Below are 435,215 nucleotides of genomic sequence, written 5' to 3' on the forward strand. Positions count from 1 at the left end.
ACCTTGCGCCACGTCCGAGTTCAGACGTCTTTCGTGATCCATCACGCACCGGCAGCTGAGTTTGTCTGCCCTGGCGTTCAAGGAACCTGCCAGGTGTTGAACCACCAGGGTGACGCCCTGGTGTTCCAGCCATGTCCAGAGGTGCAGAGCCTCCTGACAAAGGGTCCACCCAGCCCTGTTTGTTGCAGTACCACATGGCGGTGGTGTTGTCCGTGAACACCTGCAATACACTTTCCCAAACGGAGGGAAGGAATGCCTTCAGTGCAAGCCGGATCGCCCGCAGCTCCAGAAGGTTGATATGGAGCTGGGACTCCGCCGGAGACCAGAGGCCTCTGATCTCCGCCTCTCCCATGTGGCCCCCCATCCCAGGAGGGATGCATCCGTCACTACTACGTGTTCCGGTTAGGGTAGGGAGAGGGAACTGCTGCTGACCCAATCGCAGTCCGTGAGTCACCACTGCAACTGTCTTGCAGTGCCCTCCGAGATCAGGACGTTATCAGACGGGTTGCCTTGATGCTGCGCCCACTGAACTTCAGGTCCCACTGCAGAGCCCGCATCCGCCACCTGGCGTGATGCACCAGCAGGATGCAGGTGGCCATCAGCCCCAGGAGCCAACAAACGTCAACCTGACCAAGACTCTGGATAAAGGCTGAAAGATCGGAATCGGAGCCTGAATATCCCGAACCCGCTGCTCGGGAGGATAAACCCGAAACTGCGCCGAGTCCAGAACCGCTACGATGAAGAGGAGGTTCTGAGAGGGGCACAGGTGTGACTTCGGCACGTTGATTGAGAACCCCAGTGAGTGCAGGAGATCGGCCATAGTTTGGAGGTGGGAGATGACTGTCTGGGGCGAGCCCGCCTTCAACAACCAGTCATTGAGATAGTAGAAAGGCAAACCCCTGATCTGCGCAGATGAGCTGCGACCACCACCATCACTTTTGTGAACACCCGAGGGGCACTGGTGAGGCCGAAGGGGAGCACGGTAAACTGATAGTGCTCGTGGCCTACCATGAACCGCAGGTAGAGCCCGTGGGCCGGCAGGACGGGGTTGTGGAAATATGCGTCCAGTGCTACCATCCAGTCTCCAGGGTCTAGGGCAGCCAGGACCTGAGCTAAAGTCAGCATGAACTTCTCCTTCCAGAGGAAGCCGTTGACGCTCCGGAGGTCCAAGATAGGGCGTAGGCCTCCTTTGCCCTTCTTGAGTACCAGAAAGTAGTGGGAGTTGCAACCACGTCCTACTTCTGACCCAGGAACGCGCTCGATGGCCCCCTTGGCCAAGAGGGCCAAAACCTCCTCCTGCAGAAGTTGCAAGTGATCCCCCGACATGCGGTGGTACTACGGTGCCACGGCTGGAGGGGTCGCCTTGAAGGGGAGGGAGTAGTCCCTTCAGACGATTTGCAGCACCCACCTGTCCGAAGTGATGGTATGCCAGTGGAGGGGGTGATGGCAGACCCTGCCCCCCCACTGGTGTCGAATGGGCCTGAAAGCTCGGATTATGAAGGCTTTGAGGCAGATGCTGCAGGAGTGGCTGTGGACTGACCTTCGCGCTGTCCCCCTGCACCGCCACGGCAGTTACCACGTCCACAACCGCGTTGAGGTTGGTTCTGTGTGGGGGTGCCCCTTCCTTGGCCACGAAAGGGGCGAAAAGCAGAAGGCTGCTGGCGCTGAACCGGTAGGACCAAGGACTTGGCCGTAGCCCTGGAGTCCTTGAAGCACTCAGGCGCACTGTCTGCTTTGTCGCCAAAGAGGCGACGGCCATCGAAGGGCATGTCCATGTGTGTGGACTGGACATCCCCCCAAAAAATGGCGGGCCTCAGCCAGGCGTGGCAACGGATGGCCACCGTATTGGAAATCGCTCTGCCCAGCGAGCCCGTGGTATGAAGTCCACATCTGATGGAATAACGTGCTGCATCCCGCCCCTCAGCAAGTACTTGGGCGAGCCATGCCTGGGCCTCCTCTGGACACTGGGGCAGCACGTCAGCAACCGTGTCCCACAAAGAGTGGGTATAACAGCCCAAAAGGCAAGTGGTGTTGATCGACCGCAACCCTAAACTCAATGAGGAGAACAGTTTCTTTATGAACTGATCAAAACTTTTGGATTCTCGATCAGGAGCAGTCGGGAACGCGGTCTGGGATGTTACCAGGCTCTCAGGGGTGGGGTGAACGGACAGAAAGCAGGGGTTGCCCGAAGCCGTGCGGTGTAGTTGGACCACGTTCCAATCCACAGGGGGCACTGTGGAGGGCTTGGACCAAGTGCCCATCAGAACGTCCGTGAGGGCTTCATTAAATGGCAGCAGAGGCTACGAAGATCTTACTGGTGGTTGAAGCACCTCGGTGAGTAGATAAGTCCTCACGGCCGCAGCAGGGAACTCAAGAGCCAAGGCCTTGGCTGCCCTGCGCAACACCACACCATAGGTAGCACCCTCCTCCATAGCCACGGAGGGAGGAGAGATGAATCCAGTGTCAGGAGAGTTATCCAGACCACTGGCCTCCCCTAGCTCATCTGCCCAGTCCTGACTTAACTGGCACTGTTGTGCCAGATGGTCTTCAGACCCCTCCCAGTTCTCCCCTTCATCCGTGTCCTGATAAACAGGCAAAAATGACAGAGCCGGGTCATAGGTATATGGGTCACCAATTGACGCCGGACCCGGGCTGAAACCAGGGGCGGCGGCGTCCGAAGACGACGCCAGGAGTGACACCGATGGGGTCAGTGCAGGCGGAGGAGTCGTAAGGTCGAGCGGGATCCAGGCCGGATCCCCCGGGACCCTGCGGCGTCGGGACAGAAGTCGGCAACGGCGCCGAAGCCCCCGACGGTGCTGGGGCCAATGCCGCCGGCCCGCTAGGTTCCAAAGTCGGGTCTGCAGGGCACGAAGGCGCGCCGGCAGGCTTCAACAGAGGGAAGCGAGTCCTCATGGCCACGAGGAAGTCGCGTATCCCCTCCGGCGTCGCATGCAGTCCAGGGGCCGGATGGTATGGGGCCGGATGAGACGCCAGCGGCTCCTGCAGAGCTGCGTGGGTGGTGTCACCCGAACCCTCAGCCGCAACGCACGACCGGCGAAGTGAGTCAGAAGAGCGATGCCGCCTCTTCGACTGCTTCTTCCTCGACTTACCGGAGGACTTCGAGCCCGACGAATGGTGATAACTCGAAAAGTCGATGGAGCGGACTACCGGATCTCAAGGAGCTTGCGGGACTGCTCCCGCCTAGCCTTCGAAGTTAAGGCCTGGCAGTCGGAGCAAGTCTTGGCATCGTGGTCGGCCCCAAGGCAGTAGAGACACCAGCGGTGGGGTCGGTCACCGACATCAGGCAGTGACAGGCGTCGCATGGCTTGAATCCAGGCATCCCTACCGGCACCAGGAGTCGATATCGACTCAAAAAGAATAGCCAAAATAGGCCAAACAGTTAGTCAAAAAGTGACTAGGGTACTAGTTCTTCACGGATCTGCGCTTGCTGGCACGGAAAAAAGAAGAACCGACATCAGCGTGCGAGGGCGGCGTCTAAGTACTCTGACGACGTCATCCCAGCGATCACGACGCCGACGATGGACGCGGAGCCGCAGATGCAGGCTACCGACACGCAAGGGTACTGCTGACGAAAAACTTTCCGGATCCAGTCTGACGCCTTCGGATATTCTAAGGTAAGGAATCTAACACTAACCTGTTTCTTTCAGATGTATGTTTTTGAAGAAGTGAGAGAACTTCCTGTTTCAGGAGTGTTTGATGTTCCGTGGACATTGGATGTTGTTTGGGCGGCATGGTTGGGAGAGTTGAGTTAAGTTGCAGGCAGTAACCCTACTGGATAATTTGCATTACCCACCTGTCTGTAGTGATGGAGTTCCAGACAGGTAGGAACTGTGAAAGTCTTCCTCCGACCAGAGTGGAATGGTCTGGAGGGAGAGGAGGAAGTCATTGTTTGGTAGTAGGGGAGGTTTGGTTGGTGTTACCTCTGCCTCTACCCTTGTTATTATTTCCTCTGTACCCACCTCTGAAATATGCCTTGTTGGGGGATGTTTGTGTGGGACTCTTGTAGGAGGAGGAAGTAGTGTCTGTTTTTGGATCCGCCCCTATGAAAGGAGCGACTAAAGGAACCTTGTGGAGTTTGAGATTGTAATGCTCCCATACATTTTGCAGTGTCTGTATCTATTTTCATTTTCTCTAAAGTTGTATCCACAGCTGGGCCAAAGAGGGGTTCTTGATCGAACGGCTGATTTAAGATAGTTGTTTGCACTTCTTGTTTAAAACCAGAAATGCGCAACCATGCATGTCTGCTAAGTAAGACACTGCTGTTTTACAGATCTAGATACAGTGTCTGCTGCATCGAGGGCACATTTGATGGATGCATTTGTAATTAACTTGCCTTCTTGGACCAGATTATTGGCCTTGGCTTTGTATGGGTCAGGAAAATGTTGAATAAGATCTTCAAGCTCATCGTAGTGAGCCCTGTCATATCTGGCAAGCAGTGCTTGTGCATTAACTATTTTCCAGTAATTGGCTGCTTGGGAGGCAACTCGTTTGCCTGATGCATCTAGCAGTTTAGACTCTTTGTCTGGAGGTGGAGCATCACCAGAGGTTTGGGAACTAACACGTTTTCTTGCATTTGATACTACCAAAGAATCTAAAGGGAGTTGTACTTTAATGTAATGGGATCGTTTGGGGCAGGTTTATACTTTTTATCAATCTGAGGATTGAGAATCCTGGTCCTGGCAGGGTCTTTAAATAGTCTGGTGCATGTTAAATGACACCTTTAAGCAGGGGTAATGTATGTATTGATTATTTTTTGTGACTGAGCAAATGTATCTAGTAGAAAATCTTCGTCCATGGGGTCTGAATGTAGTTCAACCCCATGATATCGCGCAGCCCTATTAATGAGCTGACTAAAACCTATATTGACGTCTGGAGGGGATTGCCTAGATGGGTATACATCCAGATCAGGAAGGTCTGGAAGATGTGGGATTGTTGTAATCTTCCAAAGTATCCTGTGGTGTTATCATCAGTGTCATCTGAAGGATCCTTATCTTGTCCACCCTCGTCCCCTAGATCATCCTCATCCTGTGAGTATGGAAGTATTGGAGAGAGTCTAGGAGAGTGTATAGGAGAGTTTGTAGGAGACAAAGGTTTGGCAGGAAGAATAGGAGAAGAGGGTCTTACAGCTGAAGTTGCTGTCTCTTTTCTTCACAGGAACCTCAGGAGGGAGTGAGGTATCCAATTTTGTCTTTTTTGCTGGGATATTGACAATATGACCTGTTTTAGGGTCAACATGTAATGTCTATTGTTTCGGATTGATAGGATCTGGCCGGAACAGTTCTTCCTGCTTGTTGTCTCCTTTCGGCGCAGATTTTTTTCGGTTCAGAGCGTGGTTTTGATTTGGGCTCTGGAGCAGTAGGAGGTGTCTTGTGCTCCTTTGGCTTCGATGTCTGTGTCGAGTCCGAAATCTTCTTCAGATCCGAAGGTTTTTGGTGTTTGTTCGGTTCCAAGGCCTTATGGTCTTTCGGTGCCGAAGATTTCGATACCGAGGTTATTTTGGGTGTAATGGGAATAGGGTGTGTCCCTGATTTCGGTACCGAACGTGCTTTATGGGTACCATCATGCGGCTTGCTGGGTCCCGAGCCGCCGGCAGGCTTTTGCCTTGTATTCGGAGCCGGGCCCGGAGGCAGGGCTTCTGAAATTTTTCCTCGGTCTCGACCTAGGCCTTCAGGCGAAGTTTTGACCACAGCCTTCTGTTTATCAGATGAGGTAGGGGCATGGACGTTTGTACTCACTAGTTGACCTGGAGTAATGCGGTCATCGGAGTCGGAATCATCAGCTTAAGAGACGATGTTGAGCTCCTCTGAATCCTCTAGACCATTCGGGCCTTCGTCGAAAATGTTGTGTGGTACCGGTGCAGCCTGTTGAGCCATAAAGTGTCGTCAATAGCCTTTTTGGAGAGAAAAGAGGCACAGAACTGGCAATCCCTTTCCTCGTGTTCTGGTGAGAGGAAAAGGTTGCAGAACTTGTGGTGGTCACTGTGGAAATTTAGCTCCAAATGGAGTCCCTTCCATTAGCATTAGGGCCGAATGGCGCAGATAGGCCCAGCGGCCCCCGTCGACGACCGGAATCGAGGATTTTAAATTTAGCACTTCGAAGGGCACGCAAACTAAACAATACCGTCGAATGGTGATGGGTTGCGTGTCAAAAAGGGTTGGAAACACGGTACCAAACTAGAGCGCAGCAAGTCACATTCGAACCAGATGGCGGGAAAAAACTATCTAAGTATGGAGTCGATGCTCATGCGCACTATCGTCCAAAGGAGGAGTCACCTATCTTGTGACTACAAAGACTTCTTCCAAGACAACAAAGTGCAAACATCCGAGCCCAACACCAGATGGCGATCTATGCACAAGTATGTATTCTGCAGCTCATATGCTTCGAACATTAAGTTATGCTGCAAAAACAACAACATAGAAGACACTTGGAGGCTGGTTAACCTGTCCGGCAGTGAATACATGTTCTACTCATCCCCTCATCACACTCCTACTAGAACAGACTACATTTTAGGGGACAAATATCTTGTCCCTTCAGCATAAAATCCCAAGATTGAACCAATAGTATCTGATCACACATGTATTTCGGTTGACCTTGACCTCTCAGATATATCTCCCCCCCAAAAAAATATGGCACATTAACGATGATCTCTTGGGGGATGAGCTCTCCAAATCCAAAATCAATAATCCAGTTCCTTAAAGAATATGTACCCGACGATGCTTCTGCAATGATCAGACGGGATGCACTGAACGATTGACTTAGAGGTACTCTGATGAACCTAACTGCGACCAGGAAGAAACTCCTGAATGAATGTCTTCCCTTCATTAAAATTGAGATTAAAACTGAACAAATCAATCAGGCACGCTACTGGCTCCTTAAACATCCCCCAAACTATGTAACTTACAATATGAAAATAACAAGATTCTCAGGAAAGGGTGCAAAACTGGGTAGACATTGCAACAGCTTTGAAATTAATCTCTCGAAACATAAAAGGTTAAGCTACAGCAAACTACTTTAAATACTCAAAAAACAGATCCATTACCTCAGCTACTAACAACAATGTTGGCGTAACACCCCCCCATCAGAAAATTCTAGAGGTCTTCCATAAATATTATGTTAACCTATACACCCCGAGCAACTAATCAACCCGGAAGAATGTTCCTCCTAATTGAACTCTTGCACCCTTTCTCTAGCTTCCCCAGAGAACAGATCTCTCCTTAATACACCAATCTATTCTGAGTAGATTGTTTCACCATCAAGTCAATTGCTTATGCGAAAGCCCCTGGACCCAATGGGTGCTTTGAAATTCTATTAAACCTTCTATGACGTTTTGTCAGACCCTCTGCTAGCCCTCTTTCAGTCCTATGCCTTAACAGGTTGTGTTTCCGGTTCAGCCGCACAGGCTGCAACAGTAGTCAGGACCTTGTAGGTCGACCTCCCTACTCAACATCAAATAAAAAGTATACACCAAGATTCTCGCTCATGTACTGGAGAATAGTATATTAAAATTGATCACCCCATCTCAAACTGGCTCCTTGAAAGGCAGACTCGCTGTGGATAACATCTGTGTTTTTTGTCACACTTTAGATAAAGCTTGCTCAGCCTCCTCCCCAACCGTGGCGTAGGCCCTTGACACAGAGAAAGCCTTTGCCAAAGTCTCAGGAATATTCCATCGGGAAGTATTACACAGATTCCAACTCTGTGAGGACTTTGTTTGCATGGTTATGGCTTTTTATGCTAACCCAGTGGCGAAGGTTAGAGTCAATGGAGACCTGTCAAGCTCCTTATGTCTAGCTCAAGGTACTAGACGGGATGTCCGCTCTCTCCACTTTTATTCTTATTGGTCATCGAACCCCTACTCTCCTCCCTTAAACAAAATCATAACATCAGCAGTGTTAATCTTCAATCTGGCAGACAACTGGTGGCAATCTAGTCCAATGATGTCCTCATCTTTACAGAGGAGACAGATTGAGCCATCCCCTACATCAGGACAGAAATCGAGATATTTTCATGTGTATTCACTTAATCACTCAAAAACAGAGGTCTTACCCCATAAAATTCATTGTACACCTTCAATCCTGGGTAACTCTGGCACTCAAATACCTCTCTATTTGGTTAGGCAAGGACCAAAGCACCTTGATTGCGATTAATGAAAATAAAACTCTGGCCAATATTAAAGTGCTATTATTTGTCAGGTCCCCAAAACACATTACAAGGTGGGGTAGAGGTGATACGGCCAAAATGATGATCGCACTTTTGATTATGCTTTCCACAAATCTCCCTACTCCACCCAACCCCCAAAAATGTGGACAAGCAAATTTCGAATTTTTTTGAAAAGGGGAAGAGAAGTAAGATAGACAGTCCTATCCTCAAACTGACCAAATCAAGAGATGGTCTCAACCTGCCTGAGTTTCCAAGATATCAGCAAGCCTTTCTGGCTTCACATGTCAGTTGATGGTTTAGCGGGGTGGATGATCAATTTCCCCTCTGGCTCAAAATTGAATGCATGTTTGTCCCCCCTTATGCTCCATCCCCACGATCCGTGGCATATTGAATCTACCTCTTACCCACTCCCTTGCCACTGTCGCAGACACAAACTCTGCCCTTCTCCTAGTTGATAAACCCCTAAACAACAGTCTTGCTGACTCATGTAGCTTCTCTCTGGCAAAACCACAGAATCAAGTTGGAGGGGAAAACAGTGTTCTGGGAACAGTGGTCTAACAAAGGCATTAATTCATTGGTGATTCTGCACACCCTTGAACCCTATCTCCTTTGCACACCTGAGTTCACTACATGACTTCCTTCCCATTGAATTTTATAATTTCTTGAAACTGAAAGGGGCAGTAAGGAAATTATTGAAACAACCTACCCCAGATTTGCCCAAACTACTTGCCAACCTTAAAAGGATTGGTCACTCCGCTTCCCACATATAAACTACTGGAACCTCCTAGACTACCAAACCATAGAAACCTGAAAAAGAAATGGTCCCCATACATCCCAGAAGAGGTAACTCCACACTCTTGGACACCACCTGGTAGAGAATCTGGCACTCTCCCTTTATGGCTAAAATCACTCCGACAATCGCACAATAAAAATTCTGGACAATAAACAAAACTCACTGGACCCCTTCCAGACTACTTAACTTCAGGCTCTTACCATCGGATAACTGTTGCTGCTGTGGGGTATCTCCTGGCTCTCTCGAACATGTGTTTATCAAATGCAAAATGGTTCAACCACTACGGATCAAAATCCAACAGACAGTTAAGGATATTTTAAGGCCTTGCTCACGCTATCATTCCTCACCATAACGCTAGCTGTAGCCGCACACCCTCAGAATATTGTCCTTCCTCCTCTGGACCTACCTTTGTTGGACGCGATGCTAGCCCTGAGTGCAAAGGCAATCCTTTCTGATGAAAAATCCTCCATAGAGATACCCTTTAACAAATGGTGGAATATCTTGTGCTTCGCCTGAGCACAGACAACATCGTAATTAAAAAATTCCACAGCTCATCCTAAATTCGCTCCCTATGAAAAGCCCTTGATAAATACCTACAGAAGGTGGACCCAGAAAAAGTGCCCTATGCCCATGGCACCTCACATTTGCACATAATCACAGGGTTACCAACGTACCGCCAATATCGCTGAATAGACTTACCAATGTAGCAATCATTACTAATATCCCCCTCCTACTCCCCCTTTCCCTTTCTCGCGCTCTCCTTTCTCCCAGTGCTTTTACCCATAACACTCTTTTTTCATTTATTTAGTATTTACAGTTCAAATGCGTTGTACTCAGGACCACTTAGCTCACTGCTTTGTATGTACTGTGATTATCTTCTTTGTCGCAATACAAATTGGCTGCCTCACGAGGGGTGCAATTCTCATCAGTTTAAAAAAGATGAACTGTCATCAAATTTAAATTTTACAATTAAATTGATTTTTTCAACAGACTTCTATGTAAATGTGTTGGACCAAAGGACTGAGCTAACATTTCTTATTAACAGTTACTGTATGTAAAATTATCTCCTGAGGGTACCTGAAAGCTTAGTGTACTGTAGTTGCATATGACATTTTGAGGCAGGATCAATTACATGTACCCAACAGTGCTAAATGGGTTTATTGGAACCAGCTAATCAGTGAGCACTGGAATCAAATCTTGTTTTTGTATTTTACCCCATAATGTAAGAATAACAGACAAAAAAAGATACATGTGGGGCACAAGCTGGTTACAAAAAGTATCCATTTATTCAGTAAAGATATGACACATTCATTTACAGTATGGCCATAACAATTTGACTTTGTGCAACTGTCATCAGAAAAATCAAAAAATAAATGCAACATATCGTAAAAAAAAGATCAGAAAAACAAGTGGCATTCCAAATGGGGTTTAGTAACATAACAAATCTGAAAATCGCTAAGGCTTCAAGCTAAATAGTAGTTTGACCTTTCCCATTGACATGTATTGTCAGTACTAATTGCTGTGCTTCTCTAGGGGGCAATGGTTCCCTTGTGGGAGATTCTCAATATAGGGGAGTGCTTCCTGTACAAAAGATTACAATTATGTGATCACCACAGAGCAGCAGTGGTCATTTATGATCGTACTACACTTCCAATTAGCAGAAGAACGGTGCCCACAACATTCAGTTGTGCACGCTGTTGACCTGGCAGGGGGAAAATAAAAGCAATTCAGAACCATAGTTGCTTCTTAGTGTTATGCTATGTCTTGAATATGTAACAAAGAATGTACTTAAGGACTCAGCAAACACTACAGGTTTAGCTGTTTTTTAAAGATATCTGTATGTTAACTTTGTTATATATTGATGCTATACAGACATTTTAAAATCCACCAACCCGTATCTCCCTCTAATGCATAACTTTTGGAAATTATTAATAATCCGAGTTCATCAAAGGAAGAGTCATAAACAGCATCGAATGCATTAGGTCTTAAGTACTGCACTCCCTCTTGTCGATAATGGCATCAAACAGGCCTGGTTCATTAGTGCTACCCCTACCAGCTGTAGTATTAAAGTAACAATATTTACTAAAAGCAAGGTTCATCATACAGATACACGAATAACGTATATCTAACCTAAAAAAATAAGTTCATGGTTAGAAACTACCAAATTCCAAAATACATAGTATATGATCAATCACAGACAGCTTGTAAGACAAGAAATTAAGACGTGATAGCAAGAAAGATTTGCTCTGACGTTTTACCTGTATTTTCGAGACAAATTCAGCTATCTTAAGCTACCACAGTCCGGAAAACATTCATAAACAGACTTTAAGAGAGATTCACAGTTTACAAAGAAAGCAAGAATACGACAGAACTGATGCAAGAGTACCCCAGTACTATCATGTCTTTTACAATTCTTACTTACCTGGATGGAGGTTCAGTGGCAGAAAGTAGGTATCCCATGTCATTGTAACAACTGAGGCACTGGAATGTGCAAAACACTAGTTTTCACTAGACCTTCTCCTCTAATTCAGCTAGTGAATTAACTTAAATGCAAAGGAGAAAGTAACACGGCCAATTAAAATTTAGTTAGCACCTTTTAAGTGACACCGTCTTTTACTGTTCCTGAACAGGTGAATCTTTGTTTCAGGTTTACACCTTGCAAAAAAATCTTCTTTACAACAGCCAGCTTATTCTAATAATATCTTCCATAAAAAGATCCATTTCCAGTTCATATTTCATCATCATCAATTCTTTTTCTTTAACTATAACACACCACTTGCAGTCTGCCAAGTAAAATCACCTCCACAAGTTGTGCTCTTCACAAACATTAAGAGACATATATATCTCCATTTTTACTGATGCTGTGTTGATCTGCACACTGAATATGTTAGGTAGGCTTTGTAATTTATACGATTCAAAAACAGAATGAAACCACTTTAGTATGTCAAATTGTCTGGAAATCTACAGGACAATCCGATAAGTGATTCGGAGCCGGTCATGTGTATAAGAAAAACTGTCAATATATTTCTAAAACGGTACATGTTGTGTTCCAAGTAAGCCATTTACATATGCAACTTTAGCTGATTAAAGCCACAAACAGATCGAGATTGTCGTTAACACCTATGTGCAGGTGAATGTGGACTACAAAAGTGCTTTATTAACTTGATGATTTAATATGATATTTGCTATTCCTAAACGGTAGAAGTTATATGTACTGAAAGGCACTATGAAAACAAAAGGGGGATGGAATCAAACAATTGGAACTTATTACAATAGCCCCGATTTCTATCACCCCATCTGTCGACAAGCATCAACAGCAATTTTAATGATACTTAAACAAAGTATTTCTTACCGTGTACGATTTTAAAGCTTCCTAACACTGCACGATAATACAAATGGGATGCACAACACAGGTTAGTGCTCGTAGTTAACAACCAACGTTTCTTTTTGGAATAAGGTTTTTCCATTGACCTTTATTTAAATAATCCCAAAATATCTTGTGACTGAGCAACAAGTAAAACTAAACACAAAGTAACCTGAGCTTTAAATAAGATAAGAATTAGTAACATCATAAATTGCTTCCTGTTCAACCAGAAATTATAATGAAGTCCTCCCACCTTAAAAAAACATGAATTTACTGTACAGCAATATGACAAAATCCGAAACATGGGACACTTTTCTTTAACCCTGCAGGATTATACAAGCCACAAACGTGATGGGTTCAAGACCTATACCAGTAGAGGGCATCTTGACATCAAGACTGACTGAAGGCAACCGTGATTAAAATTTACATCTGGATTTGCAATGCTAAAACCCCCATTAATAGCAAAAACAAATTCCAGCCACTTATTTTCACAATGTGAATGCACACAGCAACACACGCTGCTGTGGCTTACTACTCAAACAATGTTTTGTACACATAAAATAGCCATGCGTCGCTGTAACAATAAACGCCTCATTAACATTAGTAATGTACTTGTTTTTTTTTGCCACTAATGGACTTTTTTTGCCTTTTCTAAAAAATAAAAACCTGCGTAATCCATTTTACCTTCAAAAAAGGAAATGGCACAGACATCATAGTTCTGTTTTTCACTGCTTTCAGCAACTTTTCAAAAGGTACTTAAAGTCTTGGTTTTGGAGTTTTCATGGTTTTAGTCTTCAGTTAATTTTCTGAATCTTCCAATGGCTCGATGCCTTAGTACAATTGCCGTGCTTTTGCCTAACGATGTATTTCATAGACAATGCACTTAAAAATCCAACTCTCTAAAAAAGACGTTACAAGCCATCTTCATTGTTTATGCACAATGCAAGCTTTGTGTCGCTTCTTCCTTGAAGTTATTTTTTATATAAATAATTAATTAATTGGAGAGCAGTCTTCTACTTAGGCAGCAGTTGCTATACCATGTTGTTGCTTTCTCCGACTTTATCTGCAAGCTGTGGGAGGGAGGGCAAAAGAAAACATCGTTATTCACATTATTCAGTTTACAACCATTTAAATAACTAGGCAGCTGTGACTTGCAATGATTAGTGACTCACCCGCGTCTCATGAAATAAAGAGATACAATAAATAACATCAATACAACACTCAAATTATCAAGGTAGTTAATGGTTGTTTTAATCTTATAAGTGTAACGTGAATATGCAAAATAATGCAAATGCTACTTACCAGTATGCATCTGTTCTTGGCATGTAGGGCTGCTGACATTCATATCTGTGCATAGTCCGCCACCTAGTGTTGGGTCCGGATGATTGCACATTGTTGTCCTGGAAGAGTCTTCGAAGTATCACGAGATAGGTGGCTCCTCCCCTGGACTACAGTGCGCATGGGCATCGCCTCCATCCCCAGATTGTTTTTAGCCATAGGCAGAGATGGAGTGAAGAAGTGAGTGATGACCATGCTATGAGCATATGTTTGTATATGAATACATACTGCAGCTGCTACAGGCGCCGGGGAGGAGGGTGGGCGATATGAATGTCAGCAGCCCTACATGCCAAGAACAGATGCATACTGGTAAGTAGCATTTGCAGTTCGAGGCATGTGGGCTGCTGAATTCATATCTGTGCATAGAATACATAGCAGTCCCTCCATTAGCGGCGGCCGCCCGTGCCAGCTGCAGCAGTCTGAAAAAGCGTTTTTAGAACAGCCTGACCAACAGCTGCCTGTTGTTTTGAATGCACGTCTACACAGTAGTGCTTAGTGAAAGTATGAGTGGTAGACCATGTGGCTGCTCTACAGATGTCTTCTAAGGGAATGTTACCTAAGAACGCCATAGAGGCCCCTAACTTCCTAGTGGAGTGGGCCCTCGGTGGAATAGTGAGAGTGCGCTTTGCTTTAGCGTAGCAGATCTGAATGCACTTTACTATCCATCTAGCTATTCCTGCTTTGGAGATTGCATTTCCCTTGTGTTGTGTGGCAAAAGCAACAAAAAGTTGTTTGGTTTTGCGGAAATCTTTTGTCCTGTCCACATAATACATCAAGGCTCTCTTCACATCAAGGGTGTGGAGCATCCGCTCCGCCAGCGTCTCCGGGTTTTGGAAGAACACCGGCAATTCAATAGTTTGGTTTATGTGAAACTGCGAGACCACTTTGGGTAAGAACTTAGGGTTAGTGCGGAGCACCACCCTGTTGGCATGTACCTGGAAGAAGGGTTCTTGGATGGTGAGCGCCTGCAGTTCGCTAACCCTCCGTAGCGATGTGATTGCTACTAAGAACGCCACCTTCCAGGTCAGAAACTGCAGCTCGCAAGAGTGTAGTGGCTCAAAAGGAGGACCCATCAGCCTTGTAAGAACCACATTAAGGTTCCATTCAGGAGCTGGTGGAGTCCTTGGTGGAATGACTCTTTTGAGTCCTTCCAAAAAAGCCTTGATAGCAGGGACCTTAAAGAGTGACAGGTGTTGCCTATTTTGGAGGTATGCTGCCATAGCCGACAGGTGAATGCGGATGGAAGAGTAAGCTAAATTACACCGATACAGGTGAAAGAGGTAACATATGATGTTTTGAATGGAAGCGTCTAGCGGGTCAATGCTGTGCTCCACGCAGTAGACGACAAACCTCTTCCATTTAGCCGCATAACAAGCTCTAGTAGTGGGCTTTCTCGCCTCCCGAATGATGTCCATGCAATCGGGAGGAAGATTGAGGTAGCCAAACTCTAGGACTTCAGGAGCCAGATCGCCAGGTTGAGCTGTTGCGGATCTGGGTGCTGAATGTCGCCATGGCTCTGCGTCAAAAGGCTGGGAGTGAGATGAAGCCTTTGATGCGGTACCACGGAGAGTTCCAGAAACGTGGTGTACCATGGTTGGCGAGCCCACGTTGGAGCAACCAGGATGAGCGTCATCGAGTGTTGCCTGAGCTTGCGTGCCACCAGCGGTATCAGAGGTGCTGGGGGAAAAGCGTACGCAAATCTGCCTGACCAGTTCATCCACATCGCATTGCCCTGTGATTGGGGGTGTGGGAACCTGGCGGCGAAGCTTTGGCATTTTGCGTTCTCCTTTGTGGCGAACAGGTCTATCTCTGGATGACCCCACCTTTGGAAGTACGGTTGGAGTACTGATGGATGTAACTCCCACTCGTGCATCTGATGGCTGTGTCTGCTGAGCAGATCCGCCATCTGGTTGTCCTTGCCTGGGAGATGTTCTGCCATGAGGAAGATGTTCCTCTGAATGGCCCACTTCCACATGCTCTGAGCCAGATGAGACAGCTGTGGAGAGTGTGTTCCCCCCTGCTTCTGGATGTAGTACATGGCCGTCATGTTGTCCGTCCGGATCAACACGACCTTGTTGCACAGATGTACTTTGAACGCCTTTAAGGCCATGAAGATTGCCATCAGTTCCAACACATTGATGTGCATCTTCCTTTGCTGAAGGGTCCATAGTCCCTGCACCGTGTAATGGAGTACATGCGCTCCCCATCCCTGGAGAGAGGCGTCCGTTGTCAGGATGATCTGTGGGACAGGCTCTTGGAATGGTCGGCCCTTGCAAAGGTTCAGTGGATTCCACCAATGCAGAGAGTTGTACGCCCGACCGCTCACCAACACTAGGTCTGTCAGTTGCCCATGAGCCTGAGTCCACTGACGTGCCAGGCACTCCTGAAGCGGACGCATATGTAGTCTCGCGTGCGGGACAATGGAGATGCAGGAGGCCATCATGCCTATCAACTGCATGAACACCTTCGCTGGAAGCGAGGTTTGGGGTCTGAATCGTTGGATCAGCGCCTGGATACTGGCGATTCTCACCGAACTCGGCTGCGCAGTGGCTGCCAGAGTGTCGATTGTCGCGCCCCGATACTGTCGCACGTGGGCGGGCTGGAGATGGGACTTTGGGTAGTTCAGAGAGAATCCCAGATCGTGCAGGAGGTGAATGGTGCGTGACACGTGGTCTACGCACTGCTGTTCCGTCTTTGCCTGAATAAGCCAGTCGTCTAGGTATGGAAAGACATGGACGTGCTGGCGACGGAGATGCGCTGCTACAGTCGCTAGGCATTTGGTGAAGACTCTCGGTGCCGTGGTGACCCCGAACGGCAGGACCCTGAACTGGTAATGCTGGTCTAAGATCTTGAATCTGAGATACTTTCTGTGTGAAGGATGCAGGGGAATATGGAAATAGGCATCCTTCAGATCCAGCGTTGCTAGGAAGTCCCCCCGTTGGAGCAGGGGAAGCACCTGCTGCAATGTGAGCATATGGAAGTGCTCTGAGTTGATGTACCAGTTCAGGGGCCTGAGGTCCAGGATCGGCCTGAGTGATCCGTCCTTTTTGGGGATGAGAAAATACAGGGAGTAAACCCCTGTTCCCCGTTCTTGCAATGGAACGAGCTCTATCGCCCCTTTTTGCAGCATGACCAGTACTTCTTGCTGCAACAAGGTCAAGTGCTCGTCGGACATAGCACGGCTTCTTGGCGGTATGTCCGGTGGAATGGACGTAAGTTCTAGACAGTACCCGTACTGGATAAGAGACCTCACCCACCTGTCCGTGGTGATGGACCTCCACGCCGGCAGGAACTGCTGGAGTCTCCCCCCGACAGGTGTCGTGTGATCGGGGGGAAGTGACAAGGCGTCACTGCTTGTTGGAGGTGGTGGACCTAGAGGCATTGTTTCCACGTCCCCTGCCTTTGATATTATTGCCTCTGTAGCCACCCCTGCCCTTGTTGTTGTTATACGAGGACTGGGTGTTACCCTTGTAGTATTGCGTGGACTGGGATGCCTGACCTCTTGAGGTGCCTCTTGAATTGGAGTGGCGAAAGGAACCACCCCGAAACTGCTGACTTTGTAAAGCCCCCATAGACTTGGCAGTTTCGGTATCTTTCTTCATTTTTTCTAGGGAGGCATCCACCTCAGGGCCGAACAGATGGTCAGGATTCACTGTTTGACCCAATATTGTGGTTTGTATGTCGGGTTTGAACCCAGAAATTCGAAGCCAGGCATGGCGTCTAAGTAACACGCTTGTATTGATAGCCCTGGAGGCAGTGTCTGCCACATCTAGGGCACATTTGATGGATGCATTAGTAATAAGTTTACCCTCCTGAACGAGCATCTCCCCCGCCTCCTTGTATTGGTCAGGCAAGTGTTGCAGGATGGCCTCTAATGTGTCATAATGGGCCCTATCATAACGTGCAAGCAGGGCTTGAGTGTTAGAGATCCTCCAGATGTTCGCTGCCTGTGCAGCAATGCGTTTGCCCGATGCCTCAAAGATCTTTGACTCTTTGTCTGGGGGAGGAGCATCACCAGTAGTCTGTGAGTTCGCCCTCTTCCGAGCGTTGGACACCACCAGAGAGTCCAATGGCAAATGTCCCATAATATACGTGGGATCCGTGGGCGCCGCCTTATACTTCCTGTCGATGCGAGGATTGACCACCCGCGCCCGGGTGGGCTCCTTGAATACCTCCTGAGCATGCTTCAGCACCCCTTTGAGCATCGGTAGCGTCTTGACTTGCTTTTCGGCTACCGAGAAGGTGTCGACTAAGAAGTCCGCATCCACAGGGTCTGAGTGCAGTTCGACGTCATGGTTCGCTGCTGCTCTCTCTATTAATGCATTAAACGCCGCCGAGTCCTCTGTCGGTGACGTCTTCGCGGCGAAAAGTTGAGTGTCCTGGCTTGACTGCGAGTCGTCCGCGTCGCCTCCTGCTGTCCAGGGCACCTGCTCCTCTTCCGGATCCGAGTACGCAGGATAGTTGTACTCATCGTCCTCTTCGTCGACACCAGGCACTGGGGAGTGGGCCGGCGAGTGTTCCATGGCTTGTGGAGACAGAGGTTCCATCAGAGCCGAAGAGTCCGCAGAGTACTTTTTGTTCTTAAGTGGGATCCTAAAAGGTTCCAATGGCGGCTCCGACGTAATCTTTCGTTTGAGGAGCGACAATTTTCCGGTGTTGGCGTCGATGGTCACCTCCCGACGCTCCTCCACCGCGAGCGGTTGGAGCCGAAGCTTCGACACCACCAAGGCAGCCTTCGGCGTCAATACTTCCTGAGAGTGTCCGCTCTGCTTAGGCGCGAAGGCCTTCGGCGCCGACTTGGGAGGAAGGGTAAAACGGATTGGCGTTTGTTCCTTGGCAGGCTTCGGCGTGGGCCTAGGCACTACAGTGTCCTGGCTGGGAACAACAGTGGACTGTTGGATCCGCTTTAAGGATTCTCCCACCTTCTTCGTAAGGGATGCCGAGGGCTGAACCGTCGCGAGCGACTCTTCGTCTCCGAGAGTCCGGTCGCCGGTAGGCCTCTTCTTCGGTGCCGACGCCCCATGGCCTGGCGCACCATCAGCGTGACGCTTCTTCGAAGCCGGTTTCGGGTCCGCGACCCCTTTCGGTGCCGACGCAGCCGCGTCGGATGCCTTCACCTTCGGCGCCGACCCAGAGGGCTTCGAGTCGGCCATTTTGGCGCGGCTCTTGTGGTCGGCCATTTTGGCGTGGCTCTTCGAGTCGGCCATTTTGGGTGTCTTGGAAGTTGACGCCTCCAGAACCTTCTTCACCAACGCCACTTTCGGTTTCGGTTTCGCATCCGAGGGTGCGGGACCAGTTGGCTTCACTTTCGGTTTCTTGTTAGAAATGTCCGTGACCGGGCCCGGAGGCGGGGACGTAGGACTCATAGTAAGATCTTGGGTAAGGCCCGAAGGCGATCCCTCGACCTGGGCCGTATAACGGGGGGTAACCCCGGAGTCCGGTTGGGGAAGCTCTTCTTCTGAGCCATCCTCCATCGTGGCACAAATCAGTTCGTCGTCCCCTACCTCACCGGAGACTTCGTCGCAGGTCTCCTCATCTGCGTCGTAGGTTTCTTCCTCGGACGCGTGTTCAGAGTCCGACTTTGGTACGCCGTCCTCTTCCTCGACCGATTCCTGAAAGATGTCATCAGGTGGGGGCGCCGAAGCCGACAACTGTGCCTGGAGTCGATTAGCCCGGCGAATCTTCAAAGTTTTCTTACTCCTAAACTTTGAACACGCCATGCAGGTGTCTTCACGGTGATCCGGTGACAAGCATGTGTTGCACACGGGGTGCACGTCGAGGTGCGAATATTTTGAGTGACACAGCGGACACTTCTTGAATGGAGTTCGCTCCATAGCAAAAGTGGTAGTGTAGGCCCGTCCGCGTCGAAGCACGTGGAAGGGCAGTAGGAGATTGGAGCTGAGAGTCAGTAAGAAAAACCCGAACGCAACTATACCGACGCCCAGCCTAAAGACCTTTTGGTCTCAAGTAAATCGAACAACTATCGGTTCCGAAGGAGGGAACCGAAAACACATCCGAACCCTATGGCGGAAAAAAACAATCTGGGGATGGAGGCGATGCCCATGCGCACTGTAGTCCAGGGGAGGAGCCACCTATCTCGTGATACTTCGAAGACTCTTCCAGGACAACAATGTGCAATCATCCGGACCCAACACTAGGTGGCGGACTATGCACAGATATGAATTCAGCAGCCCACATGCCTCGAACTTAAAACTTCTCTTTTCAAATACAGCATTGACTCAATCAGAATAAAGAAATTTAAAACAGGCAAAGAACTTCCAAAAAGAACTAAAGACAAAAACAAAAGCAATCATGCATGAATGACTCGGTAAGAGATATTTCAACTGACCATCTGGGTGTCTTCTTCTGAGCCTACGTAGGCTTTGGACAAAACATTAAAAAGGTTCTTTTTACATGTTGCCAGATGTTTATAAATATCAACTAGGACCAAATGATTTAGACACAGAACAATGTTTACAAACTGGATGGACATTAGGGGATCATGCGTCATGACACAGACCTTGGTGAGAAGGAAAATGAAGAGTCTAAAGTACAGAGAAAAGCCAGAAATATAAGAGATTGAAATAATCTGCATTAAATCATTTAAATTCTGCCGATAATATATATTCCAAGAGCTATTTTCGAACGCAATAAAAATATTAATGCACCAAGGCACTACAACTTGAAGTCAATCTTATTTTATTTTTGATAGCTTTCAGTGAAATAAAAAGTTTATTAAACATTGCTTTAGTTAAAAAAAAAAAAAAAAAAAAAAGCATGAGGCAATGATGGTGTTCATTTTATCACCCCTTAGAGAATGGATGACCCTGCTGGGATTCAAGCCCATAAGCTTCAGGTTCACAGACACATCCCAAGCACTTCCGTCACTAATCTACATTAGAAGGCTTCTGTGAATAAACTGTACTTCAAAATATAAAAAATAGCTTAAATATTTCTTACTTCTAGCCCTTTTCAGCAATCGTCGCTCATTAAGAAAAAAAGGATGTGGCTTTAGCAGCCTTTATTGTAAATCAGATAACATAACAGGGTAAATAATCATACAATAAAATCAGTTAAAATACTCACTTTCATGAATTTAACACAAGTATGATGCATTAAAACCCCCAATAAGAAATTATTTACATCCCATTTATCTATAGAGAACATTTTTACAAACATTCATCATCTCTTAAAGATCACGAAAACCGCCATTTATCAATTCCCAGATATTTTTTAAGCTCCTTTTGCAAAACGGACTTCATGCAGCATGAAATTAAAGAAAATCCTGCATTCAACATTTAAAACACATTAATGTGAAAATGAACTGCCTCGTTATTCTGCTGCGTTGCATTTTTTTTGTAGCCATCCAGAAAGATAACTGCAGCCTTAAGACCTCACATTAGATCAACAATCTAAGAATAGTTTAAGATGTGGTACGATGTCTTAATTTTGCAAATATGTATTGCTGTACATTGTTATAAAGTTCAAGAAGCTTCAAGATTCCAGTATATTTCAGGTGCGGTGAAGCTGCGAGACAACCAGAGTTCTTTGTCGAATGGCTACAGGTATTACTGATGTGGGGGTATGTCTTAGTTGTCAAATTATTTCTGGGTGGTTTATAAGGTCATGACCTCTACGTGTGACTGTGCACACAAGTATCATGTATTTCATCAGTTCTGGTTGCTCATCACACCTGCGTGCGCGCATTAGTGCTGATAAACGCGGTCATTAATGCATCGCAGCACCACGTGACAGGCAGAGCTGTAATTCAGGATGAGAGGCAACGACACTGTAATATAGTTGGAGGAAACTAGTAATGAGCATTTGTTCTGAAATTACACGTTTATACCCTAAAGTTTGAAAGACGAACTGTTTATCAATATTTTTCCCCCGTTGGTTCTTCAGGAAAATGAAGCATGCTTTAAGAACAAAACGGCAATAGAGCAATTGGAGAAGAACTACAATCGACAACAAAGTATAGTGGCTAAACATCACAGATTAATTTTAACTACGTTCACGTGTGACGAGTTTAGGAGTTCTGGCGTCAAAAATGTGAATTGCCCGTGGATTTACACGTGGCCAAACACCAGGACAGAAGGTATAAATTATAAAACGTAATGTTACAAGGTTAGCAATTAAGGGAAATTTACGGTACGGCTGCAAGAAACTAGGAATGAATTAGATTTGCACTAAGAAACACTTGCCGAGGTGTGAGCTGTAAGACTGTTCAGAGAATGGGCTGATTAAAAGTTGTCTCTGTCATACCGTTCAAAAGACAGGCCCTAATCACGAACAATAAAAGCAAAAAGTGGCAAAAGTGATCATTTAAGTTTAATAAGAATGGAAGGCAGACAGGAGACGAGGGTGCTGGAAAAGGGCGAGATACGCTGGCGGATTTGGTGAGGGAGGATAGAGTGACTTAACGCTAAATGATGCCCCCGCCACTTCTGCATCATTTTTAACATGGGAAAAGTGACGAAAAAGTGGTGCAAGGGGCTTGTAAATCAGTCCCCGAGTCTTCAATCTCTGATAGATATTCATTCATCGGCCTTGGGCTGATTGTGGCCCCCTGAAGCATTGGCCGCAGGAGCCTGCGTTACGCCCATGGGAGGAGAATCCTGGAGGATTGATTGTCAAGACACATATCAGGGTGAAACAGTTGTCTGAAACCCGGTCCACAATGACAATCATTTCCGAAGGGAAGTTGCGCAGACAGCGTGGATAGAAAGTACTGTGCTATACTGGAAAGAGTGTTAAGTATGGCGAGTCAATATGATCTCTCAGTAAACACATGCACTTATTACGTTGACACTTGTGTTGGTATCAACCCTAAATCGAGGTTGGTGGAAACCACTGTTACAGCATATCTGCCAACAAATATAAACTCATGCATTTCTGGGTTAATCGGCGGTGTGAGACCAGGCATCATTGGTGTGAGTCTCCCTTCCATTTTTGACGGGTTGCCTCCTCTGTTTTGATATGTTTTTTACTGGTTATATGCTTTGGGCACTGTGCCACTGCTAATCAGTGCCACAGTGAAAGTGCTCCCTATGTTAAGTTGATGTACTAATTGGTGATTCCATGGTTGGGTTATTTGATTTACCTGTCAGACCCTAGTCCAGCGCACCATGTGTGCCCAGGGCTTGTAAATCAAATGCTGCTTGTGGGCTTGCAGCACTGGTTGTGCCACCCACAGAAGCAGCTTGTAGAGTGGGTCTCAGGCCTGCCATTGCAAGGCCTGTGTACAGTCTAGCACTGTCATATCGACTTGGCAAGTGCACCCACTTGCCAGTCCCTAAACCTTGCCTTTGCTTCATGTTAAGAGACCCCTATGGTAGGCCCAAGGGTAAGGTTCATTGTAAGTGTAAGGTAGGACATGCCCTGGTGTGTGTAGCATGTCCTAATAGTGAATTACAGCCATTTTCGTTTTTCACTGTTGAAGGCTACCTGTTCTCCATAGGCTCGAATGGGCAGTTAGATTATTAAATTCTTATAATGATTTTTGTCGTTTGTGGTCTTGTGTTAAGTCTACATAAAGAATACTTATTTTTATAAAACCTGTGTTGTGTCCATCTGTAGTGTTTTCACTGTATTACTGTGTATATTCACAAATGCTCAACCCACTTCCTCTGAGATAAGCCTCTCTGCTCGTGCCAAGCTACTAAGGGGGTGAGCAGGGGTTATTAAGAAATGTAATCCCCTTATCCTGACTTAGAAGTAAGGGTCCCTATTTAGACAAAGGTGAATACCATTGCCAACTAGATACCCCCAGATCTAACAGACGGTATAATTAATTATTTTTTTTAAATGGAATTTACCCCATAAGGGTAAATTCTTGCAGACCGGCGACAGCGAGCCTGTTTGCACTCAATGCATAGGCATATTATTAAAACCACAGCATTACAGTTGTTTTCTGCTGGCAGAGCCTGGTGAGTGATGGTTTATGCGAGTGCATGCAGCCTTAGGTCCTCCTGTAGCACTCAGGGAACAAAGTGAATACATCAAGATGTGTGTCTCAAAAATCCAACCAAGGCTGCCAAGGTTTCAGATGGCTATGTGTGACATTTTCAGAAATTCAGTATAATTATGAGTGACATTTCAATGACTAGGAGTGACACCTTCTCGCGAGCAAAATCCAGCAATGAAGATGAGGGAAACATAATAAACTAAATTACAGCAACAAGAAAACCGTAAAACTGCTGCAAAGTACCAGAAATGCATTAAGCCTCAGGCTGAGGGACAGAGAAGTCTAAGGCATAGCCAGCAATTAGGGCACTGTAGTGTTTATAATTTTATAAACGAGTCTCTTTCAACACTTACACAGCTGTTTTGAAGTTCTTCAAGAAATGGCCGGTTCACCTTAGGCCGACCAACATGAATTAGTTAATCCAGAATAAACGTTCTACACCACGTTCCACCACATGCTCCAATAACTAATGTATTTTTGATGCGCTCCAACTTCAGTTTAGTTTGCCATTCATGTATGAAACGTATACGTCCAGCTACTAAACGGCTCACAAACACGGGTACCATTTTCAAGAGACACCCACCAACCTCTCCTGAGCGCCGGATTTAATTTCCTATCATGACTAAAGTAAAGCTGGCCCACAGCGAAGGGAAAACTAATTGAGGCAGACTGCAGCATGCACGCCGGGCATTAGGGGCATGGCAACCTCTAGCCAGTGGGCAACTATATGGCAGATCATGTGTAGTGACATTAGCGGATGGCAAGTGAGGGTTTACGCGGCACAGAGAAATCATGTTACATTAGCTGAGCCAGCCTGAGAAAGGCATCATGCAGTGCATATTGTGTGCGTGCGTCACTGACTGGCAGCTATGTGCAAGTCTGTGTGTGGCTGCGAGTACGGAGTGTGGTGTGTGTTTGCGTTGAACTTGGTGAGGTAGGAATGCAAAGCGGGGAGCACAGATAATTTGGATCTTTATTGCCAGCAAAGTACTCTTATTTTACGCCCCTCTCTAACTTCATTCAGGGCTACTAGGCACACACTTACTTGAAAGGAAATTGCAACTGCGGCCAGCTCGGGAGCAGTCGCATTTCACACAATGCTGGCCGCCTAGCTTGCCTCTCCCTGTTGTGACAGGCCCCCCGAATCACCTGAGGGCTCAGGTGCACAGTTCCTGGTGCTCTGGGGACGCGAATGAACCACTCCGGCCGCCGCAGTCTACCTGGGTGTTCTAAGTGACTATGCCGCCGCCTGGGCCATGGTGGGACAGGCTGGGTCGGGCGTGTGTGATGCACCGGGCCACGGGATTCCTTACCTCGCCAGCTGTGACCTCATCAAGACCAGCCTGGAGCCATTTTGGAGTTCAGTTGCTGCTCATGAACGCAGGAAAGTGAAAGTATGCCGCGCTACCGCTGAGCGATTCAATACAGTTATTACATTGTAGCAAGCTGGCAACTCAGAACCCAGCCCAAAAGAAGTCTCCCATGCAGCGCGGACTGCCTGTCTGTACCACTGACACTAGTGTTTTATAAGAATAAAGCTTGATAGGCACAGGCCCTTATATGCGTGACTTCGCATTTCACTGCGGTGATGCGGACCACCTCACTGACATGCGTTAGCATCACAACTGATGCATGATACTTGGCAGGGCTGGATATGTACCTATATATGTCTCCCTCCCACAAGCTTATCAAGATGGCCGACGGAGCAGGAGCTTGCTAAGAGCTCCCGGTGCTTGGGATCCCACTTGTTGGATTTATCCCCGTCAGCACCCACCGCTCCGTGGAAACCGACTACATAAGAGTAATAGGATTACAACCAACATATTTTTATCTTTATTTTTATTCTCTCCACCTTGTACGGCGGAGGGCTGAAACGCACTCGTCTCTCAATCCGGATCGCCTCCATCGCGCTGCTGGACTGTGCAGCTGAAACCCCGGGAGCCTGCCGAGCCTCCTTTTCCCTGCGGACTAGTGCTGCGACCGGCAGAGGAGCCCCTGCGGCGCCGGAGGTCAGAGAGGCCCCCTCCCGCCGCTTCATGGATGAGGACACAGGCTGTGGTGCCGGGAACCATCGCGCTGCTGGACTGTGCAGCTGAAGCCGACCACCCCGCTGCACCGGAGCACCTGAGAGCTGATTCTGGGCTAAGCGGCCGAGGCTTCTCAGGGGCCAGCCTGCAGGTCGATGGTTGGGCCGAGACGAAGCTACGCGACGGAGGGTTGAGAGAGGCCCGCCCGCCCGCCTCAAGGCGCTGGTCGAGGCCACGAAGCCGGACCCCTCCCGCCCGCCCCACAGCACCGGAGGATCAAGAGAGCCCCCCCCCCCCTCCCGCCCGCTTCGAGGCGCTGTCGATGAGTGCTCTGCCTGGCCGTGACGAGGCCACGAAGACGGACCCCTCCCGCCCGCTCCACAGCACCGGAGGATCGAGAGAACCCCCTCCCCCCCCTCCCGCCTGCTTCAAGGCGCTGGTCGTTGAATACTCTGCCTGGCCGGGACGAGGCCACGAAGACGGACCCCTCCCGTCCGCTCCACAGCACCGGAGGATCGAGAGAACCCCCCCTCCCCCCCTGCTTCAAGGCGCTGGTAGAGGCCACGAAGACGGACCCCTCCCGCCCGACCCACAGCACTGGAGGATCAAAGGAGGCCCCCCCCCTCCCGCCCGATTCAAGGCGCTGGTCGAGGCCACGAAAACGGAGACGGACCCCGCCCGCCCGCCCCACAACACCGGAGGGCTGAGTGAGGCCCCCCCCTCCCGCCCGCTTCAAGGCGCTAGGCGTTGGGTGCCTTGCCTGGCCGGAACCGCTGGGTGATCGATCGGAATGAGGCCATGACAGCGCCCCCGGAGGTGTGGCGCCACTGACCGGTGTAGCAGATGAAATGAGCCCTGGGAAACGAGATCTAGGGGGCCGACAGGAGCCTGCCCCCACCGGCACCGGGCATGGATTCTCGCTGAGGAGTCACCCCACCGCTCAGGAAACACAGGTTTGGAATTCTGGAGGTAGTCAGTTTGAGCTCACCCTGGAAGGTTTGGAGCCCTGCGGCAAAAAACGCACAGCTCACATATAACTGCCTTGAGACACTTGTCTAAAACACTGAATCTGCAAAACCCTGCTGGCAAGCCTAACACGCTTATGGAGGCATAAGGTATTTATTTCAGCCCACCCGACTGCTCACATTTTTAACTACCTCCTTGTTGCAATATGGCTGGAGCCATTAAACTGCACACATTTTAAGCTACCTCCTTTGTGCAAAATGGCTGGGGCCATAAAACTGTAGACATAAATCCCCTTCGGTATCCAGATGGCCGCGAGGCTCCCCAGTTTGCCTCCCCCTCGCATGACCAACAGAAATAGAGATAAGACTCCCTTCCAGCAAGCTATGAGCAATGCACAATGTACACCACTTGGCGCTTCCACGTCGGACTATGATAGTGTCTGCCTTTCATAGTGATACTATATTATATTACTATACCCCTTACTGTATCCAGCACTTTTCACTTTATCTGCACCTGTAATGCACCGATTACTACCTCATATATTTGTGCCGTTTATAGTGGTATTATATTTTTATATTCCTAACTGTATCCTGCACCGAGGGCTACCTCATATTTTTTGCAGTTTATTGTGGTTTTATATTCCTAACTGTATCTTGCACTGATTGCTACCTCATATCTCTGTGCCGTTTATAGTGGTACTATATTTTTATACTCCTAATTGTATCCTGCACCGAGGGCTACCTCATATATTTTTGCAGTCTATTTTTGCAGTCTATTGTGGTTTTATATTCCTAATTGTATCCTGCACCGAGGGCTACCTTATATTTTTGCCTTCTACAGTGGTATTGTATTTAGCGCCACCTGTCTCATGTGACTCTTGTTATCAATTGTATCTGGCTATTGATTCATGTACCTCACATATTTTTGACTATTTTTGACTTTTCACTATTGCTCACCTTCGATTCAGGTATTTTACAGTTTGCATAGGTACCTTATTCCAGTATATTTTTAGTATTGTACGTCTACTTTATTCTGCATTTGACTTTTGTTTGCAAGTGTATTTTGCTACTGACACATACTCACTTCTGTCACTTTCGATTCAGGTTTTTTACTGCCTGCATAGGTATTTTATTTTATTCCTGCATATGTTTAGCATCATACGTCCACTTTATTTTGTTGTAACCCACATCGAATTTACTGCTATTCCTGCAATATACCAATTAATTCCTCATATAGACCTGTCACATTTGATGTAACCTGCACTCATTACACCGTTCCCTCCCGGACACACTGATTACTACTGCACATATTTTGGGTGCCCTCCGGTACCGCCTCTGTGCCAGGGAAGTTATTGTCTGCATCTATATTCCGCTCCTGCTACAACTTTTATCCCTGTTTACGTTGACGACTACCTCATATACCCTCACTACCTCACTACCCTGTTTGCGTTGACGACTACCTCATATACCCTCACTACCTCACTACCCTGTTTACGTTGACGACTACCTCATATACCCTGGCTGTTACTTGTGTCACTATTACTCCCGGCAACCGGCGTCTACTGGGCACCCACACGCCCCTACCTATTCCGTCACCATATCATGGAGCTCATCGGCAAGCACACATATAGAATCAACTACCCACCCGCACTCACCAAAAACGCTGCAAAACGCTTTAAACACAATCTACTGAGGTCCCACCCTGAAACCCCCTTTGCAGACACCTACTTCTCACCGGTCAATGGTGCCGTAAACATTGATATCATCTTCCACACCACATGAAGAGCTCAATGGAGAAAAACGTTCCTCTCCCTACTCACCGTCCCCAATGCTAGGAAATCCGCTCATGGCCGAACACTCACCATCACACCTTCCCAACTCTTCCCGGGCAGAACCACCATCACTATTTATAACGACGGGATTGTCCTTATCCAATCCACAGACAGGAACCTGGAACTACTAGACAACCTGTTCCCCACTTTCATACAGCACCTCTCCAAACCACGGACCCCCACTCACAGCACACACAGCACTCACAGCACTCTCAGTCCTATCACCCTTGATTTCACAGCCCCTAATCACAACCATTCTCTCCTAGCTCAGCCCCTAAACGACACGCACCTCTCCTCTACCCCCGTCACCACAGTCATTCCTCCACTTACTGTAGCCACACCACATTCCTCATTCACAGACTCAGACCTTTCCCCCTCACACACCAGCCGCACCCCCCACCAACATCTTGACCCCCACTCATACCACAACCATTCCGCTCACCCCTGACACCACTTCCCATACCAACAACGCCGCTAATCTAGCGCAGCCCCAAAACGACACGCACCTCTCCTATACCACCGGCACCTTAGCCATGCTCCCATCCACTGCTGCTACCCCACACCCCTCAATCACTGACATTGATCTTGGCCCGACATACACCAGCCGTACCCCCTCCCCCCATACTCCATCCCACATTCCCATTCCTGTCACCCATGACATCACAGCCCCCACCCACATCCCGCCTAATCAAGCTAAGCATCTGATCGACAAGCTCACAGATAAACCCCACCCTTTGTCCCCCCCCATTCTCAGCCCTCACCTCCACTCATTAACCAACCACGCAGAACACGCTACCCCTATCTCTTCAACTACGACTCCTCAACAAAGAACCACATACAATCCCACCTCACCCCCCATTTTCACCCCTCACTACCGTACATGCGCCCCCTTCACCACTAATAAACGCCCATCCTCCACCCTGCACTCTCCGCCTACCACCAATACTCTCAACCACACCTCCAACATCTCCCCGATGTCACCCACACCCGACCCTCCCATCCCCACCCCCAACACAACGCCCGACCCTCCCATCCCCACCTCCAACACATCTCCCACACTGGACTGCACTACGACCTCCCTCCTCCAGCTCAAAGAAGACATGCACATCATCAAACAACAACTACTCTGCCTATCACATTCCAGTCACCCCTCACCCAACACCCTCCACCAGATCAAACAAGACATTCACATCATCAAACAATTACTCAGCACACATTCCAGACAGCCCGCACGCGCCTCCACCATCACCTCCCCTCCCAACTGGACCTCCACCCGGGTGGCGAACTCTCGCACTCGACTCCCACCGCACTGGACCACAATCCCTGTTCACAACCGCGAAAACCGCCCCCATCGCTCCTGTAATCCTCTCTCGGACCTCGACACAATCGCCCTCCTCCGCTCCTACGACCCAGCTCCCCATAGCAATACACCCAACACTCTCACTGCCATTCCTACGATTCACTCCAATCCCCTTAGACCCCCCACACTGAACAGAATAGCTATCCATAGTAACCTGAGTAAAGTCCCCCTCGCTCTAGAACCCCCTTCCACCCTCGACACACCCTGTCTCAAATGCACTCTCTTCAACTGCAGATCAGCCGCAAAACACTCCTTCGCTATCGCCGATCTCATCCTAAAACTGGATCTTGACTTAATCATCATGACTGAAACATGGCTAACAGAATCTTCTACACCTATAATGGACATTCTGGTTCCCCCCAACTACCACATCACCAGACTTGACAGGACTGGCAATAAAAAAGGTGGCGGAATCGCATGTATACACAGGCGCAACCTCTCTGTCCTGAAAGTAACTTCCCCCTCCCTACCCTCCCCAACCTCCTGTGAATACATCTGCCTCGATATTATCAGTGAGGGCAAACCGATTTGCACTCTTCACGGCGTTTATCACCCACCCGGCGACAACCTTACCTTCTCCCAGCAAATCATGGATATGATCTCAACCAACTCCGGGCGACAACTCACACAAATATACCTTGGTGACTTCAACCTCCACTGGAACGATCACAATGATGCAGTGGTAAAAGGTCTGAAGAATTTCCTTAACGCCCTTGACCTCACTCAAATCTGCAATAGTCCCACTCACAAGAAAGGCTCTATCCTCGACCTTATCATCTCTAAAGAAGCCTCTATCCAACTCGAATCTATCCAACCCTGTGACTGGTCAGACCATCATATTATCACATTCTTCATCAATGTAAAAGTTAAATTTAACCCTGTTCAATCCGCCAGGCCCAAAATCTGGAAAAGAGACATGAAAAAACTAAACTCAAACTCTCTGCCCCCCAACAGCTGCAATTTACTACTTCCTCCTACTGGCGTTAAGGACGTCCAATCCTTGACTGATCACTATCTTAATACTATGTCCTCAATAATTAATGAAGTCGCACCTAGCAGCTAAAAAAAGCCTCCGCAAAAATCTCCAATCCCTGGTACGACGGGAGTCTCAATGACGACAGACGCGCCATGTGAATGGCAGAGCGCACCTGGAGATCAGCTCCCTCTGCACTGAACCTAAAAACCCTGAAGAAAAAGAGAAATGCCTACTTCAGGAAAATAAAACGCTCAAAATCAGTCTTCTTCAGCCGTCAGCTTGACCTAGCCAAAAATCGTCCGAGAAAGCTGTTTGAGCTTATCCGAACGCAATCCAAAGAACATCCCCCAACCTCTCAACACTATGGGTGAAGCTCCCTCCTGCGAAGACTTCGCCTCTTTCTTTATCCAAAAAACTGACAACATAAAGAATGACCTACTCATGGATGCAAGCCGCTACCCCAAACCCCTCTGCATAGCACCAACTAAACCAAAAAACAATGCCATCTGGTCAACCTTTGTCACCTACACGGAAGAAGAAATTGGCAAACTGCTCAGCACTCTGAAACCTTCCAATCACCTCACGGACCCCCTTCCTGCTAACGCTGTCAAAGTCCTTACCCCGTCGCTCCTTCCACTCTGGACTAAAATCATTAACAGCTCACTTCAACAGGGGTCCATTCCCGACTCCCTCAAAGTTGGACAAGTCACACCCTTGCTAAAGAAACCTACAGCCGACCCCTCAGACCTCAACAACTACCGCCCCATCACCAACATTCCGACTCTTGCCAAACTGCTGGAAAAATGCGTACAAATACAATTGTCTAAACACATTACTCAGTTTGATCTTCTCAACTCTCATCAATCAGGCTTCAGAGCAAATCACAGTACTGAAACTGCTATGACTCACATAATCGATGACGCCCTCCAAATCCTAGATCATAACGATACCTGCCTCCTAATCCTCCTTGATCTCTCCTCCGCATTTGACACCGTCAAACATGAGAATTTACTCGACCTATTAAACACAAGAATGGGCCTATCTGGAACTGTACTCAAATGGTTCACGTCCTTTCTGCATAACAGGTCGCAGAAATTCAAGAGCAACAACTTGATGTCCGCGCCAAGACCTGTATCGCTAGGCGTACCACAAGGATCCCCAACTGTGTTCAACCTAGTTATGGAACCTCTCACCACCTTGCTACAAGAATCCAATGTGCACTTCCACATGTATGCTGATGACACCCAACTTTATCTCAAACTTTAATCACCCAATGACATCACGCTCTTGAACTCAACGATCAGCAGCACCCAATCCTGGCTGGCCGCTAATCATCTCAAACTTAATGCCCTCAAAACAGAGTTCCTTTTGATCTCACCTCCCGCGAAGATCACTACCGCACAAATGTGGCTTAAACACCTAACGGCACTCAATGTTCAACCCACCATCGTGGACTCCGCGAAATCCTTGGGCATAACACTCAACACCAATCTCAGCATGCATGAACACATCAACAAAGCAACTAAGGGAGCAAATTTCCAAATCAACACCCTTAGGAAACTTAAACCCTTCCTTCCAGCCAAAGATTTCCAAACTGCGGTACAATCACTTGTCATACCTCGAATAGAATACGGCAGCACCGCCCTCTGCGGTCTCCCCCTAGCTACTACGGCACCCATAAGAGCCTCTTTAAACGCCGCAGCGAGACTTATCACTGGATCAAAAAAACACTCACACATCTCCCCTGACTTCAAATCCCTGAACTGGCTGCCTTTTGAAGCCAGGATACACCTGAAAATCGCTTGTTTGACGCACAAGGCTGTCCACCTTAGCTCACCTAGATACCTCGCTCAGAAGCTGACGATTTCTGGAGGATCCAGAAACACTAGAGGCACAAACAATCTTTTGCTAAAGCCTAAAAGATTCCGCAAAGAAAAAACCTACAAACGCTCTTTCTCAGGAATGGCTCCCAGGATTTGGAACTCACTCCCCCCTGAAATCAGACTCATCCCATCTACCATACTTTTCAAGAAAGAAGTAAAAGCGATCCTCATGGCTAAATGCACTTGAACCACTACTGGGGATCAACTTCAAAGACTCAGTGCTCATCTGTACTACTTGTTCGAACCCTTTGCTTTTTTGTTTGACTTTGAAATTGACTACTTGATTGTTTATGATATCATTTCACTGTACTTTTAACACTATAGATGTATCTGTGTATATTCTGCTCTTCACCTATGTAAAGCGCTCTGATATCTGCGAAGATCTTGTTCGCGCTATATAAAACTTTCAAAATAAAATAAATAAATAAATATGTGTATTGCTTTGTATAAACATATATAATAATTATGTTTTTAAACATAGATATTCATTAGTTCTGCTAAAAAATTTACATATCACTGACAGTTACATTATTCTATGGTTTAACATGTATATAAGTGACTGATAAATAAGTTAATCTTTTTTTTTTTCACAACAAATTTTTATTGATTGATCAGGTAAAGGCATATACACAGCTCTCCACAGTCAGGAGATCACTGCCAAATATCAACACATGTCTCAGTATCTTGCAAACCCAATCAATAAAAGAGGAATGACCCCCCCCCCTATCTCCCCCCACCTCCCACAGCCACCCAGCAACCCCTCTACCCACCCCTTATCCCTCCCTAACCCAGTGCACGTGATCACAGTAAGCCTCCAGTAACTGTTCGTATCATGCCAAGCACCATACGCCTCCCTAGGCCTGAAGTCCATCGTCTAGATCCGGACCATCGTCAGGTTCTGCTGGAGGCTCCAGAGTTAAACCCCTATAGTCGGCCCACCTTTTCCAGATTTTGTAATGTTTTCGGGGGCATCCTCTGGCCTCAAACACTGGGCGCTCTAGCCCCATAAAATAGTCCAGTCCTGCCTTCCATGCGCTCAGTGGGGGGGCTCGCTCACTCTTCCATGCTCGTGCCAAGTCCTGCTTGGCCACCACTAGACCCAGTAACTAGAGGTGACGTTTGTAGAGATTCCCTACCACGCCCTCCAGCACATGGAGAAGGCCCAAACTATGGGTACGGGGAAGATCCCATCCCAGTACCTCCGACAGGCAGCTCCATACACCATTCCAGAACATAGTCAGGCCAGCACAAGACCATACAGTATGCAACAGAGTACCCATCTCAGCTCCACATCGCAGGCACTCCAGGGACACAATCAGGCCCGCCTTCCACAGCCGCTCCTGTGTATAGTAAGCCCTATGCAAATATTTAAATTGGACTAATCGGAGTCGTACCGTGATAGCGGTCCCACGCTGGGACTCCAAGGCCTCCCTCCAATCATCCTCATCCAGGGGTCCGACATCCCTTTCCCAGGTTTCCTTTAATGGAAGTAGGGAAGAGGAACAGTGAGTGACTAGTGTTTGGTAGATACGGGACACCTTCTTATCCCCGAGGTCTCCCATGAAAACTTTCGCTTCCACGGGGCTGAATTCCGGCAGCGACTCCAAACCAACTAGACTAGGCGCGAGCACGTGACAAAACTGCAGGTACCTGAAAAATTGGGTCTTGGCCATATGGAATTTGTTCCTAAGCTCCTGGAATGACTTGAGAGCTACACCGGTCACAATAAGTTAATCTTTTAACATAACTATTTATCTACAAAGTTTCACTATTCATTTTTTAAATTATTTAAAGTACCACAAAACTTGAAAGCCGGAGTTTATTAAATGCATGTTTAATCTACGTATACTACCTTCCTTATGCATATATATCCACCACTCTGCTTTCCAGGAAAGAAAGGACGGTCCAGGCCACTCGTTGTTTTAAAGAGCGTGTTTATTTAGAACAGCATCGCTCTTTGGAACAACGAATGGCCTGAACAGTCCTTTCTTTACTGGAAAGCAGAGTGGTGGATTTGTAGGGACTCGCAATCCCGTCCGGGCCCGCCGCTGCGAGTGGCAGGGGTCCTTAGCGGCTTTCGTGTTGGTTATGGATGGATGGATATAGATATATATATATATATACATACATACATACACACACCTTACATGTACTTATGTATCTATACATGCATTCGTTTTCTTCAAATACAGCATAACCAATGCACTACCCTGTTTCTCACCCTATACCGCTCTCAATACATCCCCCACCTCCACGCTCATTCATCCCAAACCCCATAACACTACTATGATCCACAAAATAACCCTTTCTAGACTTCCCTATTCTATCACTCCTTGCATCATCACATATCTCTTACTATTCAGATCACCCAAACAAGCCTTTCTGAACCCTTCCCTCTGACTTCCCCCCTCCACCTCCCTTTGACTCATCCAAGCCTCCTCCTACTGTTTGAGCTCCCCAGAAAAACAAGTTCTAAATCCTTCACTCTTCTATCCCTCCACTATCCTTTTCAATCCAAATAATTGACTAATATATCCGCCACTCATATTACTTTCTTAATTCACTATACTAATTTCCCACTAATCCTTTATGGGTTCCGTACTTAAAGTGCTATTTGCTGAAAAAGCACTTCACCACTCCATCAGGGGTAGCAAGCGCTATATAAATGCAAACCTTTTCCCTCTTCTATCCCTCCACTATCCTTTTCAATCAAAATAACGGACTAATATATCCACCACTCAAATGACCTTCATATTTCACTATACCTATTCACCATTTAGTCTTTATTGGTTCTGGAGTAGCGTGCTACTTGCCGAAAAAGCACTTTGATCCCTTGTCAGGGGTAGTAAGCGCTATATAAATGCAATTACAATAGAATAGTAAAAAAGCGTTGGCCTAGGTCTGAGCGTTAAACGTTAATTTTTAAAATGTTTTTTATAGTTTATATGTTATCAGAGCGCTTTACATGAGCACCAGTTCAGTTACAGACGGACACATTCATTTTGCTAGTCACAGGGAGATTAGGTGATTTTCCCAGAGTCACAATATGTTGAGCGTCTCTGCCGAGCTTCGAAGTCAACCGCTCTAATTGTTAGGCCACATCCTGTGGCATGTAGGGCTGAAGAACCACACACTATCGCATTAGATCACCATCTGGTGGAAGGCCCGGATGATTACACTTTGTTGTTGTCTTGGAAGAGTCTTTGTCTGTTGGATGACTCCTCTCTTAGATCTTAGTGCGCATGGGCATCAACTCCATCTTCAGATTGTTTTCGGCATTGGGCAAATGATGAAGTTGTATGAGTTCATATGGAGATGACTATGTATTGTGTATCTAAATAAGATAATACTGGAACAGACACCGGTAGCCGGGGAGGCGGGTGGGCGTGTGTGGTTCTGCAGCCCTACATACCAAGAACAGATGCATACTGGTAAGTAGCATTTTCCGTTCGAGGCATATGGGCTGCAGACCACACACTATTGCATAGATTGCACAGCAGTTTCTCCCTTAGGGGCGACCACCCGTGTCTGTTGCAGTAGTTTAAAATAATGTTTTGAGTACAGCCTTGCCCACAGTTGCTTGTTGTTTTGCCTGCATATCTACACAGTAGTGTTTTGTAAATGTGTATGGAATAGACCATGTAGCTGCTTTACAGATGTCCTCTAATGGTATGTACCCTAAGAATACGATTGAAGCCCCTAATTTACAGGTAGAATGAGCCCTAGGGGGAATGGATAGAGTGTGTTTTGCTTTTTGATAACAAATTTGAATGCACCTAACAATCCATCTTGCAATGCCTGATTTTGAAATTGGATTTCCCTTATGTGGAGGAGAAAAAGATACAAACAGTTGTTTAGTTTTACGAAAAGGTTTTGTCCTATCTATGTAGTAGAGAAGCGCTCTCTTTACATCTAATGTATGTAGAGCTCTTTCTGCCACTGTTTGTGGTTGGGGAAAATATACTGGCAACTCAATAGATTGATTGAGGTGGAAAGGTGAAATGACTTTTGGCAGAAACTTTGGATTTGTTTTAAGAACCACTTTATTATGATGAAGTTGTATAAATGGTTCTTGAATTGTTAATGCCTGTATCTCACTTACTCTTCTAAGTGAAGTTACAGCTACTGAAAAAGCAACTTTCCATGTAAGGAATTGTAATTCACATTTATGTAATGGGTCGAAGGGAGGACCCATAAGTCTTGTGAGAACAACATTTAAGCTCCACACTGGAGAGGGTGGTATTCTAGGAGGAATTATTCTTTTAAGTCCTTCCATAAACGCTTTGATTGCAGGTGCTCTAAACAATGACAAATGTTGTCTGTTTTGAAGATATGCTGCTATGGCTGCAAAGATGTAACCTGATTGAGTAATATGCTAAGTTAGATCTTTGCAGATGTAACAGATAGCATATAATGTTTTGTATAGAAACATCTAAGGGATTGATGTTATTTGTACAATATACAACAAACCTTTCCCATAACATGCTCTAGTGGTAGGGCGTTTTGCTTCTTTAATGATATTGATACAATCAGGTGTTAAATTTAGATATCCAAATTCTAAGACCTCAGGAGCCAAATCGCTCCGGTTACCAGCGTCGAATAGAGACTTGATTGAGGTCGGGCTGTCGGGCCCAACTGCTTCATTGGGCCTTTGGCTCATAGAATGAACACCCTTCAAGAAGTGCCCTCGGTGTGGACAAAAAATTCCCTCACACCGATCTTCATGAGGTTTGCAATCTCTGCTTATATCCAGAGCACGAGAGTCGAGACTGTGAGGCCTGCGCTTCGTTCCGGTCCAAGAAAACAATCAGGGACCGTCAAGCTCTAAGAGTAATGGCGCAGTCATCTTCGTCGACACCAGACATCATATACAAGGCTCCAATTGAAGTAGACGCCGAAGAACAACAGAACAATGATATCGCTTCCGAAGCAGAAGATTCAGCTTCTAGAGTCGAGGGTCAATCCGAAGATGAAGATCTTCCAGCTGGTCAACAGGTAATGAGTGCAGACGTCGTGTTCACCCCACCATACCGGGACAGGCTTCGGTTTCATTTCCACATTCGTGTCCAGGTGCACACACCGACCAAAAACTTCCAACGCCCCGCCTTCTGGCTCGGCAGTGAAGAATACAAAAAAGCCTTGAGTCGACTGGGGCTCAAGTCAGTCTGTCGGTCCCGAAAAGCAGAAGGTCCTTAAGCCAAAATTAACACCGGCACCAAAGCATCCTCCGGTAAGGAAAGTGGTCAAACAGAAAGCAAGTTCGACACCGAAAGAGGTTCCCAAAGCTACCAAACCGAAAACCACCCCGGTTCCGAAAAAAGTGGACCGAAGAAGGTTCCGGTACCCAAACATACATCGGCTCCGAAGGTAGCTGAGTTGAAACGTATTCTGGGAACAGAAACTCAGGATCCGAAGAGCACGGATCCTAGGAAAAAGTCTTCGGAACCGAAACCAAAATCTCCAAATACAATAGACACTGTTAAACCTAAGCATTTCAGGCCCATTCCATATAAATCAGCACCGAAAAAAGATTTGCCAGTAGAAGACCTTTTTAAACCCGATCCAAAGCAAAAAACTCTTCATATTAATCCAAAGACTAGACATATCACGTCTGTGCCTATAAAGAGGAAAATGGACTATCCTAAAATACCGCCAGTTCCTCTAAAAAAGCATGCTCAAACTTTACCAATGAGGATCCCTTCACCAGAAAGAAATTTCTCCTGTTCACCATCTAGTACACCTAGTCTTATATCACAAGATGAGGATGATGGGGATAGTTACTCGCGTAACATACAGAGCGAACATCACATGGATGACATTAATGACCCAGATGATCTTGCTGGGCCATCAGGTGACCATGGGAAGATTATAATGCGCCAGATCTGCCACAAGATGATGTATACCTGTCAAGACCATCTCCCCCAGATGACACTATTGGGTTTACGCAGCTCATTCATAGAGCAGCCACTTTCCATGGTGTAGACCTACACACGGATACAATGGAAGAAGATTTCCTAATGGACACTTTAATGTCATCACATAAGACCACAACCACACTTCCAATACTTAGTGGAGTGGTAAGACATGCACCTGAAATATTTAAGGACCTAGTCAGAGCGAGGGTAATTAATCCCAGACTATAAAAAAAGTACAAAGCGGCTCCAACTGATCCAGCATACATTAAAGGACAGTTGCCATTGGACTCCCTAGTAGTGTCAAATGCGAGAAAAAGAGCTAATTCGCAGACAACAGGAGATGCTCCACCTCCTGAAAAAGAGTCTAAGCTTTTAGATGCTTCAGGAAAACGCACCATTTCACAAGCTGCTAATGTCTGGAGGATTGCTAACACTCAAGCTTTGTTAGCAAGATTTGCTAGAGCTCATTATGATGAGTTAGAGTCACTCATGCAACACTTGCCAGAGCAATACAAAACCAGGGCTTCTGACCTAATACAGGAAGGCAAAGTTATTACAAATACCTCCATAAGACGTGCACTAGACACAGCAGACACAGCTTCTAGAGCAATAAACACAAGGGTATTGTTGCGTAGACATACATGGTTACGCATCTCTGGGTTTAAACCAGAAGTACAAGCCAGTATCTTAAACGAGCCATTTGACCAAGAACATCTTATCGGCCCATCAGTTGATAGTGCAGTAGAAAAGATGAAAAAAGATACAGACAAGGCAAAATCCATGGGAGCTTTACAAACACAAGCCCATAGACCTTCCTTTCGTCGCTCCTCATATAGGGGCGCCTCTAAGGGTTTCCAAACAGACAATATCTCCTCTTCTTTTATAGAGCCCAACCAAACCTCTGACCTTCAGTGAATTTCGTGTATGTGAAATATTTCATAAGTCTGCAGGGCAATTGTCTAAGTTAGTCACAAAATGCAGGTATTTACTTTCAGAGTGCAACAGGTCACAGAAGGGAGGAATTCTTTAGCATTTCACTAATACATTCCTCATAATTAACACTCCCTCGGTCTGCTAACCAATGGGTTTGCCTTTTTCCACCAGTCAGATCTATCATGTATTTAGCTCCGCCCATAGAGCTAGTTTAGAGGTCTTATTTTCAGTGGGGTGTGTGACCGTGACCTTACTCCATCTTGTCTCTCCATTCAGCTCTATTTGTCCCTCAAAGCTTCCCTACACTTTTCTTCTTTTTTCACCATTAAACCTAGTCTGGCCATTCCCCCCAAACAAGGACAGTCTATCGTAAACCATGAGGTATTCTCCATCACATTTGCAGGTGCTTGCCTTATACTAAGCCACTCACAAATGAAAAAGGTTGATCATCACACCTGTGCCTTAACCAAACATATGTTGTGCTTTTCTCTTGCAGTATCAACACAAAGTTCAGCAGGAGTTACCTTCCAGTTTTTAATGTTTTGTTTCTTGCTTCCTTTATTTTAGATTTAGAGTTAAGATTTTAAGCGCTTTGCCCCGATTCTTGTGGGGAAGATAATATTTTCCACCCACCACTTTGGGGTTAGACATCCAGGTCCCAGAGGTGTGACAGCATTACAGTTTTAGTGCCTAGAATAGCAAACTGCATGAATCTGTCATTCTCAACAGGCATCACTTATGCCTTCACCACAGTAGAAGGCATAATCACCCTTTTACTTAAAAAAATTAAAAAGAAATTACAATAGCCAGTATCCTTCCTTACCTGATGGTTCTGCCCACTAAATGGACGGAATTTGTCCTGACTGCATCTTTAGAGGAGCTTAGCATGACCAGGCTCAGCTTTTTCTACTTAATCTCTCTACCATCTTTGATGCTGCAGAACATAGCATTCAGGTTAGCTGATTCGCGGACTGTATTGCACTGGGTATGTTATGCAGATTAGTAGAGTGCTATCACCTGGGAGGGTATCCTGCAGATGAGCATGTGAGTCTCTAGCCAAACCTCAGGCCTTGTGGGGCTACTCAAAAAGCTAGGTCTTCAGTTCCTTGCAGAATTTTAGAGAGGAGACTCTTACTTATAGTGGCAGACGTTCCATGCTTTAGGAGTGGTGTAGGAGAAGGCTTGACTGTAATTCTAAGGTAAGTAATCTATAACTAACTGTTTCTTTGAGATCTGGTTTTCCGTGAGATGTGTGCAAACAGAAGTGTAGATGAGCAGAGGTGTCTGGAAAGTTTGTGAAAGCAGATGAGATCCTTAGGTCCGAAGCCCCCAGTTGGGGCAACACCTCGGCCAATACTGGCAAAGCTGTTGAACTACCAAGACAGAGATGCCATCCTACGGTTGGCTAGCACACCGGACCCCAACGAAGCGGCCCGCAACTTCACGCAGTGGCTGACCGCCTGCGCCGACGACCTCGCACCACTGAAGAACTCTCCCAGCAAACCCAGAAGCAAGAAGGCCCCCTGGTTCACCGACGAACTCAAGGACTCCAAGAAGACCTGCCGCACCCTCGAGAAAGCCTGGCTCCTCGACCGGACTACTGACAACATGACCGCCCTCAAACTCGCGACCCGCAAGCACCACCAGCTCATCCGCACCACCAAGAAGAAATCACTTAAGGACCGACTGGACAACAACGCCCACGACAGCGAGGAACTCTTCAGCATCGTCAATGAGTTCTCCAACCCCAGCACAGTCAACATCGACATCACCCCTTCACAAGATCTCTGCGACTCCCTCGCCTCATTCTTCCACCGCAAGATCGCCGACATCCACAACAGCTTCGGCGCACCATCCACGCACCCAACCGTCGAACCAACGCACCCCACCGCCACCCTCCGCACCTGGACCACGGTGACCACCGAAGACACAGCCCGCGCGATGAACATCATCCACTCCGGATCCCCGACTGACCCCTGCCCCCACCACGTCTTCAACAAGGCCGACTCCACCATCGCACCCCAACTCCGAGACGTCATCAACACCTCCTTCGACACCGCCACCTTCCCGGAGAGCTGGAAGCACGCCGAGCTCAGCGCCCTACTGAAGAAACCAACAGCGGACCCCACCGACCTCAAAAACATCCGCCCCATCTCGCTCCTCCCTTTCCCTGCCAAAGTCATAGAGAAGATCACCAACAGACAGCTTGCCGCCTTCCTCGAGACGAATGGATCCCTCGACCCCTCGCAGTCCGGTTTCAGAGCCAACCACAGCACCGAGACCGCGTTCATCGCAGCCACCGACGACATCCGAGTTCTGCTCGACAACGAGGAAACAGCAGCACTCATCCTCCTGGACCTCTCCGCAGCGTTCGACACGGTCTGCCACCGCACCCTAGTCCAACGCCTCAGCAACACCGGCATCCAAGGGAAGACACTGAAGTGGATCATCTCGTTCCTCGCCGGAAGAACACAGAGAGTCCGCCTCCCCCCGTTTCGATCCGAGGCCACTGAAGTCATCTGCGGCGTCCCGCAAGGATCATCACTCAGCCCCACCCTCTTCAACGTCTACATGAGACCTCTCGCCACCATCGCACGCCAACACAACCTCAATATCATCTCTTACGCCGACGACACCCAGCTGATCCTCTCCCTCACCAGAGACCCCGACACCGCCAGCACCAGCCTCCACGAAGGGATGAAAGACGTCGCCGAGTGGATGAAGAACAGCCGCCTGAAATTGAACTCAGACAAGACGGAAGTCCTCATCCTGGGACCATCACCCTCCGCCTGGGACGACTCCTGGTGGCCCCCAGCCCTGGGCACCGCCCCCAAGCCCACAGACCATGCACGCAACCTGGGCTTCATCCTGGACTCCTCCCTCCCGATGACCAGACAAGTCAACGCCGTCTCCTCTTTATGCTTTCACACCCTCCGCAAGATCTTTCGATGGATCCCGACCGAAACCAGGAAGACAGTCACCCAGGCCCTCGTCACCAGCCGACTGGACTACGGAAACACCCTCTACACCGGAACCACAGCCAAGCTACAGAAAAGACTCCAACGCATCCAGAACGCCTCCGCCCGACTCATCCTGGACATCCCCCGACGCAACCACATCTCCGGCCACCTGAGGGACCTGCACTGGCTCCCCGTCAGCAAGAGGATCACGTTCAGGCTCCTCACCCACGCACACAAGTCTCTCCACGACCTGGGCCCCAAGTACCTCAACGACCGCCTGACCTTCCACACACCCACCCGCCATCTACGGTCTGCCAGCCTCGCCCTCGCCATCGTACCACGCATCCGAAGAGCCACCGCCGGAGGCAGATCCTTCTCCTACCTGGCGGCCAAGACATGGAGCTCCCTCCCCATCCACCTTCGGCTGAGCCACGGCCAACCTCTCCTTCAGGAAGCAACTGAAGACCTGGCTGTTCGTGCAGTAGCGGACCCCTTCCCCAAGCACGTTGAGACCCTTCCGGGTGAGTAGCGCGCTATACAAGTGTCATGATTGATTGATTGATTGATTGATAGAGAAAAAGGTCAAGTAACGCACAAAGGAAATACTATGTCATTCTACCCGGACTTTACCCCTGCTGTACAGGTGGCAAGATGAGAATTTCAACCAGCCAAACGCTTCCTCCAGCAGGCACAGGTCCCTTACTCCTTGCTATATCCTGCCAAGCTGAAAGTTTCATATGATGGCACAGCTGACTTCTTTAGATGCGAAGTCCGCCTTGAAGTTTGCCAAACATGTTGGTGGGAAGCGGAAGAAAGACTCCTGAGGTGCCGAGACGTCTGCAGCTGGCCAACTCAGTGACATCGATTGACATGGGTATTATACAGATCACCAGCCTAAGCGACTGTATTGCTATGATATGGACCCGGGGAGAAGCTATTTGCTCTGTGACTGAGTTTCGCACCACACAATGACTCGATGTTCTGTCTGTTTGGGGGTTGTTAGTGTGGGCCTGTAACGCTCTCCGCAGTACTCCCGGCCACCCTGTGCGAGCAGGGAAGTCGGCCGGTGCCACTACGTCCCCATGGGAAGGTTCCCTGTACCACTGTGTGGATTTTTGAGTTTTAGTTTGTTCTGGGGGTATTCTACAACCTGATTGGGGGGTTGGAGTGGGAGGTGTGTGGTGGTAGGGAATGTTTTTTTGTTCATTGTCAGTATGATTGTGCTTTGTTGGTCAGTGTACACTGTCTATGTCTGGGAGATAACACACCTCCGATGCTCACTCCACGTTAGTTGGAGTACTGTAAACACAATCACGCTGCAACACTAAATTTACTTACGTTGGTACATCTACGATTGGCTACTGGTGTACCCATGTAAGTCACTAGTATATGGTACTAAGGTACCCTGGACATAGGTACACCAGGGTCTATTATGCCACCCTTGAGAGTTCACTCCAGCTGTGACTACAGGCCAGCCATTTCACCCTGTATAAGCTGGTGCTAGCACCACTTAAGACAGATATAACATTTCCAATTTATCTGAGGTCACTATACTTATGTTCTGTTATTTAAATTTATATCTAGGAGCAACAGCTACCCAAATGGGTTGCCCTGCGAAAGTGACAAAAGATAGGGGAGTAGCACTTACTGATTAAAAAGCCAGGTTTTTAAGAGACTTACCAAAAAGTGTAACATTCATCTGAGTGCGAAGTGACAGCGGAAGAGAATTCCACAGAACAGGGCCCAAATAGGAGAAAGAACAGCCACCCATGCGGGAAAGTCTAATCTTTGGCACTTGAAATTTAACCTGAGTAGCGGATCTGAGAGTACGAGAAGGCAGATAAAGATGGACTAAATTTTGCACATACATGGAAGCCATGCCGTGGTTATTTCTGAATATATAGTTCAGAGCTTTAAACTTAATCCGATTTTCAACTCCTAACCAATGAAGGTCTCTCAAGGACGTGGAAATGGAAGCTGTACTAGGAGTTCAGCAAAGCAGTCTGGCCGCCGAGTGGTGTACTCCCTGTAGCTTTCGTATGACATTTTTATTATCTCCAAGATCGAGGATGTTGCCGTAGTCCAGTCTAGATGTAACAAGAGCCTGGACTGGTTCTCTGAGTAGGGCTACGAAGCATCCACACAATTATACTCAGCCACTTTAGAATGGTGAAACATGTTGCAGCAACCTTCGTAGCTTGGTGACGCATAGATAGTGAGTCGTCAATAACAAAGCCAAGGTTGCGAACATGATGGGAAGGCTGTGGTACTGCACCCATTTCTGTGGGCCAATGTTAGCAGACCCCAGAGCTCTTTGTCTTTTCCCAGTATCAAGATCTCAGTTTTTTCACCATTCAGCTTGAGAAAATTGGCATGCATCCAAGATGCCACTTTACACAGCCCAGCAAGGAGAGCAGAAGGTTCTGAATTTTTCTCCACAGAAATTGAGAAAATAATCTGTGTCTTTAGCATATAAAAAATAACGACAACCCAGCTCCTTCCACGATCGTTGCCAGGGGTCTTACATAAATATTAAACAAAGGACTAAGAATGGACCCCTGGGGGACTCCATATGGGGGATGAGTGAGTCTTGCATTTGGCTGCAGAGGAAAAAACCTGAAACGTACGGTCAGAAGTGCAGACCCAGTAACCCCAATGGATTGTAAGGCATTTATCAACACGGCATAGGACACCGTGTCGAAGGCCGCACTTAAATCCAATAAGACTAGTGCAACCGTATTGCCTGATTCAAAATTTTTATGCAACATTTCGGTTACGCCAAAAAAAGCAGTCTTCGTAGAGTGACCAGGCCGAAAACCCGATTGAGAAGGATGTAGAATCCTGTTCATTTCAATGAACTGAGACAGTTGTCCATTTATATGCCTCTCCAATATTTTTGAAAATACAGGAAGCAACGAGATAGGCCGATAGTTCGACAACATCGTAGGGTCAGCATTGGCCTTTTTCAAAAATGGGAGACCAGAGCATGCTTCCATTCCAAGGGCAAAAAAGATTCCTTTAAAGAAGTATTAAGGAGTTCCATAATGATCGCAAGTGTAGACAAGTCCAGCTGCTGCAGCACCGGACTAGGGAGAGGATCACAAGGGGAACCAGACTTAATACAGCTCAGGTGCAGTTTAAGGGGCCTCATATCAAGTAATGACCAATTAACTATTTTATTAGTGGTATTAGTAGTATTTAGATCAAGCAAAGCTTTGTCATCAAATGGCTGAATTAATTGAATGGGGTTTAGAGGTGTTGACGTGGGGGATGATGACATATTCCCAGTCAAAGTGGAATATATTACTTCCACTTTGTTAGTAAAAAATTAAGGAAGGTCATCACATTGCGTTTCAATCAAAATGTGGGAGTAGGCGGAGTGGCAGCGCCTGATAATTCTTTTACTGTTTTAAATAATGTTTTAGAACAGTTCTTAGCATTGGATAAAGATAAGGAAACATAGTTAGCATGCGCGACCGTACAAAGAGTGATACTTCCTTTTGATATGCAAATAAGCAGATTTGGCGTCCGGTGCATAGGCTCTTCTCCACCGTCTTTCCATATTTTTACATTTGGTTTTCTCAGCTTTTAACTTGTCTGAGAACCAAGGGGCTGGAGGGCGGTGATTACTACTCCTCTTGCGAGAGGCAGGGAGGCAAGTGTCTGTAGCTTTACAGATCCAATTTTGGAATGTTACTAAGTCAGTATCAAGAGTAATTTTAAAATATGGGGGCATCATTACGGAGAAATTTGTTAAAATTGTCTATGTCCAGCTTTTTCCAATTCCTTATTAATTTTTGAGTACCGCAAGATGCCACAAGTCACCCTTAATGCAAGCCTTTCAATCCTGAAGGCTAGGTGCTGGGTTATAAGTACGAGGGTGCCCTGTATGAGCAGGATACACCCTACAAAGCCCGGAGTAGATTCTCCAGGCTTTGTAAGTGCGTTCAGCCATTTTGATACATATAGTCGCCATGCGTCATTACGCAAGGTCTAACTATATATTGGCTATGCTGAACCTGGGCATGTTTGGGATCAAACACGTTGGAATCATACCCAAACACCGTTAGAGGTGTTACAGGTATGATTCCATGCACTAAGGGGCTCCTCTGAGAAGTACCCAGTACTCGCGGGGACAGCCTTCCAGGGTCTGCCAGCAAACTAGTGCGGCTGCCGACCCCAGACACAATTCTGCACTCCTGCTGCTGAGCTTAGCTCGAGCAGGGAAAGGAAGAACAATAGGTTTCCTGTCACAGGGAGGTGTGACCCCACTTCCCAGACAGGACTTAGTGTATTGGGCTGGGTTGGGGCACTTGCCAGCACCACCAGACACCTTTGAAGGGCACATTTGGTGCCCTCCTTAAATACTCTAGTTAAAACCAGTTCTGGGAGCCCTTGGCTCCCGCTCTGGTACAAAACTGGACAAAGGACTTGGAAGTTTCCTTCCCTCTGTTCATGCCCTCCTCTGGGATAGACCCCAGAGTCGTCCTAACCACTTTCTTAGGGTATAAAAGGGCTTACCTGCGGTGGGCCTTCAGATCTCTTGTGGGACAAGACTCAAGCCTGAAACCACATCACTCTTGGACTTCACCTGGAACCGAGACTGCATCACAGAAGATTCCTGCTGCTCCCGGTCTCGCTGTTCTGCAAGTTTTCTTCGTCATCTGTGCTTCCTCCAGGATCTTCAAAGACCTGTGGGCATCAAGTACACACAAAGTAATCTCCCATGGAGAGAAGGAGTCACTCCCGTGCATCTGCAGACACCGTAACGAAGCTGACCGCTCTGCCGCTCCTGACGTCCTACTGACTTCGAAAAGCTCAGAACACAGTTTGTGGTTCTGCAACTACCTCGAGGCCTCACCTGTCCTCTCTGCAATTTTGAGGCCAGTATCCATCATCGGAACTACTGGGAACGAACCCCTGTGCATGTGTCAATTTGACATAGCCAAGGCTTGTTGGCTCTGCACTCCAGAGATCTTCGGGCTACAAGAAGGTCCAGCCTCCAGCATCTCTTCCAGCCAAGATCTTCGTTCTCACTGCATTCTCTGCAACATGGTCCTTCATCTTTGGTGATCTGCTTGACGTCCTCTTGCAACTTCTGTGCTTTCGGCCTTTGGGTCCTCTTAAGGGCCTTCTCTTGCTTCAGCGTGCTCCCCTGCTTGCTCAGGGGCTGCTCAGACTTTCCTGCCCTTAGTGAGTCTGTTGGACCTTGCTGGTCTCAATGTTGCTCCTTCATCGTTTTCCACATCTGTTTCTGCTGCCAAGGCTTCTTGGTGTGCCTGCCGGACACCGACCCCCTGGTTCTCAACTTCCAACACGGGACAGCTCGTGAACAGCTCCTAGTCTTCCTCAGCGTCGCCTGGTCCTCAGCCGCAGCGACAAGGTCCCCATCATCACTCCTGCATCTTCTGTCATCGGTGGTCATTGTTCTTCCGTGCCTCCTCGTCACCTCCGAGTGGCATGGACTCTGGCCCCTCTGCTTGCAGGTCCTTCTCTTCAAGAATCCACCCTTGGATTCCACCTGACTCTTGCAGTCTTCGCCAGTGGCATCTTTACTCAAGTCCTCCATTGTGGTCTACAGCAGTTTCTGATGTCACTTCTCACCTATGGACTCAGCTTCCCTGGTGTAGGTATAGGTATCCTGGTTCCACAGGTGGGTCGACTCTCCAACCTTCTGTCTTCCACATGGTTTCTTCAGGGTCTACTGGGGAGGGTCCTTCTTCAAAATTGCAACCGCAACATTCTAATTGACTTCCATTGAGCACGCTGCTGTGTTTGCACTCTGCACATCTTGTGTCCCCCACCCTTCTGGGTCTTCGGGTTCAAGTCTCGACTTTGGTCGCAGCTCGCATTCCACTTTCTTAGTATATGGTTTGGTCTGCTGCTGGAGACCACTGTGTATTGTGCTAACCTACCTGTTTACAATTGAAGTATTGTGTGTATTTGTGTTGATATATCCAGGCAGGAGATATACCAATGAGTTATTGAGTGTTGTATAATAAATATACACATATTTTTATAAATACACTGTTGGTTTTTCCTTTAACCTACACGGATTAGATCTGGTAAAACAAGCTGCCTAACACTCCTTCGGGACTAAGCCTGTAGGCTGTTCTCCACGGCTATCACTTTGAGATCTTTCTATGGTTGTCTAAAACCACAAAAATAACCATAAAGGTTGTCTGGATTAGTGCAAGGTGCTTCACTTACATAAGTGTGCACCATATACTAAGCCAGCCTCCAACAATCTGTTAATGATTTTTTCTAAGACCATGGCCAGGAAAGGTAGCAGGAAAATCTGTCTGTAGTTGGCAGGCGAGGAAGGGGGGGGGAAGAGTTTCTTCAGCATTGGGAGGACAGTTGCCTATTTCCAAGAATCTGGGACGGTTGCATAAGAGATGAGGCATTCAGAATGCGTGTGAGCATAGCACTGATGGGGTGCTGCAGTGCACTGGAATAGGCGTATTGGGGGCAGGAGTCCGAGAAGATGGACTGCATGGTGCGGGTGGTTTCTCCTGGGGTGATGGGCCATGTGGTTCGCATTAGTTCTTTGGATAAGATCAGGGGGCGCTTGGCTAGGTCTGTCGGGTCCGGTTGAAGTTGCTATAAATGGAAATTACTTTAATATCTTTATTTTCCAAGCTCGCTCAGGTGGTGCCCTTGCATCCATTTCAATCTTCTAAGCATACAATTCTGTGTGGTGTTTCCTTGATCTCCCGGTTCTCTTTAGTACGTATGTCCAACTTACTAGAACGGTCTAGAATCCTTGATTTAACCCGTTGAGTGCTTCGAACGTCCAACGGTCGTCACGTGCACTACCTCGCTAGTGCTGCGCACGACCGTTGGACGTCCGAATCCCGTTAGCGCAATCGAATGACCGCACTGGGGCGGAATGTTTGCGCGCGCTTAACGGGTTAATGCCTTTTGAATGCAGACAACACACTATTCATCATTAGATTCTATCAGCATTCAAAGTATATCAGCCAAATTGGGATATGGCTGGAAGCAATCCATTGGTGGAATGTTTCCAGTCTTTAGAAACAATGCCCTGAACTGCGCCCTAAGGGCAGCAGTGGGTATGGCGTACGCTAGGTCAAAATTACTATTGCAACCCAAGTCCTAGAATGTTATGAGGAAAGAGCAACTTTACCCCAAATATTCCTAGATATTTATTTAGTCCTGGAATATTTTGGGTAAAGTTATACATTCCTCAAGTATTTTTAGGAATAGTTGAAAAGAAGTAATTTTGAAAGGCAGAAAATGCTGCCTGAGGGAGCAATCCACGGCAAAAAACTTGGAATACCTCTAACTTTGGTCAGCCATGATGGGATCTTTTATTTGCTCAAGTGCCAAAGCCAAAGAACCTTAGTGACCACTTTAATCTATCTGTCCATGGATGTGCAGCAGCAAATGTTTCTGTATCTTGTTTTTTTAAACTTAGCTTACTACTGCACCTACTTTGACTATCTATGGCTCTTGCTGTCCATGCCTCGGTGACAAGGGCATCTGTTACATCACATGCTGATTAGGGCAATACTGCAGATCTACACAGTTTCTGAATAACCGCCAGAGAACTCAAAGTTAGAGATACCCAGCACTCACTACAAGGTACCCATGCTGCAACACTCAAACTTAGAACTTTTAAAGAACTGGCCCTGTCTTCTTGCAAAATATTTTAGAGTTTTATAAACCAAAACGAGTGTTCGATCTGGGACTAAGTTTCTCCTCGACATCAGTGTGCTTGCAGCTGCAGGCTTGCATTTAGGATAATCTGCGTTAATCACTGGAGTAACATTATTTTTAGCAAATTTTGATCCATCTCTATTTCTGGCAGTCTTTAATTGCTGCCGACGGCCAACGGTCGTCACGAGCGCTACCTCCCCAGTGCTGCGCACGACCGTTGGCCGTCGGGTCAGCATTCGTTCTCCGAACGTTCAGCACTGGGCGCTGAACGTTCGACGCTGGGAACGGGTTAAAATCTATCTTTTCTGTGAATGTCGTCAACTTATTCAGAGACTGTATTTACTGTGTTTAGTAGTTGGCCTCTTGTGCCCTAGTGCCATGATGCCTTTTAATCACTATGAGCGGTTGAATACTGTAAATAAGCAAGATACTAGGCATGGCATCAAATACTGGGAATAATATAGAATTCAATGGTCAGTCACATTTGGATATGCTTTATCACAACCACATTTTGACAGAGGAAAAAATGTTATAGTCAGTAATTGTCGGGAAGTTATTTTCTTGAAAAGCAAAAAGCATAATGGATTTGAAAATCATACAACATTATGAATCAAACTGTAAGCAATAACATATGGAAATAGTACTTACCGTGCAAATTCCAGGTAAATTCAAAATGGATCCTAAAATTGGCACTCTTCTAATAAAGCCGATGACTACAGGAAAGAACCCCCTTGAAAAGATAATAATATACAACAGATTATTTGCTTCGCTTCTTAACTTAAGTAGAATACAATACAAATAAATTACATTCTGGTTACATAAATATAAAAGAAAGATGCTGTTTGCACATTATGTCCTAAGTTAACCAAAGAAGTTCAATCATTTCTGCCTACTGTATGTATGAAAGGTTGAGGGTATATCTAGTATTTTTGCCTGACTTATTGTACTGCACATTACATTGGCAAGGATGGATTTGCACAATTAATACAACTTTAAGACCCAGTACCACGAGCCAGTCCAGAGAATACCATGCTCAAATGTGCAAAATGACTAGCTAGTCAAAAGCAAAGGTTTGGTTTATGCCTTTGCTAATTACCTCTCTTTAATTTAACACATTAAACAGATAATGTTCTACTCCAAATGGATTACAATAGAGCAAACATAAGGAGTCAAGGAGATGGACTATTTATCACCTTTTATGTACCTCAGACACAGGAGAGAGTTATTGCTGCAGGAGAACGTGAGGTAGTTGAAATATTAAACACTAGCTTACCCGTCGCGCGTTGCTGCGATCTCATAAGAAAGGAAATTTAAGGAAACTGGTTATGATAACATTCAATTGAAACTTATTCATTTTAATAAGGAAAATATTTAAAAGTGTTGTATATATATTTTTTTCCGTCTGGTGCGTAGACGAATAAATCAGGTTTTCCGACGCGTGAGCTGGCCACATACAGTTGTCCATGTGAGAAGCACGGATTCTCCAAATCTAGTCCACACACTTGCAGCGATTGTCCTTGTGCTATGTGGATGGTCATTGCAAAAGCGAGTCGCACCGGAAAGTGTAAACGTTCAGTATTGGAAAGATTATGAGGGCCCTGGGTGGCCGATATTTAACACATTTTTTTTTCTTTTTGCCAGAAACCTTCGCGGGAGTGTACTCAATAACTTCCCAAAGTTTCATTTCGATCGGATGAATGGTGTAGTAATGCATAAAGGACAAACGGACATACTTTGGTTTTTATATATATAGATTACAGAAGAGAAAGTACCATGTGAAAATGCTATTTACAGGACAATACCTATTTTTTCAAGATCAAACCCATTTTCTTGTACTGATTCTTCTGCTTTATTGGCTTTGTGCATTGGGGCTCTGCTAATCGGGCCCCAGTGCATGTGGTCTGACACCTAAAACATATCCAAATTGGCTACCCTCCTAATTGGCATATTTAACTAACTTGCAAGTTCCTAGTATATGGTACAAGTGTGCACAGTGCCTGTAAGTTAAATGCCACTAGTGGACTGCAGCGCATATTGTCCCACTACTAGAGTGGTAGAGCAAATCATGACTGCTAGCCTGCCACATGTAACCAGACTGTGAAGGATAGACTGTACATTCAACCTGTCAAAATCACCCCTTTTGATCGGCATAAATCCTTCTTTTAAATGTTAATAGGTCACCCATAGTAGACCTTAAATGCCCATAAGGCGGATTGCATGGTATTTAAAAGTAGTACAAGTAAAAGTTTATTAAAAAACATGTCTTAATGGTGACATGACCCTTTTTTGCTGTAGTGGTGTTATCTGTTCCGTAGGTAAACACTGGAATACCTTACTAAAGTTAATAAAGATACCTCAGCCTAGGAACCAGCTAAAAAGTCAATTCTGTGACTTTTTAAAATATGTATCAGAAACCCAATTCATCGGTAAAGTCAGATATGCACTATAGACACTTTAACCAGACTAAAGCCTTTACAGGTCATTTTGTATGTGCTTCCAACTGTCATCCAGGAGCTGAATAGCTCATTGATGAGGTATGAACTTGCTCCCAGAGTAGAGACAAAGGCCTTGAGCGTGGACAGGATGGCCATCTTGACAGTGCCCTAGAACGTAACTTTAGAGAGGCATACCCTGTCACAGGCAAATGAGGCTAATACCAGAGTCTGTCCCATTTTTTGTCCCTCCAACCAGTAAGGCACCAATCCCAGCAAGAGAGGTGCTGCCCCAGAACCGGTTTTGAGTTACCACACAGGAGGGAATGCTCATTTCTCTAGCCACACCTCTAGGCTAGGAAGTAGTTATTCACAACGGGCCAGCCCAACTGACCCAGAACCAGGGGAAATGAAATCATATAAACAAAGGTTCGAAAGAGATAACTGTTACACAATCAATAAATGTGAAAGATGCACCAAAAAAACAACAAACTGCTCACATAGTAATTAAAAAAATCCTACTAAACAATTATTGTAAACAGAATTAACCACAAAATAAACAAGACAAACAACGGATAAATATTTAATGTTCAACTTATTACACAACAAAAAACTTTAGACAATATATAATTTGTTAAAGGTAAACAAACAATTGCATTGGGACATTGAGCTTTTTGAATAGTCAATAAATGAAAATGGAAAATTGTAAGTTTTAATCCTTTTCCAAGTGCCAGAGAAATCAACAGCATTTTGACCTCCCAAAAGTCAAAGTCATCATGACAAAAACAGATATTTAAACAATAGAATCTAGAAAATAATATTATGCAGGGGGCAACTTAATTAGTATGAAGCGTAAACCCAAAATTGAAATTATGCCACTTATTTCCAAACAATCTAGGAGTAGGCTTATTTGACCAGGCCTAGAACAAATCATGCCAACAAAAGGACAGACGGGCGAACAAGCTCACATATAGGGAGCAAACAATTCCATAAATCCTAGAGAGCAGCAGGATGCTAAGATTAGTAACCACACCCGGTGAACAAAAAACAGCTGAATAGATCACCAATTAAAATAAATGCCATTTGTGCTGTAAGAAGTGATCAGACACCCAGTGCAAAAACACTTCACTGAATGATTCACCAATTTAAGACTAGGAACTACCACTTATTTGGATCACAAATTCGCCCTCAAAATGATAGATATAGTGGGTCCCGGTACATCATATAACTGCAAATTATCCAGTGAAAAAATTACAAAATTACAAAAGTAATTCTAATCATGAAAATAGAAAATGTACATTGGACACATCCTTTTAATCAGCCTTTGTTCATGTTAAAATCAAAATGGTCATGCAGCACGGCATAAAAAATATATATTGCTCTCTGTAAAGACTACATATACTGATCAAGCAGGATAAAGATGTGGAAAAATATATGCACCATAGCAGCATGACAAACTTGCGAGAGTGAGTGACCGGCAGGGACCAACGAGGGGCTCAGGGCCTCAGCGGGCCTGGTCGCCACCCCCCGTAGAACTTGAGGGCCGCTATGTCCACGACAAGAGTTCGGAAGGACAAGACTGTCAAGGACCTTTTTGCCAAGTCACAAGCAAATCAGCAATCCAAAGAAATGGCGGTGAGCGCTGCCCATTCTGCCGCGGAGCAGGCAGAGGGAGCAGAACCTATTACCAAGGCGTTTTTGGAATCGCTCTTTACCACCTTGCGAGACGACATTCACACCCTACATGCAAAGAGGTGCGTAGGGATGTGGAAGGTATAGGGGAGCATGTGGCGGACTTAGAGACCAAGAGTGATAGCCTAGACACCGAGATGGAGGCATTGCGTCAAGAGATAGTGCGGATTCATGACCAGCAAGCCGATCTACAGTCGCATGTGGAAGACCTAGAAAACCGCTCCCGCCGCCATAACGTCCACATCCGGGGGGTTACGCTCACTGATGACACCAAAGACCTGCTCAGCTTTACTAGCGAACTCTTCAACCACATACTGGGGCGCCCTGCGGGGTCGGAGATCAGGATTGACAGGGTACACAGAGTGGGCCCTCTGAGGTTGCCGTCAGCCCCCCGTTCGGATATTCTGGCCTGTGTGCAGGACTTTCGCACAAAAGAAGAAATTCTGCAGAAGGCGAGACAACAGCACCCTTCATCTTTTAAGGGCCAGTCCCCGGTGTTGTACCAGGACCTATCTGCACTCACACTACAGAAGCGCAGGACATTCCGGCCGGTCACTACCTATCTCCAGCAGCACAGCATTTCTAATAGTTGGGGCCACCCATTTCGCCTGATCTTCAAGAAAGACTATAAGCTACATCAGCTCCGGTCATTAAAAGAGGCGTGTCGCCTGTTAAGTTTGTACCCCCGGCGGAAGTCACTGAGGAGGACGTGCCCACCATCGAACCGGAGGATGGCAGACCGCGATGGCGTCAACAGACCAGGCGACGCCGTGTCCGGAAGCCCCCTGTAGAGGTGATTCGAGATGGCCAACGGGCAACCGTGGAGGCTGCCTCTTCGGGACCGGAAGGGCCTCATCCTAGATGAACTCCTTACGGACTTGGTATCTGGCTGTGTCCTAGAGCTTGTTGTGGATTATGCTGTCGGCGGTAGGGAGGGCCTCTATGCAGTGAGTAACCCCATTGCTCTATCTTACCAATCCCATTGCTCTATCTTACCAATCACCTACGGATAATGGACAATATTTACTTTTGAAATGTTGGGTGTTTTTTGCTTTTCTTTCAGGGGGGTTCTGTTGGGGTGGGGGTTTGGGGGAATGGTGGGGGTCCAGGTCCAGGGGGTTCTGTTGGGGTGGGGGTTTGGGGGAAGGGTGGGGGGGGGTTCCAGGTCCAGGGGTTCTATCAGGAGAGTTGTAGAGCTACATCCCTTTTTGATAACGGAGGGTCCGGTTTTTGGTGTTTCTTGCGGGGTGGTCAGTTCCTCCAGGTTGGGCCCGAGACAAGCGCTGCATACCCCTTGGCCGTAAAGACTGTTGACTTTGATCTGAATTATGCCTGCTGCTGAACTACGAATCCTCACGCTGAATGTGCAGTGACTTAATCCTGTAAAATGAAAGGCGGTTCTCTCTTTTTTGGAGCATTCTAGGGCTGATATTTGCCTTCTGCAAGAGACGCATCTATTGCAGAGGGATTGTCAGAGGTTGAGGTCACGTTGCTTCCCGCTCCAATTTTTTTCATCTGCTTCTACTAAAACTGCAGGGGTAGCGATACTGGTGGCCCAGTGTTTCAGAGGGAAGGTCCTGCAGAAGGGAGTGGAGGTGAAGGGGAGGTTGCTGTCTTATAGATTCTCCCTGGGGAGGCAGTCTTCACAATCTGTTCTATCTATGCCCCTAACGAAGGCCAAGAGAAGATCTTCCATTTGGCGCTTAGCAAAGTGGCCGCTTCCCCCGACCGACATATTCTGGTGGGAGGGGACCTGAATTTAGTGTTGGATAATCTCCAGGACAGATCAGGCCAGTGCTCGTCTCAGGCGGGGACTCTCTCCGATGAGGGTTTGGCCAGACTGGGTGAAATGGATATGGTGGATCTTTGGCGCAGCTTTCACCCAGGTACTCGGGAATACACATATTACTCTAATGCCCATAAAACCTATGCGCGCTTGGATTACTTTTTTAGCTTTCACGACCCTTCAAACACTTTTGACAGGGGTAGAAATAGGCGCTGCGGCACTTTCTGATCATGCGCCCCTGAATGCGGTGTTCTCCTTCCCGCCAGTGCAACGAGCCACACGCTACTGGAAACTGCGCAACACACTGTTACACCGTAAGGATGTGGTGGAGAAAATCAGGGTGACCATTAGAGACTACCTATCACACAATAGCACTCCTAATAAGTCACTAGCAAGACACTGGGCTGCACTTAAAGCGGTACTGCATGGCAAGTTTATTGCGGTCTCGGCAGCGGAAAATGCGGAAAGGGCGCTTAAGAGGGAAGAGCTCACTCAAAAGACAAGGGAATTAGAGCACATGCACCAACGGACCGGAGCGCCAAGGGTATGGAAGCAGCTGCGACTGGTAAGGCAACAATTGGCCGCGTTGGATCAGGATCGGGCAGAATATGCGGCCTTATGGGTGCGACATATGTACTATACTGGGGGAGATAGATGCGGACGTCTATTAGGCCGCGTGCTCCGGGAAGCTCGGCTAACAGCACACGGTACAGGAGATTGGTACGCGAGACGGCGGGGTGGCTACGGAGGACGCCGATATCGCGGCAGCATTTAGTGATTTCTACACCTTCCGTATGCTGGCTCTTCGCTTGACCTTGCTGCGGGAGAAACGTTCTTGGCGTCGGTTCCCCTCCTAGCCTGACACTGGAGCAGGCGGATCTGTTAGAACGACCTATTAGGCCAGAGGAGGTAATCACAGCTATTTTGCGCCTCAAATTAGCAAAAGCGCCAGGGCTGGACGGCTTTTCGGCCATTTTTTATAAGACTTTCTGCTTGCAGGTGACCCCGTTAATGACCGCCCTTTTTAATTCTTTCTCAGACCCGGGAGCTATTCTGAGGGATCCTCCCTTCATCTACACCAGCATTTTATCGGCTCGGCTTGCTCCATTGATGCCAGGTTTGATTGACCCAGATCAGGCAGGATTCATACCGGAGCGCCAAACAGTTGACAACACTAAAAGGGCATTACACCTGATAGAGAAGGCCACCCGGACGTCTGGCGAGTACATGATGCTTGCAATTGACGCTGAGCAAGCGTTCGACCGAGTCCACTGGCCATAATTGGAGCAGGTTTTAGTGAAGGCAGGCATGGGAGTGAAGTTCCGCAATTGGTCCTGAATTGTTATACCTGCCCTACGGCGACGGTCAGAGTCAACGGCTGCACCTCGCCCCGATTTTCCATTGAGCGGGGCACAAGACAGGTGTGCCCCCTGTCGCGCCTGCTTTTCGCCCTTTGTATGGAACCGTTGGCGCAGGCGATGCGGCTCGACCCAAGGGTGCGCGGTGTTAAGATTGGGTCCTACATACACACCATCAGCCTCAAAGCGGACGATGTCCTGCTATCCTTATCCTCTCCTAGCGACTCACTGCCGGCCTGTGTAGATATTTTGGATGCGTTCTCTCGGGTGGCGGGATTCAAGGTCAACATGACTAAATCGGTGGCTCTGGACCTTTCATTGGAGGGACACACTCGGTCTTACTTGCAGGAGCACTTTCCCTTTCGTTGGGCGTCGGATGCCATCCCGTATTTAGGGATTCAGTTGGTGCCCACGTTGCAGGACACGGTCCGTATCAATTATGCGCGACTTCGCCACACGGTCCGAGGTGCGCTAGGTAGATGGAGACACCTCCGGCTGCCATAAAAATGACAATTCTGCCACAGATTCTCTATTTATTCCGCGCCATTCCGTTGCGGCCGCCTGACGGCTGGATCCGTCAGACCCAATCTGAACTTGCCCAGTTCATTTGGAACGGCAGAGGGCCGCAAATGAAGCTCAGACTGGCGACATTGCCCCCCAAGAAGGGAGGACTGGGTCTACCAGACCTGCTGCTTTACTACCAGGCGGCCCAACTGCGGACCCTCGTGGAGTGGAGCAGGTGGGAATCTGAAAAGCATCGGCTCTTACAGGACCAGGCTGTGGCGGGCCGCCCGCTTCAGCATTAGCCCCTTAACCTCTACGCCTCACACATTACGAGGGTGCCGTTGGAAGTGTGGGACTACACCAATCTTAAACATGAGCTGACCACCTTCCAGTCCCCTCTTACTCCCTTGCTTGAGAACCCGAATTTTAGCCCCGGGCAAGATACTTCGGCTTTTGCGCGGTGGCGCCCAGCGGGATGTAGGTTCTTGTTCCATCCGTACACGAGGGATGGGGTTTTTCCATTCGAGACCTTCCGACGGAAATATGCCTGCCAGAATCGGAACGGCTTCGGTACCTCCAGGCCCGGCACTGGGCGCTCAGCAGCCAGGTTCGGGAGGAGGCGGATCGTCGCCTACTGCTGTATGAGTATTGGCTAATCACGCGAGCAGCGGATAAAAAACTTATATCGGCCTTGTACCGCATGCTCCTAGACCGGTATACACACGTCTACAACTCCGGGAGGGCGCGCTGGGAAAGAGACTTGGGGCGTACACTTAGCAATAAAGAGTGGGAGGGCATTTATTACCGAGCGCGGCACTCCGCTTACCACATGGGGCTGACTGATACTCTCACCAAAATTGTTTCCTGGTATTACACTCCAGAGAAGCTACATGAGATAGATCGCACGAAGTAGGTGACCTGTTGGCGTGGGTGCGGCGAGAGGGGTACACTAGTCCATCTACTATGAGATTGTGCCCAGCTCCAGGGGTACTGGAAACTAGTCCTCGATGAGGTAGATTCACATTTTGATACGGAAATCCCGCGGTTCCCCTCCTATGTTTTATTGGGTCTGCCTAATCTCATTACCTATCCGCTGAGATCACGCAGGAGTCGTCTGATTGCCATTGCTCTAGGGGTCAGGGATACAGAACACCTGATCTTACTGGCGTACCACACACGTTCCCACATTTCAAGGGTGGTTGCATCGTCTCTGGAATGTTCTTGGTATGGAAAAGCTGTCTTTGGTTAAAGCTGGAGAGGGTGCTAAGTATGCAGAACTGTGGCAGCCGTTTCTATCCTTACTAGCCACGGAATTTAGAGAGGTTACATGCCCAGATTTTTACGCTTGCTGCTTGTCCCAGGATGAGGGTTGAGGTGCATTATGGTGGCCCGTCATGTTGCTACAGGTGGTGTTGGACCGGGAACGTGGGTGGGAGATGGGTGGTCGGGGGGTAAGTTGGGTCTAGGGGGGTGGATGGGGGGTTATTGTTTTTGCCTTTTTGTATCTTTGTTCACTCAGGCAGTGGTCTCAGTATTGGCATCGGCCTTACTCTTGCTCATGGCCCAGCAGACGTTACTGTCAGTTTTCTTGTTGCATGACTTCTGATGCTTTACATAGCCGAGGCCTTGTGGAAATGTGCTATATCTGTTTGTGCATTCATTTGTTAATAATAATCAGATTTAATACTAAAGTGCGAGTTGAGGGGCTATTGCCTCCAAGGGACATCTTACGGCCCTGTGGCCTCCTGATTCTTTAATTAACACGAGTGTTAGCACTTAGCTCTTTTCAACGCCCCCACTCTTTCTTAAGACGCGGCCGGCCCTGCTGTAGGCGGCTTGCTGTGCTTAACATGTGAAGCTCTGTTATTGTCATTGACTTGCTTGCACAACTGCAACTTCTTTGGCCGGCCCACTGGGTTGTAGGCAACTTTACCTGTGTTCTTTGTTTTATATTCTGTCAATAAAACAGATTTAATACTAAAGACTATAAGCGAAAATAGGACTTGGTGTAGAGGACTGGGTGTAGATGCGGAAGTATGTATAGGTATATTCATCATAGCAGTGTCACAGAATTACATTCCTCCACTGCATTGAGTCCCTTTGTAATGCTGTCAATCCAGGATCCAGCAAGTGCCACGCATGAATGTGGCACCCCTGAGTACACTCTTCAAGACACTACTGGACTTGTGGATGACAGAAGAGGTTGGTACCGGCTGTTGAAACCTATGAGAAGAACCCTAACGGCTGGCACTGCTTTCACTTGTAGCCATGGTAAAGAAGTGGATTACGAGGGTCAGTTGGCTGACACCCTGTTAAGCTATAGGAACACAGAAGCTGCAAGAAGTCCACTTTCCTGGAAGAGCCCAGATGACCAGTTTCAACTAGACCTGCCCTGAGCCAAGCTGGTGGCTTATGTAGGAGTGAGTCCTGACCCAGAAGTGTTGTACCTGAGGTCCTGGAACATGTTGCTGGTGTCAGAGTATATTCCTCCTGCCTAGCACTAAAAACCTGGTACTTAAAAACTTTTTACTAACCTTTTGCCTGGGGGACCCTTGTGGGGCCTTCACTGCATCTCCTGGTACGTTCATCACCGCAACAGCAAATACAATCCAGTGGGATCAACGCCAATCAGAATCAAATAACATCAAACACTCTTTGGCTACAGCCTGCAGCCCTGCTCCGCTGAGGAAATCAGACTTCCAGAAAAGAGTCTAAGTCCAAAGGTAGAAAGCTTCACCAAGCCCAAAGACTAGCAGCATCCGATCGATGAGGACCACTTCCTTGATACAAAATCTGGTCTTTTACCACTCTGAGCCTTTCCAGCCTTCATCGATACCTTCACTGACACCTAGTCCTTCTTCCGGCCTGGCACCGACAAGCTCGCCTTCGGATCCAGTAACCACCTTGTTCCCACTTAGAACTCACCTTCTTGAACATTTTCTAAGTGTGAAGGAAACCTTCAGACCAGGACCAATCCAACCTGTGCTCCATCGCGTTAAGCCTTAAACCATACTGTTAGAAATGGGGGTCTCTAGTTGGCAATGGTTTGCACTGTTGTCCAAGTAGGGAACCTTCTTCCTAATCAGGGTAAGGGGGATACAATTCTAAAATAAACCCTGCTCACCCCTTTGGTAGCTTGGCATGAACAGACAGGCTTATCTCCGAGGCAGTGTGTAAAGCATTTGTGCACACATACAGGATACAGTGAAAACACTACAAATGGACACCACACCAGTTTAGAAAAATAAGTAATCTTTATCTAAACCAAACAAGACCAAAACGACAAAAACCCACAATACAGTTATCAAAATGTGGAGAAGTGTGGCTCACTGGTTAGAGCAGGCAGACCCTGAAGCAGAGGTCAGACCCGGGACCAGGGTTCAATTCCCGACGCGGCAGGGTCTTGAGCTCAAATGTCAACGGACTCGATAATTCTCGCTTCGGTGCCTGACCTAATCATGGGTTCACACTCTGCAACTCTGGGCATTAAGCTTGCTTAATCTCCACAACGGCCCCCCCACGGCGGGATGCCTGGCTTTCACCTTGGGGATGCCCGTTAGGGGCTATCTCACGGGGAAATGCCAGGACAGGTTCCCAAGGCAAGCGCCGAGATGCCCCCCGGTGATTCGAGCGCTATATAAGAATATACCAAAAAAAAAAAAATACGCTTCTCAGAAGGTACAAACAGTTCTGTCCATAGCAAACTATAGATGCAACACTTTCAACACAAAGTACCTTGGATGCACCAAAAGTATAAACAGGAACAGCCGCTGGAGGGTGATGTGTCTGTTCCTTATGCGCAGAGTAGGTGATGCATTGGTTCCTTAATCCAGGGGAGGGGATGCGTTGGTTCCTTACTACCGCGCAGGGGAGGTGATTCGTCGGTTCCTTATAAAAGGGGAGGTGATGCGTCGTTTTTTACTGCGCAGGGAGATGATGCGTTTGTTTCTTACTGCGGCCTGGTGTCCTTGTAGACTTGGCGCCCCAGTGAAATGTGTGTGGGTCAGGGATGCGCTGGTTCTCGATGCGGCTGCGGCATCTGTGCTGCATTGGTTTCTCCAGCCGTGGTCCCATGATGCGTTGGTTCTTGCAGCCGCACAGCAGAGCTTGCATTGGAATCGGTGCGGTGATCTAGGACTCTGTAGATTAGTACACTCGATGCAGTGTGCAGCGATTTCTCCAGTCTCGGGCAGGCTATGCGTCTGTTTCGTCAGCGCCAAGATGACGATGCATGGAAGTTCTTCCTGCACCGCGGCGATGAGTCGGAAACCAGTGCGGATGCGCCAAGGTTCTCTTAGTTGCGTTGCTTTTCCAGCTCCCAACAGCAGGAACAACCTCCAGAGGCCCAGTACAGCAGCAGGCACCTCTTGGCAGGTCAGAACTCACAGCAAGGAAGCTCAGGGGAGCTGAGGGTGAAGTCTTTGTATCCTTGAGACTTTTAAAACAGGAGGCAAGCTCTACTTAAAGTCCTTGGAGATCTTCCTCAAGCAGGGGACACAGCACACAGCAAAGTCCTTGTCCTTTCCTTGGCAGAAACAGCCACTGCAGGCCAACCCCAGACAGCACGCAGCAAAGGGGCAGTACTTCTCCTTAAGTAATATAAAGTTCAGGGGTCTGGGCCCCACTTTTTATAGTACAAAATCCTTTGTTCTCTAGTGGAAGAGAGGCTCTGTGCTCTGTCCAAACCAGTTCTGTCCTCTCTGGCCCAGTTTCCCAGCACTATGTAAGGCAGACCAGACCGAATTCAGGTGCAAGGAAATCTCCTCCCCCTACTCTAAATGTAGCCCAGGTCTATTCAGCCCAGCCCTAAATCATTCTGAAAAGGCAGGACACACATTAACCCCATCCGTGGGGCTGTCTGAGAGGATGCACATCCCCAGCCCCTGTCACTCAAAAGCGAGACAGTCAATACACAAACCAGCAGAGGCACACAGGATGGCTAAGCAAAAAAATACCCACTTTCTTAAAGTGGTATTTTCAAACACACAACATAAAAATCCTCTTCACTAAAAGATGCATTTTTATATAATGAGTTCAGGGATACTAAACTCCATCTTCCTATTGTGTACCAATGGGAAGCTATATTTATCAGATGTTATAAATAAACTCCCAGTCTATCCTACGGGACAGATGGCCTTTCAATAGTGAAAAACAAATTACACTGTATTACACTATCAGGACTTGTCACACACCTCAGTGCATTTCTTACCTTTCACATATACTGCACCCTACCCATGGGTGCAGTATATGGGACCTTGGGCCTAACTTAGGGGTGACTCACATGTAAGAAAAGGCAAAGTTAGGGCCTGGCAAGTGGATGCACTTGCCAGGTCCACATGGCAGTTCTAAACTGCACACAGACACTGCAATGGGAGATCTGAGAACCTTTTGCAAGACTGCTAGTGTGGGTGGCAGAATCAGTGCTGCAAGTTCACTAGCAGAAGTTGATTTACAGGCCCTGGGTATACACACAGTGCACTGCACTAAGGACTTACCAGTAAATCAAATGTACCAATCATGGAATCACTAATCCATACACATAATTTACAGGGAGAGCATATGCACTTTAGCACTGATCAGCAGTGGTAAAGCGCACAGAGTAATAAAACCAACAAATACAGGGTCCAAAACAGAAGGCCAAAAAGCAAAAAGTCTGGGGATAAACCCGCTGAAAAAAAAACAAGTTACTTTCCTGTGCACTATGGTTCTCCAGTATTATCTTTCATAGATTCACATGCTTGTATCTTCCCCGTCGTCATGGTGGGAGTCTCACGGTAACAGGATGACTATAGCAGTATCATAGAGTAAAACACTGCTTAGAAAGTCCCATAGGATATCATAATATTTGGTTGCCAAACCTCCTCATTAGTTGGACCAAAACTCAGCCAATCAGCTGCCAGCCCTGACATCACACTCCCCAGCAGAGCCATCATACCTCAGACTTCCAGCCCAGAGTGAGAGCCAAGGATATATCTAGAGATGAGAGGTTTACCTGAGTAACGGGGAGGTGGGAGGGCCGCATGTGAATCTAAGAAAGTTAATACTGGAGAACCAAAGTGTACAGGTAAGTAACTAGTTTTTTCTCCAGTATTGAATGCTACAAAAAGTTGGTTTGATTTTCTGAATGACTTTGTTCTGTCAATGTAGAACTTTAGACACCTTTTGACGTCCAAAGAAAGTAGAGATCGTTCCGCAGACGACAAAGGATCCTTAAAAAAGTAGGTAACACCACAAGTTCGTTGAGATGAAATATTGAGGGAACCTTCGGAATGAACTTCGGATTTGTCCTCAAGATAACCTTGTCAGGTCGAAATTGGAGAAAAGGTTCAGAAATCGAGAAAGCCTGAATTTCGCTTACTCACCTTGCTGAAGTAAGAGCTAAAAGTAAGGCCGTCTTCCATGAAAGAAATTGTAAATCCGTTTTATGTATCGGTTCGAAAGGAGACTTCATAAGCTGTGCCAAAACCGTTTTAAGCTGCCAAGAGACTGTTGGACGGTGAACTGGGGGAAACGTCCTGAAAAGTCCCTTGAGAAATTCTTTTATCACTCTTTGAGACCAGAGAGATGAACGGTTAGGATCTCTTCTATATCTGGAGATAGCTGCCATATGTACCTTTATAGAAGCATGTGAAAGATTTGCTTTAGCCAAATGCAAAGATAAGGCAGGATTTGATCTGAAGAGATATTAAAAGGATGAAGATTTTGAGAAGAACACCATTGACAACACCTCCTCCATTTTGCTGAATAGGTCTTGTTTGTAGAGATTGCCCGTGATTTGGAGAGAATTTCTCGGCATTCCTCAGAAAAATTCATAGATTGAAACTCTGGCTCGTGAGGTTCCATGCCGATAAATTGAGCGATTTCAAATTTGGGTGGAGAATTTGACCTTTGTTCATGGAAATCAGGTTCTGAGAGAATGGGAACTGAATCCTGGGTGCCACTGAGTGCTTGAGGAGATAAGAGAACCGAGCTTGTCTCTGCCATGCTGGAGCTATGAGGATTAAGTGGCACGGCTCCGATTTCATTTTACGAATCACTTTTGAAATTAGAGGGAATGGAAGGAATGCATATGCGAACATCCCTGTCCAGCACATTTGAAGTGCATTGCCCCACGATCCTTTCTGATGGAATCTGCTTGCGAAGTGCTTGCATTTTGAGTTGTGAACTGTGAAAAGATCCAGTGATGGGGTTCCCCATAGGCGAAAGACTTGGAGAAGTTGACCTTGATGTAATTCCCACTCGTGAAAAACATTTGGAGATCTGCTGAGGGCATCTGCTCTTAAGTTGTCTACCCCCGGAATGTGCTGAACTTGCAGCGAGATGCTGTGGAGTAGCAACCACCTCCAAATCTCTTGCGCTTGTTTTGAGAGAAGTTCCGACCTTGTACCCCCCTGTTTCAGTAGGTAAACATGGTAGTCGTACTGTCGGTCCTGACCAGAACCGTGGAACCTCTGACCCTGCGTAGAAACACCTGTAATCCCAAGAACACTGCCTCTAACTCTAGTAGGTTGATGTGAAGATGAATTTCTCTTTCTGACTAATGACTTTGTATTTCTCATTCTTGGAGATGTGCCCCCCAACCTTGCAGAGATGCGTCTGTCATCATTACATAACTGTAACGCTGAGGTTCGAATAGCAGGCCTTTTGTTAAGTGTTTTCTGATTGCCCACCATGACATGGCCTTTTTCACTTGAGGAGAGATAGACACCCGGTCTTCGAAGCATTCTTGAGATTGAATCCACTGTTTGTCCAGAAGCTCGTGAAGAGGCCTCATGTGCAACCAGCAATTGGGAAGCAAGGGGATACAAGAAGACATAATCCCCCAAAACGACTTGTAGATTCTCACCTAAGTGAACTTTCTTGTTTGAAGATGAGAAGCCAGATTTATTATCTTCTGTACGCGTTCCTCTGATGGATAAGCTTTCGCTTCTCTTGTGCGGAGCATGGCTCCCAGAAACTGAGGAGATTGCGATGGGATAAGACATGACTTTTCCAGATTGACTTTTAGACTCAAACGACTGAAGAGATCCATGCAACACTGGAGAGAGAGCTGCGTTTCCTGAAGCGAAGCACCTTTTATGAGCCAGTCGTCTAGATACGGGAAGACTTGGAGGCCTTAAAGCCTTAAGTGAGCTGCCACTGGCGCCATACACTTCGTAAAAACCCTTGGGGCCGATTTCAGACTGAATGGCAAAACTTTGAATTGGTAGTGGCGCCCCACCACCATGAAGCGTAGAAATTTTCTGTGTTTCATATGGATCAGTATGTGAAAATAAGCATCTTAGAGGACAAGGGATGCCAAGTAGTCTCCTTTGCAAAGAAGGAGGAGAATTTCCTAAAGGGATAGCATGCGAAAAGATATCTTTTTGATGAATTGTTCAAACTTCTCAGGTCCATTACCTGTCTTCATTTCCCCGTAAGTTTTTCTTTACTAGAAACAAATGCAAATAAAAACCTTTCCCTCGTTGAAGACGTGGCACTTCTTCTATTGCCTCCTTTTGCAAGAGAGATAAAATGTTCGCTTTGAGAGTGGACAGGTGCTGTTGCTTTCTGAGAATAGGAGGTTGATTTGGAGGCTTCTGTATAGATTCCAGGGTATGGCCCTGATGAATTATGTCCAATATCCATCCATTTGTCTGTTGTAACTGACTTCCATTCTTGATAAAATAGAGCCAGATAATGGTTGTTGAAAATTGAACAAGTGGCGGGCGCTGTGTTGAAGCCACTGTCTTCTATTAGGCTGTTGAGACTTGCCTCTTGCCGAAGATTTTCCTTTTGACTGTTGCTGATACGAGGTGCCTGAGGATCGAAACTGCTGTCCACTTAAAAACTGGCGATAACCCTGCTGATTGTAAGGTTGATATCTGTCAGATTGATATGTTGGTCTTTGAGTATACTGTCCTCTCGACCCTCTCCTTCGAAATGACTGAAACCTGCTCTGTTGCTGAGAGCCCAATGCACGTGCTGTGTCGGTGTCAGCCTTGATGCCTTTAAGGGCCTCATCGATGTGCTTTCCGAAACAGATTTTCTCCGTTGAACGGCATGACAATTATCTTCGCTTGGACGTCTGGTCTGAACGAAATGAAAGCGAAGACATTCCTTGCCAAAGACTGGAGATTCATGAAAAGGCACATCAATAAGGCTTGACTTGATGATGTACTTGGCTGCACTGTGGCCAATTTGAATTGTTGGCAACACGTTAGCATTAAATTCTTCCAGTACTGCTGTTTAGTTTAAGATTTCAGCAACTGTCAAAGCATGGGAGACCTGCTTAGCAAGCGCCTGGCATTGACAGAACGAAGACTGAGGATAGCGGTAGAAAACATCCTCTTCCCAATCCTTCAGTACAATGACTCTCAGTCGGGAACAGATAGCCAGAAAAGAATTAGGGTTAACCCTGCTGATGGAGGGCTGCACGAGCAGGTTCTCTGGAGTGGGGAGCAGTACAAGAAAAGCAGGTCACAGAAGGGGTCTGTGAGGACGTGCCACCTTTTACTTAACAGGTGGGCAGGAGCATGATCCAAAAGGCGGATCGTGCACTGGAGGGCAACTCCTTGTCAAGGGTACTGTTTTGTCATAGGTCAAAAGTTTTGGGGCTGGGGGTGTCTGATCTATGGCAGAATTCATTGTCAGACGAATTTGAGATGGATTCCGGTCCGAATGTGACAACAATAGAATTGATGTTCTCCTCCAGGCGGCTGTGCATTGACGCAGTAGGAACTGGCATGGATCAGGGTGCCAGGCGTTTAGTTAGGCACATAACTAAACCTGAAGTGGGTTCAGGAGGCACAGATGGAGCCAAGGGCAGACCCGCTGGCAGTAACCCGACTGGAGGCCTGCACTGATCCTTGGGGTCTTAAGGCATGCCAGAGGGACACCGTATGGTGCCAAATGCAGAGCATGGCCCCTTTGAACACCTCAATCTGTAGTGGTGTTGCATATGGACCCTTAAATTCAAGGGGCATCAGGAACAGCTGCCGGATAACTGGTCATGGGACCGACCCCAAGAGCAGGCAGGAGATGAGTCCTCGATTTTGAGCGAGAACGGGCCTTACGTAACTTCCTCCGATGTTTGGAGACATACAGCTTGACTCAAGTTGTGGATCTCCCTCAGCTCATCAGAGCACAAACCCTGCACAACTTAGTCAAGGCCCGAACCCAGACACCAGAGGTACACTTTGTCAAATTCTGCCACAGACATTTGATTGAAACAGTTCCTACAAGGCTTGAACTCTCAGCTTTAGGAGGGAACATGTTTTCTTGCACACTAGATTAGTCAATTTACAAAAAACTTAATGGACTGTCAAAAACACAGAAGGACCCTGCTCTAAATCCATGTACGAAGGCACAGAAAGAATCAAACTGATGTCCGTGCACTTGGGTGACGCCAATATGCGGTTTCAGCTGTCACTATCAGCGAGGAGCAGAGTCGACCCAAACCTACACAACGCCACCCGCAGGGTTTTCATAAGTGATTGACCATATTAAATAGTTATAACTAGTTGAGGGCAACATCTTTATGAATGTCGATTTACCCACAAATTCCAACTCTCCTAGACGATACTCTACTCTGTACAAAGGCTACGTGCCCTAATGTAAAGAGTAAGCCATTTTACTGTGGAATCGATGCATTTCCAAAATTGTATGCACATGTTTCTGTCATCGGAACAGCCTTTAATTTGACTGGTGCTCTGAAATACATTCTCATGCAAGGTAGGCATATCTTTAGTGGCTCTAGGCAAGTTTACCCCCAGTACCCTCATACCATAGCTTTACGTTTTTTTATGAAAAAAACATACAATTGTTATTATATTCATTATTCACAAGCATTGCATAACAGGTCTTACCTGAATAGGAGAAAAAATCCATAAATTTCAAGGACCATGCCTACCAAAGGCCAGCCAATTAGAACTACACATACGCCACCAAGAAAGAAGCCGGTTGCTTTCATTTTGTGCTTCTGGAAGAAAAATCTATATGTTCTTTCTAAACCGATCACAAATGCCAAGCCAGCCACAAACAAAACCTGGAAAGAGAGAAAGAAGATGCTCTCTCAACAATTAAAATATAAAGCATTTAAACAAAATCCTAATCACATAATATAGTGGTAAAAATATAAATGTAAATGTGTAGCAGTGAAAAAACATATTCGACTAAATAAAATGATTTCACAACAATAAATATACGATGAGTAGGAGCTTCATAAAAATTATTTAGAACTCATAGCTGTTTCGTTTGCCATCAAGATCTTATTGTTGTAGAAGGCAAAATGTTGCATTCTTTGGACAGCTAGTCATTATCTCTGCAGTATGCCAAGTCGAAAAGTTGGGCGGTACAAGATCCCGGATGTTAGTGGAAATAGCCAAGGACATTTTGCATTTTTGTCATCAACCACGGATTTTGGTGATAGCACAATGCATTCCAGGTCGATGGAATAACATTCCAGTTTGAAATTCCAAGCACTTGAGGGATAACAACGATTGGAAGCTACACCCTCACGTATTGGTTTTTTCAAAAGTGTTTGGGTATGTAAGAAATTGGGTTATAAATTGAGGGGGCATATACCCACCTCAAATACTAATCACAATCCGGGCCAGGTTGAATCACTTAAGCCGTTAAATAAACCTGACCTCAACCCCCCTGGTAGCTATGGCACCTGTCTACCAAAGTGCTCTTCTCTGGAATCTGTTGGTCAGACGCATTCTCTGAATGACTATACATAATTCGCTGAACATTCCTCCATGTGGCAGTAACTAAGTAGGCAAAGGTTGGTTCGCCACGAAATGGACAGATTTTGTAACATTAAATTGTGAAATGTTGTTTTACTCAATGAGTTTCCTCTGGAAATATTCCTGCAGAGTGTGCCAGTCCTTTCCATGGCCCATGTGCTGCAACCGACCTCAGCATATGAGCGATGTTTTGCTCACCCACACACAACGCGTTTATACGTCCCGGATAGGCTACACTGCAGTCAACACTCTACAAATCAAGGTCTTAACATGGTGTTGTGTCTTACCTGTCCACTGATGAGCTTTATCAAGTGTCTGAAGCGCTATATAATTATATAAATTTTAATTGACTAGGTGTGGGCTGTGACCTCACCACCTTCACTCTACCGGACCAGGTGTGACCTAATGAGCTTCTATTCCAAAATGTCAATCCAGGGATCACCATTTGTGACAACCCCAGAGCTCTATACCCACTTCCTAGCTGACACCCCCGCGGCTAGATATCCTAAATGAACATGCACCGGTGGGATCACAAGCTGCTCTGTTCTGTGAGGTTACGTGCTCTCGTGCTCTCCGGGAACCTCCCACTGCTCGTCTTCTCGGCATACGGACTTCCCGCTCCCACAGCTCTGCAATGCCGGTTTCCACAACGCTGCAAACGCCGCAGTAGGCAGTCGTTCACCCGGGAGAACGTGTAAACGCAGAAACGCGAAGTGTGGAAGTTACTGCACCGGTAATTAAATCTGCGCCAAGTACGGACCTGATCGCGGGGGCGGAACGGGCGGCGCGAGCCGCACAAAGTGAACCTGGTGGTCGGCACCCTTAAACCCACCGCGAGCAGCAATTATGAGGCTGGGGGCAGGCGCATTCAGCATTATTAAGCCGGCCTGCAGCCCGCAGCTGATGCGGTCCAGGGAAGGTGCTCCTAAAGGTCCAAACAATTGAAGACAATGAGGATACCCAACCCTGCGGCAGGTCTAAGGGGGTGAAGCCCTGTGTGGCCGGGTACTCAGGCCAGAGGCAGTACCTTGAGCATATTGCCGTGCAGTGGTGGAGGTGAGAGCGCGGGCACTCAGAATGGAGGTAAGTGAAATTTTCCCCTATTTAAGAAATATTAAGGGGAGTTACATTGAGGGTACTAGGAAAAGGGGGCAGCTGTGTACGTGAAGTATTGGGGAATACAAAAGAAAGTTCAGGAAGGACAACCACCTAAAAGCCGTCGCACGCCGGAAGGAAGGAGTAAAGGGGAATAAACGAGATGGCCTTAGGAAAAAACAAGCCACGTAAGGCCCTAAAAAAAACCAAGAAAACAGGGAACAAAAGCCCTGGGGTGGGGGACTTGACTGAAACATCGAGAGGTGTGGAAAAGTCTATCAGGGATGTGGCAACACCCGTCGTCAGTAAAACACCAGAGAGAGGGTCTACCCCTCTCACAGGCCTAAGCTCAAAGAAGGTGTTGGAGTCTCCAAAGAAAGCAGGCGTAAAAGGCGGATCGGCAGTCTCAAAATCTATCAAGGACTTCCTAGGCAGACACTTTAAAGTGAAGGAGACGCCAGAAAAGGAGCCAAATGTGGTTGAGCCGCCGCTTATCATCGAGGACCAGGCAGCTAAAAGTGTGGAATATCTAGATCAGACTGATTTTGACATTGCTGAAATTGCACTGGAACCTCGCTTGTCATCTTCCCCACGGTTATTTCAGTCATTAATTATCCAGGAAATAGAAGTAGAAGTGGAGGAAGAAGGAAGAGAAAGTCAGAGTACTATATCGGGTGGGGGTGGCTCTGCCCAGAGGGATTCCAGCCCACGTGTGAATACAAGAGTGGAAAACCTTTATGCTGCTCGTACTGATTCTTCAGGCATTGCCGCGCATAGTTCGGAGGTGACGGGTTCATCTAGTCTATCTATGCTAGAGGTGATGCTAATGGTCCAGAAAACCTTACAGGGCATTCTAGAGGTTTCAGTGTTAAACAATGAAATTCTAAAAACACATAGTAATCAATTTAAGAATATAGTAGGGGACCTAACTCAGATTAAAGCCTTAATGCCCATTCTAGTAAGAGCAGTGAAAAGTCAGGAGGATACTGAAGAGGACGGGGAGAATGGTGTGGTAGGAGAGGATGAAGTGATAAAGGAGGTTGAAGTGGGAAGGGAGGTTGAAGTGGTAAGGGTGAGCAGACCCAAAGAAGAGGAACCAACAGTATATATCTCCCGTTGTCCTATGATTATAAAGAGGTATGGGGAAAGGAGGTGTACAAAACAAAATACCCTGAGGTGACGAAAGGGCAAAAAGGCCCCATGTACTTATCACTTGGTAAAGCATCAGGAGGTTGGGAAGGGGCCATCCCCAGATCCAAGGAAACAAGATAAGGTAGTGCTGCTAGAAACAAAAAAGTTATCTTTTGCAGATACAAGAGAAAGAGCCCATAGTTCTGAGGGCTTTAAGAAGGATTCAGGGAAAAGTATGGTAAGGAATACCAAGGCCCCTTGGAGGAATCACCCCAGAGGAAAGGAGGATGTTGAATTAGAAAGTGGGATCGAGACGCCGATAGGTGTAGGGCATAGTAACCAATCACCTGATATTAGCTGTAGGGCTATAGGTAGAGAAGATGTAATTAAGAAAGGAAGGGCCGATGAAAGATCCCAATCTTCACAGCAATTTAGGATGGTGAACACCTGGCTATTTGTAGAATCCATAGGGCAGGAAAAGAGGGAAAAAAGGGCAAAGAAATTAAAGCCCCTAAAATCGGTCCCAGTTGCTCGCATAGTTTGCAAAATCCCCTAGTTTAAAATAGGTTAGCACAGATGACCTCAAAGAAGTAGGGTTCCTGAGTAACAGCAGCGGGGATTACGTAACAAAGGTTCTCCTTCACTCAGCATTAATAAAAGTTGCCATGGAAAAAGCAGAGGCTGAGATGCTAAGGGAAGGGATTAGAATATTGAAGAGAGAGGAGGTGATGATGGCGAATCAAGAGAAAACATTACTCAGGAACCATGCGGGGTTGGGAGAACAGCAAATAAAAATGATAAAATCAGGACGGGGTACTAAGGAAGCCCTCGAAATCACGATAATTCCCAAAAACTTAGATTGGGAGGATGATGATGTTCTGGTGGGAAATTGATACAGAGAATTGGCATCTATGGGCCACGAGGAAGAGGGGTACCTGAGCAGCAATGATTAGGAAACTGGGTCGTCGCACAGCCTATCTATCCAGTCCTGGAACGTAAACGGATATAAAAGAATAGCGTTAGAGGAAGGATTTAAAAATATCCTTGGGAAAACTGACATTGCAAGTCTCCAGGAGACTTGGCTGTGCGACGAAGCACAAGTTACTACTTGTGTAACGATATATCTGTAAGAGACATTAGTTAGTGATAGATTCCTTACCTTAGAATATCCCCAGGCGTCAGACTGGATCCGGAAATTTTTGCGTAGCAGTACCCTTGCGCATCGGTAGGCGTCGTCTGCGGCTCCACGTCAGTCGTTGACGCTGTGGGCGCCGTGATGACGTCGGAGTACTTAGACGCCGCCTCCGCGTGCTTACGTCAGTTCTTAGACACAGCTTTTCCACGCCAGAAACGCAGAGCCATGCTAAAAACCAACACTGGTGCCATTGAAACTAGGGCCCTGAAAGGGGATGAGCTTAACCCAAGATATCGGTTCACAGAACGGGGAGGATGGGTGGGTCGGTAAGGAATCTATCACTAACTAATGTCTCTTACAGATATATCATTACAGAAGTAGTAACTTGTGCATCTGAAAGAGACACATTAGTGATAGATTCCTTACCTTAGAATAGATACCCCAGCAATACCAAACCTTGGTGGTGGGTCTGCGAACCAATAATCACACCAGCAAGTCCTGGAGGACGGAACGGCCAAAGAAGCCATCCCTCCGGACTTGGCTGTCCAGGCAGTAGTGTCTTGCGAACGTGTGCAGCGAGGCCCACGTAGCTGCCTGTCAAATGTCCTGCAAGGGGACTCCTAGGCCCAGGACAGTAGTAGTCGCCGTGGCCCAGTGGAATGGGCCCTCAGCCCAACAGGAGGTTCATTTTTAGCCAAAGAGTAGCATGCTTGGATGCACAACACGATCCACCGAGAGATGGTCCGTTTGTGCACCGCACGTCCTTTCTTAGCGCCCACGTAACCAACAAAGAGTTGGTCATCCACCCGGAACTGGCGTGTGCGATCCAAATAGAATGAAAGCGCACGTTTTGGGTCCAGGCGGTGGAGCCGCTCTTCCTCCTTCGAGGTATGCGGAGGCGGAAAGAAGGTGGGCAAGATGATAGACTGCCCGATGTGGAACGCTGTGACTACCTTGGGCAGGAAAGAGGGTTTTGTCCACAACACAACCTTGTCCGGATGGACAGAAAGGAAAGGAGGTTTAGAGGATAGAGCCTGGAGCTCACTCACTCTCCTGGCAGAGGTGATGGCAACCAGGAAAGCAGTCTTGAGAGTAAGAAGGCGGATAGGACAGTTGTGAAGTGGCTCAAAGGGAGCGCACATCAGAAAAGTAAGAACCAGGTTCAAGTCCAACTGAGGCATCACGAAGGGAACAGGTGGAAACGTGTGTGTGATGCCTTTCAGGAATCGATTTACAACAGGGGACTTGAACAAAGATGGTTGATCAGGCAGCCTTAGGAAGGCTGAAAGGGCAGAAAAATAGCCCTTGATAGTGCCCAGAGCAGAGCCCTGCTGGGCAAGAGAAAGAAGGAAGAGAAGAACCTCAGAGAGAGGGGCAGACAGAGGATCCACAGCCTTTGCTGTGCACCATGCCACAAATCTGTTCCACCTGCAGGCGTATACCGACTTTGTGGAGGGACGCCTGGCTGCCAGAATGATGTTACAGACTTCAGGAGGCAAGTCAAATGGCCTCAACTGTCGCCGCTCAATCTCCAAGCATGGAGGTGGAGACTGGACAGGTTCAGGTGGAGGACCGTCCCCTGCTGCTGCGACAGAAGGTCCTCCTGAATAAGCAGACGAACCGGGGGATCGACTGACATACTGAGTAGCTCGGGATACCAGTACCTTCGTGCCCAGTCCGGAGCTACAAGGATGACGTGTGCCCGGTCGCGCTTCATCTTCTTCAGCACTCTGGGCAGAAGTGGTATAGGCGGAAAGGCGTACAACAGACCGCATCTCCACTCGCGACGAAAAGCGTCTCCGAGCGAGTGCCGCCTTGGAAATTCCAACGCGCAGAACTGATGCGTGTTCTCTTCGGTGGCGAATAGATCTAACCAAGGCTCTCCCCACTGCTGAAATAGGCCTTGCGCCACGACCGAGTTCAGACGCCATTCTTGATCCATCATGCACCGGTGGTTGAGTTCGTCCACCCTGGTGTTCAGAGAACCTGCCAGGTGTTGAACCACCAGGGTCACACCCTGATGTTCCAGCCACTGCCAAAGGCGCAGAGCCTCCTGGCAGAGGGTCCACGACCCCACTTCGCCCTGTTTGTTGCAGTACCACATCGCGGTGGAGTTGTCCGTGAACACCTGCACTACACTCCCCAGGACAGAGGGGAGGAATGCCTTCAGTGCTAGACGAATCGCCCGCAGCTCCAAAAGGTTGATATGGAGCCGGGACTCCGCCGGAGACCAGAGGCCTCTGATCTCTGCCTCTCCCATGTGGCCTCCCCAGCCCTGGAGGGACGCGTCCGTCACAACTACGTGCTCCGGTTGGGGATCCACCACTGCAGCTGTCTCGCAGTGCCCTCCGAGATCAGGACATGGTCGGACAGGTTGCCCTGATGCTTGGCCCACTGAAACGTCAGGTCCCACTGCAGAGCCCGCAAACGCCAACGGCGGGATGCACCAGAAGGATGCAGGAAGCCATCAGCCCCAGAAGCCGCAGAATCAACCTGACCGAGACTCGGGATAAAGGCTGAAAGATCGGAATCAGAGCCTGTATATCCCAAACCCGCTGTTCGGGTGGGTAAACCCGAAACTGCGCCGAGTCGAGAACCGCTCCGATGAAAAGAAGCTTCTGAGAGGGGCACAGGTGTGACTTCAGCACATTGATGAAGAACCCCAGCTGGTGCAAGAGGTCTGCCGTCGTCTAGAGGTGGCTGAGAACTGTCTGGGGCGAGCCCGCCTTCAACAACCAGTCGTCGAGGTAGGGGAAGACTGAAACCCCTAACCTGCGCAGATGAGCTGCGACCACCGCCATCACTTTCGTGAAAACACCCGTGGGGCGCTGGTGAGGCCGAAGGGGAGCACAGTAAACTGAAAGTGCTCGTGGCCTACAGTGAACCGCAGGTAGCGCCGGCAGGACGGGGATGTGGAAATAAGTGTCCTGCAAGTCCAATGCTACCATCCGTTCTCCTGGGTCCAGGGCAGCCCAAGACCTGAGCCAGAGTCAGCATTTTAAACTTCTCCTTCCGGAGGAAGCTGTTGACGTTCCGTAGGTCCAAGATAGGGCGTAGGCCCCCTTTGCCCTTCTTGGGTACCAGAAAGTAGTGGGAGTAGCAGCCACATCCTACTTCTGGACCAGGAACGCGCTCGATGGCCCCCTTGGCCAAGAGGGCCGAAACTTCCTCCTGCAGAAGCCGCAAATGATCCCCCGATACGCGGTGGTGTTGCAGTGGCATGGCTTGAGGGGTCGTCTCGAAGGAGAGGGAGTAGCCCCTTCGGACGATTTGCAGCACCCACCTGTCCGATGTGACAGTGCACCAGTGGGATGGCGAACCCTTCCCCCCACTGGCGTCACGTGGGCCGAAAAGCACGGACTAGGAGGGTTTTGAGGCGGATGCTGCGGGGGAGGGTGTGGACTGGCTTTGCTGTTGTCCCCGACCGCCTCCACGGCGATTTCCACGGCCGCCACCGCGTTGGATCTTAGTCTGCAGTGCGTGGCTGGAAGCACGTGTGGGGGCGCCCCTTCCTTGTCCACGAAAGGAGCGAAAGGCACCCGTTTGCTGGCGCGGGGCCGAGAGACCCAAGGACTTGGCCGTAGTCCTGGAGTCCTTAAAGCGCTCAAGCGCATGGTCTGCCTTGTCGCCAAAAAGGCGAGTGCCATCAAATGGCATGTCCATTAGTGTATTCTGGACATCGGCCGAAAAGTTGGCGGACCTCAACCAGGCGTGGCGACGAATCTCCACCGTCGTTGCCATCGCCCTGCCCAGTGGGTCAGTGGTATCCAGCCCACACCGGATAGACTATTTTGCTGCATCCCGGCCTTCCACAAGGGCTTGGCCGAGTTTGGCCCGTACCTCCAACGGACACTCTGGCAGCAATTCCGCGACCGTGTCCTACAGAGAGTGCGTGTAGCGGCCCAAGAGGCATGCAGTGTTGGAAGACCGCAGTCCCAGACTAAGGGATGAGAATACCTTTTTGCCGTACTGCTCATACCTCTTGGATTCCCTGTCTGGCGGAGCCGACGGGAATGCGGTCTGGAAATTTGAAGCCTGGATGACCAGACTCTCGGGGTGAGGTGGGTGGACAGGAAACATGGGTCGCCCGGGGCCGGGCAGTGGCGTCTGGCCACGTTACTATCTACGGTCGAACCCGTAGCGGGCCTGGACCAGGGTCCTAAAAGAACGTCGGTCAAGGCCTCATTAAACAGCAGCAGAGGCCCGGCCGAGCTGGACTGCGGTTTAAGTACCTCAGTGAGGAGGTTAGTCCTCACCGCCGCGACGGGAGCTCAAGGCCCAAGGCCTTGGTCGCCCTCATCAATACCACACTGTAGGTTGCCCCCTCCTCCGTAGCCACGGTAGGAGGCGAGACAAAGCCAGGGTCTGGTGAGGTGTCCAGACCACTGGCATCCCCAAGTGCACCTGTCCAGTCCTCTTGAGACTGACACTCTCGTGTCAGAGGGTCCTCAGACCCCTCCCAATACTCCTCATCACCCATCCCCTGATAATCAGGGTTGTCAAACGATGGGGCCGGTTCATAGAAGGTTAACTCCCCAAGCGGCGTCGAAAGCGGCACCCAGCGGCGCCGTCCCGACGCTGGAACCGGAGCAAGGGAGGTATCAGAGACGGCACCGCCCGAGGTGACACCTGAGGGACTGGCGCCGGTGAGGTCCTTAGGCCAACCGGCGACGACCCGGATCCCGAAGCGGATTCAGTGGGGCCCTGCGGCGCCGGGCCCGAAGGCGCCGGCGGCCCCGAAGCCCCCGACCCGCTAGGGCCCCAGACGGGTCCGCTGGGCCCGTAGGCGCCGAGGAGCCCGTCGGGGAAGAGAGGGACCTCATGGCCATGAGGAAACGCTGGATCACCCCCAGCGTCGCGTTCTGCCCAGGGACCGGAGGCTGTGGAGCAGGTCGCGACGCCAGCGACTCTGACGGAGCTGCGTGGGCGGTGTCACCCGAACCCCCGGCCGCGTCGAGCGAGCGTCGGGGGGGGGGGGGCTGTCAGAAGAGCGATGACGTCTCTTCGACTTCTTGTGCTTACCTGACGACGACTTCGACCCGGAGGAGTGATGTCGACTCTCGGAGCTGTGATGGCTCCTACCCCCCGACCTGTCCCTCGACTTCCGGTGGGACCAGGACCTCTCGCGGCGCGGGGCCGACTGCCAGAGTTCGAGTCGCTTGCGGGACCGCTCCCGCCTAGCTTTCGAAGTCGGGGCAGGTCTTGTCGTCGTTGTCGACGCCGAGACAGTGGAGACGCCGAGACAGTGGAGACACTGACAGTGAGGGTCGGTGACCGACATCAGTCGGTCGCAATCCTCACAAGGCTTGAAACCTGGCATCCCTATCAGCACCGTCCGGAGTCGCAAGACTCAAGAAAAATTATCAAAAGGGATCAAAAAGTCTAGTCAAAAAGTGACTAAAGTACTGCTTCTTCCAGATCTGCGCTTGCTGGCGCGGAAAAAAGAAGAACTGACGTCAGCACGCGGAGGCGCCATCTAAGTACTCCGACGACGTCATCACGGCGCCCACGACGCCGGACGCGGAGCCGCAGATGACGCCTACCGACGCTCAAGGGTACTGCTACGCAAAAATTTCCGGATCCAGTCTGACGCCTGGGGATATTCTAAGGTAAGGAATCTATCACTAACGTGTCTCTGTCAGATACCCCAGTCACTGAAGGCTTTGCCCATCATGTAAAGCCCGCAAAAAAGAATCAAGTAGGTAGGCCATCAGGCGGCCTGATGACCCTTGTGTCAACAAGGATAGCGAAAGATATACAATCGCTTCAACTTAATTGTAATTGGGTATTAGGCAGTAGAGTATTGATATCAAATAAGAATGTAGGTGGCGGAGGGTTATGCATCATAAATGTGTATATACAGAAAGGGAAAATAAAGGAGTATAATGTGGAGTTGGACTGCTTAAAGAAGGATTTGGAAGGATTCTATGACAAATATATCCTAAAGACGTGCTTTTAATATTGGGCAACTTCAACCATAGATTTAATCCCCCAAAAATTGACCCATGGCACAGTGATGTGCTAAGAGCCTATAATATAGAACTTGCGAATTTTCCCTATCTCCACCCAAGATGTAAAGCTCGGGCAGCTGTTGGGAGCCATGGGCCTGATCTGTGTTAACGGTAGGAAAGAAATGGATAGGGCAGCAATTGTGCCCCATAGATTATGTATTTATTCAGGCTTGGTGCTTCTATTTAATAAAATACTTTGAAGTACTTGGGGTAGAGGGAAGTGATCATTTCCCCACTGCTGATGGAATTACAGGTAAACAGGGATCCGCCGAGACAGAGAGTGTTACAAATTGATGTTGAATACCCAAAGTGGTTTACAACCCGGATAAGCAAAGAATATTTAAAGAAACTGAGAGCTCTCCAATTATTAGTTGGGCTTGAAAACCCCCTACCAGGGGAGTGTTTACCCTGGTATGAGGATACAATAAGACAACTGGTGGAATGCCTCAGGATAAAAATCAAACGGGGAAATTATGAGCAAAAAAGTAAAGCTAGGGCATTAATAAACCTTGGTTTGATGATGAATGTCGGTATTTAAAGGCCACTATTAGGAAACATGAGAGAGGCCTTAGGTGTAATTATAATGATATATCATCATCATTAGAACTAAAGAAACGAAGGATAAAATACAAGGCGACCATTAGAGATAAAAAAGGTCCTTTAAGGAAAAACGCTGGGTGATCTTACTCGAGACTATTGAAGAAAAAAATGTTAAAGGATTCTGGAAACTGATTAAGGAATGCACGGGGATGTCGTGGGATCCCTGCAGTGCTCCTTTCCAGAGGTTAAGTGGGTAGCCTACCTTGAGGAAATATATGGTAAATGGCCGACCAAAGGGGAAATAATTTCAACAAGCTGGCCTGGAGTCATGGAAGATATACTAGTGCATTTCACCTCCAGATATAATAGGAATGTAATAGCTGGCTTAAACCCAACACGAGCTGCCGGCCCGGACAACCTACCAGCAATTATCATAAAAACTAATCCAGACTGGTGGGCTGAGTTTTTTTCAAATATGTTCCAGGGGATATTAAAGACAGGTATCATGCCAGAAAGTTGGAACGGGGCTATCTTTAGACCGGTACACAAAAAAGGCGATGTAAATTCCCCAAAAAACTACCGCCTAATAAATCTCCTCGATATTGGGGAAAAGTTATTCTCCAAAGTAATCCTAGGCCTGCTAAAGGAATGGGCAGAGGATAACCAGATAGTACCCCCAGAACAGGACGGGTTCATAGAAGGGCATTCAACGGTGGACCAATGTTTTGCGCTCTCTGGGCCTTCGCGCGGAAGTCGATAGAACAGAGGGGTAATTTATTCTGCTGTTTCGTGGACTTCCGCGCGGCTTTCGATCTCGTGGGCAGGGAGCAGTTATGGTCAACATTGGAAGGATACAATCTACACGGAGACCTTTTGGCAATTATAAAAGCTGGGCCCAGATAATCTTGGATGAGGAGGGTAGATTGTCTGGGAGGATCCAGATTGGAAATGGCTTGAGGCAGGGGTGTTACTTGCCCCACTGCTTTTTTCCCTGTTTTTGGCCGACTTACCAGCAAAACTAAGAGGTTAAAGGGGCTAGCCCAAAATTGGGAGGTAATGATGTTTCCTGCCTATTATACGCAGATGATTTAGTGATTATGGAACTGACTCAGATAGGTCTCCAGAGAAAATTAAACATGTTCAACGAATATTGTCAGAATAAAAAGTTAACAGTGAACATGGATAAGACCAAACTTTTATGCTTCGTTAGGAGTAAAACTAGATTCCCTTGGTGTCTGGGTACAAACCTACTCGATAGGGTGAATGAATACAGATACCTAGGAAACTGGTTTATGAGTAACCTTAAATGGTAAACCCATCTGGAGGCTCTTAAAATAAGGGCATCTGCCTCTGTGAAGGGGCTAAAAAGATTCAATAGTGTCTATGGAGAAAACTCAGGTAGGCCGGTTATAAAAGCATACTTATCAATGCCCCCCCTCCCCCCCAATTCTTGTATGGGGCAGAAGTGCTTTATTTAAGTGGGAAAAAAGGGTGGGATAAAGAGGAGGGAAATATTTTTTTAAATTTGCTCTCATTGCCTAAATCCTCCATGGTTCAGGCTGCAAGACTTGAGCTGGGAACTACCTCCTGGGCAGTAACTGCTTGTATGGCACTAATTCGCTTTTGGCAGCGCCTAGGGTCTGGAGAGCAGTTAAAAATGTCCCAGTGGTGTAAAAGCGAAATTGTCGCTAGTGAACTGTCCTGGGCGAAAGAAACAAGAGCTGCACTAAGTGAAGCTTATGGAGTGTTGGGTTTAAAACTATGCCCGCAACTGGGTCATCCAGGTACAGCTAAGAATGATCTGAGGACACTGTGTGCTGTGATGTCCCGCACATATGAGAGAGTATCTCTCGCAGAAAGCCTTGGTGTCGCATATGACCCTGGCTTGGGAACTTAACCAACAGTATCCCTATTTAGACAGATTGCTGATCTACCATTTAAGACGTGAGGTAATAAAAGTGCGAATGGGGATAAACCCCTGCTATGGGAATAATGGAGTTAAAAATGTTATGTTGAATAATAATGGTACCTGTACCTGTGCATATTTTTTTAGACTGTATGATGTTTTTAGATATACGAAAAGAGATTTTATGCCCGATATTTAAAAAATACAGGATCAGAAACAGGATGCAAGCTGCTAGCCTTATAGCTGAAATGACGAATCTAGATATTGCTTGTGCTATGGGGAAATTTATGAGCAAAATCAAGGTGTTCCTTAAGTGTACAGAGTAAATATCGTATACTGCGCATTTGGGGTAGGATGAGTCTGTGCTTGTAAAGGTTAACAATATGGCATGGAACCTCTTGGAAAGGATTTGATGCTGATGGAAAATTACCTGACTTAATTACCCATAGGGGGACATTTGTATCTAGTATGAAGGAAAGTGCTATTGTATGTGATGTACATATGCCACGTTTTTAATATGATCTTGTTTATGTTTTTATAGTTCTTTTATGTATAGGGTATACTTTTAAGGTTGCAATTAACCAAATAAAGCTTTCTTACTGACACCGGTGGAATCGGAGCTAGAATTATTCCCACATGGACTGCTCTTCTACAAGGGAAGGAAAAGCTGGATGAAACCTGGAAGCCTGCAGCATTAAGGAGTGGCTTAGGGACCACAAGTGTGTCATTCTGGAACCATGTAACCTCTTACTTATTAATGTATTCTTCCATAAACATAGAATGGAGTAAACAATTTCATTCATCCGGCCATTGGAGTGCAACCCAGTGAAAGAAATTAGGCTAATTCGGATTGAATCCGAGAGCTACTATTGACAAGAATCTGGGATCCGTGCTGGTCGCAGTGAAATATGCTGAAATTGTTCCAGTTTAACTTTCCGACGCCTGGGCAGATTCATCAGCACCCACCCATTGCCTGTTTTCTGTTCGGAGCAGCAACCTGAAGGCGGCGAGAGGAATTCTTATTTTATCTTCCAGCTGGGTCTAAATAAAAGGCCTGATTTAAAAGGCCAACAGTGCTTCTTTTCTTCGAGTATGATCCTCGCTGGGTCCTACATTGAGCCTAACACTTGGATGCCACACAGTTTGTCGTCATTTCGCAAGTACTTAAGAGAAGCTAATATATGGAGGCAGGATTTGACTTTGCTGTACTCCTGTATATAGAGGTATGCATGCACTGTAAGAATGTCAGATGTATTGGTTTGTATAAGAAGTTGCACAAATACAGAAAAAAAAAATAAGTTCTAAACCAATGCCTTGCAGTTTGATGTAGTTTGAGGGTGGTTCATAGCTCACTGTGCTACATTACCAAATCAAGTCAAGTCAAAATATGCTTTATTCGAGATTTCACTCATAAAAGCAAGAACAGTCTAAATTTAAAAATACAATTACATTTTCAATCAATTATATCAAAAAAACTAAAGCATAATATTTACAGTTTATGACTCGATATACAGTTCCAATTTTGAACAATTTCATGCAACGGAAGTTAACCATTTTTAAAAAATAATAAAAAAGTTAAAAAACACTCAAGTATAACAAATTTGTAATAAAAACATAGATAAAACATACGGACAATTTACCCAGACAGAGAATAGTCAAATGACTAGCAGTCTCTGTCTGATCGACCATGCCCATCCAAGATATTTGATATCTATATCTCACTGCTAGTGCATATAATACCAAGGCAACTGTACTACTGGTAGTCCCTAAATTCTAGTACATCGGTTTTAACCATACACGTCTTGGGTCCGAATAGGCTGTGCAAGAAAATAAAAAATGGCCCGTAGTTTCTTTGGTGGAACCACAAACAGGGCAACTAACACTCAACCCACCTTCCCATTTAGCTGTCAAAAATCTAAGGGCGAGTGAACCTGCTCTCAATTGGAAAAGAAGTTTTCTATCACCAGGTCTAGTTTTACTATCCCAGTAGGGTTCCAGAGAAGGATAATACTTAGCCTCTAAGAATCCTTCAGTCATAAATCCTGAACTAGTACTACTCCAACCCCGGGAGGCTACCTTTTCCCAATAAATTTCTTTTAGAGCACTTTTAGTAGGGAATATTGCTCCAGCTGGGTCTGACCAAAGCGAACCCATTCCAAGCTTGTTCAAGATTGCTTTCAACGATTTAAGCCACCCGTTTTTATGGAATATATCCGCTTTGATGATATCTAAAAACCCCTCAGCATAATGGGAAAGCTCAGGCGTGGTCCTGAGCCTTCTCCAGTACAGAATCGGTCGAAGCCTGACCAAGTCTGTAACCGCTTTTCTGCCCAGATCGTACCTAAGGGGCAGCAAGGGAGTACTTTTCGGGACACCAGTTATTGCCCGGAAGAACTTATTTTCCGATATTTGTAGAGCAGCCCCCTTCTCGAAACCCCATAGCTCAGCACCATATAATGCGGAGCCAAGAGCCTTTGCTTCATATACCTGCAGAGCAGGCTTTACAGGTTTCGTCAAGGACTTTCTATGCTCGGAACTAATAGCACCTGATAGTTGCCTGTGCCTCAATGTAGCAATATCTATATGTTGGCACCATCCACTCTTATTTGAGATGTGGATACCCAGATACGTAAAAGTGTTCACCACTTCTAAAGGACGACCATTCATAATAATTTTAGATTTAAAACTGCGATGGGGATTAAAAATCATAAGTTTTGATTTGGTCACTTTGGCCTCCAGGCCATGCTCACCGCAAAATAGATCAAAGATAGACAGTGCATGCTGTAAGCCACTTGGGGTCTTTGATAGGATAAGCGTGTCGTCTGCGAACATTAAAATAGGTATTTTTGTACCAGCTAATGAAGGAGCGTCCAACTTCGCAGATAACATGCGGGATACGACACCGATAATGAACAGTGTAAAAAGAGTGGGGGCCATTGAGCAGCCTTGCCGGACGCCCCGCTCAACCGGGAAGTCCGCTGTCACCATGCCCTGCACCCACCACTGGATTCTAACAAAGGTTACTTCATGGAGCCGCATTATCAGTGTCAATAGATCATCTGGTACACCCAGGTTCTTAAGAACAGACCACAGCTTCGACCGCGGTACTAGATCGAAGGCAACCTGTAAGTCGACAAAAGCAGCGTATAGGCTACCTCCGCCCAGCACCACGGTCCTCCATTGCAGTAAGTTAAAGCGGAAAACCTGATCCACAGTACACATGGACCTACGGAATCCCGCTTGAAATGGTGACAGAGCATCATTATCCTCAGCCCAGTCAAGAAGCCTGTTCACAATCACACGCCCTATTATCTTTTGGATGATGTTTATAAGGCTTATCGGCCTGTAATTGCTGGGCTGGGATCGGTCACCTTTCATGAACACTGCTATAATTACTGCTCCCTGCCAGGATGTCGGTACCTCTGCACCCTACATTACCAGTAAGTAACAAAAGTACCTGTGTATCAAAACTGGAACCCTCTTACCTATCTAAATAAAATATAGATCTGTGACCTGCATGTTACACAGTGTGCAGTGCAGCATGTATTTTAACCCTCTGTGCTAGCTTATGAGTCAAAGCGGCGATTACATAAAGCACAGCTCCCTAGAGCAAGGGCAATAACCACCTGAGTCATCTTTAAAAATAATCATAACTATTATCGTTATTATCCACTGAAGTTTGCTGGGCGTACACAGATCTGTGCGGCAGGTGATTTAACCCCACAAGATATCTTAAAAGCAGCATCTTTGGAAAATATTGAGTAAAGCAGAAGAGATTTACTGTAAGGTTTGTTCTTATTGCCAATTTCTTTGTGGCAGAGTTTTTAAAAAAATGAAGGCCCGAGTTCATCGTCCGACTTTGTTTTTCAAGCTCCGCGCCTGGTGACTCCTCCCACTTTCCTCTGACATACCTTGATCCTCAGTTCATGGGTTCCCGAAGTACATTTTTCCAGTTCAAGCACTGGTGGAACCAGAATTTTAACACGTACTTATATGCCTACTTTGGTGCGCTGATTAGCGCCAACATGCTGTTTTACAGACACTTAAGTGTGTATTGACACTCTGTAGAGAGGCAGAGAAGGGACGCAGATGTGCTGAGTAGAATAAGCAGGGCTTTAATTGGGATGAAAACAACTGGAGGGTCTCTCAAAGGGGTGTAGCCGATGTGATTAAGGACGTGCCTTAAAAACACACAAAATAAAGTTCTGTGCTTAGCATAGTGTGCCGCCCAACTGGTATTTTGCTGCTTCTGTCACTGCATCCAGATATACAATACAAGTAACATTACACCTTCAGCAAGCCAGGACGTGGCTTTGCCAATGGTTGTTAGTTGTGTAAGATAAATAAGCAAGAACTATGGCTTCATTGTATATAACATTGAAAATGCTTCCGTTCTGAAAGGATGAGAAACTGAAAGAACGAATTTACATCAAAGCCAGTGAAGGGTGGCAATGCTGCAGAGTTAAAATGTATTATTCATACGGAGAACGAGGGCAACCAGTAGGCTGGAGGATCGTGCACACCGTTTCCGTCTTGTTGCATAAAGTGGGGTGTAGGTCCGTGATGAGCAGTCAGTTGCGTGAGGCATGCTGGGAGGAGTAAGTCCACACTTATGACAGAAGTGAAACCGCAAGTCCCAGCATGCTAAGAACTGCTGTATGAGATAAAGCACCTTCGCTCCCTGACACTACTTTGTGTCCTGCCTCGATGTCCAGGCTTCTTCTCGCTGGACCCTGCAACTGGATTACTGAGTGGCACCTTAGTGGACTTTGAGTGGCTGGCGGCTTGTCGTACACCTGCAGTGCTGATGCAGTTAAAAGCAGTGGGAGAGGTGCTTATGAGGTATCTGTCCGTCGTCAATACTGTTCATGTGCCCCATTGCGCGCATGCGTATCAGCATGCCACTTTCTTTAGATTTTCTCTAACTTCAGCAAGGCGTTCTACGGGGTGCAGCCGCCACTAATGTCCGCTATTAATGTAATAGAGCAAGCGATGAATGGATGCACTTTTAAAAACAAATAACTAATGTAAATATGGCGAGCCGCTAATAATGGTGCGCGGCTGCCATTAAAAGCGAGGCACGGGTGCTCTTTAAAACAAGAAAATGTCGCGTTTGTGGCAGAGTGCTGTAAACTTGTCAGGGGTGAGTTCAAGGGGCTGGTAATGAGGCTCCTTCAGTTAAAAATGAGAAACAAAACTATTCTTGACGTGCTAAACAAGTGGTGCGCGCACGAGCGCAACGGCAACCCCTATTCTTTCAATTATCGCGGGCGCGATAATTGAAACCACTTGACAGCCTATTGGTGTCTATTACGCGCACCATGCGCGTAATAGACACCAATAGGCCATGGGCGGAGCAATGCGCCCATCTTTGGCCAATTGCATGCAGTCTTTTATAAAAAAGACGCATGCAAAGGCCAATGGGGTAGCAGAAAAGGAAAAGCACACGCACAAGCGTGTGAGATTCCTAGGTGACTGCTGAATCCCCCTTTTTCGATTACTAAATGCCTCGCGCTGCACGAAGTACTGCTGCGCAGTGCAAAGCTAGGAGCGAGACCTAAAAATTACCTATAATTGTCATGCTAGTACGGGTACTCACAATTTCAGATATGTGCAAATATCTACTGTTTCTAAATTCTATATTTTGTTCCAATTTCAAAAATACATAGGTGTCTTTCATACTGATTTTTCCATGCATATATTTACCCAAATTAATTGTTGGATGTAACGGTATAATGCTTTCAAACAGCTACCACAATTAGAAGAAGTTACAGGTGGAAACGTTGGCACAAATGGTGTTTTTTTCCAACTAATTTTCAATTTTTCTATATTTAACTGTTTGTTTCTATAACGAAACCTTGAAGGATCTACACAAACTACCCCTAGCTGAATTCAGAATTGTGTCTACTTTCTAAGTTGTATAGCTTTCCAGGATCCATTATTGCTTTCATACTCATTTCTACCATTAGAATACCACAATCCCGGAACAAATTAGAGAAACTTCGTAAAAAACAAGTCCATTTGCAATTGATGATATTGATGCTGACGGACTATTTAAAGGCCGAGGTAATCCCTGTAGGATTACAAGTCCGCAACGTACCAGGGATTTTCACAGACAATCCGAAATACACAACTAGCTTCAGCTACATAGGAACCACGTGTTCACGCCATTGGCTTGCACTAGGGATTGATACCACCGTAGAGACATTGAAATCACTCGAAACTGAGATCGCGGATATTCTAAAACAGATCCAAGACTCAGGTACTACTGAAGATAGCAAGAAACTCCTAGAACAGGTCGATAAAACCATTGCAGAATATCAAAGAATAGAACAAAATAAAAAATCCAACAAAATCAAAAAAAATATAAAATCATATAATATAGAAGTGACATACCCGTACCTACAAAAGGACTTCTATACAAATCGGGCGTATGCTAACCCCCAACAATATAGGCCCTGGGGTAGGTATAACAGACGGCGAAATTTGGTAGGCTTCTTAGAAACCTCAGCCGAATCTTCCGATAATTCGGACGCAGGTGAAGGCAGTAGTACATCCCGACGAGGCGGTTCACATCAGACCGGTGGTACAAATCCTTTTTTACAGAGAGGCCAACAAGGCACACCCCAAAGAGGAAAAGTCAAGAAAACCCAGAGATGGGTCAACCCACCAGGGGAACGACGGACGAGGAACAATTTCTACCAGTGGTAGACTCCGCTTCCCCCAGCATAGAAACAATTCCCATCTTCAACATCTCCAATTACTCCTTAAGGGAGGATGAAATTTCCCTTCTCAAAAAAGGACTCACTTTTGTGCCTACAATCCCGCCCAATTATTTGGAACTACAAACCGAACTGATGATATTCTTCAGACGAGTTCGGCTAAAGGCATTCTTTCAACTACATCCCAGTCAGGAGAGTAATGCCCTAACACCTTTCCGGCCTCCCTCTAATTTTTCTCCAACTTCCGGGATGATTCCACCAGAGATAATCACCTTCGAGAAGTTGGTCTTAAAAGATCTCTCCACTTTACAAAACACCCGTAATTTCATCCCATACAATATCACGCTGAGAGAAAAACAGGCAATCACTACTCTCAAAATGAACAACTCTCTGATCATCAAGAGTGCAGACAAGGGTGGTGGAATCGTTCTCCAGGATTTCGAGTCCTACACCTCTGAAATACAAAGGCAGTTAGACAACAGGGAACATTACCAAAGGCTAGCATCCAATCCTACAAAGGAAATTCAGGAATTAATAAAGAATATCACCACGGACGCAATGAGAGAAGGTTTCTTATCTAAGAAAGAGTTTAACTATTTAAATATCAAAAGCCCCAGAACACCAGTGATATACACTCTTCCAAAAATCCATAAGAGCCTCACTGCACCACCTGGACGGCCCATTGTATCAGCTTGTGGCTCTATTGTAGAGCCATTAGGAGCCTTTATTGACTTCTTCATAAAGGAGTTTGTCCCCTCAACACCCTGTTATGTCAGAGACTCCATGTCCATGATCTCACTGGTTGAAAATGTACCCTTTAATCCAGTAACCGACACGCTTTGTACCATGGACGTGTAGTCGCTTTATACAAATATCCCTCAGATAGCGGCCCTGAAGGTGATTCAAAAAACTCTGGACACACGTCCCCGCCCTCACGCAATACCAACATCTTTTATTCTACAGTTGCTTGAAATCTGCCTAACAAAAAACTTCTTCACATTTAATGGCCTTTTTTACCAGCAGATCAAGGGCACCAGTATGGGGCTATTTTTGCCCCAAACTTGGCTATACTTTTCATGAATGAGATCGAAAAGGAGGTGATACTTTGTCCATCTAATCCATTCTATCCAGGAATTGTATTATGGCGTAGATACATTGACGACATCTTCATGATCTGGAGATGTGAAGTCAATGATCTGCGCCATTTCCAACACTGGATGGACAACAATTGCTGTGGTCTTCGCTTTACCCTAACTTCGAATAAAACCTCTATCGATTTCCTGGACCTTTCCATTTTCCATCAAGAGGGAGTTCTCCTGACACGTCTGTTCAGAAATACTACAGAGCGGAATACACTATTAGACTATTCCAGCAACCATTCCAGAGCACTACGGGATTCACTCCCATTCTCTCAGTTCCTGCGAATCAGGAGAAATTGCTCGTGCAGGCAGGACTACTTTAAAGAAGGTGCCATCCTAGCAGAAAAACTAAAAAACAGGGGCTACCCGAGGCGTATTGTTAAAAATGCCCTTAAAAGGGCATGGTAGAGACCTAGAGAAACCTTACTGACACCCACTACAAAGACCCCACAGGAGAGAATAGCTTGTGTAACCACTTTTCCCCCCGTGTCAAACAAAATGAGAAAGATGACACTCCGTCACTGGCCTGTCATTAATGCGGGCATACTAGAAATTGAGCGCCCTTTATTTGTTTTTAAAAAAAGCAAAAATCTGAAGTACCATCTAGTCCGAGCAGCATTGCCAAGCCCCGATCAATCCTCTACACTTGAAAGCATATGGGGTCTGTCCCCCGTTGTAGGACATGTGAAATGTGGCAATTGCAGTGTGTGTGACATAACCATTGAAGGGAAAACCAGAGTATTTAATAACATCACCTTTACCAGCTCTTCACTTTCTAATTGTAACACCTGTAATGTGATATACTTGGTTCAGTGCCCATGTATGAAAATGTATGTGGGTCAAACATCGCAGAAGGTGAAAACAAGGATCTGCCAGCACAAGAGCCGCATCCGTTGCCAAACCCAGAATGCACCACTCGCGGAACATTTCACCAGTGCCAAGCACACAGAAAATGACTTAAAATGGACTGTGCTAAAGGCACTAAGGCTACCACCTAGAGGAGGATGTATGGCTCAACTTCTAAATAAGGAGGAACTGAAATGTATTTTACTTCTGGACACAATTCGGAATGGTCTCAACCGTACTGAGGATTGGGCAGGATTGCTATGAATTGCCAGAATTTGACTTGAGACACTGTCAAAATTTCCTTATTTTAACACCAGTTTGCTCATTAGTCTAATGTATGATGTGTTCTAACATAATGCCAGACGTTGTCTGTTTTCTAAAATCTAAATCATGCTTTCTAAAATCCAATACTTGTTTGTACAGAGACTAAGGTTGTCCGATGAAAATGCCACACAAAGAATCCCTTATCATGTAAATCTGTTTGCCCTGATATTGATACTGCTCTGTAATCCTGATACATTGCATGACAAGGAGCACTTGCACCTAGCGTTAGTTAACTAACACCACTCTAAGATGGCCGCCACTGGGACACCTCTCCCGCCCCCTTCCGCTCTCACTCCCTCATCACTGTTTATTTAATCACGCGCGGCTTTGCACGGGCTGACTTCCGTATCACCGTGAAGCCGGCACGCTGCCACTGTGCACACCGCTTGCTGCCTACTCGGACCGCGAGTAAAGGATTATTAACTCCTCGCTAAGGTAAGGAATCTCGGCCTCCCTTGGGCCCAGGGACAGTTCCACCCTCAGTGCCTCGATGCCAATGGCCATTAGCACTTTCACGCCCTAACGCTCTAATTCCTGTTTAATTGCAGACCCTCGAGTCCCAGTGTATACGCCCATGACGGTGTAATATACACGACTCCGGTTCCATGATAATTGGATTTTTCACTCATCATAAGATAGGAACTTATGGCAGCACCCCCCCCCCAAAACCTACCAAACAGGACACCGAGGTAACGCCGTGTTCCCCCTTGCCCTAATTATTAGCGCATGTTACCATCACTTTTTGCTAATTGGTTTTGTTTACTTTAGGTACCAGCCATCCATTTCATTATTTCTTATAACTACCAGGAGGCTGATGTAGATCGCTCGAAAAGGTGCGCCCTTTATTTATGATTATGGCATCATTATGGCCATCTAAGAGACCGCCGGGGATGCCTGGTCTCACCCTGGAGATACCCATTAAGGGACCATCTCTCAGGGAAGCCAGGAAGCGTTTCGCAGCGGTCGAAGCGCCTTGGGACCCTATGGGTAAGTAGTGCGCTATATAAATGCCTATACATTTACATTTATACATTTAAGAGGCATGCAAAGAACCCAGGCACACGTGATGCATGGTTTTACCACCTCGACACCTTAGCCACCACCGCCACGGTCCTTGAAGTGTTTAAGTTCACCGGGCTGAATGCCCGCAATAGAATTAGCGCTAAACACCGCTTCACCACTGCACCATCCGTGAAAGCGACACATATAGTCACAATCACGTTCTCTCTAAGAGGCGCAACAATGTTAGCGTTTAAAGGCTCACTGTACTATTATCTGAGTCGGCATTGACTTAAACGGTTCTTGCACTTTTTAGATAAAGCATGTGATTGGAACACTAAAGGTTGACATCAACATGATCACAATGGCATGACATAAATGAATACTACGTGCATTTTACCTGTAATTAGTGCTGTATTTAAACAGAATTTTCTTTTTCTTCCCTTTTTTCTCATTTCTGTAAATTGTAATTCTTAACAGGTTTTAAAGATAGCACATACAGGCAATACATTCTTACTGTCCTGATGATGATCCCAGTTCACTAGGAGCCGGGGATCGAAACGCCGTCGACACTCACTCAGATTGTGTAACCTCTCCATTGTGTTTATACTGTTACATGAATTGGTTGTCTGAACTTGCCGTGCTAATATGTTATTGATGCAAGGGACAATTGGCTCCGCAGTTCTTTTTGCCTGATATTCTTTACCTTCTTTTTCCTTGCTCTCTTCCTACTCTTGAATTCTTCTTGAGTGTACTTTTTGGATAGGTACAGGCTTGTACCCTATCAACTGTCACATTAGACCTCCTTGTTGGTCTTTTAAATTCACTTATATTTGAAATAAAATTTCAGGCCCGGCTGGGTACTGAAAATCTTGTCAATATAGTACTGATTGGAGTCTATATTTGTATTTGTCTTTGTGAAAACTCAATCCTATGGACCACTGTTCTTCATAATAATGGAAGAAGGTTCAAAGCACAAAAAATAGCAAAAGAAGTCTAAATCCCAGTATAATGCCAAAACTGTGCAAAAACTGTTGGTTTTCTGACAAAAGTCTGTCAGTCCCTAAAAGCTGGGAAAAAACAGACTCTTTCATTTGCAGCACTTTTTTCCAATTTTTCCCCCAAAAAACAACATTTAGCTGTATTTTGGCTAATTCCTTTGGAATCCCCATGATGTTGGAAGAAAAGGACATAAATTTGGCGTGGATATCTTACATGGTCAAAAAGTTACAGGGGCCTGAGCTCAAACTACCCCAAATAGCCAAAAAAGGCTTAGCATGGGGGGAAGGCCTAGCAGCTAAGGGGTTAAACAAAAGTAGCTGTTATTACAGATAAGGTACAAGGGGCACAAATTGCATCTTTAACTATAAACTGATGGATCTGTGCATGAGGAGAGGCAGGTGTATTGTCAAATTCATAAAAATGTAATATATTTTGGAAAAGAAGTTGCAACTTTGGGTACTTACATTTCCAATTGCCAGAAGCGCTTTATCAAAAAAGAGTAGCATTCCAAAAAAGAGGAAAAAGACACCAAAACCTGTAAGTCCCATTCCGATTTCTGTAACAAAAAAACAAAAATAAATACAATAGCATAGAAATTCTGATTAGTAACAAAGGTCAAATGAAAATAACCAGTACAGCTTACAATCGATTAAAGATGTAAAATAAACAACAGTCAAATCTTATAAAAAATGTTAGAGTTATTTTGGGGCCTCCGACACAGTTAACACACCTAATAAACCACCTCGTTGAAGGGTTAAATTGTATATATAGAGGAAATTTGGCTATTTGAAGGCCTCAAAAATGTCGCAAAACACAAGATCGCTACGGTATGCACAATAATGATCTGCTACTGACACATGATAAGAAAATTTTCAGCCCAATAATGGCCAAGTGTATATATTTTACGAGGAAAGTTAACTATTTGAAGGCCTCAAAAATGTTACCCCATCGGCCATTTATGGGCTGAAAAGAATGTTCTTATCGAGTGTCAGCAGCAGATCATTGTTGTGCATACTATAGCCGTCATGTGTTTTGTCACAGCGACATATTCGGCTAGCTTGTTGGTCTCCCGTATTGAGACAAACTAATACATTAAAAATACATAATATTTTTGCCGGGCATGTTAACTCCTTCCATGCGGTTGACGGAAGCACGCCGTCACGAGCCACGGGTGGCGTGTGCTCATGACAGCGTGGTTCCGTCATGCCAAGGCCACTCAGCCCATGCGTAACGGATTCCCCGCCTGTGCGGGCGAAATAGTGAGTGGGCGGAGTCGTGACGGAACCACTCCGTCATAAGCACAGCTCGCCCGTGGCTCGTGACGGCGTGGTTCCGTCACAAGCATGGTGGCACCGCGCGACCCCCCCTTACCTCCCAGCGCCGCAGCGGTAATTCCGCCAAGGGGTTAATGAAAAACAATGCAAACACATATTAGAGCAATATTAATCTCATATATATATACAAACTCAAGCCTTTGTACTGCAAACAAAAAGTAAATTCTGTTAATTAATGAGCTAGCAAATATATTTCATCAAGCTAATACACTATGAATATAGAATTCGTTGTTATGACCACATAATTACCATATGCCTTCACAATCAAACTTCATAAAAATACTTTTGCCTGCTCTTCGCAAGACATAAAAACATTTGTAAACACTGAAATACCAGATCAATACAATGTATTACACACTTTAAGAAATTGATGATGCATAGTGAACTATTTTTTTTTAGAACAATCCTCTCCAACAACATTAGTGTGGAATCGCCCCAGATGAAGATAATAATCCCCAAGACAAATGTCAGCTGCTTATACAGAAGCTAACTCCCCCTTCCTTCCAAAAGTGAAACAATTCGAAAGGTAAAATCAGCAGAGACTGAATGTGACAAAGTTTTATTCGCACAGAAAAGCCTAGTGCCAAAAACCACAACTCCTACTTCCTAAAATGGCAGCAATTCAAAGCTTAACAAAGTAAACGTGTGTCTAATTCTTACAGAAAGTGCATTAAGCCTTTTGATTACCATTGGCTTTGTGGTTTGCAACTCACATTTTCTGGCTTTCTATTTGATGGCTTTATTTGCTTTAGGCTCTCCAGGTGTAGTTTGTCTCTCCAGGTGTAGTTTGTCACTCCAGTTGCCTAAAGCATGTTTACTGTATTCTGCTACAAATTCCCTTTCTGTAAACAGGCCTTTAAATCTTGTTCTCATCTTATCACATTTGCTGTGCATTAAAAGACCAAGGTCAAATGTCAGAGGCTGTAAAGCCAGCAAACTGTTGGCTTGGATAGGCAGCAAGGAAAAGAAAAGAATGCATGCACAAGAGCTTAGCCAGGAGATGAGAGAGACAGTGAGGGGCGGTAGACAAATTGCAGCAGCATTTGCAGCCTACATGGTTGCCTTTAATGAGCCCAGAGTAGAAGCCTCGTCGGAGGAGATTAGACTATTCGTGCACGACTGCCCACTGACAACCCCGAGTCAGGCCTAACAGTAAAAGCTGGAGGGAGACATTAGAGAGTCATAAATCACTGTGGCACTGGCTCAGATGCAGGCAGAGAAAGGCCCCTGGCCTGAGTGCGCTACCCATAGAATTCTTCCTCAAAATGGCCAGAAAAAGTGTTTAAACTGTTGCATTTGATATACTGCAAAGCACATCGCGTCAGGACATTGCCGTCAGACTTGCGCATGGCTACCATTGTCCTCATGCCCAAGGCGGGGAAATACGAAAAAAAATGTGGTTCGTATAGACCGATTTCCTTACTGAACACGGATGCAAAGATCCCTGCTGCCCAACAGACTATGCGGAGTGGTAACCGACTGGGTTCATGCAGACCAGACAGGCTTTATGCCATATCGCTCAACAAAGCAGTACCTACGGTGCCTTATTAACACCATAGAGCAGACAGACATGGAGGGGGGACCCTGGTCCATCGTGTCGTTGTGTCATTGGATAGCAATAAGGTATTTGATTCGACGGAGTGGCCCCTCCTGTTCTTGCTCTTGGAATGAATGGTGTTCAAACCTCGGTACATCACGTGGATCAAATTGCTATAAGGAGAGCTACAGGCCAGGATAAAGTCAATGGCTGTCTCTCAAAGGGGTTCCCTATTGGTAGTGGCCCAAGACAGGGGTGTCCACTGTAAACAATGATTTTTGCAGTGGAGCCCCTGGTGGAACTCATGAGGATAGACGTACAAATTTGGGGCGGGATGGGAGACTCAGTTTGGGAAGAATCAATATTGCTCTATTCAGACGATATACTGCTTTCTCTGACGAACACAGAGCGATGTCTGGCTCGCGTCAGCAAAATCATTCAAGTATTTGGGGAGTTCTCAGGATTCGCCATTAACTGGGAGAAATCTCTTCTCTTACCTATGGGTCGCTGGTGGCAACAATCCCCCATGTCTCTACCTTTTCCAGTGGAAACCCACTGGTTCAAATATTTGGACATATGGGTCACCAGAGATGCTGCGTCATACAACCAGGTTAACCTCCTCCAGCTGATGCAGAGACTAGAAGGAAATATTAAAAACTGGAGCACGCTGCAGCTGTCCCCATTAGGAAAAGTAGTCTTGTTTAAAGTGATTGCTTTTGCCCGGCTGTTATACGTGCTGCAGAAGAGTTCTTACACAATACCAAAAACCATTTTCGCCAGAGTGGTGTCCAGATGTGAACACAGCTATGGGCGGGAGGCCAACCCCGCATAGCAATGACGATACTACAATGATCCAAATTTGAGGGAGGCATTGCACTTCCAAATGTGCAAAAATATTATGAGCAGTGAAGGTTAGTATAGTGAACGATTCAGTATATGCAGCCAGGGGCGTCCCCGCGATCAGAGTGGACATATGGGGGATGAGCGACCAGAGTCATATGCACGTTTTAACTGGTAGCAAACACAATAAACAGGCAGGGCCATCAACGGTACCAGTACTAGCTGTGTGAAGAGGACAGCTTTGGAAGATGCAATGGGAAAGGAGTCTCACACCTCTCACACCTCTCTGGGAAGGTACACGACTACAACAAGTGGTTGCCCTGAAAGGCATTTAGGGGTGGGATATGATAGGTATCTCAACACTCGCAGATGTTTGGGACGCCAATGGGGTGGTTTCCTTTGAACTTCTGCAAAGATAATATGAAATGCTGACTACTTAGTGGTTGAAATACAGACAATTACAGCATGCACTCCTTGGGAGCACAGATAAAGAAGAGGAGACACAGGAGGACTTTTCATTGAAAAGGAGACTGTTGCATGGGTGAGTCCCACACAAACGGATATCTCTGACTTTTGGCACAACACAAACTGATTTCTCAGACTTATGGCACACTGCAGCAAAATGCACAGGGGGCATTAACACACCTCATGGATAGGTGGGAACAGGATGTAGGGGAAGTTGACGACAAGGAGTGGCAGGAGGCATTGAGCTTTCCAATGGAAGTTGTAATTAAGGCAAGTTACAGGCTAATTCAACTAAACTCCTCCACAGGACGTACTACACCAGTTCATTGTTTCACAAGCTTGGGAGGGAGGGCGACGCCCACTGCCTTAGGAAGTGTGGTATAGAGGGAACATTCATACATACCGCACTAACCTCAGGTCTGTCATTTATGGGGGCAGGTGATGAGATCCCTGGAGGGAGCGGTTGGAAACGCCATGGAGTTGAAACCCAAAACAGCTCTACTGGGAGTGTGGCGACCATCAGACTTCACAAGGTATCAGAAGATCATGGCGAATGAGGAATTTATGGTGGCAAAGAGGGACATTGCCCAGAGATGGGGATGCGGCCCCCCACATCACTCAGAGAATGGGAAGTGGAGATGGAACGATGTAGGATACTAGAGCAAGAGGTTTCGGTAAATGTCAACAAAAATTGAGAAGATCTGGGGCACATGGGATCCTGAGGGGATAAGCTACAAGATATAAAGAAAAGCATCACACCAAGCGAGCAGCAGTGGAGCCACAGGTGTGGTGGACTAAGAGAGGGTAGAGACTACATAGGTGATATGGATCTGGGATGTCACAGGCATTCATACTAAGCAGTTCATGGAGAATAGTGGATTACGGGGAGGGGTGAGGAGCGGGTAGAGACTTACACTGTAATGTACGGTCGGCGCTGTGTTGAAATATCAGAATAGTATCCCTGTGCAAATATTATTTCACTATAATTGAAAAGAATTAAAAAAATAAAATGTCAGCACTGTCGTCCGAGGCCGCTAATTTACTTTTCTTTCTCTGGCTTCAAAGTGAGAGGATTTAGGTAACAATCTTGCTGGATAGAGGGTAGGATACTGTTTTCTTTCTGGGCACACAACATTTAAATGAACTGTTTATGTATTTAAGAATATACCAGAATTAGGAACACAAATGAAGCACATTTATTGTTATTTCTGAAGTGAGTCGGAAACCAATACTTTAATATGATCACAACAAATCATTACACCACTCCACTCTACTCTACTCTGCACCACTCCACTCTACTCTGCACCACTCCACTCTACTCTACGCCTCACTACTCTACCCTGTACTACTCTACTCTATGCCAATGCACACTTCGCAACTCTATACCACTGCACCGTACACCACTCCAATCTAGAACACACCAATCTACTCTGCACAACTCCACGCTATGTCACTCTGTGCCACTGCACTCTATGCCATTATACTCTACGGCACTCTACCTTGTACCACTCCACTCTACTCTGAAGCACTCCACTCCACTCCACCCCACTCCACCCCGCACCACTCTGCACCACTCTGCACCACTCCACTCTATGCCACTGCATTCTACAATAATCCACTCTACACAACTGCAATCTATGCCACTGCGCTCTACTCTGCGTCTCTGTACTCTATGCTGCTCCACGCCACTGAACTCCGACACTCTACTCTACCATACTGCACTCTCTGACACTGAACTCTAAGCCACTCTACTCTGCCCTACTCCACTCTATGCCACTATAATTTACACCACTCTATGCCACTTCACTCTATGCCACCCGACTCTACGCCACTGCCCTATGCATCACTCAACTTCGTGCCACCCCACTCTTGCTCATCCCACTCTAATCTACAATACTCAGAAGTGTGGAATTTAATAAATATCTACTTGTCCGTGGGGAAGGTTGCGTCATAAATCTACCGGTCCTGTAACAAAATCCACGTGTCCCCTTTGTGCAATGAAATGCAGCGACAAACCATGGCAGCAATCTCATTATATAAGAGCTCTGAAATATCCTCTCTGATTATTCAAGGGCTCCTTCCATAATAGGCTTTCAATACTAGCAATTCCCTCATGTTGCCACATTTCCGCAGATCTATATACTGGGATTGAAGGTAGTGGTAAGCAACAGTTCTAGGGTTAGAATGCCTTATGAGTCTTTGCACACCTACTAACTTGCATATTTTAAGGGTTTTCACCAACCCTTCTCTAATCTTTTCCCATACTGACAGGGTCTGGAAATTTACTCCTGACAATGGCAGACATTAAACTTCTTCCAGGGTTGGGAAACAAGTGGTTGGAGGGAAAGTGAACTTCTAAACACTCAGATTTTTGAATGAGCAAATCTACACCTGCAAATTTGCTCATGCTAAAATGCAGCTAACAAATATTTTCTAGGAGCACTATTTCTTGAACTACTTCTGTAAAGTCTTGTGATTTCATGAAAGCTGTGTATCTGCACTTAATGCAAGGTTGTACTTTTGAGACTGTAATTAATAATTAGGCCCCTAATTAGGTCTGGCATTAACCTTAACCTTTTGAGTTTATTAAAATTCTGTCTCTCTCTATCGACTAGCTTCACTGCAAGTGACGGTATTCTGTTCTTTCACAAGGAGCATATTGACACAGTCGTTTTGTTCAGTGACAGGAACTACAGTGTGCTTTTTGCCAATGTTATAATGGTGAGGGCCCGGCAGCTCTCTCACCAGTAAGGCTTCACAAAAACCATGCTAAAACCGTCACTCATTTTCAAAACCAAAAGGCTGACCAACAATTTCAGACCTACTGGCTTGACCAAAGTTGTTTATTTTTAGGTTTCCCATAATCTTATTAAAACTGGTTACACTGATTTTCCATTATGAATAATTTTGGGAAATACTAGCATACATGGACGCATTTTACTAAAGAATGCTGCAAAGAAAGAGTACCTAAAATTTTACATGAGTTTAGCTAAATGTTTTTTCATTTTTTTGTGAACATTTTATTTTTAAAGCAAAGAATTATCAATCTTGCTTTCAAGCTTCTGCAAATATTTGCATCTAATCAGAGAGCATCCTAAAAGCATTATACATAGCCTCATATTGATAAACATTGAAAACGTGTGTAAACATTTTTGTACTGGAACTAACATTTGTAGTGCAGTCTGAGCTTACATTTACTAGGAGCGCTAACCCAAATAATAGAGGATTTGCATTAATGAATCATAAATTAAAGTTTGAACAGCCTTAACACATTCACACAAATATTACCATAACTGCCGGCAATGCCTTTCCCCTGCTCCATAATGTGGTACTGTGAAATGGGAGCCAAAGGGTTAGTGCTGTAGGAGGTTGGGCCTACTTGCTCCAAGGACAAAACACACATGAAAACTTTTTGCCCTTGACACCAAACAATATGGCCTCGGGATATATGAATTCCACATACCTGCCACTGCAATCTACAATGCTGCAATGTATGCCGCATAATTCAATGCCACTGCACTCTACTCTGTGCCACTCCAGTGTATACCATTCTACGTGACGCCACACTATGCCACTCCAATACATTACACACTCTGCCACTCCACTCCACTCCACTCCACTCCACTCCACTCCACTCCACTCCACTCCACTCCACTCCACTCCACTCCACTCCACTCCACTCCACTCCACTCCACTCCACTCCACTCCACTCCACTCCACTCCACTCTTCGCAGGTCTTACCAGGCAGTTCTACCACCACCTGACTGCTCCTGTCCTAGGGGGCTAGTACTGCCAACCAGCAGACTTCCAGAGGCCTTCTCTGCCTCAGGCTTCTAGTGCCCCAGGGCTCCACAGCTCACCACGTCTTTTTTGTTCCTGCTCTGCCAGCTTCCTGCCTCCCAAGCATCACTCCCTCAGACCTATTTAATGAAGGCTGCAGCGCAGCTGTGCAGCAGGTGTGCAAAACGAAGGCCCGTCTGTGCCTGGACCGCTGCACTCCCACGGATACTCTGCCACTGATCTCCGTGCCCTGGAACCCGATGAAACCACAACTGCTGCCTTGCACCCCCTCGCTCCACAACGGGACCCTTCACCTGAATCCACTGCTAGTTCACCTCCTCCCTAGGACCGACCGCCGTTGTAGCAACTAATGCCACATCATCCCCGTCAGCTGAAACATCCCAGGAACAACTAAGCTGTCTTTGATAAATGCCAGATAACTCTGCAAATGCACAACCAAAATATGGGACACCATCTCCACCCTCGCCTCCGATGTAACCTTCAGTATAGAGACTTGGCTCATCCGCACATCTGCCCCAGACATTGTCACTGCATTGCCACTGCAACACCCATCGGCTACAAGATGAAACACTGCGACCGCACCTACAGATATGGAGGAGGACCCACATCTCCCAGCACCTGAAAGAACTCCACTGGCTCCTCATCCAGAAGAGATATCAATTCAAGCTCCTGTCCCACGCCGACAAAGCCCTCCATGACAAAAGACCCGCCTACATGAACAACTGTCTGAACTTCCACCCACCTCCCAGGAACCTCTGCTCAGTTCGCCCTGGCACACATACGACACTTTTGACGCTGCTGCACCAGAGGACGCTCCTTCTCCTACTTCACTGCTAAGTGTTAAATCGCCATTCCCCTCCACCTCCGTACTTCACCCTCGCTGCGTAGCGCCTGGATACCATCTCGAGCGAGGAGAGCTTTAGACATACCGGTTGATTGATTGGCCATTCAACTCTATGACACTCCACGCAAGTCTCCTCTAACCACTAACTTTTAGCTATGCTGAACAGCAGCCACGTTGGTGTACAACATAGCTAAAACACATTGGCACAGCCAATAGCTCTCGTATGGGGGAGACCTACTGGCTTTGCCAATGCTTGCTTATAGGTAAAGATTCCTACCAAAACTTGTCATCACCACACTCTTTAAGGGATAACTGCACATAATTGACCCATGGGTCACTAATGCCTGCTATGGAATGTAGCATGGGATCCAAAACTATTTCTTTGATTGACGTTGGATTTGCGGATTTAACTTTGTAACACTTTTTTTAGGTCTCGCTTATGAGATAGCACAAGCCGCTTGGTTGTGAATGACCTTTGTGGGCTTCCCAAAAACTTACAGTGGACTTACAGTCCATCCATTGCTTACTATTGGTTGGTTTTATTGTCACTCCTGCTTTTTATTGGATAGCTTGACTTTCTCGTCTTGAGTTTGTCCCTCCCATGGAGCATAGCCTCTTTAGCATCCTTATGATAAGCCGACTTGTATCCTTGCACTGCTCATTTATTAGTACTGCTTTTATTGTTTCAGTTAAACACTTCATGAAAGTAAATTTGTTTTCCAACTCTCTCCATAGTGCGCTTTTACCCTCTGCCAAATACCCGCCCCTGCACTGCTCTCTGCCTTGTGTGCTTCTTGCTATCTCTTGTGTGTTTCTACCCCACCAAACTCCCACATTCTTATGTCGATCTCTTGGGTTTTCCTCCCAGTTTCCCCTCTGTTGCACAGTCCCTCATGTGCTGCTACCCTCCTGTCCCGACGAATTTCTGGGATGGAAAAGTCCCTTGCATTGTGACAGACGTGCACCCCTACCCGAGTGCCTCAATTGCGATGATATCTAGTGCCTTGATTTTTGGTCATGAACAAACACTGATCATGCTTTTGCGCAACGACCTAGGCCTGTTTCATGGACTGCGGCCTGCTTATACCAGGAGTGTGGTGTTACCCTCAGGAGGTGTAAGGCGTCTACCTTCACCTAAAGTTAAGTAGTATGAGAGTTGTGGTGGCAGCATCATGTATTTTTAGAGATCAGTAGAGTGAGCAGGTCCATTTTATCTCCTGGCCCACTCCAGGAAAAGTTCAGCCACTGTGGGAATACCTCAACCCTTGCCGGACTTGGTTCTTGTGCAGAGTGAGAATATACCTGTGCCTGAGAGATAGTACAGTGCAGGAGAAATAGCATGAGCAGCTTTGCAGGCATGCCAGCATGTACATGTGACTGCCATGAAGGTACAACAAATAGAAAAAAAAGCTGTGTGCGAGGTTGCTTAAGCACGCTAGGATGTATGTATGTCCGGGATGAGGAACAGTACATTGGAAACTGTGTGTATGAATGTGTGTGCACTTGCGAATACCACAATGCACAAAGTCCATTTCTTGATACACTGGGCTTACTGGAGGAGCAGGGCAAGGTAGAGATTTCCCCCAGACAGATTTGTGGACTGCTGTACTACTGAGAGCTGGGTGGGACACACATCGGTGGAAGAAAGAGGCAGGCCTGTCACTGCACTTCAATAGGAGCTCTTTGATTCTGAAAGTAGGTCACTGGTCAAAGGGGCCTGGGCTTAACAGAGGAAGGAGATGGTGCTGATAAGAGAATCATAAAATGAGAAGGGCTGGAGCCTTTTGGTAACTTTTTGAAACACACATCACTGAGGCTGACATGCATGTATAAATCTCTAGTCCATCCCTTGCCCAGTGTTTGGGACTATCAAGATTGGAGACTGCCCTGTTGTGATAGACTGCGCTCTAGAAGAAGAGCACAACAAAGGAGTTGGCAATTCAAAATGATCAACCACCAGAACATTAACTTCAAAAACAGAGACACTAAATCACATGTGTCTAGAAAGGGATTATAAAAAGGGGAGCCTGAGACTCCCAAATTGTTAAACAGAAGCTGTACATCAGCATGGTGAAGCTCAACACAAGTTCTGCCTGTTGCGACCAGGACTAGGGACTAAGGATCTGCCAATCTCTCACACTGGGTGAGGGGACCTCATGAAGCAGTAACAATAACACTTGCCAGGAGCACCGGCTTCTGCCTGACCCAAGACTAGTGGGCCCTGCAAGGTGAAAGAGATCGTATGGAGGGAGCAATATGCCAGTGGGGATTCCGTTCAGTGAATTCCAGGAGCATAGTATGAGTCTCTGGTTCACAGAGACCAACGCAACGATTGGGCTGCTGCCCCATATGCCTAAGTCTGCGACCCTCTTGCCAGGTGGGTGCAGCAGTGGAGAGAGGGTCGTCCGCCTGTACATGCTACTGCAACGCTACCAGTGTTCCAGAGGGAAGGAGCCATAAAGGAAGAAAAGAGTAATCGCTTTGAACCTATGTGAAGCTGAGAAAACATCGTAGGACATGAACCATGGAGAGTGAGAGCAACAACTTCAAATCCCTCAACTGGAAGCCTCAGAGGCGTGCCCCTGGATTCCAGGATAGACTTACTGTATCAGAGGAAGACCAAGGGCGGTGGCAGCCATGATTCCAGCTTTCTGTCGTCTGTACCCAACAGGGCTACAAAAGGCCACCAATGATCTGGTTACAAAGCCCCAAACAAACTTCTGAGACTTGAACGCCTCAGCGTGGCCTAGCTTGGTTGTCACCACACATGAATTCAGCCATAAACAGGAAGTTGGACTGGAAAGATGACCTAGGTAACGCTAGTGGGCTTGCCTGGGGAAGGCTGAATATATTGTTTGCAGTACTTTGTGTTAGTAGATAAATACTTCTTTTCATATAAAAGCAAGTATTTGACAGGACAATTTATCGAGGTTGCTGGATGTATTTTAAGTTGTGAGTCTGCTTGCCTTACACCTACCTACTCCCTGAGAAGCCTTGGCCTGCTTGACCCGTGCTACCACTGAGAGTTAAGTGCTGAAGTGCTCAGTGCTGAAGCAGTACTTGGCCCAGTTGCTCACAGTCCATTCATGGTTTTCCCAAAACCCAAGTGTGGAAAACAAAAAATAATGAAAATGATTACTAAAAATAGAAATAGGGGACAACATTTTTGGCTCTAATTTTTGCCCCAAAGGCTGATGTACAAACGTAAGATACAATTACGTGATAGTTATTTGTCCCAAAAAAGCGCTAACCAGAACCAACAAACGAGCTGCAGCTTATGATGATATTTAATTGTGCATATTGGACCTGGGCACGGCAGCAACACAGGAAAACCTATAAAGCTAGACATTTCTGAAAACTACACATCCTAGAGTCCAGGGTGGTGTCACTTGTATGGACCCCACTATGTGTGCTTACTCGGAGTGCCCTGCCAACCTGAAGCTTTGGCTAAACTCATACATTTTCTTCACATTCTGTGAGGGAATATCCTGGAATCTGCTGAGATTTACAAAATTCTACCCGGGTCTCTAGGTTTCAGAAATACCCAGGTTTTGCAGGGTCCTCAGTTTGTTGGCTGGCACTGGGCCCATGGCAAGTGGGAGGAAATTGGGATTTAACCCCTCTGCCAGTCAATATGTTAAAAAAAACTCTTGCCTTGCAACAATACTTTTTTTTCTCTTTTCTAAAAGAAAATCCTTCTGATGCTTCCAAGAGAAGAATTTTCTTCTGTACTTCAGAGGATGAACCCCTCTTGTTCACCTCTCAATCAAGGTACTGCGGTGGATGTGAACGGCTTGTCCACCGAAGATAAGTGGTTGAATGCTTATGATACCTATAAACAAGAATGGATCATGAAAAATAAAAGATTGGGGTTTTCTGCTGATGATTCACACCAAATTATAGTTGTCCATTCATGCATGACAACAATAATTGGTATAGGAATAGGAGATTAGGTCATTATGAGAAAGTGGTTCATTAGATGGGCTGTACTAAGGTCCTCCACAAAAAATAAATGTACTATCTCACTAGGCCCAGTTAAAGGTTTCAGTTTTTAAACCAGAGTTCAACCCAAGTTGGCTATGACCCACAAAAGACAGACTTAACTTAAAGAAAATATGCAAAACATTTATAAGTACCAAAACAATTAAAAAGGTAAAAAAAAGCAATGTACAAAATATAGGGTAAAATGTAATGAACAAAATGACACCACAACAACATTAATCCAATAAGGAGGACCGCAGATATGGATTTTTAGAGATCTAAGTAAAAATAGTGCCAAAAAGTGCCAATGATAGACATGGGTGGTGACATATTGGGTCCGAGGCACGATTTGGGGCCAACTGCAAACAGGTTTGTCCAGTTGAAGGATTTACTTGGGACTTAGTCTTACTTCTGAAACTCAAGGTCCTTCAGTGGGGCAAAGGAGCAGGCTGTTTCAGAAGAAATACCCATATGTTGGATAGGTGTTGGGCCAGGTACCACTAAAAACATCGACTTTGGTGGGAACAGATCCAAAATGGGGAAATTGAAAAATCACGCTTCAGCAAGTCCACCTGCCGGTCAGATACTTTTGGGAGCTTCTCCCGGGCAAGATTTCTATCTTCTGACTTAATCTCTTTTTCAGAGATCAAAATCCTTCAGTGGGGCAAGGTTGGAGGCTGTGTCTGAGGAGGACTCCATGAGTCCGGATACCTTCTCACAGAGGCCCTGCTGATAGAGATTTCCTGCAGCAGAGAAGCTCCGAGCAACCCAAGAGGGGGAAACCGGTTTCTTCAGCCCAGCGGGGTTGTGCCTTGGGCGGATAAGCTTGGCTGGTTTGTCTAAGTCCGCCTTAAGTCAGTCTTGAAGTACAAACATTTTCTAAGTCCCAGGTTTATAGAGAAATTAGGAGAAGTCCAGCACTTGAGGTAAAGACACATATCAGAAGGTACCAGCAGGGTCCCGGTCTGATCCAGTTGGTACTGGTTAGCTGGAAGCTACATCAAAAGGCCTATTGTAGCTTTTTGCATCAATGAGCCAAATAGAAGGCCAGCAAACTGACTCGTAAGAGTCCACTTCTTTGTCCAGGGTACCAGAGGGAGCAGGTCCAGTCTTTCAGGGTTCTAGTCATGTGACAGACCGCATTTTAAGTCTTCCTCTGCTCTGCTACAAGTCTAGAATGTGTTCTGAAGAAGTTCTATGGTGATGCCACATTTATGCCTTGCACTATCTAGTTGGTGAAGATGCCACCTAGCCCTTCACTAACCAATAAAGGTTGCCAGGCGTAACCCTACCACCGTTTGCTGCAGTCCCTGTTTGCCCTACTACAAACAATCCCACAGTGACCATCAATAACTAAAACCAATATGGAGAAACCCTCCTCCTCAGACTATGTGCCCACCCAGAGATGTGGCCAGGTTAATGAGCAGCCCCTCCTCTGTGTTCACTCCAAAGTGAGCAGCCCCTCCTCTGTGGTCACTCCAAAGCAGTTCTGGGGGCAGCTATTCTCCCACATTGGTGCCTGCCTGTATGGTAAGGCCAAAAGAAGGGCCTGTCCAGGTGTCATATGATATCTTGAAACAGGGAGGCCTCTTTGAAGTAAATTAAGTTCCTGATCATAGCTCAATTGGTCTTCCTCCCAGGGGAACAAGAACACCTCCTCCCACCCCAGCCACTGACTTTGCTCTGGGACAAGTTTTAAACCCTCTTCATGGCTAAGCACTCACTGAGCTACTGCTAGAGCGCTAAAAGAAAATGGCCTGCAGGGGCTTTCAGACACTGAAAAGGTAACGTTTTTAGGTCTCGCGATCTATCAATGCGCGCAAGCGCATTGAGCGGAGCGAGAATTCATGTCGGCAAAATCCTCCTCAAACCAAGGGCTTTCAGCCGCGGTTTTCATGAAGTTCACATGAATCACGTGATCAAACAATCTGAAGTTGCTGGGACCTTATATGGTGTGCTGATGGTTGGCACATGTGTACACTGATTGGTGGTTGTATCTGGTGTTTCTATTGGGTTAGGGTTAATGTCCTCATTGGTTGTGTATTTGAGGGTTCTGATTGGTTTCTCGGTCTGTGATTCAATGATTGCAGGGTTGGGACTAGGGCTAGGGTTCGGATTTCTATAGGAAGTAGGGACTAGGGCTTCCTATGTTATTGGTTGTTGGGAGTATGGTGGGACTAGGGCTAGGGTTAGACCTTTAATTGTAAGTAGCTATTTAGTGCTTCTGGTGTGATTGGTTGTTGGACCAGTTGTGGGACTTAGAGTAGGGTTAGGCTTTCTATTGGAAGTAGGGACTAGGGCCACCTGTACCATTGGCTGCTTGGACTTGGGTTGGGACTAGTGGTAGGACTAAGGCCTTTATTGGACGTGGAGAACAGGGTTTTTTAACTGTCTGGGTGCTTGGACTAGGGTTAAGATTGGCTGCAAGGTCCTGGTCTCCTATTGGTTCTAGATGTTAGGGCTAGTGTTGTGATTGGATAGTATTAGGGCTAGGATTCCCATTGGCTGAAGGGGTCACCTGATTACTAGGGGTACAAAAAGGGCCAGGCTTGGGATGTCTCAGCCCGGGCGTTGAGGCTAAGGGTGGAGAGGACAAGGGTAGGGGTTCTCTCCAGAACTTAAAACACTTAAACTCGACCTTAGGCGGTCGGAACGCCGCTGGAGACGGAACTATTGCTCTTCCTTGCGCGCCAAATACAAATCTCTCCTCACTGAATATAAAAAAGCGATCCTAGCGGCCAAAACCGCTTACTTTACTGAGAGAGTAGCTCTCGCGGCCAACAAACCCCGTGAAATTTTCTCTCTGGTCCATAATCTTGCCACCTCTGATCGCTCCACTCCTAGCCTGGTTCCCTCACAGTCCCTCTGTTCTTCTCTTAATGACTTTTTCATCGACAAGATCGTGAAGATCAAAGCCAACATTCCCACAGTACCTCAACCTCGTCCTACTTGTCCCTCCACCTGTCCCTCTTCCTCCTTCGCTCTTTTCCCTCCTATTTCTACCGATTCATTTTTAAAACTTATGGTCAAAATCAAGTCTGGCTCTCCCGTGGATTGCGCGCCAGCACGCATTCTCAAAACTCTTTTCACCAACTGCCCTGCCCCCCCTCTTGCTCTCCTCAATTCCTCTTTGGTTCTTGGATCTGTTCCTTCTTCTTTCAAATCTGCTGTTGTCCTCCCAATTCTAAAAAAAACCGGTCTAGACCCTTCCCTTCCTTCCAATTTCCGACCCATTTCTCTTCTTCCCTACCTCGGCAAGATCCTTGAAGCCCATGTCACTTGCTGCCTCTCAACTTATATAGAGGAGAGTGGCCTTCTTGCATCCCATCAAGCAGGATTCCGCCCGGGCCACTCTACGGAGATGGTAGTCCTCGCAGTCTTGGACGAGCTCAAGGGGAAAGCCGACTCTAATCTCCCCCAAGCCTTGGTCCTCCTCGACCTGTCCGCTGCGTTTGACACGGTTGATCACTCCATCCTTCTCGACCGTGTCAGCGCAGCGGGCATTCGGGGTGCGGCCTTTTCCTGGCTGGCGTCCTTCCTTCGGGACAGGTCCCAGGCAGTTCATCTCCCCGGCTTTTCTGCTCCACTCCGCTCAGTCACTTGTGGCGTTCCCCAAGGCTCTTCTCTTTCCCCTCTTCTTTTCAATCTCTATATTCATCCCCTCATCACCTCTCTTCTTGAGCTGGGGGTCTCTGTGTACAACTACGGAGATGACCTCCAGCTCGTCTTTGATCTTTCTTCTACTCCTGATTCCCTTTCCAAGTTCTGTTCCACTTTAATTTTCATTTCTGACTGCATGAGCGCCAACCATCTGAAGCTCAATCCAGATAAGACGGAACTTGTTCTCACTGGTGGTCCTTCCAACCCTTGGTCCCCTGCACACTGGCCCCTTTCTTTTGGTCCCCCCCCCGGTGCCTGCTTCCTCTGTCCGCACTCTTGGGATTACGGTCAGTCATAACCTATCTATGCACAGTCAGATCAGTTCCGTGGTGTCCTCTTGTTTCCTTTCTCTTCGTTTAATTCGGAAAATTTCACGTTTTTTTTCTACCGATGCACTTAAATCCATAGTCATGGCCCTTGTCATCTCCCGCCTTGACTATGGGAACAGCCTGTACGTGGGCATACCTGCTTACGAATCCCGCCGTCTACAGGCCATCCAAAATCAAGCTGCTCGTCTCATCCTTTCCTTCCCTAAATCTTCTCACATCACCCCGGTTCTCAAATCACTTCACTGGCTCCCTGTTCGCTTCAGATCCTTTTTCAAACTGGCCTGTCTAGCTTTCCGGGCTCATTCCCGCTCTGCGCCCCTGTTCATCACCTGTCTTGTTTCTTCTCATGTTTTTGTCCGCACTCTTCGCTCCTCTTCTCTTTCTCTTCTTCATATCCCTCGCTTCCGTAAATCCAGAACAGGGGGCACTCGATTCAAAGTCCTGGCCCCCCAGTTCTGGAATAGCCTTCCTCTTTCCATCCGCTCCATTCCCATCTACACTCACTTCCGCAAAGCCCTTAAAACCTTTCTTTTCTCTCAGGCATTCCCCTCTTAATTCTCCCTGGGTCCCCTCTGTTGAGTTCTGATCAGGTCCCCAGCGCCAGGAAGCCGCTCGGCCATCGTACGCTTTATTAAATATTTTATTCATTCATTCATTCGTAGTTGCCTGTTTGGGACTGTTCGAGATTGGTCGGGACTAGGGCCAGAAATGCTGCCCTTTTTCTCCTAAAAAAAAAAAATCTTTCACTCTTTTATCCCTCCACTATCCTTTTTCTATCAAAATTAACAGACTAACATGTTCACTTCTCGAATTCCATGTTCCACATTCAACTATACTAATATACTGCCCAAATAACTGAATAACATATCTACTACTCAAATTACTTCATATTTATACTATACTAATTTTCAACACTAATCCTTTATGGGTTCCGGAGTGGCGTGCTACTCGCCAAAAAAGCGCTTCAACACCCATCAGGGGTAACAAGTGCTATATGAATGCAAATCTTTCTCCCCCTTTTATCCATCAGCTATCCTTCTCACTCCAAGAAACAGACTAATATCCACCACTGAAATTACCTCATATTTCACCATATTAATTCACCACTAATCCTTTATAGGCTCCCTGAATAGCATGCGTCAACAAGCGAGCGATAAATAAATAAATACTAACCTGTGTCCTACTCTATCCTTCTGCTATCATTCCAAATCCAAATAACTGACTAACCTATCCACCACTTAAAATGTACTTGCATGTTTCACTATACTAATTCAAAACTAATCCTCTGTGGGTCCCGGAGTAGTGTGCTACCCGCCGAAAAAGCGTTTTGACGCCTTGTCAGAGGTAGTAAGCGCTATATAAATGCAATTACAATACAATACAATATAATATCGACCAATGGCCAAACTGGGTATATGGATTATAAAATCTTAGGTAAGATATTAGCGGATCATTATGCCCAGGTACTACCGAACCTCATGCATGCGGACCAAAACTGATTTGTCCCAGGCCGCTGCACTTTTCAGAACATAAGATGACTTTTCCATATACAAGACACAGTTAGAGGGCTTTATCCTAGAGATGCTTGTCTAATTCTAGATTTGGAAAAAGCCTTTGATTCGCTAACATGGAATTATCTATTCCAGACGGACTAGATTTGTGGTTGGCACCAAACTCCTTGCATATACGCGACTTCTATACACTAACCCATCGTCCAGAGTCAAGTAGGGATGCCTCATCACTGCATCATTTCCTGTGGGTAGGGAAACTCGACAGGGCTGTCCCCTCTCTCCACTGCTCTTCACCCTTGCTGTGGAACCACTGGCTATTCGCTTACGGAAAGAGGGTGCAAACTGGGGATACCCATGCACGACAGAACGCATGTGATATCTATGTACGCTGATGAGCTCCTACTTTATGTGCAAGACATTACATGTGACTTTAACCCCTTACGTACCTTACTCTATGAGTTTAAGGAGACTGCAGGGCTTTGTGTCAATTGGGACAAATCTGTGTTATATCCTCTTCACCCTGACCAGCCACTCAGTCCATTTCATCGGGCTCTGTACCGCTGTGTTGGCAGGATGCAGCCCGCTGTTTGGGGGATCTGGCTTTACCACACTCCTTTGGATATATTCGTCGGTAATCTCCAGGAGGCACTACAGGGAATTAAATCACAAATGCAATTCTGGCACTCACTGCCTCTTGCCCCGATAGGGAAAATAGCCCCAGCGAAAATGATTATATTACCTTGCTTAGTCTATTATTTTGTCAATCTTCCTGTGATCTCCCCTCACTCTTCCTTCCTAGAGCTCAATTCATTGCTGGGCACTCTTATCTGGGGAAGTGGGCAATCTCATGTGGCACTCCGCAAAATGCAGCTCCTGATAGAACGGGGTGGCTTATGGGCCCCATCATTTGAGGCATATTACCTCGCAGAACAACTACAAATGGATTGCACGCTGGACTAACGTTAGATGCCTAGGAGAGACCTGCAGTTCAGACGAAATGATGACTTCCCAGGCTATTCGATATCTTCTTCTACCGCAAATATCATTTTCCTCTTCTCCACCTATACAAGTGGCTATGGCTCGCATCTGCAGGTCACGCATTCACGCCCTTCCCCTGACGGGACTACAGGCGTGGCCTAGCTCCCTGCACCACTTGCTCGATTCACACAACAGGAGACCTCTTGCAAGATGGGCAATTTTTAGGTCTCGCTGAGCCAGCGCATGCGCGCTGCACTGCGAGAAATTTAGTGACCGGCTTTTTGAAAGTGCTACTTGAGGCTTTTGCAGGCTTCAAGCTTGCGTTCACGCGCGCAGCCGCCATCTGGGTTTCGGTCAAGGCTCATTAAGCCTTGCGTGCCTCTCTCCACTTTGCTTGCGCTTCAATTCCCTCCCCCTTCCCCACCACAGATCGCGTCACTCTGCTGGCCTCCACTCCCCCCGCCTCTCTATACTGCCCACACGTTTGCCTCCCTTTACTCCTGTTTCCTTATCTTCTTGTTTCTCCCGCCTACACCCTCATCTTTCTCTTTTCTTTCTACCCTCTCGCCCCCACTTCTCTTCGTGCTCCTCTTTTATCCATACATTTCTTTCACTTAATTCATCACTCATTTTCTCTTTGTTTCTGCTTACTGACTCAATACAATCGCTTTACCTTTTCTTCTCGATTACGCCCACACCTCTTTGCATACACATTTTTTCACTTTCCTCATTACTTCACTCCCGTTCTATGCGCACTTTCCCTCTATCCACTTCTCTACTATTTCTGATCTCAGGGGGCTCCCCTCAGAACATCGCTTCAGGTTTCTGCTTCACCATCTCACCTTCTCTTACCCTTGCATTTTGTTCTGCGGTTCGTTGTCCCTTCTCTCTCTTTTATTCCTGCACACTTTGTACATTCTCCCTTCTTGGTGCTCGCCTCCGTTTTTACCAGACACTCTCGCCTGCGCCCGACACCCTTCGCCCATGCCCCCCAGTTTTCCTATGGCCTTGATCATTACCTCTTCTCCCGATTTTCTTCTCGTAGACAACTGTCTGCCGTTCTCCTTTTCCATGTGCTCCTTTCTTCCCTCCCACGTCCCCCAGAGGAGCTCCCAAGGTGAAGCTCGCCACGCTCACCTCACTGCAGACCATCAAGTGCTGCATTTGTTCTGGTCACTGGACAGGGGCTGGGCTGTGCCGCTACCCCTGGTAGTTCCCGCTGGGGCCTCATTATCACGCACTGAAGCCCAGCCATTTGTCACTACTTCCTTAGCGGATGAAGAGAGGCTTCTGGGTTTAGGTGGGAATGGAGGGAGGACGCCGGTCAGCTATTATTAGGAAGATCACCTATAGGAACCAATTCAGCATGCTGCAGGCTCTTTTTTTTTTAAACACACTGTTAGTCTGGGCGCCTGCACATGACTACATAAATCCTTTAATATTTATAGATTTATTTTTTTAGCATGAGAGCGCTGCAGTCACCAAGCATGATGTCCAGAGCAGACAGCATGGGTTGAAGACCCTTCTGACCCTGGGGACACTGCCAGACTGAGAGAGGCTCTGTCTGGGTGTGGTGCTATTGTATAAACACATTGTGTATGGTGTTTACTTATGAATTGGGTGACAAGATTCTTCAAACAGCACGCATTGGCATAGCCAATAGGTCTCACCTTTGGGACCTTATAAGTGTTTAGCCATGCAACAGTTGATGTTGTTGCACAAAGGATATTGTGCTGCATAACTAAATACTTATAAGGTCCCAAAAGTGAGACCTAGTGGCTATGCTAATGCTTGTTTACCTTTGATTGGCTGACAACTGAGAATGGTTTACCTCCTAGACAGTTGCTCTTACACCGCCGCCTGACTCATATCCCATCCTGTAGAATGCAGAGGTAACTGTGCCTGCAGATGATCCTTACCATGGGTTCTGGGTGTCATTTAATCACCTGGCTGTATAAAGCAATACATGAACTAGCTGCTGTTAAGAAATGGGGATCTCTATCTGGCAGGTTGTTACCATGTCCAAGTAGGGACCCTTCTTATTAGTCAGGTTAAGGGGGATAAACTTCTAAAATAACCTGTGCTCACCCCCTTGGTAGCTTGGAACGAGCAGTCAGGCTCGTCTCAGATGCAGTATGTAAAGCATTTGCACATAACCAACAGTAATACAGTGAAAACACCACAAAAGGACACCACACCAGTTAGAGGAAAATAAACAAGTATTTACTGTGTAAAACAAGACCAAAAAGATAAAACTCCAACATACAGTTCTTAAAAACATCAATATTGCAAAAATAGACTTCAGAAATAGTTCCTTAAAGTGGAAAGCTCCATCCTAGGCTACCACTGCGGTGTGGACCAACAAATCCCATGGTTTCGGCTGACCGCTCGGTGCTGCCCAGCTGCTGTATCGGAAGACCCTTAAACAGTAGCTTTTGTTTTGGCCGACAGCAATGGTGCAGGCCGGCTGTGGCGGGTGTCGAGGCTGTGCTGTGCGCGACGGTGCAGGCCGGCTGTGGCGGGTGTCAAGGCTACGGTGTAGCGTGCAGTGCTCTGAGGTCACGGTGCAGGCAGCGACTCAGTGGCAGTCGCATAGCAGCATTGGTGGAACCAGAGCTGCGGTGTGAAGTGGGGCGGTCCAAGCAACTGCGTCCATCGAGGATCAGAGGTCGATGAGCCAAGACTATTGTGGGATGGGTGGTGCTCCGTGTAACTTACGAGCGGACCCCCAAACCGCGGTGCAGACAGTGGCGGCATTGTCAGCTGGCAGGGTTGTCGTTGGGGAGACCAGGGCGGCGTGTGAAGCGAGGCGGTGCAAAGTGCGGTGCCAACAGGTCACAGTGCAAGCAGCGGCTCGGTGCCACACGTCGTAGTTGGTGAGAGGAGGGTTGCGGTGCAAGATGTGACGGTGCCCTCTGCGGTGCCTTCAGGTCTTGGTGACGGCGATGGTTTGCGGTTTCCCTTTGTGGCAAACAGAACACGGGGTACTCAGAAGCAGGTGAAGTCTAGGTACAGAAAGTTATGTTCAGTCCTTTTCCAGCCCAAGACAGAAGCAGCCACCCTAGGCCAACACAGCAAAGTGGTAGTCTCTCCTCACAGCTTCCCCGGCTCTTCTTCTTGGAAGGTTCCCCGATCCTAAGAGTTCTAGAGTTCTGGGGTCTGAGTCCCCATATTTATACCACCTTTCCCTTTGTTCTTTTGTGGCAAAAAGTCTCACATTTAAGTCCAAACCAGTTCTGTCCTCTCTGGTCCAGCTTCCTGGCAGGAGGTGGAGACAGCATGTGCACAGGAGACAGGGCCTATTCAGGTGCGAGGAATACTCCTCCCATTACTCTAAATGCAGCCCAGGCCTTTTCAGCTCAGCTCTGAGTCATCCAGGAAAGGCAGGACAGACCACCATCTGCAGTGAATGTACATCCCCAGCTCCTTGCACTCTAAAACCAGACAGTCAATACAGAACCCAGCTGAGGCACATAGGATGGCTAAGCAAGAAAATTCCTACTTTCTCAACGTGGCATATCCAAACACACAATCTAAAAACCATCTTTACTAAAAGATGTGTTCCTAAATTCTGAGTTTAGAGAACCCAAACTCCATTCCTCTATCTTGTCCCCAATGGAAAGTTATATTTGTAAGATGTTAAAAAGCAACTTCCCTGTTAGCCTATAGGACAGCTAGCCCGGCAATAAGTGAAAAACAAAATACACAGTATTTCACTATCAGGAAATGTCTCACACACCAGGACATGTCCTACCTTTCACATACACTGCACCCTGCCCAGAGGAGAACCTTCTGTCTACCTGAGGGGGGCCTTACATGTAAGAAAAGGGAAGGTTTGGGCCTGGCAAGTAGGTGCACTTGCCAGGTCGACGTGGCAGTGTAAAACTGAGTGCAGACACTGCAGTAGCAGGTCTGAGATACCTTTACAGGGCTAGTCATGTGGGGGGCACAATCAGTGCTGCAAACCCACTAGTAGCATTTGATTTACAGGCCATTGCACACCTTGTGCACTTTACTAGGGGCTTATCAGTAAATCACATAAGCCAAACATGAAACCATCAATCCATAAACACAATTTACAGTAGGAGCACAGTAGGAGCACTTGCACTTTAACACTGAACAGCAGTGAGAAAGTGTGCTGAATCACTAAACCAGCAAAATGAAGTACAATGTACCATCAAAAACAGGAGGCCAGAAAGCAAAAAGATTGGAGAAACCTGCCAAAAGATGCCAGGTCTAACATGTGTTTAAATATTCAAAACAAAACGCCAATACTGAATTATTGTGGTATCCTATGTCAAATAACTTTGTATGCATTAACATCCTGAGTAGAAATGTATATTCAGTATTGGAAATAGGGGAAGAATTTTGAAACTATATCCACTGACTGAGGTGTTTTGACATAGGCCCAATTTGTTTTTTGTGCTTGAAGGTTGATGGTCAATATGAGTATGAGTTGAGTCAGGTTTCGAAAGAGGCTGTTTGAATGGGATGTATTATATGGCAATTTCTTTGTGTATGTCTGTCTTCTTAAAATTGTAGGTGTCAGTTAATAAAACAATTTGTATTTTGTGTTCTTTGGAAGTTTTTGAAAAAGAAATAAATGACGATGGATTGAATCCAATACATGGCTAATAATTTATTGGTTTTTAGCCATTTGCAATAGCTTTTGTCTATAGTAGAACTCAGTATTGGTGTTTTGTTTTGATTATTTAAGTATATAGACTCTGCCTTACTGAGGTGAGTCAAAGCCCTTGTTTGGTTTTTGAGGTCTAAACATGTGAGCCTTCCCTAGAAGCACTTCGACACAAATGGGAGGGAGAGTTCGGACGTGCACTCTATGATAAGAAATGGGAATTAGCCTTAAAGTTTCTACGACAAGTATCAAGCAATTCTTGCTTTAAGAACTTACAATTTTTTATGCTACACCGAGCATATCTCACACCGGCCGAAATCAATAGCATTTTCCCCCATGCAGATGCTTAATCTCCTAGATGTCACACCTTGGGCATGGATCTATAACACATGATTTGCTCCTGTCCATCCTCACACCATTATTGGGTCATGGTACAAGAAATTCTCCTTCAGATTACAGAACTTTCGGATATCCACACATAGGAGGCATCCTTGCTCGATATCTTAAAGCGACGTAGACCTCACAAAGTACGTTCGTGCTTTGCCTCCCTAACACTTCTCCGAGCCAAAAGCCCTCTCACTCTAAACTTGCTCCCCCCCCCCCCCTTCCCCCCACATTGGAGGCCTGGTATGGCAAGGTCTACAGCAGAAGGAGATGCCCTCCGCTACCTCCTCAATGGGCTGTCCTGCTCTCGGAGCATCTGAACCAATCAAACACTCACACCCAGTCAACAGATCTGGGTTTAATTCATCACCGTTCTTTAGCCCACTCTGCCACCCCAGTTCAGACATGGTGATATGCAAATCAGTCTGACCCTGTGCCTCATGGGAACAGTCCAGCCCGAACTGCCAAGCCATGCCTTCCCTGGACCGGAAACAAGCTTCCTAGGACCGGTTTCTGGCATTACAGCCGTCTTCAGACAGGCTTGCTTGAATCCAGTGGCAAAGTGAGCAAGGGAGTCACGTCTGAGCATACCCTGCCAACTTATGGCGAAGAAAGCGGTACAAAAGGGGGTGGTGATGGATGGAGCATCTGAACCAATCAAACACTCACACCCAGTCAACAGATCTGGGTTTAATCCATCACCGTTCTTTAGCCCACTCGGCCACCCCAGTTCAGACATGGCCATATGCAAATCAGTCTGGCCCTGTGCCTCATGGGAACAGTCCAGCCCGAACTGCCAAGCCATGCCTTCCATGGACCGGAAACAAGCTTCCTAGGACCAGTTTCTGGCATTACAGCCGTCTTCAGGCAGGCTTGCTTGAATCCAGTGGCAAAGTGAGCAAGGGACTCACGTCTGAGCATACCCTGCCAACTTATGGCGAATAATGCAAATAGGGTGCTTTGTTTCCAGGAGTGTCAATGTGAGCACCTTAGCACTGGAAGGCAAGCAGCTGCATTTCCATGTTACCTCTGCTCTCTCCCCTAATTTCCGCACAAACCATGCCCTGCTTTTTTTAACAGTTCTGTTTATCAGCATTTAAGTAAGTATGCTGACACAGAATGTTTTAGACACTTATGAAAGGTGTCGAAAACCTAAAAGTGAAATCAGGAGCAATCAATCTTTAACAGGGAATAGGGGTGTAGTCACATTGTCAGAATAAATATGTCTTAAAACAGTAATAATATAAACATTCTGCATTACTTGTAAACTATACATGCCTAAGCCTCATTGTGGAGTCTTTAATCAATGTCAGTTGCGGAAAAATAAGGAGGGACACCAGCGGAGAAATAGGCATCACCACGGGAGCAGTGGGGGACTCCAAGCCGCAGGAAGCCTTGCTCTCTGCCTGGAGGAGGGAATGCCCGACGTGCTGTGGGGGCCGCGCCCAGCCAACGGTGGGCCCGTCATTGCCAGGAAGAGGCAGGGCACCCCATTTGATTTGCGGGCCACCTCCTGCGAGTTCAAACTATTTTGACTAACTTTGACTTTATTTTGGCCCCTTTAGCTGCTATAACAGTTGAACGCCTTGTCTTGGCTCATTTGGGTTGTTTTTTGGGTTCCTTGGGCTGTTTGATGCTAGCTTGTTGTCTACTTTCCGTATAACTACCAACCCATGCCTTTATTTTATTACAGACATAACATAGAACTGACATTTTATTGAGAGGGTATAGAGACACACAAACGGTGGCCAGTTGCAGTAGCTCCTGCTGGTCTTTTCAGTTGTAATCTTTGTGCTCCCTAGGTTGCATGCTGGGTATATTAGCTTTAATTCCTAGCAAGTAAGGGCTCGGGGGAGTACATCTGGCAACACTCTAGATTTGTAACATATACAGCCCCACAAATCATCATGGGGAAAAGTAAGTCAAGAGACTTAGAAAATGGGGAAGGAGTAGTACAACTGAAACTAAAATCTAACAAAAACCAGTAAAGTACGCAAGTCTGAAGAAAGTTTAACTGCGTTCTTGATCACATAGACAATTTTCTTGTGAATGCGAAGATATTTTAACAGCCGCCTTACATTTGACCCCTTGCCCCCCCTGCTCACCAAATAACTCTAATAATGCAAAGTCATGCCAGCCTTAAAGCATTCCACCTAGGTTTAGAAAGCCTAAAACGTGCAGTGCAAAAAACTGTTTTCCCAACCATTCATTAGTGTCTCACATTCCAAACGATGTTGCAGAAGAGGTAGAGGAGGTGATAAGTTCCGAACTCCCTGCTAGGGTTCTGGACAACGCTTTAGTTGTTCCTAGTGTAGCTACTGATCTTACCCTTTCTAATAGATTTCTCCCACTCCAGCTCATGCAGGAGCCCCCGGTGGCAGTGGGGATGGGCCTAGGTAAGTCCCACAGCCTAGATGATGGGAGTCAGGAATTGAGAATCAACTTAGGGCCCCAAAACACTTCAGCACGGTCCATACGCGAGAATGCCAGCACGGATCAGGTCCTGAAGGGTCAAGATTCACTAAGATATACTCAAGATTATAGTTGTTCTGAGGTAGACTTTCTGAAAAAAGGCAGTCCAAGAGCTAACGGATCAAATGAAATTGTTAATAAACAAAGGTGTTACTGAAGCCCAACTATTTAAGCAGCCTCCTGTAAAATCTTTGACCCACACCGTTACTCCTGATAGCCCGATAGCTCCAACTTCAGGATTGGTTATAAACCCCACCCGCAAGATTCCCTCTGACCCTATGCCTAGGAATATTACGTTGTATGTTAACACCGTCTGGAGTCGTACACCAGGGCTGTTGTCAACTAGTGGTCTCCCAATCCCTCCCCTCATTGATGCTCGCTTCCGTCGAGTCATACCAGGCAGACGAGTCACACCACAAGGGCCACACAAGAGAATTTTTCTGACCAAGGTTCCCAGATTATCGCCACCCACAGTGTCATAAAAACAAAGACTCCCTTATCAATAAAAGTATACATTGGATATGCCATGAGGGGGTGTCATTCAATAATCAGAGCGGACATCTATCGGGTCAAAAGAATTAATGGAGTTAGTTCCTTGACAGACTGTATAGAGCTGCTTTTGGTGATGCGAACATTGCCCATGCTTTAACCGCACTAGAAGCTAGGTTCAATCCTTTTACTCACACGGATATACAGATTAAATATCGCCCATTAACGCGCCCACTGTTGCCAACTACTCACAGCCTGGTACACCAGCAGAGCCCTGGATCGATTCAAGATGTAAATTATTGACTTGCATACCAAACTTCTTCATCAGGCTCCATACCAGATCTTTCCACTTTTATCTCCTATACTCTTGAGACCACCTACCCAGATGCTTCAACCTTACCTTTAGCCACTGCCCTGTGCACTGTGACTGGCGAAGGGTGCCTGACCGCATTCAGTGGCCACAGTGAGGGGGCAGTCCCGCGGGACACCGGACTGGATCTCAGGGAGGAGATATGAAAGAGGGTGTAAACCCTGTAGTTCTAGGTACTAGAGATCACGCAACTAAACTCACCCTTCTGTCATGGAATATTGCCGGGGTGAGAAAAAAACTCGCACTTGCCTATTGGACCCAATATGTAGAAATGATTTACAAACAACAGGGGCAACCCTAGAACAAGAACCTGGGGTAATATATGCTCTCTTCCAAACAACGGATCATGAGCAAAAATACCAAATAAAGTAATATATACACAGAAGATAATCAAACAGAGGAAAGACCCAGTGCTGACTAAATTTCGCAATAAGAGAGTTTGTTATCCCTGTGCACTCGCTTTGATTATGAACTGGTTTTGCTGTGCTTATGGATTAATCAGGAAGGCGCTCTAGTCGTCGCACGTAGTCAGGCCGTGCCTTAAAACGAAAATGTCGAATATTGTGGGTAGGATAACCTGCCCTCTAGACTATGCGCTCGGTAAACAACGAAACACGTAGGTTTCTTATCCAAGTTCGGTTTATTATGATTCAACCTTGTGGATTCTTCAATTCATTTTAAAGAACGAATTACAAACAATAGTTCCTTGCGTGCATAATGTTGATCTTATGTCGCAATAATGGAGTTCATCATAATTTTACATCCACCCAATGCATTTCGGGTCTGTGAACCATGACCCTTCGTCAGGGGTCTGAAACAAGGGGTAAAACAGGACCATATTAGTTACTCCGTCGATATGTACACTGTATTAGCATAAGTGAATCGTGCTCGTGAAGAAACGTGCTACCGTTGACTCTCCGACTGGGTAAACTAAAAACATGACGTTAGTGTTGCTCGTGAACAAAATGAATGTCGATAAGTGCACCGGATAACATGAACTATTGATACGTGCGTGGAAGTCAAAGACACGAGGGATGAAAGATAGACAGACTGGTATGCTGAAGCATCTGCAACGCGGTGATAGTGAGTAGACTCTTGAGGCGGAAGCCGGGAGTTAGAGAACGCATTTCTGTGTACTTGTTGTATTTTATTTTACCTCCACCATTTAGTAGATCGTAAATCTAGTTGCGTGTCAAATTATCTTCTCACCTCATTTAATTTGCACCATTAGTCGATCGTAATTCTAAATTTCTGTGGTTTTAAACTTTCACTGTGTGGCATTTTTTAATAACATTCATTGAACGCTGGGCTGTTGCGATGGAATTTTAAAAATAACGCTCTGCCCCTACCTCCTCCTCTACACGCCCAGACAGTCCACGCTGTTCCCAGTAGCCGATTAAGGGCCTCTGGAACGCGGGACTAGGCTCGACCAATCTCTCTTCAGGCGCCATATTGGGCGTACCGCAGGCTCAGCGGGCTAGTGTTTAGAGCGATTAGCCCCAGCACTACAAAATGCCCCCCCACCTCGGCCGCGCTGCGGACGAGCGCAGCGGGCGCGACGATGGCGCGCCGGAGGTGCTCCAGAGGTAAGCTTGTCTGCGCTAGGCAGAGCTCATAGCTCGACACTATGGGAGGATTATATCAGGCCCCACTCAAATACTCTAGAGACGCCCTAATGCATATGAAGCAGAATGTAGCAACCCACTGCCTACACTCCATGTCAGGGGATAGTTTCTCCACCCACTGCCTCTACTGCCCTTACAGGTTTAAGTCAGATGGGCCTTGTCGAGATATCTCAGTCTCATTTCGCATGGCCCTAGTCAACTGCAGATCGCTCCCTAAACACGCCGAAGAAATTTACCATATCCTAGATGACCTCCAGTTGGAAATCCTCTCCCTAACAGAAACTTGGTTAGGACCGACTCAGATCCTGATATTTGTAAATCTCTCCCACCAGGCTACCTCATTCAGCATTTAGATCGACCAAAAGGAAAATGAGGGGGAATCGCCATTATTTATAGGAACCATCTGTCCTGCCGTCTTCAGGGCAGTCCACTCTCTGACTGCGAAAATGTTCTATTTATGATTCAAGTCTCCCCATGTAAATCTCTCTCGGGACTTCTTATCTCACGCCCACCGGGACCAATAGGACATTTCTGTAGTTCACTCCTGAAACAGTCATGCATATTGGCCGCCACCCACTCTAGCTTTATGATTTTAGAGGATCTTAATATCCACTTCGATAAGAGTGAAGACAAACTAGCTTCTGATCTGCTCCTAGACCTTGAAACTCACCAGCTTAAACTGGAAAATCGGAGTCCCACCCATATGCTAGGACACCTTTTTGACCCTATCTTTTCCTATATCACTAACCTTACAATCCTAGATCCTTCCCCGATACCATGGTCTGATCACTTCCTAATAATGCTGAACTGGCAACTTCCCATCCATGCCCACCCCAAAACCACCATCCAGCAAACCTACACGTTCCTGGGCTAAATTAGACCCAGAGAAATGGAAGTATAACTTGGAGCTTTCCCCTCCATCATTGGTCCCGGATCCTGCTTTAGCCGACGCAGTGTTCTCTAAATGGATTAGAGAGACACTAGATAAAACCCTCCCGAAAAAAATCACCTGCAAACCACAAGATAAAATCACCTCGCCCTGGTTCACCGAGGAAGTACGCCTCGTAAAAAAGCTCTGCAAAAAAACTGAAAGAGAATGGAGAAAAAACTTTGACCCCACCAAAAAGCTCATGATCCTTAAATACAAAAAAATCCTCAAAGCGGCACAATCCAACTACTTTGAAGAAAAAATTAGGCTATCTGCCAATTCTTCTAGGGAGACCTTCCAAATTGCAAAACAACTCTTAAAAACCCCGGATCTTCCTTCCCCTGTGGAACCCTCGATCAGCCGGTGCAATGAACTAGCCGAGTTTTTTGATTCTAAGATCAAAAAAATTCTTAATTCCCTCCCCTCACAATTACCGGACAATTCACCCCCTCATTATTTACCCAGATCTGCACTCCAAACTCTGGAGCCCCAGCTGAATCGGTTCCCCCCCACGACAGTAGAGACGCTATCCCCAATATTGCAATCAATAAAAAGTGGATCCCCATTGGACCCCGCACCCTTTAACATCTTAAAATCAGTCGTCCCAACCATCCTGCCTCTCATGGTGAATTTGATCAACATTTCGCTTTCCCATGGTATTGTTCCACCTAGCTGGAAAAAGGCAATTATTAAGGCACTGATCAAAAAAGCACAACTAGATCCCCTGGACCTATGCAATTTTTGACCGATCTACCTCCTACCAGGCATCAGCAAGATCGCTGAAAAATATATAAATCGTCAACTTTCCAACTACCTGGAAGCCAATGGCCTTCTTAAACCCTCACAGACTGGCTTTAGACCAGGCCAGAGTACGGAGACTGCAATGCTGGCGGTGGTTGAAGAGGCAAGAAAGATCATCGACTCAGGAGGATCAGTGGCAGTGATCCTCCTGGACCTCAGTACAGCCTTCGACACCGTCAACCACTCCACACTGGTCCACAGGCTTAAGAAGTTGAATATCTCAGGGCCTGCCCTATCCTGGCTGGAATCCTTTTTGAGGGATCGTTCCTTTCAGGTTACGGATGGTAATTTCACCTACAAATCAACACCTATCCACTGCGGAGTCCCCCTCAGGGCTCATCCCTGAGTCCGACGCTTTTTAATGTATACATGTCCCCCCTCGAGAAGATTGTCGCCCCATTTGGGATTAAGCTTTTAACCTATGCGGACGACACCCAAATGGTGGTATCCCTTAATCAGCCGGACCATTCTCCCACTGACCTCTACACCTGTCTTAGTGACATAACAAAATGGATGGATAAGTCACACCTTAGGCTCAATAGCGAAAAGACCGAGATCATGGTCCTGGGGAACCAGTCACACTTTCGCCCAGAGTCCCTGTGGCCTCCCTGTATGGGTACGCCCCCTATCCCTAAGCATGAAATCAAGAGCTTAGGGATCTGGCTGGACGAGGGTCTCAACTTTTCCGCTCAAGCGAGGAAAACGGCCGGAACCTGTTATGGTCTTTTACGGACCTCTAGAAAAATCCTCCCCCTGCTCCCTGCAAAATCCCAAAAATTATTGATTCAGGGCCTTGTGATGTCCCGATTGGACTATGGCAACGCCCTATATTTAGGGGCCCCTAACAAGGTGCTGGCAAAACTCCAGACTGTGCAAAACACCGCCACCCGTCTTCTCACAGGGACACACAGCGTTGCTCGGCCAAACCAGCCCTCAAATCACTGCATTGGCTGCCAATCCAAGAAAGGGTGCATTTTAAAGCCCTCTGCACCACCCATAAAATTCTGCACAGAAAGGCCCCACCCATCCTAAAGGACCTTATTGTCCCCCACAAAACCATCAGAACCCTTCGTTCCTCGCTTTCAAACTTGGCAGCAGTGCCCAGAGTTAGGAAAGCCCTCTCTGGAGGCCGACTGTTTTAATACAACGCGTCCAAATAGTGGAATGCACTCCCTCCAGACCTCCGAGCCTAGCCCAACCTTCTTCCTTTTCGTAAGGCACTTAAGACTTGGTTGTTTCCTTAAATCCATCTTCCCTCTCAAACTCTGCTGATCTATCACTAGCGCTGGGACGCTCACGGGCAGCTATGCGCTGTACAAATCTGTAAAATAAAAAAAAATAAAAAATAAATAAATAAATGTCACCATGCATTACGTATATCACGAAAGTCGTGATCTCAGTAAAAGGTACAAGTGAATGAAAATAAATAAAAATAAACACTTACTAAAGGATCGGACAACGCCGCATCTCAGTGAACTCTGGAGAGTTTGCGAAGTTCAACAAGAACGGCTGTGATAAGAGAACTGCGGGTCACGTGATAGGATAGATCTACCCAATAGAAAGACAGGAAAATAGTATTGCACCCACCACGTGATCTGAGAATCGGCGCTTCACAATAAGGAAGTTTCGATGTGCCAGGGTGATAAAGTTGCATGCAAAAGGCTACGATGCCCAAAATGATCATACAATGTGTGAAAACACAATCACAACGAGCATCGTAATTAGAAATACAAATTCAAATGGTAGCAGATCAAAAACAATTAACAAATGGAAATATAAGATACTGGAGGGGACCAGTGTTGTTCAAAAGTCAATGCTGCGATTAAATGATGGGTCATAGAAAGCAGGAGTGTTCTACGCGATCATTCATCCTGACTAGATGAGCAGAATTAAGTTTTTTAATCCAGTAAAATTCAGCTCTTAGTCTTTGTTTCAAGGGATCCATGTCTTGGCGTTGTGGGATAGTCTTGAGAACCGTAATTCTTAATTGAGCTATCTGATGCCCAGCTTCTTTCCAATGACATGCTATGGTGGATTTCATATTCACAAGTCGGATGCTGCTCTTATGTTCAGTAATAAGCACTTTTATTTTGCGTTCTGTTTGTCCAACGTATACTTTGCCACAGGGGCATTTGATTGCATGAACGCAATTTGTGGTGTCGCAAGTGCTGGTGTGATGAGGTTCTATGGGATAACCTTTGGTGGGATGGGTGAAGATTTTTCCTGTGATAACATTGTTGCAGTGAATGCAATTTTGGCATTTTAACATTCCTCTCCAATTAACATTCTCTTTCTTGGGTGTGTTCAATAGTTCCTTCAAATTCTTTGATCTTTGAAATGCGAATGTCACTTTGTCACTGTATAAATCTTTTAGATCCGGTTCAGATTGGATTAAATGCCAATGTATATTAATAATGCGTTTGATTTTGGTTGAATCTGTAGAGTATTTCATGACGCATACTGTCTTCTTTCCAAGGATTATTTCTTTCTCTTGCAATAGGATTTCTCTGTCGAGTTTTTCAATTTTGCTGAGCAAAGTTTCTAAAATGTCTTGCGGGTAACCTCTGTGTTGGTATTTTACTGTTTGTTCCTTGAGTGATATTTGTAGGTCTTCGTCGTTGGTGGTGATTCTTTTCAACCTGATAAATTGAAACGTGGGCAAATGACCCCTGACGAAGGGTCATGGTTCACAGCCCCGAAATGCATTGGGTGGATGTAAAATTATGATGAACTCCATTATTGCGACATAAGATCAACATTATGCACGCAAGGAACTCTTGTTTGTAATTCGTTCTTTAAAATGAATTGAAGAATCCACAAGGTTGAATCATAATAAACCGAACTTGGATAGGAAACCTACGTGTTTCGTTGTTTACCGAGCGCATAGTCTAGAGGGCAGGTTATCCTCCCCACAATATTCAACATTTTAAATTTCGCAATAGCCATGTACCAAAATGATATCAAAAGATAATATTTAATGTAAATTCAACAAAAAATAAACATTAATAATGGCGCTCATACAGTTACACAAACAATGATAAAAATGTGGACACTGACAGGTGTTAACTGAACAAACAATGGCAGAGAAAAAACACAACAAAACAAGGTACAAAAATACATAATACTATAATTGAGTACTCTCTTATTTAGGCCATGTTTTAAGCGTTGACGGCGTTTCGACCCACGAGTACTTTAGGGGTTATCTTCAGGACAAAGGCTTCAAGTATACGAGCGTCCGCTTTATTTTCTACAAAATGAAATATGCACATGAATTTGCAATAGATCATATAAAATGTATAATCCGCACCGAAAGCATGACAAGGAATCAGAAACGATGATTCAAGAAAAAAAATATATATATATATAGAGGAAAAAAGGGACCAAAACCCAAGTATTCCAATAGAAGTAGTGAAAAGAAAAAAGTAGATAATGTGAATAGACGACAATATTTAGAGAAAAAGGGGCTAGGTAATAACCTCAATGGATCTTCACAATGAGCATGAAGAAGGAACACCATACCTCGTGTATCCGGCACGGATACTGGAATTATTGTGGACCCAAACTGTCAAAAAATAATAAATTGCAATATAAATGCAAAGATAGCAAAAGATTATCTGCGAGTCTGTGAGGTGATTACCTAGTCCCTTTTTCACTAAATATTGTCTTCCTATTCACATCAACTCAGGCGCAATCAGTCTTCCACAGGGGACAGGGTTGTGGTCACATTGTCAGAAGAAATATAGGTCTTAAAACAGTAATAATATAAACATTCAACATTACTTGTAAACTATAACTGCGTCTATAAATGCTTTAGTCTCGTTGTGGGGTTTTTAATCCAGGTTAGTTGCAGAAAAATAAGGAAAGTGGGAGGGAAGCCAGGCAGAGGGAGGAGTGGGGGGGCTTAAAAAGTAGATATGGCGGGTGGGGCACATGGCAGCCCGCCTGGATCACTACTTGTCTCATAGTACACCCCGTCCATATCTCCAGTCTCTCTGCCCACTTGTCCCTGCCCAGGTCAGGCTCCCTGTCACAGGTGGGTCATGTCACATCAGTCAACTCTCTGGTCATCAGCAATCCCAGAGGATTCCCATTTATCAACAATCTCCGACCAGAGGGGCGCAATACGTTAGCGACGGACACACCGCACTACCTCCCTCTACAGTGCAATTTCCTCTGCCCAACGTGTGACATCGTTCAACTTAAACCATGTCCCGATGTCAAAAATATTAATGAGAGACAAGAGGATGAACTTTTTGTGCAAAAAATTAAGCTGAAGAGCAGGGCCAATTTTGGTATGGTCTCTGAAACCTTTTTCACTTTTTATACCAGAAAAAAAAAACTTAACAATTCTGTTTTTTTTGTTGGGGGCAATATTTACAAACTGCACTTTATTTACACCGCTTTCAAGTGGCTGCATCATGATGATAACAGACAGTCCTGACTTTTCCGCAGACAACATGTTGTATGTATTCTGGGATTTGTTTTTGCTTTTAACCTTGCCAGCAGGGTCTCAATAATCCAACATGCAGAGTGCTGTCATCTAAAAAGCCAGTACTGGCTGAATTAATTCCACGTGACATTGAGTTACATTGCAAATAGTCTTAAATGGTGCAGCCAAGCCACCTCCAAAATACCTCAGTGCAAATGAGGCACACACCTCACTTCTTGACAAATGTGTATGTATGTGTGTGCACACAATACATTCCCAGCCTTGGTGTGCACCAGTTGAAACAGCTGAAAGCCACCTAAAAAGCTGCACGCTTTACCTTCATTAAATGTATAGGTATGACGTAAGGTAACCCACGAAAGAGAACAAATTGCATCCCTTTAAAGTGTGAGATACTAAGACTTTGACGTCACCTCCACTGCCAAACCCAGGATATCACTTTGAGAGGTGCTCATTGTCAGTGCTAATTAGTCACCCCACTATTTTTCCATTTCCTGGGTATGGTGTTATGCTTGAGGATGAATATGGAGGGTTAGCGCGTAAGAGGAATGCGTGGATCGTGGGGCTAATAGCTATACGTGTTGGTGCAGTGTGTGGGAAGCAGCTGTGCATGTCTGTGGAGTGTTAAAGTGGAAAGTAAAGTGGGGTTATGTAGTAAGGTGGTCAAAGTTTTATGTTGTAATAGCCTACAGGCTATGTGGCTTTCCACTGGTACGTGGATTTGTCACCTATATTGTTTTACAAAGTTTATGTTGTAATAGCCTTTTGGCTATGTGACCTCCAACCGGTACGTGGATTTCTCACTTTGAGGTAAACATTTTGAAAGCCTACTGGCTATGTTATATTCATTTGTGCGTGGAAATATCACCTGCTGTGTTTGTACACTGTGTTTAGAATCTATTGTTTTGATTTTCTGATGGTGTGTGTTTTTCACTTTTTACATGGTACCTGTGCGTGATTTCACATTTATTTACTGTCATGTTGAATTTATTTTCAAAATCCAACAGGGAGTAGTTTTTACCTCTTTTTCTTCTCTCTAGTTTCCCTCCTCCAGGGATTACGTGTTGGATTGCAACCAACCTTTTCCTTGTGTGTGTGAGTATGAGAGTCCTTCTTAGTGTCTCCTATTTGGGAGAATTTTTTCTTGTCTTTCTCATTTTTGCGCTAATTGTTTTAGACTTGCTGCACGTATAGTGAGAAATATCCATTTTTCTCATATTCTTTTCTTTATTTTTGTGAATTTCTTGAACTATTCGGTTTCTTCTTCAGACCTTTGTTGCAAGATTTATCTTTTATTGTAATTATTGTTTAGCGTCTTGCATTTACTATTACTTTTCTTTAATTTCTCCGTAAAATGGGACAGGGGCGTGTACTGTCATTTTTGTTAATTAATGCAATATCTTTTCTCTTATGGATGTTTGTATGTCTTTTCTCTAAATGCTTTGCAGCATTTAAACATCTATGTTTATTTATGCATTTACTATGTTTACTTATTACATAATTCTGTTGTTGCTGTTCATTAAAGGGGGAAGGTGTGTAGTATGCAGGTCTTTAGTGTAATGCACCTTTCCTGCTTCTCTGCCTTGCTGCTCAGCCTGTGGGGATGTACTGTGGAATGTTGATGTGTGTGCTGAGGTAATAGAATGCTGGTAGGCCTGTGTGTGAGTGTCAGTTCGAGATGGGCTGAGCAGCAAAGAAGCTGCTCCTGCCGGGCCTCCCTCTGATCTGTACTGAAGACCTATATTGTACATTTGGTTCTGTACTACCCATGCTTGCATCAATAAAGCATACATCTTTATACTACACCTCGACTTCATGGACTTATTACAGGTTAGAATAATGCAGACAGTAACACCCGTTGGTTTGAAGACCACTTATTTCCTGTCAATAAATACTCGTCTTAACTCAACATCTATGCGATACACAGAAGACAGAAACAATATTGCGTGACAAATTAGAAACCAGCACTATGAAAGATTGTTATATGCACCACCTCTAAGGGGAAACACCTATATGAAGCGAATAGTACCCTGAAGGTCGCCCCACCTATGGGCAGGGCCACCGGGATTATGTGGCTAGAGAGACCCAAACTATGCAGCAGGGTTGGCAAATCATGTACCAAATACAGCAAATCCATAATTATGTGGAAGGCGGGAGCAAATTCGCACAATTCCAGTGGCCCTAGCGCCTGTGCGGGAACACGGCCAGCATGTGAGCTAGATAAATACCAGGAATTGAATACAAAAAGTCACAAACTTAATAAAACATATCTTAAATAAGATTTTGCTCAGTTCAGAAAAAGCATCAGAACATACCGCTACAAGACTCAATCTATTGGGAAACGCCTAGTTAAATGGTATGTCTATAATATGTCACATGCACTATTGGGGATTCATTTCCACCGATCATGTCCAATAAAGTGACACGCTCTTACAAGTCATATGCCCAATTTTTCAGACACGTAAATTACCAGAAATCTGGAGTCGCTATGCACAAGATTCTGTTGCTACGTATAACTAACGGCAACCTTACAGATGATAGACTGTCAGTGCTCTATTCACCATTGTATCTATCCTCCCCATTCATTCATTTATCCCACCCCCACCACCTCCGCTCCTTCTTACTCTGCATGTCCGTAAGTGAGATCATGGTGGCAGAGATGTGGGCCCGGCAGGGCACACACGTAAGACTTTGCAGTGGAGCACCAACAGAAAGGCCGGCTGCTGTCAGTAGTTGGTTGCGCTTGAGGAAGGATACGCCGCCACGTCTTCCGGAAACACGCACACAGTAACGAGACAGTGTAGGGCTGGAGAGGTCTGTGCAGCCAATGGCAAGGTTCCTCTAACCCGGCCCAGGAACGCAGTCTGCAGGTTGTGCATCAGCAGCGCGAGTGTCTTTACGATGACTCGCAACTGAATAAAAACGAAACGTGTAATTGATAAAGAGATTGCAAGGCAATTTGTAGGTGTCAAAAAAGAGATTTGCTATCAGCTTCCGAAAACGTTTAATTAAGTTAAAAAAAATTAAGTTCAAGTAACGGGTACAAATGTTGAGACAGCCTACTTACAATGGTTCCTTTGTGTGGTTCTTTTGTGTTTTCTCCACGGTCGTACGTTATTGTGTGAGAGCAGTGTCCGTACAACATGGCTGCCACTGTAAGAGGTATTAATGAGGTGTGGGTTTGCGGCTCTTTCACCCCTCCTTCTGACACACGTGCTACAACCGCCTTCAAGTTTCACGTGTGAAATCTAGGTCTAGTCTTTAGTCATATGGAGTTAACACGTAGAGTGTAGGAAATATAATAGTTTTTCTATATAGTCCCAATGAAGCTCAAGGTCTTAATTTAAATAGCGATAAACACTTTCATTTATTTGTAAAACGTATAGAGTTTTTTTTAAATGTTCTCATTGAATAGAAACCGTTGCAAAGTATACTGTATTTGGCAATATAAAGGACTGCTCAGGATGAAAGGAAAAGTATGACATACATTTGGGTCCAAATTATAATGTTGTATCGATGCTCAACTTGCCAAACGTTCCGCACAGGTTTGACATCTATAAGATTTCAGTACAAGTAGCATTAAGTAGCGAGATGGTCTTTCTTCCATAGCTACAGCTTTAAAGTGTTTCTTCCTGGGCGGTGCCTTTGGAGCCGGCCTGAGTTCTGATTGGTCTTCCTTACAGATGATGTGAAAGTGGCAACTGGTGGCAAGACGATAGTATTGAACTAATAGGACGGTCAGGTGAGTACTCCCACGACTGTTCCAACGTGACTAATTTTTATAGAGTTTCCTACTTTGCGTTCTACCAACTGGTGTACCTAATTCATATCCTGAGCGGTCGTTCTTCAAATAATCTTTGATCTGTTGTATTCTGCTCACGGAATTGTGTTCTAGGTTCCTTTGGGCTTTTATGCTCAGCATGCTGTTGAACACTTAATGAAACCCTCACATTCACGCCAGTAGACCCGTTTTAGGCGGGATACTCGCGTTTTTTAAGCCAAAAATGGCTGTATATCGGCTTTCTCTCGCCCGAAATTGCCTGTGCTTTAACCTAAGTCAATGTGGAAAAAATGATCTCCGATTTCTTTTTCAAAATCTCACAATTTTGAATATCAAAATGTTGGCATGTATGTCCTCGTGGAAAACAGTGTCTCATGGTCTACTTATACATGATATTGGCGACAATGATAAGTGTGGCAGTGAATGTGCTGTGGTTTACTTGATTACAAAGAGGCTGCGTTGTTAAAACGTGTTGAGGGGTTAAGGCGCCAGCTGCAGAGATCTATGTGATCTCAGTGTTGTAACGAACACCCCCTTCACGCTTCCAGTTCATGTAAACGTCTTTATTATTGTGCAGTTCTTCGATTGGTGGTGCTCCCCTCACCAGTCAGCGACTACTCCAAATACTACTGGGCTCTGAGCAAAGCATCACGACAATAGAACAGTCATGGCTCAATATTCCAAAACCTATTACCATTGTGTGGTAGAAGAGGGAGATACCACACATCCCCCTTCCCTGCAGAAATAGAAAACATTAGATAGAACAATGAGCAGGAAGCAGAAATAGGGAAAAACTTACAATCGGCAGAATGGCAATAGTTACATCATTACATATTGGTCGAAATGCCTGGGAGGTCTGATCACTCTCCTGTTGGGCCTGTGGCCTGGGTAAGGGACACCCGACGGCCTCCTGATGGCGAAACCGCTATCCAGTCTTGGACCACTCTACACCCCCCCCCTTGCACCTTCAGGGACTTCTACTGGAGGGTGGTACTTTACAACTCTCCCTAGGTTCCATATTTTCCCTTCTTGGATTTTGACTGCATTCTTGAAAAGTTTTGTGATTTTTGTGGGACTGCTGTACTCTGACCAGCTTGCCTTCCCTGTGGGAGCTTTGATTTTGATGTTGTCACCTACTTTGAAACCAACCTCCCGTGTGGCCTTGCGTTGGTCGTAACCTTCTTTCCTCACCCTCAAGGCTTGTTCATGTTTCCTCAGACTGTCCATTTCTTTGGTTCGTTCCGACCACCCCTTGTGCCATTCCATCCACCCCGGGGTAAGCTTAGTGTTGGGTGTCCTTGCGCGGAGCAATTCGAACGGGGTGACGCCCGTCGTCTGATGCGGCGTGAACCTGTATGCTTCCAGACGCCTCCACACCTCTTCTTTCCAACTTATGCCACTGGCTTTGGCCAGCTGGATGCTCTCCTTGATGGTTTTGTTAAAGCGTTCGACCATGCCATTGGTTTCTGGGTGGTATAATGCGCATCGCTTGTGTCTGATGCCTCTTTCTTCTAGGAAGTCCTCCATCTCTTTCGAGCATAGTTGCACTCCGTTGTCAGTGAGGATGTTGCTGGGGAGCCCCTCTCGGATAAATACCTCCTGCAAGAATCCGATGACGGTCTTAGTCGTGACTTCACTGACGAGTTTTATCTCCGGCCACCGAGAATACAGATCCACGAGCACCAAGATGTAAGGTGTCCGCAGTTCCCCAGACATCGGGCCCACGATGTCTAAAGCCAACTCGTCCCATGGTCCTGACGGGGGCGGCCTACACACCATGGGTGGTGTCTGTTGCTTCAGGACCTTGTCGCTATTGCAGCACGGGATGCACTCCCTGATTCTCCTTTCAGTGACCAGGTCCATGTTCAGCCACCAATAGCTCTCCCTGAGTCTTTGCTTGGTCTTAGTGATACCTAAGTGCCCTTCGTGAGCTATCTCGACCAGGTTGTCTCTCACAGTAGCTGGTGGCACGAGCCTTGTTCCCCTGAACAGGTATCCGTCAACAATGGTTAACTCGTCCTTAACGGCCTGGAAAGGCCGTAGGTCTTCATCACGTTTGTCACCGTGCTTCCATCCATCCCTCACTCTTCTGCAAACTTCCTCCATAATCTTGTCCTCTTCCTGTGCCTTTCTCCACGTAAGAGGACAAGATTATGGAGGAAGTTTGCAGAAGAGTGAGGGATGGATGGAAGCACGGTGACAAACGTGATGAAGACCTACGACCCAAGATACACAAAGACACGCGAAACCCACCTATGAGACCAATTGTTACAACCATAGGCTCAATAACAGAACCTCTGGCCAAATACATAGACACTATCCTCTGCCCGCATGTAGCCAACATCCCTGGACATGTTCAGGACACCAGGCAGATCATTAACCTCGTAGAAAACGTACGATATTTATTTATTTATTTATTTATTTACTAGCATTTTTAAAGCGCAACCAAATACCCGTGGGTGTCTCGGCGCTAGACTGCAGTAATGTCTGTCCTAAGAAGAAATACGGTGAGCTGAGGGTGTAGGTTACTGGATACTGTAACACAGCACACATCTTAGTCACAATGGACATTGTAGCACTGTACAGTAACATACCTATTCTGGGAGCACTGCATGCCACGCATTGGTTTATACAAAAATATAACATCCAGTGCCCAAGTGTATTTGACCTAGAGTGCCTTGACTTAGTCCTAAATGACAATGTCTTTGAATTTAACGGCAAATTATACAAGCAACAACAAGGAGTCAGCATGGGGGCTTCCTGTGCCCCCACAATTGCCAACATTTACATGGCCTACTTGTGGTAAATATAATTTACCTATGCGGAATTTCTATGCGGCAAAGTTCAAGAAGAATAACTCAATCAAAAATGAGAGGCAGAGTCCGTGGCATCTGAGTTTATAAGGGTTTTATTCCTTAAAAAGGAATTGGTTCGAACCAGGTATCATGTTCCATCACCACGAAGGTTCAGGAAGGGATAGACAATGCTTTATTAACAGGGTACAATATATATAGTAAATGCATTTAATGGTGATGGATACAGAAGGCGTAACAGCTGAGAGAAGAGAGATAAGAACACATGTACGTAACAGAAGGCGTGCACGAGGGCGTACACGGAGGTGTGTGCTAGAAACGTCACATAAAGGTGTCACAGATGGGTGGATCCATAGACGAATCCTGCAGTGTCAGCAGAAATATATGGCAGAGATGCGCGCGCAGCAGCATGACGTGTGATTGACGTGGAACTGAAGGGTGAAGGGGACTTGACATTTAACACCATACGTGGAGACAGAAGTCTGGCGTGTCAGAACAACCTAAACCCAAATCACATCTAATATCTTGTGTTTGAGGAACTGTATTATCTAGAAGGAAAGGTCTCTCGGGCAAAGGCTATTCTATACTGACTGCTAGTGTGTGCATATGTGTCTACGTGTCTACGTGAGATGCGAGGGGCCATGGGCCTACCATGGTAACAGGAGCAATGAATTACTTGCACGGAGACAGAAAGGCCGGGCCCTTTGCTCTGCAGCTGGGGAGATGTTTTCCTAAAACACTAGACAGGAATGTATTTTCGAGGAGCGGAGCAGATAACTTGAAGGTAAAATACAATCTTGGCAGGCAAGCAGGCCGAGCCAGGCACCGCTCGCCGCACAGGGAGTAGGGTAAGGGTCATAGATGCGGATCCAGGCTGCAGCTTTTCAGAGACAGAAGGCAGAAAGGGCTCGATGGCAAGAATCAGGGCCTAACTCGCCAGAGCCAGAAAAACGTGAAAGTGCACCATGTAAAGACGGTGGCACGGCATACTTAGGAACTGAATATTCGACCCATTCATGGTGGATCTGAAAGAGGACATGTTAACGTTGGACGCAAATGTATTTGCGTCTTCATAGCTGGCTAAGGAGGGAACATACATGTACTTGAAGCACGTACATGGAGCCGTTGGGGTCTAAGCTAGGGGACACAATTGACCATAAAATTCATATTACCTCATTCCCTCCTTGTCCCCTACGGACCCTTCATGATATATCGATCTTCATTAGTCTATCAATTTGTTCATATAACATCATTTGCTCTTCCTTCTTCTGGCGGGATTTAGAACGTGGACTTGAATGGGGAATACATGATGTGGCGCACAAGCCGCAAATCGCTGGCCCACACTGTAAACATAAGCAACAACTGAATACTATGAGAAGGGCTATTCCGAGGAAGGATAGGACTTTCCATCCCCAGGCTGATAGCACGCTCCAGAACCAACCGGACCAAGTCCAGGTGCCTGGATTCTGGTGTATCTGACTTGCAATTTTATGGAGACGGGTTATGGCTCTATATACTGATGGTGCGTTTTCTGGAATGAAAACACAGCAACTCGATCCGATGACTCTACAAGCTCCGCCCCTATCGGCCAGGATGACGTCAAGGACAAGACGATTTTGAAGAACAACAATCCGCATAGCAGACTGCTCCTCTGTTAAGTTGCCTAGGGCGGAAGTAGTTTCATTCACTACTGCTTCGAGGGTTCTGGTTAATTTACGTATCAGTTTACTATTAAAGACAGCACCTAAATAGGGAAAGAAACCTTTATTGAAGTCTGTATACTGTTCCCATGCCGTTTCAGTATAGTCGACAATCGGGAGATCTCTCTGGGGTCTAGCGTGTACTAGATGGGAGTCCCTATGATAATCAGGAGGGGCTAGGAAAACAGGTGGCAGTAGGAATGCAATGTAACAAGTACCATCCCAATCTAGAGGTAAGCGTATATATGCTGTATGACCACAAATGAAATAGGAATGACGGGAAGCTTTAAATGTAGACTTGCCTTTATCGCTGAATTCGATCACAGTAGTACATCTACTATGACCCAGGTGTACTGAACCATTCTTTCTGACACATAATTCACCTTTGACTGGTAATACTGACATTGCGGGCAGGACTGGTTCGGTTTCGGACTGTACATTCAGTATCATGAGGTTAAGTGTAAAATTACCTAATCCATATACCTCGTTTTCTAGATCTGTCCCTGTCCTTTGGGGAAGACCCTCCTTGTCAGGGAAACATACTTTATGCAGAACTGTGTTCAGATTTCCCCATACCCAATTACCCTGGTAAACTACGGAATCAGAATCTAAAGAGTTCATTAGACTAAACCATGCACCACAGGAACCATTGTGTGTGAACGGGTACGGAAAGAGGGGCAGAACTCCCTTGTATTTCTGATAGGGAGGGAGTCGGCCACATATCCAACAATTGGTAGCATTGCTGGTCTGATGGGAATGGTGTAACATACTGATGAATGTATTGTTGCGCAGCGCAAGTCGGTAAGATAACTCGTGCGGGGGTAGTTCACTGAAAGTATGTTCGGCAGTGACATTTGAGGAAGAATGTGCACGTTTGAAAATAGGACAGTACATGTGAAGCAGTATACTTGCAGCAATAATCATAAGACTCATAAAAAACATAATCAATAATGTCACAATGCAGTGACTACGGAGAGATTTACAATATTCATGTTTCTTGATCTGTTTCTGTCTATCTCTCTCTCTATTGGGGTCTAGTGGATACATGTCAGGAACTTGTCTAACCGATTCACCTAGGGGAGGACTTAAACAATTAAACTGTCTGACTTGCTAGACCTCAATTTCATGCGGAATTCCTGGGAAGGAGTTTTCTCTACCAAAGGGAGTTTAGTATCAGTCTCTGAAAGGGGGCAGGGCTGGGAGTCTAGTTTCGGAGGCAGTCCATAATGTCGTTTTACATGACTCGAGTGGAGCCAGCCCTTGCGGCCCTCCACCTTGACCGCGGTCCTTGTTGTTAATAACACGAGCTTCGGCGCCTGCCAACGGGGCTCCAGCGGACTCCTCCTGTCAAAGTTCCTCACGAGCACCAGGTCACCAGGGACGATCTCGTGGGGCTTCACCTCGGTGTTGTCGGGAAAAGCTGCAGCTACCTGTGAACGACAAGATTGTAGTGCAGACATCAAGGAAGCAAGGTAATCTGTCAGCATAGTACAGTCAACATCAGTGATTTTACGAGGCAGAGGCGTCCCCCACATATTCGGTGGCCTACCAAAGACCACCTCATACGGGGATAGCCCTGTTCTTGAATGTGCGATCATTCTCATGTAAAAGAGTGCAACTGGTAAAGCTACTATCCAGTCAACGCCTTTCTCTCTACAGATCTTGGCAAGGCGAATTTTCAGGGTCTGATTATGGCGTTCCACGAGACCTGCTGCCTCGGGATGTCGGACACAGTGGAATTTCCATTGATAACCTAGCAGGAGTGATACCTGCTTCATAAGCTCGGACGAGAATGGCTGACCGTTATCTGAGTATACGATACGGGGCAAACCATACCTGGGGAAAAATTCACGTACCAGCTGCTTGGCAGTGGTCGGAGCAGTGTAATCTGGGACTGGATATGCTTCTGTCCAACGGGAGAGTGCACATACAACTACGAGGACATATTTGAATCCTCGACAACGTTCCATCTGGATATAATCCATCTGGAGGACTTCAAAAGGGTGATCGGGAGGATGAAATCCACCTTGCTCTACGGGAATGCTTTTACCTGGGTTGAACTGACAACAGATCATGCAAGTACGCACTTTCTGTTTGGCTGCTGCTCGTAAATGTTTATTGAACCAAAGGTTTTGAATACTGTCTAACATGGCTTTTTCTCCTAAATGTGCAGGACTATGTACTGTGTTAATAATAACTTGAACCATAGAGTCAGGGAGAAACCATGTGGCTTTCCCCTTCGTCATCCATCCCTGTTCTGTCTGGACCCCTCCTAGTTCAATCCATTTCTTGATTTCGTCTGGTGTAGCATGTGTCTGTATGTCAATTACATCTAGGGCGGGATCCCTAACTGTCATGCAATGTGTTGGTGTTGGAACTATTGTCTTTGTCAGGTCAGTTGCGTGAGTCTGAGTCTGAGCTGTATGCTTGGCTGTTCGGTCTGCCAGGTCGTTACCCTGGGAAATGGTATCTATGACTTTCGTATGTGCCTTGCACTTCATGATGGATATCGCTGTAGGCAAATGTATTGCATCTAACAGAGCTTGAATGAGGGGACCGTGCTGGATTTTGGCTCCGTGAGAGGTCAGAAAACCTCTCTCTCGCCAGAGTACACCGAAGTCGTGTACGACTCCGAAAGCATAACGTGAATCTGTGTATATGTTAACTCTTTTGTTCTTTGCTCGAATACAGGCTTGAGTCAGAGCAATGAGCTCTGCTGCTTGGGCTGACAGAATGTCAATACAATTTGTTTCTAGGACTTCAGTTTCTGTCGTGACTGCATATGCGGCCACTAACTCTCCTGTACTTGTTCTCATACAGGTACCATCCACATAAAGTGTCAGGTCTGGATCTGGTAATGCAGTGTCTGTCAAGTCCTGTCTGGGTTTCGTCGTGATGGTAATGACTTCAATACAATCATGTGCCAAAGGGTCTGTCTCACTTAATGGCAGAAGTGTAGCAGGGTTCAATGTATTGCAACGTCTGATTTCTATGTGTGGCTGAAACAATGTCAATTCGTAACCTGTCAATCTTGCTATAGTCAAGTGCTGAGTCTGTGTTCGGTTTAAAAGAACTTCCACGGAATGTGGAACTTGTACTGTCAATTGATGCCCTAACACTATGGAATCACTTTGTCTGATTGCTAAAGCTGTTGCTGCGACTGATTTTAAGCACGCAGGCAGCGCCTGGGCTACTGGGTCTAACATACTAGAAAAATAGGCACACGGTTTGTGTGAACCTGCTTGATCCTGTGTGAGTACTGACAATGCAGTACCTTCGCGTTCTGTGACAAAAAGCGTAAAAGGCTTACTGTAACATGGTGTCGCTAAAACTGGTGCTTGACATAAGGCTTTCTTTAATTCGTCAAAAGCATGTGTATGTTCCTGAGTCCAAGGGAGGACAGTCGATGTCGCTGCCTCCTGAATTGTCAACTGTATGAGTGGCTTGACTAGAAATGCATACTGAGGAATCCATTGTCTACAGTAAGAAGTGAGGCCTATAAAGGCCCGTACCTCCTTTTGTGTCTTGGGCTGTGACATGTTTACAATTAACTGGATACGGTCAGGTGTTAGCTGTCTCCCCCCTTTGGACAGCAAGTGCCCAAGGTATATCACTTGCTGAACACAGAATTGCAGCTTCGAAGGAGACACCTTGTGTCCCTTGTCAGCCAAGAAATGCAAAACCGTCAGTGATGCTTGTTCACATTCTGGTTCACTTCGGGCGGTGATCAATAGATCATCGACATACTGCAGTAGGGCAGTGTTGTCAGGCATATGAATACTGTCAAGTTGTCTTTTCAGTGCTTGGCTATAGATGCTGGGGCTTTCTGTGAATCCTTGAGGTGCGCGTGCAAATTTGAAGCTTCGGCCATTGAAACAGAATCCGAAAAGATATTGGCTTTCTGGATCGATTGGGACACTAAAGAAGGCGTTCTTCAGATCTATTACAGTAAAGAACGTTGCCTCTGAATCAATAGCTGTCAATAATGAAGAGATGTCTGGAACCACAGGATACTGTGGGACAATGCATTTGTTCAATTCTCGTAAATCGAACACTAATCGATAAACTGGAGGCGCATTTGGATCAGTACGTTTAAGAATTGGAATGATAGGGGAATTACATATATTCGAGCTAGTTTCTACAACCACTCCTTGTGCAATGAGCTCGTCAATGATTTTCAGTAAAGCCACTACAGCATCTGGGGGTAACTTGTATTGTCGGATTCGTGGTAAAACAACACCTTGTTTCAGTGTAACTCGGTATGGTGTAATGTGCATACAACCTACATCAGTGGGGCCTTGTGCCCATAAATGTGCAGGAACATTCTGTAATCTGGGATCAATATCTCTCAACACATAGTGACCCTTAAAGTCACGCAAAAACAATCTTACTCCTTCCGGAGAACAGCAAATCACAGCTCCTAGAGCCTTCAGTGTTTTGATACCTAACAAGTTTTCTGGACATGATTTCGTGAGCAATAAATCAGTAGTGCGAGACAACGGACCAACTAAAAGTGGTACTGGTTTCGATACTTCATTTACAATAGGCTTGCCTGAAAATCCAAGGGAAACATTCTGTGAGCCTGAGAGGGGTGCCCCTGGAACCTCGTCGTGACTGATTGTTGTTCTGCTTGCCCCTGTGTCAATCAAAAACTTTCTATCTTTTCCTAATACTTGACTATGCACGTAAGGACCCTCTTGATCCACAGGAACCTCAATAAGAGGCAAGCCAATCTCCCTCTCTAGGCTGTTTCATGTATATTGCTGATAATCGGGATAATCAGTTTGTGCATACTGGTACATCTGCTGAGTTGCATGTTGTGTTGCGGCAATCGGTTGGGGCTGTGGTACCGCTACGGTCTGTACTGTCTGTTGTGGGGTATGCATAGGCTGTACATTCTGTGGAACGTGTTGTTGAGCCTGGTCTTGTCTAGGTTGACGTGGTCTTTCTTTAGTTTTACCTGTAGCTATATTATGTTTCAAAACTGCACAATCGTTTATATAGTGGCCTGGCTGTTTACAATAGTTGCATGTCCCTTTAACAGGAGCTGCTGAATTATTGGACTGTGGCATACCCTTTTTCTGACCGTCAGCTGGAACTGACTGAGCAACTAGCATTTTCATTTTCGTGTCTTTCATACGTCTTTGTTCGTGATCATGTTCTTCTCTAATCCTGTTCTGGTGGTACTGTAACATTTGTAACATTTGTGAAGGCGTGTTTGCTTGCCATGTGCTCTCGACTTTCAGCACACGAGTCTTAACTTGGGGCAGAGAGTTCTCGACTAATTTGGATACAAAAAGGTGTGGGTATGACTCGCTACTTGCTTTCAGGCCACTATTAATAATAAAACATTTCTCAAATCGGGAATAAAAATCGCTAGTGTCTTCGTCGGGTTTCTGTTTGCAGGCTGAGATAGCATCCCAGTCCTCCTTTTTAGTTGCTAATAATCGTGGCAAGACCTGTACTAACAATCCTGGTAATGCTTTAGTTTTGTCCCCAAGACCCAACCCTGGGGTTCGGCCATTTTCTTCTGTTTCCAATGCAGCCCAATCAATCTTTTTGTCTCCCACCTCCCATTCTTTTTCTTTGAGTTTCTCGTAAATGCCGGCAGGCAATAGTACTTTCAATATTTTCATAATGTCGGGATAGGTATAATCACCCATGAGTAACATGTCTTTTATTTCACGGTGAAAACCTGCAGGGTCTTTATCATGACTGGGCACTATTTTCTTCATTTCTAACAATTCCATTTTAGTTATGGGTGTGTATACATACACACGTGTAAGGGTGTTATCATCATTCCTGACTGGATGTACTTCTCGCAAGGGATTCTGTCTGTCTATGTAAAACATTTTTCTTTCTGGGGGTGGAGCTGAAACAAACTGTGGATTCAGGAAGGCACTATATCTGTGTCGATGTTCTAAAATTACTTTAATTAAATCGGTACCCAGGCCTCTCCATTTATTCATGAGTAACTCTATTAGTACATCAGGCAAGGGACCTGGATCAGAATGTTGGCCTTTATACAGAATGAGGAGATGCTGTATCATGTACATACCAGCTAGTCGCTGTTCGTCTGGGGAAAGATTCAAAAATGTTTGTGCTAATGCGTCATCATTATATTTATCGGAATTGTCAGCCCATTGTACTGCTGACCTGGCTAATTCTTGTTCATCCATGGAATTGAGTACATGGTACCTCATTCGCTCTTGAAGTACTTTATCGGTAGCCTGAAATAGATGTTCAGGAGTCTTTGGATTTGACATAGCAGAGTGGAATGTTTCTGGTATTGGACAGTGGTAATGTTTCTGGTTTTCACACGTTTCTTGTTTACGAATGGGTCTGTCGAAGGGCCTATCAAAGGGATGCGGTCTAGGGAATTTCCCTCTCCCTACATATCCTATCATCTGTTTGCCTGACTGATGCGAAGTTTCTGCTAGATTCTCTGTATCATCCTCCTCCTGTGAGGAAGTCGGACCGTCTGATTCAAGATGTTCTTCAGGGACTCGCCGGGCATGTATATCTATTATCTCCTTACGGATCTTTCTAACCATAATATGTACACTGTTCTCCTTCTCATGTTTACCATCCGCGATATTCTGGCTCCATCTATGCAGTCTATCCATTTCATTTTGCGGAAAACCTGCCTGATCTTGTTCTCTTATTAAACAATTAACCATAAATCGCATTATTAAACCTTTGTTCTCTACTTTCTGACGTGACATGGCTTCGGCAACACACTCCATTCCTTCTCCTGTTCTAATAAAATAATACAATTTGTCTAGATGTTCTGGCATACCTGGTAGTAACATTAGATAATCTGTAACTCGTCGCAAACGTAGGGACGCTAGCAACATGGGTCCTGTTGTACCGGGCACTGGGTCATATCTACAATCTGTAAGTTCTCTTCTAAGCTGTTCTGCCGGTGCACCCTTAGGTGTCCGGACCTTTGCTAAATCTCTCATTGTCACTCGGTGTAACGGTGGGGGTGTTTGATAACCTCCGGTAGCACCTCCTGAAGCGGAGGCTTGACCATAACCTGGCTGTAAGGTTGGTACCTGCTGTAACTGAGTTTGGGCCTGAACCGCACCAGGCCCAAAAGGATTATGCGGATTATGCGGATTAATAGGGGGTGCAGGTAAGGGTGGAGGAAGCAGACCGGGAGGGGTTTGCTGTTGCGGACCTGGGGGCTGAAGATCAGGGGGCGGGTTACCGTCAGCAGGTGGCACACGGGCAGGCATACTAGCATATGCGGGAGCTACATCATCCAAGTAGGATGAAATAAAAATGTCTGCTGCGGTCGTGTGACGTAATTTAGTCGGAACCAATGGAGGGGGCAGATTTTTCGGTGTTTCCGGGGTCGCCTTGGGCAGGCCCTCGGCCAGGACTGGATACAATCCTGTCATAATTGCGTTACTCCGTCTATCGTGTTGTTCCATTCTAACTCGTTCCCCCTCTTCTAGTAGTTCTTTTTCTTTGGCTTTTTCAGATTCCTCTCTACTTTTCTCTGCTTTTCTGAGTGCTTTCTCTGTCCGTCTGTGTGATTCTTTACGCCATAGTTCAATGGCATCTTTCTGTGACTGTCTAGCTTTCTTTTTCCATAATGCTTCTTCTACTCTCATGATGCAATCGGCATCCCATGTCCCTGTAACGGGCCATCTCTGATTCTCTGCTAAATCCTTGGTGTAATCCACCCACAAGTCGAGATATAATACAGCGTCTAAGCCGTGTTTGTGGTACATAAAATATCCTGGAGTGTCCCTGGGTGGGATGGGAACAGCTTCCTCGAGTATCCCTTTTCTAGTTCCTATCTGTTTCAGTTTAGAAAACAGCGGCATTTTTAGCCGTGATACTTGATACGTGATACTTACTTGGATTTGGACACCACTAATACAATAAACACAGTAATGAAAATCAAACAATCACTCATACCACGACATAAAAACACATTAAAACATTTCGGAAAACGAAATAACTTGATATACTGCTAAACAGTACAAATACACTGCTAAACAGTGCAGACCGGGTCTGTGTACCCAAACTCGTCTTGACCGGACACAAATTAATGCACCCGTCTAGATGCGTCCCCAGCAATGGTACTCACCGGGAAGCACGGAACGGAAGGCCTCGGAAACTCGACACTGGACTGGACCGGACTGGACTTCGACTCGTCTCGTGACGTAGGTACTTCGGAACTTCGGAACTGGTGGGCCTCTGAACACCTCGGACCTTGCTCTCTCGGCTGGGCTCTGGTCGGGATCCTCCGCACTCCTCACCGCCTCGTCTGGGTGTCGATCGCAGCCTCAGTCACCTCCGTTGGCCTGAGGGATTGTAACGGGGTCGGGTTGGGCTGCCAAGACGAGTGGTGGAATCCTGATTGTACCCCTTCTGCTTCACAGACTACATCTACGAGGGGGGCCTGGGACGCGGAACCAACCGATGAGTCGTCTACAGTTCCCTTTAAGTGGGCGTATGAGGACTTCCCGGAGGACCAGCCTACCTCTGACGTCGACGATCCTGGATGGGTGAAAACGGGGAAGGCCCTGTACGCGGCGTGTGACGTCACCAGCGCACCGAGGGACGGAGGACGCGAGGAGAACCGAGCGGAGGAAGAAGACGAAGGAGAAGACGGAAGGCGAAAAGAAGAAGGAGAGCCAGGAGGCCAACGACCCCGTGTTCCGCCGTGCCACGCTCCCGAGGGAGGAGTGTGGCTCAGCCAGGTACGGCGGCGTTGGGCGGCTTGGGTGGGGAGGAAGAGTTCCCCGTGTGAATAGCGTGGAAACCCCTGTATGTAACTTCCCTCTGTGTTACCCGTTCCCTTAAAATACCTAGCTACCTACCCCCGCTCTCCTCACTCATTTTCCCCCCCCGTTACAGCACAGAGTCACTAGCGTGTTTGTTTTATACACCGGTGTCCTTCACTATCACGGGTTCCCTTAGGTGCAATACCTTGTCAGATAGAAAGACTAACGGCGTCCCTCTGTCCATTTCCTTTCTTACATGTGGATATAACGGGAGAGCAAAGCCCCAGTCTGGAACCCCACGGGAGTGACGACAACAGGCTTTCCAAGACGACATCCCCGACGTCTACCTCTGGACAGCAGGACTTCCTCTATCATCTACCCTGCGTACCCCGAAGACCACCACCACGGATAAAATAGAGTTTGCAAGGGAAAGACTGACATTCCGCACAAGACGCACGTTGAAAATAAAACCTAGTTTAAAAAGATACACGGGTCTAGTGTCTGTTGAGCCAGAGTTGGTTACCACTGCTAGTGTTCCCGGTCCCCCTGCCCAGCCTACATTGGTGTCAGAAGTGGGATCTATTCCCTCCACTCAAACAGCAGTTATGGAACAAGTGGTGCAACAACTCATTGAAGGCCAACAGAAGTTGGAATGGGCTATCGGCCAACAAATGTCAGCCGCAGATGCTGACCGGGACATGTTTAAAAATACCATTACGGCCCAACTCGAGGGACTACACAAGGTAGCACAGAACCCCGGGGTATCTCCCACAACAGAACGACGGGGATTTGGGCCCCATCCGTCCGGAATGCAGTTGCAGAAATACGTGCCAGGGGAGGATCCCGACACGTTCCTACTAAACTTTGAACGAGCAGCTAGAGCATGTGGATGGCCCGAGGACAAATGGCCATTTTTTTTGGCTCCACTACTGTCAGGTGAAGCACAAGCAGCATACCAGGTGGCCAACCATGCGGGAATAACTCCCTATGCGACCATTAAGGCCGTTATCCTGGACCACCTGGGGTTGGACACAGAGGCCTATAGACTGCGTTTTAGAAAAGAAAAAGGGGTAGCAGGGGAACATCCCAAAACCTTATACTTACGATTAAAAATGGCCGCCGACAAGTGGTTGAAGCCTGAAAGTAGGAGCAAAGAGGAAATCATGTCCAGCATATACCTGGAACAGTTCATGGAAGCCCTACCATACGGCACTCAGCGATGGCTCAGACAACATTCAGGCCTCACCGCTGAACAGGCCATAGAGATGGCTTCGAACTACAACAGAGCGATGCCACGAGCCTTACCATGGGATATGGACAAAGGCAACAAAGGACCGTTAGGGGCAGCAAAACCTGAGAAAAAATCAAAACCAGCACCGGAACAGTGGAAACCCCGCCCCATAAGATATGAACCTCCCACCCAAAGAGGCCCTCAGTGCTTTGACTGTGGAGAATGGGGCCACATAGCTAGAAGGTGTCCCCGGAAAAGAACGACCGAGGAGCCTATGGAGGTCGGCTACATACCAAAGGCCGTGATGTACACAGCGGAGATGGGACCCTCCTTCTACGCCAGGGTAATAGTGAACAGTAAATGCATAAAAGCCCTTTTAGACTCCGGTTGCAAACAATCTGTCATAAAAGAGATACACGTACTGCCCTCCCAGGTGGGCCCTGACCTGACCGTACACATTAGATGTGTTCACGGTGACGTGAAACCGTACCCAGTGGCTCATCTTACTCTTAAGCCCTTAGGTGGTGAACCTTGTAGAGTGAAGGTGGGAGTGGTAGAGTCATTACCTGAAGACCTAATTTTGGGGTTAGATAATCCTGATTTTTTGAATCTCTTCCGCAAACAGTTAGAAGTTACAAGAGAAGCTTTGTTATCCACTGAACCCTGGGAGACAGACCGGAGTTTCAAATTTGCCCAGAGTAATGACCCTACGCTCCTGAATGCATGGGAAGCAGCCCATATCAATGAAACCACACCATCTTCTGGGTATCCTAGATTCAAGATCATTAATGATCTGTTGTACAGGGAAGGGAAGGCAGGTGATTCCCCACAGCTAGTAGTCCCAAAGGACTTTAGAGACCAAATTCTGTTCTACGCACATACCCACCTAACTGCAGGTCATAGCGGGGCTGAGAAGACCCTACAAAACATCACAAGACTGTTCTTTTGGCCTGGCATTTATAAAACCTCCGAGGAGTACTGTAGACAGTGCGAGGTATGCCAAAAGAAAAACATAAGTAGACCTCCGGCAGTACCTCTCCAACCTTTACCCATCATTGGCAACCCTTTTGAAAGGGTAGGCATGGACCTCATTGGCCCCCTGCCTCGCACCTCCAGAGGACACACTTATGCCCTGGTTGTTGTCGATTATAACACCAGATTTCCTGAAGCTTTTGCTCTCAGTGCTCCGACAACCCGGAATGTGGCAGACAAGTTGATCGAATTATTTTCAAGGGTTGGGTTTCCAAGAGAGATCCTCACGGATCAGGGGACGCCCTTTGTGTCTAAAATGATGGCTGAGGTTTGTAAAACTCTGGAACTGAAACACATACGCACCTCTGCGTATCATCCCCAAACGGATGGGTTGGTTGAGAGATACAACCGCACTCTCAAATCCACATTAAAGAAAATGTTGGTGGCCGAAAACAAAGACTGGGACAAGTTATTACCGTTGGCCCTCTACGTGCTGCGGGCCCAAGTACAGAGCAGCTTGGGGTACTCCCCGTTTGAGTTGTTATATGGCCGCCAACCTAGGTCCCTATTAGAGATCACGAAGGAGGCCTGGGAAAAAGAAGGGGAGGCGGAACAAAGGTCTCTATTAGAGTATACCAATCAGTTGAAATCCCGGTTGGGTAAACTCAGGGACCTGGCATACTCCAACTTGGAAAGATCCCAGGCGAATCAGAAACACCAGTACGACAAAGGCAAGAAATGGCGGGTGTTGAACAAGGGAGACTGGGCACTAGTGCTTCTTCCTTCATCAAGTCAAAAATTCAAAAGTGAGTGGAAGGGACCCTACCAGGTCATAGAGACCATAGGCAAGACCACCTATCGATTGCAAATCACTCCGGGAAGGCAACAAACTTTCCATATCAATCTGTTAAAAAAATGGATAGGACCTCCACCCAAGGCAGCAAACCTGACATTGCCATCGAGGAGCGAGGGAACTACCCTCGATAAACTGCCCCTCAATCCTGAACTAACAGACATTGAAAAGGAAGAACTAGTACAGGCCTTACACCAGTTCGCTCCGATGTTTTCGGATGTGCCAGGTCGCACTCATTTAGCCGAGCACTGTATAGAAACTGAGCCCGGCAAGGTAGTGAAACAGAGGGCCTACCGCATTCCGGCGGCCAGGAGAGCTGACGTAAAAAAGGAGGTCATGGACATGCTACAATTAGGGGTCATCCAGCCGTCGCACAGCAACTGGGCATCCCCCATAGTGATGGTGCCAAAACCGGATGGGTCCACCCGGTTTTGTATGGATTTTCGCGCCCTAAATGCCATCTCTTCCTTTGATGCCTTTCCAATTCCACGAGTTGATGAACTCATAGAGAGAATCGGAGAGGCCAGATATATCACAACTCTGGACTTAACCAAGGGGTACTGGCAAGTGCCCCTACGAGAAACAGACAGGCATAAAACAGCATTTGCCACAGATGATGGATTATTTGAGTTTACAGTGTTACCTTTCGGGCTACACGGAGCCCCAGCAACTTTTCAGAGACTTATGAACACTGTATTAGCTCCCCACACCAAGTACAGCTCTGTGTACCTCGATGATATAGTCATCTTTAGCAAAACCTGGAAGGAGCATCTTGGCCATGTAACCAACATCCTACGGGCACTACAAAATGCGGGCCTACATGTAAATTCAAAAAAATCGAGGGCTGCTTTCCCTAGGGTAAAGTATTTGGGATTCATGTTGGGCGAGGGGGTCATCGCTCCTCAGGAGGAGAAAATAAAAGCAATCACCAACACCCCCTTTCCAACCACAAAAAAAGAACTGCGTGCATTCCTCGGTCTGATTGGATATTACCGACGGTTCATCATGAATTTTGCAGAGACCGCGGCTCCATTAACAGACCTCCTAAAGAACAATGTTAAAAACAACCTAGGGAAGAATCCTCCCGCAGAGGCCTGTTTAGCCTTTGAACAATTGAAAACAGCTATCACATCCAGTCCTGTATTGATACCACCGGACTTTAACAAACCCTTCTCCCTGGCCACTGATGCCTCTGACGTGGGGATCGGGGCCGTGCTGTCGCAAAGGGGGGATGATGGTTTGGAACACCCCATTCTCTTTATCAGTCGAAAACTGCATCCTAGAGAAAGTAAATACCCCACAATTGAAAAGGAGTGCCTGGCAATCCGATGGTCCGTAGACAAGTTAAGGTATTACCTGGAAGGCAAGCCTTTTACACTGTTCTCGGACCATGCCCCGCTTCAGTGGATGCAGAGGACCATGTCGCAAAACGCCAGGGTGTTGAGGTGGTTTCTCTTCTTGCAACCCTTCTCGTTCACCCTAGTACATAGGAAAGGTGTACACAACGGCAATGCAGACTTCCTATCGAGAACACCCATTCTCCCCGATCGGGAGAATCCTAGGGGGGAGCAATGTAACGGGGTCGGGTTGGGCTGCCAAGACGAGTGGTGGAATCCTGATTGTACCCCTTCTGCTTCACAGACTACATCTACGAGGGGGGCCTGGGACGCGGAACCAACCGATGAGTCGTCTACAGTTCCCTTTAAGTGGGCGTATGAGGACTTCCCGGAGGACCAGCCTACCTCTGACGTCGACGATCCTGGATGGGTGAAAACGGGGAAGGCCCTGTACGCGGCGTGTGACGTCACCAGCGCACCGAGGGACGGAGGACGCGAGGAGAACCGAGCGGAGGAAGAAGACGAAGGAGAAGACGGAAGGCGAAAAGAAGAAGGAGAGCCAGGAGGCCAACGACCCCGTGTTCCGCCGTGCCACGCTCCCGAGGGAGGAGTGTGGCTCAGCCAGGTACGGCGGCGTTGGGCGGCTTGGGTGGGGAGGAAGAGTTCCCCGTGTGAATAGCGTGGAAACCCCTGTATGTAACTTCCCTCTGTGTTACCCGTTCCCTTAAAATACCTAGCTACCTACCTCCGCTCTCCTCACTCATTTTCCCCCCCCGTTACAGCACAGAGTCACTAGCGTGTTTGTTTTATACACCGGTGTCCTTCACTATCACGGGTTCCCTTAGGTGCAATACCTTGTCAGATAGAAAGACTAACGGCGTCCCTCTGTCCATTTCCTTTCTTACATGTGGATATAACGGGAGAGCAAAGCCCCAGTCTGGAACCCCACGGGAGTGACGACAACAGGCTTTCCAAGACGACATCCCCGACGTCTACCTCTGGACAGCAGGACTTCCTCTATCATCTACCCTGCGTACCCCGAAGACCACCACCACGGATAAAATAGAGTTTGCAAGGGAAAGACTGACATTCCGCACAAGACGCACGTTGAAAATAAAACCTAGTTTAAAAAGATACACGGGTCTAGTGTCTGTTGAGCCAGAGTTGGTTACCACTGCTAGTGTTCCCGGTCCCCCTGCCCAGCCTACAGGGATATACAGGAAATCCTGCGGGGACGCGTAGTTGTCCGTCACGGCTGTGGCAGGGGACCAGGCCTGCAACGCACCGCCGGCGCGTAAGGTGGGCGAGGGGTCCCTATTCGGGCGCCAATTATGTGGTAAATATAATTTACCTATGCGGAATTTCTATGCGGCAAAGTTCAATAAGAATAACTCAATCAAAAATGAGAGGCAGAGTCCGTGGCATCTGAGTTTATAAGGGTTTTATTCCTTAAAAAGGAATTGGTTCGAACCAGGTATCATGTTCCATCACCACGAAGGTTCAGGAAGGGATAGACAATGCTTTATTAACAGGGTACAATATATATAGTAAATGCATTTAATGGTGATGGATACAGAAGGCGTAACAGCTGAGAGAAGAGAGATAAGAACACATGTACGTAACAGAAGGCGTGCACGAGGGCGTACACGGAGGTGTGTGCTAGAAACGTCACATAAAGGTGTCACAGATGGGTGGATCCATAGACTAATCCTGCAGTGTCAGCAGAAATATATGGCAGAGATGCGCGCGCAGCAGCATGACGTGTGATTGACGTGGACCTGAAGGGTGAAGGGGACTTGACATTTAACACCATACGTGGAGACAGAAGTCTGGCGTGTCAGAACAACCTAAACCCAAATCACATCTAATATCTTGTGTTTGAGGAACTGTATTATCTAGAAGGAAAGGTCTCTCGGGCAAAGGCTATTCTATACTGACTGCTAGTGCGTGCATATGTGTCTACGTGTCTACGTGAGATGCGAGGGGCCATGGGCCTACCATGGTAACAGGAGCAATGAATTACTTGCACGGAGACAGAAAGGCCGGGCCCTTTGCTCTGCAGCTGGGGAGATGTTTTCCTAAAACACTAGACAGGAATGTATTTTCGAGGAGCGGAGCAGATAACTTGAAGGTAAAATACAATCTTGGCAGGCAAGCAGGCCGAGCCAGGCACCGCTCGCCACACAGGGAGTAGGGTAAGGGTCATAGATGCGGATCCAGGCTGCAGCTTTTCAGAGACAGAAGGCAGAAAGGGCTCGATGGCAAGAATCAGGGCCTAACTCGCCAGAGCCAGAAAAAGGTGAAAGTGCACCATGTAAAGACGGTGGCACGGCATACTTAGGAACTGAATATTCGACCCATTCATGGTGGATCTGAAAGAGGACATGTTAACGTTGGACGCAAATGTATTTGCGTCTTCATAGCTGGCTAAGGAGGGAACATACATGTACTTGAAGCACGTACATGGAGCCGTTGGGGTCTAAGTTAGGGGACACAATTGACCATAAAATTCATATTACCTCATACTTTGAGTCCCAATTTGTCTTTAATGAAGTGGCACCCTTTTTTGAGTCAGTGACAAATTGGGCAAGATACATAGATGACGTGTTTTTTATCTGGGTAGATAATGAAGACATGCTACAAAATTTTCTATTATGGATAGATTCATGTGACAGCAACATCAGATTCACTCACCACACAGACAGAGAACAAGTAAACTACCTAGACGTGGTGATAAGACATCAAACAGGGACATTAATTGTAGATTTATTTGTTAAGCCAACTGCCAAAAACACACTCCTCCACTACGATAGCTTCCATCCAGCTACCCAAAAAAATAGTGTACCATTTGGAGAATTTCTCAGGAGGTATTTATCCGAGAGGGGCTCCCCAGCAACATCCTCACTGACAACGGAGTGCAACTATGCTCGAAAGAGATGGAGGACTTCCTAGAAGAAAGAGGCATCAGACACAAGCGATGCGCATTATACCACCCAGAAACCAATGGCATGGTCGAACGCTTTAACAAAACCATCAAGGAGAGCATCCAGCTGGCCAAAGCCAGTGGCATAAGTTGGAAAGAAGAGGTGTGGAGGCGTCTGGAAGCATACAGGTTCACGCCGCATCAGACGACGGGCGTCACCCCGTTCGAATTGCTCCGCGCAAGGACACCCAACACTAAGCTTACCCCGGGGTGGATGGAATGGCACAAGGGGTGGTCGGACCGAACCAAAGAGATGGACAGTCTGAGGAAACATGAACAAGCCATGAGGGTGAGGAAAGAAGGTTACGACCAACGCAAGGCCACACGGGAGGTTGGTTTCAAAGTAGGTGACAACATCAAAATCAAAGCTCCCACAGGGAAGGCAAGCTGGTCAGAGTACAGCAGTCCCACAAAAATCACAAAACTTTTCAAGAATGCAGTCAAAACCTAAGAAGGGAAAATATGGAACCTAGGGAGAGTTGTAAAGTACCACCCTCCAGTAGAAGTCCCTGAAGGTGCAAGGGGGGGGAGAGTGGTCCAAGACTGGATAGCGGTTTCGCCATCAGGTGGCCGTCGGGTGTCCCTCACCCAGGCCACAGGCCCAACAGGAGAGTGATCAGACCTCCTAGGCATTTCGACCAATATGTAATGATGTAACTATTGCCATTTGTCTGCCGATTGTAAGTTTTTCCCTATTTCTGCTTCCTGCTCATTGTTCTATCTAATGTTTTCTATTTCTGCAGGGAAGGGGGATGTGTGGTATCTCCCTCTTCTGTCTCCCCCGGCGGCTCTGCGTGTGATGGGGCTGCTCGCGATGACATCACTTAGAATGTCACCGCGACCAGCGTTCCAAGGCGAGCGCCGGGGACACTCTGAGGCGACAGCAGTTCGAGAGGCTGTGGCTGAGGTCACAGGAGTTTGTATCGTAGAATAAACTCTTCTTTGTCATTCACCACCCTGAGTACTGGTATCTGTTGGTGAATTCCACACATTGTATTGAATATCAAGGAAGATAACATATTTCCCTTTCTTCACACGTAAAAGAAAACTATGTTGAAAACATACATAACATTAAAAGATATTGTTGTGAAGATGAAAGATATGTAGGACAGGTGATGTAGAACAGGATCACACCTTTATTCACAAGATCACCTCTTGGTTACAGGTTACAAGATGTTGGGTAGATCCTTTAAAGTGCTCACCAGGAGCAGCCTCCTCGCTGCTCAGCCCATCCACACCAACTGATTCTCCCTTCCAATACAAACACACTCAACATTCTATCTGACTTCATCGTAGGCTGAGCAGCAAGGCAGAGAACTACTGTAGGGAGAGTGCATTGAGTAAATAGTACATTACAACAGATATAAATAAAGGTTGCAAGCATAATCTAGATAAAGGTACATAGAAGATGCTACTAGACTTTATAATAACAAGCATTTACAATGCAATATGTCTCGCAGCATTTAAGTTTGAGTTACTGGCATTGTAAATGTCAATGCTTTGCATTATTATTTTTTTAATTTGCAATTGGTATATACACTTTGTGAATGGTTAGCTGTTGCGTATGCTAAGCAAAGTTGGCAGTAATATAGAGTTCTAGTCTTGCTTGTTATAAGCATGCTGATTTAAATGCCTCTGATACCTGCGGGTAAAGTTTGCGCTATATGAAAGTGAAAACTAATGAATAAATTTAAAAAAGCCTACCTGTACCACGTCCGTTCTTATTCTTTGATGCCACATATCTTTGGGTCCCTGTATTTATTAACTGCACCTGGCTGTGGGAAACCTCCATGGCAGGAACAACATGTTGCTGTGTCAGCAGCTGTCTCATGGGCAGGTAGACAGACAGAACAAAACTCCACAGGATCATGTCAGCGGCGCTTACAGGGCAGAAAGAGAGACAGTCAAAGAGCAGAGGTCCCCGGAATCACAGTATAATATCAGCAGCTGTCTCTTGGCCTGGCGGAGAGACAGTCCGAGAACAGAGCTTCACAGGATCAGTCAGCGGATCTCACACGACCAGGAAGAGAGAGAGAGGAGGCCCCGGGATCACAAGGTAATGTCATAATCTGTCACCGGGTCAGACACAGAGGATAATGTCATAATGCATGTAGTTGTCGCGGGAGGGGGGGGTTGGGGAGGTGCAAGGGTCAATGACAGCCGCCTCACCTATAATTTCTAAGCTGTCACACACCGAGAGCAGGACACAGATCAAGAGGCTTTGAGTCAAAGCCTTGGAGAGCTTCTTACATAACCAAGGGCAAGACGATAGAGGTGGGGGGTTGACAGACGGAAAGAAGGAGAGAGGCCGACATACGAGGAGAGAAGGGGGGTATCTTGAGGGAGAGAAGAAAGAAGGGACATAGTGGGTGAAGAATCAGAGGAGCGAGAAAGGTGTAAATATATATATATGAGAGGGATAGAGGACTGAACCAGTGCTTCATGCTGTATGTATGCTGTGGTGGGTAAAAGCAACATTTTACTGACAATTTAATTGATCAATGGATGAAATGGGCTAATCAAAAGCTCCCTTGTATGTATTTGATGAATGGATTTTTGGGGGTAAACAATAATTTGGCAAGACAACTAAAGCTCTCATGTGCCAGACCCAAAAAGCATAGCGTTACCCTCAGGATGCTTGCCATTAATCTGCCAAGGCCCCTTACTGACATTTCGCCACAGCGCCCAGCCTTCTTGTTTTACTCATCTGAAGCCGGAGGCGCTCGAAGAAAGTGCATTCTGCAGATTAACGCCTGGAAAGAGCTTTCCAAGCAGTTATATAAACTGCACTGGGCGGAAGAGCGTAGTCATGACACGAGAAACAGGAGAAAATGAATGCCAATTTCAGTTTTCCTTCCGTCCTTCTCCAGCTCCAATTCGTGTTTCTGCAGTAAACTGGCTGCTATGGTTATGTGAGCTTCACTGAATCGAATATAAATGGTGCATAAGAGCTGAGCTTGCACCAAAAGTGCAGAGGGCTTATTACAGCAGAACACACATGCGCGCGGGAACACACGCACGCCCTGCTTCCCTGTAGACAGACGGACTTGGGCAGAGTGCTTGGTTCGGATAACCATTATCTGCTGCGAAATGTAATTATACCCATCAAGTGCACCTGCTGATTCATCTTTCCCGTTCATCTCTAGCTTTCTATGAGCTGGACGCACCTTCACCCTTTATTCACCGCTCTGCGTATCAAGCGTTTCTGGGAATGGCATTGTTTTATTTTTCAAATGATAGCTCATTGAAGATGGCTTCTTTTCTCTAAGCATTTAAAAACAAGCAATTACCTTCCAAAGCGTCCTGCGTCTAAGACGTCCATCAGTATGCCAACGACAGTCACCTGTATCCCAAAATATGGTCACCGGTGGACATCAAGCGGTGCTCAAATCATAGTCCATTATATCTAATAGTATTGTCTATGGAGGGCCTTCGGTGTCAGTTGTACTTGAAAGATGTGTCAAGGGAGGACAGACACCAGCACATTCACGCCAGCCAAGTATATGCAAACTAGTAAACCAATCAACAAATTAGGCACTTGCTGCTTGCATATAGTCTGATTAAAAGGTCACATATTTGAAAACAGGCAATGTGACGTCAGCCTTTCATCTTTACAAGGCGGATACATTGAACAGTATTACACTAGAGAAGAACAAGATGTTTTAAACAGCGCTTCGAAGCTGCATAACTAGGGTCTGAAGAGCTATGCAATTAACACGTTGTCAGCGATAGCCCATACTGTCCTCAGTGATGGGCACTGAAGTACACGGAATAGTTAATTATTCCTAAAATTGTCATTGGCGGAAGATATTCACCAGCACATCATGACAGTCATTTATATTTAAATGCACTAAGCGGAGGGTCAAAGACATACTTTCCGTAAATTGTTGACACCGAAAGCACACGTCTTTGTGCACAAACAGCCAAAGGTGTAATTTATATAGATTGCCATTTCACCAAAAAGACCATAACACACAGCTACCATTTGTGAATCCGCTCTCTCCCTCTAATTACATTTCTTACCCGTTTGTGACGACGTCCCAAGGTGTTATCTCAATGTTTCCCTGAAATAATGACTGCTCCTTTAAACAAGCTGAGGATCGCCGGGCGCGAAACCGAAACCGCGGTGGGAGCGCACGAGACGCCGTCGCCGTGAGCGTGCACATCGGCTGTCCCGGCGCAAGCTGTGGACCGCGGAGAAGACACGCCGAGCTCCGACTCTGAAATGGAGCCTGCTGCCGCCGAGAGTGACCCGCTGCGGAGGGAGAGGGACATGTGAAACGAGCCCGGTGAGTGGGGGGGGGGGTAGAGGGAGGGGATGTATGTGTGTGTGTGCGTGTGTGTGTGTGGCCGGCGGCGGGGCGTTCTGTGTGTGTGTGTGTGCGTGCGGGGGGATTCTCTATGTGTGTGTGTGCGTTCGTGTGTGTGCTTACCTACGGAAACTGAAAGCTAAAAATGAAAAAAAAATTAACGTTAAAAGTTCACTGTCTGTGAAAGCGCGCATTGTAAGGGAATTGTGGCCTGCTCAATGGAGCGCTTTCACGTGCGCGTGGCCTGCTCCGATCCGTTCTTCACGATGCGCGTGGCCAGCTCTTGTCTCCTGGAAAGCTGAGTTGCTAACAATAGGTCTCTGGCGAGACAGCGCTTCGCTCTGTAAACACACGAGACCTAAAAACGTTATCTATGAAGTATATAATAATGTGATTGAAATTCTCTTGTGCACCTTTTAATACAGAAAACGCAAAGGCACATCTTTAAAGCAAGAGCACATCATGTAAATACATTATTCAACCACAAAATCCTGGAAGTAATTTGGTGGCCTCCTAATTTTCAGGGTCTCTGAGAACATGGTATTTCGATGACATTTTCACCATACACTTGGTTACTTCCTAAATTGTCTCCAACTGGCCCAACTGGCCCTACAGCTCTCATTCCACAATTTGTATGTGAATCACCCAACAACTAACAATCCTGCACTAATTTATAACCTCTACAAGCATCTCTCTTCATCTGTCCTCTCTGGTATTTGTCAATAGTACAACATTTTCACCTCTCTCCAGTAGTCAGCACTACATGCCATTGATGTACTTGACATGGGCCTCACAACTTGCTCAATCCACTACTGATAAGCCTTGACATTACTTTGACCCAATCTTCTTAATTGATTATTAGTTTATCCTTAACCACATCAGACTTACTGGGAATATCAATCCTACTCTTAGTTATCCCACCTTTCCCATCAACCAGTTCTCTTATTCTAAATGGAATCAGCTTAGCTGTGAGATTCCTCCCTCTCATTGCAGAAAAGGACACTCCCTTGGTGGTAGCATTCTCTGTGGTACAATAAGCCCATACTAAAGCAGAAATCCCCTCCTCTCTGTCCAAATTATTAACCAAGTGCTGTGTGCGAGTGTTTTGATACCACAGATATCCCAAAATTCTCTAATCTCTCAAGAAGCCAGTAGAGTTCCATTGTTCGTTATAAGAATGGCAGGAAGCCTTCTCCTCTGAATATTTTTTAACAAGGATGTGGCTAAGCTTGCCTACATATGGGAAGTATGTACAAGGGTCTCCAAGAAGTAGCTCAGGCGCAACTTGGTAGCTCACCTGTACCCTGGAAGTAGACTTGAAGTGCCCAGAAAATAACTTTATTCTGAGCATCTGCTCTAGCCGTATAAAAGGTCACTTTGTACAATATTTTCTTTGAATGAGTTAACCCATAATGAAAAGTACATATCTAAAACCATGTATTTTGTTCAACTGATATACCGATGTTTGTATACAAAAAGATTGACAATCCACAACATCTTTAAACTGCTGTATGAATGATGGTTTATACCAATATGTGTTGATTTATGGCGTCACTTCCTTCTGTGGCTATGTTAATAGTCGGGTGGAGGCATTTTATTATGAATAGGCTTCCCTGACTCTGCTGTTGGCAACCCTGTCTTATGCTTTGGGGGATGGTGCTCAAGTACAATATTGAAAAATTAATATCGTCGAGCCAAAACATTGTTTGCAGAATTTAGACTATCACAATTTCCCAAAGGATACTAAATACAGGTAAGTACAGTTTTATTTGTGTTAACTCCACATTATCTATCTTGAAGATATATATCTTTGAGGAAAGCAGAGATGGAATTTCGAACTGAAAATCTATACTTACCTTTATATGGACATTTGTGATATTGGATTTATTAGTCTATATTCTGGCTATATTTTGACATCACTCAAATTTGTGCAATTCTGCACTGAGTGGCTGCTGTTGTGACTGTCTCTAATGCGGTCACTACTGTAAAAATTGTCAGTCATTAGTAGCTCGGGACTATTTTTGTCTATCAGAAGTAGCTCTTGTTATAGAAAATGTTGGACACCCTGGGATAGGAAAACTTCATAAATACCTCTTTGATAGGAGAATTAGCCAATCTACACTCCACTTCATTGTATTTTGCAGCTTTTATAAGGACTTTAGGAAATTAGTTCTGAAACCTCTTGTTTATAGATCAGAAGCTTTTTTTTACCAGGACGCTTTCCATTTTCTTTGTAACATGGAAAACATATGCATATGATTCATAATATTGTCATGTTAAGTCTGCCATTAATCCCTAAATCAAATGGAAAGACCATTATATGCGACAGAGTATTTAACGGGATTTTGTTTTTTAATATAAGATCTATGATAATGTCAGTTTACTAAATCTTTTGTCAGTTCTTTTAGGAGACTTATGAGATTCTACATTTATAAATATAGTCTTGCTTTATAATTTGAGTGTTTGTTCACAAAATGCTATTGACTATATTTATGAAAATAAAAAACACCCTTGTATTTTGTAGGACACAATGGAGTATCTGTTGTATAAAGTTGCTGACACCTTTCTTGTAAAAAAAGATCTCAAAATATATATTGTTTTATTCTTTTATGGATTTTTTGATTTAAATCTTAATAAAGATTTTGAATTTGAATTTCATTTTTATAAGAATGTCAGGGAAGCCTTCTTCTATGAAAATTTCACGCATAATACGAATCTTGATCTTTGTGGTGATCTCAGGAAGAAACCGGAATTCCTGCCATTGGACCAATTAAGTCAAGACCCACACAATGCCATAAGTGACCAGGATCGTGAATACTACTCGGAACAGCTTCTGCGCTGACTCTCAATCTTTTCTTACATTCATTGCATTCTACACATCTTTCAACCCACTCTACCACATCACTATCCATAGCCAGCCACAATCTTGTCACCTCGCATAATATCTTGGTCTGCTACTGTTGACAATTCATCTAAAACTTTATTGAAGTGCCTGAATGCATTGAGTAAGATGCTGTCTCTTCTCCCACCTTTATGTATCAAATTTAAAAATGCCTTCAACAAATTATCGTGATTCATGGCTCAAGAACAATCTGATTTATCAACTGCCCGACTCCACTGTACAACCTCCTTCACACTGGCCACTGCCCCTTCTCTCACACATTTAGGTACACCTTCCTCATCCACACTCTTCCAATCCATCGGTAACCATGAAAAGCATTCCGCCTGAACGTTTCTCCACTCGGGTATATACTCAACCATGCAATGGCATTCTTGTAAGCTTGAAGACGATCTCACAAGTCTTGCAGAGCCTTTCCAGCTCCTCTTGGAGATAGAATATTTAGCAATGGCTTGCTGTCAGTGCAGAAAATCTTGGGTCGCGGCACATACGTCCTGCAATATTCTACACCCCAAGCTGCGGCCAACGTCTCTTTCTCTAGAACAGAGTAATGACGCTCAACAGCAGTCAAGGTGTGCGGAACAAAAGCTACAGTTTTCTCAGAAGGTCCCACCTTTTCAAAAACACTGCACCAATGCAAGTGTCATTGGCATCCACAGTTACAATGGTGTTCCATTTGATGTCAAAGTGCAAAAATACTCATCACAAATTTCTTCTTTTATGTTTTCAAAACCTTTTTGTTAGTCAGTTTCCCAAGCAAAATGTATTTCCTTTCTCATGAGAATATTCAAATACTGTTTTGCTAGCTAAGTTTTTTTTTTTTCTTCTTTTTTTTCAAATGTCGAGAACTACTCAATTAGACCAAGAAACGACCATAACTGGTCTTATTGTGGGAAACTGATGCTAATCGTATTGATTCAAATAAGTAATTTTTTTTGGTTTCACTCCTTCCAGACACTGTGTTTTCTAAAAACTCGACCTCTGTGACTAGGAAAGCTTATTTCTCTGCATATCGTTAAGCCCAACTCTACAAGACTGGCTAATGTATCCTTCAAAGCTTTGTTCAAACAATCAAGGTTCTTATATAGCACGATTGCTCACCTATGAGGGTCTCAAGGCACTGAAATGGGGGAGTAGGGAGGGGGGAGGGTCTGCAGTTCAGTCAAAGAGCCAGGTCTTGAGGTCCTTTCAGAATTGTGGCAGTAATGGTGATTGCCTGAGGTGCAGAGGCAGGGAGTTCCAGGTCTTCTCAGCGATGTAGGAAAAGGATCGTCTTCCAGCCGTGGTGTTGCAGATCTGTGGGATGGTGCCCAGGGCCAGTTGAGTGGAGATATCTGTTGGGCGTGTAGTAGAAGAGTTGGTGGTTGAGGTATGCAGGTCTGGCATTTAGGAGGGCTTTGTAGGCGGTTGTTATGATTGCTTAAACTATCGCCAAACACTAACATATCTTGAAAATGGATTACGTCAACACATTTTTGACTCGGAGGTATGGTAATCACTCCCATAATTGGTACCTACCTGTTGTCCTGATTTATCGCTGAAGTGCTTATTTCCTGGAAAATTATTTCTTCCTTTTGCATTCCATTTGGACATCACTACTACTTCTTCATCCACTTTGTCTACAGCTGATGTTTTGCTCTCTCCCTTAATGTCTCCTTTACTGTCTCTACGATACATCTCCTTCGTACAGTACTTCAATTACTCTACTATTTTCTCAATCTCAATTGCACCCTTCAGAGATGGATCCTCGGCAGCCCATAAATGCTCCTGTGTTTTCCTACTTCTACATTGAACAATCAGGTGATCTGTTATCATTTCACTAGCCAATGCTCCAAACCTACACTTAGGTAATAGTTCACATAGCCTAGTCAGGAAGTTATGTATAGATTCTTCAAACCTTAGAGGTTGAGTATAAAATGTATACCTTCTCATCACCATATTGGTATCCTTTGAAAATCTTATTTCTAGTCTATTCCGAGCTCTTATAAACACATTCTCTGTAGGTTGCCCCTGAGTATTCACTTGCCTCCTAACGCGCCTACACTTTAAAGGTCTCAGCGTGCAGTCCAAGAATCGACAACCCCGGAACTTAACAGCGACGGAAGACTGTTTCACCACACAGAGCGTCATATTACAATCAGCTAGGTAAGCTACATGCTTTACTTACAGCGTTTCGGCTGTATCTTGATATTTAACCAGCACTCGTTGATGAATGTCTGTTGTTTTTCACAGTCCTTTATATTCTAGAGCTGCGATGACAGCTAACTTTTTTGTAGACTTGTGGCATCACTTAGTTAGGTGCCTGGCTTGTCACACAATGTACGTGAACCACCAGAGCATTTGAATAGACACCGCTGGCACGTTATTACTGTGAATATGGCAATTATAACACATCAGTCGCACCTTTTCAAGCACGAAATGTTCTGTTTATATTTAACACACAGTCACACATTTGATTTTGCTTCTGCTTTTAATCACATCGGGGACAAAAGATCGTGCAATTTGCTAGTTCTTTTAAATATCGCACTTCCGGTGTTATCTTTGGGGACACCATTCGTATTTAGGGGCTTGTTGCATCTCCACGGCTCTGCTAATGGCGGCACTCCTTGCACAACCATCACTAGTTAAATCACTCACACTTATTGTCCCCCTACCTATTCACTACAACTTTCAACAAATGAGTCACACGTATCCGTTCAATGACCCACCACATACCCCTCTTTGAAATCAGACATTTTAATATGACGGAAGGCTCTAAGTCCTTGAATTTTGATTTTTTTGTTTTCAGGAAAACATTCCTCTTATGAAGGGTTTTCGACCCGAAATGCATTGAGATGATTGAAATGTCACGTATGATAAATTTAACATCATGAAGCATTTTGAAAGAATTATATAATTTACATTCACATGTGAAAATTAACATTGTGATCCTTAAGCATTAAATAAAAAGAAGACCGAAATTTCTTTGGAAAAAGTGAAAGAGAACATTTGTGGAGTTTATTTGAACTTGTGAATAAGGGTTGTTTCAACCCTGAGGAGAGCAACGGGGGGGACAATAAGAAGACACACCTAGTGCTTTATATACAGTAGCTGTAGACTAGACTGTTTATAAAATGAATTTACCTCAGTGACTCGGCGCATCACATACTGGCCAGACCATCCAACTCATAATTTATTTAGTCAATGAATTAATCCAATATAATCAGATCCACGCATTGATTCAGTCAGGACTCTCACAATGCGCATTTAGAACTTGCTTTTGTTTAGGCAGCGGCTCTTGCCAGTGGGCGGGACACTGGTTGGGGAGGAGGTTGGATTTGGGTCTGCAGGGGAAGCTGTGCAGCAGGCAGTGTGCGTAGATTTTTTTCAAGATGCCACTTCCTGACACCTGCTCACACTGCACCACGAGTAGTCAGCGGTTGAGGTTTTTAGCCCAGCCCCAACATAGAGTGCAGGCAGCAGCAGCAGTCCTAGGCCGCCTATCGAATAAAGGCATGCAGGCAGGCCGGCCAGTGCCCGGCCACCCACCACTACCAGTAACTGTGTGTAGCAGCCATAAGCCACTAGCAACTCTGCTCAGTTTTTTCCTTTAGCGTGGAGGTTCATGGGTGGAGTGAAAAGACGGCTCCACATAATGTCCGGCTGGGTTATATTAAAAGCCCTGAACAGCCCCCTGCCCTCCATCCAGCCTTCTCCTGTCCTGGCCTGGGAAGTGGCATTTTACTTTCACATGGTCAGGTGCCCCGTGCCCGGCGCCGGAGGCATGATTGCTCAGGGCAGGCTTTGGACTCGTCACTCGGTGGTCACTTCACAGATCACTTCATACGCATGAAGCGAACTGTGAAGTGACACCTGGTGTGACGAGTCCAAGGCCTGCCCTGAGCAGTCATGCCTCCGGCGCCCGGTACCGTGTGCAAGTAAAATGCAACTGCCCGGTCTGGAAAAGGCTGTGAACGGCAGGGGCCAGTGCAGGGCCTTTAACTTAACCCCGACCAGCGCAGGTTCAGACAGGCGGGCTCCAAAGCCACCGCCACTCCTTTAACTGCCAACGTTGCGAGCGCCTTCCAGCTCCTTCAGGTGGAGGAGCTAACAGACCTGGGGTAGCGCTGCTTGCACCATTCCACAGCACTAACGCAGAACAGTAACGAAAATCAGGAAAAGAAGAAGTGCGTCTGAGCCATCCTCACAATTGACACATGATTTAAGTTACTAAATAATATATGAATAAGCACTGGTGCGAGTTAAAACAGATTAGGATAGAATTATACACCAGGTGCTTATGTTCCCCCTCCTTACCCCCCCCTCCCAAAAGTGCAAGAAAGAAGAGTAACTGTTTTGCTGGGAAGTGATGAGACTCTTTGTTGCATGTAGTACTGCTGTGCCTTTAAAAGTGAAGTAGCTGTCAGGGTGGGGTGGGGGTGGTAGTGGTGGTGGTGGTTGGGGATCTGTGTGTGTGTGGAATATATTGTGGCTATGTCCTAGTAAATGTAACATGGTTATGTTTTTGAAGTATCTGTTCCCACTGTGTGTAATGTGCTTCTGCTGAAAAGTGCCTCATATTTTGACAATCCGTTCATTAAAAGTATTGCTGGCTTGTGAACACTTCAATATCTGAGGATTCTATAGAGAATTACCAGTTCTGTCCCATTTTAAATATTGCAGTCAGTCTTTATTGTGAGCAAGTGATTGCCGGTAAGACCCACCAACACTTATTTTAGGTACTGGCACTTATTGTTTCTTAACAGACTTTGATCCAAAGTAAGAGAGAAAAAACACAAAAATAGGAAAAGAAGGAAGAAGAGAAAAATGGAAAGACAGTGACAAAGGGAGAAACAGGAAGAAGAATGTAAAGGGGCGGGGGTTCTGGTGGTGAATGAGAGAGGCATGAGGTGGAATCAAGACAACGCAGCCATAGTATTCACCACCTCGACCTTTAGCACCAGCACTTATTATTTTACAAATTAAACACTGGTCCAAACTGGAGTGGTGTGGTGAGCAAAAGAATAATGGATTAAACTCAGATCCTTTTGACTGGGGGTGAATGTTTGCATTGTCCAGCATTCCGTCCATCAACTGTTTCTTTTACATTTTCAGTAGTATCAACTGTTTACTGAGAATTTAGCACATCCCCAATAGCCAGATTCATTCAATTTGTCATGTTTTGAACACTCAAGTTTATGATGTGTTGGAGCCAATTTATAACCAGTCTGCAAGACTTTCATATCTTTGTTTTTATCAGTACCATTTTTCCCTCGCTGCCTATGCATCTATATCCCTCTTAATAGAGGTACCTTTTCTTATATCTACCCACTATACTTTTTCAGCTTTACCGAACATGAAACTGACCATACTTTGTGTTAGAAGAGCTCCCTGAGAATTAGCCCTACTTTCTACTAGCGATCTTGTACACTATTCAGTCAGTCAAAAAATAACTTTATTTGATTTTAACAAACCATAAAGCATATAAAACACGTTTCATTTACAAAACTTTTTCAGGTCTTAAAATTCCACTTAGTTCCTTTGTGGCACCAAGCCTTCAGTCTTTGCCCACATTTATAAGTAAGCTTTCTACCGCTATCATACATTTTCTCCCCCTGCATATTAAAATGTTTGATGCGGCACCCAGCCAACTTGTCACCGCCTGTCTGCAGGTGCGGATATTTAAATCATTAAAAACTGTTCTCAGCAGCTTCCTTCTTTCTGATTTCACAGTTTCACAGACACACAGCAAGTGGCTCAGAGTTTCCATGTGATAGCCACATAAACGACATGCCTTTGTTTGATGCTAGGCGCCAAGTCTAATGAACAAAGGTCTCCAAATCTGTATGCTATGAATCTTCTTTTTAAGGACAATCTGAAATGAGCTGCTAGATAGGGTTGTGGTCTTAGTCGTGTGTAAGAATTTATTATGACCCATGCGTGGCGGCGTCTTAGTAATCCCCTTTTATCCTCCACGAAGGATAATGCTTTTGCTTTGTTATTGCAAGCTTTTTTAAATGTGGACTTTTCCATCTTGCTGTTCCAAAGCCCATTAATCTCTAATTCATCCAGTGCTATCCGCAGTTGGTCCCCCCACATATTTGGGGTTCTTTGCTCCATTATTTCCTACCAGCATAAGTTGTTCAAAGTTCCCAACTCTGCTGCTCTGAGTTTCCAGCATAGATTTACCATGGTTGCCTTCCTTTGGAATTCCTGGTTCTGTAATCCGAATTTGTGCTGGCGAGGAACTTTTAAAAAGGTTGAATACCGTTTTATAAACCTTGGTTTGTAATTTGTTTAAGATGTTACTTTCTTGGCCATGCAAAGTTTCCAGACCGTAGGACAAGGTTGGTAGCACTTGGGCTGCCATGATTTTTAGAAGATGCCCGTGTGAAGGGCTTTCCAGTTTCTTGGATAGTTGTTTGTAGGCAAATATTAAGGATTGAGCTTTTGCTATGATCTCCCTTTTCTGCTCCATCGATGACAGATTTCTTGCCATTTTGATGCCCAAGTATTTATAAACTCTTGTTTCCTCTATTTGACAGTTCTTTGCGAACCATTTATAGTTTCTTTGTCTTGGGCCCGCTAATCTTACCACCTTGGTTTTGGATTTATTCAATTCTAAACCTTGAGCATCCAGGTAGTCTATTAGTTTGTTTATTGTCCTTTGCAGCCCTATCGGTGTTTGACTTACCAGGACAATATCATCTGCATACTGTAAGTATTGAACCGGCTCCTTTGCCAAATTCGGAGGGTGTCCATTTATTTGTTCTAAGTGACTGTTCAAGTATGCTAAGTATTAATTAAATAAGCGTGGTGAAAGGACACAGCCCTGTTTTAGTCCGTTTGTTATATTTATTTTTGAAGAGACTCTTTGTCCGTCCCCAAGTTTAACAGTGGCCCATGTTTCACAGTATAGTGATTGTATTGCATTTATCAGTGGCTGTGGCAATCCCCATGCTTTTAGTTTCTTCCACAAACGGTCCCGCGGCACTCTATCGAATGCCGCTTTTAGGTCAATGTAGCAAGCCACTAATACTCCCTTTTTCCTTTCAGCTTTTTCCGTAAGAATTGTCAAGGCTGTTAGGTTTGTAATGTGCCCATACCCTGTCTGAAGCCTGTTTGGAATTTTGGGATGATGTTGTTTTCCTCTGTCCACTCTTGTAGATGTTCCAGGATACATGATGCATAGAGTTTGGCCTCTACGTCGATCAGGGCGATCAACCTGTAATTCCCGGGTTCTGTTCTGATGCCGCTCTTATACATTGGGTGGAACAGGTTACCGCTCCAGGACTGTGGGATCTTGTTGTCTCGGAAAACCTGGTTAAAAAAAGGTGTTAGATATTTTGCCCAAACGTCCAGGTCTCGTTTGAATAGGGCGTTAGGTAGCCCATTTGGGCCTGCTGCTCCTTCCGCTTTCAGATTTTTTATCAGTGTTTTTAATGCGTTTAACGGTTGTCAGAGTTTGATCATCTGCTTCCCAGCTAAACTGTATTTTTCCACTTTCAATAGTAGTACTGGTTGCCTCGGGGTGAGTTTCTTTTTCCTTTACATTGAGTGACCTTACTGCATCCGCCTTTTCTATTCCTAGTTTGGGGTTGTACAATTTATCAATGTATTCTAACCAAGTGTTTTCACTTATTCCGATGTTGTTTTTCTTTCCGTATCCTTTCATTCAATTTTTGATTATGCCCCAAAATTCTTTACTGTTTGGTAATTTGCTTGCCCACAGCAGATCTTCCCATAACTTTTCTCTGTATTTCCTTTTTTCCACTCTACATTCCATCTTATAGTCTTTTCTCATTTTTTGAATCATTCCGCTGTCTATTTTTTTCCCCATTTTAATTGCTTGCGCTTTTTGTCTTACCTCTTTGGCAATATTTATTTTTTTGTTTCTCAGCTGTCGTGTACCATGGCTCTTTAATGGCCCCGTGATTACCTTTGCTTATTGGTTTTGCCGGAAATGTGTCCAGGAGTGCTTCACATAGATTTTCCCAGTTACTTAATAATTGTCCTGCTGACTCCTCCGCATTCTCTGTGTTCATTCACCATGTTCATTATGTCTTCCATGATGTTTCCTCTCCATTTGAGCTTCCGTAAATTATATATTTCAGGCCATGCAGCTAATGATGCTACACACTCCTTTTGCTTGATGTTTAAGTATAATACTGTCTCCTGAGGGAAATGATCGCTCTCAGGTCGTGTTGAGATGCAGAAATTGTCTACCCGGGGTGTTAACTCTTTACTAATTATCGTATAATCAATAATTGATTGTTTTTTTCCGCAGGAAAAGGTAATACCGGCCGGTTGATCTCGCTTCATGTTTCCATTTAGGATGACTAGGCCCTAGTTTTTTCAGCTCGTTTCGTGTATTTTGATTTTTATACTTATTCCTTTTTGTCTTTCCTCCTGTCAGGTTATAGTTGAAATCCCGTGATATGATCTTATCGTGATATTAATGTGACTTGAATTGTTTTTATTAAGTCTATTAAGGATGACAGTTTCTCCTCTTTTTTTGTTCTTTGCCGGATGAATATATATGTTGAGAATTATTAGCTTATATCCCCCGCCTTCTCCTTGTGCGGGGAGATTTTCTTCCACTTTTCTTTTTTGGATCCAGTTTTCTCCGGTATCCATTTCCTCCGTTTTCCAGTCCAGTTACACTATTCATTCCCAACTTTAGAATCGCTGAATATAGTACAGGGCAATAAAGTGACCTTGAGGCAATATGTAGAGAATAGTATTAACTTCTATAAATAAGAAGTAGGGCAAAACACAATTACATTTAAAAAATAGACAAAAACAGCTAAACCTAATTTGAGTATGAATAGTAAGCCAGCAACGCTGACAAAGAAGAGGGTGTGGTCATGATAGGACAGAAAGAGTAAAAGATAAGCATACCATTTGAATACTGTGTAGAAGAGAAATAATGTACTTATTTATGTAGGCCAACCCTGATAGAGAAACAATATTTGAGTCAGAACAAGGTTTGAACCTAAGGTTTTGCATAAGAAAAATAAAGAAACAATCTATTTATGCAAATTTGGCGTGATGTAACCAAAACGGCATGATGTAACCACCCACAAGATCGGGCTAGGAAAATTGTCGAGAATCGAAAACAAAGCCAAGTTATTGGGCAGTTGTGGAAAAAATAAGAAAAACATTAGACTACAGAATCAGCAGAGAGTTGGCGAAAAAGAAAGTGATCCAAAAAAATAAAAGTACTCTTTAAAGATTAGGTTTCAGAAAACGAGAAACAACCCTGAGTCCCCCCAAGCTTAACACTCAACAGCAGCAAGGCATGTGGAAACTGGGAGAATAGGGTTTAAAATCGCACCCAAAGTTATAAATCTGGTTCTTGTATTGCAGGTTTCAGCAAGAGGTCAGGGCTTACACCCTGGCTGCTCTGGCCCAAAGCAACAGACCAAATCAAGGAAAAGCGTGTGTTAGTTATTTAGAGAATCACCAAGCCATGTTACAGTTATGTACTCAGACAATAAAATCACCAAATCAGTTTTGTAAAATGGGGAATAATGTGGTAAGCAAAGCAATATTGAAATGATGGAAATCAGAAATTAAAATGGTTGAAGTTCAAATTTGAAAAAGCACCACAAAAAAGCACCGGTGATAGTTTATGGGTGCAGGTGAACCATCCTAGGTTTTCTTTTTAGGCTGACTATTATGCAATATGCAGTTAGCTAACCAAAATATGCCTTGTGCAAACATTTTACCTTCACACCTAGGTAGAAGTTGAAATCCTCCTTTGGATGAGGCTGGGCCTTGAGGCAAAAGAGGGTTCCACTAGGCCAGATACAAGGATGTTGAGGTCCAACTGACACTTTTCAGTTAGGTGCCAAAATCTCTGAGCAGAGCAATCTAAGGACCTGGAAATGTATTTGGCACATGAATCCCCTTCTCGCCATTTCCTCTGACTTCTTTTATGTTGTGACTAAGTCTTTTTCCTGGAGCTCCGACTCCCTGAGTGGAGCAAGGCACAATGCTAGTAGAATGGCCTCCAGGAGGCAGAATGTCTTTTTTTTAATTTTAAGTCTCACTGGAAATTTGATACCAAAAGCTAGAGAGGGACAAAATTGAAAATCCTAGCCATCAAACTCCACTTGTCGCCAGGGTAACTTAGCTGCCTTCTCTCTCTCATTCTATCTCCATTTGGAAGTTATTATTTTTTTGGAGCCTAAAATTCTCCAAATGAACAAGGCTGAAAATTGTAGCCAGAGAAGGCTTCAGGAGATCATATTCCTAGATTTGGCGATTCGTCTGAACCTTCATACTTTACTGTTGAAATCTCTAAGCTGGACAAATTAGGAAATCTTGCCGCTTGTTATTGTGTCATGGACAGATGGCCCTGGCACTTTGCGCTTCTCCTCCAGCACCAAAACATTCTGTGCTGAAATCCTTCCTCTGGGCTCTCCCAGAGCTTCCAAACTTCAGAGGACATCCTTAAGGATACTGCACATATGCACTCCCATGCATGTTCTGTATACGGTATATTGGAATGCAGTCTTCATGCTGAAAGATAATAATAATTTCAGGCCATTTAATGTCCTGCTTTGCAACCAAATGTGTGACTTAATAGGTTACATTTAGATTGTATACTTTTCTAGTGTGTGGAAACCTGTTTGGAAATCTAACTAGTTGCTCCCTAAGTACCTCTATTTTAAAAGGACACCATTGGATTAGTGGGGATGTTAAGAATTGGGTAGATGTGATGCATTTAATGGTCCCTTTGCTCATATGGCAGTTGGAGGAATTGGACTACCCAGAACGATAAACATCCCGGTCAAAAAGTGGTTCAAAAGTCAGTACCGCAGTTATCCAGGGTCTTTAGGAAGGGCAGCACATTGTCACTTTACTTGCCACACTGCTAATAATCCAAATGATAAATACAGTATCTTAAAATAAAATGCAGAAATCTACTGTTAGACAATCTATAATGATTTATAATTCTATTAAAATGTATAATTTAGGTCAAAACATCGAAAAAGAGGATGCCTAGACAGGAAAGGTGCAAGAAAGGCAAGGTTTCAAGGCTTTCAGGAGCAGGGAGCCTAACTTTATTGGAGAATACCAAAGGCTTACCATTCCCAACGTCTAGACCAATTTAGCAGATTAGCTCTGCTGATTGGTAGCAACAGCCAGCTGGTCAACTTGGAAGATTGGAGACAAATAAAGCCCCTCTCCATTCCTGTCCTGGCGTCATAGAGAAACAGTGTAATTTTCTCAGCTACCTGTGTCCTCAAGATCACCCTTTGTCAATTTTTGTGACAAATTAAACTGCTCTCATTTTTGGTAATTACCTGGGTTGCACTAAGACTGCGGTTCAGATTTCATAGTGGATCCTCCAAGATTATTTGAATATGTAACTGGGTTTTCGAGCGATGTGTCTATGTACCAGACGTGTAGCCTTGATTGTTTAAACACTGTGTCTCATGTGCGAATTGGGCGGTGGGGGGGTTGGGGGTGGGGAAACGCCACCTCCGACAAGCTCAAGAAGCCCTTCGAGTGGCGGTCGGAGCCTAATCCCTACATTGGAGACTGTGACCATGGAGACACCAACAGTAGGGATTAGGATGTCTGTTTCCGTCAGCCTTTTCATGGTGGTCTGACAGTGACTTTGGGTGCCCCTAGCTAGGCCCCCGTCACGTCATAGGCCTCAAGGACGTGCTTGGAGGTCACATGTGGTGCCTGCCCAAACATCCATGCACCATATGGTGTCTGGTACACGGTGCATGGATGTTTGAAAACATCCATTTTCCTATTGCGGCTTGTGCTGTGGCTCTTTTCCCGGCCGCAGCACAAGCTGCAATAGAAAAAGGGATGGACTGTCTGCAAAACGACCATATCATAATTGGGCTGTTGGGACTTCCGATTCCTTGTCGGACAGTCTCGGGCCCGAAGTGATGGCGGTTGGAAGCTTCTGGAGTGATCTTTCATGCGTACTTTGTAGCCTGCAACATAGTACACACTTTTTTCCATATCTAAGAAATATGCATGTGTGATTCCTGGGCTTGTGCAGGGACTGTCAAGTTGAATTGACTTTGAAAGGTTTTCTACATTTAAAACAATAGATGCCATTTGTACCATCTCCACATTAACTTTGTAAAAAAAAAAACACGTGCGCCTCACTGAAGAAAACTACATCATTCTCTCAGCCTTTATTAGTGTTTCCACTTAAAAACTGCGAACCTCAAAGAATGGGTGTTTTTACTTGTAACTTTGGTTTCTCTCCCCAGTACCACACATAACTCAAGTGCCATTCCCAGCCCCCACTCCTAGCCCGAGGACTGTGACTTTTGTACCCACTATAGTGTGGGTGCTGTGTCCAGAGTACCATTCATCACAGTGTGCTGTTTCACACTTCCGTCATCACAGTGTACTTGTCACAGTCCATGATGTTGTGTAGTGTACCTCTATAAGTAACCAATTTGCCATCTTTTTTTTAATCTCCAGATTTCATGTCTGCCTGCACCGTATTTTACACATAAGAATTGTTGCGTCCATATTCTTTTGACCTATCTTTCTGTTTAATTTGTCAGATCAAACCTTGACTACAGTATGGCCAAACCGATATCATTAGTGAAATTCTTTTTAGGCAAACGTAGTTCTTAAAAATAAAAAAAAGTGCTAGGGAAAATGGCTTACATTACAAACACGGCTCAGCAGCTGTATCGCTTCTGCCCAGCCTCAGCGTAAATTCATAAATGCGCACGAATGGACAGAGGTGTGGACTTCTAAAAATAATCTACTTGTCCTGCGGGCAAAATGCTCCTGAAATCCACTTGTCCTACCTATACCTTAAATCAACTACTTAACCAGAACTCAATACACTACTTATTTTTCCATCTTGCTTTGGTGAATGTGCTTAACAAAATGCAAGATGAAAGCTTTATACTAAAAGTAAGCAGAATTTTCTTTTGCTTTGGTGAATGTACTTAACAAAATGCAAGATGAAAGCTTTATACTAAAAGTAAGCAGAATTTTCTTTTTTCCTGCAAAAACTATGTTCACAGGAATGGGACCTTTATTGACTCTTGGATGCAATGTAGGTACATTTAATGAGCAATTTTTAATGATGACTTATTTTAATCTTAGGCCTCTCCTGATATAGTGAACCCACTGTAAGTCACTATTGGGAGGCAGCTACATCATTAAAAATGAAAGTTATGAAATATAGGTTACATGCATGTTGTAGGCGCATTCATCCACTTATCTAGGACAATGATTGAAACCTGTGACCAGTTAAACAAAATTAATGCACTGGGAACACTAATCGCTGCGCTTTCTCACTGGGTAGAGATTATTTAACTTGCAGGGTAACATCTTTGTATTAGGTGAATAAATAACTATCCTTCTTTTCCCTTTTCCAGCCTTAATTTCGGCCAGTGTTGTTTGCCGCCGCCACTGTTTTTCTGCTCACATCTTATGTTTTTCACTCTGCCCCGTTCTTCTTTCGATCTTTTTCTATCCTTTCCTTTTCCCCTAATGGAAGGACTCTACTGAAGACAGAGGCCAAGAAACCACCAAAGAGCCTCACATACGCCTGCAGATGTACATATTGTAGACGTACCTCAGGTAGACACACTCGTCCTACAAAAACAAACCTAGCCACAGTAGGCACAAATCCATCCTCCATGAGAGAGAGACACGCACACACACATACATACACACACACACACACACAAACACACCATCCTGAATAGAAATACCCGATACACACATACATTCAACTCTGCCTGAGTTCCACAGCACGACAGTCTTTTTGCCCGACACCCACGCATACATAACGTGCATATTCACCCACATACAGCCACCCAGTGGCATAGCAATGGTGCAAGAGACCCTAAGCAAAGTAACTGTACACTAATGTAACCAATTGGTTTATTATAAGACAGTCCATTTTAGGGCCAGTAGTTCCCTCCCTTTCCTAGGCCCTGATGCTATTGCTGCTGCATTCGCACAGTAGTGCGAGCTACACCAATTGAACCACCACAGACGCACGCCCTCCTTGAAAGAGGTGCACTGACCCTTTAAATATAATTCCCGAATGAAAAACACCCCCCACGCTGATAAATAAAAATCCACCATGCAAACACACCCATGCATGCTGCAAACTTACACGCAGTTTCTATAGGTGCACAACCTCCAAACACATACTACAACAGACGCATAGCTGCAGGGGATGATAACAGGGAGGAGGGAGGAGAGAAGAAGACATTAGGCGAAGGTTGAGTGTTTAAACTTTCTGCATTAAGGAGGTGCTGTGAAATGAGGGGTAATGCAGAGCCTGTCCTTGTGGGTGAGATGAGCAAGTGCAGGCATGGTCAATAATTGATGGACAGAGGGTGAGTAGCTCTGCATTCATGAATGGAGAAAAGGAAAAACTACAGATCTAGCAACATTTCTCTAATTCGAACACTAATGGCTAAGAATCTTTAAGGAAAGACTCGGGCAGTATCAGATGGAGGCAAGAAGTAACTGACTCAATGGTAGTCCTGCAGAGAGTTGACTAGACTGTCACACATGGATTGTATCTGGAAAAAGGGAGGAATTACTAATCTGCGTAGTCCTCAATCCCTACAAGGATGCAAAGAGACGCTGCAGGCAGTCACAGATGGACTCTTTCTCTCCCTTTACTGTCAGTTCTGTTCCTCCGTCCCATCTCCGAGGCAGCACAGAAGAGAATTGGAACAAGTGCTCCTTGAAAGCTACGGCTGAAGTTGCCACGAGAGCACCGCACAGCTGAAGGCTTCATGAGGGTAGAGGCAGACTCCCCCTGGAATTGACAGCCAGAGGTAAGAGGGCTGGGTCAGTAATTATCCTGCAACCACACTTGTAATTTCTCCAGGCATACAGAGACAGGTGTTCCAACACAACCCCATCAAAGTCCTCAGCCAAAAGCACCACAATACGTGCTACAGAGGACACACCCGGATGCTAAACTCACCAATAGGATGAAAGAGATTTCAAGGGGCTGCAACAAATCCTGGCCAACAGTAATCACAAGCAATCACAGGCCTTTATATATCTCATCTTGTAATGGGATTCTTATGGCTAACCTGAGTATGTTGGCTGTGAGCACGAGTTTGCTTCTTGTCTGCTTATTTGTGTTGTAATTTAATTCCTAGATGTCATTTAGAAAATTTGACATGAAGTAGAACTCAAAGTGAGTTATTAGAACTTTAAACTAGGCTCAATTCTAATGAGATCAACCTTCGGAGCACTGGCTACTGGCTTTTTACAGCTCCAGGATCACTATAAACCCAAAGAGTTTCTAGATGAAACTGAACCGTCTGGCCAGAACGCTCTATGTCCATTTCAGACACTGGTCCCTCCCTCTGCATACATTCACCCACAAATGGGATCAACCTGATAATAAGCAAGCCTTACCATATTTTAGCAGTGAGAACCAAGCGTTTTGGTTGTCACAGGGGTCCTTGGTGTCTTTACTCAGTTTGTGATTAGTGGACTTATTGGTTCAGTTCACGACTTTTTCATCACATTATTATTTTGAGAAATTGGCACATTGTTACTTCTCTTTTTTTCTTTAAACACAACAAAGAGAGAGTGGCCGATGATGAGAAGTGGGTAAACTGGCAATTGCTTGTCAGGAACCCCCTCGAGTGCTGCTACCGTGAGGTACTCTCTCTTTGCTCACTTCATTTAATTTTTCAGAATGAGACTAGACCTGGTAGTGACTTTTTATCAAAAGAGAAATACACCATGACCCAATAGAATAGTGTTAACAAACACATCCAGGGTAGTTCGTAGAATTTGTTATCTAACCCTCTCAGTGGGATCCTGAACATAGGTGTGAGTTGGGTTACAAATGCAGACAAGGCGGAACCAAGGAGGGACTAACAAGACCTTTAATGAATCAGAAGGCCGCATTCACAAAGGACAATGAAACAAGACAATAAAAATATGGGTGGAGCTTCAAGTCCCTAATTGAATACAGCATGCCTCGTAGAGCAGCATATACGCTGCCCAGGCTCAACCTAAAAAAAAAACAAGCATTGGCATAGCCAATAGGTTTCACCTTTGGGTCTTTATACGTGTTTAGTTATCCAGCACAATATCCTTGGTGCAACAACATCAAGTGTTGCATGGCTAAACACTAATAAGGTCTCAAAGGCGAGACCTATTGGCTATGCCTGTTTACCATAAAACAGAAAGATTCTCCTGGGTGATGAAGCCCTGAAATATTTGAGTTGTGCTGTTACAAGTGTGTATCTCTAAAAAGGGAATCGGTCCTTCTAAGGAAAAGGCTCTGTCAAGAAAAAAATATGAAACAATATGAACAGTTTCCTGACTGACAACAAAACTGTGTGTCATCAACACCGCATGTTGGTAACCTTGTAACAAAATAAACCTCTGCTACTGAGGTCCACCTCGCTAGTGAGCTGGTGCATGGGGGCACAGGGCTTGGGCGAGGTTAAGCCTGCAACCCGCAATGCCTGCTTATTTGCATTGAAGTAATGTGATATTTTGCATTCAGATACTGTTCGCACATAACCACTCCTGAGGAAAGACCCAGCCAAATCTGTTGCGGTTAATTTTATGTGCAAATCACCCACGGTAAAAAAACTAACTTGATAAGGAGATCAAAACAGACCCCATCGCCAGGTGTTACTGGGGCTGGCATTATTTTTGGGAACAAGACATCACTAAGCAACCCCCCATGTGTGGCAGAAGCCGCCATTGTTTCTGGAAACAAGATACCACCAAACACCCCAACATACTTAACGGGGCGTAAAAGCAAACCAGCACGGTGAGGTTGTCAAAGAGCTGCGGGTGCAAGTGAAACAAAGGCTTTTGATTGGACAATTTCAAGATGCTCATCTGCAAGAGGTGGAAATTACAAAAAACAATTTGATGGACAGAATGTAGATCAATGTCTTACATTCACCCCAGTACAAGGATCTGGGCCTAAATCCATCGTTTTTTGCACTCCACACCACCCTGGTCAGATAATGGCTTTATGCAAATCAGCTCTGACCCTGTGCCCCATGGGAACTGTCCAGTCCGAACTACAACAGCCATATCTTTCCCAGACCGGAATCAAGCATCCGAGGACCGGACCGGTTTCAAGGTAACACCTCTCATCAGCCCGGCTAGCTTGACTCCAGTGCTGTGGAGGCTCTGGGACCCACGTCTGAGCTACCCCAGTACACTCAGGGAGAAAATTACAAAAAACAATTTGATGGACAGAATGTAGATCAATGTCTTACATTCACCCCAGTACAAGGATCTGGGCCTAATTCCATCGTTTTTTGCACTCCACACCACCCTGGGTCAGATAATGGCTTTATGCAAATCAGCTCTGACCCTGTGCCCCATGGGAACAGTCCAGTCCGAACTACAACAGCCATATCTTTCCCAGACCGGAATCAAGCATCCGAGGACCGGACCGGTTTCAAGGTAACACCTCTCATCAGCCCGGCTAGCTTGACTCCAGTGCTGTGGAGGCTCTGGGACCCACGTCTGAGCTACCCCAGTACACTCAGGGAGAAAATTACAAAAAACAATTTGATGGACAGAATGTAGATCAATGTCTTACATTCACCCCAGTACAAGGATCTGGGCCTAAATCCATCGTTTTTTGCACTCCACACCACCCTGGGTCAGATAATGGCTTTATGCAAATCAGCTCTGACCCTGTGCCCCATGGGAACAGTCCAGTCCGAACTACAACAGCCATATCTTTCCCAGACCGGAATCAAGCATCCGAGGACCGGACCGGTTTCAAGGTAACACCTCTCATCAGCCCGGCTAGCTTGACTCCAGTGCTGTGGAGGCTCTGGGACCCACGTCTGAGCTACCCCAGTACACTCAGGGAGAAAATTACAAAAAACAATTTGATGGACAGAATGTAGATCAATGTCTTACATTCACCCCAGTACAAGGATCTGGGCCTAAATCCATCGTTTTTTGCACTCCACACCACCCTGGGTCAGATAATGGCTTTATGCAAATCAGCTCTGACCCTGTGCCCCATGGGAACAGTCCAGTCCGAACTACAACAGCCATATCTTTCCCAGACCGGAATCAAGCATCCGAGGACCGGACCGGTTTCAAGGTAACACCTCTCATCAGCCCGGCTAGCTTGACTCCAGTGCTGTGGAGGCTCTGGGACCCACGTCTGAGCTACCCCAGTACACTCAGGGAGAAAATTACACAAAACAATTTGATGGACAGAATGTAGATCAATGTCTTACATTCACCCCAGTACAAGGATCTGGGCCTAAATCCATCGTTTTTTGCACTCCACACCACCCTGGGTCAGATAATGGCTTTATGCAAATCAGCTCTGACCCTGTGCCCCTTGGGAACAGTCCAGTCCGAACTACAACAGCCATATCTTTCCCAGACCGGAATCAAGCATCCGAGGACCGGACCGGTTTCAAGGTAACACCTCTCATCAGCCCGGCTAGCTTGACTCCAGTGCTGTGGAGGCTCTGGGACCCACGTCTGAGCTACCCCAGTACACTCAGGGAGAAAATTACAAAAAACAATTTGATGGACAGAATGTAGATCAATGTCTTACATTCACCCCAGTACAAGGATCTGGGCCTAAATCCATCGTTTTTTGCACTCCACACCACCCTGGGTCAGATAATGGCTTTATGCAAATCAGCTCTGACCCTGTGCCCCATGGGAACAGTCCAGTCCGAACTACAACAGCCATATCTTTCCCAGACCGGAATCAAGCATCCGAGGACCGGACCGGTTTCAAGGTAACACCTCTCATCAGCCCGGCTAGCTTGACTCCAGTGCTGTGGAGGCTCTGGGACCCACGTCTGAGCTACCCCAGTACACTCAGGGAGAAAATTACAAAAAACAATTTGATGGACAGAATGTAGATCAATGTCTTACATTCACCCCAGTACAAGGATCTGGGCCTAAATCCATCGTTTTTTGCACTCCACACCACCCTGGGTCAGATAATGGCTTTATGCAAAGAGGTGGTCCCGTTCACAAAGGCAGCGTATGCACTGCCCCCACTGTAAAATGTACACGTTGCTTGCAGACGCAAGAGGGGAGTGTGTGTGTGGAGAGGGGGGTGTGTAGCAGATAAATTAGCTATTAAGTATGAGCTGCTGGTCCCAAGTCATGGTGCTGCACCGTCCGTGACCGAAAATTGTGAAGTATGCAGCAACACAGTGTGCTGACAGTGAGGGGGCAAACACTGAGGCCTCGCTCTAGATATCCAGGGATAAAACATTGAGGAGGTCCTTCCCAGGAAAATAGAGACTGTTTTGCATGGTGATGTTATGTTTTTCTACATTGTGTTACAATACGTTTTGATTTGATTATTTATAGTGTGCTAGCATATACCGGCTTCTTGGCGCTAAGACCAAAAGACCAAATCAAGAAAGGACCAATATAATAAACAAGCATCAATGAAAACAAGTGGGGGGAGTGCAGCCGAGAGCAGGGACACGCAGCGTTTACCTTGCAGGAGCGAGCGTGATAATTGCTAACAGATAGAGCCGCCCGCTCCCGCAAGGGAATCGCCAAACGTGCACGCGTTGCCATTGAAAGCAATGCAATGCGTGCACGTTTTTGGCCTCAAAACCAAATCGATTACAAGAGGTCCCCTCCTAAGCAGCGCATGCCCGCTGCGTAGGCGAGACCTAAAAATGACACCATTTAGAGAATGTGAATGCAGGGCTGGAGGTCTGCTGACCCTCGCAGGTCTCCAACGCTGCACCCCTGCACTTGCAGACGTTCATATGAGGTTGTAAAAACTCCTGTCATTAATATTCATGTCCATAATAATAAGGCAGGAGTTTTTGCAAACTTCTGTGAATGGGCATTCTATGCTGCAACTGATTTGTACATCAGTCACAGCTCAAAGTGAAGGTCAGAATGCCAACAAGTCAGTGTCCAAAACAAGAAGGCAGACTGTTTTGCAAGCGTTGTACATCAGGCCCATTAAATAATAATGAGAAATCCACACGGTTTTACAGCTACTGCAGTGCCCTTGGTGTGTGTATGTTGTTATCTCGAGAATTCACTTAAAATACTGGCGTGGCCTTTCGGATGATTACCTAGAAACTGTGCTCTGTTTTATAAGATATACTTTTTTATATCCTAATTAAACGGATAAGAGTGGACTCTTGTCCTCTTATATAAGGAATCCATACATAATCACAATGCCAACTGATACCCTTCAGAATCTTGTCATTCTGGAGCCTGAAGCTTTCTCTAAAAAGTCACTTGAATCGGAAAGCTGATTGGAGTTATTTGTGTTGATGAAGCAGATGGAGGGATGAGGTCACACCTTTTTTTAGTTATCTTTCGTGTACTAGCATCTGGAAAATCTGTTAAATACATAAATTTGCCAACTCTCAGATATATTTTTCACCAGCATAACACGTGTGAGAGAAGATTTAAGTCCAAGAAAGCAGGAACGCCTGACTTTCATTCACCTGTGCAGTAAGACATTCGACTCGCACAATACTTATGCCACCTGATAGTTATATTAGTTACAAAAGTGATGCGGACACTAATTTTTTTCCATTTTGGTTGGTGGTTCCTTATGTGACGCTGGTAAGGAACCACTGACAGATCTGGTACATTTCCATTGCTCCTCCCATAACGTACCACCAGGACACACAGGCTAACATGCTTGACTGGATACACTAGAGCTCAGGAGAATACTTCTGGAGGAATCCTTAACAACCTGCTGTTCACAAGTGGACTCCTGCATCTCCATCTTATCATAGCTAACTCGCTACAGCATTTTGATACTTGAATGTGGCTTACTGCTTCCCAGCGTAGACTGTTGTTCACAATGTGTTTCATTTATTATTTGCTCTATTCTGATTCCATTGTGAAGTGGTGTGGCTCACTGGTTAGAGGCGGCAGACCCGTAAGCAGAGGACGGCCCGGGACCAGGGTTCGATTCCCGACGCGGCAGGGTCGTGGACCATGGTCAGCGGGCTCGATAATTCTCGCCTCGGTGCCTACTCCAGTCAGGGACCACACTCGGCAACTCTGGGCATTAGCTTGCCTCATCTTCACAACGGCCCCCCCAGACCGCCGGGGATGCTTGGTCGCACCTTAGGGATACCCATTAGGGACCATCTCTCAGGGTGAGCCAGGACGGGTTCCCCAGCGGTCGAAGCGTGCAGATACTCCTCCGGGAGTCGATTCCTAGCGCTATATAAACATGCAATTAAATTAAATTTAAATTGTATTTTCTTTGAACTGACTGTGTCGGTACATTATTGCCACAGATTTTGAAGTGACATAATTGGTAGTAATGTTTCAGAAACATTTGCTGTAAGTGTAAAGATTCATACTTTGTGGCTTATTTACAATTTTGGAAAGGTGGCATGTATAGCTACTGCACGAAGTCAGTTTATAGAGCAGCGCAAAATCCAAAGGTAATAATGAAGTAAGACAAGATGGGGATAGGGCATAACAGTGACTGTCCTCAACTACAGTGCACTAGCTTTGTCAGTCCACTCATAATTAAGGAGGGTCGATGCGCAGGATGAAGTGAATCGTGAACTTTAACTCTCAGAGAAGACTTTAAGAAAACTTGCACAACATGCGCTTTTCCATTCATCAGTGTTTGTAGATGTATCCAAATAATATCGTTACAGAAAGCAAGTCATTATAGCCAAGGGAATACGCATAAACCCAAAATCTGAAACTCAAAATGCCATGTGCCTTTAAGAAATCAACAAGCTACACATCTGGCAAACAATCACATTATCAGTAAATAAACCGAAATACAGAAAGGACCACTAGCATCTAGCCCTCTGTAAGCAAGAAGCAGAAAAGTCAAGCTAGAAAGTCTGGCATTGGATTCAGAATAGAATCTGCCTTTCTCCAAAAGCACAACTTTTATAATGTTCTGGACAACAACAAAAAACACACAAATTCATGGCAAGATTTTACATAAATGACAGCTCTAAAAATGTTACTGGCACAGTACCAATCATGTTATGAATTACACACAAAAAAATACTTGAACATTATTTTCATTCCCGGTCAAATAAAAAATGTGTGGCACAGAAGAATGATGCGTTTTTATTAATGCAGAAATACGAGAAAACAAAGAACTAACCTTAATGACATCGGTGGTTAACTCGCAATGTTGCAACGCAAGTACTTTCTTTCCCGAGGACGCAAGAGATAAGTTACATTTGCACACACGGACAGAGACTAGTTTGCAGTAAAATTTCAATAATTTCATGAATACAAATAAAATTCACGAACGTGGTTGGCAGTTGATGCGGAGCAAATAAACATAGATTTTTCCGCACTGTGATAGGCTCTCTTGTTAATGTGGCCTAGTTATTCTAAGGAAACCACATTTTTATAAGGCACTATTTTCTAAAATAATATTTTACTTCTACAATTTCTCCCCGATAATTTTTAAATTCTCACAACATTACACTATAATATATGTCATCTTTCATGATTTTCAGATCGTCCTTATGTAATGCTCCCAAGTTTGAATTCATTTCTTGCAGCTGCGCGCAGGCACAATTTGCATTCGATAGGTTGTATCCCACACAGTTCATGGTGCATACCGTGCCGAAGTCTGACCATGCAGCGCCCCATCCACTTCACATGGTCTTATACAGAATGCAGGATCGGCCCCGTGCAACTTTTGACACGATTGATTATGTTGTATGAGCTTGGCATGAACTGCGCCTACGCACTTGCTTGTATGTCATGTATGCCCCTTCGATGCCGTTGGCCAGACAATACCCCTTCTCCCATGATGCGGGCGCATGTGAATGCCTGAGGAAACTTCAGCTTATCACTATGGGGGCAGCGTACCCTGATAGGGTATTCATAACCCTACAAGAGGCCTGGAGGAGGGGGAGACAACCTGACTTGATCAACATACATATTACCAGCTCAAGGCTTCCATGTGCACCCTTTACCCCTCATTCCCTGTGGCACCCCCACATTGCACATGCTTGAAATTTATATTGGGAATCCTTCTCCACACAGGCTAATCACTAGACTGTATTCTGATATGCCGCTCACGGCTTCTGCACGGGTTCCCACTGCTAGTCTTAGTTGTGAGGTCTCATTCGGGGAGCCCATTCCAAAGGATAGGTGGGATTACTGTTCATCCCAGGCAAGGGCACTGTCACCCAATTACAGACTGAGATTGATTCATTGTAAATGTTTGCATAGGTTGTACGCCGGAGTGGCTGTACAGGCAGGGGCTTATGGAGGAGGCATGTTTTTACCAGTGCCCGGCCCCCTGTGCAAATTTTCTCCATCTAGCATGGGAATGCCCGGGCGATAAGCTGTATTGGGAGGCCATTATGGACACTATGGACAAGATAATGTAGCTGAATCTAGAACAAACTCTGCTTACGGCCCTTTTGGGGTATGTTAGGGAGGTCCCCCAGAGAACTGCAAGCTAGCTGTGTAGTTGCTGCTAGGTAAGCGGCTTGTTGCAATGTGTTGGGGTCGCCCCCCTAGTCCTCGCATGGATGATTGGCTAAAAGATGATGTGTACTGTCAGAGCCAACTAGCGGCTTACTGGGATTTAATGCCTCCTCAATCCCGTCCCAGTGATGTTTGGGAACCATTCCACACATATATGCACTCACGGGATCCACACTAAACCACTGGTGATTAGGTCTGAAGTGTGGGGGTACGATGGCTGTCAGATTTCGATGACTGCTTTTGGAGTTGAGACACTCTCCTGTCAGCTGTTGCTATGCTGAAGTATTGCTTCCTGACACTCCCAGGTTCATATTGGCAAATGCCTGAAGGTTATTGTGTGGGCCTTCTTTTTTCTCTTTCCTTTCTTTATCGTCTATCTATCTCTGCCTTTTACAATTGTTGTTCCGTTACCTGAGATGGTTTCCTGTACTGCACAGCCATCAGTGTTTTATGTCAGTTGTACTTGATATGCATTGCTGCAGGGCTGTTATGTTGCACAACTTGGTCCAATGTTGATGTATGTATTTTATGCATTGGTTTGCCAACCTGTATGGACCTTGAATGTTATATACCCAATAAACGGATTTAAAAAAACAAAAAAGTTTGAATTCATTTCAGCCTTTTTTCCTCAAGATCAAACTTCTCAATCATCTCATCGTGTGGTTCTTGTAGTTCCTGCAATTACATCTAAAACCCCTTTCAAGAGATAATTCACAAATCGAAAACATTGGAACAATACTGATTATGACCAACTATTATTGGTATTGGAACAATAATGTTTATTAGTATATCTTTACCTATTCCACTAAACCATGAGCATATCTTTTCTCTGATGCCAGGTTCTTCCAACGGTTGAATATCATTTACAATGTTAGTAAGATTATCAATATGTTTGTTTATACTCCCTATTATTTCTAATATACTTTATACTCTGAGTTTTCTCAGCATGACAGGCACCTACCTCTTGAGCCAAGAGCATATCTGAACCCATTCTGTTCTGAGTCGTTGCAGGGTCATCCCAGAACATTTTGCCTTCCTCCTGTATTTTATCTGACCTGTTGGTGGTTTTATGACTCTGCACCCTTTATCACTGCTGATCAGTGCTAAAGTGCATGTGCTCTGTATGGTAAACTTGGTAAGAATTGTCTACACCTGTTTGCCATATTTATTTTACCTATCAGTCCCTTGAACAGTGGCATCCCATGTACTTAGGGCCAGTAAATTAAATGCTACTGCTGCTTGCGCCACCTACCAAAGTAGCTGTTCAAACCTGCCTCTGCCACTGCAGGGCCTGTGTGCACAGTTACTGCCGCTGTCACGTGGCACATAAAGTTGTTGCCACGTCTGCGACTACCCCTTTACTACATATCTGTCACCCCTAAGGTAGGCCCTAGCTAGTCCTATGGGCAGGGTGCAGTTTCGGTAAAAGGTAGGACATGTGCCTTAACTGTGTAGCATGTCCTGGTAGTGACAGACAGCCTATTTGGTTTCTCACTGGGGTGAGGCTGCCCTCTCATAGGAATGCATTGGGGATTCCATGATATGTGCTTGAGTGTTAATTTCTGATAGGAGAGGGGTAGCGTGATCAAGTTTGGAATGTTTGGAATAGTTGTGATAAATGCTGTGAATTGGTGGTCGCAGATTTGTTATTACGATTTTAGAAATGCCACTTTTAGAAGTACGATTCAGAAAAGGGGGTGGTGATGAACAGAGTGTCTGAATTAAGCAGACCACTCTTACCCAGTCCAAAGATAAGGGCTTGATCCATCACCGTTATTTAGCTAACTGCACCATCCCAGCTCCGATCCTGGCTATATGCAAATCAGTCTGTCCCTGGCCCAGTGCATCATGGGAAGAGGGCAGACTAAACTACCAAGCCAATTCTTCACCAGAAAGGAGACAAGCTACTGGGGACCGGTTTCTGGCATTTCAGCTGTCGTCGGCCCGGCTTGCTTGAATCCTGATGGTGCAGTGAGCTAGGGAGTCATGTCTGAGTAGGATGTCTAGGATGTGTATTGACTGTCTGGCTTTGGAGTGACAGGGACTGGGGCTGTGCAGTGGCTCCAGACAGTCTGGATGAGTCAGTGCTAGGCTCAATAGGCCTGGTCTGCATTTGGAGTAGTATGAGGAGTAGCATCTGCACCGGATTAGTGCTGTGCCTGCCTTCCAAAATAATCGTTCCTCCCCGCCCCCCTGTGGTGTGTCTGGGGCCAGGGCTTATAGTTACAATGGGGAGTGCTGGAACTGTAATTAGATTATTAAAGTGCCCCCAGAACTGGTTTGGACTGGGCTCAGAGCTCTCTACCAGTAGAGAAAACAGACTGTTAGTACTATAAATATTGGGGCTGTGACCCCATGTGAACTGAGTTTACTTTGGAACTTTGGAACTGAGGAGAGCACACTGCATAGACTGCATTGTGCCAGAAGGAACCGCCACTGAGGACTGACCTGCTGCACGCTGGGCAGCGGAAGGGACTGCTGCTCTTCTGTAATACCCTGTGTGCTGGCTTCCCTGTGCCCAGCTCTGCCTTGGCACTCCCTGGAGAAGAGCTCTGCCTGCTCCCTGTTTGTTTCCGGTGGAAGACAGTCTGAGCGCTGGATTTTCTTTTTATGCTCCCTCTAAAAAGGCCACCACGTGGTGAGCGCTCTACTACTAGTGGGCCCTGAAACCTGTGTGGGGAGCGCTGTGCAGTGTGCATTTGAGCCCCTGCGTGGGCTCGTGTACTAGGTGGGTGCTGCCCCTGCGAGGCGTGCAAGGAACGCTTACTTCATGTGAATTCTGGGCTGATACCCCACCCGTGGCTGTCTGGCCCGTAAGAGCGTGGGTATAGATGATAGCGTTGCCCCAGCAGGTTGCCGCTGTGACAAGGAAGCAGTGAAGGAGTTGACCCCGCTCCTGGGTTACCAGGGCAACCTTCGCGTCTACCGGAGTTCAGGTGTCGACAAGAGGACTGCGCGTCGCACCGAAGAGGTGGCTGCAGAGAGGACGGGCCGTCTGATCTAGCCTGGTTGTGGACAGAGCCTCACAGGCTGCCACCTGCAGCTGCTGTGTAGAGAGTTAAGGTCGCTGACCTTCACTACAGAAAGTGCTGAGGTGTACTTGTCAAGGTGGCCGAAGCCATACAAGAAACTTTACAGAGCTTCGGTGGGTTGCTGTCGCAACCAGGGTCCATGTCTGGAGACCTCAAGTAGGATCGTGCTGCCTCCGGCAGAGGAGTCTGCTGCTGTCTGCGAGGCTGCCCCCAGTTGAGGAGTCCCTGGGAGCTTTCCAGAATCTGCTCCCTCTGGAGAAGACCAGAGAGGGCACTTGAGGCCGTGGCGGTCTCCGACTCCGCCAGAGGCTGCGGGCCATGGTCATCGGGTAACCATGGCTGCACCAAGTGGTCGCGGGCAGCCTCAGTCATTTATGTGCTTCAGAAAGCAACTGCAGTGCACTCGCGGGGAGCGGCCTGGGGGAATCACCTCACGAGTAGATGGGTGGAGGGGCACCCCATCCTGACACTTGTGGCCATTGCAGGGCGAGCCGAGGATGGCCACCGACCTGCAACCGGCCACAAGCGCACAGAAACTCGTAGGGATTACGTCTTCTCCCCAACCAGAGGCATGAACCATAAGCTATGAAGAAAGGATATTTTGGGAGTATATTTTGCGTAATGGTGGCAGAGTAATTGTGATGCATGGGATGTTATGACACTATGGCTTATGTGTTGTTTCCTGATGACTTGTGCAACTGAGAAGCATTGCTTCAGCACAATACATGTGTTATGGCAAATTCCCTATGGCAAAGTGGTGATGGTTTATGCATCCTTATGACGAGTGCCAGTGGCACAGTGTAACATGTGATTGTGTTCCAATTTGTTTGTATGTATATTACAATGTATTTTTATGTAACCTTGTGTGTAGTTTCCTTTGTGGTGTGCCTAGTGTGTCGCTACTTTGTGAGTGTGTTGCCCAAACGCTTTACACATTTCCTCCGGGATAAGCCTGACTGCTCTGCCAAGCTACCAAGGGGGTTAGCGGGGGTTATCTTCAGGGTGTAGCTCCTCTGCCCTTACTAGTGCGGTGGTTTCTGTCTGGCTTAGGCACACGCCCTAGCCAACCTGACATCCCATTTCTAACAATCGTCATTGATCTAATTGCAAGCATTTATTCATTAATCTTCGCAAAAGCTCCTTGTGCGTTATCTACTAAACACTATCCTAAAATAGACAATTCTCTAACCCTAAGCAACACAAACCGTTCTAATACTTGTTCATTTACAGTTTCTCTTTTCACTCTCCCATGATGCACATCATTTAAACTATTCACATGATAGATGTTTGGGAATAACTAAAGCTAAATAACACATACCTGCCCGGCCTTGTGGATGAATAAATATAAACATTCTGATACAAATGGGTTAAATACCTCCAAACATAATATCAACACTACATAGCATATAGAAAAAGCTACTATATAATAATAAACTCACACTATTATAACTGAGTTATGCCCCACATCCACATACTCCCTTTCTTCTGTTTACAAATTTTAAGGCTAGTATTTACTTGACACTTTTTAATTACAGTTTCTTCCTTCAAACCTAATTGATTCTGAATTTCTCAATTTACTATTTGGATCTTTTTCTGTAATGTTTCCTTTTACAGCCGCACTCAACTTCAGTCAGTCTACACACACACTCCTTATATTCGTACTCCCAGTGTTAGTACTATGACGCTTTAAAGGACTTCTAATAGCAGGTAAATGCTCAATTATAACATCGTAGTCTACGCTAGTTTCTAATTAATTATGGTACATTATAGGTGAATAGTATATGGAACTGGATAGACAGTAGCCTAAAGGTAATTGCATAGAAGGCTCATCAGAAACGGAAGTAGGTGAATGCAAATGTAACAATCAGAGATATCATGAATTTGTCTAAGTCCTCAACAAATCTTTGAGTTTAATTCAAATTCTTTATCATACTTATGTTCATTGTTACCTATTTTATTTAGTATTATTCAGAATTTTTGAGCTGTTAATAGTGTTTGGGGTATACCCACCAGAAGGAAATGCATCTACTAATACACCAATATATGCAACCGAAATGAAAACTATAAACATTAGTTGGAAAGTCATGAAAATCCTCTCCTTTTTGAAAACATTTTTTTCAGACTTTTAATCAATGTTATTCGAAAAATTAAATCTTCAAAATGCAGACATATTGCAAAGTCCAAAAAGTAACCAGTAATCCTAAATCTATAGCTTTCAATATTGCCAATCAATCAAAAACACAAATTCTAAAGAGGAAAAAAAATCTTCCTTTTATCCAGTTCGATCTTCATCAGATACTCATTAAGGAGTGCTTTGTGTTGGCACTCTCCCACTTTAAAAAAAAAAAGTCTAGAAGGGAGGGGGGAAATGGGCAAATGGTTCCAGAAGTAGTAGCAAAGGTTGAAGGGCTAGGCCCGGGTAGCTGCTGGGGAGACTGGACTATCCTGTGGTTCAGTGGGGCGGAAAAGTGGGTGTAGGGTGTGTACGGAGGCTAATTCTTAGGCTCCCAATTAGGTAAGGCAACAGGAGGGGATCAGAGTGGAATCATGGGGAAAAACATTATTCCTTGTCTCTTGTTGGAATGCATAAGAAGTGTGGCCCCTTGGGAGGAAATGGAGTGTCTGTGCAAGCCATGTACCTCCTCAGAGCGAAGGGTGTTTTCCTCCGCCGCGCACCATTTGCGCATTGGTGGAGTGGTAGGAGGATGCCAGTGTAAGTGTGCGCTTGGTGAGGAGTGACAGTTCTGCAAATTGGGTGTGTACTTTTTGTGTCTAAACAAACCTAAGGAGCATGCCTCCCATAAGTAGATGTCTGGCAGTTCTGTGACCTTGCGCAAGACGATGTGTGCTCAGTGCCAATAGCTGTGTATCCTTGGGCAGGATCACAGCATGTGCCTGAGGTCAGCGTCGGAAGCGCAGCAACATGGGCAGCCATAGTGCACCTTGGGGAAATAGCCATTCAATTGTGATGGGGTCAGGTAGGCCCTTTGAAGGATGAAGAATTGAATATTCTTAAACCAAGAGGTGCAGGAGACCTGTAGGGGGGAAATCCAGAGCTGAGTTCCATTCCCTATTGTGTGCACCCTTCCTAAGTCACCTCCCATTTCTGACGGAACGCTGCTAGAGGGTCGACTGACAGGTCGCGGATGGCTTTATAGAGCCAGGTAGTGAGGTGGTGTCTGTCACCCATGGAAAGGATGGATTGTAAAACGGAGTGGATATTGGGTTCTTCTGTCACTTTATCTCAAAGGTGTGACAAGTATGATGGAGCTGCTTGCGTGACAAAAATTTACCTGAAGGGAGGCTGTGCTCTTCCACCAGCTGGTCAAATGGGAGAAGATGTCAGTCAGAGAAAAGATCGTCAGATGTGAGTATTGAGCATTGCCTCCAGGCTTTCAGTTCACTGGTATTATAGAATACTGGGTCTCGAGGTAAGGTTGGGGTATACATTGGGTAGCCTTGGGAGAGGTGATGTATCCTGGCCATGCACATCCAAGCTACTACTACTTGCAAAGGCCATGGAGAGGGAGGTAGTGCTCTTGGGAGTAGGAAGCCGCAAATTGTTGATGCAGCTAGAAGTCTCTGTTTGGTGCAGGTTCTCCTAGATATCACCCTGCGGTCCACCGGTATAGCCATCTGAGTTGGGCTGCTGGATAATATACCTCGAATGAGGGAGCACTAAACCTCCCCCGTCCAGGGTGAGCTGCAACTTTACGAGAACAACCAGCGTAGATTGAGGCCCCAGATAAGGGTGCAAAGAAGGAGCACAGTGGAACTACTGGTATAATCGTTCAGTAGTACAGAAGGCAAGGCAGGATTATCATTTTCGCCAGGGCAGTCTTGCCTATGGGGATCAAAAACAGAGACTGCCAGTAGTGAAATTACGTCTGGATTACCACCAGGATTTTGCAAAGGTTCCCCTCATAAAGGTAGGCAGGAGTGTAATAGAGGTTGAGCGCTAGGTATTGGTTTGCCACACCATTGTAGGCAAATATTCCCTAGGTGTACCTCTCACGGTTCATGATCACAACAGGTTTTATACAGTTTTTCAAGCCTTACTCAAACATGGTTCAGGCGATGGAATTTCCCTTTCTTGCTCATATACAAAGCAGTAAGCGTCCAAAAGCTCCGACTACATGCAAAAAATTTACTAATAGATCAACATGCAAAGCTGTTAAGCTGCAGAGAGAAAACTCCCTGTTCATATGCAAACAATTCACAAAAATACATTTTGTGGTCGGTGGACATCTGTGCGACTAGTACATTTACAGAGTAAAGCCTTTAGTTTCTGCACGTAAGCATGTTTGCATATTTCCTTTCGAGGCAAGTATTTAGTTTCTGCACGTAAGCATGTTTGCATATTTCCTTTTGCTCAGCATCTCATCGCCTGGAATGTCCCTGGCAAGCAGCAAAGTATAGCAGAGAGAGAGAGACCAAATGGATGCTGTAAGACAAAATGGAAGTCAGCATAGGCTAACTTATCATTAAGGTTTTGTACCTTTCTACAGTCCCTCCGTTTAGCCTATGCTTACATCCATTGTCTCGGTGTATGTAGACGGGTGTGTGTATACTCAAAGCCGGCACATGGGGGGTGTGAGTTCGGGGATACAACTTCATAGGAGGACTGGGCCCGGGAGAGCATAGTACTATAGACGCTAGGGGCGTTGTCAGGTATATATACACAACAGCTGCTCCCGATGACGCTACATGCCCCACCCCTGTCTGCTAGTATGACGTCTAAGACAAGACGATTTTGCAAGGCAACTACTCTTGTCACTTGAACTTCCGCCGTTAAGTTGCCTAGTTCAACTGTGGTGTAGTTTATGACTGTCTCAACCACCCTTCTTAGTCGCTGTATCTTCCTGCTATTTACCACAGGGCCAATGAAAAAAAAGAACCCCAAATTGAAGTCAACATATTGTTGCAGCGATGTATCGGTCTGATCCACCTGCAGTTCACTTTTATCAAGTCGGTGTGTTTTATGGTAAGTTGGAGGTGCTAGGTAAACCGGTGGAAGGAGACAGGCAATATAACACCTGCCCGACCATCCCTTAGGGAGCCACACATATGCCTTATCTCCACAAACAAAATAGGTGTTCTGTGAGGCCACGAATGGTGGTGATTCAGTGCAGTTCAATGTCACTGTCTTGGAGCAGGTACTGTTCCAAACCGTAATTGGCCCTGTTCCTTGGACGCAAAATGGGGCTTTGTGGGCATACACCGGTATGGGGATTACCTCAGCCACCTTTCTCTCCTTAAAGGCTTGTTGTGAACGTATCTAGGACCCTAATTAAATATTCCCGATTTATGCCCTTATGTGGTTATAACAAATCATATCCTATAAAGGCATAAGAATCATATCCATATTTAGTCATAGCCAATGCAGTCCAAATACGGCAAGGCTACTTCCCTAGACTCCTAGAAAGTACAACGCGTTCTTTAAACAAACCAAACCTCCAGCTGCCCGGGAATTCCCCCTGCTTTTGTTTTGATTTGTCCTAGAACTTCTGAGAGTCCTGAAAGAATTGCCAGTTCTTAGTGACGTCTTATGTCCAACCTTACGTCAAACACGGCACCTTCTAGGTATAAATATACCAGCATTTGCCTTAAGCAACACACGGTGGTTTGGAGCAGAGCGGCTATCTACTTACCCGAAGCCCAGCTGATGCGAGTGCCGAAGGAAGCCGTCCCTCCAATTTGACGCACTGAGAGAGACGCGTTCTTTTCTCCTGCCGAGAAAATCCAGCTCCAGTGTTTCCAGTCACCCTTGCGGGTTGTTGGGAGATCGAGTCCTGAGAACGAGATACAAGACCTCCTTCATTCTAAAACCAAGGTACGAAGCTGATTAGATCCTTAAAGAATTCTTGATTCAGATTCTTGGCAAAACTAACTTAACTTAAACTGCAGCTCCCTTACTCCTTCCCACGTACTAGGCTTAGGTTAGGTACACCGGGGTAGGCGTATTTTAGAAGCACCAGTTGAGTACGTTTAGTCAACTTTTATCATTGTATGTAATTGTATATATTTTATCCGTTTTAAGTATCATATGGCTCAGAAACCATATCAATGCTTTTACAGTATTATTTCATAATACTCCTTTTACTGTACGCACTTTACTTTATGATAAGTATTGCAATTGTGGCAATTCATTTCTCTTGCATGAGAAAGAAGACTGCTCAATAAATAATACCTTTTATTTAAAACGCCCATCTCTCTATTTCTCTGCACTCTGGTGAAACTAAGCATGCACGATTGACTGAGTGAAATAGCTATCTATTGTTTTCACACGACTCTGGAGATATACTCCTTATTCTGGAGGGAGCAAAGTTGTCATGTTTATGCGGAAACGAATCCCTTCTTGTCTAATCAGGAAAGTTAACTCCTTCCTGTTCATTCGAGAAAGTTCCTAGTGACCTCTGAGCTAGCTGGCATACCTAATTAAGTCTAACATATTCAGTAGAGACCTAGTCGACCTCAGTCCTACGTCTAAACTGCCGTTTATGTTATTCCAATGCGCAGAGCCTATTGGGAATATAGGAACTACACTACAGGCTAACAACATAAAGGATTTATCATAGCCTGTAAATTCCTCTTTTTCCTCCATGGTACCAAATACCCTAACCCCGTCTGGCCAGCATAAATAATAAAGATGTTCCCTAAACTGGCTCTCCACTGTTTTGTCAGTATTTTTGATATAAGAAGCAATGTTGAACTCCTTCCACGCACTGCAGGACCCATTAAAGGAAAACAGTAGGGGAATAAGAGGTGCCCTTCGCATCGATTGAAGATGGCAGGAAACCACACACCCAGCACTTGGTGGTATTACATCCGAGATGGGTATTGTGTAAAACCTGAATGAATGCCTTATTCACATATTGCGAGCGGTGTCCTTGTTAATGGGGTGCAAGAGTTACGTACGGATTGTCTGGTACTGGTGTTGATGGCACTAGGGTATGTACATGGTATGTATTATGCAGGTACCAAGCAACTACACCTATTCTTATAATAGGGATGAAAAATAGTATCAACATAACAATAGTCCTTTTCCGCCCAAACCGCTTGGACGCTGTCTCCCCTTTCTCCTTCATCTTGCGTCGGTGGTGTAGTCTCTGATCACCTTGGTACCTACTACTTCAAGGACCACTTTGAGGATGTTTTCTCGATGTTTCTGCAGCTTTTGTTTGGTGTAAACTGTGCTGAGGGCACAGCAGGGTGGAAACAGCACTCCGTTCAAGCAAAGAGTCTCTATTCTGCTTAGGTAGGGGCTGCTAAGACACGAGAAGAAGAACGGATGGGAATTATGCAATTCAGGGTTGTCTAGAGTGATATGAATGTGTATTTCTGTAGGTGCCCATTTGGCTTTATAGTTTAAGGTTGCATCCATGGGCAGTGTTCAATTTTTCATATCATCCAGTAATTGAGATCGGGCAAATCCGGCCCCTGGTAGAAGCCGTTAGGTGAAAAGTGCGGAAATTGAAGTCGTGGCCCTAGGCAAATTGCTCTATGAAGCTTTTACGACAGTTCCTTGGCCACCAGGTAGTTTCCTTCGATTCAATCTCTAGTCCTGGGCAAAGTATGATTATTTCAACAGCGATAGCTGTGGCGTCTTTGTGCACCTTGAATCCTCTGATCCTGTCTATTCGATGTTTGGATATTCAAGTCAGTTGTTGGTTGGGGATGGAAATACTGGGCGTACACTGATATAGGACAGGACTGTTGATTCCTTCTGTTCTTCCGACGACCAACGCCGTACCCTTTTCACTAACTCTCTCCCTCCTCGAGTGTCTTCCGGTCTGTATCTAGTTTGCAAATAGCTTTTGGGAGCTGCTGCGATTTGCTAAAGTGTCTGTTGCTCCCCACGAATCTGCAAAGTCTCGTTCAGCATATGCAATGTCCGTCTATAGATCACACTCTTATTCGTGAGTGAGTCCCTAGCCGCGTATCGCTGGTGAGTACCTGTGCCCTTGGAACCATACAAGGCTTGTCCCTTTTCACTGTTTGCCACCACACACTCTCACATAAACTCTTTTGCCTAGCCCTCATCTGCATGTACCTGGCGCTTTCACCAGTGTGCACTTATCCCTTCTCACACGATTGCACAGAGCCACCCCAGCTACTCCGAAATACATGAAAGAACTGGAGACTGCTGGGACCACAGAACCACATCTCCATTGACAGCATGCAGCCTCTCTCTCGTGAGCACCCAACCCCACTCTCACACACGGATGTAGTGACTGCTTCTCTCTGTGCTCCTAACTTCCTGTCACATGTTGGCCATTGGTCCCTCCAATGCATGCTCCATCTAACCTGTATGCAACAGCACCCCCGTCCCACTTACACCCTGCTGAACTCACCCGTGTGCACCAAAGCCATCACTGGTGCACATGATTCATCACAGCGTCATTTCACCTGTGTACACATAGCCCCCCCTCCAATCACGTTTGCACCTTGCGCCCTTTCATGTCTACATCTAGCTTCCGTCCTGTTGGCATGGCCCCCTCTAGTTTTACTGTGATCTTGGCCTATGCAGCAGGCGTGGTTCAACAGCAGGAACAGCTCGGGTGAGCAGCTGGTTCATACCAGCCCAGCTGTGACAGGAAGGAACAGAGGTGAACCGCATGAGAGAGACCCGTGAGCGAGCCCTGCCTCGGGTCTGTCCATTGTGTATGGTTCATGCTATACAACACCGGGTGTGAGGTGCTGAAATGTGCGAGAAGTGCCTGTTGAACACTCCCCAGGAGCCCCGTCACAATACAAGGGGAAAGATGTTCACTAGGTGGGCGAGGTTGGTTCTCGTCACTGTCCCAAAAGCGTATACAAATACAATACAATACAAATCACAGAGCGGATCAGTGCAACATACATGAAACAAAGAATACATGACAACGTTAAAAAGTGTGCTGACTGCATTATCTTAGTGGAATCTCGTCTCCCCTCCCAAAAACCTTTGCATGGTGCCTGATGGGGAAACTGTGCCTGTCCTACAACATCGGCCCAGCCCCATTTCCTCAAACAGACAAACGTGAATGAGTGTCAGTGAAAAGTGAAGACACACAACCCATTGGGTACTTACTGTATAGGACAGCCGCATATCGCAGAACACCGATTCCCCCATGCCCCCCGCAGTCAGAGGCACTTCCCAGTCCTGGCTGGCTTCCCTGGCGGTCCCGGCAGCGCTCCCCCTGCACGCCCCACAGGCGCTACATTGGAACCCGAGGAATCAAAATCCTCTGCGTTCGGTCACGCGCACCGCCCCTCCGGCGAGAAGCTGCAAACTCAATAGGTTAATTCTCCTAAGTAATAAGTCTGCACAAGCCGGCAGCGGATCAAGGCTTAGACGCCGCCGGCTCCAATTGTGCCTGCAAGCCCTGACTGCGTTTCCAAGTGGCGAGGCGGGCTGATCCCAGGTGACGGCTGGTCACAAGCTAGAGATTTCCACCCTGTGTTTCATCTCATCATCTCAAGTCGCCGCAACTATGAGGCTGAAGATTTCTTGCACCCGCCTGTCACGCCCACCTGCCGGGCGCAGGCGCAATCAAGGCAAGGGTGCAAACTAGGCGAAGGCTGCACTATCTGCACACAGGATGGGAGAGATGAGTGGGCAGCTGAAGTCCCCTCTTACTTTTTCTGGGGTACTTGAGAATGAAAATGCTGCGGTGACCACGACACAACCGCACCTCTTAACCCATTAACAGCTTCCAAATTGCCCCAGCCCATGACTAGAGTCCAGTCTCGGTTTTTCTCAGAAACCTGGGACTTGTAGTCCTAGTTATCCTAGAAGAAATGCAAGCGCCACTGAAAGCAATCGCAAAAATATTGTAAAAAAAAAAAAACACGCCCACAAGTGGTGCGCGCACTCCACAGCGAACATGCGCTTTCAATTAACGCGCCCGCATCTGGGCACGATAATTGAAACCACATGGGCTTTGGTGCGCGCAACAGACAACAAGAGGCCATGGGCGGAGCAGTGCGCAAGCCTTTGGCGTATTGCGTGGTCTGTTTAAAAAAAAAAAACGCACTCAAAGCCCAATCACAGAAAACTAAAAACACACGCACGAGCGTGTACAATTCCAGGGTCCATTTCAGAACCCCGGACAAAAGGACTCTTGTTGCGCAAGCACTGCTGCGCAGTGCATCGCTAGGCGCGAAACCTAAAAATTTGTAATCTTTATCTAAATCAAAATAAGACCAAACGACAAAAATTCACAATACAGTAATAATAATATGACTTTCAGATGGTAGAAATGGTTCAGTTCAATGCAAATTGCAGATACAACACTTCACACAAAGTACCTTGGATGCGTCACGCAAACAAAAAAAACGGCCCACAGGGAAGGCGATGCGGTGGTTCCTTACACTCAGGGAAGTTGATGCGTTGGTTCCTTGCTCCGGGGGAAGTGGTGCATTGGTTCCTTACTGCTGTGCAGGGGAGGTGATGCACCAGTTCCTTACCAGAGAGGAGGTGATGTGTCGGTTTCTTACTGCGTGGGGAGGTGATGTGTATGTTTCTTACTGCATCCCCCAACAATGCCACAAAACTGGCGCCTCGATGCGATGCGTGGATTCTTCCAGCTCCCAGCGGAAAACAGTCTCTAGAGGTCCAAAACAACAGCAGGCACCTCTTTGCAGGTCAGAACTCCCAGCAAGGAAGTTCAGGGGAGCTGGTGGTGAAGTCTTTGTGCCCCTGACACTTCAGAACAGGAGGCAAGCACAGTTTCAAGCCCTTGCAGATCTTCCTCAAGCAGGGGACACAGCAAACGGCAAAGTCCTTTTCTCCTTTCCTTGGTAGCAAGTAGCCACTGCAGGCCAACCCCAGACAGCAAACGGCACAGGGGCAGTATTCCTCCTCAGCTTCTCCGGCTCTTCTCCTTGTCAAAGATTCCTCTTGATTTACCAGTGGTGATCTAATTGTCAGGGGTCTGGGCCTCTCTTTTTAGACACATAAATCCTTTGTTCTCTGAAGGCAGAGAGTGTCTGTACCCAGCCAAAATACGTTCTGTGGGGCACTTTGCAAGTGCACAACAGCCTCTATTGTCAGTGTGAGCCCTTCAGACACACCACAGGGGCGGAGCCATCATTGTGGAAGGCAGGCACAGCCGTATTTATGTGCTAGTGCTACTCCTTCCACCACTCCTAATGCAGACCAGGCCTATTCAGCCCAGCCCTGACTCATTAGGCTCTCTGGAGCTACTGCCCCTCTCCAGCCCTTGTCATCCAAAATCCAGACATGCAATACATAAACTTCGCAGAGGCACACTGGGTGGTTAAGCAAGAAAATACCTACTTTTTAAAAGTGGTATTTTCAAACACAGAATGTAAAAATCACCCTCACTAAAATATGTATTTTACCATTCTGAGTTCAGGCATACTAAACTTTATTTTTCTACCTCATTCCCAGGGGTGATTATGTTTATAATATGTTATAAACCAACTCTCCATTCTGTCCTATGGGAACAGGCAGCTTTGCAATAGTAAAAAACGAAATTGGCAGTAATTCACAATTGGGACATGCCACACACACAAGGGCATGTCCTGCCTTTCACAAACAATGCACCCTGCTCACAGGGGTACCTTGGGCCTATCTTAGGGGTGACTAATATGTAGAACAGGGAAGGTTTAGGGACTGGCAAGTGGGTGCACTTGCCAAGTCGGCATGGCAGTTACAAACTGTGTGCAGACTCTGCAGTGGCAGGTCTGAGTTACCTTTTCAGGGCTACTCATGTGGGTGACATAATCCCTGCTACAGGCCCACTAGTAGCATTTGATTTACATGCCCCACAAAGTGCACTGTACTAGGGCCTGGCGAGTAAATCAAATATGCCAATTATGGAAACACCAATCCATAACCACAATTTACAGGGAGAGCATATGCACTTTAGCACTGATCAGCAATGGTAAAGTGTGCAGTCATAAAACCACCACCAACAGGTCAGAAAAAAATACATGAGGAAGGCAAAAAGTCCTGGAATGACCCTGCAAACCAAGTCCAACATGCATGATAGCCCTGCGAAACGTGTGTGAGGTGTTAAGATCTGATATCACTTCTTGGGTTGTCACTTTCTGTGAGGTCATTGGTTGTGATGTCACTACCTGTGATGCCTCGCTAACCTTGTACTGTGATTTCACTTACATACTGCCTAAATGTATTAGTCCTCACGCTTCTTTTTGTATGGCTTGTGCCCTGATTGTATTATAGCATTTATATAGCGATTCATATCCTATTGCGAAGTGCCGAAGCACAGTATGTGATATGTTCTGAAAGCAAAGAGTACCGTGCTTCCCTTATGCTCTCCCCGTTGGCTGGGTGCCCCCTTGCCCCTCAGACGGGACTCCCTGGCACCGAAGTCCCGCGCTTTGCCCATGCAGTGAGTCACCACGGCCGTGTTTAGCCTCTGGTTGCTATACACACTTGTCTCCAGGAGGGGCTGCAGCTGTTCTGGCGGGAGTCCGATGCGGTCCCCGGCGGTGACTCACTGGCCCCGGACCCTGCAAGGAGGCTCTACATCCTGCGCCGCGCTCTCTTCGACCGTCAGCGAGCTCCGAGGCTGCAACAAGACTGGGCTGAGCTCCTCTGCAGGTCAGTGCTCCCTGTGACACCCGAAAACTAGCGGCCCTCATTCGGAATGCTCGACTTTACTGCACTCTCTTGAGTTAACAGAAAGCACCACTTCCTTGCTGTAACAATAGAAAATACTCTGTCGGCGCCGCGCATTTTATTATCAAGTAAACCAGCCGCGTAATATATGCCACGTTAACTCTCCTTGCTGCGCGCCATACCCACGCTTCTCAAACGCCTCAGGCTAAGCTCGTGTTCACGTGTCCACCTCTATGCAAATGTACGCCGCCTTCTGAGACTGGCCCTGCTGCGCCCACAGCCTGCACCTGCCGCTCCCTGTCACACACTCAAAGAATGTCGCTGTACTCCCAGGACAGCAAACCCATTCCCTTCACTCTAGTTGAACAAGAAGCTTTCTTGAGTTTGAGATAGTTTTTCTGTGCAGCGATGAGCTCGGAAGCACAGAGGATGGATGTATTAAAGACAAAGCGACACCTCCCTGCCGCAGGGCGGGCTTCAAGACACCGCGCTTCTTGCAGGATGTTTATATAATGTAAACAAAGACGGTTGTAACAAATCCGTTCCCATCTTTTGTAGCTCAGCAGAGCAGGTTTTATTTACACAGAAAGCTGTGCACTTTCGAGCTTTGCATGTTAAAGGACGGTGTTTACATACTAATGGATGTGTATGTTTGATGTACACATTCAGCTAAAAGCATTCTTGACTACTCTGGAATTGGTTAAAGGCGTTGGTCACAAAAAAAGTCATGTGTATTAGACTCGAACACTAGATTCCTGTTTGATATTTGAACATTATAGCGATGCGTGGCGAATGTAATGCATAACGTTTATAAAAACGTATACCAAAAGGACAATTTTCTGTGCGAACACAGCAAAAAAAATCTGACAACTTCATTCTAAGGAGCCAATTTGACGGCTCCTTAGTAACCAGACAACCTCAATTCAAACTCGCGTGCACTGGAATCCTCGTCAGGCAGCTGTGCAAGGCCTTCGTAGAATGCACATGCCATATTTCAGACACCACACACTTACCAGCCGAAATGTGCATGGCCAAGTGCTTTGTTCCCAAGTTTGGCACATGGTCGATATAAATTAATTTGTTATACGTGACTTGCACTGCAGTAGGGCGGAGGTTATTGCACTGTTCTAGAACGATGTTTGTAGTGATGGTTTACCAGATGAGCGGTGTTTCAGTTAGACAAATGGCTTGTGTTTCGGTCTACATGCTTAAAATACATCAGGAAATTTAACATCATTTGTAGAAGCCACGGAAGCCTGCCATGAACATTCCAGACTGGGGAATCATTTACAGGAAACAGTCTAAATCCGCAATACTCTGTAACAATCCACAAATATATGCTCACGTATTGCGAAACCCAACTCCTTGACACTCCCTGAAATATGAACCGGTGTACTTCAAAGTAAGGCGTCCTCAGATTTCAAGGCCATTTGTTTTTAGGAAATGAACTCTCACTCAATGTGCTCAACCCAAGTACTTTTTTATTTTTTTAAACAACTTCATTGGGATTTTGTAGATGGATAAAACCCAGAAGCAGCAGGTACAATTACTTTAATAGTCACAAATAAAGTATTCTTGACCAGTAATAACTACACTAATTAAGCAAAGATTACAATAAATCTTGGAAGTGTGCAATCACAGCGCTAAATATAGGGTGGGTTCTGGTCTGATTTGCTCTATTGAATGAGAAATAGTAAGAGTTCTTGTGTGCAAACGTTTCAGGACAGACACCACAAGAATGCCCCACTGCTAGATTCTTGGAGAGGCTGTTGGGAATTTGCCCCGTCTGACGGGTCACTCTAGATTTTTTTGCTTAACCATATTCTTTCTGACTTCAGATCTCTGTGCACTTTACCACTGCTGAGCAGCAACAACATGTTCATGCTCCATCCTCATTTCAACATGGTAAAATTGACATACACCTGCTACTTTTGTTTAATTTGTCTGTAAGTTCTTAGTATATGGTACCAAGGGTACCCAGGGCCTGCAAATTAAAGGCTACTGGTGGATTGTAGCACCCATTATGCGATCCACTGGAATTGCACTTTAAAGCTTGTAAAGTAGGCCTACCAATGTAGACTGGCTGAGCAGTTTTAAACTACAAATTCCACCTACTAAAATAGCTTCAATCTGACAGACCTAAACCTTTCTTCTAAATATCAACAAGCTACCCCTAAGCAGGCCTTAAACGCCTTAGTGCCCTTAGGTGGGGTACATGATAATTTAAACCAGTACATGTAAAAGGTTAAAGATACAAAAGCTGTTTGTTCTAAAAGCTATTTTCACTATAGCAGGGTTAGCTGTTCCATAGGAAAGCTTAGGTATACATTATGAAGTTTAATAAATGTTATTTCCAGCTAGGAATCTGCTACAGTTTTTTTTTTTACTTTAGATGTGTACAGGTGAAGTCGTATTTGTAATAAATATTTTGGAAATGGACTTTTAGAAAAGTTAGCTTTTCTCTGCCTGAAGTCCCTGGAAACTAGGGGCCAGATGTATCAAAGGGTTTTATCCATTCTGTGCCTATGGGAAAAGGTGTTCATACATATGGGCCTAAATCTGCATTTTGCTGTCCCTCCTCCGTCAGCCAGTATTAGCATTTCAGTGCGTGGATGAAGTGTGAACTTGCTCCCAGGACAGGGCAAAAGGCCTTGTATGTGAGAAGGTGCTGTGCCCTTGACAAGATAGTTTGTGGGCTTGGCCCAAGGACTTAAGTATCTTCAAAGAGGCTGCCATATCCCAAGCACCTAGGCCTGCACCCTTCTTTTGTTCCATTGCCAGACTGGCCTCCATCACAAGTAGGCCTCTTGTTGATATCAGAGTCTGATCCTGCTGGAGTGTCAAAGTCTGTTTGACAGGTATGCTGGGTTTACAACTACCATTTGTGGGACACGTCAAAAGAGGAAAAAAACGAATGCCAAAACAATTTGGATGTATCCGCCATCTGGTTGCAGAAAACCCAACTTTATTCTACCAGACATCTGTCTCTAGGAGTTTGTGGGTACAGGAACTGATTCAAACTGAATCTTGGTTTTAGATGAGGAATGGCACTAGGGTTACCATAGTACCCTCCCCATACTCACACCCACCCCCAAAGCCCAAGTTTAGTGTGGCAAAAGCTTTTTCTATGGCAGATTGGGACTTAAAGTGGGAAGATAAAATATTTGACCAGGACGAACCTGGATAGTTTATCCGACCCGTGGTCCTTCATGGTCCGCATCAAATTGTGCCAAGGGCCTGTTCTACCGCGAGCATTGACTATCATTGGCACTTTGTGCTTCTTGGCACTATTTCAACTTAAAATGTAAAAAACTAATATTTTCGGTTCCCCAATTTGGATTCTTTTTTTTTTGGTCATTTTGTTTACTAAGTTTTACTGTGCTCTAGTAGTGCATACATACATTACACATTGCTTCTAAGTTAATCTTGTCTGCTGTGTGCCATTGCTATCAGGGGGTTGAGCTCGGGTTCATTTAGTGACTTTAGTGGTTCACCCTGACAAGGATTGTGAATATTACTTTAGGTGGGTACTTACTCTCTCAACTTCCCAATTACCCAGTTTCTTACATTGTTGCTAGTGGTGGGATACAGGACTTGTGTTTTGCAGTACCATACAACTGTTATAATCTGGCATCAAAATCGATTTTTACATTTTCCTATTTTTAATTGACCATTTTTTGATTTTTCATAAATTTCATCCTATGCCGCATGTTTTGCACCTGTAATTTTCACAAGAATGGAGATGGACCTTAGCAAGATTGTGAGGTTCACCATAGCAGAGGTGAAAAGGTTATGTAAAGGAGGCAGGGCCGTCACAATAGCCAGACCTTGTGCCCAACCCATACAGTCGAGCACAGCTGACTTTTTGACCCCACAATATGAAAGGTGTTATTTTAAGTAAGGCAGGCTCACTGAGATTGTTAAAGGGTCACAATACCAACATATAAAAAGTGGTCCAATTGGCTTATCAATGGGTCAGCATATCCTGATATATAAAGCAGAACTAGTGTCTTTGTCAAAAAATCACCAATAACTATAATCAATTGTATTTTTAATACATTTACACATTTTTATGTGTAATAAAATAGTTCTAATAAAGTCTTGCTAAAAATAAATCTGTCTTTCGGTCCTTCTTTTAACATTTTTCAGGCAACAAAATGCAGCCATAGAAATAACCATTTTGGCATTTTTTTGTTGTTTAACATAGTATGCCCACCTGGGGCACCCCACAGCATTTTTTTGGAGGGAGGGTTGCAGGGGGAGCAAAAGGGGCCCTGCGGCCCACTGCTACTGGCCACATGAATCATGCAGGAGCTGCTAACATGTTTTGGCTTATTTTTAATACAAAACGTTTTTTTAACCTGAATTTCTTTAAAATTGATCAATTGAGTGACACCAAATCGCAAAAAGTACGCTTTCTGGACCAAGGACTTGTTTTCTCTGAATTTGGTGTAATTCCGTTATGCTGTTTTGGCTGTAGCTGTATCCAATTTATCTATGGAAAAATGAATTTAGAAAACATGTTTTGGGAGCCTCTCCTTTTTCCCAGCTCCAGCTTGATGGACATCTCCGATGTTCCGTGGGTGGGCTCCCCGGGACATAGCAAGAGCTGTTCCTGGGGAATGAGGTCTCAACCGGCCATTAATGGCTCCAGAAGGTCCCGCTTTAAAGCACATCTAGGGGTCTCTGGGCCGAAAGTGGGTAAGCTGCCCCACCCCCTTATAAATCCTGGCCAGGGGATAATATATATATAATTATCACCTATTTGCGATTGCCAGTAGGTATTTAGAGTTCAGACCTAGTTTTCCTAATAACTCTGGTTACATTGGACATATCTTCATGACATTTTCAAAACTAGCTTGCCACTCACTTGTGCTGCTGTCTAGAAGGTTTTGAGGTGATACATCAAGTAGGTACTGAGAAAAAGTAAGGGGGCGGGGGGTTCCCAAAACGTCCCGATGCAATTACCCATAGGGATTTTAGATCCCACTACAGCCTGAGCCGCTGAACGTTATTACACCAAATTTGGCAGAATGCTAGAACTTGGTCCAGAATGAGTGCTTTTTGTAATTTGGTGTACATCCATTCAGTAGTTTTGGAGTTGTTAAAGAAAAAGGATTTAGGGATATTGAGAGACGCAGATCCACGCACCAAGAGCAATGCCTAGATTAGCTGGCTGCAACCCCAAGAGAAAAGATGACGACACTTGTGGTGATGGGTTACTAGCTCCCCAAATCCCCACTCTTGATTTTTAATATCAGGTAAATACCCAACATATGCATTTTGGTGATTACATTGGTTTTTAACCTTTCACTTTATCATAGGCCCCTACTTAGCTTTTAGAAGTGCCTCCCTGTCTCCAGTTGTAGGCCCGCTCTCTACCAAAAACAGTTTCTGGAGAGCAAGGACTGCCAATGATGAAGCATAACACGTGGTGTTTTGTGAGGCCAGTCTTTCAAATTTTTTTAGATTTCCAGCACCCCACTTAATCAAGTGTGGAGTGCTTGCCTTTGTGTATGGAATCAGAGCTGTATTCAGGGTAGCTTCTTTTGTGTGTGCAGAAAAGATGCAGCCACCATTTTGTCAATCGGGAGATGGTTCCGGTGGCGGTGTGGGGGGAGTAGAAAAAAGTTCTAGGAATAAAGTGTAAGTAGGATATAAGGGGTCAGTATAGAGGTATCCTGAACCAATGGGACTGAGGGAGGGGGTCTATGAGGGACCCCTCATGGGCAAGAAATTGTCTGGAAACCTATTTCTTGGGAGGGGGTGGGGGGTGCTCAAGGATACATGGAACCACTGCTGCACTTTGCTTGGCCTCCTCTGTGAACCTGTAGCGGATCAATATCTTAATTGTTTTTAAAATACACCCCCTCACAGTCCAACTAACCCACAATCCCACTTCCACAACCACTCACACACCTATTCACACATCCATGCAGCCACTCACTCACTCATACTCAGAACAACACTCACATACCCACACAGGCACTCACATCCACACACTTAACAACTCACACACTTACACACTAACACACCCATTCACTAACCCAGAAAACCACTTACACGCCCATACAGCCAGTCACACACCCACAAAGGCACTCCTATTTATTCACACATTTACACACCCACTCACACAATTACATGCCCACTCACACACTCACTCATAGATAAAGAAAGCCCCTCACACACCCACTGACAGACTCGCACAGCCAGGCACACACACGGACTGACACACCCACCACATACACAGGTTAAGGGACATTAAAGTTAGGAAATAGCATTAAAAACATAGAAATTCACTGAAAAAACCAAAGGTTACAGGGACAAAATAATTAGGAAATAGCATTAAAAACGTATATATTACATTTAAAAAACAAAGGTTACAGGGACATTATAGTTGGGTTCTGATTTTACAGACACAAAGCCATAGAAATTCAGCAGTTATAGTTATCTCAAGTAACTATAGTATGTGTCCTAAGATAACTATAACTCACGGCCCCACCATGCATGCACTGTTAATTACCCCACAAATTACATTACTCATGAAATCTTCTATGACATCATTGATAATATCACTGCAACATTTGCAGTGAAATTATTGATGGGAAAATTGTGCATGTCGGGGGAGCGAGTTAAAGTATGCTGTAGGGGGCGGAAGCACAATGGGAATTACACAGCAACGGACCAGTTGGTGAAGAGAGGTAGCTGACAGCCCCTTTAGGTAAGTATTTTGTACATATAGTTTTAGTAAAATCAAAAGGTCTTGGCTAACACTAGACCTAAAAAAAAAATCACAATTTGAGGTAATACCACAACATAACCTTTTTTTTGTTTGAATATTTTATTGCAGTTTCAGATTAACAACTGTACATCACCAGACATAAAATAGTGTTATCCGCGAAAACATCTTGTGCATCTAATATCTGTCCCTGGGCACCTTTACTGGGGCAAGCTACTAAGATCGCATCCCAGAAAGGCAAAATTGGGACCTAATACACACTGCGTGTCTCCTCTCTTCGAATCGCTTCCCTCTTGCAATCCGCCATTTTGACCGCTCCTTCCCCCATCTATACATGTCTGGTCAGTGGCAGATTTCCATCTCATCATAAATTGCCTTTGAGCAAGAATAAGGGCAATGCTTTTATTATGTAGGCCCAAGATGCATAACTGTGGGGAACAGTCAAAGCGTCTTTCAGTGTCCCAACAGATAACTTGCAACATCGCAGCCCAGTAGGGAGCCAGCACTGGGCAGGTCCATACCATGTGATAGAACTGCTTATCATCTGTGTGGCATTGGGGGCACGCCTGCGAAACTCCAGGGAACATGCCGCGAACACACCGAGCGGTGAGGTACTCCCAGTGCAAAAGCTAAAACTGGAGGAGTTTAAATCTTGCATTCCGAGACACTTTGGGGGTGAACACCATAGTTTTTCTCCAGGCCGAGCTACGGAACACGTGTCTGTGCCCCCTTTAGCAGACCCCTAAAGAGAATTGTGACCACCTTTGTTTTCCCCTTTATAGCGTAGGCATTCATGCGCCAGAAGTTCCGTAAAAACTCTTTCCCCAGCAAACTCTGAATCTACCCAGCAGAGCCCAGTGCAGCTAGAAGTGCCCCACCAGAATGTTCCACGTTTCTCTCAGGTCCAGGAAAGAGCTAGTTTCACCTCCTGCAAAAAGGTCACCCAATATTTTGAGTGCTGGCTCGGCCCACAAATGACTCCCAGATGCTGCCAGTACCTAGCAATCATCAAGGGGGATTCACAGGTATACAGAACCCTAGTGTGGGTTCTCTGTAACGCTCTCATCCACACACCGTGCGCTGTCCTAACCAACACATTCTCAGCATGCCCCATCGTGGTAGGGGCAGGTTTCAACAGAATCTGTGTCAAAAGAGCTTTGGCTGGCGTCCTGCACTTGCGGGGGTCTACCGTATCCCAGAGCACTGACCACCACTGAGCTACCCATTGTTACAGGGCAGCCAGATAGTACACTTCCTAGTCTGTAGCAGCCATTCCCTCCTCGTCCCCTGGCAACTGCAATTTTCACAGGCCAACCTTGCATCTCAAGGACCCCAATACAGCCTAAGAAGGATGCTATCCAATTGCCAAAAGAACTCTCTAGAGCAGTGGTTCCCAAACTCTTGACTCCTTAGGACCCCCATTGAGTAACCACTGGAAGCCGGGGACCCCCAAGCAATTTGTAGGATTTACATTTCAAACATTAAAACAATAATTTTAAAAAAATGCACATGTTTGCACACAAAACAAATACTTGAAATACTAAGGATTTTAGGGGCATATTTACAAGCCACTATAACCATGGGAACATCACTTTTTGCAACGTTCCTGTGGTGATAGGGGCTTCACCTTATTTACAAGGCAGCGTTAAGCCACTTAACGTGCCTTAGCGCTGCAACACCCATTGATTTTGACGCTGCCCCCTTACAAGGGCAGCGTAAATGGGTGTCAGCGCCAAAATTAAGACCAGGCAAAACCTGGTTTACCTAACTTGGCGAAACAAGGAGAAATGCTTTATTTCTCCTCGTTTTTTGTAAAACGCCTTGGATTGTTTATGTTCAGGAGGGTGACCCTTCCTGCACATCAACAATCTTTAAAAAAAATGACACTTTTTAACTTCTATGTGTGCTGCATTATGCAGCACACACAGAAGTGACACAACAACATTTCAAGATTGTTTATGTGCAGAAAGGGGGACCTTCCTGTACAAGCATAGTGCCAGTGTAAGGGAAATATAGGGCTGCCCCATATTCTTGTAAATATGGTGCAGCCCTGCGCTTCTGAAGTGGCGGGGGAATTTTACATAATGCAAAGGGGACTACAAGGTTTAGAATTCACATGTAATCCATATTGGTAGGTGTTTTCAAAGAGTGCTTCATCTGGAGAAGCCCAAACTCAGGATTCAGAACAGAACACAGTGGTTAGCATTGACTAACAATAAAAATGTATTTCCGCCCAAATAAAACTTTTTAGCAGCATCAGGATAATGAAAGACTGGGAAAAAACATAAGTCACTAACTTGTACATTGCAGTTTGCAAGCAGGTCTTTGAGGAAAGTTTACAGGTCACTGTGCTAGATTACGATTGTCAAGTATGAACTGCACAGTAGCAAAAGAATCACTGTGAAAAAAGCAGTAACCTACTGACCTATGCATATAAAATACTGTTTTTTAAAATGCATGGTAGTCAATATTAACCCTCTGTGCTACATTAGATACGTCAAAGCTGCCACTGGACAAAACTCTTGTCGCTCTCCAGCAGGGACTTTAATCACTGGTGTTATCTTAACACTTTTATTGTTCTTTAAAAACTGTTAATTATACAAGATACTTTGCAGTGCTTTTAAAACTGCTGCCTGCGGACCCCCTGGGAATGTGTCAGGGACCCCTGGGGGTCCGCGGACCACAGTTTGGGAAACACTGCTCTAGAGAATTCCATCAGCAGGACTGCGAACAAATGAAGGAACAGCGTTAGAAGTACCATCTTTGAGATGGCTATCCAACCACCGATCGAGATAGGTAGGGTACTCCAAAAGGCCACCGGTCTATTGCAAGGCAAACATAGCCCTGTTAAAGTTACCCTCAAAGAGCAGCTCTGCAGATCTATAGGCTGCTACCCCCAAGTTATGGATGGTAATGTGTTCCCCATGCAGGTCAGGCACTGCAGTGGGGTGCTGAACCTCCTTCGAACCAGGTTGCAATGGGTAGGTGCAGGACTTATACCAGTTAACCTCTAGGTTGGATAGCTAGAAGAATATTGACCGAGCTTCCACCACCCTCCAAGTCCAAAGGCTCGCCGCACATATACAGCAGCATTTCATCTGCATATAAAGAAATGAATAAACGATCTCTGATAATGGCAGTCACAATAGTATCCACCCTACCAAGTGGCTCTAAATCTAGAACAAATAACAAAGGGGACAAGTGCATCCCTGCCGGGAGCCCGGCTCTACTGCACAAGTATCAAACAATACTGACCCATTTCGAACCCTTTCCACTGGTTGGATATGCAACAGCTTTGCCCACTTAACGAAATCTAGCCCAGACCCAGTCTCAAGTAAAGTAGCATACAAGAACTACTACCGAAAAGAGAATCAAACGCTTTCTGAATATCAACTATGACATTTACGACAACTTCGATGAAGACAACCAACACACTGAACCCTCACCAACCACCCCTGACACCATGAAGCCAACAATCTACAATTGGACAGCCCTCACCACCGAAGACGATTAACTCAATCCACTCTGGGGCCCGCACGGACCCCTGTCCCACCACATTTTCAACAGAGCCAACCAACACCATCACACCCATACTCCGCCACACCATCAACTGCTCCTGCTCCCTCACAACCACATCGTTCTCTGACGACTGGAAACACGCCGAGATCAACCCCCCTCCTCAAGAAACCCTCGGCAGACCCCACTGACCTCAAAAACTACAGCTCATCTCACTGCTCCCCTTACCAGCGAAAGTCCTTGAGAATGCCATCAACAGCCAACCCGCAACATTCATCAAAGAGCACAACATCCTTGACTCTTCCCAATCCGGCTTCAGAAAACACCACAGCACAAAAAACGCCCTCCTTGCCGCAACAGACAACATCCGCACCCTACTGGACAAAGGAGAAACAGCAGCCCTCATCCTCCTGGACCTCTCAGCGGCGTTGGACACAGTCTCTCACCTCACCCTAATACACAGACTCTACGACGCAGGGATTCAAGACAATGCCCTCGACTGGATCCGCTCCTTCCACTCCGGCAGAACGCAGTGGGTCAGACTCCCCCTTTCCTCTCGGACCCTAAACCAACCACCTGCGGAGTCCCCCAAGTGTCATCCCTCAGCCCTACGCTCTTCAACGTCTACATGGCTCTGCTCGCCTCCATCGTCAGAAACTACGGACTCAACATGGTGTCCTACGTAGGCGGCATCCAACTCATCCTCTCCCTATCCAACGAACTCGACTCCGCCAGACAAAATTTTTGGGAAGGCATGGAAGCCGTCGCCAAATGGATGAAAAACAGCTGCCTTCAACTAAACACCAACAAAACAGAAGTACACATCATGGGCCCACACCCCGATGCCTGGAACGACACCTGGTGCTCCCCCGCCCTCGGAAGTCCGCCCAACCCCATGGACCATGCACGTAACCTGGGAATCATCCTGGACTCCAAACTCAAAATGGACCACCAGATCAACGCCATCTTGTCCTGCTTCGACACCCTCCGCCTCCTATGCAAGACCTTCAAATGGATCCCCCTCGAACACAGAAAGACCGTCACTCTCGCCCTGGTCACCAGCAGACTCGACTACGGCAACGCACTTGATGCCGGAATAAACAAAAACCTCACACGCAAGCTACAGAAAATCCAGAACGCGGCTGCAAGACTGGTCCTTAACCTGCCAAGACACTGCCCCATCTCCCAGCATCTGCGCACACTCCACTGGCTCCCCATCATAGCTAATGTCCCCTTCAAGATGCTCACCCACGCTCCCAAGGCCCCCCACGACACCCCAAAGGACCCTACGATTAGCCTAGCTCTCCTACACCATGTTCCCTCGCACCTGGCCAGATCAGGAGGCCGCTCCTTCTCCTTTCTCACTGCCAGAGCCTGGAACGCCCTCCATCTCCACCTCAGACAGACAACATCTCTCACCATCTTCACAAGAAACCTCAAAACCTGGCTCTGTGACAGACCCCCTCCTTGATGGACTGGAACCTGCAAAACTCCCCTCCCCCAGCGCCTTAAGACCCTCATGGGTGAGTAGTAGCGCTTAACAAACACGTGATTGATTGATTGAACAGATAACACTAGCCAGTCTGGTGGGAGGCTCTCCTGTATGTTCAGAATGTGACTCAGCTGGCGGATGTTAAGCAAGGTACTATGGGTGGGTGTGAAACCTGTCTAGCTGGGGTGAATCAAATTAACCACATGTGACAGAATCTTGGTTGCCAGAATCTTGCTCAGGATTATGTAATCTACGTTGGACATAGAGAGGGGCCAGTAGGAATTGATTAACACAAAGTTTTTATCCTGTTTGAGGAGAGACACAATTGTGGCCTCACGCAGTAAGAGTAGTAGAGTTCAGTGGCCAAGCCGTCTGACCCGGGGCCTTGCCCAGTGCTATCTCCATAATTGCACCTCACCCTCCTGCACGGCAATATCAGCACCCAGTAGCTTCGCCACAGGGTGATTGATCGAAGACCGGTGGGGAGGAATCCGCAATGTAATGCAGAACATCCGACTCGCTAACCTCTATTTAGTGTTTGTGGTAGTGGTGTTGTAACACAGTATTACGTTACTGCTGCATAAACACATCTTGGCCCCCTGAACCTAAAGGATAATGTGTCCTTCGTCTCCTCCTGGAGGAGCCAGGCTAACATGCTCCCTGATTTATGCCTCTCCGCATGTACTTTTGTTGTATACACCCTCTAGTCATATTGCCGGAAGTGGTCTACCAGCGCAAACAGTTAACTCTCCTCTGTAAGGATTTGCCTACTGCCTTCTGTTTCCCCCAGCTTCTGAGGCAGCCCATTAAGGACTGTCTCTTGCTGTTTAATATCAGAGTGTAGCTGTGTGCTCACTCTTATCTTATTGGACAAACAATAACCTCACATGACCACCTTCAGGGCCTCCTATTCGACCCCCACCAATGATACCGACTCTGCATTGTCAAGTCAATAATCTGCTCCCCATACGAGACCCGAAAAACTGGATCATCAAGTAGTGCCGGGTCTAATCGCCAAGTTGGGATGCCAGATCTGCGAGACGACTACCGGAATGTGCATAGTAAAGGGCAATGGTCAGAATAAGTTCTAGCCAGGTACTCCGTATTAATGGCCTTCTCATATACTGTATCACAACAAGGCACCCCATCCAACTGCACCTCCAAATCATTTAAGCCCAATCAAAAGGAGTAAGCCAGGATCCCTGGGTTCTGTGCTTTTCAGCAGTCATTGAGGTTCCACTGCAGCACCCGATCGTGAAAGGACTGCCAATTTGTGCACAGGTGCTGAGCACAGCGGGGTATGGGTTTTGTCCAAAATGAGATCTGCTACGCAGTTGAAGTCCCTCTTACAATCCTCAAAAAAGGCAGCATTGCAGGCAGGATGCATTCAGAAAGGCCTTCAGAAAGGTATACAGAAGGGAGGGTTTGTCTTTATTCTGAGCATAATCATTGAGCATTTCGACATAATTGTCATCTAACTGGCCCAGCACTAGTACATATCGACTCTCTGGTTCAATGACCGCCTTATGCAATTGGAAAGGCACCCCGGATCTAATCCAATTAAGAACCCCCCTTGCAAACATGGAGTAAGCAGTGCAGTACAATTGCACCCTTCACCTTTAACAGAGTGCCCTGCCCTCAGAATCCGACAGATGTGTCTCTTGAAGAAATGCAATCTGCACCACACTTTGCTTTAAGTAGGCCAGGACACTATAATGCTGGGAGGGTGTTGACAGGCCTGCACATTCCAGGTGATCAAAATGATCCAGTCAGCCATCTAGACAAGCCCTCCCACAGCCCAGTATGCCACAGCTCCCCATGCCAGCCACACAGTGGGAGTGCCAATCCCCAGCCACACAATGCGGTCACACCCGCCGTACATCCACTACCAATGATAAGAACAAAAACCATCAACAAAGAACAGTAAAACTCCCTCAACATCCCCTACCCCAGACTGTGATAGGTATACGTCCTGTTCAAACAAAATAAGGCAAGTAGCCTACAAACTAGGGCCCATCTGCGAGGGCCAAATGGGTCTGTATTACAAAGCTCAGTAGGGGAAAGAGACCAGCCAACCTAATATTCAGAGTGCAAAACAGTGAACAGGTTACACATGGCACAGGAACCCAGCACACACCCATCTCCCCCCATGCCAAAATAAATAAGCACAATTAAACATGCAAGGAAATAATGCAGCCACCACACCACAGCACCACAAAGGACTTTCTGAATAAAGTGGAGCTGATATACAGGGGACTACCGACGATGTCCCTCAATCCCAAAGCTGGGTTGTCAGTCGTTCCTGGCAACCAAGGGGCAGGCAGTCTGTCCTCATTTCCTCCTTTGACCCTGCCAGGTTATGAGATCTTGAGTGCTAAAATCAGATCTAGCTCCCCGGCGGATCCTCTGCCACCTGCCCTCCATCGTCAACTATACTCCTCTATTTCCCCAACCTGTCTTGAGCTGGTCAACCTATCCTTGATTACAGCTTCTGTCCCCAGGGCATGGAAGCACGCCAAAGTGGTCCCACTACTAAAAAAGCCTTCCCTGGACCCGAGTGACCCTGGGAATTATCGACCAATTTCCCAGCTCCCATTTCTGGCCAAGCTGGTGGAATCCCATGTGAACTCTATCCTGGCCGGATTCCTTGAGCAGAACGCCATTCTTGATATAACTCAGCATGGCTTTCGGCCACGGCACAGCACGGAGTCTGCTTTACTCACAGTATCAGAAAGCATCCGAGGGAGTCTGGACATTGGGGACTCTGCGGCACTGGTCCTCTTGGACCTCAATGTCGCCTTTGATACGGTCTCCCATGAGATCCTTTTGAATCGTCTCAGGGAAGTGGGATTGGGAGACCTGGCACTGGCCTGGCTTCGGTCTTTTCTCGTGGACCAGTCCTTTCAGGTTCTAGTTCCTCCATATCACTCTCGGGAGGCTGCTCAAACATTGGGGAGTTCTGCAGGGCTCAGTTTTGAGTCCCTCGCTGTTCAACTTATATGTCAGACCCCTGGCAGAGGTGGCCAAGAGCAGGGGACTGTCGCTGGTGTCCTACGCCGCCGACACCCAACTGGTGTTGGCCTTCTCGAAGAAGTGCGATAATAACCTGGTCAAGTTCAAGGATGATCTCTTGAAAATCTCGGACTGGATGGCGGCTAACTCAAGCCCGCCCCTCACCCCAAGGAGGAAGTGAAGAACCTGGGCATATGGTTCGACAGTAACTTGTCCTTTGAAAAACAGTCAAAGGCTGTTGCAGGGACCTGTTTTGGACTTTTACGTGGCCTCAGACCACTGCTCGGGTTCTTTCCCCCCAAGGTGCGTCAGACTATCATCCAGGCGTCCATTGTATCCAGATTGGACTATGCTAACTGTCTCTACTTGGGCGCCAACAAAGCGAGCATTAAACACCTACAGAGGGCCCAGAACCTGGCACGACAGGCCCCGCCAGTGCTATTCCATCTGTTGGAGTACTATGAGCCGAGCCGTCCACTGCGTTCTGCTGATCTTGCCTTGGTCCGTGTTCCACGCATCTGTAGAGCGAAGGCCGGTGGGCGTTCCTTTGGCTACCTGGCCACAAAACTCTGGAACTCACTCCCTTTCCCTATGAGAGTAATGCCGAGTCATTTGGATTTTTGCAAAACCTTAAAAACCTGGCTTTTTCCCTGTAAGTAGCATATCCGCGGTTAGTCTCCAACTGGCTCTGGTCTTTGGGGTTTCTGATAGCGCTGGGACGCCTCATCACTGGGGCAGCCATGCGCTTTATAAATCCAAAAATAAATAAATTTACCTCTCAAGTTATATCTGCAATCCAAACACGCTCACATAACATCTGCTGAGCCTGGGGTGCCCCCCATAGGGTGTCCTTCAGACCTGCACCGATAAGCCCGCCAGCTTGAAGTGGACCCCCTGCGGGTTAGTGTCTTAGGATGAGATGAGCTCTCACTAGATCTCCCGCTAGATCTCTGGAAGTCTGCCATCTCTACCGCGTTTGTCCTCTCCTCGGCTGCCTGCTGTTTGGTAGGCTGGTTCATCTCTCCTCGTCTGAAGGGCTGAGGCCACTGGCGTTCCCATTGCACCGTTCCCTTATCGTAGAGTTCCAGCCAGTACCATGCTGCAGCAGGATCTGTGAAAAAATCAAACTTGTCCTCTGCCTACATTCGTAGACAGGCCAGGCAAAGCAAGCAAAGCGTTCAAAGCCTCTAATTGGCCGAAGTGAACGAAGTACTTTGATTTTTGAATCTGTAGGGTAAACTCAGAATAAATGGAAACCTTAGCATTCTTCACCACAACACTACCATTGTAGCATTCTTCACCACAACACTACCATTGTTGCGGGCCTGCTGGAGAAGGAAATCCCTGTTGCGGAAATGCAAGGTGTGGCCCTGCCCTAAGTGGTTAGGCAGGAATACTGTGTGCCCGTTCCAAGGCGTAAAACGTACAGAGGTCCTCTGGGGCCACGACCTCCTGAAGCCAGTCCTTTAGAAAACCAAGCATGGAGTTGCCCTCCACTCTTTCTGGTATCTCAACAACCCTAATGGTATTACGGCAGGCCCTCCCTTCCTGATCATTCACCCTGACAGCTAGTAGCTGGGTGTGTGCCTCTAGTTCTGCAAGGTAACCATATACTGGGCCTCGGGCACTAAGGTTTTAACAGACCCCTCCAAAGCAAACACCCTCTGACATTTTCTTAAAGTCCTCTTGAATGAGGCCCAGTTCAACTGCAATAGAGTCAATCTTATCCTCCAGCTGTTCGTCTTTGGCATCAATTGCAGCCAGTAGATGTTGTTATGGGAGGACATCATCCTTGGACCTCTGGGTGCAACCCATGATCAAAGTAGAGAGGCGATATGAAAGCTCAACCAAGTGTAGTGGCGAAAGGCACCAGCAACATGGCCAGGAGGCATTGCACAGTCAGCCTCAAGCATTGCTGACTGTGCACCACCACACAGCAAAGGTCACACCAGTCAAGGAGAGCCCCTAGTTCTACACCTAACCTACAAGCCTTCCAGGCCTCACCAAACGCTTCACCAAAGTCCAGAATATCAGGGGGGGGTGGTGTGCAATGGAATGGTCTCATTGGACACAAAAGTAGTAGGGGCAAAGCAGGCCTAAGTTCACTTTGCAGGCAGGGCAAAAGATCACACCTCAGGACGTCCAGCCCTCCATGCACCAGACAATGAAGTAAGCAGTAGACCATAATGGGGGTCCCCAGTTCACCCAGCAGTGAGAAGTAATGCAGAAGTGGGCCCAGCGCCAATAACACCAAGGCCTCTTACTTACTCAGTGCCAACAAGCTAGAGCTCAGTGGGTCAGGGAGATATCCTCTGGCAGTTGCTACATTTCCCACCTGGGGGTGGGACTCCAGTCATCCCAAAAGGTGTTGCAGCACACCCACATCTCCCGCGGGCTGATGCCGATACCAGTTTGTAGGACAGCCCTGCTCCTGGTGATCGAGGGCCAAGAGTGGCTGTCTGGGCACCTGTTGGCAGTCAAATCACAGCGGGAGTGGGGGATACATCCCTTACAGAGAGAGATGATCCTGCCTCATGCCCCCTCTGCCCTACCTCTTTTCCATTGAAGATCCGCCATCTTGTCTTTACATGGGAGTCGCTAGTAGCTGGCCGCCTCAGCCCCTCGTCAGCCCCAGCCCAAGGTGCCCGTTCGAGCGCTTGGGCCCCCCACCAAGGTGACGGTAGTCAGGGGGTGTTCGGTTTGGCAGCTGATTCTGGTTGTGCTAGCCTGGGGTGTTTGACATCCCTTTTTCTCTGCAACTGTGGCCCGTATGCCTACGAGGAGTTTGCGCTGCCAGCTGCACTTGGCATGGCGGCTAGCTCTGCTCCCTCATACCAATACATAACCTAACCCTTCCAATTTTTGGTGTATGTATTTCCACATATAACATGCACTGCTTTTTTGTAGAGCTTTCAAGAGTTGATGTTGCCCCTCCTCTATATATCTTTGACAGCCTCCATGCTGCATCATTTGCTTACCTTACACTGCAGGCTGTCCACCTGAACTATTTAGTTGAGTTAGACCAGAACAGACAGAGCAATGTTTTTTTTGATAGTAAGGTAGATGGTGCCATGCGTGAGGAACTTTCAATTCCTTGGTCTGAAAATAGATGAGCTGGCCCGGCTTTGGCTTTTTTTGCATATGTTGGTATGTTGAAACACACTTGAAAATTACTTGTATACAAATGAGTATATAAACATGAGAATATTTTTTTCCTTTCCTTTCGTTAAGAAACAATTGTTTCCTTTTCAATAATAATTATTCCAGTGGCCCACTGTGTCATTATTTTTAGGATTATGCTAATGCATTCAACATCTCCTACTTAATATAAGCAGAGATGTTCTAGAGCTGGTGGAGAGAATGATCACATTCTGGTTGGATGCTTATGCTACAAGCAGCGACATGCGTAAAAAGATTTTAAGAACTTAAAGAATCCATCCCAGTCTGTATCAGTTTAGTGTGGGGTAGGCTTCCAACCTGGCGTCCAGATCTCTCAATGCGGTTGGTCATCAATTTACAGCAAACGTCATTAGCATGAGCAGGGTATCATTTTGTTGCAGCCAATTCCGATTTCTTTTTCTTTATCTGAGCCAAAGTTACATGCTTGGATTTTTCTTTATTGAACGTCAGGAACACTTTTTCTCTTTTCGTGACCGGGACCACCATGCCTTGCTGGTACAGGGCAGGAAATAGCACTGGTGTAAGCCCTACCCTGAATGATGCGGGACACCTGCTACAATTACTGGGTGGCTCTGTGTCAGATGACCAGCAGAGACTCCGACATCAGTTAGTTGGCACTATCCCCTACCTAACAAGGTAGGGGATATCCAGATTAGGATGGGCAGGAGCCCTATCAATATTAGGTGAGGCACCCGCTCTGCTGGACCCTAAAAGAGCTGAACAATAGTAACTAATTTTTTATCAGTAACCCTTCTTTAACATTCAGATAGAACCACCACTGGCTATTATCTAAGAATAGCACACCATGATAACCCACTGAAACCATTGACCTAGAAAATGCAACAATTTTAGCAGAAAATGGCAATGACCAAAACATTGTGAAACTGTTCACTTTCTTTGACAAACACAATGTAGCATCTAGAAAGTGCAGCGGTCTTTGAGGCCCAGAGATCTGTAAAAACTACCAAGAGTCTCTTTGCTGTTTTGACTCCTACAATCTCTTCTTGATGCCCTAAGTCCAGGCGATGGGTGCATGTTAGGACAAAAGTAGAACTTTAGCACGTACTTCAATAATTGAGAAGGAGATATTTTAGATGTAATTGTAAAGTTTGTAGGAACAATACAATAAAGATTTGTTGAGGTTAGTTTTACCCACATTGGTCTGTTTGATCAGCTTTACTGGTGGTTCTTTTCAGTATTAATCCCATACATAATACTGCAGGTAGCTCTGGGGCTGTAAATGAAGGTTCAGTGAATGGCGTGTAAGTAGAGTTGCAAAAGTTCTTCCCTGACATCCGCTGTTGTGCTGTGCTTGAAGAAGCGAATGCTCTTAGCGAGTTTTGAGTGTAAAGAAAGTTCCTGGATATGAATCTCTCTGTCTACGCCAGATACCTTTCACAGTTGTGGAAGCGATATTTATTGTTGTGGATCAACAAGACATGACTTTAGTAAGTGCTAAAGCATTATACTTAAGGCCCCTTCCGCTGGCAAAGCCGCATCTGCAGCTAGTACTGCTACCTGCAAACACTCCTTGGGAGCAGCGAGATCTCTTCAAATGTGAATAAAAAAATGAAATATTTTGGTCTGTATTTATACAAAGTGGCCTAGGGGAGAGAACAGGCGTGTGCACCTGTAGTTTATGCCCCCGTATCCGGTTAATAATGTAATACAGACAGGGGATGCAGACACTTGTGCAACCCTTTCTGTTATATGGATTGCTCCAGTGCAGATGTTGCGCCGGTGTAATCAAATGGGAATGTTGTGGCTCCGTTAGACCCGTCGTCCTTAGGGTGGTTCCCACCCCAACTTTTTAGTTCTCGCTTAGCATTGCAGCGCGCATGTGCTGCTCACTTTGCGAGTCATGCAGTATACAGTATAGCTGACGAAGCTCCACCCACTTTCTGGCCATTTTGTCATTGGCTTAAATTCTAAATGCTGTATTGTTATTGGTTTTCAGCTTTATAGTCCCGCCTCCTGACGGCCATGTCATCATTTTTATCCTTCCATGGCTATCAGCCCCTTTACTTTAAAAACAATTTTGTTCCCCTGCCTCCCCCCGTTCTCTCCCGCAGTCTGTGACTTCTTGTTCCACCACCACCCCCCTCCCGTTCGTGCCTTCTTCGACGCCCTAACTTCCGTTTAAAATGCAATAGGTCTTGTGTAAAAGAGAGTCCATTTGCATTTGTAAATGCTTGTTTTGTCAAGGGATTGACTGGGTGAATGTGCGCTTTATTTTGCCTGACCTGTCCATAACACATGCACAACTGCGACAACTCGCCGCCGTCATTTAGCAGAGCATCACTTCCTGTACTTGTCAGCTGGTGAGTGCATGGAGCACAGACCAAAAAGGACGCGTGGTGTTGGCCAGCCTTAAGCCAGCTGAGTGTTGCCTGCAGACCCCATAGGAGCCCCGCCTGGGACGCTTGTTTACGCCTCCGCTTGTCTATGCATGTTTCCATCCCTGCTTCCTTTTGTGCTTTTTAAAAGCCAACGTGATGTTACCTGTAAACATCTTAAAATTCCATTGTGCATTTACTGACGGGCTAAAGCATGTGCGCGTTGCTTCCTCGGAGGCGTTTCACATTTTAATGATGTACTGGAAACTGATCCTCCTCGCCTCTGCTTGCAGTGCTGTGTTCCCCGAGACGCATCTCTTCTACTTGGGTTGTAATAACACTGCTGCCCTGCAGCCTTTACAAACCTCTGACTTCTGGTTGCTGCAGGTGAACTGTGTTTGACTGTGTGGTCTCTTCTTTACTGAGGTGTCCCAACTGGGAGGAGAACACATTGCATCAAACTACCACCCCTCCTCATCCCCCCCCACCATCCACCCCGAAGGAGAAACAATGGCAATGGCGAGGAGTGTAACCTAACTTGCAGCAACCTGTGTACACAAGTAATAATAATAATAATAATACTGCATTTTATAGAGCGCGAACATCTACCTCAACAAGCGGTGTCCCGGCGCTAAAGAACACAAATGACCTAGAGAACGGAAGAGTGAGAGTTAGCGAGGTTGGTTGAAAAGCCAAGTCTTTAGCAGCTTCCTGAAGCAAAGTTCGGAGGGGGATTGTTGGATTGCTGGTGGTAGTGCGTTCCATAGTGAGGCAACATTTGCCGAAAAGGATCGACCCCCCCTAGTCGAGCCCTTCTAGTTCGTGGGACAGCCAGTTGAACACGGCAATTGGAGCGCAGCGCTCGGGCTTGGGAGTATCTCGGGAGCCGGCTTTTCAGGTACTCTGGGCAGGAGCCATGCAGCGCTCTGAAGGCCAGCGTAAGTGCCTTAAATTTGATTCTGCTGGCAACAGGGAAGCCAGTGCAGTGATCGTAAATGCGGAGAGACTGACTGCTTAAAAGGGATTCGCACAGCAGTCTCGCAGCCGCGTTTTAGACTCCCTGAAGTTTTTGTGTCCGGTATTTCGGTTGCCCTAGATAGAGTCCGTTGGCGTAATCCAGCCTAGATGTAACAGTGGCATGGATTACAGTTTTTCGGCAACTCTCCAGGAGGAGTCTCAGTATCTTGCGGAGGTTCCTCAGTTTACTCAAGCAGCAGCCGGCCACCTGTTGGATGTGCGAGGTAAAGGACAAGCTATCGTCCCACCTCACTCCCAATTTTTTTGCCGTACTGCTGGGTAAGGGGGCTTGGCCCATCTCAGTAGGCCACCAAAGTTCTGAGGGAGGAGTGGGGCCTTTGCCAAAAAAGATTACTTCAGTCTTATTGGCATTTAATTTTAATTTGTTCGTGTTCATCCAACAGGCTATATCTTGGAGACAGCCTTTAAAGTTAGAGAAGGACTCCTGCGACACCTCCGAATACGGGAATACCAACTGGGTGTCATCAGCATACGAAATTGCCTTGACACCCCAGTTGGCAATCAACGTAAAGAGAGGGGCCAGGTAGACGTTGAACAAAAGGGGGCTGAGTGCCGACCCTTGCGGGACTCCGCAACTGATGACTTTAGGCGCTGAAGAGGCCGTCCCTAGTGCCACCTTCTGTGTTCTCTGGGACAGATAGGAAGGTATCCATCCCAGTGCTTTGTCACGGATACCTATCTCGGCCAGACGTCTCAGTAGTCTGGCGTGGTCCACCGTGTCGAAGGCAGCCGACAGATCCAGGAGTACCAGCATAGCTGAGTTACCTGCATCCATCGACCACCTTACTGACTCGGCTACCTCAATGAGCGCTGTCTCCGTACTAAAGCCGGGACGAAATCCTGATTGTGTCTCATGAAGTATCTTGTTTACTTCTATGAATTTGCTCAGCTGGCGCTGTATTACTTTCTCCAGCATTTTTCCAGGGGCAGCTAGCAACGAGATCGGGCGAACATTACTAAGGTCATCTGGATCCCCACTAGGATTTTTTTTCAGTGGGATGAGAGTAGCGTGTTTCCAAACGCTCGGGAATACTCCCGAGACGGTAGATGAGTTCCAGATTTGTTGTATTATGGGGGCAACAAACTCAGCTATGGGGCCCCATAGTTTGGCTGGACATGGGTCATCCGGCGAGCCGGATTTGCATCGGGTGAACTCTTGTCTCACCTCATTAAGGGATATATTCGTGAATTGGGTGAAAGTTACATCCAGCTCGTTTTTAATCACCCGGTCTGATTTCACCGTTTTAGTTTCTGGCCTAAAGGATTCGTACACTTTTTTGATTTTTTGGTCGAAGAACTCAGAGATGTTTTCGCATAGAGTAGGTGATGGAGGGACCTCCCTTTCGATGCACTTGGGTTTAAAAAAAGACTGTACCACCCTAAAGACCTGTTTGCTTGATTGTTCTGCCTGCTGAATAGATTCAGCGAAGAATTGTCTTTTAGATAATCTGATAGCTTTCCGAAGTTTTTTGGATGCTTCCTTGTACATAATTTTTTCTTCCATCCCGTAGTTTGCTCTCCAGAGTCTTTCTAGCTTTTTACAGGCTGCTTTCTCTATCCTCAGATCTTGCGAGAACCAGGGGGCTGAGGGGGAGTCTCTCTTTGATAGCGCTCGTGAGGCCGGTGCAATGGAAGGAACCATCTTCCCGACCCACTCGTTAAGAAGCTGTGCGTCTATATTCGCGTTGGCAGTGAGAGACGGGGTGTTCTGTGCCAGGACAGGGCCCATGATGTCAGGAATCAATTTTTTCCATTGTCTCTTCAGGAAATAACATTTACTTGAAGCTGGAATGTCACATGCCATGTTCAGTTTGAATGGGACCAATGCGTGGTCTGACCAAGTCAGAGGTAGTGGCGCCTCTGGTTGCACCTCCTTAATATTAGAAAAAATGAGATTGAGCGTGTGGCCTGCTGTGTGTGTCGGGCCCTCATTAATCAGCCTAAGATTGGCTGTAATTAATGTAGATCTAAGCAGCTCTGCTACAGCACAATCTGTTTTGTCCATATGGATGTTGAAATCTCCTACCACAATAAATTGAGGGTGGAGGAGGGAGCTCTGGACAATCGTGTCTAGCAGAGCAAGGAGATTGGGGTCTTCACCGCCAGGAGGGCGGTAAATCACCAATCCTGCTAACGATAGCTGAGGGCTTACCTGAAAACAGAAGTGAAGGCCCTCAATTCCCTGAGTTAAGGTAGATGCCGAGGATGTAAGTGTTAGTTGCTCTTTAAAAATAATAGCGACACCTCCACCTTTTTTTGCACCTGGGCGGTTGGCGAGACATATTTTAAAACCCAGAGGGACTGCTAGCGCAATAGCTGTCATGTTATCTTCCTTAATCCAAGTTTCTGTTAAAAACAGAACGTCCCACTCCTGCTCTTCTAGTATTAGCCAAACATCCTCTGAATGTTTGACTAGGGATCTGCAATTCAGTAAGCCTGCTCTGAGTCCTTTCTGAGTTAAAAGTTTGGGTTTGGGTTTGGGGGGCCTCGCCATATCTCTTAGACCAAAAGATAGTCCGCATGTCCCACAAATCAGGGGGGGCGCGGTGGTCTGAAGGTCAATTTCGTGAGGGCAAAGCTCAGATGGAAGATTAAGTGCCCTTAAGTCCTCACCTGACCACACTATCCTTTTTTCTTGTACTCCTTTACAGGCAGCATGTCTGGCCCCGGCCGCAGTCTGGTCGCGGACGGGCGCAGACGGGCTTGCCTTAGGCGCTGTTATGAGAAAATTCAATGAATAACTCATTGTTTTAAATAAGTTACCAGCTGACGTTTAACGTAGATTCTGGTTTAAATCCTTCCCATAATTCAACTATTCATGCCGGGGAGCCTTATGCATTTGTGGCCTCGTCCCTTCCGTGCACAATTTGTTTTTGTTCCGCTCGCTGTGCGAGAACTCTCCATCTATCGAATTTTGTCTAACTGTTCACCCTTCCCTGACCCACATAAACTTAGGCTTAGTGGTCATGTCATGCCACCATGTGACTACTGAAGCAACACATACCTTGTTGCCATACCCGCTAAAGCGGGTGTGAGGTTCTTTTAGCTTGGCCTGTTACCCTCCACAACCCTGGCATTTTCTCTTGAGCATGTGCTGTTCCCTGGCATCAGCTTTTGGTGGCATAGAGGAATTATATTAATCACGAGTGCCTCACAGATGTATATGTGTATTGGTTCCGTGACCAGGGGAGTGAGTGAGGCTTTACTCAAGGGAGTGTAACAAGAACTCAGTGAGTACAGCCCTCTGCAAAAGTACAGAGTGAATAGCATGGGCATCTGTTGAAGCACAACCTGCTCTGAAATGCCCCTGAAAGTGTTTTCTCTCATGTGCACCCTTCTTTGCCATCAGTACTGGGTGGCATGCATGAAAGCTAGTCTGTACATGCTGGCATCGCCTGTCAATTGGCAATTCTACTCACACCAAATACTTTTTTTGTAATGTAGCCCAAACTGGACCTGAAAGAATTAGAGTGCTTAACATGTGCACCAGTTACATTACACAAGGACACACTCGTTTTTGGTAGGTACAGGAGCTTAAGGAATTTGCAGAGAATCGCAGCATGCTGAGCTGACACGAGGCTCGAACCTAGATCCCCAGGTCCAATCAGGCAGCTCTCCTCTTACGCCACATCCACTCTCAGCTGGCTGTGATGCCTGCTTGCTTGGACTACAGAAGCATAGCATTAGATTGCAGCTTGCAAGTGATTGAATGTTTCTGTGTCAGGGACATCCACGTTGATTATGCCAACTCCAAGCCCTTGTAGGACAAGATCTCCTCTATTCTCTTTGCAGACATGGCTTTATAGACTAGCATATTGCTGACTGTATGGTGATACCATCTTTAATCTGATAACAGAAGTGAGAGGACAGGCGATTCCCAGAAAAAGATGTCATAAAGAGAAACTTCTGTAATTAAAGTACGTTGCCATAATATGTGATCATATGCTGCATCGCCAAATACTTATGAGGTCCCAAAGGCGAGGCCGAATACATTGCAAATGCTTGTTGCCTTTTGCCTCCCATTTGTGCTGATTCGTTTCGTTGGCCTTAGGACTCTTAGCATTCTACCCCTGCTAACCAGTGCAAAAGTACATATGCTTCTCCCCTAAACATGATGACATTGGCGTATACCTGATTGGCATGTTTGTTGTTCTGAGAAGTTCCTTGTAAAGTGGTATACCATGTACCCAGGGCCTGAGTTCAAATGCTGCTAGTGGGCTACAACACTGATTGTTCCACCTACAAAAGTATCCTTTCAAACCTGTCTCAGGCCTGTCACTGCCACTTCGACTTGGCAGTTAAAACTGCTTGCCAAGCCTTAAACTCCCCTTTTATTACATATGTCACCCCTAGGTAGGCCCTAAGTAACCCGAAGGGCAGTGTGCTTTGTAAGTAAAGGGTAGGGCACGTACCTTTTATTTTTTTGCACGTCCTGGTAGTGACAAACAGTCTAATTCGTTTTTCACCACTCTAGGGTCTTCCCCTCTCATAGGCCAGCATTGGGAATTCCTTGATATAATTTTAAGCTGTAATTCCTGATCATAGAAAAATAGCTTTTTGATGTTTGATATATTTGGAATAATAATGATAAATCCTCCTTACTGGTGAAGTTGGATTTAAATTACTGTTTTAGAAATGCCATTTTTAAAAAAGTGGACATCTCTCTTTACTTACTGCTCTTTGTGTCTAACAGCCTGTCCCCAGTACACGTATGGACTGGGTGACCGCTTCACTTTGTGCATTCCCTCTATATAGCCGCAAACTCAGGAAGGGCTAGTTGGGACTGAGCACTCATGCATTCATCTACATTCTGAAAGCCTTCCTGTGCAGGAAGTGGGAGAGAGTGGTGTAGTGTAGTTCCTATTTTCCCAATAGGCCCTGCGCATTGGAATAACATAAACAGTAGTATCGACAGCTCCTTTCATCACCTTGAGCCCCTGAAATCAAGCTTTTGGGCTCTTCGCAACCGCGTATGGGCTCATTTGCACTGGGACTGCGCTGCTCGCTCAAAGGATCATAGGATCCGCAGCATGATTGTCTCCTTACACTGCACGCATCGCCTCCCGCGACCCAAGGTCCCGTCTGCTGACCACGACGCCCGGTAGACTCTTCGGACCTGCAAATGGGGTGCTTGGTTCAGCTTCAGAAGGTAAAACTTCAGCTGGACCTATTTGGAACTGTATCCTAACTTATATTTTTAAACCTTTGTGGAGTATTTTTTGTGGTGTATTCATAGTGTTACTATGTGTGTGTTGCCTTTGTAGATAAGCCATTACCCTGGCTAGAGGGGTGGTTCCTGCTTGGGTGCATACGTCTGCCAACCAGGAATCCCATTTCTTACAGTCTATTTGGAGATTAGGTAACCCCTTTTGCTACTGTGCCTATGGCATATTACAGGCATTAGCACATGGACAAATACTCTGTAAGGAGGCACAATGATAAGTGGAGCACAGTCTGTGCGTTTCCCCAGGCACTCACTGCACCTGGCAAGCTTTAAACATGAGGCTGCGTCTCGGCTTGAAGTGAAAGGCGGACCAGCGACTTCACAGAGATGGTCTGCCTGTTAATAATGCTCTAATGCTCTTACTAATGCTTTCTCAGTGCAGGGTAGAATGACTGCCTGCACTGTGAACAGCGCATTGTATGTTGTAGGATGCACAGTGGACTTGTCGGGACAGTTCACCACCCTGAATCACACAACAAACCTAACCTCTTAAGTTTTTTTTAACTCGATGTGAATTGAGTTTTCTGTGTCAGGGCAATATCGGAGCCTTTGTGGCTAGATAGGATAATACTCTCTTATATTTCCCATAATGTGTTAATCCGTTCACATTAAGTGAGAGTAATTGAAGCAGTGACTTTCTAGTTGGCAGTGACATAATCACCAGTACATTAAGAAGCAATGATCTATAACTAAGCACTCCGGATACAGTCAACCTGAGTCAAAGCATACGTCACTCTGAGGACGCCTTCCTCTCAACCCTGGTTGTAAAGGACTCTTCTTACCTATTGGAGGATGTGGAGGTGACAAGTGTAGACTAATATAATCACAGTACTTTAGGAGGGGGCAGGGAGGAGGACAGCTAGATGAGTGATGATGCTAGCGAATTCACTCTGGTAAATCGAAACTGCAAGAATGGCATTAACTGCCAATTGCTCAGTAACATGCGAGTTAAGCCCTAAACCAAGTTTTTCAACTCTGTCTTCTAGCCAGGCTTTTCCAGATGCAAGTGCAAAAGTCAAAGCATCTATTCAAAGATATATGCAGATGAGTGGCAGGTAAACTTAATATTACATGCATTAACTTAGCAAGACCTCAAGATAACTCTCATAGTCCGTCTATTCCTCAGTAGGGCAAAAAAGTAGTATGGCTAGGAGAGCAGGTTGAGTTATGAAAATATAGTTATACAATATTTTCATGTTGCGGTTGGTAGTGTAACCTACTTCCCCAACATTCTAAGTAAGAACTTTCAGTTTAGTCTTTACGTGGAGGTTGGCTTGGAGAAGTAGGGTGAGAAAGGTGGATGAATAACACCTGGGCCCATTTCACAGACAGGGCACACTTACCATTTTTTTTTGCTACTGTACACATTAATGCAGGTGCACAGTGTGCAAACATGAAAGTGCGCCCTATGAGAAAGGAAGCTCTGCCCCGGGCCAGCAGCAAACTCTCGCTGCCCCTGGGCAGCGCATTCAAGAGAAATACAGAGCTTCTGTTTTAGGGCTGCATCGTGTTTCTCTGTGCAGGCCAGCAAGGGATTTTATTCTATTTCTATTTGTCAGCTTCGTTAGGGCTCGTTATAATAATCAAAGTTACAAGCCCTAACCCAATTCACTTGCGGTCCGGCGTGTTTACGACTGAGATTCCTTTCTCACTTTTGTAAAAACTGTATGGTTGCCTTTATATCGATCAGCGAATATTGGATACCCTGCTGACCATTTGATATTACTTCCGCATACAACACAAGTAATCTCTGGCACAAAAGGATTGATTTCTTTGCCCTTCACCAACAAACTAATTGGAAGTGCTGTTGTCGTCTGTACTAGAGAAAAGACGTATCTCTATTTTGAGTAAAAAGGGTAATCTACTGTATGTAGAATTGCTCTGTCCTGATGATGGTCTTGTGAAAAATTCCTTAAAAGACCGAAACGTCGACTATCTAGTCCAACTCTGCATAGGATCCATTATATCATCTTTGATTTTCTTCTGATTTTTAGTTGAAATCATTGTGTTATTTTGTGTTAGCAGTCTGGACTTTGTGTTTAGATATATCAAAGGAGGAAATAACCAATACCTTGTATATCTAATCAATATCTGTATATGTACCCTACTTTTTAAGAATGTTTTCTTTTTTTGTATAAAAATTTCTTTTGTCTTGAAAGCAAATAATAATCTTCAGACAATATAAAACCCTGGTTTCTTGCATTTATTTACTATATTTACTGTGTTAGTGTGGTAACACTGTACGTATTGATCCTTTGTGACTAATTCTCAAGCAAATGATTCTTCACAGCTACTGATTAAAAACAGTTTTAGGCACTTTGATTATTATAACGAGCCCTAACGAAGCTGACAAATAGAAATAGAATAAAATCCCTTGCTGGCCTTCTTTCTTATAATAAGTACTGCCCGAGCCCGCAAGGGTATATTGGGTCGCTCACCTACATATCTTGTCTCTGTGCAGGCGGCAACCTGCCTGCACTTTTAAAAGTAATTAGAGATCCCCTTGCAGGCTGGTGCAGTGAGTGACTGCACCCGCCTGAAAGACAATGGCTTCAGGGGGGAAAGCGGGGATCCATGGGAACCCCTTATCACCCCTTTAGAGAGCTGCATTTAAAAGAAGCGCTCAAAGTGCGCTTTCTGAAGGCATGTTTTCCTCTGCCGCCACATCAGCAATACTAACCAATAACAACTATGCCAAAACTTACTACTCCTTTACAGTTACATTCATTTGTGGCCTCTTTAACCAATAAAGACGGTCACCATTTATTTTCAATTTTTTTAATATAAAAAAGTCATCATCTTCAGTGTTGTTCAGGGTTACGAAGAGCACAATCAAAATTGTTCTTCGGTCGTCTGTGACGGGCCAGCATTCAACTGGTGATCACGTGACACAAGTGGGTTGTCAGACCCTATTGCCTGATTCAAGTCAACGTTAGCATAGTGGTGCTAATAAATTTTTAAAAAAAACGAGATTGGATATACGTTCTTTGTCCTTAGGTGAACCCCTGAAAAGGTGATGTAGTGGGTTCAAAACATTTTGACCATCATTTGTGCATCTACTTTGTTTTCAAAATAATATTTTTCATCGAGGAGTAATACTGTGTACCAGGGAACTAGTAAGAGTAATTTACTTCTACTTTACTTAGTAACCTGGCTTCAGAAGTTATGTTTTTTCTGGAGGTGCATTGTTCATTTACAAACAGAGCAATAAGTATCCATATAAACTATTGTGCTTTTGGTTATCTTTGTTTGCTCCGGTTCTGGACTTTTGAAAAATAAGAACTGGCATTGTTTGTTGTATTTTTTGTAATGTTATTTCTGTTTTACATGATTTGCCAATTGTGTTTGTGAATTCTTTTTTGTATCCACTGTAGTGATTTGATTTTTTGTTAGTGGGTGGAAACAGTAATATTACCATGTTTGATCCAATTTTTGTTTGAGTATTTAGTGTACAACATTGAAGATGATGACTTTTTTTATATCAAAAAATTGAAAATAAATGGAGACCGTCTTTATTGGTTAAAGGTGCCGCGATTGAATTCAACTGTAAAGGAGTAGTCGGTTTTGGCATAGTTGTTGGTTACTCAGCTTGACTGACTTTAATGAGCCCAAACCCTATGTTTGGTTGCACATCAGTAATGCGGCGCAGATGCAAAGGCAAAGAGATTCCCTCATTTGCATGTGGGCATGCCCCCTTTCAAATGAGGGAATGCCCTCTATTGATAGTGCTGGCGCTAAATGTGCACCCACCCTATCTGTAGTGCAAAAGGGGCCTCACAAGCATTTGCGGTCCTTTCTGTAATACCAAAGTATCCCAGAGGCATGGGTATCAAAGGCGTGTAGAGCCCCCGAGGCACATGTATAATACAGCCTTTGGTTCTCACCCAGTCTCCTAAAGTGTAAGGGAACATCTAGATTTTTCTCTTCCTCACCTTGAATATCCCTAGTTCTAGTCTGTCTTTAGGAAAGTGTGATATTTGCATTGGTGGTTGCACCATTGTCCCTTTTACAAGGGAGCATTTCTGCGTCTGCTTCCTGCAGCCATGTCTGTGATGTATCCATAGCAGAGGATTCCAGTGTTTCGTAGTTGCTGGTTCTAGCAGTTTGTATCTCATGTCCCACTAGGCGCAGCAAAGGGCATAGTGCAAGAAACTTCTTCCTTGTATCATTGGTCTTTTGTTAGAAGTCAACAAAGGATTTTTTTTGGTTTTCATTAAGGTGCAGACAAATTATATATCCAGGTCCCTGTCTTTGCTCTCCTCGTATACAAAATACACACTTCTTCTCTATTCTTCGGGGAACTTTGTACTTTCTGCATTCTAGGGAGAGAGCCTGCCTAGCATGGTGGTGATGGTGAAAGCAGGCTATTTTGGAACTCAAGGTGTCTTGTTTTACAAAGGCTCTGAGACGATTTTGTAAGCCATTTCAATTTTCAAAAGGGGCCCAAATGCATGCTTGGTGAGCTCCGGTGAAATGTCACTAGAATACGTCTTCTGCGTATAGTCCTTCCAATGTCCCCAAAAAATGTTGTATTGTTCCGGCGGCTTATCTCTTCCAAGTTGATTTTCTTTCTTTGTAGAGTCTGCATTTCTTGTGTTCTCTGCTCAACCGGTCTATGTGGTTCTCTACTTCGGCTATCAATCTGTCTGCGGAGTCTTGCCCAGTCTGAAATCATGCCAGGTGCCAGTAGGTGTTGTAGCAGTGTCTTCTCTGATTAACCATGTAGTTGTTTTTATTGATGTAAGTTACATCATCAGTGTTTTCAGGGTGATGACTGACAGTCTATCTGATGAGGTGGTTGGAGCAGCCATGCCCTATTTTTCTGCAGATGCCTCTGCTAATAGGATCTGTTGCTATGGTGTAGGCTTTGACAGGTGATTGAGCGGCTCTGGGGCGCGGCAGGGCAATCCTACAGCTATGTCAGTCCTGCCTCTCGATGTAAACCAGATGCGTATACTGCTCCTCTTGAGTTGACTTTAGGCCTCTGTGCAACACTCCCAGGCATAAGTCATGGTAGTTCCTGGACCGCTCCATTTCAACCAAATATGATCCTTCCTATGAATAGGATAATCCTCCTCACACTGTTCCCAGAAGAGAATGCATTCACCAGGGCATGTCAGGCATGAGGTGTACTGCAATTAGGGTGCCATCAACCCAACCTCATGCTGGCAGGCCATCACTCTGTGTTTTCCACAGAGTATCTGGAAGGTATAAGAACTGTGAGCTATCATTGGCAGTGTGTCTGTGGTTTGGAGTTTGAATGGCTGCAACATAGTAGCACCAGACCTCGAGGAAATCCCAAGATGAGGAGAAGCAGCATGTTGGGACAATATTAACCAATAGGAAATCCCTAGATGAGGAGAGGAGCATGCTGGGACAATGTTAACAGGTAGGAAGCCTAACACCCAATGCAGTGTCATTCCATTCCAACTGCATTCCCCTTTTTCTTCACCTGTATGCACCGACTGCTACCTCATATATTTTTGGCTGCTCACTGGGGGCACTTTTGGTCTCATTTAATTTCTGGTTGCAACTGTATTTTGCCTATTGACTCATGTACCTCATTTGTTATTGACTACTCACTATTTGACTACTATTTTACACTATTTGACTACTCAGTATTTTGGCTACGGACTCATGTACCTCATTTATTATTGACTACTCACTATGTTATACAACATATAACTTCTGCTGGAGCTCTATTTTGTTACTGATCCATGTACCTTATTGATTTTTGACCACTCTTTTTTGGACTAATCACTATTGTCACTTTTGATTCAGGCATTTTACGGTCTGCATCGGTAATTCATGCTAGTATATCGTCAGTATTATAACTACATTGTACTTTGTACACGTTTGCAACCGACACCGACTTCACTTTTTACTCCTGTAACGCACCGACTAATTGCTCACATAGACCCGTTACATTTATGTAACCTGCTCCCATTCCTAGTTTTATTCCTGTATGCACCAACTATTACCTCATATACTTTGGTTGCTCACTAGTGTCATTGTTGTTCCATGCAACTGGTTTTTAGTGTAGGCGCCTGTATTGTGCTCCCGTTTATCATTATTGTTAACCCTACATCTGTGCAACCCGCACCCACCACACTACAACCGTCGATTACTGGGCGCCCGCCCACACCTACCTATTCCGTCATCCCAACATGGAGCTCATCGGCAAGCACACATATAGAATCAACTACCCACCCACACTCACCAAAAAAGCCGCTATACGCTTTAAACACAACTTACTGAGGTCTCACCCTGAAACTCCCTTTGCAGACACCTACTTCTCACCGGTCAATGGTGCCGTAAACACTGATATGATCTTTCACACCACACGCAGAGCCCAATGGAGAAAAACGTTCCTCTCTTTACTCACCGTCTCCAACTCCAGGAAATCCGCTCATGGCCGAACACTCTCCATCACTCCATCCCAACTCTTCTCGGGCAGAACCACCATCACTATCTATAACAACGGGATTGTCCTAATCCAATCCACAGACAGGAACCTGGAACTACTAGACAACCTGTTCCCCACTTTCATACAGCACCTCTCCAATCCGCGGACCCCCATTCATAGCACTCTCAGTCCGATCACCCTTGACTCCACAGCCCACAGCAATGACCATTCCATCCTAGCCCAGCCCCAAAACGACACGCACCTCTCCTCCACCCCCGGCACCGTCGTCATCCACCCATCTACCGCAGCCACCTCACACTCATCAATCAGACTTTGAACACTCCCCCACACTCACTAGCTGCACCCCCCCCCACCAACACCCTGTCCTTCATTCATACCACTCCCATTCCTTTCACCCTTGACACCACAGCCCCCAACTACAACGCCTCTAACCCAGCTCAGCCACAAAACGAGGCGCACCTCTCCTCTACCACCGGCACCTTAGTCATGCACCCATCTACTGTTGCTACCCCGCACCCCTCAGTCACAGGTATAGATCTGTCCCCCACATACACCAGCCGTACCCCCTCCCCCAGTACACCAGCCCACACTCCCATTCTTTTCACCCATGAAACCACAGCTCCCACCCACAATCCGCCTATCCTAGTTCAGCACCAGATCGACACGCACACAGACAAACCCCACCCTTTATCCCCCCCATTCTCAGTCCCCACTTCCACCCATTGACTAAGCACACAGAACAAGCTGCCTCTTTAAACTCAACTCCACCTCATCAAAAAAGAACCATATACAACATTTCACCCCCCATTCTCACCCCCCACTACCCTACATGCACCCCCATCACCACTAACACACGCCCATCCTCCACCATGCACCCTCCGCCTGCCACCAATACCCTCTTCCATACCACCAACCTCCCCCCTAGGTCATCCGCCCCCAACCCTCCCACCGCCAACACACATCCCACACCAGACTACGTTATGGCCTCCCTCCTCCATCTCAAAGTAGACATTCACATCATCAAACAACTACTAATTTCTAATTTCTAATTTAAAATGCTTATAAAGCGCAGCATACACCTTGCGGTTTCTTGGCGCTGAAGGTTCAGTGGCTGAGGGGAAGGAAGACCAGGGAGAAAATTTAGGCGGGGAAGGCCTGGCTAAATAGGAAGGTTTTCAAGTCTCCACGGAAGGAAACTACTCTGCACGCATGCCAGTCACTCCTCACCCACCACCCTCCTCAAGCTCAAAGAAGACATTCACATCATTAAACAATTACTCGGCACACACTCGACCAGCACCACCCGTCACAACAGATCCTCCACCCGGTCGGCTGTCGCTCCCACTCAACGCCCCCCCGTGCTGGACCTCAATCCCTGTTCGCAATCGTGAAAACCGTCCCCATCGCTCCTGCAACCCACAATCTGACCTCGACACAGTCCCCCTCCTCCGCTCCTACGACCCAGCTCCCCATAGCAACTTACCCACCACCCTCCGCGCCATTCCAACAATCCATCCAAATCCCCTTAGACCCCCCACTCTAAACAATAGCATTTCTATCCTTAGTAATCTGAGAAAAGTCCCCCTCTCCCTAGAACCCCCTTCCACCCTCGACACACCCCGTCTCAAATGCACCCTCATCAACTGCAGATCTGCCTCTAGGCACTCCTCCGCAATCGCTGACCTCATCTTAACACTGGACCTTGACCTAATCATCATGACTGAAACCTGGCTAACTGAATCCTCTACACCTATAATGGACATACTGGTTCCCCCCAACTACCACATCACTAGACTAGACAGGGTTGGTCAAAAAGGTGGTGGAATCGCATGTATACACAGGAGTAACCTCTCTGTCCTGAAAGTAACCTCTTCCTCCCTACCCTCCCCAGCCTCCTGTGAATACATCTGCCTCGATATTATCAGTGGGGGCAAACCGATATGCTCTCTTACCGGCATTTACCACCCACCAGGGGACAACCTTACCTTCTCGCAACAAATCATGGATTTGATCACAACCAATTCCGTGCGACAACTCGCACAAATATACCTTGGTGACTTCAACCTCCACTGGAATGATCATAATGACGCGGTGGTAAATAGTCTTAAAAATTTCCTCGACGCCCTGGACCTCACCCAAATATGCAACAGCCCGACACACGAGAAAGGCTCTATCCTCGACCTTATCATCTCAAAAGAGGACTCTATCCAACTCAAATCTATCCAACCCTGTGACTGGTCAGATCATCATATTGTCACATTCTTCATCAATGAAAAAGTCAAATTTAACCCGGCTCAATCCATCAAGCCCAAAGTATGGAAAAGAGACCTGAAAAAACTCAACTCAAATTCTCTACCCCCCAACAGCTGCAACCTTCTACTTCCTCCTACCGGCGCTACGGATGTCCAATCCTTGACGGATCACTATCTCAACGCTATGACCTCTATAGTTAATGAAGCTGCACCCTTGCAGCTAAAAAGAGCCTCCACAAAAATGTCCAATCCTTGGTACGACGGGAGTCTCAATGACGATAGACGGGCCATGCGAATGGCAGAGCACACCTGGAGATCAGCCCCCTCCGCACTGCATTTAAAAACGCTGAAAAAAAGGAGAAATGCCTACTTCAGGAAAATAAAACGCTCAAAATCAGACTTTTTCAGCCGTCAGCTCGACCAAGCCAAAAATCGTCCGAGAAAGCTGTTTGAGGTAATCAGAACCCAGTCCAAGGAACAACCTCAACCACTCAGCACTTTGGGCGAAGCACCCACCTGTGAAGACTTCGCCTCTTTCTTTACCCAAAAAACCGACAACATAAAGAACGATCTCCTCATTGACGTAAGTCTTTACCCCAAACTCCACTGCACAACTCCCACTGAACCAAAAAACAATGCTACATGGTCATCCTTTGTCACCTATTCGGAAGAAGAAATTGGTAGACTGCTCAGCACTGTGAAACCAGCCAATCACCTCTCGGACCCCCTTCCTGCCAACGCTGTCAAAGACCTTACCCCGTCGCTCCTCCCACTCTGGACTAAAATCATCAACAGTTCTCTTCAACAAGGGACCATCCCCGACTCCCTCAAAGTTGGACAAGTCACTCCTCTACTAAAGAATCCTTCAGCCGACCCCTCGAATCTAAATAATTACCGTCCCATTACCAATATTCCGACTCTTGCCAAACTGTTGGAAAAATGCGCACAAATACAATTGACTAAACACATCAATCAGTTTGATCTACTCAACCCTCATCAATCAGGCTTCAGAGCAGACCACAGTACAGAAACGGCTATGACTCACATAATTGACGACGCCCTCCAAATCCTAGATCAAAACGATACCTGCCTCCTCATCCTTCTTGATCTCTCTTCTGCATTCGACACCGTCAAACATGAGAATCTACTCGATCTATTAAAGACAAGAATGGGTCTATCTGGAACTGTGCTTAAGTGGTTCACGTCCTTTCTACACAACAGATCGCAGAAATTCAAGAGTAACAACTTGATGTCTTCGCCAATACCTGTATCGCTAGGCGTCCCACAAGGATCCTCCCTATCCCCTACTTTGTTTAACCTAGTTATGGAGCCGCTCACCACCTTGCTACAAGCATCCAATGTTCACTTCCACATGTACGCCGATGACACCCAACTTTATCTCAAACTACAATCACCCAAAGACATTATGCTCTTGAATTCAACGATCAGAAGCACCCAATCATGGCTGGCCGCTAATCATCTCAAACTCAATGCCCTTAAAACAGAGTTCCTCCTGATCTCACGTCCCGCGAAAATCACTACCGCTCAAATTTGGCTTAAACACCTAACGGCACTCAATGTTCATCCTACCATCGTGGACTCAGCAAAATCTTTAGGCATAATACTCCACACCAACCTCAACATGCAGGAACACATCAACAAAGCAACTAAGGGTGCGAACTACCAGATCAATACCTTAAGGAAACTCAAACCCTTCCTTCCAGCCAAAGATTTCCATACTGCGGTACAAGCACTAGTCATCCCTCGAATAGACTACGGTCTCCCCCTAACTACTACGGCACCCATAAGAGCTTCTCTAAACGCCGCAGCGAGACTCAACACTGGATCAAAAAAACATTCACACATTTCCCCTGATCTGAAATCCCTGAACTGGCTGCCTTTTGAAGCCAGAATACATCTGAAAATCGCCTGCATGACGCACAAGGCTGTCCACCTGAGCTCACCTGGATACCTCGCTCAGAAGCTGACTATTTCTGGAGGCTCCAGAAACACTAGAGGCACAAACAATCTCTTGCTAAAGCCCCAAAGATTTCGCAAGGAAAAAACATATAAGCGCTCCTTCTCAGGAATGGCACCTAGGATCTGGAACTCACTCCCCCCTGAAACCAGGCTCATCTCCTCCACCATACTTTTTAAGAAAGAAGTAATAGCTATCCTCATGGCTAAATACACTTGAATGATTACTGGGTATGATATTTACAGTCGCTGTACCATTCAGTTCTGCTGTTTTTTTTTTTCTTTTCTTTTTTTTGCATTTTTGTATGACTCGTATTATTGACCTTCCTGACTGTTTACGCTATTACTTATTTGTACTTGTATCATTATTGATTTATCTGTCTGATCTGACTATGCTGTTGAGTCTGACTATGCTCCCACATGTACCTTCCCCACCCCAATTGTTATGTACTCACATGCTATTACCTTCGTCTGTAAAGCGCTCTGATATCTGCAAAGATCTTGTTCGCGCTATATAAAATTTTCAAAATAAATAAATAAAATGAGGTTCACAGTTTGGCATCTCTGGATGTCAGCTGAATTCAGTACACACTGGCTGGTATTGATATGTTATCGGTGTGACTGGGAGAGAAGCAGCTCCATCTCTGCATTTAGAGGTGCTGCACCAACACACTCTTCCAGCAGGCAAGCCAGCCCTTGTAAGGGAAGGAAGTCTTGCTGTTTATCCCCTCATGGATCCTCCAGTCTTGCCAGTCCACACTCGTAGACCCCACTCTTGGGGTTTGATGTAAGAAATCAGCCTGATTTTGTGACGTCGAAAGGAAGGGTTTGGCTACAGTGATCTCTGCAATTTGTTAGCACGCTTGAGGAATCAGTCATGTGGCAAGCAACATGCAATGCCTGCCACATGGTGCAGGGATATGTAGTGGGGGAGGAAGGCACCATAGGTGCCCCCATAACCCAAAACTGACAGGAACATCGTAATGCCTACGGCAGTGCCTGGCAAGCATCGCCACCATTGTAGGCATTATTCCTCCACTGACAGACCTGTGGCACCATCCAAATGTGGCGGGCGGAAAACATGATTGCGATGGGGGTGGGACTGCCACTGATGGGCTGTCGGTAGCAGTCCCACCGTCATTGTAATCGGGGCCCTTAGTTGCAGCAAAGCCTTCCTTCTTCTCCACAAGATAAAAATGATTTAGGGGAAGGTCTCTGCACCACCTAGAATACTCCTTTTAAGTCTCTCCCATTGCACCTGCAAGATATCACTGATATCAGATATTTCTGAACACAACTGGAGAACATCTCTTCCTCCAAGCATTTGGATCCTGAATGATTTCTCACACCTTCAGTTCCCCCCACATGGTAGTTGCTTCTGAATGAATTCACCAGTATTTCTCTCTCTTCCAGTAAACCTGATATACCCACATTCTGACATCCTGTCGGCACCTAGGAGTAGTATAAAAAGCTTCAAATAAATAAATAAGGGCCATATTATGGTGCTGATCATCTGGTCAGGTTATGGATGTAAACACAAGGAGATGATGGCTGGAGCGCTGAAACTTTTCAGATACTCACCCCCAGTCACAGATCTAGGTTGAATCCAACATCATTCATTAGCTCACTTTACCACCCCAGTTCAGACACAGCTATATACAAATTAGTCTTGACCCTGTGCCTCATGGGAACAGTCCAGACCCAACTGCCAAGCCATGTCTTCCCTGGACCCGAAATAAGTCCAGGGATCTCCTGGGATCTCCATCATCTTCTTGTGTTTGCTTTGTTAACCCTAAGTTGGCAAGATATATCCAGACGTGGGTCCCTTGCTCACTTTGCCACTGTATTCAAGCTAGCCTGGCTGATGAGGGCTGTTAGCCCGAAACCGGTCCCAGGATGCTTGTTTCCGGTTCATGGAAGACCTGGCTCAGCAGTTCGGCCTGGACTGTACCCATGAGGCATAGGGTCAAGACTGATTTGCATAAAGATGGGTCTGAACTGAGGTGGCGAAGTGAGCTAAAGAACGATAATGGATTCAACCCAGATCTGTGACTGGGGACGAGTGTCAGTACTCCGTCCATCATCTCTTTGTGTCAGGTTATGGATGTATCCAAAGACCTTGCTTAATAAAACCTACTGAGATTTGGGGGCATTGTAGGAGAGTTGGCTAGAGCATGTCTTTTCGGGCTCTTCAAGAACATGTATTGTCAATGAAAGAAAGTTCTAATGACCAAAGCCTCGCATTAGCTAAGCAGAAGCCTGACACCTACTAAACCGTTAGAACATATTTTGAGGCAAAAAATGTACATAGGGTTTGAAGAATAGATCCATCTCTTCACCTCCCCAACGGCAAGAACATTGAATCCAATCCGGTGCTGGTAGTGACATAATGCAGGTGGAAATTACCTCCGGAAGAGTGATATGGTGTGTTGGAAATATTGGCACACTTTTTTTCTCATCATTGTACAGCAATTTAAGAAAAGTTTGGCGTACCCCGTTCTTTAGGAAAAGTGGCAAACCGTTTGAAGAAGGATCAGCACCAATTAAATAACTTATGTTGTACATCTGAATTGTTGAACCTATCTCTGGCTACCCGTTTTTTTTGTTTTTAAAATCTTCTTTATGATGTGTACTATGTTTTTATGTATTTTTCTTTCATACATTTATTTGTGGTCTTGTATGCTTCCGTCTTTCATGTGTTATTAATGACAAAATAATCAATAAATATGGTTGTTGAAACGATTGAATATGAGCATATATCTGTCAACAATAGGTGAACTTTTTTAAAGTATTGGCTGAAGCATATATTTTGTTCTTTTAGGTAGAATTACTCCGTCTTGAAAAAGGACTGCTGCTTTCAACTTTCAAGGATGGCAGATGTATCCGGTCAGTGAGAATTCTACTTCGCAGAACATGTTTAGTGTACTGCCTCTTACAGAACTAATTGCTCAATTATTTACTGTTTGCAGAGCTGGAACAGGAGCTCAAATCCATTAATAGTGAGCTCCAGGCTGTCGAAATCCAAGTTCAAGAACTCCTTGAAAGACAGCAAGTGCTTCTTCAGAATAAGTCTGTGCTGAAGAAGAAATTAAAACAGCTTTCTGAAGATGCAGAGGAAGGAGCGAGTATGGGGAATGACTTGGCAGAAACCTGGAACAAGGAAGGTATGCGAAATAATACGTTTATTCTTGATGGACTGTTTTGACTGAAAGAAGTAGGCTTCTGGTGTGGATACATTTAGGAAAATGCGTTTGCTTGACAATGCATATGTTGTGAGTTTGGACTTTAGCTGTTCTTGTTGCTCATGCCTAGCTTCGTTGTTGGTAAAACACATCTTTGCAGGTATTGCTGCATTTCAACTCCAGATAGTAGGCCTTCGAAGGACACATATGCCTCCTCCTGATCGAAAGCACCAACAATATTTTCCTCCATGATAGCATACACGCATACAAGCAGGCAAGGTTTCCTGTCGAGTTGGCTGCGTGTTTCACAACTTAGTTTCAATTCTTTGTATTTTGTAACGATAAAATACCGCAATAGGCACAGCGATTGGGATGCTTGAAAGATTTACCTCATTGCAGCATCTGAATCACTTGGCCCAAGATTTTTATGAAGTTTTTAAGTAAGCATGCGTAGCACAGCCAGGCGTGCCGCCAAGATGCTTCATACACATGTCAGACAGAACATCAGGCATAACCTCAATGCAGTGTGTGTCAAAGTTTCAGAACACTAGGCCTTGACCAGCTCCAGTCATTTGGCTGTTACGCCTTAAGAGATGAGTTGGTAAAATGCTTTGTTAGAAAAGACCAGAAAGATAATCAGTTGTATATATAGAAAAGTTCTTTATTTATTTGTGTCCATTCTTTTAAATAACAATCACCGTGCACCGTGCACTTTACAAACAAATCAGCCAACGCGTTTCACTCCCTTCTAAAAGTACGTACACAGGCACCCACCTCTCTCTCTCGACTCTTTCTCTCTCGGATATTTTGCTTGTAATCAGGGGTAGCATCAAATAGGTTTATTTAGTTGTCTGGTGTCAGTTTATTTAAGAAGTTTTGAATAATTGAAGCAATATAAAATGCTGATCCATCAAAATTAGGTATATTTGTATGATTATATTTGTGAACCAGTCTGCAGGTATTAGTTCTGTGAACATAATTTATTTGGTTGTCCACGATCAAATCTGCCTGGGCCAATTTAGAAGATCAGCTGCGTCCAGAATGTATAAGGAATGATGACTTTTTATTTTAAACACCTATTCCCTCGTGTAATTTTTCTGTGACGTTCTAAGCTAATGGCCCAATGTGATACTAATCTCATAGGGATTGTACATTGCCATCTGTGAGTCTACTGTGCAGAGTCTAAGTGCATGGGCTGAAAGCCTGTTATGTCCCTGAGGCTTCAGATCAGGAGGCCCACCTGCTCGCCCTTGGAGTAACTCTGGGGTCAAGTGATTCAGGTCCAGTCCTTCTCACACAGGCAAGAGGGCAGCAGGCAGCAAATCAGCACAACAAAACAGGAATTCAGCAGAGTACAGTCCAACAGATTGGCCTCACAGCAGTCCTTCTTCCTGGCAGAGTATCCTCAGGTACTGAAGTGTACTGAAGTGGTGGTGTCGAAAATCTAGTGCTTATACCCAGTGGTGCCTTTAAAGTGGGGGAGACTTCAAAGATTTGCCTTTGGGATGCACAGAGGTTCTCCCTTCCTGCCTTGGCTCCAGACTCACTACAGAGGGGGATGAGACCTTTGTGTGTGAGCAGGATAAATCCTATTCAGATATAAGTGAGGCTGTGCCCAGCTCCTCCCTCTCGTCCTGCTAGGATGGCCCATCATGTCACACCTAAGTTCCCATTGTGTGTGGTTGTCTAAGAGGAATACACAAAGCCCAACTTTCAACTACAAGTCATGTGATCGCGGAAAGGCTACAGGCACCAAACAGCTAAAGCAAGAAAATGCCAACTTTCTAAAGGTGTAGTTTTCAGAATTGTAATTTAAAGTCAGACTAAACCATTAGTTAGGATTTTAAATTAGGATTCCAGAGATATCAAACGTGCATCAGTCATATCTTCCCATTTGGGGATTACACTAATAACATGTAATAAGAAAATCCCAATGTTATACTATGGGAGATATAAGCCTTGCTGCAGTGAAAAATGAACGTAATTGTTTTCACTACCAGGGTATGCAAAACTTAAAACTACATGTCCTGTCTTTTAAATACACTGCACCCTGCCCTCTGTGTTGTCAAGGGTCTACATTAGGGGTGACTTGTATGTAGAATAAAGGGAAGGTTTGGACCTGGCAAAGGTTTATTTTGCTAGGTCAACATGGCTGTGTAAATTGCACACACAGGCTCTGCAATGGCAGACCTGATACTTGGTTAAAGGGCTACTTAAGTGGGTGGTACAATCTGTGCTGCAGGCCCACTAGTAGCATTTAATTTACTTCACTAGGGACTTGTAAGTAATTCAAATATGCCGATTTGGTAAGAACCAATATTACCATGTTTAGGGGAGAGAGCTCAAGCACTTTAGCACTGGTCAGCAGCTCCTAGCCTATGATGGCATTGGAAAGGAGGCATTTGGTGGTAAAGGGTTGAGGAAAAATAAATTGCCTAAGTGAGATAAAAGTGGGGCTTACGGTCATTGTTAGAGTCACATCAAGGCCATGTTTATCCAAAAGCCTAAGACAAGAGGCAATATCTCAAAACCTTAGTTACACAGTGTTCTTTTCCCCCAAATCAGGCAGAACTCTGTGAAATTCAAATGTGGCAATATAGCATCAAAATGAACATTAGTGTTCGAACACCTTATGTATTGTGTGCCTGTTCAATATGTATCATTAAGGGCCTCTTTATTTCAGCTGCTCCCAGGGTCACGTCTGTAATCCGAAGCCAGGTGCATTAGTCCATTTGAAGCAAAACAAGACTTCAATTCCCAGAATGCATTAAATGATAGTTTAGGCAGGGTGCCATGTTTCCAGTCCTAGGCTATCATTTAATGCATTCTGGGAATTGAAGTCTTGTTTTGCTTCAAATGGACTAAACTGAGTGGCGTGGCAACTCCACTTCCATTTGAATTCTGTTGCAAATGCTCCTATGATTTGTAAAACAAAAGGGGCTCAGACGTACATATATGCCTAAAGACCATAGTAATTTAGCCTAAATTTCATGTGAGACACTGTTGTGTTTACACAAACTGAATTAGCTGAAACTTCAATATATTTCTAAGGTTTATAAGTGGACTAAGTCTCAATCAATCAATCAGAGAATTGTGAAGTGCGCTATTCACCCGTGAGGGTCTCCAGGCGCTGGGGGTGGGGGTGCAGCTCCGAGTTAGCCGAAAAACCATGTCTTGAGGCTTTTTCTGAAGTTGTGCAGAATAGCAGAGCGTCTGATGTTGACCAGGAGCTAGTTCCAGGCCTTGGCTGCGACATAGGAAAAAGCTCTTCAACCCACTCTGGTTCTGCGCTGGGTTTCTGCTAGAGCTAGGGCGAGGTCGGCGGAGCAGAAGTTTCTTTTGGGTACTTGGAAGGAGACTCTTTTGTTCAGGTATTTGGGTCTGGTGCGGTGGAGAGAATTGTAGGCGTGGGTGAGTAGCTGGAAGGTCACTATCCTCTCAACGGAGAGCCAATGGAGGTCTCGTCGGTGCTGGGTGATGTGCTCATGTCGTGGGATGCCGAGGATGGGTCTGGCCGCGGTGTTTTGGATGGTCTGGAGTTTGCGTAGCAGGGATTTGTTGGTTCCGGCGTAGAAGGCATTCCCATAGTCCAGCATGCTAGTTATGAGGGTGTGGCTGACGGTCCTTCTGGCTTCGGTGGGGGTGTCCACTTGAAAGTTTTCAGAAGGAGGTGGAGGGTGTGGAAGCAGGTGGAGGCGACAGCGTTGATCTGGCAGGTCATGGTGAGGGAGGAGTCTAGTATGATGCTGAGGTTCCGGCTGTGGTCCATGGGGGGTGGGGGAGGTTACTGAGGGTGGCGGGCCCCCAAGTGTTGTCCCAGGCTGGGGATCAGGACATCGGTCTTCTCCGAGTTGAGCTGCAGACAGCTGCTGCTCATCCAAGCTGTGACGTCTTTCATTCCTTCCTGGAAGCCGAGTCTGGTGTCTTCGGGCGTCCTTCGTGAGGAAGAGGATGAGCTGGGTGTCATTGGCGTAGGATGATGTGCTGAGTCCATGCTGTCTGACGATGGCGTGGAGGGGGGCCCAGTAGATGTTGAAGAGCGTGGGTCTGAGCGACAATCCTTGGGGAACTCCGCAGTTGATCTCTGTGGGTTTGGATAGGAAAGGCGAGAGTCTGATCCTTTGGGTTCTTCGGACGAGGAAAGAGCGGATCCGAGAGTGGTTCCCTGTATGCCGGTGTTGTGGAGTCTGGCTCCGAGAGTGCGGTGGGAGATGGTGTCTAAGGCTGCAGGGAGGCCTTGGTCAAGGAGCATGTGGATGTCGTCTGTGGCGGCGAGGTGGGCGGTCGGTGCAGGGGTTACTGCGGAGTCCGTATTGGGAGGAGTAGAGAATGGTGTTTTTCTCAAAGTTTGTCAGATGGGCGTTGATGATCTTCTTGGTGACTTTGACTGCGAAGGGAAGCAGAGAGATGGCTCAGTAGTTGTTCAGGTCCATCAGGTCTGCTGAGGGCTTCTTGAGGAGGGGCTTGACTTTTGCGCGTTTCCAGTCATTAGTGAAAGTGCTGCATTTAAAGGTTGATGGTGCAACATAGCACGGGTGCTATGGCAGCGGCAGCTCTGTGGAAGATTTGTGGTCGAGGTGGTATCTTCGTGGTGACCGGGGTCCAGGCGGTGATGGTGGGATGGCTTATGTTGCTGGTGGGAAGGGAAGTTTCAGGGGTCTGTTCGATGAAGTTGTCGTAGAGAGCTTTGATTTTCAGGTGGAAGTAGGAGCCGAGTTTGTTGCAGAGGTCCTGGGAGGGTGTGACGTCTGTGACTTCGCTGGGGGCTTTGGTGAGTTGCTGGATGATGCTCAAGAGTTCCTTCAAGTTGCTGGAGTTGGTGAGGATTTTGTATACTGTCATGGCATTCTTGTAGGTGGTCTGATCTTCTGTGCTTTTGCTGTTCCTCCATCGTTTTTCGAGCCGTCTGCAGATGCGCCTGGATTCTTGGAGGTCAGTTGTGAATCAGGTGGCCTCTAAGGGGTGTTGTCTGTCGGGGTTGCGGAGGGGTGCGAGCTTGTCCGCGCAGGTGGTGATGCATCGGTGTAGTTCCTTGGCAGCAGAGTTTGCATCAGTCGCGTCCTATGTGGCCTTGCTCCGGTTCCTTCGCGGTGGGCATGGATTGGGTTTGTGAGCGCTGTCAGTGTTGAAAGAGAAGTGTACCCAGTGATGGTCTGTCCAGAGAGGATGTGTGGGGTGGCTGAAGCAGATATTTATCGTTCCTGCGAAGATGGGGTCGAGGGTGTGTCCTGCCTTGTGGATGAGCTGTTTCAGTCATGTTGGCAAGGTTGTCCAGGAGGGCGGTGGAGTTTAAATAGAAGTATAGCACTCACCGAGCAACAGAGTGACTGTGAATGAAATACTGTTTGGTATATAAATGGTACTTTAGGCCTGAGTTCTGGCCTTCATCACACCCATCCACTCAAATAAACATACTCTTTATGTTTTTATAAAGGTTGCACTTTATAACTGGAAAGTATATAAGTATCTTTCATGCCCTCTGTCATAACTATCTTCACTCAAGAATCCCGTCACATCTTTAGAGATCATTGTTTCAAATGCATGATTATTGTCTGTCTCTTCCAGGAAGCTAGTTGAGGATCTGCACTTTACTGTTTCACTGGTATTGCTTTTCAATGCCAATGTGAACATCAAATTGCGTTCTTGGCAGTGCTTTCAACCCCCAGAGGCGTTGACACTTCAAAAAGTTGATAACATATTTTCAATACATCTATTTTTACTGACACAACTTGTTTATGTGTTATGCCTTTATTTTAAATTTAGTACTATTCCTTCTCACACCTTCATTGATTTCATGCTTTCAATGAGTGTAAATCCTCCGCACTTGGATTGCAGTTTGAGAAATAGCCTATTTTCCTCTACTATCTAAAATTTCTGGAGGGCAGGGTGAGCAACACCTTACACAGAGTAAGGAGGCAGTGGCAAAAATGACGAACAGTATTGGGCAGTGAACTGAAGGATGTTTTTGATCCATTTCTTTTAATTGCCTGTCCCTCACGCTTCACTTATAAACAGCTCTTAGACCTCTCTCCTGCCAGCAACATGTCCCTTTGTTTGGCGCATTCCTTAAGGCCCCTAGCGAAGTGAAAAATTTCTCCGTGCATGGCCGCACAGGCACACAACATAGAGGGAACCTAGGTGCAGAGTTGAAATTATGTTGTAAAAACTCACTGGCTTCTTGCTTGATTTGGTGTGCTGTTATGTTCAAGGTCCTTCTCTGCACCATAACGGTCAGGCTTGCTAAGATAATTTTCATACCTGCATGACCAGAAAGCGGGATTGGCCAATAAATTCTCCTTGGACATGGTAAAAAAATGCCAGACACACTCTAAATCTGACAAGATTAGCTAAGCGGGACAACCTACCATTAGTCCTGATTAAAGAGAAATTTGACTAGTGGGCAAAAATATTCTCCCTTTTCTTTCAATGGATATCAAAACTTGGCAGTTTACCATTGATTTGGAAAGGGTCCATAATTAAACTGATTCATAAAAAAGGTGATCCGGCCAAACAAAAAAATACTGTTAAATTAGTTTGATCAATGTTGTCACAAAGGCATATTAAACAAAATGGTTTAGAGACCAAAGTGTTACACCCATACCGCAGCTGGTTATAGAGAATTTTGTTCTTCTGTTGATCAGTTTTACCTTATGAGTAATGGCAAGCAAACCATTTAATTTGTACTGTTTTATGAATTTTAGAACCACATTTGACCAGGTGTTTAATGATATGGCTTGCCCCCTCGGACTAAAATCTATTTCGAGAGAATTAACTACCACAAACTGGGCACGTGGAATTTGCAAAGTTGTGGAACCTTTACGCAAAATGGGTTAAGACAGGTGTATCATGGCTCCTACTGTGTTTTCCATATATTTGCAGCAACAGAACCCTTCTCTCCAAAGTTAGTTGGAATCAGTGTCTCATATTTATTGTATGTAGATGACTTGGTCCTAATGGATTATACCCAAATTGGCTCACAGTGGAATTGGAATATAGGTTTTAGTATAAAAATGAATAGGACAAAAGTCAGACCATTCAGGTCAGGTCCGAGAAGTACTTTGGGATGATATTTCGAAAATCCCTGAACTGGACAACAGATACTGATTTGGTCACTGCAGTTATTTCATTCCAAGCCGCCCTGCCTGTTGGGATTCTAAGGCATCTAGGACTGAACTTATAGAGAGCTTTTCGGTGAATAATGCCACAATATGTCTCAAAACCAAGTAAGCATAATCAAAGAAAGCCACATTCTAGAATGCTTATTGTTGGTGATTGTTAGTGATGCAGGACTCAGTAAAGAGAACTGCCTCATCTCTTTACTGAATGATCCCTGTAAGGTACTTTATAGTCCACTGTGCAATTAAGAAAGCTGCTTTTGCATGGCCAGCTTCCAACTGACAACCCATGCTTGTTCTGTTTCTGCCAATGGTGCTGGCATGTGAATGAAGAATGTGTTCTGATGTCAATGTCGATTATTAGAAGCGGAGAGTATCATTACCATGCTCGTTTTGCAGACTCTGTGCTGCACAGCTCCTCGCTCTTGGTAGACAATTGTGCCTTACTCAAACATTCTCCTGCTGCTAAGACATTCAGAGGTTAGCAGCTTAACTACTATGGAAGCATACTTTAATTAAAAAAAAGAAACTCCGTCTTTAAAATCCCTTTCTTGGAATTGCTGGCTTTTAGATCTCGATGATGGTGTGACTGTCCTGATCTAACTGCACTTGACACCGGCATGCTGAGCCAGCTGCCATGTTCTCCCCGGCTCAGTTTCGCCTACATCCCCATCAGTGCACTATCCATACAGTCTATTCTTGTGTTTGTCAGATTTTGCACTTTGCATTGTTGGGAAGTAGGTCAGTTGTGAGGAGGATTGACCTACTAACGGTTGCGCTCAAGAAAGGATTGTGCCATATAAGTACCACTAAATAAACATATGGACATAACTGCCCACTCGCAAAGGGTGTGCCAAGGGGTAGCCGGCTCTGGGTGGTAACTCACTTTTTTCTGTAAGAACCACATTAACCCCATTCAAATGCCCACATATCATTTTCAGAGTTCAGTGTGTTAATTTGAGGAATGTGCGGTTTCCTTTGAGTCCTAGTGTGACAGCAGTAGGAAACAACTTATTCCTTCTCAGCATGCTCGAATTTCCTTGTTCAAAGTTTGGAATATTTGTGATTAGGCACTTGTTGGACTGGGCCCTTTTTGCAGGGTCATCCCTGAACTTTTTGACTTCCTCCTATATTTGTTCTGACCTGTTGTTGGCTGTTGTAAGACTCTGGGTAATTTACCACAGCTGATCAGTGCTAAAGTGCATATGCTCTCCCTATTGTAAATTGATGTATGGATTAGTGACTCCATGATTGCCTGGTTTAGTTTACTTGTCAGACCCTAGTACAGTGCACTACGTGTGCCCAGGGCTTGTAAATCAAATGCTGCTGGTGGGCTTGCAGTACTGGTTGTGCCACCCACAGAAGCAGCCTGTAAAGTGTCTCTCAGGTCTGCCATTGCAGAGCCTCTGTGCAGTCTGGTGCTGCCATGTTGACTTTGCAAGTGCACCCACTTGCCAGTCCCTAAACCATCCCTTGTCTGCAGATTAGTCAGCCCTATGGTAGGCCCAAGGGCAGGGTGCATTGTAGGTAAAAGGTAGGACATGCCATGATGTGTGTGGCATGTCCTGATAGTGAATTACAGCCATTTTCGTTTTTTACTATTGCAAGGCTACCTGTTCTCCATAGCCCAGGATTGGCAGTTTGATTATAACACCTTATAATCCTAACTGACTCAAGGAACTAGGTAGACATTAGAGTTTAGTATGCCTGAACTCAGAGTGGTAAAATACATATTTTAGTGAAGTTGGTTTTAACATTCTGTGTTTGAAAATACCACTTTTAGAACTTGGGTATTTTCTTGCCTAACTATCCAAGCCTCCCTCTGCTAGGTTGTGTATTCCTTGTCTGGAGTTTGAGTGACAGGGGCTGGGGAATTCCAGGAGACTCAGTGAGTCAGCACAGGGCTGAATAGAGCTATCTGCATGTAGATGGGTGGGAAGAGTTGCACCTGGGACCTGAATAGGGCTGTGACTGCCTTCCACAATGCTGGCTCCACCTCCTGTGGTGCGTCTGATGTCCCTGGCCCACACTGTCAAAGGAAAGGAGTCTTGTCAACAACGTGCTCCAGGACTGCACAGAACTGGTTTGGACTGGGTACAGGACCCTCTGCCTTCAGAGGACAAAGGATTTGCTAGTATAAATATTGGGACCCAGACCCAAGAGCTTTAGATCACTTTTGGGAAACAAGAATACCCTTTGCTGAGGAGAGGAACCAGGGAAACTGCAGAGGAGACTATCCCTAAGCTGAGTGCTGTTTGGGGAATTGGCCTGCAGTGGTTGCCCGACTGCCAAATAAAGGAGAAAGTATTTTGTGCTACTTTCAAATCAACTTGTAAAGGATCTCCAAGGGCTTAAGATAGAGCTTGCCTCCTGCTGAAGTCTCAGGGACAACAGACTTCACCAACCAGCTCCCCTGCCTTCCCTTGCTGGGAATTGAAGTGCCTGCTGGTGAGCTGGGCCTTCTGAGAGACTGTGTGTCGCTGGGAACTGGAAGGCGACTCAAGAAGAAGAAGCGTAGTGCCGCCGCAGCCATCGTCATCGCATCACCTGAGAGTCGCCATCGCATCACCCGAAGCGCCTCGCATCACCGGAGCAGAGTGTCGCCATCGCAGCAGTCACTGTTGCATCACAGCAGAAGAGTGCTGCCGCTGTCTCCATTCCATCACCCGGAGCGCCTCGAATCACAGGAGAAGCGTGTCGCAGGGTCTGTCGCGGCTCAGAAGAATTGTTGAGTCGCCGCAGAGCCATCGGCCATGCACACATTGTTGTTGCATCAAGAGGAAGACGCCATTTTGTTTCATTGCACCGGATCTTCATCACATCACGGTGCTGCTGGTTGCATCGCCACGTGAGCACAGTGAGAAACCGACGCATCACCTCCCCACGCGGAGAAGAACCGGCACATCCCTTACGCAGCAGTAGGGATCCGATGCATCACTGTTTTTGCGTGTAAGGAACCGACGCATCACCTTCCCTGCAACACTTCGTTGTATAGCGTTACGCATCCAAAGGTACATTGAACTTAAAGTGTCGCATTTTACTTCTAAAGAGAACGAAGCAATTTTTACCATTTTTGAAGTACAGTATTGTGGATTTATGTCATTTTGTGGTCTTGTGTTAGGTGTATATAAAAATATTTATTTTCATACTACAACTTGTGTGGTGTCCATCTGTAGTGTTTTCACTGTGCTACTGTATTTGTTCACAAATGCTTTACACACTGCCTCTCAGATAAGCCTGCCTCCTCGTGCCAACCTACCAAGGGGGTAAGCAGGGGTTATTTTAGGAGTGTACCCCCTCCCCTTACCCTGACTAGATGCAAGAGGCCCTATATGGTCAAAGGTACCTACCTCCGCCAACTAGAGACCCCCAAATCTAACAGCACTTAAGATCTGTGTTCATGATACTAGGATTAGAGACCCAAAGAGGATCCTTGGAAGATTAAAGTAGCCTTCCAGGTGTGAGATTTTGCAGCACTGCCCTTCCTGTTCTGAAAGCTCTGTAAATTCACCTTTATGCTTATAAAAGTAGGTGCAAAGTCCTTATAGCTAACTTGTTATTTCAGATATTAATGTAGAATAAAAGATTGCTTCTATCTGTTCGTGGTCGTTCAATTATTAGTTGTCCAATTTGAAAGTTCCTTTTTCATCATTCTAGTTTAAGATTTTATTTCAATTGTCACTGATCCTCCACTGTCAAGAAATGATGTACCCCATGACAAATACATTTGTGTGATTTCGCAGCCCTGCATCATTAGTGTTGACAAAGAATGCTCTATACACAGGACTTGTATTGCAAATAAAGCAGCAGAGCTCATCTTTAACATTTGGATTAACATTTTATTACAGACTTTCCATGGTCCCAGAAGGTCAAAGATGCCTTGAACAATGTGTTTAAACTTGACAAGTTTCGATCACTGCAACTTGAAACAATCAATGTCACGATGTCTGGGAAAGATATATTTCTAGTGATGCCTACTGGAGGGGGAAAGAGCTTGTGTTACCAGTTACCTGCAGTGTGTTCAGATGGTAAGTAAAACAGTAAACATAACTGTTTTGTGGGTCAATTTACGTTTCATAATCTTTGCATGCACATTTCAGCACACTCTATCCTGACTGTGTCAAGTCATTTGCTTCCAACATACTGCTGAATGTAGTTAATTGTGCTATGCTGGGAAACAGGTTTCCAGTCTTCTCATTATGGAGATGCTGTCTGACACAATATTTAGTTCAACTTCAAAATCCATTTTTCAGGTTCCTAGAAGAATTTGTTGAACCTAACTAGTCTCCATTCCCGATCTCCAATAGTCCAATATCAGACATGCCAACTTTGAAATTCGTAATCTAGTGTGAGGAAGAATTTGGGCCTTGAAGGGGCAGGTAGAGGGCTTTGAACCCAAAAATATGGACTGGGTGGGGGGACAATGAGAGGGGGCGAGGCTTGGAGCACATCGCCCGAGGCTTGTGAGGCTGCTGCAGACATCCTGGAGAGGGTTTAAAACCCCCGTTGGGCATCTGCTGTGCTGAGCCTCCAACCCAGCGAGCTGGAAGCTTCCTCTCTGCACAGGTTCTCAGTTCAATGAGGACGCACCGTGTGATATTGGCTCCTCACCTGGAGCTGAGAGCAAAGATGGCTGATATTGTGTGACACACAGTAGCACCATGTTGGCATTTCTGCAGTATGATGAAGTTCATGTTGTACTAGCACACATGTTCGAGTATCTCTTGTACTGTCGCTCATCTTCTTTCTCAGCCTCCTCCTGATGATCCCCATCCTCTGTCTCTGTATCCCACTGTTCCTCCATATCATTAATCTCCTTGGCAGTGTTCTCCATATAGTTACCCTCTTCTTTTCCCACCTTACCCTTCTTATAATCCTCCGTCCCACCCTTATCGTCCTCCTATTCATCACTCTTAGCCTCAATTTCCCTCACAACCTTTCCCTCCTCATACTAACCGCCTGCTCGATTCAAGACAAATAATAAGTGACACGTGACATATCACCTCAAACACGGGTTCACTGTAGAACTATGTACCATCCTTTGGAATGTGATGTTTAGTTAAGGGTTCAAAGTCCAATCAAATATTCAAGGATTTAACATGTAGGAAGTCACCAGTAACCTAACTCCTGTCAAGTTTTTCTGCCCCTGGGGCAATCCATGCTAACGTCTGCGGTTGATCTGCAAGCATTTCCAGAAAGTTAGTCCTTTGTTGGGTGAGTTGTATCCTGCCATCGCTGACCGTAGGGAACTCTTTCTCTGTTCGCATCTTCATGCAGCATTTTTGTTTTCGTCAGTGGATGGGAACACGCGTCCTGACCATTCTTGTTTCCTCCAGTGCGTGTCCTTATCTTATTGCCCTCTCGAACCTCTTTTTTCTGCCCTCTCTTTTGTGACGGTTCCTCGTTGCTCCGGGCTCACCAGGCAAATGCTGTCCTAATGAGCTCGTTGATGTTGTTGTTTCAATATGTTTAAAGTACTGTGCTTTGCACCAGTACGATTCTGACTTTCAGAAATGAGCTAATACCCTTTCTCATTATGATTGTGGGTGACTGCACCCACTGATTGGCAAGGCGGCCTCAGTGAGAGGCAGATGCAGGGATTCCTGGAGAGAAACCGCTTCTCTGACCAGAAGAGCACTAACCCATCCCTGTGGCAGTACCATAAACAACCATTGCTAGCATTCAAAACTTCAGAGACTCCTCCTTCTGGTCGAATCATGTCTTGAAGTTCATTCAGTCCTGGTTGTTTTTTTATTTTCCATATTGTGTTTCTGTTTGTGAAAAGGGATAACTAAAATACTAGTGCAATACGAAGACGCCATAGTAGGCCTGAATAAGCTATTTACATGTAAAAAAACAAAAAAGACACTGCTAATAAATTTGGTACTATTTTGCGGCTTGATCAGGAAGAGAATGCTTTAAAAAGTTGCCCCCTGCTCCTGAAAACATAAACCATGCAAATTAAACTAGCTCCTCACCTTCGCTTGCTTGATCAACTTACAAAAAGCGCTTTTTGTTGATAAAATCTTCGTCCTTCCTGCTGCAGCAGATATATTGCCTTGCACCTGTTCTGATGGCTGACATCCGTTTCCTCCGGAGGTACTGAAACTAGTGAAAACGTTTGAAGAGGGGACTGTGCAATCACTGTGGCAGATTGATTCATGTCACGGTAAACAAACATTAACATTTCTAAAATTCAACAACTCACAAGAAAGCAGCCACATTTTTGGAAAAAACATTTTTGTTATTACTATGCAGCATGATGGCTACTCACCTGAGGAAGATGACATGCAGCCCCTGAGCGTGAAATTTGCAGGACTTTAGGTTTCATCATACTCTGGTGTCGCCTGTGTAGTAATGGTTAGGTCCTACTTTTCATTTAAAAGGCATATTTTGTTTTGCTAATACCTTTGGTGCCATCAACAAATCTGCATGAAACATGAAAAAAATATAACCCTTGTGATGTTAATGGCAAGTTTTGTCAAGATCCATCGGGCGGGGGCATAACAAGGGGAGTGGGCCCTGACTGGGGAGGGTTAATTACCAATAGTGACATTTACCATTTTAATTTCCCTAGGATTCCTTGATACTTAAAAAATTGCTGATTGGAATTACACCAGAAATGTTTGAAAGTATACTCAAGGATTTGCCTTAACTTACTTTGATTACATGTATTCATTAGTTCAGTAGTCTTAAAGAAATTACCTTTTATAAAATTGGGTATGAAGAGTTTACATTTTAAAGATATCAGGACCATTAATTCATTGTGTTGCGTAAAACCGGTTTCCTGAACCTCAGCGAATCCAAAATAAAAAAAAACGACTCCCATTTGAATGGATATGCAGCTGGATCCACAAAACCTCATCATTAGCTGCCCTTAACTTAGACAAAAATGTTGTGGCCACCATTACAGGATATAGGATACTAAGTCCCACCTCGTGAAATTTTCTTTGAAAGGGCCCAAAAAATGAGCATGGTGAGTACATCTTGATCCCCAGGCGTATGTGGGATTAGCTCCAAAGGGATCCTCTTTTTTTTTTAAGTTTAAAAAAAAAAAAAGGTTTGGTCCCCAGCATCTCCTTTGAGGTGCACCAGTTCTGGTTGGAGACCGCAAACCGGGTGCAAGTTTAAAGGGATAGGAATTACAAGTCCTGACAAACAAAGGACAAAGCTTAGCCTAAGGCCATGCTCTTCAGGCAATTCCCAGGTGCATCTGGAGTAGGCCGGCCATAGTGGGTTTGGTGCCACTAAAGACTGTACATAGCAGGAGTTGACTCCCTATGTTGGGCTGGGTACAGACCATTTGGTCAACCCCAGGAGAGGGCTGATGGAAGGCGGCCCCAGAGGCAAGACCCGGAGGCCAACCCTAGCTGCAGGTGCTTGCGAAGAGTCTTACACCTGTCCTATAAGAAAATACATTGATTTATGTCATATCATTTACAGAAGTGAATAGCTTGAGACTGCATATAAGGCCATCTGGTTCAAAATCTTCACATCTGCAAACCAATACACTTGCCCACTACACCAGGTGTTTTTCTTTTTTTCTTTTAGCATAACATGTTTGCTAAGGTGCAAAACATAAAGTTAAGAAACTACAAGTCTGTATGAAATGCTGCAATTTTAGAAGATGTTCCCCTCTAATAAACCTTTTTTGAAGGGTAATTGGAAAGCAGTGAAAGCTTTCACTTTGAAAAAATAAACGACTAAGCAAGCATTTGGCATTATCAAGTGGCCTATATAAATAGCCTAAGTACTGTAACCTACTAAAGTAATCTGTTGTGGTTATTGCACAGCCACTTTAAGTGCACCTGCACCGCTCGTGCGAAGAATGCTCACAGTCTCCATGGAGTGATGTCCTCTTGTAGTCAGTTGGAGACTGAGCACATTCTTGCAGGCTGCACTGTTGGAGGTGTTATTGGATTGAATACAGAAGAAGTTGCGGAACTGTGACTCCATCTTATTTTAACACAAGCACTTTTGTCTAAGTAGGGCATCTAGTAACAGCCTACAGTTCTTTATCCCGAAAGAGCATTTGCAGCGTTTTAGTGACATGCAAATGTGCTCTTTAAATATAGCAAGACCTACTGGCTTTGCCAGTGATTGCAAAACCAAACCGGGTATGCAGTTCCTATCAAGGCAGGAGAGAGAAGTAAGAGGAAGAAACAGATTGTATCTCAGTAGGTCGGCCATCGCATCCACAGGTACTTCATCTTTAGGTGCACTATGTGGTATATCAAGGTCAGCAGAACCAGAACACCACGTTTAGTGTAGATAGACAATCTCGCTTAGGTCCTGAAGAATTGCCGCTAGATCGCTCTGACATACAGGCAAGAAACATGTTGACCACACGAAGTTGAGTGCAACATCCTGACACATTAAATCAGGACGGCGCCACTCTATTTTTTTAATCGGGTTGGAAGTCCGGTTCATTAAAATGATTCTGTCTGGACTTCTATTTCCTGTTTTATCTTCGAACGGTCTATTGACCCTCGCTTTAGCACATCTTCACTTTTAGATCCCTCACACCCACGGCACCAAAAGGCAAGGAATAAAAGATCTCCGCTAAAGAGCCCCTCATAGGGTGCCCATCAGGTATTGCAGCGCCGACCTGACGAGGAGCAATCCTTATGATGACGCTTGACACCCAGCTTGGTGGGTATGTGCGGGCCCTAATTCCGAAAGGAGGGATTTCCCCTTTTCCTCCTTTCTTAAGGGACAACCTGTCGCTTCCTCTTAATTCTAACTCCTGCCTTCATAGGAACTGCATACCCTTTTTGGTTTTGTTAGTAACTGGGCATGTATGCTGGACCTAAAAAAAACGTAATCCCCCTTCTGTGGTTTGTTTGCCAGTGATTGTTCTTAAAAAGCTGAGCTGAATCAGGAGTATGTTTCTACTTTTCCGTTAATCTGGGAGTATTTACCTGTAGTCAAACAAAGCAGACTAGTGAGAGAACATCTGAACATGGCCACAGTTTTTTTTTCTCAGATAGCTGTTTCTTTCACTCCTTAGTCAGTGGTGCAAATAAATCTAGACCTTTTGGTTTAGTTTGGTATTCATTATTATAAGGTGCTCAGAATCATGATACTTCTGAGGATCATCCAAAAATCGATTGCTCTATCATCCAGTTCAGTACAAGGGAGGTAAATTGACTTTCTTTAATAGTTATAGATTTAAGAATAACTTTGATAAATCTAATGAAATATTGATCACTAAAATTGTAGAACATTTTAAATCAAACAATTCCTTGTTTTCCAGGTTTCACTCTTGTGATCTGTCCTCTGGTGTCGCTGATGGAAGATCAACTGATGGTCCTGGAGCAGCTTGGAATTTCTGCTACCTCATTGAATGCTTCCAGCAGTAAGGTTAGTGGGTCTTTCGGTTGTCTCCTGCTTAGCTGTCTCTTTTGATTTATACCTGCCTGCTAAACAGTGGTGTAAAATCTGTGACCACATAGAGAAGCAGTAATTATTTCAGCATTTGTTCCATATCGTGCCCTTTGTCATGCCTCTGCTATTGCCACATCTCCTATGCAGACAAAAGGGGCAGGCAGATGTGTGAAGGTTCCTTGGGGAAAAAGGTCAAATATTGTTAACTTCTAGTTTAGAGTAATAGAGAAAACTGCTAATGGTGATAACATTTATTAGTACTTGTTTGTTTTCAGCTAAATAAGCTTATACTTGCAGGGCAGTAGTTTAGAAGATTATATCAACAATTCAAAGTGAGTTGTGTACAGGAGAGGTGGGCAGCGTCAACTGTTGTGGGTGTTAATGATGTGTAAGAACGTGGAAGAGGTGATATGCCTTTGCAACCAGTCAAAGAAGAGAATGTAGCATAATAAATGAAGATCCTAGTAAGCCGTAGGTTAAAAATGGTTTAATTAGCTTTGAAAACCAACGGTCTAAAACTTGCAGGTTCAGCTTTTCACTAAATACACCTCTGAAAAAAGTGACAATGGTCGTTGAAACATAATTATTCATTTTTCATCCACCTTATCTCATTTTTAAAAACTTGTCATTTTTGTTGCATGTAACTTTGCTTTAATGTCAGTCCAGTGCCATGATCTAGTAATCTTGCCTTTCTGCAGACTGCTCTGGTAATCTTGCCTTTCTCCTCATGCCTTCTCCTCATTACCTTTCTCCACTCCCTCATTCTTCGCGATACATTGTCCACCTTTTTTAGTTCTCTCTACAGATCTCTTCAGAAATCTCGGCAACCACATGTTCCCCACACTTTAAAAAAATCTCATGTATTACAGAGAAAGTTAGCTCGAGTCAGCCCGAATCTACGAGTGGCATTCATGGGATTTCATGGTTTTCCATTGCTTGAATGGGCTGTCCATGAAGGCCATGCCTTTTGGTAGATTGTTGCATTGTCCGTTTGGTTTTCCCATTAGTGATAGTACTCAAGTAGTTTTTTCTTAGACTACAAAAGCAACATCATGTGGTGATGTGCAGCTTTTAGTTCAGACCCTGTAGAAATCATTTGATATATTTGCTTACTGACAAGATGAAATTTCAATTGCTGGTTTATGGCTTTTTTGGTTTAAGAAGCACAGTATTAATTATCTTTGACAGCTTAAGGCTATTCACTAATCGTCCTTCTCCGCTCATTTGTTTTTCTGTGCTTTCTTGAGGGCATGTTTTTGGGTTTACTATTTTGTGTTCACAAAGTAATGACATGCATGCACATAAGTGCTCTGGCAGCTGAAACGAAAATATAAGTCCTTTGTCAAAAGTTTCTAATATGCAATATTTTGCCAGTTAAAGCCGTGTAAGTTCATCGCTTACATGACTAACGCCATCTTCTAGTTCCTTTTTATAAATACAGCTTGTTCAACAAAGTTGCCCTTTGCTTCTTTATTGTTGTACCAACGAGTCTGCATAGTGGGATATTTTCTTTCTACGAAAGCTTGGAGCAACACAAAGTTGCCTAAGTATTACTATTTCTACCATTGACCTAACAAAATGCCAAACCTAATGGTCTGCCATTGCTTGTTCTTTTTTTGTAACTGTTTTTTGCAACCCACTCTTACATCCCTGCACCAGTCCTGATATAATCCCCCTTAGATTTTAAAGCTGCTGCGAATGAAAGTTCATTGCCACCTATTTTTTCGTTCACAGAGCTGGTTTATTAGGTTATCAAAGGTTGTTTAGTTTGTAAAGGAATGCTGTTTTCGTTTAATATTAGGTTGTAGGAGTTCTAAAAGAGATTACATTACAATTATTTGTTGTCTCCATATACAGGATTCAAACACCTTTACATTTTGTAATTACAAAAGGAAAATATATTTCTTCTTATTTTTTTATTATTTGCCGTTTTCTAGTTGCAGGTTTTTCCATTTTATGTAAGGATAAAGTCATTTGCATCTCCCCATGTCCACGTTGCTTTGTTGAGAGGCAAAAGCAACAAAAGATCGGGTTCTAACGTTACTGGTTTTATATGATTGGACTGTTAACTCATTTTGACAAATTCATTTGGGTGTTATTGTGAAAATGGTATTTCCAAACTTCCTTGACAATACCATGAGCGAGAGGCTGCCTATATATACTTTCAAAAGTATTGGTACTTGGAATGTAACCGTGGCAGCAATCGACAACCAGTGTCATCTGGCAAAGAAGGGTAGAGGTGTCAGTGCCCCTTAAACAATTAATATACAGCATCAATGGCTGAAAGTTTTCTAAAAATATATAAATAATGTAAAATATCTCTTGGTTAATTTGACTCGATGGCTAAACCCTTTTATAGGTCGAGCCTGTAACAGCGCTGTTCTGGCGAAGACTTCATGTAGGGGCTCTCGAAAACTAACCTAAGAATCGCACACACTCGTGCGTGTGCTTTTTGTTTTGGGCTACGCTATTGGCCTTTGCTTGCGTCTTTTTAACAAAGACAGCACGCAATTGGCCAAAGGCGGGCGCATTGCTCCGCCCATGGCCTATTGGTGTCAGTTACCCGCATGGCCGCCATGTGGTTTCAATTATCTTGCCCAGACACAGGCGCGATAATGGAAACCACATGTCTCGCTGTGGCTTTTTTTTAATTCTGAAAAAAAGGCTGCTCCATATGTGCCGCTCGTTACTATCTTAACAACGCTGCTGCTTTGTGGGGTGAACTGTACTCTGCCTTGCCCATGACTAAGACACGGGGGCACAGATAAAATTGTTTACGGAAATGAAATTTTAAAAAAAACATGCTCTACTAGTCTTTAAGATATTATTATTTTTATTAATTGGTTATCAGCTCAACGACTGTGAAGTCCTACACCTAAAGGTATAAACGGGAAACATTACGAGGTACCTACCAGGTGAGAAGTGCTTAGAGAGAGGGAGACATATCCTAGCTCGGACATGTGCATGGACTCATGATTTGCACCCAAGATCAGAGGGTGGCACCCTAGAAGCACGCGAAAGAGTACACAAGTATGTATACACAAGAGGAACAAAATATTCGGAGCGCGCAGGTTCCCCAACATAAAATGTATCCGGGAGCAGAGGGCGTGCCTCTCCCGCTCGTGTACATCCTGTGGCTCTGCCCTGGCACTGTCAATTCTAGCCACGATATGTAGAAACGTCTGCTTGTCTACCAACCAGGGGCGGGGTTGTGCTGTTCTCACTTGTGTGAATATGTGCAGATAGACCACGTAGAGCAGCTGTTCTGCCTCTGCCCCAGCAGTCAAGCGCACAACATTTTTATGTAGCTAGGGCAGTGAGAGCAGGCTGCCTGGCCACCTTTGGCTTCACCTGCTCAGGTTTGTCCATCAGCAGAAATGTGCTGGGCCTGTTTGTGTGCAGGAGTACACGTGCAGAGAAGCGATTAGCCACAGGGCCGGCTCTAGGACGGTGCGACCAGTGCCACAGCACCGGGTGCTGCCTTCCAGTTTGGGCACCATATATTATGGTATTAAAAGCACCTGCTGCTGCATTCTTTGCCTCCAGCAATTTTCAGCCAACAATAAAAATGTCAAAATAACTCCAGTGATTAATGTTTTTCCTGGAGAGAGAGGGAGTTCGGATTTTTGTCTAGTTGAAGTTTTTACTCCTGGTAAGGCAGTGCAGAGGGTTAATATTCCTATTGCAAAGAATCACGCAGATCACAAAGTGCACATCATGTAAATAGGTCTCCACGTTACTGCTTTTGTCTGAGAGATCCTACTGTTACTTGCTCTTTATAAGTTGAAATCCTAATGTAGAACAGTGAGCAATTAGCTGTTATCAAAGAGCTGCATGAAAATTGCAAGGTATAGGCTGGAGTGTTAACATTTTCCCCAGTCTTTCTTTATCCTTATGTTGCAAATGGGTTCATTTGGATATAAATCAATTCTTACTGTTAAAGAGAACCCCCAACTGTGGTGTTAGGTTTTAAATTCTAACTTTGGTTTTCTCCAGATCAAGCGCGGTTATATTATACTGCCTACCAGTGTGGATAACCCGTGCCACCTACACCTTGTAGTCCTCTGTCTTATGTAACCTTTCTTATACACTGATTTACACACTTATGTTTGATTGTCTCTGTGTGATGTACGTCTTCAGACATCCTGCACTGGTATAAGTGGCTCAATTAAGCGAATTAAATGCATCTGAGAGAGGAGGAGCTTCGCGCGTGACCAAGATGGCCGCGTGTGCACATGGCTCCCGAGACCCTCGTAGCCTCCCACGTCTATCCTGTCGTCTATCTTGTCCTTCATTGACATATCCGTGAAGATGAACCACGGGTGAGGCGAGATCTGCTTTCAGATTCCGAATCGAACCCCGGAAACCGGAGCTGTGGTGCCCAGAAGATTACAGCCTACGCCCCCGTGATGCCCGGCTGTGGAGTTGGCACAGTGCCCGAGCTGTAGTCGAACAACATTGTCCTGAGGTGGTGGGGTCGGCCGGTCTGGATGACTTTCACTTTCGATTTGGTCTTTCCCTGAGGGAGATTCGACGGCAAGCGGCCCCTTAGTGCCGAGGTCGGCTATTCTACGCCACATCCGATTGTTTTCCTCACCGCTTTCAGAATCTTGAGAGGATACCTGGAGTGTGCCCTCCTGAGTGACGCTGGACTACGGCCCGAGGTTCCTGAGCTGCCATCTTACTACTCAGTCTATCTGTCTCTCATCGGTCTGTACTCCGCAATGGCGGGGAAACCAGAGGGGGAAAAACAGAAGCTCAAGACAACCCGGCGGGGTGGCTATACCCAGACCAACAACATGGACCGTTAAGTCCAGACTAGGGGATCTCCTAGCGGACCGGGCAGATTGCTGGAGGATACTAGAGATGCTCAGACTTCGGCAACTGAACCGACCCTACAAGACGTTATGGCCACCATAGATGGGATCAAATCCTCCCTTGGGCAACAAATGGAGACCCTCGCCCATAAACTTGACACTGTGGCGATCAATGCCAATCTGATCCGTACGGACCTGACGAAAACTAACGAGAAAGTCAAGTCGTTGGACATTAAGACCTCCAGTTTGACGAGTGACGTTTCTGATCTGCAGATGGAGGTCCGCAATTTGAGGGCCTCCAATGATCTCTTCGTCCGTCGTCTGGAGGATTTTGAAGGGAGGGCTCGGCGGAACAACGTTCGCATAATTGGTGTCCCGGAGAAGGCGGAAGATTCTGCAGCTGACCTCTTCGTCGAAAATTTGGTTGTTAACCATCTTGCACCCAAGGGACTGAGTAAATTTTTCATGGTCGAGCGAGATCATAGAGTTCCGGGTGGTAAACCAAAGGTAGGGGCCCTACCGCGGCCTATGATCGCAAGGATTTTCAATTTTCGTGACATAGACGTTATCCTGCAGACTTCGCGGATGAGTGGACCTATGAAGTTCGAGAACACTATTATCAACTTCTACCCAGACTTTACCCAATCTGTTCAAAGGCAGAGACTTGGTTTCCTGGGGGTAAAGAGGAGACTGCGTGACATGGACCTTAAGTCCGCTATACTTTTTCCGGCCAAGTTGAGGATCGAACACGCTGAGCGCACTTATTTTTTTGATCGGCCTGATGCAGTTGCCCACTGGCTTGACACTCTACCGAATCATCCTGCGCCAGAGGAACAATCCGGAGGAGCAGAAGGCGGACCGATGGAACAGGAATAGACGCCTTTGCCTGGTTTCTGGGGTCCCCAGTTAGCCTCGAAATGAGGTTCGCTAATCCTGCAATGTGAATGATTGTGATATCAGGGGGGGTTGCGGGGCTATTGGTGGGTCTCTTTCCTCCTCTAACTTACTTTTTGTAGCTTAGTTTGATGTGGGGGCGACAGGCACACTGCAAGTTGGGGTGGCTTTCTAGCCTTATGCAGGAGTGCAGGCTGGGGGGGTTCGTAACGGGATGTTGGTGGGGGGAGTGTTTTTTTTGTTGGGGTGTGTTTTTATTTTCTTGCAAGGCAATGTATTGTTATACCTTCTGATGGAAGCGCTAGATTCTCGTTGAGGCTGGAACTTTCACTTTCGTATGGGGGGTAGGGGGCTGAAACTGATGAGTTGGAATGTGAATGGGTTGGGGGATAGGATTATACGCGGGCTAGTGCTGCAATTATTGAAACGTCTTTCCCCAGATGTGGTCCTTCTTCAGGAGACGCACTTGAAAGGTAATACTTGTAATGCCATGAATAGGAAGGGGTATCGCCCATGCCGGGTTTTCCTCAGGCTCCAGGGGGGTTGGTATTCTGATTAAGGCTTCTCTCCCATTGGAGATCGATGCAACGGTCCTCTATGACAGGGGGCGCTATGTCGGTAGGTGGGAGGGCCAAACTCTTTCCCTGGTTTCTGTTTATGTCCCCCCTGGCTTACAGTCAACTACTTTCGCTGACTTGGGGTGGGTGGTCCTCGCTCTCCCCGAGGGATCATTGCTACTGGGTGGTGATTTTAATGCAGTCTCTTCTGGTATGGCTGATCGACATCCACCTAGAGATCCTAAGGGGGTGCAGAACTGGCTTCATGATTTTCATTGACACACTGGGCTTGGTAGATTGTTGGAGATTGTTACATCCCGTTCAGCGGCAGTACATTTTTCACTCGGGCGCGCACGGTAGTCTTTCTAGAATTGATTATGTGTTGGTCCCGGCTGCACAGGTGCATTCTGTTACTGAGGTAAAGCATCTTGCTCGGGGGATCTCTGATCATTCTCCACTATGGCTTCGTATGGAGTCCAGTCCTGGGACGGAGGGTCGCATAGCCCCGATCAACCTGTGGTACCTCCGAAACCCTAAAACTCGTGCAGATCTGGTGAAATCTCTTGACCAATATTTTCTTGAGAATGAGGGTTCGGTTTCATCTGCGGTCTCCCTATGGGAGGCTTTTAAGACTGTTCTTAGGGGCCAGGCCCTGTCGTTAATCGCAGGTGTTAAGAAACTGGGAGATGAGGAGGTGGTTAAGATTGAAGCGGAGATAGCGGATCTTAAGCTCGGCCTGGAGCGAGAAGTTACACGTGCTAGGACGCATGTTTTGCGACTCAAACAGTTGGAATATAGGGCGTTGGTTACTAATGCAGCTAAGGCAATGAGTAGAGAGCAGCAGGGACGGCTTTATGACGTAGGAGATAAAGCAGGCAAATTGATAGCGTGGCTGGATAAGAAGGATAGGGCTAGTCGTGTGGTGCCTGTGTTCGAGACGGCGAGCGGTTGTCGTGTTACTGACCCTGAGGAGATCGTTCAGTGTTTTGCAGATCACTTTCAGTCAGTGTATGCCTCTGTGTCGGATAGGCCAGAGGAAGACTCACATCTATTGTTGCGTGATATTGCTCTACCGCGTCTTTCTGATTTGGATAAGGGAACAAATGGATGCTCCAATAACCGCAGACGAGGTGGCTCTCGAGATTCGCTCCTTGCGTTCGGGAAAGGCTATGGGTCCTAACGGCCTGTCGATTGAACTTTACAAATTACGGCCTGACAAGATAGCGCCATATGTAAGAGATATGTTTATGGAGTCTCGTGAGTGCGGTTCTTTGCTCAGCGATCAACGTCTTGCGACCATTGTGGTAATTCATAAGGAGGGTAAACCGAGAGACAGGTGCTCATCTTACAGGCCGATTTCTCTTTTGAACACCGAACCTAAGATCCTTGCGAAACTGCTGGCTAATCGTTTGATCACCGTTATCGGTGAATTGATACATCCGGTTTAATTCCGCATAGAAATACGGCCCTGAACCTCAGGCGTCTGCACGGCGTTCTCGCGAGAGCTGCGACGTTGCGTGAGCCAGCCGTCTTGGCGTCGTTAGATGCCACGATGGCTTTTGATACCGTGGAATGGTCATACTTATGGGCCGCGTTGGCTAAATTCGAGTTTGGACCAGGTTTTATTGGTTGGGTGCGGCTTCTCTATGAGGACCCCCTTGCGCAAATTGTCGTGAATGGTCGTGTTTCTACTCAGTTTAGCCTCGGAAGAGGCACTCGTCAGGGCTGTCCCTTGTCTCCGTTGTTGTTTGCCCTAGCCCTAGAACCCCTTGCTGCGTGGATCCGATGGGAACCCTCGATGAAGGGTATTCAGTGGACTCCTGAATTAGAGGATCACATCTCGCTCTACGCAGATGATATCTTACTGTATTTGACCTCACCCCGGAAGTCATTGATGGTTCTGTGCGATGTCTTGGCCTCCTTTGGTAGGAACTCTGGTTTGATTATCAATTGGGCAAAATCCTACTTATACGTTCTTTCTGGTGATGTCCCTCTTCTCCCACGTACTTGCCCTATTCAAGTGACTCTGACGGGGTTTAAGTACCTTGGTATCTTTATCTCGTTGGATCCGATGGCCCGTTATGAACAGAACCTTCTCCCACCCCTGGCTAGATTGAAACAGGACGTTGCGGGTTGGCGTAAACTTCCGCTTTCACCGCTTGGTTTTTTGTATGCTCTCCAGAACACTCTTGATATTGTTCCCGCTAGCTATTTTCGTGCTGTCGAAGACCTTCAGAGGATGTTGATATGGGACGGTAGGCCTCGTATTGCTCTTGCCAAATTGACGCTCCCCTGGTATGATGGGGGAATTGCTCTCCCTGACATCAAACGCTATTATTGGGCTGCTATACTGGGTGCCATCAACCATGGTATGTATGGTCCTGCATTGAATCCCGCTTTTGCTATGGATAGATGGCTACTGCCCAGGGGTAATTAATATAGGGCGCTCTACTCAAAATCGGTGGTAAAGACTCTGTCTGGGCCTAGGAAGACGGCGGTTTGTACGTGGCAGGACGCTAATACTTCCCTGGGGTGGAAAGATCGCTTGACTCTAGCGACCCCGCTCTTTGGTTCGGATAGTCTTGGGAAGTTGTGAAAACCCAATGGGTTCGATAGATGGGACCTTATCGGTATTAGTAAGGTGGGTGACCTCTGGGTTAAGGGCCAGGTGAAATCGTTTGAGATGTTAAAGACGGAGTTTGAATTGGGTGACACAGAATACGTTCGCTACGTTCAGGTTCGCCATGCCTTAATGTCGGTCTTCCCTTTGGACGGGGTGATTCCTGAATCATCCCCACTTGAAGATAGTGCTGTCGGGTACATGGCCATCCAACAGCCTATCTCCCTTGTTTACAAGAAATTAATTAATAATAGGCCTGATCTCCTGCTACATCTCCAGGACTTATGGACCAGTGACGGCCTTGAATTGGACGATGAGGACTGGCAATCCGCGATCTCCTCTCTCAAGGAGGTCGCGATTCCAGCTAGACTCCGACTGGTACAACTTAAGATCCTCCACAGGATTTACGTCACGGGCCCCCGTTTGGTCCAAATGGGCTTTTCCGTGGAGGGATTATGCAAGCGAGGGTGTGGGCAGGTTGCTATTTTTCTTCATATTATTTGGGAGTGTTGTGAGATTGCCGTTTTTTGGAGTGGGGTCCATGAGGTCATGAAGGAAGTAACTGGTATCGCTCTCTTGCCGGAGGCCAGACGCTGCTTGTTGAACGTTTGGGAACCTACCCACTATAATGTAGCTCAGACTCAGTGGGCATCTCTTGGGGCCTTGATCGCCAAGCGAGATATTGCTCAGTTGTTGGGGTCCCAGAGGCATCCTACAGTAAACTTATGGAAGGAAAACATGGATTGGTGTATGTTCAGGGAAAAGACTGTGTACCTAGCATGGGGCCGTCCCCGGAAGTGGTGTAGAGTGTGTGGACCTTGGAATAGTTTCGTAGAAACATATGTGTACCGCCTGCTGTTGATGACATCGATGTTCCCCCCCACCCCCTGACCATGCATTTTGACCATTCTATTCTATTGTATTTTTACTACATTTGACCCCTGCCCTCCCACCCCTCCCCTTCCTATATATCGATTGCTGCTCATTGTATTTCTTCCTCCCTTAATTGAACTGGCACTGTGTAAAACTTGTTTTATGCCTTGCTTGTTTTTATATTTCAATAAAAAGAAGAAAAAAAATGGATCTGAGAGAGAATGGTTATGGAGACTTGAGGGGCGTTGTGAAAGGATGGTAGTGAGGGAATCCGCAGTAGAGGTGGTCATTGGAGGTGCCAAGAAACATTGTCCCACTGGATGCAACCAGCTCTAAAGCCATCCCTGATCAGCCACTTAGACTACATCTCTGCCAACTTCAACCAATGCAATAGGTCTCACATTTGTTAAAGTTAGAGCTGTTGGCGTTGAAAATAGCAATGTTTTACTTTTGCTTTTTTTTATACCATTGGCAATATTGCTATGCAAATATAATAACCCCACTGCAGGATAAAAAACAAAAGTAAAAAACATAGTTATTTTCAACGCCAGCAGCTCTAACTTTAACAATTGCAAGATTCACTGCATCGCAAATGCTTGTTGTAAACTTTTCTCTGATGCTGTCCCACTTCGATGGGTAGTCAGAGTTGAGCGTGTAACGGACTTGTTTGCAGTAAATCAGCATTAGTACTTTTTATTTTCCTTCGACCAGAGACCGTTTTCATTCATTCATTTTTTAATTAGTGCAAAGCATTTGTTTAGTGTATATGCCTTTAATACAATAAGGGGGGCGTGTGAGGGAAATATGTATTGACCTTGCATTGTTATAGTCCCTGCAAATAGTGAAAAAACCATGTATAACAACGGGTCAAAGAACAGAATGAAGCTATCTAGACAACTATGTGCTATTAATAGGATACAATCCCTCAATCCAAGGTGTTCTTGGTGAAAATTGAGTTCCCATCAGATACCCGTCCTGTACCGCCCTACATCATTTGGGATCCTTCACCCGAAGGAAGTGGAATCAAGTCCACTATGGATTAGGTAGATTGTGTCCTAATCGTGCTTGAAGGATGCAGTGATGTAAAAATGAAAACTATGTGTTGGTATCAGGGGGCAAAAATAGTTAGCAGTGCAAAAGGTGCTCTATGTAGCGTGTGTTTAAGTGAATTAATATTGGGTTGTGGGAGTGGAAAAAAGAATTTTAATAGGATCCTACCCACACCCAAGGTTAAAAAACAGTGCAAAGTAGTGTTTACAAATAACTACTTAGGTGTAATCCAGGTCGACATGTTTCTGCAGATTTATAGGCTCACAAGATACCTGTCTGCTTCATCAGGACCATAACAATGATATGCTACTGCTGTTAAATGTGTATTAAGTGATCAAAATCATATCACCTGAGATCGCCAGTCGAAATGATCCAAATGGTCACCAAAAAGACGAACAAACATACACACAAAAAGATGCACAAAGTTAATAACGATAGCTTCAAACACAAAGAACATTTTCTCGTGATGTTGCATATTTTGCCAACCAATGTTGGTCAATGATTGTTTACCAATCAACTTGAAGGCAAGGCAAAAAAATCCCTTGTATAGAAAAGATTATATTCACTCACCCATAATCTGGGGAATGAGCTCTCCACCTCACCCGGCTACAGCTCAGGTACAAATGTAGCACTGCTCTATTGAATGTAAAAGGAGAAAAACTAATGAAAGAGAAAGAGCAAGAGCTCTCTTAGAGCTCAATTAGAAAACACACCCTTTCCCCAGCCTGTTCACTTTACGGCAGTCTTATATTCCAGCCCGGTATAGGGAAGGTCAATGATGTTACAATTTGAAATTTTTTGAACCTTAATACTACGGCTAGAGGAAGGTATATGCGCTCGATCAAAATGCAGAAGGAATCGAGCAAAATACCCGTGTGTGTTTATCGGGTATCTGGGCTGAGGGACAAGGACGACAAAATGCTAAATTACGAAGGGGTCTCCTTCCTGAGCTTGAAAACCCTTTGTAAAGAAGGGTCGATGGAGCCCATTTCATTTCGTTAGTCCTTCGTTCCCCACCCGCTTACCTGTCCGTCGGTACTCCTCGCCTTCGTCTAGGCTGTCAATGGGAGGTACCTGGACGGGCAGGAAGCAAAATATTTAAACTCTTTCTCATTGGCCGGCGGGGAAATCACATGACACTCTCCGTCGCGTGCGCCGGAACTACACCGTTGATGGGAAATGTAGTTTGTATGCTTGGATCCTACCGCCCATGGTTATATGCGACCGATCTAATGGGCAATATAATGTGTTGGCGGATTTTAGTTTCAACGCCCAATATAAAGTGGACACTTGATGAAATAAGGGTTCCTATTCCCAGAGTTTACAATAGTGCTTGAAAAGCCGAGATATATATTAAATCTCAACATTTAAGATGCCAATATTACTCGTTATCCTGTACTAGCCTTCAGGTTGGGTTCAGATATTAGGGAAACAGCGGACCCTTCTCTTAGTATGAAAGCCAACTTTGATCTTATATATATATTATTTATATTGTTTGTAAACCACCATTTGCATAGTATTCATGAATGCGTAACAGTAATCACAGTAGTAGGTGAAAAAGTGCATACTGATAGTATGCAACGTTGTAACGCAAAGACCCAGGATCTACATCCCCTTATGTAATGAACAATATACCAGGAGCCTACAGCGACATCCATGGGATGTCTTCATTCAGACCCGTTCTATCAGTTTGGAGTTTGTACACCCATCTTTGTTCTCTTTTGTGTAAGAAGGTGCTTATGTCTGTAATATGTTTAGGGATTACTGGTTGTTCTAGCACTGTCCAGTGCAAATCGGTGGGAGCATGTTGGGCCTCTAGGAAATGTTTGGTCATTCGTGTCGTTTGCTTGTTACAACGTATAGAGCTCTTGTGCTCGGAGATCCTGGTCTTTATTTTTCTCGTGGTCATCCCCACGTATTTCTTATCACAGGGACAACTGATCAAGTATATGAGGTTGGAACTATTGCAGTTCGTGAACCTGCGTTGTTCCCAGGGATATTCTGTCCCAATGTTAATCGTAGTGGATTTACGGGTCTGGGGGCATGCCGCACATTGTCCACAAGGATGGTGTCCGATTACAGCAGGCATCTCCCACAAAGTACCTCTCGTTTTTGGGATTTCAATCCTAGGTCTTGTATGGACCAATTTATCCTTCAAATTTTGTCCCCTTTTGAAGGCAAATAGGGGAACGGGCAGTTTGTCTTTTCCCGTGTTGAGAATGCCCCAGTGTTTTTTGATGATACTAGTGATTTGGTTTGATAGTGTACCAAATGTCGTCACACAGGTCATTCGTTCTGTCTTTTCTTTGGGAGGCACTATTTCTAGTAGGCTTGCTCTATTATTGTTTGCTGCTCTTTTTTTGGATCGGTTCACCAGATATTTCGGATAATCCTTGTCCAAGAGATCTCGTGTTAGGTTCTTAGCATGTGTTTTAAAAGATACCTTATCTGTACAGTTCCTCTGTATACGCAAAAATTGCCCGTAGGGCAAATTATCCCAAAGGGACTTTGGGTGGCAACTATGGTAATTTAACAAAGAGTTCCGGGCCATCGGTTTCTGATAGAGCTCCGACCTGAGGCCATCGGATGTACCAATGATCATTAGATCTAGGAAAGCCAATCTGCATGCATCATATTCCATCATATTCCATGGTGAATTTAAGATAACGGTTCTTCTGATTCAGCCACTCATGGAATTCTTTGAGTTGGGTTTCATTCCCATGCCACACCACAAGGATGTCATCGATGTAGCGTTCCCACGCTCGCAGACACTTCAGATGGGGGTTGGTGTCTGCGAGCACGTGCTGTTGTTCAAATTGGTGCACGTACAGATTAGCGAGACTAGGGGCAAAAACGCTGCCCATAGTGTATATGCCCACATCGCCAAACTAGGCATGAGGTCGAGCTACTATAAAACTCATGATTTGCGCATGATGGTTGTTTGTCCATTTTCCATTGCATGTATATGGGTGTCTCTATCCCGTTTCCCAACATGAAACATGTCTGATAGACTCCAAATAAAACGTGTTATTCAAAGTGATATTTGATTTGGGCAGCTTGAGTATTTACCAGCACTTTATCCCAAAGCATAATTCGATTTTAGCAGTCTGGGGCTTTTAACTCTGTAGGAGGTATTGTCTCTATAAAGGATATATTGGTTAGATCGGTAACAAGTTGGTCCATATAGGGGTAGACTTTGCAACAACATTAGTCAGGCATTGGTTTCCTAGACATTTCCTAGAATTTGTTTCAGGTGCTCGATCTCTCCAGTTGTACCGTTAGACTAGCGAGAATCCATGCGTACTGTATCACTTCTTGACTAAATCAACATATCTTATGGGTCATGCAGAGCTGCAGCTGCTAAACTATATTGATCTTTCAATTCACTTTTAAGAAAATTATTCCTTGCTGTCTATACATGTTTCCAGTCGCCTATTCCATTCCTTATGGAGTTTTTGTCATCCTGTAAAATCTAAAATGATTATGTTCTTGTTCTTACACACATATACTAATTTGTTAAAGATCTCCAATAGTATGCTCTTCTAGAATTGTGTGAGTTTGGCAGATCTCGAGCAGCATGCCATTTTAAAACCTTGTTAGTTTCAATAGTAGTGTTAAATCATTTATTCAGTTGGTGAGTTTGTTTCAGAAAGAGAAAATGGCGGTGGATTAGAATCCCTCAAGTTTAAGATCTCAGCAGTGGCCCGATAATGGTTACACATTACGAGAATCCAGTAGAATCCTAAATATTGCTGGTAACCACACAATGACATGCTTTGAGGCTACTATTTGCTCAGTTATTACCTTTTTTTTATAAAATAGGAAACCTTGTTTTAGAATGTCCATAATGATGAATCCCCAAAAACTCATTGTTTTATACTCTTAAAGGAAGGCCTGATGTTCGTTTTTCTTTAGGTTGGTGCAGCTGGACCCCATGCGTTTTTCTGATCTGCCACTGCTTTCTAAATCGTTTTTACTGTATGTCAAGCCAAATATATTTCAGTTCTCACTTGAAAAACAGGGAATTTAGCAAATGAACCCAATTTGGATTGGAAACTGAGATTTGTTTTAAATTGTTTGACTATTTGTATTTTGTTTTTTTCTCATAGGATCATGTGAAATGGGTTCACAATGAAATGATAGATAAAAGTTCCAAGCTGAAGCTCATCTACGTTACCCCAGAAAAAATTGCCAAAAGTAAAATGTTCATGTCTAAACTGGAGAAGGCTCACCAAGCCGGTAGGCTCACTCGTGTCGCCGTAGATGAGGTGCATTGCTGTAGCCAGTGGGGACATGACTTCAGACCTGGTATCTCTTTTTACTTTTATATGATTAACATGTGTATGTGATTTTAAAGTGGAACATTCTCTGACACAGCAAAGTAATAGGAGTTCTGTTTGTATCCTTTAGACTATAAATTGCTCGGCATACTGAAGCGCCAGTTTCCTTCAGCATCTCTGATTGGCCTGACTGCAACTGCTACAAGTAGCATTCTTAAGGATGTTCAAAATATTTTGTGTGTGAAGAAAAGCATTACTTTCACTGCATCTTTTAATCGTCCCAACCTTTTTTATGAGGTTAGTATTACTACTTTTCTTTAATTTATTCGTAAACACAGTGGCTTGTGTTAGTGCTATTTCTGATAATCTGACATGTTAGAAATAAAGTCCCCAATTTGAGGTCAGGAATGATGTTGTCCTAAGAATATATGAAGATAATATTCAAAACCGCATTTTAAATAGCAATCAATAAGAATTAGCAATGACTCAGAGGTTCGAGATCAGTAATTTAGAAACTATGAAGGTTTATTAAAATATTAAAATGCAATATAGAAAGCAAAAGAATATTAAGTCAAACAATATGCATAATATTTCAGTCATAAATATAAAGCTTAGTAACCAATTAAAATAGATGCATCATGAAAATAGTCAAAGGCTGCAAAATGCATCAAAGCAATAGTAGTAGTACATCAATAGAAAATCGGACAGCATCAATAGAAGTTTGGGGAAGAGACCAAAGAACGTTTGGTTCCACTTAAAACACATCTTGTTTTATAGAGAAATTCATCATAGAAAGCAATGGAAATCACACGGTCAGAATAGGGTGAGGAAATGTATAAAAACATCATCAAATCATAATACAGAATTGCAAAAATGTCATATGATACATCCTAGAACTAACTCTCTAAATGAATAATAACTCTCCTCTGACCATATGTCATTGGACATGTTCGCACAAATCTGATTACATAAGCAGTAGCAGGATTATGAATGAACAGGCCTACATTGAGAGAGGAAGAAGAGACCTTGGAGAGCAACAATTTAACTAAAGAACTTCCTCCAAGGCTCTCATAGAACCTTGTCAACATAGAGCAATAGGGCATGTTTTACTGCATGCCATGTCAATGAGAAATAAAAACATGTATATTCCTAAATCCAAGATAGAATTGAGGCCTCGTTTGGCCTGTTCCAAGAAAATATAGTTCTGTCCAACTGCAACATGTTCATGTTACAAAGCAAATATGACTTAGAATGAAAATAACACCAACACATGAACAAAACAAATATATGTCTTTCATTAAGCGTCGAAAAGATGCAGTCCCGTCTACATCCCTAGTGCTCACTTTTTGTTTTGAAGGAATGATTATATTTGTGTAATGCACTATGCAGAATTTACTGACTCTGAGCAAAACAGGCCAAATATGTAGTCACGTTATTTCTACCAATCACCCAAACTGCTAAACAAAATGTAGCAATAGGTGACGTCAATATATAAAAAAAACTGTAATTTCTTTGAAATATTAGCAAATATTACCCCTATAATGAATAGCCAGTAAGATAGTCCAACATGTGGAGCACTAGCTTCAGACACGTGTATGTAAGTGGAAGGTCACAACTACAAGTTCCATTCTCGCTGACTTTTGTCAAGACTTTCCGAAGTAAAAACAAAAAAGAGTATATTTGATTGAAGAAGATCATTCAGATGATGTTAATAGTATTTGCAAATAAATATAAAAATTATCCGTGGCAGACCACAGTCCCACTTCCAACTGTGTAAACATATGTTTTAATCAAGGTTCTATGGATGGGAATTTTTTGATGAGAGGAATTTACTCTGTCATTCAACATCAGATCGTAATCACAAAACGCAAAGACCCTTGCCACTTAGTAATGTTCTGCGATACACAGTCACAAGTCACCATTTTCGTCTAACACAATCATCCCAATGGCTACACTTACATTACAGCTTGACTGTTATTTATTGTATACCTTATGCAATTTTATTTTTACTTTTTATTTTCACTGTGTGTTGTTTTGGAATAATTAGTATGAAAACAATGTCATATGTAATGTCTTCAAAGACTTAGTATGAACTCCAGTACAATGCGTTGCATTATTTCTCTCCGTTGAGAAATTTGAAAGCATACCAATTGTTAAAATTTCTCAAAGAGTTCTGACCTTTCAAAATGTGTTACTTAGATTTAATGTGTAAACAATTCTTTGGAGGGGCTTTTGCCTAGTCCTGTTTAATGTGCATTCCTGAAAGACAATTGTTCAATAGTGATTCCCCTAACATTTCTAAAACGAAAACAGTCACACTCCCTAGATTTTGGTATCCGGCCTTTCAACGACACTGTGTTGGTCCTTATAAGGCAAATGAGGAGTTGGGCAAAAATAGTACATATTTTATATAGTAGAGAATGAAAAAAATGTGATTTACTGTAATAACCCTTTCAACACAAAACCCAATTCTGCAAATTATACATAAATGAGGTACTTTCCATTTTGGCTGGGCCCAGAGGACACCTCGAACAACTTCTTCATTTGACTGAATCATAACTCTTTGGATTCTTAGTCAAACACAATGCCAGAGACGAAATCAATTTCCTGTGCATTTGGAATTTAGAAGATGGGGCCATGCACACATCTCTGCCTACAAAGCTTACAGAAAAGAGCAGTCACATGCGCATCAGGACCTTCAGCCTAGAGGTCTTAGGCATAATTTACCAAACGATGATCATCTTAACCCCTTGCAAGCTCATGACGGCCCCTGGCCGTCATGCGTCACGGTGTGTGTGTGCGGAGGACAGCTGGGGGCCATCCGAATCCCGCTAACTATTCAAATCGCACACACAGCACAAAAATTCGCGCCGCATGCAAGGGGTTAAAGATATAAGCAATTTTACAAACAAGGCAGACCATTTCACAAACCCTGAGGAATTCTTAAAGAAAAGCATGGCAAGAAGATACCCTACAAAAATAATTAAAAACTCCAGTAAAAGGGCCTGGTTCACACAAAGGGAGACATCTCTCACAAGAAATTAGAAGAATGCAGTTTAATACCTCAGATTTCATGAGGATTATTAGAGTCGGCTTTAATGTCATTTTTGAACTGCACAATCTAAAAACTCCTATTTTCCTTTAAAAAGAATACATGTCTCATAGATGAATTAGTATGGCTTTATGTGGACTTTAATCCCTAGTGCAAATCCCACTTTATCATCCATGTGAAATCTCCCTTCTATTCTAAGCCTTAGTCACTGGCATCAGTCCTCAGAATGTTACCAAGCCATACAGGCGAAAACTACACATACAATAATATAAAGATTAGGCACTCTTATTTTCTGTAATTGCAAGTCAAAGAAGGTTGGTTATTACATCATTTGTCTTGTCATCTTTTCTAAATTGGTAAAACAAACCAAGAAGTTAGGAAGCTGGTCGCACAGCATACATTATGGATTTGCTGCACGTCAACAGCATCTATAGTCAATCACCCTACACAGCCTTGATATAACAGTAGAATAATTAAAGTGGACAGCCTTTGATCTAATAAAGCAGAATCTGAGGCTCAGCAATAAGAAACAAACTTGCTAATACAAGAAGCAAGTTTGATACTTCAGCTCAAAACCACATATGTTGTTTAAATGAAATTTCTGAGCCAAGCAATCTACTTCATGACCATTATGATCTTGTCTTTTTCGTCTACATCAATCCTACTTTCTTGGCCATAAATACCGGTTTAAATAGAATTACTGTGCCCAATGTCGTTTTTAATAGAGGCCACAATCAAAATCATTGTTTAAAACAGTACAACACACATGCAATTTCGTATTTATAAAGGCCTTCAGATTGCACCAATAACAAGAGGAGATACAATAAGTAAACTTTTTCAGACTATCCTGAAAACAGCAAACTTCCAGACATAATATTGCTTTAACACCTGAAATAAAAAACTGTAGTCAACACTGAAAACTTTTCCTTAATGTTTAACTATGTAAATAAAATGTATGTATTTTAATAAAACCACCCTAGCAATCAAGTGTTAATGAATACTTCATCTTGCAATAACCTATTTAGAAGACAAAGGTGCTGTCATGGCAATGATGCACAAAGCATCCTTTTGGCTGGAAGAAGCTAGGCAAATTCAGACAGAGTTCCCAATTCGGGGGAATAAAGAAATGATGAAAGAAAACGACCCCAGTACAATGAAGTATGCAGAATATGGTACCTAGGAGACCTGCGATCTGGACACTCCCCACTGGCATGCATATGACAAACAAGCCAGACCTACAAATCCATGTACGCTAATAACCCCCCTCCTCCCATCTATCTGCTGCCATAGAACCCCCTCACCCCTAAATTATCTAGTTATCTAAGGCACTTTAATAGCATTACAGTGGCATGTCTATGACCCTGAAAGTTCAAGCTCAAACAGCTGGATAAATTAACAAAACAATCACAGTGTGTGGAGGGCAAGCTCTTTTTTTGTGGAAGTACCCTTCTGCCCATTCAAAACATGCAGTCCTGGCACGTAATTTTCTGGCGACTGCTATTCTGCCAAATCGGACCATTTAAAGGTGAATTGACCACACAACAGGGCCCCATCAATAAGCTCATATTTTATATTCCAATTCACTTTAAAATAGTGCAAGCACAAGTATGGGACGAGGACTGCATTATAAGAATAACACCACACAATTAAGATATCCCTAGATGACCTTTCTTACCACAAAGTCATTGCTCGGCAACCAAGTGGTTCAGTAAGTTTATTTGCGTTTTTGCTTGGTCAGCTCATTAAAAAGTAAAAATAATTTTAATCACCACTGAGGTACTTTTTCCCTTCACAGTGTTGTGGGTTTTTTAACGAGCAAGACTCAGTCATTTTTTAACAATAATTATTTCCCAAACCTATAATTGACTATCACTCTCTCTTTTTTCGTTCAACACCAGGCCTTAGTCCTGTGGTGATCGATCAATACACATTGGTCAAAACGCATAAACACTTTCAGAGGTGCGACAATGCAGACACCGGAGGGCGATTCATTGCAAGGACTTAGAAAGAGAATAGGGCAGCCTCAGGCTTTTGTTCTTTTTAGACATAGCCTCTTCCATATAAACAACGAGGGCCCCAATACTAACTCCTAATGGGTTGACCTTGGCTCCTTTGAAAATAAAGGACTGGTATTCATTTGTGCTTTATTTCCTTTTTAGTGCATTTTGCCTTTTCTTTCTTACATAAGCACGAAATTTCAGGCATGGCGGTTGAAGACTCTTCTTTAAATTTCAATTTTTATTCAAAGATATTGGGTTTTGATACCTAGTAAAAAAAAAATTAGCTATTCCTAAAATGTTGTATAAATGCTTTGTATTTTTCTTTAAAAAAAATATGAATACATTTTTAATTTTTAATGATAAAATACAAAGTAATAGCATCCTCCAGTCAAACTTTATTTACATATTTTGTAAGTCAAATGGAATGATATGGCATGGGGTATCTTTCGTAGCATTACCAATCTATAAAATACATTACATGGGTACTTAATTGATTAAGCCAGAAAAAATACAATCCTTATTTACTGTTGTTCGTTTAATCGCCTCTAATCTGTATTTGGCTAATATTATTCACCTCCATAAATTGAGCTTCCCGAAGTGCATTCATGTTTTTTAGATGATTGCTAATCTTCTTTTTCTTCCTCTGACTTTTTCCGTTTGAGCTTTTAATCAAATAACTGCAAAATGCCATGTAATGCCAATATTTTAGGACAGGGACGTCGGAGATTTAAAATAAATAATGAAAATTCCCCATTACCTGAATCGGGTCTATTGGCATGTACTGGTTTCATATTTGAGCGCTATTTTCCAGAGTTCTAGGATTAGGGACAGTATTGTGTTTTATGATATTGGAACAATGTATGTGCAGTTGATACACTTAAAGGTACCTTTTTGTGTTCAAATTAATTTTCAATAAGCATACCATCTCCTTTGTTTTGTTTGTATAGGCACATGTAATCTCTTATTCAAATATATTTTTTAATGCTTTATCAGTATTTATTTAAATTAAATTGTTCTTCATATTTTTTGTGGCAAAACATTACAATGTATCTTGACACAAATACAGTTTTTATTCTTTTTTCCTGTTGGGCTGATAATTATTCAGTTCTTTCCACTTACCAGCTATTATGTGGCTTCTGTCAAAAGAAATCGTGGATACTTGTATGTCTTATTCTATCGCACACTCTTATTGTGGTTGTATATACATTCTGTCGAGAAAAACATGTTTTCACCCCTAATTATCTATGAATATGGTAAATGGTGCACTAGTAACAGTGGATGAGATACTTCTCATTTAAGTTATGTTAAGATAATTTATGCTGCGCATGGCTGCTACAACTAGGTCTTCCCAGTTGACCTGACCCTACTGCAACAACAACATTAAAACCATCCTAAGCTGAGAACCGTCAGTTCTTAAAATGCTTCCTGAAACTGAAGTGATTAGCTAACTTCCTTAGACGAGTAGGCCTTTTATTCTATAACGTATATGCCATTACACAAAAGAAGCATCCCTACTTTCTGGCCAGCTAAAGGGTTAAAGGATTCTTTTTATTGGTCCGTTTCTTTAATACAACTGGGCCACTGATGACCACACTACTGTACCTGAGACATATCGGAACAATCAGCATTTGGTAAATTGTATTATAAAATGAAACAGTATTCCCTTCAATTTGATTTTTCAATTCCATGTGGCCCCTTTCAATGAGAAAATTTAGTATATACGTATATAAGTCTGATGTGTCGATTGTGAACAATTCCAATTAATCTTCTTTTGCAGTCTTCTTCCAAATTAGGTAATAAATCGTCGCTATCACGAATTATGTAGAGGCTTTCTTGAAATGAATGGACGGAATGTGTTCATATGCTTTCCTGGAGAATGTTTTATTGGTTTGCTACTTCAATTAATGGACAGTCAAGGGGGATCCTGCAAATTATTTTGATATTTACAGAATTGATAGAATTTGATGTTTTTGAGTGAAATAAATCCTGGTCTTTTTGATTTGATCCTGCTTCAACTGCGCATTCAATTTTTATTTCATTCAGTAATATAATGTATAAATAAATAATGCTAAAAACAGTTCTGCCCTCTGCTACATAAAGCTTCAATGCAGGGAAATAGATTATTTATTATTGATAAACTGAGTATTTCCCAATGATTTTACCCTGACATGTTATGTCTATCTACTTATTTTTTGCAACAGGAAAACATTTGTTTTGCTATGCCTAGATACACCAGTGAGGTTTTTATTCCACACATACGTGTGCCATTACATTCGCCGTTCTGCTGAATAATTTTTATTCTAAGTTCTTTTTATTACGTTTTCAACTTTAGCTTAGATAAGTTCAGGCACATCTCAATTAATAACATCTATAATCGTGCATCAATCTGCATTTTCTAATCCATTGTCTTTTAAATCAGCTGACAATAGCACAAACCAATTTTGTAGTATCTTAATACAAGTCACAAAACATTTTACATACCTAGTCTTTTTCATCTTATCAGCTTATTTTCTTTAAGTTGTTCTATTATTAGCAGGGTGTATTATTTTTTTTTAACATCTCAACTCAATCCGCTGTGTCCCTGCCCCACCCGTTTCTTATACCTTCTTATGTTTTTCATGCCGATCTTGTCTGAAGTGGTACAAAAGGGGGTGGTGATGGACGGAGCATCTGAATCAATCAAACACTCACACCCAGTCAAAAGATCTGGGTTTAATCCATCACCGTTCTTTAGCCCACTCTGCCACCCCAGTTCAGACATGGCTATATGCAAATCAGTCTGACCCTGTGCCTCATGGGAACAGTCCAGCCCGAACTGCCAAGCCATGCCTTCCCTGAACCGGAAACAGGCTAGAATGTAAGGGGTCTTGGGTGTGGTCCGTATTAAAGCTATGCGTCCCTTGGGGAGCAGTGTATACAAAGATGCCACCTTCATTTTCATTTTATAGTTTTCCTCCATGAGGAATATACCAAACAGGCATTGCTTCATACTTTTGTAGGCAGAGTAACTCCTATAAATTGTCTACCACCCCGTCCCAAAAGCCAGCCCATGGGAATTTCCATATCATATGTTAGAAGTCCAGCCCATTTGCAATGCATCTTCCACATTTGGATGTTTTATTCTCGTAATTCATTGCTAACTGCTTCCTTGGCCTTTTTTCTCTGCCTTGGATCGTATCTCCGCATCCTAGATCACTAAAGATTTATGATCAGTCTTTACCCCCTGAAAATCTAAATATGGCTGTTATTATAGGCATTTCCGCAGGCGCCGCTGAAATGTGTTCCGGATCTTCCTTGTAGTTTGTGTTATTTGCGGTGGCCTATCACAAAGCTCTTGTGTGTGTAGACAATGTTAAGAATTTATCATTAGGAAAAACTGCTTCCACTATTTGGCACCCTCCTTCCTGCCATCTAGCCATAGATCTGTCTGTATCACTATCCTTAAACGGTTTTTTGCCCGTAGTGGCATATCAGGGCTAGTGGAAGTTTCTTCAGTACTGCAGTGACCACTCTTTCCCAGATTCTACCGCTAATCTAACTAAAACGGGTTGTGCTTTGATGTGTTTACCCAGCATAAATCTTCTGGCAAAGCACCATGAAGGATTATTCCAGCAAATAAGTTATTTACCCATTTATTGTTATTGTCCAACGAATGTACTGCATGCTGTAACCGTGATGCAGCATAGACAATGAAACAGATACAGCAGACCAATCCCACCTTTCAGTACTGCCAATTTAAGGCAACTGTGTTTTCTTGCCCAAACCAGATAGCACATCAGTCAGCCTAGTGGCAGAATCATACTGAATGGTAGGAGCCGCATAGAGGTCTGTAGGATATAAAGGCATCTCAGGAAGAAGACCATTTTTTTTAACAGAGATAATCTTTCTATCACTGACAATGCCTTCCAGAATTTTTCTCAGTTTCCAAGCCCTGCCAACATTCTGCCCATATTGAGCATTTACTATCGTCATCAGTTGTTCTGTTTATCTGCAGCTATTTAGAGTTCTTGATTGCCCAGGCTAAACCAGATTCAGAGGAAGTATATTTCTGTATGTATAAGCCCACCAATGGGGAAAGGCTTGGGTTTACCCCAATTTATTTTTAGGGCAGAAATGTTCTCAAGCCTTTAAAGTTCCAGGGGAAAGGGGCTGCACATCGCTACGGGTGTAATATGTGAATATAGGTAATGCTGCCTCTGCTTATGGAGTTCTATATGATTGCATTGCGTATAATTTAGCCTGTTGCTCCCTACATGCTAAGCTTCACAGATTACCTGTGATTGCAATTAGGCAACACTGTGTGTTCATTTGTACTTCATTACCTAGTTAAACCCAAATAAAGAAAGTTAGAAAAGAAAAGTATTTCAAGTTCTACGAGAGGGCGGGAAACTGACCATGCAGGGTCCTTCAAATACACCAACATATCTTCATGGAGCAACATTATATGATACATTACGCCCATCCGAGCTCCTCATTGTGTCGTAATCTGTTGGAATCTACTTAACATGGACTCAACAGAAGTTGTGGATTAAGTGACCGCTGCGGGAGCTGCAATGTTTTCTCTTTGCCATACCCGTTTATGTTTCATAAATAGGGAGTTCATCAACGTTTGAGAGTTTATAACTTTGCAGTAGAGGTTATTTCAGCCCAGCTGGAGACAGCAGTTCAGAGCTTGTGTTCTGTTGTACGTGGGAAGGTAAGTACTCAGTAGCCAAAATGTGTGCCCTGTGAGCGCCCCAGCCACATCGCTATCCAGAATAGAACAATCAACCAGTCACGGTGCATATAGGGAAAATAGGCCAAAATATTGAGTGAGGGAGCCCACTGTTACCCCAGGCCTAGTCCTTGGCCAGTAACAGATATCTGAAAGAGACACGTTAGTGATAGATTCCTTACCTTAGAATATCCCCAGGCGTCAACTGGATCTGGAAATTTTTGCGTAGCAATACCCCTGTGCGTCGGTAGGCGTCGTCCGCGTCCGTCGTCGGCGTAGTTAGCGCTGGAATGACGTCGTCGGAGTACTTAGATGCCGCCCATGCGCGCTGACGTCAGTTCTTCTTTTTTCGTGCCAGCTAGCGCAGATCCGGAGAAGCTCTACCCCATGTCATTTTTTGACTAAACTTTTTGATCGTTTGATCATTTCTTTCTTCGAGTCTTCGGCTCTATCGGTGCCGGTAGGGATTGCCGGGTTCAAACCCTGTTCGAAGTGCGACCGACTGATGTCGGTTACGGACCCCCATCGCCTGTGCCTGAAGTGTCTAGGCCTCGACCACGACGACCGCACCTGCTCCGACTGCCAGGCCCGGACGTCTAAAGCTAGGCGGGAGCGGTCTCGCAAGCAACTCGAACTCCGGCAGTCGGCCCGCGTCGTTCCAGCTCCCGGTCCCACGGGAGGTCAAGGGACCGGTCGCGGGGTCAGAGTCATCGCAGCTCCGGGAGTGGACATCGGACGTCAGGCTCCAAGTCCTCCGGTAAGAGGCATGAGAGGTCGGAGCGACGTCATCGCTCCTCCAACCCACCCCGACGCTCGCACGATGTGGCCGGGGGTTCGGGCGACACCACCCACGCGGCTCTGAGGGAGTCGCAAGCGTCGCCGCCTGCCCCACACCTTTGGGTCCCTGGGCATGGCACGACGCCGGAGGAGATCAAGCGGTACCTCATGGCCATGAGAACCCTCCCTCCTCTGTGGCGCCTACGGGCCCAACGGTCCCGGCTGGAGGCCCTAGCGGGTCGGGGGCTTCGGCCCCAACGCCGTCGGGTGCCTAGGCCCCGACGCCGCCGGCGACTTTGGTCCCGGCGCCGCAGGACCTCACCGGATCCGCTTCCAGATCCGGGTCGTCGGCTGTCGACCTCACTGGCGCCGACCCCACGGGTGTTGCCCCCGGCGCCCGCTGTGGACACCGTCCCCAATGTCCCCTCCGGTCCGACTCTGGCGCCGGAACAGTGCTGCTGGGCGCCGCTTCCGACGGCCTTTGGAGATTTTTATTTCCATGAGGAGGCCCCGTCTGTTAATCCTGCCTTACAGGAAACGGGTGACGAAGGAGATTGGGAGGGGTCTGAGGACCCCCTGGCACGGGAGTGCCAGTCTCAACAGGACTGGACATATGAGCTTGGGAAGGCCAGTGGTATTGACACTTCGCCAGACACTGGATTTGTCTCCCCTCCGACCGTGGCTTCGGAGGAGGGGTCTACACATAGTGTAGTGTTGACGAGGGCGGCCAAGGCCTTAAACCTTGAGCTCCCCGTCGCGGCCGTGAGGACTAACCTCCTCACTGAGGTCCTCAAACCGCAGACAAGCTTCAGCGAGCCTCTGCTGCCATTCAATGAGGCCTTATGTGACGTTCTTGTGGGCACTTGGTCCAAGCCGCCACAGGTCCGCCTGTGGATAGGAACTTGGCCAGACGCTACCGCCCGGCCCCGGGCGACCCTTGCGTTTTGTCCTCCCATCCCACCCCGAGAGTCTGGTTATCCAGGCCTCCACTTCCCAGACCGCATTCCCGTCGGCTCCGCCTGATCGGGAATCCAAGAGATATGAGCAGTTCGGAAAGAAGGTGTTCTCGTCCCTAAGCTTAGGGCTGCGGTCTGTCAATACCGCCTGTCTCTTGGGCCGCTACACCCACACCCTGTGGGACGCGGTCGCGGACGTGCTGCCACAATGTCCGGAGGTGGTCCGGGCTAAACTCGCCCAAACCCTTGTGGAGGGCCGAGATGCAGCGCAATATTCCATCCGGAGTGGGCTGGATACCACGGACTCACTGGGCAGGGCGATGGCAACGACGGTGGTGGTTCGACGCCACGCCTGGTTGAGGTCCGCCAACTTTTCGACCGATGTCCAGGCCACACTTCTGGACATGCCGTTTGATGGCCGTCGCCTCTTTGGCGACAAGGCAGACCATGCGCTTGAGCATTTTAAGGACTCCAGGGCTACGGCCAAGTCCTTGGGCCTTTCGGCCACAGGCCAGCAATCGGGTGCCTTTCGCTCCTTTCGTGGCCAAGGAAGGGGCGCCCCCACACGTGCTGCCAGCCACGCCCCGCAGAATGTTCAACAGCGCGGTGGCGGCCGTGGAAACCGCCGTGGCGGCGGTCGGGGACAACGGCGAGGCCAGTCCACACCACCCTCCGCAGCACCCGCCTCAAAACCTTCCTAGTCCGAGTTTTCAGGCCCATGTGACGCCGGTGGGAGGCAGGGTTCGCCATCACCTCTCCCACTGGCGCACTGTCACGTCAGACAGGTGGGTGCTGCAAATCGTCCGAAGGGGCTACTCCCTCACCTTCGAGGCGACCCCTCCAGCCATGCCACCGCAATTCCACTGCGTGTCGGGGATCACTTGCAACTTCTGCAAGAGGAAGTCACGGCCCTCTTGGCCAAGGGGGCCATCGAGCGCGTTCCTGGGCCGGAAGTAGGGTGTGGTTGTTACTCCCACTACTTTCTGGTACCCAAGAAGGGCAAAGGGGGGCCTACGCCCTATCTTGGACCTGCGGAACGTCAACGGCTTCCTCCGGAAGGAGAAATTCAAGATGCTGACTTTGGCTCAGGTCTTAGCTGCCCTAGACCCTGGAGACTGGCTGGTAGCGTTGGACTTGCAGGACGCTTATTTTCACATCCCCGTCCTGCCGGCCCACCGGCGTTACCTGCGGTTCACAGTAGGCCACAAGCACTTTCAGTTTACCGTGCTCCCCTTCGGCCTTACCAGTGCCCCACCGGTGTTCACGAAGGTGATGGCGGTGGTCGCATCTCATCTGCGCAGGTTAGGGGTGTCAGTCTTCCTGTACCTCGACGACTGGTTGTTGAAGGCGGGCTCGCCCCAAACAGTCAGCCACCTCCAGACTACGGTCGACCTCCTGCACTTGCTGGGGTTCTCCATCAACGTGCCGAAGTCGCACCTGTGTCCCTCTCAGAAGCTCCTCTTCATCGGAGCGGTTCTCGACTCGGCGCAGTTTTGGGTTTACCCACCCGAACAGCGGGTTCGGGATATACAGGCTCTGATTCCAATCTTCCAGCCTTTATCCTGAGTCTTGGTCAGGTTGACGCTGCGGCTTCTGGGGTTGATGGCCTCCTGCATCCTTCTGGTGCATCACGCCCGGTGGCGGATGCGGGCTCTGCAGTGGGACCTGAAGTTTCAGTGGGCCCAGCATCAGGGCAACTTGTCCGATCATGTCTTGATCTCGGAGGGCACTGCGAGACAACTGCAGTTGTGGCTTACGGACCGCGATTGGGTCAGTGGCAGATCCCTCTCCCTACCCCACCCGGAGCGCGTGGTTGTGACGGACGCGTCCCTCCAGTGCTGGGGAGGCCACATGGGAGAGGCGGAGATCAGAGGCCTCAGGTCTCCGGCGGAGTCCCGGCTCCATATCAACCTTTTGGAGCTGCGGGCGATTCGTCTAGCACTGAAGGCATTCCTCCTCTCTGTCTGGGGGAGTGTAGTGCAGGTGTTCACGGACAACACCACCGCCATGTGGTATTGCAACAAACAGGGCGGGGTGGGGTCGTGGACCCTATGCCAGGAGGCTCTGCACCTCTGGCAGTGGCTGGAACATCAGGGCGTGACCCTGGTGGTTCAATACCTGGCAGGCTCTCTGAATGCCAGGGCGGATGAACTCAGCCGTCGGTGCATGATGGATTACGAATGGCGCCTGAACTCGGACGTGGCGCAAGGCCTCTTTCAGCAATGGGAAGAGCCTTGGTTAGATCTATTCGCCACAGAAGAGAACGCGCAATGCCATCAGTTCTGCGCATTGGAGTTTCCAAGGCGGCACCCGCTCTGAGACGCTTTTCGTCGCGAGTGGAGTTGCGGTCTATTGTACGCCTTTCCGCCTATACCACTTCTGCCCAGAGTGCTGAAGAAGATCAGGCGCGACGGGGCCCAGGTTATCCTTGTGGCTCCGGACTGGGCACGAAGATACTGGTATCCCGAGCTACTCAGCATGTCAGTCGATCCCCCGATTCGTCTGCCTCTTCGGGAGGACCTTCTGTCGCAGCAGCAGGGGACGGTTCTGCACCCGAACCTGTCCAGTCTCCACCTACAAGCTTGGACATTGAGCGGCGGCAGTTGAGGCCATTTGACTTGCCTCCCGAAGTCTGTGATATCATTCTGGCAGCCAGGCGTCCCTCCACAAAGTCGGTATACGCCTGCAGGTGGAACAGATTTGTGGCGTGGTGCACAGCAAAGGCTGTGGACCCACTCTCTGCACCCCTTTCTGAGGTTCTCCTCTTTCTTCTTTCTCTTGCCAAGCAGGGCTCTGCTCTGGGTACTCTCAAGGGGTACCTTTTTGCCCTTTCCACCTTCTTACGGCTACCTGATCAGCCTTCCTTGTTCAAGTCCCCCATTGTAAATAGGTTTTTGAAGGGCATCACACACATGCTCCCTCCTGTTCCCTTCGTGATGCCCCAGTGGGACTTGAATCTTGTGCTTACTTACCCCATGTGTGCTCCCGTTTGAGCCGCTCCATAACTGTCCTCTCCGTCTTCGTACTCTGAAGACTGCTTTCCTGGTTGCCATCACCTCTGCCAGGAGAGTGAGTGAGCTCCAGGCTCTTTCTTCTACACCTCCTGTTCATCCGGACATGGTTGTGTTGCAAACAAGACCTTCCTTCTTGCCCAAGGTTGTCACGGCCTTCCACATCGGGCAGTCCATTACTTTGCCCACCTTCTTTCCGCCTCCGCATCCCTCGAAAGAGGAAGAGAGGCTCCACCGTCTGGACCCAAAACGTGCTCTCTCTTATTATCTAGATCGCACACGCCAGTTCCGGGTGGATGACCAACTCTTCGTTGGTTACGTGGGCACTAAGAAGGGGAAGGCGGAGCACAAGAGGACCATCTCGTGGTGGATCATCTTGTGTATCCAGGCATGTTACTCCATGGCCAGAAAGGAGCCCCCTGCTGGATTGTGGGCTCATTCTACTCGGGCCACGGCGACTGTGCCGAGGAGTGCCCTTGCAGGACATTGGCCAGGCAGCTACGTGGGCCTCGCTGCACACATTTGCACGACACTACTGCCTGGACAGCCAAGTCCGGAGGGATGGCTTCTTTGGCCGTTCCGTCCTCCAGGACTTTCTGGTGTGAGAATTGGTTTGCAGACCCACCACTGGGGTTGGTATTGCTGGGGTATCTATTCTAAGGTAAGGAATCTATCACTAACGTGTCTCTCAGATGCACAAGTTACTACTTGTGTAACGATATATCTGTAAGAGACATTAGTTAGTGATAGATTCCTTACCGACCGACCCATCCTCCCCGTTCTGCGAACAGATATATAGGGTTAAGGTCATCCCCTTTCAGGGCCCTAGTTTCATGGCACCAGTGTTGGTTCTATCATGGCTCTGCGTATCTGGCGCGGAAAAGCTGTGTATCAGAACTGACGTCATCGCGCATGGGCGGCGTCTAAGTACTCCGACGTCTTTCCGGCGCTAACGACGCCGACGACGGACGCGGAGCTGCGGACGACGCCTACCGACGCGCAGGGGTATTGCTACGCAAAAATTTCCGGATCCAGTCTGACGCCTGGGGATATTCTAAGGTAAGGAATCTATTACTAACTAATGTGTCTTACAGATATATTGTTACACAAGTAGTAACTTGTGCATCCCTACCACCGCTCATCCATACATTCAGGTTTATTGTAGTGCACAGTCTCAGCCTTCCGTTGCAGATTGGTGCTTCTCCTACGCAGGAACAACCTGTCTGGTGTTTCTCCCTACTATAGGGCCACCCTACAACAAGAAGATATACAGTTACTGTGTACAATTCCAGCCACCTGAGACTGTCTGCACAATACCTACCTCCCTCCAATTGGCACGAGGTTGCTCCATTGTGAGTAGCCTGGGCTCATCTGATTCTCCACAACCTGGCTGGTCAGAATGTTTTCACTGTGGGCCCATACAGTTGCCTTGTTGGGTTGCAGTAGTCACATGGGGATTGCACCCACTCCATTAACCTTCTTTTAAGCGGCAAAGCAATGTTGCTTCTAGATATTAGCAAAGTATTCGGTCTCTCAACTTCAGCATAAATGCAGCGTGTTGTCTCAGGATTGTGAAGTTTCTTATTAAGCAGGTCTGGGAGCTTCACGCTAGAGCATCTTATGGGCTATCTGGCCAGTCATCATGCTAAATAATCTACCTGCTATGGTAACTGTAGGTCACAGTTCTTTTGCACACCGGTATAGAGATTAACTTTTTAGAGAGAATTTAGCTTCAGAAATGTAAATATTTGCAGAATGATGTACCACAAATCAAAAGCCTTGCTTGAGAGGGGATTCAGAACTTTTTAGGTAAAAGTGTGAAAACCTAAGTTATGTTTGAATCGATTATGATATTTAATATCCAAAACGACATATGTTGCATTGTTTGGTTAGAATGTTGACATTATTATACAAAGCATACAGATCTAATTTATTTTGAATGGCGGGTCCAGTTGTTCCCAGAAAGAGAATTAAGCCACAAGGCAAATGTATACATTGGCTGCAAATGTGTGTAGTGGCTCATTTGCTGCCATTCAAACTTTGAGACCTTAGTGCTAATACACGTTTTGGTCACAGAGCAAATATTGTGTGATCTCCCAGAGGCTTAAATTGTTTCAGTGATATGTAGTGAATCTCTATAGCTACAAACATTTATGTATGATTTCTAGCAAGGTTTATGGCCCCACTCCCTCCATAAGACATTGGTTTCTCTTCTCTGAATGAGACCCTCTTCTCCCACAAGAGGCAGGCAGGAGTGCTTAACAGGCGTAGACCCCCCTCCCCCCGCCCTTCACCCCCTTTATATGTGAAAAGCATTGCCCTGGGTTTAGTGATTTGTAGTGTTGTACCTTATCAAAATTACAGTTTTCCTGTCTTTCATAACAGTACTTGAGCACAACCAGGATTTACGATAGTACATTTGCGCTAGTGGAGTCAGTCAACCTTCAGAAACCATATATTGTCACACTAAAGGTAGATTAAGGGCAAAATAACCTTGATTTAATGCCACGTTTTTCCCCTTCATATCATTTATAAAAGGGAAACAAAACTGTTCAATTGGACAAGATGCAAAAAATCTTCTCATTCCTTATACTGTATTGGCTTAGTGACCAGATATGCTTTTGAGGATTACATCATCAAATGGTGGTCCTGAAAGTACTGTTTGAATTCCATGTTGACTATTAACTTCCTGTCAGCCAAAATGAGAAACGACCTTCAAAATATCTCCATATTTTTTTTTCGGGATTGCAATTCTTTCAGATGCCATTCCGGTTAATTTTTATCGATCATATTTGCTGTTGATTTCAATTTCTTTAATATGACATGACTTCGCATTGTTTCTCCTTATTTTTTTATTGTTAACGAATAAAGTGGTACAAGTCAGTTCTATTTTTTTCTGAGTTTACCCGTTTAAGCCAGATAATGCCTACTTGTTCAGATCATGTTTAAACTTAAGAAGTACATTGACAGCAACATGCCAAATCAGTCTCAAAACCTCATAAAATACCAATAACTAGAATTAAAATAATATGCCCCTATAGGGATAATATAAATATATCGTAATAAGATTCAAAAGGCACTTTACATTTGCATTTCTGCTTACGAAATTCATAAAATTAACCAATTTGCTGTTTCAGGTTCGGGCAAAACCTTCGAATAATGAGGACTTCATTGAAGACATTGTTAAAGTCATTAATGGCAGATACAAAGGCCAGTCAGGTAAGTTATACAACTGTAAGATGCAAGGACCTAGCACTGCACATTTGAATCATGATTAAAGTGAAATTCAAGTAGGAATTCCATAATAAGTGTTCAGTAAAGGAAGACAGTGCTACACATCGTTTATTGCTTTATCAAGAATAGTTGTGCAACCGTAAAGTCCCCCAGTGTGGTGTTCATGATCTTACACATGATAGGAGAGATGCAAACAGAAATTACATAACAATTACACCTCATAATATCAACCGTAACATCATCAGTGACATTAATGGAGTGGGTCAACTTCCTTTATCCTAGACCACTCTAGGTTTTAGAGGCGCCCAAAAAGCAAATCTCCGGTCAGAAATCAATAAACCACTGGTCAGATATGCTTTGTATTATGGGATGGACCTAGCTGCTTTTTAGGTCTTGCCTACGCAGCGTGCATGTGCTGCATAGGAGAGAGACCTAATGCCATTGGCACAACTTTGGGGGCAAAAACGTGCAAGCGTTGCATTGTTTGCAATGGCAACACGTGCATGTCTGGCGATTTTCCTTGCTGGAGGGCATGGCACCATATGGTTGCACGCTTCCGCAAGGGAATCGCGCAGTCCCCTTCCCCTGCTGCCGCACGGAAATTCTTCTGGTGTCTGTTGTCAGCGTAAAGGCCTCCTTATAGTCCTTCTTCGGTGTCCCTTAATTTATTTCTCTAGTCTCCTCTCGCTGTCATCACGTTCTGTTTAACCTGTGTGCGTTGGTGCCGGCAGCGATGGCGGACCCTGCACGAGTGCTGGAGGCTTTCAACAGCCTGATTCAACAGGAGCGGCTCGGGGGTACATTACCCGTGCATTGCAGGGTGCCCGGGACACTGAGGTACTGCGAGGGGCACAAGTGAGTGGCTCAGTAAAGCAGAAGGCGTACTGGTTGCAGAGTAGGTATAAACTTGGGAGTGTGGGGGCAGTTGTAAATTTGGGCAAATTGTCAACCAATTGAGATCGAAGATTAGAAATGGGTTCTAGTTACCAGTTGTCTACAATAGGTCATTCCCTCCTGTACCCGTCTTCGGTGACGTCTTGCAACTAGGAGTTGTGTAGGAGCAACATTGCGTCTTCAATGCCTAGGCTCTGGGACTCACAAAGCGCACGTGAGCATAAGTTCACGCTCTTGACTACACGGGGTGAGCTCATAGAAGGGTCAATGATGCAGAAGCAACTCTCCCCTGGCTTGTCCAGAGGCTCTGATGTTCTACAGCAGCCCCTGCAACCGATCGCCATCCAACTCATTGCCGTGATGACCTGGAGTACCAGCAATGAAACTGGACTTCAGAGTACCCAGGCCGGGACTTCAAGAGCATCTGAGTCCACAGCCCCGAACCATGGCCTACAACAAAAGCCTATACTCTGTTCGGGCAGGCATAGGATATGAAGCGATGACATTGTGAAATGTTCCAACGAGGACTCTACCACAGAGCATTAAATAGTTAATGTATACAGGTTATTTTGTTAAGGATTTGTATGGTTTCAGGAGTACATGTGTCTGCAGAGATGGCTGACCCACTTTTCCTTGGAACTCCCCATAACTGTGCATCAGGGGGTGGACATCTTTTGTTTAAAGCTTTGCAGGTGGCAATCCTCTCCCTTTATTGTACACGCAGACCCTTTTGCCATTCTTGTTTTGTATATCAAAGTTGCAGCTGCGTGTAGTGGTATAGCACCAACGTAGCTGGGAATCAACGAAGCGCTGAAGAGAAGGGCAAGAGCCCAAGGTACTTAACCTCTTAAGTGCTGCGTCGGGGCGTTGGCCGACGGCAGCACTACCTCCCCAGTGCTGCGCACGTCCATTGGACGTCCATTCCGCACTAGTTCCAATGGACAGCGCAGCACTGGGGAGGGATATTTGCGCCGCATCTAAGGTGTTAACAGGTGACCCCGTGGTTTTTTTTGTGCAGAAATGTGTTTTCAGTTTCTTTCTGAATTTGAGGAGGGTGGGGCAGTTCTGAAGTTGATGTGGATATTACAGACCCTGGATGCGAAGATGGTGAATGCCCGTCTTTTGGCCTTTTTGTGCCTTGCATTTCCTCCTAGCGGTGTGCTGTCTGCCTCAGATGGCTAGTTTACAGTTAGATCTGCAAGTATTTATTTACTTAATTAAAATGACATTGAGGGCTGTGCTAGATTTGACTGAACCCTCATATCCATCATTTCTGGAGCACTCGGCATGGGTGGGTTTTACCATTGTTTAACTAATGTTATTGTTATAGCTTTTTCGTAATATGGTAATTTCTCTCATGATTGGTCTCAGTTGGCATCCAGAGATTCTTTATTTTCTTTCCCCCTCTTACTGTTCTTCCACCCTCTTCACCATCAGCACTGGGTGTGACTCTGCAAATCTGTCACTGCACAAGACCTCGCCAAGTTTCAGGGGTCAGCAGGGAGTGAGAGGGTGGCTGTCCCTTTCTCCTGGGGTGCAGGGTGGATCCCAGATAAGGCGAATCCAGAGTGATATTTGCGTGTCGAATGTCACAGAGAGCTGCCAAGAAGCAGGGAGCCTGAGTAAAATATATCTTCCTCCTTTTACCATACCTACGGATTATAAACTGCGGCTCCGACCCTTGGTCTGCCACAGAAAGTGCTTAAGGCTGCGTGGCATCTATTGTTCACTTAAGAGGCTTGTGTTCTTATGGCTGACCTGCCAATTTAGGCACCTGGGGACCAGAGTTCTAATCTCGAATCCGGCTGAAAACGTAGTGATTCCGCAAATCACTTAACAAGTGCGTATAATTTTAGATATGTGTGCCGCTGTGTGAAATGTGATGTCATTGTGCACTTCGGACGTGCCGATCCATTCTATGCTTCTTCTTTAACCCCTCATTCAGCCAGCTGTGCGTCCTAGGTTTACACTGGAATGCTTTAGTGGTACTTTTGCAACCCATGTAGGTGATCTCAGCACTCTACCACGCGCCCCTAGTTGTGGAAAGGCTTCCCAGATCACATGATCTGCTGCACATACATACACATGGACCCGGAAGGCGGAAGGGCAGTATGGGTCATTTGCTGAACATGAACTTTAGAGATGCCTCCTCCCCATCTATTGCTTGAGAGGTCCCTTTTTCTATCCACACCTGATACCACAGCAGTGAAGCAGTATATAGTGGTACTGTATACATCACTATAGCTTTAAGGGATGCGTCGCTGGCCAGTTCTATTCATAATTGCCCCCACCCTTCCAGGAAGGCAGATGTGGATTATAAGGGCAGTAAAGAGCTTCATGGCCCAGTGACTTTTGATAAATAAGTAACAATAGGAAAGTGGTACTCTGTGTGCCGGTGAACCCTCCTCTCCTCCCCAGCCCCCACAACTACCCAATCAAAATATTTGCATTTCATCAAGAAATATACATGATTACATAAATTGTTCAGTTTTTTTTTTGTATGTGTAAACTACGCTGTGAATGGTCAACCATGATGATGATCATGATGGTGCGGGGAAGGTGTTTAGTCAGGTCAGTACTTTAAATAGAACAGGAGGAATTATGAGAGATGGGGATTTGGGGCCTTCTCCATGTTTTAAAAGCTCTTTGTTCATTTCTCATTTCAGTGTAGTGAAAACTCTTCCAAGGATTTTTAATTTTTATTTAAATCTGTAACTTTTGATAGCAATGAAAAAGCTATTTGAGACATTACCTCGGTGAAGGGTTCAGTGTGATAAACAAGTCAACAAACGTGCTTGAAGCCTGCCTGGTCCTTCTCCGCTCTTCTGCTCCTGATCCTTCTCCTCTCTTCTGTTCCTGGTCCTTCTCCCCTCTTCTGTTCCTGGTCCTTCTCCCCTCTCCTGCTCCTGGTCCTTCTCTCCTCTTCTGTTCCTGCTCCCCTTTTCTGCTACTGGTCCTTCTCCCATCTTCTGCTGCCCATCTCCTGCTCCTGGTCCTTCTTCCCTCTTCTGCTCCTTCTCTCATCTTCTGCTCCTGCCCTTCTTCCCTCTTCTGCTCCTGGTCCTTCTCTCGTATCCTGCTCCAGGTCTATCTCCTGCCTCCTGGTCCTTCTCCCATTTTCTGCTCCTGCTCCTTCTCCCATCTTCTGCTCCGGCTCCTTCTCCTTATCCCCTCTTCTGCTCATGGCCCTGCTCCCCTCTTCTGCTCATGGCCCTGCTCCCCTCTTCTGCTCCTGGTCCTTCTCCCCTCTTCTACTCCTGGTCCTTCTCCCCTCTTCTGCTCCTGATCCTTCTCCCCTCTTCTGCTCCTGGTCCTTCTCCCCTCTTCTGCTCCTGGTCCTTCTCCCCTCTCCTGCTCCTTCTCCCCTCTCCTGCTCCTTCTCCCCTCTCCTGCTCCTTCTTCCCTCTTCTGCTCCTGGTCCTTCTCTCGTCTTCTGCTCCTGGCCCTTCTCCCATCTTCTGCTCCTGGCCCTTCTCCCATCTTCTGCTCCTGGTCCTTCTCCCGTATCCTGCTCCAGGTCTATCTCCCGTCTCCTGGTCCTTCTCCCATCTTCTGCTCCTTCTCCCATCTCCTGTTCCTGCTCCTTCTCCAATCTTCTGCTCCTTCTCCTGCTCCCCTCTTCTACTCATGGCCCTGCTCCCATCTTCTGCTCATGGCCCTGCTCCCCTCTTCTGCTCATGGCCCTGCTCCCCTCTTCTGCTCATGGCCCTTCTCCCCTCTTCTGGTCATGGCCCTGCTACCCTCTTCTGGTCATGGCCCTGCTCCCCTCTTCTAATACTGGCCCTTCTCCCCTCTTCTGCTCCTTGCCCTTCTCCCCTTTTCTGCTCCTGGCCCTTCTCCCTCTTCTGCTCCTGGCTCTCTCCCCTCTTCTGCTCCTGCAATTTGAGACATTACCTTGATGAAGGGTTCAGTGTGTTAAACAAGTCAATAAACGTGCTTGAAGCCTGCCTGGTCCTTCTCCCGTCTTTTGCTCCAGGTCCTTCTCACATCTTCTGCTCCTGGTCCTTCTCTGCTCTTCTGCTCCTGGTCCTTCTCCCCTCTTCTGCTCCTGGTCCTTCTCCCCTCTTCTGCTCCTGGTCCTTCTCCCCTCTTCTACTCCTGGTCCTTCTCCCCTCTTCTACTCCTGGTCCTTCTCCCCTCTTCTGCTCCTGGCCCTTCTCCCCTCTTCTGCTCCTGGCCCTTCTCCCCTCTTCTGCTCCTGGCCCTTCTCCCCTCTTCTGCTCCTGACCCTTCTCCCCTCTTCTGCTCCTGGCCATTCTCCCCTCTTCTGCTCCTGGCCATTCTCCCCTCTTCTGCTCCTGGCCCTTCTCCCCTCTTCTGCTCCTGGCCCTTCTCCCCTCTTCTGCTCCTGGCCCTTCTCCCCTCTTCTGCTCCTGGCCCTTCTCCCCTCTTCTGCTCCTGGCCCTTCTCCCCTCTTCTGCTCCTGGCCCTTCTCCCCTCTTCTGCTCCTGGCCCTTCTCCCCTCTCCTGCTCCTGGCCCTTCTCCCCTCACCTGCTCCTGGTCCTTCTCCTTCTCCTCTCTTGTGTTTGTGGTCCTTCTCCCCTCTCCTACTCCTGGCCCTTCTCCCCTCTCCTACTCCTGGTCCTTCTCACCTCTCCTACTCCTGGCCCTTCTCCCCTCTCCTGCTCCTGGTCCTTCTCCCCTTTCCTGCTCCTGGTCCTTCTCCCCTCTCCTGCACCTGGTCCTTCTCCCCTCTTCTGCTCCTGGTCCTTCTCCCGTATCCTGCTCCAGGTCTGTGTCCCATCTCCTGGTCCTTCTCCCATCTTCTGCTACCATCTTCTTCTCCTGCTCCTTCTCCTGCTCCTTCTCCCCTCTTCTGCTCCCGGCTCCTTCTCCCATCTTCTGCTCCCGGCCCTTCTCCCCTCTTCTGCTCCTGGCCCTTCTCCCCTCTTCTGCTCCTGGCCCTTCTCCCCTCTTCTGCTCCTGGCCATTCTCCCCTCTTCTGCTCTTGGCCCTGCTCCCCTCTTCTGCTCATGGCCATTCTCCCCTCTTCTGCTCATGCCCCTGCTCCCCTCTTCTGCTCATGGCCCTTCTCCCCTCTTCTGCTCCTGGCCATTCTCCCCTCTTCTGCTCCTGGCCCTTCTCCCCTCTTCTGCTCATGGCCCTTCTCCCCTCTTCTGCTCATGGCCCTTCTCTCTTCTTCTGCTCCTTGCCCTTCGCCCTTCTTCTGCTCCTTGCCCTTCTCCCCTCTTCTGCTCCTGGCCCTTCTCCCCTCTTCTGCTCCTGGCCCTTCTCCCCTCTTCTGCTCCTGGCCCTTCTCCCTTCTTCTGCTCCTGGCCCTTCTCCCCTCTTCTGCTCCTGGCCCTTCTCCCTTCTTCTGCTCCTGGCCCTTCTCCCCTCTTCTGCTCCTGGCCCGTCTCCCCTCTTCTGCTCCTGGCCCGTCTCCCGTCTTCTGCTCCTGGCCCTTCTCCCCTCTTCTGCTCCTGGTCCTTCTCCCCTCTCCTGGTCCTTCTCCTTCTCCTCTCTTGTGTTTGTGGTCCTTCTCCCTCTCCTACTCCTTCTCCCCTCCCCTCTCCTACTCCTGATCCTTCTCCCCTCTCCTGCTCCTGATCCTTCTCCCCTCTCCTGCTCCTGGTCCTTCTCCCCTCTCCTGCTCCTGGTCCTTCTCCCCTCTCCTGCTCCTGGTCCATCTCCCCTCTCCTGCTCCTGGTCCATCTCCCCTCTCCTGCTCCTGGTCCATCTCCCCTCTCCTGCTCCTGGTCCTTCTCCCCTCTCCTGCTCCTGGTCCTTCTCCCCTCTCCTGCTCCTGGTCCTTCTCCCCTCTCCTGCACCTGGTCCTTCTCCCATCTGCTGCTGCCCTTCTCCCCTCTCCTGCTCCTGGTCATTCTCTCGTCTTCTGCTCCTGGCCCTTCTCCCCTCTTCTGCTCCTGGTCCTTCTCCCATCTCCTAGTCCTTCTCCCATCTTCTGCTCCTGCTCCTTCTCCACCTTCTGCTCCTTCTCCATCTTCTGCTCCTTCTCCATCTTCTGCTCCTTCTCCATCTTCTGCTCCTTCTCCCATCTTCTGCTCCTTCTCCCATCTTCTGCTCCTTCTCCCATCTTCTGCTCCCGGCTCCTGCTCCCATCTTCTGCTCCCTGCTCCTTCTGCCCTCTTCTGCTCCCGGCCCTTCTCCCCTCTTCTGCTCCCGGCCCTTCTACCCTTTTCTGCTCCTGGCCCTTCTCCCCTTTTCTGCTCCTGGCCCTTCTCCCCTCTTCTGCTCCTGGCCCTTCTCCCCTCTTCTGCTCCTGGCCATTCTCCCCTCTTCTGCTCCTGGCCATTCTCCCCTTTCCTGCTCATGGCCCTTCTCCCCTCTTCTGCTCATGGCCATTCTCCCCTCTTCTGCTCCTGGCCATTCTCCCCTCTTCTGCTCCTGGCCCTTCTCCCCTCTTCTGCTCCTGGCCCTTCTCCCCTCTTCTGCTCCTGGCCCTTCTCCCCTCTTCTGCTCCTGACCCTTCTCCCCTCTTCTGCTCCTGGCCATTCTCCCCTCTTCTGCTCCTGGCCATTCTCCCCTCTTCTGCTCCTGGCCCTTCTCCCCTCTTCTGCTCCTGGCCCTTCTCCCCTCTTCTGCTCCTGGCCCTTCTCCCCTCTTCTGCTCCTGGCCCTTCTCCCCTCTTCTGCTCCTGGCCCTTCTCCCCTCTTCTGCTCCTGGCCCTTCTCCCCTCTCCTGCTCCTGGTCCTTCTCCTTCTCCTCTCTTGTGTTTGTGGTCCTTCTCCTTCTCCTCTCTTGTGTTTGTGGTCCTTCTCCCCTCTCCTACTCCTGGCCCTTCTCACCTCTCCTACTCCTGGTCCTTCTCACCTCTCCTGCTCCTGGTCCTTCTCCCCTTTCCTGCTCCTGGTCCTTCTCCCCTCTCCTGCACCTGGTCCTTCTCCCCTCTTCTGCTCCTGGTCCTTCTCCCGTATCCTGCTCCAGGTCTGTGTCCCATCTCCTGGTCCTTCTCCCATCTTCTGCTACCATCTTCTTCTCCTGCTTCTTCTCCTGCTCCTTCTCCCCTCTTCTGCTCCCGGCTCCTTCTCCCATCTTCTGCTCCCGGCTCCTTCTCCCCTCTTCTGCTCCTGGCCCTTCTCCCCTCTTCTGCTCCTGGCCCTTCTCCCCTCTTCTGCTCCTGGCCCTTCTCCTCTCTTCTGCTCCTGGCCATTCTCCCCTCTTCTGCTCCTGGCCATTCTCCCCTCTTCTGCTCTTGGCCCTGCTCCCCTCTTCTGCTCATGGCCATTCTCCCCTCTTCTGCTCATGGCCCTGCTCCCCTCTTCTGCTCCTGGCCCTTCTCCCCTCTTCTGCTCCTGGCCATTCTCCCCTCTTCTGCTCCTGGCCCTTCTCCCCTCTTCTGCTCATGGCCCTTCTCCCCTCTTCTGCTCATGGCCCGTCTCTCTTCTTCTGCTCCTTGCCCTTCTCCCCTCTTCTGCTCATGGCTCTTCTCCCCTCTTCTGCTCCTGGCCCTTCTCCCCTCTTCTGCTCCTGGCCCTTCTCCCCTCTTCTGCTCCTGGCCCTTCTCCCCTCTTCTGCTCCTGGCCCTTCTCCCTTCTTCTGCTCCTGGCCCGTCTCCCCTCTTCTGCTCCTGGCCCGTCTACCCTCTTTTGCTCCTGGCCCGTCTCCCCTCTTCTGCTCCTGGCCCTTCTCCCCTCTTCTGCTCCTGATCCTTCTCCCCTCTCCTGCTCCTGGTCCTTCTCCTTCTCCCCTCTCCTGCTCCTGGTCCTTCTCTCCTCTCCTGCACCTGGTCCTTCTCCCCTCTCCTGCTCCTGGTCCTTCTCCCCTCTCCTGCACCTGGTCCTTCTCCCATCTGCGGCTGCCCTTCTCCCCTCTCCTGCTCCTGGTCATTCTCTCGTCTTCTGCTCCTGGCCCTTCTCCCCTCTTCTGCTCCTGGTCCTTCTCCCATATCCTAGTCCTTCTCCCATCTCCTAGTCCTTCTCCCATCTTCTGCTCCTGCTCCCATCTTCTGCTCCTTCTCCCATCTTCTGCTCCCGGCTCCTGCTCCCATCTTCTGCTCCCTGCTCCTTCTGCCCTCTTCTGCTCCCGGCCCTTCTCCCCTCTTCTGCTCCCGGCCCTTCTACCCTTTTCTGCTCCTGGCCCTTCTCCCCTTTTCTGCTCCTGGCCCTTCTCCCCTCTTCTGCTCCTGGCCCTTCTCCCCTCTTCTGCTCCTGGCCCTTCTCCCCTCTTCTGCTCCTGGCCCTTCTCCCCTCTTCTGCTTTTGGCCCTTCTCCCCTCTTCTGCTCCTGGCCATTCTCCCCTCTTCTGCTCCTGGCCCTTCTCCCCTCATCTGCTCATGGCCCTTCTCCCCTCTTCTGCTCCTGACCCTTCTCCCCTCTTCTGCTCCTGGCCCTTCTCCCCTCTTCTGCTCCTGGCCCTTCTCCCCTCTTCTGCTCCTGACCCTTCTCCCCTCTTCTGCTCCTGGCCCTTCTCCCCTCTTCTGCTCCTGGCCCTTCTCCCCTCTTCTGCTCCTGGCCCTTCTCCCCTCTTATGCTCCTGACCCTTCTCCCATCTAATGCTCTAGCTCGTTCTCCTTCTCCCCTCTTCTGCTCCTGGCCCTTCTCCCCTCTTCTGGTCCTGGCCCTCTCCCCTCTTCTGCTCCTGGTCCTCTTCCCCACTTCTGCTCCTGGTCCTTCTCCCCTCTTCTGCTCGTGGTCCTTCTCCCCTCTTCTGCTCGTGGTCCTTCTCCCCTCTTCTGCTCCTGGCCCTTCTCCCCTCTTCTGCTCCTAGCCCTTCTCCCCTTTTCTGCTCCTGGCCCTTCTCCAGTATCCTGCTCCAGGTCTATCTCCCGTCTCCTGGTCCTTCTCCCCTCTTCTGCTCCGGCTCCTTCTCCTTCTCCCCTCTTCTGCTCTTGGCCCTGCTCCCCTCTTCTGCTCATGGCCCTGCTCCCCTCTTCTGCTCCTGTCCCTACTCCAATCTTCTGCTCCGGCTCCTTCTCCCCTCTTCTGCTCTTGGCCCTGCTCCCCTCTTCTGCTCATGGCCCTGCTCCCCTCTTCTGCTCATGGCCCTGCTCCCCTCTTCTGCTCCTGTCCCTTCTCCAATTTTCTGCTCCGGCTCCTTCTCCTTCTCCCCTCTTCTGCTCCGGCTCCTTCTCCCCTCTCCTGCTCCTGGTCGTTCTCCCCTCTCCTGCTCCTGGTCCCTCTCCTCTCTCCTGGTCCCTCTCCTTCTCCTGGTCCTTCTCCCCTCTCCTGCTCCTGGTCCTTCTCCCCTCTCCTGCTCCTGGTCCTTCTCCCCTCTCCTGCTCCTGGTCCTTCTCCCCTCTTCTGCTCCTGGTCCTTCTCCCCTCTCCTGCTCCTGGCCCTTCTCCCTTCTCCTGCTCCTGGCCCTTCTCCCTTCTCCTGCTCCTGGTCCTTCTCCCCTCTCCTGGTCCTTCTCCCCTCTCCTAGTCCTTCTCCCCTCTTCTGCTCCTGGTCCTTCTCCCCTCTCCTGCTCCTGGTCCTTCTCCCCTCTTCTGCTCCTGGTCCTTCTCCCCTCTTCTGCTCCTGGTCCTTCTCCCCTCTCCTGCTCCTGGTCCTTCTCCCCTCTCCTGCTCCTGGCCCTTCTCCCTTCTCCTGCTCCTGGTCCTTCTCCCGGCCCTTCTCCCTTCTCCTGCTCCTGGTCCTTCTCCCCTCTCCTGGTCCTTCTCCCCTCTCCTGGTCCTTCTCCCCTCTTCTGCTCCTGGTCCTTCTCCCCTCTCCTGCTCCTGGTCCTTCTCCCCTCTTCTGCTCCTGGTCCTTCTCCCCTCTTCTGCTCCTGGTCCTTCTCCCCTCTTCTGCTCCTGGCCATTTTCCCCTCTTCTGGTCCTTCTCACGTATCTGGCTCCAGTCTGTCTCGCGTCCCCTGGTCCTTCTCCCATCTTCTGGTCCTTCTCCCCTCTTCTGCTCCTGGCCCTTCTCCCCTCTTCTGCTCCTGGCCCTCCTCCCCTCTTCTGCTCCTGGCCCTTCTCCCTCATTCTGCTGCTGACACGCATACATATTAAAAAAATTTATTTACAGCTCAAAGTGGCAGTAAATATAATAAAATGGGGCCTGATTAATTTTATTGGCCCCCACATGCATATCATTTATGGAATGATGCAGCATAACTCATACACACATGCTCACACTTTAGCAAATTTTTTTCCATTGCTACTCCGCATCGTCGATGAGTATTTCTTTGAGCTGATGTTGCACGCAGACGGATGGTGCAGTGAGCTAAAAAACGGTGTTGGATCCAGCCCTGATCTCTTGACTGGGTGAGAGCTTTCTGCTTAATTCAGAGACTCTGTCCCTCACCACCCCTTGTTGTAAATATTGATGTTGCACGCATCGGCAACAAGCATTGGCAAGGCCAAAAATTCAAAAAGTGAGACCTTGTATCTGGTTTACTTTAAAAAACAAGCATTTGCAATGCAGTAGGTCTCGCATTTACGAGAGTTTGAGCTAATGGCATTGTAAATGACAATGCCTTTTTTATTTATGTGTTGGTTTTTACAAACCGATAAATAAAAAGTATTGTCATCTACAATTTAAGACCACCTGTCAGTGGTCTTAAAAAAAAAAAAGTCTAGAGGGAAAAAGAGTAATGTGCTGGTATCGAACGCATCAGCATATACATTCAGTGTTTTTTTATCAAATACAAAATACCTGTGACAGAGCATTAGGATGAAAAGCGCATAACAACAACCCATAGGTCATTCTAGGTCCTGACGGCATTCTTTGGGAGTAAAAATGTAGTTTGCCCTTATCTAGTTCACAGCGATACCAAAGGGGATGATGGACTGAGCATTTGAGCAAATCAAACACTCACACCCAGTCAACTGATCTGGGTTTAATCCATTATCATTCTTTAGCTCACTCCACCACCCCAGTTCAGATATGCAAATCAGTCTGACCCTGTGCCTCATGGGACCAGTCTAGCCCGAACTGCCAAGCCATGTCTTCCCTGGACCGGAAACAAGCATCCTGGGACCTGTTTCGGGTTCATAACCCTCGTCAGCCAGGCTATCTTGAATCCAGTAGCAAAGTGAGCAAGCGACCCATGTCTCGGCATACCCTGCAATCTTAGGGCGAACAAAGCGATACCAAAGGGGATGATGGACAGAGCGTTTGAGCAAATCACACACTCACCCCCAGTCAACTGATCTGGGTTTAATCTATCATCATTCTTTAGCTCACTCCACCACCCCACTCCAGACATGGCCATATGCAATTCAGTCTGACCCTGTGCATCATGGGAACAGTCCAGCCCGAACTGCCAAGCCATGTCTTCCCTGGACCGGAAACTAGCAACAGGGAATAATAAAAATGTGATTGAACTTGGATAAATTGTAAAGTATTTATGGTACCAAAGACGGAGTGCTGGTTGTAGTGTTACCTCGCTCCAGTTTCTGAAGCAGTTATTCTATAAAATGTTACATTCCTGAAAACTAACACATGAAAGATATTTCTTTGACCATACTTCCGCTAATAAACATAGAATGAAAATTGTTGAACGAAATGAGTGACATCTACCTGCATGCTAGTACCTAGCCACACAATTATACGGACGAAACATTTTTTTTTTAATATTCAATTTACCCTGCCAAACGGATGAGGTTTTGCTTACGTTTGGAAAGTGCATGCACTTGAGTTTGAAAATGGTGTACATTGTCTTTTCTAAGGGTCATCTCAACAGGAGGTTATGTAGCCTTATACTCGAGCTTTTTGTTAATAGAATGTCATTATTTTGTTGAGATTTGTGGTAATGTGTGATTTACCATTAAATGTTTGACACATCTCTGATACAAAAGAAGTGCATGATCACTCTGAATAGCTTTTGTACAAGTTAATGTTTTAAAATGTGTTTAGTCATCGAGTTAAAACCATTAACACGATAATTATAGTATTCATTATCACCATGTTGAGTTCCTATTTATGTCATGTAGTTCGTTTCCTAAGGTGAATGATAGCTTGTTTGACATACAAATATAAAAATAATACCATTTATTGATCCCAAATTCATAATCAATCGTTTGCTAAAAACATCCGTAAAGACGACTGAAAAAGCCAAACCAAGAATTGGAAAATTTAAATAGTTGAGTTGAGTTGAGATAGGACTTGTAAAGCGCAACTTTGCCCGTAGGCGTCAAGGCGCTGAGGATGGAAAAGCTGTGTGATAGAAAAGTGGAGCGTGCCAATTACAGGTATGCCTTCCTGAAGAGCCAGGTCTTCAGAGCCCTTCGGAAGAGAGAATGGGAGGTTTGTCCCTTAATCTCGACCGGCAGGGTGTTCCAAATCTTGGGCGCAAGGGAGCAGAAAGCCCTCTCGCTCCATCTGGGTTTGTTGATTTTGGGTACAGAAAGAAGAAATTTGTTGGCTGAGCGAAGTGTCCTGCCGGGGACATAGAGGGTCACCAAGGATCTGACGTCTTCTGATCCAGTACCGTGTAAAGCACGGTGGGTGAGGCAAAGGACCTTGAACTCTGTTCTTGCCTGGATGGGGAGCCAATGCAAATCCTTCCTAATTGAGGTGCCTGAGGCAAACCTTGGGGCGTCTACGACAAACCGAGCTGCTGCGTTTTGTACTATTTGAAGGCGCTGCACCTGTAGTTTATTAATTCCTAGGTACAGCGCGTTGCAGTAGTCTAACCTTGAGGAAATTAGAGCCACCGTAACCAGTTTACGGGCCTCGGTGGTAAGATAGTGTACTAAGTTCCTCAAGGTTCTGACGACACTGCAACATGTGGAAGTCGTCCTGCTGACCTGTTTGTCAATCGAGAGCTTGGTATCGAAAATAACACCCAGGTTCCAAGCGGACTGAGAGGGCGTAGGACAGGCTCCAAGGGCGGAGGGCCACCAATCCGTTGACCACATCGCCTCCTTGCCTCCGAAGATCAGCACCTCCGTTTTTTCCCCATTTAATTTGAGGAGATTTCTCACCTTCCAGCCTGCAACTGCTTCCATGCAGTTTCTACATTTCTGAGCTGTGATGTCAGCAGTTTGTGAGAGAGAGACCATGATCTGGGTGTCATCGGCGTAGGATAGAACTTCCAGCCCAAATGATCTTACAAGTCTGACGAGCGATGTTACATAGATATTAAAGAGCGTGGGGCTCAGGGACGAACCCTGAGGCACCCCGCACTGCACAGGTTTGGCTGGGGAAAGAGAATCACCCAGCTTGACCCTATGTGCACGGCCATCCAGGAAAGATTTCAGGAGGCTAAGCGCCGGCTCGTCCACTCCTATCTCCCTAAGGCGTTTGGTTAAAATGGAGGGTGATAGGGTGTCAAATGCGGCTGTAAGGTCGAGCAGGACCAGAAGGGTGGTCTGGCTTTAGCACGGATGTTATTTGTGACAACTGTCAGGGCGGACGCAGTGCTATGTGCCCTCCGGAAGCCGTGCTGGGAGGGGTCAAGTAGGCTGGAGAAGGCACTCTGATGGCTGTTTAAATGGGCCTCTAGCATTTTTGCGGGGGCTGGGAGTAGTGAGATGGGCCGGAAGTTCTTTAAAATCCTGGGATCCAACGAGGCCTTTTTTAGGAGGGGCTTAACTGTGGCCATTTTCCAGGGGGTCGGGAAGACACCTTCCTGGATTGCCAGGTTGATGACTTCCAGAAAAGCAGGAAGAAGAACATCTCTGCATCCGTTAAAGATCTTCAGGGGACAAGGGTCAAGGGGGGATCCTGATTTAAGTTTGTCTAGATGCAGGTTGAGTTGCTCTAGTGTGAGCGGGGGGAAGATGTTAAGATTACCCTGTGACGACTCTATTGGATCTGCTTTCGCGGGATGTAACACTGGGATAGCTGAGGGTCCTAGTTCTTGATTAAGAGCTTCTAGGCCTGAGTGGATGTCCGTTATCTTTTCATTGAAGAAAGTTGAAATCTGATCGCAGAGCTCCTGGGTTGCTATTGTAGGATCAGGGGATTGCAAAACCGACAAAGACTCAACGATTTTGAGCAATTCCCTAGTGGAGCTATACTCTGTAATAGGTGGGATCGCTTCCAAAGGATTCTGGTACCTCGGGCGGTCAAGTTCTGCCATAAGGAGGTTCTTAGTCCTCGCTGTCCTTGCCATCCCCACCGCAGCAGCACCCGGGTCACTTCAAGTTCTGAAACTGGCATCTCTGGCTGACAGACTGTGGGCCAGTGTATCCTACCGCCTCTGACAATAGGTTAGAAGGGTCATGACACCACGGCCGGGAATTGTTGTTGAGCACCTGCTTAGTATGCTAATCTACATCTGCTGGACATCGTCCTGCCCTCAACTTAAATGTAATTACATTGAAAAGCAAGATGGATGCGCAAAACACGTCCTGGATGTGGTATTCCAAGAAGTCAAATACCCCTGACGGCCAAACCAGCAGACAACTCACAGAATCCACGCTCATTGTTTCAGGCTGGGAATCTCAACACCACCTATATGAACCAAAGATTCTAAATGGAACTGTGCCTTGCAGAATGCATTTTGGACCAGTTTTGGTATTTAGTCACGTTTTAGCTCAATTGGAGTGTTTGTTGCCAAGGTTGGCTTGTTCATTAGAAAGCAATGTTAAACTATGTCCTGAAAGGAGGCGCTGTTGGCAGATTCTGGCTGATGTGCTAGATGTGTATCTCGGTTTCACTTTGAAAGGACTAAAAGTAATGTGACTGTCTCATATATAGCATTTTCATCTTTGCTGTCTTTTTCCATTTTGATTTGCTTCCTAGAAGCCATAGTCTTTTCAGAATTTGAGTAGCTCTTAAGCACAGGAACAGTGCGTTAAAGGCCAGTATAAGTAAGGTGTGCAATAATAATGCCTTTGTGCGCTATGTGGCAAGTATTATATGACGAGACGAATACGAAATTGGAATAATTGTATACATTACAGGTAGCCTTAGGAGCACAATGCAGAGTGAAAGACCTAATCAAAATGTTCAGCTTGGGACAGTAAGTCTTTTATAAGTGCCCTATGTCATTCCCAGCTAGGAGATATATATATATATATATATATATATATATATATATCTCATTTTTATATATACTCCAGTCTTTCTAGCATTTTTGCAGCAGTTACCCATTCTAATTAGGCCTTCCTATTAGTTTATTTTGTTCTTGAAAAGATGCGATTTAAACATGCATGTGACCAGACTTACGCACTGCTCTTCTCCCAATGGAATATTTTCTTTATGAAGATTGTGAGATGGCACACTCCTGAGGAGACTATTGCTGGTTTCTTCTAGCCTTTCTGTCCTACCCGTCACTTAACCATAAGGTTAATCTCAAGCTGCTCAATGGTAAGGGCTTGAGTCAGAAAAAAGTAAGATCTCTCTAGATGTTTAGGGATACTCCTGTTTATTGTGAACATATATGACAAAATACATATTTCCCGGTTAATGCGTGAATTACCAGTAACACTTGGAATTGGTATTCAGATATTTGTCAGGCATAAGCCTTTAGTTCTTAACTGTACTGATGCAGAATTTAAAAATTTTGAAACATTTGTATATGTAGGAAATTGCTGATGTTTCATCAAAATGTTTTATCAAACTTTTCTGTACATGGAAACTTTTTTTGTATGTAAGTCGTCCTTTCCCTCAAGCCCCAGTCAAAGCGGTATACTGATCCATGTCATGTCCATTTAGAGGTACAGATAAACATTGCGAAATACATTACACATATTTATGAATACTCACTATGTTTCGACTCTGAGTGTTCAACTCATTTGTATAGACAGCTTAGCTAAGAACATTTACTGGGTGTCACAGCTGTGAAGGACCCTGCCCACTTGGGAAAGTTCACAGTCATAAGTTGTGTTTATGCCTGAAAATTATATCATCCTGCCTTTCAGATTCTGAATCGAGTTTTGAGGCTGGAGTTTTCCACATTAAACATATGAAGTCTAACTTGTAAAAGATTACAAACTTCACATGCAAATTCGATCCTATTCACAAATGCGAGATTAGTGAGACTATATGCTCCCGAAAGCTGATCTTCCCCCACATTATGGGTCAAATTACAGTGAAAGACACATCAATTGTAAAAGGGGGGCACTACAGCTATTGTTTTTGCCTTGCCTTCTGGGTAAATAAGTGACTTGCAAATGTGTAAAACAGTCTTGTTTGATATTCTGGTTGTTAATCCTTTTACTTACACTCAGACTATTTTCAGATCTTGAAATGTAATTAAGATTCAGCATACTGCTATATTTAAAGTGTTCTTAATTATATTAAGCTCTCTGTCAATTTACACTCTCTTATAGGCATCATCTATTGTTTTTCTCAGAAAGACTCTGAACAAATAACCATGAGTTTACAGAAGCTGGGAATCAAAGCAGGTGCCTACCATGCAAATATGGAACCTACAGATAAGAGCAGAGTTCACAAACGATGGACAACCAATGATATTCAGGTTATGATTTTATATATGTGTACACAAAAACCAAGGCATACATTTATAGATGTGATTTGTAATGGGTTTCTGTTTTGTATTTCTTGTAGGTTGTGGTAGCTACAGTTGCATTTGGCATGGGAATTGACAAAGCTGATGTTCGATTTGTAATTCATCATTCAATGAGCAAATCAATGGAGAATTATTACCAAGAAAGTGGACGCGCTGGTAGGTGTACATTACATTTTTAAGCCCAAAAAATTAAAACAAAAAAGTGCTAATCCTTTCAGGATAATCTTAATTACAGCTTTAAGGTGAACTAATTATGGTCATTTATTGAGATCTCATTTCGGCTCTAAAATTCTGTTTACTAGTCTTCAGATATACTTTTTATTGAATCGGGGCTTGCACAGAATCCATCAGGAACATTAAATGAATACATTTCACAGGGGGGATTGGGATCCACCATGGGATTAGAACTGCTCCTAATGCCAGGCTCCTTGTTGGTCTACAGACAACAAGTAATGTAGTTGGGTAGTCAGATCAGGCCTTTTAAGATTCTTTGACTTGTGTCTGCATTGAACATATAGAGAACACACAGCTTCCCGCTTTTTTACATCTCACCTGAGACAGCACATGCACTGTTGACTTACGAGATATTTTGTTAACTTAACTTAAAAGGGGGATTATAGGCCATCTATTACTTAACATTTGTTGACTTTGTCACTCTCATTTTCCCTACTTCTCATTGGTCACCGCGTCACAGTTTCTTTTTCTCTAAGTGTGTTTGTCCCGTCGATGGAGCATGGACCAAGTAATGATTAATTGCTTTAGTGTTGTCCTTCTACTGGCCTCCCTCAGATTGAGGTACTTTTTTGTTTATTGTTCCCTCCCCGTTGTTGCTTGTTTATTTTTGTTGCAGGAGCCCAGGGGAGTGCACATTTTCTAGCTTTCCTTCTTGTCTGCTGCTCTCACACGACAAATTATCCCCTCCACCATGGCAGGGCTAACACAGCAAAGATTTATTTTGTTTGGATCTCTGCGCTTTCTTTGTTCGGGTGATGCACGTTACTGTTGTCTTTCAGTCCCAGCGGCTTCCGTGGCTGTGCCAGAAGGCCAGGTCATGCATTCTGTTTTATGTCCTTTTGCACAGGAATCTACTCCTTGTTTAATGCCCTCTCAGTGACAAACTGGAAAATGATTTCCACGTTTTCCAGTGAAGAGCGCACCTGAAATTGCCCAATATCTCATGACCTGATCAACAAATCGTGCATGTTATTTTCAGTGTATTTCATGCCCTTTGAATCCACTGACCTGACTTTTTTGGGTCATCTCAGAGTTCAGTCGCACTGTCGTCTCAGAATATTCATGTTATCCGACAGAAAATGTATAGAAAGAAAAAAAAACAACATGACTCAATCAACTTTGTCAGCTTTTTTTTTTTTACTAAGCCAATAAAACTCGTGTAGGAGAGACATATTGGCTTTGCCAGTGTTTTCTCATTTTACTTTAACATCTGCATATTAACCTCCATGAAGGCAAAGAGCCTACCTAAGTAATTTACAGGTATGCGATTTACTAGTTAATGCATAAGTAGCTTCCTTAGATTTATCCTTTTAATAACATTTTAAAAAGTAATGTAATTAACTTTAAGGTCGTACACCAAGGGCAGCTCTCCTCCTTTCCCAGCACATAGGATGTCTAATCGTTTGAATTATAGCACTGAAACACAAGTTGAATTAACGCCCAAATGAATTTTGAGGCTTTGCAGTAAACCTTTTATGACACTGCTGAACCTCCCTACTCCAAACCTTTTTTTCCTTTGTTCGACTGACTTGTGCATGATGCCTGCATTCTTACAGCCAACCCCAAAGTGCATATTGGTAGTTCTGTTTGCTTCCTGGCCCTCTTTCATTCCTGCATATGATGCATACTTACTCTTTTAGATCAGTGCCAGAAAACGTGCCGCAGCAACAAAGAAAAGAGGTCTAATAGTTCCACTTGGGCCAAGGTTACACCACACACTTACCATTCAGTCTCTGCCTCAGCACTTTTTCTTTTTGAGAACATTCATTTGGTGTTATCCTTTTGGATTCTTTTTACAAGATTTGCAGAATCTTCTGTGACAGAAAACTTCTGTTTTAAAGACTCTAAGGTTCAGTATTCTACTACTCTCCACCACACGCACTTTCTGCGATTCTTAAGTAGAGGTTATTTGAACTGAACATGCAACCTTTTTGCTTCTAATTCAGATGAGGTTCTTGGACCTTCATTGTACTGATGGGAAGGAGTCCTTTAGGTCAATAGTTTTAGGATTTTGGGCTAGGTGTACTAAATTAGGATTTAAATAAAAGTGATTCAAATCTGTACACCGACTTTATGCGAGTCAACCTATGTACTAATAGTTGGTTCACAAAATATCGAATCGCAGCGAGCCACAATTCGACCTACCTCCTGAATATTAATGAGATAGGTTGCAACTTGTGACCCACTACGATTCGCTGCCATCACAGGGATGATGGCCTGCTGGGGTCAGCAGACCATCTTATCTGTGATTGCTTTTCAATAAAGCAATCTTTTTTTTTTTTAAATGCAGTCCTTGGATTCCACTGAACCATATGCAAATAAGCCTTGAGCCTGCTCCATCCTTCCCCCAAAGTGTTGAAACCCCACACATAAAATAAAAATAACTAAATAAAGTATAACAATTGGGAACCTGGTTCCCCAACTTTAGGTTGACAGATAAATTGCGGTAAGTGGCTTGAACAGGGTTGCAAATCACACATTACATTCATGTTTAAGGTAGTAATAACGAGGCAGTATAAAGAAGCACAGACCTGCTGGGATCTTGCCAAGTGTTAGATATAATGCATCTTGCAGCAGCTTCTTTTGTAGAGCAGAATCATAAGTAATAGTTCCCCAAGTGAGGCCTACTGTACTGACATACATTCTACAGTAAAAGGCCAATGCAGAGCCAAAGAGCAGAGCAGATAAAGGGCTACAGCCATAGTTTCAGCATAGGCAGGTGGAACAGAGTCATTCAGGTGTCCCTCGCTTCCCTTGCTTTCGGGAACGTCACTCTGAGACCCATATTCAGCTGCTTGAAGTGGCAGCAGAGCTAGTGGTCTGCCTTTCCCATCTGTTCACAGTGGCGTCCGAGTCAAAAAGCTGAAGTCCCAGCAGGGCGGCGGCGTCAGCCAGGTCAGTAAAAGGATGAGCTGTATTCTGGTAAGTAAAGGCCAAGCAGGTATGTCCTTCTGTATTTAATATTGTCTTGCTTCAATTTGTCTGTGATTGCCCTGAATTGAAGTCTCCTGGCTAAATTGGCCGGGGCAGTATCCTGAAATACAAGAAATGACTTACCCTGAAAAGACACTTGTTCCGCCTTGCATGCAGCCTGCAGAATAGCTTCTTTCGTTGTGAAAGAGTGGAGCTTCGCTGGCACATCTCTGGGGAGTTTTCTCTTGCCCTGGTTTGGAGGACCAACTCTGTGGACTCGTTCCAATTTAACTTCAGGATCTGGCCCACCTAGTAGTTGCGAAAACATCCCCATCACACATTGTGCATCTTCTTCTAAGTCGCAAAGTCGTAGGTTGTCTCGTTGGGACCTGTTTTCTAGGTTTCCACATTTAAGGATTGCAGCGTGCAGCTGTTCTTTGAGGTGGGTGGAGGATTTTGACAGATCATCCACACAGTGTGTTAGCTTTTGGCAATTGACGTCCAGGTTCAGTGTTCGTGCTCTTGTGGAGTCCGCTTCTTGCTTTATGGTTGTTAACCTTGATGGAAGGTCAGCATAGAGTGTTTCTGACGAGGTGACAATGTCGGACTTGAGCTCCGAGTGTAATTCTTTCTTGACGACTATAAGAGACGCAAGAAGATCCCCCTTTGTGAGAGCCATTTGGTTATTGGAGGCCGCAGGTGTGGTTGGGTTCCGAGTTTCTGTGGATTGAAAGTAACTAAGTATGGCCACATGGCTGTGATTGTACTCCCTTCTACTCCCTAATAAACAGTTGTGTTTATCCCCGATTACCTTCTTGATGGTGCACTGTGTACATGCTGCACAGAATGTCACCACTCCTGCTTTTTTTGTGCTGCCCAGATGCAAAGTGCTACACAAGGAACTATTTAGATTTCGTCCTGGAATAATATACGAGGATGAGTTTCTTGAAGAAGATATGTCGCCTTTGCTGGCTGTCAAGTTATTGAGGTCTGGAAGCCGCTTGGCTGGGGCAATCAGGATACTTACCAGAGCGCTGAACAGAAGCGCTGCAGTCTTTTCCAGCCGGGAGTTCTTTGCACCTTGGGACGCGCTGACCTGCGCCACAGCACCTGTTACTCGGTCTCCTTCTACCGGCAGCCTTTGCGGCCGGAACCCGGAAGCCGCCTACAACCAATCCGCGCCAGGAGGCACATAAAATCTGCGCACACTCCCCGCGCCGCGGGACCGCGCACGGGCCAAGCTCGGGCTAAGCCCGGGCAAAGGGCGGGCCCTCTACGGCCCTCATCGGCAGGAAGAGACAGGGACAGGGCCCTGACCTCTGTCCAAATCTTTCAAGTCAGTCATTATCTCCCAAAAATAACTGTAACTGTCTGTGATACCACTCAGCGTTTAACATCACACGGATTTACATAGACGCTATTTGCAAAAAGTTGCTTTCCAACATGTCTAAAACAAAATCGATTGCCCCCCTCAATACCATAGACAATTATATGGTCCATTAAGTTGCTAAAATCAATAACGACAGGAGATCATCTCTGGGGTTGAGCTACTCACCAGAATTGCCTTCTGACAACACGCCTTTACCTACTCCTGCTTTTGATATTAGTAACGAAGTGTTCCAGACCCCGGAGAACAATTCACTGACCCAGCTTTTAGTAGCCATTGTTGATGTAGTTCCCGAGAGTATACCGGACGAAGAAATAATTCTCCTAGAAGAGGAGGCCCCTGCACCGGTCCCAGCACCAAGAGTAGCGAAGGGAGGGGAGAAGAGCACATCTAAACGGGGCGGTCTCCGATCAAGCAAAAAGCGTCCCGATGCATCCCCCCTGGAAAATAGTGGAGATGATACAAGGGGAACTACTGGAGGGAAGGTACACTTGGACGAAGATCAATTCAAGAAGTTGTTAAATGCCTTAGATAACAAGATCAAAACTATAACCAAGCCGCTTCTAAGTAAAATAGACCAGCTTACGGAAGAGGTGAATAGGCTGGGGGGTCTTCTTCAAAAATCAATAGAAGAAAAAGCTAAAACCCCATTGCCGAAAACGCTTATAGTCGAATCGAAAAATACCCAAACTGCCCCCAGGTTAGAACTACTTGAAAATACTCCCTTGATCTCCATGGAGAGCACTGATCTAGGGAGGGGGGGCCCGAGGGATCTAGATATCAACAAGGGAGATTCCGAAGGGTTGAGCCAAAGGGACAGAAGGGAAGACTCCAATTTAGAGAAGGGGCCTGTAGAATTAATTGTAGAGGCATCTCCCCTAATATTGGTCTTGGCAAATGTCCCCCAGTTGGAACCAGGGCAAGTTGAGAACATACCTTCCCTGATAAATAAATCACTCAATTGGTTATCAAGGAACATGGCTTTTACCCCGGGAGGCAGGGATCAGTTGGCACAAGAAGTAGTTAAAGCTAGAAGAGTTGAATGGATCGGGGATGGCACTAAAAAATGTAAGGGGGATTGTGTGGTGTTACACCTTTCTGATCCAGAAGTGTTGCCAAACATTCTAGCGAATATATACCCCCCCCCAGCGTAGATCAACTGAAATAGTGCCACTAACTTTGGATTTCTTTTATACAAAAAAAGGTAATACTCTAAATCCAACAATGTTGAAAACTAAATGGAACCCTGTACTAAAAAAAGCCAAAACCCTTGATATAAGAAACAATTGGGGAATCCCGATGGAAAATAGATTCTCGGCCCTTTCTGGTCTAAGTGAATGTGATTGACTGGAAGAGCGGACGAGCATAGAAAAGGCTAAGGTTGCAGAGCTTCAAGAAAGTGGAAATGATGTCCTTATAAAGCACTTAGAAATAAATTATAGTGAGGGTAAGACACTTGGTCCCAGGCAATATTCCCCTAGTATAGTAGAGCATTTGCCACTAAATACCCACACCACTGTATGTAATGAGGAAAGCAGTCCTTCATTCCCCTTGTTCCCTCTTAAGAAGGGTTGTGATCGTGGGCGGTCGGCGGACTGGTAAAGCAGGCGAGGAGGCCGGATATAGTGGGCTTTAGTGTTTTATTTGGTCTCTGTACAGCGGGATGCGGGGATAGATAGAGAGTCCCAGGTCAAACACACAACGAAGGGGTTGCGTCTTCTTCTGTATTCCTCCTGATGCGACGAGGGTCCGAAGGACGTCCGGGTCTTGGGTGTAGCTGCCTCGATATGGTTGGAGAACACCTCGGAGGGCAACAAGAGAAAAAGGAGCCGTTAGTCACTCTGGGACTAAAGATCCGATACCGTCACCGTTACCCGGTAGTGTGAGGAGGTGAAAGGGGAGTGAGGAAGGTACGGGCAAGAGTCAGGGAAGGGGAAGCAAAAGAAGTGCACAGGGTGGTGGGGAATAGGGGTGCTCTTTGTGTGTCTATATACAAAAAAATGCCTAATGACTAATGGTGACGTGCCTAGGATAGCGGGAATAAGTTTACACAGGGAGGGGGCTCCTACTATGTACACAGTGCACCTAATGCGCTCTAGAGGGTAGCTGGTACTCACGCGCTCCGCCGTAACTCTCCTCCGAGTTACGGCCGCTCTTCAGCCACCTCCGTGGGACTCCACCAATCTTCGGACCACTCCTCGATGTCTCCGTTCCCGTCTTCTCCGTCCGTCACCGCACCAGCCGAAAGCTCCTGCCACGATCCTTCGACCTTTTCCGTCTCTCCTCTTCCGTCTTTTCTGTATCCGGCCGTCTGCAGGGAGGCGGGACTTCCGGGGTCGCGGGGTAGTCCTTCCGGTCCTTCGTCACTCCTGATTGGTCCCTGTAAAAGAGAGAGGGGTGGGGTTCCTGTCGTCATGGACGCTGTTGTTGTGGACTCTGCTCGTATACCAGGATATGGAGCGTTGTGGCGGGGTAACAGAGGTGACGGGGTGAGCAGGGGTCTCGTGACCCGAGGGGCGAGATCACATTCCCTTCCCCTAGCTGTCTTTCTTGTACCCGGTGTGGATACAGGGTAGCGAGATAGATAGTCGGCGTTACCTTGGTCTAGGCCCTTTCGGTGTACGGTTGTAAAGTGGTAGGGTTGGAGGGACAAAAACCAGCGGAGGACTCGGTCGTTGTGACCTTTGTTTCGAGCCATCCACTCTAAGGGAGCATGATCGGTATAGACCGTGAATTGTCTCCCCTCCAAATAGTATCGGAGGCTTTCTACAGCCCACTTGATGGCCAGGGCTTCCTTTTCTACCACGGCGTAGCTTTTTTCTCGTGGGAATAATTTCCTGCTGAGGTAGAGGATTGGTTTCTCGTCCCCTTGGGGGTCTTTTTGTGATAGTACCGCCCGAGTCCCTGTTCTGAGGCGTCTGTCTGCAGTATGAAGAGCTGCGTGTAATCAGGGCTCACCAACACTGGACGGGATGTCAGAGCATTTTTCAGATCGGAAAACGCCTGCCACAACATCGGCGTGGGAGTCTTAAGGAGGGTGTCCGTTTTAACGGATTTCTTTAAGAGGTCGGTGAGGGGGGCAGCTCTTTGGGAGAAGTTCGGTACAAAGCGTCTGTAGTACCCCAAGAGCCCCAGAAAAGCACGATGATCTCTTTTGGTCTGAGGAAAGGGGAGGGACTGGATGGCTTCGATTTTGCTTTTCTGGGGTCTTATCAACCCTTCACCCAGGAGGTATCCTAGATATTTCACGGTCTGTGCTGCTAGGGTGGTTTTGGCGGGATTTATGGTAAACCCATAAGCCCCCAGGGAGGTGATGACCTGGTGGAGGTGTTCCAGGTGCTGTGTCCAGTTGTCACTATAAATAACTATATCATCAAGATACGCGCCTGCATATAGTGAGTGAGGCCGTAAGATTTGATTCATGGCCCGCTGGAATGTGGCTAGAGCGCCATGAAGACCGAAAGGGAGGACTTGAATTTGGTACAACCCATCAGGGGTGGAGAAGGCAGTCTTTTTTCTATCTTCCTCTCTGAGGGGTATGTGCCAATACCCCTTACAGAGGTCTAGCGTGGAGATATACTGGGCCTTCCCTATGCGTTCGACCATTTCGTCGACTCGCGGTAACTGATAAGTGTCGAAAGAGGATATCTTGTTGACTTCACGGAAGTCAATACAGAACCGGACAGACCCGTCTGGTTTGGGTACAAGGACGATCGGGGAGTTCCACTCGCTTACCGACGGTTCTATGATACCCATCTTTAGCATCTGTTCTGTTTCTTTCCGTATTACTTCCCTGCGGGCCTCGGGGACTCGGTAGGGCCTTTGTCGGACCACCTTCCCAGGAACTGTCTGTATAGCGTGTTCTTTGATGGTGGTGTGACCAGGGGAAGAGGAGAAGACCTGTCGTAGCGGGAAAAGGACTGTCTCGAGATCATGTTGCTGTTGTGGAGTGATATCGTGATCTATACAGGGGGTGAAGGAGAGGGGAACCGGGGTAAGGGACCCGGATAAAACCGGACGAGGGCCTTCCCACTTTTTCAGATGATTAACGTGATATATTTGGGTTACACCACGTGTGGGATCTATGTCTAACTCGTAAGTGACCGGGGTCACCTGACGAAGGATGGTATAAGGGCCCTGCCACTGTCCAAGGAGCTTTTGGTCGGAGGATGGCAACATCAGTAACACCAAATCACCTGCTAAGAAGGCTCTTGGTTTGGTGCCTTTATCGTACTGCCCTTTCTGCTTGTTTTGGGCATTCTCAAGATTCTGTCGTACTATGTCTCTTATAACAGCCAGGTGGGTTTTCAAGTTGTCCATGTATTCGGGAAGGGGCCGAGTACGATCTGTTTCCGCTTCCCAGGCTTCTTGGGCCATGTCTAGCAGGGTACTAGGGGGTCGCCCATATAACAACTCGTAGGGCGAGTATCCGGTGCTACTCTGGGTTGTGCAACGGATGGCAAACAGGGCAAGGGGTAGCATATCCTCCCACCGTTTGGCTTCCAACCCCAGCAGTTTCTTAAGGGTCTGTTTCAGGGTGGCATTATACCTTTCGACTAGTCCGTCGGTCTGGGGATGGTATGCCGAGGTTCTGATCTGTTTGATTCCTAAGTGGGAGCATACCTGTTTCATCAGAGCAGAGACAAAAGGAGTACCCTGATCGGTCAATATTTCTCTGGGAAAGCCTACCCTAGTGAATACCGTAATGAGGGCCTTGGCAATGTTCTGGGTGGTGGGCTGTCGCAAAGGTAGGGCTTCAGGGAAGCGGGTGGCATAGTCTACAATAACCAGGGCGTAGCCACAACCACTGCGGGAAGGTAACAGGGGCCCTATTATGTCCATCCCCACTCTGCTGAATGGGACGTCAATGACGGGAAGGGGTTGTAGCGGTGCCCTAGGGGGTCGGTATCTGCTATGTTTTTGGCATACCGGACATTCCTTACAATACTTTTTGATGTGTTGGTAAATCCCAGGCCAGTAGAACTTGTCCAGGATCGTTTGGCTGGTCTTTTCTTCGCCAAAATGACCCCCCAGAAGGTGACTATGGACCAGGAACAGTACCTTCTCCTGAAAGGGACCAGGGACCAGGAGTTGGGGGTTCTGTTGGTTCCCTCCCTTGCGGTACAATAGCCCATTTTTCTTGAAGAAGTATGGACCTACGGTAAGGGGATCCTCTTGGTCCAATGCCCTTCCCCAGGCTTCCTGTAGTAAAGGATCCTCCTGTTGTGCAGCCCTGAATTCTCGGTCAGTTTGCCAGGGGTGTTCATCCGGGATCACGGGTAACGCGCCTGCGTATTCTCTTTTTTCCTTCTTCTTCTGTGCTTTGGTTTTAGGTGGTTTGCGTGCCAGCATAGGGGAGGACAACCCCTTTGGAAAGGGTGCTTCCTCCCACCAGTGGGTCAGGGATTCAGTGGTGTCTTGCAATAGTCCTGGCAATCCGGGGTAATCGCTTCCCAGTATCGCCTGCTCCGGTAGTGTGGGTATGAGTCCCACGGTGAGAGTGGTTCCGGGATCCTTGGAATGTTGGACCTGTACCTGGGTGGTTGGGTACCTCTTCGTATCCCCATGAACACACTGAATGGCGACAATGTCGGATGAGGGCTTAACAGGGCGGTGTAAGTCCTGAGGTCTGAGGACACTCTGCCGACACCCAGTGTCAGTCAGGGCCATGAGGGTTTGTCCATCAAAATTCACTGGACATCGAAACAGAGGTGGTGGTGTCCCGGGTACAGAACACACATAGTTTCGTGCTAGGCCCACTTCCATCGGCTCCTCTTTGTGAGGACATACTCTGGCGATGTGACCAAATCCTCCACAGCTATAGCATTGTGGTCCAGGATTGACAGGACGTTGTATCACCGGGGGTGGGAACAGAAGGGTAGGCTCTGGTCTTCTCGGTACAGGGGGACGAGGAGGTCGTAGGCCTGTCTGGGTGTGCGGTTTGTGGGTATGATCCTCTTTTCCTCGCTGGGCCTCCTGGGCCCTGCTGTAGGCGCTTGCGATTTCTATTGCAGTGTCCAGGGTCAGGCGGGCATGCTGGCGTACCCATCTTTGCGTGCCTGGAAGCAGAGATGACAGGAATTGTTCCAAATATACCTTCTCTAAGATGTCCTCCTTAGTAGAGGTATCGGGATTCAGCCACCGGTTGGCTAGGTCTTTGATCCGAAAGGAGAGGGCTCTGGGGGTCTCTTGGGGCCCTTCCTTTACTTGACGTAGCCGTACTCGATAGGTTTCATCGTCAATGCCCAGCCTTTCGAGGATACACTTTTTAATGTCTGCATACGGATTGTTATCCTAAATGTTCGCTTGTTGGTAGGCGGCCTGTAGGTCACCCGTTAGTAAGGGACCTAGATAATGACCCAACCGGTCCACAGGCCAGACGGCCGCCTGTGCTAGCCGTTCGAAGTTGGTAAAGAAGAAGTCCGGGTCCTCCCCCGGCACATATTTCTGGAGAACCACCGAAGGTAGGGAGGTCATGGGCCTCGGGTGACCTAGGACATCGGTCAGTTTCCCCATAGCCTGCTCGTGGGTGGTTCCCTGTCCTTTTAATACATCATGGAGTTGTCCACGGTCGTCCTCAGCGGTCTTTAGGAACTGCTCCATTAACTTTCCCAGCTGTTCCTGGGAATCCGCCATCCTCTTCATCACGGCCTCCATACCTCCAGTTAATCCCACTTCTGACACCAGATGTGATCGTGGGCGGTCGGCGGACTGGTAAAGCAGGCGAGGAGGCCGGATATAGTGGGCTATAGTGTTTTATTTGGTCTCTGTACAGCGGGATGCGGGGTTAGATAGAGAGTCTCAGGTCAAACACACAACGAAGGGGTTGCGTCTTCTTCTGTATTCCTCCTGATGCGACGAGGGTCCGAAGGACGTCCGGGTCTTGGGTGTAGCTGCCTCAATATGGTTGGAGAACACCTCGGAGGGCAACAAGAGAAAAAGGAGCCGTTAGTCACTCTGGGACTAAAGATCCGATACCGTCACCGTTACCTGGTAGTGTGAGGAGGTGAAAGGGGAGTGAGGAAGGTACGGGCAAGAGTCAGGGAAGGGGAAGCAAAAGAAGTGCACAGGGTGGTGGGGAATAGGGGTGCTCTTTGTACAGTGCTACGTGTGTCTATATACAAAAAAATGCCTAATGACTAATGGTGACGTGCCTAGGATAGCGGGAATAAGTTTACACGGGGAGGGGGCTCCTACTATGTACACAGTGCACCTAATGCGCTCTAGAGGGTAGCTGGTACTCACGCGCTCCGCCGTAACTCTCCTCCGAGTTACGGCCGCTCTTCAGCCACCTCCGTGGGACTCCACCAATCTTCGGACCACTCCTCGATGTCTCCGTTCCCGTCTTCTCCGTCCGTCACCGCACCAGCCGAAAGCTCCTGCCACGATCCTTCGACCTTTTCCGTCTCTCCTCTTCCGTCTTTTCTGTATCCGGCCGTCTGCAGGGAAGCGGGACTTCCGGGGTCGCGGGGTAGTCCTTCCGGTCCTTCGTCACTCCTGATTGGTCCCTGTAAAAGAGAGAGGGGTGGGGTTCCTGTCGTCATGGACGCTGTTGTTGTGGACTCTGCTCGTATACCAGGATATGGAGCGTTGTGGCGGGGTAACAGAGGTGACGGGGTGAGCAGGGGTCTCGTGACCCGAGGGGCGAGATCACAAGGGTGCATTATTGCAAGAGCGGACTACTCAGATGAAAGGTAGACTTAAACTTATTTCCTGGAATGTAGCGGGAATCCACCATAAATTAGAAACCCCTGAATGGTGTGAGTTCATTGACTGCCATGATGTTATCATGTTGCAGGAAACTTGGGCAGTGGCACCAGTTTTTCGGCAGGGCTTCTTAAATTTCTTTGTACCTGCGAAAAAGAATACTAAAGGGCGGCCCTCAGGGGGTCTAACCATTTGGGTACGACAATCCCTACAATGTACCATCAAGCTGAGACCTACTTGTAATTGTGACCTACTCCCACTTGTGTTCACTTGGGTTGATGGCCATAACATGGCCTTATATAATATCTATGCCAGGAGAACTCAAGGGGGCAAAGCCTCGGATGTGATAGGTGCATTAGATAATGACCTAGAGACTCTTCCTATACATTACACTATCCTAGTGGGGGGAGACCTGAACACAACATTTGAACCACTAGGACTTGAGGATAACGAACTAGCCCTAGAGGAAGACACCAAATGGGGAATTCCCCAATTGGATCTACCGATGGTAAAAAAGTGGACAGAAGTGGCAATACAGGTTAAGAGTTTGTGCTTGGCCAAGGGGTTGAGGGCAGTAAATGGCCGCACCCCCTCAGACCTACAGGGCATGCATACCTTCGATAATTTGAAGTCAAGTAGTCGGATAGACTACATCCTTATAGATGTTAGAGACTGGCACAAAGTGGTAGATATGCAAGTGACATCGAGACTGGAGAGTGATCACAACCCGTTGTGCCTGCTCTTTAATCTAGATCAAGGTGAAAATTCATCTAATCAGGAAAAGGGTGTTACACACTAGAAGTTATTTCAACAAATAATCTCCGCCACATTAAATGGGCAACTTTGGTAGATAAGCCCGGGGATATGCAGGACTTAGTGGAGGTAGTTAGTAAAGAGGTTAGCAGATTACAGATCTACTGTAATGAATTAAATTTTAACCAACTTATTGAAGAGCCGCAGCCAACGTTTTTTGCTAACTTACAGAGGTTTTTCTTTAAAAAAACACAGCAGAGGAAGGGTCCTGGCCCCCCGATAAAAAGAGGGTGGTATGACCACTCCTGCAGAAAAGCGCGATAGAACCTCAGTATAGCATTGAGGACTAAAATAGGAGTATTAAAGGCCAGGGATGATTACAGGAAAGTACAAATTAGGGCAAAAAGATTGTGGGATGAGAACCTATGGTTAGATCTTAAGAAGGCATGTGTAGCCAAACAGAAAGAGTTTTGGGCCATCTTAAAGTGGGATAGTGGGCTAATAGCAGATTGCCCGAAAAATCATGTAGCAAAGGAAGCATGGGTGGACTTTTTTAAGCCACAATACGCTGACCATCTGCCCCCACCAACCGAATCGCCACCAGAAAGGGTATTCTATACTCATGGAATATTTTCATTGAAAGATTTAAACCAGGCAATGGATGGGGTAACTAGAGGAAGGGTGCCAGGAATTGATGGAATACCGGCGGATGTGTTTTTATCTGACAGGGCCAACTGGTGTAAATACTTTGTATGGCTTGCGAACTCCATTGCACAAGGAGCAATGATCCCAGCAACATGGAAGGGCGCGGAGATTATACCAGTCTTCAAAAAAGGGGATACGGCTTTACCAAGTAACTACAGGCCCATTAGCCTTATCGACTCGGCACAAAAACTGATGGGCAGGATGATACAAAACAAAATACAAGCCTGGATAGATGATAAGGATATCCTTTCCCCGTATCATGCTGGCTTCCGCCCATTAACTAGCTCTGTTGACCAGGTATTCCATTTTTTAACCTTGTTCTGGAAAAATGTAACCCTGACAAATGGCCCATTATATGCTGTTTTCGATGACCTGAAGTCAGCGTTTGATCTAGTACCCCGGCAAAAACTTTGGATTGTTTTGCGCGATCTCGGAATAAGCCCCGAACTGCTCACTTTGCCCGTGCGGATGCACGAAAACAACTATGCCAGGATTAGGTGGGGAGCACAGGGAGACGTCACTGAATCCTTCCCCGTGGAACGAGGGGTAAGGCAGGGCTGCGTCCTGGCCCCCACCCTATTCTCTCTCTACATCAACGGCATAGTAGATTTTCTAAAGCAACTTCCGACAGATGCCCCGATATTAGATGGGGAGCGGGTTCCAGTATTAATGTTTGCTGATGACACCTTACTGGTCTCGCGGACCCCTAGTGGTTTACAAAAGACAATCAACGCTTTTGGTGATTTCTGTCGGATTCGGGGCTTGGAACTAAATACAACAAAGACTAAGTTTATGAACCTGAATCCTGCTAAGCAATTCATGGGGAAAATGCATTTTAATGGGTCTTTTTTGGAGGAAGTGAACGCTTTCACTTATCTAGGTATTTCTCTACAGGCCAACATGAACTGGAAATCTCATATGGACTCTGTGGTGCTAAAGTTCAATCAACTGGCCGGGGCTATAGCACAAAAACATAAATCTTCATTTACAAAACCCATTCAGCCAATAATGGAGATTTATAGTATGAAAGTGCTGGGCGCTTGCCTCTACGGATCAGAGTTATGGGGCTTTACCAACTTGAGTACACTGGTCATTGCAGAAAACAAATTCCTTCGTCGAATGGTTGGTGTCCCGCAGAGCACTCCATCGATCCCGCTCCAATACGATCTTGGGAGGAAAAAGATCGAGGACATGGCCAGATTGCGTCCCCTTCTATATTGGAGGCGCATAAAGACTACTCCTGAATTGGGCCAATACGCATCTGCTCTCACGGACATTATTAACTCTGATCGGTTTCATAAAATACCCTGGCTTAAAGAAATTAGGAACTTGCTCCAAAAATTGCACCTAGATCACCTGTGGACTGCAGTAGACCCCCACGCCTTCCCATCTAAGGCATCATTGAAAAAAATGTATTGGGATATGATATATAATACTGTTTTGACTTCCAACCAACCCTCCATGTTGGCATCCCAGTTCCTGGATTCTAAAATAACCCCTAAATGCGAACAGTACTGGGACTGGATTTCTAAACCCCTAGATAGAAAGCTGTATTTTCAGTTTAGAATTGGCTCCCTACCCCTTAATGCTTTCACTGTCAAATGGTCCCCAGGCAATGTCAACACATGCTTCTATTGTAAAGTACATGTTGAGGACATCCCACATATTCTGTTTGCCTGCCCTTTATATGCTGCCCCGAGAAGTAGATGGCTAAAACCGGTTTGTAGGAATCTGGGGATAAGGAAATATCTAGAGGCACTAAGAATATTAAGAACAAATTGTGCCCCCAATCTTGCTATCGCCGTAGCCAAATACTTGGGGTGGGCCTGGATAATACGCATGCGCACTTTAAACTGTAATTAATTATGTAAAATGGAAAATGTAATTATAAGGATAAATCCAATTGGCAAGGACTTTGTACTGCGACTCGGATTTTATAACGTATGAATCTTATAAACTGAAATATTCGCCAGCACTTTGTAAATTGATGGTATTTAATATGTATTTTATGTTGATCTTAAAATTTTAGTGTTGTATTTATTCTGCTTAGCTTAGGGAAACATGCTTTTATGACAATGCTGTCGAATAAAGTATTGAAACTTGACTTGAAAAGACACTTGTTCCGCCTTGCATGCAGCCTGCAGAATAGCTTCCTTCGTTGTGAAAGAGTGGAGCTTCGCTGGCACATCTCTGGGGAGTTTTCTCTTGCCCTGGTTTGGAGAACCAACTCTGTGGACTCGTTCCAATTTAACTTCAGGATCTGGCCCACCTAGTAGTTGCGAAAACATCCCCATCACACATTGTGCATCTTCTTCTAAGTTGCAAAGTCGTAGGTTGTCTCGTTGGGACCTGTTTTCTAGGTTTCCACATTTAAGGATTGCAGCGTGCAGCTGTTCTTTGAGGTGGGTGGAGGATTTTGACAGATCATCCACACAGTGTGTTAGCTTTTGGCAATTGACGTCCAGGTTCAGTGTTCGTGCTCATGTGGAGTCCGCTTCTTGCTTTATGGTTGTTAACCTTGATGGAAGGTCAGCATAGAGTGTTTCTGACGAGGTGACAATGTCGGACTTGAGCTCCGAGTGTAATTCTTTTTTGACGACTATAAAAGACGCAAGAAGATCCCCCTTTGTGAGAGCCATTTGGTTATTGGAGGCCGCAGGTGTGGTTGGGTTCCGAGTTTCTGTGGATTGAAAGTAACTAAGTATGGCCACATGGCTGTGATTGTACTCCCTTCTACTCCCTAATAAACAGTTGTGTTTATCCCCGATTACCTTCTTGATGGTGCACTGTGTACATGCTGCACAGAATGTCACCACTCCTGCTTTTTTTGTGCTGCCCAGATGCAAAGTGCTACACAAGGAACTATTTAGATTTCGTCCTGGAATAATATACGAGGATGAGTTTCTTGAAGAAGATATGTCGCCTTTGCTGGCTGTCAAGTTATTGAGGTCTGGAAGCCGCTTGGCTGGGGCAATCAGTCCTGTACATTTAAGCAAACTATATTAACTAGTGGGGCCTAGTGGTAAGGGCATTTTTTGATCTATTTCCTTCTTCTCCAGTCTGTTCTCAAAGGTGGCACTGCTTTTAATGTGGTATTGTCCTAGGTTTCCCTGCCAGAATTCCCCAGCCCCTCTACATATAATAACCAGGAACCAAAACATCAAGCCAACTCCTCGCCTGAGTGGTATACAATTCCTGTTAGAACCTGAGGGTTTTGGTAATGCTAGAAGCCTTTGTGACCTGGTTATTTTCTATCACTTCAGGCTTCACATACCCCCTCCTCCAGTTTGAGTACCGTGTCCTGTATGTTTATCAGTCCAGGACACTCGCCATCAGTGGCAAGTGTTTTTTTTTGTATGAACTTTTTCATTCAGTCAATTACTTAAAAATGGCAAATCTACGAAAATGGGAAGTTATACCTTCAAACCCATTTAGACAGTTGGCTCTAATTTGCTTCCTCTCAAAAGGGATGCATTTAACATTACATTGGTTTACTAAGAAGCTATTTGATCTGTGCTTTTCTGTGAGTCAGGGTAAACTCCTGCGATTTCCATGCTAAATGACTGCATAACTGGTCCTCTCCAGCATCTTGGTTCTAGGAAACACAGACATTTTCTCTGCAGTTTATTCTGATCCATGATGCCCCCTTTTGTCCTCCAGGTCTAGTGGTCTTTTTAGTACAGCCATGAGAAGACAGCTGAGTGTAGCCCTGAGTGCCATCAAAGTACACGATCTGTGGGCTTCCGAAGAAATACATCTCCATCATTGTCTTGGTGCTCATAATAATTATCGTGTTTTTAAAAACTTTCTTCACAGCCACGAAAATAATTAAATGCTGTGTACACAGATACGGTAACAGCAGTGTTGTACTTGAAACAAAAGAATTGATCAAGAGTCCTGTGTTGCTGGCATATGGACTTGTGATTCTGTGCTTTGGAGACAAATCGCTCTAACTGCCGTCAACCAAGCTTGCAAGCAAAATTTGGAAGAAGACCAATTCAGCATGTATTCTCATTATCAATACCTGTGGCACCCTGTTGGAAAGTGGATTATTAGTAGTGGTAAATCTATACCACTGGTAATAAGGCCACTAACACCATCTAGGGCTCATACTAGTTCTCAGAAAATGATTCCCATGCTCAATCCTTTTCAGCTTGGCTGCGAGCAGGCAGGCTTAACTTCAGAGACGCGTATGTAAGGCATTTAGAAAAAAACAATTCAGTAAATAATTAAAACACAACACACAATAAAAATCCATCACCAATTTATAACAATATAAAATATTTTTACCTTTAAAATGACCAAAGTGCAACAAATCCAATAAAAAGACCTGGAGATATGATTTTTTAAAGATTTAGCGCTATATAGCACACAAAAACCTACAGCGCCTATTGAGAATCAGGTCACGCCAGACCAGGGCAAAGTCAAAGTTTCAGTCTGACCGCGATGGACCCTGCGCCGATGTCCGTCATGGTAGGCCTCAGTCAAAGTTTTTGCTTCTGACTTAGAAACATTTCAGGAGCTTTTTCTCCAGAGGTCCCTCGAATCTCTCGACCAGTGTGGATTCAGTGAGGGTTCGCCGGCTTGCCTTTCGATGAGCTCCTCGTCAAACCTATGGAAGTCAGATCTCTGGAGCTTTCCAGGGGGACGAATCAGCGATCCAGGCCGGCTCATCGTTAAAGGTAGGAAGCTTGACTCTTGTGGTTGGTCCCAGTCCCTCTCTTCTATGTTCAGACTTAGAAAGATTTATGGATCTTTTTCTCGCGGGGTCCCTTGATGCTGTTCTGCAGGCCGGATTTGGTGAGGGCTTGTCAGCTTGGATTTCGACCAGCTCCCGGTCAAACTCTGGAAGTTGGACGTCCAGAGCTTTTCAGTGGGACAAATTTAGAGGGCATGCCTGATCGCGGTTGAGGGTCGTGGCTTGGCTGGCCAGGTCGACTCGGTCCTCTTATGGAGATTTTTCCAAAGTTGCTCAAAATGTCAAACTTCTTTCTGAAGTTTCTTTGAGGGTCCTAGAGTGGCCAAAAAGTACTAGAAGAGTCTGGAATCTTAAAGACGGTCCTTGAAAGTTTGGGACTTCAATTCCCACAATCCACTTGGACAAACCCTTACAGATCCATGGGAGACACTCCAGGCTGTGGTCCTATGGTGATGATTTTCCAGGTGAGCTCTATTAAACTGTAGCTTGCGGGGTGTCCACTGTTTAGTCCTTATGAAGCAGGTTTGATCCACGGGGCTGTAGTTCCAGATTGTGCAGCAGGCACAGTCAGTCAGAGTGCAGGGCCTGCTTAGTGCAAATCAAATTTCTCAACATGGACACTACTTCTTCATCTTGTTTCAAGCAACAGGTCTTAGAGGCTCTGCCCCTCTCAGATAATTATTCAGTGTTCTCTGGGTCAAACAGGAGGATACTCCTGTCCAATGAGGTGCAGAGCAGCACCCCATAGCATGACGGTTTCCTCCAGAGTGTGGCCCTATGATGTACCAGAAAGCACTAGTCTTCAAAAATTCAGTATGGCTGGAGTCTCAGCAGGTAGGCAAGAGCTGGCAAAACCAACTTCCAGGATGGCTCATCTCCATAGTCTCCCTCCCCCTAGCATATGCTTATTCCTTCCTTAAGCCTGCCATCTGGCCGGGTTCATAGGGGGTAGGTGGACCTGGCTTCTTCTGGCTGTCCCCTCCTTGTTTCGAAGATCACGCTTTACGACCCTTTCCTGTTGCTCTGGCATTCCTATGCAGCAGAACCATTTCCTCCCTGAATGGCTTGTTACCCTAGGTGCCACTTATCATTTCATCAAAGCAGCCTGACCACTATACGGTTGAATTTTGACTTGCAGACAAGGAAGTCGTGTGACCTTTTTTCTGTACATTTTAGGATAAATTTAACAACAGCATGTTGTTGGATTTATCAGTACCATTCTCCTGTGTCTTTCAATGATATGTTCTGAAATTCCTAACAGGATTTATTAATTAATAACGCCTTGCCATGTTGGTGGAAATCTGCAGTGGGGAAAATGAACTGGGCAAATTCTCCAACACCAGGGCTTATGAAACAGCAGGGGTGTGGAATTTAATAAAAGATCTACCTGTCCATGGGACAGGTAGCTTCATAAATCTACTTGTCCTGTACAAAATCCACTTGTTCCTTTGGTGCCATCATGTAGTGCACCGTCAAATAATGGCAGCACTCACAGAAGAACTCGGATAAAAGCCTCTCTGGTTATGTCAGGCTCATAGTATAGAAGGATTTGAATTCTAGTGATTTCCTTTTTTTGCCTCTTTTCCGCAGATCTACCCATTCATCCTTTAATTTACCCACTGACATCTAGCATTTCACCTTTACATTGGCTTCCATTCATTCTTTAATCAGCCTTTCACCATTCTGTTTGTCAATCCATCCATCCGCCCATCCATATCCAAATCTATCCATCCTTCCCCAAGCATATCCATCCACCCATCTCAGCCATGTGTCCATCCTTTTGCTCACCCATTCTTCTGCTCATCCATCAATTTACCCTTTCACTCTTCCATCCTGCCGCTCATCCATCAATTTACCCTTTCACTCATCCATCCTTTCGCTTACTGATCCATCCACCCTTCAACCCATCTATCTTTTCCCCCTTTTCTTCAACACATCCATCGTCCCTCCACCATCCCTGTCAATCATCCATCCTTTCACTCATTCATCCATCTAGCAAGCCACACTTACACTCAAACATGCACTCATCTATCCATGCTTTTACCCACACATCATCTTTTCACTCACTCACTCTCTCACCCTTACACGTTAATTATGGGCCTTTGTCTGCTGAGTTGCAGACAGAAGATGCTCAACAAGAGATCCACCCCTGTTGGAGCTGCTAAAACGAGTGGTTCACAACATCCTTTGGGCCAAACCTATCCTTCCAGCTCCAAATCTATCATTCAAACTCATCTATTCCTCCTTCCTTCCACTCATCCATCCATCCATTCATCCATCCTTTCGCTCATCCATCCACTTTCACCCCATCCACCCTTTCACTCATATCCATCAACTCTTTCACTCATCCCTCCATTAATCCATCCCTTTGCTCTTCCTTCTTTCACCCATCCATCCACCCTTTCACTCATATCCATCCACCCATATCCATCCACCCTTTCACTCATCCCTCCATCCACTGTTTCACTCAACTATTCACCCATTTATCCATCCTTCCATATACCCATCTATCCATTCTTCCACCCATCTATCCATTCTTCCACCCATCTATCCATTCTTCCACCCATCTATCCATTCTTCCACCCATCTATCCATTCTTCCACCCATCTATCCATTCTTCCACCCAGCCATCCATCCTTCCACCCAGCCATCCATCCTTCCACCCAGCCATCCTTCCACCCAGCAGTGCTTAACTTGTAAAAATAGAAGTGCCAGGGCCCTCTTCGGGAGACCACTTCCGCGTGCACCACCCATTGCTGCTGTCAGCGCTGCCAATGACAGCACCAACACAACTACTAACCATCACACCCTACAAGTGTGACAATTCTGACTATTCCAGAGCCGCAAAGCTATAAGAATGGCTTTGGCGGCAGGCATTAGTCATTTTTAAAGTGCACTGAATTAATAAACAACTGTTATGCTCGTCTCAAAATGAGACAAAGAGCACCACCATGCAGCAAACTGTCATATGTGCCAGTGTTGACAATTAAGTGCCGGTGCCAAGCACTGGAAACCACCAGCTCAAATTAAGCACTGCCACCCAGTCATCCATCCACCTACCCATCCGCCGACTCCATCAGCCATTCTAGCACTTTCACTCATCCATCAATCCACCCTTTTATTCAACCATCCATCCTTTCAATCATCCATCCACTTTCACCCCATCCTTACATCCATCCTTTCACTCATCCATCCATCAATTCATTCACCCTTGCACTCATCCATCCTTTCACTTATCCATTCTTACATCCATCCTTTCACTCATCCATCCATCAATTCATTCACCCTTGCACTCATGCATCCATTCTTTCACTTATCCATCCTTACATCCATCCTTTCACTCATTCATCCATGTATATATCCATCCACCCTTTCATGTCAATTATAAACCTTTGTCTGGACCTGCAGAAAGAAGAGGCCCATTAGGACGTTTACAGCTGCTGTAGCTGCTACAGCTGCTTGGTCAGATGCCCCTGGTGCACGCACCAAGTGAGAGGAGAGGCGCAGTGCAAGGAGAGAAATGAGGGTGCGCCTTAGGATTGCATGAATTCCCCATGGGGGAACTAATTAACTATAACGTAAGCCCTGGAAGAGGTAAGATATGAGAGGCAAGGGGAGTGAGTCAGGGCAGTCAGAGGGGGGCAGTAAAGGGGGGGGGGAGTTCGGGGGGGGGGGGGAGGTTAGCAAGTATAGGCACCGGGTGAAACATAAGGTGTAGAGGCAAAGCAAAGCGCAAAGGAGGGTTGTGCAGGGGCTGCATGAGAAGGGAAAGCATGGGCTTTACTGTAGGCCCCCTGGAGGTGAGGGTGAGGAGGGATCTTGGGGCCTAATTGAGGCTCAAGGGTGAAGCACAGAATAAAAGGCAGGGGGTCCCAAGGATGAAGTCAGAGCAGGAGCTGAGAGGCCCTTAAGGCAGCCTCTTACATTCCAGTGATAGGATTGTTCTGGAGCTGTGTCTTGTGTTCGAAGAAAATGAAAGGACCAGAGGAGGGCCTGGAAGCCACACAAGAGCCTCTGGGAGAAAGCAAAAAGACTCTTACCTGACAGTGCTGTGGATGTTTTATATAGAGCTGCAACTTTGAGCTCAGCTCCATCATATTGTTGTTCTGCTCTGGGGAAATTAAAGTGTAGGCCCCATCTTTTGCATTGACCCTTTCACTGCCAATAAACTGCTCAGAGCTTCTTATTAACTGACTGTGACCAAAAGGGTTGAAGAGCTGTGTGTCGGATTACAGCAAGACTGTCTACTTGTCCTTTGGACAAGTTAGAAATTAAAACCTCCTGCCCTTGTAAGAAATCTAGATGTCTCGGGTGTCGGGAGATAGGAATTCCCCACCCCTGAAAACATCAAAACATCTTTTAAAAGGACCCTGCCTATCTACAGGACCCACCCACAGAACAACTAGGGGAGACTTTAGGGGTTCTGAATATGTAAAAATATTGTAGATCCTCACTCCACTGTGCTCCTAGCACAAATGTCGATTTTACACTTTACTACAATGGGGGAATTGAAATATGCAGGTTCACTATCCCGAGGGCATATACAACCTATTTTATAAGGGTCCTACTTATAAATGCCTGACCCCCTACCCCTGGCACACCTAGGAGAAACACTGGGGATGCCTAATAGGCCAAAACATTGTAGTTTAATAATTTCTGAGTGCCTCAAACACCAAAGTCGAGTTTGGGCTCAATTTACATTTTAAAAGTAGTCCTGCAACACAGGGCTGCTTTTAAACTAACCTCAGGCTTCAGCAGTGCACACGCGCAAGTGCAGTAAGGGGGGCCGGCATCTAAACTGCCATGCCCTATTATATACTAGGGACATATAGGTATTTTTAATTCCCCTGCTGTACTAGGGCCTTTTAGGAGAGGCCTTGCCAATCATAGGGGTACCCTCTCCCATAGTGTACCCTAGTGTAGGTATGTGGTTTCACTGAAGTCTAAGTGTGTTTTCAGCATAGCACTGGCCCTGGTTAGGCAGAGCCCAGAGACAGTCCGAGTCAGTTTCCACCAGTTATCATCCGTGGTTTAGATTAATTCAGGCATTGCATTCCTTCCATCATTTTCTTGTTTCAGTAGATGTCTGAAATGCAGCAGCAATACCCAAACTTAGGTCTTGTTTTCACTCTGTCATAGGAATCAAGCTATAGCTTACAGACAATGTCGAAGTAGAACAAAACTGGCCAGGATTGGCTTGTGTTACCATCTGGCGGGCTCCAGTTCTGGCAGCTTGGGCTGACCCAGGTTTATTTGCATATGGCTGGTTACCGTCGGTAGTGGCATTGTGAGGAAAATAATAATGGACTAGAATGCTTGCTTAGTGATCATCAGTGTTTGACACGAATTCAAGCATTCCTTATATCACTTTGCTGTTTTTTAAAGACATTGTGTTTCCCAGATGTAGTTTTTTTCTTTTTTATTTATACCTCATAAAAATGAAGTGTTCATATTACACCTAATGGTAGATGTTTTTCGCCCGCCTTAGTCGAGTGATTTTATGTGGTTCTCATACAGCTCCCTATTTGGCCAAGGTACTTTGCTAGCGTCAGATAAACCCTTCTTCTCAGATCATACATTTATTCTATCTTGGCCTCCTAGCAGAATCTGATTATTTGATATATGGTCCTTGGGAAAGTAAGCACTTTGCTTCCTTCTCTCCCAACAGTAATAGAAAATGTTTGACCTTTAACCTTAGCAGTGCTTCATGAATCAGTATTGGGAGAAATAATTCTGTTTATGTAATTTGACTCAAGAGAAAATACCCTACCCTGCTCAGTCAGTGGTGTCCTTTTCCTATTTTCCCGGTTGGAACATTTTGACATTTTTACTTTGTAACCTTGGTGTATAGGAATACTCTACGTGAGTCCTATTTGTTACAGAATTGATTTTTCACAAATGTTTTGGCGTTCTTTATCATATCTTTTTCCAGCCTGACAAACTTATCCCATCTGGGATTGAAGCCTTTTTCCAAAACGTTATCTCAAGCCCTTTCAACCGGTACCTTGCAGTGAGAATAATATTTTACCGAACATGGACCACTGATGGGAAGTATGTCCTAGAACTTGATGCCAAGCGACTTAATGTGGTTTTCCACAAGGATAAGTTGGTGAATGTAGGCCATCCTTCTTTTCCCCCAAAACTCTCATCAGACTTTCTTTCAAACTAAGAAATGTGTTTCCCTGCCTTCTTTTACAGTTTCGCTTCTGCGGCAAAACAGTTCTATATAACCTGGATTGCATGAGTTATTAGTAAGCAGGAGGTGCACTGTTACCCCTTTTGTACGTGTTGTGTCTCATCAATGTTGGAATGAGTTGCAGTAATAATATTAGCACAAACTTCAGGGCATTAATTGATATGTAGGTCTTACCAGGCTCAAGTTGGCGGTAGCATCCAAAGTTATTACTGTGGTGTAATGGGTTTTTCCGGAATACAGCCATGCTGAATATTAAACTAGATCTGTAGAAGAGTAGCAGTGTGCTGTAATCTGATTAACAAATATTTCTGAGGATACTCTTGCTCTTTAAATAAGGGCCATAGAGTACTAGTGTTACTGGGTATGTAATGCAGCGGTCCCTTTTAATATTGAGACGTTCTTGTTGGTAATCCTTGTTCTATTTGAAATTCAGGTTAATTTCTATTCATATTGTCCTTGTGTTCCAGGTCGAGATGACAAGAAAGCAGACTGTATTTTATACTATGGTTTTGGAGACATCTATCGAGTTAGCTCAATGGTAGTGATGGAGAATGTTGGACAGAAGAAGCTGTATGAGATGGTGTCGTACTGTCTGAATTGGAGCAGGTGAGTTGTTCTAGCTTTTCTGTGAACTCACTTATACAACCCTAATAATAAATTATGTTTGACCTTAAATAATATAAGGTCCGTATTTTGTAAATGATAAAAACGTTTCTTTTTATATTGTTAAGTTCTACAACAGTGCCTGATTAGGTCATTTGAAAACGAAACGCCTACATTGTTAAGCTTTGATTATTTATCTTGAATTCTTGTGTTTTTTTACCTGCGTTGTCCCATTGTGTGCCAATCTCTTTCATGACTGATGGTAGTATGAATTTCTTTTGAGAAGATTCTGTACACTGTTCGCTATTGCTTTGTAGTACTCACTCTATCTAAAATAGTTCAGTACCTTATTTTCCTTTCTGTGGTGTCTTCTTGCATACCCACTGATCTGACCAAAACACATGCATATCTCTTTTTCACAGAGCAGTAGTGTGAGGAATAGATAGATATTCGGAGTATTTGCATGGTTCCTCCAATACACCTGAACACATGCAAAAGCGTTTTTGGCTAGTCCAGCTTATCATATAACTAAAGGACCTGTGTTGAGGTGAGAGGGCAGTCTCCATACAGGAGTTTAGAGTTGTTTAGTTAGGAGGTATGTTCTTAGTCTTGATAGGCCCTTCAGTTATTCTCCCTCTAATTGTAACTTTTTTCTTAGCTCCTGCTCCACACCAACATTTCATTACATCTTTCTCTCTCAGCAATCCAGACACTAGCTCAGACAAACAGGGAATGAGGACACAGGCTGCCAAATCCTGATTTATTAGAGAGGGTAATGCAGAATCATCAAAGAAACCTTCAGGAATTCAGTCACATAATTCTGTATCTGTCCAAAAATACATAGGTGCCTGCAATCCCTCTATAAAATCCCGTCTCCGATTTCCTTTATACAGACGGACTTGTAATATTCTTAGTTGCTTGTAATAAAGAAATGACGTAGTTGCTCAACTGTAGTATCTTATTACAGATGACTTCTGATGTCACACTGGCTGTTGCCAGAGCCAGCAGTCAAGGCAAAAGGCAAAACAGGGAGCTTAATTAAAGATGCAGTTTATAAAAAATGACATCTGCCTTTTCCTCCTTCTGCTCGGTTTTTCTAGTTGACCAGTGATCAGCAAAAAATATATATTTTTGGCAACATGTTTATTTTTTGCACTCTTTTAGTAGTCATAGGAAAGACTCTCTCTGCATGTTTCTACACAGTTTGAGCCACGTAATATTTTGAGATCTGACTTGTAACAAACTGATTCTAATATCTTTGTGCAACAAATATCGCACTGCTTTTTGGTGGGTTTATTTTACACTAAAGGTTCTGCTTTTATTCTTCAGGTTTTCAAACGTTCGATTTCTTTCACATTAAAGAGCCACGCACCAAGGATTTCAGCTGTTTCTTGGAATATTGATGGAGTGCGTTATAAGGAATAAGTAACTCCAGATGTACACTAAAAGGATATTGCAAGTCACCTTTGATGTTCCGTGAGCATATAAAGAAACTTCGCCTTGGCCTTGTTCCTCTATGCTGTCATGGATCTCCTAAGTAACATGCAATATCCTCATAATGTATGACCTGGGGTACTTTATTTGATATTTATTCCTCTGGGAGAGAAACCACCAGTTCCATTATCCGCCCTCCAGTATACAAAACTAAGTGTGCCTGAAATGGTGGCAGTTCAGTTGCCTTATTGAGTGACATGTCTGCCACATGTCCAGCGGAGTTAGCACTATGTAAGAAGGTTATGCGAATAGTGGTGTCAAAGTTCCTTATAAATGTCAAATTACGCCCCATACCTGGTGTCAAACATTGTCTATCATATTAGAGAGCAAAACCAAAGGGGATGATGGACGGAGCGTTGGAGCAAATTAAACACTCACCCTCAGTCCAACTGATCTGGATTCAATCCATCATCATTCTTAAGCTCACTCCACCAACCCAGTTCAGACAAGGCCATATGCAAATCAATCTGACCCTGTGCCTCATGGGAACAGTCCAACCCGAACTGCCAAGCCATGTCTTCCCTGGACCGGAAACAAGCATCCTGGGGCTGGTTTCTGGCTAATCAGCCGTCATCAGCCAGGCTAGCTTAAATCCAGTGGCAAAGTGAGCAAGGGACCCACGTCTGGGCATACCCTGCCAGCTTAGGGCAAACAAAGCGATACCAAAGGGGATGATGGACGGAGCGTTGGAACAAAGCAAACAATCACCCCCAGTCAACTAATCTGGGTTTAATCCATCATCATTCTTTAGCTCACTCCACCACCCCAGTTCAGACATGGCCATAAGCAAATCAGTGTGACCCTTTGCCTCATGGGAACAGTCCAACCCGTTCCCATGAGGCACATGGTCAAGACTGATTTGCATATGGCTGGGTTCAAACTGGAATGGCATGGTGAGCAAAAAAACTATGGATTTAGGACCAGATCTCCGTACTGGGGTGAATGTATGACATTGTTCTGTAGTAGGGAATCTTTGTGTATAGTCATAAACTAGTGAATAGTCCCGCCCATGTGCGTGGACCCCGGAGCAATCAAAATAATCTCTTAAGATGTCTTCTTTGCAGTCCTGCATATACACTTAAGAGAAAATCAAGACAAATAATGCAGCCTAACACTTCCAAGGCTACAAAGGCCACCACTTCATCTAAACAGTGAAAAGGATAGCCAACAATGTCAGATTTTACACATTTTACCAAGTTTCCTTCAAAGAGAAAACTCCCCTTCACCAAAATCCTTGAAATGATAGAGATGAAGAGTTGGACAGGCAAGCCCACATAGGCTGCCATTATGTGTCTGGAAAAAGGATACTGTGCCTTTAAGGAACTCTCCAGAGACCCTCTATATCCCAGGATGCACAGCCAAAGTCCTTTTACTTTCAGTTTTTTTCCCGGCTCCTGCTAGCAGAACCCTGGAGCATTGAGCTCTCTCTTTTTGAGTATTTCTTCAATTTTTGGGACGTTTCAAGTGTTTTGAGTGTTTCACTCGTGGTCTGGGGTCTTTCTCTTTCTTTTGCTGTGTTTTTTAGCCAGTTTTGCCCACTCTTTCTGTCGAATATGCCAGCTTTATTCGACAAGTGCCCTGAGTGTGCCAGGAAGAAGGCTACATCTGACCCCCACAGAGTATGTATACTCTGTCTTCCTTCCTCCCATGTCCCTGAAGCCTGTGAGATTTGTCAATCCTTCTCCAGGAGGACCCTACGTGAAGATTCGTCTCCAAGGCCTGGAGCAGAGGAGACATCAAGAACCAGGTGGGTCTGGGCATGGAGGGACTCAGTCATCGTCCTCTGCCAGTGCTTCGGCCTCTGGGGGACTCCCCAGTCAAAAAAAAAGGCCCAGAAAAGGCACCGGTCCCGGTCGACGTCGATGGCTTCAACGTCGAGAGGCATGACCACTATCTGTTCCCCGTCGACCCAGGGCTCTGGGTCGAAGCGTCGTCGACGTTTGACATCGAGGTGAAGGACTTCGAGACCTCGGACGAGGTCGACGTCGAGGACTTCACCGGCGTCAACATATCATCGACGTCGAGATGAGTCCACGAGGCACCGGCGCTCGCCGTCCAGGCGACACCACCGTTTGCTGTTGAGATCGACTCGACGTTTGACGTCAAGGAAAGACTAGTCGACATCGAAGAGAAGAGAGTCGACGTCGAGGAGTTCGACGTCTAGACGATAGACGTCGAGAAGCAGAAAGGCGAGATAGACGGTGAGGAAGGAAAAGTCTACGTCGAGGAGGCATTCAAGGGCCAGGAAGGTGTCCTCTGCCTCAGTAGTCAGCCTGTCTTCTGCATCGACGAGTCCCCGGTCGCGGCGACGCCGGCGCTCGGCTGAAAAGAGGTCTGCCTCCAGGGTATCCTCTTCAAGACCTGTGCAGAAGAAGAGAAGAGTGGTTAGGTGTTCGGAATCCGAATATTCTTGGACTTATTCGCCTTCTAGGCCCAGGACGCCTACGCCTCCGCCATTGCTTCCGAGGAAGCCTCCTCCGCTACCTCCTCCTCCGACTTATCCACCTCCGCCTCTTCCTCCGCTTCCACAACTGCCTCCTCCATCTCTGCCTCACCTTCTGTCACCGCCTACGAGGCCTCCACAGCCTAGGACTCCGGTTCTGCCTCCGCAGCTCCTGCCTCCTGTATGACTAGTGGGTCGCCCGAGGCCTAAGAGGTCTAGATCACGGTCCAGAAGGAGACATCGATCGCGGAGTGACCGTCAGTCTACGACATGGTCCCGTCATCGTCACCGGAGGGATAGGTCAAGGTCCCGTCATACGGACTATTTCAGTGGCCGGGGATACTTTCCCAACTTATCGGATTCCCCCCATACGAGGGTGTCACCGGTGGATGACATTGTTACATTTCAGGAGGTGCTATTGAGAGGGGCAGCGAAGTTGGGAATCACTTTAACGGTACCCACACCTTCTACATCGGTGATATTTGAAACCTTACACAAGCGGCATTTGTCTCACCCCTTGTTGCCAGGACTGGAGGAACCGGCTTTGGAGCTTTTTCTGACTCCGGTCTCGGTGAAGTCAGCTCCGTCCCGGCTGCAAAAGAAGTACAGGCCCCCGGATTCCGATCCGGTGTTCCTGAGATCAGATCCGGTGCCGGATTCTGTTATCGTAACTGCAGCCAAGAAGCAACATGCTACTGCCCTGTCTCCTACGGTGCCGCCGGATGAGGAAAGTCATCAGATGGACTCAGCTGGACGGAAAGTCTGCGGGACGGCAGCAACCTCCATGAAAGCGGCGAGTGCCTCGGTGCTCTTGGGTCACTATGACTGCTGCTTGCGGGAGTCCCTGCAGCAATTCCTGGAGCTACTCCCGAAAGATAGGAGGGAAGACTTCCAGGAGATTTTGAATAAGGGCATGATGGTCTCCAATCAGGTCATCAGCTGTGCAGCAGACGCCTCTCCCCTGGCAGCTCATGGTTACTGCCATGGCATCAATTTACGACGACATGCCTGGTTGCGCCTTGCATCTCTCAAACCGGAGGCGCAACAGAAAGTCGCTAATTTACCATTCTCTGGATCGACTCTCTTTGGGTCACTTACGGACTAGGAGATGTCCCGCATGAAGGCAGAGGTAGAGACACTTAAAGCCGTTGGTTTGGAGAAACCAAAAGAGCAGAAGAAGTCCTTCCGCCCGTTACAGAGGCTGTATGGTTCTCAAAGACGAGGGCAGGGTCGTCAAGCTGGTCAACAGCAACAACAGCAGTACCAGGGGCAACCATTCCAGAAGCGTCAGAGGGGCAGAGGCGGACAGCAGTCCTCCTCGGCGAACAAGGGCCCGGCTGGGTCTAAGCCCTGAGGTGCTACTTCCCCCTCTTCCGTTACCCGCTCCGGTGGGGGGAAGCACACAGAATTACTTGGCAGAGTGGAGAAAAATTACTCCGGACAAGTGGGTGCTGAATATTGTATGCAATGGATACAGTCTTCGTTTTGTCCTCTCTCCTCCAGCGATTCCACCGGTTTGCTCGCAGTTCCAGCTGCTTGAGCTCCAAGCGGAGGCCGATACCCTGTTAAGAAAAAGGGCGATAGAAGATGTTCCTTTGTCTCAAAGGGGAAAGGGTCTTTACTCCCGTTTTTTTTCTGGTGTGCAAGAAGGACAAGAACGAGTTCAGGCCCATTCTGGATTTGCGACAAGCAAACAAATGGATTCACAGGGAGAAGTTTTGCATGCTGTCTCTGCACCAGATTTATCCTCAGCTGCAAAGAGAAGACTGGATTTGCGCAATAGATCTGCAAGATGCGTACTTCCATGTGCCCATTGAATGGAAACATCGGAAGTTCCTGCGATTTCTGGTCAGCACAAATCACTGTCAGTACACCGTACTACCGTTTGGACTGAAGTCTGCGCCCAGGACTTTTTCAAAGTGCATGGCAGTGGTGGCGGCTCACCTGAGAAAGAACAAGGTGTTCGTCTACCCTTACCTGGACGACTGGTTGATCAAAGCCTCCACCTTCCAGGAAGCGCAATTACACCTCCAACAGGACGGCTGTTCTGTTGAGCCAGATGGGGTTGCACATAAACATGTCCAAGTCTGTTCCGACTCCTGTCCAGTGCCTACAGTACTTGGGAGCCTCCATCGATACTCTTTCAGCAAGCGTGTCTCCTTCGGAGGAGAGGCGCTTATTGATTAAGGCTCAGGCTTTCATGGCGGTTCCATCTACTGGGGTCGATGGCCTCTTGCATCTTCCTCACGACACACGCACGCCTCCACATGAAGCCGCTGCAGGAATGTCTGGAGGATCAGTGGGACCAGAAGCAGGGGAGCTTGGACGACAGGATCCGGCTGTCCCTTCACGCTCAACCGTCCCTGAAATGGTGGTGCTCAGCAGAGAATCTCCTCAAAGGGGTTCCATTCCACAAGGACATTTCCATTCAGACTATCAGCACGGATGCTTCTCTCCAAGGCTGGGGAGCGCATTCAGACCATCTTCAGATCCAGGGAACGTGGTCCCCGGCGGAGTCAACGTATCACATCAATTTCCTGGAACTCAGAGCTGTCCACTTGGCACTGAAGGCCTTTCATCCGTCCTTCCAGACCAATTCCTTGCTTGTGCAGACGGACAATACGACCACTATGTATTACCTCAACAAGCAGGGGGGCTCGAGATCGCGCACACTGTCACAAGAAGCGCAGGCGATCTGGCTTCGGCTGCTAGCCAGAGGACTGACGATAACGGCTACCCATCTGCCACGTGTGCAGAATGCTCAGGCGGACGCACTCAGCAGGCTAGTGCTAGAAACTACACTGAACTGTAGTGTAGTTCCTATATTCCCAATAGGCTCTGCGCATTTGAATAACATAAACAATAGTTTAGACGCAGGACTGAGGCCGACTAGGTCTCTATTGAATGTGTTAGACTTAATTATGAATGCCAGCTAGCTCAGAGGTCACTAGAAACTTTCTCGAGTGAACAGGAATGAGTTAACTTTCCTGAATAGACAAGAATGGATTAGCTTCTGACAACCGCATAAACATGACAACTTTGCTCCCTCCAGAATAAGGAGTATATCTCCAGAGTCGTGTGAAAACAATAGATAGCTTTTTCAATAAAAGTTATTTATTGAGCAGTCTTCTTTCTCATGCAAGAGAAGTGAATTGCCACAATTGCAATACTTGTCATAAAGTAAAGTGCGTACAGTAAAAGGAGTATTATGAAATAATACTGTAAAAGCATTTATATGGTTTCTGAGCCATATGATACTTAAAACGGATAAAATATATACAATACATATAATGAAAAAAAAGTTTGACTAAACGTACTCAACTGGTGCTTCAAAAATACGCCTACCCCGGTGTACCTAACCTAAGCCTAGTACGTGGGAAGGAGCTCCGTACCTTGATTTTAGAATGAAGGAGGTCTTGTATCTCTTTCTCAGGACTCGATCTCCCAGCAACCCGCAAGGGTGACTGGAAATACTGGAGCTGGATTTCTCTGCAGGAGAAAAGACAGCGTCTCTCTCAGTGCGCCAAATGGGAGGGTTGGCTTCCTTCGGCACTCGCATCAGCTGGGCTTTGGGTAAGTAGATAGCCGCTCTGCTCCAAACCACTGTGTGTTTGCTTAAGGCAAATGCTGGTATATTTATACCTAGAAGGTGCCGAGTTTGACGTAAGGTTGGACATAAGATGTCACTACGAACTGTCACTAAGAACTGGCAGTTCTTTCAGGACTCTCAGGAGTTCTAGGACAAATCAAAACAGAAGCAGGGGGAATATCCGGGCTGCTGGAGGCTTGGTTTGTTTAAAGAACGCGTTGTACTTTCTAGGAGTTTAGGGAAGTAGCCTTGCCGTATTTGGATGCATTGGCTATGACTAAATATGGATATGATTCTTATGCCTTTATAAGGATATGATTTGTTATAACCACATAAGGGCATAAATCGGGAATATTTAATTAGGGTCCTAGATACGTTCAAAACACCCACTCCACGTATAATGTCCATCATTACTAAATACTAAGCAATATATAAACATATAAGTATTCATATGTTTTCCAGCCCACCCCAAAATACATATAATGCATTTGAAATGGTATAGATACACGAAAATGAGCATTATACTGTACGTTTCAAGCAGTGGCACCATTCAGATAATATTCGTTGTAGTGCATTATAATTTTCACTGAATGAATCACGAAAGTTACATTTATGAAAAGGCTCTTAATACAGAAGAGAAGGTTGAGACCATTTCATCACATAATTATATAAGATTGTACATGTGCTAGAGCCTGATTCAAAATATTGTCTCTAGAGTCTCTAAAAATAGAAGTTCTGTTCTCTAGGAATAGTTCTACTTAAAGCAGAGTACCATGTGCCAAAAAAAAAATATTTTGGAAATTGGAAAAAATAATTTTGCTTTCATGGGGGAAAAAAAGTAGTTCCAAATGTTTTCAGTAGTGTTGTTTATAGAAAACTGAAGGCCGAATTCAGAGTTCAGGGAACGCTGTGTGCTTGCTATTTCAAATATTCCCGTTGTTAGGAGAGAACATTACCTCAGATAGGCCGGCAAAAAATTTGTCTACAACAGTAGGTGAATGTTGGGCCAATTCCGAAAAATCGGAAATAGTGCATATATGCGATGCATTGCCATCCTCAGTGTTTAGATTAGCAATGTTCACCGAAGGCGGTACCTGTGTGGTGCCGCTTTCATCTTGTACTTCACCGCCACCTAATCGTAATGGTGAAGTCACAACGAATGCCGTCATCAGAATAGGTAGCCGCTGGGGACAACACGTTGCATGAGTCGTTACCGAACCAAGCAAAGCATCGATATCCATTGGTACTGCTGATGGTAGTGTAAGACAGACGTCCAACACGCATTCTTCTCCGCATAGCAGACATCGAAGCACAGGTAAGACGCAATCTTGCCAGATTGTTCTGAATGAAAGAAACCAGGTAGTATTCAGATCTCTTAGCCGGGCCAATCCGAGGACTTTAGTGATACGTTCTCGGTATCTTATTGCTAGGATCGTTTCTTCCATCGTAGCCTGAGTTTTTTCTGTGACTTGGCTTGCCATATCTGAGCAGGAGGAACAAAAATAACATTCCTGCTAAGAGTCCCAAAAAAAGAGGCAGGCCACCGAAAAAAGAATGCACGAAATTCGGAAAGATGCCCAGAACTGTTTCAAAGGGTGCTAACAGTCCCGAAAAAATTGTCTTAAATACATGTGCGATGCCACTGGTATCTGACATGTTTAAGATTTGGCTTAACATTTCTACGAAATGCACGGGGCAATTTGTCAATAATAGGGTATGTATCTCTGCCGCTGCTGCCAATTAATTGGTTTAAAATCAGGTTTTATTAGTTCGTAGAGAGCTTTAACCCTCTCTGTATAATTTAGAATGTATGTTCTTCCGAAATTCAGGAAACCTAGAATTGATTTTAAGTTTTTCAGTGTTTTTGGAGCTTGCAGTACTGAACACTTCTCTAAGAAGTTGTCTGCTAGGCTTTTGCCTTCACTCGATAACTCATATCCTAAAAATAGGACTGTTAAGTGGGCAATTCGTGACTTTTTAAAGTTGAATTTGTACCCTTCAGATGCGAACCCAAGTATGATGGTGTTCACTCTTTTCAAGTGTGTCTCCAGGTCATCGTCTGTAAGATAGATGTCGTCGACATAAGATAATGCCTCATCATCATACATTTGTAGTAACTCTTTTACCCTGGCTGAAAATAATCCTGGGCTATTCTTGAATCCCTGTGGGAGACGACAAAATAGTTTTTGGGTCCCCATGCTGGAGAAAGAGGTCAAATATCTGCTTTCTGGTGCTATGTTTTGACAGAAGAAACCATTTGAAATATCTAATGTCGTTTTATATTTTTTTGCGAACGATATTCATTAGTGCTGCACTGTGTGAGTTTTGTACTGCAAATGTTTTGCAACAACAGTTTAGGTGTCTGTAGTCCAAAACTAGACGATATGAATCGTCTGGCTTGGAGACAGGAAACAAAGGATTGTTCCTTTGTGAGGTGCATGTTTCAATCACCCCCTGATACTCAAGTTGATCTAAGATTTCTCTGACTTGTTCTTTAGCTTCTTGCTTAACAGGATACTGCCTCTGTGCAGTAGGTTGATTTTTTTAACTGGATTTTATGGTGAGGAGAATCCTCATCCCATCCTACATGATTTTTATATAATGCAGGGGTTTGGGCCACTGCCCATTTTCTGGCAAATGTGAATTTTTTATGAATTTGAATGTTTTTTGAGAAGGCAAGCATAATCATTTCTTCGCCATGTGGGCACTCACTGACAAACTCTGGTGGCCAGTCTTTCTCTGCTAGAAGGATATCGTAACCTTGAGATAGATTCTCCCAGAAGAGACCTTTTATTTTCCTAGTTTTATGTCCCTCTATACGTAATGTTATTTCATATAGTTTATGGGGCACGCCAACTCTGGTGTCTGCAGTTTCCACTTAAATATATTTGTTTGTGTCCACTGTCTCCAGAACATTCATCAGGATCTTGCGAGCTATGGTCACTTCTGCTGCGCTGTCTAGCATTGTCTGGGCCCACTCTCCGTTTTTCATTTGTGTCCTCAGAATTCTCGGCATGTTTTACTTTAATACTGGCTTCCTTCTTTCTGGGAAATTGTAATTTTTTATTTTGATGAGCAGGTTCCTTGTCTTTGGACTGGACGTGCTCTTCTTTATGTTCTGACCGTCCTCTTCTTTCCGATTTCTGTGAGGAAGTCTGAAAAGATCGAGCGGGACGTGTATCAATATCTTTATCTGTCAGGTTTTCTCAAATTGTCCCTATTTCTAAGGTTATATCTTTTTTTCAGAGGTCTCCCTTAGGGGAGACTTGCCTCCTCCTTCTGAAGATCTATCCCTTTGTGGAGGAGACCTTCCTCTGGACTGAAACTGTTTTTTCTCTGGGAGTGGTTTGTTTATTACCCTCCCACTTCTTCTTTTGAGAGTTGAGATTATTTTTAATGAAAGTCTTTTCAGGATTTTCAATTAGTTGGGGTTTTAGTGGTTTCCCACCCAAACTATCTCTACCTAATTCTTCATAGGATTTTTCAATTATTCTGGCAAGTTGAAAAGGTTGGTCTGCTATATCTGTTTCTTTCAATTTTTGGCGGATCGCCAAAGATGCTGTTTCTCCTTTTATGTTGGCTAGTAATATAGCCGAGACCTGCTTAAAGTCTTTCATTAATTTCATACATAGAGTTAAAGCAGGTTCTGGGCCGTATTCATTATAAGTGTCTTAGTACCTCTGGTATAACCGCCATAGACGGAACACCATGTGTTTTTGTGTAGATAGAAGCAAAGACTGTGCCCCAAGTGTGTCAGTCCTCCACATGTGGGCGATCGCCATTGGGAGACAAATAGTCAGAATTCTGTGTTTGTCGTGAGGGGTAGTAGCAGGAAATACTGCCTCTATTTGAGTAATTTTTTGAGCTAACCAGAATGGAATTTGTTCCCGTTTTGCGGGTACTCTACCAATACATGATTGTATATTCTGTGGTGTAATTTTATTTGTGTTCCCCTGTTGAGGTATGTTTTGTGGAATTCTAATTGCAGGTTGGACTGTTGGAAGTCCGTATGACATATTGGACCAATTGTCTATGTATTTTAATTAGTTGTTTTAGTTGAACTAAAAGTTCTCTGTCTGACATTGTTTCAATGTCCGGATGTGGTGTGTAGCTGGCTAGAACCGGCCATGTGGCTCCTGGTCTACCTAGTGTACCGAGCCTGGTAATGTGATTTTGATGTTTTAGGGCGCCATTAAACCAGAGCAGGTGCTCTTGGTATGTTAGTGGAATTTCAACGTCCTCGAAAGGGGCGTATTCCTCTGGAGATGCCTCTATTTTGTAGTAGTGGAACTCGCATGCCACAGCACGTGCTGCTGGAAAATGTATCCAGGAATAGAATACCTCTGTCTGCCGATATTCATGGGCCTCTACCACAAATATGACTGTACCACCTCTTGATGATACTCAGTTTTCTATAAGTTTCATAGTTATAGTTTTTCTTATATTGACCAGGATGATTATAGCATTCGGGTCGTCATTTTGGATAATTGTGTCATCCTCTAAGAGTTGAGCTGCCAAAGCATTTCTTTCTTCGTCACTTTCCGGCATTTGTGCTGACAGAAAGTTTGCAGAGCGAGTTTCAAGGAAACAAAGATTAGGTGCACAATATTTTGGAACACTGTATCCAACATTGGCTAAACCAAAAACTAATACATAGGAATCTCTTTCTACTAAATTCTGGCGGATATTAACCTTTTACCCACTCCAGACGTCTATTGGAGTTTTTACGGGAAAAAGGGGTCTGTGGGAAAAGCACGACTGATTTACTCTAGGATCTTGTGTTAGATTATCGCCTTACCAAACGTTGGGCGCCATGTAGTGTAGTTCCTATATTCCCAATAGGCTCTGCGCATTGGAATAACATAAACGATAGTTTAGACGTAGGACTGAGGTCGACTAGGTCTCTATTGAATATGTTAGACTTAATTATGAATGCCAGCTAGCTCAGAGGTCACTAGAAACTTTCTCGAGTGAACAGGAATGAGTTAACTTTCCTGAATAGACAAGAAGGGATTAGCTTCTGACAACCGCATAAACATGACAACTTTGCTCCCTCCAGAATAAGGAGTATATCTCCAGAGTCGGGTGAAAACAATAGATAGCTATTTCACTCAGTCAATCGTGCATGCTTAGTTTCACCGGAGTGCAGAGAAATAGAGAGACTGGCGTTTTCAATAAAAGTTATTTATTGAGCAGTCTTCTTTCTCATGCAAGAGAAGTGAATTGCCACAATTGCAATACTTGTCATAAAGTAAAGTGCATACAGTAAAAGGAGTATTATGAAATAATACTGTAAAAGCATTTATATGGTTTCTGAGCCATATGATACTTAAAACGGATAAAATATATACAATACATATAATGATAAAAGTTGACTAAACGTTCTCAACTGGTGCTTCTAAAATACGCCTACCCTGGTGTACCTAACCTAAGCCTAGTACGTGGGATGGAGTAAGTGAGCTGCAGTTTAAGTTAAGTTATTTTTGCCAAGAATCTGAATCAAGAATTCTCTATGGATCTAATCAGCTCCGTACCTTGGTTTTAGAATGAAGGAGGTTTTGTAGCTTTCTCAGGACTCGATCTCCCAGCAACCTGCAAGGGTTACTGGAAACAGTGGGGCTGGATTTCTCGGCAGGAGAAAAGACAGCGTATCTCTCAGTGCGTCAAATGGGAGGGTCGGCTTCCTTCGGCACTCGCATCAGCTAGGCTTTGGGTAAGTAGATAGCCGCTCTGCTCCAAACCACCATGTGTTTGCTTAAGGCAAATGCTGGTATATTTATACCTAGAAGGTGCCGAGTTTGACTTAAGGTTGGACATAAGACGTCACTAAGAACTGGCAGTTCTTTCAGGACTCTCAGGAGTTCTAGGACAAATCAAAACAGAAGCAGGGGGAATTCCCGGGCTGCTGGAGGCTTGGTTTGTTTAAAGAACGCGTTGTACTTTCTAAGAGTCTAGGGAAGTAGCCTTGCCGTATTTGGACTGCATTGACTATGACTAAATATGGATATGATTCGTATGCCTTTATAAGGATATGATTTGTCATAACCACATAAGGGCATGAATCAGGAATATTTAATTAGGGTCCTAGATACGTTCACAACAGAACGACTAAGTGCTAGGAGACATCTTCGACAGGCAGGGCACTCCAGACGTAGATCTGTTACCCACCGCCGAAAACAGAAAATGCAGAGACTTCGCCTCCAGGTATTACCAACCGGGGACTCTGGGGAATGCGCTATGGATCAGCTGGTCGAACAGCTTTCTGTACGCTTTTCCACCCATTCCCCTGATTCCGGCGGGGCTCATCAACCTGTCCCGGTCCAGAGCACGGATGATCCTCATTGCTCCGGAGTGGCCCTGACAGTGGTGGCTCACAGACCTGCTCCACCCGGTCTCTCCAACCTCACCTGCGGCTGCCGTGTCGGCCGGACCTTCTCCCGAAGTTCAAGGGGGCAGATGGTGCACCTCAACCTCTTTGGCGGCATGGCTCCTGAGAGTGCAATATGGACACCTGAATCTGCCTAAGGATTGCATGAATATTCTCAAGGAGGCTAAGCGCCTTCCACTAGGACGTCCCATGCCTACAAGTGGATGAGGTTCTGCATCTGGTGCATTTCCAAGAACTATGATCCGACGACCTGCAAGGAAGATGTTGTCCTTCCAGATCTCTTGCATTTGGCTCAGTCTGGCCTTAATTTTCAATCTATTAAGGTACACCTCGCAGCGTTAACTGCGTACAGGAAATGTCCTTCACAGACTTCCTTCTTCCAGATCCCTGTGATTAAGGATTTTTTGGAAGGACTGAAGAAAGTGTTCCCTCCTATTCGGAGTCCTTCGCCTTCCCGGGAGTTAGATGTGGTGCTGTCCAGATTGATGAAGGAACCTTTTGAACCCATTCATAAGGCTTCACTGCAGCACTTGTCGTTGAAGGCGGCTTTCCTCGTTGCCATTACATCGGCCCCCAGGGTGAGTGAGATTCAGATTGTCAAGAACCTTATACTGTATTTCATGCTGCTAAGGTTGTAATGCGTACTCCCCCTAAGTTCCTTCCTAAGGTGATTTCTGATTTCCATGTCAATCAGACTATAACTTTGCCTACGTTTTTCCAAAATCCTTCCACTCCAGCCGAAAGGTCTTTACATTCCCTGGATGTCAGAAGGGTGTTGAAGTTCTACTTGGATAAGACCAAGGACATTCGTAGGTCAGACCAATTTTTTGTCAATTATGGGTCGGTCAGGACTGGTCTTGCCACCTCTAAACAGTCCATCTCGAGGTGGATTGTGTTCAGTTGTATCCAGTTATGTTATCAGAAGGCTAACAAGACCTTAGGGAGTGAGCCTAAGGCTCATTCTACCAGAGGCAAAGCAGCTACAACAGCTTTGCTTCGTAATGTTCCCATTGCAGAAATCTGCAGGGCTGCCACTTGGAAGTCGGTCCACACCTTTTCTAAGCATTACTGTCTGGACTCTGACGCAATTGAAGATGCTCAGGTTCGGCAGGCTTAATTGAGAAATCTATTTGTACATTAGAGGTGTTGTCTGTTTTTTCTCCACTGCCGGGTTGGTTGTTTGGGATGGGAATGCCATTCTATTCACGAGATCCCCTACTACTGAAGGAGTAGTTTATTTTCTGTAACTCCAGTTCTGTAGTAGGGGTATCTCTGTTATAGTCATAAGCGCCCGCCCTCCTCCCCGGTGGAGAAAATGGTACTGTAATGTATGCTACAGGCCTTGCTTTATACACCACACCTTCAAAACGAACTGAAAGTAAAAGGACTTTGGCTGTGCATCCTGTGATACTGAGGGTCTCTGGAGAGTTCCTTAAAGGCACGGTATCCCTTTTCCAGACATATAATGGCAGCCTATGGGGGCTTGTCTGTCCAATTCTTCATCTCTATAATTTCAAGGATATTGGTGAAGGGGAGTTTTCTCTTTGAAGGAAACTTGATAACATGTGTAAAATCTGACATTGTTGGCTATCCTTTTTACTGTTTAGATGAAGTGGCGGCTTTTGTAGCCTTGGAAGTGTTAGACTGCATTATTTGTCTTAATTTTCTCTTAAGTGTCTATGCAGGACTGCAAGGAAGACATTTTAAGAGATTAATTTTGATTTCTCCGGGGTTCACGCACATGGGCGGGACTATTCACTAGATTATGATTATAACAGAGATACCCCTACTACAGAACTGGAGTTACAGAACAGAAACTACTCCTGCATTCTGTCCATCAACTGTTGTTTTTGTATTTATCATATTAGAGAGCCTAGATATGCGGGTACTGACAATATACACCTACTTTGGATTTCCTTTCTCGTGCACACGTTTGGTGATGGCAGTTTTACCATGCAGCATGGCCAACAGCAGTGTTTTAGAAGACGTCCTCGGGTAAATCCATTCACCATTAAGCATGTTGCAGATTTAAGTAAAACTAGATAGTCCCTTTTTAGGTATCGCCTAGCGATGCAGCGCATGCGCTGCACCCCTTGGCGAGATCTATAGTCGTCGGTTTGGGGGCCGATGGGGGACAGGGATGTGCAAGTTTACGGCGCCCGGACAGCCCATGTGCATGCTCATGGCATCTCTTTCAGACAGCCGATGTGCACGTTCATGTTAAGTGGCTGTCTGCTTCTGGTGAAAGACAGAAAGTTTGACAAAATCGGGCCCTGGTCTTCTAGGCACTGCTATAGCACAGTAGGTCTGCAACCTCACACAAATGGGATATGGCGTCTTTTCATGGGATTCAGGTGTGGACGGGCTACTTATGCTGATCTGCTGTCTAGCTCTCCGTGGAGAGCAGGGGTCGATCAGTGTCATCATCTGCTGGGGTGTTGCAGGGGAATGCATGTGGTGGGGAGTGTGTTCATTATAGCTAAGCCTTTACAAAGTTCTGTTTGCGTTCCTGCTCTCTCTTCCGTGCCAAGTTAGGAAGATCTCTAAACACGACAGACAGGCCGGCAGACCTTTCGCCATACTCTAAATAATGCTGCAAGCCTCTCATGCAGATGGGAGGCTACACATTCTAAAATGGCGGATGATCAGAGCAGGGCATCACTGATCATTATTTGTGTGAGATAAACTCTTCAACAGGTGCTCTTGTGAAACATGCCAATTTCTTGTGACATAGGGAGGCATCACGGCAAATTTGCATGTTTGTCGTTGTCATATCACTGCCAAGCAGGAGGCAGACGTGGCTCAAACAGGGATGCTTTTGGGCAGTCCAGTGTTACACGTGCATTACCTAAGGGAACCATTGTACACGTATAGTTTTATTACCACTGCCAACACTGTATGCAATAGCTGTGCTGATAACATATTTTTTATTAGTGTATCCTGCTCCACGGTGCTGCAAGCTGGATAAGTAGTTAATTTATCTGCGCTAACTCATTGTTCAGGGCGGTTAGAGGTACTTGAGCATTCATTTCTCTGTAGAATTGAGATGCGCTTGCATATGATCACATATTAATACATTCTCTATTCTGGATAATTCACATAAATGGAAAAGAGATGCTTCTAACTGGTGTCCATGTATTTTTAGTAGTTGTCAAGGGCATAACTTATTCTCTTCTACTTTTTCTCATGCGTGATCACCATTTAAAACAAGCATTAAAAATGCAATAGGTCTCACCTTTCATTAAGTTAAAGCCATTTGCTTTGCTTACAATACCATTAGCAAAGCAAATGGCTTTCACTTAATCAAAGGCGAGACCTATTGCATTTTCAATGCTTGTTATTGTTTACTTTTGGTAATCTTCATTGTGGTGGGATGTTTACTTTCTACCTTTATCGCGAGACTGACATGCTATAATCTTTGGTTTTTAAATGTTGTAATCATTTTTTCATGTAGTTGTTTAACCACTTCGACGCTCATGACGAGATCAGCTCGTCATGAGGTACACCTCTCGTACACTCATGACGAGCTGAGCTCGTCATGAACAATGGGAAATTCAATAAATCAGCACAGGGGGGGAAAAGCCTTAGCAGCCATGGAGTTAAATTAATTCTTAGCTCAATTAATTGCAAACAAACTCAAAATGACTTTTGATATCAGTAATTTCATATATTTGTTTGAGTTTCAAAGAATCAAAATGAATGAATTTTGGCAGTTGTCTTAATGTCTACTGAGATGGCAACGTGTTTGAAAACCCCATCTATCCTTAATAAGAGTTCTTGTTCAAGAGGTCTATGCATTCACTGCTCCTGAACGTGTGCATCTTTATTCTTTCAGGTGTCGGCGTGTACTAATAGCCCAACATTTTGATGAGGTGTGGGACTCTGCAAACTGCAACAAAATGTGTGATAACTGCTGCAGAGAGAAGCGTGAGTGTACTGAAAACTTTGGTCGTTGTATGCAAGCATGCCTGTCAAACTAAAGTACTTACAGTGATATTAAAATCATGCACAGTTTTTTTTTTTTTAAAAAGAAGGAAAAGAGCAGCCAAGTAAAGCTGTAATGTCCAACAAATTTAAAGTATAATTTGGCATTTCTAATTTTTCCGACAGCAGTAAAGTTAAACTTTACTTGACATCTTACCACAATGTGCATTTTCTGTTTTTAATGTAGCCTGATTGTCTTTTGACATTGTTTCACGTTTTTTGTACATTTATGGAGCAGGAAGAATATCATTTATAACTGTATGCATTTTGTAAGCAATATTTGGTTAAGATAGGCAAGTACTATCTTGGACATAAGACACGAAGCTTGTAGCATGCTATTAAGCTTAAAACAGTACTGTTGGTTCCTTGTTTCTACTTGTAATTGGATCACCTTCTGCACCAACTCCTTGCCCCCTCAAACACAGCAATGTAACAAGATCTAGCACCCTTTGCAGTCGGTAGGCAAGGAACTCAGACTGATAAAAACACCACTGCAAATAACTGGAGCACAAATGGAGAAAGAGCCAGGAAGTCAGATATCAAATCTGTCTTGAGATGCTACCACCCGATGATCCACAATCTTTGCTATTACGAAAGATTTCACTTCATCAGCGTCCGCCTCCAACTTGATCACCCCTTCGCTGGGTCTCTGCAACAGCCTCTCTCAATTCTTCACTTATAAAATCTCTGCCATTTACAGCATCTTTAAATCGCAACCAGACCGGACAGACCTTGCCAAAGTGTTCCAATTGTATTCAAAGAAACAGTGCTAAACACATGACCCATCAACACCCCGGAAGAAACCGCCATCACCATAACGCCCATCCACTCAAGGGCCTCATCAGACCCCTGCTCCCTCAACGCAAACTCCAAAGGACTGCAACCTATTAGGGCCATGCTCACATCCATTCTGAATGTCTCCCCATCTCTTCCAATATGTTTGTAAACATGCAACTGTCCTCCTATTGCAGAAGAAACCCTATGCGGACACTTCAATGCTTGAAAACTACAGACTGATCTCCCTACCCCCATTCCTGGCCTAGGTCTTAGAGAAAATCGTCAACCGACATCTCACTGAATACCTTAATGATCACCAACTCCCCGATAACACTCAGTCTGGTTTCAGACCCATACACACCACGGAAACTGCCCTGATCGCCACTAAGGATGACAACCACAAAACTCTGGACGGAGGATACCCCGTGGCCTCATCGTGTGGATCTCTCTGCATCATTTGACACAGTCTCCTTCCACATCCTCATCCAATTCCTACATGACATTGGAATCCAAGAACATGCACTCTGACCGATTTGCTGCTTCCTGACTGGAAGGACCCAGTCAGCTAGCCTGGCACCATACACCTCGGTCGCCCATGACCTGAGCTTGACCCTCTTTAACGCATACATGATCCCTCTAGCCAGCATTATCCGTTGCTACAACATCAACGTCCTCTCCTACGCCGACAACACACATATAATTCTCTCCCTCATGGACAACCAGCCCAGTACTCTGATCAAGTCCATGCCTGCATGACTGAAATCGCCCACTGGATGAAGACGAACTGTCAGAAGCTGAAAAAACAACAAGACCAAAATTGTGGTCTCTGGGAAGAGCACTTCACTGTGGGACTCCACCTGGTGGCCAACAGAGCTAGAACCAATACCCATACCCACAACCTACGCAAAGAACCTCAGCATGGGTGGGAAAGGAAACTCGACATGACCACCCAAGTGAGGGCATTCTCTGCCTCATGCTTCCAGACCCTGAAGATGCTGAAGATAATTTTTCAAATGGCTCCAAACCAGCACATGGAAAACCATCACACACACACCCTTGTTACAAGCAAACTGGACTACTGGAATGCCAGGATCAAGAAGAAACTCACCTTAAGGTCGCAGACTATTCAGAACTTGGCGACCAGAATCACTCTCAACCTCCCACACTACACACTAATCACACCACACATGACTGAGCTCCACTGGCTTCCCATACACACACAAGGACAATTCAAACTACTCACTATTAGAATTGGGGTTCTCGTTGAGAGGTATGCACCCTGTCCAAGCAGGGACCACAATCCTAGTCAGGGTTAGTCAGATACACGCCATAAATTTACCTGTGCTCACCCTCTGGTAGCCTGGCATAAAGCAGGCAGGTTTAACTTAAGAGACTATGTGTAAAGTAATTATTCAACACTTCAAACAGCAACACAATGAAAACACCACACAAATACTTAACATCAACAAAACTCACATAAGTAGAAGTCAAAATATGATTTTTTTTAAGATTAAAAGTGAAAAAAGCAATTTGAAGCAATAAGCACCTATCTAGTTACCTGATCACACAGGACTGGGGCAAAGTAAAGAGTTCAGGTCAACCACCGTGGAGTGTGAGCAGATACAGGAGCCATGCATGGTCCCCTGGAGAAAAGTACCTTGATCCTGGACGCAACAGTGCGATGCAGGATGCAGCCGAGCGATGCGTCGGTGTTGATCCCGCAGTCTGTGATGTGTCGATTATTCTCCATGCATCAATGTTAATCCATCTCCACGCAGTTGAGGGGATGCGTTGATTGCCTCTCACTGCAGTGGCAGCGATGCTTTAGTTCGGTTGCGGTAATTCGAATGACAATACACTGGTTCCAAGTGCGGTGTGCCGGATCTGTTCCCACAACTGCGGCGATGCATCAATTCTGCTTTACGCAGCAGAGGATGTCTCAGTTCCCCTAGAGCAAGCACCTGGATCTACTTCAAATGGACCTGGCAGTTGGGCAGGGTGTAAGTCTTTGATATCACTGAGTCTTAAAACAGCAGCCAAGCCACCATGCCCTTGGAGATCACTCTGGGTTTACGTCAAAGTCCCCAGTTCTTCCTCGGCAGGGCAGAGGGTTGCAGGCTGCACAGCAGAAAAGCAGTTCTTCCAGTGCAGCAGTCCAGCAGAGTGGCAGTCTTTGTAGCAGCACAGCAGTCTTTCCATCTAGCAGAGGTTTTTCACAGGTCCAGTACTGTCTGAAGTAGCGTCAGAGGTTCAGTACTTATACCCAGTTGTGACTTTGAAGTGGGGGTGACTTTAATGAGGGGCATTGAAGTGGACAGGCATCCTATCAACCAGCTCTGACTCAAGACTCACTCCAGGGGTGTATGCAGCCCTTTGTGTGGAGACTGGGCACACCTATTTAGGTGTGCCAGCTCCTCCCTCCCTTCCTGCTTAGGATGACCCATCAGCAGACTTTGAAAAACATAAAAATGTTACTAGACCTGCAGGTCGAGTAGCTTCAGTAATCTATGCAACCTAACTATAATGTATTTGACCTGTAAACTTGTCTCAAATTGTATGATCATTGGCAAGTATTTTATTTTACAGTTGCCTTTTTATTCACTCTCATATGAGTGTACCTTCAAATATGTGAGTTCAGCATTTATGCTGTACAAAACTAAACTCTTTTGTTTGATTAAATAGACTAATTGTTTGCTCCATGTGTTACAACAATCTATCCCACATATTGGGTACACATGCTTCCTGACTTGCCAATATGTTTACTAATAGTATTGCCATGACTGCAGGGGCAGGAGTCTTTATCAGTTCAAGTTTATACACTCACTTTTAATAAATATATTCCTAAAGCGTGATATGGTAGCACACTGTCATGTACAGACAGTACATTTCTAAGAAATGGGCAAAAATCTTCCCCCTACTTGCAGCTTTACTGATAAAACTATGTAGTGCACCCGCAGCTGATGACGGAGCGGTTCTGTCATCAGCGTCCAAGGGGTTAAAATATAATTTCATAACACATAAGTACAAAAATGGTCTTTCACAACTACTGAAATTTAAAATATTTGTACAGTTAGCTTATTAGCTCTTTACATGTGTATCAGGGAAAACGTGATAACCTACAGCCTTTCTTCTCACACTTTGTACAGCAGGTCAGACAGTTAACTTTACAAAATCCTAGAACTCTGCAGTCAGAGAAAGAAAAATAATTATAAACTGACTTCTGACCTCTGTCTTTGAACACTTGGCAAATATGATAAGATAAAATCAAGATTTAAAGGCATATTTATTGCTCATTAACTTTCTGACTGAACAGAACACCTGTTCTTTGTCAACTCACCAGAACAGGCAAGTAGGTCCTAAATACAACTCGACCTGATAAAATCGGACCCGCCATAACTAATGGGCAAGTAGATTTTTAGAGGCCGATCAGGATATGGGTGGTCACTCAGTCACATCGATGCTCCCTTAGTGTTTGTCTAGAGGAACGCACGAAGTCCAGCTGTTAGCCACCCCAGACGTGTGTTGGACACGTGCTATAGGCACACAGGGCTAAGAGCAGAAAAATGCCATCTCTCAAATTCCCTTTTTAGGTCTCGGCTAGGCAGCGCATGCACTGTCTGGTTGAGAGATGTTGTATACATTTTAGTGGGGGAAGCTCCACCCACTTTCCGCCCATCTTTGTGATTTGGCTTTATTCATAAAATCTGCACTCTGATTGGTGTTTGGCTTTTCTGTCCCGCATCCTGACGCCCATGTCGTAATTTTGCTCCTTCCGAGGCTATTGGCCCCTTTACTCAAACACTATTTTCTGTCCTTTGTCCTCACTGCCGCACAGTCGCGCAATTCGTCACTTTTTGCAATACCCTCACCCCCCACTCGCATTCGTGCCTTTTTAAACTACCGCACTCCTATTTGTAATACAATACGTCTCGTGTAAATGCGAAGGCATATTGCAATGCAAATGCTTGTTTGAAAGTAGTGCACAGTAATTTAGAGGCAGGCCCATGCACCGGAAAAGAACCCTCGATTGCTCCGGAATTCTTTTTTTGTATGGAGCCCGAGCCAGCAATCTAGCGCTGCTTTTAGTTTTTTGTTCTTTCTCCCTCTCTTGCCGTCCGTGCCTCCGCAGCAGGCCAGCAGTGGACGCCCCAAGACCCGCAGCATCAATGGAAGACCGGCGGCGCCAGCAGGGAACGCGATGGCAACATGAGGGCTTGTGTCGCGGCAACTGTTATGGAGTTAAACCATGAGTTATTCCTGGCTATTTCCACTCTGTATTGGTATGCAGGGCCAGGCACGTGGTCGCCGCTCGCGGCAGTCCCAGCTCTTCTGTTCTGTGTGATATGACCTGACACCTTTGACTTGGTCGCTCTCAGTCTTAAATGATGCTTCGCTAATTAGTGATGTATGTTGTGTACTTTTCAAGTTTTCAAGCCAGTCATTTTTAAATCAGACCGCTCCAGATACAAAAAATAAAACACCAGGGACTTCTCTAGGGGTGGTGCTTGGGGTGTGACAGCCCCTCTAATAAATAAAGCCTGATATAGGTAGTTGGTTCCAGAGGCCCCCAGTCAGGCTAACAGTGATTGTGGGAAGTTTCCACTGTGTTTAGGAGCCCCCGCAGCACAGACACACACCTCAACTATGCTTTACAGAGCGTGTGTACACCGCCTCTCATCTTTACTCCCACACGGAGCACGAGCAGGAATAAACAAAAGAATGGGTGGCTTTTGCGTAGCGTGGAGAAGGCTTTTATATTGAAGTCTATTTACATCTATCCTGTTCTAAAAAAAATTACAGTTTATTTTTCATGAGGTTCTTTGGGGCTCATACAAAATGACACACACATTTGATGTGATAGAAGTGTAGGGTAGTCACTGTGGTCAGCTGGCAGCGCTAAGATGTTCAGGAGTTGATGGGGTGTGGGACAGAAGTGTGCATCCCTCTTTCTATTTTTGTTTTGTGTGGGAGAACTAGGTAATGGAGTTACACTTTGAAAACAAATACACACACACACACATTCACTCACCCATTCACACACCCTAAACTCACACACACACACACACACACACACATAAATGCACACACACACATACTCACACACATTCACCCACACACACCTCACTCCACCACACAAACAGACCCTACACCCACACACACATACACTTGCATATACTTGCACCCAAATGTTAGCCTTTTCTTCAAAAAAGTACAGCCAAATGTTGGAAGTCGCTAATTTCTTTATTTTGGAAGAGCAAAGCGTTGGCCTTAGATACTTGATAAACTTGATAATTGCACACAGACTTGTGCATTCTACTTCCCAATGATATCTTTATATCATACACCCTCTCCTCATGTTCTGTGTTTGGTAAAGTGTAAAATACCTGAAAAACAACTTTTTGAGCTGCTTTGGAAGTGCGTTATTCATCAAGGTTATTCATCGCGTTGAACCGCTGCCGATCTTGTGCCTGCTGCTTGGTTTATAGTATATTACTGCTATTCTCCCAGCTCTGCAGTCACTGCTGTGATTACTATGTTGCTTCTCATCCTACTAACACCAGTGTTATGTTACTGCTCTTACTACTTTTTTACGAATTCTACTGTTACTACTAATGTACTAATGCTGCTGTCACAAAGCTACTCACGCCTCTATTACTGCTCTCCTGCTGCTATTCTGTTATTCTCCTTTACTACTGTTACTGCTATCCTGTTAACTGCTAATACTGCTGTGAGTGCCTACTGCTGTCTTTGCTATTCCTGGCACTTCTGGTACTGCTGTCCTACTCACACTTCTGTTACTGTTGTACTCCTCACACTACTATCACTGCTGTTTTACTAACACTACTATTAATGATCTTTTGCTAACTTTTATCACTGCTCTCCTGGTAACTTAACTGTTATCACTACTCTATTGCGCATGCTTACTGCTTTACTAGTAAAACTGCTGCATTACTATTCTGCTACTTCCGAAGTCCTTGCTAACCTGCTAACTTATACATCTGATATTAAACACAGTATATTAATATATTTATAATAGCAACTACACCACTAAGCTCATTAATATGCAGAGACCAATTGGCATTGCCATTGCTTGTTTTAAAGGATAATGATAAATTCGACTTTACCATTAAAGAAAATGTTTCATTACCATTCCAATGAAATGAAGCACAATAAATCTACTCCTTCTCAATCAGGAATTGCAATTTAAAAGTGTAATAAGGAATTCCTAATGTTAATTTATGAGAGATGTAGGCCTCGCAGTAGTGAAAAACGAATTTGGGAGATTTTCACTACCAGAATATGCAAAACTGAAACGTACCTGTCCTATCTTTAGATTATACCAAATTAGGAGGGGGGAGAAGGAAGGAGTTGTGATCCATTCGTCTTCCTTATTTGTATTATTAAAAAATCAATGGGGGAATGGATCACTTGTACTGTGTAACAAGGGTTTATTCATTTTCGTTTAATGTACCGATAAAAAACCCTAATTCACGTACTGAGGCTCGGGTGGCGGTATATCTTGATTCTCCGCCTCTCTCTTTGCAACGTGACAGCATCATCATAGGGTTAGCCCTCATGCTTCCTCCACCCGGAGGTAAACCACTGGTTGGTACAGTAGTGATCAGTGATGGTGGGTAACAGTGCAAATGGAAAAATGTTATGTTAAAAACCTCTTTTAAAAAATTATTTCATGCGTAGGAAAGAGAATTAGGAGTCTTCCGCCCTATTCAATGTCCATAAAAAAGGTCGACATTTTCAGCCTTGTTTAAAACCCAGGAGGGTCAAGCAGGCTTTCTTCAGGACCTAGAGAAGATGGTGATAGAGACCATGTGTTGTCAGGGTCTATTTGGGTCCAGGTCATTTTACCTGACTTTTATAAGGTCTAATAGAACCTGTAGATTGGGGAGGAAAACAAGACAAACAGACATATATAGAGAGCGTCAGTTGCGCATTCTCCAGGAATTGGATGCTGTCCACATTTATGAATACAGAAGTAATTAAAAAATGGCAATTCTTTTTACAAATGACAAAATATTCACTCAGTCCCGTTTGGCAAAGGATCTCTCTTTGTTCAATAAATGTTAAAACAGATCCCCTCAGTTGGTAAATTGTCTGGGTAATATGTGTTGACAGGCCACACTCATGGATGGATACCACTCTGTTTTATTCATAATAATTCTTGGAGTGCTGCTATGTAGTGGTGTGATTCTTAGCTCTGTTGCTTAATGATGACTAATTTTCTTAGTTAGTGTCTTTCTGGTGTCATGCTTCTCTAGACTTTGCGCTATGCATCTGCGTGTTTCTAATTCTTTAGTCATTAGCAAAATCTGAAATAAATCAAAATTAAAGAAGTGCTCGTACTTCCTCCATATCTATGACCTCATTATTTCATAGCTACGCCTCTTCACATACTTTAGAATCGAACATATTGTGTACCTTTTTGTAGCACGTGTCTAAATGACCTCTTGTTAACTTTATTGTTAAATTACTCGGCATGCTGTGTATTCCATACCTGTTGTGTCGCATTACAATATGCCAAGTTACTCTGGGAGGTTCATGGTTCGGGAGATACGTATTTTTACATGCATCACAAACATGGTCGTTTAAGTTTCAATGCGTGGTTCTTATGTGGAACATGTTATAGCCATTGTTTTGTGCAAAACGTGTTATCGCTCACATCACGTACAAGTCGTGCCCCTACCTGCAATGCCCCATTCTCGCATAGCTTTAACCGTTGGGATTTGTGCATCATTGGTCAGCCCGGGGGGTTGGTTCCTGCTAAATAAACAACATTTGTGCAAAACAGTTCAAATTAATTGCGAGTAATATGTTACGGTTTCGTTGAGTATTCATACGTTCATGCTGCCTCTACCTATTGCACGGATGTTGCACAACTTGTGCTGACTCTACCTCTCGGGGCTCGGTTCGAATTATTGTTTGCTTCCAGTTCTTTTGAAGTGTTGACAACTTCGATAGAAAAAAGACTGTGCATTGGAACACTGTTTAAAAATAAAAACTGATTCCAATTATTAAATCCTCATTTGTGTTCACTTTTAATAAGTGGGGAAATGTTTTAAAGGAGTAAAGAATGCCAGTTTTGTGCAGGTAGGGATATCGACTATGTTCCACAATTAATTTCATACATTGGATCACATTCCGACACCATCGATAGTCTTTATAATGAATTCAGGAGTTCTTGGTCGGCCAACATCATAATAGTTTTAGAAGAGGTTCAGTTTTATTAAGCTGGCTTCTGTTATTAAGGTGTTTGTGTTTATTCACTCAGAAAAAATATTTTCAACGATTAAGGCTCAACCACAAAATGTTGTCATTTTGCCCAAGGTCATTAGTTCTTAAGCGATGTACCCATCTCTGTTCTTTCTCAAATAGTACATTTTCTGCATTGTTATTTTTTTGTAGCCAGGGTTTCAAGAATGACCCATTTAAAGTAATTTACTGTGTGGTTGGCTTCTATGTAGTGATTACTCATTTTCATCGTGTTTCTTTGGCATTTGACATTGCTCCTATGTTCTACTAGTCTCTGTTTGACTTTGCGACAATACATTCCAATGTAGCGTAAGTTACACGGACAGGTAGTCATGTAGATTGCGTGAGTGGTGTTGCAATTTGTGTGGTACCTAATGGCCCATTTGAAATCTGGAAGATGTTGTAGGGTTTTCGTTACTGTGGTCAAATTGCATACAGAACAAGAGCTGCATGGGTAATGTCCCAACACTGGGGGATTGTTCCATAGTTGAGTTGTCAATTCTCCTCGTTTTGGTGGTGGTGGTCTTGTATGTACCAGGATGTCTTTAAGGTTCCTCGTTCTTTTGTTAGCGAACCTCGGTTTAGTCCATGTGAGTGATCCTGATGTGAGGATTCTCCAATTTTTGTTTATTATTTTCTTCACTTTGTTTGAGGCTGTGCTGTAGGTGGTTACACAAGTAATTAAATCCTTTTCTGGAACATTAGGGGTTGTGTCTAGAAGGCTTTCTCTGTGTTAGTTTATGGCCCTCTTTTTGCATTTATTGATGGTCCTTTCCTGGTATTCGCGGTGTCTCAGTTTGGTACAGAGGTCCTCCGCTTGTCTCTTGTAGTCATGCGTTTTGCTACAGTTACATCTGAGATGCAAAAATTGATTATAAGGGTGTGACTGGAGTGGCGAAGATTCATACACACCAAGTAGAAACCGAGGACAAAATTGACGCATGAATCGCCGGAGACCAAACATGTTGCATACCCTTTACCATGGGAACCAACACCAAGGGATACCTTTTCAACCGTTCAACCCCAGTTTCCGAGGTTGGGTGATCCCATATTTTCATGGCCCTCCACCAATGGGACCCCCAATGGTACCTCAGATGGGACAGAACTACACACAAAGGATCCCTTTTTTAGGAAGAGGCCAGGCAAACCAGAGGACCAGACGAAAGGAGTAACCTGGACAGACCAAGAACGACAGGTTCACACCAGGAGTATGACGAGAACCAAACCAGGGACCAGCATGACACCCTCATCGTCAACTTAACAGACAAAACTATAACCATAGAACAAGCAAACATCCTCAACAAAGGACTGGGCTATGTCCTCACACCCACTTTGGACACTTTTAAACCTCAATGTGAAATGGCCGAATTCTGCTGTAAACTTAAACTCAAGTCCTTCTTCCATAATCAAGAAGAATACGCCACAGATGGACATTACGCCGCAAATCGAAATTCTGCACTTTGACTCATCAGACTCCGATCGAAATATTAACTTTAGAACAGGCGGTAATGAAGGAAGTAGACGACCTGAAAAAGCAGACAATACAACCCTTCAGAAACATTTTGAATGCCGAACAAAGAGCACTGAATGAACTGTGAAAAAATGATGACATTGTAATCAAGCCTGCGGACAAATGCGGAGGCATCGTCCTACTCAGGAGGATTACAACCGATCCAACAAAACGGTTACAGAGAACAATTGAACTCCTGGTGGATGAAGCAGAAGTGAATGACTGGATTTCTAAAAATGAAGCCAAATTCCTTCAAACTACAACGCCCAGAATGCTATACTTTTATTCACTTCCAAAGACTCACAAAGCCCGGAGGCCACCACCAGGGAGACCTATCGTGCGAGGAATAGGCTTGGTCCTTGAACCGCTATCTCAATTTCCAGATCAATACCTCAAGCCAATGGCTCAAAGCACCCCGACATACCTTAAGGACACCAGAGATCTATTGAACCTTCTAACAGAAAAAACATAGTCCGAGGAGAATATGCTACTCTGTTAAAAAAAAAAAAAGGGGGGGGGGCAGTATGGGGTCGAAGGTGGCCCTGGTGGGAGGGCCACTCAGTCCCCTTCCCTTTAACTAAATGTATTATAAAAATAAAGAGACCGAGCTGTGGGGGATGGGGTCCCTGAGGCCGAAAATGGTCCAGAGAAGGGGGCCTCTTGGCGCCCTTCCCAATAAAAATGTATAATAATAAAATATAAGAAAGACAAGGCCCGGGGGATGGGGTCCCCTGGGCCGAAATCGGCCCGGGAGTGGGTCACGAGGCAACCCTTCCTAAAAAATAGAAAAAAAAGAGGCCCCATCCCCTTACTCCACCACTCTGCAAACACGCCTTTTAGTGCTCAGCTGGTTGGGGGGTGAAGCCCCCTCTGCTGCTGAGGGCCTTTAGTGGCCAACAAAGCCTCCTGATACCTCCAGTAAGCCCCACACAGTGGGATTGCTGAGAGATGGTCGGATACCACGGCCCCTTGCCCCCCATCACTTTGCAAACGCACCTCTTGGTGCACTACTGGTGGGGGGGATAAGGTCCCCTTGCCTCCTGATGGCCTCAGGCCTAAAGTGGACTTCTTCCCCCAACCAGGAGTGCCTCAGGAGGCGCATTTGTAGAGTGGTGGAGAAAGAGGGCGTGGCGTCTGACGACCTCTCAGCAATCGAGCTGGGTGGGTCTTACTGGAGGTAGCGGGAGGGCTAGTTGGCTCCAAGGACCCTTCTGAGTAAAAGTGGAGTTCATACTACAACCAGTAGTGTACCCCGAGCCGTGTTTGCAGAGTGGTGAAGAAAGGGGGTGTGGCCCGCAATCAGATCTCTTAGCAATCCTGCTGTGTGGGACTTACTGGATGTAACAAGAGGGGTAGTTGGAGGCCAACTACCCCTCCTGTTATCTCCAATAAGTCCTACAAAGCAGGATTGCTAAGAGATCTACGGAAGCCATGTACCCTTTCTCCACCACTCTGCAAGCATGGCTCGTGGTGCTCTACTGGTTGGTGCACGTAATCAATTTTACTCCTGAGGGACCTTTGGTACCTCTTGTAAGTCTTACACAGCGGAATTCGTGAAAACTGGTCGGAGACCCAGCCCCCGTTCTCCACCATTTTGCAAGCGTGACTACTAGTTAAAAAGCCATCGAAATTCACTGAAAAAACCAAAGGTTTCAGGGATGTTCTAGTTGGGCATTAGCATTTAAAAAGCTAGGAAATTCACAGAAAAAACATAGGTTACTGGTACATTATAGATAGGCTAACATTTCACTCGTGCAAAACCAGAGAAATTCAGCCGTTTTAGTTAGTGAGCTAATTATAGCTCGCGCACCTGCATTATACTGCTTATGACCTCACATATTACATTTCTTATTACTGTCAATCACAGGCTGCTGATAGGATTGGGGTGAGCGGAACAGCTTGGGAGTTGCTTAATTCCTTTGCTTGCAATCTGTTCAACTGGGTGAATTTATCTCTCCCTCATACTCTCTTCCTTGTGGGGTCCCCCCAGGGGTCCTCTCTTAGCCTGACACTTTTCAATGTATATGTCACTCCATTGGCTGAACTTATTAGATTCTTTGACTTCTCCTTGACGTCCTATGCAGATGGCAACTTTGAAGCTGGGGAACCAGGTTAGAGTCTTGGCAACGACGCTCGACATCCTATGATTCTGGCCAAATCCCGTAATCTCCCTGTGCCTAAAAAACGAAACCTAAAAAGGAATATGTCCATCTGTAACGAATCTGGTGCTCATGTAAATCGCTCTAATACCGGATTTCTCGGTTGTATGACATTCCCCCGCACGTTTTTACAACGCAGATTTTCAAACACATACCACTACCACACATTTAAATTCACTCACATCTGACAAACCTTCACCACGCAATCCACTACCAAGCACACTTTTACCACGCTTACAGTTACATAAAAATCCAGTCATAGTGTAACACTGCCACCTACTGTTCAAATATTACACAATAATCTTGAAACGATATCGTAAACTAAATTATATATTTAAAAAATTTAATTTATGTCGATTAGAGGTTTACTTTTTGGTGGGAGACCCACCCAATACCCCCTTTTTTATTTACCTTTAAAATATATATAAACGAAATACCGCATAGTCACTAACTCAAACATATATGCGGTGTAAAGTCTTGCTTTTAAAGATTAGCATTGTAAAAGTAATTCTGATGTAAAAAAAATGTGTTGTACTTGCATTTCGTGGTAAAAACTTTGTGATAAATGCTGTTCCTCAAAGGACACAGGGGTCGGTGTGAGAATCCGCGACTGCATGGATGAGGATGTCCATGACTTGACTAAAAGTCATTTCAGGAAAGACTGAGGTCTTGCTTTTGGGGGGCCTAGTCTTCCTCTGGTTTCCTGTATAGTGTATCAGGGCAACCAAAAATCTGGGAGTCCTTATTAATGACAAACTGCATTACTCTGATATGGTTAACACATTTACCTCTGCCGCCTTCTATACTCTCAAGGTGATCAAAAAGATTCTACCCTTTATCTCAGCTCACTTGCAGAAAATGGTAGTCATTTCTCTGGAATTGTCTAAAACCGACTATTGCAATTGGCTGTAGCTCAACGTCCACCAGCATGTACTTAAAAAGCTTCAAATTCTGCAAAATGCGACAACCCACATGCTTTATAAAATTCCTAAAAATCTGTCACCCAAGTTTGTTAAGAAACTTAATTGGCTCCCTGTTAGACAATGGGTCGCTTTTAAAGTACATTGTTTTGTATACAAAGCACCGCATGACCAAGGTCCCAATTTTCTGAGGAAGAGCTTCACTTTATGTAATCCAGGTTGGTCGCTGTTTCTAGCCTCTGCCGAATTAGTGGCAGTTCCCCGTTTCAATCGTATGACCTGGGCAGTGCTAAGGAAAACTTAGGCAAAGACTTAGAAGTTTTGAAAATGCAGCTTCTGCTTGAAGTGATGGTGCTCCAGATAAACCTTGTGATTATATGATTTATCTGGTTTTCTCAATCTTCATGCTTATAGTTGCATTTTATAAACTTAAAACCTAATATGGATGCGCAATTATACCATGCTTGGTTTAATACAAAACACACGAGTGCTTTCAGGCTAAACTTTTCTAGTATTGTGCAATGTTAATTATACTACAATTTGGAAAGGCTTTGTAAATGATTCTTTAATTCAAAGAGAACAGAGGCTCATTTAAGACTTTAAGTGCTGATGTCGTCTAAGTAATTCCAGATCTTGTATGTTTTTTTGTGTAGTTTCAAAAAAACAAAATAATAAAAGGTTACTAATTTTGAATATGATTCAGTGTCCATCCGGGAACTGGACTTCTCTGAAGTACCTACGAGCCATCACTATAATTGTCGAAATATACATGAGTTTTTGTATTTTTTCTTTTTAATCTAGAAACCCCAAACTTCCTTTATATAATACTTTTAAGTATATTTCAAAAAAGGCTTTTTTCTTTCCAACGGAAGGTCTATGAGAATTTAATAAATTGAACAAAATTCTTTCTGAAATAGGTTGTGTGGAATACAACTAATAAGGTATAATACCCTGGGCAATGCATTCGTTTTAATAGTTACTCTTCTCACAAATGTTAACTTTTTTGAGTATACCACCTCTCATAATCCTCCTCCTTTGAAGTCAGATATTTTCATAATTATGGAACACAGCCATAATGGGATCAGACAATATTGTAATATCCAAATACTTAATACCACTGGAAGAAGTTTAGTCTCTAAAATTCAAGGTGTTCAATCCGACTTGATTGAGAAATACATGACCAATTTGACGTATTTTGAAGATGAATATTGGTTTCTAAGCACCAGAGGCTATAGAGCCTTTATTTGGTTTCCGGACTACCCATAATGGTCTAATATGTGATTAAGGGAGTGATGGTTTCCAGTTCTATGTTGATTAACCAAAGTGTGCATATCTAAACTGGGGAACATTTTTGTAAAAGCCAAGTGGACTAGGTGTCTTTTTTTGTTACTGATTTTATTAAGGTTTGAATCTGGAGTGAAAAGGCATTAAATGGGCAACAAATCAAAACTGTTAATAAATAAAGACTAACCGACCACGCCTCATTCCCTGTCCCATATAAAAATGTTGTTGCAGTGTTATGTTTTTGCATAACCTGTGCTGCAATGGAGACCTACATTTAAAAAAAATTATGCACGTAAAATATTCTATGTTTTGGCTCAGAAGTGTTAAGTTTTATTTATACATTCTTTTCTTTGTTCCAGTGTTTGAGAAAGTTGATATAACCAGCTACTGCAAAGATCTCGTTAAAATTCTTGACCAAGCAGAGAAGATGGAGGAAAAACTCACCCCTTTGAAATTAATTGATGCCTGGCTGGGAAAAGGACCTTCAAAGCTGCGTGTAGCTAGTGTTGCTCCCCCAAAATTGAAAAGACAGGAAATGGAAAGAGTTATTGTTCACCTTTTGCTCGAATCTTATCTCAGGTAAATTCGCATATTTTGTAAATATACAAGCAGAATTTGAAATGGTTTGTGCAACTATGAATTTAATATCAAATAAGTATTTTATAGCTAATTTTCAGATATTTCTGTGCAGCGTATGGGCGGGAATTACTTCATTATACATAATCCACGTGTAAATAAAAGACAAGGTTTTGTGTCTGGTTCTGACTTTCAAATTAAATGACATCTGTTTAAGGGGTTCACAATCAACATGACCCACAGCGACTGACAAGTAAAAAGTCTGAAGAATGATCTGCAGATGCTTTAAATTCAGATTGCTAGGGTCTAAATTTCCTCAAGTCTGGTGGCCCCCGGTTGAGCTCAAACTGGAACCTCCTATGTAAAGGAGAATGCAGCGTATCCCTTTGCAGCTTATTGCTTCACTCACCTCTGCTTGCTATAGCTACTTTTTATAACTTTGCTGACTCACAAGGAAAGTGCGGGGCAGGGAGGGAATGCCTGCCTGCCTTTTCATTGCATGCACAAAGGTGGACGCACAGAAAAACGCACAAGATTGGAAGCACCCATTAGAAACCGCACTTATGCATGGGGTACCAAGGAATGAGACAGCTCAAATAATTTGAAAGTTGACAAGTGAAAGGTACTCGAATGACAAAGTTGTTGACATTATTAAATTGTTTGGGTGCAGAAGTTTTGAGAGTTTTTAGGGTGTTCCCAGATTAACCATAGCCAGAAGGGAAGTATGGTTGTTTATACACTATTATGGAAGAAAAGTAAATAAAAAAAGAGATTTTTTCCAAGAGGACAGAAAGTGTCTACGACTGTGGATGAATAGGCTGCAATTATTTGGGAATTCCATATTGACTAGGATAATGTGTCGGAAACCTAGTGATAAGGAAGACATGTCACACCAACATGCAGGAAAGTTTACAGTTCGAGAAAAAGTAGATTATTGGTTGGGGTAGATAGTAGTCCACCACACAGAATACTAGCACAATTCTTGTTTGGGCCAGTAAAGCTTTCACTAATTTAAACCTGAGCTCAACCCCTGGTAGCTATAGCACAGAACAGACCGACCTAACTTAAGAAAATGTATAAAGCATTTGGAAGTGCCAGAACCGTTGAAAGTGCAACAATCGTCAAATCCCAATTAATAAAATTAGAGAATAAAGTAAAGAACAAAATGACACCTAAACAACAAAAATACAATAAGGAGAACCATAAATATGAATTTTTAAAGCGTTAAGCGCCAGCAGCGGACATCTGGTTGTGCTTGACAGCTACCTAGGCACGATTTTACAGTCCAACAGGATAGAGTATGGGTCAGATACAGAACCCAACCAGCTTCACCCTGGTCGGACGATTTTGCTTCTCACTTAGTCTTTAAAATGGAAGTCACAAATTCTCAACTGGACAAGACAGCAGGCTGTGGCCGAGAATGGCTCCACAAGACCAGATAGTCGTTGGGCAAGTTTCCGGTGAAGCCATTGACTTTTGGCAGAAAAGATCTGAGCGTTTGAAATTCAAAATTTGCACCCCGACATGTCCGTTACTGTTTAGATACTTTTGGCACCTTTGCCCAGTGAAGATTTCTACCTCCGGAGTCTGTCACTTTTTTGGAGCTCTGATTCCTCCAAGGGGCATGGCTGAAAGCTGTTGCTAAACGGAGCTTGTTGGAACCGGAGGTCTCTGGTTGGCACTGGTATGCACTTGTGACAAACAAGGACCCTCAGCTCTACGTCAGGGCAAGGGAACTACTCCTTTGAATAACCCCTGCTCACCCTCTAGGTAGTGTGGCGCGAGCAGACAAGGCTAATCCTCAGGGCGATAGTAAGTTAAGCATTCGTGATCACACACAGTAAACCCACTGACCCACCACAAATGGACACCAGTCGTATGGTTGTATCAAAAATACGTATACTTTATATAAAAGATAGATTCAAGCAGGATTATCACAAGACCAGAATAACGTTTAGTAAATTGAGGTCACCAGATTACAATAGGCAAACTTAGTCTTTCAGCGTTCGTTGTTTGGCAAGGTACGATGACAGGGAAATAAGAACGTTGCGGACCCTGGATCCGATATGAACTCAAGACGGAGTTCAAGTGTACCTCGCTGGTGGAAGCTCGAGGCATTTCAGGTGCGGCTACTTGTGAGGGCGGATCCCGAACGAGGCCGACGGTTCTCCAGAGGATCTCTCCGGCTCAATCCCCCTCGAGGAGCGAGGTGAAGGAGCTAGACTGTGGAGGGTTGCGGCATTCCGGAATAGGTACAGCTCACGGGGCGAGGCGCCGTTCAGGCCTGCGGATGATTCAGAAAAGGGGGTGGTGATGAACAGAGTGTCTGAATTAAGCAGACCACTCTTACCCAGTCCAAAGATCAGGGCTTGATCCATCACCGTTTTTTAGCTCACTGCACCATCCCAGCTCAGAACCTGGCTACATGCAAATTAGTCTGTTCCTGTCCCAGTGCATGATGGGAACAGGGCAAACCAAACTACCAAGCCAATTCTTATACTGGGAAGGAAACAAGCTACCGGGGACCGGTTTCTGGCATTTCAGCCGTCGTCGGCCCGGCTTGCTTGAATCCTGATGGTGCAATGAGCAAGGGACTCACATCTGAGTATACCCTTCCACGCTTATGGTGGACAAAATGATTCAGAAAAGGGGGCGGTGATGAACAGAGTGTCTGAATTAAGCAGACCACTCTTACCCAGTCCAAAGATCAGGGCTTGATCCATCACCGTTTTTTAGCTCACTGCACCATCCCAGCTCAGAACCTGGCTACATGCAAATTAGTCTGTTCCTGTCCCAGTGCATTATGGGAACAGGGCAAACCAAACTACCAAGCCAATTCTTATACTGGGAAGGAAACAAGCTACCGGGGACCGGTTTCTGGCATTTCAGCCGTCGTCGGCCCGGCTTGCTTGAATCCTGATGGTGCAATGAGCAAGGGACTCACATCTGAGTATAGTTCAGGCCTGCGGGGCGTACTACTTCTTAGCACGCTGGGTCTGACTCGTGGATCTGTGAGGGGCGTTGAGTTCTCGGGCAGACGGGTGCAGCACCAGGCTTCCAGTACCACGGTACGAGGAGGCCTTTCTTGAGGTGCGGCACGAGCCTTGGTATGCAGGAGCGCAAAGCGAGACAGTCGGGTACGTTACGACGTACGGACCGTCCGAGGCTATGAGATGCTCTCCTTGCAGATTCCGGCTGGAGAAGATGAGAGGTGCGAAGCTCGCTCCGTAAGCGGCGAGGTGACAGGAGAGCAGGCGGCCTGGCACTGAAGCGGAGAGCGGCTCAGGGATGAGCGGGACTCTCTACGGCGGGGCGACCAGGCTCCGAGCTGTCACGACCTGGGAGAGGGCGAAGGCACCCGAGTCACAACTCTGGCAAGGGAATAAGAACTGAGGCCCAACTACAAACGGGCACAAGCAGATAGAACCCAATGGTCCTGGGGTTCCACTCGGGGGCAAGCTCTCGATCAAGCCCTTGGAGATCGTTTCGGGCACAAGTCTACAAAGTCCTATCTGGTCCTTTCCTCTCCGTTCTTAGCAAAGCACCACTGCAGGCCAGTCTTACAGGATACAGACTGGTTTCCGTCCTTCAGCTTCTCTTGGTCCTTCTAGTCAGGCAGAGGTTCGTCGTGGTCAAAACTGGATCTGATATGTAAGGAGCGGAGCTCCTATATTTATACTGCATTTCTTTTGTCTTTGCAGGCCAGGGGGCCTGAGCCTGGTTCAACCCGGTTCTGAAGTACTTTGTTGACAGGACGCTGCCGTCTTCTTTCAGGGTGCAGGGCAGAGACATCAGACTCTCCGCAGGAGGTGGAGCCAGCATTGTGGTGGTGGAGCACAACCCTATTCAGAGTCAAGGACTACTCCGCCCACCCATCCTGGTGTAAGCATCTCATTCACCCTCATGAGCACCCGACTATTCCCCGGGAATCTCCCAGCCCTGTCACTCATACAAACCCAGACAGCAGATACACATCCTGGCAGAGGTGGGCTGAACAGTTAGGCGAGCAAAGGCTAACTTTCTAAAAGTAGCATTTGCAAACACAGGATATTGAAATAAACCTTTCTAAAGGAAGTATTTTATTATTCTGAGTTCAGGCATACTAAACTCGACTTGCTACCGTGTTCCCTGAGCCTGCCGGGACTATAGCGTGTGATAGCTCCGACAGCTCATCTGGCCTAAGAGAACCGGTAGCCCTTCAATAGTGAAGAACGAGAGAGGCGGTAATTCACTACTAGGACATGCCACACTCTAGGCTTGTCCTACCTTACGCTTACAATGCACCCTGCCCGTAGGCCTACCATAGGGGTGACTGATATGAAGGTGAGGGAAGGTTTTGGGACTGGCAAGTGTGGGCACTTGCTCAGTCAGAATGACAGTGCGGGACTGTACGCGGGGTCTGCCATGGCGGACCCGAGACGTATCTTACGAGGCCGCTTCTGTGGGTGGCGCAACCAGCGCTGCAGGCCCACTAGCGGCATTTGTATCTACAAGCCCCGGCACGCCTCGTGCACTTTACTGGGGACTGACAGTAAACCAAATAATCCAATCGTGGAAATCAATTACACATACACTTTACATTGGGAGCACTTGCACTGTGGCAGGGATCGGCGTGGCGCAGTGCCCTGAGCATCGAACACCAGCAAAAACATCTAAGGCACATCAGCAAAAAGTGGAAGGGAGACTCACGCCAAGGTGCCAGGTCTAACAGAGCTCCACAAGCCTCTTGACAACATCCAACTGATATGAATTTGTTGCTGCAGAAAAGATCCAAGTGGGGGCAACCTGAACCTCTGTCCCAGTGGCAGTGCATCTTTTTTGGATTGTCCCTGTCTTCCACAGGTCTTAAGAGCTAAAAGGTTTCCAAGTTCCAGGTTTCTTAAGATATCAGGGGGAGTACACTTTGGCACAACTAAGGATCACCAGGACCGCAGGAACAGCCCTTGAAGGTCAGGAAGAACTCAAGCAGAAGCCACCAACGGGTTCCAGGACAGGTCCAGTTGGAACTGTTAAGCTGGGCTCTTCAGGATAAGGGCTTCTGGCTGCTGGTCACCCAACTGACCCTTGGAATCCACTTTTTTGCCCTCAGCACAAGAGGGAGCAGGTCTAGCCTCTCTAGTCTCCATACAGGTCATAAGAGCAGGGCAGGGGCAGTTTTTCTGTCTACCACAGGTCCAGTGATTTTATGAAAAAGGTGGCCAGGGTGCCATATTTATGCCTGGCACCAGCCTGTGTGTGGGAGCGACTCCTGGCTAGCCCTAATCAATAAGGAGAAAGCTCCCAGGGGTAACCTTACCCACTTTTGTAGAATGTCCCATGTGCCCTACTTCAAACAATCCCACAGTCCCTCTCTCCCTAATTCTTACTGCCAGAACTTTTCCTCCCCTATGCAGAGCTCCTGTGCCCATCATAGAGGTGTGGCCAGGCAAATGAGCAACCCATCCTCTGTCGTCACTCAAAACCCGTTCTGGGGGCAGCGCCTCACCCACTGGAGTTGGTGCCTGGCTGACTAGGAGGGGACAAAGGCGGGGGCAGTCACAGGTACGAGCTACATCTGCCTGTGACAATCTAGGCCTTTTTGAAGTTAATTTGATTCCTGGGCACTGCCCAGGTGGTCGCCCTATCCGAGGAACAGGACACCTGCCAACACCCAAGGTCTTTATCTCAGCTCTAGGAGCAAGTGTAGGCCTTATCAAAGGGGCTATTCAGCTCCTCGTGAAACCTAAAAGCTATGGGGAATTAGTTTCTAGAAGTTCAATAAGGAACTTTATAGCCCTTTCCTATGCCGAGATAACATTTAATTTTAATATTATATCTATGGAACATCTAACCGCAACAGTGAAAATAGTTTTTGGCACCATGTCACTGTATAAACCTGTTTTACATGTCCTACTTTTAAATAACATGCATTTAGGCCTACTTATGGGGTGACCTATTTAAAAGGAGGGTTTGGGCTTGCCAGAAGGAGTTATTTTGATGGGTCTAATTTACAGTTTTAAAACTGCACAGATAGGCTACAGTACAAGGCCAGCAGTCATATTTTCTATTGTCTCTCTAGTGGTGACACAATGTTTGCTGCAGTCCGCTTGTGACATTCAATTTACAGCCCTGGGTATACTGTACCGTAAGCTTAGGACTTACTGGTAGGTTAAATATACCAATTTGAACTACAGCCAATTTCTGCTTGTTTTAGAGTTCAGAGCAAATGCAGAGCCCCAGTGTACGGAGTCAAAACACCAGCAATGAAATCTAGCAGAAATTTGTCTGACCACGTGAAAAGGGCCATTTTCCTATAGAGACCCTAAGTTAAAGAAGGCCTTTACTACAATTGAAGGTATGAAGATGCGAGTTAAGTATGTGAGTAAGATAAATTACCCTAAAGAACATGAAGAGGTCAGTGTGGTGAATACAGCTGATGAGAGGACAGATGCAAAAAGAACAAATGATGGACGGAATGCTGAACAATGCAAGCATTCACCCCCAGTCACGAAGATCTGGGTTTAATCTATTGTTCTTTTGCTCACCACGCCACCCCAGTTTGGACCCATTGTCATGTAGTTTCCATCAACCTATATGACATCTGAGTGTTTAGACAACATAGACAGTGGGATTGGTGTTGAGACTGATTCCAGACACCTCCACTGGGTATGGTCACCTGTTTACCTAGCTAGCTCACAGTGCCACTGTAAACTTCTCTTACCAAGGAGAGAATAGTTCTGGCAACTATCGGACATGACAACCCTGTCCCATCCGGGATCGTGGAAACAGTACAGTACTTTTCTCTCAGTCACTCAAGCTCTCTTTGTCTCAGAGAGATACTCGGAAAAAAAACGATGGAGACGTTTTCTATAAGCATTTATTGAACCAGCGTCATTCTAGTGTAAAATAGGTATGCTGAAACAACAATAAGACAGAAACAGATATAAATGATTATAAGCACCAACAGAGTAAATGGATGGTAGATTTCTACCATAGTGCTAAAAACAACGAATATATGTAAACATATAAATACATGACCGTAACAATGCGTACTCCTGCGACGCAACCCTAACTAGATGTACCTAAGTGTACCTAGCATGTACGTAAGTGTAGGGTCAAGAATCCCCCTAGGCTGAAGCAAACCCCATTAACTGTAGTGAGAGCTTCTGGGGCCCCGTCTTGGTCTCAAGATGAACACCCTGCGAGGCATGTCAGACCACTGCGAGATAGTGTCTGCATGCAGGAACCTTAGCGTCCGTGTGTCAGCATGTAAAACTTTCTCCTTTGCCTGCCCTGGCAAAGATATGGTGTATATATACCCAAAACGTACCCTATGGGGATTCTACCTTGCTGTGTCATGTCAGCTGAGGATGACGGAAGGCATGACCCTTATACATAGTTATTATGCTGAATTCTGAGAATCTTCATGCATAATTGAGGCTAGTTTTCTGGGAAAACCACACAACATATTATGCAGTGCCTTACTAGGTAAAAGGTCAAAGCCAAAACCTGTTATGTAGTTAATGGTACGGTAAATGTAGGTGAAGGGTCAGGATACTACTCGGGCCTATATTGGGGTACCCTATGAAACATAACACCATCCATATGCAAATTAGTCTTGACCCTGCTCCTCTTGGAAACAGTCCAGCCCGAGCTGCCAAGCCAGGTCCTCCCTGGACCGGAAACAAGCATTTTGGGACTGGTTTCGGTGTAACACCCTTCATCAGCCAGGCTAGCTTAAATCCAGTGGCGCAGTAACCATGGGGCCCACGTCTGGGCATACCCTTGCCACTTAGGGCGACAAAAGGAACAAATGATGGACAGAATGTTGACCAATGCAAATATTCACCCCAGTCAAGGACAGATAGCATGCTAGAGGGTGTTGGAACACAAAGTAAGGGTTGCTAAAGGTTCCAGAGATGATTTACCACCAGGATGTTTCAAAGGAGTATATTTTAGATGTGGTAATGTGTGGCACATAGCAAATGAATGCAAAAGACATTTTGTGAAAATATGCTTTAGTGGTGGATTAAGAGCAGAGGTGAGATCTGTGAATTGAGAATGTATATACTCTGTGCAAATTCATTTGGATGTGAATATGATTTGCACTGTAGTTTTAATGTTGGGGATCTAGGCAGTGATACCATCACCGCTACTGAAGACCATTTTGTGAGTTGTAGGGATGTGTGTGGATATATTTTGTCCGTTTCTGATGTGGATGTGGAGCATTCTGAGTAATATTTGAGGGCATTAAAGATGAGGGTCCAACTCCAAATTGTGCCCGATCTATTAATAATGTTGTAGTGCAAACTATGGTGGATTCAGGAACACCATACACATTTCGGGTGAAAACACCAATTTAAGTTAGTGATAGTTTTGAGGCAGGGTAGTTTAGAACTGGTATTGCAAATATTAGAATATAATTCTATACAGAGTTTATGTAAACTGTATCCTGAAGTTTTTTGCAGATAGTTTGGGGAAAGAAGTGTGGTAAAGGGGACAGGTCATGCTGTGCATAGGTACAAAACCAGTGGTGCATAAAGTGTGTAGAGTGCTTATGGTTGCTTTGGAACAACTGAAGGAGTAAGTAGACAAATTGTTAGAATGTGGCGTGATCAAGCATGTTTAAGCTTCGGAATGGTTGAGTCCAAATCGTCCTTTCCCGAACTGTAAATTATTCATTATGAAAGTATGTGGATCTCTGAGATGTAAAGTCGGCTATCTGGATGGGCAGGTTTATTCTTCACAATATTAATGATATGTTTATGATGCTGGATAAGGAACCATATATTAGATTTGTCATTGGCTTATCACCAAATAGAGTTGGAGGAGGATTCTCGATACATCATTCAGTTGGGTGCATTCCATTTTATGCAGATGCCATTTAATCTTGGATCTGCGCTGGCTGTCTTCCGATGGGTGATGGATAAGTTGTTCAATGGAGTTGAAGTAGGTCCATGTTTCCAAGGCTACGTAGCAGTGAGCTCCAAATCTGAAAATTAGATGAAGATTTGTTACATCATTGTTTAGTTACTCTAAAGGAAAGTGGTTTAACAGTTAAAAGCTCAAAGTGCACGGTTGATGTTCACATATTTGAAGCATATCATATCCAAGGAAGTAATTTAACCAACAGATTGGTTTTGCTATAGTCCAGTCCCTGTCTTCCACAAAGAGACTAATAGCAGCAGATTTCTTACCTTTGAATTCCCAGGCATCAGGCTGGATCCCAACGCTTTTGCTGAGCCATACCCCTTGTGCACAGCGTCCGGTGGATCCATTCGGCTCTGCATGACGTTGCCCATGTCGGCAGCATCGGTTATGATGCTGTAGCTATATAGGCGCCACCCAGGTGCGTGAACATCAGTTCTTTTCTTTCTGCGCCAGTTAAGCACCGATCTGGAAAGAACTACACCTCTGCCACTTCTTGGCAGGATTTTTCTCGACTTTTTGTCAGTCTTTCCACATCGTGTGCCAGGGATGTCTTTGAGGATGACCAGGTTCAAGCCGTGCGGTGCTAGTCACCGCATGATGTCTGTAACCGACCCCCTTCTGATTTGTGTTTGGTGTCTCGAGCGTGACCACGACACAAAGTCGTGCTCCGGCTGCCGGGCCATGGCTCCTAAGTCCTTGAGGGAGCGGGCGTTGAAGCTTCTCGCGGTCCAGCATTCAACACCCTCATGCAAGACTCCATGGAGGTCCCGGTCCTGATCAAAGAAGAGGAGATTGCGGTTCTGGGAGCCACAAGTCCTCTTCCTGCCACTCGAGGTCCTCCGGAAACTCAGGGAAGAGGCATAAGAAGTAGTAGAACCGGACTTAGTCTTCTCCTCGACTAGCTTCTATCATCTAAAGAGGTAAAGAGCACCAACGCTCTAGGCACGGTTCAGTGGACCCGGAGCCTGAGTCGACTCCCACCCTTTCCAGGAGCCGGAGTGACTCTCGCTCAAATTAAAGAGTTTTACAAGTATTTGAGCGGAACAACCCCGCTGGTGAGCCCTCAGGTTGGAAGAGGCCCCATCGGGTTCGCCCGCCTCAGGCATTGATCTGGGTTGACGCCCATCATGCCATCGCAACCTCCCCGATGTCGGACAAAGTCTGTGCTTACGGTGCCCCCGGTGCTCATTGGCGGAGCCTGCCTCATCCTCATACCCTATGACACAGAGCCGGAACGACGTCGCTCAACGCCGATTCAGATGCCGAATGAACCCAGAGATTCTATGTTATCGCCTGAGCACTTTGAAGAGGTGGAATGGGAGGGGTCTATGGACCCTCTGGAAAAACGGGAAGTCTCTGAGAAGAACTTTGACTGGTGTGGGGAACTTGGAGAGGCCAGTGGACTGGACACCTGCCCAGATGCTGGCATGCTCTCTCCGATGTGCTACAGAGGAGGTGACATCCGTTGTCTTGGTGGTAAGGAGGGTAGCTAAGGTCCTTGGACTTGAGCTGCCCTCAGTGCAGATTAGGACTAATCTCCTGACTGAGGTGCTTCAACCAGGGGCTTCTACATCCGAACCCCTTTTGAACTTATGGATGTCCTTCTAGGCACATGGTCCAAGCCTATCACAGGGGCTCCTGTGAGTAGGACTATTACACGCTGCCATCGCCCAACTCTGGGTGATCCCAAGTTCTTTAGCCAACACCCCACCCCTGAAAGCTTGGTGGAGTAGGCCTCAACGTCTCAAGGCACATTCCCTTTGCCCCTCAGGATAGGGAATCCAAGATGTTGGATGCATTTGGAAAGATGTTATTTCCTTCCTCCAGCCTGGCATTGCGGCCGGTGAATACTGCATGCCTATTAGGCCGTTTCTCCCATTCCCTTTGGGAGACAATTGCGCAAGTGCTGCCACAGGTCCAGGGCTGTGCCCTCCCAAGCAGTTAAAGAATGGAGAGATGCGTCAAAATTCACCACACAGTGTGGTTTAGACACAATGTGTTGGGTAGATCAATTTCAACGACGGTGGAATTGAGACACCACACCAAGCTCCTTACATCTGCCTTCTCAGGGGATGTACATGCCCTCTGATGGAACCCGTTTTTTTGGGGGAGAAGGAGAACTCCGCCCTGGTCAGGTTCAAGGACTCTTAAGCTATGGCCAGATCCTTGGGCCTCTCCTCCACTCCTCGTGGCCAGTCTTCCTTTTGCACCTTTCTTGGCAGCCGAAGGGGAATCCAGACACATTAACTGTAAACCAGCCACTGTCCCCCACAGACTGTCCAAGCCGTGCGAAGACGTGGACGCAGTGCATTCTGATCCAGGAATGGAGGCCAGAGGTAGCCAACCACACTTCTCTTGGCAGCTGCAGTCTCCAAGCACTCCTAGGCTGATTCTTCAGGACCATACTACTCCAGTTGGTGGGAGAATTCATCATCTCCCCTACTTGGGAGAATTCATCTTCATCTCCCCCACTGGAGACCCATAACATCGGACAAGTGGGTTTTGCAGATCGTGCAGGAGGGCTATTCTCTACCTTTCCTTTCCTTTCCTCCTCTCATTCTGACCAAACAGCAGTGGCTGACGGAGGATCATTTAAAGTTGCTCTTAGAGGAAGTTGCAGCTCTCTTTGCCAAGCGAGCTATAGAAAGGGTCCCAGTTTCCGAAGTAGGCAGTGGCTGTTATTCCCGCTACTTTCTGTTTCCAAAGAAGAACAAGGGGCTACCGCCCATTCTATATCTTCGGATCGTCAATCTCTTCCTCAAAAAGGAGAAATTAAGAATGTTCGCTTGGGCTCAGGTCTTGTCTGCCCTAGACCAAGAAGACTTGGTGGTAGCGTTAGACCTGCAGCATGCATATTTGCATATTCCTATCCTGCGGGCCACAAGCGTTACCTGCGGTTCAAGGTAGGCTGCGAGCACTTACTGTTTACCGTGCTCTCCTTCAGCCTCAACAATTCCCCTTGGCGTTCCCCACGGTGATGGTGGCGGTCGCAGCTCATCTGCGCAGGTTTGGGGTGCCATTCTCCCCCCTACCTCGACGACTAGCTGTTGAAGGCATCCTTGTCCCAGGCAATCGTATCCCACCTTCAGACTACCTCAAACCTCCAGCATTCTCTGGGGTTCTCTATAAACATGCCAAAGTCACCTCATTCTCAGACGCTCCCTTTCATCCAAGCAGTTCTGGGCAAAGTGCAGTTTCTATCCTTTCGAGCAGCGAGTCCAGGATATTCAGGCTATGATTCCGATGTTTCGGCCTCTATTCTGGAATTCGGTGAGACCGACTCTGAGGTTGTTGGGCCTCATGGCCTCCTGTATCCTGTTGGTGAAGCATGCCAGGTGGAGTATGTGGGCTCCGCAGTAGGAACTGAAGTTCAAGCGGGCATAGCATCGGGGAAATCTCGCCGACATGGTACAGATCTTGAAAGGAACTGCAAGAGATCTGCAGTGGTGGTTGACGAACCGTGATTGGGTCAATGGCAGATCCCTCTCCCTTCCCCAACCAGATCTCACAGTTGTGACATATGCATCACTTCTGGGATGGGGCGGCCATCTGGGAGAGGTGGAGATCAGGGGGCACTGGTCTCCAGCAGAGACGAGGCTCCACATTATTTATTGGAGCTCCTAGCGATTAGATTTGCATTGAAGGCATTTCTTCCCTCTGTCAAGAGGAAGCTGGTGCAGGTATTCACGGACACCACCACCATTTGGTACTGCAACAAGTAAGGCAGGGTGGGGTCGTGGATCCTTTGTTGAGAGGCTCTGCATCTCCGGACATGACTGGAACAGCAGGGCGTAACCCTGGTGGTTCAACACCTTGCAGGTTCTCTGAACGCCAGGGAGGATGAACTCAGCCGTCGATGCCTAGCCGGTCTTTCAGCAGTGGGGAGAAACTCTGTTAGATTTGTTCGCCTCCAAAGAGAACACGGTGTCAGCAGTACTGTGCTCTGGAGTTTTCAAGGCTTCTATTGCCAGGCGGTACATTTTGTCGCGAGTGGAGCTCAGGCCTGCTGAACGCCTTTCCACCCATACCACTCATGCCCACATTCTGAAGAATATTAGGAACGACCAGGCCCAAGTCATCCTAGTGGCTCCGTATTGGGCAAGGAGAGTCTTGTATCCAGAGCTTCTTAGAATGAGTGCCGATGCTCCGATCAGGCTGCCCTTTCTGGAGGATCTTCTGTTGCAGCAGCAGAGGAGGGTTCTCCACCCGAACCAGTCATCTCTGCACCTCCATGCGTGGAGTTTAAGTGGCGGCAGTTGATAGCTTTTGACCTTCCTCCCAAAGTCTGTAACATTATTCTGGCGGCCATGCTGCACTCCTCCAACACGATATAAGCCTGCCGTTGGCAGAAAGTCGTATTGTACTCCACTGAGAGGTCTATTGATCTTTTTATCTGCTTCTCTTTCTACTGTCCTCTTGTTCATTCTGATCCTTGCCCAGCAGCGCTCTGCTGTGGGCACCCTTGAGGGTTACCTTTCTGCTCCGTCTGCTTTTTTGCAGTTGCCAGACCGACATTCTCTTTTCAAATCTCCCATTGTGCATAGTTTTCTGAAAGGGCTTCCTCACCTGTTTCCAACTATGCCCTTTGTGATGCAACAGTGGGACCTTAATTTGGTCCTCACCTACATGATGTGTGCTCCATTTGAGCCTTTGCACAATTGTCCCCTCCTGCTGTTGACCATCAATACAGCCTTCTTAGTGGCAATTACATCGGCCCAGAGGGTGAATGAGTTGCAGGTGTTCTCTTGTTTGCCTCCTTATCTTGTGTCCTTTCCGGACAAGGTGATGCTTCGCAGTACCAAATTTAAGGTATAGCAATCCACTTATTAATGAAAATTGCGGATTGGCCTCGATACTTTCCAGCTACAGATCTTAGAAGCCTTGATGAAGTTACTTTTCAGTAACGAAACACGTGTCGGCTGCTTGTTTCGTCCTTTTTCTTCTGGGATTACAGTACAGAAGGACCTTTTGACTACAATATTTTGTGTGTTACTACTGCAAAAGACTGTACAGATATATTTCTTAAATAAGCTATTAAAAATTCAAAGCAATTGCATTTTTCGGATGTTCTCTCTGATTAAATATATTGGTGCTGTGCATATGAGCCATTTGCGGTCTTGACTCTCTAAATAGGCCAAGACGGGGAATAAACTCCTTTAGAAGCATTGGCTTCTATGATATTACATTTTTAGAGTGCCGAGGTATGACAAACTTTGTTCATTCAGTTGATGTTTGGAAGAATAGGAGAATAATTCTTCTGGTTGGTCATAGGAAGAAAATATTTGATATGCAGCATGAGGGCATGTGGATAGAAGCATGAATAAGTGGCATGTGAGAAAAATACTGGTGTGCTGCTGGTAGCAGGAGGCAAAGAGTAATTGTACCTCCCGACCCTGTTAGGGTTCCTAATAAAGTGTGGCAGCAAGTTGTACTGGATACTGTTGGCCCAATGAAGAGTTTAGGTAGACAGCAAGGATTTATGGTGGTAGTCTAAGTTGGTTGAAGTTGAGTGTTTCACCAAGTTTTGATAACAGATACAATTAGCCGATCATGGAGCAAAGCAGAGGCATACTGCTTTGTACAATCTGAGAGCCAATGGTTTGGTCGAGACTGTTACTCTAGTGGTGGTGGAAAACTTGCAATTATCAAAAAATATGTAGTATTAGAAAGTTCCTTTTCTGTCGCATGGAAAAGACCATTCTTGTGCGAGGTGTGCACCACTAAATCTCGGTTTCCAGCTCCATCATTTTGTGTGGACCGTTTATCAATTAAACAGGGGTGTTTCCAAAAAATGAATTTTAAGTTTGGTAATATTTGGCTTGATCTTAAATATGTATATTTTCTGCATACAATGTGGTTACGGAAATTACAGTTTGCTGTAATGGGAAATCTAACTTTCTGTGTACATTTATTATACGAGGTACAGCCTTTGTAGAACAGAGACTTTACTTTCCTAAATGTGTCTTGACATATTAGCAAGGTTCTCTCCTTGCATATTGTGTTGCCTGCTTTGAGTTAGATCTACTGCTAGGATGTAAATAGTCTTCCATTGGTTTTCTATGGTCTAACACATATGTCTCAATAGTGATCTATTTACAAACACAGATTTTGGTTTTATTTCTGCAGGGAAGACTTCAGTTTTACTGCTTATGCCACCATTTCCTACCTGAAAAAGGGGCCAAAAGTTGATCTTCTCAAGAATGAGAAGCATGCGATCCGCGTGGAAATGAAAAAACATAAATCAAGTCACTCCACGGACTCGGTATGTACAATATACTGTTTCAGTGAGAAAGATAACATATCACGTGCTCAACTTTTCAAAGCTGTGATAACACTAAAATGCTAATTTAGTCTACACTGTGCTTTGATAGTTTTGCATTTTGTGAATCTAGTCATGGTGTCCGCAGGATAATGAAAGTTTAAAAAGACTAGTAGCGAACAGAGACAAGAGGCCACATGAAGACATTGTTATGGTTCAAACCTCAGGTTGAACACACATTGACAAGGACCCCCAACAAAATATGGTGTGGGTTCGCCAAGATAAGTTTAATTGAGGTACAACTAGCATACAAAAGCAAGCACTCCCCAGAATACAATGTAAATTTTAATACCCTTTAGCTTCGGAACATGTTATTGTGTTTAATAGGAGTTTTTATTCTTAAGTGTACATTGAGACAGAAACATTTTGTATATGTTTATGGGATCTAAGGACCATTTTATGGGGGCATTGAGGCTCTCCTTAGGACAACATGGAGACAATTACTGACAAATGGTTCATGTTAAAGCATGCTATGGCCAATAACATGGTTGAAAAGGTGATTTAAAGACCACTTCATTGGGTAGTTTGGAGATCCTCTCAGTGGACCGTAGAGATGGTCTTGGCACGTCCAACATGTCTAGTTAGGAAATATTTGTTTCCACAGTGTGCAGACAATACCAATCTACACAGTGCCTCGGTAATGGATGTTGCTAGTTTCTCCACAGAAGAATTTCAGTTCTGCTGACGTCTTGTGATGATTGAAGTCCAAAGACACAAACTGAGTTCCCCTTTAAATAATTCTATTTGTTATTTTGAAATTCAAATGCCTATGTAGTTACGAAACACTTTATAAGATGATTGCATTAAAATGTTGAGTACAATTAAAGCACTCTCTTAGTGTTATTCACAGTTATGTTAAAGGGCAAAAGAGCAGATCAAATTAGACTGGTTAACAAATAACATACCAATCATAGCATATACCATAGGAGTCATAAGTGCTTCAGAGGCATATAAACGTTACTTTGAACATATTAAGTCCCATATTTATAGAGTTCTGAGACCACGCTCTCCACAGATATTTATTACCAAACTTATGGTGGGATCCTCATTTCATGACTTAAGTTTTAAATCTAGAAAAATTAATCATATGTATTAAAGATAAGCTCTAACCAATGACCTCTAGAACAAGAGTGATATAGGCACCCAAATAGGAAGTGCTTATTGGTTTCTGTACTTTGTTCATCACAAAAACTCCTAAAGTAGAAGATGCCCACCCCGATTTGCTAAATATGATAACCATCTCCGTTTCAAATACAGATTATTTTAAATGGATACTTAGGCTTCGAGACCCATTAAGTCTTATTTTAATTTTATTTTTCCAGTATAATATAGCTTTTAGACAAAACATGCTGTACAAAGCAGTGGGACCGCTGTACAAATGATCATTTGAAATTTTGGTGGCTAAGAATAAGATATTTGTATTTTGGGCACATAACCAACCAATTTGATGATGCGACTACGATGAAGGGGTAGTCTTAGGAATGTTGTCGAGGGTTCCTATTGCAACATTTATTCCAGGGAGGAACACTGTTTAGGTAGACCAACTACTAGACTGTTGCAATGGGTCAATGTGCTTAGGATGAGTACACAAAGATTATTTTTGGCTTTATGAAAGGGATATTATGTGAAGAAGGTTTAGCCTGTCTAAGTACCAGTGCTACAAACACTACCTTAACTTAAAAGATAATATTCCCTCTTTCAAGGTCTGCGAAATAGCAGTCCTCTCCATGTACTCTATTTTAAGTCACAATAAATGTCCCATTAACATTCCTCTGGCCTTTACTGTTCAATGTAGTTTTGTTGTGAAAATATGAAAAGTGAGGCATAGCAGTACCCAGTGGAGTAATCTCTTTTTGGGAGGGTCCTTGAAGGGTTTTTGTTGGGCCTGGACGGAGCTTGCGGAGTTTCACTCCGCGGAATTCCAGGGAGTGACCCAAAAACTCCTCAGAAATCAGGTAGAGTATTGCATGTTGCGCTTTTATTTTGCAAAGTAGTTTTTCTAGTTTTGCCATTACACCTATAAAAGTCAAAATAAATGTGCCTAAATGCAAAAAAAAGGCTAGGTTACGGATGGACCAGTTTTACAACTTACTTCCTCTCCTCTCCTCCTGTTGTATGGCGTTTTAGGATCCGAAGTGAAATTTCCCCGATTCATGCCCTTCTATAGGTACAATTCACAATGCCCTAATATAGGCATAGAAATCATTCCCTTATTTAGACATAGCTCATGCAGACCAAATACAGGCGTGGCTACTTCTACCCGTATCAAAATGTCACAACGATTTCTTGGAAAACCGGCTTAAGCAGTCGGGGACCTCTCTTTGCTGGAGTATTGATTTGTCCAAGAACTCATGTACTTTACAAAGAACTACTATACCCTTGGGGTTCTTTCCTGACGTTATTATGCCCAACTTTACATCAAACTAGGCACCTTCAAGGTATAAATATGCCTTCACTTGCTCAAGCAAGACACAGTGGTTTGGAGCAGTTTGACTATCTACTTGCCTGACGCAGCTCGCTACAGCAAGTGCGGAAGGAAGCCGACCCTCCAGCTAACTCACTGATCAAGAGGCTGCATTTCTCCCGGCGAGAATCCAGCTCCAGTGTTTCCAAGCTCCCCTTGCGGGGTGTTGGGAAATCGAGTCCAGAGACCAGACCTCCTTCATTCTAAACTAAGGTATGGAGCTGATTAGAACCTAGAGAAACCTTGGATAGATTCTTGGCAAAGAAAAACTAAACCTATGCTACATCACACTTACTCCCTCCCGCATACTAGACTTAGGTTAGGTACATTGGGGTAGGCATATTGAGAAGCACCAATTGAGTAATTTTAGCCATTGTTATTTATGTATGTATTGATATACGGTTTAGAAACCATACAATGCTCTTACAGTATTATTTTATAATATTGTTCTCGCTGTACGCATTATACTTTGCAGTCTGCATTACGATTGTAGCAGTTCACTTTACTTGCATGAGAAAGAAGACTGTTCAATAAAACCTTTTATGGAAAACGCCCATCTCTCTATTTCTCTGCACCTTTGTAGAAACTAAGCATGCATGAGTGACTGAGTGAAATACTTATCTATTGTTTCCACGACTCTAAAAATACATTTCTTATTCTTGGGAAACAAAGTTGTCATGTTTATGCGGTTGTCAGAAACTAATCCCTCCTTGTGAATTCGAGAACGTTTCTAGTGACCTCTGAGCTAGCTGGCATTCACTATTAAGTGTAGTATATTCGATAGAGACCTAGTTGACCTCAGTCCTACGTCTAAACTATAGGATATACTATTCCAATGCGCAGAGCTTATTGGGAATATAGGAACTACACTACACTCCTCTTACTGATGCTGGGACTGCCGCACCCACCTGTCTGTAGTTTTTGTAGAGCTGGGTTCCACCCCACTTGCAGAGAGGGCAGCAGGTTGCAGAAGCAGAGTCTGGCTCCTGAGCCCTGGGGTGCAACAGGGAGCTGGCCATGCAACCAGTACACCATGGAGCTAAAGCAGCTGACAGACAGGTGGACAGTCAGTCGTACTGCTCTCCTACGAGATACTTGTCTGGTTTGTAGAATCATGATAGAGCGCCCTTTGGTGTTCCCACGCTCACTGGCTAAGAATCAACCCTCAGTCCGCCACTGGCCTTCTGGAGGCTCTATAGCTAAATCATTCAGCAGAAAACGGAAAAGACAAGAGTAGGAGACTCAAGAAGAGGCCATCTTGGAGTGTAGAAGCGTAAGACTATAGCTCTTCTGGAGCAGTGATCACATATATATTATTTTATATGGTATTTTATATTTCATTTTGAAACAGAAATTTGTTCGGATTTGTAGTGATATATGATTCTTTGGACTTAAGCTGGAATTGTTGTGCTCTTCATATCTGTGCTTACTGTTTGTGACCATTGTTTAGTGTAACTGGTGCTCATATAATGCACCAGTGATTTTTCCTGATGTGTGTTGTTGCGCCTGAGTCTGCAGCTAGCACCACAGCCTATGCATCGGTGCACGGTGCAGTTTCCCTGTTACTGTCTGAGTCTTCTGACGCTGCCCTCTGCTAGATCTCATGCTCTAGTTCATGTGCAGACTCCCCTTGTCCGCCGGCTCCAAAATTTAACTTTCTCCCTTCCCACTGCTCCTCACAGAGGGTAGCAAGCACCTGCAAACTGATTCCCGCTCCGTCCTTTGCTTCTATAACTTTCTTGTCTGACAATCAGAATAGACCTTGTCTGAAGACTCGTGGAGGTAATGAGGTGAACGCAGCACATTGAGATGGATAATGTATTTGAGAAAATATCATCCCCCATATCTGCAACAACATTATGAGACAAACTACTGGAGAGGGGCATACTACGTTGCTGGAGTCGTCGTGGTAGTTTAGGTCAAGCTGCTCACTTATCCTGTCCGTATAGAAAAATATTAGGACAAACGCCTTCCCAAATTGAGGAAAGGCTGAAAACGGGAGTAAGAGAACCTGTTGGGTTTATATGCGCAGTGCCTGATACCTGGCTACAGGGGTAGGTGTCAGATAACTTTGCTCCGCCAGTGGATGGTGGAGGTTTTGCCAAAGTCTGCGATCCAAACGGAGTGCTGAGTGGCAAAACTTCACAAATTCCGTGAGCAGAGTTTGCCGCCCAGCCCTAGTTTTTGTATTTTAATAATTTTTTTAAATTATTGTGTGGTTCTGATGCTAAAGGGTATTGATAGTGGATCCATGTAAAAGAGGCGTCTATATTGCTTTGGTACGTTGCTGGAGGTAGGGGGATGTAGGATGAGGCCCAAAAAACATTGATTTTATAGCTTTAAAAGGTTGTACCTGTCCATTATGTGTAAGTGCACATCTTATTCTTTCCCTTTTATATCCTGTTCATGCAACTGAACATTGCAGTGGAAAATGTAGATTTTCCCCAACTTTGTTGACCAGAAAATCTGGATTTTATTAAAGACACATATTGCAATCTTCTTTATTTAGCAATCTTCTTTATTTAGCTAACCACAGCCACTTTAAAGTATAAAGAGCATTGTGACACAAAGAAATTCCAACCCAATAAAATGTCAGAACACTAGTAACACTTCCTTCTTTTTTCTATCAAAATAAATTAAGTGAATATAAATAAACTAATTAAAACAAGAAAGACAGATGATCCAATCCAAAGAATCCTCTTCGAGGGGAGAGAGATCTTGACAACGTTAGAGAAAAGCAAAAAGTCCAAATTAATAATATTTAATAATCCATCCAAATTATTGTTGAGAACGACATAAAAGGTAAAGAAAAACAAGTGAATAGAGGGCTGGGATTAGAGAGTGAATAATATTAGCCTCCGTGACTTTAATAAAATCCAGATTTTCTCGTCAACAAAGTTGGGGAAAATCTACATTTTATGGCAAGACCGGAGGCTAATCTTATTGCAAGTTTAAAGCATTTTCAATAGACATGAAGCAGCATTTCCAATAGGTCTAAAATAAAACTTGCAAAAAACCATATCATTTGACCAATCAGCACATTTAAGAATATCATTCAGAGAACATCCTTGTAAAAAGGCTTGAGAAGCAGAAGCACCATGGACAGGGTGTGCGCCAAACATGGTTACATTATTATCAGACAATTTCATCACCTCTTTAACCCATCCTGCTAGAGTTGAAGGTGAAACACCTTTGTGAGGTTTCCTGAAAGAAATCAGTAACTGTTTAATGGAGAAGTTTTCTGTTCATATTCTTTAACGCATCTGACAACACATAAATTGACATAATCATCAAGGATAGAAAATCGTTTGAGGATTAATTTCGGTTCTGTTTTTAAAATAAAAAAAATACCTTCTGGGGAAAAAACTCTGTTAGAAGTTTCTAAAGCTTTAACATCAGAGACTCTTCTAAAAGATACTAAACAGAGAAGGGTTGTGGTTTGAAGGAAAGTAGTTTGAGAGATAATGAATTGTTTGATCCCAGGCTATCTATAAATTTCAAGACTTTAGAGACATCCCACAGGGAATTATACCTAGAAATGGGTGGTTTAGAAAACCTAATACTTCTTAACAATATTTTAATAAGTACATTTTGACCCACAGAAAAACCATTGACCAAAACATGACCAGCGGTAACAGCAGAACGATGAACATTGATAGTTCTGTTAGCTAGGCTTTTTGAAAACAATTCTGAAAGGTAGTTAGCTACCTCCACTACATCCACCGAAATGTTATCAAAGTACATTTCAACACCAGCAAACCCACTTCTGCCAAGCCAATTGATCGATTTTACGTGTTCCTGGTGCCCAAGATTCTTTAATGAGGATTGATGCCTCTTAGAAAAGTCCTGGCAGTTCCCATAGATTCCTCAAATTTTCCAAGCCATCATTCTCAGATCCCCATCTAGAACTTGATTGTGCAGCTCTCCTGAAGGACCTAGAAGGATTTGCAGGAATACCGGTAGTAAAACTGGGTAATTCACTAGCATTTCTAACAACATATGGTACCATGCTTGAGACTTCCAAATATCACAAGAACCAAAGAAACCTTCCATTTGTGGACTATTGCAGCTACTCGAGAAATCATCGAAAAAGGAGGAAAGGCATAACCTTTCAGAAACTTCCAATTGTCTGAAAAAATCCACGTCTGCAGACTCCGGATCTGGGTGCCAACTGAAGTCAGTTCCTTCGTTTATCTGCAGATCTTTTATATCACAAACTATGGTAGAGTGAGCCCTCCCACACTGTCTGCCAATATGACTTGACCTATGGGGGCCTGAAAACAAAATCATGCTCCTAATACCTACCACCCTCTCCCTGACATTACAGGAAGTGATGTTAAAAAGTAGCAGACTTCCCTGGTCCATTGTAACGTCTTATGTAGCTATTATAAAACCGCAGCATTGCTAAAGCATGATTAAAGGAGGAACAAACACCCAGCCAGTAAAAATAAAATATGTAAATTAATAATTTATTTTAAAATATCAGTTGCCAGATTCTGCAAATCATGAGGGTCGCTTAACGGTCCACACAGTTTGCAGGCCACAACTCCTTAGAAGAATGTATTACCCGTGGCTACATAGAATATGAAGCACTAAACCATTATTAAAACTGAACCCATAGTATTTGTCTGAGTAAATGGCGCATTCCTTCTCTATGACCCTAATCACAGTTATGAATGAGCTTTAGGACAGCAATGTTAGCGTGGTATTAATGTGCCGCACTTTGCTTCACAGCAGATGTCTCCTGAGGCGTCAGACGGTGAGAAGTCTGACAGTGGCGTTCAAGAAAACCACGAAGCTTCAGAAAAGTCTGTGAAGAAAGTGGAAGGAGAGCTAAAACGGCCTGCAAAAAAATGCAACTTTCATGCAAAGAAGAACAAGGTTGAAAACAAGGGTGCTGAAGATGCTATGTTAATTGAGTGACCGTTTTTAGAAACAGACATCGCTACTCATTGAGTTCAGTATACTTTGAGATAGCCGTTAGCTCTCAATATATGCACTGTTAGCTACTGCACTTGGCTTTTCTTATTTTTCAAAATACCCTGTAATAATGATTTTTTTCACACCTTTTCATGCTCACAATAGGTTTCTATCAGTTGTACTTTAATTATATTTCTACTGTACTCTCTTGTCACCTCTACTGCTAGAATATCATTTGAATCACAACGTCCTCTGAGGAATTTGAACCAGATCCTTCAAGAAACAGGATGGCAATTGATGGTGGACCAGAAGGTCCTGGCAAGACAACATATCCTTCTTACTGTGATCGAGTTTGACTGCCTTGAAAAAAAAGAGTACATGAAAATGTTGCCCTTCCTTCCAAATGTGCTGCCCTTCAGAGCCACCTCTCGAGCTTTTAAATCACACATTTTTATTACAATAAATTACCCTCAAACGAGTTGGTTGTTGACCATGGACCAAAATAAAATATGCCTTCCTTCTGGAAAAAATAAATACATTCCTTAAAGTAAACAATTTGGTTCTAGAAACAATTAATATTTAGCACTTGAAGAAGCTTTCTGGTGGCAGGCCCTAGTCCTTGGTAGAGTTTGTAATCTCATTTCAAAAGGAACTGGTTTTGTGAAATATGTCAAGGTGTTAGGTATTTGAAAATCAGATCTGTGTTCAGTCTGTTAGTTGCAGGTTCTAATCCTGAAGACTCTCTTTCAACTGAGTTTAATACATAGAGTGACATTAAATCAAGGTACTAAAACAACTGTTGTATACTGCAATATGTAGCTGCACACTCGTGTCAGTAAACAGTATGCAAAGTTTATTATACGGAAAACATTGTTTTCTGTTTAGTAACAGTGTGTCTAGCTCACTCATTCTTAGTTCTGTTTCCTGCCCACAGATTTCTCCAAATGAGTATTTTTCTGTGCTGCTCCTTGCCTTTGAGTGCTGATTTATTGATGGATGTGGTTTACATGCTACCTCCTATTAAGGAATGTTAGCTACTGCATGGTATCATAGCATCCTTTAGAGGCTTTCACATCTTGTGACTGATGACATCATAAAGTCATGACTTAATCAAGGTGTTCTTTAAACTTTTTTGCCTCTGAACCAAGCATATTATTTAACGTTATGAGCACAGTCACTTGGACTTACCAATCCTTGTTTTTTTGTCATGCATAGCTCAGATATAAATCACAAGATTATTCTGCCAGAATTATTAGCCCAATAGACTTTTGAAAAAATAGGTTGAAGATCCACCTTAACAGCAAGTAAGAGGTTTGTCAGTTTTCTTATATGCTATAGTTCTCTGCAGTGTCTATTTACTCTACCCTAATGTACTTTATCCTCCCAAACAACACTGCATTCTTAAACCTAACACGCCAGAGCAAGGCAACAGTATTGCAAACAGCCATCTCTCTACTGAATAATTTCCTCAGGAGATCATGAATCAAACAATTTGGGTGTCATCCACTAAAGCCCTGTTGCTACTAGGTGATTAAAGAGCTTAGTTGCTTGAATCCATACAGGCAACTATTTGGAACAATGCGCACAGCATGTACAAGTCAATATGTAACTTCGAGTCAAGTGGGAAATAAATGTAGGGCAAACAATTACTCAATCTTTGTCTTTTTATCAATTGTGATCCTTCAGTTCCAAGTAAGAAGCATCATACACAGCTTGGCGTACGTCTCGACTGTGGATTACTTTATCAAGACTCACCTCTAGATTCAGAGTTTAAAGTCTAACTTATTGCTTGGGAAGGTTAAACAGCGCTTATCTTGTGACCTTTGGACTAGTAATTTCCCCAGTTATCTACAGCCTATAAGTTTCATTTACTTAAAGAAGCACTCCCTTGAGAACATACATAGGAGCACTTTCCAAATTATTTGATCTACAACTACTACAAGATAGCCATGAGAAATTATTTCACAGACAAAACAGAAGCCTGTTGTTTTTTATGCTTCTTTCATAAACCTGAAGAATCCCAATCAAGTATCTGGTTTGGGACTTCTGCCTTTGCTTCTTGTTACTTTTAGTTAATTTAAATAATGGTTTCACTTGATCCCTCTTTGTGATACGATATCCTTTTGTATTCATGAGAACTTAAAAGCAAAAGGTAATTTGACTTGCATGTCTGTCTAAAGAGATCCCAGCCTCCATAAGGGGCAAGATCTCCTGGACTATGTCACATGCATGTACCTATACAAATATAATTACTATAGTATGGAATTCATTCTGTGATTTTTTTTTTTATCATTGCTTTTTATTATTGAAATTCATATTTTGTTTAGTTTTTGCACTAGGCCCATGTGAAGTATGCTGCTATCATGTGCTTTTTGAGCTATTTAAAAAAAATACATGTTTGTTGATAATGTCTTTCATAAATGACATCAAGCGATTCAGATAATACAAGCTTCACTTAACAGACCCAAAGCCAAGTCTTGAGTATGCTGAATGTACTGTCAATTAGCTATCAATTTTTTTTTCAGTTTCGCACTGTAGACCATATCGATATTGAATAGATTTTGTACCAAAGTTTAATAAAGACTGCTATAAGAAGTTCTGTGTGATATTACTCTTTTTTTCTGTCCGGTGAGTATTATCTTTCAGATATTGAAACTGGAGAAACAAAGTATGGATTTTTTCTAAATGACAGGTTCAGGTAACATTATTCCACTATAGGGTGCAGCTATGTGGGTTTCATGTGAGACAATGCGGATAATGGGTATTGTCCACTACTCCAAACACATTTGCATTTTGTAGATTTTTTAGACTCTGGAATTGTAGTGTTACTTTCCCCAACACTGTTTGCTACATAGTTTGTTTTGTACCAATCTCACCATAAATGACTTTGCTTGAAACAATACCATATTTATGAAATAAGCCTTTTAAAAAACTAGTGCAATTGAGCAAGTGCTACTGCATCAGTCTCTAAAATGTTAGAGACTTAACAAAGTAGTGATCACAGTGAGGTTTGTATTGTTTTCAGCTCAAAACTTTATTACTTGAAAAGTTCACATGTAGACAAAAAGAAAATGAAAGCCATTAAACAGAAAGCATCAATGGAAGCAAAATTAATGGTAAGGAGATGACAAACAAAAGCGTTGCAAGGGTGGGCTGATGTATCAACAATACAGGCTTTTAACAGGAACGAAACGCTGTGCAGAAGTGATTTATTCTTTTGCTAGGTAACCAAGAAAATAACCCATTGGAAGTGATAAGTGTATTTTCAGGTGGCACCAGGAATAATTCCAAACAGAGAGCTCGAAAGTAGTTAAAAACCTGATATTTAGCCCAGAAACAAGTGACCTGGTACTCCTGTACCATCAGTGCTGCCTGGGCACATGCTCATCTTTGGATGGAGTGACACTGTCGTAGAGTTGATACCACTGAAGGTTGAACCTATAAAACATTATTAGGTAAACAATTGGTAGAATGAGGAGCAAACACTCTAATGTATGCATTTTATATTTATCAAATACTTAACCACTAATGAAATTAGTTGATGATTTTTTGGGGGATTTTTCTTTTTAGTGGTTGCTTCTACAGCTAGTTGCGGAGTTAGAACAGATTGAAATATTGTATCATTACACACTTCAACATTCAAATGCTTTTTTTATCTTCATTTTAATGTTAATATACTTTATCTCAAAGTATTTAGAAACAGATTCAATGTAACAAATCATTTATGTGGCTTGGAGCTTCTGTTTAGTGTAAAGTTACTACTGAAGTGTGTAGCCAGCAAGTGTTTCAGATTGGGTCAGAGTAGAGCCACAGAATGAAAATCAAGTGTTTATAAAATACCCCTTTGTGAGAAGTTAGCCTGGCATATGATGTCCACTAGTTCTAGTGGGCACCTTGCACCAGTCTAATCGACCCTTATTGATGGTGGTTGTAAGGTCAACCTTATAGAAAGCTATCCTAGTGGTAGCGTGAACCAGCAGTCATCAGGCTAAGACTTCAGTAGGTGAGTTAAGCAAGTTCTTTTACCAATTATAATCCCTTGAATACCAAATGAAAGGACACCACACAAGGCATATATCAAATATATATGTATTTAATCTAAACACAACCCCTCTGCACTCTTTATGAGGTTAGAGGTAAAAATACAATACAAGTCAATATACGATAAGTTGCACAGTATACGTTATGCCCTAGGGACCTCACAAACCATATACTAAAATAGTGGTATAAGGACCACGAGATAATTTGAAAGCAGGCCTAGGGCCTGTGGAATCGCTGGGGCTACTCTAAACAACCAAAGGTTAGGAAGTAGGAGGCCCACGGGAGACGCGTTTGGTGTCTAAACACAGACGCGGGTTACCATTGACTTTCTATGGTGATCGTAAAAGTTACAAATATACAATTTAAGGACACTTACGGATGGACTAGGATGGAACCCTTTGAAACTAGGAAACTTCCGAGAGTCATGACCCACGGGAGCACCGGAGTACTCGTGTTACCTCACCCAGGGAAGCCGAGTGCATAGGTGTCTTTTCTTGTTGGGTTTCGTTATCGTTTTCTATGGAGAGCTGCAAAGAAGTGCTGCAGGCAACCAGAGGAAAAGTATCCGGGTGGATCCATGGGTGGATCGAAGATCTGAAGAACCTGAAAGCAGAAGGGACAGAGTATGGGTCACCAGCCAGTGACCAGGAACGAACCAGGCGATGTTGGGTGGTTTCAGGTTAAGTAGTCAAACTTTTCTCTTCAGCCATGAGGTCCAGGAGGAATCGACGATGACCAGGCGGTGGATTCGAGCTGTCCCACGATGGATCTAGTTGACTGCAGTGTCGGTATCCGGATTGGACCCAACAAGCCTTGGCAACTGCAACCCACGGAGTATGTCGAGATTGGCTCTGTTGCAGACCAGCAAGGTCTGTGGCGCTTCTCCTTCGCAGGGAAGCTGGAGCAAGCCTGGAGCAACCAGGCGAGCAAGTTAAGTTCAAAGAAAATTCTTCAGGGGGCTCACTAGCCAACGGCAAGGAACCGGGAGGACGCGTGAAGCTCAAATGCAAAAGCAAGGCCCACGGAACACTCGCGGAGTGTGAGGGCCTGGGCTTCAGTACAAATGGTGCTCGGGGCTGGGGCTTCAAGCAACCCAAAGCACAACTTCGAGATACCTCGTTGAAGGAGTGAAGCTTGCAAAATGCAGGATGTCCAGGAGTTCCGGTCCCACGTCTCTCGTGTCCGCCACGTATCTCAGCTTTGCTGTGGGTGTGAGTCGGGGTCAGAGATGTCTGGAAGTCCGTGTCCTGTGTCGCAGATTCTTCGGGATCTGGCAGTAGCCTCCAAAATGCAGGCCGGCAAGTTGCTGTTGGTGCCCGTTTGAACAGGGTGGTCACTCCTTGACCACAAGGGAGACATCGTCCATCTTCCAGTCAAAACGGAACGTCGAAGGTCCAGGATTCTGTATCAAAGTTTCATCCAGGGTAATCTAAAGTCCTAGGGACACAGCTCATATCCTTTTATTAAGGATGGGGGCTGGACTACCTGGCTAGGTCCCTCCTATGGGTGGACCTGGGAAGGGTCCACCCTTTGTCCAGTTTCGCGTCAGAGCTGGGGTTGTGTGCCCCAGCAACCGGTTTGAACTAGGCTATACATGGAGCACCTTGTGGGCCCCAGGCAGTGTCTGGAAAGCATTCACTGAATGCAGCCCTCCCTGCCCCAATACACTAAAAGCCTGTCTAAGAAGGTGCCAGCACCTCTCTGGACAGGAAACCTATTGTCTAGGCCTCCCCTGCCAGAGTTTCGTCCAGCAGCAGGAGGTCAGACTCGTATTTGTGGCAGCAGCATCCATTTTGTGATGCTGAGGCTCTGTTTAACTTTAAATGGGTAAACCAGTAACTACATGTCTTCTCCCTCTAGAAGGGTGGAATGTTACCCCAGCCGCCAGGACTGGCAGGGTTGTAGTATTCCAAAGTGTTTGACACCTTACACGACATGTTTTAATAAAGCCAAACCAAAGTTAGCATTAACGGCGAGGATTATAATGCATTTAAGAGTATATGGTATGGCTATATCATAGAACAGCTATAAGGAGATGGTTCCGAAAGCTGCAGAGGGGCTCGGCTCATGCTTGGGCACCCTCTCACATAAAACCAAGCACTCTGCCTCCAGGATTGTTAAGGCCTGCCATAGGAGTGACTTATAGGTGTATATGTGTCTATATAGATATAGGGATACTATATCTAAGTAAGGGGCTATTAGACCACTTTACTAAGGCTGTGTGAACAGACCTGTGGTGTCAGTTTGGAAGGCAAACCAGGGGTGGCACAATACATGCTGCAGCCCCTGGTAGGCCTAAGGTGCACCTATGCCCTGGGTACCTATGGTATACTATACAGGGGCTCACAAGAGTGACCCAGTAACCAATTTGGTATATACCTAAAGTACATGGTATCAATTTAGAGAGAGAACAGCTGGGCTGTGGGTCTGATTGGCAGGCCCACAGCCACACTAAAGTCGAAAAACCAGAGAATCACAGCACAAAAGTGGGGGTAACCATAGGAAGCAGACCCTACTCTCCTACACCCTTCATGCACTTTGGGTATCTATTAACGGTTTTCCTGTTGTCCGAAAATCTGCGTAGTCCAAGACTAGAGCTTTCTCGCTGTACAGACAAGGGAATTCTGGGACAAATGTACAGACAAGGGAATTCTGGGACGAATGAGAGTAGTATATTTTAGGGAGTGCTTGTTGCTTGAAAAAGGAATGACTGGAATGATGATGAAGACTGAAGTAGGCTGGGCAGGAACTAGATGAGACCTAAATCCTGGAGTGAACTAGAATCCGAAGGCAGTACAGGAACTAGACACTGCTGCACAGAGAAACTAGGAGAGGCTATGTATATATTATACATCATTCAATGAAAAGGAGAACACCAGACACTGTAGAGATGTATAATGCAGAGGAATAGTAGCCTACCTACTAGAAGTCATAGTTTGGATGCTCCGTAAATAAATATCGAACTCATGACAGACTAGAATGCTGTGCAACCCCTTTATATCACAAACTTAAAAGGGGTCAAGTTCACTCCAGCGAGTGAAGCTAAATATGAAACTAGGGATCAGAGCAAGGAAAAACAGGAATGGATTATAAAAAAGAAAACATGAAAATGAGCAAAAGAAACAATACACAAACAACTAAGGAAAAGCAGAACTGAATTCTAACGAGCAAGAGTGGCATAATATAGAAAGCACATTGGCCACACCCAGAACTAACAGGGATAGCATGACTTGCAAAGGAAATTAGGAAAGGCATACAGAAAAATTGGAGCAATGATTGAAAGTACATGGCAGGGCAAGTTACCTTCGGTAACTCCTTATCTGATAGAGACATGATCTAGCCACAGATTACTTACCTTAGAATTTCCCAGGCATCAGGCTGGATCCGGAGGACTTTTGCTTGAGCAATACGCTTGCGCGTCAGTAGGTGGTATCGGTCGGCTACGCATGACGTCATCCGTGCCAGAAGTGACGTCCACATCACCTATATAGGCACCACCTCGGCACACTGACATCAGTTACTTTTCACGACTTTTCATGGCTGAAACGCAGAGCCAGGAAGTGCATTGACAGTGTTGTGTTTAGAACAGCTGGGGCCTGAAAGGGATCAGCCCTGGCCCTAAAAACCTATCCGCAGGGAGGATTGGTGGGTGGGTAAGGAATCTGCAGCTAGATCATGTCTCTACCAGATTAGGCATTATGGAAGGTAAGTAACTTGTCCATTTGATAAAGACATCAAGCCGCAGATTCCTTACCTTAGAATCGATACCCAAGCAATACCATCCCTGTAGGAGGGACTACGGACATATTTTGAGCAAGAAGTCCTGCAGGACAGAGCAGCCAAAAAGGCCATCCCTGCGCATTTGACCGTCCTGGCAGTGGTGCTTAATGAACGTATGCAGTGATGCCCACGTTGTTGCCTGACAAATGTGAAGGACTGGAACACCACTTTGCAATGCTGTGGTCGCAGCCTTAGCTCTGGTGGAATGAGCTCTTAAGCCTTCAGGAGGCTGTTTCTTGGCCAGAGTGTAGAAAATTTTGATGCAGAGGAAGACCCATTGTAGATAGTCCTCTTCTGCACCACATGACCTTTCTTTGATCCAACATACCTCAGAAGAGTTAGTCGTCTTTAGTGCTTTTAAAGTAGAACGACAGTGGTCTTTTTGGGACCAGACGGTGTAGTCGCTCCTCCTCTTTAGGGGGGTGTGGAGGAGAATAGAAAGTGGGCAAGGTGGCGGAAGGTCCCACGTGGAATGGTGTTACTACTTTTGGTAAGAAAGAGGCCCTAGTATGAAGTACAACTTATCAGAAAAGATGGGAAGATATGGAGGCCTGGATGACAGAGCCTGCAATTTGCTCAGCCCTTTAAGAAATATATTTGCAATAGGGGAATTAAATAAAGATGGCAAACAGGGCAGAAAGATACCCTTTAAGAGTGCCCAGAGCAGAGCCATGCTGGGCAAGGGTCAAAATAAAGAGGATCAATATTCCTTTCTGTACAATGTTACACATTTTTGCCACCGACAGGTGTACACAGTCTTGGTAGAAGAACGCATGGCTGCAAAAATAACATTGCAGACTTAAGGAGTAAGGTCAATTGCTTTCAACTGCCGTCTCTCAATCTCCATGCAAGAAGGCATAGAGTTTATAGGTTCGGTGGACAGAAGATCCTCCCAAAAGGGCAGCCTAATTGGAAGATCGATGCTCAGTTGGAGAAGCTTGGGATACTAGACTGTCCATGCCCAGTGCGAAGCCACAAGAATGATTTGGGCCTGGTCGCTCCTGATCTTCTTGAGCACTCTCGACAGGAGTGGTAGCTTCGGCGGAAAAGTGTACAGGAGACCTGAGCTCCACTCGAGATGAAGAGCGTTACTTAGCACATGCTGCCTTGGAGACTCCAACTGCGGACATAGCATGTTCTTGGCAGAGGCTAACAGATCTAACCAGGGCTCACCCCACTTCTGAAAGAGACCTTGAGCCACCTCAAGAAGGAGACACCATTCACGATCTGCTAGGCGTCAATGGCTGAGTTTTTCCCCTTGGCATTCAGGAAACCTGGCAGGTATAGACCCACCAGGGATATGCCCTGCTGTTCCAGCCATGTCCCGAGACGTAGGGCCTCTTGACAAACTGTCCTCTATCCCACCTGCCCTGTTTGTTGCAGTACCATATAGCGGTTGTATTGCCCGTGAAGATCTGAACCAGCTTTCCCTTGATGCAAAAGGAAAAGCTTTCATTGTCAAGCGATTCGCTCGGAAGTCCTGCTAGTGGATGTGGAGTCCACATTCTACCGGAGACAGAGTCCTCTTATCTCCACCTCTGCCAGATGGCCCCCTCATCCCAGGATTGATGCTTCAGTCGGTACTTTGTGATCTGAAAGGAGGTGGGTCTGCCTCTGACCAAGTCGCATTTGGCCCTGTGCAGTTCTCACCGAGGTTTGGACCATGCTGGAGAGATTTCCCTGATGCTGCGCCCACTGGAACTTCAGGTCCCACTTGAGAGCCCACATATGCCATCTGGGTTGTGTCACTAGCAGGAGGCCTTAAGGCTAGCAGCCTCAGAGTCAGTCTCAGTCTCACTGAAATCCAAGATAGAGGCTGAAACAATGGTATCATAGCCTTACTATTCTGGATTCACCCCTCTGGAGGATAGGCCCAAAACTGCAGTGTGTCCAAATGTTCTGATGAAAGGATGCATCTGAGAGGGAGCCAGGTGTGACTTCGGCACGTTGATTGTGAACTCTAGCAAAAGCAGGGTGTTTGCTGAAGGCTTGAGATGGAAGAAGACAGTCTAGGGTGAGCAGCCAGTTGTCAAGATAGGGGAAGGCTGTGTGGACTGAAAGTACTCGTGGATTACCGTGAACCGCAGGAGAAGCGAGTTGTCAAGATAGGGGAAGGCTGGTGTGAACTGAAAGTACTCGTGAATTACCGTGAACCGCAGGTAACACCAATGGGCAGGCAGAACGGAAATGTGAAAATAGGCATCCTGCCACCATCTGGCTGCTCGTGATCTTGAAGAGCCGGACTAGGAAGGTTTGGAGGCTGCAAGTGAAGGAGTCGATTGGCCGCCTAATCCATGGGTTCAAAAGTTGCTGCGCCCACCATAGGTTGCTGAACTTGTGCAGTCTTGTGGCTGGGATATGACTGGTGCAGCTGAAAGGCCCGTCCCTGGCCATGAAAGGGGTGAAAAGCAGACAAGGGAAGGGTGATAACAGAGAGGCCCAAGGACTTGGCTGTAACCCATGAGTCCTTAACACGCTCCAAGGCCATGTCTGCCTGGTTTACTATGAGACGATGCCATCAAAGGGCATGTCTATAAGATAAGCCTGGACATCCCCAGAAAAGCCAGAAGTTCTCAGCCAGGCGTGATGTCAAATAGTCACCGTCAATGACTGCTATGCCCAGCGAGTTAGTGGTGTCAGACCCACAACGAATGGTGAACGTTACCACATCTCTCCCATTTGATACTTCTTGGGAGAGAATGGCCCAGGCCTCCTCCGGACCTGTGACTGCACTTGCGCAGCTGTTTCCCACAAAGAATGGGCGTACCGGCCCAATAGATATGGAGTGGTCAATGACTTCAATGCATGGCTGGCAGAAGAAACATTTTCTTGCCCCAGCTATCCAGCCTCTTGGATTCCCTGTCCGGAGATGCGGAAGGGACGTGACTTATGAGGTAGAGGCTTGGACCACCAAGCTCATGGGAGTATGGTCGTTGATGTGGAATTTTGGGTCTGCCGGTGAAGGGTGATGGCAGCAGGCGATTGTTCTATTCACGGGGGCCTTGGTGCTGGCTTGGACCGGGTTCCCAGAAGAACATAAAGGCCTCATAAAGCAGGAGTGGTTCAAAGGAGGAGACATCTGGCTGCAGTGTCACTGTTCAGATGTTCGTCTTGACTTCCACAGAAGGGAGCGAAAGATCCAGGACTCAAGCTGCCCTTCTCACCACTATAGCATATGAAGCTCCCTCCTCCTGTAGCCACAGTAGAGAAAGAAAGCATGCCAGAAACTGTTGAGGTTTCCAGTCCACTGGTCTCACCCAATTCCTCATATCAGTCCATTTAATGTTCAGGCTGGTCTTATAAAGGGTCCCTCAACCCCTCCCAATCTTCCTTCGTTCCTAGCCCTTCAAAATAAGGCTGAGGAACTGACTGAGGACCCAATAGTTTACCCGGCGAAATTGGCGTCGGTAGGCGCTGATTCAGGTCTCCGGTGATAGGAAGGGGGCTGGTGCGGTCGAGGGAAGCTGGCGGTATTAGCAGTTTCCATGTGGGGGAGGTCACAGTGGCACGACCGGTGCTGGACTGGATTCATTGGGGGGGACATTGGCCCGCAGCTGCCGCCATGAAATCTGATGGAAGCACCCCCTGAGCCTTCTGGGCCCACAGGCATATTAGGAGGGTCAGGTTGCCCAAATATGAGGCACATGGCATCATCGAATTCTTTAAACTGGGCGGGGGTCGCTCCAGCTCCTGGAAAAGCAGGGAAGCGTGGAGCTGACCCAGGCACGGATTCCACACAACTAGGCCAAGAGTGTCAAAATTCCTTCATCATGTCGGCCGATGGATGAGGTGAGTTAAAGCATGCTTCGACTTCTTGTGTTTCTTATGCCTCTTACCTGACCAACCCGACGACTTCGAGCAGGAGGACGAGGACTTGGGACTCCCAGAGCAGTTCCCGAACCTTCCTCTCGACCAAGACCTACGGGCGAACGGCATTGAAGCGAGCTCCGGTCTGCAAGCAACTTTAGGGACCGCTCCCTTTAAGCCTTCGGAGCCATGGCCTGGAAGTCGAAGCACAACGTTGAGTCGCCGTCGCGCTCCAGGCACCAAAGACAAGCTAAGTATGGACCTGTCACCGACATGGCATGCACCACACAGTTTCAATTCACAAGGCTTCTTTGACATGTCGAAAAACCTACACACCAAAAATCGTTGACAAAACTTAGAAAAAAAAAGCCTGTCAGACAGTGACAGAGGGTGGCTCTCTTCACGGATCTGCGTTAGCTGGCACAGAAAGAAAATAAATGACGTCCGCGTGCCAAGGTGGCTCCTTTATAGGTTACGCAGTTGTCACTTCTGACGTCTAAGTTAAGGAATCTTTGGCTAGATTTCTCGATGAGATAGAACAAATACCTTTATAGTGCATCACAAAAACCATAAACATAAACAAATAAGATAACCTTGAGCTAGACATGCAGAGGATTCGTGGACCGAATTAGTGTTGATCATCAGAACAGGATCCTGGAACAGCAGGAGCTATTTAACTGCATCACAATTCAGGAACAGAGGCAGCTGTAGCAGCAACACAAGAAGGCCCTAGGGTCTCACCCGAAATGTCTGTTGTCTTGTGACTCCAACCTGGGCCCTCATTTGGTCCCACATTGCCCTGAATTCTCATGGCCGTTCTCAATCTTGCAGTAGATAGTATCCTTCAAGAAGACCATGATGCAACTTTTCCAGGTGTCACCAGATCTTACTGGGGCGTCTTCATGCCCTACAGAACACTGTGAGCTTTTAGGTGGTCCTCTGCAGACTGGGCTATTGGGACCTTCTCCTCAGCCTGTACCAAAGCTGGATCAGATGTCCCCTCTGGGCTGGTACCGTTGAATCCAGTCACAATGTTGGTGCCTGACTTGTAACTGAAGTTGGGTCATGACAGGTCTACATCGCTCTATGAAATAACTAAGGCGCAATCAGGGGTTAGGCAGTCAGACCTTCAATCTTGGCCTCTCCTTCAACGCCGATACTATCAGAAGATACACAATATCTTTAGCTGTGAATCCAATGCGGTCAAGGGCATACCCAATGTTTCTCATGACACTGAGGATGACTATGTTGTGAGCATTCTGTTCCATCTTTATTACAATAATGAAAATCTGAATTTAGATTTGCAAAATGCCAGTGGGCTAAATACCTCACAAGAGTCAGAGCTCGACTCATCACCTGGTCTGCCAAGGGAAGAAAGGGCTTGTGTAGCTGTAGTAGAGTAAATTCTTTAATCAGGTCCGAGTTCATCTGGACCACGATACCATTTAACAAGGCCCTTACTACACTCTCATGGCCACCTGATCTAAACCATGTTTAGCCCCACTGGTCACCCAATCTGTGGCCAGATGGCACAGGCCAGCTCCTTGTTAAACCTAATAATTGGACATGGAGCACAACCCATGAAAGCCTTGTGGGGCAAACATCCACAACGAAAGTAACTGCTTTTGTTTTAAACTCCCCCCACCACCCCATCCCCAAATAGGCTTTGAAATGTATCAATGCACGTGGCAAGACGATGCATCACCCTCTTTGAATTTGGTATGTCTTTTGGAGAAGTATACCCATGCCTTAAAGGACATGGCCAGGCAAATCTTTCCAGCCCTCAGGAACTCACTGGTCAAATGTATTCAGGACACAGCAAAGTACGTGTTGCATGCTGGTCTGGACACCACTGACTGCAAAGGCCTTGCTACTGACACCAGCAAGGGCATGCCTGGAAGCGATCAACTAGGTTTTTATGTGATGCCCAAAAGCTCCTTATGGAAATTTGCTTTGCTGGATCTAGACTATTCAGAGAAAAGGCTGACTGTGCACAAGCAATTTAAAGATAGCCATATCACAGCTTGATCTTTTGGGTCGTTATCCCAAACCAGAAAATTCCACCAGTGTACAGAAAGTTTATGGGATATTCCATAGGTCTGGATTCTGGCAGTGCTAAACTTCCTACCCGGAGCAGCTGCAAACGCAACACATTTGGGCCAGAAGACATGCTGACGGCTGAGACTTTCTACACCACAACTAACATTTATCCACCAACCTTTCCTCCCTTGCGGCAGCGGCTCTCAAGCCGATTTGATTTCCCTCTCAGTCCCATGACCCGCCAGTAACGGGACATATCATATTTCTCCACTGTCAGAGATCCATCACATCAAACAAATGGGTCTTACTAATTGTTCAAAGAGGCTAGGCCCATCATTTAATTTCTTCTCCATCTCTTATTCCTACCACCCTAGAGCAATGTTTGGTGGGTGACGCTGCTATTTTGATGCAAGAAGTCAAACTCCTGCTGGGCAAGGGTGCCATTTAATGGGTGCCAGACTGAGAGGAGCACTACTCGTGCTACTGCCGCATAATGAAAAGGAACAGAGACTTCAGGTCTATAATGGACCTCTGGACATTGACTGCCAGTCCACGTATTTGCACTTGCTCATTCTGCAGTCCCACAGATATAAACTGTAGTTTATGATGGGGTCAAAATATGTTCAATTTGCTGTGCTGCCCTTTGGTCTTACCTCAGCCCTGTGGGTGTTCACAAAAGTGATGGTGGTGGTTGCAGCTCATTTGTGGAGGTTGGAATATATTTATTGTCACATCTCAATGTCAGGCTGCTCGGAGGTCAGTTTGGCCCTGAAGGTCTTTTTTTACTGAGTATCACTGGAAGGCTGCTACAGGTCTGAAATATACAACAAGATTTCCATGTGCACTGCATCAAGTCCCCCTAGGATACTTCACAGCATCAGTTATATTATTATGTCCACTTATAACTAATATGTTTAATCTGATGCTATCACAAGGGCTCTTTCCTTTGATATGAAAGCAGGTATGCATACTGCCTCTTTTTAAAAAAATCGAATTTGGTCATAACAGATCCAGCCAACTACCATCCTATTGCAAGGCTCCCACTTCCCGCAAACATTTTTGAGAAACTGTTAAATACTGAGCTCTCCGCCTTCATTGCAGAGAATCAAATCTTGGACCAAAGTCAGTTTGGTTTCAGAGCGGGACAACCAAGCTCGCTACTGATTTTGTCACGTGGAAGCACTGAAACATCGTCGGTTACATCTATGCTAGGTCTTTTAATGTGTTAAGCATGATGGCAGCTCGCATGAACCTTGGCAATTATATGTTCACTATATGAAGTGAGAGGCGCTGTGACGGCCTCATATTTTTAATCAGCATGGTGAGGTTCGTGACCACATGTTCTTATATTGCTTATCCGAATTGTATTAAGCCAAGAGACATATACAATACCAGATAGGGAAAAGGGTCCAAGGGACATTTAGAGACCAGCACGGATGAATCCCCCTTCAATACGTAATAACAACAAGAATCCGTGGGTCTGGAAAACTGAATGTGTGTGTTATTCAAGGTTGAAAACAAAGAATGGATTACACCAGAAAGGAGTCAACACAAAAGTAATAAGAATATCTCTAAAAGAAGTAGATTCCCATCAGTCACCAAAGTGATATTTGACATCCTTTGGGAACCTCATCTGTACCTTCTAGTTGTAAAGAAGGTTCTCACAGACCTTATGATACAGTATGTGGTTAAAACATGATGTAGTGCATGTGATTGTGCAGTGTGGTGATACAGGTTTAAAATTTGATGAACAAAAGGAAAATTGTGTTTATTAAGTATCCTTTGGTCTCAAAGATAAAAAATAAATAAAAAGTGCATGGACGCCCTTAATAGATATGTGGGTGTACTAATGCGGTCGACATGTTTCAGCCAAAATAAGGCTTTCTTCAGGACCAGATATTATAAACTACTGCACCTGTAGTCAAAAGTGAAATAGAGATAGATACATACAACCTTACACCTTTTTACAGCTATAATTTGTCGGCTTAGGTGTGGACTCCCGTTAAAAATCGGGAAGATACTATCCGCTCCTGGCAACAGCTCAGGGCGTGAGGCAACGCTCTAGTCCGTCGCTACCCCGGGCCGGAACCTGAGAGTCACCGCCGGAGATATTCTTATTACTTTTGTGTTGACTCCTTTCTGGTGTAATCCATTCTTTGTTTTCAACCTTGAATAACACACACATTCAGTTTTTAATCCAAGAGACACCACATGCCTTTATCTGTGTTATATTGTCCTTGGGAGCTATACTGTGTTGTTCGTGTTATGGTTTTGAGGACAATAAAGTTTGTTATGCATTTTACCACGTGAACGCATTGAAACCGCATCCCTTAAACTTATGGGGTGCCTTTAAATGCGCTATGCACAACGGGAAGTTTGTACGAATTCTGGCAGTAACGCGATTGTCGCAGAAAGGAAGAGGCACAGTGGCGTTTTCATACTTGCAATTGAAACGCCAATGAGAGACACCTATGTCAGAGATGGAACAGAGGTCACATACGCGCATTCTTGCACTCCCTCTCCCGCTTTGAATTCTGGCAAAGGTCAGGACGGACTGAGTACACATTGACTTAATAGCCCTGGACTAGACCAGGAGAATGTGGTACTTAAGGCTCCTAAGTCTGAGCATTTGCCCGCTATGCTGGCAACCCCAATGGGGGGTACCTCGTGTCTCAGCATCAGGTCTCACCGAAATCTCTGACACTTACAAATCCATTGATGGAGACACAGCAGCAGTAGTTAATTTCTTATGATTGCCACATGAAGTGGAAGATGTCATTCTTGTGATCAGACGCCCATCAACGAAGTCCATTTATGCTGGACGCTGGAAAGAGTTTGTTTTTTATGTCATTTAAACCCTATGCAGGCTAAACTCTCTGACGTATTGCTGTTTGTTCTGTCATTAACCGAGCAAGATCTTGCAGTGGGCACAGTTAAGGTTTACTTGTCAGCACTTTCTGTCTTTTTATGTTTGCCTGTCCAACCCTCTCTCTTTAAATCACTGGTTATGGTGTGTTTTTTGAAGTGTGTGATGCATATGTTCCTTTGAAAGCCATTTATCATGCCTCAGTGGGATATACATATAGCCCTGATAATACTTAAGTGCACGCTATTCAAACCTATGCGCAGTTGCTTACAACTGCTTCAGTCAATCAAGGCAGTTTTAATTCTCTCCATCAATTCTACATGCCACATGAGTGAACTGCAGGCAGTCTCTGTTCCATCTGCCTACCACTTTCTTCCTGGACAAATTGGTACAGCCGACTAAGGCGATGTTTCTGACAAAGGTGGTACCACCCTTCAGCATCAGGTAATCGATTACCCTGTTGACATTTTTTCACTCTGCTTTGTGTTTCTTCATTGACCTTACCAGAGACCATTGTGTTAAGGATTTTAATTCTCTCCATCAATTCTACATGCCACATGAGTGAACTGCAGGCAGTCTCTGTTCCATCTGCCTACCACTTTCTTCCTGGACAAATTGGTACAGCCGACTAAGGCGATGTTTCTGACAAAGGTGGTACCACCCTTCAGCATCAGGTAATCGATTACCCTGTTGACATTTTTTCACTCTGCTTTGTGTTTCTTCATTGACCTTACCAGAGACCATTGTGTTAAGGATCAGCTCTTTATGGGGTTCACTGGGACCAACAAAGGCAATGTGATTCAAAAGAAGACCATATCTTGTTAAATAGTCACACGCATTGACAGCCAGGTCCAATGGGAGGCCCATTTTCCCTATTTGGTCCTGCAAGACTTCCTAATCTGAGTCTACGCCTCAGACCCTCCGTCTTTGGGAGGTACTCTTGTGTTATCTATTCTAAAGGTGAAGAATCTGCAGTTAGAAGTAGCAATAAAAAGAACAATATCTTTGTTAATGCTGTTTATCATTGATACTCTATCTAACCAAAGGCTCCTCGCTGCCCTCCCACCTCACCTGTCTGCAGTGAAGTCCTGAACATTATAATACGGTTCCATCCAATTTGGATTTTGTAACAGTAACCTGCAATTTTTCTAAGTGCTCTGCACCTGAGGACGCGGGAGGAGAAATATAAAGAAACCAATGTTATTTTGCAGGAGTGATGCCTAAATGCTGCTTCACCTCATCACTACTGGGGACAGTATGAAGTGACATCGGAGTCATATGGTGCCACCTACTGATTGCAGGGAGCATTGCTGGAAAAATCCTCAGAGCCAGTCGGGTGCCCAGGAATGTTCTAAAAGTGAAAAATCTGTGGTTATATAGAGTATCACCAGAAAGAGCATTACCAAAGGTAACGGCGTTACCAAAGATAAGTAACTTGTTCTTTGATGTGACTCGGTGCACTCCTGTCCAAATTCCTTAAGATTGTATAGTTGCAAAAATCCTTGGTGTGGCCAGTCACACAGTGTAACAGACTCTATTATTTCTCCTAGCACAATTATTACCCTCTTTTTTCTATGTGATATTCCATGTTGAGTCATTTAAGTACTGACAAGGCCTTTATGTTGGAGGTTTGGGATTAATAGTTGGACTTGATCAACAAATCTTTAACATCAACGTCCTCCTATCATGAGGAATCTGGAATTGACAGGAATGTGGAGATAGAAATCCAGTTCATCTGAAACAAATCCCCCTTCGGCTGACCTCAACAAGTGATGTGCGCGACCTTGCATTACTCTGGATTTACCAAACCATGCATGGTAGCTCTTCGTGTCTTGGTAAATTGGACTTAAATATTGTGATGCCCTTGCATCACCTTACATGACACGATGCCTACTGAATCCTTCAGTAAATCTCTATGCTGGGAAGGCACTATATGGGTGGAGAGTGGGTATTACCATGCATCCACCCATGCTTGTGCCACATTCCCAGATTTACTAAGAGTAGTAAACCTGTGAGTGCATCAAAATGCAATGCCTTCCCGACAGTCACACCAAGGAGAAATCTCTTTATTTCTCCTCATTGTAGCTCCGGGGACTGCCACCTTCCAGAGGCTAATTGTTTGAAGTGTGGGTGGGCCAGGGGCAATAAATAAAATGCACCCGGGGACCTCCACCTACTCAGGGCTATTTTCAATTATAATGTGTGGGGGGCTTCAGCCCCCCCCCCCCCCCCCCCCCCCCATGCAGCCCAGGGGACTGCCACCTCCCCAGGGATAGTTGTGTGTAATGCAGGGGACCATGTGTTCCCTGTAGCCCCGGGGACCGCCACCTCCCCTGGGCTACTATATCTTAAATGCAGGGGGGACAGCTACCCCTCCTGTTAGCTCCAGTAAATCCCACGCAGCAGGATTGCTGGGAGGTTGTCAGAGGCCATGCCCCCTTTCGCCACCACTCTAACGTGACTGCTAGTTAAAAACCAAGTTAATGTTACAGGGACGTTATAGTTAGTAATTAGCATTTAAAAAACCGTAGAAATTCACTGAAAACCAACGGTTAAATGGACAATGTAGTTAGGGTCAGATTATTCTGATACAAAACCGGAGAAATTCAGCTGTTATAGTTACCTGAGTTAACTATAACTTGTGCCCCGGCAATGCACTGCTTAAGACCTTACATAATACATCATTCATGACATGGTCAGTAATATCACTGATGACTTCTCAAATGAAATGATGACATCATCCACAGCATCTCTGACCAACCCAATCTCACCCCTAGGAAATCTTTTATACACCCACTGCCATTCCCACACAATCATTCACAACCCCATTGACAGAACCATACAGGGGTTACACACACATTCACTGATTCATAGATCTACACACACATCCACTCCCTCACCCATACAGCACATCATACCCACCCACCCACCCACTCACTCACTCACTAATACAACCCTTGACAGATCAACTCATACACCCATACACATACTAACACACTGAGTGAGTCACCCACAGAACTACTCACACACCTAGACAATCACCCATAGTCAATCACACAGCCACTTACTCACCCTAACAGTTACACACCCACCCACTTACCTACTCATACAAATAGTAACATGTAGTCACTCACATATACAGTCACTGTCAGAAGCATGCACTCGTCCATATAGCTGCTCTCACATTCACTCACGCATAGTCACTCATATCACCAGTCACTCATCTATTCAGCCTTTCACATAGAGAAGTGTGGCTCAATGATTGTAGTGGCAGACCCTGATGCAGAGGTCTAGCCCGGGACCAGGGTTCAATTCCCCGCCTCGGCGGGTCTTGGGCTCAAAATTCCATGGACCTGATAATTCTCGCCTCGGTGCCTATTCCAATCATGGAGTCCCACTCTGCAACTCTGGGCAATAGCTTGCCTAATCTCCACAACGGCTCCCACAACGCTAAGGATGCCTGGACTCCACCTTGGGGGTGCCCAGGAGTGGACACCTCACAGGGAAAACCAGGATGTCACTGACCAGGTCATGAGTGATGTAATATGTGACGTCATCAGCAGTGCATTGCGGGCACGCGAGTTATAGTTAGCTGAACTAACTATAACGGGGGAATTTCAATGGTTTTGTATGAGTGAAATGTCCAGCTAACTATAACATGTGTGAAACTTATGGTTTTTTCAGTGAATTTTTAAGGTTTTTTAAATGCTAATTCCTAACTGGAACGTGGCTGAAACCTGTTTTTTTCAGTGAATCTCAAAGGTTTTGTAAATGATAATTTTTAAATGTATTGTTATTTTTTGTATACTGATTTACTACATTGTTTTAAAGTATTTATTTTTAGATATTTTATTTTTTAAATTACATTACATATTTTTAATTTAAATTGAAAGAAATGTTCTTAAAAATATTGAAATTGTAACATTTGTTTTTTTATTTTATATATTTTTTTATTTATATATATTTTATATAGCAGACAATGATATCCTATGGAAGGAAATTCAAGTTACTGGTAAGTACAGTTAAAATTACTTTTCAGGATCAGTAGTGGGCTGAAAGATGCAGCACTGAGGTCTCTCCTGATAACAGGTGAGTAAATCGGAATTCGGCTGATTTTAGAGGAATATTTGTACGTTTCAAAAATAGACACTTAGAAACTTTTCTGGTGAAAACCACACAATCGATTCCTACGGAAGGAAATACAAGTTACTGCTAAGTACGCTCCTGCGCATAGTTCTGTATTTGTGTAGAATCCCTGCACCCGTGGGGGTTTGTTACCAACATGGCACAGTGACAGGCTCCTCACAGTTTAAACCCAGTATGTCTAAATGATATAACTTTGACACACAGAAATAAAATCACTCTACAAAAAATCAAAAAAGCCTGTTAAAAAAAAAAAAGACAAGGGAGGTAGCTTTTCTCTGGATCAGCGCTTAACTGGCATGGAAAGAAGAGAGCGGACTCCACGCGCCTGGGGTCACTGCGATGTCATAACTGATGTAGACGACGTCACGCAGAGCCAAACAGAGCCATCTGCGGGAAGCTGTGGCACTGCTCCCACAAAAATTTCCAGAACCAGCCCGACACCTAGGGAATTCAAAGGTAAGGAATCCGCAGGTAGAAGTCACTATCAGATATTACTTTTTGTATAGGAATTATTGAGGGTTATGGAGGTATATGCTTCCAATTAATTTCCGTTTTCTCTTAGTGCGACAAATGTAAATAATAGATCTTGTTTTGTATGTCTGTTGATAGTGTTAGTGTGTATATATATAATGTACTGTAATTGTTTGTCTTTATGTTTGTTTTTAGGCAAACCGTTTGGCTCTTTAAAGTATGGTTTTTGAGTTATTGATTTTGGTGTAAAGAACAGTAATGACACACATTGACCAGTTTCTCAGTTCAACATCTTGTGCATTAGACAGACAAATATAATTAAGAAGTCGCAACATCGAACCCATGATAATCCCAGCACTAGCCCCAGCTCGTTTCAGGTTTCTGGGGGCAGCCCGTGCCTTGTAAATTGGGTGTTCATGGAGGGTGCACAATCCCCACCCCTTATCCAGTCCACCAATGACTGGGTTCAGAGGAGTTCCATTTACAAGCAATGTTGAATTTGGCCACCATTGTTGCCATCCTAATCCATCCTCAATCCACCCACCTCCTCCAGCAAGCCCAGCAGGGCCGGGTGAGGGGGGTAAGTTCAAACAGACATCCTAAATCCCTGGAAAGCTCCTCCTTTACTCCCTCCCAAAAGGGGTAAGCCATACGGAAGAAGTCCGCTTCCGCCAGGGAATAGCATGCACAATGCCTCAAGCAATTTTAACTGCTCGGTGAAATCATTGGGTAGGCATGTAAGCAATATGGAGATCATGAGGAGTGAGTAGATAACCATTTCCGTGGGGTCATTCTGGCTTTGAACCAGTCATCCTCGTCAAGGTCTCCCACCATGTCTCCAGATCGTGCATGTAAACCAGTGAAGTGATTTGGTGTATTGAGAATCAGGGAACAGTAAATCCTGGAAATGACTCCTTTGTTCCGCCCTCCCGTTAGGAGCTTGGCCTCCAAGGAGCTGCGTACAAGGTGGGATATGGACAGAGGGGGTAATGCAGGTTTTAGTAAAACTGCATGCGGGAAAGCTGGTAGTGTTCCTGCATGTTCGGGAAGGACATTAGAGCCTCACCAAAGGTCCCCCAGATGAGTGATATCAATCCTGTCCCACCTCCCAAACCCCTGTAATCCAGCCTCATGGGGAGACATATACCCTACCACAGAGGGGTTACCCCAGGGAGTTTATGGTACCATAGGATAAGTTGAAGAGCCCCACCCCCCCAATACAACAGGTCACTTGCATATATTATAGGAGTGTCTGGGGAATGGCGGAATCACAGAGCAATCCCAAGAGGCCGTCAAGGTCCAGCCGGTTCAATTCTTAGTGGAATGCCGGGTCACCCATCCGTCATTAGATCAATCATTAACTGTTGTGTGTTGCGTTGCAAAGTAGTAACTGTGAATAGCTTGTATCCCCATTCACCCATCATACAGGGAATGCCACCAATTAATAAAGAGCACACAATGGCGACTCCGTGCCCAGATAAAGGTGGTGAACTTTGATGTTAGGGCCCAAAACTGTTTTTGACGGATTAGGTAGGTATAGTTTGAAAAAAGATACCAGAAGCGAGAAAGCATAATCACTTTTAACAGGGCTGTACGTCCCAGAGGATTCAGGGGTAGAAGGCCCCGGTATTGCAAGTCTTTATTTAATCTAGTGAGGAGGGGGCTTAGACTGAGGTTCCACACCAGGGTGGGAAGACGAGAGTTGTAAATGGCTAGGTATTTGAAGGATAGACAGCAGTATGAAACTGTGGCACACCAGGACTTGGAGTTACCCTCAATAGGTACCAATAAGGACTTAGAATTATTGACCCAAAGGCAAGAGGCATCACTGTACAAGCGGAGGATCCTTGGACATTGGGGCATGAGGATTGTGGATCTGTGAGGAATAAGATTAAATCATTGGCACACAGTGCTACGTACTCCTTCATTCCTACCCGCAACAAACCCACACCCAAGTATTCCTATGGATGAGTCAGTCCAATGACTCAATTACCAGAGCAAACAGAAGAGAGGAGGGGAGCAACACTGATGAGTGCCCCTGCAGATGGGGATAGGCAGTGAAATGGTTCCATTGTCCTGAACCCTGACGGTAGGATTAGCATAGGGAAGCCCCACAAGTTTCCAGATGTAAAGGCTTTGCCTCTGTAGCACTTCCTCAAAAAAGAACCAGCTTACAGTGTCAAAGGCCTTTCAAAGTCTATGAGGAGAAGAGCAGTAGGGTGGGGGGTGTGGTGTACATGAGAGAGGGCAACATGGACTCTGCAAATACATTGTCAGGTGTTTCTATTTGGTATGAATCCACATTGATCCAGGTGGATAAGATATGGTGGCATCTGAGTGAACCAAATAGCCAAGAGTTTTGCAAAGAGCTTGACATCTGCATTAATAAGAGATACGATGAGCACCTGTTCGGGGCTTGAACTGCCTTGGGGGTCACGACGATCGTGGCTGTGTCCAACTCTGTGGAGAAGGACCCTCAGTCTGCCGCCTCAGTGTACAAGGCCAGGAGATGTGGCAGCAGAAGGGATCAAAATTGTTTAACATCTGGACCCAGTGTCTTTCAAGACAACAGCCCAGTCATGGCCTTCCCAATTGCCTCAAGTGTGGAGGTTGGTCTATAACCTGCACCAGGTACCTAGAGATAGAGGGCAGTGGGATGTCATGAAGGATTGAGTGATCCAGTTATTGTGGAGGCCTGAGAACTGCCGCATAGAGTGCCCGGTAGGCATGTGCAACCACCACAGATTATTTGGGAAGACAGTTTGACTCATCTCAAATTGAGGGCACTATCCTTGAGGCCCCCTCCCTGAAAGCCAGCCAATAGAGGAGCCTGTTGGACTTTTCTCCGTGCTCATAGATTTTGTGGGTTGAGGTCCTTCAGCACTGCCTAGCCTCTTCTAAGGAAACCTGTATTAGCCTGGATCTCACAAGTGTCAGCCCATGGTCTAACATATTAGATTTGCACCAAGGACAATGATTGCATGTTAAATGAAGTCCAGTTAAATGAAGAGTTTGTTATAATGTATCCATAAACTAATTTAATCACAATTGCAATACAATGTGTCTACCAAACACATGTGGACATGTGAATAAAATTCTGAGCCCCGGGCGTCAATAATGCGAGGACTACTTCACGAGCGCCAATTAATTTGCTAGTAGAAGGCACAGAGGTAAAGTCCATCTGATTAAGTCCATCTGAGGTATTTGAGCCACAAAAAATCGACAGCCATGTGATTCAATCATTGTCCTTGCTGTAAATCTTATTTGTTAGTTGCTCTTGAACTTCACTTGTTGTCCTGATGATGACCTAACGAATTGATAGGGTAGAAATGCGGTTGACGTTCTCAGTTGGCAAATCTAGAGGAAGCATTTATGTATTTTTTGATCTTGTTATAAGATGGACAAATATTTGCAAACGTTTCCTTTGCCACTGTGTGTTTTCTGTTTACACTGATTTGTATGATTATATGTTTGTTATGTGTAACTCTGTGAGCACCTATTATATATGTTTGTATTGGATTCTGTATTATTTATGCTTTATAAAAAAATATTTGCAATAATAAACAGCTTTGTTATATAAAAACAAATCTGTGTGTGTACCGCATTATTTTGTATTTTGTTTTGTATGTTTTCTGATTCTGTCTCTGAGTAATAAGCTTTTCTTTATGGATGTTGGTATATATGGTTTTATTTAGGACTTTTTTCCCTGAACCATTGTAGCAGTTACACTCCCGACAGCATTACAACATGGCCCGTCATATAGTAACAAAACAGAACAGGAAAATACATCAACCAGGTGTGGCTGACTTGGACCACGGCCCACCGGGGAGAGGAGTGTGGGCGATGAGGTTGCAGGATCGCTGCCATGTCTTTGTCGTCTAATCATCATGACAGCAGCATATGTTTCAAAGGGGAATGTCTACAGAGTCTTGCAGTGAGAAAAAAAGGTCTGGAGTGTCTGTGAAACATCCGGGTCGGGGATGCCAGCCCCAACAGCACAGAGATCTGGGCTCAGCAAGTATTGTCCTTTGCACTGGCCAGGTCAAGCTTACGTGGAATGCATATGTCGTATACGTGGTGGTTTGGGAGCAAGGAGTAGAACGGTGTCCCCCAACCAGTTTATTTTCCATCTTCAGTACGATGGAGGGGACAGGTGTCACCCACTCCCATGACTGTTCAGAGTGTCGAAGAAGGAAGTGGAGGAGTTGAAAACAACAGTCTAGCTGGGAAAAGGAGCATATACTGCAGGTGGAGGGAGCAGAGCTTCTGCTTGACCTCTTCAAAAGAGTGTCTGTTGCTGTTGGACCACATGGGAGTAATCTGGGAAGATCAAGATCTTTGTATTTTGAAAGCTTAAAACATTTTGTATCCGGGCTTCATGGAGGATGGCTTAACAGTCCAGGTAGTTAAGGATGTTGGTAATTAGTGAGCTCGGAGTTGTCCGAGGTGGTTGTTGCCTTCCCAAGGTTCCATGTGCCCGCTCCACCACAAACCATTAAGATAGCGTTGTTGGCGGGGATCCAGGACCTCAGCCATTCGTCCAGGAAGAGGTATGCTCCCTGTGGTTCCATGCACTCAGGGAAGCCAATAAATTGGAGATTGTTTCTTCATGTTCAATTCTCCGCATCTTCAATGCGTTGCTCTAGAGATGTCATAGCAGTTTGAATACTTGCAGTTTCAGGGTGGCCACCTTGTCCTCCAAGGAGGATACCTGGGTCTCAGCCTCTGTCATGCGACAAGCCATGTCACTGTTTTCCTGGCACAATAGGGAGACATCTACCTGGACCTACCCCACCTTGGTTCCATGACACCTCCTAGGTGTCCTGGATGGCCTGGAGAATGATGTCAAGATCAGTAGGTGGAGGAGGGGGTTGTGAGCGGGGGGCCTACCCCTGCAGCCCCATGGGTGTAAGAGACCAAGGTAATAAACGAGTGCATTTTATTTAGGCCACAGCTGGTGGGGGAGGCCTGTCACTGCTCATCTTCCAGTGGAAGCCTAGCAACACCCCAATGTGGATATCCAGAAACAGTCCCAGTGATCCGCTTTCCCCCGGAGGAACAGCACGAGCAGTCAGAAAGTTCAAGGGGTACTTTTGAGGATCAATTTAGGGAATTGCGGTGAGGGCTGGGTGGACAAAATGAGTTTGTCTCCTCTGACTCCATCCACCATGTCACGCCCTTCCTGCTGGGTGGCCCAGCGTGCACAGACCAAGGCCCTGCGGGGGAAGCACCAGTCAAGAAGAGCCAAGGGATAAGTGCTCCACTTTAGGTGTCCAGGTAAGCAGCCCGGTACCGAAAGAGTCAGGTGGGGGTCCACCACACACCAGGATGAAAAATGACTCTGCCGAGTCACCACTGATAGGGGGGTGGGGGGGGAGGGATCACCCCAGAGAGGCAGCCACAGCCCCAGTCAAGACACAGGACAGGGGATTCCCCAGCAACAGTGATCAAAGGCAAGGGCCTTTGCTGGCACTACCCAGCAGGGGAAGACAGCAGCGGGTGAGCGGGGAAAGCTAAGAATCAAGTCCCCTAGGAGGGGCGCCGCCAGTCTGAGCAAGGCTGTAGTGAAAAACACCACCTCTTCTCACTGCCTAAAAGGTGTTAGGTACACCAAAGGTCAGAGCCTTCATGTAGGGGCCCAGCTGCAGTCCAGGGCTCCTAGCAGTGGACTGGAGATTCTCCAAGTCTGCAGCCCCCACGTCTAAGGGGGGTGCCAGCAGGGAGTCCCGCTGCCCCTAGCAGCAGGGATGCAGCTGCACTTGGCCGGACATCCCCACCGCTCTCCAGGTGTGATGACTTGTGGACTGGGAGGGATGCACAAGATTCCCAGGCACCGGACTCCGTTATTCCTGGCAATTTAGCCACAGGTTAGGCCTCAGGCAGCAGGACCAGTACTAGCTTGACGATCTGGGTGTTTTGCAGCACCATAACCACCAGGGCTCTGCCCTCTCACTGCAGTGTCGGCCTAAGCCCACATCCGGTGTGTTTTGTCTCAAATAATGGGGCACAGTGAGCCTTAAGGCCTTAGTCGCCATCTTGCATGGGCCGCACAGCATGGATCACGCGGGGGCTGCACGTTACCAACGGCAGCCCCTAACAGTTCAAATCATGCTTTCCATGCCCGTCAGATGAGGTGGCAGTGAGAGATAGGAAAAGAAAATCGCTGTTGGGTGAGGAGGACTGGCTATACACGGGTGCAGTGGGAGACAAATCAGAACACTGCTGCCATCTTGGTGGCTCAGTCGCGCCCCATTATCTATAAGTTTTATACTGGGAGATTGAAGGAACAAAATGTTTTTAGTCCTGAAATAATATATGAGCTGGAATGATGAACAACACAATAATGTTCTTCGATCCCTGATAGGTGAACAGCATGCAACACTGAGAGAAAAACCAATTCACTCCAGGCATGATGACCAGTCTCCCTCTTTGGAATATCTAAACATTTGCACATCCCCAGGCACAAGAACTAAGGAAACTGATGTGATTTCCTTTACCTACCCCCCAGCCTGCAAGTACCCCGATTGAGGTCCCTGTTCTGCCCTCCTATCCAAGTGCAACTCCTGTCATCTCTCCATTGTAGTGAAAGAGATCCTGATGAACCATGAGTCTCTCTATTGCCTTCCAGGGGGGATATGTTCTGTAAAGAGTAGGACGCCTTACAGCATGAAAACCATGAAATAGGTAGGGACCATGTGCACCATCTCCCCATTTCTGGGAAACATTGACACCTGTCTGCCTAACCACCCAAGCTGGCTAGAGAGGCACAACCATGGCGTAGAAAACGTAGATAAAAGGCTCCAATACCTCTGTGAGCTGCAGTGAGAACAGCTCTGGTTGCCGAGGGAGGAGACTGCAAGGCAACTTACAGAAGTCATGTAGCTCATAAAGACCCAAGCTAACAGGTGCTCAGTATGTCCTTGAGAACGTAATTTTGTACCTGGGAACTGAAAGCATCTGCAGCCCCTTTCAATCCCATGCAGTGCAGAACTTGCTAATGTCCAAGGTACCGTGTGTTGCATACCAGAGATATGGATATCTCTCCATGCCCCCGTAGGTCCCCATGGACATGGGTGACATTAACTATCCAAACGCAAGGAGATGATGGACGGAGCACTGAAACATTTCAGATACTCACCGCCAGTCACAGATCTGGGTTGGATCCATCATCGTTTTTTAGCTCACTTCACCACTACAGTTCAGACCTAGCCATATGCAAATCTTTCTTGACCCTGTTCCTTAAGGGAACAGTCCGGCCCAAACTTCCAAGCGAGTTCATCCCTGGACCAGAAACAAGCATACTGGGACCGGATTTGGGGGTAAAACTCCTCATCAACCAGGCTAGCTTGAATCCAGATGGAAAGTGAGCATGGGACCCACGCCTGGGCATACCCTGCCAACTTAGGGCAAACAAAGCAAATACAAGATGCTGGACGGAGCGTTAAAACTTTTCAGACACTCATCCCCAGTCACAGATCTGGGTTGAATCTATCATCGTTCTTTAGCGCTCTTCGCCACCCCAGTTCACACCCAGCCATATGTAAATTAATCTTGATCCTGTTCTCTATCGGAACATTCCAGCCCGAACTGCCAAGCTAGGTCTTCTCAGGACGCTTGATTACAGTCCAGGGGGGTAAAAAAATGTGCATTCCTCAAAGGGATTTTGAACACAACTACAGCCCCAACTGCTGGACAGAATTACACCACATTTGGCAGAAAGGTAGCTTTTGGTCCCGAAAAAGCCCCGTTTGTGATTTGGTGTAAATCCGATCAGTAGTTAATGAGTTATTGTAAGAAAAATAAAATTGTATATCTAGGGGCGTGGAGCCTCTGAGAATCCCCCGCTGTGGATCCGCAAAGTCACGCGCCACAAGCAATGCCATGATTGGCTGACAACAACCTGACCAGGAGGTTGCGGCCACCATTTTAACTATCGGTAAATAGTCACAGGAACTTAAAATGTTTCTGGAAAAAGATTAAAGGAGTCAGGGTAAAGGTCCCCTGCCCCATGGGTGTTTTAAAGGAGTGTGAGAGGGGACCTATGTTGGGTGGGAAATGGAGTTATATTGGGGGGGTTTCTACTTTGGGAATCTGCAGATCTTCCGCAAGGCTTAACACAGCCCCGAGTAAATCTGCAGAGGATCTACGATTCTTCATTCACTTTGAAGGAAAAAAACACTTTCTGACCCATTCATACACCCACACAAGCACCCTCACAACCATTTACAGACCCGCACGGGCAGTCATGCACCCATTCGTAGACCTATGCAGGCATTCACATACCCACTCACAGAGCCTTGGGGCACTCTCAGACCCACTCACATAGGTACTCACAGATCCACACAGGCCTTCATACTCCCACACAGACACTCACATACATGTTCACAGACCCACATAGATACTCACAGACCCACAGATACTCACAGACCAACACACACTCACACACCCACTTACTGACCCACATAGGCCTTCACCCCCCACAGATACACACATGCCTATTCACAGACCCACATAGATACTCACAGACACTCACACACCCACATAGACACAGACCCACTCAGGCACTCACATACCCACTCATAGACCCACACAGACACTCACACACCCATTCACAGATACTTAGAGATCCACACAGACACTCACACAACCAGATAGACAGACACAGACCCACTCAGGCACTCACACACCCACTCACAGATCTATGCAGGCATTGGCACACCTTCTCACAGACCCATGCAGGTACTCACAGACCCACTCACATACCAAAGTAAGTACTTACATACCCACTGAGGCCCACAAAGGCAGTCACACACCAACTGACAGACCCATGCAGGCACTCACAGTCCTAATCACAGACCTATATAGGCACTCACATACCTATTGATAGATCCACACCTCCACTCACAGACCCACACAGACATTCTTACACCCACCTATTTACAAACCAATGCAGCCACTGACATGCACACTCACAGACCTACTCAGGCAGTCTCACACCCACTCAGACCCATGTAGGCATCGATAAACCCATTCACAGACCAACACAGGCACTCACATAACCAGTCACAGACTGGTTCAGGTTCTCACAAACCCATTTACAGACTTATAAAGGTACTCAGAGAGCCATTCACACATCCACATAGGCACTCACACACACACACAGACACAGACACTGGCAGACCAACTAACAGAGCCACACATGTACTCGCACACCCACCCAGAAATCTATGCAGGCACTGACAGCCTGTTCACACACCCACACAGGTACTCACAGACCCACTCACACACCTATGCAGGTACTCACATACCCACTCACAAACCAAGAGAGCCACATTCACACCCACTCACTGTGAAGGCGCGCCAAAGGCAAGCCTGTCTGGGCCCGACTGCGGCCGACCGGGGCCAGGGACCACGCACCCTGCCCATATTTCCCGCCGTTATACATCAATGGAGCTTAAATCTCTCCAGGGAAAATGGCCCATTCACCAAGGCCTCGTCAGCACTTTAAACACAGTCGAAATTCTGTTGCCTATAAACACCACTCACGACTTCACCTCTGACCCTCTTCCCCACACATCACCCTCAAGCCCAAGGGTCCCCCACCCTAAAATCTTCCCTCATTCTTCCAGCCCTAATCAAGACCGCTTGTCCATATGGTATCTTAACACCCGTTCTCTGGTCAAGCACTTTTAGATTCCATCAAGCCAGACATATTGCTCTTATCGGAAACATGGCTTTCATCCGAATCCACCACGGACATACTGTCCGCCATCCCTGACAACTACTACATCCTCCAGGCAAATAGGCCAGAGGATAAAGTGTGTGTGGGGGGGCTGAGCTGGTGATAAATCATGCCAAAATCCTCATCATACGGGACTTCAATTATTGGGCTCATGACTCGCATAAAAAGCTCCTGCTCTCTGGACTTCACAGAGTTTCTCAACGGTATGAACTTCACCTAGCATATTAAAGTGGCCACCCACATTAAAGGACACACCCTGGACCAGGTCTGGACCTCCAACCTTGACATCACCAACCTCCAGATCTCTCCTTGTACTTGGGCTGACCACTTTTTTATTGCTTTCTCCATCATTACACCCACTACTACCAAATCCCTCACCACTGATCCTCTTATGATCAGGAACTGGAGTCGGGATAAATATTCCAACTATCTACCTCCACGCCTAGTATCTCCCAACCCACCGGATTCACCACATACTCAGGCTGAAGACCTTAACACAAGAGGCCCCACGATGCCCAGCACTGGTTCACAAAGGACCTTAAAGACAGGAAACTTGCCCTACGCCAAATCGAGCACAAGTTGAGACTTGACTACTGTCCCCTCAAAAAATCCACCTTTCTCTCTGCCTTAAAAGACTACAAAACCGCCATCCTCATAGCTAAAATGGAATACTTCTCTTCAAAGATCTTGAACTCGACCAGTAAAGCCAAGGACATCGTCTCCATTGTGGATGAACTTGAAAAACCCGACCGCGTCACTGTCAAACCCCTGCCATCACAATCCCTCTGCGATTCCCTTAATTCTTATTTTATTGAGAAGATTACCAACATTAAAACCAGTATCCCCAAGGCCGTCTCACCCCATGATCCAAGCGACGCCCCCTGTAACTCCTCTCTCTTCTCCAACTTCCCTCAGATCACGCAGGAGGTCTTCTTCTCCCTCTTCAGGAAAGTTCGCTCCGGCTCCCCCCTGGACAGCTGTCCCCCTCACATTGCCCGGGAGATCTTTCTCAACATCCCGACCCCCCCTCTCTCCTCAATTACTCCCTTACCTCCAGCGTGGTCCCCAATTCTTTCAAAACTGCAGTAGTCTCACCTATCCTTAAGAAAGAAGGAGCCGACCCCGAGGCGTTATGTAATTTCCACCCTATCTCATTACTCCCTTTCTTGGGCAAAATTCTGGCGGCCTTTGCGGTAATTACCTAAGCACCTTTGTGGAAAACTCCCACTATTTAAACCCCCATCAAGCTGGCTTCTGGCCCCAACACTCCACTGAGTCCATCGCCCTGGCCGTCCATGATGAACTTAGAAAGGGGGCTGATCAGAACACCTCACAGGCATTGGCGCTCCTGGATTTGTCGGCTTTCAACACCGCTTATCTTCTCGATCGGATCGAGAGCGCCGGCATCCGGGGCCCACTGCTGAGATGGCTCACCTCATTCCTTAAAGACCGATATCAAGCGGTCTGCCTCTCCAACTTCTCTTCGGAGGAAGAAAGACTTACCTCTGGAGTCTCTCAGGGTTCCTCCCTTTCCCCCCTTTTGTTTAACCTGTATATCCTCCCCCTGATCTTCGAACTCCAGAAAAGAGCAGTAGTCATTTTTAACTATGCCGATGACGTTCAGCTCATCTTCAACATCTTTCCCTCCCCCATAGAGAACTTTCAATCCACCATGACCTTCATCAGCAGTTGGATGAACGCAAACCAGCTCAAGCTTAATCCTGACAAAACAGAGCTGGTTCTCACAGGGCCCCCAGGCAACCCTTGGAACTCCAATTTCTGGCCCCTCTCCCTGGGCTGTCCGCCATCCCCTGTCAACTCGGTCAAGAGCCTAGGCGTCACCATCAGTAACAACCTCTCCATGAAGGCTCAAATCAACTCAGTGGTCTCTGTCTGCTTTTTCCATCTATGCCGAATCAGGAAAATCAGCAGATTTCTCTCACATAAAGCTCTCGTCCAAGTCACCCTGGCACTAGACATGTCCCGCATCGACTATGCTAACTCTTTGTATGTCGGAATTCCGGAGAACCAATCCCACCGACTTCAACTAGTCCACAATCAAGCAACCAGGCTAATCCATGGCCAGCCAAAGTTTAGCCAAACCAAACCCTTCCTTAGGATCCCTCACTGTCTCCCAGTGACTTAGCGCAGCCTCTTCAAACTTGGATGTCTGATCCATAGAGCCCTCTCATACGATAGACCGTCTTTCATTGCTTTCCGAATCCATCGCTATGTCCCTCCCCGCATCCTGCGCTCCTCCTGCTCTAATCTCTTGTCCCCTTGCACCTCCAGACGCAAAAAAGATGGCGGTCTGAGATTTTCTACGCAAGCTCCACTCCTGGAATTCTTTCCCTCAAGAACTCTGCTTAACACCCTCCTACCTCAATTTAGGAAATCACTTAAAACCTGGCTTTTCTCCCAAGCATACAACTAACTCCGACATACTGCAGTGGCCTTCAGCCTCTCCACCCAAGCGCCAAGAAACCGCTGGTGAACGTGCTCTCTATAAATAATTTTTATCATATCACTCACAAACCCACACAGGTACCCACTCACAGCTCAATGATGGCACTGTTACCCACACAAAGACCCAACCTGGCACTCACAGACCCACTGACAGACCTATGCAGGCAATCATAGACACTCATACCCATGCAGGTACTCACAAACCTACTCACAGCCCCATGCATCCATTTACAAACCCACTTACAGGACCACACAGGCACTGGCACACTCGCTCACAGAGCAATGCAGGTACAAATAGACCCACTCACAGAACCCCACAGAAACTCGCACACCAATTCACAGTCCAAGACACTGATACGTCCAATCACAGACCCACACATACCTGCTCATAGACCCACACAGGAACTCTCACACCCACTCACAGTCACACAGGCAGTCACAGATTCTTTGAGAGCCGTGCAGGTATTTATACATCAGCTCACATATCCATGCAAGCATTAACAAATCCATTCACAGACCCACAAAGGCACTCAGGGATCCACTGATAGATCCATGCAGGTACTCACACACCCACTCAAAACCTTATGCCGGCACTCATATACCCACTCAAAGACCCATGCATCCACTTACAGACTTTCCCAGGCACTTGAACAACCACTCATGCACAGGCTCATTTAGGCAAGCCCACATCCAACTACAGACCCACACAGGTACCTACAGACCCACTCACACACCCTAGGAGCAACTCACAGACCCACACAGACACTCACACACCCACTTACAGACCCATACAGCTACTCTTACACCCACACGCCGATCTATACAGCCAATCACACACCAACTTTCAGAGCTTAAAGTTGACAGTTCGGAAATACAATTAAAAAAAACCTTGGAAATTCACAAAAAACACCCAAGGGTTACAGGGAAGTTATCAATAGGAAAAACATTTTAAAAACATAGAAATGCACTGAAAAAATGTTTACAGAGACATTAAAGTTAGGAAATGTAACTAATTAAACCATAGAAATTTACTGAAAAAAACAAAGGTTACAGGGATGTTATAGTTAGGCTTAGAACAAAACCATAGAAATTCAGCAGTTAAAGTTACCAGGGCGAACTATAACTTATGCCCCCACAATGCACTGCCTGCTTATGACCTCACATATTACATCACTCATAACATTGTCAGTGACATCACCTTGGCATCCCAAATGACATAAGTGATTACATCATCCAGTGTTTGTGAGTGTTTTTTTCTAGACATTTACGAGTGTTAAACATATATACTAAGGTACTACAAAAGGTAAATTAGTATACTTTGTACTACTAATGAGCGATACCATTTCTAACACATTATGTGAGTGGCTGTGTGCATCAGTGGGTATGTGAGGGGCTGTATGTTGTGTGTATGTTAGAGCCTGTATGTTGTGTGTATGTTAGAGCCTGTATAGGTGAATAAGTGGGTGTGTGAGTAGTTGTATGGGTGAGTGGCTTTGAGTGGCTGTATTGGTAAGTGGGTATATGAGTAGCTGTATGGGTGAAGGAGTGGCTTTATGGGTGGGTGTATGAGTGGCTGTGGACAACTGAGCTGCTGTGGGGGTGACTGAGCGGCTGTGTACCTGGGTGTATGGGTGAGTAACTGGGTATGTAAGTGGCAGTATGGTTGAGTAGGTGGCTGTTTGCATGCATGTTTGGTTAACTGACTGGGTGTGTAAGTGGCTGTATTGGAGAGTGAGTGTCTGTGAGTAGCTTTTGTAGTGAGTGAGTGGATGTGTGAGTGCCTTTATTGATATACAAGTGGTTGTGGGGTGTGTGAGTGGTGGTATGGTGAGTCAATGGCTCTGTTGAGAGGTTGTATGGGTGAATAAGTAGGTGTGTGAATAGCTTCATATGTGAGTGGCTGTATGTGTGACTGTATGGATGAGTGAGTGGCTGTGTGAGTAAGTGTATGGTTGTGTGGCTGCATGGGTGAATCAGGGGATGTGTGGGTAGCTCTTTCGAAGGGTGGAGGAGGAGTGGTTGTATGGGTTTGTGAATGTGTGTACGAGTGCTTGTGTGGGTATGTGAGTGGGCCTATGGATGATGTTATGTGATGTCATTCCCTAGTACCATCCCCCAGAGCGAGGACTTGAGGTCCAACTCCACTACTAATGTGGTTCGTCCCACATTTCCCGCAATCTCTGAGGCAGAGCTTGATAGGCTGGCGACCACAGTAAAATTTGGATCTCCTACCGACCCGCTCAGACTCGCGCAGTTTAGAGTCAGCTGAACTATGCTTTTTCCCTGTGCGCCAATTCATTAATCTCTTGTTCTCCTCAGGGACAGTTCCAACGAAGTTGAAACAAGCCTACGTCACTCCTATCCTGAAGAAACCCGCACTGGACCCTCTCCTATTGGAGAACTACCGTCCGATCTCTCTTCTCCCTTGGGCCGCAAAGGTTGCGGAGGCTCATGCCAAAGGAATCTTGACCAAACATCTCCAGACTGCTAATATTCTGGATCCCTCTCAGAATGGATTTCGGGCAGGTCATAGCACCGAGACTGCTCTCCTTGCTATGACGGAACACCTGCGCGCTGCGCTTGACTCTGGTCAGACTGCGGCACTGGTGTTACTTGACCTCCGTGCCGCATTCGACACGGTCTCGCACGAGATACTGCTACGACGTCTGGGAGAGGCGGGGGTCTGTGGTCTTGCACTTGAATGGCTCCGGTCATTTCTAACAGGCCGCTCTTTTCGGGTCGCGACTCCTCCATTTGAGTCTAAACACTATTTCATCGTGCAGAGAGTACCGCAGGGGTCGGCACTTAGCCCCACATTGATCAATCTGTACTTTCAGCCGCTGGCTGCTGTCGCCAAGCAGTGGGGACTGACTATGGTATCGTATACTGACGATACGCAGCTGGCGGTTGCACTCAGTGGGGACTCCGACTCTGAGGCCTCTCGGTTTAGGGAGAGTCTGACAGCAGTGGCTGGCTGGATGACGGCGAACTGCTTGCAGCTCAACGCTAAGAAAACTGAGGTTCTTGTTGTTGGTAAGCATAGCAACCTCTGGGGCGATCAGTGGTGGCTTCCAGAGCTGGGTCCAACCCCCATTCCGGTATTCGAGGTTAAAAATCTAGGTGTCTGGTTAGACCCCGCCCTCAGTTTCTGCGGACACACCAAAAAAGTGGCTGCTACATGCTTTGGTATTCTGTATGGGCTCAGACCAATCTTAAAATTCTTCGACGCCCCTACCAGGCAGTTGATAATCCAGGCCACCATACTCACGCGGCTTGATTATGCGAGTTCGCTTCTGTTGGGGGCCAATCAGGTGGAAGTTACCCGGATGCAGCGCGTGCAGAATGCGGTGGCTTGGGCCCTGGTGGGTCTTCCTAGATTCTGTTCAGCTAAGGAAACCATCCGGAAACTCCATTGGCTGCCCATGGCTCAAAGGATTGAGTATAAGACCCTATGTCTTTCCTTCAAGATTCTTAAACTGTCTTCTCCCCAGATCCTAGAACACCTTCTCACTCCCTATGTCCCCTCTCGCTCCTTGAGGTCATTGGGTCAAAATTTGGCTACAGTTCCACGGTTCAAACGCTGCAGAGTGGGAGGTCGCTCCTTCTGTTTTCGTGCGGCCAAGCTCTGGAACTCTCTACCAGCTCACATCCGTGCCCTATATGACCTGCTTATGTTCAGGAGGGCTATTAAAACCTACCTTTTCCCTCCTGGACCTTAATGGACTGCTCCACTGCTACTTCTCTTCTTTTTGTTATGTATGCTATGTTCTTTCTGCCAGTGAAAGCGCCGGGACGCCCCTTAGCTGGGTTCAGCTGTGCGCTATACAAGTTATGATAACATAACATAACAGATGTCGTCAGTGATGCCAAAGACCATGTCATAAGTGATGTAATATGCGATGTCATAAGCAGTGCATTGTGGGGGCATACGTTATCGGTAGCTCAGGTTAAAAATAACTGCTGGTTTGTGCATTTATAATCTGAACCTAACTATAACGTCCCTGTTAACTTTGTTTTTTCCAGCGAATTCTGATATGCATCACAAAGAGGTCTAAAGCGATCCTAAATCACTACTTGGCAGGGGACTTCTTACTACCCAAGTCATGCAGAGCTCGCTTTTTAATAACAGCATCCAATAACAGCAGTTGCATTACTCTAACAAGAGGTGTCCATTACAAGGTGGAGAGAGGCAGGATATCACCAAACCGTTGATGAAACCCCACATTAACCAGGAGCCAGTAGAGCACATACTGTGTCACAATAGGGTGTCTTTCCTTATTTTACGAGTCTAGAATGGCCAGAAAGCAAGGAAATGTAGAATTGGGAAATGGGTTTATGTGGATTGTCAGCAATTACCTGTTAATCCTTGGGATAAGGTTCCCTGCAGAGCGTAAGTAACCTGTGACTTATGGAGAATCTTGGGGAGAGTCTTGCGGTTCTGCATCACCCCTTTTGGTGGTACAAAAAAGGGAATCCTTATTTTGTTACAGTGTTTTTGCACCTTGATTGAGGTGAGATTAATGATTACTGTGCGCCTTGAGAATCCTGACTATTCCTCTACTCTTCGCTGTTGTGCATGAACAGTAGTGTTGGGTGATCTCCCAGGGTCGGAAGTGCTGGTTGTGTTTTGGCAGAGGTGATTCATATTCATCAATACCAGGAAACACAGGCACTACTCCTTTGTCTCCCTTGATGTCAGACTGAATCTCAGCAACCTTACAATGGCAGCGAATCTTGTAATTGTGTATAATTTGTTCCAACAAAGCCATGTAAACAGTCAGGTGACAAATGGTATTCCATACATAATGTTTGTGTACAAGGAAGTAAAGGATGCATGTTTCACTTGGTGGGAACTAGGCTGTCCTTTTTACTGGACAAAAAAGTACAGATGATCTTACTTGGAAAATACATTTTGAGAACTTGGCTAGAATCAATGAGCAGAGATTTGCATATTGCTTAAGTTGAATACAGCATATATATTGGTTCACAGAGAGCAACATGAATGTGTCCATTTGAAAATAAACACTGTATGGTATCATATATATATATATATATATCAAGCAGAAAACGTCAGAAAAAGCTTTATTTTAAAATTCAGTTATTTCTAGTAAAAGCTAACCTGCCAAAAAAGCTGAAAGTTTCATTAGGGTTGGTTTTGCAGCTCTATCGAATAGTTATGTAACAACTCCACCTCGAGTTTAATTTTTTCATTCATGCTCTTTGATTTGTTTGAGCTCTTTTGGGTTGAAAAACGGCTAGAAGTGAAAAATCTATCCTTCCCTGAAATAATATAAAATAAAAACTATTTGACACCACCTGAGACATGTAATTAAAATTGTTTGACTGGTGTAATTATTTAAACCAATCTTAACTGCTTACGGATACGTACATGGTCATTATAGATCTTACTGTGTGCACCACTGTATTTTGCTTTGCGTATGCTTAGCTTTTCACAAAAATAAAATCCCCAAAACCCATAAAAAAACAAGTAGAGGAGATGTGGCCTGACAAATTTGGTACTTGAATGTTGGTTAAATCACTTACAGCCTGATTCAAGATCGGGCCGTTTTGCGAGGCTCAAATAGCGAATCATAAGGAATCGCTATTTGAGACTCGCAAAACGGTAATCATGTAGGAATCGCAATATTAATTGCGATTCCCACTGATTCCTTATTTGCGATTAGCTAATTGCTAATCGCAAATAAGGAATAACTCCCCATGCATTCCTATGGGCCAAAAGGCCCATAGGAATGCATGGGGAGTATTCCTTATTTGCGATTAGCAATTTGCTACTCGCAAATAAGATAGCGATTTAAAGGGTGCCAGGGGTGTCCAAAGGACACCCTGTAGCACCCCTTAAATGCAAATTGAAACAGGTGTTGCGCACACACATGTCCAAAGGACATGTGTGTGTGCAACATGCAACTTAGAAAAATGCTTTTAAAAGCATTTTTCTAAGTTTTTGCTATTTACCGAGAGGTCTGACCTCTCGGTAAATAGCGGCCCAAAATTGCATTTTCGCAATTTTCAAATGCTTCATGAATTGCATTTAAGGAATCTCAAATAGAGATTCCTTAAATGTAATTCCTCGCAATTTAGCGATTTAGCAATTACCGATTTTTGCATTTGGGATGCTGAATCCCAAATGCAAAAATCGCACTCGCAAAGGGCCGGATTCTCAGAATCTGGCCCTTTGCGAGCCGCTTTAGCCTTCATGAATAAGGCTGTTAGGGCCAGATTATAATGTCATCCAGACCGCCTCTGACAGGCAGTCGGTGGAGCTCCACCCGACATCTAGGGCAGCAGTCCAATGGGCGGATTACAATACCGGCGGTTGGAGAGATTTGGGTGGGGGAAGGACCACTGCCTTCAACAAGCTCAAGGAGCCCGTTGGTGCGGCATTCGGCCCTAATCCCTACAATGGAGGCGGGGCCTGAGGAGGTACTGCCAAAGGGATTATTGTCAGTTTCCGACAGCCTTTTCATGGCGGTCCGAACGAACTTTGGGGGCTCCTAGCAGGGACCCCGTAGGCCTCTGCGATGTAGCCTGGGAGCCACATTTGGTGCCCCCCCCCCAACATCTATGCACTGCATGCCAGGCACCACATGGCGTGTGGTACACAGTGCATGGAATTTTGAAAAATGCTGTTTACTATTATGGCTTGTGCAGCAGCTCTTTCCCTGGGCTGCTGTAGAAGCAGCAATAGTACAAATCATTTAATGAGCGCCTGCATGGTGATCATATCATAATTGGGCTGTTGGGACCGCTAACTCCTTGTTGGAAGGTCTTATGCCCGAAATGATGTCGGTCGGACACTCATCCACCTGCCAACGTAATAAGGCCCTTAATGTCCAGTCAATTAAAAGAAATGTGTAACACAATCTAGTACTGGTGCAAAGTTATCTAATGTCCTCGGGCCAAGTTCTCACTATAGTGCAGAAAACACATTTCATACAATGGCATAACCCGGATATACGCCCAGAGACTACTGTGTGTAGCAGGAGACCATAAATTGTAATTCAATCTTGAAGCCAGGTCTATCTAACTAATTACCAGCTACTAACCAGTACAACAAAGAAACACAACATATTAAAATTAAAATCACCCATATGTAGGCTGCCACAAACGATATGTATTCAACTTCATCACTGCCCTAAAGAAACTACTCAGATGACAAATAGTATGTAGAGAGAGTTCAGGGGTTGATTAACCAAAGTGCCTCAGGAGCACTACAGGCCAGTGTGTCTGCATTTGGCAACCCCACAGCACTTCTGCATTAAAGAAGGGGCCAAAGACTCTTGGACAGTGCCTTTTGTAACTGTAGCATGAACACCCCCATTTTTTTCTAGACTGATGCTGCTGTTTTTGACTCTGTGCAGTGGGACTCTGAAAGCCGGGCCCCAATGCATTTGCTCTGACCCCTAAAACATGTAGAAATTGGCTATACCCCTAATTGGCATATTTAACTTACCTATAAGTCCCTAGTACATGATACAAAGTATTCGCCAGACCAGTAAGTTAAATATCACTAAAGGTCTGTGGCACACATTGTGTGACCATTAGATCGTCGGGGCAAAATATGACTGTGGATCCATGCACTTTTTAAACTGCAATTGTATTATTTCCTGACTTCAATGTAGTTCTTGCCCTGCCTGTAGAATCTTACAGTGATGACATGCCTTGGAATGTTGTGAAAGCAAAACCAAAGGGGATGATGGACGGAGTGTTGAACAATGCAAGCACTCACCACCAATCAACTGATCTGGGTTTAATCCATCATCATTCTTTAGATCACTCCGCCACCCCCGTACAGACATGGCCATATGAAAATCAGTCTGACCCTGTGTCTCATGGGAATAGTTCAGCCCAAACTGCCAAGCCATATCTTCCTTGGACCGGAAACAAGCATCCTGGGACTGGTTTCTGGCTAATCAGCCATCATCAGCCAGGCTAGGTTGAATCCAGTGGCAAAGTGAGCAGGGGACCCACGTCTGGGCATACCCTGCCAACTTAGGGTGAACAAAGCAAATCCAAAGGGGATGATGGACGGAGTGTTAAACAATGCAAGCACTCACCCCGAGTCAACTGATCTGGGTTTAATCCATCATCATTCTTTAGCTCACGCTGCCACCCGAGTTCAGACATGGCCATATACAAATAAGTCTGACCCTGTGCCTCATCGGAACAGTCCAGCCCGAACTGCAAAGCCATATCTTCCCTGGACCGGAAACAAGCATCCTGGGACCGGTTTCTGGCTAATCAGCCGTCATCAGTCAGGCTAGCTTGTATCCAGTGGCAAAGTGAGCAAGGGACCCACATCTGGGCATATCCTGCCAACTTAGGGCGAACAAAGCAAATCCAAAGGGGATGATGGACGGAGTGTTAAACAATGCAAGCACTCACCCCCAGTCAAATGATCTGGGTTTAATCCATCATCATTCTTTAGCTCACTCAGCCACCCCAGTTCAGACATGGCCATATGCAAATCAGTCTGACCCTGTGCCTCATGGGAACAGTCCATCCCGAACTGCCAAGCCATATCTTTCCTGGACCAGAAACAAGCATCCAGGGCCGGTTTCTGGTTAATCAGCCAGGCTAGCTTAAATCCAGTGGCAAAGTGAGCAAGGGACCCACGTCCGGGCATTCTCTGCCAATTTAGGGCAAACAAAGCAAAACCAAAGGGGATGATGGACGGAGTGTTAAACAATGCAAGCACTCACCCCCAGTCAAATGATCTGGGTTTAATCCATCATCTTTCTTTAGCTCACTCAGCCACCCCAGTTCAGACATGGCCATATGCAAATCAGTCTGACCCTGTGCCTCATGGGAACAGTCCATCCCGAACTGCCAAGCAATATCTTCCCTGGACCAGAAACAAGCATCCAGGGGCCGGTTTCTGGTTAATCAGCCAGGCTAGCTTAAATCCAGTGGCAAATTAAGCAAGGGACACATGTCTGGGCATTCTCTGCCAATTTAGGGCAAACAAAGCAAAACTAAAGGGGATGATGGACGGAGTGTTGAACAATGCAAGCACTCACCTCAGTCAACTGATCTGGGTTTAATCCATCATCATTCTTTAGCTCACTCTGCCACCCCAGTTCAGACATGGCCATGGTATGCTCAGAAGATTTGCATATGGCTGGGTTCAAACTGGAATGGTATGGTGAGCAAAAAAACGATGGTATTAGGCCCAGATCTCTGTACTGGGGTGAATGTATGACATTGTTCTGCATTCTGTCCATCAACTGTTGTTTTTGCAGTGGAATGTTGTGAGACAAATAGTCACAGTTGACTAGGCTGAGCTGCCTGCTGGCTGCTCCTGGTTGGGTCTCCCTGTGATCTTGTATCATCTTCAATAAAACCTCTTTGAATCACCTGAACCTGAGTGGACTTGATCGCTACAATTTTTGACGACTATCTTCAAACGAACCTGCATCTTTCACCTCTTCAAACTTCAAGTAACTCCAAGTACAGATTCTACAATAACTCAAGCTAATCATCTACCTTTAAATGGCATCCTTGACCCCACCAGTGACCTCCCATCAGTAGTCCACATCAGTTTGCCAGTTGTTCCTGTGCGCCTGGGGAAGTGCTTCTCCTGGAGCAGCCCATTCAGATCTGGGCGTCTACTCCCCACTAGCTCTGCGTCTTGTGCTGTGCCTTCAGTAAGGGTAAGCCTACCAACGTCTGTGTTCTGTGCTGTGCCTTCAGTGAGGGTAAGCCTGACACTCTTCAAGCTTGCCATTTATCTTTGTTTGCACGCTACTCATGATCTCTACACAGTCTGGTGAAGAAGTGTGTTTTCTTTTTCTTTTTGTGTGTCTCAGCCAATGCGTCTCTTAAGGAGCCCTGTCTACTGCCTGCCTCCGCTGTCTTGAGAGCGTCTTCCTGGGGAGTACCTGGGCAGTCACAAAGAAAGAGTTTTGTTACTTGAACTGGTCTGCTGTCCCTAGAGCGTCTTAACTATTTCTACTAGAGCCCATAGCACTGCGTGCTGTGACTGCAGTGTCACCAAGAAAGATCTCTGCTGTTTGAACTTAACTGGTGTCTCCTCAACGTCTCAAGTATTTTGCTACAGTCCAGGGGACTGCGTGCTGTCCCTACAGCCCCTCGACATGCAAGCAGCAAGGTATTTGGGCAGGCTTGTTTGTGTGTCACAAGCTAGTCCTCTCATCGCAACGCCGTGGTTATTTCTTCAACTTGTTTGTACCAGTGAACATGCACTTGGAATGCATTTTGCGTGTTCTCTACGATTGGCAGTGTTGGATGAGGTGAGGCATTTCTTTGTCTCCGATTGTTTGTCAAAATCAAGACGATAAGACATTTTTTTTTTTTTTCACCCGCACAGTTGTTTTTCAAAAGAGTGCCTCTCGTGCCTGGTGCAGCGCGGGCACTAACCTCCACCATCGCTATTGTGATGTCTCCATGGTGCCTGCCTCAACGCGTGTGAAGAGACACGCGCAACCGTACCTTCAGCTCTTCAGCCGCCTCGAGCCCTGTAGTGCTGTCTTCGTCGCACAGCAGCCTTTGATGCTTTGACGTGCCGATAACCACCCGGCATACACGTCTGTGAGCGTGACACCATCTTGCGTTTCAATTTGTTTTTAAAACCGCATGTAAGTTATATTGCAGATGGTTTCAAGTAACTGTGCAATAAAATAAATAAATACAAAAAAAAATACAAAAAGTACCTTTGTATCTGTTATGCATCTCCATCCCATGAGGTTCGTCATGGGTTCCCACCCATGCATTCGAGTTTACATATTTAGCTTCTGTTTTTACCCTCTTTGAGTACATTTCATGCTTTCATTGCTAGGTATGTACGGTTTATATTGAATTTTCTTTTGTGAGATATACACTATTATCTTTGTATTTCATTCTTGTCGTATTATAATAATAATGGTGTTTGGATGAGGAATCCCTTCTTACTTTTCCTCATCTTCCTTGTTTCTTTCTTCATTTCTGTTATCCTTCTGAGGTCTTCGTATCATGTCTCTTGTGGATTCCGAACTTTCCTCTGCTTTTCTGTTGTGTTTCCTTTCTCTGCGTTCAATCCCAGCTTGTAGCCCTGTGATCTGTTAGTTCTCCATTTTCAGCCTCCTTTCATGTTCTGGCCAGTGGGTGTGCTTTGGGGCACTCTTTTGTGCTTCCTTTTCTCCTCTTCTCTGACATTGTTTTTTCTTCTTTTCTGTTGTGTATGGAAGGGAGGATGGTTTCGATGTTTTTGTTTTCCTTTCTTCTCTGCTTCTCGATTGCTCTTGTTGCCCTTCTTTCTATAGTTTTACAGTTCTGTTTCCTCTGTGTTGTCTCTTTATCGGTTCTTCTCCCTTTGTCTCTCATTGTTGTTCTTTAGTTTATTTGGGAGAAAGGTGGATATGTTATATCCTGACTTCAATGTTATTCATGCCCTCCCTGTAGAATCTTACAGTGATGACATGCCTTGGAATGTTATGAGTTAAATAGTCACCGTTGACTGGGCTGAGCTGCCTGCTGGCTGCTCCTGGTGGGTTCTCCATGTGATCTTGTATCATCTTCAATAAAACCTCTTTGAATCGCCTGAACCTGTGATCACTACAAATGGTGACATCTCAAAATAACCCCTTTTGTTAGGCCGCCTTTCAAATATTAATACGTCTTCCCTAAGCATGCCTTACATGTCCTAAAGGTAGGGTACATGGTATTTAAAAGCATGACATGTATAAAGTTTAATGTTAAACATGTTTGTACAGTGACAAGGCTCTAAAAGTTATTTTCACTGTAGTAGGGTTAGTGGTTTCACAGGAAGAAACGGGGGTAATATATTAAAATTAATAATATTATCTCCGCCTAAAAACTAGCTATAAAAGTTAATTCTTGACCTTTTTAAAATATTTATTACAAGCCCACTGGTAAATTCAGATTTGTATGAAATATTTTTAAAAAGGTACTAGTAGCGACCTCCCCAGCCAGGGTACATGCAAATGATCACGCCAGACATGGAGCTTGGTTTTACAATTGTTTATTCATCAGCGTGTAACTGAACGTTCACTGAACATTTTACATCCTAAATTCTATCACTCACTGCTCTACGGAGTCCATCAGGGACCAAAGGTGTTCTGTCATCTATAACTCAAAAGACACTACATCTCCCCCTTTGCTATATAAGTAGTACAAATAATACACATATACATCACAACTCTTCAATAAGTCGTTTTGGTGCTTGAATCAATCACCCAGATCTTGTCATGTGAGGTTGGGGAGATATAGGAGAAATGCACATGACTGGCACTGGTGAGAGACACTGGTAAAGTCGTTGAGTTCTCCGGGCTCTCAGGAGAGCAAGTCTCACTTCTGATATCTGGATAATGCTGATGCAGGTGCTTGAAATGCAAAGAATCTTGCGTAATGAACTTTATGCGACCGTGGGCTGTAACCATGCGTCCTTTACTCATCACAACAATCAGTGGGTTAGCATCAAAAGGAGCTACAGACTTGCATTTCTGTTACTGCCTGACAATGACTTGGCTTCCTTTTTTGAACACGGTGCTCGGAGCACAGCAGTGTCTGTCCGCCTAGGTCTTAATTTTACGTTTTTGAGACAAATCAATAGTGTGACGCTTATTAATATCAATAGATCTCTCAGTGGTCCATTGTGACGACTTGGTTCCTAAGAGTTTCCCAAACATTAAGTGACAGGGCTTTCACACGTGGTAGAATGGGGAGTCGACCAGTATGCACAAAACGTAGACCTCATTACTGATTTAAATGCAAGCTTTTCCAGCGCTGTGTGGTCTTCTTGAGGCTGAGTGTATACATCTTTCAACACCACCATTTGCCTGTGGCCAGAGAGGTATACTTTTCTGGTACTTGACATTTAGATGAGTGAGGACATCTTTAAATTCTTGACTATTGAAGGACTGGCCATTGTCAGATTTCAAAATTGAAGGAACATCCTATGTTGTAAAAATACTTTCTAATCTCTCAATGACTAGGTCATGAGTAGTTGACGACAGATATTCCACAAGGGGAAAACCGGAATATTCATCAAAAATTACTAGTAGATGCTGTTTATTTTCAAAGTGTTCAAGGAAATCAATTGTAATCTTCCCCCATACATGCTTCGGAAGATCAGACATACTTAAAGGATGCAGGGTTGTTTTAGAGGAAAAGCAGTTACACAAATCACATGCCTTAAATCTTTCATCAAGATGAGGGAAGCACACTCGGTCCCTTAGAGCTTGTTTAGAAGCAAAATTTCAAATATCCTTCATGGGCCAATTCAATAACTTGTTGTCTCAGACTCTGGTTTGACAATTCTAGATCCTTGTAGGATGAAGCCTTCAGGTGTAACGGAAAGTTCTTCCTGTACATTTTTTATATTTCTAGAATTCCATGTCATCATAAAGAGGTTGATTATGTTTTCGCCACGATCCCTGTCAGTGCACGTGGCAGCAACAAATTATTCTACTGACATGGTAGCAGTGGTACTGGATCTCAAGATGAAGTAAACATGTGAAGCAGCCACTTTAGAAGTATTGCCATGACACTGTACTGGCACACGTGAGAAGTAGTCCACAGGATTTTGCTCTTTTGGTGGACGATGCACAATCGTATAATCATACTCTTCCAATCACAACTCCCAAGGGGGCATTATGGCTTTAGGATTGCCAAAAATGGTGAGTGATGCTTGGTGGTCAGTGACAACAGTGAAATGCTTTCCAGAGGAACACGTGAAAATGCTCACAAGCCCACAGCTAGGCTTTCTTTTCAGGTTTTAAAAAGAAACATTCAGTCGATGACAAACTTTGGCTAGCATAAGCCACAACGTGTCTTGGGGCATTGGGATGTCCAGTGTGCTGGGCAAAGATGGCACCCAAACACACTGGGCTTGCATAAACAACCTCCATCTGCAATTTCAGATCAAAGTATGCCATTTCAGTGGTGTTATCAATTGGACGCTTGATTTTCTTGGAGCTTTGTACACATTCATGTGCCACTCGAGATGGAACATTATGTTTTGTTAGGTCTCTCAATGGGGCCCTTACACTGGCAAAATCAAGTATATACCTTGAGCAATAACTGGCCATACCAAGAAAGAATCATGGCACAGTTACATCTTGTGGGGGAGAAGTGGATGACAAGACTTGTACTTCATTTGAATCTAGAAACATTCCCTTATCAGAAAAGATATGACAAAAGAACTTGAGTTTGGTTTTATGAAACTCGCATTTTAAGTGAGACTTGCATCAGCAAGTATACAACACGCTAGTGTAAGAGCTTTAATATGTTCCTTTCGTGTGGTCCCAAAAACTGGTATGTCATCACTATAATTGAAAGCATTCGTGACTGGCTGTGTTATGCAACAAATGAAACTCCTGAAAGATTTCTGCAGCTGATGACACTCTGAACGTAGCCTTTAATATCTAAATAAACAAACACGAGTCAAAAAGGTAGTAATGTACTTGCAATTTTCTTCCAGTTCGAGTTGGTGGTAACCTTCGTTCAAATCAAGGCAGAAAAAGACTTTAGCTCCATTCAGCAATGTGCAGACCTGGATGTCATTCTCTTTCAATTGCCTTGTCCGCCTGGTCTATATCAACGCATATGCGCATGGCTACTTCACTGGCTATACCCATAGCGTCAGACAAGTGGATCGCTCAATAATATCGTGCCTTATTAGTCTCAAGTTCGTTCTCAACAGCTTCATGTAAAGGAAATGCAATTTGGCAATGCTGTTGAGCAACAGGATGGATGTCCTAATATATGTGAAAACGCATTTTCATGTTCTTGAGTCTTTCTAGTCCATGAAACACGGATGGTAACTGATTCACTATCTCATGATAGTGATTGCAACTGTAGTTGTACGAAAAAACAACCTCATGCCAGCAGCAGTACTAAAAGTGAGTAAACATGCACTTGATGAAGTGCTTGCAGGACATGAATTGGCACTTGTACTTTCGTCTGTTTATGTTTCACATGAATGAACCTTGACTTTGCAGTGGCTTCAAAGCAGCCCACATATACACTTTGGCTTTTGACTGGGTTAAACGGAGCACTGAAGACAGTACATTGTACTTTTCCGCTGGCATAATGTTGAATGACACACCACTGTCTATG

At 45.6% G+C, this 435,215-nt stretch overlaps 2 protein-coding genes across 5 annotated transcripts; one reads left to right on the top strand and one right to left on the bottom strand.

The window, feature by feature from the left end:
- Positions 1–10,237: 10,237 nt before the first annotated feature.
- GOLT1B (golgi transport 1B) lies at positions 10,238–130,749 on the bottom strand. The gene is made up of 5 exons (XM_086920490.1): positions 130,585–130,749; positions 92,993–93,084; positions 68,797–68,975; positions 50,826–50,907; positions 10,238–13,408 (listed from the first exon to the last, which is right to left on the bottom strand). Exons 1-5 carry the CDS (start codon positions 130,607–130,609, stop codon positions 13,370–13,372), a joined length of 417 nt encoding a protein of 138 aa, XP_086776616.1. The 5' UTR covers positions 130,610–130,749; the 3' UTR covers positions 10,238–13,369.
- Positions 130,750–131,587: 838 nt separating this feature from the next.
- RECQL (RecQ like helicase) lies at positions 131,588–389,355 on the top strand. Of its 4 annotated transcripts, none has more exons than XM_086920504.1 (15): positions 131,588–131,702; positions 238,652–238,716; positions 238,800–238,994; positions 249,976–250,155; positions 255,384–255,490; positions 270,435–270,633; positions 270,736–270,902; positions 288,253–288,334; positions 305,359–305,507; positions 305,597–305,714; positions 330,620–330,758; positions 348,505–348,596; positions 363,931–364,150; positions 379,184–379,319; positions 386,575–389,355. In XM_086920504.1, the coding sequence occupies exons 2-15, from the start codon at positions 238,701–238,703 to the stop codon at positions 386,761–386,763; spliced, it is 1,989 nt and encodes a 662-aa protein (XP_086776630.1). In that variant the 5' UTR covers positions 131,588–131,702; positions 238,652–238,700; the 3' UTR covers positions 386,764–389,355. The 4 variants fall into 4 exon arrangements, with proteins under 4 accessions (XP_086776630.1, XP_086776644.1, XP_086776639.1 ...); XM_086920518.1 differs by having other exon boundaries at positions 131,618–131,702; positions 386,578–389,355; XM_086920513.1 differs by lacking the exon at positions 131,588–131,702 and adding an exon at positions 198,480–198,619 and having other exon boundaries at positions 386,578–389,355.
- Positions 389,356–435,215: the final 45,860 nt, after the last annotated feature.

This window comes from Lissotriton vulgaris, chromosome 1_1 (genome assembly GCF_964263255.1).
Source record: "Lissotriton vulgaris chromosome 1_1, aLisVul1.2, whole genome shotgun sequence".
NCBI classification, from domain to species: Eukaryota; Metazoa; Chordata; class Amphibia; order Caudata; family Salamandridae; genus Lissotriton; species Lissotriton vulgaris.

Excerpts from the sequence above, each read along its gene's own strand:
- GOLT1B (XM_086920490.1), bottom strand. The coding sequence starts at position 130,609 with ATGATCTCACTTACGGACATGCAGA. Across the intron at positions 93,085-130,584 it reads CTCACTTACGGACATGCAGA|AAATCGGAATGGGACTTACA; the intron begins GTAAGAAGGAGC and ends TTTTTGTTACAG. Across the intron at positions 68,976-92,992 it reads CGCTTCTGGCAATTGGAAAT|GTTTTGTTTGTGGCTGGCTT; the intron begins GTAAGTACCCAA and ends CTCTCTTTCCAG.
- RECQL (XM_086920504.1), top strand. Across the intron at positions 305,508-305,596 it reads GGACAACCAATGATATTCAG|GTTGTGGTAGCTACAGTTGC; the intron begins GTTATGATTTTA and ends TATTTCTTGTAG. Across the intron at positions 364,151-379,183 it reads TTGCTCGAATCTTATCTCAG|GGAAGACTTCAGTTTTACTG; the intron begins GTAAATTCGCAT and ends TTATTTCTGCAG.